General features: G+C 37.1%; 3 protein-coding genes, 1 long non-coding RNA gene and 2 pseudogenes across 66 annotated transcripts; 4 read left to right on the top strand and 2 right to left on the bottom strand.

The window, feature by feature from the left end:
- The first annotated feature begins 3,632 nt into the window (after nt 1-3,632).
- Nucleotides 3,633-108,641, top strand: LOC112916453 (sodium channel protein type 3 subunit alpha). 13 transcript variants are annotated; one of them, XM_025994133.2, is made up of 28 exons: nt 3,633-3,904; nt 21,093-21,283; nt 31,667-31,977; nt 37,227-37,345; nt 40,286-40,375; nt 44,789-44,917; nt 45,645-45,736; nt 46,579-46,851; nt 47,059-47,122; nt 52,301-52,442; nt 53,547-53,753; nt 60,316-60,606; nt 66,197-66,544; nt 67,579-67,711; nt 68,878-69,116; nt 76,152-76,325; nt 77,758-78,114; nt 79,568-80,038; nt 90,843-90,963; nt 92,369-92,523; nt 93,288-93,461; nt 98,467-98,589; nt 100,864-101,136; nt 102,030-102,083; nt 102,912-103,049; nt 104,178-104,282; nt 105,857-106,127; nt 106,644-108,641. In XM_025994133.2, exons 3-28 carry the CDS (start codon nt 31,717-31,719, stop codon nt 107,837-107,839), a joined length of 6,000 nt encoding a protein of 1,999 aa, XP_025849918.2. In that variant the 5' UTR covers nt 3,633-3,904; nt 21,093-21,283; nt 31,667-31,716; the 3' UTR covers nt 107,840-108,641. The 13 variants fall into 13 exon arrangements, with proteins under 13 accessions (XP_025849918.2, XP_025849919.2, XP_025849924.2 ...); XM_025994134.2 differs by having other exon boundaries at nt 3,648-3,904; nt 21,093-21,269; XM_072751820.1 differs by lacking the exon at nt 45,645-45,736 and adding an exon at nt 45,463-45,554 and having other exon boundaries at nt 3,650-3,904; nt 21,093-21,269; nt 66,197-66,493.
- Nucleotides 108,642-176,483: 67,842 nt separating this feature from the next.
- On the top strand, nt 176,484-176,747 carry LOC112916528 (acyl-CoA-binding protein pseudogene; annotated as a pseudogene).
- Nucleotides 176,748-234,740: 57,993 nt separating this feature from the next.
- On the top strand, nt 234,741-289,774 carry SLC38A11 (solute carrier family 38 member 11). Its single transcript, XM_072751809.1, has 12 exons — nt 234,741-234,877; nt 236,182-236,299; nt 238,851-238,925; nt 244,142-244,276; nt 245,486-245,551; nt 249,069-249,175; nt 250,998-251,077; nt 271,799-271,869; nt 272,964-273,125; nt 276,415-276,527; nt 279,727-279,858; nt 288,786-289,774. The coding sequence occupies exons 1-12, from the start codon at nt 234,839-234,841 to the stop codon at nt 289,077-289,079; spliced, it is 1,392 nt and encodes a 463-aa protein (XP_072607910.1). The 5' UTR covers nt 234,741-234,838; the 3' UTR covers nt 289,080-289,774.
- On the bottom strand, nt 285,265-362,140 carry LOC112916457 (uncharacterized). 2 transcript variants are annotated; one of them, XR_012000303.1, is made up of 4 exons: nt 361,973-362,140; nt 318,752-318,899; nt 294,899-295,084; nt 285,265-286,466 (listed from the first exon to the last, which is right to left on the bottom strand). It is a non-coding gene; the product is annotated as an uncharacterized lncRNA (long non-coding RNA). The 2 variants fall into 2 exon arrangements; XR_003234308.2 differs by lacking the exons at nt 294,899-295,084; nt 361,973-362,140 and adding exons at nt 288,150-288,354; nt 324,599-324,758 and having other exon boundaries at nt 285,306-286,466.
- On the bottom strand, nt 348,758-349,482 carry LOC112916576 (complement component 1 Q subcomponent-binding protein, mitochondrial pseudogene; annotated as a pseudogene).
- Nucleotides 360,199-517,345, top strand: COBLL1 (cordon-bleu WH2 repeat protein like 1). 50 transcript variants are annotated; one of them, XM_072751770.1, is made up of 16 exons: nt 360,199-360,720; nt 361,621-361,711; nt 456,344-456,529; nt 469,354-469,555; nt 471,858-472,086; nt 472,872-472,910; nt 478,472-478,569; nt 478,681-478,917; nt 495,818-495,971; nt 496,408-496,482; nt 497,641-497,760; nt 502,627-502,861; nt 503,878-503,972; nt 508,037-509,616; nt 511,671-511,847; nt 516,042-517,345. In XM_072751770.1, the coding sequence occupies exons 2-16, from the start codon at nt 361,671-361,673 to the stop codon at nt 516,126-516,128; spliced, it is 3,555 nt and encodes a 1,184-aa protein (XP_072607871.1). In that variant the 5' UTR covers nt 360,199-360,720; nt 361,621-361,670; the 3' UTR covers nt 516,129-517,345. The 50 variants fall into 50 exon arrangements, with proteins under 50 accessions (XP_072607871.1, XP_072607869.1, XP_072607867.1 ...); XM_072751768.1 differs by having other exon boundaries at nt 508,034-509,616; XM_072751766.1 differs by having other exon boundaries at nt 497,623-497,760; nt 508,034-509,616.
- The last annotated feature ends 59,371 nt before the right edge of the window (nt 517,346-576,716 follow it).

Below are 576,716 nucleotides of genomic sequence, written 5' to 3'. Positions count from 1 at the left end.
TTTCCTCTTCTTTACATATGGCATATATAACTTATGAGCATTTCTTATTTTATTTTATTATTCCCCTCAAGATTTCCCATCCCCACTTCACAGATACAATATACTTTTATTTCTTCGGGATATTAGTTACAGTATTTATTTATTTACTTTAGTCCCATACATTGTCTTGATTCTTTATGTTTACATTTCTACTGTTTTTGCATTTGGACTAGACCTAGGGGACTGCCATTCCAAATTTAAGGTAATGATGGAAATGAGAGGGAGCTATCTAGAAAAACTTTAAAGGGAATTCTAAATTAGGTTTGGACATTGGAATAATAATTGTTACTTATTGGCAGATTTAGTGAAGCAATTAAAAATATTAACAATGAATATGTAAATGGAACTAATATTATCTGTGAATTCTATTAAACTAGACATTATTTGTATTTTTAATTTATCTTAATGTTTATTAGAGTTATATGATTCTATTAGATTTACAATAATTCTATTAAATTTTTATAGTTCTATTTGTTATAGAACTCCACTATTTTTCCTCAAAATTTCATCCTGTGATAATTGTCCTTAGAAAATACACACACACACACACACACACACACATACACACACCCCTTCAAAAATCAGTTGCCCAGAAAACACTATCAGGAAAACCTTCTGAGTATATGGATATGTTCTTTTGAGTATATGCCCCAAATTGGGCATCAGAATTAATATACTTCTAAGTATTATTATTGGTAGAGAAATCAGTATGGAGTGCTAGAGATTGGCACAGTTAATGAACATTTAGTAAAGTAGTGCTGAGCAAAGATAATTTGGCTGTGACTAGAGAAAAAAGGTAAAAGTCCCCAGAAAATACAAATATTTCATGACAGAAAACTTATGTAATACAATAGTAAAATGCCATGAATTTTCATTAATTGTGTGAGTTAGCAGTGGTCTAAATTAATAAAAGCTCATTTCCTCTATGCTTCTCCAAGTCTTGGTGCATACTAGTGTCATCTGTGTGATGATATATGAAGTACTAATCAATGTGATTTTACTCCCTCTATATTTGTTTAATCTGTAAAATGTGTATAATTCTTCTTATTGGTGAGGGTTAAGTGAATATACTCAAAGTGCTTAGAAGAGCATCTGATACGTAATACTGAATAAATGTTGGGTTTTTTTATTGTTGTTATTATTCATGAGTTTCTTCACTATTACCTGAAGATCTTCCCCCCACCCACTCCTTCCAAATTCTGGCCATATACCAAAGCTATTATTTCCTAAATGAAATTGTCATGGGAAACAGATAAAAGAATCATCAGATTCTTGCATTTTAAAAGGTTTCAGTCTTAAGTGTTATAAGTTGAATTGTGTCTACCCTCCTCCAAAAAAGGGGTATACTGGAGTCCTAATCCCCAGTGCCTCAGAAAATGCCCTTACTTGGAAATAGGATTTTACAGAAATAATCAAGTTAACATAAAATCACTAGGGTGGACTCTAATTCAAAATGACTGGTGTCCTTATAAAAAGAGGAAATTTGGACACAGAGACAGAGGTGCACAGACGAAAGGCATCCAAGAGATGCAGGGAAAACAGCATGGAAAGATGGAAACAGGGACAGTAGTTATGCTGCCACAAGCCCAAGAATGTCTGGGCTACCAGCAGCTGGAAGAGATAAGGAAGTATCCTTCCTCTACAGGTTTCAGAAAGAGCATGGCTCTGCTGACACCTTGATTTAGGATTTCCAACCTCCAGAATTGTGAGACAATAAATTTCTGTAAGTGTGAGCCACTCTGTGTGGTATTTTGTTACAGTAGCCCTATAAAACTAATACAGTAGGTATAAAATAGAAAGATTTGGGAGGAAAACTTGTGGATCAAGTTTACTACTGGTACAGAAGGAAGAGAGGTCCAAGCAAAACTTTTGGGAGCTGGAAAGGAAGTCTGGGAAGAAGCAGGGGGCCCAACCTAAGGGGGTCTTTGATAGGACCCCCCATGTAGCTTGCTCGCCCAGGATTAGCTAGAAAGGTAGAGTAGACAGATGAGAAGTTGGAATGGTCCAATGTAGCAGAGATTGTGCCTCACTTGTCTGAAACCCACAGAGAAGCTATGGGCTATGAGATGGAAACAGCAGAACATAGATCTTGGTGTGAAGTGCCTTGGATGTGGGAATTTCATCAGCCAATTATAGCCCAGAGTGACCCTCAAAAGCTGCTAATTGTGTTTCTTCTTTCCTTCTCCAAGGACAGGAACAAAAGTTACCTGAGAGGAAGAGCTGACAAACCTGAGGTAACTGAGTTGAGAGGATGGTGCCATAAAAACTCGAGGATGGTGTTTCTGGGACCAAAGAGGAATGCGGACACATTGGTAGATGTCCGTGTGGAGGGATTTTGGTGCCTAAGGATCATACAGGATTCTACAGCTCATTGGATGCCCACTCATTGGATGTAATAAGACAGGAGCCTGGGAACCAACCATACTCTGCTTTCTCCACATATGTAAGCATTCCTGGACTTAAATCAATCCCTGTATGAGAAGATGGAAGAGAAAAACTGTACATTGGCTTCATCTAAACTTGAAATCATTGGGAAAAGCCTCAAGTGACTCAGTCTACCCCTAACTGACTAGATTCATTTTCTGCCATTAGGCAAAATGGGGGCTAGAATTAAAAACTAAGTAAATAACACTCCTTGAGCACATAGCTTGAAAATATGGTACCTGATATATTTGTCTCTCCTCATTATACATAAACTCCTTGATGGGAGGTACTGTATGTTTTTCTCTTTGTCTTTTCAAAGCCAATATAGCACTTAGCAAATATTAAGGTGGTCCATCAATATGAATATATATTAGTTAATTAATGATAAACCAATAAAATTATAGTTGTGCTAGAGTAAATATAAAAAGTCTAATAAAATGAATAGCAATTTGATTAGCTGAGAAATCTCTTTTAATAAACTGGTAAAAGTCATTTTAATTTTGCTTATATATTGCCTGCTTCAATGTTCTTATAAACAATGTTTTCTCAAGTATTTTAAAGATATAGAGATAATAATACATAACCACTGGTTTGAATTATCTCATGTGAGATGAATTTAACTGTTCCTTTTGTCATATATATACACCAAAGTAATCCACAGATCTAAATTAGCTAAACCTCACTAAAGTTTAGACTAGTTTTCCATATTCAGATATTGTTTCTTGCAAATGTTTTACCAAAAGCAACACAAAAGACTATCAGGAAATGTGTATTACACTGTTCTTTAAGGAGTTAAATAACTCACTTGAAAAATAATCCATCCCATGAGAAGAAAAAAATTTCAGAAGACCAGCACAGACTACAAGAGACATTTTTGCAAAACTCTGCATGTAGGATATAAGGTAATCTAAAAACCTAATTTTCAAAATATTTGTAGGTTTTATGTTAATTGTGGCAGGTTATATGTTGATAAACTTTGTAAATTTATGAAATTTAGAAAAATAGGTGAGGTGCAAATAAGTGAGTAGGAAAGGGTCTCTTTTGTACATATATGCAAGGAGATGTTACATTGTACCTTGGGATAAAGAATAATGAGCATGTTTTTCCTTTCGTTCAATTTGCATGTCTGCCAGTAGATGGCGGTACCATGTTGAGTGCTGTCAGCCTTCCCCCCCACCCCCCCCAAAGCTGTTTTCTGATATATGTTGGGTACCATAGAGTGAATCTCAGAACAGGAAGCGGAGGCATAAGCAGAGAGGATTCTGGAAAGGTCTCTTTGTTTTCTTGTCCACAGAGAAAGCAAAGGAAAACCTATTCTAATTAATTTGTAAATCTCTGTGGCCAAAAATCTGAACAACTGCAGAGGAAGCCACCTTATACTCTAACCATCTTGGATGCGGGGCTTTGTTATGCTGTGATCTGTAAAGCTCTGTTTTATCAGGTAAGCTGGCAAAACATTTAATTATCTGCACCATAGAATCTAGCCACTAGATCATTTTTCTTATTTTAAAATCATCTTCATGCTGCTATTTTTAACCTAATGCTGTTTTAATGTAGATTACAGGAACCAAAGTCATCATTTGATGTGTAAACTGCTTACTATTCTTTTATCTCTCAAAGGAAACAGAGCCTCTGTCTAGAAATGGTGACTTATGGTTGAGACTAGGCATTAGTGATCTCATGTTTTTGAGACATGTAGATGGTTATGATTCATTGTATTCAAAGAAAATATTTTTTATTGCACAAAGCTAACCTAATGGATTTTGTGGCTGTATATCATCTATTTAAATGTCCAGTGTGCCCAGAAATTTTTTTAGCATAAATGTATGGTGAATTTGGAACTACCATTCTTGTGCTTTAGTCTTTTATTTAACAGCTTTAGAGGGGCCATGTGTATAGGGAATGATAACAATATAGAGGTGTAATAATCTATTTTCATGGAGGGAAGAAGATAACCAACACTAACCAATAAAAAAGAGATTTAACCTTTTAACAATAAAATGATCCCTATATGTTCCATAATGTGTTATTTCTTTTATATTTTAATATGTTCTTTTTTATATCAAAATATTTTAAATTTATTGACTTAAAATATATTTTCTTGATGAATTATCTCATAAGCTTGATATATTTCTGTTTATTTTTTCTGTGTAGATTTAATAACTGTTATTATTATTAATTACCAGGGGGAGCCACTTGAGCCAAAAAACACTTTATCTATAATATATATTTTCTGTAATTTTCTTTAAAATATTTGATAGCCACAAATGCTGTATTCAGTTAGCAATCAAATACTTAGAATAAGAAATTATTGGCAGAAAATCTGTAAGTATTAATTGAAAGAAGGGTTTCAAATATCATAAAGTAGGATTTTTAAAAATACAACAGGTGGTGTAATGTAGCATATGAGGACAAAGATAAAGGCATCAGTGCTTGTAGGAATTTGCATGGAAAAATTTCAACACAACCACTCCAAGTAGTGTGTGCCCTATGTGAAATAAAGACCTCTGATTTTAACCTGGGTTTCCAGTCAGTACTGGTCAAAATTACCTAGAAATAGAACTTGAGTATTTAAAAGCAATTGTAATTTCTAATGATACGGCAAAGTATTGATTTCTCACTATTTTACACTGAGTAGCAATAACACTCCCCCTAAAAAAAATAAAATAGTGGTTGCCTCAGAGAAAAGCCCTGAGTCTCGTGTATTTCAGAAGAACTCCTACCATAGGATATGAAGGAAACTGTTTCTTTGATAAGGGTTCTCAGAAATGGATGTTAATTGGCTTCAGTGTATTGCATACACTGTGCTTCTCTACAGGGGAGTGAATTTGAGTAACTTTGTTCTATGTAAACACAAGAGCTGATCTTGAGTGAACTGTTTTACATTTATGAATGGGTGCTTATATTTCAGCCCTCAATATCAACATTTTTTTTCAGTATAGTTGCAATAATCTGTTATTTGTCTATATATGTAGTCACGATGTGAAGAGTGTATGTACATAGAGTTCTTCACAAAACTTGCTCTTTGAAAGTTTTTGGAAATCAAACCTACTTTGATTAAATGATATGTCAAATAAGTTTGAGTATCTTACTCTTAAGAAAAATCTAATAGTGACTTCATTTGTAAGGTCAAGAAAAACACTGTAATTTTTTAAAAGATTTATTTGTTTATTTTAGAGAGAAAGAGAACACAAGTGGGAGGGGCAGAAGGAAAAGGAAAGAGAATCTCAAGCAGACTCTGCTCTGAGCACAAAGCCCAATATGGGGTTCAGTCTCAAGACCCTGAGATCACGACTTGATGCCTAACTGTCTGAGCCACCCAGGCGCCCCAAATAGTACTGTAATCTAATGGGGGTGGCTCAGTCGGTTATGGGTTTGCTTTTGGCAGGAGGCCCCAGGTTGGGCTCCCTGCTTAGCAGAGAGCCTGCTTCTCCCTCTTTCCCTGCTTGTGCTTGTTCTCTCTCTCTGTCAAATAAATAAATAAAATCTTTTTTTTAAAAAAATACTGTATTTTAATAGTGTAGTAGAGATAGACTGAGCAGTGAGCTGGAAGTCTTAGTTTCTGATTCAAGTTCTGCTACTAATGACCCTGATCACCTCAGAAAAGACACTATGTATTTTTCCTGAAGTACATTTTCCTTGCCAATATAGTTATTAGAATCAAAAACATATAAGGACACTTCATTTTTCAACTTTTATGATTCGAATTTATCTGGATTTTCACCAACTGATTTCTTAGCTTAACTGTAATATGATACATCTTTAACTCTCACTGAGTTGTATATTAACTACTAATGGTGTACTAAACCTGAAAGCAGAAAAAGATGTTTTAACGATCCTCGGCCAGTTCCTTCTGTGGTGGAAACAACAAGGAAGCAATATGGAGAAATGGAGAAGAGCAGGGCTGGCAGACTGAATCCTAGCTCTACTATTAAATGACAAAGTATTTAACTTTTAAGACCCTATTACATCATGTATAAAATAGGAATGATAACACCTATGTTGCATAATTGTGTAAATAATGTTTCTTCAGTGTTTTTTATACATCCTGGGACATGACTGAATGCTCTCCTTCCCCTCCTCCTCTATCCCCCATAATTAGTGATAGTGATATAATATCTTCCACCTCAACAGGAAGGACAGAATGAAACTGCCAAGAAGTTCTGTAGTTGGGAATGTTCATTCTTGTCCTGAAAGAGGGCACTTGCTGAAACACAACAGTGCTCCCTATAACAATATTGATTAGTGCTAATATCCTTGGCATTTCCTGGGAGTTTAAAGAACTCTCATAATACCTTCCAAAAGACCATTCTTTTGCCCAATGATGTATTATCATGGACTCTACTTCAAAGGCTTTCTTCTTTTTAACAATTAGGGACAAAGGGCTTCATTTCACTTGTGCCTTAACAGATACTTAACAGACGAAAGACCTCTATGAAGATTCACAAAGAAAGTATAGGTTTCACCAAGATCATTTAAATATCCTCAAATTTCTACTATGGCCATCAAAGTACAGAGCCTAAATCCCAGAAATGACCGCATGTGTTGGCTATATGATCAGCTCACGAACTCTCTACTGCTTAAATCCTATTAATGATCCTAAAAAGTGGAAAGGCAAATTGTGCTTGATGAAATTGTGGACAGACTATAAAATCCCTCCTTCCCTCCAAAGGTTTTCTTTATATGCAGTTTTGTGCTCTTGACAGCTCTATGCTACTGGGATCTTTGGGAGCTACAGTTGGGACGGCCATTCAGCATCCCAGGCCTCCTAATCCTGCCCTTCAACCACCCTGGGCCTGTTTACACTGACTCAGGTGCCTGCACTGTCATTTTCATCTTCATGGCAGCCAAGATGACTTAATGGGCTCAGGACCGGACAGATGTGAGAAGGCTGAGAGTTTGGGAGGCTTAAAGATATGAGGGCAAGATCTCTCAATTACACCGTACACTGCCTGAAATTTGTTGGTTAGTCCATCTTCCTTGATTCTAGGTAACTCCGGCTTTTGTGATTCTTTATTTTTAGGGTTGAAATTAACTGAAAGCACTCATAAATATAAGAATATGAAGACAAATGCCCTTTTTTCCCCCACTAAAGAATGAACATGTGACTAGATAGTGAATTTCTTTGCATGAGTGGCTGTACAGATTACTTTTTCTCGTTATCATTCATGTATAGGAACATTATGAACTCACTGAAAGTTGGGAATTAGTGTTTTGTTTGTCATCTAAAAATATATTATTCGTTCTACCTTAATACTGATGATTGTTTTACAAATTTTCCAAAGCTATGAAGATTAATTACCTGCCTGCCCCTGAAATATAATTTAAGATATTAACAGTACACTTCTTCACTTTTAGGATCTATTTTAAAATTTTGATTAATTTCAATTCTAAATTATCTTTGCTTCCACTTGAATTTTACCCCAGAAACAATTTTAATGGCAATTCAATATAGAATCTGGTATCTGAACTATTACTTTGTGAGGCAGATTGTTGTTTGACGTAGTTATAAAATTTGAGAAGGGCAAAAGCCAATTGTATTGTTACTTGTGTTATAAGGTCACATATTTATCTTTGATTAGGAAACTACTTTTTAATTCAGTTTTACCTGTTGACATTTTTCACGCTGGGGTAAAATCAATATATTCTTCAGATACATTTTAGTGGGACATAATAAGGTGGATACCTGTTTCAGAGCAGAATAGTGTTTATTTTCTTTTACTTGATAATATGGTAATAAAGAAAATCTAGTTCTCCTATTATGCAAAGACATGCTTTGTTATATGAACTGCCTGCCAAGTATCAACTCTTTGGGTACCTAAAATTTGAATCTATACCCAGACACATAATTAGCCACAGTAAAGAATTCTTTAAAATTTATATGAATGCCTACTGGATACCACAAGTTTTAATGTGCCTTATTTATTGATTGATTTTTTTTATACTCTACTTCTTTTCTTCAGAATTTGAAATGATAAAGGACCTTATAGAAAGAATTTTAGAGATGTTTCTTCCCAAGATATATGAGTAGATAACAGCTGCAAAGTAACTTATAAGCAGTATTAAATATATTAAATATATATATTTATATATATATATTTATATATATATTACTGACAAATACAGTGCATATAAACATATCCTAGGTGGTGGTCTGGATAAGGAAATTCTCAGGAGTTGTTTCAGTTCAGAGAAACCTTTTAAAAGTCTGGAGTTATTTCTGTAATAACTGAATTAGGTTTTCATCCTTTTGGAAACTGCATATAGGGAGCCCTTCATGTGATTAAGCTCTGTGCTGAAGCAAAGTGAAAGAAATGATGGTCTTAAATTATTAAATGGTGGTTGAATATTGTTTTATTCAATGGGTGAATTCAAAGATGGGAAGTCACTCTTTAAATAACTTTGGCCATTTTCTGCCAAGAAGCTCACTTTGGGGAATTTTAATCTCCTAATATTCAGGATATTCTTACTTGGGCTGTACAGAACATCGTGTTCTTTTCCTTTCCCAAGAGCTTGGCCTGCAATAAGTCACTAAATCCCAGTTATTACTGCTAAGTGACATTGTACTTCTGATCTAGAACCCAAAATATTCTTGCATAGGGCTTACCAGGACACATTTTAACGGCTTAAGTCTCTAGTTGAGAATCAGTCATCTGTTTGTTAGTTTCTCTGTCTTCTTGGTGTTTTTGCTTGTAACATTTATTTTTCCCTTTGTAAATTATTTTTGTTGTACCTAAACAAAGTATTGAGCACTTTCTTTTCATGCAACTTATATCATGGTTGGAAATAACCCCACAAATAGATTCTTGAGGAAATAACCCCAAATTTCTACATGGCCAAAGTAGGTAAGAAAGGAATGAAGCTAGCCAGGTTGAGACTAAAGAACTGGACAGCCATAACCAACCATGCCTTTTCCAAGGAGGAGAAGCTCCATGTTATGGCTGGGAGACTGATGAATCAAACGATTTCTCCAAAGAAGCTAAAAATCCAAATTTTTATTAGAAATCTCCATCTTGTTAAATGTTGTCATCCATTTCAATTCATTTACAATACTGGATAAATTCAACAAAACATACCTATAGGCAGGACGCAGTCAAGGGGGTTTGGCCAGGTTTTTTCTTTCTTTTTTTTTTTTTTCCCCTTTTGCCAATCCAACCAGTATTTTTACCAGTGAGGAAAAATAAACCTGATGGAGAGGAAATGGCTTGACTGCATTTCAAGGCACAGCCACAATAACATTCACATTTCTTATCTACTACTCCAGGCCTCAGTCAACTGCCGGCGATTTTCCTATTACATTCATTTCAAAACTTTGAATATTCTATGCATTACCTCCCATATTTCTGTTTTTCCTGCTGATATTTAAATCATCAAATTTTAATTATCATCATAGATCCTTTTGTTGCTATCAGTGCTTCTCTTGCTGTTATTATCATGTTACTGATATGATAGTTGATATGGCATGTAATATTCCTACTCCTGCCCTGTTTGGAAACTACTGAAATTTGTCTTTAGATTAAAATTCAAAAATTGACCCTTCAGCTGTGAAATGGTAAAAATATTATTAATAGGATATTTGCATGTCCTTGAGTCCCATATAGCCTCAAAGTTCTAAAATTGTATTAAATTATCTTTAATTGTAGTCAATAATGATTACAGTTCAAGTAAATCCACTCTTAATGTTGGCTTTCAACGATGGTTTTGCGCTTCACTATCAATCTTACATATTTATACCGAAAATTAAAGTATATTATTATATAAGCACTGGAAGGACAGACAAAAGTATAATTCACAATCATATTGCATTCTCTCTCATTAACATAAAAATCTGGTAGTATTAGATAAGAATACAAATCAGATACATGTGCCTGGAATGAGAACTTCTTGGCCAATAGTGGAAAATCAGAAGGAAAAAAAAAAAGCAAAATGAGAAATTACAAAAATTAGATTTTTAAAACCTCACTAATGAAAATGATAGAAGAAAAGAATAGTTGAAGGGAAATAGATATGCAAACATTCTGAGAGAAAATAGAAAGACGTACAACATGATAAGCTTTGGCTGCACACTGGATTCACCTGAGAAGCTTAAAAAAGAGCAATGCTGGCTCCACTTTAGTCCAATTCAATTCTATTCTCTGGGGTTGAGCCTGATATCTGTTTGTTCAAAAGCTCTGCAAGTATAGTTCAAATATGTGGCCAGGTTTGAAAACCAGCTGACTGAAGGAAGGCAGAGAAAAATAAGAGAAGTTAATAAAGGTTGGTTAATGAAGTAAAAGCTGAGAAATGACTTCTAAAATAATTTCAAAATTCTAGTAAGTGGGCATGTGTTAAGTAAAGAGACTATGCCTATACTTATGAAGAAATACATTGGCGTCCATTTTTTCCTTGTTATAAAGGCTGGTATTTATTCTATATGTTTAAGCAGTTTTATATTTCAAATTGCTAATTTCCTACCCTTACCTCTCTGTTGGAAAGTTGACCCAGCTGCTGGCTACGGTATATTTTGCAAACTAACAATACGAACAATCGTGCATGCTCTCAGAAATCAGCACCCGTGAACTGCAATTTGTACAACCAGAGATTTGCTCTTTTTGTTCTGTACGTCATAAATTGCTCCTTTGAAAATTAAGTCTTAAATAATCAAATAAGAGTTTCTATTGAAAGGTACTCTTTGAATGTCCAGGTCATCCAACTGGAAACAAAGCATTGATTTCTGATTTCTGAAACTGCAACTGTGGCAGATTGAAAGGAAAGGCGGATCTGTAAACCAACAAATTTCTTAAGGCCAAAACGCACTTAAAAGTGGATTTTCAGAAAGTGATATTTATAAAAAGGAAATGAATTAACCTAATAGCTAAGTGGAATTAATAATGAATTGCATTTCTTAAAAGGAATTCCATTACCAAGGTGAGTCAGCTTTTTCAGCTCCTTATGAAGACATCTGCAGAGTTAACACCCCAGTTGCTTTTTTATGTTGGCTTCTTGCAGTTCTTTCCACAGCTGGGAGGAGACTGCGGTAGCCTTTAATAAAACAATCTTCTACGTCCTCCAGGGTTTTTATATCTTAAGGTCTTTTTTCTAGATAAACATCATTTAATATTACTACTTAACGCTGCTTTCTTCACAACCTCTACCATTCTGTCAACCTGGTCAGTAAAATTATCACCATAAAGAAAAGAGCTGTTAAATCTCAAAATAAAATGAGAATACCCATATTTTAAGGCAGGAGGCTAGTGCTTCTATGGTAAACAAAAGGAATACAATACCATGTTTGAGGCTGGATTTATGATGGATGTCTGTGAAACAGTGCCTGGGTTCTTAAACTGGGATTGGATCATTTTCTTAAAAATAATTGACGTCCTATGTTTATATACAAAGTACTTGGGTAGTAAACAATGAAAATATAAAAAACAAACCATTGAAATGTTAATGGAAATTAAATCCTGAGCCAGAGAAGAAAGTTTTTTTGAAGAAGAGTCATTTAAATTATTCAGTGAGAATAGAAAGTAAAAAATCTATTGTTGATATAAACATTTCCTCCACCAACATGGTGACAACTGTGATAACTAACCTGATTCTTTGGGGGAAAGCATTTCAACTTGTCATTCAAAAGCATTTAGTAGAACTGAAAAGGGAAAGAGTAATGATTAGGAGTAAATAAAAAGTGGCAGAGCACATCCAAATCATGATGCAGATCTTTATGCAAATTAACACAAAAGAGTTAAGCTACACCACAAAAGCCACAAAAGTGAGCTCTCTCTAATACCATTATTAGATATGTTGTTTACTAGGTGTCTTAAAATCTGAGTCACTGTGAGGCACATTTCTTTTAAACATCCATTAAATGCACACGATGATACCTCTCAGACAACAGTCTATGAGATCAATTTAATCATAAAGTAATACACATTTTTTTCAACAATCCATATTGTTGAATCCATATTCCTAAATTTAGGGAATTTTATGTGTGAGAAAATACTTTCTATTTATTCTCTTAAGTTCTTCCTGAATAGAATGTTTCAGAACTAAATATTTAAAGCATACAAAGGCACACTTAATGTGGGAACTCTTGGTAATTTCCCAGCCAGTTTTTTGGTAAACATAGAACTGCGCTAAAAAAAAAAAAAAAAAAAAAAAAAAAAAAAAAAAAAAAAGTCTATTAATTTTTTTAAAAAGAGGGTCACTTGAAGAGTTAGTGAATTCAATGCCAAATACTGCAGACACAATTTATCAGAATCTTGAATGCCCCATGTCCTTGCGAAGACAGTTCAGGGGGGCACACCTGGAACACTGCAGGAACACCACATGTTCCAGTTCTGGCTTTCTAGCATCTTCTCCCTTTAGCTTTTACATTTCCCCTCACGATTGTTGCCCTCTCTAGCCAGGGTCTTACTTGCAGTTCTTCTTCCACCCTGGGTAGAATCAGGATAGACAGACTACCAGTCTTGGCTCTCCTTAGCAGTTCGGCTGCTGCAAATCCTTGCCTGGAATACAAGTTTGCATCGTATGTGATTTTCTCTTACCTGTGGCATTCTGGTTGTCTTCAGCCTCAAAAGAATTGAGCATTGAACAGCATCCTTTCTGCTTTTACATGCAGAGACCTTCCACTGTATGTTCCTGCTGCAGTAAGTGAGTGGCATCAATGACACCTAAATCAGGGCAGTGCACTCAGGCCCTCGCTCTAATTTTGGTGCCAATGTGCTCAGTGGCTGCAGAAAAAAACATCAACATTTTGGGTCCTGAATTCAGATCCTAGAAAAATATTTTCAGCTTCTCTTTATTTCAAAAGCCCCTATTTTGGTGGTGGTGGGGAATTTAACCAAGTGATTCATCACATTCACTGAAAACTAGACAAAATTTTGTGAATTTTTTTAAAAAACTGCTATTTGTATAGAATTTCTCCTCTAGGAAGAAATCACATGTATAAGAATTACGTGAAGAAAATACAAGAAGAAATAATGTATACAGAATTGAATATCTAGAATTAAAGGATATGAGAGAGTTCTTTTCAGCAATCAACCTTCCAGCTCTGCTGTACTCAAGGCATTCATAGCATTTGTTCATCAAAAAACATGGTTAAATCTGAGCAAGCCCATAGTTCGTGAAAGTGTTCTGAAGCTAAAGATAGCCTCTAATAGGTATAGCACAGCCTAGCTCAGTTACATGATTAGCCCAGTATTCAATAATCCTTGTTCAGAGTATAGGACTATTGTTGTATGCCTCATTCTCTCCCAGAAGTAATGGATGCTGGAGTGTATCTGGTACAGAGTCTCAGAGTCTGAACACTGGAACTAGCGTTTTAGAGACAAAAGAGGTACTACAAATGAGGTAGTCAATTTTCCTCCTCTCCCTCCCTCTCTTTTGTAGATGTGGACAATGAACACCTAAGATGTTGAGTGTTCAATGTGTCACAGCAAGTGAGGACACACACAAGTCTAGAAATCAGGTTACCTGAATTACAGCTTCCATCCCCCTCCTGTCTTTCTCTCTCTCTTCCTTATCTTTTCATTAAATCTTGTTTCTAAAAAGATGGAGTAGGACAGTCTTTTCCATTATGTTGTACTGTCTTCTGTGGCACCATCTCAGCATGATAGAAGGACATGGCATTGATAATCATCTATTTGTGGGGCATGCTTAATAGTCTCTCAGATGGCTAGGTTCTGACTGGTAAAGAATCACGTGACAGTCAAACCTCAGCCCCACCTAAATCAACCTATGCTCCAGTGGAGTTTACCACTAGAAGTGTTCTGAAGACAGTGGTTACAACCTCTCTACTCCACGCTAGATAAATCTCAATCCTCTATATTTTAAACCTCAAAGGAATGCAGGTAACTTGTGGGAAAGCAAGCACCACCATCTTGAATTTACGCAAATCGTACCTCAAGATCCTAGTTCTAAAGTTCCCTCAGGTTGCCAAGTGAAAAAGGCAATCAACTCTTAACACTCGGTTGTGAAAACAGTGTGCTGTCATTTTGATTACAGTCAGTAAACAGTCTGGTTGCCTGGAAAGAAACTGCCTAAAGCACACGGCACCAGCAAGCAGTAGGCGAAACGTGACTGAGGGCAACTCAGAGGGCTCTGTGTTATGGCTGAAACAGCACTGATGTTACACTGATGTTATGGATCAAGGATTTATTATTGGTCTGAGAATGCTGTTTGCATTTTACTTGCCACAATGCCAATTTACTTCAAAATAGAAAGCTTTCTTTAATTCTCTTATATTCAGATTTAAATGTGGTTTCCTTTCCAGAAACACATGTGCTACAGGCACACACCCACACAAAATGTTTGTTTACGAACAAAGTAACTTCCTCTATAGTGTTTCTTGGTCCCAAATCCTATGACTTAAGGATAAAAACAACAATCTAAGTAAAATAGAAAAATTATCCATACATAGAGAGCCCCTCCACACCCTTTCTGAGTATCAAAATAGAGGATTGGCCTGCTTTTTAACTCATGTGTTTGTTTATAGGTTTGATCACTTCAAGGTGACTGAGGGGTAGGAGAAAGGGATATATCAGACCAGTACTATTTAATAAAAATATAATGAGACCTATATATGTACTTGGAAGTTTTCTGGGTGCTGAAAAAAAGCAAAAACAAGTGAAATTAAGGTTATTGATGCTATGTTTTATTTAAGCCAACATTCCCTAAATATCATTTCAAGATTGGGCACTAACCACATTTCAAGTACTCAACTCTTGTATCTGGCCAGTGGCTACCACATTTGGACAGGCCACATGTAAAATTTGTAACTTCCTGCTTACTGTAGTAACTAGTCCATACAATCCTTATTCTCCAGGAATTTAACATTCAATGTAGAAGCAGTAAGGCACATCCTTAAGAACAACAGAAGATAGAATATTATAATTATTATATGAATTTTAAAGACAATATGTGTGTGCTATGGGAGTTCAGAGGAATGCAAAAATCACTTCTGACTTCGGAGTGTAGGGAAGATTTTAACAGGCTATGACTGACGGTGAATGATATTTCAGGCAGAAGGAATGTTTTTCAAAGCCTGAGGCCAGAGACTGGGAACTTTCAGGGAATGGCAAATAGATCAGTTTGACTAGAGAAGAGCGTATATGTAGGAAAGTATGTAAGATAAAACTGCAAAAACAGATGGTAAAATATTTTTAGAGAGAGGGAGACTTTGATTATTTTTTCTAAAGAAAAATAACACTGGATTTGGTAGCCATGTAATCTTAGCCAAGTTACTTACTCTCTCTGGACCTTATAGTTCCTTATCTCCAAAACAAGGACAATAATCACATTTATCTCATCAGGTTATTGTGAAGATTAAATGAGCTAATCAGTGCCTACTGCATAGCAAGTGCTTAGTGTCCTTATTATCGTTATTATTTCTTCTCAAAGATACTTTGAGAATGGGAAATTCTTTGAGTAAAGCATTCAGTCTTCATTTTGCTTTGTTCTAAGAGTTTAGTAAACTTAGACTATTTATACAATTACCTTTGAGATAAACAAGACTTCAATGCATGCATTTTGATCTAAATTAAAAAGGACTGCATAATTAGGAAATATAGTATCCATAGAGAATTTGGCTTCCATGGCTTTTTTTTCTGGTTTTATCACATTAATGACCATGTGATACAAAACTAAGTTACTTTATTTACTCAACCAATCCCGTTGGTGGATATTTGTTTTTTCTAGATTTTATTATTATAAAATGTGCTGCCATAAATAGAATACAAGCCTTTCTAAAGAGTACTTGTAAGTTGAATTTCTATATAGTAAGTAAGTTGAAATAAAAATTACTAAATTTGGGGGGGAAAACCAAAATTAAAAATCCATTTATTCAAAAAAATGTCTGCTGAGCACCTACAATATGTCATGCACTGTTCTAAGCACTTGGGATTCATTGATGAAAAAAATAGACCAAAAAAGGCAAATATTCTGGCCCCTGCAAGGCTTGTGTTCTACTCAGGGGAGACAGAAAATGAATAATAAGCATTACAAATAAGTAAGCTATGTAGTATATAATAAGGTCATAATGCTTTAGAAATAGGATGCAGTTAAAAGCTGGAAGGGGAGGCACTGCAGGTCTCTTTCTGAAAAGGTAAACATTTGGCTAAGACCTGAAAGAGATGAGTGAGGGAGGGATTCAACTACCTAGACAAGTACATTCCTGAGAGAGGCAACAGTATATATGTGCCTGGCAGGTGCAGAGGACAGACAGAAGCCAGTCTGGCTGAAAAGCAGTGAGGGAAGCTGAGAGCAGGATGAGATGAGTTCAGCTAGTAACTGCAAGGCCATATCATAAGGCCTTATAGGCAACTGTAAGGAGTTAGGCCTTTTCTCTGGGTAACTCCTGAAGGCTTCTGGTCAGAGGAATGACATGATTTGATTTCCATTTTTCCCAAATCTCTCTGACTGCTGGTGAAAATAGGCTGGGAGCAGGGAGACAGGAAGCTACTGCAGGCTTTTGTGAAATACTGCCATAAATCATTCTGGGTTCAGAGGAATTTTACCACAAGACATTAATGAATGAACAAATGAGCCTGAAGAAGCTATGACTGTCATCTTTGAGAGATCCTAAAAATGAGTCCAATGTTAATGGCACATATGTCTCTAACTTCAAAAAAAAAATTAATACAATTATGGTGTCTGTTAGCCACTATTGCCAAAGTGGGCCAGAAGCACCAGCATCACATGCGTACTTGTTAGAAATGCAGAAATTGGGGCCTCACCCATATCTATAGAATCAGCTACTCTGGGATGAGGCCTGGCAAGTTGTGTTTTAACAAAAAGCCTTCTAAATGACTCTGAAGCTAAATATGAAGAACCACTACTATAAACTTAAATGGTGAAAATAGATGGGCTGAGAGATCTTTTTCAATTTTAGGATACTGGGTTTCCAAGTTCAATTTTTAGCATTTATTTTCATAATAAAAGTATATGCCTTGAGAAAATCAATTTATTCATAAGAAGCATGGATTCATGCTTATGAACAAATAAATCTTTTAAATCATGTAGAAAAAACTGACATCATATCCCATCTCCTTATAAAAATATAACAGCAGTATATTATTTTTTAAATCCATGTGCAATAGAAAGTTGAAGATAAAGAAAATGGACAAAATGGAGGCGATAAACCTGTGAAGATTGTGGGTTAATGAAGTTACTCTTTTGGAATATACATTTAGCTCTGAGCCTCCTGGGCTCAACATTTTTAGAGTGAAGGCAGGAATAAATTTTATACAACTCAGAGAAACAAATCTCAGATTTTAGGTTAATGTGAATAACCATGAAGCCTTCTGATGGTCAGATCTGATCCAGGAGAAACTCTGGAGCACCCAGGGGAGTGGAGATATGGTTTACTTTCCAGACAAACTTTCTGTGTTTCATGTCATAATATCTTGGTGATTTGGCCATTTGGAAATGTCCCCTTGATGAGGGCCTCAAGTCTTAAAAACCAAATGAGCAGCTGGTAGGGTAGGATGATTACAGACATTGGAGAGCCAACCAGCTTTCCCACCCAGATGGAAGGCTGCCCCTTCCCTGTGGGGAAATGCTGCCAGAGACCGGTTGGCAAAGTCTGTGAGTTCCCCAGTAAGAGGTTTTGGATCTGCTTCAGCCTTTGCACAAAGAGCTAACTAAGTCCCCAGAGTTTTACAGCTAATGCATGACAGAGATGGTATTGATCCGGAAAATTCTAAAGCAGGTACATCATATTGTGAGTGTATAGGAAGACAGGCTTTCCCAAAAGAAACGAAAATAGCATAAATGGCCAAAAGCAGTGATAAGATAAACTAACGTGGAAAAATTATGGCTAAAAGCAATCAACTCGGAATAAGACAAAGATTCTTTAAAAACACTGAGACTCAGTGTTAAAGAATAAATAGTATAAACTAAAATACCATTGAAAGGAATACAAACAAACTTAGCTCTATAAAATTCAATTGTTGGCATTAGTCTTACAATTAATAACATTAATATAAATGGATTAAGAAAATTAAAATTAAAGCAACTTTGTGTAAGGTTCCTCAGCTGGAGACACCCACCCTTTTCAGAGTAAAGCCTTATCATATTCTCTGAGCTACCACTTCCTCATTTGTGTCATGAAGACCTTCCCCTTAATTTCCAAATGCTGAAATTATATGAAAGTCATTTCAAAATTTTTGTGTGTGTGTGTCGGGGGGATCTCCAGGTCCAATACTTGTAGTAGATAATCTGAGAGTAAAGTTTCTTAAGCATCTTATTTCATCACCTTCTTAATGGAATCCGCTGAGTTTAACTAATTTTAGCCATAAATAGAAGACTTACTTGATTTAATCTGGTATGGGTCTTTTGTGTAATTACATTCAGAACTTCCAGTAAGCACATTACCTAGTGTCCTTTGTGTTATGTCCTAAGCAAAATTTCTTTTCTCGCTTAGTTCTCAGAGAAAGTTGTCTTTTTATGCACAATTGTGTATTTGCTTTTTCCTAAATTGAGTGTGCTTCCACTTTTTCTTATCTATTGGGAACATTAGAGCCGAATTCCAGCCTTGAATGTGTGAAGTACCCATCTCAAATTTCTAGTAACCTCTATTCATTTCCTTCTCAAACTGTAATCCATGTGTTACCTGCACCAAATTCATTTAGGGAACTTGTTTAAAATGCAGATCTCTGGGCCATGTCCCAAACCAATTTTTTCTGCATTTTCAGAGATGGAACCCAGAAATCTGTATCTTTGGCAAGTAGTCCAAATGATTCCTATGCCACTGAAGTTCAGAACTACTTTAAAGAATCCTCATTCTCTAAATAACTCAATTAGGCCAATTTTATATTAGTTCATCTGTGAGCCATAGTCTGCTTTTAAAAATGACTGAGACAGAGATCTTAATAAGACACAATGCAACTTGAAGTATGAGGCCTAAATTGCAGCATGAGGCCATACACAGAAATCACTACCTTTTCCCATGTATATTTGGGGTTGGCAAATCCTTCCCATTTAGAGCCCAGGCCATAGGATATCATTTTCTCTAATCCATGAATCAGTGATTTTTCACAAGAGTAGGGAGAGGAGAGAGAACCAAAGCAAAGCAGAACTTTTGGGGATCTTTCTCAAACTACTTTCCTACTCCTCCTTAACTTCTTAGTGTCCTTGGATATTCACCCTTCCTACCTTATCCCCCTCCTTGTTTCCAGAGTAAAGATGACAAACATTTTGGAAATATATCTAAATTGACATTTTGGTTTTTTAACATCAGCCTCATTATATGTCAGGCTGGAAATGAAGATATTTAAACTCAGTTACTTGTGTTCTGGGGAAGGGAAATAGCTTGTGACTCTAAAGTAAAGGGAACATATATTGAAGGGTTATACATTTGTTTAACAAATTAATATCTCAAGCTCTGATGCATGGGTCTGTCTGATTGGTTATTATTAATACCAATAAGACTATTACTACTATTATCGCTACTTCTAATACTACTAAAACCTCCAGCTTTTACAAAAACCTACTTTATGCCAGCTCTTATATGAGTGACTTACAGGGGTATGTGTGTGTGTGTGTGTGTGTGTGTGTGTATGAAATATATATCTCATTTCATTCTAACAAGAGCCCTGTTTCTCTAGGGATTGTAATCCCCATTATGTGATGAGAAACTAAAAATTGGATTGGTTAGGTAACATGTTCAATGTGACGTAGCTAGTGAATGACAGAGATAAATCTGTGCTATTACCAAATGAAGGTAAGGCAGGAGAGGCAGGAGGAAGGTCATAAAGGTGCCTGCATATTTTGCTAATGTAACTATAAGTCATTGAAGGTCATTGACAATTTTTAATAAGGGCAGGATATGTGCTTTAGAAAGAATCACTTCAATGACAGTTAAGAGAATGTTGATGGCTTAGGAGTGAGTTTTCATCTGGAGAAAAAGATTTTAAAATGTATAAAATAGAAAGGTGAGATTTAATGGTTTTGTCACAGTAAATTGGAAAGGGAGATTTATTGGTGAGGATCAATTACCAGTTTGGCTTATGAGCACTGAATAAGTGAACTGATGTAAGCATTGTTTTAATTATCAATTGCTGATTTTAAAATTACATTTATTGCCCTTTAAAATAATTACTGGTTTATCTGGGCTAAGTTATTGCTAACAGTTATAGCTGAAAGGAATAGGACATCAGATTGTCATACTTAGGTTAATATTATGTCTCCATTTAGCATGCTAGTTTTTCATCTCCGCTTGTCTAAAATTTAGTCTTAGAAGCCACTGAATAAGGCTTATTGGTCTTATCTTAGCCAATCAGATGGGGTTTTAGGTGGAGAGGAAAAGGAGCTAAAAATGAACTAGAATAATGACCCACAAGAACAATGCAGACCACATGCTCCACTGATCTACTTCTTTGGTCTTTTGAAGAGACCAAAAGAGAAGAGAAGACACAAAGGGGGAGTAAAGTGCAGAGAAGGAGGAAAGGAAGTAGGAGGTGAAGAACAAGAAGATGCTTTGGAGCTCTGGCTGCTGAAAAAAGAAATGTCCCACCCCAGGATACTAGCAGTGGTTTTTTTGCCCCATCCTCCTTGGAGCACATCAGGGCACCCAGACCCAGACCCAGAGCACCCATTTCAATCCAAATGCCAAAGATGCTGAACTAACTTCACCTGTTTCCCTCTCTACACAGATTATGGAGCAAGAAAGCTGACACCAAGCCACATCAGAGTTCATCAGGGATGAGATATCTGTCAAGGATTTGTGGCAGAGTGGCTTACGGGAATAAAAATACAGAATCTCTTCTAGGGATAGTATAAGAACAAATGAGATAATTCCCAGAAGTGGCCTGAAGCTTTTCCAGAAACAGGTGCTGTAACTAAGGTATCTGAACTACCAGGGGGTATAAATTTGTGTTTGTGGAAGGTAAACTAAATTCTCTATTAGCTAACAAGGGCAGCTGTTATCAGGTCAAAAAAGAAAAGGGGGGCAGCAAAAGGGTGATTAACTCCCTCCTTGCTAGTTGGTCCCTCCAAAGAGGCAAACACTTGAGACATGGCAGAGATTACCTCAGGGAGTGGAATGATGCCAAAGGTATTGATGTAAGAAAGAGAAACTAACCCAGCTTTTCATTTATTTTTTTAAAAGACATTCATCCTGTGTGTTTAGTAAACCACCCAGAATTGTGTTTACTTGCATTTTATTGTATTTATTTGGTAATTGGCTGCATAGCTCACCTGTTTGCATGGGGTAAAGGACATCCAATTATGTGGCATTTGGTTGTAAGTTGGCTTCTGAACTGGCCAAGTTTTTGAACCGGCTGAGGAGTATTTACTTGTTTGGTGTATCAGCTGCAACTAACTAGAAATACTGTCTAAAACTGTCTTAGCCAAGAAAGATGTTTATTGACTATAACAAGCAGTGCAGAGGTTGTTTGGGTCCAAGAGCTGAGCGATCCATCAAGAGCCCAGGGGTAGATCTGTCCCTGTGATCTTCCACCCTCCGTGTGTCAGCTTTGCTCTCAGAATGGCATCCTTGCTGGTTGTAAGTCGACTGAAGTAGTGCCATGTATCAGACCCCAAGGCAATAAGGTCCAAGGGACAGAAAAGTCTGTCTCCTCCTTGGTCTCTTTCTTCGGAGTGAGGAAACCTTTTATAGACACTCACTTGGCAGGCTTTCCCCCACCTTCTGTTGGCCAGAACTGGACTGCAAGCCTACTCCTGAACCAATGATCAGCAAGGGGCTTGGAGAAGGTGTCTGGAATAGAATGGATGTTGGGAGGGACACCTGGTGGCTCAGCGGTTGAGTGTCTGCCTTCGGCTCAGGGCGTGATCGTGGGGTCCTGGGATTGAGTCCCACATCAGGCTCCTAGCAAGGAGCCGGTTACTCCCTCTTCCTATGTCTCTGCATCTCTCTCTCTCTCTGTGTCTCTCATTTCTAAGTAAATAAAATCTTAAAAAAAAAAGAAAAAAAAAGAATGGACGTTGGGAATTGACCACACAATTATCTTCAGTTTTCAAACATACAGTAGAAAAATTCAGCAGCTAATAAAACCAACACTTTGTCTATTACAATGTTGGCTTAATTGTTATTAGTTAGCAGTTGTCTCTCTGAGCTTATAGCTGTCTGATAAGAACAAAATCACTGGGACTCCTAGAAACTAATTATTATCCATGAAAAAAATTGTTCTGATGACAGAAATGAGCTCATGCTTTCATACTCAGTTATTCTTTCTTCCAGAAGAATGCCACTGAGTCCAGGTAGAGAAAGGCAGAAATAGATTCTCTTATTATCCTCTTATTAAAGTTCGCAAATCAATATATAACATTTATGTGTGGACAATCATGAGTTTAGCTAGTGGGAAGGGAACAGTGATAAAGAAAGTCTAAGTTTCATTTGCATTTGGCCATATCATAGTGATACCCTTGCTATAGAGTTACTTTCTTGATAGGTTAATTCAGACCAATAGTATTCCATAATCCCTTAACACTACAATGAAAGCAAGAGATAATGATGTATAAGAAGCTAGCCTGGGCTTTTAATTTATCTTCAAATATCTCTAAAGTTCTTAAAATACATGTCAGTATATTTCCATCAGATGTGGGTTGTATATCTGTTATTAATTCATTCCTATTTACCTTCTACATTAAAAACAAAGGTGAGGGGATCCCTGGGTGGCGCAGCGGTTTGGCGCCTGCCTTTGGCCCAGGGCGCGATCCTGGAGATCCGGGATCGAATCCCATGTCGGGCTCCCGGTGCATGGAGCCTGCTTCTCCCTCTGCCTGTGTCTCTGCCTCTCTCTCTCTCACTGTGTTCCTATCATAAATAAATAAAAATTTAAAAAAAAAATAAAAAAATAAAAATAAAAAAAAATAAAAACAAAGGTGAGGATCATATTGTTCCATTTCTTAGACTGCACCACTCCATTCTTAACCTGGGGCTAAATACATAGTAACCTCCCTGGGAGATTCCATTTCTGAACACATGACCTAAAAATCTCATTTCATAGGCTTGGAGCTATGAAATGAATAGCTATTCCTGAACTACATGGGTTTAAATCCTGTCTTCTTCACATACTACTTTTGTAACCTGGACCAGTTATCCAATCTACCTGTACCTAGGTTTTTTTAATCTCTAAAATGGAAATAATGAAGTTAAATAAGATTAAATGATTAAACCTCTTAAGATTAAGTGAGTTAATATATATAAGTTACTTGACAGAGTATCTAAGACAAAGCAACAATTAAACAGAGGTTTATCTATTACTATTTAATTCTCAAAGCCATCTAGTTAGGTAAGCACACCAATCAGATGTTATTTCAAAAATCTTCTGAAATAATGAAAATAATGTTTAATCCTGCCTTGGAGAGTGTCCAGTAGTTATCACTATAATGTGCCAAATGCTCTGTATATGCCTTTAATAAATTATTATTCTGTTTGTCACATATGCTACCTGAAAATATAGTAAATGCCAGATAATCATTAGCCCAAAATAAAAACCCCTTTAGAAAATGTTAGTAACTTTATTCAAAGGAAGGGTAGTTAGTCCATTTTGTCTTTTAGATTATGCACTTCCTATAATAGTCTTTCATTGATACCAAGAAAACACAGCATTGGACCCAGTCTTTCCCCAACAAATTGCTCTCTCATTATCAAGGACATGAAAATATATTGTGGGTTTTTTTTTTCTGATCTCTCAAGTTGTATGACACAGAACAGCTTTCCACCCTTGAAGATGACAAATTTACAGCCTCTGACATAATTTTGTCTCCATGGGAACAGACCAGAATTCATTGATTTTTGGCTGTAACATAATCATAAAGATTCCTACAAAGGGAGAGAGAAACTATTGATATTAACAGGTTGTAGAACAATGCGATTTTCCAAACTGTCTGCTATTTTTGAAATTAGGCAAGATGAGAACTCACAGGCTATATGAGTAATGGGGAAAAATACTTTGTCCTTGCCTCACTGATGCCTTGGCATATCCCAAATATTTACCATGCCCTTTTTTTTTTTCAGATTCTGGTTCATTAACAAATATTAGCTTTGTATTCATATCTGCTGGTTTCATATAGTTTTAAAAGCTTATGTTAATATCATAGCATACAGATAATGTGAGCCTGGAAAACAGAATTGAACTATATATACCTATTTTTCTGTAGTTATTTATCTACAGCTTAGATCTTTAAAATCAAATCACACAATAGTAAGATTCAAGATAAAAATGTCAACTGTAATAGGAAAAGTCAGTCAAGAATAGAATGTGTGGAAAATGTTTTGCCTCAGAGCAACAATTTGTGTTGTCAGTAGACGTCTCAGTGAAGGTTACTTAGCTTCTCTGTGCCTGTTCTTCATTTATTTTAAATGCAGGGAGTTGACTAATTGTCAAATCCAATATATGCCTTTTAATTAGCATCTTCAAAATCCCTCTTTTGGCATCTATGTAACTGTTCTGACTTCATTGTCTAATTTTCCTCTCCTTAAAAACTGGTAGTCACAGGAGTCCTGTCTTTGTATCTTTTCATTTTTTCCTAGACAGTGTAATGCATATTCTTATCTTCAGTTTCAACCAGTGACTCTTTAATCAACATTTTCCCAGCCCAGACGGCTTTCCTGATTCTCAGACTCATATTTTAATTACATACCCAGCTGTCTCACAGGCATCTCAAACTAAATAAATCCCAAACAGAATTTATTATCATGCCCTACAAACCCTCCACTTCTCTGTTGGGTTAATAACAACCTGCGGTTTAAGCCAATCTGGGATTGAGCTTGACCTCATATCTCTTCATCAAGCCACATATCAGGATCGTAAAATCTCATTGATTTTCTCTCTCCTAATTTTGCATTGAATACAATCCTCTGTGTTTTTTTTTTCCCTCTGAATTATTCACAGCCTACTATCTTCCAGGCACTATGCTCACCTTCTAGGAGGATGTTCTCATTTAATGTCACATTAACTCTGTGAAGTATGTGCTACCACTGCTGTCATTATCTCTATCATGCAGATAGGGAAACTGAAGATTATGAAGGATTAAAAAAAATGCTCAAGGTCACACTACTAGAAAGTAGCAGAGCTAGGGCTTGAATATGGTTCTGATTGTCATGTCTAGGCTCTTAAATAGTACAGCTCTAGTCACATTCACTTGCCCTCTCCTTTAGACTCCTGCTGTCCATCTTGTTTCCTTCTAGGGCAGTTCTCAAAGGGTGGTTTGTGGACAACTGGAGGTTCCTGAGTCCCTTTCGGGTGGGACGCAATGAGGTCTAACCTATTTTCCTCATACTAATACCAAGATGACCTTTGCCTTTTTTTACTGATAGTGCAAAAGTCATGGAGTGAAACTGCTAATGCCTTAGCAGAAAGCAAGGCAGCAACATCAAACTGTAGAAGGGATCCTTGTTTTCTTCACCACCTCACCCCTTCAGTAAGAAAAAAGTTCATATGAGAATATCTTTAATGAAGAAGTAAATATTATTAATTTTATTCAATCTTGACCTAAGGAATATGTGTTTTTAATATCATGTGCAATGAAATTGGAAAAATACATTAAGCATTTGTGCTGCATCTTGCAGTTCCATGGCTATTCTCAAGGAAAAGCACTTGTGTGATTGTGTCAGTCAGGAGTTGAATAAGCCACTTTTTCTTTTTTCATGGAACACCATTTTCACTTGGAAAAATAACTGACAAACTATGGTTATTCAGACTCAGATATTTAGCAGATATTTTCTAAAAAAATGAACAAAGGAAAAGCCTGTCACTTCAGGAAAAGCAAATGACAGCATTCGTTGTCAATGTTAAAATTTGAGCTTTCAAGTGGAAATTGGAATTTTGGAAAACTTTTACCTGCTGCTGCGAACTAGACAGCCTCCCAATATATTGTGACTTTCTCATGAGAATAATGGTGATATTAACAAATGTGATTTTTGAATGTTAATGAAATTTGTCAAATTTGGGGAAATCTGCCTAACACTGTGCCAATATTTTCCAAATGATCCATGCATGAAGGTACAAAATCCATCCAAAAAGTAAAATCAGTAAAAAGGTCATGATACAGTTTCAGATTGCACATTGAAACTAATTCAAGAAACTCATTTGTAGAGAGTTTTGGTGTGTATCAAAGAAGAATATTCACAAGTGCCTGAAAAGAGAGGTAAAATACTTCTTCCTTTTCCAGCTACATATATATATATATATATATATATATATATATATATAGAGAGAGAGAGAGAGAGAGAGAGAGAGAGAGAGAGAGAGAGGATTTTCTTCATGTACTTCAATCAAAACAACATATCTCAACAGATTGAACTTGGAAGCAGATAAGAGACTCTGGCTGTATTCCACAAGCCAGACAGTAAAGAGATTTGCCCAAATTTAAAATAAATTCCTTTTTCTTACATCATTTTTAAAATTTGTGATAATATAGTTATTTTTGTTAAAAACACGCTTTTGATGTAAACATACCAGGGCTTATTATTATTAACTATATAAAATTTATAAAATCTTTTAATTTTAATATGGTAGATATGAATAGATAAGTCCCCTATAAACAAAAGCTCTTTGACACTGTCAATAACTTTAGGAGTATAAAAGTATCCTGAAACCAAAATATTTGAAAACCATTGCTCTAGGATCACCCCACCTATCTACCCTTCATACTGCCACCATTTTTTCTAAACTCCAAATTGATCCTGCACTCCCTGTCCATGGCTTACTAATCGTGCTGTACAAGATCTTTGGTGATCTATATTCTTTCAGTGTTTCAGTCCTTGCTTTTACCACTCCCTTTTGAGCAGTTTGGTCTCAACCCATAATGAACTTCTTAGCCCCTTCCAAGCTCTCCCTGCCCTTTCTTATTTTGGGCCCATGCATATACTGTCTTCCAGCCTAGCATGTGTCTACTGTTATGTCTTCCTACCAACTTTCTCCCAACTGCCACCAACCCACTAGTTGGTCAAATCCCAACTAGTCTATAAAACTTCCTCAGGGAAACTTCCCTCATCTTCCCTCCCCATCTTTACAAGGGCAGAATAAATTGCTCCCATTTATCTAGCTCAGACAACAATCAGTTTTATATAATTATATTATAATTATTTGTATAAACATCTCACACCAGATTGTCAGCTCCTTAGTGGCAGGGACCATGGATGCCTAGTCCAAATAGTGTTGATCCACAGTAGTCCCTCAATAAATATATCTTGAATAAACAATCCTAATCCTTCCAGGTTTAAAATTATGTGGTCCATCCCTATTATAGGATTAATCGAACTATACTATTTTTGATTAACAGAGGGATGCACTTCCTTTACTCACACACATGCACACACACACTTTGGTTTTTAATCAAAGAGATCATCTCCTCAGATCTTTTTTTAAATCTTTTTTTTTGTCCTTGTAAGGACAGCTCTGGAAAAAATTTGGCATATTAAATTTGATGTATTTTAATAAATTATAATGCACATAGATTCATTAATAAAATATATCCCACACCAAGGCATCAGTAGGAATTAATTTTTAAAAGTCTGCTCTAATAGGAATAAAATTATGTAAGAGGTCTATGTAACAGGCTCACAAAGAACAAGAAAGAAGAGGAAAACATTAAAATAGGACTGCCATGGAACTATGAGATGTTTCTAAACAGCAAAGCTGCAGGAGAAGCCATGAGACGCTCCCCTCACTATGATTTTTAATGTCTTAGCCTATCCAAATATTGGGCAAATCTTAGTTCACCTTAGAGGAAAGGCCAAGTGAATGGAACTGGCCTATCTTCTCAGGATTTAGAGACAACCATATGCAGTTTCAAAAATACTTCTTTACTTCTTTTTGACCAAGACTCAAATTCTTTGTTCTAGTCCTTGATAAGTGAACAGAAAGGTATAAAATTATTTGTTTAAATATATTTTTGTGATTCTGTGATGGTACCTTGTTCCATGTCATCTTAGACAAATCAAAGTAATCTATACAGATTATTAAAATATCTCCACATTATTTTTAACCTAATTTCATTTTAAAACTTAGGAACCAGGGAACTCCAATTAAATGAGTATAATTGGTTATTTCTTTGTGGCAAAGTGTTGCTACATATATGGTAAGGTATTTCATTTCAATGACACTAAGGTTGAGGAAAGTTAAATGTCCAAACCGTTAGTGACAGGCTCAGTATGAACCCAAAACTCAGATTCTTATTGCTGTATGTTCTTCATCCCATTTTAAATAAAGAAACAAAAATTAGTTAAATTAAATGCTCAAATATAAAAGTAACCTTTCTTGTCCCCTAAGAAACCAACTGTGTTTCATAGAAATGTCTTAAGATATCTTCATCATGCTATTTAATTTTCATTTAGCATTTAGTAAGAACCTTACCCATTCAGTTCATGAAAGGTGATGAGAGACGGGTGGATTACACATCTCTCTGGGTATTTAAGGCTTGCAGTTAATGTGCAAACTCCTTCCACATTCAAAAGTATAATGTGATTATTCCATACAGCCTAGCACTGCACTATATGGACATCAAAATGGACATAAAATAGCTAAAAACTTTAATTCTACTTTGTGCCATTTGCCATGAATTTAAAAGGCACCAAATAGTTGAATTAGAAGTTTTGAGAATAGTTATTGTTTTTTTTTAAATTGTATTTATTTATTCATGAGAGACACAGAGAGAGAGACAGAGACACAGGCAGAGGGAGAAGCAGGCTCCCTGCAGAGAGCCCGACGCGGGACTCGATCCTGGGACTCCAGGATCACACCCTGAACCAAAGGCAGACGCTTAACCGCTGAACTACCCAGGTGTCCCTAGTTATTCTATTTTAATAAAAAATTAATCAACTATTTATTTTGTGCCTTCTAAGTTCCCTTGATGGAGTACAAAAAAAACACACACAAAAAAAACAAAAAGCCCCGTCCCACGACAAATCAGTTCTTTTTCAGAACTAGTGCAAGAAATGGCACAGCTTTTTGACATCTGTTATTTTATCTTACTTAGAATATACCTTCATAGTAGCAGAAAATATAACAATGTCATATTTTAAATACTAATTCAATGAAAAGACACAGCTGTTATAAACGCTTTAGTCATCAGAACAGACCAGGGAACTAGTGATTCAGATATAAACTCAAAGCATCTATAATGATCTATAATCATTTTTGGTCTATTATCATTTTTATGTTGCTGTAAGATCTAAAGTCTCTTATTGTTTGCAAGCTTAGTATAACCAAGAAATAAACAGCAAAGAATTAACAGGCCATTTAGAGATAAACTATTATGGAGACCAGAATAAGTGTGGGGGCAGAGATGGGAGTGGGTAGTTAGGATAGGGAAAATGTCACAGATGACTTTGATGATGTCATGGTTGTAGATTGTTCTATAAGATGACTGATGTATTCACTGTATTTTGTTGTTATTATTTCTATTTCCTACCTTGATTTTTTAAGTGTGATTTTTGGCACAATGCAAAATAAAATCACTGTTAACTTGTTTTGAAATTTATGTAGCCAGCTTCTTGTATGTTTTTCACTTTTGTCATATTTCTAGCACAATTTTTTTTTTACCTTTCCTGGAGAATTGAGCAGGGCCACTGCATGTGTCTGCCTTCTCTCCTTTCTAATCTCAGACAGTTGCTTGTCATGTGTGATTATGCCCCTGTACTAGCCCACTCCTGGATCTCCAAGGTCAACTGTGGTTCCACTAATTCAGGACCTTACTTAAAGGAAAGTGACTTGAATTGTGAGGATGCTTGAAACCACAATGGAGGAAACAGCTGAAGGAATGAAGGATAATTAGATTATGATAGCTGACACCAAGACAGTGCTTATCAATTCCAGAATTATTTTAGACACTTAGTGTAAATAAATTCATTTATTCCTTATGATAATCCAGGAGGTCAGTTCTCATAGGATCCCCATTTTATAAGTGGAGATGAAAGCACTGAGGGGTTACATTTTGCAAAGTCATAGAGCTCATAAAGGACAGAGCCAGGGTTAAGAACAGAGAGCACCTAGCTCCTAGTCCATGCTTCTAACCACTACACCAAATGGAAGATTCAGAAAGAATAAGAAAAGTGTCTTAGAATAGTTGAAGAACAGCATACTGGAAAAGGAAATATATTCCACATTGCATCAGAAGGATCCAAGGTGAAAAGCTGAAAAGAAGGGACGGACACCTGTATGGTTCAGGTGGTTAAGTGTCTACCTTTGGCTCAGGTCATGATCCCAGCATCCTGGGAGCCAGTCCTTCAAGGACCTGCATTGGGATCCTTGCTCAGCAGAGAGACTGCTTCTCCCTCTGCCTGCCACTCCCCCTGCTTGTGTGCACTCGCTTTCTCTCTCTCTCTCTCTCTCTCTCTGACAAATAAAATCTTTAAAAAAAAAAAAAAGCTGAAAGAGAATAGTTTTGACATCTCTGTTGCTGCTGATGGTCAGACTTTGTTTGATGAACCAATGGTCAATGATGATGATGATGATGACAACCAGAAACGTGGTTGGATTAAGCAAAACTACTTTTCCTATCCTGAGATTTTATGAGTCAGACATATGCCACTGTATTTCTTTATTTGTAGAGCTAGTAAGACGTGATAAAAGGAGCAGGGGTGGGGGCAGGGAGCAGGGGGAGAAATGATGGGTCCTTAAGTAATTTCACTGACAAGCGTAACTGCCAGTACTCTTTTTACCAAAAGTACACTAATATGTTTTGGCTCAAAAGTCTCAGACTAGACTTTGATAGACTTATAAAATTGGTTTATTGGAAATGAGACTGGATAATGATCCTTCAGTTTAAAATGTGTAGTGCAGCACTAAAGTGTTTATACTTTTAAAAACTTTCTAGAGGGGCACCTGGGTGGCTCAGGCAGTTAAATGCCTGCCTTTGGTTCAGGTTGTGATTTCTAGATCCTGAGATCGAGCCCTATATCGGGCTTCTTGCTCAGCAAGGAGTCAACTTCTATCTCTCCCTCTCTCCCTCTGCCCCTCCTCACCACGTGTTCTCTCTTTCTCTCTCTCTCAAATAAATAAAATCTTAAAACAAAAATTAGGTTACTAAAAGAGTCCCCAAAGGAACATTGTAAAATGTTTATACCGTACAGTGAGAAAGAAAAAAGTCCATGTATTGAAGAAAAGAATCTTTCACCACAAATAAAGTAATAGTCATTTATTAATATACTAGCAAAGAAAATTACTAGAAGAAATATTAAATAACATCTTGGTTGATTCTCTTAATACCTTTCACTCACTTGCTTTCCTAACTCTGATGCATTTTTTCTCTTTGGTAGGGAATTCGTATGCAAGGAGCTAAACGTACTTAAATGTGCAGGATGAAAAGATGGCACAGGCACTGCTGCTACCCCCGGGCCCTGACAGCTTCCGCCTTTTTACTAGAGAATCTCTTGCTGCTATCGAAAAACGTGCTGCAGAAGAGAAAGCCAAAAAGCCCAAGAGAGAACAAGAGGATGACGAGAACACACCAAAGCCAAACAGTGACTTGGAAGCTGGAAAGAACCTTCCATTTATTTATGGAGACATCCCTCCAGAGATGGTGTCAGAGCCACTGGAGGACCTGGACCCGTACTATATTAGTAAGAAAGTGAGTACTGATTCTATACTTTCAAAAGTTAAGTTATAATTCCAAATGTCAGTCTTTAATTAAACACTAACTTTAATAGACTTTCCTCTGGCTCATATGTATACTACATCAAAGGTTTTCTACTGTTAAAGATTTTATACTTTTTATTTCCGTTTGCTTTGTAAGTACAGTATGAGCAGCAACAACACTGATAAGAAGTGAAGTCAAGATTTGGCTACAGCGAAGAGATATGAGACATGAACAATTTCTACAATTTCACAGTACCTGAAATAGTCAAAATTAAAATTGACACCAACAAAGCAAAATATCTCTTATCACTGACATTTTTAAGCATGAGATAGACAACAGAAGAACAGCCATGCAAAAGAACAGTTATGGGCATGTGTACTTCTTATTGTTTAGTTCTTAATTGGCTTGAGGTTTCCTCACAATAGCTTTGTCTTCTAGAAGGTAATAATCTTACTTAGCAACCTCCAATAGGAAGACAATACATTGACAAGCGCAGTCCCACCTACTTTTTGTTAAAACATCACTCTGCGGGGGAAAAAAAAAGATAAAAACCCCTCAATTTTCTCTATCTACATATGATCTGAATCTAGTTATGACTATTGTCTTCCTAATGCTATAATAACCACATAATTCTGTCAGAATTAACTAGTTTTTAAAGTTTAACCAGCTGTGCAGAGTTTTATAGTAAACATTTTTTTAAATGGATGATATTCATTTCATCATCTAATTGATATTTTGGCATTTTACAACCACAATTTATATTTCACATTCAAAAGCATAAAAACAAGTCTTTGTAGAAACTAAAGATAAATAAAATATCACCACGAATTGATGGTTTGTGGTTTAAAGAAGATACTGAATACCTTTATTAATCAGAACCAATCCTTTTAAAAGCAATTTAATCTTATAAGATCAGTAATAAGGTAAAAAAAAAAAAAAATCCTGATAGTTAACCATCCAGATGTGGAAATAACCCTGTTGCCCGAAAAGAGGGCTTCTCAAACTTGCATGTGTAAACACATCATCTGAGGATCTTGTTAAGATACAGATTCAGATCCTGGAGGTCTGGGTGAGGCCAGAGAATCCTGCATCTCTAACAAGTCCTTGAGTGAGATTCCTGCTGTTATAATTCACAGGCCACACTTGGAATAGCAAGCTTTAAAATGCTTTCTATGAATCACAAAACAAATTCAAATAAACAGGCCCTTTCTTTTTCCTTTGAAACTAGTTTCATGAAAAGTGGCATTTAATATAGATTCACGTATTTTTAAAACTAATTTATTCCAGTACTTTACTACAGAAGTGACAAGGAAAAGTTTGAAATTTAGGTATGTTATTATTGCACATGATGATGACAGTGAGACATTCCCCTGAGAAACTAGAACAAAATTTTCCTTAGAATTACTGACTGAAGTATATATTTGCAAAGATATCTTTAAGACACAAGGGTATGCTCACTCTGACATGCTTAGAAGTATTAGCTACTTAAGGAAGGGAAGTGCCCTTAAGACAGGAAATCAGTAAGATTAAGGAGTGGAGAGTAACAGAGATGAACACTGGCATTTTCCACAGGAGACAGATCTTTAGTAGTAGCCCTGAAAGCATCCCCCCGCCCCCTGCCAAATCAAGACTATTTTCATTGTAGAGGGACTACACAGGGCTACCTAACAGAGGTGTCATTAAACATTCTGCAGCATTTGATTAAGTCGGCTTGTGCGGACTCCACCCTCAGCAAAGACCTTCTTATAATTTGTCTTCCCCAGATCTGCTTGAAAGGAAAGAATATGCTGGTTGTGCCATTGCGATTATTTCAGTCCATGTGACAGTGAAACATCTTGTTTTAGTAAATAAATAGATTGGCATTCTGATTGTGTATGTCAGCCTTTCAAGCTTGGTTAATGTGAGTCTGCTGCTAAGAAACAGAATTGTCCTCTGTGTGCTAACAAAGTCAGTTTTTATTTCCTCCCTGAAAACCAGACTTGGACTTTGATTTATTCCTCATGGCCATGGTCCATCTTGGGAGGTAGCTATATTATTTACTTTTTACTGTTGGTACACTGCTTTTCTTTATGAAGTACCTATAAAAATGAAGACTGAGGTGCTATTGAAGAAAAAGGTAGTTTGTGATTGTGAGCTAACATAGGAAGCTAATGGAAAATTTCTGGAATTCAAAAACATGGTATGAAGTTTATGTTAATTATATGAATAATGGAAGTAAAAGGCATTTTAAAACTATAAAGCATTATTTAACAGGTTGCTACCATTAAATCTGATATAGCCTATATACATAATTTAATCAGATAACCAGATGAAGCACATCACAACATATTTTAATGGTATTTAAGTTGACCAGGTAATAACTGAAGAATAGTGACAGTGATCATCATAATAGCTAACATTTGTCATGCTCCTACTTTGTCAGGCACTGTGTCAATGCGTTAAATGGTATAATTCATTTAATATTCAAATAACCTGTCAAGCAGATACGATGTTAGCCTCATCTCACACATGGGCAATGTCAAGTCCAGAGAGGAAGTAAGTTGCCCAAGTCACATTCGATAAGCAGTGAATTCAGAGACTGAACCTAAGCAGTCAGAGCTCTTCAGCATTAAGCAAAACTATATATGGCATTTATTAATAAAATGAAAGAAAACGTTAAAAAAAATTGGTTGCATACTGTTTTGGGTTCTCTGATCGATCTGGTCTTATTCAGAGATGTAAAACTTACTCTTACCTCAAGTAATAAAAATTTTAGTGAACCTGTAAGAAGTGTATTTATCTGGGGAAAAGCAAGCAGTATTCCAGAAAGAACAGCAACTAATTTGACATGCTTTTAGCTATAACATTCATCACCTTAGTATCAAGATGTAGTCATTTTTTTAAGTCACATCAGTATTTACCATTACTTGGCGATCAGATTTTGGAGTTGATACTATTTATCCCCCCTCCAATATCTGTTACTCTCTATAATAACTTTCAGTTTAGGTACACTCCAATAACCTCAGAATCCCAAAGTTCAAATGTCTTCCTTGTGATTCTTTCACTATAAGGAGTATTAGTATTTTATTCCTCATTTCTCAGAATTCAAGGTTTTGTGTTAGGTGTCGTTCCCCAGAAATAAACTGAAATTGTCTTCTTAAGGCTTCCTCTGTTCCAGAACCTGTAAATTCAATGAAGATGCCCTTGGCATGTCATTTTTAATCCCATTAGTTCCACAAAGGCTAATCTTTTGGGAGAGCAGAGGATTTCATGTTTAAAGGAACAGTTCATTCCTGTCACTCTGTTTTTGGAGATTTTTAAAAATTAATTCGTCTCCTAATGTTACTAGTAGTAACTGCTCTTTTCAGAGAAATTGCTTCACAAAAGCATGAACAAATGCACTTTAGATTATGGTGAATTTTACATCATTGAATACCTTAGATGGATCTAGACTGTTTGAAATATTAAATGATCTAATCCTGTGGATTCAAGAAAATCCTTTAATGTATTTGTGCTTCGGGGGTAGTTTTTCCAATATCCACTGTCCCTTATGGATGATTTCCATGCTAGTAAAGAAGTTTACTTGCCCTCCTTCTAGAATCGTTCAAATTTATAGATTGCAATACATGGAAAATGGTTGGTTCAGTATTGCTTGGCTCCATGGTCTTGAATACAAAAGGGCAATGTATGGAAAATTTATTTTCTCTGTCCCTTATACTCACAATATAAATATTTCTGTCTACTTATTCAAACACTACCATGTTGTCAGTGAACATGATTGTATGGCATACTGCCCTTAGTTTAAGAGTAAGAACATATTATTAAACAAATGGATATATTGAAGTCTTAAAGGTAAATGGCATCTTAGAGGTAAGCCTGCACTTAATTAAAACAAGTATTTATGTACAAACCACACTATTAAATACTGTGAAAAAAATGGAGAAAAAGTAGATTACAGGCTTTTAATGCTCAATAGTTTATAACAACTTCTAACCTAGTCTTCAGTGCAATGAACCCTACATGTAAATTGCCACTTGACTGTAATTACAAGCAACATGCCAATGTGTACAAATTAATATACTAAGACTTACTGGTAAAGGGAAACAATTAGGGAGTGATGAGAAGGCAATGATTTATCTGGAAAGACATGATGCAGGAGGTGATTTTAATAGCTGAAGACATTTTCTGAGAGTAGGGCTTTTCAACCCTGGCTGCATATTAGAATTACCTGAGGAAATTTTTAGAATAATATCCATGTCTGTGCCCATCCTCCAGAAATTGATTCAGTTGGTTATGAGTGGGACCCAAATACTGGCGATTTTAAAATCACCTCAAGAGATTCTAATTTGCAGATAAGACTAAGAACCTTTGATATAATAGTCAGTGGGACCTCATTGTCAGGCCTGCTATGGCCCTGAAATGGGGGGGAGTTTATATTAGATAACCTCTCAGGTACCTCCTTCCTCTAGGATTTTATGACACATTTTCAGAATCAAAGGGGAGAGCTGACAGGGTTGTGAGTGGAACTGACAAGTGGACTATATTGGTTGGAGCAGAGATGTCTTAGAGATGTCTATAGTGGGAAAAACTAAAAGATGACCCTAGAGAGATGTGGTGGGTAATCACCACGTAGCATAGCTTAAATGTTAAGTTGATGATTATAGGTTTCAGGTCATAGGATTTTAGCTACAGAATGCCCTTTGAAATGATGTATTTAAGCTTAATTCTCAGTGCAGCTGTCCCTTTTCAGTATTACCAGCAGATCTACACAATCAGCTAAACCAGGTTATTCAGTGTGTTTGAACATTTTAAAGTAGGACAACTACCACAGGAGAAATAGAGAGGCTTCACAAACTTTAGAGTTCAAAGACTTGAAATAATTGAAATAAAAAAGATTATTTTAGTAGCAATATGTACCGAATAATCTGAAAAAGTTACCAAAGCTGGAGACAGATGGTAAGCTTTAAATAAAATTGGAGTCTTTAAAGTTACAATTTGATAAATAATTTTCTGTAGGATCATCAGTTTGTATCAGAAAATTGGAACCTTAGAGACAAATTAGATAATTTAAATAATATGTTTATTCATAGCTATATGTTATTTTAGGGGAGAAATATCAAACATGTTGTATTTATGATATACCAACTTGTTTAAACAAGTTTGAACAAACAAATCAGGTAAAAAGTTCTTCATGTGTTTAAGCTCTTCAAGTAAGCCATTTGTGTAATCTAGTAATTTTTTTCTAATATTTTCTTTTTCAGACTTTTATAGTATTGAATAAAGGGAAGGCAATTTTCCGATTCAGTGCCACCTCTGCCTTGTATATTTTAACTCCGCTAAACCCTGTTAGGAAAATTGCTATTAAGATTCTCGTACACTCATATCCTTTTCATGTGACTGAGTACTGGTGCTTAATTTTATAGAAAACGTCATTCTTTTAATATATATTTTTAATATACATTTATATTTTACATATATTGTTTTATATATTATATATAATTTCTTTGAGATTGATGGTGACATTGTTATTCAATCTGTTTTTCTCATTGATTTTCTGCCATTCATAAAAAGATTAGTATAGAATGACTACTATGATTTTAGAAGTAAAAATGAACTATGTTAGTGAATGTGTAAATGAAGCATACTCTGTAGAAGGAACAACAGCAAATCTACTTGACACTTATTATCCTCAAGTAGATCATACATAATTATTGCTAAAGAAATGTAGCCTATTGTGGTTACTATTATTATCTATATTACCAAATATTCACAGTTTTATGCCTTACTTGGTTCTGTATCTTCAGCATCTGGGTCTGTTCATCTTCCTTCCTTTACTAAATATTTATTAAACTACTATATGCCCATGTATTTAATAATATGTACTTAAAAATCACTGAACTTAAGATTACTTACAATGATAATCAAAAACCATACAAACAAGGATGGAATAGGTGTGGATTTCAAGAAAATTCTCAAATAGGTAATGATAAAATAGAAAGGTATTCAGAAGCTGTGTTTAAGAATGGACATTTTTAAATATTTTAAAAAGTTTTTATTGAAATTCCTGTTAGTTAACATACAGTATAATATTAGTATCTGGTGATTCAACAGTTCCATACAACACTGCTCATCACAAGTGCCCTCCTGAATCTCCATCATCTATTTAAACCATCCCCACCCACCTCCCCTCTGGTAACCATCAGTTTGTTCTCTGTAGGTAAGAGTCTATTTCTTGGTTTGCATCTTTTCCTCCTATGATCATTTGTTTTGTCTCTTAAATTCCACATATTTGTGAAACATATGGTATTTTTCTTTCTCTGACTTATTTCGGTTAGCATAATACACTCTAGCTCCATCCACATCATTGAAAATGGCATGGTTTCTTCCTTTTTTGATGGCTGAATAATATTTCAGTGTGTGTGTGTGTGTACACCAAATCTTCCTTATCCATTCATCAGTTCATGAACATGTGGGCTCTTTCCATAATTGGTTATTGTTGATAATGCTGCTATAAAAATCAGGTTGCATGTGCCCCTTTGAATCAGTATTGTTGTATCCTTTGGGTAAATACCTAGTAGTGCAGTTATTGGTCATAGGGTAGTTCTATTTTTAACTTTTTGAGGAACCTCCATACTGTTTTCCAGAGTGGCTGCACCAGTTTGCATTTTCACCAAGAGTGCAAGAAGGTTCCCCTTCCCCCACATCCTCGCCATCAATTGTTGTTTCCTGTGTTCTTAATTTTAGGTATTCTGACAGGTTTGAGGTGATATTTCATTGTAGTTTTGATTTGTATTTCCTTGATGATGAATGATGTTGAGCATCTTTTCATATGCCTGTTGGCCATCTGTATGTCTTCTTTGGAAAAATGTCTATTCATATCTTTTGTCCATTTTTTATTGGATTATTTGGTTTTGGGGTGTTGAGTTTTACAAGTTATTTATTTTGGATACTAATCCTTTATCAGATATGTCATTTACAAATAATCTCCCATTCTGTAAGTTGCTTTTTAGTTTTGTTAATTGTTTTCTTTGCTGTGCAGAAGCTTTTTATTTTGATGAAGTCCCAGTAGTTTATTATTGCTTTTGTTTCCCTTGCCTCAGGTCATATATCTAGTAGGAAGTTGCCATGGCCGATGTCAAGGAAATTATTGCCTGTATTCTCCTCTAGGATTTTAATGGTTTCCTGTGTCACATTTAGATTTTTAATCAAAAATGTGAATTTTATATAGATAGATTCAAAATAGCCTTATAAAAACTAAAAGAGAGACAAAAGAGTGGTTAACCTAGAAATAAGGCAAATAAGACTTAACTTTTTGAGATTCATTTGAACTCTTTTCATTCTATGGTTTGATATCAGTAAGTATTTATATTTTTAAATAAAATATTTACCCCCAAAATAATCATAATCTTCCTTAAAGTGAAGTCTGATTGAGATCCTAAGAGAAATTAGTTACAGCTAATTCTCAGGAAGTTTTCAAAATAGCGTTTATCTGTATGGTGTGGTATCTAGATGGCCCATTAAGTTCCCCCACAGTCTAAAGTGAAAATAAAAAGTTAGAAAACAATAGTAACTTATCAGCAAAAAATTCTCTCTCCCTTTATTCTTATGCTATAAACACTAAAAGAATGAGTCTCATCACAATAAGACTATTAAAAATTGCTAATTACAGTAGAATTCTCAATCAGTGTAATCTTTGAAAATACTGGGGTAGACATTCTCAGAGTTTTTATATTGCATTCGTTAATCTTCTGTCAGTCAGTGGTGATTTTAAATTATATCTAAGTACAACCACATATAATTACATTCATATTTTTTACAATTTTACACTTATATTGTGAAGTTACTAAAGAATGGTCATTTCCAGGGCACCTGAGTGGCTCAGTGGTTGAAGGTCTGTCTTTGGCTCATATTATGATCCTGAATCAGGCTCCCCACACAGTGCCTACTTCTCCCTCTGCCTGTGTCTCTGCATCTGTGTGTGTGTGTGTGTCTCTCATGAATAAATAAATAAAATCTTTTTTTAAAAAAGGAATATTATTTCCCCTTGCAGTGCTATTTTACATAACTGATTAGAAATTCCTATTGCTTCAAATAGAGATCTCTTTCCATTAAATTCAGTTCCGTGAAATTTTATATTTCATGTAAAATGAAAATGAGTAGACCAAGAATGTATGACAGGCCTTGAAGTTTCTTATTACTTTGCCATTTTTTTAAAACAAATAAGTAAGACAGATTTCACAGATAACTTTATTGATGATTTTTTTGTATGGATTGTAAATGGCCATGATAATATACTATTTATTCCTTAACTATAACCTACTTTATTCAGCATGCTTATCATGTGCACTATTTTGACCAACTGCGTATTTATGACTTTGAGTAACCCTCCAGACTGGACGAAGAATGTAGAGTAAGTAAGAATGACTTCTTCTAATGAGAAATGCACACTCAAATTCTGTAGCAATCGCCTTATGGTTATGGTCTAACTTAAGTTTTCCACTGTTTGGAGTCAGGCTAAAAACTTCTAAGAAAAAGTTATTTCCATAAAATGAAAGAAGATAAGGGAAGTTCTTAGGGGGAGTTTTTCTTCTGTGGGGTAAGTATTCTTTCCAACAAATTCATGATAGTATACACCAGCTGGTAAACTAAATCAAACATTTAGCATAAAAGTTAAAATTCAATCATAGTTATGCATGTTAGATAAAACACAATGACCATCTGGGGCACCTGAGTGGCTCAATTGGTTAAGCATCTGGCTCTAGGTTTTGGCTCAGGTCATGATCTCACAATCTGGGGATCAAGCCCCGCATTATCAAACTCCACACTCAGCAGGGAATCTGCTTAGATTCTCTCTCTCCCAAATAGATAAATAAATCTTTTCTTAAAAATGACCATTTGAGTAATGTGATGAATAAAATATTTTTTTCTAGTATACTACTATTATTGTTATAGTCTCATAAAACAGATTTAAGTGTTTAGCACAATATTATTATATTAGGTATTTTGGTTATATATCATTACATTTAGAAAAATACATTTAGGTGTTTAAGTAACTTAGATATTTAGTTATATTTAGATATGTAGTTTATTTAGATACAGCATGTGTGCTAAAACACCCTAAATGTGTACCATAAAAGAAATAAAAGGTCTCTCCAAAAACATAGCTAAAAAAATAACAGGACTTAAGGGGAAAACATGATTAAGAGAAGATCACTCAAAACTTATGAAACTTTGTAATCAGAACACTAATAAACACAGGAACAATCCCAAGAAAAAGATATTTGCTCAATTAAAGCTCTATACCTAAAATCGCAGCCAGTCTCAGACTCCAGGCCTTGTCCTTTCTCCCCTGAAGATGAAGACCCTGGGGACAATTCTATCATGTCAATAAAATAAAACATTTGATTTATTGTTTTAACATAAAGAGAAAGATCTAAGCACAATAGTTCTTTGGCATGTTAAACTAGCCTCTACTTGTACTAAAGAAGGCTCTTCAATGTCAACTTTCTGCATTAGTACTAAGATCTTCCTTTAATGCTAAGGATGTTCTATTTAAGTGTGAGGAAAAGGATGCCACTAATTGATCCAAAACATCAATGTGCTGGGGGAAATTTTTGCATTAACTAACATAATTTCGCATTATAACATTTTCCCCTAAAAGTTATCAGTCACGTGTGAGGTTATTAATGACAAAGAAATATATAATTTAGTGAAATAGAAGGTATTTACGTTATGTAGGCTATTTTTGTGTAATAGAATATAATGATAAGGTTTAGTGAAAAAAGTTTCTAGCATGTTCTTTTTATTGTCATATTTTTAAAAAGTAATATCCAATAGGAGATAAATTATTATGACAAATAGTGCCACTTCTATTTCTGTTTTTATAGCTTCGATGAGGATTTAATACACTATTCTAAGCCATCATTTGTCAGTGATTTAACATATTAGAGATTTTTTATAGTAACTTAGAAATGCTTCTTAGAAATCATTTTAGTAGAGAATCCAGTTCTTATGCTGAAGCAAGCAATTTAACAGAATTCTTAGTTATCATTTATGATTTGTAGATTAACAAATGGTCATACTTATATAAAACTATTCTGTATGCACTTTTCCTAGAAGAAATTACTGAAGCATTTAAACATGTACAAGTCTCATTTATTTGTATAACATTATTAAAATATAGGTAAAGAAGACATTTGAATATTATTCCTTGAATTTTCAGGTCTCTCTCTTTTCATTTTTAGACAGAGACAGAACAGGGAAGGAGGGAAGAGGGACAGGTGGAGGGGGAGGGAGAGAATCTTAAGCAGGCTCCACATCCATCCTCAACATAGAGCCCAACGTGGAGCTTAATCTCACTATGCTGAGATCATGATCTGAACTGAAATCAGAAGTCAGACGCTTAACCTACTGAGCCATCCAAGTGCCTCACAGGGCTCTCTTTTTAAAGTCAGTTTTAGAGATTACTATATCCATTATGAAAATAGTCTTATCCCTACAAAAGGTTTTGACTTCATCATTCAGTGGGAGAACTTTGCACAGGTTTCCTGATCATTTATCTCTAGTCACTTGACAGCAAAGTACCAGGAAAACAAGCAAAATTAGTGGTTACAGCCAACAATCCAAACTGAACAAACAAGGGTGCAAAGAAAAGAGAAGATAACTCAGTTCTGACATGAAAACAGGTCATTGATAGCATAAACACTCCCTGTACAAAGAGGTGACACACAGAAAAGGCTGAGGACCATACGGTATAGTGAGGGTCATGAAAAGCAGGCAGATCGTAATTACAGGAAAAAACCTGGTGACATGGACAGAATCAACAGTATGATTAGGAGCCTAGTGGGGCAGAGCTAAGAAAGAGCAAGGTCACCTTGATTCTCACTTACCTGTTCAATCTAGTTTGCTAATAGGCACATCTGAACACCTGTTCTGGGCAAAGCTCTGTCTCAGATGTTAAGCTCCAGGACACTCCTCCTTGGATAGCTATCAACAAAAACAGGGATAGAAGTAGGAACTTTAATCTTACTCCTAGGAAATCTGTAGATAACCTAGAATTTCCAAAGCATAGACCATAGGGCATTAACCACTAATATGATATATAAAACGTACACTGAGCTGTCTCTTAAAGCTTTTTACAAGGCAGCTATCTCTAAACAGAAATGTCATGGTGATTATGTGTAACGTGCAAAGGTCCAAACTAAAACCCAAGTAAATATAAGCCTGGCATTGTAAATTGTATCTTTTCTGAATGAGGTCAGCTACTTCATAAATAAAGATAGCAATTGTATTTATTCCTCAAAAAATTAACTTATTTATTTTTAAAAGGAGGAGGAATGTTCTTAGGAAAACTGGATGTGAAGTTCTCCACATAGATTTTCCTCTTATTTCTTTGTCCCCTCATCTTAAAAAAATTACTGCAGGAAACAATGCAAAAATAAGTCTCCTAACTTTATTCACATATACAATACTAGTAGGCTGGAAAATATAATTAATTTTAATAAGAGTAAATCAAAACTTTATGGCTTGGGTGAGGTAATTTGAAGGATAATATTAAATTGCAATTTTTAAAAGAACACAGTGTTGAAAAACAAGTACTCTTTCCTCAACTATTTTTGGAAGAAACAGAAATAACAATATTGTCAACACTCAAAGGAAAGAGGGCTAAAAATGCACTATGTATCAAACAGTAAATGGAAATCCTTTCACCATTTTGGAGGCAGAAATTTGAATGTGAGCATGTTTGAACGATGTGGCTCAATTGTATAGAAATAGTAGCTAATGCAAGGTAAAAATCAGAAATCTGGTTTCTCTCTGAATTTTGGTAATTATGTAAATGAACACACATAAAGTACTAATAAATTATAATTTTTCTTGTGTAAATATATGAGAGAAGCAATTTTAAAATATATACGAAAAATAGTACAGCCACGGTGGCACAGCGGTATAGGCCTGCAGCCCAGGGTGTGATCCTGGAGACCCAGGATGGAGTCTGACGTCAGGCCCCTGCATGGAGCCTGCTTCTCCCTCTGCCTGTGTCTCTGCCTCTCTCTCTCTCTCTCTCTCTCTCTCTCTGTCTCTCATGAATAAATAAATAAAATCTTTTAAAAATAATAAAATATAAAATAAAATAAAACAAAATATATACAAGAAATATATATGAGAGAAGCAGTTTTAAAACTATGACTGACGCTTAAATATAAAAAGGGGAAGCATATTTTCTAGATTAGACATGTAAAATATCCCTAAAAATAACTGTAATCATTAATAAATTTGAATGGAATATATTATTATAAATAAATCCAAGAAATTTTACCTCTAGAGCTGTATTGTCTAATGAGGGAGACACCAGTCACATGTGAAACTTGAAATTTGGCTAGTCTTAATTGTTGAAATAATAATATTTTAGTTACATTGGTTTAAATAAAATATAATATTAAAATTAAATTCATTTGTTTTTCCTTATTTTTTTATTTGGCTACTGAAAATGTAAAAACTACATATGTAGCTTATATTATATTTTAATCAAACAGCATTGCTCTAGAGGGTCAAGTTTGATCATTACCCATAAAACACATGAAACTATTATTCTAAAATCTAAATAGTTAAAATAAATCAGATTCTTTGGGGAAGATACTATCTCTTCAGCTTAACCCTTTAATTGGGCTTATAAGATTAATTAGACTAGTCAAGTCTTTGTAAATGGAAATAAGAAATAAGATTTTAGCAAATTAAAAAAAAACACACAAAAGTATAAGATTTCCCATATTTGAAAACATGTATATGAACAGAATAAATGAAATTGTTTGGATGCTTTTCCTAGGTACACATTCACTGGAATCTACACCTTTGAGTCACTTATAAAAATCTTGGCAAGAGGATTTTGCTTAGAAGATTTTACATTCCTTCGTGATCCATGGAACTGGCTGGATTTCAGTGTCATTGTGATGGCGTGAGTATTTCTGAAAAGTTGTTAAGCTCAAAGGAATGAAAATAGTTTTAGCACAAACCAGGTTGTTTTGACATTTTTTAAATGTAGAATTTGCTTATTAGCCAAATTAACTATATGCCTCATATAGTTTAAGAATACACTTTAGATTTAAAAAAAAGGAATACAAAAAAAGAAAAAAAAAAGGAATACACTTTAGAATACATATTAGCAAGGTAAATCTATCTGGTAAATGAGCAATAAACAATTACTTTCATGTCATATAGTCTTCTACTTCATCAAAAGGAGGTTATTCATTGAACATAATACCTCGAACTGTACTTTGATCAGTTTTACAAACAAACTTGTTCATATTAGTGAAAATTACATTGAAATAAGAACAAAATTTTATCCATTAAAAGCAGCTTTCAGCATATGGCACCTTGAGGTCTGTAGCAATTCCGTTTGTTAAACTCAAGGGTCTGGCTCCATATGTCAAACTCAACTTTCATTCTTTATGTAGGATAAACTTTGCCAAAACTATCAGTAACTCTGATTTAATTCTACAGGTATGTAACAGAATTTGTAAGCCTAGGCAATGTTTCAGCTCTTCGAACTTTCAGAGTCTTGAGAGCTCTGAAAACTATTTCTGTAATTCCAGGTAAGAAGAAACTGGTGTAAGATGATAGGCCCCTTATATCTCCAACTTTTCTTGTGTATTATTGTGTTGTGTGTAAACTCCCTATTACAGATACGTGACAGAGTTTGTGGATCTGGGCAATGTCTCAGCGCTGAGAACATTCAGAGTTCTCCGAGCACTGAAAACAATTTCAGTCATTCCAGGTGAGAGCTAGGTTAAACACCGAGGCTGACTTTAAATACACTATAATAATATTTAGGTTGAAATCACACTTAGATCATTAGGCTTGTTGCTTATTATTCTTGTTTGTCAACTTTAAGAATGCCAAGTGATGTCTCAATGCAGTTCAGTAACTAAAATTTTAGAAATTACATGCTTATTTATATAGTCAGCCTTTGGGTTTAACAGAATTGCATGAGTCGTCTATAAAAATACTAGTTTTGTGCATGTGTGTGTTCTCTCTCTCTCTCTCTCTCTGCATTTATGATGTAAAGCTTTCTCTTTTATGTTCTGTAAAAAGCTTTGCCATCATACCTTTGCTAACTTATTTTGGTTTTACCATTCACCGCAGATCTATTCTGAAAATAGGTCTCCTTTAATAAAGGAGAAAAGATTATTCTTGAACAGCATGTACGTGGCATAGGAGTTTTGATACTCTAAAATTCTTTTCCCCTCTGAATTATTGCTACTTGGAGGCTGGTGTAAAGAATGGGTTGGAAGGAGATGCCTAGTGAAACACAAAATCTGAAATAAAAAATAACTGCAAGTTCTTTGCTGTTCATGGCAACACGTAAAACCACACGCAAAAGAAAAAAGCTTCCTGCTTAAATATTTATTTACACTTTCATTTTAAGTCTCCAGAAAGCATACTGTTCACAAATAAAAATCGGCTCTTCATCTACTTCCCAAACCATCTGAATATCCACAAAGCTTTGGTGTCTAAATAGCCAAGCAACCGTTTATGGGAAAAGAGATGTGTGTGACTAAGAAGACACTGTGGCTTAGGAAACTCTTCCTTGGATGACCGACTGCTTTTTCTCTTCAGGTTTAAAGACCATTGTGGGGGCCCTGATCCAGTCTGTGAAGAAGCTCTCTGACGTCATGATCTTGACTGTGTTCTGTCTGAGTGTGTTTGCTCTAATTGGTCTGCAGCTGTTCATGGGCAACCTGCGGAATAAATGCTTGCAATGGCCCCCAAGCGATTCTGCTTTTGAAACCAACACCACATCCTACTTTAATGGCACAATGGATTCAAACGGGATATTTGTTAATATAACAATGAGTACATTTAACTGGAAGGATTACATTGAAGATGACAGTAAGAAATATTGCTACATTGTTAACCTTAGTGTTGCTGAATGCCTTTTCGACTATAAATAGTTTTGAGACTGTGGCTTGAAACCATCTTTGTGAATAGACCTCATTGTGTCCACTTTGGTAATAACTGAGATAGTCCAACTCTCATTTATTCCTAATGTCAGTAGGATAGATATGAAATGAAATGGTTTGTTCTTTATATTAACAGGTCACTTTTATGTCTTGGATGGACAAAAGGACCCTCTACTCTGTGGAAATGGTTCAGATGCAGGGTAAGAAACACAATTTTTTAAAATGTAGAACACTTTAACAAAAAACAGGAAAAAAATACAAAGGTATTCTTACATGTATATAATAAAGAGTGATGCTACCTACCTAGGAAGTACCTTCTCTGTGTTAGAAGACTCACTATCAGCTCTAAATTCATGGTCACTAAGATTACCCCTCTGGGTAAAGACCTTTTCTCCAGAATTCCATAGTTAAGATGTATGTACCTGACTATTACTCCAAAGTGTGAAGAAGACTCATAGTCTATCTTTTTTGTAAGCCCATCAGAGCTGTTTAATAAATACAGGGAACATTTTGATTGATGTAGGTATACGTTGATGTGATGAGTTTTGCTGTGGCTGGAAAAGACCTAGACTATAACATGATTTTTATGCTGCAAGCTCAGATGGGAAACTGCTTTGAGAGAGTTAGGTATTTTTGAAATAACATGAAAATCCCATGTGCAAAAAAAGCCAAGGGACAAATACATGTCAAAGCCATGTCTAGCTCTGAGTCTGCATACCTAACAGTTCTTTTTGGTCACATTCTACAATAAAAGACACTTTAATATCTTAGTCATCAGGTTGCTCTCTCATACTTATTTTCCCAAGAGTATTATAAATTGATTTTAGGTCAAGGTGTAATTTTTTTAGAAGCCAAGTATAGCAATAGTTAGTGACTCTTAAACCACAGAATTTACACAGAAGTATTTTGTGTCATCCTAGAAAATGGGAAACTTGTATTGCCATAAAGATCTAGGAGTATTATTGAAAATGTATATTAGTCTTAGAGATGGTGTTTTCGGGGCTGGGGGGAATGGAGGGGGATTGTTTTCCTGATATTTTTCCTAACCTTTGTTAGGATAATGTAGTGAATAAGACCATGAATTCTAGGGTTCATCTATATCTGGATTCAAACCTTAATTCCACCATTTACAAATTCTGACTTTGGAAAAGTATTCTAAGTTCTCTGTATCTGAGTTTATTTATTTCTAAAATGCAGAGAGTAATATTGTCTCTTAGGGTTGTTATGGTGATTAGTTACTTAATACACATAAAGCACTTGGCTTAGCACCTGATCTATCACATGTGTTTATTGCATTTTAGGTATTATTTTTTATTATTATAATTAATGTAAAAGCCTAGATAAAATTTTGGATAAGGTTGGATGATGCATACTCTATAGTTATTAAACCATAATAATCACTTCTCTTTATTGAGTACTTAAAATGGGTTAGGTGATTTACTGGTGAAATTGATACCCACTCTTGTTAAATGTCAAAAAAAATTCCAAAGAAATTTCTAATTTCAAGATTTTCTGTAAGGCTATCAAGACAGCATTGTACTGTAAAAAGAATAGGTATATATGTCAATGAAAAACAACAGACCTCCCAAAAAACAGACCTACATAAATACAGTCAACTAATTTTTGACAGATGAAAATGCAATTCAAAGGAAACAGGAAAGTTTTTTCAACAAATAGTGCTGGAGCAACTGGAAGTCCATATGAAAAGAAATGAACTAACTCAAAATCAACCACAGACCTATGTGTAAAATACATAGAAACCATAAACTCCTTTAAGAAAGCATAGAATTGGGATCCCTGGGTGGCGCCGCGGTTTGGCGCCTGCCTTTGGCCCAGGGCGCGATCCTGGAGAACTGGGATCGAATCCCACGTCGGGCTCCCAGTGCATGGAGCCTGCTTCTCCCTCTGCCTGTGTCTCTGCCTCTCTCTCTCTGTGTGACTATCATAAATAAATAAAAATTAAAAAAAAAAAAGAAAGCATAGAATTAGGGCACCTAGGTGGCTCACTGGCTGAGCATCTACCTTTGGCTCTTGTCGTGATCCTGGGATCCTGGGATTGAGTCCCACATTGGCTCCCTGCAGCCTGCTTCTCCCTCTGCCTATGTCTCTGCCTCTCTGTGTGTGAATAAATAAATAAAATATTTAAAAAAGAAGCATAGAATAAAACCTACATGACTTCATATTTCGTGATAAGTTTTAAACACCAATATACAACCCATGAAAGAAATAATTGATAAGTTGGACTTAATTAAAATTAAAAACTTATGCTCTGTAGAGACACTATAAAGGGAATGGGAAAAAAAAGCCATAATTGCAAGAAATTGTTTACAAAACATATATCTGAAAAAAGACATATGCAAAATACACAAAGCACTCTTAAAACTCAATGAAAAGAAAACAACTCAATTTAAAAATAGGCAAAAATCTGGACATTCTGAAAGAATATATACAGATGGTTAATAAGGATATATAAAGATACTAAGCATCATTTGTCATTAGGGTATTGAAAATTAAAACAACAGTAAGTTACTACTATATACCTATTTAGAATAGCTAAAATAAAAAAAAGTACTGGTAATAAATTGCTAGTGAGGATGCAGAACAACAGAAATTCTCATTCATTGCTGATGGGAATGCAAAATACTACAACCATTTTGGAGAACAATTTGGTAGTTTCTTACAAAATAAACACAGTCTAACCATATGATCCAGCAATTTCCCTACTAGATATTTAGCCAATTAACTTGAACATGCATGAGTATTTATAACAGTTGTATTCATAATCACAAGAAACTTGAAGCAATCAAGATGTCCTTCAACAGGTGAATGGATAACTGTGATGTATTCATCCAGTGAAATATTATTCAGTGATAAAAAGAAAATAAGCTATCAAGCCACAAAAAGACATTGATGAACGTTAAATACATATTAAGACATGAAAAAAGCCTATCTGAGAAAGCTATATTCATCTGATTCAAATTACTTGACATTTTTAAAAAGATGAACAATAGAATGATAAAAAGATCAGTGTTTTTCAAGGGTTCAGGGTAGGGAATTGACTGGGTGATACATGGGAGATTCTTTAGAGTGAAGAAACTTCTGTATGATTCTGTAATGGTGAGCATTAAGCATTTGTCAAAACTCATAGAACTTTACAGCACAAAGAGTTAAAAGTGTATGCAAATAAAATCATTTTTAAGGTTGGGGTATCCCAGGTTGAAATACAGAATGTAACAGAGATATAAATATATTTATAATGTGCAAAATAACCTCACTGAAGGACTAGGAGAATAAGAACTGTTCTAAACAACTTTGGAAATGAATGGAGTCTATAAGACAAAGGCAAAAAAAAAAAAAAAAAAAAACCCTATTCTAGTTGATAAAGTTGTTCCCACGCTAGTGTGGATTAACAATCCTAAAACAACTATGCATGTATACTACTGTTGTACAATTAAGTATATAGATAGTAGATGATAGAAGCCAGCCTGTTTTGGAGGGAGAAGTTACACGTAAGCAAAGGTAGTAGTCTAGAAAGATATCCCGTGGTAATGAAGCAGGGTTGGAGACAGTATGACCTCCTATTTAGCTTAATCGAGGTACAGATGGTTACACATGCATACACATTTACATACATGTTATTAGAAACCAGGTCTGAGTGCTATGTTTATTGCTAAGGCAATGTCATTACTCTTCTAGGCCCTCAGTTAACAAAGCAAGAGATATGTGTGTATACACACGCACACACATTTATCCTCGTTTCTTTTTTTTTTTTAATAAATTAATTTTTATTGGTGTTCAATTTACCAACATACAGAAAAACACCCAGTGCTCATCCTGTCAAGTGTCCCCCTCAGTGCCCGTCCACAATAGCCAAACTGTGGAAGAAGCCTCGGTGTCCATCGAAAGATGAATGGATAAAGAAGATGTGGTTTATGTATACAATGGAACATTATCCTCGTTTCTAATACTATTCTCCAATAAAAGAACAAGGATTTCTTGGAGAGATGGCTGATTCTAGAGCAGGAAATATAAAAGATGAGTCCAAAGCATCTTGTAGTGCCTCAAAGCAAGAAAATTTTAAAAAATAAACAAACAAAAAAGAAAAATAAAATAAAATAAACAAACAAAAAACACATAGAACCATGGGTTATGTCAAATAGATACAGGAGTCAATGGAAAAGCTTCCAATGGTCAAAACTAGAACAATTTAGATAACAAAATAAATAAAACCATTAAATTAGAATTCAAAGTATAAAATGAATACCATGACTAACTACTCATATAAAGAAATGATTGACTAAGTAAATAAAGAAATGAGGAATAATAGACAAATCCCCGATGCAAAAGAATTCAAAATAATTTGTGTACATGCTCTACTTTAAGAAGGTGGATCTTAACTCCCTGTTCCTAATGTGTGGGCTGCACATAGTGACTTTATTCCAAAGAGCACACTATAGAAAAAAAGAAACATTAAATTTACAGTGGAGAAACCTAACAAACATTAGTATCAACAGTGATAAGTCACACTGATCATATGTACCCTTGATATGATGTGACAATAATGATATTTTACCTCCCCAAAAATCCATAACCCCAATATAATCATAAGAAAAATGTCAGACAAATCCCAGATTAAAGACTTTCTCCAAAATCCGTGAAAGTATTCCTTGAAACTACCAAGGTAATCAAAAAACAAGGAAACTCTGAGAAACTTTACCAGGAGGAGCCTAAAGTGACATGGTCACTAAATGTATTACAGCATCCTGAATGGGATCTTTAAACGCCAAAAAAATATTAGGGAAAACTTGAGGAAATCTGAATGAAGTATAGACTTTGGTCTATAATAATGTATCAGTAATGATTGAAATGTACCATACTATCATTGATACTAACAACAGAGGAAACTGGGCATGGAAATTGGGCATATATTCTGTGCCCTCTTTATAATTTTTCTGCAAATGTCAAATTATTCTAAAATATAAGCTTTATTTGGTAAAGTTCTACAGAAGTGCCTGCCAAAGTAGCGCATTCCCTACCCTTTGTTTTCTGGCCTTTCATTTTTTTAATCATTTATTTTTGCCACTTTGTAAAGAGCAGGACACTGATGATGTCAGAGGCAAAAGTATGTAGTTGCTATCTCTTTGCCATACTAAATGTCTGCAAATCTGACTCTTTGCATCCCAGTTTTCTATTGGTTTTCCTAATAAATTTCATCTAATAACAGTATCACTGTAAGCAATTACCTAAAGTGCTCTGGAAATGAAGGCAAGAAAATCCATCATAGACAGCAACCCTGAGTTTTGACAATTCCTATAAATCAAATTGATAGAAATAGCTACAAATGCCAACCTGACCCTAGCACCATCTCTCTCTTATAGACAGTGTCCAGAAGGATACATCTGTGTGAAGGCTGGTCGAAACCCCAACTATGGATACACAAGCTTTGATACCTTTAGTTGGGCTTTCTTGTCTCTATTTCGACTCATGACTCAAGACTACTGGGAGAACCTTTACCAGTTGGTAAGTGTCTTAGTCCATTAGGGCATCTACAACAATATACCACAGACCAGATAGCTTATCAGTAACAGAAATGTATTGCTTACAGTTCTGGAGGCTGGGAAGTTTACCATCAAGATGCCAGCATGGCTCCATTCTGGCAAAAGCCCCTTTTTGGTTCATAAGCTGACATCTTCTTGTTATCACCTGCATGTAAGGGGCAAGAGGCTCTCTCTGGAGGCTCTTTTTATAAGGCACTAATCCCATTCATGACAGCTCCACCTTCACAATCTAATCACTTCCCAAAGGTCCCACCTTTTAATACTATCACATTGGGCATTAAGATTTCAACTTAGGAATTTGGGGGGGAAGCATTCAGACCATAGCAGTATAGCAGTAAGGTTCAAATTAACGTGTGGGAGATCTAATTTTATGAACAAATGTGACCTGACAAGTATCAATACTTGTTAATAACACTCTACAATACAGAGGAGGGTCCAGTACAAAGCAAGTGTGCCTGGAATACCAATTGTTCATTCAGTCAGTACATGTTCAGTAATAACTTTTTATATGAAGGACATTCTGCTAGAACTATGGAGGATGCAAAGAGTGTTCATGGCTTTGAGTTTATAATCTAGTTGTATATATAAAAGAACATGTGAAAATATTTAGAAATCAACTATATAAAAATTTCAAATTAAGCCTACAGTTAATCAGGGCTGGAAAAGGAAGGAAGAAAGATGTTATCTCTATATGGTGTAGAGAGTAGGCTTCCATGGAAGTAGGATTCCACTAAAAGGAATTAAAGATAGGGTTCTTATTTCTTAATAGTGCTCTCCATAATGGACTCTAAGAAAAGATTTTAGTGGGGTTTCATATATATACCCAATATATATTAATTTGAAATGTGTGTTTATATCAAATGACACTACAGTCAAGCCTTAGATAATTGTGTGCGTGCACGCGTGCATTCACGTACACATGTGCTCAGTTTAATACCAAACAAATATTGGTCAAAATACATTGGATGCTAAAAATATTCATCTCCTCACTATAATTATGGAAATCAAATCTTTATTCAGAGACATTATATACTATCCTGGTGAAATTATCCTTTGCTTCCTCTAGACGCTACGTGCTGCTGGAAAAACATACATGATATTTTTTGTCCTGGTGATTTTCTTGGGATCTTTCTATTTGGTGAATTTGATCCTAGCTGTGGTGGCCATGGCCTACGAGGAACAGAATCAGGCCACGTTGGAGGAGGCAGAACAGAAAGAGGCTGAATTTCAGCAAATGCTGGAACAGCTTAAAAAGCAACAGGAAGAAGCTCAGGTATGGAGTGACAATAAGCAAAGTTTTATTATTACTATTGTTGTTATTATTATTATTGTGAGTATTAAGTAGGAATGTTGTTAAGCATAGAGGTCAAATTGAAACCAGCTTTTCATTTGGTATACAGTCATTGCCATTAGAAAAGATAAAGTTATTCAAGTCTAAAATTGTTTCTAAAGTTGTAATCAAAGGAACTTTTTGACATTATATGTAAAGAAAACACATTCAGGATAAGGTTTTGAAAACATCTCATGAAACCTGAGGGGAGAATCTGACATTCAGTTTAATATGAAAAGATACATAACTGATATTTCCAATTATTCGTTTCACCACTAATTATAACATTAAAGGTTTTATTCCTTGATGTTGTATACTCTTTGCAAATATTTTCTCCTAGCCTGTAACTTGTCTTTTCATTCTCCTAATAGTATTTTTGGATAAAAAATGTGTTCTATTTATTCATTTATTTATTTAAATTTATTAATTAATAAATTATTATAAATTTATTTATCGAATTTATTTAAATTCAATTAGCCAATTTATAGTACATCATTAGTTTCAGATGTAGTGTTCAATGATTTATCAGTTGTGTATAACACTTAGTGCTTATCGCATCATGTGCTCTCCTTAAGGCCCATCATTCAATTACCCCAACCCCTCAACCACTTCCTCTCCAGCAAGCATCAGTTTCCTACTGGTTAAAAATTAAATTTGGATGAAGTATACTTTATCAAGATTTTGTTTCTTTGGTAATGCTTTCAGTGTAGTTTCTAACATATTTTTGCCAAATCAGCATCATAAAGATTTCCTATTTTTATTCCTAGAAGCTTTATAGTTTCATGTTTTATATTTACATCAATGACCCATCTTAATGTTAATTTTTGTGTAAGGTCTGATTTATATGTTGAGATTTTTTTCTTTTGCATATGGCTATCTAATTACCATTTGTTAAACAAAATATCCTTTCTCCACTAAATTGCCTTTGAACCTTGCCAAAAATCAGTTGTCCAGATGTGAATGGGTCTATTTCTAGATTCTGTTCTGTTCAATTTATACCAATACACATTCTCTTTATTACTGTAGGTATTTAATGTCTTGAAATCAGAGAGTTGTAGCTCTCCAATTTTTTCTTTTCCAAAACTATTGTAACACTCTAAGTCCTTTGCAGCTTCATAGGAATTTTAGAATCACCTTGTCAATTTCAGTTCCATTCATTTCTCTTGCTATGTCTTCATGTTTATCATCTTTTCTTCTGTAGTGTCTGCTATACCATTAATCCTATCCATGGCATTTTTTATCTCAGTTTTTGTAGTTTTCATCCCTCAAACCTTGATATGCATCTCTTTTATACTTCCCATGTCTTTAACATGTTGAACATACACAATATCATTATAGTAACTGTTTAAAGTCCTTAAAGTCAGGGTGCCTGGGTGGTTCAGTCAGGTAAGGGTCTGCCTTTGGCTCAGATCATGATCCCAGGATCCTGGGACTGAGCCCCACATTGGGCTCTCTGCTCAGTGGAGAGTCTGCTTCTCCCTCTCCTTCAACCCCTCTCCTGTAGCTTGTACTCTCTCTCTCTCTCCCCAAAAAATAAAATCTTTTTAAAAAAAAATAAGTCCTTTTCTGCTAATTCTAATGCCTATGTCAGATCTTGATCAGTTTTAACTTATTTTTTTCTTCATTAATAGTCATATATTCCTGAATTTTTTTTTTTTGCATTCTTAGCAATTTTCGATTCCAGACATTTAATTTTACCTTTTTTTTTTTGTTCTGGATATGTTTGTAGTCCTATAAAAATTCTTGAACCTTATTTGGGGACATTAGTTACATTAGTTATAAATAGCTTAATCCTTTTCCATCGTGAAACCTTTAAAGATTTTTTAAGTAGAACTAGTTGGAGCATCTAATTTAACTATTCTCTACCACTGAGTGAAGATCCTTTTGAACAGTCCACTCAATGCCCTATTAATGCAGTGTTACCTGTATTTTGTCTGTTTTAGTGTTTTTTTTTTTTTCAGGAGGGAGAGTAAATCACTATTAACTATATCTTAACCAGAAGCAGTAGTCCAAATAAGTTTTGTACATGACTTTTTTGATACATAGTGATTATTTTTAGATTGACAGTTCCAGATTTTTAAAGCATTATTTGAATGACAAGAGATGTACGGATTCAATGGGTTGGGTCAAATTTTAAGTTTTTAATAATTTTGAGTTACTTTGAGGATGTACAACATATAATTAAGCCCTTTTTTTGAGGCATTTTTTTGGTGAGACTGGGATTTGACAATGAATTGTTTAGCTGGTTACACAGCCCAACCATATTCTTAGCATTTGTTGATCATGATCGTTTTGCTATTTCATCTTACCACTAAATACAGAGTAATATCATGGTTATATTTTAGTGATTTTATAAGGAAAGCTATAAATAAGTTTGGTGATACTTAAAAATCTTATAAAATATACTTCATGCTTGGTAGATCTGCTACATTTCAAGTACTTAAGAAATTATTTCGGATCACTACAAAAAGCACATTTGTAAAATAATGAAATACATTAGCTATTTATAGGGCAAATTATTTATTTCAAAATTTTAAATATTATGGGAAATAATATTTATATTGTATAAAAATGTATTTATTTTATTTTATTTATTTATTCACACACACAGAGAGAGAGAGAGAGGCAGAGACACAGGCAGAGAGAGAAGCAGGCTCCATGCAGGGACTTGATCCCGGTCTCCAGGATCATGCCCTCGGCTGAAGGCAGTGCTAACCTTCTGAGCCACCAAGGCTGCCCTATAAATGTATTTTAAAGCTTCAGATTATTCTATTTATCATTTACAAAAACAGACAAAGCAATGTGCTTGAAAATACTACACAGATCCATAGTACAGGAGTAAGAACACATTCTGAAATTCAGCCACTTTAGGGTAAAATATAGCATCAATTAGAAGAGTACAATCTTTTAAATTTAGAAGTAAAAGTGCACAGTACCTATTAGAAGTTTAAAGAATCTAATTATCTACATCCTAATTAGGTCAACTAAAAAATGTGCATTCTTGTCACTTAAAACGTATTGGATTTCAGTGATCAAATCATGATTTGGCTCACCTTTAGCTTCATACGTACACAAATTTAAACTGATCTTAGGATAACTGATCCCAGTGTTTTAACATGGACTGGGATGGCACAGTACCAATGCAATCTTATCCCCTTAATGAGAACACAGGTATCAATGCCCAGTAAATAGCCAATATTTAAAAAGAGGAAGGTGCTCGAGGCAGGCAGAGAGGGAGACATAGTCTACCCATGAGATCATCGGTGCTCCACTGTAACCTATGTCTTGCTAATCGCCTATCACTCTTCAGATGTACCATTTAGCCAATGATTTCATGAAGCCTAGCATCACTTCTATTTTCATTTAATCTGTTAAAGGACCTCCTAATGCTAGTCATTGTTTAGACATGAAAAAATAACTAAGCTCAGTGAACTCACAAATCAAGTGTAACTTTAAAGGATGATGGAAGACAAAACTCAACCAAAAAAAAAAAAAAAAAAGTTTTATGTTGAATCATCATGACTGTTTCTTTAAAAGCCTAATGGTACCCAACACAACATATCCCATAGCAGTGTATATAGGTCAGATAGGAAAAATTTAATAGTAAGCTTTGGGACAAAATTTAAAATATTGTCATTTAGCAGAGCCGATATAATTAGAGGTAAGATTGAAACATGTGTAATTTTGAGTGGGTTTTTCAAACTGGATTTTATGTTTAAAGTGAAATATAATTACAAGTAATCACATGGCTTTATTTCTTAAGGACACACAGATACAGTGAGTTATAGAGCTCATGGTGAATCACAGGGAAATGTTATAAGAAGAACTAAATGTTACTACTTGAGTAAATATTAAGCATATATATGTTATTTGTAAGAGGAGGAATTCATCAAGCCAGTGAAAGCAATACTCTAAGTAAGCAGGACATTGGCCTTGTCACAGAGATGGGTAGAAACAGGTACACAGACATGTGAGGTGACAGGAAACATCTGCCTTTGAGGGAATCAGCAAATCACTGGCAGTGGAACAAGTGACAGATTTGAGTTGATGAGTGACACAGAAAATGTGTTGTGTCGGAAGGTTACCATTGTTGCCTTAGAAATGCTTTAGTTTTGAGTTATTTGAACTGTTATCCAGAATAGGTAGGGAAATCATGTTTTATGCAAAACAAATTCCGGAAGTATTTAAATGAACATGAGTTTCAGGATTATTGCAAAGGAATGTTACCACAACTTCCTTTGTTTCTAACTACAGACAAATCAATAAATGATTAACGCTGTGTGTTGCACTGTGTTACCGTGTATACAAGTGGAAAAGAAAATTAAAGGCTTTATTTGGATAAAAATAAATGTATGTATATTCATTCTTTCAATGAGTGCTGTATACTATGTATCTCCTACATATCAAGTACTAAGTGACTAGATTTAACTTGCTACAAATAAGTGCCTCATTTTGTATATATTTACATTAGCCTCATTCATATTTACAAAAGGCCCTTAATATTTCTCATCTTCCATTACTGATGACACTAGAAGTGATACTAGCAATCAAAAACTCAGGAGCGTCTGGGTGGCTCAGTTGGTTAAGTGTCTGCCTTCGGCTCAGGTCATGATCTCAGGGTCCTGGCGTGGAGCCCTACATCAGGGTTCCCATGGGGAGGCTGCTTCTCCCCTTGCCCCGCTGGTGCCCTCTATCTGTCTGTCTCTCTCTCTCTCACACTTACTCTGCCTCTTCAAATTAAAAAAAAAAATTTAATAAAAAAATCAAGAATTCAATAAAAAAATCTGGCTATATGACTCTATGTAATAACATAAATACCCAAATTCTGAATAATTGTTGCATTTAATTGTAGGTAATGTCTTACACTGAGCCTTAAATCGAATATAGTATTCAATATAAATAAATATCTGTTTTACAATTAATGTATACTTTACATTGCTTAGTCCAACACACATATTTAATACTATATGTAGTGCTAAGGTTCCAATCCCTGGGATCATGGGTTCCAATCCTAGATAATTTTGTATTTATAGCACCTTTAGTTTTAAACTTTTTTTTTTCTTTGTAATTGTAGTTGAGATGAGATTCGGAAATGGAAGCTATTGTGGAGGGTTTGCTTCTCCTTAGGAAGAAAAAACCAAAAAGCACCTGTTGTCGAACTCATTATAGTTTTATCTTCTTTCCTAAAATGTTTGTTATACAGACCATTCTGAAACATAGTCTTTTTATGAGATCTTGAAAATTCAAGTTTATATATCTTATTCTTTCTTCACTCCTACCCCCGTGACTCAGACAATTGACGGCATAATGCTTTTTTCATCTTTACTCACCAAACATTTACTAGACACTTATGTCAGGTGACATACTAAGCAATGTGTACAAATACATTTGACAAAATTCTTTTCTACCATATATCTAGTGGAGAAAATAAAACAAAATGGGCAGGTACATTAGAGTTGTTTGTATTTAGTAATGACATATATAAAAAGTTGAACCAGTATTCTCATAATTTAATCATTTCCACTTCCATGATTATACTTAAAAACAGGAATATACTTAATGAGAATTCAGCTTTGATAGGAACTATATCGCTGTTTCATATCCTCTAATCATGGTTAGATCATTTCCAGTCTAAAAATACTATTCATTACAAAACAATTTGCTGTGCTTCACCTTAGAGCTGGTTGTTTCTTTAGTATATACAGAAATTCAAAATGATTAAGTATACTTAGTGCTGAAACATAAATAGAAAATATTTGAAGAAGATCTCATAATCCCTTGAATGATTATTTCAGGTACTTATTGATTGACATGTTAATCATTTATTATTATTTATAATAATCATAGGTAATTTATAAATACTAAAAACTTTAAAACTAAAAGTGCTATGTAATAAATTAATCATGTTAATCTCTGAGATTAACATAACCTCCGGGATGTGAACTATAGTATTGAATGTAAATCAAATGAAGAGGTCAACTAGCCACTCTACTCCCACTACTTCTATCTAGTAGTAAAACAGTGGACACTTTAAATGCTTTGAGTTCACAAAAAAGAAAAAAGAAAAAAATCTTAGACCTAGATTTAGAAGGAAAAAATACCACTCCGTTGTTCACATCACACATGGGAAGAACAAGCCTGTGGAAGGAACTGGAATAGTAATCAGACCAACAAACCACCACTAAGAGAACATTTGCTTTTAAAATGTAGGAGATATTTTTAAGAGAGCAATTTTCCTTGAAAATAAAGCAATCTCAAAAGAGTTGTGGGTTTTTTTTTTTTTAGATTCTCCAAGAGATGTGCCAAACCAGACTTTTCTTGCCTTAATACATAGGTTAGCATATTGCTTTATACTGTTTTACTGTCATTATTAAATAAACTTCTAAGACACAATGAAATGACCAGAAGACACAATGTTTACATATAGTTAATAGTTTTAATGGCAACATTTGTACAATCATTTCCAAAACTTCTTGTACACAGTGCTTGGCTTTGTCTTCAACAGGCGGTTGCAGCTGCATCAGCTGCTTCAAGAGATTTCAGTGGAATAGGTGGGCTCGGAGAGCTCCTGGAAAGTTCTTCAGAAGCGTCAAAGTTAAGTTCCAAAAGTGCTAAGGAGTGGAGGAATCGAAGAAAGAAAAGAAGACAGAGAGAGCATCTTGAAGGAAGCAACAAAGGCGAGGGAGACAGGTTTCCCAAATCTGAATCTGAGGACAGTGTCAAAAGAAGAAGCTTCCTTTTCTCCATGGATGGAAATCGACTTACTAGTGACAAGAAATTCTACTCCCCACATCAGGTATGGTCTTCTACGAAGTGCTCCATTTGTTTTGTCATTGCTATTGCTTTGTAATTATGTATTTGGCATTAGTATATTTTATAATATCTGATATAAATGAGTGACAGATAGCTAACATTTAATATGATTATCACAAGCTGTCTTTAAAGGAGACTTTTATTAAACCATTAAAACTTTTAAGGCAATCAGCTTTAAACATACACTATTTTGAGACCATGTTCTTCATCTTCTATTTTGGGGGGGGTGTCAGTAAAACTAACCTATCAGACTTCTCTCTTCAGTGAGAGTTTTGCAATATCTTGTTTACCTTTTTCATTTTGAGACCTCAAATGAACTTATCTTTCCATATAGGTGTCTGCCTTTATTATCTGAGGCTATCATTACAACATATGTATTAATTTTGAAAAAAAGTGTCTCTGGATTTTGCCTTGATCTTTTGATATGAGAATCATGCTGTCATAAGTCTCGATTATGCTGACATGGTGTCATGCCATGAGACATTAGAATGAAATGAGGACCGAAATGCTCTTGGAAGAGACCTAAATTGAAGACAGTCTATTTTTGCTCTAACTTAATGTCAACTACACAGTTATTCAGCATATTTTCAAGTCAAAGAGGGAAAGTAGTTTTAACTCTCTTTGTTAATACATTTTTATAAGTTGCATAATGTAAAGAGTAAATAATTATGAAATCTGTGATAAGTACAGCTATGACTTTGAACACCACTTGGTTCCACTAGGATTTTATGTGCCACAAATTACTAACTCTTCTAATAATATGGGTCTTCATATTAATCTGGGTCAGAATTATACCCTAAAAATAATGCTTTGAGGGACTCTATATAATTAGCATAAAGAAAAAACTAAACATCAATCCTTCCTATATATCCTTCCTATAAAGAACAAAAACTTTTTTAAAAACTTGGAATAATAAGCACAAATTCAGCATAGTGTTTGGCTTTTGGGAGGAAAGAATATATGTAAGTTATCAATGGGTATTTATTTTATCATTTGTACTGAATATTTAAATAAAATTAAAAAAATAAACTCCATGTTAATGGAGTTAAAACAAGAAGTTAAAAGATAAAAACCAATTTCCTCCAGATAATGCCAAAATCAAGAGATCCAATTATTATCTTGCATAATACAAATATAAAGTATGGTTTAAATAAGTACAACATATTTGAGATTAACTGGAAGCTCCATTGGGCAAGTTAATTTCTCTGACCATATTTTTTTTGGTTAAACTGTCACCTTGATGCTTTAGCATTATCATGACCATTAGGAGTCATTAAGATAAGGAGCATTTGACATAGAATCTTGTGTTCATATCTCAACTCCCAAGTGAGTTCTGTGACCCTAGTCAAGTCACTTGTATTTTTGTAAGATTTCTGTAAAATCAGGTAATAATGTCTACCTTAAAGAGTTGGGAGAGATTAAGCAATATATAGAAACCTTATGTGAGAAATAATAAAGCTCTTAAGTTAAAATTGGTGAATGATTCCAAATGAAGGAAAGTAAGAACTTTTAAGTAGTTGTATTATCACAAATGTGTATGCACAGTAGCAATATTTACATGAGCATATTTATATGTTTTTGAAAATAGTATTGTTTCCATCATTGTTTCATCACTGTGCTCAAATAGAAGCTGGATTAGTTCATTCAGGCAATTAACGAATATTTATTGGCCACCTACTATGTGAAAGAAATAGTTCTAGAAAATTAAAACATTTCAGTGAACCAAAGAAAAACACAATTCACTGACCTCATGGAAATTTATACTAAAGAAGAAAATAGACACTAAATAAGATAAATAAGCAACAAACTATGTTAGAAGGTGACAAGTGCTATGAGGGGAAAAAAAAGAAAATCACAAAAAGGGTTTAGGAGCATTATAAATTTTTTTAAAAGATTTTATTTATTTATTCATAGAGACACAGAGAGAGAGAGGCAGAGACACAGGCAGAGGGAGAAGCAGGCTCCATGCAGGGAGCCGGACGTGGGACTCCATCCCAGGTCTCCAGGATCACACCCTGGGCTGCAGGTGGCACTAAACCGCTGTGCCACTGGGGCTGCCCAGATTAGGAGCATTAAATGGATGTAAAAAATTTAAATAAGGTGGTTTGGGAAGTCCTCACTGTAAAGGAGACATTTAAGCAAAGATTTTAAGGAGGCAAAGGAAGAAACTATCTCATTGAAGAGCATCCCAGACTCATGGAAGAGCCAAGTGTAAGAGCCTGGCACAGCAGTATGCCTGGAATGCTCAGTGAGCAGCTGGGAGGCCGGTGAACCACAGAGAGGCAAGAGCAGAGAGAAGTTAGGCGTCAGCCAGAGTTTTAATACTAAAAAAGCAGAATCAGTACATACATATGTTATATGTAGTTCATTTTATAGTATTTGTAGATAGATAGTAGGTAGGTAGATAATAGGTAGATAGAAAAATGTATATACAGATGGGAGATATTCCAAAAGTAAAAGAAAGATCCTACTAATACTAATATTTACAAATCCCAGTAAAGACAGACAGGGAACATTAACACAACTGAAGCAAAAATTACCAGAAGCAGTTTACAATTTCTTGTATAAGCAAAACAAGGCTCTGTGATAGTAAAGAGAATCAGTGAAGGTAGTGGGAATAGGAAGCATAAGATGGACATGGCATGTGTTCAAAACAAATTTATCTTCTGAAAATGTCAAGACAGAGAAGCCACATATTATGGGTACTCTGTCCTCTACTAACATATATGTTTAAATGTTATTTTACATTTATTACATTATTTTATTTTCAAATAGATTAATCATGTTCATAGTACATGAAAAGCTACTTAAGGGTTTTCAATGGAAAGTGAATCCTCTCCAAGATTTTAGCTATGTTGTTTGGACACACCAAGACAATTTGTTTTAAACCAGAAAGTTTTTAGCTAGTACCAAGTAAAGTTGCTGATTTATTGAAAACACTGATAGGTACATACAGTTAACTTAAAATGCAGCACTCAGTTTACATGTTTCTACTAAAACATCTTTAAATTCTCTGCATCATCTTCCTCTTGACTTTTCCCAACTGACTTGAAGTTCAATCCCTACACGCAGGATTGTGTTTTACAGAACTAAGTTCTATTTTTCCCTTTTGCTAATGAATATTATAAAGGAAAAAGTTCATATTTACCCTTTTGGAACAAAAAAAATAGATACCTGGGATTCATGTTTTGCCATGCCTAAGGCAAAGAAAAATGGTCTTTTGGTCCTTAAAGCTTAAAAGCTTGTTTTCCTAAGAAGGAAGGCCTGCCACAGCTGTGGGTATTCCCTCTACTTTGCTACATCTTCTAGTGTGTTATTTTTGGTTTATTTTCTCTGAATACTATTTTTGTTATCTTCTTTTTCAGTCTCTGTTGCCTTGAAAGCTGTGCTCACACCCATTATTATACTTTCCAAAGAGTGAATACAAGTTTCAAATAAACTAAAAATTCTGGAACGCCTTTGAAAACACCCCAACATAAAAATATGCAAATTAAAGGCATGTACCAGATACATTACAAACATGCACTCATACAATATACTCTCAACCAGTATTGTACAGGCTAATTTTCAGTTTCCAAAGACAGTCGCTGAACATAGGGATATTAAGATGATTACAAGGAACTATCCTAGGTATTAATGTAAGACAAAATTAGTATTCTCCTAATACTTGCATTAGAATCACCTGGAATGTGTGCTGAATATCCAGATTCCAGAGTCCTATCCCCTACGTACTGAATCCCAAGTCAAAAAAATTGGGACCTAAAAATACACACTAAACTTTTTTTTCACACTAAACTTTTGAAACACAAGTCTTATAATAATCAGTATTATATTGATAATTAAAATTGAGTCTAAGGATATTAAAACCCTAGCATTCTTTATTACTGGGGGGCTGAGTTTAAGTCTTCATGATACCTGATTTCTTGATCACTTATATTAACTAGAAAATCAGTCTAACTACTGTCTGAATGTCATAAAGGCACAGTCTCAGGTTGGACAAGCTGGGTAACCAGAAATAGTTCCTGTGGGCATTCTAACTAAATCCAAAGCAAGAGTACATTTCTTAATGAATAATATCTTTCCAGAACATCACTATGACAGAGGGCAACAACGATTATTCTGGTGCTTTGCAGTCTGGGAAAAGACATAAAAATAAAGCTAAAAATGTGGCCTAAGAAAATCAGCATGACCTAATTAGGCAGAGGATCCAAAAATAAATTTGATGCAGTCTGCCTTTCCTACGTTTTTTCCCACTAAAATTATTTTTATTTGGCTTTATACTGAAGTTTGGAGGAAGAATGAGAAGGTCTAAGAATGTTTGCTGTGGCCATTTGGATATGTATGCATAAGTGTGTGCGTCTGTGCCTGTGTGTGCACATATATACACATATATAGGTATATATACCTATATACGTACACTTATACATATATATATAAAACCCTGGCTATGAAGATAGGTAACAGAGGTCACGAAAGTCCAAGCAGGGGGAGCAATGGGGAATGTCACTGTTAATGATGAGGAGAGTAAACAAAGATTCTGCAGACTGAATAGAGATGTTTTTGAAAACTATCACCAAGGCTAGAATAAAGATATTTGGTGCTGCTAGTTTAAAATTTATTCAAAAGATGAAAGAATGGATTTCATGTTAAATCTTCATTTTCTACTACCAGAAACCATTTACTCAGTTTATTTGTAAACATCCTTAATTAAAATGTTTTGAATCATCCAATTCCTTTCAATAAAATGAAAGTGAGATCAGAAGGATACCTTCTACATCACCTCTTTGGTAAAGTCGTGTATATATGCCTTGCTTTTTTTTTAAGCTAATGTTTAATTTAAGTAATAATAGAAATTTAGATGGCAGCTTAGGAATTCTGTTGTGTTTATTATGACATATATTCTCTTAAGGGGAATCACTAGTACCTATTTGGGAAACTAATAGCAAATTTGGAAGACAGCGTCATAGGTAAGTTTTGTGACTTTTATTCCCAGATCCAGAAACAGAGTAAACTCATTTCCTTTTAATATTCGAAAGAAGAGAACAGAGAGATAATAGTTCTGTTTTTAAATCATTATCTAAAAGTAACATATTTGGTCCAGATATTTTAAATTTGAACCAACAATCGCTCTTGAGCCATAACTTACTTTCCAAATTGCATGCCCTTCAGATCATAGCATTTCAGAGTAAAAGTCATCTACAATTTGTTTAATCACCACTTCTTCCAAAATGAAGTATTTCTCCTTTCCAGCATCAGGTTCCATACCTATGACATTACCATAACAAAATCCACCTCATAGTATTAGAGTTAAGATCAAATGAAATGGTTGTGGACTTACCAAACTGCAAATTAGGATTCTTAATCAGAAAAAAACTTTTTATACTTAAATTTGCATTGTGGTCCTTAATAAAAATATCAAAATGTATGTGTTCTCCATAAACTCGATAGCCTGTATATAAGAGCAAGACTATTCTAATCCAAATGCAAATAGATTCTGCAATATTAAGACTTTTGTTAAGTAACTGTGTATCCCCACCCTTGCCCCATTCCTTTCTTCCTTGCTCTCTCCTCAGTCTCTGTTAAGTATCCGTGGCTCCCTGTTTTCCCCACGACGCAATAGCAAAACAAGCATTTTCAGCTTCAGAGGTCGAGCAAAGGATGTCGGTTCTGAAAATGACTTTGCTGATGATGAACACAGTACATTTGAAGACAGCGAGAGCAGGAGAGACTCACTGTTTGTGCCGCACAGACATGGAGAGCGACGCAACAGTAACGTTAGTCAGGCCAGTATGTCATCCAGGATGGTGCCAGGGCTTCCAGCAAATGGGAAGATGCACAGCACTGTGGATTGCAATGGTGTGGTTTCCTTGGTGGGTGGACCGTCAGCTCTAACCTCACCTACTGGACAACTTCCGCCAGAGGTGATAATAGATAAGTTAGCTATTACTGACATTACACACCAACTGAAATAATCAAAGCCTGGGCGGTTTAGCCTGTTATACCATTCTGCTTCCCCAAAATGAAATGCCTTGAAAATAATATGATTTATTGAATGAAAAGCAATAAATCTTTAGAACCAATTGATTTGTATGGGACCATTAGATTTCAAATGCTTTAGTGTTCTTACAGTCTGAGTGAAACTACATCCACAAATTCAAGAGACCTACCAACACAAAATAATGGGCACTGTGACAACCAAATTGTTATTACAAATGTAATCTCACACAGAATTATGTAATTATTTATTCATATTCTGGAAATGAAATATTATAATGACCTATAGGTAAATGACCTGCCTAATGATAATAGGCAGTCTCCATACAAATATCAATATTATAGGGATGCTAAAGTGTTTTGATGCTAAAATGTTTTGATGTGTATTAAATGGCTCTAAAATGCTTTGATTTCTTATAGGATGACTTGTAGAAATAATCAAAGGAAATAAATAATCTCAGGAAAGCACACATATTTCATTGTACATCTGTGTTTGTGCATGGAAAAAAATTGGCCCATATATGTCAATACTATCAAATATGGCTTCAGAGAAAACAATTCAGCCTTGCAACACTATGATCCTATTATTTTGGGGGGAGAAGACTGATCCAATTATTAATCATTGAGATAAGCTAGAAATAATCACATTTGAATGAAATGAAACAATGTATGACTTTAGTATGCTTATGAAATTTCTCTGAAAATTCCAAAAGGTTAATTAAAACATTCCTGTAACAAAATTGCCCTATACAATTGCATCCAACTGGTACATTCTTGTCAAACTTTACCATCGTGATAATTTTTAAAAAGTGTTTAGAACTAAATAATAAACTCAATATTTTATTACTTGAAAATTATTACCTGGAAAAATTGCATGTAGCATGATTTTCCAAAGAAATGCTATGTAGTGCTGTATTATTCATTGAAAGGGTGGTTTGAACCATCAGTATTTGGTTTGCAGGGCACCACTACTGAAACGGAAGTCAGAAAGAGAAGGCTAAGTTCTTATCAGATTTCAATGGAGATGTTAGAGGATTCCTCTGGAAGGCAAAGAGCCATGAGCATAGCCAGCATCCTGACTAACACAATGGAAGGTAAGAAGCCAGCCATGAGATAGTCAGCTTGACACGGTTATATGCTTTGTGCAACTATTTCTTCTCCTCATAGAATTACCAAAGTCAATTACCCAAAATCATAACTGCATAACAAACCTAAGTAGATGATATATAAAATACATTATTAACATGCTGGTTACAAAAGCTAATACTGTCCCTTTTTTGTAACTCCTGATCTTGTCAACTAAGTGATATTTCCCCACTCCATATTATGTCAGTGAGTTATCATTGTTATATTCTCCTTAAATAATTAGAATATACCTTCTTACATTACATTAGTCCTGCAATTTCATAAGTCTTTTATTTAAGAAGTATTTAACATGTGTTCTTTAGAAAATATGAGTTACATTTTATATCTTGTCCTATTGTTATATATGATATCTGAATGGTCACATAATAATTATAACAGGTTTACCCATTAAATTACTAGCAACTCTCTTAAATATATTAGGCTAAAATTCTAAAAGATATGAGTATATTTGCATAACATAAGTAGATATAGGTTTGAGTCTATACTAAAAAGGACATACTACATCTCATTGTGTGCAAAATTAATGCTGATGTGGAAACAATCAGAAGAGACTTGGTTGTACACATTAATAAGGATCACAGCTTTAGATAGTGTTTTTTAAAAGACACTTTCAAACGAAATAGTGTTTGATACATTTAATATTTCTGTAAAGCTTATTTAAAAATTGTTTTGGGATGCCTGGGTGGCTCAGTTGGTTAAGCTCAGCAGGGAGTCTGCTTCTCCCTCTCTCTGCTCATGCTCTCTCTCTCTCTCTCTGTCCTTCTCAAATAAATAAAATCTTTAAAAAAAATAAGATAAAATTCCTTTGATAAAAATAATATAGCAATATAATCAATAATTACCTAGCTATTAGCTAATAAAGTTAATTTGAAGTAAAGTATTAAATTGAAGGTGTTTTCTGTATTTAATTAAAGGCAAAAGACATTTATATAAAATTTTTAGAATATTTTGTGAAGATATTTAAAGGGATTGCCTTCTCAAGTTTGTTAAGCTAAGTAATATGAACTTCGATACCCAGGTAGAAGCACTTATTTTATAAATAATGTTTAATCTATTGTAACAATAATTCATTTTTATTGTTATTTACTACTCTTCCTCTTTATTGTTCCCCCAGAACTTGAAGAATCTAGACAGAAATGTCCACCATGCTGGTACAGATTTGCCAATGTATTTTTGATCTGGGACTGCTGTGATGCATGGTTAAAAGTAAAGCATCTTGTGAATTTAATTGTTATGGATCCATTTGTCGATCTTGCCATCACTATTTGCATTGTCTTAAATACTCTCTTTATGGCCATGGAACACTACCCAATGACCGGTCAATTCAGTAGTGTATTGACTGTAGGAAACTTGGTAAGTTCATTTAAAGTTTACTTATTTCCTTTGGCAGGGGTGCAGGATATAGGCCAAAGAAAAAAATCCATTCATGCTGTGTAGGGAATCTCAGCAGTAAGATCTAAAAATTCAACTGGTATGAATGCTGATTGCTCAGACCAATGTCCATGCTAATTGACCACAGTGTCTGGTAAGCTGTAAGCTCATTAAAATTTTTACTGTCATTCTTGCTAAAATATAGGTCCAAAAAAAAAAAAACACAAAGTATCTAATTCTGGCTCCACAAAAATGCAGTTTTACTATTCACAGCCTCTGAAGAAATCATGTCCATTGGAGGAAATATATAAAGATTGATTTCTGTACAAAAGAGGACATAGTTGTTTAAACTGAATTACCTAATAAAATGTTTCAGTGGTATTCACACAAAAGAAAAAACAGTGGGTGAAAATGCATTTGTAATTTAGCCATACTTTTGGTTCAAATCACTTGAACAGGCATCTGCATATGTGTATGCTGACATGTACATTTCCTCCTTTATATGAGAAAACTGAAATGGGCAAACAAGTAAGAAAAGGATTAATCGAGAGCTTCCTTTTTGGCACAAGACAGAAAACTAGTGTAAGAGGAAAATAAAAAACTAGTGTAAGAGGAAAAAAAAAAAACTGACTCCTAGAATGAAAAGAAAAAAATGAACTACCAAACCATATAAAGGCTAACTTTGTAGTTGGGCTTCAGGAAATGCTTTAACCAAGGGCTTGGATGTTGCTCAAATGTTCATCTTTTGTCTCTGGGTCAGGAAACCTCTCAGCCATACCTCTCTGGTTTTAGATCTTGTAACCTCTGCACTGGAAAAAAAGCTGTATCTCTTTTTCAGTTCTAGTTCAAAGACTCTCACGATAGGACTCTTGTTTGGCAGAGCCTAGGTTAGATGCTCACCTCTGGTTTAATCGGAGGCAGAGGGTGGATCCATGTGAAAACATGACAGACTCGAGGAATCACAAAGATGGAGAAGCAATTCCCAACAGAAGTTGAAAAGGAAATACTGGGCAGACAATTACATAAATGTCTACCCAGTAAGTGACCTCAGCTTTATTCCATGGTTTGACTTTGTAGCACCCACCAGATTCTTGAGATTTTCTTCATCATTGGCACCTGTGAATTGTTTTTTTTTTTTTTTTTAAGTGATTGTTCCTTGATCTTTCCAATCACCTCATGTCTGATTCTTTTCTGGACTTATGTCTAGTAAGGCTGTTTTCCACTCAATGTTTTTATTATTCAACAACTGTTGGAATTATCTGCTCTTGTGGCGTAAGCTATGCCCTACTCCTATATTTCCAACTATTACATAATGTTGTTCAAGGATAACTTTGAACACAATATGTGACTGAAAGTGCTATCTCAGTCCAGTCTTATGTTACCTCTAGTAGTAGCCTCCCAGCTTCAAAGAGCCTTCCAATTCGAAGATAGAAATCTGATAGCCATTTTTACTTACTTTTCCTGCATTTGTTATATATAAGTTGATAAGACCCATTATTTCTTCTTTAAAGGTACCTCTTTTTAATCCTATAACTATGATTAAAATAATACTTTTAGGACTCTGCACTCAGTATGTTTGCACTTTGCTAAAGTATCTATTATCTGTACTTAGGGTTCAACAGCTTTATCTGATTCTCAAGACTTCTCATCTGATCCCATCCTTTCTATACCTTCCTATAGTCCATTGTTTCCTAACCAGCCACTACTGGCCCATCAGAACAGCCAAGTCACACCAACATCACCCATGTTTATAAATTTACATATGGGAAAATATTTCACTGTTCTCTACATTCACATCTAGAGTGTTCCGACCTCATTTCAATTCTTCATATTCTTCAAGGTTATGTCCCATTTTTCCTTTGTATCTCCTATAATGTTTACATGCTTGTAGCTCAATAAATAATGAACTGGTTGTTTTCTACCCAAACGGGCTGCTTAGAGTAGAATGTTTTCATGAAAGAATATAGGCTTTGGAGTTGGGTGGAACTGGGTTTGGCTTCACTGCCAATGCTTACTAATGATGTAGCATCTGGACAAGTCTGATAAAAAATCTGAGTCCTTGTTTTCTATTTTGAAATGGATATAATGATACTCATCTCCCGGAGTTGTAGTGAAGGCCAAATGAGGTAAGATGAAAACAATACTGAGCCTGGCATCTAGCATGTGCTCAATAAACAATTTCCTTCCTCTAATATATGCTATTTACCTTTCTTTGAAATATTGATGGAAAACAGTTCTGCTCTAGCTCCTGTATTTTTCCCAAGATACTGAACAGTTAGGGAAGTTGAACAATCAGGAAGAAATTTTGGAAATTTGCCAGAGCAAAACAGGAAATTGAAGTTTTATAGAATTCCAAAGTTAAAGCACTAGAGTTTGGAAGCACAGGATAAGAGAGGTTGGATTATAAGGATGATCAAATGGAAAAGCACTAGAAAAGAAGCACCAAATCTGGGTTCAAGTCCAATAGTCCATGCTAAATAACTGTGGTGCTCTTGAAAAAGTAATTTAGATCTTTGGGTCTGTTTTCTAGTGAGTAGAATGTACTGAACGAGATGATTTTTCATGTTTTCTCCAGTTCCAAAATTCTGTAACCTAATGTGTAGCAACAGAGATAAGGAGGTATAGAAGTAGGGTGGAAGACTGATGACTGATAGATTGTGGTAAAACCATTAATAAGCTGAGGTTAGCATCAGGGAAACAAGGCTCAGCAAGATAGAGTGTATAAGATAGAAAACAGACCTGAGTTAACTATTTCTAACTGTAAGAGATGGAACAATAAACTGTTTCTATTAGCTGAAAGCTCCTGTTATTATTAATAATATCATACATGTAAGGCATTTCATAGTTCTCAGATATTTTATACCCATAACAACCCTTATAATAAGTATTTCTGTATAAAAATTATATATGTTTAATTATACATAAATAATATATAAAAATCTATAGAGACAGACACAGAGAGAGAAAGAGAAAAAGAAAAAGAGGAAGAGGGAGGAAGGAGTGGAGAGGGAGAGAATATACTCCTTCTACCATGGGTACTTAGCTGACTTTGGACTCTATTACACACTATGGATGGTTGCATTGCATATTTTGTGGAATTTATAGTTTGCTCATTTAAATAACTTTAGTTTGTATGGAGTAGTTGTTACTACTCAAATTTTCACATAATACCTTACAAATAAGGATCTCTAAGTTTTATTTGAATTGTTAACAAAGGAATGTCTTGTAAAAGATTTGTGGAACTTTCAGGTTTACTTAAATCAATGTGCCCCATTTGTACCCTGTTTCTGGAGCATATAAAAATTACATCACTTCTCTACTAATTGGATTGATTGATCAAATTTGAGTATCAGGAGACCTCAAACATCTGTTGAGTTTCTCTAAGATGCTCTATTTTGTTGTCTTGACTATTATAAAACCCATGCACCCATCTTAGAGACTTTATAAGCAAGAAATCATCCATCAATCATAATAGGTTACACAACCTCTTTATCATACAAACATTCCCAACTAACCTATAAGTCTTTCTTCAGGGAATACAGATAGAGGTCTGTAGCTCCTACACTGACTACTTTTCTTACTATAACTCTCATTATAACCAGTGATTAAGAGTCCACAATATCCCTTTATCCTGCTAGACCCTGAAGGGAACTCAGAACATGATACCTGTACTAAGGATCATACATGTCATTTGCAAATAAAAACCTAAAGAAACAAGATTAGTAAAGTTATTTCAATTAAATGGTGTGGTACAGGATATGAAGAAAAGGGACATGATAACTTTTTGAAGGAGAAAAAATAACTCATTTATTAAAAGATAAAACACTTGGGAGCTGAATCCTAAAATTCACCTGGAGGCATCTTGTATCAATGAAAGAGTGCTATCTAGCCATATAACTCCTTTCCTCGTACAGTATAAAGCTATCTTGTCTCCAAACTAACAATTTATAATGAGGTTATAGTGTAAAAATTGTGTATACAATTTCTGAATACCATTTGGTAAACAATACAATGCTGACAGAAATCCAAGAATTTTAGACACAGACCTTATGAGTTACCTCATTGAATAGCCTCATATGACAGATGAGAGAAAAGAACACCATAAATGCTAAATAATTTCTCATCATTTTTCTTTCAGTATATTTTGATTTCACCTTCCCCACCCAATCAACAATAACAACAACATTTTAAAATGTTTGCATTTAAATACCCAAAAGCCATGGGAGTAATAAAACTAAAGCCATTAAAAAAAAAAAGCTAATAATAATAATACAGCAAATATAAGCTCCAGTTACATCAAATTCACTACAAAAAGAACATGGAACATCAGTCTGGACAAATAGAAGTTTTGTAGAGCAAACTGACCAATAGCCTTTAGAATGAACATTCCTCCTTTTAATGTACAACAACAGAACTTCCCTAAGTAAATACTCAATAGGAAAACCTTCCCTTTCCTGAAATGAGACTTTATTCCCCAACATTTTATCATCTTCAGTGTTGTGCACCCCAAACCATCTCAAAATGCTCCAAATTTCTTTACTCTTGGTCTAGACTTCCAGGGTGATTTCTCATCTCCATCCTTAGCACTTATGCATTTACTGTATTTATCATGTGTACAATAGATTAGGACCTTTTCACTGAACTTAACTCCTCACTAAAGAAGCTGGCTTAGGAAGCCTAAAATTCATTGTTCATAAGAAATTTATCAGCCTAAATGAACTAGGTTTATGCAGTCTGTCCACAGAAAATTTATCAGCCTAAATGAACTAGGTTTATGCAGTCTAAGTTTGTATATCTTAATTACTACTATATTTTCAAAGACCAGCAAAATGTCTTCCATTTAGGTGTGCAGCAGTTTTTTTCTGAATGAATGAGTGGCTACAAAAGCATTTACCCAAAGTTTCAAAAGATAAAAAGCTTCTACATAAAACAAGATACATTTTGGCCAAGTTCAAACAATAAACATTTGACGTTTTTTATTAATTGCCTTGAGTCCTAAAAATTCTTTGTGATATAGAAAATTCAAAGGCAACTGAATGTTTGTTTATAAACCATACATGGGCATTATTTAGATAATGTGATACATATCCAGAGGTTGCCAATTCTTTCTGTTCTTAGAATTTTTTGATGGAATTTAAAAATTATGTAAACTTAGGCTAATATTATATCAGTATGCTGGATTGATTTTTGTTAGAATGAGAAGGAATTTTTAAAAACTCTTAAATACTGACAATGCAGTTTAGACTAAAATGTGCCAAGAAACAATATCAATGATTTTAGGATCTAAATGGAAAACACTTAAGGATATAAATAAATATAGTTTTAAATTGCAAATTATAATTAAAATGCTATTTCTAAAATGGAATTTTATGTTGGGATTACATTTTAGATGAAAGGATGTACATTTAAGGTATAGGTTTTTATAACGCAGGAGATCTAGTCATTTCAGAAGAGCTGAAAAGATCATCCTATGATATTTCTGTAGGAAGAAATATTTATAGATGGTTTACCTGGATAGTTTCTACCTCAGTTTAATGTATTTCTATGATCAGGCTGCTAATTCAAACAGCTGCTTCTGAGACTTTGTATAAGAAATAAGATTTCTTTAAATCAGAATTATTTTAAATTCACCAGGGGAAAAAATCCTATGGTGTCATTCCATAAAATAAAAAATAAATAATTTTCAGTGTGCATTCCACTATATATCCAGATTTTCATGCAATAAAATTATTTGGAAAACATTTTATTTCTACTTGAGTGAATGAATGAAGAACTGAAGTTAAGCTATTTTTTTCTGGAATAGGTTATTTCCCCTAAAGTCTTTCTATGTTTAGGAAAATAATATGTTAGCTGCATTTTTTTTTAAGATTTATTTATTTGAGAGAGAGAGAGCCAGAGAGCGAGCACACCCACAGGAACAACCGGGAAGGGAAGGGGCTGAGGGAGAGAGATCCTTAAGCAGCTTCCCTGCTGAGTGTATAGCCCGAGGCAGACCACTGCCTCTCCCAGGACCCTAAGATCATGACCTGAGCTGAAATCAAGAATTGAGTGCTTAACCAACTGAACCACCCTGGTGTTCCTATGTTAGCTGCACTTTTTTTAAGAGTGGATACTGATTTCTTTTAATTAACTGATGTTTAGGAAATTCAAATAATTTTGATGCTGATATTTTGAGAGTCCTTTGGGGTAAAGGCTGATTTACCTTGTAAATGGTAAGCTTGACTTTATAGTTATAAAATGCAGCTTTTACCTATTCTTAAGGTCATTGTTTTTTAAGATTTTTTTACAAGAGTAATTTCATAACTCTTCATTGGGTCCCTTGGCCTGTGGTTTTGAGTTAAAAACAAATTTTGAGTTCATTTCAGTTGTTTCTATTGTCAACCAGACATTCATCCAACCACTCAAATAATTTATTAATTTTAATTATGCGTGCATGCATACTGACAATGTTCACCTGCTGCTTTCAATTAAATCTGCAGTTCCCTGCTCTATTAATCCATTAACCTTAATTCTGAGCCATGCATCCAGAGAATATTATTATAAAACACTTGCGGGAAACTCACTCTTATTTCAGAAACATTTTAAAAATTACAGAAATAAGATGATGTCCCTTTAAAAACCCACAAAAATCAAGAATAAAATATGGTTCTTACCAAATTTAAAATAAAATTAGAGTAACTTCAATTAATACATAGATTTGTTCCTAAGGTAATAATACTAAAAACAAAATTCATTGTGATTATGCGAGAAGTCTGGTGTACCAAAAAGGGTAGTAATTCTGTAGTTACTATTCAGTATCAGAATCACAATGTGAATGAGGAAATGTTTTAAAATCAGCATTTTCTTGGATATCACTTAAAATACTCCCTTGGAAAAAAAATGCTAAATTTATATCAGTTTGTTACATTTCTCCATTTTAAATTTTAAATGTTTTTACTCAGGACTATTTAATATTCTTTACAGATTCTTACAGTGTCAAAAGTTTTTTCAGTGTCTGTGATCTCTATTTTACTTTAGGTCTTCACTGGGATCTTCACAGCAGAAATGGTTCTCAAGATTATTGCCATGGATCCATATTATTATTTCCAAGAAGGCTGGAACATATTTGATGGAATTATTGTCAGCCTTAGTTTGATGGAGCTTGGCCTGGCAAATGTGGAGGGATTGTCTGTACTGAGATCATTCAGACTGGTATCAATTTAGACTACGTTTATATTGTATCACTGGCATAAAATTTATTTTAAAAATAAATCAATGTGATCTTACACTTATTTTTAATAATATTTTAAATCTACACCAACACATGATACTCTAAGGAATATATATAAACATTCTCTTTAAAACAAAGTGTGGGGATCCCTGGGTGGCGCAGCGGTTTGGCGCCTGCCTTTGGCCCAGGGCGCGATCCTGGAGACCCGGGATCGAATCCCACGTCGGGCTCCTGGTGCATGGAGCCTGCTTCTCCCTCTGCCTGTGTCTCTTTCTCTCTGTGACTATCATAAATAAATTAAAAAAAAAAAATATTAAAAAAAAAAAAACAACAAAGTGTGACTATTTTCTGAGAATGATAAAAATGGCTGAACCACTTCATAATGATTAGCTATATGGGCACATTTAAAAATGCAGATGTCCCTCAAATTATGTTTTAAATTCACTTAATTTTTTTTTTTTGCTTCAACTCCGTAAAGAAATGCAAATAACAATTTGAGGTCTCAGTTAATCTTAGTTTTTTATCAACCTTAAACTTATATTAGTAGGAACTACTTTAAAGGAACATGTATAAAAAAATAAAATAAAATAAAATAAACATGTATGAAAACATTTGATATCATTAGCATTTTAAACAATGGTATAACAAACTTTTTAAAAATCGGCAAAATTTATTTTAAAAATATAAAATTTTGGGATCCCTGGGTGGCGCAGCGGTTTAGCGCCTGCCTTTGGCCCAGGGCGCGATCCTGGAGACCCAGGATCGAATCCCACGTCGGGCTCCGGGTGCATGGAGCCTGCTTCTCCCTCTGCCTATGTCTCTGCCTCTCTCTCTCTCTCTCTCTCTCTCTCTTTTTTTCTGTGTGACTATCATAAATTTAAAAAAAAATTTTTTTAAATATATAAAATTTTATTGGAAATTAAGTAAAATGTGGAGTTTTTCACATTGAAAGGAAGACTTTATGTAAGTTATTTTTTATCAATTTAGTTTTATTTTATAAATATCCATTAAAATATATAACTCATACTTTTAGTATTTCTTTTTACTCTATAGTCTGAGGGTGACATTAGTTTGCTAAAATCAATCCAATTTAAATGTCTCCAATCAAAATATTAATTTGTTTTCAAGGATATATCTGTTGATGAACCAGAAAGGGATATAACTGTTGATGAATTAGAAATTTTCTATTTATCCTGACATATTTTATATTTTTTATTTTTGCATTTAATGATTTGATTAATAATTCCAGTATTATAAGCTATTTTTTCTGGGTTTGAATTTTAGTATGGTCTGAGATTTTATATCCCTCAGAGGTAGGTCTACAGTATGGTATAATAATAAAATACAATGTCTAACTAACTTCCAAAATTATATTGCGATTACTACTGAGAATATCTTTTCACTTAATTACAGCTTCGAGTTTTCAAGTTGGCAAAATCTTGGCCCACGCTGAATATGCTGATAAAGATCATTGGCAATTCTGTGGGGGCTTTAGGTAATCTCACCTTGGTGTTGGCCATCATCGTCTTCATTTTTGCCGTGGTCGGCATGCAGCTCTTTGGTAAGAGCTACAAAGAATGTGTCTGCAAGATCTCCAGCGACTGCCAACTCCCACGCTGGCACATGAATGACTTCTTCCACTCCTTCCTGATTGTGTTCCGCGTGCTGTGTGGAGAGTGGATAGAAACCATGTGGGACTGTATGGAGGTCGCTGGCCAAACCATGTGCCTTATTGTTTTCATGTTGGTCATGGTCATTGGAAACCTGGTGGTATGTATATATTATAAATGCTCATAATTAAGGACAAGATCAGAGAGTAGCTAGGAAGGTGGCCTGATGCAATAGATAGCTCTGGTTTTATCACCAACAAGCTAGACTCAAATCCCAGGACTAGCACTCTGAGCTTGGGCAAGTTACTTAACTTCTCTGAGCCTCAAGTTCCCCAACTATGAAAGTTGAATAACAACGCTGAAATTTTATGGTTGGTGTGGGGATTAACTGAAGTGTATCTGTGAAAGTTTAGAAGCAAAAATATTAGGGTTTTTTTGTTTGTTTTTAGAGAAAATTTTTCATGAAGACCTATTTTTTATCCCTTTATTACCATTATGGACTGAATTATTTTTTATCCTATTATTACTTTTATAAAGAAATGACCTCCAGTAAATCTAAAAATATGGCTGTCTACCCTATCTTCAAAATACCCTTTACAAATTCATAGCTCATACTGTCGGCCTACTCAGAGGCAGTAAGTTGCATTTTACCAAATTTTGAAGATACATTTCAATGAAATAGGGTATTAGATTGTAGCTATGTAATTTAACTATTCAACTTGGAAAAGGACTAAATGTATCCTTCCCTGAATTTGCTTTATTAAAAGAAAATAAATTATTGCCATTTAAGTTATTCACACTTAAATCTGAGAATTTAAAAACTTACTTTTAGTTCTTAGTGTAAAAGCGTCATTTGTATATTTACATGTTTTAATGCTTACATTTCTCAATTATGTGTGTACATAATGTTCTTCATGCCATCATACTTAACCTTTGCTTTGAGAGGTACATTTTTAAGTGAGACTGCTTGAAAGAATACTTGTGGGGTAACTGTAGACATGAAATTTTTTTCAGAAGAGTAAATCAGGAAGCTCTAGATTCTGAACAAAATCTGATGCAGAAATAAGGAAACAAACTAGAGTTCTTGCTTTGATAGGAGATGTGTTAATCTTAATATAATTTGCATTTGGAAATTTCTGCTTTTCTGAATTTGTGGCCACTGGACAAAGGAATTTATATTAAAAGTATATTGTTTTAACACATATCACCAAGCTCTCAAAAAGAAAATCCTTATTTGTATACATGAAGCTAAACATTCTCAGACAAACTGATAACATGAAGTAAAATGACTAAAATGATGTTTCTTTCTCATTGGCCAAAACCATCAAAACGGGATTTTTGTCTCTTCACTGGCAACTCTAAGTACACAATTTAAGTCTCAGAAGTCCTGGTTTCCTGTTGTCCTTCTTGGTATGAAGGAAAAGGCACTTGTTTTATCATATTGCCCCTACAGCAGATAGTAGCTGTCAGGTCCTTTAAATAGTGTAAGATTCAGTCACGTGTCTGAAATACAGTAAGCATTCAAGAAGCATTTGTTAAATTAACTTTAGCAAAGATCTATGCTAATATGCACACTTCGTATTAATGTAGCAAATTTTCTTTTATTCTTTTAGGTTCTGAACCTCTTTCTGGCCTTATTGTTGAGTTCATTTAGCTCAGACAATCTTGCTGCTACTGATGATGATAATGAAATGAACAATCTCCAGATTGCAGTAGGAAGGATGCAAAAGGGAATTGATTATGTGAAAAATAAGATACGGGAGTGTTTCAGAAAAACCTTTTTTAGAAAACCAAAAGTTATAGAGATCCATGAAGGCAACAAAATAGATAGCTGCATATCCAATAATACTGGAATAGAAATAAGCAAAGAACTTAATTATCTTAAAGATGGAAACGGAACCACCAGTGGTGTAGGTACTGGAAGCAGTGTTGAAAAATACGTAATCGATGAAAATGATTACATGTCATTCATAAACAACCCCAGCCTCACTGTAACAGTGCCAATTGCTGTTGGAGAGTCCGATTTTGAAAACCTAAATACTGAAGAGTTTAGCAGTGAGTCAGAACTAGAAGAAAGCAAAGAGGTAAGAATGCTTTCAAAGTTTTTGTTGCATTTCCTATAATAACCATGCATTATGGTTATTCAGTATTTTTCTGTGTTCATATGCATTACTAAAAAGTAAATTGAAAGGCAATATATACATATGGCAGTGTTGGAAAATTATGAGATTTTTTTTATTGGGAAATTCATTCATAGAAATTCCAACTTTCCAAAGGAGATCATCATTCTGAATAATTTGTATATTCGTCTTCTTGATTGTTTGAATATCTGGCTAAAAATATGGCCTGCCAAAAAATAAGCCATATTTACTGCTTTCTATTCTACACACTATATTATGCTCTTTAGACATATCAATGAATAATATTTTATCAATCGTTGTGAAAGTGTCATCTTACTTTCTAGATTAAGTTTTGCTATGATTTTTTAATGTGAAAATTTTATGTGGTTTTTTTTTCACCTCCAAAAGCTTTATTGTGATATTTATTTATGAAAGTGTTACATATATTTGGAAAGTGCAAGTAGCATTGATTATTTTGCCCAGTCAAGGACAAGCAAGTCCAAGTGTTCCAGATTAACTTTAAAATGCTAAGACCTACTTAGAAAAGCTATACTTGAGGATTACAGTTAAGAAGTAAAAGTTGAAAATCTGCTCTTACTTATATTACTAGTTGTTCAAAATAAAACAAAGAAGAAAGGGAACTGTTCTTACTGTATGATCAGAATTCACAGAATCCCATAAGAGCAGCTTAATGGTATTAATTCTGCAATTCTGTATCACAGAGAAGAGAATTAAAATTTTTTACTATTACCTATTTTTGGACTTCTAATATACCAGTGGAAAGTAAGTCTAGCACAGAGTTATAAAAGACAGATTTTAGCTTGAGGGTAGGATATTAGCACCACAGGAAACAGATCATTGACATCTGATTTTTTGAGCATATTTGGAAAACTTCTCTTTTTAAGAACAGTATCAACAGAATTCGTATAAGTAATATAATAAGTAGTTGACAATGTCATAACTCATAGCTCTCGATCCTTCCTTTTAAACATTTCAGCACTGCTGAGATATATTATAATAGTAAATTTGAAAATATTTTTTAAAGGTAAAACCATATACAAAATGGGGTATAATATTCTTGGAATTCCACTCAAAGTCTGCTTAGTGAGCTCAATTCTAATTTACATATTGTTTATTCTGATAAAATAATAACTCAATTCTAATTTTATTTTTCATCACCTAACAGATTTTTTTAAGAAAAAAATCAATTAATTAATGAGCAATTATTGAGCATTTTTTCAAACTCAGCACTTTGCTGGATACTGAGACTAAGGAAGAGTTAAAGGAGAGAGCTCTATAATACAACTGCCTTTGGGGAATCTCAACATCTTCAAGGAGGCCAACACTAATTCTCAAAATTATTAAAGATCTATTAAAAAGTTTCGTCCTTCAGGACCGAATATAAAAATTATAGGTATTGAGAACAGCAAGAACATAGCAAGTTACTAAATGGAAGAGATAAAATTGAAATAGGCCTCTAAATTTGAGTCAAATATATGATCAAAAAGCCAAAGCAAAATCCTACCAAAGGAAAGCAACAGTTGAGAATGCGCTTGGTATTAAGGTGCAGCAGTGAAACAATCAGCATGAATAACCTACTGGTTGAGAAGATAGTAGAAAATTTGGGTGAATAAAGTATTTCCAGATTGTAAAGTCTTAGAAGTAGAAAATTTTAGAATTGCTAGCATAATCAATACAGAGCTATTTGTTCTGAAGCAGGGGAAAGGCAAAAGGAAAGTGATGTTTTAGGAAAGTTTATTTGGTATCAATGAGTAAGATGGTTTCGAGTGAAGGATATGTGGTGACAATCATTTGATAGCAATCAGGTGATGAAATTCTGGGCTGAGGTAAAGTAATAAGTGTGGTCACTGAGACCTAGCAATTTGACAAACTAGTGAGACTAGGAAATTGGAAAAAAAAAAAAAGTAATTGCACTCTCTGAAAGGGTCTTATAACTCTGAAGGTTACCAGGTTTAAGTGGGAAGAGGGAAGAATTCAACTGGAATATACTAAATTAGAAGTAACAGTGTTTAGGGTGAGGGCTGGGTGAAAAATCAGGGATTTAAAAAAGATTTGTTAATTATCAGATTCCTTAACAATAGAGGAGCTTATTACCAAGTAATAAGGGAAGATTAGAAACAAGACTAGCCTGGGGTCAAGAAGAGGTAGAAAAATCAAAGAGATTAGAGAAACTTTTGTTACAGTAGTATCATAGGTTTTATCACATTGGACTTAAGGAAATTTAGTATCTTAATTATTTTCTACCAAAAAGTTGGCTTCTAGAATATTTCAAAAATTCTATAATGCCCACAGATATTTCAAATGACTGCTTAGAAAAATACCACCTCACTGTCATGCTTTCTAATGGCTAGGAAATCATAATCTGGTACACAGAGACACTGTGTCTGGAAAATATTTTATCATCCAAACAAAAATTTATTTTTGGGTGACTATAATCATTCTATCCTCTTCCAAGCTAAATTTTGGATACATGGAAATCAATTATAGAGTGTAATGAAATTGTTTAAAGATTTACAGACATATTAGTGTGAAAATTTATCAAACTAAATATAAAAGTAAGTACTTTATAAAACAAGGATAAAATTTCAAATTATTTCACATGGTAGTTATAAATTCAACAATAAATTTTTTACAGGTAATTTTTTAAATTAGTACAAAAAAACCCCACCCCACCCTGAAAAGTAACAAGGCAATTCTCATATGTGTTCACACAAAGATTAGAAGTACAATGTTTTTAAAAATAAAAAGCAAAAAATCTGCATATTCTAACATTATACAGTTGTTTTAGATAAATTCCAGGAAAGTTCAGTTTTAACCTGGAATTTCTGAAAACTGCTGGCACTGAACACAGGTCACGTTTCAGATGCCTATTTACATAGGCTGGTTATTCTTTTTTAGTAACTATTGCACACACACATACACACACAAATGAAAAATAACATATCCATAAAGTGACATTTTGGTTCATGCTTCTTAGTTTGACTGTAAGTAGAACACTGAGTTATGCTTTGAAAATACAGAATATCGTTTCTTTTTGCTGACACACTAAGAAATCATACAAACTAAACCAACAGTGATACATTACTCACTAAAAAAGTAAATAAATTTTAAAACCTTGCAATACATTCTGCTTTAAGAGGCAGTAATTAATATTAACTTAGATGGTATTTGAAAACTCTAGTCATCTAACTCTCTGCATTCATTTTCAGGATACTGTCTATCTAGCTATAGTGCAATTGGGGAAAAATGATCCCTGAGTTGTTAGAGATGAAGATATGAATTGCTGTTATTATATTTTTAATATATGTATTTATATATCCAAATATATGGATTGCTAACATAAACAGGCTGGTATGAAAACAAATACAAAGCTCTGCATGAAAAAATGTAAGAGAATTAAAGGTATGGATTGCAAAATAGTGTTCTTACTTATCCTGGAAAAACTTGGATTTATACAAATCTTGTGACAAAATACAAAGTAGAATTGTTTGTTTTTATATATTTAAAATTCATGTAATCATGATTTCTTAGAATATTTATAGAACTATGAATTTTTAGTTTAGTTTTTAAAAAGGTTTTGTTGTCTTCCTGAGTAAGAATATAGAATAAATGTTCTTAAGAATCCTATCTGAAGTTGAATTCCAAAGCACAATCTAGCAATATCATACTGTGACCTTCACCGCTTACCGTTCTTACTTCTCACAGGGGTAAAATCAAGCTGGAGCCATCAAGAGTGCAGCTCTGGTGTTTTTTAACCAGCCAGAGGCTCGTGCCACCACTTTTACCCAGGTTACCCAAGCAAGTTGTACATGTACAATCACTTTCTAAGTGAATTTTGACTGGCCTGCATGCTACTCAGCTGTTCCTTCCCCTGCCATGGCAAGGAAGAGCTAGATGTGCCCAGCCGCTCTCTGCTGAATTGTGTGACACATCATAGCATGGTCAGGCGAGATGGGCAGTCCCACATCATATATGATTCTGCTGATGAGTTTTCCAGTTTAGTCTTTAAAAATTTTAAAAGCAATAATTGCATGCTCTATAGGATTTATAATTATTTTAAAATATGATAGGAATGTTTAAAGTTCAATATCGTCAAGAAGTTAAGAGAGCATGCATTTTTTTTTATTTCTCTGCTTTTATTTCATTAAAATAAGACCACAACTCGTTGTTGTTGCTGATTCAGCCCTTATAAGTAAACTGTATGACCAAAATGAGCCTCATGGGACTTTTTTGATAGTGCCATTTTCAGATCATTATATTCAGATTCATGAATATAATTTTCAACATTTGTAATTCATTTGCTCCAGATGGAAATGTATGCTTTCGTGGTTTTTTTGAAAGGCTCTATAAAAGACAAAAACAGGTGATCATAAGTTTTTGGATATGAAGGGCCATAGTCTGTATGTATTTGGGCACCACATATCTTGGATTCTCATGTAGTTTAAGAAAGTTTTTAAGTCATATGTCTGTAAAACTCTAAGTTTTCATTGCAAAGTAATCAAAAGAAGGAAAGCATCATGATATGGGATACTTCATTACATCTTGATCATTAAGTAACTGGTCCAGTGTACCCATTTTTTTTAATTTCCCTAATCTACGTTAATCTTCCCTAAATTTTCTACCTAAAACTGATCAGGTAAAAAAGAGACAGAAAATGTCCTATTTTTTAGTATTACTATAGTTTTATGGGGAGTAAAGGGCATCTCCCAAGATCAGTGTTAAGTTTGTGGATTAACTAAGCCTTTAGTTTATTCTCTTGACTCAACCTTCTCTTGTTGATATCCATGCTTACTGGAATCTCAGCCAGAATGAGGGTTCTGGGAGGGAAATTATAAAACAAAAATGGAAAAAAGCTCTCAAATATTGGCAATTTCAATACTTTTGGTGAAGAATAATATCTAACCAGAGTTTGGGGTTGTCTCTAGGTTTAATTCATACCTATTCACTTTTTCCTTAGGGATAACTAAGAATTGGCTGGAGAATGCAACAAATTCAGAAATATTATTAATGAAACATAGAAAAAAAATATGTCCGTGATTTATGCAATTTTTACTTAGCAATTACTTTTAACTTTGGGGTATAAACCAACATTGGCCAGTGGGGGAAAAAAATCTGACTTATTCTTTCTTCCCAAGCAGAACAGAATTAAATGGTACTGGAAAATTATGTTTATAACAGTATTCCCTCCTTTTCAAGGCCTTCATGGAAACTGAAAATAGATACTTGATTAAGATCCCAAGCATGTGCCCTTTTGGAAAAGGCACTGTGTTCTGTTTTCAGAATCTGGAGAGCAATGGAAGTACCTCTGGGCTTTCTCTATCTTGCTCTCAGTGTCTTCCAAACACTGTGTGAAATTGAATGTGAGGCAACTCTTCCAGAGGCACAGATGAGTATGTGAATACCATTTTAAACCCATCTTGACCTTCAGAGAACTGTTGTGGTGCTTTAGTGTACTTCTGTTGAAATAAAACCTAATTAAGGCTAGTTTAGATAGAAATTTTTATATATCTTCTCAAGATAAACCAGCTATTTCTTTTGGCTTCCTGATGCCCTTTTACCTTACTCTTCAACTACCACATAATTCTTCTATCATGTTCTTATCAAGGTCATTTTAAAATTAAAGAAGCACCAGGGCTGTTGCACATTTAAAATATGTCGAGGCAAAACCATATATGAGTGGTTTGTATTTTTAAACATTCAATAAGTCGTCCAGAAAAGAGAGCTATTTGTTTTAATCTTGTAAAAACAAGACTGGACAAGCAACCTAATGGCCTCCTGGTGTGTCTACCTACCTATTCTTTAAGTGAAACATCATAAGTCAAGATATGGATATGCATATCCAAAAGATCAGACTAAGGCCCTGATAGTATGTGTGACCAAAAGATTTTCCTCTTCTACTTGTAAGACAAAACTCAGAAGTTGTGAGAGAAACGGCTAGATTTTAAAGGCAATCTGTAATGGCTGAATCTTTTATTTTTGCCTCTTGAATCATACAGCAGTTTGTGAGACTCAAACATTTGGTAGCTGATTGAAAATAAATGAAATGTAAGCGCATTTCAGTGGAAGTAGGCCAGTTGCTAACATTCTCTTCTATCTCTGAAAGTTAAATTTCATTATTTAATTGGATAAAAACCCAGAGCAATATTCATCATAAGGGGGATTTCTATATAAGTTCATGTTATTAGAGGGGAAAATGGTCTCATGGCCTTTTTGGGTACTGATTTTGTCATTTCTTACGAATGGTTATTTGCAGTTAATCTTCTTGAAAACTTCATATTCAGGGACCATGTCTTTGAGAACATGGTTCTTGGATCAGTGTGCGGCTTCCACAGTATTGCGCCAGGCTTCTGCTATAGCCAGGCATGTTTTCTGTGGCTGAATTAGGCCTGGAGAATGTTGCATCTTAAAACCTGCTTTCCAGTGTGCATTTGTAGAGCATAAGCCATCATCCCTCTGTAGACTCAGTAGTTTCTACAAGGGATGGAAGAATCAAACCTTAAGTGCCATAAAATATCGGAGGGGTAAGGAGAAAATAGTACAAGAACACAAGTTTGAACTTGTACTATATGGTTTTATATGGAAGCTTTCTATAGTTATGCCTATATAACTAACTATGTTTTTCTAACTACTTCTAAACAAGTATTAATTTAGTTATTTAGTATAGTATTGCGTTCCTTAATATGGAAAATTTCATTTCAGGTTTCTTTGCTTTTTTTTTATACCATTGTAGTATCACAGCTATGGCAATATAAAGAAAGTAAGTTATCCTTTGTATTTATCATCAGTCACTTGCTTTTAAATCAGTTACATGCTTTTAATAAATTTGGAAGTCATTTCGGTGTGGCTATGATAAAATGTATAACAAAACTATACTCTACGAGATATGAGTGCCAAAGTACTGAAATAAATTAGAAAATGTTTAGATTATATAAATGGTATTATATCAACACAATAGGATTTTAAATGCTTAAGTAGTTTCTAGGGAAGAAATTAATTATTTAAAGATTCTTTACGGATACAGTGACTAAAGCATATCAAGTAGTATATCATAAATGGTAAATTGCTGTAGCCTAATAAAAACACACTCTAAGCTTTATTTTATAAAAATCTAAGTAAATTCATGACTTTTGAAATTTTACATAGTTGACACAAGATTTCTCTAATTTCATAGAATAAAATATATGTACTTTCCTGTGACAAAAAAAAAATGTGCCCTATGAAGTTTACAACAGGAATAAGCCTGATTCTCAAAATTAGTAAGAATTAACTTTGTCAACCTCCATAGGGAAAGGAGTCCCCCCACAAAACACTTCTTACTGAAATGAATCTTAGCCTGCTATCTTTCAAGCTTTGATGCATGAGGGTCTATAAGACTCTGAATATTCCTTAAGAAGTTTTCCAGAGTATAAGTTTTAAAGGGTTATCCTTATCATCAGAAAAATTCCTGAATAACAGTGAAGCAATTCTCCACATAAAATGGGTTCTGCTTGGGGCACCCGAGTGGCTGGCTTGGTGGTTGAGCGTCTGCCTTCAGCTCAGGTCATAATCTGAGGTCCTGGGATCAAGTCCCACATCGGGCTCCCCATAGGGAGCCTACTTCTCCCTCTGCCTGTGTCTCTGCCTCTCTCTGTGTGTCTTTCATGAATAAATAAATACAATCTTAAAAAAAAATTAATAAAAAATATAAATAAATCAATTTGACAGTATACCTGGCCACATCGTTTTTAAAAAACAAAAAATGGGTTCTGCTCATTTGAAAGAGCGGAATACACAGAGTTTTGGCAGAGGATGGGAGGTGTCTGTTTTACAACACATGATTTCTCTTTTTTTTTTATAATAAATTTATTTTTTATTGGTGTTCAATTTACCAACATACAGAATAACACCCAGTGCTCATCCCGTCAAGTGCCCCCTCTCAGTGCCCATCACCCATTCACCCCCACCCCCGCCCTCCTCCCCTTCCAGCACCCCTAGTTCGTTTCCCAGAGTTAGGAGTCTTTATGTTCTGTCTCCCTTTCTGATATTTCCCACACATTTCTTCAACACATTATTTCTCATAATACCATGCAGATAGAGGCAAACTAACTCACTACTGACCCTCTACTTTACAGTCTTTATAATATATACATGTATAACCTCTATAGCTATTTAGAAAATTGAAAGTATTTATATCCAAATATGTTAACCACATTTATAAAGACAGTACTAATAACAAAAATACATCCAGAGGTCAGTACTTGGCAAAGAGCAGACTCAGTTGTCATTGAGATTAGTGGCTACATATTATTTGTGCCATTTGGGTTTGTTTTAAGTATTTGTATCTACACCTGTAGATTATATGGCAGACAATTATAATGCAAAAAAATGAACAGCTCACATTATACTAATAGTGGTAAAATGAGAGTAGTATGTTTTCTAGAGTTTTTGAATAGAAAAGTATACATATATTTGTGTGTATATACACATATACTGATTACTTTCTTCCCTCAGATTCCCTTATTGAATGTCTGCCAATATTTTAGAAAAACATTTTGGAAATATCATGTATTTTTATTGCTAAAGTATTATTAACTAAATAATTCCTATTCATTAAAAATGTATTATCTAATACAATTAAATAGACTTCTGTCAAGGCCATTATTGAGTTACATAACAAAGTAGAGAGATGAAATTATCTAACCACTATAATTTTTTCTATACGAGTAATACAAAAATGCAATCAATCATTCATTTATTGTCTCTCCATAAATTTGATACAACTATTTGGTGTTTATTCTATGCTTGGGTCTTTTGGTATATATATGTGTCTGTATATTTTTGGTATATATGTTTGTGTACATAAATATATAATTTGTACCTATGTATAATTTTTGTACATATATAATTTATCTGTAATCATAAGAATATTTGATCAAACAAAACAAGTATAACATTCAATAAAATTTAGCATGGAGAAATCATGCAAGAAAGAAAGGCTTCATGGAGGAGGTGGACCATGACTAGGCTCAGAAGAAATTATCCAACTTGGTTTGACGAACAGGAAGAAGAAACATGAAACTTTTATAACTAACCTAAAAATAATTTGGTTTCTCCCTGGTTTTACTTAAGCAGTGTATATTACTGCTTCCACTTGTCAAATGTCATGGTGTTCAAGGGAAGAGTTAGTTGCCGAGCTCAACCATCTTCTCCATTATATCATGAGCTGTTTCAGTTCTATCCAGCAGTAGCTTTCCTGGGATTTTCTTAAAATATGAAGATATTCTGGCTATAAAAGGCAGAAAAATCCTGGGGGAAGAAAGTATGTCCTGGCCTTTCTCATCTCTCTAGAAAGTGGAGGAATTTAATGGTACAAATTCCTGTATTGTAATGATCCTAAAAACCAATGGCCAAAAATGATGGCCTAGCTTCTCTCTTTAGCTCCAGACTAGGAGGTATTTTATTATAGAATTATATTTTGATATAAACTATTTTTTCATAGTATATTTATTTTTCATAATATATTTAGTTGGACATGATTAACCTCACCTTCAAAGTAACATCACAGAAAATATCTGGATAGTACTTTTCAATAGTTCAAATCATAAAATATTAGACTACATTTGTATTATGATTTCAGTAAATCAGGAATTTTGAGCCAAATTTTCTCCAATATGACCAATGTTTAGGGAGTCATTTGGGGATTTTTCAGTAATATGCTAACTCATTCAGAAGGCTAGGACAAAGTGACCCCTACCACTTAGCTACTAAAGTTAATGGGGGTTGAGAAACCATTATCATGTCCATGTGCTATTTTTTCATCCTAAAAGCTTTACATTGGCTAGGTTTTGTTGTGTGTTATTTCTTTGCATCCATTTCATAAAACACTGCAAATCCATAATGTCTTCCCAAGTGATCTCAAAGTACTTATATATTTATTCTTGTAACATTAAAGTGGCTCTTCCTAGCCATGTGGCATGTCACAGTGATTTATTTAAGGAAAAAATTCACAGCCTGATAACATGTTGAATTCAGAATGTGCTCCTAATAAAAGTCTATATAGATTCTGTCCAATGCCATTTATGAGGAAATTTCCATTTCATTTAGAATTCTTTGTCAAGTATTAAATTCATTTAAGCAGTTCAGAAAGAGAGAGAGAGATCCATCATTTTTCTGCTAGTAAAGAAGATTATGTAAGCCAGAGGAAAAATATAGCTCAAAGTTGAAATATAATGACTGTGACTAATGTTAATGTGCTGCTCTTCCTTTCTAAAATTACAGAAAACATGGACAGTAGTTAGAGATGACTGGTAATGTTCTTTGCTCCCAAAATTCCATCATAAGAGGTGGACATTTTAATTTGATGCATTTTAATTAATATAATCAGTAATGAATGTCAGCCCACAAAACTTTCATCAAACTATTTTTGATTTGGCATGAGTATTAATGTATTAAACTATTTCATATGGCATCCGTATACAATTAGAGATAAAAAAAATAAATTAATCAGTACAACCCATTCTTTCCAAATCACTCACACTGAATGCTGTGTAACCTTTTTCTGTCTGAATCAGGTCAGTAGTTACACATTGTTTTAAATATTAGGACTTTAATTTGGTTAAATTATTAGTACATAATCTATCAACAATGTTAATAGAGTCAAATGTGATCACTAACATTTTTTATCATTTCACACTATGACAAAAAATTTCCAAATTAGATGAATAAAAGGGGAGAAAAATCACAATTTGCAATGGGGTTTTGTTTCTAGAAATTAAATGCAACCAGCTCATCTGAAGGAAGCACAGTTGATGTTGCTCCGCCCCGGGAAGGTGAACAGGCTGAAATTGAACCTGAGGAAGACCTTAAACCGGAAGCTTGTTTTACTGAAGGTAAACAAGCTCAATATGATTAAAATGCAGTCTCCCCGCTTTTCTTACAGCAACTGATAATACCTCATTTGAGGTCATATTTCAAAGAAATGGTAAAGGCATGTTTTTCTTTGTTTTTATCTTTTCTTCTGAAAAGCTAATTTATCTATATTTCCAGATTATATTATAGCAGTGACGGTGCCTGAACAATTAAAGATGATCTGATGTGGTTTTTTGTTGTTTTTATCCTCCAGAATGTGGAGAAGCTAACCCCATGAGATAAATGGCATTCTAGAATGTCATCTCATTGATACTGACTGCAGTCCCTTCAGACCTCATTGGCAATGCTGTGATTTGATTTATAGATGTTGCAGTAATTACACTCCATCCTTCACAGTTTCAAATGTGGTTAATTTGTGCTGTGATCAGAGCTGTTTGGGGATGCAGATGTATTGTAAAGCCTTGACAGGCAGTCAGTACAGGTCTGACTTGTGATCAGTACAGTGTCTTATACACAAATCAATAAAGATCTGCTGATTCAATGTGACTGGATTTAATCCAATGAGTAGTAGCTCAGAGAGTTAGAGCAGAAGAATGGATGGAAATGAGAAATAATATGAAAACTAGGAGGGGGGAAGACAAAGGAACAGCAATACTGACTAACAAGATGAGTCATAGGTGTAACTAAGAAAAGCTCTGAGGCTGAAAATAAATTACCTTGGGAAAACTGACAGTGGCTGATACCTAGGAAGATGGGGGCTTTTCTGTACATGAAAAGAAGGAAGTGAAATATTCAGGATCATGTCAAAAAATTAATAAACAATTTGAACATGCAGTTTTTCCCCAAACCTAGAGGTGTTCTTGGACCCTATTTCAATCAATGGCCTTGAGGCAAAGAGAGATCCTACCTAGTATTAAAAAGGAAACTATACTCATGCAACTCTTGATAAAGTAATTCCTTGAATTTTAGGTGTTTGCCTGAATATATTTGTCTGAGAATGATTCATTGTATAGGAAGGATGCTGAAGATAACTAAGAAATGAAGTAGCCAGTTACCCTATAAATGATGCTCTGAGACTGGTATGGGGAGAAAACAACAAAGCTTATTTTTTCCTATCTAAGATTAAAATATATTTTCGAGAAAAGGTGGAGGTGGATGGGAAAGCAAGAAGGTAGGTAGGGGGATGGGCAAAATAGATAAAAGGGATTCACAGGTACAAACTTCTAGTTATAAAATAAGTAAGTCATGGAGATGAAAAGTCTATAGCAAAGAGAATACAGTCAGTAATACTGTAATGACCTTGTATGTGAGGGATGGTGCCTACACTCATTGTGGTGAGCACTCCGTGTGGATGAGACTACCGAATCCATATGTCGTACAGAATTTACCTTTGTCTAATTTCTTATATTTAATGTTATCTTCTAGGATGTATTAAAAAGTTTCCATTCTGTCAAGTAAGTATAGAAGAGGGCAAAGGCAAAGTCTGGTGGAATCTTCGGAAAACCTGCTACAGCATCGTTGAGCACAACTGGTTTGAGACTTTCATTGTCTTCATGATTCTTCTCAGCAGTGGTGCTTTGGTAAGTGAAATGCAAAGTGGTAAGAACCATGTTCTCATGAAACAGCTTATTTTCTGAAAATACTACAAACAGACATGGAGTTTAAGAAGCAAAAGAGGAAGGTATATCCATGGCTGGCAGAGCATGGCACCCAGGGTTTAACTGCAAAATTCAGTACAGAATAAATCAGAACTATGAATAAACAGATGGAATTTCTCATCTGGTGTTTATCTAATAGATGTTTTCCTCACTGAGACAACCATTCACAGAGACATTCTGTAACTATGTTAACTTCCATGTCAAATACCATCCAGTTCGCCCTAATAATTATATTAACATTTATGGACTAAAAGTGTATTTTGTTTTCTTTATGTATAATCAATTTATTCTTCAAAATAAGCCAGATCATTCAGGGAATCGTTGAAAATAATGTTGGAATAGGCCAAGTCCATTTCTCATTAAAGAACTTCTAGTTATATCCTGAGTTCATATTACTTCTCTAAAAACATATCATTGCAGCAGCAATCGAGACAGAGATGTTGGGGTGAGAGGCAAGAAAGAAAGAATATACTAAATCAGAGAAGATGTTGACATTTCCCCTGCCAACATTTTCTGTTAGTTTTAGTCTTCAGATTTTGTCCAATGTTTGTCAGATATTAGCTAATATTTAGTAGTAATTTCAAATTACTACTTTGAATCCAATATTACACTAAGCAATTTTATCAAGTATTTGGGGGAGACAAGTCATTCAATTCAAGTAAAATAAAAGCATTCTTGATTCACAGGCTTTTGAAGATATATACATTGAACAGCGAAAGACTATCAAAACCATGCTAGAATATGCTGACAAGGTCTTCACTTACATATTTATTCTGGAAATGCTCCTCAAATGGGTAGCTTATGGATTTCAAACATATTTCACCAATGCCTGGTGCTGGCTAGATTTCTTGATTGTCGATGTAAGTATCCTGAGTGATTTTTATGAAATTATTTTTAAAAGAGATAAGTTTCACATTTCATTAATTAAAACCTTGACTTTTGAGAACCTGGTTTTACTAATGCTAACACAACTTTGCAGTGAAAAGAAAAAAAAACTAAAATAAATGTAAAAATTAGGAAAGCTTCATAGGAAATGATAGAAGAGGTCCTAAAAATGTAGACAGTGTAAAGAAAACACAGAGTGTTCTATGCCACAAGCAGACAGTTATTTTTCTAAAAGTTAAGGACCTCAAGGTAAGGAAAAGCTAAAAATCTGTTGACAGATCTAAGCACTTAGCTTATACTCACAGTTATATTTTAAAAAATAACTCCAGGGATCCCTGGGTGGCGCAGCGGTTTGGCGCCTGCCTTTGGCCCAGGGCGCGATCCTGGAGACCCGGGATCGAATCCCACATCAGGCTCCCGGTGCATGGAGCCTGCTTCTCCCTCTGCCTGTGTCTCTGCCTCTCTCTCTCTCTGTGACTATCATAAATAAATAAAAATTAAAAAAAAAATAAAAAAATAAAAAAATAAAAAATAAAATAAAATAAAAAATAACTCCAGAAGGTAAAATCAAGAGATATAGGGTCAGGACTTGTGAGATTGTATTTTAATTCCTTACTAGAGTACCTGTTACTAAATAATGTTAAAAAAAAAAAAAAAAAACCAAAAACATTTACTGCATTCATTCAGCCACATACCCACAGGGACAATAAAATACATTTCCATCCTTCAGTCAGTAGTTAGATATCCCAGAACCTATTCAGAAATTTACCACGCAGAGAGTTAGGTGTAGGAGCCCTGCTCTGAATCTGATTACCCTGGGGTGAGTAGTCATAAAAACATTACCAATTATAGGATCTGTCTCACTTGCAGCCTATTTACTTATTCCAAGCAATGAAGAAGCAGTGGGGCAAAATGACAGTCATCTGATTCTTTGTAGTCTGTGATATTCCACTGCACAAGGCTTCACAGCCTCCCAACAAAACAAGGTACTTTAAGCACTATCTCTAGCTGTTCCCTAGCAATAATAAAGCACTTTATTTTTAGCTCTAACACTTGCCAATATGAATCAATAATTGCTGTATGTTTATATTCATTATTTTTATCATTTTGATAAGTATGGACCTATCTAAACTCTACTCCCCTTTTTCACACACATACATACTTATAGTGCTATAACCAAAATGTGTCTAACCCTTTGAGTTGATAAGAAATCTGCTACCAAGTCACTTTAATAGACCAGAAATGATTTCCAATTTCCATGGTTGGCTTTTAATGGATAACAGAGGTGAATTTTAATGTTATCCTGAGAAGCCATCCATAAAGGGAAGTTTAACACTCTTATAATCTGCAGCTGAAATGGGCTTCAAAGAATATCTAGGCCTTATTCTAGACATTAGGAAACTGAAGCCTCAGTTTAAATATTTTTTTTAAGATAAAAAAAACTAAGTAACAAAGCTGAGCTTAATGTCCCAATCCTAATTCTCAATTCCGTTCTCCTTTACTCCAGGGGTTTACTATAAATATAATACTGTATTTTCAGATTGGCTTTGGGATTTAGCATTTATAGTCTTCAGTTTCTCCCTGAAATGATGCAACACTAAATACATTTAAGAATCCTCTATGGTTCAGAAAGATTTTCTCATGCACGAAGATCATTTAGAAATGTGATAGAACTTCTCCAGCGAATTCTGAAATTTACTGAAATATTTACACTTAGTAAAAATTTTACATATACTGAAATACTACCTTGTACTTCAAGAATTTCCATATATTTGGCCCATATAGAAAATATGAGTAAGATGCAAAAAGAGCAGGGGTTTTGTATCATGCTTGTATCCTTAGAGACACCTAATATAGATACTTAAGTATCTACTGAATAAAGTCTAAATGAATACATTTCATTTCAAAGAATGTGCCAAAAAAATTACTTCCCTTTTAAATAAGCATCAACTGGTAGATTGAAACGGAATAATTAAAGCCTTCTACTTTGGGACAAGTTATGTTGACTTAAATGGGCTTATTCCTGGATCCCTGGGTGGCTCAGTGGTTTAGCACCTGCCTTCAGCCCAGGGTGTGATCCTGGAGTCTTGAGATGGAGTCCCACATCTGGCTCCCTGCATGGAGCCTGCTTCTCCCTCTGCCTGCTTCTCTGCCTCTCTCTATCTCTCATGAATAAAATCTTTAAAAAAATAAAAAATAAGTGAAACCATATATTAGCACCTAAAATAATTATAGTATTTCTTATATAGTTTTTTACCGTATTCCCTTGTTCTTCTAGGTCAACAATAATATATCTGCAAATAATGAATTATTCTACTTTTCAAATTCACATAGCTCTTATTTCTGTTTCCAGAAAATGTTATAAAATAAAAATAATAATAATAATAATAATAATAATAATAATGGTAGTGGGAGAATGCTTCTAGATTTGGTCATCAAAAATTATGCAAGTGTTTGGGTTGAAATGTATCATTGGAATGCATGGAAGTGATTATAAGGTTTTTACACATTCTGCTCTCAAAAAATTACCATTAGCCATTTTAAAGAGAAACATTCATATTATGTGGTTCATTAAGCAATCACAGAACTCCTAGGGTCTTCTTCAGAACCAACAAATCCCTCCTGCATTATTTCTCTTTCTCAGTTTCGCTGCCATAGGGATGCAGAAAGGTGTGAATGGCAGCTAAACCAACCCCCTGAAACTTCTAACACAGTTTCATATATTTGCTGTATTGTGAAGCATCTGGGTTCATATAAATTTATATTAAAAATTCAGTTTTTGTCAAAGGACTTGTTATATTTTGTACACATTAGCAAGAATGCCTTTTATGTTTAGCACAAAAAATGAAGATAAAAATGCTATATATTGAAAGACTGGGGACATGTTTGCTGAGGTGAAAAACACACTGGATTTAAAAACAGAAGACATACTCCAGTTATGGCCTTGCCCCTTGCTACCTTTTCTTGGACTAGTCATTTGACCACTCTCAAGCAGAGATAATAGTAAAAAAGAATCATTTTAAGTTGTAAAGCACACTACCTGTATAGGGCATTATCTTCACATTTTAAGTATATTACAAGTCTTTAAAATTATTTATTTCAAAATTCCCTTTAAGGTATATGAAGCTTTTTGCATTAGTTAACCTAATAAAAGTTTTTTCCTACACAAAATGGAATGAGGTCTATTAAAAGAAGCTCAGTTCACTAATGCCCCACATCTCTAGGAACTGAGTCACCCCACTGTGGAGTGGTTATATGCAAGTGGTGTCTCCCAGACACTTGAATCCCAAATGTCCTGATCTTGGCCATTACTTTTCTTTTCGTTTCAAAGCAACAGCATCCTTACTTCCTTACTGCAGGTTGTGAGGAACCTGCAGCCACTTCCCTTTAAACGCCCAGTTCTCAAATAAAGGACTTAAAGAGCATGAGGGAAGCCTTCTGAAAGGAGTTCCAGAAGCCTAAAGAAGCTGTTAATGCTTTCCAAAGCAAAGGAGCCCAGAACATAGAAGCCTGTACATTCTCTAATAACCTTTCCTATCTTTCTGGTCTTCTGTAGCAGTAAACACTAGACAGAAATGAATAGCTCAATAAATTATCCTGCCACTAGTCATTTATTGTTCTGTTAGATTCTGTGAGATATATGCTAAATTAAACAATGAGGGAGCAATGGCTCCTTGTGCCTTTAAAGCTTCAGTTCTGGTTTCCTTGTCACCTTTTAAACCATGAGTTCTTGGGCATATCAGTTTCCATCCTACCTAACAAAACCATGGAAAGATTCATTTAGATCTATTTTTCAAAAGCTCTTTTTACAAGAAACGAAGCCCCAGTGCCTTTAAACCATCCAGTGGATGTACGGAATTAACTCCTCCATATGCATCAAGGAAAGTACTACTTTTGTACAGTCCTTGCAAGAACTGATAAGATAGCCACTCAAACCATTTTGTTTTTCATGGTTCAGATGAGGAACAAATTTTTTGAAACTGTATGCAAAAGGTTAAGATATGGCTTTGAAGTCAGGTCACTTGGGTTCAAGACCTAACTCCATCTCTTATTACCATGCATCCCTTTTTTTCAGTGGGGAGAGAGGAATGAGGGGCTCAACTCCCTCACCAGTGAGAAGGCAATAGTAATATTACCTACTTCTTAAAATTTATATGCATAAAGCACTTAGAACCTTGCACATAGTAAATGTTCAATAAATATTATGTTGAAAGAAAATCTAAGCAAATAAAGTCTTTTCCTCTCAAAAAAGGGCATGTCTTCTTAAACCTTTCACAAATTTAAGTAAAATTTAGTATGTGTATAAATATCAGAAGATGTATTATCACTATGAATTATAAGTTGAGAACTTTGAATAAACATTTCTTCATTATTATGAAACTACTACAACCTGGTCTGACAAAATTTTTTTCAGGTAAAATTATTCCATTATTTATTTATCCAACACATATTAACTAAAGCATATTTAACCAGACAGTATTAGGCACACAGAGAGAAGACTGTTTCATAAAAAGTTTATGTGACCTGGAAGGGAAAAAGAAGATATCTAATCAATTGATTCTATTAAATGGTAAATGCTTCCAATACACATAACTAAGATACTACATAAATTCAGGAGAAAAACATGATTTCCAATCAATGATATTAAACACAGATCCATGGAGGATCTGGCTTTTGAAACAAATCCTGAATCCTCAGTGATATGTGCACAGGTTGAAAGGGGTTCCACAGGGTGAAATAACTAACGGGAAGGGTTTACATGTTTATAAAAATTGGCCAAGACTCTGCTTCCATTGGTAAGAAAAGCAATAACATGAAATGAAGCTGGCAACATAAGATGAACCCCCTACATGGAAGATGAAAGCCGCCACGTTATGTCTGAATTTTATTTGGTTGGTACTAAAGAATAGACACTACATCTTACGCCTTTAGTCGACAGTTTATTTCTAGGTGAACTATTAATATCTTTCCTTTTTATAGGTTTCTTTGGTTAGCTTGGTAGCCAATGCTCTTGGCTACTCAGAACTTGGTGCCATTAAATCCCTGCGGACGTTAAGAGCTTTAAGACCTCTAAGAGCTTTATCCCGGTTTGAAGGCATGAGGGTAAGAATAAAAGCTCTCTGATGATTCATATCAGAATTAAATGTAGGTTAATTATTTACCTACAGAAGGGTACCATACTTTTCTGACATTTATTTCACAGAATTACAGAATTTCAGAAAAGGAATCTGACCTATCACTAAGGTTAGCCTCCTGAAACTGAGGTATATTTAAACAGGTCCTCAGAAATTGTGGCAGAACTAGGGCTAGAATCCAGGTCTTCTGAGGAGAGTTCAAGGATGTTTCCACAACATCCAAAAACATACACTGCCATTTATTTTATTTCATTGCTTATACATATCTAAATGATTTTTCACTACTGACATTCATTCTAGTAGGGGTTTTTCTTCCTCCCAATAGGCAGTTTGATTCCTCAAAAATCACTGGTAATGAATGAAAGGTAAAAGGTTTTTGTGTGCTTTATTTCTTCACTATTTAATATCAGTAACAAAAATAATCGTATAAGAAAACAACCCTAAAATGTAGCCTCTGATAAGCCTCTAAACATCCTAAGCAACCAAAATAGGGGGTTAGAACAATTAGCTGGCATTTCAGGCAACCCCTGGGGTTTGCTTTAAAGATTGCCCTTTTAAGTGAGCATTCTGAATGAGGTTCACTTTTCACAGCATGTGCATTTTCCTCTTTAGCTCCGTTCTTTAGTGTGTATTTTATGCATCTACACATAAAGTACACATTTATTTGGATATACAACCACTCGTAACACCCCTCAAAATACTACTTAGCAAAGGCCAGCTTTGTTTATTCCAGCATGCAAATGCACATGGATATTGACTTTCTCCCTGGCCATAATGCTTTTATGTTAGAAGTTTGGAGCAATAAAAACAAACACTTCAGCCTTGACTTCAAAATTCACTCAGGGAGTTTCAGGGAGAATGAAACCACTGTACAGACTTTCCAGAAGCATTGTAAGCACAGACATATTTGGTTTTACATTCTAATTTCATTTCATTGCTATTTGATAAAAAAAAGTCACAAGACAAGATAAAATTCATAAAAATTATAATACAATTTCAAGTTCTATTCAAGCCAATCTTTGCCATTATTGACAATACTTAAGCCCTCATCTACTTGCATGGTTTTGTATTAACAATTCCTTTTTGAAGGAAGATGAACAAAATAAGAAGCTTATAAATTTACTCTAATCTGAAAAAACATTGTTTGGCATTTTTAATTTAATTATATGGCTGAAATAATGTTCCACCTATAAAATAAGAAATATATCACATGGTTATTTGATAAGAAAATTTGTGGACGTCATTTTACCAAATTTTAGGAGCAAAGAAACATGGCAAGTATAATATATATAACTTAATTTCTAAAAGAAATAAAATTTAAATAGCATATGAATTTTGGATTTCAGGCCTTGATGTCAATTTAAAATTTTTTGAGGTTGATTTCTAACAATACTTATACTTTTTAAAAATAAAACAATAGTTTAACATAAATGCTTAGCAAAACAGTCCAATATGAGTCAGATTAAAGTAGATAAGAAAAGATACTGTCAACCTCCATCGAGATTTCAAAATACCTATTAAGCTTTTGAATTTAATGAGAGAATAGGTAACTTAATTTCTCCTTCATGAAACAGGTCAGCTCAGGTTGATGAAGTAACCTATACCCCAAATGTTACCTGAAGTAACATGTACCCTACCCCAAAGTGAGTATTTGAGAGATCAGAATAACAATGAGGACATACTCGGTACTTTTATGTCCAGAGATAAATTCCATCTCATTTAATATACTTTTTAAAATTGGGATTTACCAATAGACAAAAAAAAGACACTATTATTCATAGTCATAAAATGTTGACTTGATCTGAGGAGGCTTATTTAAGGCATTATTAATACTTTATTTGAAGGGTTTGTTTAACCATGTTTTCAAATCATCAATCATTCATTAACACTTGGAAGTTAAAATGTATTGCTGAATGACAATTATTTCTTGTTGGTATTTAATACATCTTTTTTTTTCTTTTCTCCCCAGCATACAAACACTTTCTGACTCCATCTTACTATATCAGGTTTTTATTTCTTTTCACACTTTGGCATATTTTGCTTTCCTTAAATCCTTTAGCTCTTTAGTTGTGTCACTGTTTGTTTTCCCTTACCAAATATGTCCTAGAGCATATCATGAGAAATAACTTATCCACCTAGATTTTTATTTAACTCTTTTCACACCCATGTTAGTATTAAATAAATAAAAGGAACAGTTTTCATCTTAACGATCTGTAAGTGGCCTTCTCCTCTTCTCTTCCAGGTTGTTGTGAATGCTCTTGTTGGAGCAATTCCCTCTATTATGAATGTACTCTTGGTTTGTCTCATCTTCTGGTTGATCTTTAGCATCATGGGTGTGAATTTGTTTGCTGGCAAGTTCTACCACTGTGTTAACACGACAACGGGTAACATGTTTGAAGTTAGTGAAGTCAACAATCTGAGCGACTGTCAGGCTCTTGGCAAGCAAGCTCGATGGAAAAACGTCAAAGTAAACTTTGATAATGTTGGCGCTGGCTATCTTGCATTGCTTCAAGTGGTAAGTTGCCACTGTATGAGTTCTGGAAACATTTTCAAAATGTCTGACAAAAGATAATGATCTTTGTGCTTCTCTGATGTGCTTTGCTTGAATAATTAGTATTTAACAGAACAAAAGTAGTTGATGATAACACCTATACTATTAACTTAATTGACTTTAAGATGTTTTGCAGTATTTGATTACAAATTTTCCCAGTGTTCAACTTTTAGTATGTTTTAATATAGTCTTATATTCCTGCTTCCTGTTTTTTTTTCTTACTATATTATCGAGTGCAATTGCACTTTTACTGTTTTTAGTTTTCTTTGGCAATCATTGCCAAAGGAGCAATTTTATATGTTAAAGTAACAATGTACATGTTTTAGTGATGAATTAAATGTTTATATATTATTAGCCAGGAAATTTATTGCACCAACATCTAAGGAGTATGGTTCTGCTATTTGTAGAAATGTAAATCTTATGGGGTAGATTTCAAAATGTATAATGTTTAATAATTTTTACTTAATTGACCACATATTAACTAATCAGTAATTCACTAATGAAAACAGTTGAGCTGTGTTTAAACACACCATAGGTTTGAATCACAGAACTTATATTTTGGTATAAAAAGAATTTGAGACCAAGATGGATATTTTATGAATCAAGCCTCTAGTTCAATTTTTGTGTAGAAAGTAATTAATATCTTCTGGGAGAACAAAGGAAATGAATTCCAGACTCTAAATACAATCATATTTTACTTCAAGTTCTTCATTCAATTCATTTTAATCTCTTTATAGAGAATTTTATGATATCATACAAAAACTTACTTGTAGTAATATTATCAGATTTTCATATGATAAAATGCCATATTCTTGGATTAGGTTTTTATGCAGAATTCAAATCTATATTATTTACAGGCCACATTTAAAGGCTGGATGGATATTATGTATGCAGCTGTTGATTCACGAGATGTAAGTATCACTCAAATACTATTCATAGTTACTAGATTTTCCATAGTGAACATTTTTAACAATTTAAGTGAATGACCCAGATTTCTATAATAGCAATGAGAACATTTATAACTGCATATAGAAATGATCCTCTTAAGGTAATGCATTTCAATAAATATGGTATTTTGGTTAATATATGTCTGACATATATATCTAATATGAAAGGATATCTAACTGCATGGATCAGAAGACATGAAACTGGTCCATAAATGAGACTCAAGACTGGGAACATTGCTCATGAGAAAGTAACTTGCTTCTCCCTAACCCTGGAGGTTATGATAAACAGAGTCTGTGAAACAACTTCCAAAAAAAAAAAAAAAAAAAAAAACAGGAAAAAAGCAAGTTTCAGGGAAATTCAATTTTGAAAATAGGAATTGAAAAAGTTCCTCAGAATATATGTTTATGCTGAATTCCTTTAGAAGTTGATATTCTATTATTAAAGCCATATCTTCAAGAGCCAACATCTCCAGACTCAAATTTAAAATGCTGCAAAAAAAAAAACTGTAAGACTATTAACAGGTTCAAGATGTTTGTTTATAACCACTGTTATTTAAAGAAATATACAGGTAAGTCACAGTGGAGAAAGAGATTCAAGAACAATCATAAAAATGATAAACTTTCATTCTCCTAGATCATACTAGTTTTTAAAAAGAACATTTTTTGCAGAACAGTATCTCACAACAAGGCAAAAATAGCTCTAGATTAAGTGACAACACTCACCAAATGTTAACTTAGTTTAAGTATTTATTATGTTTTAAAATATTATTTAATATTTTCAATACCATTTAGGTAAAACTTCAGCCTGTTTATGAAGAAAATCTATATATGTATTTATACTTCGTCATCTTTATCATCTTTGGGTCATTCTTCACTCTGAATCTATTCATTGGTGTAATCATAGATAACTTCAACCAACAGAAAAAGAAGATAAGTATTTCTCAGCTCTCAGATTTCCCCTGAAGTTCTGTCTGTTGTACATCCAAATAATCAGGATATTCATAATCAAGACAGACTTAGATCATTTTTATATTCTTTTCAGTTCACTATTTGGTCAGTTCAGATCCAGAGTTTCCAGCCTCTAGCTGGTGGCTCCTCCCTAGATGCATCCTCTGCTGAGCTGCTATCCTGTCTTTGTGAAAAAAATGTGACCATGGCTTCAAAGCATCCAGTGGGCCTCCTCTAATGCTTCATCCTTGCTTACAGAGAATTTCAGAAATTATTTCCACTCAGTTTTCTAGCTGCATTTTCTTCCACATCACATTTCTATATCTACTTCCCTACTCTTCAGTCAATATCCACCATTACTACTACCACATTTTACACACATAGTCACATGGATTTTCTACCCTTTCTGAACAAGCCACACTCTTGTGTCTCCATGACTTTACATAGGGTATTTTCTTTTCCTGGAATGCTTTGCCTAGCACACCTCATCGGTTAAGACCTAGCTTAAGGGTATCCCCCTATATAAAGCCTGTTTCTAAGTTTTCGGGGTTTATTTTGATCTCTGCAATACTTATATATATATATATATATATAGCCTTATACATTTTCCACCTGTTTTCATTTTCCTACTCCACATGGCAACAAGACATTGTGTCTCATATATCTATGTAATTCTGATACCAGTTGCATTTTCTAGCACACCAGAAGTACTTAAAATTACTGAATAAAGAAGTAAAACTGTCAACAGTGAAATGGACTAAGAAAACATTTTTTCTTTCACAAAAATATATTTGAGACCCCTGAGCCTCCTTCTAAACATAATATAGTGAAATTAGGATCCTGTACTAATCAGACATTTATGTGATTATAGGTTTACATAATAGTATTCAGAATTTCACATAAATGAGAAAATTAAAGACATGTATGTATGTGTATATATATGTATATATGAAACAGGATATATAGCAAAAAACATATATAGCAAAAAACATATGAAACAGGATAATTTCCATTTAAAAATTGAGAAAAGACTAAAGACTCAAATATTTTTGTACAAATGCTGTTGTAACACACATTCAGATTGTAACCAGTTTTATACTGTATCTTTACTTTGGAGGTCAGGACATCTTTATGACAGAAGAACAGAAAAAATATTACAATGCAATGAAGAAACTTGGATCCAAGAAACCTCAGAAGCCCATACCTCGACCAGCAGTAAGAATTACTCATCTTCTTTAACATTCTAAAGCCTTATTTCCATATGATGAAACTGGTAGTGTTCTGGATGAAAACATACTGAGTGATATCACCAATATATAGTATGCCCTAATTGTAAAGTTCATATTGTTTAACACAGTTCACAACTGCCACACTCGGTAAGAATTACTAAGTTATTAAAAAGGAGGTGATGCTCTCTACAGTTTGTCGATTGAAAACGTGCAATATGGAGTGTCCAGTAACTGCTTCCATAGCAGACTCCATATTCCTGCTGCCACCTATTGCTGCCAGGAATGTACCCAATCATATTATACAGCACCCTCTTGCCATTTAAATAGATGGGAGTCTGGAAAACTCCCATCCCACCCCATTATTTCCCTCTACACTATTTGTTCTCTCCATTTGACGACTAGAAAATATTAACATTTTTAGAAAGGAAAAGGGCATCATCAAAATAGTTTGTTTCACCAACAACACAAAAAAGAAAGACTTATTCAGAATGCATACTCTGTAGAGCTTCATAATATACGAAAAGACATAACGATGGATTATGTTCACAGAGCAGCACTCTAACTAACCTATCTTCTTAGATGGGTAAGGAATAAGGAAACTGAAGCCCCCCCCCCCAAAAAAGTAAAATATCCTACCTAAAGTCATAAAGCTTGTTAATTGCCAGAACTGGATTTTCTCATGAATCCTATAAATGACTTCCACTTTACCATATTTTTAAGAGTTTTGGATTTGAGGTTAGGAGTGATTAAGGGGGGAGGTAGGGGAGGATACACAAAAGGACATAAACCTGTTTTACTGAAGATTATTTAAATATTATATTTTAAAGAAGAAAACTCTGTCAATTCATGAAACTGATTTTCAATAAGCTACGAAATTTTATGTTTTTATTTTAAATTATTAAGGATTTATTTCCCTAATAGAATTATATTTAACACCACATGAGTATAGTAATCTTTAAAAGTGCGTGATTCCTGAGATGATTGCTAATAAGACAAAGAAAAAATGTCATTCATTTTTGTTGAAGCATGGATAAAGAACAGATGAAGAAAGAGATAAATAATACACAAACATAGTTAAAAGAGACAGAATAAAATAGAAAATGACATATTTTGAAGGAGAGAGATGGAAATAAGTTATAAACCAAAATTCCTGAAGTACTGATAAATGAATTAGGGTATTCATCCATTTAAAACTCTGTATCAATCTACTTTGTAAATCTTCATTATTAGTTGTCATAATTTTTTGGTAAAAATTATCAAGTCATTTTAAATCAAGCAAATCCCATGCATATTAACAGCTAACCGCCACCAATTTATGCCTTACTGAGAGCTCTGTCTTCCCATGGAACTTAAATATACTGAATACGTTTTGTTCTTATCATATGACTTTTTTCATGTCCTTTTGTATTTTAATGTGAAGAGAAATGGAGCACAAAAAATTGTTTGTAGTAATGTGATAAGGGTGTATATCTCATGGCCATATATGGAAGGCCTTCATCTGAAATTTTAGTCATTATTTATGAAATATGCATATTAACCTTCTTTTACCTCTCTTTCTAGAACAAATTCCAAGGAATGGTCTTTGACTTTGTAACTAGACAAGTCTTTGATATCAGTATCATGATCCTCATCTGCCTCAATATGGTCACCATGATGGTGGAAACTGATGACCAGAGCAAATATATGACTCTGGTTTTGTCCCGGATCAACCTTGTATTCATTATCCTGTTCACTGGAGAATTTGTGCTAAAGCTCATCTCTCTCAGATACTACTATTTCACCATAGGCTGGAACATTTTTGATTTTGTGGTGGTGATTCTCTCCATTGTGGGTAAGAACGGTTTAATTACAGAGAGGTACCACTGGAGGTAAAGCTCCCCAAGGCCTGACAGCTGTGTAACTCAGAAATTAGATCTGAGAATGTTAATGTGTATAATTCTTAAGTTTACCACTACTGTTCATTTTCCTCTAACAGAAGAAATGTCAATATTTGAAAAGAGAATATATTTAGAGATTTCAGAAATAATCTTTGTCAGTAATCAGCACATTTTATGTGTGGGGATAACTCTTCATAGAAACTGAGTGTATATAATCTTAAATTGCCATGACACTCTGAGGTTATTTAATTTTTGGATTTTCTAAAAATCTATATTGGTTTATAACATTATAGAATCATTGAATAAAACTCTGTTATCTTTAATTGCTAGTATTAGGGAGTGGACCCAAATATTTAGTAAAAGTTTATAATCATAACAATCTTACTGTTTTCTTAAATCTTGCAAAGATAAAGCATTCATGTTGGCATAAGATATTCACTGTTTAGTTGATTTCTGTATTTTTTCCACAGGTATGTTTCTGGCTGAGCTGATAGAAAAATACTTTGTGTCCCCCACCCTGTTCCGAGTGATCCGGCTCGCCAGGATCGGTCGAATCTTGCGTCTGATCAAAGGGGCGAAGGGGATCCGCACACTGCTCTTTGCTCTGATGATGTCCCTCCCAGCCTTATTTAACATCGGCCTCCTGCTCTTCCTGGTCATGTTCATCTACGCCATCTTTGGAATGTCCAACTTTGCCTATGTTAAAAAGGAAGCTGGAATTGATGACATGTTCAACTTTGAGACCTTTGGCAACAGCATGATCTGCTTGTTCCAAATTACCACCTCGGCTGGCTGGGATGGATTGCTAGCACCTATTCTCAACAGTGCACCACCTGACTGTGATCCTGACACAATTCACCCTGGAAGTTCAGTTAAGGGAGACTGTGGGAACCCATCTGTTGGGATTTTCTTTTTTGTCAGTTACATCATCATCTCATTTCTCGTTGTGGTGAACATGTACATCGCTGTCATCCTGGAGAACTTCAGTGTTGCTACTGAGGAGAGTGCAGAGCCTCTGAGCGAGGATGACTTTGAGATGTTCTATGAAGTCTGGGAGAAGTTTGATCCTGATGCCACCCAGTTTATAGAGTTCTCCAAGCTCTCTGATTTTGCAGCTGCCCTGGATCCTCCTCTTCTCATAGCGAAACCAAACAAAGTCCAGCTCATTGCCATGGACCTGCCCATGGTCAGTGGGGACCGGATCCACTGCCTCGACATTTTATTTGCCTTTACAAAGCGTGTTTTGGGTGAGAGTGGAGAGATGGATGCCCTTAGAATACAGATGGAAGACCGGTTCATGGCTTCGAACCCCTCCAAAGTCTCCTATGAACCCATCACAACCACTCTGAAACGCAAACAAGAGGAGGTATCTGCTGCTATCATTCAGCGTAATTTCAGATGTTATCTTTTAAGACAAAGGTTAAAAAAGGTATCAAGTGAATATAACAAAGAGGCAATTAAAGGAAGGATTGATTTACCTATCAAAGAAGACATGATTATTGACAAATTAAATGGAAACTCCACCCCAGAAAAAACAGATGGAAGTTCCTCTACCACATCTCCTCCTTCCTATGACAGTGTAACAAAGCCAGACAAAGAGAAGTTTGAGAAAGACAAACCAGAAAAAGAAAGCAAAGGGAAAGAGGTCAGGGAAAATCAAAAGTAAAAAAGAAACAAAGAATTATCTTTGTGATCAATTGTTTACAGCCTATGATGGTAAAGTCTATGTGTCAACTGGACTCCCAGAAGAGGTCTATGCCAAACTGACTGTTTTAACAAATACTCATGGTCAGTGCCTATAACAAGACAGTGACCTATCCATCACTACAACTCTGTGAGTCAGGGTATCAAGATTGACAAGAGGTTGCTGTTTTCATTACCAGCTGACACTGCTGAAGAGAAACTAAATGGCTATCTAGACTGTGGGGATAATTGTGCAAAGTGATCATTGTAACTACACCAAACACCTTTAGTACAGTACTTGCATCCACTCTATTTTTAACTTCCATATCTGCCATATTTTTACAAAATTTGTTCTAGTGGATTTCCTTGCTCCCTAATTCATAGTTTATTCATAATACTATGTCACTATTTTTGTAAATGCCATTTAAGTTGAGAGAAAAGTATATAAGAGCCCTGTGTTCCTACTCCACAAGTCTCTCAAATGATCAGCAAAAGTGTTTTGAGAGATAAAATTCTTGCTCAAAACCAGAAAAAAATATTCTAATGTCAATAATTTCAGGTACTTCATTTCTAGACAGCTTTAATTTTGAAAGTGTTTTAGTCTGTTACATTTGTTTATATCTGAACAGTTATGTGCCTGTAAAGTCTCCTCTAATTTTTAAAGGATTATTTTTATGCAAATATTGTTTCAGCAAGTGCAAATTTTATTCTAAGTTCCAGAGCTCTATATTTAATTTGGTTAAATGCTTTCCAAAAACAAAATGAAAAAAAATCTAGAAAAAGTATATCTATAGTGTCACTTTAGAATAGTTGTCCCACTTTCAGCTGCAGTATTGCTTTGCCATCTTCTACTCTCAGCAAAGCTGACATTTTATGTCAATTCAACACCCCCTGTTATGTAAATAGTTATTTTATCCTGTGGTGCATGTTTGGGCAGGAATATATATATATATATATACACACACACACACACACATATATATATACACACGTATATATATAATCATATATATATATATATATATATATATATTCTGATAAACAACATCTATTAAATCAAATATGTACCACAGTGTGTCTTTTGCGAGCTTCCAACAGGGATGTATCCTGTACCATTCATTAAACATAGTTTGAAGACTATCACTAATGCATGTTAATATTGCCTATGCTGCTCTATTTTACTCAACCCATTCTTCACAAGCCTTGGTTAGAAGATGTCACATGTTGGTAGAGTTGGAAGACATACAGCTCTATCCAGTATGTCAAGCAGAATAGCTTGCAGTTATTTAAAAGCACCTTTACTTCTGAATTTTAATTCAACTTGAGTGTCATATGGTGTCTCTCTATATTTCAAAGAAACACACTGCAAACTGCCTATTGTCAAAACCTATACTATCATATTTTGCTAAAAATATGTCCAAAACTTGTTTAAATATAAATAATGTAAAAATATGATCAATTTTATTTGTTGCACTTTGTACATAAGAAAATTATTTTCAGGTTGATGACATGGCAATTTATTTTACTTTATGCTTTTGCTTTTTATTTTTAATCACAACTCCAAACTTTTGAATCCATAAGACTTTTCAATGGATAATTTCCTAAAATAAAAGTTAGACAATGGGTTTTGTGGATTTCTTTGTTATAATATATTTTCTACCATTCCAATAGAGATACATTGGTCAAAAATTCAAACCTAGATCATTTTTTACTATGGTTGCCTCAATATTACCCATTATTCATGGAAATTTTTTTTTACTCAAACTTTTGTAGTATTTGCTTATGCAGACTAGTCTTATTTTTTTAATTCTTGCTATACTAGAGCTATTAGAGAAATAACATGGGCTCTCTCCTTTTTAGCCATGAACAAAGTGGCAAAGTTGTGCAATTACCTAACATGATATAAATTTTTGTTTTTTTGCACAAACCAAAAGTTTAATGTTAACCTTTTACAAAACTATTTACTTGTAGTGTACTAAATGAACTGCATGCAGGGAATTGCTATTACTAAAAAGAATGGTGAGCTACGTCATTATTGAGCCAAAAGAATAAATATTTCAATTTTTATTATATTTAATTTCTTGGCCTCTGTTTTTTATTGATGTTTAAAATATTCATAATTAATGAAATCTGTAATTGATCTGATATTTGTATACATAAAAGTTCACAGGGATTTTACAGTAACGTAATACAAGATCCACCACACAGTACTATGGAATAAAAGCTATCAAAAAGCAGTTGTGAACTTTTCTGTGTGCAAAGAATCACATCCACATGTTCCAATTTGCAGTTTCAGTAACAGTAATAGTAGCCATTGACGATGGTTGTCAATACCAATTACTTCCCTTGGCTGTAACCATTTTCATCTCAGCTCTTCTCTGTGTTATTGATAACCATCTCCAAATTTCTTGGTAGCTAACAAAGGCTACATACTTTGTTATTTAAATTCATTTTATGAACTCCTATTTACATATAAAGTATTAATGATGGTTGTGATTGAGAATTTACATTAACTTTTTTTTTAGGGCCCTTGGATTTATGTCTTGTCAAAACCAAATGTTTATTCTCAATGGAAAATTCCAATTATAAGGCATATTTTTTTGAAGATGAAGTGAATCTAAATATGCAATTCATAATTTCCTCAACGTAAATGATATAAGCTGACTTCAGTGGAATTCACTGGCTTCTTTCTGCTAAAGTCAATTTTCAGATCTCGCCAACACCACAGAGAAGTGAAGTATTATTTTGCAAAACCCTTACCCTTTCTATGCAACCCATCATATAATGTTAGCCAACTATTCTATTAATTGATATGCACTGCAGCTACATGATCATCTTCTAAAATAGTCATAAGAGCCTTCAGCTGAAAAAAAAACTTTTAAAAATATACCTATCAAGCTAATGGATATTCTGAAAATACTGTTCAAAATATAGAGCTGTTAATATGACCTAATATATATTTTAAATAACTAATTCCATAAGAAAAATCCTTCTATTATTGAACTTCATCACAGAATTGTTTAAAATAACTAGAAAAAAATTTAAATATAAAATATGCTAGAAATAATCAACTTAGATACAGAAATAACAATACTATGAAATTAAGGAAACTTAAACTCGCCAGTAAGTGATACTAATGGCTGTCCTTTAGTAAGGGAAGAACATTTGTATGGAGAAAAAAATGGGTATTCCAGTTTTTAAATATTATAGCCAAAAGATAATGGCTATATAAATTTAAGTGTTTACTAATTTTCAAATAACTAGAATACAATAAAATAACATAAAAATCATTCTTGTGCATTTCAAACCATTACGTAGTAATCATAAAGAAAGTTCTTGCTGACCATTTTTGCATTAATGAGAAACACCAAAAAAGACTGGACCAAGAGTTCTAACACCTGTCTTTCAGTATCAGTTCTGGCATCAAATTAGCAATGTAATTCAGGCAAATCAAATTCTGGCCCCTCAGATTCCTCCTTTTTTGAATGACACGTTTGTCTCTTAAATTCTAAAATTCTATGTTCAAAGTCATATTGTCTATTCAAAGGGAGTAATCTTCTTTATATGGGTAACACTTAAGGAAAAATATATGACCTGTCAAGCCCTTTAAAACATTACTCAGGGGATGGTTGGGTGGCTCAGTGGTTGAGCATCTGCCTTTGGCTTAGGGCGTGATCCTGGTCCAGGGATCGAGTCCCACAGCGAGTTCCCTGCATGGAGCCTGCTTCTCCCTCAGCCTGTTGTCTCTGCCTCACTCTGTCTTTCATGAATAAATAAAAAAAATCTTTAAAATATATAAAATAAAAAAAATAACATTACTATTACTGAGATAAGCTTAAATAGAAACACATATGGCTCCAACTTTAGCTCCATTAAGAAAAAAATTTTCTGGGCCACCCTGGTGGCTCAGCGGTTTAGCGGCACCTTCGGCCCAGGACGTGATCCTGGAGTCCTGGGATTAAGTCCCGCGTCAGGGAGCCCCTGACGTGCTCCCTGCATGGAGCCTGCCTGCTTCTGCCTGTGTCTCTGCCTCTCTATATATATATCTGCCTCTCACTAATAATTAAAATGTTAAAAAAAGAGGGATCCCTGGGTGGCACAGCGATTTGGCGCCTGCCTTTGGCCCAGGGCGCGATCCTGGAGACCCGGGATCGAATCCCACATCAGGCTCCCGGTGCATGGAGCCTGCTTCTCCCTCTGCCTATGTCTCTGCCTCTCTCTCTCTGTGTGACCATCATAAATAATAAATTAAAAAAAAATTTTTTTTAAATAAAATAAAATAAAATAAAATATTAAAAAAAGAAAGAAAGAAAAAAGTTTTCTTGTCCTCAAAGGTTTTATAACACAAAGTGAAGGATGCTTTAAATAAGTGAAAGGATGGCTATTATTTCTTTACGGTGTTACAGATTTCTAAAAGACAACACCTGACATCTAACAAAAAGTCACTAATAATTTACAATTTTACTTGTAAAATTGTCTAGAACAAGTGTACTTGCTTCTTTTTGTCATTAATTAATATTTGCCACAAACCTTCAAGTTGGGCTTATTAAAGTCTTATATTCCTTAGAGTACTGTTTTTATTACAAAAGATTAAAAGACACACACACATCATTTTATTATAACATCTAAAACATTTTTTCTCAAAAACTTGTGTTGTTACTGACTCCTACAGATTCTTCTGTCAGCAGTGTTTCTCCCCTCTTCTTCTTTCCAGAAACTCTGTTCAAAATTCTGCCAGTTTGCATACTGAAGTACGTATCTAAAACTTCCTAAACCTAACGGCACCCAATTGCTCAGAAAATCAATTTCCCCTTCTAATTATGAAGTAAAAACAAACAAATCCCTACATAATCTGCCCGTACCTATTTTACTACTATCAGCTATTATTGGCCACCACTGATGGCCACCACTCCACAACTCATGCCTCTTATCCCTCATAATCACACACTCTCCCGTTACCTAATGTTTTGACATCTTTCTTGTCTTGAACATCTATCCACTTCTTTGCCAGAAATGTCCTGACGAATCATTCCTTATCTTTCAAGACCTGGCTCAAGTGTCATTATCATCTAGGAAGCTTCCACAGAGTTCCCCAAATAGAAGAAATCGTTTCTCCTCCTCACACTTCCTCATGTGACCCATGATGGTGTGGATCGTACTGTGCTGCATTACCTCCTTCACAGTTATTTCTTCTTAAAATATTGTAGCACATTCAATATATAGCACATATCTCATTAATTTTGTCACCCTTTTTTCCTCTAGGACTAGGATATGTGGCTATCAATAAGTAAATCTATTGCTAGTTGAATTGATTCTTGAAGAAACACACAAATATATTTTAAGTGCCAAACAACAAATACTAATAAACTCTTTAAATCCTATGAAGGACAATTCTCAAATTTATTAGCATGTAAATTCAAAATATCCACCTTTACAATCAGTTGAAATATATACAAATATCTTGGAAATGCTGTATACCTATTAACTATGTTTATAAGTAATATTTTTTACCTAATATAAACTACTGAAACCAAAAACTTCATTTCATTAACTTTATCAGTGAAATAATCTTATTGAGTTGTCTTCATTAGAAATACATTGCATGGGCACCCCCGGTGGCGCAGCGGTTTAGCGCCGCCTGCAGCCCGGGGTCTGATCCTGGAGACTCAGGATGGAGTCTCTCGTCAGGCTCCCTGCATGGAGCCCGCTTCTCCCTCTGCCTGTGTCTCTGCCTCTCAGTCTCTCTCTCTCTCTGAATAAATAAATTTTTAAAAAATGTTTAAAAAAAATACATTGCATAAATAAAAACAGAGAGGTTTTATCTCACTATCTTGAAGTAGATATTTTTAACTTTGATAATTCATGAATACACTGGTAATACACTAATAACTTTAGAAATTTGCTGAATAAATATATATCTTACCACATAATGGGACAACTATCATGAAATCCGCCCCCTCCTAAAATATCTAAAAATGGAGGGTAAAATATTGTTAAAAGACCACTTTTAATGTATAGTTGGACTTACAAGAAAGCAAGGGAAATTCCCTGGGACTGATGGAGAAAGGCAAGCACTGAAGTCAGATGATACTCTAGGTTCTACTAATCCCAGTGACCTACAGCTTGGTTTAAATTGCCCAGACACAATGTAGAAATAGAACACAAAGATTTGGCTCCAGTATGGGTTAGAGATCCTGAATAAATTCAAGGCAAATAAAAGGCTACACACTTTATTTTCCAAAAATCTACACACTTAATAAAAGCATTTTCGAAAGTCAATATTGCAAAAGTGGACAGGAAGGCAACTTGGCAAGCAAATTTTTCAGTCTTATCTTGAGTTTATGGGGAAAAGTCTCTCTTGAGACTCATAGCTATCAGCCCAGAATATACCTGGATTTATAGCCCAAATTTATACTATCTGCCTAGTACAAAATACTACAAGGCAAAAATTTGATTTAAATAGACACAAGTTGCTAGCGGTTCCAGCCTTCTGTGTGAAACTAACTGAAATCCATTCTCAGTCCCGTCCTCAAAAACTTCCCACAAATAAAGTCCAAGAAACATGAGCTCACAACAAGCTGCCAGATGAGAGAGGGAGAACATATCCTAAATTCTTCAGATGTAAGATATAAGTATATTCAATAGCATTTTTAAAAAAGGGGATTAAAGTATGAATAATGGTGTGAAATAAAAATTACATGACATACTTGAAAAAGAATATTATGCCACTTCTAGAAATAAAGAATTGAAATTAAAATAATCCACAAGACTTAAATATTCAGTTACATGGAACTGAAAAGAGAAATCATGAGTTAGAATCTGAAAAACTTAAAGCCAAACAGCAGAGGCAAAAGCTAAAATGTATGAAACCCTTAAGAGAATTTCAGTAAAGGTGAGAAGGTAAAATACTTGGAATTCCAAGAGAAGAATTAAAATATTAGGGGAAAGCCAATATTTGATTACCAAATGATTAAGATTATTATTGATAATGAACATAAATCCTAACATGCAGGAATCACAAAAATCCTAATTAAAATAAAAGAAAACTATAGCCAAGCATACCTTTATAAATTCTCAGAACAAAGTACAAGAGAAAATCTTAAAACTAAATAAGAAAAAAAGACACAACAGAACAATTCAACTATAACAGCAATAACAAAAATGTTGTAAGAAAATATCTGTTAAAACTAGTGTTTTAGGGCAGCCCTGGTGGCTTAGCGGTTTAGTGCTGCATTTAGCCCAGGGCATGATCCTGGAGACCCGGGATCGAATCCCATGTCAGGCTCCCTGCATGGAGCCTGCTTCTCCCTCTGCCTGTCTCTCTCTCTCTCTCTAATAAACAAATAAAATCTTTAAAAAAACAAACAAACTAGTATTTTATACTCAGAAAAGAAGTCTCTTTATAAATAAAAAAGAGACGAAAATATTTGTTATTGGGAGTTCAAGAATCCTAATTGTATTGTTCAGGAGGATGATAAACATAGTAACTTTTAATTTTGCTTAGAATACTTACTAAAATATCAAGGGTATACATGGAAAGACAAATGGGACAAAATAATTAGTGTACGGAAGAAAAATTAAATAGCTTGACATTTAATAAATTTAAAAGCACAAGAAGGAGGAGAAAAATAGGAAAATGAGACAAATGAAGAGTACACAATAACCTGGTAGAAATTAATAATAATTAGCCCATTTTGGGTGCTTACTATGTGCTAATCATTTTTTCAAATACTTTACATGATAATTCTCACATTATCTCTTTTTTTTTTTAATGTTTATTTATTTATGATAGTCATACAGAGAGAGAGAGAGAGAGAGAGAGAGGCAGAGACATAGGCAGAGGGAGAAGCAGGCTCCATGCACCGGGAGCCCGACGTGGGATTTGATCCCGGGTCTCCAGGATCGCGCCCTGGGCCAAAGGCAGGCGCTAAACCGCTGCGCCACCCAGGGATCCCACATTATCTCTAGTAATATAAGAACTATGAAGAAACTCAGACATGGAATATTTTTAACTTGCCCAAGGGATGCATTGCTAGGAAGAACAACAATATGGATGTTAATCCAGGAAATCTGGCTCCAGATACAATCTCTTATTACTGTATTATAGTACCTGACATCCAGAATGACTATTACACTACTCCCATGAAGAATCACACTGTACTCTAAAAATTGTACACTCTGGAGAAAAACTCCAACAATGTAACACCATGGCACTGGTAATAGCTATAAAAAACATAGCAATAATATGTTAATAATTACTTTTAAGTATATTGAACTGTTCAGCTAAAAGACAAATCAGGTTGATTTTTACAATGCAACTATTTAAAATAAATCTAAAATGTAAAAGTAAAAAAGTAACAGCATTGTAAAACATCAGACAAATGCTAACAAAATAAATACTTATGAAAGAAATTGAGGAAGACAAAAAGAAATGGAAAAACGTTCCATGCTCATGGATTGCAAGAACAAATATTTTTAAAATGTCTTGCTACCTAGAGCAATCTATACATTCAGTATAATCCCTATCAAAATACCATCAACTTTTTTCATAGAGCTGGAACAAATAACCTTAAAATGTGTATGGAACCAGAAAATATTTCAAATAGCCAAAGGAATGTTGAAAAAGAAAACCAAAACTGGTAGCATGACAATCCTGGACTTCAACCTCTATTATAAAGCTGTAATCAGGGATCCCTGGGTGGCGCAGCAGTTTGGCGCTTGCCTTTGGCCCAGGGCGTGATCCTGGAGATCCGGGATCGAATCCCACGTCGGGCTCCCGGTGCATGGAGCCTGCTTCTCCCTCTGCCTGTGTCTCTGCCTCTCTCTCTCACTGTGTTCCTATCATAAATAAATTTTAAAAAAAAATTAAAAAAAAAATAAAGCTGTAATCATCGAGACAGTATGGTATTGGCACAAAAACAGACACATAGATTAATGGAACAGAACAGAGAACCCAGAAATGAACCCTCAACTCTATGGTCACCTAATGTTCAACAAAGCAGGAAAGAATATCCCATGGAAAAAAAACACAGTCTCTTCAATAAATGATGTTGGGAAAATTGGACAGGCCATGCAGAAGAATGAAACTAGACCATTTTCTTACACCATACACAAAAATAGACTCAAAATGGATGAAAGACCTAAATTGAAAACAGGAATCCAACAAAATCCTAGAGAAGAACACAGTCAGCAACCTCTGACCTCAGCTGCAACAACTTCTTGCTAGACACATCTCCAAATGCAAGGGAAACAAAAACAAAAATTAACTATTGGGACTTCACCAAGATAAAAAGCTTTTATACAACAAAGGGAATAGTTAACAAAACCAAAAGACAACCAACAGAATGGGAGAAGATAGTTATAAATGTCTTATCAGGTAAAGCGCTGGTATCCAAAAATCTATAAAGAACTTCCCAAACTCAACACCCAAAGAACAAATAATCCAATCAAGAAATGGAAAGAAGACATGAACAGACACTTCTTCAAAGAAGACATACAAATGGCCAACAGACACATGAAAAAATGATCCACATCACTCGGCATCAGGGAACTACATATCAAAAGCACAATGAGATACCACCTCACACCAGTCAGAACGGCTAAAATTAACAAATCAGGAAACAAGAGACGTTGGCAAGGATGCAGAGAAAGGAGACCCCTCTTGACTGCTGATGGCAATGCAAGCTGGTACAGGCCATTCTAGAAAACAGTATGGAGGTTCTCCAAAAAGTTGAAAATAGAGCTACCCAGCAATTGCACTACAAAGGATTTACCCCCAAAATACAAATGTACTGATCCAAAGGGGTTCCTGCATCCCAAAGTTTAGAGCAGCAATGTTCACAATAGCCAAACTATGGAAAGAGTCCAGATGTCCATTGAGAGATGAATGGATAAAGAAGACATGGTATATATATACAATGGAATATTACTCAGTAATCAAAAAAAATTGGAATCTTGCCATTTGCAACATGGACGGAACTAGAGGATATTATACGAAGCAAAATAAGTCAATCAGAGAAAGGTAATTATCATATGATCTCACTCATATGTGGAGTTTAGGAAATAAAACAGAGGAGCATGGGGAAGGGAGAAAAAAATAAAACAAGGTAAAATCAGAGAGGGAGATAAACTACAAGAGTCTTAATAATAGGAAACAAACTGAGGGTTGTTGGGGGGAGGGGTTGGGGGAGGGGATAACTGGGTGGCGGGCAATAGGGAGGGTACTCAATGTACCCTGGGTACATTGGGTGCTATATATAACAGATGAATCACTGAACTCTACCTCTGAAACTAATAATATGCTATATGTTAATTAATTGAATTTTAATTTTAAAAAATAAAAGAAAAATAAATAAGTAAATACATACATATTTTTATTATTAGAGTCATAATAGGTTTAAAACTCTAAGAACTATTTCAAACTGAATACACCTCTTAAACTTATCTTTAAAATACACAAAACAAAAAACCTATTCAATCACAAGGAGAAATGGACAAATTTGTCACACAATGAAGATTTTAATACACTTCCTTGAATAACTGATAGCTCAAGTGGATAGAAAAACCTAAAAGAATATGTAAATTATGATTACAATTAACAGCTTCACCTATTTTGACAATGAACATTTGAAAAAGTCTCAGGATTTTTTGTAAATGTACATGTCACATTTATTAAGATGCATTACATGAAAGACCAAAATGCAAGTACCAAAACATTTCAAAGAATTAGTATCAGAGAACACTATGTTCTCTAATTGAAATAAAATCAGGGGCACCTGGGTGGCTCAGTCAGGCAACCAATTCTGGGTTTCAGGGCAGGTCACAATCTCAGGTTGTGAGATTGAGGCCCAATCAATCTTAAGATTGCTTAAGATCCCCACCCCCCACCCCGCTCCAACTCTCTCCAAAAAAAAGGGGGGGGGGGGGATGCAATTAAATTGGGAATCTAGCTTTCTGGAATATTTGGGGACTTAAAAATGTACTTCTAGTTTCCTGTGCTAGAAATGATGAGGGAGCTAATATCAGACCAATGTTCTGATAGATACTATAAATCTTGAATAAAATACACTTAATCTTTAGGTACTAGAGAATTATCCAAAATCCAGAAAACTGGAAAAGAAATGGCACTATTTGAGCCTCCTGTTCATGATGGCTTTTGTCTGAGTTCAGGACCAATCAATACAGAGCTGAAATTCAGATAAAAATCTGCAATCTTACTTACTGAGAAATTAGAGGACAGAGTTTAAAACAGTCACAGCAAATTGAAGAGTTACAGAATGACAGATGAGAAGCCCCAAATTCATCATATTAACTGAATTCTCTGGCTGATTCTTAGACTTTGCATGTGTGGGCTAGATTTAAAGCAATCATTGCAAAAGCTTAAAGATTCAGAGTTTTCAGTTGCTGTCTACTTCTAGAACATAGAGTCTGCAGTTAAGTTCAGCCAATACTCTTCAGAGAAACAGATGAGAAGCCAGAGAATCTGTAAGATTTCTTTCACAATACTCAAAAGAAAAGGCAAACAATGGAGGACCAAATTTTAGATTTAACAGGCAAGAAGTCTAAAGTGATTAAATTATACTCAAAGATTACAAAAGAATATGTGCTCAAAATGAATGATTGTGACACCTCTAGTTTTGTTCTCCTTTTTCAAGATTGCTTAGTAATTCCACTACTGGGTATTTACCCAAACACAAATTCAAACAGATACATGTGTCCCTATGTTTACGGCAGCATTACATACAATAGTCAAGATATGGAAGCAACCCAAGTGAGCACTGATACATGAATAGATAAAAAAGATGTGGTATATACATACAATAGAATATTACTCAGCTATAAGAATGAGATCTTGCAGGATGCCTGAGTGGCTCAGTGGTTGAGTGTCTGCTTTCTGCTCAGGGTGTGATCCCGGGGTCCTGGGATCAAATCCCGCATCAGAGAGAGCCCACTTCTCCCTCTGCCCATGTGTCTGCCTCTCTCTCTCTCTCTGTGCCTCCCAGGAATAAATAAATAAAAATTTTAAAAAGAGGTCTTGCCATTTGTAACAATATGGATGAATCTAGAGGGTATAATCCTAAGTGAAATAAGCCAAAGAAAGATGAATACCATAAGATTTCACTTTTATGTGGAATTTAAGAAACAAAACAAAGAGAAAAAGAGACAAACAAAATACTGTTAAATATATAAAACAAACTGGTGGTTGCCAAAAGAGAAACAGGTAAGGATATAGGTGAAACAAGTGAGGGGATTAAGAGCAAACTTATCTTGATGAGCACTGAGTAATGTATAGAATTGTTGAATCACATATTGTACACACCTGAAACTAATATAACACCATGTTAATTATACTGAAATTTTTAAAAAATGCATCTTATTTACTAAAATTTACACAGCATTGCTAAAAACAATTAAAGAAGATCTAAGTAAAAACATTTTTTAGTAAAAATATTTTAAATTTTTAAAAATGAAAACTAGAAAATAGAGTTTGATAATATAAAATTAGTACACTATAGAAATTGTGAAATGAAGCTAAAGTGGTACTTGGAGGTAAATTTATAAATAGAAATCTTTTTGTTAGAAAATAAAGACAGCTAAAACTTAGTGAGCTGAGGAATAATTTAAAAACAAGAGAATAAGGCAGCCCTGGTGGCTCAGCGGTTTAACACGGCCTTCAGCCCAGGTGTGATCTTGGAGACCTGGGATTGAGTCACACGTCGGGCTCTCTCCATGGAGCCTGCTTCTCCCTAGGCTTGTGGCTCTCTCTCTCATGAATAAATAAATAAAGTCCTTAAAAAATAAAAAATAAAATAAATAAAATAAAAACAAGAGAATATTTCCAAAGCAATTAGAAGCAGGATGAAAGAAAGAAAGAGAGAGAGAGAGAGAGAAAGAAAGAAAGAAAGAGGAAAGAGTAAGCTTAAGGAAGTACAAAAACATATATATATACTAGAATGAACAAAAAAAAATGAACAAAAACAAAGTTGGTTCTTGGAAATAAAATTAACATATTTTAAACCTCTGGCAAGACTGACAATATGAGGAATAAAAAGGTGCAAAATTACAGGTATTGCTGAGATTAAAAATAATAATAGAATAGAATGCAACAGACTGCTTTACTCAAAAGTTTTGAAAAATAGCAGAATAAATATATTCTGAGAAAATTAGCATACCGATGAAGTAAAATAGTAACAAAAATTTTGTAAAATTTTTAAGTTTTAGGAAATTTAATTAATAGTTAAAATCATTGCCTACCCTAACAGAGACACTAGACACATATGGTTTTAAGTTGCAAGCAAATTTCATATACATATACAATATATATATACACACATTTATGTTGAGTTTTTAATATACATTTATATTTTTATATATGTATATATACATACTTATATACATATGCACATATGTACACAAGATTTTATATACATATATAGATATAAAACCCAAATCCATCAATATATTAAAAATATAAAATAGATGCATCCTTTAGAATGGCAGAGTAAGAGACTCAGAGGACTCTCACCAGCAAAACAACTATTTAAGTGGTTAAATTATTAAGAACAATTATTTAAGTTCTGAAAATTGTCTTAAGAGTATATAGTGAATAGAGAAACATTTCTTCAAGAAAATGTACTACATATAAGTAAGAACTGTGATGGTCTGTGGCATTTGAGCCACAGTTCAAACCCCTGCCCCCAGTTCTATGTCACAAAAGCTTCATCCTGGGCACTCCAAGAATCCAGGACTCCCTCTCCCAGTGCCCAGAGGAAGAACAAGCTGCCTTCATTTCTCATCTCTATCCCCATTTCCCACCCACAGCCACATACTACAGAAATCCTATTCCAAATATCCATACTGGGCAGCCCGGGGTCTCAGCAGTTTAGCGCCACCTTTGGCCCAGGGCATGATCCTGGAGACCTGGGATCGGGTCCCGCGTCGGGCTCCCTACATGGAGCCTGCTTCTCCCTCTCTCTCTCTCTCCGTGTCTCTCATGAATAAACAAATAAAATCTTTATTTAAAAAAAAATGGGCATAACTGAGAGGACTGGATTACTCTTCCCCAACCCAGTCCCACCTGTAGAGTAGAAATCCTACGCCATGCAAAGCAAGCCAAAAGTACTGGGATCCCAACTGCCCCCACTACAGCTTATTCACAGGGCACCGTTTCCTCTCCAGGAGGGCTAAATCCATATGGGAGGCTGCTACGCATCATAGAGTACCCACTCCTTAAGCAGGCCTCTGCCTCCAGTTCAGTTGCAGTGGTATGGGGTTCCTGTCCAGGGGAGAAAGCAGGCCATAGTAGACAAAGAGGTCCAGAACATTCCCAAAAGGACTGACTTTATTTGGAACAGAGTGCTTGAAGAACTCCATGTCTAAGAGTGTCATAGAAAACAAAAGATATCTTGGTGGACATTTATTAAGAGGATGTTAGTAGCTCCATGTTGTTAGGAGTTAGACAGGTAGTCAGAGCCAGGGTCCCTAACAAGAACATATGGAGTCAGGACAGCTAAGATAAAACAGCAATGACATCCTGTTTTACAGTTGAGACAGGACCACACTAGCATTCATTTGCAGTCTTTGCAGAAAAGACTTCTGCAAAAACGTCCTAAAATGAAACAATTAACCACAGAGCACTTGTCCCCATCACGCAAGGAGCAGTTAAGACATAAGACCCTGGATGTCAGCAAAAAAGACCATCAGCACATAGACATTAACCTAATAGGTAGACAGATATGTGACCAAAGCCTTGATTGGCATGACTCAGCACACCCTGTTTAAGATAGTTCTGCAGGGGCAGCCCTGGTGGCTTAGCGGTTTAGTGCCACCCTCAGCCTAGGGTGTGATCCTGGAGACCCGGGATCGAGTCCCACGTCGGGCTCCCTGCATGGAGCCTGCTTCTCCCTCTGCCTGTGTCTCTGGCTCTCTCTCTCTCTCTCTCTCTCTCATGAATAAATAAATAAAATCTTTAAAAAAAAAAAAAAAAGATAGTTCTGCAAAAGAGCTCATAAAAACCTCTACACTTAGAAGCTCCAAGGGCAACTCGCTTGGGCCCTCCCACTCCAGGAGCGCTATACCATTGCCCAATAAACTTTGCTTTGTTGCCCACAACTCTTCTCTGGTCTATCCTTTCATTCTTCTAAGCCACAGCACGACCAAGGACCACAGACACTAAAGGCAGAGAGTTTCTGCAACCATGTTACAGGCAAAACAGCAGAACAGCCAGAAGTTTAATAGAGTGAACCACGGAAAAACGAAGCCAAAGATCTTGAGGTGACGCCAATTATACGGGTCAAGGCTATATGCATGCACTAGGCTTCAGCCATTTGGGAGAAATCAGAACAAGATATAAGGCACACGATAAAACCCACAAACTGCACACAAACCCATCAACCCAGCCAAAGACAGAATGCTCACTTGCATCAGAGTTTTAAATACAATCTCTGACTAAATACTGAACAATATACTATTGTAACTGAAGGATGACTCTTCTTATTAAAAATGAATTCAGGGCAGCCCCGGTGGCCCAGCGGTTTAGCGTTGCCTTCAGCCCAGGGCACGATCCTGGAGACCCGGGATAGAGTCCTGCGTCGGGCTCCCTGTGTGGAGCCTGCTTCTGCCTCTGCCTGTGTCTCTGCCTCTCTCTGTCTCTCATGAATAAATAAATAAAATCTTAAAAAAAAAAAAAAAAGAATAAATAAAATCTTTTTTAAAAAAATGAATTCAGAGGGTGCCTGGGTGGCTCATTTGGTTAAGTGTCTGCCTACTACAGCTCAGGGTCATGGGTCAGAGCCTCTGCAGAACCCTTGCATCAGGCTCCCTGCTCTCCCTCTCCCTCTGCTGCTCTCTGCCGCTCCCCCAGCTTGTGCTCTCAATCTCTCATGCCTTCTCTCAGATAAATAAATACAATCATTTTTTTAAAAATTAAAATAAATTCAGAATCATTCCTGGCAGCCTGAAAGACTGTATGTATGTCCAAGGTTGTACTCCCTCAGTAGCAGAAAAGAAAACTCCAAGTTACTAGTCCCTGTCAGAACAGGAAGCCAAAACTCCAAACTGGGACAACAGCCCCAAGCCCCAGATACATTCAATAGCAAAGAGTAAAAATCTAACTGGATAAGGGTTAGTTAGTATTAACTCCAACCTTTGGCTAATAATTAGGTATTGCTGACCCAAGGGTAACACCAAGGTATGAGAGAGAAAAATAAGGGAAAACAATCTGGGCAGGAAAATCAGAGGCTGCACACTATAAAGGAAATAGACATCACAAAACTTGTTCAGCCAAATTCTAAAAATTAAAAAATAAGAAACCAAACAATAAAAAACAAGCTCAGAGAGGAGGAGGGATCAGAAATTCTAGAGTAGAAAGGCACAATAACCAGAGTGAAAAATTTATTCAAGGGGTTCAACAGTGAATACGAGTGAATAGAAGAAAAAAGTCAGCAAAGTTGATGGAAGATCAACAGCAATTATCCAAACTGAAGAACGAGAGAGAGAGAGAGAGAGAGAGAGAATTGAAGAAACATGAACGGCCTCAGAGAGATGTGAGACACCACTAAGCACACCAACATATGTGTAATGGCAGTGCCAAGAGGGGAGAAGAAAAAGAAAAAGCATTTGAAGAAACGATGGCTGCAAAAATCCCCAAATTTGATGAAAAACATTAACCTACACATCCAAGAAGACAAGTATTGGCAAGCGCACAGAGAAACTGGAACTCCTGCAGAATGCCTGTGGGAATGCAAAATGGTGCAGCTGCTATGGAAAGCAGTAGAAAGGCTCCTCAGAATATTAAAAATAGAACTACCGTATGATCCATCGATCCCACTTCTATCTACCCAAAAGAACTTAAATCAGGATCTTAAGGATATTAGCACTGATCCATATGGCCGAGATGTACAAACACCCCAAACGTCCATCGACAGATCGTTGGGTAGAGGAAAATGTGGTAGTGCCTACAACGGAACATTAGCCAGGAATGAGGTTCTACAGTATGAAACAACGCGGATGAACCCTGAGGGCATCACGTTAAGTGAAATAAAGGCAGCCACAGAAAGACAAGTAGTGCCTAATTCCACTTAGAGGAGGTCTCCAAAAATAATCAAAGTCATAGATTCAAAAACTGGAATGCCGGTTGCCAGGGTCTGATGGAGAGAGGAAATGGAGAGTTACGAATCAACAGGCATAGCTGCATTTAAACCAGACAACTAGAAGCTCTGGAAATCTGCTGCCCAACCCTGCACCTACAGCCAACAACCGCGTCTCACAAGCTTCAAAATTTGTTAAGCACGCAAACCTCACGTTGAGTGTTCTTATCACAACGAAATGAAATTTTTAAGACAAATAAAACTTGCCTAGGGATCCCTGGGTGGCGTAGCGGTTTAGCACCTGCCTTTGGCCCAGGGCGTGATCCTGGAGACCCAGGATCGAATCCTACGTCGGGCTCCCGGTGCGTGGAGCCTGCTTCTCTCTCTGCCTCTCTCTCTCTCTCTCTGTGTGTGTGACTATCATAAATAAATAAAAAATTTAAAAAAAAAAAAAAAAAAACTTGCCGAGCCTTTTTCTAAAGGACGGGTACGGCTGGCCCTCCAATACAGGTTTGAACTGCCTGAGTCCACTTGCACGCACTGTTTTCCTGACACAGTGTAATACTGTAGATAAGTGCATTTTCTCTTCCTTACGACTTCCGTAACAGCATTTTCTCTTCTCTGGCTTATCTCCCTGCACGAACACAGTGTGTCATACACAGAACATAAATACGTTTTGATGGGCGGCCTTCGTGATCAGTAAGGCTTCCAGTTACCGATAGGCTACCAGAAGTTTTGTTTTAAGATTTTATTAATTCATTCATGAGAGGCAGAGAGAGGGGCAGAGAGAGACTCAGGCAGAGGGAGAAGCAGGCTCCATGCAGGAGCCCGATGTGGGACTCGACCGCGCGACCCCGGGGTCACGACCTGGGCTGAAGGCGGGCGCTGAACCGCTGGGCCCCCCGGGCGGCCCGGGGGTGTCAAAGTTACACAGACATGACTGGGGCGGGGAGGGGTCGAGGACCTTACGCCCAGAGCTTTGCAAGAGTCACGGGTAGTCTTTTTCAGTAAACCATCTGCACATATTTGAAAGCAACGCCTGTTTCACTATTGTCTCTTCTACTCCCGTGGGGTGGTGATCGACACCCTTAAGGTTTCATCATCTCCGCTGATCCTGGGGTTTCGTCCGCTTACTCTAGTGGTCACAGAGGGAAAACAGGTTAAAAATTCCTATGCAATCAGGGATCTGTCTACTTCAAATTCTGTCACGCACCTGGCCCAGGATTCCGAGAAGCCAGACTGGGGGCTCCAGGGCGGCGGGCGACACGCGGGCGACGCGAGCCCCCGGCCACACGGAGACGCACAAGCAGCCTGGGGGCGGACCCCAAGGAAGGCTGAGGGGGAGACGTGCAGGGGCCTGGCGGCGTCTCAGTCTCGGGGATGCCCAGCGCCCACAGCGGGGCCGCCACCACGGCCGGGCCCAGGCCCACGCCCTCGGCGTCCTCAGAGCCCAACATGGCAGCCTTGCACGCGCCTCCGCCCGGCAGCCGGAAGCGGGCGGACGCGGGAATTCTGGGAAACGTAGTTCCGGCTAAGCGAAATCCATCAATGATCCCCGAGCTGAGCACGGCAAGCTCTGGGGCCTTGATGGTTCATTCGTGATTCTTTTGATTCAGAATGCTACTTGAAAGCCACAAAACTTTACGACACTGTTTACAAACAAAACGTAGGGGGGTCCCTGCGTGGGTCAGCGGTTTTGCGCCCGCCTTCGGCCCAGGGCGTGATCCTAGAGACCAAGGATCGAGTCCCATGTCCGGCTCCCTGCATGGAGCCTGCTTCTCCCTCTGCCTGTGTCTCTGCCTCTCTCCCTCTCTCTGTGTGCGTCTCATGAATAAATAATAAAATCTTAAAAAAAGAAAACCTAAAGAACAGAAGGGGGGAAAAAAGAACAGAGGGAAGATGATAGTACCAGCCCACTACCATTACCAGCTGTAGGCGCAGGGGAATAAAACAAAAAACCCACAAAACCCAAACATCTGATTTTCTAGCAACAGACCTTATTTAAAGGAATACAAATATAATGTAAAATGTTGCTAAGAATTTGTAGCAAATGTAAATCAAATAAACACCCCCTAATTAATTAACTTGGTAAATTTAGGTGTCTGTAACGTATAAGGGCATACATCCCTGCTGTCTATTGGTTAAAACAGGTATGGTTTGGTTTTTTTGGTGGGGGAGGGCCTACAAATTACAATTATGCTGATAAGGCTGTTTAAAATAAAGAAACATTCCCTTTCAAACATTCATAATGTACTGCAACAATATTCCCAGGCTAAGGCAGTGTTTGGCTTGCCAAAGATCATTAACATTTAAATCATTTCAGGGAATTGGAGAACTAGACACAAAGTTAAAGTTAACCCAAAAGGAGTGGGGGATGTGAAACTATGTACCAGATGCTAGAAAAATCCTTGTGATGTGGGCATTTTTGTTTATAAAATAAGGTTTTGGGTGTGTGGCTTTTGCGTATCAGCGTTGTGTAGAAACACAGGAAAAATAAAGAGAGACACACACACAATTAAGCAAATTACGCTGGAAAGAGGGAAAATGAGGTGAGAATTTCCTCACAAACGGCCCCTCCCCCAGCTCTCAGAAGGTCCTTAGCTACGAGCAGCTTCTCGGAGGACACACGGTTGTCATGGAGACAGAAGAGGCTTCCTCCTCTGCCCTGGAGCAGAAGCAGCAGGGCTGGTGGAACAAGCAAAGGAACCCAGTGGTGAGCCCTTTTGCAGCTCGAGGTGGACATCAAGCAGTGACCTAATCCACTAAAAGAGAGAAACGAAAAAGAATGCAAATTCCACACTCCCCCGACCCCCAACACACACATCCAGCACAATGAAATTAGAGACAATAAGCATACTCTTTGGTCATCAATTTACTTAGCTAAAATTCAAATAGATCAAAAAGCTGTTTTTAGGCAAGCCATTTATTTCTTCTAAGGTTCAATAAAGGCAAAACTATCACTATCCCAGTATAATTCAATTTTTCTATATAATAACAATAGTTACTGGTAATACGAATAAACAAATAATATTATAATAACATGTAAATTCTTCAAGAAAGTTGTATACCATTTTATACAGGAATCTTTCAGTGAATACCAGTAATGTGTACAGAAAAATAAGCACAAGCTTACAAATTTCTTAAAATTAAAAATGACTGAAATAGGCACAGATGGAATTATAGAATCTATCAATACTTACAAAGAATCTCTTCTATTTTATGAGATTGCCCTATTTACATTATATAACAGAGCAAATTAATTCAACTAAAATTCAAAAAGGAATTAAAAGTGAAAATGTGAGCCAGTGATATTTGAACAGCATTCTTTATATTTCAATTGTCTGAATGAACATAAAAACATTTGTTCTTTTATTCTGTAGTCTTATTAAATACAAAGCACATTTACTTTGTCTAGAAAAACCTCTAGTCACACCTTCAATTTATCTTGATATCCTGCATCCTTTAGCATAGAATGAAAACTGGAAAAAAGTATGTAAATGAAAAAGTTAATAATAAACAATAATTTTACATGTAAACTATTGTTGCAAGCTAATTCCCTTTAAAAAAATTCCAAAAGAAAATTAACACAATCACATTCTTGGATTTTTTTTAAGTCCTTATATAAAAATGCTGTGAATACCTTGGTTTATATATTATTCATGAAATATATACAACATTAAAGTTACCAGTGTGTTTTTTAAAACATTTATGTGATGGATAATGCAGATGAAATTTTTGACCTTTAAACAAGGAAACATATTTTATTCACTGGAGACTTTTATGCCTCTGGATTCTGAAAGCACAATCAAGCATATAAATAGAAGAATTTATAACATAATGCCACCCTGTTTGTTTCTGGGGAAAAAAAAAACATGGAACAGAAATGAACAACTATCACAGAAAATGAATCTTAAGCTATATGAAAAGGCAAAATGTACTTCTTAAGGGATGCTCATTACTGCCTAACTTTCTAAAAAGTCATATCATGATCAGTATTTAAGTTATTCATGACTTTGATGACATGACAAAAATGTTAATCATAACAATAAAAGATCAGTGTAAATAGAAATGATGGTGGCAATTTATCTTCAGCAAACTAGCTGATGTTTCTGGACTTTCATAACTAACCTATCTTTTTACTTTGAACCTTCAAACCACTGAAAATTTTCCTTCTGTTTTCTGTTTATTCCCTCTGTCCCCCTTTCTCTTTCATAAGGAGTATATGGGGATGTATACGTATAAACATATATTTATATAAACATTAAAGAGAAAATACATATACGTACACATAATACACAAAATGTATACATATACACATGTATAATGTGTAAATAGAAATTAAACAGAGTATTGCTCTGTTCACTTCTTTACTCCTTCCAGGGGAGGAGTGAGATACCTGATGAAGGTTTAAGAGAAGAAACCATGAAAATGTGCTTCTACCTTATAGCTTTATTTTTAAGTCTTCCTGCCTGCAGAGAGATGGTCTGATTTGCTGTGAGCTACAGTAACCCTGTGGGCTGGCCTTGCTCTGGCCAGGAATACCTGCAACTATCCAGCTGTGTCTATGACTGAGGAGTGTAAATTTGGCCCCCAAAACTCAAATATGTGTGTGTGTGTGTGTGTGTATAATTTTCCTTCCCTTTATTTTCTTTTTTTTTTTTTTAATTTTTTATTTATTTATGATAGTCACACAGAGAGCGAGAGAGAGGCAGAGATACAGGCAGAGGGAGAAGCAGGCTCCATGCACCGGGAGCCTGACGTGGGATTCGATCCTGGGTCTCCAGGATCGCGCCCTGGGCCAAAGGCAGGCGCCAAACCGCTGCACCACCCAGGGATCCCCCTTCCCTTTATTTTCAAATTGTACTTCAAGAAGTTAACCTAGCTTCAAATAGTTAATGATTTCTCAATTCATAGTTATCATACAAGGAACAAAACAACAGAATTTTTTTAAAAAAACAACAGAATTTAATCAACTCTCCTAGATTCTATTTTTAATTAATTCTGAAACATAGAATGCCTTAGAAATCTGAACACTAGAATTAGGCTAGTTGTTTTGCGTGTATTACGTGTAAGATGATTTTGAGTTCTAATTTCCTCAGTTACATGGAGATATAACGATAAAGCTCAAGAACTAGATTGTAAGGCAATTCATTTCCAACTCTAGGTCTCCACTCCAAAAAAAACCCTATGATTTCAATACTGCTCTTTGAAAAATAAAAGTACATATTTTAAAAGACTTTATTTTCAACTTTAAATATTATGCTTTGAAAAGCATATCATTAAAACAACCATTTCCTTTAAAATAAAATGACATATCCTACATTCCAGTTTAAAGTAGCCAACTCTCTTTAACTTAAATAGTAATTTCTTCACTCATTTTGTATTTGGAACTTCTTAGTGACCAGTTGATTGAAAGTAGGCTATTTGCAGAGTTGTATCCTCCTGACATTCTCGTCTAGTCTCCAGATTTCTCCATTCCTGGAAGCTGCAACATAAAATTCATTTGCTTATTGTACATACTACTATATGCCCAGAATTATAAAAACATGGAGGGCTTTTACATTTGTTTAATATCTCTTTTTGTAGAGGAGAACAAACCAACAAATATGTAGGCATAATACACAAATGTGAAGAATCTCCTATTTTATCTTAATAAAGATAAATTGGTGGGAAAGAAAATAGTAAATCAACTACTATAGACCACTGTACTATGTGTCCATTTTTATAAAATTTTATCCTATTTATCCCTCATAAGACCCCCAATGAAGTGAGTTTTTAGCCCTAATTTAAAGATGGAAAAAAAACTGAGACTCAAGATCACAAAGTGAGTGGCAGTACCAAAATGCCAAACCTGCCCAAATCAAGCTCTATTTAGTATATTGCCCTATTAGACATGTTAGCTGTTGTTCTGCTATCTTTAGTCAATATTTTCTCTGAAATCACATTTTCTATTACTTAATATTTATTGAATATACTGTTATGCAGAGAATCAGAAGGTGTGAGGGGAAAAAAAAAAACCCTGTGGTTCTGCCCTTAAGCATAAAATAATTTAATTTCAGAACCGGTTGTTCTGAGTTTAAAGCCTTGATCACATGAACTGTTCTGTTCTGGACATGGGAAAAGATGGATTAAATAGACAATGTCTTACCCAATTAGGGTCAGACAGCATGGATATATACACAAAAGAAACAATTAAACACAGGCACTAGAAAATAAACCAAAAATATGAAGAGGAACAGTGAAAAGGTCAAAGCAAAATTCAGGCAAGGTGATCATTGATTCAGTTAACATATATACATTGCATACTACTGTGCCTGGCACAGTGCTAAATGCTGACAAAACATCAACCAAGAACATATACCTGCTGCTCTCATGGAGTTTACTGACTAGCAGAGGACACAGACAAACAAGCAATGTCAGTGCTTTGTGATAAAGCCAGGTAAAGGGGAATGTACAGGGTGCAATGTGAACAGAAAAGTGGACACATAGGCCATTCTCCACTAGTTTGCTATACCAAGCGATATGTAAGGGATATCCCTGGGGGGATATAAAAGAAGTTAACTAGGTGGCAAGGCTATAAGCCACATGAGGGAACAAACATACGATATACCACAGGGCCTGGCACAGATTCCTGGCCAAAAGTAGACATTTGTGACTTACCAAACTAACCAAATAAATGAAGAGGGAAATAATCTTGAATTCAACCAAGGAAGGAATGATAAGCTAGTGTAAGAGCTTATGTTTGAGGAGAGGGTACTAAAAGACTATGTTTTAAATCTATTTTTGATATTTTAAACTCAAGATAATTAGCTATACTACCAACAATGCCAACAGTGATTAATCTTGTACATATGTAATGGTGCTCTATTACAGGATATCTGTAGGATAAATTCCTGACAGCGTATATTTTTCCAAAAAAAAAAGGCAGGACATAAAAATAATACTACTTTATGATCAGAGTCTGGCAAACAAATGCACATATAATTTATGCCTTTGTGTATAGAAACATGCACAAATATAATGTATGTGAGAATATCTATGGGTATGGATTTAAAGAAACCAGTACTATTAGCATCTACAGGTTTACAATGGTTATTTTTTCATGTTTCTGATTTCTAAAAAATTCCTATAATGAAACTCCTCAAAACACACATGCACACAGAAGATGCATTCAAATATGCATGCTGTTGGGCTCCCCAGAGGGAGCCTGCTTTTCCCTCTGCCTATGTCTTTGCCACTCTCTCTGTGTCTCTCATGAATAAATAAATAAAATCTTAAAAAAGGAAAAAAAAACAAATATGAATGCTGATATCAATGAATCATGATGAACAGTCTCTTGAAGAAGTATAATCAGAGTACTTAATTTTAAATTAAATAATATAAGTGCCCCCTGTTCAGAAAATTATTGTCATTGTATATAAAAAAGGAAAAATTATCCCAGATAAATGTATAGAAATAGAGGTATTCCACTTTCAGCTTCAAATTTATCTTAGTGTTTTAATTTTTACAAATTTGCCTAGCTAACATGTAAGCCCCAAATCCATATACTTGGTGCTCTACATGAATTATGACAGTTAGTTCTCATAGGAACCACATGACAGAGGCACTATTTTTATCCCCACTTCAGAGATATGGAGACTGAGGCTTAGGTTTAGACGCAGAACCAAGATCACATAACCACTAGAGGACTGGTATTCAAAGCTAGGTGCTAGGGGCACCTGGATTGCTCAGTGATTATCTGCCTCTGGCTCAGGTCATGATCCTGGCATCTGGGATCAAGTCCCACATGGGGCTCCCCTCAGGGAGCCTGCTACTCCCTCTGCCTACAACTCTGTCTCTCTCTCTGTGCCTCTCATGAATAAATAAATAAAAATCTTTAGGAAAAAAAAAAAAGCTAGGTGCCTCCTGAGCCCATGGTTTTAATCACCAGACTAAACTGTATCTTTCGGCTTTCTCATAATGCTGCAAAATTAACTTGACAAGATGTAAAGTAAAACAAATTGTGCTTTGAAGTGCATAGTTATGCCATGTAAGATAATGTCTGCTTTTATCTCTGCATCTTAATGAATGTATGTTAAGATAATGCTAAGTAAAGGGGGAAATGAGGTAACAGTGGGTTTTTTTGTTTTGTTTTGTTTTGTTTTTTTAAAGGTTTTTATTTATTCATGAGAGACAGAGAGAGAGAGAAAGGCAGAGACATGGGCAGAGGGAGAAGCAGGCTCCATGCAGGGAGCCTGGGATCAAGTCCCCGATGTGGGACTTGATCCCAGGATTCCAGGATCACACCCTGGGCTGAAGGCAGGCGCTAAACAGCTAAGCCACCCAGGGATCCCCAGTAACAGTGTTTTTAAATAAAGACTTAAATCCTGGTTAAATTTAATCAGATTTGCCCTATATGTACAGATTTGCCCTATACGTAAGTATGCCAATCGAACAAGATCTTCATTTGATTGTTTGCAAGTACCTAGTTTTAGAAACTGTCATTTAAGTTCTGTTATACTTTAAATGGAGATCAAACCACATTCTTAGAAGATAGTTGAATCTACCCCAAGCTATTAGGAAAGTTGAAGCAATCTTCTAGAGCATTCTTTGATTGGATCAAGTCCATTACCTCTATTATCCTAGTTAACAACCTCCCAAGTATGAGGGATCTCTCATAATACTTAAGCACTCAAGAGTTCAAGATGGCAACTGATATGGAATGCATGCCCACAGATGGTTTCTGACCATTTGTGAATATTCAAAGGTTGGCATCTAAATAGAAAAGGATTTATTGGCTATTTTTCAAGTAGTGAAAGACTATTATAACTGGTGACACTGTTAAAAAAGGAAACCAAGATTATGTATTCTGGAAACATTTTCAAAACTTGCTTTAACTGATGGGAAGTTTTCCCAACAAATGTGGTTATTTTTCACTACCTATTAAGTAAGGGCAAATTTCAAAATTAGAATTACTACTGATACATACAAATGACATTTCCATTAAAATTCTATTTCAGGAAAAGAAATTTTACAGTAGACACTCGGTGCTGCCTTGCCAATTGGCAAGAAGTCAAACATTTTAGCCTTGGAATTAAGTATTATATGAGACCTAGGGGGATGAGACGGTGCTGGTTAAGCCACACTCCTCCCTATCTTTTAGACCAAGGTGAGTAAAAATGAACTGAAGCATATTTTTTAAAGGGTAACAATATTCTTTTATCCTACAGTTTCTTCATTGCTTATGAATCACAAATTTTGTTTTGAACATTTTACCAATATTTATATCCTATTTCTGTCTCTTCATGAAAGAAAAAGTACAAACTTAACCATACTTAGAAATGAAGTACTCAAACATACCAATGTAAGTAGTAAGAGTTACTTTGTCTAGCAGAGAAAGTTTAAATGGGTGTTTCCTATGTTTTTCAGTTTTGGAAAGATGTTTCATCAATCTTGATTTGTCATTCACATACAGTGCAAGACTTTTTCCTCACTTGATTTTGGAGCTCCTAGTAAAAGTTAAAGGCAGAAAGTGGCTGCTGAGTTGTGGTATGTTAGCATCATTGTGAAATGGCATATTAATAAGTAAAAATTAGGATTAAAAATATACTGTTAAGGGCATTCGTAAGAGGGTTGTCCCAAGAGGGCAAGAGATGATCATCTAGCCCACTAGTCTAGAAATATGTCACAGAGTCGATGATTTGGAACCTAACCCAGGCAGCAACCTCTAGAGACCCATTTTCTATTTAAATGTTAATACAAGGTCACCAACAGTGAAGTGCAATCTGGAGTGAAGCCTGTTCTCCTGCATTCCAGCCCTCCTCCGTCTCTCCACTGGAATAACTGGTATAGGAAACTGATGTGACCCTGACAGCTGAGCAAAGGAAGAAAAAATTTAATTCCCAGAAGCTCAAGCTGGTGAAATTTTAAAAGAATAAGCTGAATTGGAACCAGAGAATACTGGCTAATTTTTGCCTATTGTGAAATAACAGTATAAAAATAGCAACAGTAAAAGTGATTATAATAGCTAACACTTAATGAACTGTTACTACTTGAGAGGTACCATGTTAAGGGTTGTGTAACTGGGTCATTTAATCCTTATGGAGACCCTATAAAGCAAGAGCAATTGTGATCTCCATTCTATAGACAAGGAAAAAGAGATTTGTAGAAATCTAAGAAGTAACTCTCCAAGATCACACTGTTTGTGGCAGATTAAAGATGGAGGCAAATTCCTTTCACTCCTCCCACTGAGAACTGAGTCTCTGAATCTGTACGGGTTCTGTGCTTTGTTCAGTAGATCCCAGTAGAAGTGAAATTGTGCCAATTTTTGAAGTAGGGCTCTCATTTCTGTCTCTTAGAAAACTCTCCCCCAGGAATGCCAGCCACCATGTAGGAAAACCAACTCCCTCAAAACCATTATGCTGTGAGGAAGCCCAAGCTAGACGAGTAAAAAGGCCACACTTAGTGCAAGATGCTCAATCATCCTTTAGCTGTCCCAGTCCAATCACCTCAAGCAGACATGTGAGGGAATGTGATGGTTAATTTTATGTATCGATTTGACTGGGCTAAAGGATGACCAAATAGCTGATAAAACATTATTTCTCAATGTGTCTGTGAGAATGTCTCTGAAATAGATTAACATTGGAATAAGCAGACTGAGTAATGAAGGTCCCCTCACTAATTTGAGTGGACAGCTTCCAATCCATTCAGGGCTTGAGTAAAGCCAAAAGGCAGAGGAAAGGTGAATTCTGTGTTTCTACTTGCACAAAGATGACCATCTTTTCCTGCCCTCAGACATCGGTGTTCCTGCTTCTCAGCCTTTCAGTCTCACACTGCAAGTTATCCATCACACCCCTGATTTTCACAGACTCTGACTGAATTTCAACACTGGCTTTTCCAGTTCCCCAGTTCACAGGTGGCAGACTGTGGGACTTCTCAGCCTCCATAGCACAGAAACCAATTCCTATAACAAATGTCTTCCTCTGTATATCTCTACATATCCTACTGGTTCTGTTTCTCTGGAGAATTCTGACCAGCACCCAAAGGAAGTCTTTAGATGACTCTGCCCCAACTGATGACCTCACCGGGTTTACAAACTTTAAGTTAAAACCTCCCTTCTGAATCAATTCACAGAATTATGAGACAAAATGATAAATTGTGGCTTTAAGCCACTAATTTCTTGGATGGTTTCCTACAAGGCAATAGATAACAAGAACACTATTATTAAGTGGTAGATTTAGACAGTAGCACACAAGACCTCTGCAGGGGACCTACTATTTTCATAAGAATATTAAGTCACCCAAGAATATAAGATGATATTTGCTTTTTTCACTATGTTGACATTCACAGTGATGGTGCCAAAGCATTGGTAGACAAAATTGGGAATATCTTAGCCTGAATCAAGGGAGTGACACCAAATGATATTAATAGGCATTCTGTCCCTAGCCACATACAATATTTTTCAAAAATCCAAGTTTCCTTAAAAATGTGGTAGATGAAGTAGTAAAAATTAATTTTATAGAATCTTGGCCATTGTGCATATGCATTTTGAATATTGCGTGACAAAGTGGTAGTACACAGAGAAAGCTTCTGCTTTATACCTGTCATTTTTGAGGAATTGGTGATCGAGCATGGAGATAAACTAGCTGCATTTTTCATGGAACACCATTTTTACTTGAAAGAACAACTGACAGACAAGCTATGGTTATTCAGACTTGGGTATTTGACAGGCATTTTCTTGGAAAGGAATGAAATAAGCTTGTCACTTCAAGTCAAACAACTGACACTATTTTTGCCAGTGATAAAATTCAAACTTTCAAGCAAAAATAAAAATTTTGAAAAACTTATATCTGCCACAGTGAACTTGACAGCTTCACAATACTTATAAACTTTTCTGATGAGTTCAGTGATGTTATAAACACATGCAATTTTTCTGTATTGAATAATGAAATGTGTTAACATTGGGAAAGCCTGCATAATTCAGGCAGGGTGGTATTTTCCAACTGACCAACCCATGACAGCAAAAAAAGTCACATAGGAGTTAACATCCATTCAAAGTACAGTATAGTCCAACAAATTTTAAATGTCAGAGAGTGTCCAAAATTTACTGGTTTGTTTTCAGAGCCCCCATTGCAACTAACCATAAGAAATGCCCACTTGTTGAGTTTTAATGTAGTATCAAAGAATGATATCCATGATTACTGAAAGCCTATTAAAATGCTTCTTCCTTTTCCATTATTTATCTGTGAGAAGCCACATTCTCATACACTTCAGCCAAAACAACAGACTGCTATAGATTAAATGTAGAAGCAGATTTAGGAAGTTAGCAGTTTCCTATTAAGTCAGGCATTAAAAAGATTTACAAAACAGTGCCACTCTTCTCACTAAATATCCTTTGTTTTGGAAAATAGAGTTGTTTTCACACATACACAAATATGCCGTTTATGTTACCGTGTAATGGCTTTATTATTATTTAAAAATACATAATTTTTAAACATTCTTAGTTTTAACCTTTTTCCTTAAACTGCTAATACAGTAAATAGCAATACCTATATAACCCACATAAGTTAAAATACACTGGGTTCTCAATAATTTTTAAGAGTGTAAAGGAGTCCTGAGATAAATTTGAGAGCCACTTCTCTAAAGTAAAACATCACTTCACTCCTCACACACATTGATCTGATTAGACGTTTATTATGAGGTGAGAGATTATATGGCCCAGGGAGCAAAGAAATCAGCCAAGAATCAGAAACAGTCCTATTAAAGGACTGCAGATGGCATCATAAGAGAAATAACAAGTGTATTCAGTGTAGGATGATCTGAGGGTCACATATCAGAGACACACCCATAGTAGCACTTTTTTAATTGTTGCATTTACAATACTATTTATTGCTGATAAGCTCTTTATACTCATTATACACAAAGACTTCCCGATTTATATTTTTACCCAGAAACACACAGTATTACATCATGGAGTTGTATCAGATGTTAACATAGAAATTTAATCTTTCATTGTATCCTATTGTCACTAAGCAAGAAAACTAAATAAGCCTCTGCTTCACATTTATAACAATGTCATTCTTGTCTTGACAGCATGTCTCCTGAAAAATGTCACTGTTAGTTCCTGTCTGGAGAGTAGATTTACTATTCCCTGGGTTCAGACACTTAATGCACCATAACAACAGTCTTAAGACATTTTTACAATCTTATTATTATATGAATGGCAAGAGTAAGACTACCAGTAATAGGATATATGGGGAAATATTAAGTAATTAGGGAAAGATATTAGAAAAGGTGCAATTCTGTGTCATTTTGGGGTTCTTCTTTAGAAAAATTTCAAACACGAATTTTCATCTGAGGCTTTTCTAGAGCAGGGCCCTTGGTGAGAATGCTGTTGGTAACTCTGCAATTTATTTTTAGTCTGAATTATAGATAACCCCTTTGTTCTGTTTACAGCCCACACACTCATGAAACATTCCCTCTTTTCCCAACACAAGAATCAGTTGCTGCAGTGCTCTGGGAAGAGAGTCATATTGTCACTACCAGAAGCATGACTCATTTTGATAAGGAGCCTGCAGCATCTCATCAAGATAGTGTTGCCATGGCAAATAGATACAGTACCTAGTTCCATATGATTCAGGGAAAATAGAATTAACACTTCGGGGGTATATGCAGTTATATTAATATAAAGGCATGCATGCATGCTAAGTCAAATACTACTGGAATTATGTCTTCCTTCTCTAAGGGGTTTATAGGAAATGCTATCAAAACATTCTCTTTCTGGTTGTATGAAGAGTGTTAACTGTTTTCCAAAATCACAAATTAGTAGTATTTTAAACATGCGTTTTCTTACTCCTTCTGGCAAGTAAAGAATATTTCTTACTAATGGTACTTTCACAGATATGGGGAATGACATACCTTTAAATATTTTATTCTCTTTAAAAATTCCCATGACTACATCAACCTACTGCTTCAAATGTGTACTTACTGAAAGACCCTAAGGCTTTCAGCTAAAAGCTTTACTAATTTAAAAAAGAGTTTTCCATTTCTTTCATGAATAGAAAAATGTTTATGAGAAAGCACAGACTAAAGCTGTGCTCAAAAAGAACTATTAATTATGAAAAACGGTACTGTATACAACCTTAATGTCTCTTTGAGCTCACTGTTAAGTATTAGCCCCTTCTCCCTTCATATCTACTTTCCCACAGGTCCATCCACAGAAACTGGAAATTGAATTTGGTTCCCCGGTAATGTTAAAGAGATCCAGCAATGGCATGGCCCAGATTATCTAAGGAACTAATGTGAAATAATAAAACCCCAAAGAATAACTTTCTCCATTAAAAATATTACTTTTTCATGTAAATAAAACCGCTATATTTTGAAGCTAAATTTTGTCTTAAAAAACACTAATATAGTCAGTTCTTGATTCACTGGGGTAATGGCTAAAAGCGAGAGGTGGAATAAAAAAGATAGAAGGAGATAGTATAAGACCAAATCAGAGTTAAAATATAAATAGATTTCATGTAAAACTGTTTAGTTAAAATGACATACATCATTTCAAAACACATTTACAGCTCTATGAACATTGCACCAAAAAGTAAAAATAATATGGAAGTTTAAGTACACTCGTTATCACAGTAATTATTTCAAAACTGGCCAGAAGCTTACTATCTTGTCACAAATATACTGTCACCATGTTTCACTTTTTAGGTTATTTTTTCCTTATGGGTCCCACTTTGGTCCCAGATAAATCATCTTTCCTCAGCCTTTCTCCAGTCTAATTCCTCGGTCCTCACTCTGCAGTGTTTGTATACACAACACAAGCTCTCCTTTGCCTTCAACATGCAGTTAGTTCCAGAGCCTCTCAAAAGCATATTGGCAGACAGCAGGAGCTACTCAGCTGCTGCTAATTTGACTGGCCAGAGAATGACAAGTCTATCCTGTGGCACCTGTTGATCACTCTGTAATCTCAAGAAATAGATATATCTTAAGTTGTTGATGATTTTGAGTCTAAAATTTAAATAAAGGTGTCACCAGATAGTTGGAATTGAACCCAAAATAGTGAATTCCATTAATTCATTCATTCGTTCATTCAGCATTTACTGAAAGCCTATTACATGCCAATCACTGACTTCAATGAATTCATAGATAAATAAGAGACCTACACATGAATATCAATTATTTTAAGTAACATAGTTTGAATGTCACATTTAAGGATTTTTTGGTTTTGGTTGCAGATAACAGCAATCAATTTTAGATAGCTCAAGCAAAAAAAGGGGGGGAATTGACTGGAAGCATAGTGAAGTGGCCCATAAAATTAAAAAAAATAAATAAATAAAGTCAAACAAGCAAGTTTCAGAAAGTAGAGAAACCAGAGCATCCCAATAATCAGCGGAAGTGTGTAGATCTCCCTTTAAATCAGCAACCTCTGCCTCTCATAGTACAAAATATCCCATTTCTGGGGCACCCGAGTGGCTCAGTCAGTTAAGCACCTGCCTTTGGCTCAGGTTATAATCTCAAGGTCCTGGGATCAAGCCCCACATCAGGTTCCCTGCTCAGGCAGGAGCCTGCTTCTCCTTCTCTCTCTGCTGCTCCCCCTCATTTGTGCTTTCTCACTCTCTCTCTCTCTGTCAAATAAATAACATTTTTAAAAAATATATCCTTTTAAGGAGAAAGACACTGATTATCTTACTCGAATGGACAAGATCAGGTTGTACAAGCACAGCTGTTTAAAACTCATTTGGAGGACCTAGCTGTATCTGGGCACGATACCTAAATGCAAAGTAGCCACTTTAAGAACAAAGCTAGCCATGGGACAAATATTAATACACAGAGAAGAGCTACAAACAACACAACCTGGGAGTAGGGGTTGGGAACAGAGGAATTGGTTATTAAAACGACTGAGTTTAGCAACATCACTTGTTGAATAGTAGTTTGCTAGATGGTTCATGATAAAAAAAAAAAGAGCATTGAGAAAATGAGAAATGTAGCACATTCTATCTACATGGAAAAGTACTTGTTGAATAAGTTGAGAAAGTATGAGGATGGATCATCATTAGGATGGAAGGATTCTGAATGCTTTAAAAAAAAGTCTAAATTATACTTGCACATCCTAGTGCATTTGCCCAGAATATACTTTTTAAAAAATTTTATTTATTTATTCATGAGAGACAGAGAAAGAGAGAGAGAGAGAGAGGCAGAGACACATGCAGAGGGCAAAGCAGGCTCCATGCAGGGAGCCTGATGCGGGACTCGATCCCGGGACTCCAGGATCATGCCCTGGGCCAAACGCAGGCACTAAACCACTGAGCCACCTAGGGATTTCCCTGCCCAGAATATACTTGAAAGAATCCCCAGATCCATTCTCTTAGCAAACTTTATCTTTGAAATCCAGTTTGAAATCCTTGTACTGTATACTGCCTTCACAGGTAAGTCATATGCAATATATATGTATATATATACATTACTCATACCTTTTATTGCACTTATCATGTTTTATTGTTTTGATTTTGTGTATATGTCTATCATAGTAAACTATGGTCTACTGAATGAATGGTGAATAAATTAGAATGAATGGTCTAGCATCTAATTTAATTTCTTGTATACAGAGGTATTCACCTAGTTTCCTATAAATGAAGTGAAGGCAAAGGGGAAATCAAAGGATTTTGAGCTGTGTCTGACAGAGTCAGGTTTCTGTGATGTTCTGTGTTATAGACTAGGGCAGAGTAAGACTAAAGACAAAAGAGGTTAGTGGAAGAGCCTACATAAAAATGCTATAAGCTACAATGCAATGGAGAAGGGTGAATTGTGAATAAATAGTATTAGAATTTGAGAGGCAAATAAATGCAGGCTTGAATATGAGTTTCAGATTTCAGAGTTGGTGAGTGGATAAAAATGACAGTAACAATGTTTAGGGTAGCATATAGAGGTAAGGAGCATGCTAATGGGTGAAAAGAATAGGTTCCATTTAGGAAATGTTGTATGTGGGATATAATTGGATATCCAAGGAGATTCAAACCCAAACCAACTGGCTCCAGAGGGTGTGCTTATAACCCCTAAACTGTGCAATTTAATTCCTAGGGATATTGTGAGAATTAAATGTGCTAACAGTTATAAAGGACTGAGTATAGAATTAAGGAATTGCTTATTGAAAATTTGCTGTAATTGATCATAAGAGTGAGAGACTGTAAATCTTCACCAAAAATATCAAGATTGTGTTTCCACTGTTCAAAGCCAGCTTTTGATGGCTTTGATCAACAAAGGATATGATGGGACTTCTTTAAAATCTGGTCCCAGCATACAGCTCAAAAATGCTTTCTTTTTTACCTTAAGTTAGATCAATCTTCAAGGACAATGAAAAGCATATCAGGTCAGAAGGTGTGACCAGCAAAAGAAACTCTAGAAATGATGAAGTTATTTTTATAAAGCTTTTCCTTACATGATATTTCTGTTATATTCTAGAAACAAGAGGATTAAGCAGTTAAACATAAACATTCAAATTTAAGATCTAGGAATGTGGCTCAAATAAAATTTTCAAACTTTTATAATCATTAGTTTGTACTGAATTCCTATTTCACATTGATAAAATTCAATAAGGAAAGGTAAAATTAATGATTCAGTCAATCTTTCCCAGGAAGCAAGGCTTATGTGCTATTCACATTAGTAATCGTAATGTTGGCACATGGCTGTAACATAGTGGGTACTCAAAAAATTGTTTTTTGAATTAAATTAATAGTATAAATTAGAAACATTTTTGAAAAATCCTTTAAAAAGTATATTTAGCTAGCTAATTTATTGTGCCCTGCCTCTTATTGAAATTTTCTCTGAGGTAAAGGATATACCCTAAAAACTACAGAACACTTCTGAAAGAAATAGAGGAAGACACAAAGAGATGGAAAAATATTTCATGCTCATGGATTGGAAGAACTAACATGGTGAAAACGTCAATGCTACCCAGAGCAATTTACACATTTATTGCAATCCCTATCAAAATACCCTGGACTTTCTTCAGAGAGTTGGAACAAATCATCTTAAGATTTGTGTGGAATCAGAAAATACCCCAATAGCCGAATAGCCAGGGGAATATTAAAAAAGAAAACCATAGCTGGGGGCATCACAATGCCAGATTTCAGGTTGTACTACAAAGCCTTTTTTTTTTTTTTTTTAGCAAAACAAATAAAGTACTTTTCCATCTCAAAAAGCAAGTTCAAAAATTGAAGGCATCTGCCAGAAACCTGGTCTAAGCAGCTTCAACGAAGAAGTATACTTTCCTTTTCATGTTACTTGGCTCCAGCCAGAAAGCTCCCTGCTTTCTACATCTCAGAATTGATTCTAGATGGTATTTAGTTAGACTTGGGATCTTGTTGCTTGGGCATCTCCCCTCCATCTTCCAAATCCATCTCTGCAGCAACTGACATACATAGGACCTGGAGGTACCATGTAGTGGATGCCACAATCCTTCAGAGCCAGTGAGGTCATTTGTGTTCTGACACCCTGATGATGAGGAAGTAAAAGGGCAAGCCTGAAAGGGCAATGCCAATGTCGATGAGGGAGTTGATGGTGTCACCGTAAAGTGGCACGGCCACCAGGAAGATGGTGCAGAGGCAGAAGACAACGGGGAAGTGACACTGTCAAGACAGTGTGGTACTGGCACAAAAACAGACACATAGATCAATGGAACAGAATAAAGAACCCAGAAATGGGCCTTCAACTCTATGGTCAACTAATATTCGACAAAGCAGAAAAGACTATCCACTGGAAAAAGGACAGTCTCTTCAATAAATGATGATGGGAAAATTGGACAGCCACGTGAAGAAGAATGAAATTTGACCATTCTCTTACACCACACACAAAGATAAACTCAAAATGGATGAAAGATCTAAATTTGAGACAAGATTCCATCAAAATCCTAGAGGAGAACACAGGCAACACCCTTTTTGAACTTGGCCACAGCCACTTCTTGCAAGATACATCCATGAAGGCAAGAGAAACAAAAGCAAAAATGAACTATTGGGACTTCATCAAGATAAAAAGCTTCTGCACAGCAAAAAAAAAAAAACAAAAAAACAGTCAACAAAACAAAAAGACAACCTACAGAATGGGAGAAGATATTTGCAAATGACGTATCAGATAAAGGGCTGTTTTCTAAGATCTATAAAGAACTTATTAAACTCAACAGCAAAGAAACACACAATTCAATCATAAAATGGGCAAAAGACATGAACAGAAATCTCACAGAGAAAGACATAGACATGGCCAACAAGCACATGAGAAAATGCTCTGCATCACTGGCCATCAGGGAAATACAAATAAAAACCACAATGAGATCCCCACCTCACACCAGTGAGAATGGGGAAAATTAACAAGACAGGAAACAGCAACTGTTGGAGAGGATGTGGAGAAAGGGAACCCTCTTGCACTGTTGGTGGGAATGTGAACTGGTGCAGCCACTCTGGAAAACTGTGTGGAGGCTCCTCAAAGACTTAAAAATAGACCTGCCCTACGACCCAGCTATTGCACTGCTGGGGATTTACCCCAAAGATACAGATGCAGTGAAATGCCGGGACACCTGCACCCCGATGTTTCTAGCAGCAATGTCCACAATAGCCAAACTGTGGAAGGAGCCTCGGTGTCCAACGAAAGATGAATGGATAAAGAAGCTGTGGTCTGTGTATACAATGGAATATTCCTCAGCCATTAGGAATGACGAATACCCACCATTTGCTTTGACATGGATGGACCTAGAGGGTATTATGCTGAGTGAAATAAGTCAGTCGGAAAAGGACAAACATTATATGGTCTCATTCATTTGGGAAATATAAAAATTAGTGAAAGGGAATAAAGGGAAAGGAGAGAAAATGAGTGAAAATATAAGTGAGGGTGAAATTTTCTCTGAAAAGTATAGAAATTCAAATATTTTAAACACATAATAACTAATAGTATTAGTTTGGTCATTTGCTAAAAATTATCTAGTAAACAGGGAACTCAGGCAAATTAACATCCTGCTGCCATTGCTGTGATGCTCACATAAGAATAAATAAAAACAGGCAAAGAAATACTAAAAACTAATAAATGATAAAAGTAATAGGCCATGTCCAGTTTGGTCTGACATTGATCACAAAAAGAAAGAAATTTCTTTGATTTTTTGCTCTCTTCTTGTCCCACAGATATTAATAAAAGAAAAAGATGGTTAATCAAACTGGGTTGGCTTTATATAAAGCAGGGAGCTGAAAGCTATAGCCTTCTGCAGGGTCATATAAGGAAATGAGTCCAAAGTCTACATTTTTAATTAATAGCTGTAGCAATTATTCATGAAACCTGAGTTTTGAATCACCTGAACCAAAGCAGTCACCAAAAATAAATAATCCATAAAATATGATAAATGGGATTAATCCATTTTATCTAGCATAAAAATTCTGTGAAGAATTTTATTGGCTTGCTAAGCAATAGGAAAATAAACGGTTTAAATCATTTCTAATAAACACTGATGTAGAGTTCTAGTGATAGAGTTTGTGCACTATGATGACCCAGATTCTCATATCTGCAAATTTTAACTATAAGCTTCTGAGTTTCTTCAAAATGCAATTAAAATTTAAATAAACATGTGGAAATATGCCCTTTTGATTTTCACTTTCCGCAAAACACTGTGGTATGAACAGCCTAATATTCAATGCACATTCATTTCACAGTCTAAAATAACTAAATGCAATTAACTCTAATAGGTTTGGTGAAGTGTTTTCCCAAGAGAAACAAATACCATCCTACAGATTAAGGGATATAAAATGAACCACCAATCCTACACAGAAATATGCTAATTTGATTTTTTTTAAAGTTTAATGGCATTTTATTGCAACACTAATCCTTGCTCCTTTTATTACCTTTAAATATTTAACTGTCTCCCATCATGATCTCTCCAAGTTCTTTGAACTTGGCATCAGCACAGCTGGGACTCTCTAAGAGCTCCCACTTGTATAACTAATGAGTAAAGACCATGGGAACAATGATCTTGGGAGTATGTTGGCCTGCTGAATAAAGGAAATAGTCTCAGGCTCTCTAAGTACCTATTTCCCTTCAATAGTATTTTCTGGACTATTACATAAGGAAGAAATTGAGTTTAAAATATGGAGTTCAAAGGAATCCAGGCCAGGCCACTGTCTTCAAAAACCCTGCACTTCATATCTATTTGCCTATATGTATTTCTAACTTATGTCATCATCCCTCAATCCATAAACTACTCTACCACTAGAGCTTCAATATTTGACACATTCTGGGACAATGCCTATTATATAGGCAGGTATTAGGTAGATACTAAGGTGAATAAGATAGTCTCTACCATACATGGCCAGTGTCTAACATGGAAAACTCGTGTAAAAAAAGTCATAATATTGTAGTAGATATAAACATAGCTTTTATTGTGTCCCAGAAGTATCCATCTTTCTTCATCCTAGAACAAAACCAAAACCAGTAACAAAACAAACCAAAACATACATCATCTATAAAGTCTTTCTAATAAGAGAAAAAAGAAAGTAAAAGTTCTCCCTAATCTAATGGTCCATCCTCACCAAGATTTTAATAACCAAACTAAGCACATTTATATTCATGGCTTTATTAAATCAGCTCTGGGTTGTTTGGTTCTGTGTATACTTTTACTATGTAGGGTTTTTGGTCTTATTTAATAGTTGCTTAAGTGCATATGGGACATACATAGCACAACAGTTAAAAACTGAGTCTCTGAAGCCTTCCTGTCTGGTCTAAAACCCAGCTTAGCCATTTACTAATTGAGTTTCCTTAGGAAAATCACTTAGCCTCTCCCTTCCATGCTCATCTGAAAGTTTGTATAATAGCAATTCCTACCTCATGAGGTTGTGCATTATTTGCATTTTAAAAATCATTTTCTGTATGTTAGGACGCTTTGACATCTTGGGACCTTGTGGACTGACTATCCTAGGGTTAGCTAATTCGAGAGAGGGAACAACTTACCTGTAAGAACAACTTGGATATGCAAACCAGCAAATCACAAATCCATACCTCCACCCACCTCTTTTTATCAGGCTCCTGCAGTCTAGGACGCTTTCTGCCTGCCTTAAAACGTCACAGGGCCAGGTACTGAACAGCTAAGAATCACTTTGATAGCCCAGAGCCTTCAGAAATTATCTCAACTATCCAATCCTAAACCTGCTCAGTCTGCTTTACCTTGCCTTGCCCATGACCTCCTGTGAAAACCATAATAAAGGCTGTTGTCCATGCTCTCCCTTCACCCCTTTGCCTCCTGACTGACCTTTGTACTGTCTCATATGGCCCTGAGTGGCATTGTGTGCCCCCTCCTCCTGGGAACTGTGGATAACTATCAATGAGAGTCATTTGATCTGTTGGCTTCACAATACCTGAATAAGAATAAAGCCTTAAATTTTAAGTTGTTACACATATTCAACTATATATTATATTATTATTATATATTATATTCAAGGCATATAAACATCTTAGGACAGTGCCTCCCATTATAAACACTCATATATCAACTATTACACTTGGTCTTATTTCTAGAGAAGTACATGAGTATAGACATTAAATAACCAGCACTGGGGATCCCTGGGTGGCTCAGGAGTTTAGCACCTGCCTTTAACCCAGGGTGTGATCCTGGGGTCCCAGAATCAAGTTCCACGTCGGGCTCCCTGCATGGAGCCTGCTTCTCCCTCTGCCTGTGTCTCTGCCTCTCTCTCTCTCTCTCTCTCTTTCTCTCTCTCTCTCTCTGTCATGAATAAATAAATACAATCTTTTTAAAAAATAACCAGCACTTACTTTTTCATTTGTCCTTACATTAAGTCAGCATTTCCTATTTGCCAAAACCTATGTTAGGCATCGAGGCAATAACGATGAATACACAATATGGTCCTTATCCACAAATTTATAATCTTGTTAACAAATGTGATACTTTACACTATTTCCTTTTGTCCCTTACTAGTAATTACAACTGTTGGGCAGATATTCTACGCTTAAATACTTTTTAAAAAATCAAACCACTGTTAAGATTACATCTTTCCAAATATTCTTCTTTGCATTATCCTAAGTGCAATTTTCACAGTATTAATTTCTGTTATTCATCTCTACATCAATCTCTTTCTCTTTTACCATTTGATGATAAGAAGAGCCTAAAACAGATGTACTATGGTAAATGATGACCACGGGAAGTCGTTACATAGTATCTTCCTCTTCACATATTTCAGTCATTAAAATTTCAAATGGCAGCATTACACCATTGACTCACAGCTACTCATCGAATAGAATCTAAATAATTTTGAGCCTTTATTTTTGCACGGTCAGTCAGCCTCTATCTGCATAGCTTGCTTTTTATTCTTAAATGTCTGTTACATATCTGTCTGTGAACTTCTCAGCTCCTCCTATCTGGTTACCAACATGTTAAGTGTACTCTAGGGTATCTGCTGTGCTACTCCCAACGTTACTAAATCTCCTAAGTGACTATCACTCCTGCTGAATAAGCATCACACTCAGCAACCCTGACACCTCCGTCCCCAGATAAGAAAACATGATGCAAGAGTTACTAAATCGGAACCTTTCTCTTCTCTCTCCCTCTGTTTCACACATACAAAGACTACAGCCAGCTGGTGCTGGGCAATAATGGTGGGTAGCCTCTAGACTGGTAACCATGTTCATTTATCCATACAGATATATTGAGCACATAAAGCAACAAACAACATGTGACAGTCCAAAAGCTTTCCTGGTGAAGGAGAATGATAATAAGCAAACAGCTGCATGAGGAATTATTTCCCAATCTAGACCAGGCTTTAATTTTATATGATCTTGCACAAAGGAGAAGACGAAGAAGGGATGTGACAGGACTGGCAATAACATATGTTTTTGCATTCATGCCTATGTGTTTTGAGGGAAAGAAGTATAGAGAAGCAACTCAAAGAAGCGACTCCAAGCTGCAACTTAAAAAACTAATTAGTTGGCCATGCAAAGGGGGAGGGAATAAATAGTTTAGGTGGGAAGCACCAAGATGTGTAAAAGCTCTGAGACAGGAAGGACTTTGCAACATGAGTAAAATGGAAAACAAGCAGCCTGGACCCTGGAGGAATGGGAAGAGGAGGGTTGACCAAGCCTTGAAGGCAGGCAGGGACCAGATCATGACTAACCTTACAAGTGGTCTTAAGGAATTGGAACAACCTATAAATAAAATGAACCACTAGAAATAGAACAAGGAAGAATGAGGCAAATATGAGACCATGGGGCCCCTAAGCCATCCCCAGCTTCAGTTCTTTGCAACTTCTTTCCCCTCTTCAATCTATCCTCTGTGCTACCACTACTGTTATCTTCGGAAATATACATCTTATTATACTACTTCTCTGTTTAAAAAGTATGATGACTGTCCAAGTCTCAAGGATATAGTCCCAAGGATATAGACTTTTCTAGAGTCATCTTCTACTTCATCCCATACACCCTGCACTTCACTCATACCAGGCTATTCATTATTCATTTTTCTTTTACTGGTAACACCTTTTTAATAGGTCAAAGTAACTGTACAGTTCATTATATTCTTCCTGAGAATAATTTATATCCCCCGACAAATTAAAGGGAGGGTATATTTTTCAAAATTATTTAATAGAATGGATGGTGTAACTGCATATCAAAAGAAAACCAAATCTCTCTGTTTTGCTGAATTCTCTCCTGGGAAGACAAACACAATGAAGGGTTCGTTAGCTCCAGTGGCTGCAAGGTAGTCAACATGGCTTTAATCTTTCTTTATAAATACTGGAAGCGGGGATGGCTGCAGAGCCCCTTCTCAGTGCAGTCTGGAGGTGCTCTGGTACAAAGCATTTCTTCTTCCAAGAGAAATAACATTGCTACAAAAAACTGGCACATTATTCTGGTGAAAACAGACAAAGTTTTTAGTGTGTTCTACAGCAAGCTTCCAACCAAATCTTCACATATCCAATGGGATAAAATGGCATTATATCTCCTCACTTTTGCTTATGCCCCTTCTCTTGTATGTGTTGTCTACCTCGGATGGCATCTCATGAGATCTCATCCATGAGGTCTTCAGACTATATTTTCTGTACTCCAATAGCATTTTATCCATGTTATTTATATGAAATATAGCACTTTCATTTTATTTGTGCATTTTACCTTGAAGCTATGAGTATTGAATGTGTATTTCATGTTGATTTTTCACTGGACCAAGTAACTAGTACATAGTACTCAGAATGCTTAATGAATGAATACAGATAGTATTTTTTAACTAAAACCAAGACATTTTATTGCACTCCCAAACTGAGTTTTACATATAATTATGATTAATGGTCTTTTTTCCACTGAGTCATCCAGTCACTAGATATTAAGATGCAATAGAATAAAGAGAGCTCTAAATTATATATTATAAATACATAATTTTTACTAGTTATAGATTTTTCTTACCTAAAATATATACCTAAAATATATGGCTATATTGAAACTACTTATATATGTTAAAAGATGAGGTAATATATGAAAAATGTTAAAGAATCTGTTTCTCTAAATAAGTGGTTCAAGGAAAGTAGTGAAGCAGAGAACAGGTAAGAGATAAAGAAAATAAATTCCCTTTTATATTTAAGTGACAGAAACAATAGAGTACCCTAGGGATCTTTAAAGACAATAAAAAAATACCTGTTCATAATAATCTTAGGAAACTTCTACCAATGGGAAGTAAAATAAAATAAATCACCTTTAAGGGGTCCTAGCAGGCCTCTGATACTCAAATTGTGATCCCTTACAGAAGTCAAATACTAGGGCGCCTGGGTGGCTCAGTCAGTTGAGCATCTGACTCTTGATTTTGGCTCAGATGCTGATCTCAGGCTCATGGGATCAAGCCCCATGTTGAGCCCCACAGTGATCCCCATATTGGGCTCCCCACTTAGCAGAGAGTCTGCTTCTCTTCTCAACTCTGTGCCATCCCACCCATCCTCCTCCTGCTTGTGCTCTCTCACTATCTCTCTGATATAGATAAATAAATAAATCTTGGGGAAAAAAAAGAAAAAGAAAGAAATCAAATACTATCTAGAACTAGGAGACCTGGGCCACCTGGGTGGCTCAGTGGTTGAGCATCTGCCTTTCACTCAGGTCATGATCTTGGGATCGAGTCCCACATCAGGATCCCCACAGGGAGCCTGCTTCTCCCTCTGCCTGTGTCTCTGCCTCTCTCTGCATGTCTGTCATAAATAAATAAATAAAATCTTTAAAAAAAAAAAAAAAAGAACCAAGAGACCTTATTTTGGACACAGTTCTGATACATATAAAGTCCTGGATCTTGGAGTTCACCCATCTTTCTTGGACCATTTGTCTATTTGCTAAATAATGAAGATGGATTATATAAAAGTACTTGTAGTTCTTATAGTCTATGTAAGTCTTATAGTCTTATAGTCTATAATATTTTTGTAAAACCCAAATATAAACTACTCTCCATTACAATGCTGATAAAATTGACTTTAGAACACTGTGATATTATCTTACACGTATGTATGATATTGTAGAACACTGCCCCTTTTAAAAATTGACCTTCTTTGGCATCATCATTCCACACTCCACTAATGCCCACTGGTTGTAACATAAACAAACATGCTGGCACTTACAGTATGCTCAGGCAAGCTATTTCCCTAAGAATGGCCCCTGTGAGCATTTGTGCCAGGATTATAACTCTTTTTGTAGAATTCCAACAGCAAATTTTCCTTCAGGCTTAGCATCCTGCTGACCCAGTTTTCCACACAATACTGCCTGCAGCTCCAGACGGCCTGCTGAAATAATGATTGCACCTCTGTCACCTTTCCCCTACTAGGCGAGGAGCTCCCTCTCTGTGAGGATTGCTGTTAATGAGAGGTAACAATGTGCACAAGTGCTTCCTCTTCTCACAGCCGAGGCCGACATCTTTAGTCGATCTTTTACAGAGAACTGTACCAGACTTCACAGTTCTCCTTAGCCTTACATACAGCCACTAATAATCAATTACAGTTGGAATCTGAGATGGAACTTGCCACCCTAGGCCAGATGGTCTCAACTTCTACCTCCTACCTTTAATCTAAAATAACTGGAAAATAGATTTTAGAATCTATTCTAAAAATCACTGAACAAGTTTGGAAATATGTAGAAAAAAACTAAGCCTAATTTGAGCTGACTCTCCTGGTTTCATTAACTTGGTATAATTAGAGGTTACAGGATATTAAGAAAGTTTAGGAAGGGCTATCTTCTTTTCATTTTATAACCAGGACTCAGTCTGAAAGGACGATAAGATCCAATTACCTTCATTTCCTTCTTTAATGATACTGTTACTGACTACATAACATGCAGTGTCCATAGGTCTAAGGCAGAATGTGTAAAATTTAGTACTGGCTAAGGAAGAGCTTGACAAGTTTCTGATATCCTGCAGGATTACAAAACAACGATCTCTATGACCTGATCATAGTTGTCTGGAGTACTGACAACTTATATAAAATTTGAAGGCATTAAACTTAAGGTACCGCCATTTTGTATTTATGGTGATTAATAATCTCTTGGGCACTGTTTTCAGACAAGGAAAAGGATGACCAAAGAATCAAGGTTGCTTTCTAGCCCAGAATAATTTGTAAATACAAGCTACATTTAAACCATTTACTTTTTTAAAGATTTATTTATTTATTCTAGTGAGAGAGAGGGGGATAGAGAGAGAAAGCATGAGCAGGGGTAGGGGCAGAGGGAGAGGAAGAGAAATCTCAAGTATATAGTAGGCTCAATCCCAGAACCCTAAGATCACGACCTAACCTAAATCAAGAGCTGGCCACATAACTGACTGAGCCATCCAAGCACCCCAATGTTTAAACAACAAGTAAGCAATAAAATTAGCCACAGGTTTTCTCAGTCATACGCATTTTAGCTTGGTTTCTTTCAGCAAAGTGGTTGAATAAAACCTTACATATACACCAAGTTGCTGATCAATGTTGTGGATAATCCCAAATATGAAATAAACTAACATCCTTTTACCTCATCGTCTAACTACAATATCTGACTTCACAAAGAACTCATGGATTTGGAAATCTTGAATGAGTGCGTAAAATAAAAAAGATGAAAATCTATCATCATTTTCTTGGTAGAGGAAAGAACAAATGTTGGGAGGTACCTATCTCTTAACTTACTCTAATACCACTCTAATGCTGGGCTGTCCAACATGATAGCCACCAGCCGTTTGTGGCGGCTGAGTTCTTAACATGTGGTGAGAACAAATTACGTGTTGGACATATAAGATACACAATGGATTTTGAAGGCTTATTACAAAAATGAATATAAGTAATGGAAAACATTGAACACACAGGTTTTAAGACCATGTGCTATGTATTTATCTGATCTTCCTAACCCTATAGGAGAGTGACCAGTGGTCTCAGTTTGTCTGCATTGAGGAGTTTTTAGGATGTAAAATCTCAGGTGCAAAACCTGAAACCATCCAGAGCAAAACAAGTTGAGCTAGTCACCCTGCCTACATATCAAAATCATTTACCCCATTCTACAACTGAGGTTTAGAAAGTTTCAGTAACTTGCACAAATTCACACCACTAAGAAGTGGCAGAGAAGGGATTCATGTTGCACCTGCTCTGTATTACGCAGTATAAAAAGTAGATTAGGCTCTCTTCGCATCAGAGAAGATTGTTATGTTGTTTTTTATTCATTTCTCCAATTTACGTATGTAAAAGACATAATAAGAAGTGTTATTTCAAAATCTGAAATAACAATAGCTAATGCCAGTGATGCTAATTCATATACTTCTTATTAACTCTATGAGATAGGTACTGCTTTTACCCCCATTTAACAGACAGAAACTAAGGCACAGATAGGTAAAACAACTTTCTCATATAATCAGATTTTCAGCAACTGGACTTAACTGAGGCAGTCTGGCTTCAGTGTGGGTAGGCTATGTGGTAAGATGGCCCTTCTGAACTACTGTCGATGACTATTGCAGGCACTTCGGAATTCCTGGTACTGCAAAGGGACTGGAAGGGCTGGGGGAAGTATGGAGAAGTAATGTGCTAACCTGGACTCCAAACCCATCTGTAAACACTAAATTCCATGGGTTTAATATATTACTCCACAAAGAGTAAGGGCCCTAAATGTTTTTCAAGGAATACTGTTTTTTTTTTTTTAATTCTTAATTTTGATGTCTTTTGGTTCACTGATGTATATTTTCACGTTACTTTAAAAAATACTTGAGTGATGTATTTTCTGAGAATTTGCTTACATAAAAATAAATTTTGCGGGATCCCTGGGTGGTGCAGCGGTTAAGCGCCTGCCTTTGGCCCAGGGCGTGATCCTGGAGACCCGGGGTCGAATCCCACGTCGTCGGGCTCCCGGTGCATGGAGCCTGCTTCTCCCTCTGCCTGTGTCTCTGCCTCTCTCTCTCTGTGTGTGACTATCATAAATAAATAAAAAAATAAAAACAAAAATAAAAAAAAAAACATAAGCCTTATTAAAAAAAAAAAATAAATAAATAAATTTTGCTGTCTTTATTCATAAGAGAATTAGTTTTCTAAAAAAATTTTTGATTTAAAGCTTTTCCCCTCTGAGTTTTTTTTTAAGATTTTATTTTCATGTTCCTACCAATATATTCATAGCAGAGGAGTCATCCAATGTCATGATTTTTTTCTTTTTTTAATTTAAAATCAATTAATTAACATATAGTGTATTATTAGTTTCAGAGATAGAGTTTAGTGATTCATCAGTTGCGTATACACTCAGTGCTCATTATATCATGTGCCCTCCTTAATGCCCATCATTCAGTTACCCCAGCCCCCCCATCTTCCCTCCAGCAATCCTCACTGTGTTTACTAGAGTCAAGAGTCGCTTATGGTTTGTCTCTCTCTTGGATTTTGTCTTATTTTAATTTTCCATCATTATCCCTATGTTCATCTGTTTGTTTCTTAAATTCCACATATGAGTGAAATCATATGGTATTTGTCTTTCATGATTTTTATTGTTACAAAGAAGCTGCTTTTTATGACCTCAATGCTTTTGAAATATTTTGTAACTCTACTGGAATTTTTTTTAAGTATTACCAAAATGTGCCTACCTATAGATTTCTTTGTATTGATATTGTCTAGAACATAGAGCATTCTTTTGATTGCCATTATCAACCCATTTTCAACAATTATCTTTTATGAGTGTTTCTGATCCAATTATTCTAGTCTCTGGAACATGTATAATCTTGAGATGGACTTTCTATTTTTGGCATTTCAGATCTATTATTGCCTTTCTCGTCTTTTTTACTATTTTGCCTTTTTCTGTACATTCTGAAAGAGCTATACTCATTGTTCACATTACTAATTCAATTTTCTGCAGTGTCAAATCTGTCTTTTACTGTCTCCAGTGTGAATTTTAATCCAGATATTGAATTATCATCTCAGCTTGCATATATATAGAGAGACACAGATATGGAAGTAGATGTATCTTTTGGCATCATATCAGAAATACCAATTATTTTTCCAAAATCGAATTCTTAAGACTACTTTTTTTCTCCTAGGTCTCTCTCTCTCTCTCTCTCTCTCTCTCTCTCTCTCTCTCTTTTTTAGATTTATTTATTTGAGAGAGAGAGAACACATGCACACTCGAGTGGGGGTAGGGGGGTGCAGAGGGAGAGGGAGAAGCGGACTCCCCATTAAACAGGGAGCTGGACAGGGAGCTGGATCCCAAGACCCTGAGATCATGACCTGAGTCAAAGGCAGAGGCTTAACTAACTGGGTCACCCAGGTGCCCCTTTTTTCTCCTAAGTCTTTCTTTCCCAGATAATTTTTTCATAATCTCCAAGATGGATTTTCTTTTCTCTTCAATGAGTCAACACTGAGTAATTCATACCCACCCAGACTCTCAACATTTATTGATAGAAAACATTTAGTGATGGCAAATGAACAAATTAACCCTTGCCCCTGCCCCCAGCTTTGTCCTGATAAATCTCTCTATGATTTACAATGTTATGGCAAATAAATAAACATGTTCTTAGGCCCACTCACAATATACTAGTAATTTTTAATCTAGTGAGGTCCCTCTGCATTGAAGTGGGACTTCCTGCTACCTCTCCCATTCACTAGCTTTCCCATCCTTTTCACAGTGGAGTCGGGACATTACAGGCCACAGAAAGGATTGATACCATGGCTCCAGGCATCCTCTCTTAAGGACTTGACTTGTATGCTGCATGGTTACTAGAAGGCAACATAAAATCAGCAGTAAATACTGTACACAACCACCCTCCTCCTGCTTAATATCCCTTTGACTGCCTTTACCGTGTATATTGGGACTTAAGGGGAGATTAGAGCAATTTAGTACTATCCCAGGTTTTTGTTGCTTCAGACCCTCTACATGATCACATCTGGAGAGAAAAAGTGACAAGGTGATCTGAAGGAGAAATAAAATCATTTTTCTACCCCCTTCAGGGAGAAAAATCATAGTAAAACATCCTAAAATTAGGAGTCTATTTCCCACACTTTAAAACCCCTTTCCACTGTTTTAGTTACTGAACATTCCTCTCAGATTTTGGCAATAGGTTAAGTTTTGGTTTCATATTGTGGTTGCATTGTAAGAATTCCTCTCCATCTGGACCTTCACAGGGACTGAGTCAGGAGAGTCTACAGGGAGGACTAGCTAGAGAACTTTTTTTTTTTTTTTTTTTTTTGCTAGAGAACTTTTAAACAAAAACAGCTTTAGTTCAGCCAAGACTTGACGCCTTCTATTTTTCCAGAACTCCTGGTATTAAATATAAAATATTTTTTTTATTTAACTTTCTTTGTGAATTTTTATTAGTCTTTGAAGTTCAGTAGAATAACAATTGACATTGCTTTTGATCTTTGATGTAGCTGCGTAGTGACTCTTTGAACATGCTGGGCTAGGTAATTTGCATATCAACCTAAATAGCATCAAAGATTTGTGAAGCAGTTTTGAGTGTTGTACAGGCAGTTTATGTGGTTTTGACACCTCTGCTGAGTCACCTAACATGTAATTGGGTTACCTGAAAATGACAATGGTGACACTTGACCCTATTGCTGTGTTTAATAGGACAATCACATTAAAATATTTTTTCCCAACACTATTAAATTTGACCCAACAATGTTAAAGCAGTACTGTTAAAGCAGGACTCTATCGACAAAGCCATCATAACCAGACTTCAGGAGTCTATTTTGCATTGGCAGGAGATGATGTAACAGGACATTTCCATCCCTGCCATCAGAAATAAAATATTTGCATTAGCAATATTATACATGCAGATTCCAAAACAAATTCAGTTTAAAGATTCATCATAATTGGAGGCACTGTGTTATGAACTACTGTAATTTCCTATAAATTCTATATAATTCAGCCTAAATGTTACTTCTAAAATATGTTCTTTTTCCTAATTCAGTTGTACCTGTAGCATTGCCATCCTAATGATCCTCTGATAAAATATCCTCTTCTTAAGAATATGTTTAAACACCTAATTCTGAGAATCAGGTGCATTATTTAAAAATGTTTACTATGTAATACAATTTTTATGTAGTACCTTCCTCATGAGACCAGACAGCATTTTCTCCAACCTTTCATTTCACTATCATCAGTTTTCATCAATTGAGATCCCAGTACCTCAACCACAAATACCAAATAAATCATGATAATATGTCTACGATAAAGACTTTAATTCTCTTTCTTTTAAATTAAATTGATTGGTATATAAATAGGTTTCATTTTTTTTTAAAGAAAAGAAGCACAGAGAAATGCTCATAGGTTAATTGTGGTCAGTAAGGCTATAACATTTCTAATAATAAATGAAACAAAAATTCAAGTGGTTTTTGTAATATGCTTACTGATGCATCTCTGTTGCCAGTAAAAATATTATGAACATTATAAATTAAGAATTTTCCTAGCTACACTTTAGAACATTGACAAATTTCATATGTATCACTAGACTAAACAGCCAAGGAGACTGAAGAAATAAATTTTAAGCAGCATATACAATGCAAATGTCTGAATTTAATTGTTTGGAGCCTTTTTCTGACTATATCTCTATTTTGTATATGAGATAAGTGTGCCATTTAGAAAATCTGAAAACTAATGACAAAATGAAAAATAAAATCACTACAGAGAGATAATTACAGTACCTATTAACTCTATGAATTATAATAAGTTAAGACTACACAAAAAGTTCCCATTACAATAATGCACTTCTATTAATCACATATTTTCTTTTATGCATATATATTGTCTGGATACATAGGTATATCTCATAATATGGATGTGCATAAGGTTTTTAAATCTTCTAAATGTTTTGCAATGTTTGAAAGTCCTTTATATGATGAGCCAAAAATTTACATAGATATGAAATGAATGACTCCTTTGAGTTTATAAATTTCAGACAAGCTTCCCACTCCTACCCAGCATGCTCCTTGCTTATCTACCTCCACTGCCCAGCTGGTAAGTACTTGAGAAATAAAAGTTAATTTTAAAATTTACCTAAGCTGGGACGCCTGGGTGGCTCAGAAGTTTAGTGCCTGCCTCCGGCCCAGGGTATGATCCTGGAGAACCAGGATCAACTCTCAGGATTGAGTCCCATATTGGGCTTCCTGCATGGAGCCTGCTTCTCCCTGTGCCTATGTCTCTGCGTCTTTCTCATGAATGAATGAATGAATGAATGAATAAATAAATAAATAAATAAATAAATAAAATTTACCTGAGCAAAGCATTATTGAAAAAAGAGGTCTGCCCAAAAAATTCATAAAGTATGTCTCAAGTAGTTTTGAGTTATTTACTAATGTTTCAAATTATATATTTCTCTCTTAATAGGTAATGTTTCAATTTTAAAATAACTGACAGCTTATGGAGATGTCAAACATTAATTTCATGTAATATTTTGAGTTTAAATGGCTCATTTTATCAGCAAGTCAAGATTATTTTCACCATTAGACAATAAAAAAGGAGATATTTTATGGTTCATACAATTTTTATCATTATTGTATAAATGCATCTTCTATCGAAATCTTTTTTTTCTCGAAATCTTATTCATACTCTCTTTTAAACACCTGCTTCTAGATTGAATTTTAATTTTTTTGTCTTCATTCTACTAAGGTATTTTAGCAAAATGTAGCATGTAAAAATGTGGAAGATAGTACAAGACTATTACCTTTTTGTATTAATCTATGGGTTTTTATTTTCTGTATTTCTAATGCTTTGACATCTTGCTGACACCTAAGTGACTGATCTTTGAGGGTTAGCTAATTCCTAGAGATAGCAAACAATTTGCCTGGGACATGCCTTTCATATGCAAACCAGCACATCCTGAGTCCACACTCCAACTACCTCTTCTGTCGGCTTTCCCTTTCTTGGCCACTATCCCCACCCCACCCTAGAGCCAGCACCAGACAACTAGGGATATCCCCTACACTTCAGAACCTGTTGAAATTATTCAAGCTAACCCATCCTAAGCCTGCTTACCCTGCCTCACTTATACCTCCCCACAGAAACTAAAAAAGGCTCTTGCCCATGTTTTCCCCCTCTGCCTCCTGATTGACCCCAGGGCTTCCTCCTGTGCCCTCTCCTATTGAAAACTGAGTAATTATGTTTTCAAAGACAGTTGTCTCCTGAACTTATGGTCTGGCCATACCTGGGTAATAATACAACATGTATATTTTAAGTACATTTCATCTATATGTAAGTTTTTCTCTATAAAAATTTCCTACTAGTTAAGAAGCACAAAATGTGAAATCTTGAAAGATTTTCAAGGGTTCAAACATTCCTCATCTTAATTCACTGCCATAAACAACTCTTAACATTATTTGTACTCCCTATCGAAACAAGTGATTGCCACTCTGTAGACAGCATGCCCTCACTCTACTTCAGATCTCTACACTAGAGCTTCTCAAGTAGTGTGAAGCAAATGGGTTATGGCCTGGGAAGGGATCCATCTCTTTTCCCCTTGTAGCTAACAGATGGGGCCCAGAGCAGCCAAGACTCTATGCTGGTGACCTCTGGCTATCAACACTCTGCCCACACTCTCCCAGTTTGCAATATAAATATTATGATTTTCTCTGTGTGTAACATCTTAAAAATTTGGAAGCATTACTTTAAACTAATAATCATTAAGGATTTTGGACTGTGGGGTCTACTTCCAGGTGACCCCCAGGCAGATTTAAAGTGTAAGCTCCAATGTATTTTCCATTTTCATTTTAAATATTAATCCACAGTAATGTTAACTTACCAACATCGATGCCCAACCAGATTTTTTCTATTAGACTTAAAATCTCTCAGTATGCCTTTCCACATACAAGATAAATTGAAACTTCTTATCATGGCCCAAAGGCCCTTCACAGCACAATTCCTACTTCTCTTTGCAGACACCTCCCAGCAAGCCCAGCATTTACCCTTTGCTTGAACTATATCGAACCCCTCACATTTCCTAAACATACTATGCGTGCTCTTTTTTCTTTGCTGTTCCATTTGCCTAAATGTCCTGCTCCTTTGTTGACCTGACATCTTCCTCTATATTTTTCAAGACTCAGTGTAAACATAACTATCACTACAAAGGCTTCTTGGCAACATCTCCCTGCCCCCCTTCCCTCCATACACACTTCTTCTCACTTCCTATCTCCCTATGTCTAGGAAAGTTGGCTCATCTTCTCTAAGATCCCAGGTAACTATGTAAAACTTTTATTGTTGCATAAGTACACTCTATTAAAGATAACAGTTTATAAACCTGCTGTGTCATTAGATGTTCAGCTCCTTATAGGCCCAGAGTACCTTTTTTCTCAAAGTACACAGCAAATGATAGCGTAGTGGTTACTTTGAGCTTTATTTGCTTAATCCTCCTCCCCTTGAAATCAACTCCACCACCATATTCCTCCACCATTCCAGAACTGCTGTCTATCATTTCTCTGCTTTCATGGCCACAGGATTTGGGTTTTGAGACATAAGTAATCTAAAATGACCTTTCTGGGATTTAAATATTAGCAAATCAGGGCAGCCGGGTGGCTCAGCAGTTTAGTGCCGCCTTCAGCCCAGGGCTTGATCCTGGAGACCAGGAATCGAGTCCGATGTCGGGCTCCCTGCCTGGAGCCTGCTTCTCCCTCTGCCTGCGTCTCTGTCTCTCTCTCTCTCATGAATAAATAAATATTAATAAATCAGAATACTTTCCTTCTTGTCTAAACTAGGAAGATATGGTCCAAGAAGCTACTGAAAGTCATGGATACAAACAACAGACATAAAGACATTCTAAGAGGATGAAGCATGATAACGGAAGCAGAAATGAGAGAAGGGATAAAAAGAGTCCTGGGGGCACTACAGACCCTGGTTTGGGGTTATTCTGGTTTACCATGAACAAAATTTTTTTTTGCCTCATCTAGTTCAACTGGAGTTTTATCATGACCCCAAAATGCTAACAGAGAAAAAAAAAACCAACAAGTATAAGGAGCTGACAGATGAAGGAGAGAGGAAGGGAAAAAAATTTAAAAAGTCAAATGTCACAGGAAATCCTTTGAACCTCACTCAACTCACTCAATATGCAAGAGTTTTTCAAACTCCTCATCAGAATTATTCGTGTTGGGTGGCAATCATGTGTCAAATCTCCAGGATGAAATATAAAAATCTTTATAATGAATACAGGAATCTACTATGTAAGTCATACAATAACAATCAGAAGAGAACCTTAAAATTCCTTGGTTTTAAAAAAAATAAAACTCCTGGGTTTTAAGTTAAAACTTCTCTGTATAAATTCAGAAATCTTCCAGGATAACAAAAAAAGAGATTAATATTATGGGGTTATGTTAATTTGGCCACTAATTTCCAGAAGTTTGTGACATTATTGTGAGATAAGAATAAAGGCATATTACAGATTTTGCTCTCTAAATTGACCAACAATTTAGGATCCTGAAAGGTTACTACAAAAGGCTTTTAGAGCCTGATGGATATTTTGCAGTTTTGAAAAAGATAACTTATTCTATATTGATTTTTTTTAAATTTTAGAATCTAGCAAACCATGTGTAGGATTTTCAGATATATACAAACAGCACCAACCTGTCTACCCTTCTTTTAAAGATATATATATGTATATATGCATATATATATACATATATATATTCTTTCAATATTGGTCCATCAAACTGACAACCCATTTTATTTTATCATTGTGGAATGCGCATTAAGAGCAATATACTGGGCGCTGCCTAGGAGCTGCAGATCCAAAGTAATTTTTCAAATGGAAATTAATTCAGCAATCTAGGGAAATACTACCACAAAACAATGCCCTGCTGAATCTCATTAAATCAATTTGGAAAGGCAGATGGGTGGAAAGGTAAAAATAAATCAACAAGATTAAAAAGGAAGTATACGGCTTTGTAACAAAGAGGGAGGAGGTAATAGGAATTCGGTGGCCAAGAAACAGGATTTTAAGCAGGAATTATTTATTTTCCTTATAGAATAAGGCAATTTGGAAGATTAGAGCAAAATATTGTTTGCATATGGTCCAGTTTATACAAACTGCATTGCCTACAACAAGACCTGCTCCATCTTTCAAGAGGGAGATGAGCTTTCACGGGAGGAGCTGTTGCCTAGCAACAAGATGCTAAGAAGGCGAGCTGAGTCCTCTCCAGAAAGAGCTCCCCCTCTCTCCCCCCTGCACTGCGATGACCTCTAGCACAGACTGGTGCCCTTGAGAGAACCACCTCAACAACCAGAAAGCTACAGGAGATCACATCTGCTAAGATCACTACAAGGCCTAAGCTGCTGCTTTTGTTTTTAAGCAGGTCACACAGTGCTCACGCTTCTGAGCTTAGCACTACACAAAGCGTTTTCACAAACATGCTTTCACTTCAGTTAAGCCCCTGGCTCTCATCGGCATTGAGGCACATGACTAACTACCTGACTAACTACAGGCCTCACGTCTGACTGGTCTTACCCGATTGCCAAATGTTTGCTGAAAAGAACTGAATGAACTGTCATCTTTGCTCTGGCCTCCAATGCTACACCCAGCAGCCCCACCCTACCAGACACAGGAGAGCAAATCCTCTTTAACCTCTTCGCCCTGTGACTACTCCTTTGCTCCTTTTACCCTTCACTCCCACACCCTTGATAAAGATTTCAATATCTTTTTTTTTTTTTTTTTTTTTACCTGGGCCCTAGTCAGTACACAGAGCTAGGTGCTGGAGATAAAATAAGGAACAAGACATAGTTCCTGTGGGAGCTTCTAGGGCCCCGTGGGAGGAAACAGGAGAAGCAGTGGGGCAGGTGGCCTAGAGATAATATCTCTACTGTGAGACCTGAAGAGCTGCAGAAGCTAGTGGGGCAAAAAAGTGGGACTGGCTGGAAAGTGAGGTGGAGCAGAGGTGGGGAAGATGACATCTGGCAGAGAGAACCAACAGGAGACAGGGATCCTGAAGCCAGGGACGTATGTGGCCCTCTATCCTTATAATTCATTCAGTATTTGTAAATTTTTAGTTACGAGTCAAATTGACTCAATCAATGGCTTCTTATTGCAACCAAGCGTACAACCAAAAATTCCCAAATCTATTACAAAAGCTGTTGTATTTCACCAGTCTCTTATTCAAATTACATTTATTCAAAATGTGCTTCCACATGTTTCCAAACAGGGGACAGGGCTTGGAATACACTTAGAATAATTATTCTTAAGGCTATAGGACAGGATAATAGAGCATCTACTAGCCAATCTTTTGTCAAATCGTAAATACCCAAGAAAAATTAGGAAATGTATTCTGAGCAATCCAGGTACTACCCCTGCAAATGTCTGTATTCACATGTACTTACCTACTCCTGGATGCAGGTCTTATTTTTCTTTCAAGGGAGAAAAATAGGCATGTCAATTGGCTATGATTGTTTCAATAGATAGAACGTTTAATTTCTGAAGGGGTCTTTCTGAAAACACTACGCCCAAAATTAGAGCTTCAGGCTTTTTTGATTTGCTCTCTCGAGCGGGCGTCTCCTCTGCCTCTCTGCTGCCCTCATGTGAGTTGACAGGACATAGCAGCACAGCGAATGCTCAGAACAAACCTGCCAAGCCACAGAACTTCGAGAAGGGAGGGATGATGTGACAAGCACAAGCCTTTTTCGCAGATTCCAGGAATCTGGATTTGTTGTGACTCAATCACTGTGCAGATGGGTTTCTATTGACTAATATTTTCAGGACCTGTTTCAAAGAGAGGAGAATTTTTCCAAGAATAATTTGGAAATAATGTGAAGAATAAGAAAGCAAGATTTAATTGGCTAATTAAGACTCCAACTTGTACAATTAGAGAACAATTATTGCTCAGCCAAGAACTAAACTTCACTGTTTTTTTTTTTTCACCTTAGTAGTGCTATCCCATTCCTTGCTGGTGGAATGGTATACATCAAGGACCTCATCCAGCTTTCTTATCCTACAAAAGCTAAGTATATGTATTTCCTTTTAAAATAAGCTATTTTTGGTAAGTTGTATTATAAGCGAAATGTGAAAGAAAATTTCTATTTTAGGGCTAACTTTTCTAGAGTGCCCTTCAAATATGCCAATCCTTTCGTCTTTATTTCTATTCTGTGCCTTAGAGATTGTAAGTATTCCCATGCCTTCACATATCATTCCTCAGCAGATGGTTTGCAAATGGTTCCCTGGTTTCTCTTGTATACTAGAAATTAATCTTTCAGTGTTTCACCCAGTCTCAAAAGGATAATTCCTTCTGCCCCCAAACTTTCTTCCATACTGATTTGCCTATATTTGGGGTTTTCTTATCGTCTTTCCAGTCTTAACACTCAAAAGTTATTTTTGAGTCCCTCTCCCCTTTCCTCTGTATTCATTTTTCAACCTGTCAATGATAGGAACCCTGCCACAGGCTTGCTTACCTCTGGCTGGAGATTCCTGGTGAAAAGTAGATGCATAATAAAGATTTATAGATGGACTTTTGATGGATGGATAAATGGATTGGGAGAAAAAGATATCAGACAATCAAAATTTTGAAAAAAAAAAAGCCTGGAAGGATAGGTATGCTATAACAGGGAAATGGAATCTAATTCTAGGTACAATAGGGATAGGTTATCGTAATTTTTAAACTAATGTCTATAAGATAAGAAATTGTTAATCAAATAAAAAGAAGAAAAGCATTCCAACCTGAATGGTCTGTTCTTAACCTCTGAGGTAGGAAGGAGCTTGACATCTTCATATAATTGCAACATGGGCAGGGGAGAGAGGAGGGCAAGATGATGAAGTATCTAGTGTGGAGTGCTGGTTGAAGGTTTTTTTAATCCCCCTCTGGCATATTGATAGCTTTTTTTAGCAGGTGAATCATACATTCATGCCAACCGCCTGTTCCTCATTTGAGATTTGAAATTTGAGATTGAAATTGGGTCTTACAGCACATGTGATTAGATTTTATCCTAAGAGCAAAGAAAGCTGTGGAAGAGATTTAACCAGGGAAGTGACACATTCTGATTTGAGCATATAAAACACACTAGAACCTTTCCATAACACAGTAAGTGTGGTCCAACATTTTCCCTGCCATGAAGTGGGTTGTTTTGTTATGGTTAGGTTAATGAAGTGACATGGGTGAGCCTAGCAGGACAGAACTGGGAGTCCAGAGTGCTATACAAATTTTTCCAAGAGAGGGCTTGGGTCCCAGCCTCATTCCAAACCACATTATGGGGATGCCTGGGTGGCTCAGTGGTTGGGCACCTGCCTTCGGCTCAGGTCATGATCCCAGGATCTGGGATCAAGTCCCACATAAGGCTCCCCGCAGGGAGCCTGCTTCTCCCTCTGCCTGTGTCTCTGCTTCTCTTTCTCTGTCTCTCATGAATAAATAAATAAATCTTTTAAAAAAGAACCACATTATAGCAGCTGTCCAGTCTAGGTTAAATATTGGTAAGGTTGATTCTGAGTACTACAGCTGAGATTTCAAAGACAGTAGCAGTAATATCAAGAATCTCATGTTTTGCTGATCCCATGTAGGGAAATTGAGCTGGAAGAAAATTGGAGAAGTGGAAGTTCCTCACCAGCTTCCCAATATATGTGTTCCTGATACTTCTTCAATGCACATTACCTTCCTTTCTTTGGGCCCCTCCACCAAAAGATGAGAACTTGAGCCTCCTGTTTGGGAGTGGGGGAGGATGGATAATAGTAACCAACCATAAATTGCATTATATCCAATTTCTCTTTATTACTGGTGGTTGTCATGGACTTTTATGGTAACACTACGACTGTTATATGGAAACTGGATTATAGGTGGAAAAGAGGTTGTTTAGTTAGCAGGTTACTAGGAGGCAATTGCAAAAGCTCAAATGAGAGACAAAGGGTTTTTTTTTTAACTTTTAAAAAAGTAGTCTCTGCCCAATGTGGGACTCAGAGTCATGACCCTGAGATCAATAACTGCATGCTCCATCTACTGACTCAGCCAAGCACCTTGAGAGATGAAAGTTTCTTAAACTAAAGTGGAGCAGCAGCAGAAATGGAACTAAAGGGGTACATTTGAAATATTTAGGAAGCAGAATCAGCTGGCTCAGTGATGTATTAGATGTCAAGGAGTAGAAGAGTAAAGTGTCAAGAAAGACCTACAATCACCCAGGTTTCTACCATGAAAATCTGGGCAGATGGTGGCTCAGTATATGGACATACTTGGGAGGAAACATTTTCAGGAAGAGATCACGAGCTCAATTTTGAACATATGTTTGAAGTCCCCCAAGACACTGAATTTATTGAGAAGTTTTAAAAAGCAAAGTGGCATGTTTAATTTTATATAATTGAGGAGGTATAAGCAGTTAATCTAGATTTCTTTGAAACAATTGAGTAGTAAAGAAAACAAGAGAGGCAGGGCTATAGGTGAGAGGAAATTTTGTTTTTAAGATGGATTTGAGATTATTCCCAAATAACGATGGAGGAAGTAAAGACAGGGGATAGATAAAACTTACCCTTCCTGAGGAAGTGAGAACCAAAGGCATTGAGAATACAGAAAAGGCTGGCCTTTGATCAAAGGAGGAAAGTTTGACCATTCCCTAGGGGAGAAGGGATGCAAATGATGGTGGTCTCACAGATTCTGTGGTTGGAAGTTTCCACAGCCTGGGTTAACCTCCTTTTGTTAACCTCCAATCCAGTCACCCTGTGTTGGACACTTTCTACTCCACAACACTCAGCACAGCTGGGCAAAACACATATCATAAAGAATTACTTCAAATAATGTCACTTCTCCACTTAAACATCTTCAGCAACTACAAAGGATACTGGAGGAGAGGGGCTGGACACTAAGAGTTAAAGCCAGCTCTAAATAAAGGACCTCGCTGTAGCTCAGCTGTATATCCACGCAAATCTCTTCACTTCTCTGTCCCTGTTTTCCAAATTCCTTTCTTTACACATCCTGGCTTCCCTGAGCGGTTGCCACTTACATCAGACACATCATCAGTGATCAAGGTTCAGTTCCTTTCCTATTTCTTCGACAACTTACATCGATGACTCACATAGAGAAGCCCCGCAACACCCATTTGGTTCCTTTCATGTACTAACTTATATTGCAGCTGAATTTCTCATAGTTTACCCAAGCCTTCACAGACAGGCACCATTGGTGGTTATATCTAAGAGAAATTACCAGATTGCCTACTTCAATACACACACACACACACACACACACACACACAGCACACACACATAGATACGTACTATTTTGCAACAGTCATGCAGAAAGGAAAACAGGAGACAAGAGTCTTCAAGAAGTCACTTCTGCTACAGCATCATGCTAAAACTCATAGTCACATTTCCCTGTGAATGTTCAAAGCATATTCTCAATGGAAATATGCTCAAAAGAAGCCACTTGGGAAAGCCAGAAAAATTAGCTTAAATCTAGTGCCCTACCTAATTGTTTGACTTTGAGCAAGTCACTTCCCCATTGGGTCACAGGGTCCTTGTTTGTAGAAAAAAAGGAAATAGACCAAATAATCTCCCATTTTTCTTCTCGATATAACCTACAAATCTTTTTTTGAGAATGAGGCTGATTATGGGTGAATAGGCATTTTAAGATTACAGAAATTACTACCACAGAGTGATGATCCTACAATTCATAGTCCTTTCTTTGCATTTACTATGGAAGGAAAAAAAAAGTGCTGAGTAGTGTTTTCATTTTCTCTGAGCCACATCGTCCTTCCCAGGGAAAGCCTGCTATCATCGTTAGAATATGAAGTGATTAAACCATAATACTCTTCAACTGCTTGCAACTTGAGGCAATGTTTGATAATGAATGATTACATAAATAGCCCCACGATACCACCTCAAATGAAAATTCTCCTTTTAGATCAGACTCTATGCATCAGACTATTCCCATAAAAAATTTCAATGCCCTTATTGCTAAACAGAAAATAATGAGTCTAGTAACAATAACAATTATTGCACCCTTGCAACTTAGGGCAATTTCTGTGTAAGATAATATACTAACGTTTTACTGAATTTCCTGAAAAGAAGCAACACTTTCAAATAAAAGAAATACATAACACTCAGCTTATTGATTACATGAAGGAATGGACTCTTGAAGAAACACCAGAGCTAAACCCTATTCATCTATTCATGGTAAATATGTAAGACTAGGATTAGTAAGTGGTTAGAAAGTAAGGTCCTGGCTTAAACAGCAACAGCACCTGAAGGGGGAAGGTCATCCTTACACTGTGGTAGGCATAATAATGGCCTTCGGAAGATGCCCACATCCTGATTCCTGGAATCTGTGACTGTTTTACCTTACATGATAAAAGAGATTTTGCAGATGTGATTAAATTTAAAATTTTGAAATGAAGAGATTATCCTGGTGGTTCCAACATATTCAAAAAGACCCTTATAAGAGGAAGAAGGCAGGAGGGTGAGAGCCAGGAAAGGCGATGCGCCAGTGGAACCAGAGGTCAGGGTGATGTGGGCGCATGAAACAATTATTTACCACAAACTCTTTTCTTCTTCTTCTTCTTCTTCTTCTTCTTCTTCTTCTTATTCTTCTTATTCTTCTTCTTTTAAAGATTTTATTTATTTATTCATAGACACACAGAGAGAGAGAGGCAGAAACACAGGCAGAGGGAGAAGCAGGCTCCATGCAGGGAGCCTGATGTGGGACTCGATCCCAGGTCTCCAGGATCACACCCCAGGCTGCAGGCGGCGCCAAAACCGCTGCGCCACCAGGGCTGCCCAATTCTCCTTCTTCTATATCAATTCTACACACAGCTCTTTTTAAAAGTCAAGGAGCAAATGCAAAATTATGTGAATATATTTGTATTACTTTTTTAAATGGTTCTGATAAGTTGTCTCGTGGTTTACTTTTAGGTAAACGTATCAGTGTCCTCTTGCTGCTATCACAAATTGCCACAGACTTAGTGGATTATAAATTCTGCTAAAGACTTTCAAAGAAGAAGTCAGAGTGGTTTTTTTACTGTGAGCCTGTGTGTGCGCACATACGTGTATATGTCTAAGTTAACTGTATAGAAAATATCTAAAGTTCTCACAAGTTTCAACAAATTCATCATTCTTACAATACCTTGAATGAAAGCCTCCTCTAGATGTTGTTAAATATAGAAATGTGAGCTAATCATATCCACTTATCACCAATAAATAATATGCAATTTTCATTGGAATAGAAATAATTCACAGCTATCCATGTCTGATAGGATCCCACATTGTGGTTGATGCTGTACACAGCACTAGGAATTCAGAGACGAGAATGATGGTACAGCTGCTCTTAGGAAACTCAGGACTCCCTAGAGGAGGAGGCTATTTCAATTGTTTTATAATTTTTTTAAAATTTTTGATTTATTTATTTGAGAGAGACACAGAATGAGCAGGGAGGAGGGGCAGAGGGAGAGAGAGAAGCAGACTCCCCACAGGGCAGGGAGCCCAGTGCAGGGATTGATCCCAGAACCCAGAGATCATGACCTGAGCTGAAAGCAGACACTTCACCACCTGAGCCACCCGGGCGTCCCTGTTTTATCATTTTTTATCAGACTACTGTATCAAAGTTATATTTCAAGCTATTTCTACCCAACAACAGGTAACATTTTATCTGCCTCAAAATATCCTATGGGCCATTGTTTCATAACACACGTCCACTTGGACTATATTATTTAGAGACACATTGTATCTTTGAATAAAAGATTATAGCTCCTAATACAGATGTAATCTATACACAGCATTAATTTTGAAAATACTTCCTGACAGTGCATGGCTTTCTTGCATGACTGGATATGGAACTCATGTTAAAGCCTCATTTAGTCTCCAAACATATGGTGGAAAATATTTATTTTACTTTTTTCACTGAAACCACAAAATTAAGCATTGTTAAATCCTGGCTGCTGAGAGAGTCTATGTGACAAATCACCCAAACATAGGAGGTCTCTCTCATTTCCATGGGCTAAGGGTCTTATGGAATCCAGGAATCTGTAGAACTTCAAGGAATTCATTAACCCCTGGAAACTGCAAGCAATGGGGGGGGGGGGGGGAGGGGTGTCCCTAAGCACACATGTGCACTTGTATTCTTTCAGTTATAGGGTCAATAAATGTCATCAGGGCTTCAAGGAGTCTATAAAGAGAAATACTGCCTTTCCATGGGCTAACTTCAGTAGGCAAAAGGTTACGTATTTGCAGTTTCCATTCTTATCCTAATTACAACATCCCAGTTATATCATGGTCAGACCATTGCATTTTTTACTGCTTCATATTTTTACCTCCTAAATCAGAGCTAATACTGATTCCCTTATGTTCCATATTACCGGGCTCCACTTGGAGATGGAGGGAATAAATATCCAGACCTCACTGTCTCTTCTCTCTGACCTCATGCCAGCCTCTCAGCAGCTAAACCTAACTGTAAGGCAAAGTGCAAAGTTGCTTGGTGATAAGCTCCTTACAGCCTCTCCCTGCACAGCAGTAAGAGAGGTGGAGATGGATAGATGGTAGATCCTGGGGAGCAAGGCAGAGTGAGTAAAAAGCAAGCCATCTGACATACGCCCTCACGTATGAAGTTCTTGCAGCTATATGTACTGAAATGTGGTCCTTACACTTGCTCTTTCACCCCGCCTTCAGGTTTCCATCACATGGCACCTCTTTGGTGAGACCTTCTCTCATCACCCCATTTGAAGTCACAAGCTGTCTTACCTCTGTCTCTGACTCCCCATCCCCCTGCCCTGCTTGGAGTTTGATGGTAGCACTATCACCATTGCACAGGCTGCACACCTCACTTGGCTTTGTTTTTTTTTTTAATTGTCAGCCTTTTCCCACTAGACCATGAACTCCAAGAGACCAGGGAATATACTATCTCTTAGAACATTTTCTATCTTCAATGTTGGCATCAACAATATCTTGTACCCAATAGATACTCAACATACACTTATTAAATAAATGAAGGAAAGTGTAAATCAACTTTGGAAAGAAAATCCTTGTGCTATGTTTTAAAAATGGAAACAAGTCTATTAATAACAAAACTGTTTTTCTTGTTTCAAAATCACTGCAAATACTCACTGCTAGTTTTCACTATCTGAACTTTATTTCCTAAATAGCTCCTTTTCCAAACTTCAGTTTCTTTCTTTAATCAACTCAAATATCTTTTTCTATGTAGTCTTTCCTGTTTTATCAAAAGTGATTGCTGAGTTTGATGAGCTTCAGAGGAGAGTATCTGTATCCTTCATAACTTTCCCCATAGGTATCAGTTATTTGCATGCATATCTTTTTTTTTTAATTTTTATTTATTTATGATAGTCATACAGAGAGAAAGAGAGAGGCAGAGACACAGGCGGAGGGAGAGGCAGGCTCCATGCACCGGGAGCCCGACGTGGGACTCGATCCCGGGTCTCCAGGATCGCGCCCTGGGCCAAAGGCAGGCGCCAAACCGCTGCGCCACCCAGGGATCCCTTGCATGCATATCTTAATCAGCAAAACTGCATTCCAAGTTCTCTGAACAAAGGGTTTATGGTTTATGCAATGTCCACATTCCACAGCACTAAGCACAACCCACTGCCTGCAATATGTTGAAGAGTATTAGTACTGGAGTCAGGGAACCTGCATTCAACTCTTGCCTCCATGCTCGCCATGATATGCTGCCATTTAAGGTCTCTAAGCTATGTCATGGGGTAGCTACAAGGGTTAAATAAGATGATACATATAAACCATTAGCCAATAAATGCTCAATAAAGTGTATCCATCATTAGCTTAGTGTGTGTTCAGTGTCTGGTAAACAAACGAATGGTTATAGTAGGAAATGGAAGGATGAAATCCAAACAAGATATAATCTTCCCATGCCTGTCCTTGTTCAGTGATATATGTTAAGTCCTTTATGTGAACTAGAAAGCAATTAGTGTCAAGAGGTGCAGATTCTTGCATCAGTTTGCTCAAGATCAAATCCATCCTTACTACCTGTGTGACCTTGACCGAGTACTTAACTTTTCTGCCCCGGGGTTTTCTCATCTATGTGACTCATTGATAACAGGAAGGAATAAATGATCAATATTACTAATTACTATAGACACCAAAAGGGATACCACACTGAAAGATAAAGCTTTCTCTTAATCTAACAGGCTGTTAGACAGTCATAAATTTTAGGAATTTAGTTTGCATGTTAATAAATAGAGAGCTATAATTAATCTTTTTGGATCCTCTCATTGCCACAATCTTTTCTTTTTCAAGATAGGATTATACCATAGACATTTAAGAGAAAATTACTTCAAAACAAGCAATGTTCCAAGGGGGTAAAATACAACTTCGAAAATTCTTTTGTGTATTTGTTAAAAGTAATCCTCAAAGCAGCAGTTATTAAAATTTTCTACATTCTATCATCCGACGGTGTTATTTCACATCATTAATAATTAATCATAGGCCTCTGATTCATTTTTGTACACTCTAAAAATAGAATACCACAAATAGGCTTAGAACCTTAGCAACAGAATGTTGAGTGTTCTATCAGCCTAACCTAGGTACCTACTCACATTTTGCAAATAGATCTGTCTCAGAATTACTAAACTGGAAGGTGTTTCATGGCAAAATCAGACATGTTTTTCCTATTTGCAGTTATTTCAAATTTATCTCACTAAAAATCTCAGCACTTCTTCCACTCTCTGCTTGCCTGGCAGTAGAAAACAATGAGCTTGTGCTACCATCTTGAGACCCTGATCATGAAGCCCATCAGATATGAAACCTACTAAGTCAGTACCAACCTGGTCAGTCCCCTGATGGAGTTCCTGATGTCTGTCATTTGACAAGTACTTGAACGAGCTCTGGTGAATGAGAAAATTAAGTGAGAAACTCTCATTAATACTGGTAGCATCTAATTTTTACTGAAATTTTAATTCAACTTGTTCAATAAGTAGTGTAAATCATTATTCTATGTATTTTACAACTATGAGTTCATTTGACCTTCATAACAACCGTATGGGAAAACCAATGCAAAAGTTAAGTATGTTTCCAAGAGTCACACATCTAATAAATGGGAGATCCAGAATCGAAACTCAGGCAACCTGAGTCCTAAATCCGAGAAGCCTAGGCCATAAGCCATCCAACAAACCAGGAAACTATAGGCCTGGTTAGCAAATTTCTACATAGCTCTTGGCTTAACAGCAGGACAAATATGGGGATGGACTTAGTGTGTATTTAATGTGAGTGTATATGTGTTCCTTAATTCATTTTCAAAATATTCAACTTACCAAGTGATAGTCTATGTATGGATTTCACAAGGGTTCAAAGAGTTAAATCTAAAGGTGGATGTCATAGTCTGATACAAAGCAGCAGAGGCAGAAACTGAAAAGACTAAAACTTTATAATAAGTAGTCCTGGACTCACCCAAGAGTAGAAAAGAGCATTTCCTCTTTTTTTTCCTCCTGAAATAGTCACTTGCTCTTTCTCAGATAGATAGATGGATAGGCAGATAAACAGGTAGGTAACAGACAGATAATCCACTTCTTTGTGCCACCCGGATTTCTCTTCTGTCTTTTTATCTCTCCCATATGAGATAACTTCAAGCCCAAGCTCATGAATGTCTTTCTGGATACCTACAGTGTCCAATATGGTAGCCATGAACCACAAGTAGTTACATGAATTAATTAAAATAGACAAATTAAAAATTTAGTTCCTCTGTCCATTCACCACACGTGGCTAGTAGCCATCATCGGATAGCCCAGATATGGAGCATGCTCATCACTGTAAAAACTTCTGCTCTAGAGAAAGATGGGAGCCATTGTCAGTACCATCCCCTGAAAGTGGTACTGATTTATCTTTTCTGATTTACTTCATTTTTGTGTCCTCACAGAGCTACACAACTAAGTTTAAGAAACCAGTTACTATAAACATTGAAATTATTTGGCAACATTTACTTTTTCAGATACTTCGTTCAGTCTGCCAACATTCCGTGATCAAAATCATTGGCGAGATTCCATGGATTTTTTTAAGTTGTTTTTTTTTTTTCTTACATGACATCTTTCCAAGTAGTTAGAAGTAGAGAACTTAATATATGTAATTTTTTTAATCAAAGAAAACACAAGATAGCTTATTGTTTTCTTTACCTAAAAGTTTCACCTAACGTCATGCATTATTAGGGGGAAAAAATCACTTTTACCATGTTATCGCTTCTGATATGTGCTCACCTCACTTCATCTCTGAGAATTGTATCCAAATGCATGAAACAATTTCTGTATTTAATTTCCATAATATATCACTGGTAGACTGGCAACAATTAAGCCACTGAGTTAGCAACTAATACAATTTAGACATGATTATTTCATCATAAATATTAGAGTAGTTCCTCCATAATCTCTTTTGCTAAAGTAAAGCGAATTATAGTATCTATTAATACATTCCTCCATCAGATACTTAATTATGACTTACTATATGCCTGATAATGTATTAAGTGTGCCCTCAAAGTTCCTATAGTACAATTAAACTCAAATTATTGAAATAAAAAAGTGACTCTGTTGCCCTTTGAGTTCCCATAGGAGGGTGGTGACTGCCTAAATTCAAATCTCTGTTCACTTTCCCCCAAACCACGCAGATCCAAAAAGGGAGCAAATAAAACTATCCATAACCCATGCCTGCCACATAACTGGGAGACAGAGATTGTGGCAAATCTCGATTTACATGTAAGTAGGGTATAAGCATCCAAATCTGGAGAACCACTTCAAGGCCCAGGCCAGATCAAAAGCAAGAAGATAGTGGGGTACAGCAGCAACAGACTCCACAAAGATAGAATATCACTCTCAGAAGGAGAGAGTTCCACGTGGACTGGAAAAATGGTAGGAACAAAGATAAGACCTGTTGTATCAGAGCACTTGGCTCCTGAAGAATTGAAAGGAAGAGCAGAAAAGTGCACTGGAGCAGAAGCAGCAGTCCTGGAAATGGTATGGCCCCTGAGGGAAAGGGAGGGCCGTAGGTGGGGGCATCCCTTGGAGGTTAGGTGGTAAAGGCAGCAGAGTGTTTAAGTCAAGGAAAACAAAGAAACCAAAGAGAATCAGAGCCAGAAGATACACCAACCTGCTTCTCCAACAGAGATAAAATTATACTTCTCCACCCAACAGAATCAGGCATTCTCAAACCAGAAATCACAGTGAACCTCTCAAATCTCTTGCCTTTGCATGTGGAATCAAGGCAATAGAAAATAACTTTAAACATGCAACAATCCAAAGAATACAGTCCTCACAAGCCTTCCCTTAGGAATCTACTAGAGTGAGAGCTTCAGCCAGCCAGATACTTCAGCAAAGGGACCTTTGGTGAGCACTGAAGATATTTAATATATATATTTAATTATAGATTAAAGACTAGAAGAAAGGTGGGGCAAACAATGAAAGAATAGCATGTGCCGTTAAATATTTTGGACGGAATTTCAAAATATGGCTAAGTAAATGGGAGGGACAAAAGGGAAAGAAAGGGAAAAAATGAAATGCATTTTCTGAATACTGTGTAGTGATAAAAGTGATAAAAGGATGTCATCTTAAGCTGACAAATCAAATAGTAGAAGCCTAAATAAGGAATAAAGGGACTAAGGTACTAAAGGTAATCACTAGAAAAAAAATACAAATTTTCCTAAACTAAGTTAAATAGTCTGTCCACCCCAGATCCCTAAAAAAAAATAAAAATAAAAAAGGCAAGGAAATAGACCACATGGTGAAACATAGTAACTATGACAATATATACAGTAAATATAAAAAAATAATAACAGAGTTGATTACTGATGTGATCAAACATATTAGTCATGTCAATATATGTAAATGAGGTGAATTTACTTATTAAAGGGATGCCTGGATGGCTCAGCAGTTGAGCATTTGCCTTTGGCTCAGGGTGTGATCTCGGGTGTAGGGATGGAGTCCCATATCGGTCTCCCTGTGAGGACCCTGCTTCTCCCTCTGTCTGTGTCTCTGCCTCTTTCTCTCTGCTTGTCATGAATAATAACATCTTTTTTAAAATGTACTTATTAAAGAGATTTTCAGACTGATTCACAAGGTAAAACCCAACTCTACTATATACTATCAACATCCTGAAGGGGTTCAAGGAATGTCAAAAATAAAGAGATGGACAAAGTTTTATCAGGCAAATATAAAAAATAAAAGTGCAGGGTTCCCCAGAATCCTTGCAACCCCGCGGGCATGTCTGAGGCTGAGTTTGACAAAGCTGCTGAGGACTCTAAGCACCTCAAGACCGAGCCAGCAGACAATGAGATGCCATTCACCTACAGTCATTATGAACAAGCAACTGTGGATGACACAAGCACAGAGCAGCCTGGGCTGCTGGATCTCAAAGGCAAGGCCAAGTGGGAGGCCTGAAATCAGCTGAAAGGGATTTCCACCCAAGATGCCATGAAAGCTTACATCAACAAAGCAGAAGATCTAAAGAACGAGTATGGAATATAAGGGGCTGGATTTGGCTGCCAGCAGTGCATTTCATCTAACCTGCCATAATGTCTTGTTTTCCTAATACTGTGGATGACCTGAAATAATGAAAATAACCTGTTAACCTAGAATCCTGAAGACCCTACAGGATATGGCTCTAACAGAGTAGGAACTGAAATGGTTAGTGACCTTCACTGAGTAGTTTTTATCTGTAGATCGAAAGTGTATTTGTTACTTTAGGGAGACTTGGGTGGCTTGGTCAGTTGGGCGTCTGCCTTCGGCTCAGGTCATGAATCCAGGGTCCTGGAATCGAGCCCCACATCAAGCTCCCTGCTCATTGGGAAGGGTGCTTCTCTTTTTCTCTCTCCCTCTGCCCCTCATTCTTTCTTGTTCTCTCTCTCTCTCTCTCTCTCAAATAAATAAATAAAATCTTTTTTTTAAGTGCGTTTGTTACTTTAAATAAGTAAATGCAAGGTTGACATCTTGATATTGGAAAAGGTATAAATCATCACAAAAAGCATAAAATGAAACAAGGAAAGATAATGTTAAAATGATAAAGGTCATAATTCATACCAAAGATAATATTCTTAAATAACTGTGAATATAACCACCACATTTATATAACAGAAACTCCCAGAAATGTCAGGAGAAACAGTCAAAAACAAAATAATATTATAGGACTTTAACATATCATTTCCAGATCAAGAAAATCAAGTGGATGAAAACCAAGGAAGGATATAAGACACTCCTCATACCATGAATAAAGTTGATCTTACAAATCTATATTGAATTTTACCATCAATAATAATTTACACACCTTCTTCTCAATGGCATATGGAACATTCACATAAACTTAGCATATATTATATCACATAGAAATCCTCATTTTCATAATATAGAAATAATTCAAATAGCATTCTCTGATCAGAGCACAATATTAATAGAAATTAACAAGAAGTTAATTTCTAAAGTGTCTTTTCCAGCTGAAAATGTAAACTTTCTACTGAACAACTCTTCAGTAAAAGGAAAATGCTAAATTAAATTTTAGTATTTCTTTTAAAAATAATGGTAATAAAAACAGACTGTATGGGATATCATTAAAGCTGTGATTAAAGAGAAATTCATAGCCTTAAGCGCTTAACATCAATAAAAATGAAAGAATAACAATAAATGAATTAAAACCCCAACCTGAAATCCTGTGAAAAAACAAACATATAAACATTGTAAAGCACAAGAAAGGAAATGGCAAAAAAGAAAAAAAGGAGAAATTAATTATTAGAAAAATATTAGAATTAATAAATTAAAATGCTGGTTCCTGGGGGGTAGAAATCATTTGGTGACTTATTCAGGGGGAAAAGGGAGAAGCATAAATATGCACAATAATAAATAATCCTTGTAAAATAATGAATTAAAACACAGAAAACACTATTTTATACAACTCTATGAAAATAATACAGAGATGAAATAGCAATTTTCCAGTAAGTTTAATTGATCAAAACTGATACCACTCAAAATAGGTGGCTTAAGTAGACTAATTTCCATAGGAAAAAATAAAGAAAAATTATCAAAATCCTACCCCCCTTAAAAAGGCAACAGGCCCAGATGGCTTCACAAGAGAATTCTACAAAACTTCTAAACACCAGATGATTCTAATTATTCTTAAAGCATTCCAGAACATAGAAAAGGAAAGAATACTTCCAAACATTTTTTATAAAGCAAGTAGAACATTGCTAATTAAACCTAATGAAGAGGATACCAGAAAAGCACAGCTAAATTCCTCATGGCCACAAACGCGAGATTGTCCTTTCCCAGCCCCAAGGCTTGGGGAAGGGAAAAGTATGGAGGGGCCTGAGGTCAGCTGCCCACAAGCACCAGGTACCTACACTCCCCCTTGTTCTGCTGGGGATACCCGAGCAGCTTTCAGTCACTGCAGGCACAGGGCCTGGCATTGCAAATCCCAAAGGAAATCAAGGGAAAAGTTTCTATTTTAGCCTCCTACAACCAGGCTGAGTGGCCTCCTGCAGAGGCCAGAGCTACCATCCTGTGTGAGTTCAAAACAGCAACTTCTCCCCCATCCCTCAACTCAGGGCTTGCCTAAAGTTTGTTTTTCTCTCCTTCTTCTGGGATAGATTTGGAAAATGGAGAGGGGAAGAGCCAGGAGTCCTACTGGGTCCACCTCTTGAGTGGAACTGAAACTTCATCAGAGAGAGGATATTTGATTAGTTTGACTAAAACTCAGATTTTCCTTTAAAGGAGTTGTGGAAAATAAAGTTAGAGAGTTATTTCAAAATCATGAAGGTGGTCAATGACTTGATTTGGGCTTTACACTAGATTTGGTAGATCCCTGAATGTTTTCCAGCAAAGGAAGACTTTTTTTAAAATAGTGTTATAGAAAGATCAATCTAATGATAATCATTCGGGGGGATGTTGCAGCATTCTAGAGTCTCTTCCTAGTCAAAGTCCAGGCTTCAAGCCCACAGCATCGGCATCATGGGGAACTTGTTACATTGCAAACTCTCAGGCCTATGGGGTCAGAGCCTGCATTTTAATAAAATCTTCAGGAAATTTAGGTGTACTTTAAAGTATGAGAAGCAGTGTTCTAGAGATCATAAAATACCACCTGAAAAAAGAAGGGACGGATGCAGGAGAAATAGTACTTCAAAAAACTGACCAAGATCAAAGAAGATAGGGCACCTGGATGGCTCAGTGGTTGAGCATCTGCCTTCGGCAGATCCGGGGTGCTGGGATAGAATCCCTCATTCTGCTCCCCTCAGGGAGCCTGCTTCTCCCTCTGCCTATGTCTCTGCCTCTCTCTCTGTGTCTCTCATGAATAAACAAATCAAATCTTAAAAAAAATAAAATAAAAGATCAGAGAAGATAATAAGGTTTCAAGGTTGGGTCACAGTTGAGTGTATGAATCCCGGCCCCAAGAGCAAATTCATAAAGACTTAGACTGTAGTTAATGGGTTACAGCTGCATCTCTGCTTCTTGTCAAAATAATTTAAATTGTTAAATCATAGTAATATTTCAATTTGGAAAAAATCAATAGAAATCCTGCTATTATTCCTTTAACTCTCGAAGATTTTACGTGGCTTATGTTTTTAATGAAGCTATCCATCTGATTTTCCATTTTCTCTCTTACAGTGTGGTAGATTTAGAGTCTTCCCCCAAAGTTCCCTTTGTCACCAACCTGGGCATTCTTCCAAGCCCAAAGATAGTAGTGAAAATTATAGGCTCTTCCTACATACTTTTCTTTTTTAAGCAACTCGAATGGGTTCCATATTAGCAAGCCTCAATCTTTCCCTATTTGTAGTTTTTTTTTTGAATCCTTTTTTTTAAGCACCTCCACAGTCCTGATCAAAACACAAAACCTTCAAAAGAAGCTAAGTTCAACAGTGTGCAATTAATGGTGTTGGTTTATGCAGTTTATATAATTTCTTACTGAATATGCATGCAGTTTTATAAATATCATAAGAGAACTATAGAAACGTGAAAGCATCTTAGGCAGTCAAGTGTGGAAAAAGCTATTCATTAATACAGAATGCTGTCAATTTGGTTAATAGGATATAAATAATATAAAAATAGAAATAATAATTATGATGAAAGCTGGGTCCCTCTCTGCAACACAAATGAACCCTCAGAATGTTTTACCTCCATGTTAAAGTTAAAATTAAGAAAATTTAGTTGATCTCAGTAATATCCTGGTTCACTCTCAACAACAGAAAACTTACCTACAGGCATGTTTAATAATTAAATATAAGATTATATACTGAATAGTAATAGGGGAAAAGACAGTTTTTAGAAGTGTCTCAGCATTTTTAATGCCTTTCGGGAGACAGAAAAATTTTTTGGAACCTAGTAATTTTTGTTTCAATAATTACAAATTTTCTTCCTTTGGAATGTTAAGCTTGCTCCTAAAATGTCTTCTCTTTTTTCTTTTTTAATTCAGCATAGAAAGCTTTAATATGAAAGGTGATTTCCTCTCTTAAAAAGAACTACAATTAAAAGTTTCTTATGTATTGGGATCCCTGGGTGGCGCAGCGGTTTGGCGCCTGCCTTTGGCCCAGGGCGCGATCCTGGGAGACCCGGGATCGAATCCCACGTCGGGCTCCTGGTGCTTCCTCTGCCCGCTTCTCCCTCTGCCTATGTTTCTGCCTCTCTCTCTCTCTCTGTGACTACCATAAATAAATAAAAATTAAGAAAAAAATATTAAAAAAAAAAGTTTCTTATGTATTCTTCCAGAATTTTTTTCTATGCTTAGACCAGTGTCTACATAAAATGTCCATTTTTTCTCTGAAACTCACTAGCACTTCCACATTCCTCTTACGCCTCCCATATCTGCACCTCTTTTGTTTCTCATTTTGTGCTCATGATCTACAGCAAGCATATTTTCATATATCTCTCTGATTAAAAGCTTAATTTCCAGTATTTCCAATTTCAAAAAACTCAAAAATAGGGGCATGAATAGTGTTCAAGAACTCTGCTAGTCTCTGTAATTCTACATAATTAATTTTATCACTTGTCTAAACAAAGTAAGATACATGAGGATACATGATCTTTTCTTTCTGAGAAGCTAAGATGCACAAACTCCTTCCTTATTCCTTGTTCATAAATTTTTCTCAAAAGCATATCCATGCACATTCTGTTGGGATTTGCTGCTTCAGAGCAATTATGTAGACTCTACATGGAATAGGTCACTTTCCCTTATGCTGATTGTTCAGGCTTTACATTGCTTTTTAGACTACATTAATGTCTTTACTTCACAAAATTATTTGCTGTATGATATTAAGGAGATCGACACTATCAATCCAAACATTTGTTATTAGAACTGTAATACTCTTACAGAATGATTGTGACTCTACAGGAGATGGTTTTGAAATTACAGTTAAACAGTTGTTACCAATAGACTTTGCTCCTGAATTATGCAAAATGATCAACTTCATCATATAAAAATCTCAGTGGATTCCAGAAGTTTTAATTGGTCAAGGCAAAGAAAGAAATAAACAAGGCAACATATTCTGGATGGGAGTCCTGGGACTTGCCTGTAAGGTAATTAATTTTCAATTAAACAGAAAGTAGAAGAAATGGAATTGAAATCCAACTGGATGACTAGGGGAAAGGATTCAAAGCATACATTTATGTTGACAAATGCTATGAACTTGGAGAATGAGCAGGTCATTTCTTGTGGTTGGTGATGTGGATATTTCATAAATGAATAAATAAATAACTCTTAAGCTCAGTAGAATGGATCTAACTAGGAGCCACAACCACTCTCTACTCTAATCCCAAATGAGGTACTACTCTCTGCAACTCTGTGCTTATTATGAAATATGTATGGATGTAGCCTCGTATTCAAACCACCTAAAACTTTCCCTTTTATTTCCTTGGTTCGTTTTAAAGATTTTGTTTCTGTAAAGAAAATTATGGTGGTGTGAACTGTCTTTATGTGGGTAGTTCTCATTCATGTTTCCTACAAAATTGCTTTGAGAAAATGGTCTAAGGCTTAGCGCTTTCTGAGGAAAAATAAACGTGCCCCTTTTCAATTATGCCCTATATGTGTTTTCAGGGCAGAGTGAAATTTGAAAAAAATTTCAATTCTAGCAAATGTAATATCCCTTCACATTTTTTTAGCGCATTAACACAATTATATTAAAATAAATTGCATTTTGAAATCTTAAAATCAGGTAATCTGCTTGTTAAACTATTCCATGCAACAGAGATAGTGAGTTCCTCTGAATTATTTTATGAAGATATGATAATCCAAATTTTTAAATCCTGATAAAATAGTTTTTAAATGTGTAGATCAAGGTCTCTTCTAAATTTGGATGCAAAATTATAAATGAGGCAATAACAAGTCAATTCAACACTATGTTAAAAGTGACTTAAATGTGATGATAAAGTAGACTTTCTATTGGTACTAAGAGTATTGTTCATAATTGGAATATATAACAGCACATATACCAATATAAGTAAAAAAGCATATGACCTTCAGATTAGCAATAATTTAAAAAAAGTAACCCCAGTGCTGGCAAGGATGCAGGGAAATAGATACTATTCACATCAAAACTGAGAGTTTAAATTACCACAGACATTTTAGGAAGAAATAATAAGTTATCTATTAAATGTAAAACTTCACATGCTTTTGAACCAGAAATCCTATTTTTAATGTAGTTGACAAAAGATAGCATCATTGTAGTGGTATTTCTATAGTGATGTTTATTGTAGTAGTATTTATAGTGATACAAATAAAAACTGAACAATCAGCCTTCTGACACCAGCCCAGTCAGAAAAGATACCAGCCACCCAGCTGTAAACATCTGTTGGAAACTGAGAAATATCAGCCCTTCATAAAGCTTAATTTTGTTGGCACATTATACCTTCAAATTCAAATATTTTAGGCTCCTGGGTGGCTCAGTCGGTTAAGTGTCTGCCTTTGGCTCCGGTCATGATCCTGATGATCCTGGGGCCCACCCATCAGGCTCAACAGGGATGCTGCTTCTCCCTCCTCCCACCCCCTCCTCTCACTCCCTCCTCTCACCATACTTTCTCTCTAGCTCTCTCTCTTTCTATCAAATAAATAGATAAAAATCTTAAAAAAAAAAAAAAAAGAATTCAAATATTCAAACATTTTACCTGAAAATCTTACCTACTAAATCTAACCTTACTAAATCCAATATCTCATTAATGAATCACTTTTTTTTATTAATCAGTTTTGACAAATGATTTGGTTGTCACTAGGGGTCTAGTTGCTAATGGATATGGCATCATGATATTTATTTAACAAAAATAATACTAAGAGTCGAACTGATTTACAAAACACACTGTTTTTACATATAGAACAAGAAATATATACATCTACTCAACAATTATTTATTAAATGCCTCTTACTTCTCAGTAGGTACTCCCCTACCTTCTGAACATGTTGCAAAACCGATTTGATGCTAGCTTTCAAAGAGTTCATGATAGACACCAATCAAGTAAAGAAATAGGTGTGTGTACACAATTAGAAACTGTGAGCAGGATGCAATGAAATAGAATAATGAGGAGGGGGTTCATTTAAGTAGTCAGGAAAGGCCTCTCTGGGAAAACGACATTTCATATACTAGGGTTGAGAAGTCAGCCTTATAAAAGGAGGGAACAAGTCTTCCAGGCAAGCCAAGTAGTCTCTTATTTATTTATGAGACTGGCTTATTTTTTTTAAATGAATCACAATGTCTAATTGGTACTTCATTAGTGCTCAATATGTATTTAATGAATCCAACCATGGATGCATGCTATTTTCCATCTCTCTTAGCAAAGAGCTATGTGTTGAATTATGGTACAATGGGGCACATAAGAAACACCAAACTATTTTGAAAGTGAGTACCACATATTTATTTGCCACGAACACACTAATTTATATAAAAGACCTAAGGCATGCACACAAAAATTGACATGATTAAAACATGTATACAATTAACCCTTTATATAGCCATGTCCTTGTGGTTCCCATCTCATCTTTCCCCATGTCCGTAATAGTCACAGTTCAAAACCTCCCCCTCCATATCATCTCTAACTACATGAAATGATTATCAACTGAGAGAAGGAATTATGGGGGTTTGTAGAAGTCTGAATCAGAAGGAGTGAGGATCCGGATTCTCTGAAGTTTGAAAAGTTTTCCCCCATTCTGGGGAGCATATCCTTCTTCCCCTCCCTATTTAAGAATAAGTAAGGTGTTTTATGGTCACTCTTGCAAAACTCAGCTCAACAAGTAGAACATCCATTGTGTACGTCCCACATGCTTAACACTGTACCTGGCTCCGTGGGGAATCCCAAAGCATGTTTATTCTCAGCTCACTATAAACCATGTTGTATGGCTCTTTGGAACCTGACCTTCTAGTTGCATAATTCCAAGTCTTACCTTTCCTTTCAGACCTACTGCTAACTAAGCTCTTTCGGCCATGCCTTCTTCTTGAATCTATATTCTCCTTTGGCGTCCATAACCACAGTCCTGGACAGTTTGCTTTTCTGGCTCGTCTTCCTCTTCTTACCCTATAAATATTTTTCCCCAATTTCATTATCAGTCATTTAATGTGAGCCATTTCAAACCCACTTAGAGCTTCTATCATCAAGCTTAGATGGGTCCCAGCTCCAAATCTCTGCCCCAGATCTCTCTCCATACTCCACATTCTGATCTCTTAGATCCTCTCAATATGACTTGGATGTCTTACAGACAGCTCATGATAAACCCAGACTCTTCCACTTGGCCCTGAATCTGTTGTTCCTCTTCTGTTTCCTGTACTCATAATGACACCTTAAACCATTCAAGATTCTGGAAATGATCCTACTCTCTTCCCTCCTTTTCCCTGGAAATGATCCTATTCTTTTCCCTCCAATTGATCACTAGATCCTGACATTTTGCTCTCTTAATATACCTCCATTCTTCCCTCTCTCCTTGGTTAGGCTCTCAGATCTTACATGGGAAAATTCAATAGCAATCATTTAACTAGTCTCTGCTTTCCCTTCCATTCTCCCCACAAGCCATCCAACATACCCCTCCATGATTCCATCAAAGGGGCTGTATTAGAATATCAAAGTACAGTATCAAGTTAAATGAGGTGTTTAATGACAATAGTAAGAGGTTAAGAGATTCAGGAAAGAGAAAAATATATCCATTTTCCTTCTCATGGGTTTCCTCTGAAAGCTTTGGGTTTCTAGAAACAATGTCACCTGAAATATCTCCCTTGTGAACTTTCCAGAAATTTTAGCCAAGAAATTACCATCATTAGGACTGGCTATTTGTAAGGGCAATGGAAGTAGACAAGAGGACAGTGTATCTAGTAATTTACAGGAAATCATGCAGGTATGTTTCAGGACTGGTTTCCCTATTAGTGCCCTCATTTGGGTCCTGATAAAACAAGACACAAAACAGGAAAATTGGAATAGTGATATAGAGTGGCAAGAACAGGTTCTAGGAATGGAAATCAGGGTTCTACATACGCAGATATAAAATTTTTACCAAAGATGCCCTTCAGGCAATTTACCACTAAATCCGTGCTTGTCCTGCTGGTATTACCTCTCACTTCATTTAATTCAGAAAGGTTCCATTGAACATCTCTTCCATGTCCTATCGTGAGCACCGGAGGGTATGAAAGAAAAATGTAAAACACATCTCCTGTTGTCAGTTTACATTCTTTTAAGATTTTATTTTTATTTATTTGACAGAGAGAAAACACAAGCAGGGAGAGCAACAGGCAGAGGGAGAGGGAGAGAAGCAGGCTCCCTGCTGAGCAGAGGCAGCTGTAGGGCTCCATCCCAGGACCCTGGGATCTGAGCCAAAGGCAGATGATTAACCGACTGAGCTACCAAAGCACCCCGGAAAGTTTGCATTCTAATTGCAGAGATAACATACACAAACATCCATGAAAGTATACTAAATGAGAAGCTACAGAAACAAATGAGAAACTACAGAAATAAATGGGCAGCCCGAGTGGCTCAGCAGTTTAGCGCCGCCTTCAGCCCAGGGCCTGATCCTGGAGACCCGGGGTCAAGTCCTGGATCGGGCTCCCTGCATGGAGCCTGCTTCTCCCTCTGCCTGTGTCTCTGCCTCTGTCTCTCTCTGTGTCTCATGAATAATAAATAAAATCTTTAAAAAGAAAGAAGAAAGAAAGAAAGAAAGAAAGAAAGAAAGAAAGAAAGAAAGAAAAAGAAAGAAGAAAGTAAGAGAAAGAAAGAAAGAAAGAAAGAAAGAAAGAAGAAAGAAAGAAAGAAGAAAGGGTAAACAGAAAGTAGGCAAATACACTAAGATGGACAGAGAAGGCTGGAGTAGGGGTCCACAGGCAAGTCCTGGTGAAAGGGAAATGGGACCTATTGTTGCCAAAAGATTTTGTGATATACACACATTTGTGTGTGCAGCATGTTCGAAGTGCCTCTACCCCAGAAGGTGATAACGTAGGCCAGAGAAAAGTGCAAAAAAAAAAAAAAAAAAAAAATGTACTTAAAAGCAAATTTGGGGCATCTGGGAGGCTGGGTCAGTTAAGTGTTGAACTCTTGATTTAGGCCTAGGTCATGATCTCAGGATCATGAGTTCAAGCCCCATGTTGGGCATGGAGCCTGCTTAAGATGCTCTCTCTTCCTCTGCTCCTCCTCCTCGCTCTTTCTCTCTTTCTCTCTCTCAAAAAAGGGGGGAAAAGGGGAAAAAAAAAAAAAGCAAATCTTCATGAGGGGCTCTGTAAGTGACATGTTTAAATCTAAGTATCCTGAAAGCTTCTCAACCATGAAGACAAACAGCTTAGTCAAATTCTCTGCCTAAGGATCGGTGAGTCACATGGAATCATTTCTTCTGCTCTTTGAAGATCAGTCAGGGGTGGGTTTCACTGCAAATTTCTGAAGCTTTTCCACGCCCACAAAGCCCTCCAGCTACAGCTCAGCATTTTGTACAGCTGGACAGTAAATCTTTAAAAAAGTAAAACACTGCCCTCTAGTGTCCAAGGTACGCAACTGTGGAAATTCCTTCATTTTATTCAACAGCAGCCAAGGCCTAGGCAGAGAACAGTATCCAGTATTCAGGCTTTAAATGGGTTTGCAATTAAAAGGACTAAAGCCTCTTGAAATGATACGAGTAAATCCTTCAGGAAATGAAATTTAGAATCAGACCCGATTACAGTGTTTCAAAATGGGGCCTAATACTCTAATTACCACCATGACTCTGCATATATGCAAATTTTTCCTCCAAGGAGTTCAAAATTTGACTTGAAATCCAGAACTCTTGATTTCTGGTCCAATCCTTACCATCTAAAGAAAGCATATTCATTTAGACTGGCTGTTCAGTAGGAAATTTATTAGAATCCACTTCTTCTTGCCTGCAGCCACATAGGTTATTTTCCTGCTCCAGATTCCAGTAAGAGTTGATTCTACATTTCTTCAGGTCTTGCCTCCTGTTGGTAAGCAATATTTTTAGTCCCTTCGTGGTCCTTGGGATGGGCATGGCATTTAAAGTGTGTTTAATGGGGCAGCCCGGGTGGCCCAACAGTTTATCGCTGCCTTCAGCCTAGGGCCTTTTTTTTGGAGTCCTGGAGTCCCAGGATCGAGTCCCACATCGGGCTCCCTGCATGGGGCCTGCTTCTCCCTCTGCCTGTGTCTCTGCCTCTCTCTGTGTGTGTCTCTCATGAATAAATAAATAAAATCTTTAAAAATATAAAATATTTTTTAAAAATAAAATAAAGTGTGTTTAATAAATGTGTGAATGCATGAATAAATGAATAAATGGGAATTGAATAATGAATAGACAGATGGATAAGATAGGTGGTAAGATAATCACCCTTATTTAAAGCAGAGGAAAAAAATGCTATCTATTGTGCAAATACAAATAAACCCCCAAAGCTCACTGCCCTGGCTCAGAGGCCACAACAGGCAACTAATAAAAAAAAATATATCAGGAAGGCAAGAATGGCTCCAAATCAAGCCTGAGAGCACTACTATATTCTGTTGACCTCAAAAATGGACACTTTGGCTCTGCCTGCTTTTTGTGTAAGCCCTATAAAGATTACACAGATGCTTGAGCACAAAAGCAGGGGAGAGGAAAACCTGAGAGAGTTGGGGGAGGTTCCTCACCCCCACTACCCTTGGGAAATGTCCTTCGATGGATGGGTTGTAGAACTAAACATACAAGTCAATGCTTCCATGGAGCTGGATAGAAATGTCATAAACAATGGCTCCAGTGGGCACCACAGAATCAATCAATCTTTGAGTTTGGTTCAGTAGCTATTTCTGCTTTAGGTGCTCTGTGAGTACTGGCTGGGAACGGTCAGTGATAGTGGTGGAGACGTAATAATGCTATATTAGATGCCTGCTGGTTCAGACTCTTTAAATGCTCCCTGCCTGCCCTTGAAGAAGCAAGCTGAGAAAGTTTGTATGCAGTAGGGATTTGTAGCTGCCTAGGGACTTCTCCAGACAAGCTCCCACTTGCCCGCTCCAAGGTGAATTGCCCAAAGCTTTCTGCTCTCCGTCCCTATTTCTCTAAGCTGTGTACCTGGACTCCTGTGTTCTGAAGAGCTCTTTTACACATAACTTGACTCAGTCCTAACAGGATATACTTTGAACAAAATCTACTTCTGCCTTCCAGGACCATAAGTGTCACTAAGAAACTGTGGTGTCTGTTTGGGTACCCTGACAATTAGAGGACAGGGCTGCCTTGTAGCCAGGATTCCATTTCCCTAGAGAATAGGAGGTAGTGAAAGAGGTAGGAAACAAGAGGGAAAGGAAAGAAACTAAGAGAAAGCGGCCTACACGCACACAACACAGAAAACAAGCAGCACACGCCCGTGTGTGGTTCTTTTTTTTTTTTTTTTTTTTCCGTGTGTGGTTCTAATTGCCACACTCTCCTCTGCAGGATGCTTGGGACCAGCACCATTTTCTTACCATGTACCACGTCCCTGACCTCACTTTACCACAATACTCAGATCTCTCCTCAAAGAACTCCAGTGGTCTCAGTGACTACCAGGATCTTTTCTCAGTGCTTATTCTCTCTGGCCTTTCTTTAACTTCTGACATTTCTGATATTTTTGATTATCTGTTCCTAGAACGGTCTCCTTCTGCTTTTCCTCCGGAGATTATCATTATTTGGGGGGAATCCAAGCCACTTCCGTTTTTTTTTTAAAGAATCCAAACATTTTGGTATGTCTTATTTTTTTTTAATTTCTTTTAAAGATTTTATTTATTTATTCATAAGAGACACAGAGAGAGAGAGGCAGAGACACAGGCAGAGGGAGAAGCAGGCTCCATGCAGGAAGCCTGACATGGGACTCGATCCCCGGTCTCCAGGATCACGCCCCGGGCCAAAGGCAGGTGCTCAACCACTGAGCCACCCAGGCGTCCCATTCTGGTATGTTTTAAATGTGTACCATTACTAAATTAAATTTTTAATACAAACAAAATATAGGGATGTGATTTCACTTTGAGAGCACATCAAAAATCTAAACTTGAAGCTGTAGATGATCGTGAGAGCTCACGCTGGTAGCACAGGGATAGGCTCTTCCTGCCTCTCCATCTGGCTTCTAAATCTTTCACTAACTCCTCTTCCTCCTCTTGCTGCAAGACTGTCTTCCGACCCAGTACCTCTCCACTTACTTTTCTTTGGCCTCCTGATCCTGCCTCCTAGGCCAATTGTCATTTTATACTAATAACTCCCCAACTGATTTCCTAAACCTACCCCAACTCTGCTACCAATACCTCCAGTGTCCTACAAAACATCTAAACTTTTCCATCTGCAAACTGAACACATCATCCCATTTCTCCTGTCTTAAATCTCATTTCAGCAGAAGCTGAGAGTTCCTTATAGGACTAGCTGCAGAGAAGGTGTCCATCCTAGTTGAGCTTTCAAAACTGGGTATAATGGCTTGACACAGAGGTTAATCTGAAAAAGTTCGGCAGATAAAGCTAGTTAAATGTGATGGATAATAAGCTGTTATGGGCAGACGCTGAGCTTACAGACACTGGGGTATATGTCATGGGTAGACAGGAAGTTTTTAAGGTTGTTCAAATAGTTTAGACATCTCCTTCATGCCATAGATCCCAAGTTTTATTCACTAGTTACATGCATATCATGGTAATAAGCTAAAAAATATGATTTTAATATTACATTTCATTTTTGTTTATCCTTCCATAAATTATTCACCTAGTGGATTTTTATGGGCAATTTTTAATCCCAGTATTATAATGACCTCTCAGACAGATCTCTTTATGTTCTAAGATTATCCAAAGCACCATATACAATCCGTCCTTCTATACATGGTATCAACTGGTATGATCAATGGTATTGATCCATTGATCCAACCAGTAGATAGCTTTACTTAAGCAAGCTACACCTGAGTGTCTTCATGAAAGGCATGCCATACACATTACAAGAAAAGAAATTATGATAATTTGACAACTTCCCTGTGAAAATCCCTCCTTAGTTTAGACATTAAGATCACTTGCATTCCAAGGCTTGCATTGTGCTCCTTAAAGTCCTAATGAGTACCCCAAATGAAGTAAGATAATCATGATTAGACATCACCATTGGGCCACAATTTATGTCCTAAGAAAAGTAATGAGACAGGTCAGAACTTCCCCATTTTAGAAGAGTCACCCAGTCTTACTGTTAGAAACACAGCTGTCGGAAGTAGACGTTCTTTGTAATCTGCCCCCAAAAGATAGAGTTAACTAAGCCACTGATGAGATAAGAATCCAGACTACTTAGATAATTGGGGACTACTATCTTCATACAGGAGGCAGAAGCAGTGCATGAAACGTCTGAGTAGGACATGATGTTGCATTTTGGAGATAAAGGGCAACTGAAACCCTTTGTAAAGTCTTTATCTCTCAGTGGGCTGGAATTTCTTTTCCATTGTAATAAAACAGATCTGAACCAGATAAAAGAGTCATCCCAAATGTGGGCATTTCCTAGGGCACCTGGACTGATGTTCCCTAGCCATTGAGAGCTGCATCATCATCACCAGTTGCTGTATAATTAAAAGCACAACAAACTGTAAGTATGAGCAAGATATAATTATGAAGGAGAATTTCCTTTTGTATATGGCAAATTAGTATGTTCTATTTCAACACTAAAGATAATTTATTTTTAAACTGCCCATTTTTAATGCTCTGCATAAAGCTTCCTGTAATATAGAATATTTTTTTAAAAAAGCATCAATTCTATTTACAAAAAAAATACTACTATTTAAACATATATTTAATATACAGGAATGCGAACTGAATGAAAATCAAATTTCACTTCTAGACAATAGATATTTTTCCAAGAGACTTATCAGGATTACAGAGAAGGTTAGATGACTGAATTCTTCTAGAAAATGGTGTTCTCTAGTAACAAAATTTGTATCAAGGAATTTTTATTTTGTCTTTATTCTAACCTTAGCAAATTTGTAACTGAGTTTCTATCACAAACCAGCAGGACACTTTGGTAGATTTACCTTGTAAGAAGAAAACTAGTAAAAAGAAAATAGTATTATTTAATGCATAATTTAACATTTGCCAGGAAAACTCTGTAAATTCATTTTCATCTATATTATATATTATCAGCTCTATTATCTTTGTCTTTACTACTTTTTTCTATTCTTAATATAACCTTTTCCTACAAACATGCCCAAATCTCCACCAGCCAACTTAAGATGGTTTCTTGACACTATCTTAAAATGCAAAGTTATCCTCATTGATTTCATCACACACAGACTTTTGAAAAGATACTGACACTTCACATGTTCTTCCTCAATTTCTACAGTTCCCTTAATCCCTGGTTTCCACTCTTACAATTCATTTGAAATTTGTAGAGTCTGACAACCTTTTCTCCATTTTCATCTCAGTTGATTTCAATCAATATTCGACCCTATTAATGTTCTCCTTTTCCATGTCACTTTTTTCTTTCTTTCTTTTTTTTTTTTTTTGGCAGTGTTATTCTGGCCAACCTCTTCCATCTTTCTTTTGGCAACCTGAATGTCCGTCAGTGGACAAATGCGTAAATAAAATACGGTATATACCTGCAATGGAGTATTAGCCTTTAAGAGGAAGGAAATTTTGGCACATGCTACAACATGTATGAACCTTAAGGATATTACAGTAAGTGAAATAAACCAGTTACAAAAAGACAAGTATTGTATGATTCCACTTATATGGGTTATGTAGAGTAGTTAAACTCATACAGCCAGAAAACAGTGATGGTTGCCAGAGGCTGGAGGGAAAGAGAACTGAGGAGTTATTCTTTAAAGGATATGGTTTCAGTTTTGCAAGATGAAAAGAATTCTGGAGATGTATGCTGGTGATGGTTGTACAACAATATGAATGTACTTAATACCACAGACCTCTACACTTGAAAGTAGCTAAGATCCTAAATTTTACATTATGTATATTTTACCACAATAAAACAAATTGGGGAAAAATTATTCTGGTGCCGCATCACTCATCCTAGGCCAAGTGTGTATCTTTCCTTCCCAATGTAATGTTTTCTCATGATAATACACAGTACTCATCTTCTCAAACACGCATTCACACTGCATAATCCTGGGTATTTCAAATATAATCATTCCAGTAGTGGATGATAGTTTCAGGTAATTCCACATGGTACAGATTGAGGGATGCCTTACCAAACCTTCAGATAACAAAAGAAAAGCAGCAGAGTCCTAAATAACCTAGCTGGTGATCACTTGCCCACCTGGTGTTTATATTTACTCACCTCACTGACTAGCCATCTGTCTTTTGTCTAATGAACCTCAGCCTTGTTAATCCACCTAGCTGTAAATATGTTCACAGCCAGCTCTCATCAAAGGTGCTCCAGCTTGAACAAGGCAGTCTGGATTTGTACAGAGTGGCTGGAGTCCAGACCTATGCTTTTAAGCTACTCGACTATGTGAAACATAAAAACACTTTTAAAAATATCATTTATATTCTCAACAATATATGAATATTAATTACAATTATATTACAAAGATTTGAGAATCACTAAATCTTTTCAAGGAAAATCTGAATCATTAACTTCATAAGGGCAAAAATGTGTGTATCAAATTTAGAAAGCAGACAGAAACAATGAACAGTAAATTGACTCCTTTAAAAGAAAAAGGGTGTGGGTGGATGAGTGGGTAGTTTGCAAAGTCAACTTGAGAAATTCTTTGAGAACTAAAAGGATAGAGAATGTATTTGAATATAATAAAGCCAAGAGCCTTGCTAAATTGTGGTACATCCATACTCGTGAATACTACTTAGCAATTAAAGGGAATCAGCTGTTAATACCCCCAACAACTCAGATGGATCTCAAGAGCATTACAATGAGTAAAATAAGCCAGTCTCCAAAAGTCACACACTAGTTGATTCTACTTATATAACATTCTCAAATTACAAAATGGTATCAGTTGAGAATAGGTTAGTGGTTGCCAGGGGCAAGGGATGGTAAGGAGTCAGGGGCATGACTATAAAGAGAGAGAGATCTTTGTGTAGATAGAGGGGTTCCATCTACACATCAAAATTACCTTGATGGTGGTGGCTATCACACAAATCTATGCATGTGACAGAATGACACAGACCTACACAGACACCCTGTACCAAATTCGTGGTTTGATACTGTAATAAAATTATGTAAGGAATAACATCAGGGACATATGGATGAAGCACACAGGACATTTCTCGGTACTACTTTTGCAATACACCCTGAATCTATAATGATTTCAAATAAAAAGTATTTTAAAAAAGACGTGTTCACTAAATGGAAAAGACCCAATATGCATATAAAGGAGGAAGAAGGGGAAGAAAGTAATAATCAAGAAGGAATAGAAAAAATATGCTAAGCCAAAGAAATATTTGTTTCTATTTTGAAAGGGCCAATCAGGCAAAATCAACGTAGTATAGCCCACAGCCACAAATATCTTTGAAATTCATGGTTTTCAAGGATAATAAAAAGTTGTATAGGCAGAAATGACAAATAATATGCAAGAGGAAAAATAGTTGGTGTTAAAATTACTTTCTTTTTATATACTAAATTTTAGTAGTGACAAGAGTGATTTCTATGCAAATAGCTCTGAAAATGTGAAATTACTTTAAAAGCTTGTTTAAAATGCATATTCCTGGACCTTATCTCCATAGATTCTGAAGCAGATGGCCCAAGAATCACATTATTTAAGACTGGTCTACTGAGTTTTGCAAAGAAAAGATTTATGGTGAAAAAAACCTTAACCTAGCCAAACTTTTATTAAAATGAGAAGGAATTAGAAAATGTAAAGCTCCACTGACTCTTTTTGGGGAAAAGAAGTACTTGATATCTGAAAAAAATACTACAACTGATGAAAAGAATAAGTAAAAATTATAAAATCTCAAGAGGTGATGTGATATTTAAAAATTGGTGATGCGTAATGCACCCATTAAAACTAGCATTAAATTTTTATCCGTAGTTTTTAACACAGCTACGTTATACAATTAACCTGTCAAAAATATTTCTTGGGAAAGAAAATACACAATATAAAAAAGGAAGTCTTAACATCAAAGAATTTAAACAAATCTAAAGTAGTTAATTAATACCTGTTGGAAGGGAGAAAAAAAAAAGAAAGAGTACACATTATGAGTGTCACCTGATACAGAAGAATCAGTTGTAATCATATTTTTGTCATTAGTTTAAAAATATATATATATGAAACTAATACAATACTGTGTATCAATTATACTTCAATAAAAATTATATATTTTGTATATTCACCTGTGGATGTATTAAGTTATACATGTATATAATATGTGTAAAATGTGTATACGGTACATCTAATTTATAACTATGCGTATCTTAAAGCTAAACATTGTAGAACACAAATGAGACAAATGTACTGTATATTCTACAAATACCTGTAGGAAAAGAAAACTGAAATGAAAGAAGAAAATCTTCTATGATATATAATGCATAGGGGAGAAAAAAAAACAATAATTATAAACCATAAATTATAAAATAAAATGTAAAATAAGTTCATATGTCACTCTTTATGGTAAATGTAAATGACTTAAAAGGAAAATGCCATCAGATTGGATCATGAGGGGAATCAAAGTTACTGCTTCTTAAAAGAAGCATACACATAAACAAATCAAGAAATAAAAGTTGGAAGTAAAGGGGTTCAGAAAATTTCTCCAAAATGTATCCATTTTAAAAAAAATCAGAGGAGGGATCCCTGGGTGGCGCAGCGGTTTGGTGCCTGCCTTTGGCCCAGGGCGCGATCCTGGAGACCCGGGATCGAATCCCACGTCGGGCTCCCGGTGCATGGAGCCTGCTTCTCCCTCTGCCTATGTCTCTGCCTCTCTCTCTCTCTGTATGACTATCATAAATAAATAATAAAAAAAAAATTAAAAAAAAAAAGTAAAAAAAATCAGAGGAGGAGAAAGGTAGAAATTAGAACCAAAGAATCATGTATGTGGCAAAAAATATATGACAGGATAAAATGATTATTATACATCTTATAAAAGTTACAATGCAGAATGCAAATGTAACAATTATGAAAATCCATATAGAGGAGAAATATATAAAATATAAACTATTGGGGAAAAAAGGAAAAATTCACTTAAAATTTAACATAACTTTTGGGGCACCTGGGTGACTCAGTTAAGCATAATGCTCTTGATTTCAGCTCAGGTCATGATCTCAGGGTCCTGGAATCAAATGCTGTGTAGGGCTCTGAGCTCAGGGGGGAGTCTGCTGGAGGATTTTCTCCTTCTCCCTCTGTCCCTCTCCGTGGTCTTGCTCTCTCTCTCTCTCTCTCAAATAAATCTTTAAAAAAAATCGAGTATAACTCTTTAACCAGTATATGAATGTGATGAAACAGAATTTCAAAAGAATTATAAAAATTGTAAGAACTATAAAATATCATTCATAAGCATGATTAAACTGTACATTATATAGAGAATACACACTTTTCTACAACATCCGTAGAACAAATATTAAAGTTGACTCTATCCGTTTTGAAAAAGTCAAAGTGGCAGTGTTATTCAACTACCCCAAAGGGTATATTCTTTCCATATTAGTGTGTAATCCAGGTGTTAAGAAGTAATCAATATTCTCTAATCCTTAAAAATTATTAGCCCTAAAGATAGGAGTTAGCCCTCATTTAGTCATTGTCTCATAAAAGCGTTAGAAACATACAAATAAAGCCCACATCAGCCTCTCTACACACTTTCCCTCATTGTTCTAGGTTGAGTAAAGCTTCCAAATATGTTCCAATCCTAATTCCTGAACCTATAAGTATTACCCTATATGGCAAAAGGGACTATTCAATTAAGATCAAGGATCTTGACTTGAGGAGATTATCCTGGATTGTTCTGGTAGGCCAGAAATTCAATCACAAGTGCTCTTATAGGAAGGCAGAAGGAAATTTCACCACAAAAGAGCAGAAAGCAATGTGCCCATGGAGGCAGAGATTGAAGTGGCGTGGCCACAAGCCAAAGAAGGACACGGCCCTCAGAAGCCAGAAAAGTCAAGGCATAAGTTCTATCCTAGAGCCTCCAGGAGAAGCATGGCCCTGCTGACACCTTGATTTCAGTCCAGTGATAATGATTTCAGACTTTTGGACTCCAGAATTGTGAGTGAATAAATTCCTGTTGTTTAAGCCATCAAGTGTGTTTTAACCACCTACCGTGGGAACTAGGGCACTGACATTCTAAGTAAGCCCACATAGTTCCTCTCTCTGGGACTCTCAATGTATCAGCAATGGTACCATTATTTTCCTTGTCAGCCAATCACCATGAATTTCTCCCCTTCTTACAACTATACCCAAAATGGCAGAAAGGAAGGAAGCAGAGTCCATTTTTATCCACCTCCCTTTTAGGGAAATAAATAAGAATATCTCCAGAAGAGAAGTATAACCACATACCATTTTAAAGTAAAATTACCTGAGTTTGTACTCTTGTCCTCTCCTGATGAAACCACTAGAAAGGAAGAAAGTATCTCAGCAACCTACAGGCAATGGAGATAAAAAGAGGTGTCAGAAGGCCACAATGCCTAAGGCAAGTCTTTAAAAAAAATTTCTGGGGGTGTCTGGGTGGCACAGTTGGTAAAGCATCTGAGTCTATCTCAGCTCAGGTCTTGATTTCAGGGTCTTGAGTTCAAGCACTGCACTGGGCTCCATGCTGGGCATTCAAGCCCAAAAGAGTTCTGTACATCTTTTTCTCTTACCAAAGCTTTAAGTTGCTAATATATTTTTCACCATAATTTTATTTTTAATTAATAGTCTTGGTGGAAAAGCAATGCATTTGATAGATGTAGAGGCTATAATGAAGCCATTTGTCCTAAGAACCATGCAGTTCTTCATCAAAGATTTCTCCCACCTTGATTTCCAGGGACCCTAGCTTTCAGAACGTGGCAGCTTCAATAAAAAAGTAGATCCTATAAGTCCCTGAATATTTGACCTGAAGGGACATAAAACAACATTTCTTTGGAGGCTGATGTCTACTGTAGGAACTAATTTGGGCCTGTTCAGTTAATATACACATGTTTATGTTTTTCTTCCTCAATTTCTTTTTTTAAGAGATTTTATTCACTTATTTATTTATTTATGAGAGACTCACAGAGAGAGAGGCTGAGACACAGGCAGAGGGAGAAGCAGGCTCCATGCAGGGAGCCTGATCCCAGGTCTCCAGGATCACACCCTGGGCCAATGGCAGGTGCTAAACCGCTGAACAACCCAGGGATCCCCAATTCTTCCTCAATTTTTAAAGCCCTTTCATGGCTCTTAGGCAAATAGGAAGTAAGCACTGTGGATTGTCATAGTCTGGCTAGGAAAACAGGAATCATCTCCCATGTTCACAGAAGAATGGAAAGCACAGGTGGTCCATGGAGAATGGAGAGGCCAAGATTTGCACAGGGAAATGTAAAATAACCTTGGACACTGACAATAGCAGGAAGTCTTTATCATCCTGAAGCTGGAGGGACAATGGGAAAACATGCAATTACTGGAACTAAGAGGCCAGGACAGCCCTATGGAAACTAGAAACTACCGTGCATCCGGGTGTAGTGGAGGCTGGAGCCACAGAGAAGCCATCCTAGGCTGAGGGGAGAAGAAAGTGTCTTGATTTCCCCCTCTCCCTCCTTGTGCCCTCCAGTCTCCCCAAAGTGACTTAATCCTGCTGAGACTAAGCCAGGAAAAGTCAATCTGCAGGGGATCATCTGCACTCTCATCCTACAGAGCAGAGCTGGGGAGGAGCGAACAATGAATATGAGGGCAGCCAGGACCAGGACCAGCACACTCTCTGACAAAATGATTTTATAGTGTAAGATAATGTGAAATATCTTTTAATTCAAACTTTCCATTTTACACAGAGAAAATGGGGTCCAGGGAGATTAAACCATTTATCTAAATGCACACACACAGCAAGCTTTTAGGTCCCAGCACACAGCATGCTTTTGTTAGGATCCAGTATTTATTGCAAAACCATTCTCTGTTAAAAAAAAAAAAAAAAAAAAAAAAAAACCATTCTCTGTTCAATTTAAGCCACATTATGAAGCACATGGTAGCTGGGCTCATTTCATATTCATTCCTAGTATACAATTCAATATTTGATGCCTAAAGAAAACACTCAGGAAAATGTACACTGAACTGATATGAACTGAAAGAGAAAACATGGCCCATAACTGATTTAAAGGAGCTTTAAATAATTTCCAGTCAAATATGGGTCACTGAACATGTGAAACAAAGGAGACTGCTAAAACGTTATCTCTAAGTGGCTTTTCTTTTTAAGATTTATTTATTTATTTATTCATGACAGACCCAGAGAGAGAGAGAGAGGCAGAGATATAGGCAGAGGGAGAAGCAGGCTCCCCATGGGGAGCCCAATGTGGGAATCGATCCCCTGACCCAGGATCCCACCCTGAGCCCAAGGCAGACACTCAACCACTGAGCCACCCAGGTGTCCCTCTCTTAAGTGTTTTAAAAGAAAGCACACATTCTCATTGGCCTGTGATGGTTTATCTTCTCTATCATTCAAACTGTGGCAATGATATGATCCTCTTTTTTAAAAAAAATTATGTATTTGAGAGAGAGAGAGAGAGAGAGAGTAAGCAGGGGAAGGGTCAGAGGGAGAAGCAGACTCCTCGCTTGAGTGGGGAGCTCAGTGGGGGGCTTGATGCAAGACTCAATCCTGGGACATGATCCTGGGACTCCAGGATCATGACACAAGCCCAAGACAGACACTTAACCAACTGAGCCACCCAGACACCCCTGATATATTTCTTTCTTAACTGTCAGACTGTTCTTTCATTTGAAATAATTGATAAACAAGGCTTACGGCAATGCAAGGCTGTACAGGTTGTATAGAACAGAGATATACAAATAAAAAACTAATAAATATTTATGTGGTCATGTGTGGGAGGCGTTGCCTAGAGCATTTCCTCCACAGTCATGACTATGGAGCAGAAGAGGAAACACAGGAAAAAATATACCCAAAGAGGGATATTTAAATAGCATGGTGGGCAGCTGGGGGAGTGATGACTAATACTGCTGCTAGTAGTGGTTTAGAAACAAAAGACACAAGTTGGCTAGAGATCTTCTGTTTTCTTCTGTTACCATTCCTCTTTAAAGCCAATGCTAGAAGGGAGGGAGTAGGGGAAAGAGAGATGGAGGGGGAGAAATCAGGGGAGGGTAGGCATTAGAGAGAACACAAGCCAAAAACCCATGTCTTGCCTTTGCTAAGCAGAATATACATGATTAAAAGCTCATTTAGAAAGCAACCCAATGTAAGCAAAATTAATGAGACTTCTACATTACTTAAAATCTGAACATTAGTTTACCTACCTTATCCATAAAAACTTAACATGCTTTGAACTAATGTAATAACGTCTGATGGAGGTCAAAGAAACTACAGTTCAAAATTTAGGGGAGGGCTTAGTGGTTGAGCATCTGCCTTTGGTTCAGGTGTGATCCCGAAATCCTGGGATCCAGTGCCCTGCATCAGGCCACCCTGCAGGGAACCCATTTCCCCCTCTGCCTATGTTTCTGCCTCTCTTTCTGTGTATCTCATGAATAAATAAATAAAATCTTTTTTAAAAATTTAGGGGAAAAATATCAGACAATTTGAATGAAGAGAACCTGAAAGATAGAATGGCTAAATAAATTGGAAGAGTTTCCTTAGAAATTTACAATTATTGGGGAATATTTTTCAGGAAGCTTTTTAGGGATGAGAAAAGCTCTGACCCCCAGTCATTGGCCACCCAACCAATGGCTGCAGACTCCTCGCTGAGTGGGGAGCTCAGTGCGGGGCTCAATGCAAGGCTCAATCCTGGGACACGATCCTGGGACTCCGGTGAGTGGAAAAGAAAGATAGAATTGTGTAAAAAAGAAGAAAGAAGAGAAGGAGGTGGGGAAACGATTCTGTTTCAACCACACTGTGCAAGGTAAAATTCCATTAGAACTTGCTGAGAGAAGTCACATTGGGGAAAGATGTGATGGCAGGTTTGAATCTTCTATAAAGAATCCAAGAAAAACACTATTTTTTAAACTGAAGATTATTTTTCTAGGTGTCTAAAATAAAATGAAATTTTAAGTAGTTTACATCTTAAGTAAGCTCATTTTTAACATTTTATGTCAGTGGACTTGTGTCAGAAAAATATACATAATAGAATTAAACAGAAGGAAATTAATATTAGACCTCAAGGTATAGTACAGGAGATGAGTAACTTAGGGTAATTTCAGCTACATCAGAAAGACTTTCCCTTTCTTCTCCTATGAATAAAAATATAATTTATAATCCTGTACACAGGTAAACAAACTAAAAAAAAACAGGAGAGAACATTCAAAATTTGCATAAAATAGAATAAATTCAAGTAAAAAAAAACATATTCATATTTCATTAGAGTGCTGGCCAAAAGATAATGGCATTTCTTAGAGGAAAGGCAATATTAAAATTTTAAATTGTAGAAGTTTATATTAGGATGATACATCATCATTTATGTAGTATTCTTACCCAAAATATTTTGTCTAAATGTAATCTTTAAGATATAATCAGATATAATTTAAATCCAAATTAAGAATTATCTATGAAAGGAATAACCCAGACTCTTTGTTGATATAAAAAAGGTAAAGAGGGATCCCTGGGTGGCGCAGCGGTTTGGCGCCTGCCTTTGGCCCAGGGCGCGATCCTGGAGACCCGGGATCGAGTCCCACATCAGGCTCCCGGTGCATGGAGCCTGCTTCTCCCTCTGCCTCTCTCTCTCTCTCTCTCTCTCTCTCTCTCTCTTTCTCTGTCTCTCATGAATAAATAAATAAAATCTTTAAAAAAAAAAAAAGGTAAAGAAGGGGATCTCTGGGTGGATCAGCGGTCTAGCACCTGCCTTCGGCCCAGGGCGTGATCCTGGAGTCCCAGGATCGAGTCCCACATCGGGCTCCCTGCATGGAGCCTGCTTCTCCCTTTGCCTGTGTCTCTGCCTCTCTTTCTCTGTCTCTCTCATGAATAAATAAATAAAATCTTAAAAAAAAAAAAATATATATATATATAAAAGGGGTAGAGAAATTGGCCCCGGTTCCCCACCCCCTTGAGCCCAATATGGTAAGACTGAATTTCCTTGCTCTTGTGTAGGTGGGGTTAATCGTAGCCAATCAGTGATGAGTAGAGGTGATAAGCCACTTCTCCACCAGAATATTTCTTGTAGAGATATCCACCAATCTCCTGTCTTGCCGCAGTAGAACTATAATTCTCTAAGTATTAGTTCCTGATTAGTTCCAGTATATCAGTTCTGAACAAATAGAAGATATACTATTTATGGATATAGTATCTCAAAAGAAAAGTTCTATTTTATAGAAGGTATTAGTCCCTTTCTCAATCAAATGAAGATAAATTATTCATTAGAATTAAATCTTAAGGAATCCAAGAGCCAGAAGCTAATGGACAATGTGTAACTAAAGAAAAATTAGCTGAGCTTTATTCCAAGAGTTGCCACCAAGAACTGTGTAATTTTAAGCAGTTCATCTAAATGTTTTGATTTTTTTTCATATGTGGATAAGATTACTTTGGGACAACCAGGCCTAAAAGAAGTATAGACCCTTGTAGCCTTTTTACTTACAGTGCAAAATTATCATGTTACTTGGATTATTTATTTATACTCCCACCTTGTATAAAAAAAAAGATTTAAAGTAGATTCCATATTACTATTTTATTAACACATTAAAAATCCCTGAGTAAATCCATGAGGATTATAGTTTTCCCCTAGTATACTTCTCAAAGTATTCTAAGCATATTTTAGAATTTATTCTATCATTTTACACAAACAGAAGTGAAAATTTTCTTCTCTAGAATCTCATAATACTTAGAAAGCATAGCAACAAAAAAAGAGGAAGATCATAACTATAAGAAGTAAGGGTGTGTTTGACTTCTGACAAAACAAGTTTTCTGATGCTCTGCTCCAAATATCAAAATAATCCATTTATTCAAATATAAAATATTCAATCTCTGTAAATTAAAGATTATGATTTTATTGTATGTATCTTTGAATTATAGAGTATGTGTAAATTAATGATACCTTTTTAACCAACTACTAGAAAACATTTAATATCTGTCATGGTTTTAGCCTTCCAATGTATATGTATGTGATCTAAAATATAAAAACATCACTAACTTACACTATAATTAAATATAAAAGGTGATTAGTTTTAGCCAAATACATTTTAACCCCCTAATTTTAACTCTTCAAAAACTAGGTAAATACTTGAAAATTATGCTTTTTGTACAATACAATTTTACAGGGTGTTGCTAACTAAAAATCTTTTATACTTACGGATTTTCAGAGATCCTCATAAATATTAAATCATAAATTCTTGGGGCATCTGGGTGGCTCAGTTGGTTGGACCTCAGCCTTCAGCTCGGGTCACAGTCCCGGGGTTCTGGGATCAAGCCCCACATAGGGGCTGCCTGCTTGACAGGGAGCCTGCTTCTCCCTCTCCCACAGCCCCTCCCCCCACTTGCGTGCTAGTTCTCTTTTTCGCTGTCAAATAAATAAACAAAATCTTTTAAAATAAATAAATAAATCATAAATTCTTATGGAAGCTGGTACAGCCACTCTGGAAAACAGTGTGGAGGCTCCTCAAGAAGTTAAAAATACAGCTACCCTACGACCCAGCAATTACACTGCTGGGGATTTACCCCAAAGATACAGATGCAGTGAAATGCCAGGACACCTGCACCCCAATGTTCAGAGCAGCAATGTCCACAATAGCCAAACTGTGGAAGGAGCCACAATGTCCTTCGACAAATGAATAGATAAAGAAGATGTGGTCTATGTACACAATGGAATATTACTCAGCCATCAGAAAGGACGAATACCTACCATTTGCTTCGACGTGGATGGAGCTGGAGGGTATTATGTTGAGTGAAATAAGAAATCAGAGGACAGTCATCATCATATGGTTTTACTCAGATGTGAAATATAAGAAACAGTGAAAGAGATTATAGGGAAAAGGAGGGAAACTGAGCAGGGAAAAATTAGAGAGGAGGACAAACCATGATAGACTCCTAACTTTGGAAAACAAACAAAGGGTTGCAGAAGAGGAGAAGGGTAGAGGGATGGGATAACTGGGTGACAGGCACTATGGAGTGCACTTGATGGGATGAGTACTGGGTGTTATACTATATGTTGGCAAATTGAATTTCAATTTAAGAAATTAAAAATAAATAAAATTGAAAAAATACATTCTTATGGAATTCCCAATTGTTAAATGTTTCCTTCCATGAGGTATTTGGTAAATTTTGACCACAAAATTGTATTGGATAGAGCAGGGGCTTCAGAATTAGCCAAGCCTGAGCTTATCAATGATGGGGTTCAGGACACACTATGCCCAAAAGATGGCATATTGGCATATTGAATATCTTAAACTGAAGGATTTTGAGAAAATGGCAGAAGCAGGAAGGCCACTTGATTTTTTATCTTATTTTTTTATCTTTAAAATAAATAAATAAATAAATAAATAAATAAATAAATAAATAAATGAGACAGAACATGAGAGACTCCTAACTCTGGGAAACGAACTAGGGGTGGTGGAAGGGGAGGTGGGCGGGAGGTGGGGGTGACTGGGTGACGGGCACTGAGGTGGGCACTTGATGGGATGAGCACTGGGTGTTATTCTATATGTTGGCAAATTGAACACCAATAAAAAATGAATTTATTAATAAATAAATATATATATATATTGCACACAATAAATGAGGCTATTCAATTGCATTCAATAAGCGAACAATCCACACTGTGAAAAGTCCCCATGATTCAACAATCAATGTGTTTTTTTCAAGATTTTATTTATTTATTCATGAGAGACACACAGAGAGAGGCAGAGACACAGGCAGAGGGAGAAGCAGGCCCCTTGCAGGGAGCCCAATATGGGACTCGATCCGGGGTCTCCAGGATCAGGCCTTGAGCTGAAGGCCGACGCTTAACCTCTGAGCCACCCAGGCACCCCACAACAGTCAAGTTATAAAGGTAAAGCACGTACCAGAAATCAAACACCTGTTAATTAATCCTTACTTCTCCCTTTCCTCAACTCGAATTTCTAGTGAATGTAAGGAGAAACAGGCACATTTAAAGAAACTGTCTTCAATTAATATAAAACAGAATATTTGAGGATTTGCTCATTTATCTTAGTCTATAGCTTGTTGCACAACTTTTTTTGTCACTAACGATACCAAAATTAGACATTGCTTGTATCTCTTAATTTCCTGTCAGTTGTTAAGAGTGGTGATTAAGCTACTCAAGAATCTTGGAGGAATAATGAACACTGACTATAAATTAAATCGATTATCAAATATCCTATCTGGTGATTTGAGAGTCCACTTCTCATCGTACACTATAATTCAATGAAAAGATAGGGTACAAAACAAAACAAGTACTTGGGAAGAAGAAGAAAATCAGGCTTCAAACAGGCTGTCAATGTAATGTGCTGTGTTAGAGATTAATAATAATTAAAATGTGCCTCAAGGGCTCTTTTCCCCCTCTTTTTTTTTCTGTTAAAAATACTACAGAGGAGTTTTTTTTTTTTCTTTTTACTTTTTTTTTTTTTAAATAAACAATTCAATCAAAATGGCCAAATCAATGATGCTTACAGGAGTTTCCTGTTCTTGACATCTAAGGCTTATTATAATGTTCTATTTCCTGTATTTCTTTGCTTAAATAGAATCTTGCTTCAGGCAACTTTTTTATCTGAACTTCAGTGTGTAGAAACCAGAGACTCTTACTGAATTGTGTCTCACTGGCTACTTGATGTTAACAAAGAACTGAAATGGTGCTGACACCCTGGGTTGTGCAGTGGGGTGACCCACCCTGTAGGCTGCAGGCCCCCACACACTCATCTGGTCAGGGTTAAATGCAATTAGAGGACACAGAGCTAATACACAGAACCTTCTCTTTTAAGCAATTCACCTCTGATTGGTTACTCTTTGCTCTTTATAAAATAATAACAAAGTAGGAAACAAAGGTATGACCTAATCTGCAGGTCTCCCAAAATAGATACTTGTTTAAAGGTTCATTGTTTTCAGTAAGTTACCTGGGACTTTGTCATGAAGGGAAATAAATGTGGAGGGATGGTTACTCTTTTTTTTTTTTTTTTTTAATTTATTTTTATTTATTTACGAGAGTCACAGAGAGAGAGAGGCAGAGACACAGGCAGAGGGAGAAGCAGGCTCCATGCACCGGGAGCCCGACGTGGGATTCGATCCCGGGTCTCCAGGATCGCGCCCTGAGCCAAAGGCAAGCGCTAAACCGCTGCGCCACCCAGGGATCCCAGGGATGGTTACTCTTATCACAGATTCAACAAAGCTTGAAGTTTGCAATAATAAACAGAAAGAAATAACTAACAAAACAGCAACTGAGTGAAACATAAACTCACTAAAATGACAGAAAATTCAGTGTTTTAAATGTATCCAGATTTAAATGTAAACCGAACATGAGAACATGTAGTTTCTGATCTTTGTTTGGTCACTAACTACTAATGTCACCTTGAGTACATTGCCTGGAATCATATTTAGTAAATATAAGAATCAACAATTTCTCTTTTAAATCCTTGAGAATTAGTTTTTAGCCCTCCCCTTTGACAACTTGCTCAGTAACTCATAAATATGAGGGAATCATTTAAACTTAAATCCTTTATGAGCCATATTTTCTGTATCTAATTTATATAAGTTCAGCAAATATTTATTGATATTTATTGACAAATCATAAATTCCTGTGGATTTCCCAATTGCTAAGTGTCTGGTTTCATGAGATGTTTTATAATTTTTGCAGTGGTGTATTGGGCAGAGAGGATGAACTTCCAAATTAGCCAATCTGGGTTTACTGGCTTAACTAAATTCATTTGTATAATCTTGGATAGTTTATCTACTTAAATCAAAACGGTCTTTTTAATTCCTTTCTTTTTGAAATTCTGTGTCTTTTGTATTGTGAGTACTGTAGCTGGGCAAAATATTTTAAAAGATACTTCATAAAAGAAGATATATGATGCTCTATATATCAGAAGACATATACTGTGATATATCACAGTCATCAGTAAAATACAAATTAAAATCAAAATGAGGTACCACTTTGTAGCCACTAGATTGTCTAATATTTAAAAAGCTGTTGATAGCAAATATTGGAAAGGAAGTAGAGTACCTGGAACCCTCACACATTGTTGATGGGAGAGTAAAACGCTGCAGCCTTTTATAAGGCTAAATAAACATGCATCTACCATATTACCCCAAATTACCAAGTGTTCACTAAGAATAAATAACTGTCTACACAAAGATCTGTCCATAAATGACCACAGATATTCATAACAGCTAAAGATGGGAAACAGGCCCAATAATACAAGCAAATCGAAAAATAAATTGTGCCAGATTAACTGACTGGAATATTCTTCAACAACAAAAATGAATGAACTAGTAATATGCTTATTGATAGAGATCTATCTGAAAATCATTATCCTAAGTTAATGAAGCCAGACACAAATAACCACATACTATATGATTTCATTTACATGAAATTTTATAACAGGATAATCTCATCTATAGCAGCAGGAAGCAGATTAATGGTTGCTTGGACTAAGGGGTGGAGGAGGAAGACTGTAAAGGTGCCCGAGGGGATTCACTGGGGTGATGGGAATATCCTGTACCTATAACCATCTTGCCAATTAGGGTACAGAATATTCTGTACCTTTTTAAAATCTCATAGTGCAGACCCATCAAATGTGGACTGCCAGATTGCCAGGAGCTTCTTAGGGAGTAAACAATCTTTGAGGAAAAATGAGCAGAACTTGAATTGATGAACTCCACCAGTGATGTCGGAGTTTTCAGAACCCATGTAATCAACTCACAAGAGAAGGAGAAAGCGTTCATCTTCAAGTCCAGGGAGCAGGGACGCCTGGGTGGCTCAAGGGTTGAGCATCTATCTGCCTTTGGCCCAGGGTGTGATCCCGGGGTCCGGGGATCGAGTCCCATATCAGGCTCTGTGCATGGAGCCTGCTTCTCCCTCTGTCTGTGTCTCTGCCTCCCTCTTGTGTCTCTCATGAATCAATAAGTAAAATTAAAAAAAAAAAAAAAGTCCAGAGGAGCTTGCTTGCAATGACACCAGTCATGGATGAGCTTGAAAGAGGCCTTTCCCGGGTTCTTACATGCCGGAGTTGCCAAATTCTGGGTGTAGCAAAATAAAGAGGCCAGAGAGGTCAAGGAAGAGAGAAAAAGCCCACCAGTGCTCCGACTGCCTCCCAGACCACAGGAGCCCACCACTTCCACCGCAAGCTTTAGTTACTGAACCAAGACTCTTAAGAGTCTATTACCTAATTGTTACGGGGGCTGTTGGAAATGTCATTTGACAACAGAGCGAACATTTTCCACTGAATAAATGTTAAGGGGAGAAATGAGAAACAAAAATAAAGTTGTGTTTTAATTACAGTGTCCTTGCTATGTCAATGCAACTTAAAGACAAACAAGGTACCAGCACCAAACAGCCCCAGCAACTCAACCTCTTTACTGCCAATCAGATTGCCTAGGAAATCTTGAAACTTCCACCATCTAAACCAATCAGTTATAACTGACAATGGAATTGTTTTGTAAAAATACAGATATTGGTGCTCTTTTCTTTGAAGTGTGTGTGGGGTGAGGGGTAGATATTGAAAATAAAGTGAGGGACGCCTGGGTGACTCAGTGGTTGAGCATCTGCCTTTGGCTCAGGGCCTGATCACAGGGTTTCGAGATCAATTCCCACGTCGGGCCCCCTGCATAGAGCCTGCTTCTCCTTCTGCCTATGTCTCTGCCTTGCTCTGTTGTCTCTCATGAGTAAGTAAATCTTTAAAAAAAAAATTTTTAAGAAAATAAAAATAAAATAATGAAGAAGGAAATCTTAAAAAGAGCAAATAGAAACTGCACATGAGTTAGGCTGTAGGTAGAAACTAAATCTTAAAAAAGAGTTAGTCTTTTCCTTGTTTCCCTGTGTACAGTGAGAAGGACCTATGTTCTCCTACTGAGAAATAATAGATACAACATACGAGTCTCTCCAGAATGGAATCTCATCTCTGGGAAAAGAAAAGGAAGGAAGAAAAGATTGAGGAAATTGGTGGAGAGAAGTTGTTTAAAAAAAAAGAAAGAAAGAAAGAAAGAAAATTTAAAAAAGAGGAAAGCAAAGAAAAAAGGGAATTAACAGATTCCTATCTGAGGTAGGTTTTATTTGGGCTGGCTGGTGACAAGATGAGAAAAGTTTTTAAATGTTTGCACCACCCTCTCATGTCACCAAAGTAACTGCCTAGAAGGTCTGAGCTCCCCACAATATTGTTCCCAGGACCTGAGCTTCCCACCTCTTCAAGGGAAGTGGATCACTGAATCTTGCAAAATGAATTGGGAATCATTTAACTACTAAGGACCAAGTTTCTCTGACTGTGAATACTTTTATAATTACTGAAACTAGTGATGGAGTTAAGTTGGTGCCTTCGAATCTTATCAGTTGACACATCACACACAAAAGGATTTCAGTAGCATACCAGAAAAGTGACCAAAGATCATCTGAACTAGCACAGAATCTTTTAGGAGTGTGGGACGTAACAATTTCAGAGTCCTTTATGTTTTCCATTTCATTTTTTACATTATTTTATAATTTACCTTTCCCCTTGAATATCTGGGGGAGTAAATAATAAAAGTATATAAACAAGTATGGATAGTCACATGATACCTAAAATAGAAAATATATAAACATATATTTTTATAAAATAAAATATATAAAAAGTATATAAACAAGTATGGATAGTCACATGATACTTAAAATAGAAAATTTTTCCAAAAATGTACAAATAAAAAAATAGAGTTGTTTCTTTCCCTTTAGCTGCATCAGTAGAATTATGGGGCCCTGCTAACCACTGGCTATTTAAAGAAAAAAGTAGACATGATTTAGTTTCACTCTTTCCAACACGCAACACTGAGTTTGGAGTGTGTGTAGGTGAGGGAGGGAGGAAGGAATGTATTAAGCTTATTAGATTGCTCTTATTTTTTCCCAAGGCTACCCAGGGGGAAATTCTACAGACTTTTACATAGGATATACATCACACCAGAAAGTTCTCAGGTTTTTACGATTAAATTTTAAAACACATAAACACAAACACACAAACACACACAGTGGGTCTTCTTACGGTTTATTTACTCTAGCAGTTGCTACTAGTCTACATTTCCAAACCTTAAGTCCATGGTTTCCTCCTTTTAGATCATTTACATTTTTAAATGCAGGATGTTTTATATTATTAAATTGCCATTTTTCTGACTTCTTGTAGCAAGGACATTTAAGGTCAGGCCAATGTCTTTCAGGCAAAGACTCAATAAAGGCTTCTCTGCCATGTGTTTCCTACCACATGTGGGTCAGGTCCCAGCAAAGCAAGGGCATGAGAATGTGGCTGCTCCTTCCCCAGTCCTTAGGGAAACACAGGTCATTTTGGACAGGAGGTTGAAGAAGGTAGTAGTATTTAGAACAAATACACATGAATTCTTATCATTCTTGCCTATACTATTTTAAAACTACTTTTTATAACGAGGCTGAGTTCCTCACTGGCTGTGTGGCAAGAGGCCACTGTGTTCACACTGACATTTTTCTAGAAAACATCTTACATATAGAGTCTTGTGTTGAGAACGAGAGAGGTTGAAAGAGCTGTGAGAAAAGAATACAGCTGGGGAAGGGCAAATGAAAGCAAAATGAACTGAAATTAAAAACAAATGTCTTTTAAAAAAGAAAAAAGAATCAAGTTAAAAAAAAAAAAAAAAGGCTTGCTTTCACTTCATTTTCCCACATGGCTTTCTATAGAGGGAAATCGGCCACCAACAAGAATGAAACCACTTATTACAATATATTATTTTTAATTTCATGAAACACTCTCAGTGCTTTATATGCTTTATATTTTTAAAAATATCTTACATCTTCACATCTTCCTCCTTTCTGTTTAGTAATATGCCCACTTTCTTCCACAGTTAGCAGGAGGGAAGTATGTAGTAAAAGGCAGTATTACAAACTAAAAAGTAATGACAAAAAATAACAAAACTAACTGGAATCTACCTTATCTGTTTCTAAACAACCCTTTCTCTTTATTTTACTTGGCTCAGTCATATATGTTTCTGCCTTCTTCTCCATTTAAAGAATTGCCATAACCTCCCCTTATCTTACTTTCAATGATCAAGGTCTAACTCAAGTCCTACATAATGTGATGGAATTGGGGAGTTACAAATTCCAGAAGAAACTTAAAATTACTTCGTGTCTCTATGTACACTAGTCATGGTTCAGGCCGCTGCCCCAGGCCCACCTCTAGCTCAAACTGCTTTCCTCAACCTTATTCCCCAATGCTTGAGAGGGAAGCCATAGCAGTTGGTCCAACGGTCTGACTATTGACTGAATGAGAGATTGGAACCTCACCCGAGGAGATGGCATTCCTCTGCTGGCAGCAATCCCAGGAGAGGGTACAGAACCAAAGGGGGTGCTCAGGAGCTGAAAGCATTTCACTGAGCATGTCAGAGTCACTTCCTGTAGAGTTTGCCTAGGAGAAGTGAGTGCCTTGCTGATCAGCTGCCAGATAAGAATGGATAAATCCACAGACAGGAGCCACAATTCTCTGAGATAAAGATATGCTGGCCATAGAGAGAAAGCAAATATCCAGGGTGATCTGGAACTCTGCCAAGTTTTCTAGTCCTAGATCCAGTTTATAAATTTTTATAACAACTGCCCCTCCCCCTTCCTAAGGAAGCACAAGTGAAGTTTCTGTTACTTGTAAGCAAAGTACACCCAGCACCTTTCCTGCCCCCCATCACCCTCTACAACACTCAGTACATTCCTGTCCCTTGATCATGCCAACATTTAAATATTTCCATTACAAATTACCACTCAAGTTATCTCAATATATTTCTAGGTAATGAGATTATAAAACTATTTCTTATGTTGAATAAACCTTAATCCCTGCATTGTATATTCTCCAGCTATTTAAACTTCATGAAACCTTTCATCGTTCTGATTCCTCCCTTCTGAAAATGTTAGAGTTTATCTGTAAATTTTCCAAATTGAGGCTTCTGTAGCTGAAAATAATAGTCCATGGTGATATAACTAACATGGATGGTCTGAACTACTACTTTCTGTATTCTGTGTAATATATTTCAAGAACTGTTGCCTAAGACTGCAGTATACTTTTTTCAATAACATCGTTGAATCATTTTCAATTTATTGTTAATTATAAGATAACTTGTTTTGAAATGAGTTTCAGATAACCCACATGTTTCCACTTTATATGTATGTAGTTCAGTTTTTAGATCTAAGGTTAGGATTTAGATTGACATTTTAAATTTAGATCCTTGCTAGGCTAAATTTTAAGAGTTTCCAGTCTTCCGCCAAATGTCCCTCGTCACCAATCCCTCCATGATCACTCAATCCTCTGAACTGCTTTAGCAAATATGTCTGTTTCACTCAATTGGCATATCACTTACACCACATAATCAAGTTATTCATCTTTTAATGGAGGTTGGCTCCAAAGTACAGAGTTGATATACCTTGTACACAAAAAATTTGCATATAACCTATAATAATCAAGCAATGAGAAAAATAGAGTATCTCCAGTGGTTTATGTACTATTTTTCTAGTCAGTCCTGATATGTGACTGGAGTGGGGCTGTAACTGCAGCTTGGTACATTCTTTCCTATGCTTATATAGGATGATTGGACAATCCTCTTGAAACGTGAGTTGATAATATGTACCCTCAACTTTTAGTATTTGGGATATACTTGGCATCTTTTGTATATATATCTAATAAAAATTTGATTTCTTCTTTTTATAAGATTGTGTTTATTTATTTCAGAAAGAGAGAGAGAATGAGCTGAAGGAGGAGTAGGGAAAGGGACAAACAGACTCTGTGCTGAGCATGGAACCTGAGGTGGGGCTCAGTCTCACGACCCTGAGATCATGACCTGAGCTGAAATCATGAGTCGGATGCTTAACTGATTGAGCTACGCAGTTGCCCTTCTAATAAACATTTGTAAGACAGATAGTGCCTATCACAGGTTGACAGGGTCATTTTGCCTGAGTCTTCAGTGCTTGAAGAGTCTCAGATTGACATCTTAACTCTAAATGAAGTTATACAGTTACAGAGATGCACTAACGAGATTACATCATGTTACTCAGATAATTTTAAAGTCATGTCCCATTAAAACATCACTCATTGTTACACATTAGGGACAAATATATTTTAAGATATCCTATAATTACCATATGAAGAGCAGAATGGTATTACACTGTATCTGGGGATTAAAACCAAAGCATTAATTTGTTAAATGAAAACATTTAAAACTGCGTGGCAGCTGTGTGTCACTATTTTCCATAATTTCAATATTAAATATTGAATATCAATATCAATATTATTTCTCAAATATTCTGATTGCATTAACACATGGAGATGAGCCAGGCCTTTCTCAGTGTCTCAGGAGCCCTAGCAACAAATGAGCATCATAATTTCATTACTGAAATGTTCTCCTGGTGGCCTTTATTTCCAGTCACATCAAACTTATTCTCACTTAACAAGGCTTTTTACTAGCTGATTTCTCTCGAGGTTGTTTCTTCTTTTTGACAAATGTCTAAAGAGCAGCAGTAATTGTATGAATCATTATGCTAGGTTCAGTGAAGAAAAAATAACATCACCAGTAGGACACTATAGATGTGATCCTTCCCCTCCAGTAGCTTTCCATTCCCACAGACCGTCCACAGTTACCTACAGCATAAAGTAAAGGAATAGGAATTGCATTTTAGGAATAAACAAAATTACCCAAGACTATAAAGAAAGAGACACAGTCAGGTTAGAGGATGTGGAAGGAGTTTACCAGCCCTATATTTCTATCCTGTGGGCAATCCTGGCTCTAGTCACCAAGTTCTTTTTGGTCCCTATACTCCCAATTCCTGATTTTAGCCCCACTTGCCATTCTTGGTGACAAAGAGTATTTCTGGCACACATCACACATGAGAAGGGAATGTCTCAGCTAGGAGAGGATACACAGCCACAGTTGTCCCTAACACATCCCCTGCCAAGGTTCCATCCCCACTCTGTTCCAGTTTTGCAAGTTCTTGAGCTGATAAACCTAAGAGAACTATCCGGCCAGTTCTCTGCTCCTCCTGGCCAGCCTAGCCGAGGGGTATGCAATATCCTTTCTCCCAGTTTATTTCACCTGATATGGGGCTTAAATACGGCAAATGGAACTTTATTAAAACCAAAGAAAAAGGGTGACCCAGGTGGCTCAGCAGTTTGGCGCTGCCTTCAGCCCAGGGGATGATCCTGGAGACCTGGGATCGAGTCCTGCCTCAGGCTCCCTGCATGGAGTCTGCTTCTCCCTCTGCCTATGTCTCTGCCTCTCTCTCTCTCTCTCTCTCTCTCTCTCTAATAAACAATAGATAAAATCTTTAAAAAACATAAAAAAATAAAACCAAAGAAAAAGAAAGATCAAAGTAGATAAATGAGGGCACCTGGGTGGCTCCGTAGTTGAGCATCTGCCTTTGGCTCAGGTCGTGATCCCAGGGTCCTGGGATCAAGTCCCGCATAAGGCTCCCCACAGGGAGCCTACTTCTCTCTCTGCCTGTGTCTCTGCCTCTCTCACTGTGTCTCTCATGAATAAATAAATGAAATCTTTTTAAAAGTAGATAAATGAGCTCTTACTTTTTCTAGGGCAACCATCATTGATTACCTTGACTAAAAGCACTACAGAGTACACATCCCTCAATTTCATTTCTTCAATCTTACCACCTTAGGTGTGCTTGGGAATATTGATTAGCAAGTGATAAAAACCAGTGCCATCTGAGGATAAATCCTAGCTCCCTCGCCTACTGTTCCGCAGCACATTCACATGATTGTGGGCATGAAATGACTGAGCTGTAATAGCCACTAACCTCCAGCTTAGAAGGTTAGGAGCTTAGGAGGTGTTCTGGTCTTACAAAGTAAATATTATAAGCTGCAAACATGAAGGATTCAATTTGAATTTGTATTCCCAATAGAAATATGTTTTCCATAGACACATAAAAGTGCATTCGGCCTCACATACGCAGAGAACATAGGCAGAGGTGCAGAAGGTACTGAGAGTCCCCTCAAGTCAAAGTGAGAGCGGCAGTTTTTCTTCAGTTAGTCCTCAGTTTAATAATCAAAGACCAATAACTCCCTGTGATAACTTATGTAGACCCTGAAGCAAGACATGGGAACCAGGGCAGACCAGACACCTAAGTATTTAAAAATAAAACCAACATGGGACACAGAGAGGGGACCCACATCATATTGACAGAGAGGGTTATTCTCTTAACCATATCAGTCAAGGTTCTTACCAGTTCATACTGAGGCAAAGCTAAAAATACCAGAATCTAATGACTTCTGGTTTATTATATATGAATGTAACAAGGAATTGTATACATTTATTAGTACAGAGTTTAAGTGCAATGAACCCTCTTATTATTTCCACAAAGGCCTCCATTGAAGAACATTTTTAGGTGCTAATATATATAAACATCTCAATTGGATAAATCCTTTTTTTTTAAATATCAATTGGATAAATCCTATTTGACCATTGGAGTTACAGTTTTGGTACCCATAGGAGGTGTGTTAATTAATAAGGATTAGATTTGTCTATAAATGTCAGAAACCCACAAATAACACTGTAGTTTAAATAAGACTGAAGTTTATTTCCTTCTCACATTACCTGAACAATCCAGATCTGACATATCCAACAGGGACTCGAGCCTCTTTGTCTTGTTACTCAGCCACCTTCGCTATGTCCCACAGGTGGTTGTTCTAGGATAAAATTCCAGCTTCAACCATCATGTCTTTGCACTCCATCCAGTAGGAAGGCACAAAAGAGAGTAAAAGTAGTACTCTTCTCTTTGAGGACATGCATTCCACCTATATGCTCCTGGTCAGAACTTAGCCACAACCAACTGCAAATGAAGATGTGAATTTTATTCCTCTTTGTAGGTGGTCATGGTCCGGTCAAAAATCCGAAGCTCTATCGTGGTAGAAGAAGTTAGAACAGCTATTTAGAGACAAATGGCAGTTTCTGCTATAGCAGCCAAAACTCCCTCCACATTATACAATTTTGCCCTAACAGAGTTTTTTTATTTTTCAAAAAATTTTTATTTATTTATTTATTTATTTATTTATTTATTTATTTATTTATTTTCAGAGAGAGAGCACAAGCAGGAGGGACCGAGGGAGAAGGAGAATCTCAAGCAGACTGCACTCAGTGAGGAGCCGAGGCAGGGCTCAATCTCACAACCTGAGCTGAAACCAAGAGTGGGATGCTTAGCGGACTGTGCCACACTGTCGCCCCTTAACAAAGTATTTTAAAATATCATTATGGGGGCACCTGGTGGCTCAGTCAGTTAAGCATCTGCCTTCAGCTCAGATCATGATCTCAAGGTCCTGGGATTGAGCCTTATATCTTCTCCCTGCTCAGTGGAGAGTCTGCTTCCACTCTCCCTTTGCCCTCCCCGCCCCATTCTCTCTCTCTCTCTCTCTCTTGCTCAAACAAATAAATAAAATCTTACAAATAAAATAAAAATAATATCATTATGGATTGAATTGTGTCCCCCTAATAAGATATACTGAGTACTAATTTCAGTATGGATTCGGAATATGACTGGACTCATTATCTCAGAATATGACTACTTGAAAATACAGTCTCTACATTTAAGATGAGGTCATTTGGGTGGGCCCTAGTCCAAATGTCTTTCTAAAAAGAGCCACTTGGGGGCACCTGAGTGGCTCAGTGGTTGAGTGGGTCTGCCTTTGGCTAAGGTTGTGATCCTGGGGTCCTGGGATCAAATCCCTCATCAGTCTTCCTGCGAGGAGCCTGCTTATCCCTCTGCCTATGTCTCTGCCTCTCTCTGTGTCTCTTATGAATAAGTAAATAAATAAAATCTTTAAAAAAATAAATAAATAGAAAAAGGAACTCGGACAAGGACCCAGACACGCACAGAGGGAAGAGTATGTGAAGGGACATGGAGAGAAAGCCATATGAAGATAAAATATTGGAGCCATGCATTTACAAGCTAAGGAATATCAAAGATTATTGGCAAACTACCTGGAATTAGGAAGAGACAAGAAAGGATGCTCCCCAATAGTTTTCACAGGGATCATGGCCCTGTTGATACCTTGATTTCAGACTGCTACCATATAGAACAATGAGAATAAATTTGTTTTTTTAAGTCACCCAATTTATGGTACTTTGTTTCAGGTTATCTCACTTAATCCCCACAACTACTGCTATGAGAAAAGTACTATTTTTCTTTTTCCCTTTGTATCTACAGAAATTAAGCCTCAAAAAAATTAAGCAACTTGCCAAGATCCCTCAAGCCTTGGTTCAAACCTAGGTTCTTTCTGATTCCAGAGCCTGAACTCCTCACCTGCTATATCAACTAAAGAATTAACAAAAAATGGTGTTTTGGGGTCTTCCATCCCGTGTCAGCCTGGTATCACTAGAGAAAACTGTGAAGTGCCATTCAAATATTAGGGGGTTTTATTATCCCCCCAGGTGCATTTGTAGCATGATATTGTAATCTGTCTTGATTACAGGGACACTTTTGAGAATGAAAAAAGATGCTACTCACAATTACCCTGGGACAAGAAGCCTAAACCAGCACTGTCTTGGGAAAATCAGGGCTTACAGTTACACCATTTTTGGCTCATTCCTCAGTGCCCCCTCTGCCTGACTCCCAACCAAAAATGACAATATAGTGACTTTACCTAATTCTAATAATTACAGTCAGAAAACATCAAAAATACCTTAACTAGGCAATAATAATAAGGTGGCACTACAAAAATATTTCTTAGTGATGAGCAATGTACACAACCTAAGAGTTATAAGAATAATTTTGTAAGATGATTAATCCATAAAGAGAAAGAATACATCTTGATTATTGAGCCAAAAGTATCTGAGAAGTCCTTCCAGACCTCTGAAGACTGAACACCCCCATCGTTGGAAGGTTAAACAAGAGAGAAAGAAAGGTGTATCTTGTTTGAGACTCTGCATATTAAGGCTCTAACTGTTACAGTGACCAAGCCAACAGACTAATATTTTGGAGAATGTCAAGTATCCATTTTTACAAAAAACAAAACTGCCCCTCTTCCAGACTCCTTTCCGAGACTGAGGAAAAAAGAACTTTCTCAGAGATCTGGACTGGAAGTTGTTATTTCTAGTCTCACCCAAACTTGAACCTTAACAGTGTGAGAAAAGAGTCAGGCTAGCCATCAGAAAGAACTCCATAAATTCAGACTTCTGCCAAGATAGAGCCTTCTCTGATTATTTCTAAGACAGCTAGGTGGTCTTGGAGGTCACCTAGTCTGGACTGTAACCAAATAATAAAGTAATAATCCTACATGAGCATAGTATACTATTACATAATTATATAATCTAATAAAAAGCTCAAATTAAGGCTCTCTGCATTCCTGAAGTTGGCTCCCATGGCCTTTATCTGAGGCTAAGACAGACTCAGTAAAACTGTTTATATATAAATGTAAATATGCACTTATCCTTCACATCAAACATTGTATAATCTGAGTAAACTGTAGGGTTCTAAAACATTAACTGTGTTTACCTCTATATGGGAGGATTCCCAGTAATTTTCTGTTCTACTTTATTCATATTTTCTCACTGAGAATATAGTGCCTTTGAAATTATATTATACTTTTGAAATTAGAAAAGAAAGATCTTTAAGGAAGATCATTAAAATATGAATAAAGAACTTCCAGTTCCTGGTTCAGCATATAAAAAAGCTGGGGGGTGCTTGGGTGGCTCAGTTGGTTAAGCATTTGCCTTTGGCTCAGCTCCTTATCCTGGGGTTCTGGGATGGAGCCCTGCATGGGACTCCCTGCTCTGAAAGGAGCCTGCTTCTCCCTCTGCTGCTCCCCCTGCTTGTGCTCACTTACCCTCTCCCTCTCTCTCTCCCTCTCTCTCTGTCAAATAAATAAATAAAATCTTTAAAAAAAAAAAAAAAAACCCTGGAATATGCCACTCCATCTTAAAAACAAGCAAAAGATTGACAAATTGAAAAATCAAAAACTCTTCTTAGATCCTTCAGAAAAGCGAGGTCACGGGGCAAACTGCTGCCTCCAAAATTAGACAGACCAACAGACTAATACAGGGAATCACTAACCCCTGGGAAGCAGTGCCAAGGTAGGGAAACCTGAACTGCAATTGCTGGAGGCTTAGCATTATGTGCCTGAGAGGTAAATCCAGGGGGACACAGTCATCAGAGGTCCCTACACTTCTGTGAATTTTGTCTCCAGAATCTCAACCTGGTTCTCACAACAAATACTAGAGAAAAAAAATCTCCTCTTGTTTACTGTAAGAGGAGGGAAAAGGGATTATTTTTAAATACTCCAGAGCATTCTATTCTTCTTAACAAGGTCCACCCTCAGGAAAAGCTACTTAACCAGTGGTTTTATCTGAGACTAAGTGACCTTTGGGGAAAGAAAATAAATAATCCCAACTTCCTCTAACCATCCTATCCCACCTAAGGAGAGAGTACTGAGAAGCACATGTGGAGTTCACAATCCAAAGGTACAGGCTCACTAAAAGACAGAGACATACTCATAGAAATATAGAATGCTTCTCCTCCACCCTCTTCACCATCACACTACTAAAAGCCTATTTATAGCAATTCTTTTTGTCTAGTAAATCATGTCCAGCTATCAAGAAAAAAATTATAAATTGTAACAAAAAGCAAAAAGTACAGCCTGAAGAGACAGAGCAAGCATCAGAACCAGACTCTGATACAGGAGGGATGTTGGAATCCACAGACCAGGAATTTAAAACAACTGTAGTTAAAAATGCTAACAGTTCTAGTAGGCAAAGTAGAAAGCATGCAAGAACCAATGGGCAATGTAAGCAGAAAAATGAAATTGTAAGAAAGAACCAAAATGAAGTGCTGGAGGTAAAAACATTGTGACAGAAATGGAGAATATCTTTAATGGACTTATTAGTAGACCAGGTGTAACTGAGGACATAATCTCTGAGCTTGAGGATATCTAAATAGAAGATTCCAATATTGAAAAGCTAACAGAAAAAAAGACTGAAAAAAAAAAAAAAAAAACACCTCCCAAAAAAACCCATAACAGAATATCCAAGAACTGTGGGACAACTATGAAATAGGATCAAAGAACAGGGGCAACAAACAGAAAATAGTAAAGAAATATGATAGGTATTAATTCAGCTATGTTGCCACTTTGAAAGTCAGTGAAAGGGCAGCCCGGGTGGCCCAGTGGTTTAGTGCCTGCCTTTGGCCCAGGGCATGATCCTGGAGTCCCGGGATTGAGTCCTGCATCAGGCTCCCTGCATGGAGCCTGCTTCTCCCTCTGCCTGTGTCCCTGCCTCTCTCTCTCTCTCTCTCTCTCTCTCTCTGTATGTGTGTTTCTCATGAATAAATAAATAAAATATTTTTTAAAAAGTCAGTGAAAAGACAAAGATTGCCAGAGTGGATCAAAAAACAAGACTCAATCATATTTTACATACAGGAAACCCATTTTAATATTTATTTTTTTTTTAATTTTCATTTATTTATGATAGTCACAGAGAGAGAGAGAGAGGCAGAGACACAGGCAGAGGGAGAAGCAGGCTCCATGCACCAGGAGCCCGATGTGGGATTCGATCCCGGGTCTCCAGGATCGCGCCCTGGGCCAAAGGCAGGCGCCAAACCACTACGCCACCCAGGGATCCCCAGGGAAACCCATTTTAAATATGTATACATGTATAGATCAAAAGTAATTTACTGGAAATATACTACTCTAACACTAATCAAAAGAAAGCAGATCTAGCTATATTAATTTCGGACAGCGCAGACTTCAGAACAAGGAAAGTCATCAGGGATTGAAGAGTATTGCATAATGATAAAGGGTCTCTTCTCCAAGAATTCATAATAATCCTTAACATGTATGTGCCTAATAATGGAACATTAAAATATCTGAGACAAAAAATAGATAGAACTACAAGGAAAAAACAGACAAAGATATTTTATAGTGGAGACTTTAGCTATATCAGGGATAAATATATCCATCAGGCAAAAACAAAACAAAACAAACAAACAAACGAAAACCAGTAAGAACATAGTTGAATTTAAAAAATACAATCAAGGGATCCCTGGGTGGCGCAGCGGTTTGGCGCCTGCCTTTGGCCCAGGGCGCGATCCTGGAGACCCGGGATCGAATCCCACATCGGGCTCCTGGTGCATGGAGCTTGCTTCTCCCTCTGCCTGTGTCTCTGCCTCTCTCTCTCTCTCTCTCTCTGTGACTATCATAAATAAATAAAAATTAAAAAAAAATATATTAAAAAAAATACAATCAACTGGATATAGTTGGGATCTGTAGGCTACTTCACCCAACAAAAGCAGAATACATATTCCTCTCAAGCATGCATGGAATATTCATCAAGATAGATGACATTTTGAGCCATAAAACTCACCTGAACAACTTTAAAAGAATAGAAATCAGGGCAACCCCAGTGGCCCAGCAGTTTAGCGCCACCTTCGACCCAGGGTATGATCCTAGAGACCCGGGATTGAGTCCCACCTCAGGCTCCCTGCATGGAGCCTGCTTCTCCCTCTGCCTGTGTCTCTGCCCCCCCCCTCTCTCTCTCTCTGTCTGTCACGAATAAATAAATAAAATCTTAAAAAAAAAAAAAAAGAATAGAAATCTCCCGAGGTCTGCTTATAAACCAAAACAGAATTAAACAAAAAAATCAATGACAGAAAAATAGCTAGAACACCCCAAAGTTTGGAGATTAAACAACGCACTTCTAAATAACACATGTGTGGGCAGCCCAGGTGGCTCAGTGGTTTAGCGCCGCCTTCAGCCCAGGGCGTGATCCTGGAGACCCGGGATCGAGTCCCACGTGGGGCTCTGTGCATGGAGCCTGCTTCTCCCTCTGCTTTGGTGTGTTCCTCTCTTTCTCTCTTACTCTGTGTCTCCCATGAATATACAAATAAAGTCTTTAAAAATAAATAAATAACACATGTGCCAAACAAAAATTCCAAAAGAAAGTTAAAATTGTTTTTAACTAAATTAAAATTAAAACATAATTTATGAAACTTTATGAGATGTAGTGAAAACAATGATTATAGGGAAATTTACAGCACTGAATGCACATATTAGAAAAGAAAAAGGAGCTAATATCTAGAAAAAGGAGCTAATATCTAGCTAATATCAATCATCTAGAATAACAAGAGCAATTTAAATCCAAAGTTGGCAGAAAAAATAATAAAATTAAAGCAGAAATCAATGAAATTGAGAATAGGAAATCAGTGGAAAAAATCAATGAACCAAAATCAGGTTTTTAAAAAGACTGAAAAAATCAATAAGCTAGTCTAAAAAAAGAGAGAAGGCACAAATTAGTAATTTCAGAAATGAAAGAGGGGCCATAACTATAAATTCCATGGACATTAAAAGGATAATAAAGGAATATTATGAACAACTCAATGCCCACAAGTTTAATAAGCTAAATGAGATGGATCAACTCCTTGAAAAATACAATCTGTCAAAACTTAAAGAAGAAATAGACAATGTGAATAGGCCTGTATCTATTAAATACCTTAAATCAGTAATTAATAACCTCCCGAAACAGAAAGCACCAGGCCAAGATGGATTCACTGGTGAATTTTACCAAAGATTTAAGGTAGATATTATACAAGTTCTCTACAATTTTTCTCAGAAAATAGAATCAGAGGAACTACTTTCTAATTCATTCTACATAGCCAGCATTGACCTAATATCAAACTAGACAAAGACATTACAAGAAAAGAAAACTACGGACTAATACCTCTTATGAACGTAGATTCAAAAATTCTCAACAAAATAATGAATCAATTCAACATTATTCAATTCAATATTATTCAATTAAATTGAATCCAACAGTGTACAAAAAAGAATTATACACCACAACCAAGTGGAATTTATCCCAGGTATGCCAGGCTAGTTCAAAATTCAGAAATCAATTAATGTAATCCATCATATCAACAGGCTAAAGAGGAAAAAATTCACATGATGATATCATTAGATGCAAAACACATTTGACAAAATTCAACACCTATTCATGATTAAAATTCTCAGAAAACATGAATGGGGGAACTTCCTTAACTTGATAAAGACTATGTACAACAAACCTTCAGCAAACATCATGCCTCATAGTGAGAAACTCAAAGTTTTCTCACTAAGATCAGTAACAAGGCAAGGATATCCCCTCTCATCACTGCTTTTCAGCATCACACTGGAAATCCTAGATAATGCAAGAAAGACAAGAAAAGGAAATAAAGGGTGAAAGATTGGGAAGGAAAAAATAAATCTGTCTTTGTTCATAGATGATCTGATCATCTACGCAGAAAATTGGAAAGCATTGAGAATGAAAAATTCCTGGAACTAATAAATGATGTTAGCAAGACTGCAGGTTACAAGGTTAATAAGCAAAGCCAGTCATTTTCCTATTACCTAGCAAAGAACTAGTATAACCTGAAATTCAAAAGCACAATACATTAGCACCCGAGAAATTAAATATTTAGGCATAAATACTGAGGACTGACAGTACGTGACTTCAAGATTTATGAAAAGTTACAGTTATAAAGACAGTGGGGAATTGGTGAGAAACTAGACAAACTGATCAGTGGAAGAGACAAGAGAACCCAGAAATAGACCTACATAATATAGTCAACTTATCTTTGACAAATGAGCAAAGACAACACAAAGGAGTCTTTTCAACAAATGGTGCTAGAACAACAGGACATGTACTTGTAAAAAAAAAAAAAAAAAAAAAGGAAACCAAACACAAAACTTAAAATCCTTTAAAAAATCAACTTAGGGGGGAGGGGCACGATGGCGGAGGAGCAGGGTCTCCAAATCACCTGTCCTCAACAAATTACCTAGAAAACCATCCAATCATCCTGAAAATCTATGAATTCGGCCTGAGATTTAAAGAGAAACCACCTGGAATGCTACAGTGAGAAGAGTTCGCGCTTCTAGCAAGGCAGGAAGACGGGGAAAAAGAAATAAAGACACAAAAGGCCTCCAAGGGGGAGGGGCCGCGAGGAGCCGGGCTGAGGCCGGGGCGAGTGTCCCCAGGACAGGAGAGCCCCGTCCCGGAGGAGCAGGAGCTGCACCGACCTTCCTGGGGGAAAGGGGCTCCCGGGGAATTGGAGCAGGATCCCCAGAAAGGCGGGGATGCCCTCAGGCTCCCTGGGACAGTAACAGAGGAGATGCGCCGAGCTCCCTAAGGGCTGCAGCGCTCGGCGGGACCCGGAGCAGCTCGGAGGGGCTTGGGCGGCGGCTCCGCGGAGGGGGCGGCGCGGCTCCGGGAGCAGCTCGGCGGCGGCGGCTCGGGCGGAGGAAGAAGCTCCGCGGAGGGGGCGGCGCGGCTCCGGGAGCAGCTCGTTGGGGCTCGGGCGGCGGCTCCGCGGAGGGGGCTGCGGGGCGGGAGCGCGAATCCAACAGCGCAGGCGCCGGAGCACAGGGCGCCGGGACACAGCCCAGGATCCGGCCTCCCCCAGGGACAGGCAGAGGCTGGGAGGGTCCAGGACAGCAAGGACGCTCCTGCCTTTAGCTGAGCAGATCAGCGGCCCCGCCTGGGAGCCCCCAGGCCCTGCAGACGGAGAGCCCCGGAGCTACTGCCGGAGCTGACTCCAGGGTCCCAGAGCTGCCCCCGCCACTGTGGCTTCCTCCCGGGGCCTCACAGGGTGAACAACCCCCACTGAGCCCTGCACCAGGCAGGGGCAGAGCAGCTCCCCCAAGTGCTAACACCTGAGAGTCAGCACAGCAGGCCCCTCCCCCAGAAGACCAGCGAGACGGACCAGTACCAGGGGAAGTCAAGGGACTTAAAGTATACAGAATCGGAAGATACTCCCCCGTGTTTTTTTGTTTTTTGTTTTTTGTTTTGTTTTGTGCTTTTTTTTTCTTTCTTCTTGATTTCTGATTGCTTCCCCCACCCCACCCCCCCTTTTTTTTCTTTTTTCTCCTTTCTTTCTTTTTCTTTTTCTTCTCTTTTTCCCCTTTTTTTCTTCTTTCTCTTTTTTCTTTTTCTCTTTTCTTTCCTTCTCTCTCTTTTTCTCCTTTTCCCAATACAACTTGTTTCTGGCCACTCTGCACTGAGCAAAATGACTAGAAGGAAAACCTCACCTCAAAAAAAAGAATCAGAAACAGCCCTCTCTCCCACAGAGTTACAAAATATGGATTACAATTCAATGTCAGAAAGCCAATTCAGAAGCACTATTTTACAGCTACTGGTGGCTCTAGAAAAAACCATAAAGGACTCAAGAGACTTCATGACTGCAGAATTTAGATCCAATCAGGCAGAAATTAAAAATCAATTAAATGAGATGCAATCCAAGCTAGAAGTCCTAACGACGAGGGTTAACAAGGTGTAAGAACGACTGAGTGACATAGAAGACAAGTTGATGGCAAAGAGGGAAACTGAGGAAAAAAGAGACAAGCAATTAAAAGATCATGAGGATAGATTAAGGGAAATAAATGACAGCCTGAGGAAGAAAAACCTACGTTTAATTGGGGTTCCTGAGGGCGCCGAAAGGGACAGAGGGCCAGAATATGTATTTGAACAAATCCTAGCTGAAAACTTTCCTAATCTGGGAAGGGAAACAGGCATTCAGATCCAGGAAATAGAGAGATCCCCCCCTAAAATCAACAAAAACCGTTCAACACCTCGACATTTAATAGTGAAGCTTGCAAATTCCAAAGATAAGGAGAAGATCCTTAAAGCAGCAAGAGAAAAAAAGTCCCTGACTTTTATGGGGAGGAATATTAGGGTAACAGCAAACCTCTCCACAGAGACCTGGCAGGCCAGAAAGGGCTGGCAGGATATATTCAGGGTCCTAAATGAAAAGAACATGCAACCAAGAATACTATATCCAGCAAGGCTTTCATTCAAAATGGAAGGAGAGATAAAGAGCTTCCAAGACAGGCAGGAACTGAAAGAATATGTAACCTCCAAACCAGCTCTGCAAGAAATTTTAAGGGGGGGATCCCTGGGTGGCGCAGCGGTTTGGCGCCTGCCTTTGGCCCAGGGCGCGATCCTGGAGACCCGGGATCGAATCCCACATCAGGCTCCCGGTGCATGGAGCCTGCTTCTCCCTCCGCCTGTGTCTCTGCCTCTCTCTCTCTCTGTGTAACTATCATAAATAAATAAAAAATTAAAAAAAAAAGAAATTTTAAGGGGGACTCTTAAAATTCCCCTTTAAGAAGAAGTTCAGTGGAACAATCCACAAAAACAAGGACTGAATAGATATGATGACACTAAACTCATATCTGTCAATAGTAACTCTGAACGTGAACGGACTTAATGACCCCATCAAAAGGCGCAGGGTTTCAGACTGGATAAAAAAGCAGGACCCATCTATTTGCTGTCTACAAGAGACTCATTTTAGACAGAAGGACACCTACAACCTGAAAATAAAAGGTTGGAGAACCATTTACCATTCAAATGGTCCTCAAAAGAAAGCAGGGGTTGCCATCCTTATATCAGATAAATTAAAATTTACCCCAAAGACTATAGTGAGAGATGAAGAGGGACACTATCTCATACTCAAAGGATCTATCCAACAAGAGGACTTAACAATCCTCAATATATATGCCCCAAATGTGGGAATTGCCAAATATTTAAACCAATTAATAACCAAACTGAAGAAATACTTTGATAATAATACACTTATACTTGGTGACTTCAATCTAGCTCTCTCTATACTAGATAGGTCTTCTAAGCACAACATATCCAAAGAAACGAGAGCTTTCAATGATACACTGGACCAGATGGATTTCACAGATATCTACAGAACTTTACATCCAAACTCAACTGAATACACATTCTTCTCAAGTGCACATGGAACTTTCTCCAGAATAGACCACATACTGGCTCACAAATCGGGTCTGAACCGATACCAAAAGATCGGGATAGTCCCCTGTATATTCTCAGACCATAATGCCTTGAAATTAGAACTTAATCACAACAAGAAGTATGGAAGGACCACAAACACGTGGAGGTTAAGGACCATCCTGCTAAAAGATGAAAAGGTCAACCAGGAAATTAAGGAAGAATTAAAAAGATTCATGGAAACTAATGAGAATGAAGATACAACTGTTCAAAATCTTTGGGATGCAGCAAAAGCAGTCCTGAGGGGGAAATACATCGCAATACAAGCATCCATTCAAAAACTGGAAAGATCTCAAATTCAAAAGCTCACCTTACACATAAAGGAACTAGAGAAAAAGCAACAAATAGACCCCACCCCCAGCAGAAGAAGACAGTTAATTAAAATTCGAGCAGAACTCAATGATATCGAGACCAAAAGAACTGTGGAACAGATCAACAGAACCAGGAGTTGGTTCTTTGAAAGAATTAATAAGATAGATAAACCATTAGCCAACCTTATTAAAAAGAAGAGAGAGAAGACTCAAATTAATAAAATCATGAATGAGAAAGGAGAGATCACTACCAACACCAAGGAAATACAAACGATTTTAAAAACATATTATGAACAGCTCTACGCCAATAAATTAGGCAATCTAGAAGAAATGGACGCATTCCTGGAAAGCCACAAACTACCAAAACTGGAGCAGGAAGAAATAGAAAACCTGAACAGGCCAATAACCAGGGAGGAAATTGGAGCAGTCATCAAAAACCTCCCAAGACACAAGAGTCCAGGGCCAGATGGCTTCCCTGGAGAATTCTATCAAACGTTTAAAGAAGAAATCATACCTATTCTACTAAAGCTGTTTGGAAAGATAGAAAGAGATGGAGTACTTCCAAATTCGTTCTATGAGGCCAGCATCACCTTAATTCCGAAACCAGACAAAGACCCCACCAAAAAGGAGAATTACAGACCAATATCCCTGATGAACATGGATGCAAAAATTCTCAACAAGATACTAGCCAATAGGATCCAACAACACATTAAGAAAATTATTCACCATGACCAAGTAGGATTTATCCCTGGGACACAAGGCTGGTTCAACACTCGTAAAACCATCAATGTGATTCATCATATCAGCAAGAGAAAAACCAAGAACCATATGATCCTCTCATTATATGCAGAGAAAGCATTTGACAAAATACAGCATCCATTCCTGATCAAAACCCTTCAGAGTGTTGGGATAGAGGGAACTTTCCTCGACATCTTAAAGGCCATTTACGAAAAGCCCACAGCAAATATCATTCTCAATGGGGAAGCACTGGGAGCCTTTCCCCTAAGATCAGGAACAAGACAGGGATGTCCACTCTCACCACTGCTGTTCAGCATAGTTCTGGAAGTCCTCGCCTCAGCAATCAGACAACAAAAAGACATTAAAGGCATTCAAATTGGCAAAGAAGAAGTCAAACTCTCCCTCTTCGCCGATGACATGATACTCTACATAGAAAACCCAAAAGCCTCCACCCCAAGATTGCTAGAACTCATACAGCAATTTGGTAGTGTGGCAGGATACAAAATCAATGCCCAGAAATCAATGGCATTTCTATACACTAACAATGAGACTGAAGAAAGAGAAATTAAGGAGTCAATCCCATTTACAATTGCACCCAAAAGCATAAGATACCTAGGAATAAACCTAACCAAAGAGGTAAAAGATCTATACCCTAAAAACTATAGAACACTTCTGAAAGAAATTGAGGAAGACACAAAGAGATGGAAAAATATTCCATGCTCATGGATTGGCAGAATTAATATTGTAAAAATGTCAATGTTACCCAGGGCAATTTATACGTTTAATGCAATCCCTATCAAAATACCATGGACTTTCTTCAGAGAGTTAGAACAAATTATTTTAAGATTTGTGTGGAATCAGAAAAGACCCCGAATAGCCAGGGGAATTTTAAAAAAGAAAACCATAGCTGGGGGCATCACAATGCCAGATTTCAGGTTGTACTACAAAGCTGTGGTCATCAAGACAGTGTGGTACTGGCACAAAAACAGACACATACATCAATGGAACAGAATAGAGAACCCAGAAGTGGACCCTGAAATGTATGGTCATCTAATATTCGATAAAGGAGGAAAGACTATCCATTGGAAGAAAGACAGTCTCTTCAATAAATGGTGTTGGGAAAATTGGACATCCACATGCAGAAGAATGAAACTGGACCACTCTCTTTCACCATACACAAAGATAAACTCAAAATGGATGAGAGATCTAAATGTGAGACAAGAGACCATCAAAATCATAGAAGAGAACACAGGCAACACCCTCTTTGAACTTGGCCACAGTAACTTCTTGCAAGATACATCCACAAAGGCAAAAGAAACAAAAGCAAAAATGAACTATTGGGACTTCATCAAGATAAGAAGCTTTTGCACAGCAAAGGATACAGTCAACAAAACTAAAAGACAACCTACAGAATGGGAGAAGATATTTGCAAATGACATATCAGATAAAGGGCTAGTTTCCAAAATCTATAAAGAACTTATTAAACTCAACACCAAAGAAACAAACAATCCAATCATGAAATGGGCAAAAGACATGAAGAGAAATCTCACAGAGGAAGACATGGACATGGCCAACATGCACATGAGAAAATGCTCTGCATCACTTGCCATCAGGGAAATACAAATCAAAACCACAATGAGATACCACCTCACACCAGTGAGAATGGGGAAAATTAACAAGGCAGGAAACAACAAATGTTGGAGAGGATGCGGAGAAAAGGGAACCCTCTTACACTGTTGGTGGGAATGTGAACTGGTGCAGCCACTCTGGAAAACTGTGTGGAGGTTCCTCAAAGAGTTAAAAATAGACCTGCCCTACGACCCAGCAATTGCACTGTTGGGGATTTACCCCAAAGATTCAGATGCAATGAAACGTCGGGACACCTGCACCCCGATGTTTCTATCAGCAATGGCCACAATAGCCAAACTGTGGAAGGAGCCTCGGTGTCCATCGAAAGATGAATGGATAAAGAAGATGTGGTTTATGTATACAATGGAATATTACTCAGCAATTAGAAATGACAAATACCCACCATTTGCTTCAACGTGGATGGAACTGGAGGGTATTATGCTGAGTGAAGTAAGTCAATCAGAGAAGGACAAACAGTGTATGTTCTCATTCATTTGGGGAATATAAATAATAGTGAAAGGGAATAGAAGGGAAGGGAGAAGAAATGTTGGGAAATATCAGGAAGGGAGACAGAACATAAAGACTCCTAACTCGGGGAAACGAACTAGGGGTGGTGGAAGGGGAGGAGGGCGGGTGTTGGAGGGGAATGGGTGACGGGCACTGAGGTGGACACTTGACGGGATGAGCACTGGGTGTTTTTCTGTATGTTGGTAAATGAACACCAATAAAAATTAATTAAAAAATAAATAAAATAAAATAAAATAATAAAAAATCAACTTAAAATGGATCACAGACCTAAATGTAAAATGCAAAATCATAAAAATCTTAGAAGATAACATGCAAAATCTAGATGATCTTGGGTTTGGCAATGAGTTTTTAAAAGGCCCAATCCAATAAAAAAACACTTGATAAATAAGACTTTATTAAAATCACAAACATCTGCTCTGCAAGTAAAAAACAAACGAAACCAATAACTGTCAAGAGAATGAAAAGAAAACCCACAGGCTGAAAGAATACACTTGCAAAAGATATACCTGATAAAGAACTGCTGTCCAGGGACACCTGGGTGGCTCAGTGGTTGAGCATCCGCCTTTGGCTCAGGGTGTGATCCCAAAATCCAGGATGAGTCCCATGTTGGGCTCCTCCCAGGGAGCCTGCTTCTCCCTCTTCCTATGTCTGTCTCTCTCTCTGTGTCTTTCATGAATAAATAAAATATTTTTTAAAAAGGAACTGTTGTCCAAAATATACAAAAACTCTTAAAACTCAATAGTGAAAACCAACCCAATTAAAAAAAAAAAATGGCCAAAGACCTTAACAGACACCTCACCAAAGAAGATACACAGATGGCAAATAAGCATATGAAAAGATACCCCACATTATATGTCATCAGGGAAATGCAAATTAAAACAACAAAGAAATACCAGTACACATCTATTAGAAAAGCCAAAATGCAGAACTATGACAACACCAATATCAGACAAGGGATGTGAAACAACAGGAAACCTCATTTATTCATTTTACCATTCAATGAAAATGGTACAGCCACTTTGGGAGACAGTTTGGTGGTTTCTTACAAAAGTAAACATACTCTTACCTAATTGCATACCTTGGTATTTACGCAAAGGAGTTAAAAACTTCTGTCTAGGAATGCCTGGGTGGCTCAGTGGTTGAGCGTCTGCCTTTGGTTCAGGGTGTGATCTCAGGATCCTGGGATCAAGTCCCGCATCAGGCTCCCCATAGGGAGCCTGCTTCTCTCCCTCCTCCTGTGCCTCTCTCTCTGCATCTCTCATGAATGAATAAATAAAAATCTTAAAAAAAAAAATTTGGCTACACAAAAACCTACATACAGATGTTTATAGCTGCATTATTTATAACTTCCAGAACTTGGAAGCAACCAAGATGTCCTTCAGCAGGCAAATGGATAAACCATGGTACATACAATGAAATATTATTTAACATTAAAAAGAAATCAGCCAGTGAGCCATAAAAAGACATGGAGGAAACTTCAATGCATACTATTATGTGCAAGAAGCCAATCTGAAAAGGCTACATACTGTATGATTCCAACTATGTGATGTTCTGGAAGGCAACTCTGGTCACCACTACACCACTACAGCACATATATATAATATTCTGGAAAAGACAAAACTATAAAGACCGTAAAAATATCAGTTTTTCGAAGACCAGGGATTAGAGGGTAGAGGGACAGGGATAAAACAGTGGAGCACTGAGAATTTTTAGAGCAGCTGAAACTAGTCTCTGTGTGATACTGTAATGGTGGACATATGTCATTGTACATTTGTCCAAATCCACAGAACACAGAACGTGTAAAATCAACAGCAACACTAATTTGTAACAAATTTATAGTCCCAGATATTTGTGGTCAATATGGTGAAACACTATACTTAATTAATAAGTCAACATAGACCGGACATCTTTATTTATTCCTATTATCCGTGAATTTGATATTTTTTCCATTCATTTAGACCTTATTTAATTTCTCTTGGTTTTGTAACTTTCTCTAAAGAGACTGTGCACATCTGTGGTTGAATTTATTCCTGAGTATTTGATATTCTCTAACACTATTAAAAATTAGTTTCTTTCATTTTAATTTTGGGTTTTTTGTTGTTGATGTAGAAAAATTTATACATTTGCACTTAACTCTTGTATCTGGTCAACTCCCTAAAGTCTTTTATTATTTCTAATATTTTCCTTTCTTATATTCTTTTGAATTTTTTTATATAAACAATCTTATTGGAAAATTATGATTTTTACTTCTACCTTTTCAATCCTCATACCTCTAATTTCTTTTTCCTTTCTTATTGCTTAAGGCTACAGACTCCAACATCATGTCAAATAGAAGTCATGATACAGGTATTTTTGTTTCATTTCTTAATTATTTGGAAATGCTTCCAAAATTTCCCTATTAGTGAAAAAAAAATAATTTATCAGTTTAAGGAATTTTCTTCTATTTCTAATTTACAAAGAGTCCTTTTCAAATGTGAATTCAACATTATCAAACTTTTTTCTGTATCTACTAAAATAATTACATGGTTTTTTCCTATAATCTGTTAGTGTGGGAAATTACATTTATCAATGGTTTTAGTTAAGTCACCCTTTCATACTTGGAATATATTCAACTATGTCATGATATTGTTAATTTTCCACACACCATTGGCATCGATTTGCTAATATTTTGGAATATTTGAATCTATATTTTTTAGTAAAATAATGCTAGAATTTTCTTTCTCCTAATGTTTTTGTATTAGAATTTTAAGTATTAGAATTTTGAATATATCAAAAATATAAATTTTATGTAATAAAAAATGCCACAGTTTTAAAAGAGGGCTGAGAGAAAATATGTGCAAAATATGTAGTTGACATAAGTTGCCACCCCAAATATATAAGTAACTCACACATTGATAAGAAAAAAAACTAACAAACAAAATTAAAAGGGCAAGAGATATAAAATGAAACTCACAAAGGAGACAACCTATATTTTAATTACATTTATCAAATATTATATAAGAGACTCTCAACCACAATATAGATTGTGACAATACAAATTTATACAATTATTATATGCCATTTAAAAACCCATGGGGGGGGGATCCCTGGGTGGCGCAGCGGTTTAGCGCCTGCCTTTGGCCCAAGGCGCAATCCTGGAGACCCGGGATCGAATCCCACATCGGGCTCCCGGTGCATGGAGCCTGCTTCTCCCTCTGCCTGTGTCTCTGCCTCTCTCCCTCTCTCTGTGTCTCTCATGAATAAATAAATAAAATCTTAAAAAAAACCATCAGAACAACAACACTTTAAAAACCAAAAAAAAAAAAAAAAAAAAAACCAAAGTTCTGGTGCTGTAGACAATACGACAATACAGAAAAACAGAAATTCCATCTCTGCTGGTGGAAGTATAATTGGTACCACCAATTTGTAGAGCAATTTGGGAATATCTTGTGAAGTTGAAATATTTGTGACTTATTTCCTAACAATTCTACTACTAGAGAACCTGTCATTTAATATGCTCCAGGAGGGTGTAAAACAAAATGTTTATAACCTTCTCTCAGTAGGAGGATGGCTAACTGAACTGTGAGAGATAAAATGAATAAACTATACCTGCCTATATCTGTACATCTTGAAAATTGCATATTGGGTAAAAAACACTAATGCTAGTGGGGAAATAACATGTACAATATGGGAACATCTTTCGTAAATCTTGAAAACATACAAATCAATGCTATACGTTATTTATAGCTACAAAAGAGTGAGTTACAATATAAAGTATGGATGGAAAAGATACACACCAACTTCATGAATTAGAGGACTTCAGGGACGAAAAGAAAGGAATGGGGATGGACAAACGGGTTTCTATTGCAATATTAAATGCTTATTTTTGCAGTAGAAGAAAATGTGACAAAATGTTAACATTCGTTGGGGCATCGGGGTGACTCAGTGGGTTTAGCCTCGGACTCTTGATTTCGGATCAGGTCTTGATCTCCAGGTCTGGGATCCATCCCTGCAAAGGGCTCCCAGCGCAGCTGGCAATCTGCTGGACATTCTCTCCCTCTCACTACCCCCTGCTCGGTCTGTCTCTCTCTCAAATAAAGAAATAAATGTTTTTTTTAAAAAATATTAACATTTGTGGGGCACCTGGGTGGCTCAGTTATTAAGCGGCTGCCTTGGGCTCGGGTCAGGATCCAGGGTCCTAGGATCAAGCCTGGGCTTGGGCCCCCTGCTCAGCAGGGGGTCCGCCTCTCTCTCTCTCTCTTTCTCTCTCTGTCTGAAACAAGATTTCTTTTAAATGTTAACATTTGTTATTTGATATAGAGCTTATTTTATAATTCCCTAGTTTTTTTTTCATGCTTTTAAAACATGTTTCATAATTTAAAATAAAAGAATTTCTTTAGTAGGTATTTGACAAGTGGGGTATTACATTACCCCCCTTACTGTCCTTGACACCTTGCTCTGCGTATTGTCCTTGTGACTGAATATGCCCTGAGCCAGTCTCTAATCTGTAATAAAGGAAGGGTGCAGAGGTGACCCTGGGAGATTCCCCGTCGGATGCTCTAAGCGCTTCCCCCTTTCCAGCCCCTTGCACCAGCTTCTCAGACTCACTGCTGGAATTCACGCGCGTCCATCCTCTTTGCCACCATCTCGGCCTCGTGTTCTGCAAAGTCATCAGGGAACATTTAACCAAAGCTCGCTCAGTAATCGACTCTGCTAAGACCCTGGAAAAGTTTTTGGTTTGCTTGGTTTCCCGTTTAAATTAGAAGCCTGACGCAGACGGTGTGCACGGGGAGAGGAGGAGGGGGAGGGGGGACAGATGCGGCGGGTTCCCGCGCCCCCCCCCCCCCCCGGGCGGGCCTCACCTCCCAGCGCAGGTGTCGCGGCCAAGGCGGTGCGCGGACCCGAGGGCGCGGCCGGGCCCCGACGCCCGGAGCCTCCCGCCCCAGCCCCCGGAGCAAGGCGGCCCGGGCCGCGGGCTCCAGCCGGTGCAGCGGGCTCCCGGGGCGCTCGAACCTTCCAGGCGCCGAGGACTCGGCTGCAGCCATGGGCTACCAGGCGCAGGGGCCCGACGTGCCTCGGCAGGTAACGCTCCGGGGCCGGCCCGCGTCGCCTTCCCTCAGCCCGCCCGGGGACCCCGACTTGCCCTCGGTCCGGCTGAGCACCGGGAAAGGGCTCCCGGGGAAAGGGTTTGCCTCCCTCCGACGTTTTTTTTGATTGGCAGATGCTTTCCAGGGTGACCCCAATCGCGCCCGACCAATGCAGGCTCCCCGGGGACCCCCTGAGCTCCAGGCTCCCCAGAGGACCCCCTGAGCTCCAGGCTCCCCAGCGGACCCCCTGAGCTCCAGGCTCCCCAGAGGACCCCCTGAGCTCCAGGCTCCCCAGCGGACCCCCTGTGCCCAGGCTCCCCAGCGGACCCCGTGTGCCCAGGCTCCCCAGCGGACCCCCTGTGCCCCAGGCTCCCCAGCGGACCCCCTGAGCTCCAGGCTCCCCAGCGGACCCCCTGTGCCCAGGCTCCCCAGAGGACCCCCTGTGCCCCAGGCTCCCCAGCGGACCCCCTGAGCTCCAGGCTCCCCAGCGGACCCCCTGTGCCCCAGGCTCCCCAGCGGACCCCCTGAGCTCCAGGCTCCCCAGCGGACCCCCTGTGCCCAGGCTCCCCAGAGGACCCCCTGTGCCCCAGGCTCCCCAGCGGACCCCCTGAGCTCCAGGCTCCCCAGCGGACCCCCTGTGCCCCAGGCTCCCCAGCGGACCCCCTGTGCCCAGGCTCCCCAGCGGACCCCCTGTGCCCAGGCTCCCCAGCGGACCCCCTGTGCCCAGGCTCCCCAGCGGACCCCGTGTGCTCCAGGCTCCCCAGAGGACCCCCTGTGCCCCAGGCTCCCCAGAGGACCCCCTGTGCCCAGGCTCCCCAGCGGACCCCGTGTGCTCCAGGCTCCCCAGCGGACCCCGTGTGCCCCAGGCTCCCCAGAGGACCCCCTGTGCCCCAGGCTCCCCAGAGGACCCCCTGTGCCCCAGGCTCCCCAGCGGACCCCCTGTGCCCAGGCTCCCCAGAGGACCCCCTGTGCCCCAGGCTCCCCAGCGGACCCCGTGTGCTCCAGGCTCCCCAGCGGACCCCGGACTCGCGATCCCCTCGATCCCGCCGCGGGCCTGGTTCGGGCGCCGCCGAGGCTGGGACACCCGCCTGCGTGGGGTGCGGCGCCCGCTGAATCAGCTCTGCTGCTCCCCTCCGAGCCCGAACTGACCATTATTTCCCTGTCGCCCTGGACATTGCCGATGATTACTGCTAACGTCCAGGGGGTGTCCTCCACTCTAGATTTCTCTGACACTTTTCCAATTTTTTTTTGACTATTTAATTGAGTATATGTCATTGCCATTTTATATGTTAAAACCAGAGCCACCTAGATGACAGAGAAGCTCTCATTTCTGAACATGGGCACAAAGGGAAAACTTGTCGTCAGTGCACGGCTGTTTTTAATGTTGTCAACTCGATTATAGGATCTGGTATGATAGGTAAGTGTTGTTTTGTTTTAGATTTTAAGTGAAAAGATGAAATTTAAGACTTACCATGTTGCTACTAGTCACTGATTATTTTTAAGTAAAAAGTCTTAAATAATAAAATTGATTATTTTTTCCTCATTAAACCTTCTCCCCCCCCCCCCCCATTGTAACAATGTGCATCACAACAGTGTCTTTCATGCGAAAGGTGGGGATGTGATTCATTCTTTTTCCTCATGTGAGAGCATCCTCCACATGTGGTAGGTTAAAGTGGAACTGCCTATGGGATATGCTGGATTTATTTTTATAGGCTAGGTGGTCAATTGATAATGCTACCTAATGTACTTTTCCCTCTTGCTGAAGTGTCCACCATTACCTGAACCACCTTTCTATGACCTTTTAGAGTATAAATCTCCAGATATTTGGAAGTATTGGAGGTACCTAAGTGTAATCTAAAAACATAACAATCTTGTGGAAAATTAAATCATACAGTATTTCCTTACCTATCTATAGTTTTAATTTTTAAGTACAAACTTACTTTGATATATTAATTTTAAGTGTCATTTAGTCAATAAGTAGATATTGGTGAAAAATGAAAAAATATAAATTTTTCTTAACAAAGGAGCCAAATAATAAGAATTGAAAGAAATGAGCAGCTCATATTTTCTCAATGTGAAGCAAGGGGAAAGTTCTGACAAAATTAAGTGTGTTGCATTATCATAATTAAGGCAATTATTTTTTCAGTGCTAATTATTCTTTTTTTTTTTTTAGATGTTATTTATTTATTTGAGAGACAGCAGAAGCAGGGGGAGCTGCTGAGGGAGAGGGAGAAGCAGTTGCACAGGGAGCCTGATGCAGGGCTTGACACCAGCACCCTGGGATCATGACCTGAGCTGAAGCCAGACATTTAAGTGACTGAACAACCCAGGCACCCCTAATTATTCTTTTTTTTTAAGATTTTATTTATTTATTCATGAGAGACACACAGAGAGAGGCAGAGACAGGCAGAGTGAGAAGCAGGCTCCATGCGGGGAGCCCAATGTGAGACTTGATCCTGGGACCCCAGGATCACACCCTGGGCAGAAGTTGGCGTTAAACCGCTGAGCCACTCAGGCTGCCCTAATTATTCTTTTTTTTTTTTTTTAACATCCAATTTAAGAAAAAGAAAAGGTAAAAACAACATCCTGCCCTATTCATTGAGAACACTACCTTTTCCTGTAAAGCTTTGCATTTTAGTTACAGTCGTCATTGATTATTTATTGGAATTGCATTACTTTTTTCACCTTTTGCAAGCTGATGTGTTTCCTGATGTTGTTTCCAAATAACAGGCAGTTCTCTTTAATGGCACATAAGATAGAAGTATGTGAGGCCAGGTAACCAAGTAGGGGCAAAGACTTGCTTGAATTTCTGCCCCCATGAACCAGGGAGGTGTTGGCGCTCTCCTTGGCAAAATTCCAGAGTTCATTCCCCATGTGAACACTTTAAGCTAATTCATGTCAGCAACATAAAAAGTACCTCTTAATTATGTTCAGCAGAGTTTTTAAGGGAAACGTTTCTAGAGAATAAAAATTCTGAATGGATATAGTTTAAATATGTTTTTAGCTTAAATATTTTCTTGCCCTTAATATAAAATTGACCATTTCAGGGTATCCCTGGGTGGCACAGTGGTTTGGTGCCTGCCTTTGGCCCAAGGCGCGATCCTGGAGGCCCGGGATCGAGTCCCACGTCGGGCTCCCGGTGCATGGAGCCTGCTTTTCCCTCTGCCTGTGTCTCTGCCTCTCTCTCTCTCTCTCTCTCTGTGTGACTATCATAAATAAATACAAAAAAAAAATTTAAATTGACCATTTCATAAGAAATACGTCTATATACCCCTTCAGCTTTATAAAAAATACTTTTGGTGCACCTACGTGGCTCAGTCGGTTAAGCGTCTGCCTTCGGCTCAGGTCATGATCTCAGGGTCCTGGGATGGAGCCCCACATGGGGAATCCCTGCCCAGCTTCTCCCTCTCCCCCAATCCTCCCCCCGGCCCCTGAGCTCTCTCTCTCTCTCTCTCTCAAATGAATAAGTAAAATTAAAAAAAAATAAATAATAAATGATACAAAATACTTTTTCCTTCTCATTTTTCTCTCCTAGTTACCTACTTCGATTCCAGAGTCAGTCCTTCTTCATATCCCATAACCCTTTTGTGCTCTTATTACCCTCTTTGCTTTCCCAGCTAGCTTGTAAGGAAAGCTCTGGGTCATTACTTTCTATATATTCAAGGATATTCCCCCCTCACCCTGAAGCGAACATTATTTGTGTGAACTGGCATCTGTTTTTCATTGTTGCTTTCTTATTCCTATTCCATCACCTCATAAACTTGCTCTCTTGATGTGTCCTTAGCTTGCATTTTATTCTGAAATAGTATTAAAATGCTAACATTTGAATAGCCATGTGCACTGTTTACAACCATGTGCTATGAATATGTCAATTTACTTAGCCTGTTATATACAGGAATTGGGAGAAAGCCTCCATATTTCTATATGTTTTATTAATGTAATGGGTGGGGCATTTTATATTTTCCCAGGATTACCTTATTCAATGAAGCAAGCCGGCCTTCCTCTGGGAATATTGCTTTTATTTGGTGTTTCATATGTTACAGGTAAAATACTATGTGATTGCGTTTTCCTGCAACTTAAGTAGTGCAATGATGATTACACACACACACACACACACACACACACACACAAAATAACTGAATCTACTAATTAGGAAGTGCATCAAATACTCCTAAAGAATTTAGACATTTATGTCTGAGATTTACTTTTCCTGCTAATGTTCTGAACAGATTAGAAAAGCATCATATATTACCAAGCCTAAATCCTTTTCATGTGACTTTTACACCTTATGCAGAGTGGTAGGTGGGGGAGCCATCTTAAAGGCTGATGAGGGCTGAAAGACACTGCTTTGAAAATACAGACATCAGGCCTTCTTTCTCTATCACGTCTCTTCTGCTCCCCCCCCTTGTCATGTAGTGTTCATTCACACTCACCTTTTGCCACTCCTCCATCTGAGTGTGCGCTTTACAACCCATAATCATCTCCTCCTCCTGCGGGTCTCTTCCCTGGTCGGAAATCACCCCACCACCTCACCTCATGACAATCACAGGGTCCTTCCTCTACCTTAGGATCACCGTGAAAAAGGCAGTGATCACAAAGAGACAGCACCTGCAGTGGTGGTTTTTATGGTGACTACTATGTGTGGTCACTTAGGTGCCTTTTTTCCAGGGACTGCAAACACCTCAGCCTTGTTGTCAAACCATTGACCTGGCTCTCAATGGCGCCACCTTCCTGTAAGGTTATGATGTCCAGTCACCATTTCCCCACAGCCCGCAGCCAATGACTGACTGATAGAGAACACCTGGGTGGCTTAGCAGTTGAGCCTCTGCCTTTGGCTCAGGGCATGATCCTGGGGTCCTGGGATCGAGTCCCACGTCAGGCTCCCTGCATGGAGCCTGCTTCTCCCTCTGCCTGTGTCTCTGCCTCTTTCTCTGTATCTCATAAATAAATAAATAAATTCTAAAAAAAGAAAAAAGAAAAAGAAACACAAAAGCTGCGTGTCCCGGCCCACACGTACACACCTTCCCTGCCACTCCCCTTCCCACCCCCCAGGAGAGGCCAGTGCGTGTTGCAGGTGCAGCTACTCTCCACCTGAGGCCACCTCAGTGCTGAACTGTTTCCCCTGCCCTATCCCCATTCTCCTGAGAGCACTCCCTCAAGTCCCCTGCCTAAGAATCTCTGACCCAGCTCTGCTTCTGGAGACCCTGAGCTAGATGCTGTGGCCTCATAAAATCTCAGTTTTCCAAGACCAGCCTGTAACTGCCATTTGTTTCCCTCAGGCTAAGGAAGAGAGTAAAGCATGCTATAGATTCCAAAGTCAGAGCTGCAGAAGCACTGGACGGCCTTGCTCCCCTCTTTCCTCTCACCGACTATTCTCCCCAAACCTATGGGGCTTTGAGCTTCTACAGCTCGTACTTTGTAGCTTAAGACCCATAACTTAGCTTAAGACCCATAACTTAGTAACGCGGGACCTGTAACACTGTGCTTATTCAGGGTTGTTGGTGTTTAAAAATTGCACTCTATTCATGAGAACATTCATCACACTAAAAAACCCATTCAAGGATTACCCTTGTCCTTTTTAATTTCCTGTTTCCTAGTAAGTCAGCACTGACTATAATTAATTTCCACCCAGGCATAATAACCATGACTTATTTAAGTACATTGTAAACATTTATGTACACTGTAAACCAGTAGATAGAAGAAAATTTAAAAATATGTATCACCAAAGAATTAAATACTCCAGGTGAATTAACAGTTTACTAAAGCCAAGTCACATTATACAGAGGTAAATATGAAATAATATGAATAGTTTCTCAACTAATATTATGCATAAACTTATGCAATGACAGTGAGCAGCCTTTTGCAAAGTCGTATTTTGCTAATTTATTAATCGGTAGAAATTAGTTACTCTTGTTAGTTCAGTTGCATGATCAAAATCTTAAGCAACTCTGATGAATAAAGGATGACCACACAGAAGCAAAAAAATTTATAGACTATGATTCATTTTATTTCTTAATTAGGCTTTTAAGAGGAAAATCTGCAATTAGGGTACAGTATTGAATTTTTCTTTAAATGACACTGCAATTACACAATGGTTTTTCTCTGTGATTGTTCTTTTGTCTTTTTAAGGCCTCTAATGAGATATGTCCAGTTCAGCAGTTTTTCTAAGTTCAGTTTTCATGGTTTTGACATGTTGGAGAATAAGAACAAATTATTGACAACAAATGTTTTCTCTTAATTTACTTTAAGATTTTCATATTTGTTTATTAGAGTATAATAATTTTTATTGTTCAAACACACATACTGATTTAAAAGAAAATTTTTATGTTGAATGACATGGACTCATTCATGGATTTATCTAAAATTTGCATGCCATATATTTAAAGTGAACAAATGGGACGCCTGGGTGGCTCAGCGGTTGAGCGTCTGCCTTCAGCTCAGGACGTGATCTTGGAGTCCTGGGATCGAGTCCTGTCGGGCTCCTGCAGGGGACCTGCTTCTCCCTCTGCCTGTGTCTCTGCTTCTCTCTCTTTCTCTGTGTCTCTCATGAATAAATAAATAAAATCTTTAAAAAAAAATAAAGTGGACAAAATGTTATAGTGATTGATACTTCAGATTCCTTTTTTAAATAAAGATTTTATTTATTTATTCATGACAGACACAGAGAAAGAGAGACAGAGGGAGAAGCAGGCTCCATACAGGGAGCCCGATGTGGGACTCAATCCTGGGTCTCCAGGATCACACCCTGGGCTGAAGGCGACGCTAAACTGCTGAGCCACTAGGGTTGCCCTGATATTTCAGATACCTAAAGCTCTTAAGATATATATTTATAGCTTGTACTTTATAAGTAGAAAAACACATTTATTATAAATTCTTTATATAGAGAGAGAGAGACTAATTCTTAATAAATTGTTAACTTTAAGCAATGGATTTTGAACTTTTATAAAAATCAGCATTCTCATCCCAAACATATAGTTCTTCACCAAAACTTCACAACATCTATGAAACTGATCCCATACTCTCTGTGACTGAGGTCCTCATTCATCCTCTTCCTTGGTCAATAAGTTGCTGTTGAGTTTTCCTCCCTTTAGCATCTGTCCATTTCCTGATGAGTCTTCCATATTGCTGAAGAACTACCTTCATAAAACCTCAGTTTGGGGGACACCTGGGTGGCTCAGTGGTTGAGCATCTGCCTTTAGCATGATCCTGGAGTCCCAGGATCGAGTCCCACATCAGGTTCCCCACAGGGAGCCTGCTTCTCCCTTTGCCTGTGTCTCTGCCTCTTTCTCTCTGTCTTTAAAAACAAAACAAAACCTCATTTTGGTCTCTCTCAGGTTTCCAATCAAGGCATTCTAAGAAGAACATTATTCCTGCCTGTATGAAGCTCACAATGTAGTGTCAGGCAGACAAAAACAGAATTATAATACTTTATGGAAAATACCATAATAAAAATATGTACAAATGAGAGGGATATTGGCATTTAACCTAGTTTCAAAAGAGAAGGCATATTTTGGGGCTAAGAGACACCTCCACTGACTGTTTATGAGTGAGCAAAGAAAATGGAAGGGTACTCTAAGCAGATGGAAATGTGGAGATGCAAAAGGGAATGGTGTGAGTGATTCCATCTGCTAAAGCATAGGGTTGATGTTTCTAAGTGGAAAGAGAGGAAGTCAGAGGTTTACAGAGGCATTTATGAAGGCTCCCACGTAATGATAATCATTACCACTTCCTGAGGACTGGTTTGGTGCTGAGCATGATGCAACCACTGCACTTAATCCTTCCAACTCCATGAAGTAGGTATTCATGTTCTAATTTTATGGAGAAGGAAATTGAGACTTTAACAGGTTAAACCATTGGCTAATGTCAACGGTTACTGGCAACAGAGTTGAAAGTTAAGTACATGGATTTTGGAGCCAGACAACCAGGATCTGAGTCCCAACTCTTCCCTTCTAGCTCTGTTAAGTTCAGCTATTTGTTTAACCTTCTGTGACTCACTTTTCTCATCTATTAAAGGGAGACTTGATGTAATAATTTCACTTAGACTTGTTGTGAAGCTTAAACAAGTTAAAACTCTAAAATAAAGTAGATTAGAGATTAGAAATGAGGGGATACCAATGAATAATTTATAATGCAATAGTTAATGGATTTGGTGACTGAAAGAATGAAGCAGGTGATGGATAATGAGAAATCTAGGGTGATGCTCAAATTTCTGTTGGTACTACTCACAGTTTGGAAAAATATAGTTGGAGAACCAGGTTCCTGAATTTATATATTTATGTAAATTAGAATTTGGACATTTAAAATGAAGATGTCTATGTGATCTCCAAGGTAAAATGTTTGTTAGATTAAGATTTAGGAGGTATCAATTGGATTTATCAACTTGGAGCTCATTGGTGAATTTTTCAAAGAAGATTCAGTGATGTGGGAGGAATCAAGGTGGAAAGCATATTGCAATGATTTCTATTTTCTTCTTAGTATTTGAGTGCATCTCCAAATTATTTAAAGGAGTAAAAAATCAACTGTGGTGGAAGCATGAGCGAGAGAAGAGAAAAAATAAGAATCACTCCCTGTGCATAGCTGTGTACCCAGTACAACTTCAGTGTCATTCATTAAGTGCTCAAAAAACATTGAGTTAAGTGAAAAAAAAAAGGGAGAGATTAACTTTTAATTATATAATTTATGTATATTTGTGTCTTCAATTCCAACTGTAAAATTAGAGCTTGAGTCTTTAAAATGTAAGTTAAAAAAATTCTTGGAGTTGTCTCTTAACCATAATACAAAGTTACTAGTTCTACTTTGTTATAAAACAAATGATCTGATTCTCCTCAATGTATTTTTTTCTGATTGCTTCATCATTTTTCATTCTTGGTTTTCACACATTGAATGTCTATGAAATATTTGATTACCTACATTCTGCTGCTTGGACAGCTGAGCTGCATCCTGTTAATAGTCGTTACACTGGTTAGGTTCTGAAAGTAAAATGGGAAACTGACGCTTTGACTCTAGTCTGCGCACCCTCTTCTGTCCAGTTCATTGCACAGATACGTTAAGTATATTTGCATCTGAATTGAAAAATATATAACTGGAAACAGTACTGTTTCATGAAAGGTAATGTTTTATGAAAAGAAAGTAAGCCTTGTCATGCCAATTTATTGTAGCATTAAACGCTTCAAAGTTTCTTTTTCTTTAAATCAATATACAAAAAAAAAATTGTATTAAATGTAATCTGATGTTTGTTTAATCACTGTTTTTGCCACAGACTTTTCCCTTGTTTTATTGATAAAAGGAGGGGCCCTTTCTGGAACAGACACTTACCAGTCTTTGGTCAATAAGACCTTCGGCTTTCCAGGATATCTCCTCCTCTCTGTTCTTCAGTTTTTGTACCCTTTTATAGGTAAGTTGAATGTGAAAATGAATAGCGTGACTTTTATAAACACACAAATATTTCTGAAGAAGGTGGTTTAATAGGAGATTAAAAGTGAATAGGTGAAATAATAGATTTCTTGTAAGGCTGAAATATATATGTTTTTTTAAATCTAAGGGTTTGTGGAAGCCATGTACAAGGCCAACATGCAATTTAAAAGCTATACCATAATGATGAACATGTCCCCTAGCACTTCTTAGGTAAATTGTTAACATTCACCAATGACCGAATTGACATCATTTTTAAAATCAGTAAATAATACAGCAGCTGTTGTTCAAACCATTAGTTCCTTATGTCTCCATGGAAGGCTACGAATATATTTCCCCAAAATCTTACTTTTTCAAATGAGGGGATATTTGGGAGGCTTCACAATTTTCTCTTATTGTTTCTCTTTGAGCAATAAATGTATTCCTGAAAATATGTGGAAACTGAACTTTTGTAACAAAACAAATCACATTTTAAGTGACTATGGGAACTCATTTAAAACTGAACTTTTGTAACAAAACAAATCACATTTTAAGTGACTATGGGAACTCATTTAAAATTGTTCTGGAGGGGATCTCTGGGTGGCGCAACGGTTTGGCGCCTGCCTTTGGCCCAGGGCGCGATCCTGGAGACCGGGGATGGAATCCCACGTCGGGCTCCCGGTGCATGGAGCCTGCTTCTCCCTCTGCCTGTGTTTCTGCCTCTCTCTCTCTCTCTCTCTCTCTCTCTCTCTCTGTGACTATCATAAGTAAATAAAAATTTAAAAAAAATAAAAATAAAATAAAATAAAATTGTTCTGGAAAGAATCAATTTGTGAAGTGAAAATTTTTTTGTAATGGAAACTTATATTCTCATATATTTGCTGTCCAGTTATTTTTGAAATTATACATATTTGTAATTACAATATATACTTGAAATAAGTAGGATTATGCCTACTATTTGGGAATAACTGATTACTTTCAAAACAGTTAATGGGTGTTAAAGAGGGCACTTGTGATGGGCACCAGGTGTTGTATGTAAGTGATGAATCCCTAAATTCTACACCTGAAACTAATATTACACTGTATGTTGACTAACTAGAATTTAGATAAAAACTTGGAGAAGAAAAATAGTTATATCCCAAAAAATCAAAATGTTCAAGAGGAAACATGTGATGGTTTCTTGGTGACTGTATTGTTTTAATTACATTTTTAGCTATGATAAGTTACAACATAATAACTGGAGACACTTGGAGCAAAGTTTTCCAAAGAATCCCAGGAGGTGAGTCAATGTATTTATATATTATTCATAGTTAATGTAGTTCATAATAATTTACAAGCAAAATATTTGTAAGTGGAAGAGTTGGATGGCTTCAAATATCTGGCAATAGCTGGATCCATTCTGCTTCTAAAGTATTATTCTACTTTTATAAATAGTGTATTTCATATTTAAATGTTTAAAGGATATCATTGCTATTCATAGACTACTTTGTATTCTAAATATCTTATGCTACATATCACCAACTCCATGTGGTAACATTTTTCATGTGCTTTTTACTATGCCATTTCTTAAATAAGCAAGCTGACTTTTTTCTCTATTATTTGGGGTAAGGTATAATTTAATATATAAAATTAGCTCTTTTTAATGTATAGTTCTGTAATGTATAGTCTGACAGATGCATATAGTCATATATATCCACAACCACAATCAAAATACAGAACAAGTCCATCACCCACCCTCCCAAATTTTCCTTATTTCCCCATATAGTCAAACCCTTCCTAATCTCCAGCTTCTGGCAACCACTGATCTGATTCCTCTCTCTAGTTTAGCTTTTCCCAGAATGCCAAATAAATGGCGTCATATAGCATGTAGCCTTTCAAGTCTGGCATCCTTCATTTAGAATAGTGCATTTGAGATCCATCCAACTTTTGGGGTGTATCAGTAGTTTGCTCTTTTTTTTTAATTGCTGAGGAGTATTCCATCATATGAATGTGCAACAGTTTATCTATCACCCAGTGGAAGGACATTTGGGTTGTTTCGTTTGGCATGATTATGAAAAACCTTTACGAACATTTCAAGCAGACCTTTTCAACATGTATCACCACACCACTTCCGTTCACCCTTTCACCATATCATGGTGATTTGAATAATTTAGAGATCATGAGTCTTTTTGTTCTGAAAAGCTTCTCACCCAAGCCACACAATCCTCATCTCATAGTTACCTGCTCTATAGTTGTTATCAGAGTTGAAAGTGATACAAAAACACCTTTCTTCTTAGTCCCTGAATCACTCCTTCTAGAGACACACAAACTAAAATAAAACAAAACCTAAAACTAGAAATTGCACCTATTCCTTCAGAGTGTTTAGTGGGAATGAAAATCAGGAAACTTGACCATCAAATCACAGACCCATGCTTGCTTGCTGTGTGACCTTGACAAGGTTAATGCCCTCTCTGAGTTTTAGTTTCTTCATCTCTAAATTAGGAAGTAGAGTTTCACCTGCTTCATAGAATTACTGTGTGAAACGACCAAGGTAATACAGACAGTGATTAGCATGTAATAGGCTTGCCTGACACTGTTAGCTCTTAGCAACTTCTAGCCCCCAACTACAAATCATGTTTTCATAAATGGAGATCACATGAGTGGATAGAATGCTAAGGAAAAATGGAAAGAATTTAACACCATATATAAAATATTGACCTAATTATGTAAAATTTCTATTTTCATAAACAACTAAGGGAAAAAAATCAAGAAAAAAATATATTGACATGTTAACTGTGATTATCTTTTAATTGCAGGATTCATGAGATTTTTTTTGTTTCCTTTTTTGTTTCAGTTTTTCAAAGTAGCATCTATTAGTTTAGAAAAATCTTTTTATCACTTTTTTTTAAATTTCTTTTTATTGGAGTTCAATTGCCAACATATAGCATAACACCCAGGGCTCATCCCATCAAGTACCCCCCTCAGTGCCCATCACCCAGTCATCCCAACCCCCCACCCACTTTATTTTCACTTAAAATGCTTATTCAGGTATATTTTTGTTAGAAGATCAGCAAAAATAATATATCTCATCATCAGATCCTTATTTTAAAATGTCCTTTATGGTAATAGAGATCCTTTGTTACTAGTCTCCTCTCTGCTATTCATAGCATTCTATTTCAGTGTTTTTCTAGGACTTAGAATTTTCCCAGTGAAGGAAATCTATATTTTCTACCAAACATATTGGCAGAGCAAATGATTTGAAAGGGTAAACAGAAACACATATACAAACTATTTAATTCAAAAAATAATAATAATTTAATTCAAATTATGCTCACCAGAAATATATAAATAGTTGAGTTCAAGGTTTTTCTAGAACTTGAACTTCCTGTTTTAGTGTGTGGTTTTTTTTTTTTTTTTTTTTTAGATTTTATTTACTTATTCATGAAAGACACAGGGAGAGAGAAAGAGAGAGAGAGAGAGGCAGAGACACAGGCAGGCTCCATGCTGGGACCCTGATGTGGGACTCCATCCTGGGACTCCAGGATCACACTCTGGGCCAAAGGCAGGCGCTAAACCACTGAGCCACCCAGGGATCCCATGTTTTAGTGTTTTGATTCACAACTTTATGATGATTGTTTAGTTATATCTGAGTTAAGCAAATATTCATGCTTATTTTATTACAGTGTGTATCACATTTATACCACTTTGAAATTGCATCTGGGAACTTTCCTATAAGTTAGTTTATTAGCCATATGGGAAAATTAATCTCGCTTACTTTTTCCCCATAATATTTTTTTCTTTCTTTATTTTCCTTTCTTTCTTTTTTTCTTTTTTTGTAACCATACTCACACATTTATTCTACAAACTTTAGACTTTGCAGAAATTAATGAACAAAGACTTGGTACCACTGGGGACATTTCAGAAACATAATGATATGATCTCTGAAGGAACTCAATATGCGGTAAAAAATTTAAGCACTGGTATCCTTTTTGGAATAGATACATAGCTCCCAAAGTTAATACTGTGATTAGCACAGCCTTAAAAATATATAAATCCTTGTAAGTATGTTTTATTTTATGTTTACAACTTTTACTTGTATTTGATGATAGGCACACATACACATACACTACCCTCCCCCACAACACACACACAATTATTTTATCAAGTCATTGGGATAGCCAAGAGTCTGCAGTGTATACTGGTTTCAGCAGAGCTTCTGGATAACTTCCCTATTTACCTCTGTCTTCTTTTTTTCAGGGAAACCACTTCTTTCTCAACAAAAGCATAGAAATAGAATATTTTGATCTAAAGCTTGATTTTTGAAATTTCAAGCTCCACTTTCAAGTCTCTCTAGGACACGAAAGTTAAAAAAAAGAAAAGAAAAGAAGCTTCAGTACATGACTCCTCCTCATGTACCTTAATTCCTATAGAAAGGATTTGCCATTAGAGAGTTTTAGACAAAGAGTGACATGTTTTTAGCTTTTGGGAAGGATCTCTGTACCTTCTAGGTTAAAAGTATACTCTAAGGAGACATAGAAGGGTAGAAGCAGGTAAACTTATTAGAAAGATATTAAAATAATTTGAAAGATAAGATTATTTGAACTATAGGTTCATCCTTAAGTTATTTTGTATTTACATTTTTGTGAATCATTTCTATTTTTACGTGGTTTTATGAGATTTATTTACTCAAAATCTTTGTCATTTAGATAATATTGAAAGTTATTTAAGTCATTTTTGCACTTAAATATTTGGCTATTTGTATCACTGGTGTGTTAACTCACACCTCTAAAGATTTTATAATATTTATTGTGTTTTAGTTGACCCTGAAAACTTGTTTATTGGTCGCCACTTCATTATTGTGCTTTCTACTGCTGCCTTTACGCTGCCTTTGTCCTTGTATCGAGATATAGCGAAGCTTGGAAAGGTAACTTACATTTTTAAAAAGGCTCAGAAATGCACTTTGTTACCTGCACTAATTTTGTCAAACTACTATCTATGTGGCCAAGTTCTTAATTATAGTATTTATCTTAGATTCTTTCTTACCTTTCTTTCTAAGGTACATAATCTGATGTCAGGCACCATACTTTCAATTTAGAAAATAAAAAGAACTATACTTATACCAAGTCTAATTTACTGAAGAATATGTTCTATCTTTTTTTATGGATAGTAGTTTAAACAATTTAATGTTAGACTAAGTTTAAGAAGTAGGGATGAATCACTACACTGGCTCAAAATTTTTTTGTAAACTACAGTGTTTCATCCAGTGAATTTAAATGTCGATATGTCAGTGATCAATTCATGAGAATTTGGCCAGTGTACATGATTCTTACTGCTAAAGAGAAATGATGCATTTCTAATGAAACCAACCAAATAATTATTTGACTCACCATTTAGGCTTATCTGCATAGATTAGCCTTTATCGACCATATTTTTATTTCCTTACTCTCAAGGAGTGTTTGTATTTATTCAAAATATTATTGGTATTATATTTACATTATGCCAAGCATTCTGATGAAAAACTTTTTTAAAAGAGTTAGTGATATATTTTTATGTTCTAATTTGAAAGTCTAAAAGTTGAGTGAATTTTACTTTTCACTGTGATATTTTCTGTGTATCCACACTTATGGGTCCTTCCGTAAGGATCTTATTATGGATACTGTTACCCACGTCCTTCCAGGTCAGCTAGAGTGGAGATACTCCAAAGTTTCTGACCACTCTACCTTTGTTCTCTAATAGACTTCCAGAAATAAACAAGAGTCTATCAAAAGAAATTTTTTTGTGAATTATCTGAAATAACTCAACAATTTTCCATTTCACATGTTGTAGACATAAATGTTATCCTACATAAATGTAGGAGCCCTGATGTGAAGTTAGGGTGCTTGCATTTGAATTCTCCCTCTGCCACTTTCAAACTGTGTGACCTTGGGAATGTTACTTAAAAATCCCTGTTCCTCAGTAGATGAGAGGACTCATAACAGAACCTTATTTCTAGTTAAAAACTAACAACCAAGGAAACAAGGTTAACCAAATGAAATAAAAGCAATTTTACATTTTGTTTTTCTTATTAGAGAAAGAAGTCTAAAATGTGCTTATCCATTAAAAAATTAAGGGCAGAAGCACAGATTTAATAATGAGTGTGCAAAATGCATATATACACAGACCAGTTTATATTTTAGCCAGTTGAAATAGTGACAGAAGAGAAAAGAAAAAGCAAAGACTTTAGAAACAGACCAAAGGGCAAAATCAAATAGGAAAAAATAGACTAACAGAGCTAAAGAACAGAATGGAAAAAAGAGAGGCACCCCAAAAATGTGTGTGAGTGGTGTGTGTATGGGGGGAAGGTCCTATATTGAAAGGGGGGAGGGTAAGGTAAAGACAGAAGCAGAAGAAGCAATTATAAATAGAAAAAAAGCAGAAGTCAACACCAAAATAGGACCTGAAAGGGAAAACCTTCCCTTTGATCCATATCAACTAAAATCATTATATGCAGTAAGCTACTAAAAACATTTAAAGTCATATTGCAAGATTAGTCATATATGATACTTGCCCCCCCTATTTTGGCAGAAAAAATAATACTATGATCTGATAAAAATTTAGCAACACCCATCTGTAAGAAAAAACTACTATAGGATTGTATAAACAAAAACTGTATAAAGCTCTACTCAAGTAAAAAGAGAAACACCTAATATTTTTAATACACTGATCTCTTTTCCAAACTGACGATATCTTTACATTTTCTTTTGCAGATCTCTTTTCTTTCTACAGTTTTAACAACTCTGATTCTTGGAATTGTAATGGCGAGGGTAGTCTCATTGGGTCCATACATGTAAGTTTTGTTGCTATATTGGTTAGTCTCTAATTTATAGTCTTCACATAGATATTCATATGATGTATTGTAAATGTTGAAGTATAAAGTAGTCTTGGTACCTGGAAGCACCATTTATCTTCAGTATTTGACAAAATGAGAGAAAATAAAAACATCTAAGTAGACAGGCATTTTTCATTTGGCCCCTGCGTGGCTGTTGAGATTATATTGAGTTTACTTTGTATGTTAATGGCCAGCCTTAAGAGTTAGAGTAAGGAAAGGATTTTAAATAGTGAGAAATAGGGCAGCCCAAGTGGCTCAGTGGTTTAGTGCCACCTTCAGCCCAGGGTGTGATCCTGGGGACTGGGAATCTCAGGATCGAGTCCCATGTCAGGATCGAGTCCCACGTCAGGCTCCCTGCATGGAGCCTGCTTCTCCCTCTTCCTGTGTCTCTGCCTCTCTCTCTCTGTGTCTCTCATGAATAAATAAATAAGATCTTTAGAAAAAATAAAATAAATAGTGAGAAATAAGAATGAAGTAGAGTGCTTGGGAAGGTAAATGGTGGGAATTTTTATATCTATCCCAGAGATGGATTTATTCTTAACAAAGTTTTACCAATATAGCTGAAATGAGAAGAACAAAGAATATGATGGCGTTTTCTCTGTTAGAGGAAATGTAATCACTCTGAAAACCACCCTTTATTCCCTTCTAAAGTATATTCTTTGATTATTTTGTGTTCAAATGCTTTGTCATTCGTAGACTGATGGTGATAGCTGGTGCCATTCATTTGCTTTGGATGTTATTATCTGGCCAAATAAAATGTTGACAACTGAGTACTGGTTCCCCAAATTTTAAATTTAAATTTTAAAATGTTACTTATCTACCGAACAAAGTGCAGAGGCTGCCAGTTCAAACTATGGCATTTATATACCTCAATTACAGAATAGATTCGCCCGATAAGGACTGGGGAGTTTATTACCCAGAGTCCCAAGAGAATGCTGGAATGAAATAAGCTTAAATTGACCTTAGGACAAAAGAAAATTAACATGTGACAGTGTCTAGCCCAGTGCCGGGAACATCCTGGGTCTTCAATGAATGTTACCCCCAAGGGGAAAAGAAAGGAAACCTGTTGAATAATTATCTGTAATAACATCGTTCCCAAGGTAACTTATTTTTTCCCATCGATTAACTGTTCTGTGAGATCGCATCATTTTCAACTTCATGTGGTTATGTCTGGCTTCTTAGTCTACCAGGAAAATTCCAAGCAATTTGCCTCAAATTTATTTGGAAGGGGGTGCCTGGAAGGCTCAATGGTTGAGCATCTGTCTTAGGCTCAGGGCAGGATCCCCATCCCAGGGTCCTGGGATTGAGTCCCACATCCTGCTCCCTGTGGGGAGCGTGTTCTCTCTCTACCTATGTCTCTGTCTCTCTCTCTGTGTCTCTCTTGAGTAAATAAATAAATAAAATCTTTTTTAAAAAATAAACTTATTTAGAATGAATTATGGAACATTCAGTCTAATTGCATTTGATATAACCTTTACTTTGAAAAAAAAAAAACCTACTCTTTAAAGGATTGAAATAAAAGAGAAAAGCATACATATCTATCATGTTTATATTAATGTTCTCTTTGAGTAACTGAATCCCAGTCCATAGTTGTAGTAGCTCGGGCTGCCAAAACAAAATTCTATAGACTGGAGGTCCTTAACAACAGAAATTTACTTTCTCATAGTTCTGGAGGCTGCCAGCATGGTCTGATTTTGGTGAGAGGTCTCTTCCTAGTTGCAGAAAGCTGCCTTGCTGCTATGTCTTCACAGGGCAGACAGTGAGGAGACAGCAAGCTCTCTGGTATCTCTACTTAGAAGGACACTAATCCCATCAAGAATGCCCTGCCCTCAAGACCTCTAAACCTAATTATCTCCCAAAGTCCTCATTTCCAGATACCATCACAAAGGGGCCTTGGCTTCAATATATGAATTTTTGGAGGGAACACAATTCAATCCTTAGCCATAGCAGTTTTGAAACGCATCCAGTTCCCTTCACTGTGGCCATTTATTCTTTCACTCAGTGAACGCTCACCGAATGCCTATTGTTTCTTGCTATTTTGCTGCACCCTCAGAGAAAAAGAGCAGAGAAACTTAAGTCAGTACCTGTTGAAGGTTGTTCACAACCAAGTGGTGAAAATGAACTTATTTTTAAAACAAAAAGGAAGAAAAAGAAATGGCAGTGCCATAGAAGTGCAAAATAGAGGCATAAAAGCAGTAGGGCTGCCAAAGAAGAGAGTGCTTAATAGTTTTGTCTGAATCAGGACCGGCTTCCTTGAAGAAAAAAAAAAAAATATATGATCTGGGTGTTTTAGGATGAATCTGAATTTTTTCAAATAGATAAAACTATAAAAAGCATTTGAGGCCAAGGAAAGGTAAGCATAAAAGAACAAAAGCATATGGTACATTCTCCTGATATTTACTTAGTACCTACTATGTTGGTACTGTAGTCACCTCTGACTTTCAAAGGCTGAGTTTACACAACAAAAAGCTAATAAGTATACCGAGCAGAATACAATAAATAATTGTGGGTTAATGTTTTTAATTGCGTAAGACAGCATTTTTAGTTGGAGCTTTTATTATGAAAAATGATTCTAGAGAATAAATTATTAGGTTATAATAAAAGGTCTAATAGATTTGGCAAATAGAGTACTATGAGGCCATATTGAGGGGAAAAACCCAAGTAGCTTAAAGCTGAGATAAATAAGTTAATCATTAACTGAGTCCCAAGGAGACAGTTTGAAGCAATGATTTTCCTCTCCAGGGTCACATTAGAATCACCTGAGTAGCTTTCAAAAATGCTGATGCCAGGGGCCCCCTGCAGAGATTCGGAGGGAATTGGTCTGGGAGCCAATTCATTATTGAACAGTTGTGAGGTTGTGAGCAAGCATCTTGGTTGAAAGAGACTGAAATCATGAGGACACATTTAAACGGGTGTAGCATTTTCTAAAAGTCAACTAGGCCCTGTTGTGCCATAAATTTTCATGATTTATTCTCCACTTACTGTTTTGGTACCTTTTGTTCTACAACCTGTGTGTGAGATACTATTGTGAAAACCAAGAGAAAATATCTCTGCTCTCAAGGGGCTCCCCATTTAGTGGGGAAGATAAGGCGGTGCAAATGCCTGTCGTGGAGGCAAGTGTATCTTGACACAAAAGAAAGAGGAAGGAGAGGCCACTTCCTGGTGGCGCTAAATGAATTGATTTTATGGCCAAAGAGCTATTTATTTCTGTTGTAAACAACATGTGGTCTGTATCTTTCTAACCTTCCTCTAGCAGTGCTATCAGACTTCATCTGAGCCTTTGAAATTTTTCTAATAACAGGGATTATTTACTTAACTCTTTCAATATTTAGATGTTAAAGAAGTGTGTTGTTTTTTTTTTTTTTTTAATGCTGTGCCGCCTTTTATTTCTGTTTGAATACTACTGCAAACAACTTCTGTTTGTCCAGATTTACAATCAGGCTAATCAAATCCCATGTTCAAGGGTTGGCATAATAGCTAGTCAAGCAGGCTTCTTTCTGAAATATGACAGCCACAAATGCTTATAATCCATAAAACATGAGAAATTCAATACTCCATGTGTGTTTTTTCCTCATTTTTGGTTCAGAGGAATGATCAGAAAAGCTGTACTTTTTCATAGGGCTTTTAAAATGGTGTTTGGAAAAGAACTTTAAACCGGTTATCAGAAAAGAGGAAGGTTTGTAATGGCTACTGGTATTGACCTTGTTACTATGGAAACATCTTTTTAGTAGTTGTGTTTAAAAAATAAGACACACAATTCAATTTCCTTTTCCATAACTCATAAGGCCATAAATTCTGCTTTTTGATATGATTTCAAATATGTTATAGTCCAATGACTTTCAGTGCTCTTTGGAAATAATGTTCATTTTTATTGTATTTTCTAACCTTTTGCTTTCTTAAAAACTGAAGTGGCAAGGCAATTTAATTGCTTTCTAGAAAGTGTGCTAGTATCACAATGCAATGATAGTTCTTCCTTTTTTTCAAACTACAGTCATTATCACTGTGAAAACCTTCATTCTGTGCTTCATTAATATTCCATTCTTTACATTCAGAATGGAAATGATAGCATGAGGTCCAAAGTTACAACTATTTTCTCTTCATCTAACATGTTTTTTATAGCATTTTAACCATTAACGCTGTATTCTAAACATAATTCCAAAAAGTGTGTCCATACCTCCAACAGACATTTATGTACATAAAATGTGCCATCTCCAAGAATCTCAATATGTATTAGTTTCTTTACCCCTTTTCCATTCGAACCCTGAAATTCTATGGTTTGATGCTATACATAAAGAGGACCTAGAAGGAATTAAAGAAAGGATCAGAAAAAAATAGGTAAAAGCAGAGGAATAGTGCATATTTGAAAAAGGGAATGATTATTTAATTCTGTCAAATACTAGCCACTGATTTTTTATGATTAAATTGTTGCCCTTTTTGTTGCAAAAGATAGCAACCATAGAACCCTACCTGCTTAAAGCAAAAGATAATTTATCTCACATAACTTTAAAATTCATGAATATTCATGTTATTAGATTTGGTTGGGTTTCGTTTAATCAATGAAATCAGACATAGTTTTTCTTTTTTTCACTTCTTGGCTTTGCTTAATGTTTTGGCTATGGTTTCTGAAAAGCTCTCCTCTCATTGTGATGAGATGACAGTAACATAAACAGTCTACATCCATCCATTCAAGTCCAAGTCCATGAGCTTTCTCTTTTAAATTACTTCCAACCTCACTTCCAGTATTAGTTCTGATTGGCTCTAATGAGGACCCATGATGATCCCAGACCCTATCATCATGGCCTATGTTGACTTGCTCATATCTATGTTACATGCCTACCCTTGATGCTAAGGATACAGTCAGCCCCACTAAAGCACATGGACTGAGAGAAGAGGAAAAGGTGGTCCTAAAAAAGTCAAAGCAATGATGCCAGGAGAAGAGGAAGTAGCCACTGCATGATACTACTATAGATGTCCACTTCAGCTGAGAGGAGGTTACTGGTAGCCTTTTGAAGTAACAATCCCGTGATATGGGTGGACACCAGATTAGAGAGAAATAAAATGCAAGTGAATGATAGCGAAGTGAATTGAACAAATATCCACCTCCTTTTGTTTTTTAAGAGCATCAAGGAATGAAAATAACATGACAAAATAGTGGCTTGAGACAGTAAGATCTCCAACAAATACTTTTTTTTTTTTTACCATGGGAGATATTAAACATGTATAGGTCAAGCCAAAAGATGGAACCAAGTCCCCGAGAAGACCTTGAAAAGTTGTAATTTATAATATAGAGTAATCCTTGCAGAGGAACTGGGTTGCTCCTTCCTCCTCTTGGAACAATAAGATAATAAGATCAAGTATGGAGAGTAAAACATGGATACATTCTGAAGACCAGTGAAGCACTTTTGAATGTTCATGCCCAGTAGGCTCTGTTTTTTTCAGAGATGAGATTATTATCTGAGAGTGTAGTAGACAAAGGTATGTTCAGAACCTGAATATTTTAACTGGTTATATTTGGAAATTTCTCCATAGAAAGTGAGAAGGGATCTACACATAGAATAAAATAATCACACTATATGTTAAATTATCTTTATTCATATTTTATGCATTTTCTTGTGTATTTTATGCCTTTCCCACAATTATAAGCTCCATGAGAACAAGGATCACATTTGCTTTTTCCACCATCCATTATTCAGCACAGTGCCTAATGCAGAATTAGAATTGCAACAAAAAACTGTCAAATGACCAGTTGAATAAAGGAATGGACCCTTAAGCCTTCTGCTTTTGGTTGATTCAACTTGGAAATTAACTGACCATAATTTCAGAATAATGAGACAATAATAATTATCCTGAGACAATAAAAATTTCAGGCAAAAGCATTCCCTGTCAAAGATAATTTTCTTAAGCCTACTTCCTCACTAACATAATTAGCTAACTCATCTGCTAAAATACCATTTGACTCCAAATTCTGCAGCACTGTTAGAATTAGTGGTACATTTAGCCAGACAGATTGCCTACATGAAGCGACAAATAGGACCACCATTTGACTTGAGTCTACATGCAAATAGAAAAAACAGGTGCAAGACAATATATTCTCAGAGAAGTTTAGTCCAGCAACTGTATTAGTGGAGCTGAAGGAATAGTCTAGGCTATTCCGAGTTAAGAACTTATTCCACTGGGATCCCTGGGTGGTGCAGAGGTTTAGCGCCTGCCTTTGGCCCAGGGCGCGATCCTGGAGACCCCGGATCGAATCCCACGTTGGGCTCCCCGTGCATGGAGCCTGCTTCTCCCTCTGCCTGTGTCTCTGCTTCTTTCTGTGTCTCTCATGAATAAATAAACAAAATCTTTAAAAAAAAAAAAAACTTATTCCACTTTTCATCAGTGATTTTTATAAATGGCTGCCATAGTGAGATTTGCCACCTGCCTGTTATTTCCAGCGAGAAGCCAGACTGGTCTGTGGCATAGATTCACAACCAAGGAGCAGAAATAGAGTGGCCCGTTTTTTCGGTCAACAAGCATTTATGAAATGTCTAGCTGGGGCTAGTCAGTCATCTAGGTATTTGGGCTATGAAGATGAAGAAAGCACAGTCCCTGACCTTGGATACCTATAGTTTCTGGATGGGGAGAATAGACATTTGGAAGATAATTCCAATATAATAATTCATGGAATTATGGGAAAATGCCGTGGAAACAGAGAAATAACTGTTAGCCCAACCTGGGCAGGCAGGTAATAATATTTCAAGGTAAGAGAATATGACCTGTTGCTTGAAAATATGTACTGGTATTAACTGGATCAAAAAGGAAAATGGAGGGAGGTTGGAAGCTATTGTTGGCAGGAGTATGTGAGGCCGAGACATGTGATATGTATAGTGGCAGAAGCAATTCAAGGTTCTAACACTGGGAAGGATCTAGAGAAAAGGGATACTGTCATTGGTTTGGGAACTATGAAAATGATAATGCTGCCCTTGAGAATTTTCTCAAAAACTTTATTTTCCTTACATTACTCCTCAATATATATATATTTTATCACACTCTTAATAGTAATCATGTCTCCATGTTATCTCATTTTTTTTTAGATTTTATTTATTTATTTATTCATTAAAGACAAAGAGAGAAAGAGAGGCAGAGACATAGGCAGAGGGAGAAGCAGTGAGCCCGATGTGGGACTCGATCCCAGGACTCTGGGACCACACCCTGAGCCAAAGGCAGATGCTCAACCACTGAGCCACCCAGGTGCCCCTCCATGTTACCTCATTTAAACAACTGCTGAAGATGGTGCTTTCCTAATCCACAGACCTGTGTTCTCCCATCACCACTACCTGTGTAGCTTCTGTGCTTAGGAAGTCACTAGATTTTAGTGATTTTGAGCTGAAAGTTTGGCAAGACTGCGCAAAGAAATGATGGTAGACAGGTTGGCAGAGACCAATAGGGAAGGAAAGCTTCATGGGTAGCAGTAAGAAATTTGAATTTGTTCCTTAGCCAATGGGGCATTGGAGGTTCTTCAGCAGGAGAGCAACAGGAGCCAGTCTCCATATCAAAGGACTCATCTTACAGCAGAGGTGAGGGTAGTGGAGGTACAAAGACTTGGAAGGAGGCTATAGCAAGAATCTGGGCAAAAGACATCTGAACAGTATAAGGACGAAGCTGGTAGAAATGAAGAAGAGGAAGGTGATGCCAAGGTGTCCAGCGTGGACAACCAGACTGTTAGATGGTCCAGAATTCACCATCAAAAGGTGAAGATGGGAGAGTCTATTCAGTCAGTTAGCATTTGCTTACTGGGTCAGTCACTTTTTGTAGGATCTGGGTCTGTGAAGATCAATATGGCACCGTCCCTTTCTGCGGGTTTTTATAACTTATTTTGGATGAGGTAGGGCGGATAAACACATAAAAGATAACCCCAAGACTATTTAATAGGATTATGAGCAATGTGCTATAGAAACATAGAGGAAGGACCCTAGCTTCTTTTAAGTTGTTAACTAGGAGAGGAAGCAGGTCTGGGAAAATCATAGTAAATGTTTATATTTAATATCTTGATTTTGAGTAACTCTTGGAATGGGTAAGAAAACAAAGGAGAAGAAGTCATTTAGTGTTTGGGAAATGCAAGTCAAATTTAGGGAGAGTCTGGAATGGGGAGGATTGTACAGGAACAATGCGTAAGGTGGTGAATGACATAACCCAAGGAGAACCCACTGAAAAATAATTATCTGGAACTCACATCTGAAATTACGTTTATTTTAATATAAATTCACATTGTATTTTAATTTAATAATGTCTTGTGAAAAACACAGTAGGGAACCAAAATAACACTCATAATTCTAACAGGTTCTCATTCCACTGAGAAGTGAACGTGCCCCCTCCTACTCACTCTCTGCCCTTACAATCCCAATTCACAAAAACAGTTAACATCAACTTTTAAAGAGTTCGCAGAGGAATTGAAGCCAATAGTGGGGAAAAAAGGAAAAAGTGACAGAATAAGAATCAAAAGTGGTTGGTGTCCCAAATGGAAAACAGGAAGTGTTTGTCATGTTTATGGTGCCAAGTTGTACAAACTTTTTATATGATTCATAAAAAAAAAAATCCAAAATTATATTCTGGCAAAAAAATCAGCATAATGTTTTATGTAAATGTTAATTCAAGATTAGCTTTATGTAAAATTTGTTTTTTAAAAAAGAACCAGCTTTGATGTTTAGAGTGATCCCCAAGAAGAACTTTCCTGAACAGCTTTATATGTTCCCATAAACCCCAATGGTTTATAGAAGAGAATCAGAAGAAACCTGAGCTGGGAGCAATGAGGTGAGAGCTGTCAGCTGATGCCCAGGCTGGGGCAATGGGCAGACTTGCCTGTGGCATCAGTATAGCTTGTGGTGTGGCCGGGGAGCTTTTGTTTGCACGCCAGCTGGACCACCCAACTGTCAGATGATTGAAGAGGGAAATATGCCGAGATTATATGATGCAGGAGGTGCCTATGTGTAGCTGAAAGGAGGTAGGGCAAGTGCCACAGAGGTGGATGTTTGATCCCCCAGTTCAGAGGTCTGATGTTCTGGGGACCAGAAGCCATCCCCTTGAAGCTTGTTTTCCTAAGTGTGTGAAGGCTGGAGATATATTTGATAGGACCTGCCTTCTGCTGCGTTGCCTTATTACTACTCAGCTGTTGTGAAGATAAGGTGGTTTGCCCTTTAAAATAGGATGAAATGTCTGAATGCAAGAATCCAAACTGAAATGATTTTGCAAAGTGAATTTATCTCCCTTCAACCTCCCCACTCCCATCCCGCTCCACACCCACAAAAGGTTTCTAAAAAGAATATAACTAAGCATTTGACTGGATTTTTTTTAGAGTAAGGGAAGCCGTCATTCTTTTGAAAGTAATTTGCCATGCAAGGCTGCAAAGTGCTATAAGCCTATCTCGCTTTTTAATAGTAAAATATATTAAAACACTTGAAGCATTGCACCTTAAATGATCTGAACCTTATAGGAAGCCTCTGTTAATTTGCTGTGATATATTTGAAACTCTGTGAGACATTTTATAGGATCCTGCTTCTTCCTGGTATTGCTTTTATTTGGATTTATTTTTTCTAAAAAACAATACACTCACATGTTTTTTTACAAAATCAGATATTACAAATGGCTTTTAATGAAATAGAGAAGCCTTATACCAAATCCTTTTCTATTTCAGTTGTATTTCTTGACATTCACATCTTTACTCTGCATAATATGCTTCTGTTAGTTCTGGATTCTTACTCTTATATAGTAGAGGATGATTTCTCTGTCTCAAATTATCTTTCCTTTTGACCCTAACTTAGTATGTGGAGATATAACACCATGTTCAAAATTAGTTCTATTTCTCTTCTGGTACACTTTTTCCCTAGAATTAGCACTTGCTTTTCATTGTGTTTTTAACTATGTTTAGCAGGATGTCCAGTTTAGCTTTTTTTTTTTTATTAAGACTTTGAGTTTTTTGAAGCAGTTTTAGGTTCACAGCAAAGTTAAGAGGAGGGTACAGAGATTTTCTATATACTCACTACCAACCCACATGCATAGCCTTGCCCTTACCCATATCTCCCACCAGAGTGGTACATTGACTGCAACTGATGGACCCAAATAAGTACATTATAATCACCAAGGTCTATAGTTTATAATAGAGTTCACTTTTGGTGTTGTACATTCTGTAGGTTTGTACAAATGTATAATGTCATGTATCCACTGTTATATTATCATGCAGAATATTTGCACTGCCCTAAAAATCCTCTGTTCTTCTCCCATTCATACCCTTCCCCCAACCACCAGCCCCAAGCAACCACTCATCTCTTTTCTGTCTCCATAGTTTCAGAATGAAATATAGTTGGAATCATCCAATATGCATGTAGCCTTTTCAGGTTGGCTTCTTTCACTTAGAAATAGGCATTTAAGATTTCTCCGTGTCATTTCATGGCTTAATAGTTCATGTTTTTTTTTTAGCACTGAATAATATTCCATCATTTGGATGTACCACAGTTTATTTACTTACCTGTTGAAGGACATCTTGGTTGCTTCCAGAATGTGACCATTATGAATAAAGCTGCTATAAATACTGCACACAGGTTTTTGAGTGAACAGAAGTTTTCAGATCCTTTGGTAAATAACAAGTAATGTAAGTGCTGGATTGTATGATTAGAGTATGTTACTTTTGTAAGAAACCACCAAACCGTCTTCCATAGTGGATGTGTGATTTTGCATTCCCTCCAGTAATGAATGAGTCCCTTTTACTCCACATCCTCGAGAGCATTTGGTGTTGTCAGTGTTCTGGATTTTGGCCATTCTGATAAGTGTGTAGTGGTATCTCATTATTGTTTTAATTTACATTTCCTTGATGGCATATGATATGGTATATCTTTTCATACACTTATTTACCATCTGTATATATTCTTTGGTGAGGTGTCTGTTAAGTCTGTGGCCCACTTTTATTTGGATTGTTTGTGTTCTTATTGTTGAGTTTTAAGTGTTCCTTATATGTTTTAGATAACAGTATTTCATGACATTTGTCTTTTGTGTATATTTTCTCCTGGTTTTTAGCTTTTGGTTTTGTTCATTTTGTTACTCCTTCCCCAAATACTCAAAAATGTGATCTACAGATTTTATTATTTTTCTTGAAGATCTCCATCCCAGAGCCTTCCACCCCCTTGCTCCTTTCTGAATGGATTGATTTCTGTTGGCTGCCCCACTGTTATCCTAGGCTTCCTTTTACTTCTGTTTTTGTGTTAGGCGCCTTATACCCAGGATCTCATATCTTTAATTTTTCTTTATTTTCTCCACTTTCCAGAGCATCTGACATAACTTTCTGTTGTCTCTGAGTCTTGCACACACAGGAGTTTGAGCTTTCTTTTCGTCATTAGCTCCTTTTATGCGGCTGTTACTTCTTCCATTCTCTGCAGTTACCATGTAAGCATCTGCTTTCCTGTTCCCAAAATGTCTTCTCCACTGAGGTCTCTCCATTATCCCCACCCCCCATGGATATATCCCCATCTTAAATTTCTTTAATATCATTTTAGTAAGGTCTGAAGAGAGAAAGAAGGTTAATATATGTGGGCCACCCACCATGTTTCATTGGATGTCCAAGTTTAACTTTGGATGGATTGATTTGCCTGAGGATTTAAGTACAAATTAAAACATTTTTTTGCATGCATTTTTCTCCTTTGAGAAATTCTTTCTTTCTTTCTTTCTTTCTTTCTTTCTTTCTTTCTTTCTTTCTTTCTTCTTTCTTTTTCTTTTTCTTTTTCTTTATTTCTTTCTCTTTCTTTCTTTCTTTCTCTTTCTTTCTTTCTTTCTTTCTTTCTTTCTTTCTTTCTTTCTTTCTTTCGAGTTTGAAATTATGACAAAAAGCAGCAGACCTAGAGTATGGGTGTCCAGGTGGAGGAGGATCAGAAAATTCTGTCTCCAAATTTATCCAATTACTGAATTATCTAAGCCCCTTCTCCAGCTCTTAATTTACAGCTGCTATGATGCTATTATTTAATTGAGAGATTAGGAAGAAAAGAAAGAACAACTGCCATCTGCATTGGCACTTACTTTAAAGCTCTGGGAAGAGATAGCTACAAAAAACAATGACTAAACAAGTTTTTATCTTGTTTCATTGGATATTTCTTTTTTTAGCACCCCAAATTGGGAATTATTTCTGCCTGCCATTTATGCATTTAGCAAAAGTTACTGTGTCTTCAATATGGTAAAAATCATGAGATAGATTTCCTATAGCTTCCAAAATAGTATTAATAAACACACACATGGGCATGTGAGTGGGCTCAGTCGTTGAACATCTGCCTTTGGCTCAGATTGTGACCCTGGAGTCCTGGGATCAAGTCCCACATTAGGATCCTGGCAGGGAGCCTGCCTCTTCTTCTGTTTATGTCTCTGCCTCTCTCTCTGTGTCTTTCATGAAAAAATAAATAAAACCTTAAAAAATGTTTTAAATTAAAAAACACATACACGCCTCAAGATTTTACATATAAGGCCGTTTTACCTTATTAAAACAAAATGCAAGACTTCCAAGTAATTCCTGAAAGTGAAGCTCTTAAGTTTCCAGGTCATGTAAGTTAGCCTCTGGCTGTCTCTAAGAAGGTAGTGCTGCGTGTTCAAGAGATGAACTTAAATGTCACTGTACTTATATTTTATCAATGCCAATGATAAAATACAACTATATTCTTTCATAAACTTTCTTAGTGGTAAAATACAAGAGGAAGAACTTTTATCTTAGCAATATTGACAGGATAAACCCTTTCTATAATTTGAAATTGATGTAACAAAAAGTAATATGAATAACCCTTAATTTGTGTATGTGTACATTGTGCTTGTATGTATAGATTGGAACTTTAACATGTAAAAGGTTAATTTTAAACTTTTTTTTTCTCTTAAACGATTAGTTTAAGATATTATCTGGTGATTAAATAATCAGTTTGCCTCTCTATTCATTTTAGATGTCAAATATCTTCAGGTTTAATGAGTGCCCTCTTGAAACATTTCATTGTCTTCTGTTGGCAGTAGTGTCCACACCACTGTAGCAAAACTTATCATATAACACAGAGCTATAGCTTATCCGGCGAGAATGATGGCTGGGCTAAGGTATAAACCCTCGAGTGAGTAAGGTGAGCAGTTCCACGTACACTGAGACTGTCTAACTTGGCCTTATGCAGTTGGAGGTTTGCACCAATTTGACAGACCCAATTGTGCACAAAATTGGTCTATAGGATAAAATACTTAATGTTTACTGTGAATATCCAAAACAAAAGAATCATTTCAATTTTTTTTCATCAGTATCAACCAAATGACTGCCCATTTGGTAGCATGTATGTCTATTCTCAAGATTAATCATTCATTTATTTTAAATAAAGCAGCTCATCTTCCCCCAGGTCCCTTCGTTCTCTAAAAGAATATGAATATACCACGATGAATTGTAGTACACAAAATGAAGATTGCATTTTGTGTACTTACAGGTCCTTATAGCTAGACTAAGACATGTATTGTTCCTTTAATGATAACATAAGGGACGGGAGAAAGAGTGGAAGGAGGTCTCATCCAACATTGATTGTCCACTACATACCACAATCTTTCATTCATTTTCTCATTTAACCCTATGTCAGATATGTAAACAGAATTATTTTTATTACCTCTGTTCAATAGAGAAAACTGAGACCAGTGTCATTAAGTTATCTGCCCCAAGGCACTCTGCTAGTATACCATAATACTAAGATTTAAATCCAAGTCTGTCTGACCTCAAAACATGTGGTTTTTTTTCCATTACAGCTTTCTGTATCCCATATGGTTTTTCTTAGTCATAAGAAAGGTTGTCCTTCACAGAGGAAATTAAGTTCATTATTGTCCTTTATTGATATTAACCACATTTTGGTCTGTATATACTATATATTACTGTGATTACAGTAAATAAAAGAAGCAGGTAGGAACCAAGTAGAGGTAAAGAGCTAAAAGTCCATTTATCAGCAGGTAACATTAACACTTGCGGAAGAGACACTATTGACCTCAGAGGACTAATTTCAGAACTATTGGCTTCCATTGCAAACTCTAGACACACACGAGTGAATGCAGTTGGTTTCAGTTCCTCAGGGAAATAAATTCAACAGTAGCAATAGAAGAATCTAAAACAAAGAGGAATTGGAGAGTAGTTTTTATTTGGGGATTTTTTTCAGAAGAAAACTTGCCTCACTTTGTACAAAATAACTACTCCAGGAGAGTTGTATGTTAATTAATATGTTTGAATTTGAATTATCATTTGAAAGCCATTCCCTGTTTATAGGTAATTTAATACAACTTATACTTTAAAATTTTTTTAAAAGCACTCATCTTATAATTTAATTATTTAATACAAATTAAATTTCATTTAGTTGATTCATATTTTAAAATAATTCAATATGACTATTATGTACTATGTCTTTTCTTCCAGGCCTCTATTCATAATAACAATTTCAATTTGTTTCCCCTAGTTTGTTGGTTGTTTTCTTTTAATTTTTATGTATTTTGCAGGCTCTGCTATCCTTGGTTCTTTATAAGTTAAAGAAGTATTTTTTCTGTCATTACACTCAACTCCTCCATTCTACTTGCCCTTTAGAAAATTCAAGTGGTAAACAATACTGAAATATACAACATAAGCTACCCTATAGGAAATTGTGTTTTTTTTAGGATTTTATTGATTTATTTGACAGAGTGAGAGAGCACGAGCAGGGTGGAGGGACAGGAGGGGAAGGAGAAACAGGCCCCCCCACTGAGCAGGGAGCCCACATGAGGGCTTGATCCCAGGACCCCAGGATCATGACCTGAGCCAAAGGCAGGCACTTAACTGAGCCACCCAGGCACCCCTACACTATAGGAAAAAAATTAAACCTCTCTCGGTAATTTAACTCTTTTAGACCATTAGAAAATAATTAGATGTCTGGGGTGCCTTGGTGGCTCAGTTGGTTGAGCATCTGCCTTTGGCTCAGGTCATGATCCTGGAGTTCAGGGATGAGCCTCACAAAGAGGCCTGCATTGGGTTCCCTGAAAAGTGAGGAGTCTGCTTCTCCTTCTCCATCTGCCCCCCTCCCCTACTCATGTCACTGTCTCTCTCTCCCCCTCACTCTCTCGCTCAAATAAATAAATAAAATTTTTTTTTATTAAATATTTTATCCATTTATTCATGAGAGACAGACAGAGAGAGAGAGAGAGAGAGAGAGAGGCAGAGACACAGGTAGAGGGAGAAGTAGGCTCCATGCAGGGAGCCCCATGTGGGACTCAATCCCGGGACTCCAGGATCACGCTCTGAGCTGAAGGCAGATGCTCAACCACTGAGCCACCCAGGGACCCCAAATAAAATCTTTTTTAAAAGTGAAAAAATAATTAGATTTCTGAACAAAAATTATCTATATGATTTCTTCTAGCTCTGTATGGCCCAATATAGTAGCAACTAGTCACATGTGACTATTTAAGTTAGATAAAATTAAATAAAATTAAAAATTAGTTCCTCAGTCACACTAGCCATAATTTCAAAGGCTCTATAGCCACATGTAGTTAGTAGTAACTATATTGGACAGCACAGGTGTAGAACAGTTCCATCATCACAGGAAACACTATTATATAGTGCTGTTCTAGATTATGAGATAGAATAAACATCAAGATTATTTTCTTTCTTTCTTTCTTTCTTTCTTTCTTTCTTTCTTTCTTTCTTTCTTTCTTTCTTTCTTTTTCGGCAGTATCCTCAGGGATTTATAACAGTGGTTGCAACATAGGTAGTGGCCAACAAATATTTGTTGAAAATTGAACAAACTGAATAAGTGATTGGAAAGCAGGAGAAATAGTTTCAGTTGTCGAGTATTTATGGAAATTTAAGGTTAAAACTTAGGTTCAGGTCCAGAAAGGTTTTATGTAGAAAATATTGTATAATCATATAAAGTTCAGGAAGTAGGAAATTGGACTAGATCTTTTTAAAATAACTTTCTATGTTTACTTCAATATTTATCAGCAATAGAGTATTATATTTAAAAGTCAACTCATTTCTTTTTCCCTAGAGATATATTCTTGTTGGTTTAAAATCATTCCTACGTTTATACTTGTAGTATGCTTTTATGTATTCACAACAATATCTAATATTGATTAGTATGTCTGTAAAATATACATAAATAACTACTATGGTTAAAAATGGGGATGCCTGGGTGGCTCAGTGGTTGAGCACCTGCCTTTGGCTCAGGGTGTCATCCCGGAGTGTCTGGATCGAGTCCCACATCTGGATCCTTGTATGAAGCCTGTTTTTCCCTCTGACTGTGTCTCTGCCTCTCTCTCTCCCTGTGTCTGTCATGAATAAATAAATAAAATCTTTTTAAAAATGCATTTTCTCTTCTGTAATTCATGATTTTTCCTTCAGTATTGTATGCCATATATTTCCATTTTGCTACCGTTAGCACTGCGTGACTCATTTTAGTTGCTCTTATGGCACACAATTTTATGTTTATGTCATGATTTACTTACGGATTTATTTATCAATTCTATTGTCTGAAATTGAGGTAGTTTGGCTAATATAAACAATGCAGTAGCAAAGATCCTTATTCATATCTTTTGTGCACATGTGTACTTTCCTAGTCTAGGATAATATGGAGAAATGAAATTGTTACAACCTTTAAGTATCTTCAACTGACTAGATATTGTCAAACTCTTCTTCAAAGTGTCTTACAATTTACAGTTCCCTCCATAATAATTGCAAGTTGTCCTTTCCCAGCAATTTATCGACTTTGTTATTGTTGAATTAAGTGTAAAATGCCTTTTTGTATGGATTTCATTTGAGTGTCTCTGATTATAAAGGAAAGTGAGCAACTTGTGGCATAATTATTGACCATTCTCATTTCTTTTTCTGTCAGTTGACTATTGTTCATTGCTTATTGGAATATCCTATATCCATAACAAATCTTGTTTCCAAGTTTTTAGCTTATCTTTATATTTTAAATTTGTATATGGATTATTTTATCATACACACAGTTTCAGGTTTCTCAATCCTTACTTTTATGTTGCTTTTACAATTTTTTTTAAAAGAATTTCTTTCCTCCTTGAATATAATATTTTATTCTTTGAATTTAAATATTAATTTGGGGGAGAATTGACATCTACATGATATTGAGTCACCTATTCATATACATGAATATGGCATATCTTTCCATTTATATATGTTTTCCCATAAAATTATATCATGCCATTAAGGTTATGCATATCATTTAAAATATGTAGTGTTTTTATTGCCAGTGCCATTTAAAAAACATTTTAATTGGCTATTACTTATGTACCTCAACCCTACTGATTTTCATGTATCAAGCTTATATCCAGTAACCTTGCTAAATTAATTTCAATAGCTTGTCAGTAAGTTCCCCTGAATTTTCTTTTAAGATTTTGTTTATTTATGCATGAGAGACACAGAGAGAGGCAGAGACATAGGCAGAGGGAGAAGCAGGCTCCCTGCAGTGAGCCCAGTGTGGGACTCAATCCCAGGACCTTGGGATCATGACCTGAACCAAGGGCAGGTGCTCAACCACTGAGCCACCCAGGAGTCCCTCCCCTGAATTTTCTATGTAGACAATTATATTGTGTTCAAATAATTTATCCCTTTCCAATGATTACATATCTTATCACTTCTTATTTTATTGCATTAGCTAGGAATTCCAGTGATATAGTCTGGGAGCAGTGATAATAAATATCCTTACCTGATGTCCACTTTTAATTGTAATATTTGTAAATTTTCACTATTAAATATGTCATTTGCTATAGATTTTGGTAGATATTCTTATCAGATTAAAGAAGTTCTATTTTATTAATAGCTTGTTTAAAGTGTGTTTTTCAATATAAACACTGGATTGTAGGTTCTTCTACATATTTTGAGAGCTCATAAGCTTTTGCCCGCCATTAATCCGTTGATGAGATGGATTACATTAATAGACTTTTCTGGTATTGAACAACCCTTGCATTTCTTTGAAAAACTCTTCCTAGTCATGATTTTTTCTTATACTCTGCTTGTTGCATTTGCTATTTTATTTTGTATTTCAGCATCTATAGTTTAAAATCAGAACAATACATAACTTCATTTTCTCAACCATTATGGGTATCAAATTTACAGAAATCTCTAAATATGCCAAGAAACTTTCTCTCCGCTCTCCCCCCCCCCGCCCCGTGTGTGTGTGTGTGTGTGTGTGTGTGTGTGTGTGTGTGTAGCTAGTTGATTCTGCAACTAATTCTAATTTCAGGCTGTTTTATAAAATATTGGAAATCCATATTCAATGTCTTTTTCCTTCTCTCTATCTAGATTTGGAAATACATGCTCTCCTATCTGCAACATCTTTTCTTGGTATTTTCCATCTTATAAAATCAGCATCATTGGGGTGCCTGGATGGCTCTATTGGTTAAGAGTCCGACTTGATATCAGCTCAGGTCATGATCTCAGGGTTGTGAGATAGAGCCCCAAGTCAAGTGCTACACTGGGCCTGGAACCTGCTTAACATTCTCTCTCTCCTTCTGCCCCGTGCCCCTGCCCCACACCTGTGCACTCTTTTAAATAAATAAATAAAATCAGTACCATTTAGGTGAACACAAAATATTCAAAATTAGGAAGTCTAGGTGGCTCAGCAGTTAGTTGAGTGTCTGCCTTTGGCCGAGGGCGTGATCCTGGGCTGGGGTCCCAGGATCGAGTCCCACATCGGGCTCCCTACATGGGGCCTGCTTCTCTCTCTGCCTGTGTCTTTGCCTCTCTTTGTGTCTCTCATGAATAAATAAAATCTTTTAAAAAATTCAAAATCATCTCTATGTTCTAGTTCATATTCCATCTTATCTAGGAATATATTCATTGAAGCATATGGACCAGGAAAAATTTTAAAAACTTGAGTGGAGGAAAAAAATGAAAATCAAACTCCTACCTTTTTTAAAGAGTTAAAAATTAGGACACCACTATAATCTGTACATGAGAGGAAAATGAGTGTTAATCATGTGCAAATACTCTAACAGAGAAAATAGGTTTTTTAAAACATGTTTAAAAGCTTAAAATCTTCCAAGTTTCTGTAATTTTTAGCATTGCTTTTCTGAATCATTTTTTAAAGACTGGGGACAAAATCTGTCCACATTAACCTTGGAATCGGACAGGTGTACTCTTAGCAGTTAATGTTCACTGCAGGAAGAGTAGTAGAGACAGCAGGTGGCAGCAGCTCCCACTCAAAAAACCTGGAATCACAGCAAGCTTTGGAGCAGCCTGCGGCCTCCCTTGTAGGCTGGCCAGTTCTTCTGTTCCGGTAACTGCTCATTTGAAATATGAAAAAGAAAGTAAAGAAGAAGAAAGGAAAGAAGGAAAGGAAAAAGAAAGGAAAGAAAGGAAAGAAAGGAAGGAAGGAAGGAAGGAAGGAAGGAAGGAAGGAAGGAAGGAAGGAAGGAAAAGAGATATAATGCATAAATCCCACTAACTTTGACATAGGAAATGAGACTTTTTTACATGGAGAATGAATAACAAACTCAGGAAATAGGTTTACACCTATTGCCTTTATGCTTTCTATGACTCTCCTTCCTCTTTCCCTTCTTCTACTTTAATGTATTCTTTTGGTTTTCACTCAAGCCTTTCCTTTTCAGGGAAGCTTAGCCATTTTGTGTACTTTTTATTAAATGACAATGAATGATAATAATAAGCTGATAATATTAATGTCACACACTCAATGGATTATGTACTACTGTCATAACCCTTATTTTCTAGATATCAAAACTGAAGCACAGAAAGGTTAATACTTGCTTAAGATCGCACAGTTGATAGGTAGAAGGAGCCAGAAGACTAACACAAGCTGTCTGATCTCAGAACCAGACTTTCGACCATTATTCAAGGATATGTCAACCAGGGAGACCAATTTCTGCCAAAGACAAGCAGGCAAATGTTTTTAATTCCATTAAGAAATACAATTCTTCAGTTAATTTAAATTCATGTATTTCCAAAACGTCTTTGAGAAGTATTTCCACAGGTGGGAATTGAAGTCACTGACAGTTCAGTGTGAAAGAGATCCTGGGATGGACAGCACATCTCATCTTCTTCACTTATAATCTGTGGAAGCTCCACAAATTTTATCACCATTCAGAGCCTAACTTTCCTAATGTATTAAATAGTAACAATAATACTTAAGTGTCACTGTGAAGATTGAGATGTCATAGGGTAATTCCCAGAATACAATTAAAAACATCCTCAATTAATACTAGTTCACGTCCACCTTCTTCGGTAAAACTGTAGTCCCAACTATGAATTTCCCTTGAGTCGGATGAACCGGGAGAATGAGTTAAAGGGGAATGAAGGAAGCATTGGTTAACCATGAGGAGGAACCCTGCATCATTGATTTTTGTATCTCCCTCAATCTTCAATGATGAGTGCATACAAATATTTGTTGTTAAATTGGTGAGTAAATAAAGTCACAAAATTAAGTAGTCAGTGGATTTTTCAAATATGTAAAAATAAAGTCTTTCCAAGTATGCATTTTTAGAGAACTGAGGTAACCATAACATGTATGTTCCTGGGAAGTTATTTATAATTAAGGAAGATTAATGAGGGCCCCTTCTTAATTTCTGACCTCAAGATACTCAGTTTTTATTGTGACACCATTTGTTGTTCTCCGACATGCTTAGGCTTGCGTTTGCATGATCACTCACTAAATTACCTGATTTATCTTCTAGACCAAAAACAGAAGATGCTTGGGTATTTGCAAAGCCCAATGCCATTCAGGCACTTGGTGTCATGTCATTTGGTGAGTATAGGATTTCAAAGGCCCTTTCTCAATATGGAGTCTTCAGTATAATGAAAAAGTTTCATATTTGTGTCTGGAGAGCAGATGTCCTAAGTTTTAGACTTCCTATTAACAGCATATGATCCAGTTTGTGCCAACATAAAATTAGGCTCAAACTTTTCTCACTCATCACTAAAATTTGATTTAATTTGGACAAGTTTCTTCCTCATGCAGAAAACTCATTACAGTCATCTTGTGTTTCTTAACTTGAAATTTTAGCAAGTGTTATGTGCTTATTCAAAACCTTGTACATGAAGTATTACAAATTGGCCAGATGTCTAAAGCCACTCTGTTATATCCCAGATTGGAAAGGAAGTCATGGACTGAAAATATAGTGCTGTTTAGATTTCCGTTACAATTGGAAGTCCACTAGGAAATGGAAAATGGGAGAGAAAGTTGGGTAGGCCTGGTTTCTGTCAAGAGTGACATGAAGAGACCGCATGAGCCTAATGTGAGTGAAATTTCTCATTCCTGAAGTTGTTAAAAAAAGTTATTTTCTATTTTCTGATGTAGCTAGTAAATTAATGTATTTGAACTTCAGTTCAGCAGCATTCCAAAGTCGCATATGTCTCTTGAATTTTCAGAATTAAAAAGAACCCTAGTGCTTGTGATGAAGGATAGTTGGAAGGCAGGCAGGCAGGGCCAAAGGGCCCCAGCCCTAAGAGGAAACCACCCTTAAAAGATTTTACACCACCCTGCAAGGAGCCCTCCACCCTTTCCCATGTGATAGATAGATGACAAAAACCTGATTGGACGGCAGGCTCAGGTAGGTCAATCAGATTAAAACAGCCCTCCAACAAGCCCATAAACCCCCCCAGATTTAGAAACTCCGATGGCAAACTTCCCAGGTCCCCTCCCTCCTTGGGAGCTTTGAACCGTCACTTTGCTATTGCTCAGTAAACCTTGCTTTGCTGCCCACCACTCTGTCTGGCCTACCTCTTCATTCTTTGAACCAGCACGACCAACCAAGAACTGCGGGCACCAATGGAGAAAAAAAATCCTGCAACACTTGCTTTAATGGTGTTCTTTTTTTACTTTTTCTTTTTGTATTGCAGCATTTATTTGCCACCATAACTGCTTCTTAGTTTATGGTTCTTTGGAAGACCCCACAGTAGCTAAGTGGTCCCGCATCATCCACGTGTCTACGCTGGCTTCTGTATTTATCAGTATTCTCTTTGCTGCATGTGGATACTTGACATTTACTGGCTTCACCCAAGGTAAATGAGACATTGAGCTCTCATCACGTTTTATTATTCGCATGGGGTGGTTCTGTTGCTCCTCGTTTTGGGTACCATTATACCCAGTGCTCCACTTCAAAGCGTCACTGATCTCCTCCATCCATTCTCTCCTCTACCTTCCCACCCCAGCTCCTTCTGTTTTTCAGATTTTCTCCTTTTTAAACTGCTGAACTTATTCCGGTAGTTCATTCTTTCTCTCTTCTTCCCTGCTTTCACTTAAAAGCACTTGAAATCTGGCTTCCCTCTCCACCGCTCTGCTGCAGCTTCACTTTCAGAAATACCAGCATCCTCCCACTCTTCAAAGTGAATAGTCTTCTTGATTCTGATTCTTATGCACCTCTGTGAATCACTTAACAGTCCTGAATATCCGGTCTCTCCTCCCATAGGAGAAAGAGCACGACCATATCATCATTCCCTCTGTTAGTATTTTTTTTTTCTCTCTGTGTGATGGCCCTTTGCTTTCTCCTACCTTCTCTCCTCTTCTCCCCCCACCTCCCATTAACTGGCTCAGACAAGCTGCCTTCTTTTCCTTCAACAAATTCTCTGGAGATTGTCATTGTTTTAAACTCTAGTCCAGACCTTTCTTTTCATCTCCAGCCTATTGCCTGCAGGACATTCCTACTTAGTTATCCCATTCCTGCCTTAAACACAAAACATCATCTTTCCCACAACACGGGCCTCACCCCTTCTCCCCTCCACCCCCACGACACCACCCCACACTGAATTTTTTTCTCTTTTCTCTGTTCACCCAGGCACAGCAACTGAGTGGCTATTGCTTCTGCTTCCTTTGACTCACTTCTGCCCTCACTCCTCTGTGTAGTTTAATAGCCAGGGCAATCTGACAGCCCGCTAAATGCTGTGACTCAAACATGTCACAGCTTTTGCCAGTCTATTATCTCATTTGACCTTGAAACAACCCTATGAAGGTAAGTGGAATAACTAGTTCTACCCCCTGCTTAAAACACAAAGAGGTGAAGGAACTTGCCCAAGCTGGCTGGTGACAAAGTAGAAAACAAGTCTTCTGACTTGCAGTTCATTTTTCTTTCCATTCTCTCTTGCAGTCTACCCCACTTTGGTCAAGTGTGACTCATTAAAAGCTGTCTCTTATCCTCCACTTCCTCTTCGCTTACTTTGCAGATGATACTAGGTACTCTTGGGTGTATTGTTTCAAACAGAGGTGACTATGATTATAGGCAGAGATTTCTCAAGTTACAAAGAAAAAAGTAAAAATGGCTTCAAAACAAAGTGTTAAAAATATACAAAAAAATAAAAATTAAAAAACACAACAAAGTGTTTAACATAATTCCAATGCCATCAAAAATATAATACATGCATGTGCCATTAGAATGCGGTAATGAAGTGACCATGAAAGTCTTGATAAAAATTGTGTTTCAAAACATTGCCATGTATTGCTATTGCTGCATCCTTTGCCAAGGCGAATGGCCTGCAGGCTCCAGTCTGTACAAAACCTTGGTTTTTAAATGCCTTCCCTGTAAGACATAAACCCTTTTTCTTAGTCACACCTTCCTAATGTTGTTACTGGTGGTAATTGCTTAGATGTAATTAAATCTTTATACAACAAAGCTGACAGGTTGGTTTGGGTTGGAGCTTTTTTTTTTTTCTTTTTAATCTAGCTATAATTCCCGAAAATAGACTCAAGCTGGAATAAGCTGACATTGTTTCTTCAGGCCGTTTCATTTTAGGGAAATCTGTTCTTACCTGTGCAAACTGCACGCTTCTTTTCTTGTCCCTTTGAGTAGATCAGTTTTAGCTTGTGAGACAGTGAAGAACTCGAGGTTGTTCTTAACGTTTTCAACCACTTTGGAAAAGGTGCAGGACCCACTTTTTAGGGAAGGTTAGTGAATGGGGACCTTCTGTCTTCTTTTCTCAGAGTGGTAAGAGTCTCTTCAGTCAACCTTGAAGCAGGTCTCTGCCGTGACTGCTTTGTGGTTTAGTCCCTTACTGCTGGGAAGGGACCCTACAAAGTAATGTACACTTGTTCTAATTGACTAGGGGAGGGGAGAAGAGTCATTAAAATAAGTCTTGGCAGAGGCGGGTCATTTAGCTTTTTCATGAAAAAAAAAAGGCAGAAGTATAGTTTTTGTTTTGCTTTACAGATTATTTATTTATTTACTTGAGAGACAGCACACTAGTAGAGAGGGGAGGGGCAGCAGGAGAGGGAGAAGCAGACTCCTCACCCAGCAGGGAGCCTGATGTGGGACTCAATCCCAGGACCCCAGGATCATGACCTGAGCCCAGGACCCCAGGATCATGACCTGAGCCGAAGGCAGACACTTAACAGACTGAGCCACCCAGGCGCGCCCCTTCTGTTTTCTTTTTATACAGTATAGTAGTGTATGAATTTGATCTGATTTTTCTATTCAGTCTAATTGGAAAACATGACCCAAATTTTAAAATGTAAACATGTTATATATTCAGGAAATAAATAGGCCCAAATATTGTTTGTTTCAGTATTGGGAAACTTTATGCTGACATGACTTCTGGGCCCTCATTAGATCCCTCTATTTTTTCATTGATGTCTAAGAAAATAGTCTCTAAGTAAGAATTGGTTCCAGGTGTGCCTGGTCCATTGTTTAGTTTGGAACTAATTACATATAATGCTTTTCCTTGGAAATAACTATATTCTCACAGTTTTGAATCAGGGCACTTGCATGCGGGTTCATCAGAAACCATGAAAGGTGAATCCTTGCCATGGCCCTAGGTCTGTGATTAAACCCTATAGCATGATATGCAGGAAATTCAGCGCCCCCCCCCCCCCCAGATGTACTAGTCTACTCTTCCTTTCAGGATTGCCCTTGATCTAAGAATAACATTTCAAAAGGAAATTTGTTTATTTTAACAGACTTTTTTTTTTTTTTTAATAACTATGTCGCTTATTTACCAGAAACAAAGACCAGAAGCAACTTTATAAAACTAGTGCACAAGAATTTAGGGAGTTGATTCAGGTGTGGGAAGACAATGGATGAAAGTATTTTTCAGAAGTTGATACAAATTTAAGGCAGATCTACTGAAAACAAACAATGAGAGTAAGAGAAAAATCATCACTGATGAATTCATCTCAAGTCAAACATGTACTAGTTTTAATATCAGTCAATAATTATATAGTTATTGAAAGCAAAAAACTTACATATAGGCTTGGCAGTATATTCTATTAATGGAGTTTATGGAGCTTGTAAATAAATATCTACTGTCTGTTAGATATTTATCTCAAATAGTTGAAATAAATCTATTTTATATTATTTTCTAGGAGACTTATTTGAAAACTACTGCAGAAATGATGACCTGGTAACATTTGGAAGGTTCTGTTATGGAGTCACTGTCATTTTAACGTACCCAATTGAATGCTTTGTAACTAGAGAGGTAAGCACGGTTCCTTTCCAACATTTTGCCTAGTTGATCCCTCCACTCCATTTAATTTAGGAAGATTTGTAAGTAATTTAATTCTGCAAATTCACAAGTGCATGACAGGTAATATTATTTATAAAATTTTCTTTTTTGACCAGTTTAAAGATAGATTTATATTCAAATTTATATTCAAATTCAAATTTACAAGTTACTTTTTTCAGAAGTTGGATTTGCAGATCATGTTTGGTGCTTTAGTTTATATTAGCACAAGTATAAATATTTATACAACTGCATTCCAAAATGAATGCCAGCTTTTAATAGAGCCAAACTAAGTTGTTTTTTGTTAAAAGCATTCTTACAAAGAAATTAAGTACTAGGACTCAAAACATGTTTTACAACGTTGTCCTTTTGCTAAGATGTTTTGTAAGTCAACGTGTATTAAAGGCACCTTTGAATAGATTTTTGATCAGTTTTGTTATTTTTAAAAAACAGAAATATCTTATTGTCCATGGAAAACCAAGATTCAATTTAAGCCACTAGTTTTACAGATATATTTCATTTATATATTTATATTTTTATACCATGGAAAATACTGGAGATAGCATATCACGTATATATATTTGTGATATATTTCTACAATATGTATGGATTTGTGAAGGATGATTAAGTGAAAAAGAACTCATTCTTTTTGCGTAAAGCTGGATAACATGGCTTGTCGGAATCCCTTATACAGTCAGCGAAAAATCCACTGTACAGTCAGCAGAAAAGCATGATCCTGCTCCACAGTGGTTCTTTCAGCAATTGCACTGAAAAGGGCTTAGTTTTAGGATCTGTTCCTAGAGACTGTTTACATAGTGCGCATGTGAATGGGTCTAATGTGTGAAGTGAAATGCCTCCAGAACTTTAAATACACTCACTAATAGGCAGGCTTCTAGAGGAAGCCCAGTGCTTACCTTAGGCCAGTTCTGGGGGTAAGGAACTGCTCAGTGGAAGGGAAAAGGAAGTGTTGGGCCCTGTGTATATCCTTTAGAATTAGCACTTGTCCTCACCTACAAATGTCTAACCCACAGGCCAGTTCTCCACCTTCAATATAAGGGAGAAGTAGACTGAACTTTACTTTTTGAAGGTTTCTAAAATCTAAGAACCTTCAAATAGTTTTGCTGTTGTCAGATGAGGAAATAGTTCTATTTTAGCCTCTGCCCAGTATTTTGGGTTCAAATGTGATCTGTAGATCAGTGGTAACAGGTGGTACATTCTCATGTGGTTTCTGGTGAACTGCTTGTGGACCATCTGAGACACTCCACCTGCACAGCTTATGTCTCTAGTACTTGGAACTTGTGTGTCCTCTCTAGCTGCCACGACAGAAAGAACTAAATCAAGATCTCTGCCATGGCTGCAAATACCAGGCAGAGGAACCTCAAATATACTTCACTCCTTCACTTCCTTTTTCTCTCCTTTCTACACACACACACACACACACACACACAGTGAGCATAAACACAGTCAAAGCCATTTTGGTAAAGAAGCCAACCACAGCTCTTCCCCCGAGCGGCCTGAGGTGACCTCCGGAGATGGTTCGCTACTCGCTGGACCCAGAAAACCCTACAAAATCATGCAAGTCGAGAGGTTCGAATCTTCGTGTTCACTTTAAGAACACACGTGAAACTGCCCAGGCCATCAAGGGTATGCATATTCGAAAAGCCACCAAGTATCTGAAAGATGTCACTTTGCAGAAGCAGTGTGTGCCATTCCGTCGCTACAATGGTGGAGTTGGTAGGTGTGCACAGGCCAAACAGTGGGGCTGGACACAAGGTCGGTGGCCCAAGAAGAGTGCTGAATTTTTACTGCACATGCTTAAAAATGCGGAGAGTAATGCCGAACTTAAGGGTTTAGATGTAGATTCTCTGGTCATTGAGCACATCCAGGTGAATAAAGCCCCCAAGATGCGACGTAGAACCTACAGGGCTCATGGCCGGATTAATCCATACATGAGCTCTCCCTGCCACATTGAGATGATTCTTACTGAAAAAGAGCAGATTGTTCCTAAACCAGAAGAGGAGGTTGCACAGAAGAAAAAGATATCCCAGAAGAAACTGAAGAAACAAAAACTTATGGCCCGGGAGTAAATTCTGCATAGAATAAATGCAAATAAAAAAAAAAAAAAAAAAAAAAAGAAGCCAACCACATACGAGGGTGCCAAAAAGCCTGTCCATATCCCTAACGACTATCTCTCACTAGCCTGCTGCACTCAGTAATTTTCTATTATAATCATATATTAGAGACTTCCATAAGAATGAATTTTAAATATTTGAAAAACATCACCAGTTGTAGAACCATAAATGAGTAAGTTATTAGTATTCCTGGTAATTATTAGCAGGGTTATGGCAGTGTCCAGTCTGTGAGGAATGTTAGATAAGTAACAGCTTGGAGGGTTGGCTTTCTTAAGGTACCCCTGCATCTGACCTTCCCTGACCATTTCCAACTCTTGTCTCAGAGTTTCCAACTCTCGCACAGAGTCGACCCTATTCAGATTGTCTCCTTCTAGTCTTCCATGGGTATCTTTCCTGTCCTTCTTTCCTCTTTTGTTCTTTTCATTCTGTTCCCTCAGTCTCTAATTCTGCTCTAAATCCTACTCATGTTTCAAGCCCTACCTTAAGCCAAAAGGACTTTTCAGGATTACTATGAAGCTGGTAACTCTAAGAAAGATCGATTTAGGTAACTAAAGCTCCTTCTAGTTCTAAATTCTATTTGATTTGTTTTTTTTTTTTATCCAGTCGTAAATTGATCACTATTTGTTTTCTTAGATTGGTTGACTCTCTCCAATCTCCTCTCATTCTAAAAATCTAAATAGCAACCATAGTTTCTTTTAGTGGCAACCTTGGACTCAATCAAATACCTTATAAAGTAACTTCCCAGGATCTTTCTCACACTTGAGAAATATGCGTCTTTACACATTATATACCATGTGTTGGGTCTGTAATATAATCTTACTGCCTGTTTAAAAATTCAGCAAAGATTACTTATTTTTCAGATGTGTGTTTATCTATGTGTAAGTACTTTGGAAAAGATAGGATATTCATATGGCTTAAGATTTGATTGATTGCCTTATTGGTAGTGTTTTATACAGTCCTAAGTGCTATAATATGATATAGTTTCTTAATAAGTCCTGCATGCCTCTGAGAATCCCTCTCTAAATAATGTGTTTATTTGGCAGGTAATTGCCAATGTGTTTTTTGGTGGGAATCTTCCGTTGGTCTTCCACATTATTATAACAGTGGCTATCATTACTGTAGCCATGCTTATGTCATTGCTGATTGATTGCCTTGGAAGAGTTTTAGAACTCAGTGTAAGTACATTTAAAGATTTACATCTTCCATTCTAAAAATCCCTTTAAAAATCATGTTTACGTTTAACAAAGGATATATTTTCCCTAACAGAGGTATCTCTTTCTGAAATGAAATGAAAATGTGTTTGTTATGTGATCATAAATATTACAATGACTATCCACTTTTAGAGCAGTGGTTCTCCAATGGGGAAAATTCTGTCCCTCCTCACTCAGGGAACATTTTTGGTTGTCACAGGTGGATAGGTGGGTGTTTCTGACATTTATTGAGAAAGGCTGAGGATGCTGCTAAAGTCTGCACAATGCACAGGGCAGCCCCCATTATAAAGGATTATACAATCTAAGATGTCAATAGTGCTGAGGTTGAGACACCCTGGTTTGGAGCACTTTTTCATACTCTATTTTCTATAATACATAAATATTACTAAAAAATAGCGATATATTAAGTGGATCTGGAAGTTGCTGAGTAAAAATGGGTCTAGAGAAATTCATTAAATACATGTGAATGAAGAAATTATATCCATACCCTACATTCACTTACCACAGCCTGAGTTCTTTTTCTTTAAAATATTTTCTTTCCCTTTCTAGATCTTCCCCTCATAATCTCTACCACTATCTCCCAAATCTAAGTCCTTGTCATATCACATGTGAATTAATACTGTCTTTTTGCTTCAACTAGCACATATTTAAGTTCTGTTTCTAGGTTATCATGACAATGCTTAAAAATCTCCACTCTCCTGCCAGAGCAAGAATAATCTCTGTTGCCCCCATAATCTGATCCCATGCCTTCTATGGAAAGTTATTTACCACTTACTTCTCCAAATCCACGGTTAGCTCTGGTCAATCTTATTTTTGGACTATGAGTAAGCCATATTATTTCTTTTATCCTTTGGCTTATGTTTATTCTTTCCTATAGTTGTTATTTTCCTTTCATTTCTATCTAAATCTTACAAAGAAGGGCAGCCCCGGTGGCCCAGCGGTTTAGCGCCTCCTTCAGCCCAGGGCCTGATCCTGGAGACCCAGGATCGAGTCCCATGTCGGGCTGCCTGCATGGAGTCTGCTTCTCCCTCTACCTGTGTCTCTGTCTCTCTCTCTGTGTGTGTGTGTGTGTGTCTCATGAATAAATATATCTTTAAAAAAACAATCTTACAAAGATTTAAGATCGAGTGCGACTTCTAACTCATTTATTTGTTGATCAAATATGTATTCTTACTATATAATTGAGATACAATGATAGGAGGAAATCAAAGGATCCATGCTTTCACGGAGCATACTATCTTACAAATAAACACGAAAAGTTCAACTGCTATGTATGTCATGGAGAAAGGAAAGAGATGGATTCCCTAAAGACATTTATGAGAAAAGATTAACAGGACATGGTGACAAAGGAGGATAGAAGGGCACATCAAAAATGACTCCCTGGTGGGACAATGATGCCCCACCAGGGAGTCTGGGGAGAAATGAATAGAAATGGATCTACCACTTTAGAGTTGTTAATCTTCCTCTTCTACAATCCTTATGGATTTTCTACTCAGAACCCTACCACTTACCATTTATTAATTATGCACCACAGGGAGGGCAGACTTTTACAAGTGGGATCCCAAGTCATTATGTATTCACTCCACTGAGAGTTGAGGAAAATATGAAAGTATTACTGTCTGTGCCCACACCACTATTCCCTCTAGATGCCATCTGGATTTGAAGTTCCAGACAAAAGCAGTGGGAGATTCAGTCAGTACACTCTTGGGGATGTTCTTGTAGCAGGGTATGTGAAAAGTCGGGAGTAGGAAATTTTCCAAAACCAGAAGAGCCTGGGGAATCATCTATTCCACCAACAATGGAAAGAAAGCTCATAAGAGAGATGCATAAATATCAAAAGTAACTTTCGCCTGCTTCTCAATTTTGCATAGACCAAAGGCTGATAGGTTGGAATGTGAAATGACTGTGAATGAACCTTGATCTATGTAAGTGGATGACTGCTACCTTAATGAAGTAACTTGATTTATGTATTGTTATCATGTATCGTGTACTGTTTGGGCTGTCCACAAGCTTGCCTTCCCTACCAGAGAGTAAGTTCTTTGAAGACAAGAATGGTATTGAGATGCCTTGTCCATCCTCCACAGTATGTGGCATAGTGCAAAGAACACCGTGCTCAAAGTACTGCATGGCCAATTGCCCCTTGGGACCACAGATCAGGAACTCTTTCTACAAACGTTCCTGGACATAAAATACTTTTCTTAGTGTAGTACCAGGATATTAAGTGTTACCAAAAATTGATGGCATTGACAGTGATAGTAATCTTTCATCTGTGCTGAGGATATGATCAACATAATGATTCCCAGCTCTGTTATTTCTTACTTTGTTAAATGTCTCATTTGAGTTCCTATTTGGTTGTGTGGATTTTTTTTAATAATGTGGAATTTTGATATGAAAAAATATATGTTTATTAACTATCTGATCACTTACCATATGTTGATAGCTTAATAATTTCTTATTCCCTTTAAGTTAAGCAAGCACATAGATATTGCTTATTTTTCAGTAATGACATATTTTTGTAAATTTACCATAACTTTCTGTTAATTGCTTATCTCTCTGATGCCTGCACAACAAAATTGTATGCACTTAATTACATTAAACATTCCCTTTTGTACTTATATTTAAAATCTTTTATGATTGAGACAGAATTCTGGTATTGCAGAAAAATAAGACAAGAATATTGTGTGAATGTCTGTTATAAAGGCAAAATCTGAGCTGCTTGTGGAAGACTATTTTTAAAATCTTAAAACATGATTCTAGATCCTTGGATTTTTTTTAAACCTGGTTACATAGATATTCATTAAAAGACAATTAAATAATAGTGTTGTCTGTTATGATCTAATAACCAAGACAATTACCTAGATTTAAAGAAATTAGCCCATAATTATATGATCAATTAATCTTCAGCAAAGAAAGAAAGTATATCCAACCAGAAAAGGACAGTCTCTTCAATAAATGGTGTTGGGAAAACTGGACCACAACATGCAGAAGAATGAAACTGGACCACTTTCTTACACCAAACACAAAAAATAAATTCAAAATGTATTAAAGACCTAAATGTGGTAAAAAAAAATCCTACAAGAGAACACAGGCAGTATCCTAGTTGATACCAACCATAGCAACTTCTTGCTAGATATGTCTCCTTAGGCAAGAGTAACAAAAGTAAAACTAAACTATTGGGACTGCATGAAAATAAAAAGCATCTGTACAGAGAAAAAAAATAATCAACGATGCTAAAAGGCAACCTATGGAATAGGAGAAGATATTAGCAAATGTCATATCTGATAAGGGATCAATATCCAAAATATATAAAGAACTTAAAAAAACTCAACACTCCAGAAATGAATAATCCAATTTAAAAATGGGCAAAAGACATACATATGGCCAACAGACACATGAAAAGATGCTCAACATCACTCATCATCAGGGAAATATAAAGCAAAACTATAATGAGATATCACCTCACACCTGTCAGAATGGCTAAAATTAACAATACAAGAAACAATAGGTGTTGGCAAGAATGTGGAGAAAGGAGAACCCTCTTACGTTGTTGGTGGGAATGCAAACTGGTGCAGTCATTCTGGAGAACAGTATGGAGGTTCCTCAAAAAGTTAAAAATAGAACTACCCTACAACCCAGTAACTGCACTATTCATTTACCCAATGAATACAAAAGCACTTTCAAAAACTGAAAGGAATACATGCACCCTAATGTTTACTGCAGCATTATCTACAACAGCCAAATTATGGAAAGAGCCCACATGTCCATTGAGTGATGAATGGATAAAGAAGATGTGTTATATATATATATATATATATATACCAATGGAATATTATTCCACAATGGAATATTATTCAGTCATAAATAAGAATGAAATCTTGCCGTTGGCAACAACATCGATGAAAATAGTATAGAAATACTATATTATAGAAATCATAGGATCTGATCTCACTCATTTGTGGAATTTAGGGGAAAAAATCAAGCAAAGGGGGAAGAAAAGAAAGAAGGAGGCAAACCAAAAAATAGACTCTTAACTATAGAGAACAAACACATGGTTACTAGAGGGGAGGTGGGTGCAGGGTGGGTTAAACAGGTGATGGAGATTAATGAGTGCACTTGTGTATGAGCACTGAGTGATGTATGGATGTGGTGAATCACTATATCATACACCTGAAACTAACATTACACTGTATGTTAACTAACTGGAATTTAAATAAAAAGTTTTAAAAAGGAAAGAAAAACTGAGATGGACCAAACCAAATAAAACAAAACAAGGCATTTTGTGAGCATGTAATAAAATATAGAAATATATAAAATATAGGATCTCCATTGTTTTATGGATCATCTGAGCATATGTTTTTCGAATCAACGAAAGTCTTTTGGCATGCACAACATATTCAGATCTTTACTCAGCTCCCTTCCTGTGGACATTCATCATGCTTAATAGAGCCAGATGAGGCATCATTTCTCTCTGTAACTAATGTAGGCTGGATCATGCAACACTTTAGAAGTACCTAAAGCATGCTGTTTTCCACTTCAGAATGACAATGTGAGCTAACTTGTATTGATTATTTACTCTGTGCCAAGTGTTTTGCATGAGTTACCTGCCTTAATCTGTATTAGTTTTACAGATGAAGAAACTGAGGCACAGAATGATTAAACAGAGTGATTAAATAGTTCACACTAGCTGTAAGTGGAGGAATCAAGATTTGAACACAAGCTTTCAGACCCTATAGCCCACATTTTTAATCATCACGCTAGCCTAAGGTTTCCTAAGTAGAAGGCTTTAAATTATGTAAAATAAGTAGGTTCATTTCTCCATCCATTTTTTAAGGTAAAAACCTACACATTGACTTTATGCATAAGTGAGGTTAAGAGTAATCCATAATATATATAGTTAGGCTTTTTTTTTTAAGATTTTATTTACTTATTCATAAGAGACACAGAGAGAGAGGCAGAGACACAGGCAGAGGGAGAAGCAGGCTCCCTGCAGGGAGCCCGATGTGGGACTCAATCCCTGATGTGGGACTCAATCCCCGGATTCTGGGATCACACCCTGAGCCAAAGGCAGACTCTCAACTGCTGAGCCACCCAGGAGTCCCTGGTTAGACTTTCAAAATGGGTTAAGACAAATACCAGGAGATGAAGTAACATGGAGCTGAAAATTTTCCAACTAATTTAATTTTTAGCTAATAGCTTTTATCTTCATTAACAATTGTGCTCTAAGAATTCTTTTCTACTGTGGCATCTGAATCATCACTGAGTAGAATAATGATCTTCACTGATGAGATGCGTAATAGAATCACATCTTCAATTTGCAAAGTTGGGGAAATGCTATTACTTACTATGACTAAAATAATGCAGGATAAATTATTTGAGGTCATATTCATTATTTAATAAAAATCAAAACCCACTTAGAGCTTAGCTTCCCTTTTATTTCATTGTTTTCACGGCAGTAGGCAACAGTGACATATTTTCCAAAGGAACTGCAGTTCCTCAGTTTTAAAGGATTCATCTTAGAAGCAAATAAAAATAAACAGAAGTCCCATTCTTGGTATTAAGAAACCAGGATCTGGGCACTGATGTTGCTATTAGAGAAAAGAGGCATCTCCAGTAATTGGGCCCTATGGGTTTTTTACTTGCAGTACAAAGAGAAAAGTACCGACAAACATCTTAAAGTACAAGGAAGCAGGCAAGCCAATTACCCAGCACAAGCCCACCTAGAGAGAGATACAGTCATCAGGGTGGGCAAGGCATAGTCCAGGCTGCCAAAGACGTCCTGAGTTAGGGAAGAGTTGCTCTTGAAGGTATAGGAATACATTTCATGAATCCAAATTGATTACTGAGTCGAAATTTGAAGATGTATAAGCATTCTTTTGTTTCATTTTTAGCTTCCTTGCATCCTTTGAGAGGTCTCTATTCTGGTAGGAGAATTCAGATAAGTCTCCAATTTGTATTGTCAGTAAAAATCTTCAGCACCTTCTGTTGTTTCCTTCCGGCAAACTGCAGAGTGCTCTGGCATCAATAGTGTTACTATCAAAGGACAGTGCTGCCCTGCCTTTAAAATAAGGCTATATTTTATTATCCCTTTAATGAAAAGTTATATTTACATCCTGTCAAGCAATTCCAAAAATTATCCCAAAGCCAGTGATGTAGGCCCCACACAAGTCTATATTAAATAGATCAAATAAGGACGACGAATTTACAGGGAATAGAACAGATGGAACTGCTCTATCATTCTGCTGATGATCTTGGGCCCCAACAACAACCTCTAGCAGGACTGAGCTTTCAAATATTAAAAAAGTAACTGCTATCTCGACAAGATACCCCACTGGACTTCTTCCAGCACAAACATCAGCTATAGTTTTCCCACTAATTGCTACTTTCTCAACTCTTAAGAATTATAGCATAAACAGAACACCCATTGCTTTGGACTGCCCAGCAAGTTAGGTTTGGAAGTGTCCCAAGATGCTGACTGATGACAGCTTCTTAGCAGCAGCTGGTGGCGGTTTTCATCCTGATAGCACTTTCAACACTCCGAAGTTCCTGATGAATTTAGCTTCACATGTTTGTTCCTGTAAAGAGAAGAGAAGTTTGTTCCTATACGAATACACACCCCCACACCCACATACATATATTTATATCTGAATTATCTTTTCATTGTTTTCAAAATTGTTTTCAATCAAAGGATAATAATTATTATAAACACAGGGTTCTACAGTGTTTTTCCTAACTTAAAGAGTGGTGTCAGTTTCAAGTGTTTTGTTACAACCTAAGGAATCCAGAATTCATTCATTTCTTGCCATATGAAAGTGAATTCTTTATATCTGTGTGCCTTTGTGGGTGTTCATTCGTACGTAGGCCCTTTGAATGGCAAAATTATGTTGTCCGTATATTTTAAATTAGAATACAGCGTGGCCCTCTTTTCTCATTCTTATATCTCTCATTGTAGACATATCTTCCATGACATGTGATGCCTCTTATTCTTCTACAAATTTTTAGATAGTGCCTCAATAGTGTCATTTCATAATGTGTTCCCATCAACTGTCATTTCTCTGGACTTCTCCTGTTTTTTGTAAAAGCTAAAAAAGTTATAATTTTGGAATCATAGTTGTAGTATTTCTGATATGAGGATGGTACTTAGTATAACACAGTCATCTTAGTAAATGATGATAATGAGAACATATTTCTTTTAAAACTATTTTAAGGTATAATCTGTCTTTTATATCATCCAGCTTCAAAATCAGTTTTCTCTGATTTTTCCCTAGGGAAAATTCTACCAAATAATATGTCAAAAAAAAATAATAATAATATGTCAAAAAGCTTTTAAACCTTAGGTGATAGGCATATAGGGTTTCATTATACTATTCTTTCTACTTTTATGTATATAGACATATTTCCATAATGTTTTTTTTCAAATATAGCAAAACATGTATTTTTGGAAAGCTTGTTTTTAATTCTAAACCAATATCATATTTGCTATTGTCTGTTTTTAAAAACTTGTGTTTTATGGTTTAAGAAAATGCCATTTGTTATACGATTATATTTAATATATCTTAATAGCATATTTTGTTAATATATAATTAACATTTATAATATAATTTTAAAAGCCTATATTGCCTAAAGTGCATTAAATTTTAATTATTTCATTTGCAAAATGTCTTGTGCAAATTTAGCCTCCTCAAAGGGAAAGTATCTTTTTTTGGGGGGGGGGGGGGGGAGTATCTTTTCTTTGAAGTCAACAACTCATGGTAATTTTTTCTTTTAAGATTCATTTATTTACTTGAGAGACAGAGCATGTGTGCACATACAAGTGGGGGAAGGGGCAGGAGAAGAGAGAAAGAGAATCTCAAGCAAACTCCTTGCTGGTACAAAGCCCAACACAGGGCTCGATCTCGTTACCATAAGATCACAACCTGAGCTGAAATCAAGAGTGGAGGCTTAACTGACTGAGCCACCCTGGCACCCCCTTGGTATTTTTATAATAGACACTACTCCCCATAATTTTCAATCTGACGTTCCCCCTCAGATTGGACTTATCCATAAACTAATGTAGGGTAGGGTGAATGAGTCATGGTCATTTAGTTGTGCTATCAATTTTCTAGGGTAATTAACATGTTTAGTTTTACTAGAAAGAGGATTTAGAAATGCTATTTCATGCTAAGTGCCCTCGGGGTGATAGTTTTCTTTTCTCATACAGAGGAGCACCTACGTTCAAACCAACTCAAGAAAGAGGAATGATAATATCCCCTACACACCTCTCAATAGTTAGTCCCTCTTGTACACAAATGACAGATCATGGGATCCCTGGGTGGCGCAGCGGTTTGGCGCCTGCCTTTGACCCAGGGCGCGATCCTGGAGACCCGGGATTGAATCCCATGTCGGGCTCCCGGTGCATGGAGCCTGCTTCTCCCTCTGCCTGTGTCTCTGCCTCTCTCTCTCTCTCTCTCTCTCTGTGTGTGACTATAATAAATAAAAATTTAAAAAAATTAAAAAAAGATGACAGATCACTCACGTTTGAGCAGTTAGTACTCAGCAATTTGAAATAAGAGTATAAGGAAATACGATGTGCTGAAAATATGGGATGTTTCAAGAGTTTGCCAGAAGTTGGTCTTACCTTCTACTTTATTTTCTAAATTATTATTTTCTGATCATTTTTTCTTAAGTCTGAAACACTATAATATTATTCTTCGCATTTGTAAATCTATCATCAGAAGGGGGAAAACCTAGTCCTAAGTCTTTCTTAGGTTATTTTTTCTTCCCTTTTTTGATGCAACTAAACCTATTACACTTTTAACATGCACAAAGACAAATGCATTTTGTAAATGTTTTTTAAAAACTGTCCAAAGAATGCTGCTCTGGTAACACTGTTATTTCTTGTTTTCAATATGCAGGGCGTGCTCTGTGCAGCTCCACTAATTTTTATCATTCCATCAGCATGCTATCTGAAACTGTCTGAAGAACCGAGGACACACTCAGATAAGATTATGTCCTGTGTCATGCTTCCTGTCGGTGCCATGGTGATGGTTGCTGGAGTCGTCATGGCCATCACAAATCCTCAAGACTGCACCCACGGCCAGGAAATGTTCTACTGCTTTCCTGACAATTTCTCCCTCACAAATATCTCAGTTTCTCATTTTCAACTGACAACACAACTTCCAGTTTTAAACATCAGTATTTTTCAATGAGTTGACTGCTTTAAAAAGTATATATGTTTTCAGAGACCTCTAAACTGATAACATTCACACATGTTTTAGTCACACCATGCAAAACAAAATTACTATTTTGACATTTATTGAGACTTGGTTTTCTTTACTCTTTAGTCCAATATAAAAGATTGAGAGGAAAAGAAAACTGAATGTATTTTTTTGATTTATTGCTTTATTTTTTTTTAAATTAATGTTTTAATGACTGTGCTGCTTTAATCTTCTTTGCAGGAGGAAAAGTGAAGTGCATGGCCCTTGCTGCCATCCTCTTAAAGCATTACTCTTTTGTTCAATAGGTGAGCCAACGTACTGCACTCTAAAATACGTAGGTGATTGTCGGTTGGAATTTTGTGTATGTATCCTTTATGAGAAAAAAAAATTGTGCCTTTTAAAGTTTATGGAATCGAAGAGAAGGGAAACTGAAAACTATTAAAGGGAATAGACATCCCAAGAGCAAAGTGAAAGTGTCCATTATAATTTCAGCAGATCCCTTGTTTAGAGTGGAGTGAATCCCTGGAGAAGTGAATAAAGTTCTTCCCGTGTTAAAAAGCATGAATAATAGACTCTACAGAACAAGATGTGTGGAAATCAGGATTACCTCTCAAGTTTTGATCCTGTGGGAATACAATGGTAGTGCCATTAAATAAATTATAAAGCAGGGGGGAAAAAAACCACAAGTTGTCCTCAGGCACAAGCCCAAGAGATCCATTATGTGTCAGCTTTGGACCCGTTGAATTTCAAGTTCTGGTGGGAGCATACAACTGGAAAGCTGAGCTTGGAGACTAGAAGCTTGCAAGTAGAATCAGGGCTACGGAAGAAGTATTCTCACTCCACTGGGATCCTCAGAGAGATTCTTGTTGACTGGATTCTCCAGAAGCAGACACTAAGATGGGGTTTGGCATGCAGGGTGTTTATTAAGGTTCATCACTAACGGAAGAGAGGCAGAAAGCCGGATCAGGAGGGCAAGGTGAACCACAATGCAGGCCAGCAAAGCCTCAGCCAAGTCTGTGGGAGACTGGAATATATGTGACCCATCAGAGTTGTCCCTGTTCAGGAAAAATAGCCAAGTTTTAATACCACTGCCTCCATCTGTCCTTGAATGTGGGTACCTGTGGAGGCCAAGCCCTTGGCAGCTCTTTGCAGCTGAACAAACCTTAAAGGAACTGAGAACTGGATGTGGTCTTCTAGTGGCTGGGGCACCACATGCTTCCTTGTAGGGCAACTGGCAGGCACAGCTGTGCCCACCACAATGGCACTCAGTTTTTACTGAGGATTTGTAAACATCTTTTCACGAGGATTTCACGTCTTCATATCTTTGACACTCTTTTAAGAATAACAAGAAGGGGCACCTGGGTGGCTTAGTGGTTGAGCATCTGCCTTTGGCTCAGGTCATGATCCCTGGGGTCCTGGGATTGAGTCCTGCATCAGGACTCTGCCTATGTCTCTATCTCTCTCTTTGTGTCTCATGAATAAATAAATAAAATCTTTAAAAAAATAAAAATATCAAGAAAATGTGGGACCATCTGGACAGCTGCATCAAATCACACCAAATTTTATTTCTTGCCTTTTCATTTTGTATTTCAAGTTGACAATCAATAGCACTGTATTAATTGTTGCCAAATAGAAAATAACACAAGCAGAACAACACACATGCAAACAAGCACACAAGCAAACACACATGATGTGTTTGTACAAATTGTGGCAAACACACACACACACACACACAAACCCACAGGAAGTGTATAAAGGATAGTTTCACAGTGGTTTGAATAAAGAAGTGGTGAGAGCTGAGTCATCATGTGACTCATAGTAAGAAAGACCTGTTGAAAGCACAAAAAGCTGCACCTTAGGCAGAACCATGCTCAGGCTCAGAATATGATTTTTGCTTCAGTTAAACGTCTTCCACGCCACTCAGTTTAAATTCTATTGGCTTATAACTATTCTGTATTGGATTTGTTTTTTATCGTTGTTTAGGAATCATAAGATTAAGTGGTTTGTGCCTATTTTTAGATTGATACATGTTTTGGTAAAATAGTAATAAAAATACTTTCATTCCATACTGAGGGAATGTAAGAAATGTTTGCAGCACTCTATCACCACATTACTCAAGACTGAGAAACACTGACCTACATAGTTAGTAGATAAAGTCACAAGATGTGAGAGTTCCAAGAATGTACCAAGAGAAGCACATCAAGGATAATGTAATTTAGCCCTTATCCACCTAGTATCTTGTAGTTTGGCTTTTGCTTCAGATAACAAAAGTTAAATTAACCTTGACTCTTCGACTCTTTAAAAAAAAAAAAAAAAAAAACTTGTGGTAGGAATGGAGTATTGCATTAAGGCCTAATAAATATTTGTTCTGGTTTTTTAAATTCTTAATCCACTGTAGAACAAAACTGCCTTACATGGATTGCCAGCATCTTTCAAATTATGATAGAATAAATCTTAGAAACTCACATCCACTTTGCAGAAGTACTTGTCTGTTTCTTTAGTCCATCACCATGCAAAACTCCGAGAACCACCCCCCATCTATTTTCTGCCCCAATTTAATAAGAGATTTCTACTGAAACCTGTTCCCTCCCTGCTACTTCTTGCCCCCCAACAAAGCAACTTAAAGATTTAAAACCAATGTCTGAGGTTGTCACTACATTTTGATTCATAAAGTGCTTCATAATTTAAAAAAGAAAGGAGGGGTGCCTGGGTGGCTCAGTCGGTTAAGAATCTGCCTTCTGCTCAGGTCATGATCCCAGCATCCAGGGATTGAGCCCTGCTCCACAGGAAGCCTGCTTCTCCCTCTCCCTCTGCCTGACACTCCCCCTGCTTGTGCTCTCTGTCAAATAAGTAATCTTTTTTTTTTTTTTTAAGATTTTATTTAGGGGATCTTTGGGTGGCTCAGTGGGGGGATCTCTGGGTGGCTCAGTGGTTTCATGCCTGCCTTTGGCCCAGGGTGCGATCCTGGAGTCCCGGGATCGGGTCCTGCATCGGGCTCATGGCATGGAGCCTGCTTCTCCCTCTGCCTGTGTCTCTGCCTCTCTCTCTCTCTCTCTCTCTCTCTCTCTAATAAATAAAATCTTTTTTTTTAAGATTTATTTTTATTTATTTATGATAGACATAGAGAGAGAGAGGCAGAGACACAGGCAGAGGGAGAAGCAGGCTCCATGCAGGGAGCCTGACATGGGACTCGAACCAGGGACCCCAGGATCATGCCCCAGGCTGAAGGCGGCGCTAAACCACTGAGCCACCGGGGCTGCCCTGTCAAATAAGTAATCTTAAAAAAAAAAATTAAAAAGGAAGGAAGGGCATAGTATCTTTACACACTAACATAAACACCTAGCAATACATTTCCGTTAAAGGCATAGATTGGATGACACCTGTATTATGTGTGAATTGGATCTTGGTTTACGTAATGATTTATAAGAGGCTCTTTCATATCTCAACCCTAACTTGAACCACCTTCCATTATCAGAGCAGGTAAATCTCCTTATCTCTATTTCCAATGGTGTCAAGCAGTAATGGTTGTCTTTCCTAAAAGGACTCTGAAGCCTAGATTATGCAACTAAGAAAAAGCCCACTAGTCCTCTGCTGAAGACATACTGCACACAGCAGGCCTCTTTCTGGTTTTTGTGCTGCCATCTTCTCAGGAAAGCAGTATTAGCCTGTGTTTTGTTTGTTTGTTTTGCTGTTGTTTTTTTAGGAAAGCTGGGCCACTGACAGGACGTGGTGTTGTCAGGTATTCCAAAAATGGCTCAAGCCTAGGCCAGCCAGTGATCATGAGATAGGGTACGCATAAATACTAACTGTGGTGTGGGTAATAATTAGCTGCACCACTCAGATAAGCTCCTTTAAGAATTGATAATAATTCTGAACAGTGTATAAAGAATTTACCCTGATGGCAGAATGGATCAGAGATACCATGAGGTAGGGACCATGTAGACGGAGAGAGAAAAAAGAGCACATTCTCTGGAGCAGTGCTTCAACATGTGTCTGAGTCCCTTGGAGGACTAGTTAAAACCCAGATTGCTGGGCCCCACCTCTAGAGTTTCTGGTTCAGTACTCTGGGGCGAGGCCCGCGAATTTGCATTTCTTTTTTTTTTTTTTTTTTTTTTAATTAATTTTTATTGGTGTTCAATTTACCAACATACAGAAAAACACCCAGTGCTCATCCCGTCAAGTGTCCACCTCGGTGCCCGTCACCCATTCCCCTCCCACACCCGCCCTCCTCCCCCCTTCCACCACCCCTAGTTCGTTTCCCCGAGTTAGGAGTCTTTATGTTCTGTCTCCCTTCCTGATATTTCCCAACATTTCTTCTCCCTTCCTTTATATTCCCTTTCACTATTATTTATATTCCCCAAATGAATGAGAACATACACTGCTTGTCCTTCTCCGATTGACTTTCTGAAAAGTTCCCAGGTGGTGCTGCTGCTGCTGCCGTTGGTTCAAAGATCACGTGTGAATCAGGCTGGAGTTTGGACATAAGAGAGATGCTAGATGGTGCCATCTGTTCAGAGGCTGGGCAAAATACAAGCAAGGTGTAGACAGGCTGTGCTGGAGCTCAGGAAGTAAACTGCCACTAGGGTCATAGGAGGGAGAGCTATTGGCACATATTAAATGTCCTTATCCTTTGTCTCTTTGAAAAATCATTTGGAGAAGCTTACGGAGGGAAGGGGAGATACCAAGACCTCAAGATTAGCGAAGGGTAATGACAAGGGAGGGGAGGAGAGTCAGCAACAAAGAAGAAAACAGAGATTACAGTCTAAAGTCAACACAGCTGCAGTGGTTAAGCTGAAAGCCTGGTTTGGAGTCTACAGGCTCACAGGGAAGATTGCCTGAGCTTCCTGGGAAGAAAAGAAGGAAGGAAATACTCCAGTTCCTCCAAAGTACACCAAGTTTCCCTAGGACTAAGCTCTCAAGGGAATGTCTTACTTGGAAAATTACATAGAGAACATGAGTATAACTGGGCTGGACTCATAATGACATCAGGCAGATGAAGAATTCCCGTATCAGTCTCGTAGAGGACACGTTAACAATCTTGCCACTAATGTTTGCTCAACCACAATGAGGAGTATCAACAAATTTAGCTTTGGAGTTTTTATTACATTATTCATTTATAATGATATGCTAAGTGCTCTTTTAAAACACGCACATGCACATTTATTCTGTCCATTTCTTTTGTTTTTTTTATTTTATTTTTTTATTCGTGACAGAGGCAGAGACCTGGGCAGAGGCAGGCTCCCTGTGGGGAGCCCATGTGGGACTGGATCCCAGGACCCCCGGATCACGACCCGGGCCAAAGGCAGACCTACCCAACCACTGCGCTGCCCAGGCGCCTCCAGTCTGTCCATTCCTAACTTCCACCTGACTCTGGTCCTTGGCAACTCACGCCTATGACTAATGACGCAGCCTCTTACCTTCATATTCTGCTTCTAGTCCCTTCTTCCTTCAAGGGATTTGTTTGTGCATCACTCTGAGAATCATCTTATTAATCTAACATTAACCTGATGTCTGATGCACCACCTGCTTGTTCAGAAGCTTCCCATAAAACGCTTATGTTTGTAAAATAAAGTACAAACTCCAAAACTGTATTCAAAACTTTCTTAAGTTGGTCTCAGCGTCACATTCTGGCCTTATCTCTTGTGGCTCCGGGACGGAAATCTTTAACATCTAAAGCATTCTTTGCACTGACACTGCTCTGTGCGGCTTTTGCCTTTGCCCCTAAATTCTTGACATTCTCTCATCTGAATATCCAACCACTCCCTCCCATCAAAATTCTATCAGTTCTTTGATCTTCTCCCTTGCCATACCTGACATCTGGAGCTGAAGGTCAGTTCTTCTGCCTTTCGGAATTCTGTAATTCTTGTATGTTATACGAAGAAACCTTGTCCATCTAACGAGACTGAAAGGTCCTTGAGGACCAACAGTGTGCTTTAAAGCTTCTTTTTATTCTTCAAATCTCATGGCAAGGAACCTTTCAGTAAACACTTAAATATCTGAAGGGAGATTGATGGTGTAAAAGGGAAAATGGTTAATTGTACCAGTAGCCATACACATTATTTTCCTGGACTTTTTTTTCAGCTCTAATGATCATCATTATAAAGTATAATAGTATTTTATTTACTTTTTAATTTAAATTCAATTAGCCAATATACAGTACATTAGTTTAGTGGCCATTTACATTAGATGTAGTGGCCAGTAATTTTTCGGTTGCATATGATACCCAGTGCTCATCCCAGCGTGTGCCCTCCCTAATGACCATGATGCAATTACCCCACCCCCCACTCCCCTCCCCTCCAGCAACACTTAGTTTCTTTCTTATAGTTGAGAGTCTCTCATGGTTTGTCTCCTTCTCTGATGACTTCCCATTCAATTTTCCCTCTCTTCCCCATGATCCTCTGTGTTGTTTCGTATATTCCACATATGAGTAAGACTATTTGATAATTGTATTTCTCTGATTGACTTATTTTGCTCAGCACAATACCCTCCAGTTACATCCATGTCAGTATAAATGGTGAGTATTCATCCTTTCTGGTGGCTGAGTAATATTCCATTGTGATACCATGATGGTACCATATCTTCCTTATCCATTCATCTGTTCATGGGCATCGCAGCTCTTTCCACAGTTTAGCTATTATGGACACTGTTGCTATGAACATTGGTGTGTAGGTGCCCCTTCGGATCACTGCATTTGTATCTTCGGGGTAAATATCTAGTAGTGCAATTGTTGAGTCATAGGGTAGCTCTATTTTTAACTACTTGAGGAACCTCCATACTCTGTTTTCCAGAGTGGCTGTACCAGTGTGAATTTCCCACCCACAGTGTAAGAGGGTTCCCCTATCTCTCCATCCTCACCAACATTTGTTGTTTCTTGAATTGTTAATTTTAGCCATTCTGACTAGGGGGAGGTGGTACCTCATTGTGGTTTTGATTTGTATTTTCCTTATGCCAAGTGGTATTGAGCATATTTTACATGTCTGTCGGCCATTTGTATGTCATCTTTGGAGAAGTGTGTGTTCATATCTTCTGCCCATTGTTTGATTGGATTATTTGTTTTTTGAGTTTAGAGTTTGACAAAGTCTTTATAGATCTTGGATACTAGCTCTTTATCTAATATGTATTTGTAAGTATCTCCTCCCATTCCATAGGTTGTCTTTTAGTTTTGTTAACTATTTCCTTTCCTGTGCAGAAGTTTTGTATCTTGATGAAGTTCCAATAGTTCATTTTTGCTTTTGTTTCCCTTGCCTTTGGAATGTCTAGCAAGAAGTTGCAGCCGAGATCGAAGAGGTTGCTGCCTGTGTTCTCCTCTAGGATTTTTATGGATTCCTGTCTCACATTTAGGTCCTTCAACCATTTTGAGTTTATCTTTGTGTCTGGTGTAAGAAAAGGGTCAGTTTCATGAAGAGACTTCTTCAATAAATAGTGCTGGGAAAATTGGACAGCCATGTGCAGAAGGGTTTCAAACTGTCCTTTTTCCATTGGATATTCTTTCCTGCTTTGTCAAAGATTAGTTGACCATACATTTGAGGGTCCATTTCTGGGTTCTTTATTCTGTTCCATTGCTCTATGTGTCTGTTTTTGTGCCAGTACTATGCTGTCTTGATGATCACAGTTTTGTAATACAGCTTAAAGTCAGCATTGTGATGCCCCCAGCTTTGGTTTTCTTTTCTTTTTTTTTTTTTTTATTTATTTATTTATTTTTTTTTGGTTTTCTTTTTCAACATTCCTCTGGCTATTCGGGGTCTTTGGTTTCTTACAAATTTTAGGATTATTTGTTCCAGCTCTGTGAAAAATGTCAACAGTATTTTGATAGGGATTGCACTGAATGTGTAGATTGCTCTGAGTAGCACAGACAATTCAACAATATTTATTCCTTCAATCCATGAGCATGGAATGCTTTTCCATTTCTTTATGTCTTCCTCAATTTCTTTCAGAAGTGTTCTGTAGTTTTTAGGGTATAGATCCTTTACCTTCTTGGTTAGGTTTATTCCTAGGTATCTTATGGTTTTTTTGGTGCTATTGTAAATGGGATAGATTCTTTAGTTTCTCCTTCTTCTGTCTCATTTTTAGTGAAGAGAAAGGCAACTGATTTCTGTGCCTTGATTTTTATACCCTGCCACACTGCTGAATTCCTGTATGAGTTCTAGTAATTTGGGGGTGAAGTTTTAAAGCATTGTGGCCTGAAAATATGCAGGGAATAATCCCAATCTTTTGGTACTGGTTGAGACTTGATTTGTGACCCAGTATGTATCTATTCTGGAGAATGTCCCATGTGCACTTGAGAAGAATGTGAAGTCTGTTGTTTTAGGATGGAATTCTCTGTCTATATATGTGAAGTCCCTCAGGTCCAGTGTGTCATTCAAAGTCTTTGTTTCCTTGTAGATCTTCTGCTTAGATTATCTGTCCATTGCTGTGAGTGGGGTGTTGAAGTCTCCTACTATTTATTGTATTATTATCAATGTGTTTCTTTAATTTGGTTACTAATTGGTTTATATAATTGGCTGCTCCCAAGTTAGGAACATAAATATTTATAATTGTTAGCTCTTCTTGTTGTAAAGACCCTTTAAGTATGACATAGTGTCCCTCTTCATCCTTACTTTGGTTTAAAATCCAATTTGTCTGATAATGAAGATTAGTACTCTAGCTTTCTTTTGAGGTCCATTAGCATGATAAATGGGAATCTATGTCCTCACTTTAAATCTGGAGGTGTCAGGCAGCCCAGTTGGCTCAGCAGTTGAGCACTGCCTTCAGCCCAGGGTGTGATCCTGGAGACCCAGGATCGAGTCCCACGTCAGGCTCCCTGCATGGAGCCTGCTTCTCCCTCTGCCTATGTCTCTGCCTCTCTCTCTCTCTCTATTTCTCTGTGTGTCTCTCATGAATAAACAAACAAAATCTTTAAAATCAATCAATCAATCTGGAGGTGTCTTTAGGTCTATATGAATCTCTTATAGACAGCATACGGATGGGTCCTGCTTTTTTATCCAGTCTGATACCCTGTGTCTTTTGATTAGAGAATTTAGCCTGTTTACATTCAGAGGTAACTGCTGAAAGACATGAATTTAGTGCCATTGTATTACTTGTAAAGTCCTTGTTTCTGTAAATTGTTTCTGTTTCTTTCTGATCTACATTACTTTTGGGCTCTCTCTTCACTTACAGGATCTCCTTTAATATTTCTGGGAAGGTTGGTTTAGTGGTCACATATTCTTTTAGTTTCTGTTTGTCCTGGAAGCTCCTTATATATCCTTCCATTCTGAGTGACAGCCTTGCTGGATAAAGTATTCTTGGCCGCATGTTTTTCTCATTATTGTCCTGAATATATCATGTCAGCTCTTTTTGGCCCATCAGGTCCCTGTGGATAGGTCTGCTGCCAGTCTAATGTTTCTACCCCTGTAGGTTAAGAACTTCTTGTCTCAAGCTGCTTTCAGGATTTTTTCTTTATCTCTGTAATTTGCAAGCTTTACTATTATATGTTGGAGTGTTGATCTATTATTATTGATTTTGAGAGGAGTCCTCTCTACCTCTTGGACCTCAATGCCTGTTTCCTTCACCAGATTAGGGAAGTTCTCAGCTATGATTTGTTCAAATATATCTTCTTTCTCTCTCTCTCTCTCTCTCTCTCTCTCTCCTTCCTCTAGGATCACAATAATTCTAATATTGTTTTGTTTTATGGTATCACGGATTTCTCAAAGCCTTCCCTCATGGACCATGAATTGTTTTTTCTCTTTTCCTTAGCTTTCTTCCTTTCTATCAACTTGTCTTCCATGTCACTTACTCTCTCTTCTGCCTCATTTACCCTAGCTGTTAGAGCATCCAATTTAGACTGCATCTCAGTTAAAACATTTTTAATTTCAGTCTGACTAGATTTTACTTCTACACTAAGAGATTCTCTAGTGTTTTTTGTGCTATTTCAAGCCCAGCTAGTATCTTTATAATCATTATCCTGAATTCCAGCTTCAACATTTTACTTATAACCATATTGATTAGATCTGTGGCAGAGAGCATTACCTCTGGTTCTCTCTTTTGTTGTGAATCCCTCCTTCTAGTCATTTTGCTCAGAGAAGAATGTATGAATGAGAGAAGAAAACCAAAAATATCAACCACAACCCAAGTGAAATCCATACTAGACAAATCCAAAGAAGTCAGAAATCAAAAAAGAAAGGAAAAGGAAAAAGAAAAAGAAAGGGAGAGCCAGGGAGAGAGAATATAATATCCCAGGTGGAGAAATCAGGGTGGTCCACTTGGTCCTGGATGTATTCTGGTCTGTGTATCAGAAGACACTAAATATCAAGATTGTAAAGAAAGCAAAACTTATATATATACAAAATTGAAATTGAATATGATGAAAGGAAGTAAAAAATGAAGACTATATCTCTAAAATGTAAATCTAACCCTCTCTTCAGTAAACCCTCAGGGATAAATGGTCTTCACTTTTGTGCCTGCCAAACCCTGCAGACTCCTGTGGTGTGCACCCGCACCGATCCTTCTAGGGGTAAGTGCAGCCTGCCCCACCCACCACGTGCATGGAGAGCTGTTATCTGACCCCAGTTCGAAGTTCATGGCAAACAGAGCTGAGAACCCCCACCTGGGCTCACTACCCTAACCAGTTTCCCCAGTCCAATACTTGAGAACTCTGCTTGCTCAGGCACCCCCATTCTTTCTGTGACCCTGGGAATCCTGGGACCACAGTGTCACACCTAAAATTCTGCTACACTTCACCACCAGAGCACCTATCAGGCAGGGAAGTCTCTCACTGGGGCACATTTCTAAAGGTTCCAATTTTGAGCCCTGGGGCTCTATCAATTTCCGGCAGCCAGCTGACAGAGGTTCCCTCCCCTTGCCCCTTGTCTTCTGATATGTCCCCTCAGACTCACTTCTCCACACTTCTTACCTTGCAAAAAGTGATCACTCTTCCAGTTGCAGAATTCCAGCAATTCTTTTCTTATATCTCAGGTTGAACTCGTAGGTGTTCAGAATGATTTGATAGCTGTCTAGCTAAATTCAGGGAACCGGATGAAACAAGGTCTCCTACTTTTCTGCCATCTTGCCTCCCTCCAGTTTAATAACACTTTGATGTGATGTAGTCATTCATCTAACAAGCTGGTTTAGAGAATTAAGTTGGGTTTCCTATTTTGCTCCATTATGCATTGAGCCTTCAGAGAAATTTTTTGGGATATTCTTAAGAGGACTCTGAGTAAATAACAATCAGTACACGTCTTCTCATTTGCTTTGACTGCTAAATAAACATTGGCCCTTATCTTTTTTTTTTCTAGAGATTTCATTTATTTATTCATGAGAGACACAGAGACACAGGCAGAGGGAGAAGCAGGCTCCATGCAGGGAGTCCAATGCAGGACTCAATCCCAGGACCCCGGGATCACTCCGGGAGCCATAGGCAGACGCTTAACCACTGAGCCATCCAGGTGCCCCCACTCTTATCTTTCTTAAATATAAGCTCCTTAGACCTAAGAACATGTCATGTTTAGTTTTCTTTTTTGCCAGTGTATGCTCATATCTTATTCATAATGCTTGCTGGACATTGAATGACTTGACTGTATCTAATTGATATATATATTTCACTCAAATTTATAATGCACAAAGAAAACTCACATTAACCTATTTAATATTATTTTGGGGCAGCCCAGATGGCTCAGCGGTTTAGGGCTGCCTTCCGCCCAGGGTGTGATACTGGAGACCCGGGATCAAGTCCCATGTCCGGCTCCCTGCATGGATCCTGCTTCTCCCTCTGCTTGTGTCTCTGCCTCTCTCTCTCTCTCTGTGTCTCTCATGAATAAATAAATAAAATCTTAAAAATATATATATTATTCTTAAAAAATGAAGCACCAAAACTTAAAACCAAATGTGCCTATGATTTAGGCACAATTATCACCTTGCCTAATCTCAGCAGACAGCTTGGTAATTTTATAGAGCACTGAAAAGAAGAAGTGGTTTAAGAATACACAGGCAAAATATAAGAACAACACTTCAGGCAGCATATCAGTTTGCGGTTTTAAGTGTAAAAGACTTTGGAAATGTTTATATCCAAGATACAGTGGCAGCTATATATTTATCATTTTAAATTTCATTTTGCCAGAGGACAAGGCCAGTTCCAGTAAAACAAACCCTGCTCAGGCTTCCTAGAGTCAGATCCTATTGTAAAACAACATTGTTCTTTATTCTTTATGTTCTGAGAGAGAAAATAGTAAAGCACCCACAAAAAAAAAAGAAAAAAGAAAAAAGAAAAAATATTTTATCCCAGAACAGCAGTCTTTGGGTGGCTTCTGACTTTTGTTAGACAAGTTTGCATTCTAATAAAGTCTTAAAAAGAATTTTCTAAGTTACAACTTTTAACTACTGTTCCTCCATGTACAAAATGTAGATAAGCCTGGAAGTTGAGTAAAATAACCTTGGGTTTTATGTGCTGTGTCTCTTAGCATTTCAAAAAGAATTTAGATTTATTTAAAAAGCCATAAGAAGAGACAAGGGAAGGAAATTGACTTTAAACTTTTAGAAAAACAGAGCTTAGAAAAGACCTCAGTTTTATACAAGGGGTTGCTTGACTACATAAACACAGTGGGAGGGACTCCCTGTTCTAGAAGACAATCCGACCTTCTAAAGTAGACATTGTAAACAAGAGAATAAGAAACTAAAAATATTGGCTTCAGTTTGGAAAATTTCCTTGGAATAAATGGTTTTCTATGTGTAACCTAAAAGAGAACTCCTTGCCTCCAGGTGATCTAGTTAAAACTGATCTTAAACCCCATTCTGTAGTCAGGAGCCTACTCCATCATTTCAGCAAATTCTTCAGGCTTACTCTTTCACGCTTCTCTATGCCACCATAAACCAGGGTTCTTTTGCTCTTTGTCTGGATACTGTAGATGCAAAACACAGTGCTTTCATCAGTTTCTGTAAAAATCCACTCACATGCATTGAGTAAAGTTTTTATTGTTGCATCTTTTGAAGATTTAGAGTGGTTTACAAGGAAGGGTCACATCCTGGAGCAAGGCCTTTGACTAATCTTTAAAGCTCACCATCTAAGCACCTCCTTTACTCTTCTTGTTTTCCATTACCTTCTCCAGATAAACAAGCAACTAAGAGAACTCAGGCTTCCTCACCGAGGTTCCAGCATCTTCAGGCCTCTAGAAAACCTCTTTCCTACTTTATCCCACACCTTGCGATTATATTTTTCCAACGAAACTGCCATTCTCTTCCTAAGAAGAATCCAGATGGAAACTGTCAACACATTCACATTTTTCCATTTCCTTACATATATGTACCCTGTGATTTATATTCTGAATTGCAATTGTGGTGACTTTGCTCTCCATAAAAAGAGAAGCCCAGAAGACATCTGCCTTGCATAAAATTATAATGTGGGCTCTTGGCTTTAACTAGGAGCTGTTCTATCCGAAGGGGTAACAGAAGGTTGACCACTGTGGTTTCCCAAGACAGCTAACCCACATTGTTTAAAGCTGCTCCCCCTGAGGCCTCTACTTTGTGTCCTTAGCCATTGTAATTTTTCACTTCAACACCAGTACTATTCTCCAAACAACAGCTGTGTGTCTGCCCACTTCCTTTCACTCTGGATAAATCTGGCCTTTCAGAATTACATTAGAGCAGGCCCGGCATTAGTGGGTGGATAATCCTCTGCTTTATAAGTAAGGAAAATCTGAAAAGCTTCTCTACTCATTTTCTCAAATATCTTCTATGGAATGAATGATACCAAGGTATCTGACATATTGTTGATTGCTTTTCAGCATTTAGAACAGAGACATCCCTTAACAGTGGGGCATAAATTAGAGGATCCGGATTAACAAATAGGAAGAGTAGCTCTAAATCCTAGGCTCTAAGGGTGGCTCATGAGAATGCTGCCCTCCCCACTTCTTTACACCTCCCTAAATTCCAAGCAGAACTTCACATTGTGCCCAAATGCCTGCTCCTCTCAAAGGCCTTCCCAGTCTTCTCCAGCAGAGCAGAGCTTTTCTTCTTCTGCAAGACTATGGTTTTATATCTGATGGTTAATAGAAGGAACAATCCAGTATAAATAAGAACTTCCTAACAATTAAAAATGTTGGCATGGGCTACTTTGGGGCTTAGCCTTTTGGTTTTTGGTTTTTGTTTTACAGATTTTATTTATTTATTCACGAGAGACACAGAGAGAGAGGCAGAGACATAGGCAGAGGGAGGGGAAGCAGGCTCCATGCAGGGAGCCCGATGCAGGATCACGCCCTGAGCCAAAGGCAGATGCTCAACCACTGAGCCACCCAGGCATCCCAGGAACGTAGCCTTTTGTACCTAGAACTTAGAGGATGAAAAAACAATTGTCCACAATGTGGTGGGAGCAATTTATTGCTGAATAAAAACTGAACTTGATGATCTCCAAGGTCTCCCCCAATGCTGACCTTCTAGTTACTGCCTTGAGTCTTCTGATGAAATAAAATAGAGAGCTATTCTGGAACTGCTTCATTATTTATTTTCATATGTCTTTTTTTCTAAATAAATATGAAACAGGTTAAGAGCAGCAATCTTTTCATTCCTTTTCAGTGCTTAGACCACCTTGTGCAAAATAATTGTACAAAAAAAACTACGAACTGAACCACAAGAGCTGATTTTCTTTTTTTCTTTTTTTTTAAGAGCTGATTTTCTTTTAAGATTTTATTTATTTATTCATGGGAGACACAGAGAGGCAGAGACACAGGCAGAGGGAAAAGCAGGCTCCATGCAGGGAGCCCAATGTGGGACTCAATCCCGGGTCCCCAGGATCACACCCTGGGTCAAAGGCAGTGCTAAACCACTGAATCACCGGGGCTGATTTTGAAGGCAGGTTAAGAAACGGAAGGGAGGGCAACCTGGAGACAATAAAGCAGATGTGGAGTAGCACCACAGCATGGAATTTCTAGGGATCAGGTCCCACTGAAGGATGGGAGCTCACAGGACATTGGAGCAATCCTTCATCAACTTCAATTATTCTATCATTAGGTCCATGCGGAAATTATTGCTGCCACTGCCCACCAGCATGCAAAACCAGTTCTCATTCTCTTCCTTCTTGTCATCATTCCTGATTCTCTACATATGAGAAAGGTATTTTCAAGAAACCCTAAACAAATTGTTTAAGAATTATGGCAAATATATTTATAAATTCTTTAATTGTCACCCTTTGATTGGAGGAAATTCCACAAAAGCAGAATAGAACCCAATCACAACCAGATAAAGACAAATGCATCACGTCCATTGTTAAGTTCACAGATGTGCAGCATGTACTGGTGATTAAGAACTGGGAGGTAGTTATACCGCCTTGCCCTGAAAAGAATGGTTTGTAGATAACCAGCATTGGCACTGCCTGGGAGCTCTTTAGAAATGCAGAATCTCAGACTCTACTTCACGCTTAGTGAACAAAACTGCACCATAACAGCCCAAGGTTGTTCATTTCCAAGTTTGAAAAGTACAGGGACTTGTTTTCTGCGGGGAGGACTTTTCAGAACCAGCTAGGAAAATTGGCTGAAGGAAAAAACACCTCTGAGATGCCTGGGTGGCTCAGCCGTTGAGCGCCTGCCTTGGGCCCAGGGCGTGATCCTGGGGTCCTGGGATCGAGTCCCACAACAGGTTCCCTGCATGGAGCTTGCTTCTCCCTCTGCCTGTGTCTCTGCCTCTCTCTGTGTGTCTCTCATGAATAAATAAATAAAATCTTAAAAAGAAAAAAAAAAAACCACCTCTTGGAGAGTCTATTATGCCTACACTAGTGCTTTGTTACTGATAGAATTGTGATAACATATTTCTGGGGATTTGGGGAGGGGAAACGATTGTAAATCATTGATCTGTGGCTATAACACTGAAGTCCATTTCTGTTTATTGTGTTTTTTCCAGGACAATCATGCAATCAAAAATGAGAGGTTTTTTTTTCCAGCATTGTCTAAAATTGAAACAAACTAGTCATACCTTTTCTTTAGATCAAAATGGCAATTTTTTTAACACTGTTACAAATGAAAATTTTTAAGACATCCTGTTGACTTCTAGTTTGTTTGTAAAAAGCTCTAATGAATAAGTCAGAAAGTTTTTAACATGGGAATGTGCTTTGAAATTATGATCACATCTAGGGGGTAGAGAGGATTAACACTGCATTAAGTATTTAAAGCTTGAACATATCATTTGTATTTGAATGCATAGAGAGGATAACTTAATAGATAAATATATGAAAGTCACCAAAAATACTTTTTATGTTACTTTTAGATTAAGAGGTTGATTAAACAAAATATTCATTATCGTAAGATGTGTTCTTCAATCGAAGACAGCTTAAAATATATTTTTCTTTAATCAAGATGAACATGTAATTACTTTGCTAACATTTAAAGCCTAATGGAGGGACGCCTGGGTGGCTCAGCGGTTGAGCGCCTGCCTTTGGCTCAGGGCATGATCCCAGATTCTCCAGGATCGAATCCCACATCTGGCTCCCTGCATGGAGCCTGCTTCTCCCTCTGTCTGTGTCTCTGCCTCCCTGTGTCTCTCATGAATAAATAAATAAAATCTTTAAAAAAATAAGCTTAATGGAAAAAGTATGCTCTATTTTGAAGCAAAAAATAACTGAATAATATAATGTAATGTAAATTTAGTTAGGGTCTCTGGTATTCAGAAATGGAGAATATTCCTCATTCTAAATTCAAGAATTCTGGACAATGAGGGGAGCCACAAAAAAGTCTCTATCTAGCTGACAGACACCCAGATTTCCTCAGTCATTGGTATGAGAGAGCATGAGGTCTGAATTCCAAAGTTAGAAGAGTAAATCTCAACTTTGTTCTTAATCATGTAAGCAAGTGATTTAACCTTTTTGATCCTCACTTTTTTCTTATGTAAAATAAAGTCATTATTTACTAGATTTCTACAAAAGTTTTGTCTTATGTTTATTGATAATGTGAATTACTATATACTATATTACATTTACTTATTTTCTCTCATTGTGGCTTTTTGCTTTTTTGGATGAAATGATATCATGTCTTTATGAGTAATGTATGAAATAATTTTTAAAATTTGGTCCATTTATTATAAACCAGTCATAGTGAGTAAACTTTTCCTGAGATCTGTGAGCTGTTCTAGCAAGTTATCTAATCTGAGGAGAGGATTATGGGCACACCAGGCAGCAATATCAGAGGTCTGGACTGGTGACTGGCATCTGAAGTAGGGGCAGTCACATGGGGACTGAGCTCTTAAATTGTGGGAGCTAATGCTATCTCCCAGTAGATAGTGTAAGTATTTTTTTTTTTAGGATTTTATTTATTTATTCATGGGAGACACAGAGACAGAGAGGCAGAGACACAGGTAGAGGAAGAAGCAGGCTCCCTGAAGGAAGCCCATGATAGCAGTGGTTAAAATAAATCCTATATGTTTAAAAAACAAAACAAAACAAAACCATTTATCATCTTTGGATAACTGGAAAGAATGTATTACTTGAAAACTATAAGCAAGGATGAAATCAAACATTTTATAGTCTTTCCTTTACAAGCTGTATCATTGGGTAACCAAAGAATGAGTAGGAGAAAATTTCTCTTTATTAAAGTATTCTAAATAATAAATGAAAATGGAATGATAGAATTAAAATATCACTATTTTGTGATCTCTAGTAAATGAGTAAGTGCAAGCAGTGATCATAAATAGTGGTAATATCACAAAAAGAAATAACCTGATATTGTTTATCACCAATGTAAAACCACAACTAGTAGCTGTAATAAAAAAATTAAAACATTTATTGAGTAGTCAAAAAAATAAAATAAAATAAAATAATTGAACCTGGATTATCAAAACTGTACTTCTAATTTTTAGGAAAGAAAAAGACAGAAGAACTTATTAAGTGATATCATTGGAATGCAATTGGCAAAACTCAGACTATGGAAAATTCTACAGAGCAAATAACTCAGTTTCTTCAACAAATTGTAAAAATAAGAAACATAGGGAGAAAAGGAGAGAAGAACAGGGTACAAGGAGAGGAGAGAGAACAGAAAAGAGCCTCTTATTTATTGGAAACTAAAGAGACATGTAAAATACCTAATTTTTTTACTGAACTATTTATGGGTGAAATGATACGTGAGATTTGCTTTCAAAACAGTCCATCAGGTAAAATGGAAGTAGATGAAGGTATAAATGAAACAAAATTGTCCAAAGGTGATAATTTTTGCATAACTGAGTGACAGTGACATGGGCTTTTATTATACTAATCTCTCCTTTTCTACGTATTTGAAATTTTCCACAATAAAAAGATCTTAAAAAGAACAAAACTCTCTTGGAGTATTCCCCATGAGGAGTGAATCTAATCATAAATATCCTCTCTGGTGCACAGAGAAGAAATTGAGTAGTCTGAACCTTCTTGAACTATCATCTGAGCATTTAAAAAAAAAAAAGTACGAGCTCTTCTGGTTTTTGTGAGAGAAATACCCTTTAGTCAACATGTGCGCCCAGCTTGAATGATAGTATAAGACAATGGAGATAGATCTCAGGAACTCAAATGATACCTATTGACACTTATGTTCTTGGGTATAGAAATGAAGTAGAAGTAAAAATTATGGTCATAAAATACTCTCTTAGCTCTCTATTATTTCCTTTTTAATGTTAAAAAGTAGTTTTCTAGAATATATACTAACCAAGTTTATCCTCTATGTTGAAGACTTACAATTATGATCTGCTGTGAATTTTTTTTTTTTTGTAAATAGTTTGCCAGTATGCTAATCAACTAAAAGATATACAGCTTCCAAATGGTGTACTCAAAATTAAGGCATGAATAGAAGTCTCCCCTCAATGGGTTCCCTCTAACACTTGCTTTGAATAAGTTTCCAGGTAACCACAAGGCAGGATAGCTCCGCTGAAGACCACACAGAGGAGATCACTGTCTTCCTTTTCTCACTTTTCTTCCCAGCAATATCCAACCTTGTGCTGTCTCCAGCAATGCAGCACCCTCAGGATTCATTAGCATACACACACCAAAACATCTGAAAAGGCTCTGAATCTATGTTAAAGTGTGAGAAAATTTCAGAATACAAATTATGTAGTGTTGAGGTAATTTGCAAGTACACAGTCTCACATTCCTCAATTGACTTGGCACAGGTTTAGAGCCTTAGTCTGTTCCTGGAGGGCTTCACTTGCATTCCCCTTGAAGGCAGCTGGCCCGGCCTTTGGCCTTGACTCAGGGTCACTGTCGTTTCTTGCTAGGCAAACCATCACCCCAGGCCTCCTCTAAATTTTACTTCTTCAGATTTCCTAGGTCTCCAGAGACCCAGGCTACTTGCCAGCCTGGAGCCCAAGTCAAGTTCTCTGCACTCACATGGAAACTGTTCTGGCTGCTTCAGATATGAGCTGAGAATTTTCTGACCAACCTTCGCCTGGAGTCTGGGCAATGACGGTTTATCTGAGCTACACATCCTCCCTTAAGCAATATGATCTGCATAGCTTGTAATTATTTTACTTTTTTCCTCTCCTGCCTATGCTTCACACTTTCAAAGATCCTCTTCTTTCTGCTCCTTATCACATACACCTAAGGGATCCCTACCACCACTCTCTACTCCAACTTCCAATCACAGTTTCCATGAAAATGTCCAAGTTCTAAATATATCTTTGGACTTCTAAAACTCTCCCTCGTAGTTGAACCCCTATCACAGACACTTTCGCCCAGCAAAACAGAGAATCACATTTCCCAACTTAAATGAAGATTTGTAACAATCATGTGTAGCGAATACCCCCGGGAATCACACAGCCCCTTGGATCCTTTCTTCAGAGGACTGATCCCTGAACGGGTGGACCGCCTTCTGCCCTTGTTCTTTGAGCAGAAAAATGGAAGTGCCTGAGAGGCACTACATTCCTGGGAAAACCTATAGCCAAGTACTGACTTGTGTGGGAGTTTGACAGACCAGACTTTGCCTCAAAGTGGGAGACATCTCAGGGGTAATTTATGCTCCAGGGAACCCAGTAGAATCAGTCTGAGACTGAAAAATAACTTGAAATTTCTCTCTTGATCATTTCCTTCCCCCTTTTCAGTCCTGCTTCCTCCACTCTCTTACCTGCTCCTCCTGGGAGCACTTCCTCAATAAATCCTTAATATTTGTATATATTTATATTTAATTATATTTAATGTATTAAATTTATATATTATTAAATACTATATATGAATCTTTATCTCAGGGTCAACTGGAGAATTCACCATGGTTCGTGGTTGAATGAACCGTGCCTTAAAAACAGTTTTTAAAAAGATCTATTTATTTTATTTGAGAGAGGGAGAGTGCACACATGTGCACGTGAATGGGGAGAGAGAGCAGAGGGAGAGAAAGAATCCTCAAATATATGCTCTGCTGAGCATGGAGCCCCACATGGGGCTTGATCGCATGACTCTGAGATCATAACCTGAGCCAAAATCAGGAGTTGGATGTTTGACCAACTGATCTACCCAGACACCCCCCAAAACTTTTAGTTCCAGATTAAACAAAATTTGTACTTCAGTTCTAGTCAAAAAATTCAGAAATAAAATTACCCCCTGGTAATTTTTTATATTGTATATTTTCTAAGGTGATAGATTAAAAAAAAAAAAAAACTGTGCCCAGTTTTTATTTTCTAAGAATAGAAACTTAGAGATATGTGTGTGTGTTTAAATTGCAGGAAAAAGGAAAGATTTAATTTATCTAAATTGTAGCCTTAATACAATCTTTAGTTTTTAAAAGGTTTTATTTATTTATTTATTTAAGAGAGAGAGAGAGAGAGAGAGAGAGAACAGCAGGGGAGTGGCATGTAGAGGGAGAGGGAGAAGCAGACTCCTCACTAAGCAGGGAGCCCAATGTGGGGCTCAACCTTGGGATCATGACCTGAGATGAAGGCAGACACTTAACTGAATGAGCCACCCAAGTACCCCTGAATACAATCTCTTGACCTGTATCTTTGCTCCCAAATACTTGGGATTATTTTCTTTTATACATTTTATATGTTGCAGAAATATGGTCAGTTCCAAAGGCCATTGCAAACATTTGGTTTTGGTTTATAGGTCAAAATAACATGTTTCCAAGATTATGATACAACTTTTAAATATAAATGGGTATATAAAACTTTATATTTTGAACATTTGCACTTAAATATTCTTAAAGTTTTTCCTATTACATATCCTTAAAGTTTTTTTCATGTTACAAACATATTTTCAAATACATCAAAGTCATATTAATGATACATTTTTATGGTGAATAAATTCATCTTTTAATTTTATTTTTTCCAATTTTTCTCAGTTATGATTATAATACGTTATAAACATTTTTTAAAATATGTATTTAAAAATATGGAAGGAGATACACCAAAATATTATATATATGTTGGAGTGTCTTTCTTTTTTTTAACTTGTCTATATTTTTGACATTATTGTCATAAGAATATTCTATTTTTATAATGATAAATTTTAAATATAATACAGACAATATATCTAAAGAAAATAGCAAAATTTCTTAAAGTACGTAAGCTTACATAAGTTTTATTGATTTCCTAGTACACCTATTCTAACCCATAACAAACATTTTAGAGGATGGTTGTTTATATTGAAAATCACAAGCTATGCTTCCTTCACCTAGTAGATGGCCTGATACTGGGACATAGTTCATATTTGCTAAATAAATGATGTTTTATGATTAAAAATAGCTTATGTTTAGGTTTGTGTTCATTAACTGATTGGGCAAGATATTTCACAATGACTAACACCAGGTAAGGCAAGCTTTTTGGTGCTTATATTACATATAGAAATTCAAAATTCATATTCACATGTAAAAACCCCTAATTAAAAAAGAAGCATCTACTCACACAAGCATATTGAACATTACATAGAGATACAAGAATTGGATGCCTGGGTGGCTCAGCAGTTGAGTATCTGTCTTTGGCTCAGGATGTGATCCCGGGGTTCTGAGATTAAGTCCCACACTGAACTCCCTATGAGGAGCCTGCTTCTTCCTCTACCTATGTCTCTGCCTCTCTCTCTCTCTGTCTCTCATGAATGGATGAATAAAATCTTAAAAAAAAAAAAAAGAAATACAAGAATTTCAGATTTGTATCCCCTAAATGCAAACATTAATGTGGTAATAATTTGTGTTTGAAGTTTACATTTATCGTCATTATCTTGCTATCATTTCACATGTTTAGTCACTGCTTTTAATATCACAATTCTAAGGAAAGCAGTTAGAAAGTGCTTTATTGACTGTTGAGCACATTTGGCTTCAATTTCAGGACCCTCATACTTCAAATGTGAACTTGCCTTAATCCACTGGAAACAATGTAGAGATGTATGGAGCTAATTTAAGAAACTGAATACTTTCACTGGAAAATAATTGTGTTCCCATATCAACACTAGATAAAAAATGGCTTAGTTTGATGTAAGAATTTCAGTCATTTGCAGGAGAAGTTCCACAATTATTTTTCTCTTCAATTTTTTTCAAATAAATTAAATAAATGACATTTTTATATCAACACTTGAAAAGCACTAAAACATCTATAATAGCAAAATATCACCAAAGATTAGCTTCCCTTCAATTTTCACTCAGTAGGGGCACCTGTGTGGCTCAGTGGTTGAGTGTCAGCTTTTGGCCAGGTCATGATCCTGGGATCCTGGGATCAGGTCCCAAGAAAAATCTCAAATAAGTAACCAAACCTTGCACCTAAGACAGAAAAAAACAGCAAACAAAGCCTAAAACTAGCAGAAGGAAGGAAACAATAAAGATTAGAGTAGAAATAAATAATATATAAACTAAACAAATAAACGACACAATAGAACAGATCAATGAAACCAGGAGCTAGTCCTTTGGAAAAAAATCAATACACTTGATAAACTTCTAGCCAACCTTATCAAGAAAAAAAGAGAAAGGACTCAAATGAAATCACTTATAAGAGAGGAGAAATAACCACCAACACCTCAGAAACACAATCATAAGAGAATATTATGAAAAACTATATGTCAACAAATTGGACAACCTAAAAGAAAGGAGTAAATTCCTAGAAACATGTAAACTACCAAAACTGAAACAGGAAGAAATAGAAAATTTGAATAGACTGATAACCAGCAAAGAAATGGAGTCAGTAAATCCCAACAAACAGAAGTCCAGGACCAGATGACTTCACAGGTGAATTCTATCAAACATTTAAAGAAGAGTTAATACCTATTCCTCTTAAACTATTCAAAAAAAAAATAGAAAAGAAAGGAAAGTTTCCAAATTCATTCTATGAGGCCAGCATTACCCAGATACTAAAGCCAGACAAAGACACTAAAAGGAAAGAGAACTACAGTCATCCCTGATGAACATAGATGCCAAAAATCTCAGCAAAATACCAGGAAACCAAATTCAACATTAAAAAAAATCATTCACCACAATCAAGTGGGATTTATTCCTGGGTTGCAAACGTGGTTCAAAATTTGCATATCAATCAGTGTGATAAATCACATCAATAGGAGAAAGGATAGAACCATATGATTCAATAGATGCAGAAAAGCATTTGACAAAGTACAATATCCATCATGATAAAATCCCTCAACAAAATAGGTTTAGAGGGAACATACCTCAACATAATAGAGGCCGTCTATGAAAAACCCACAGCTAACATCATCCTTAATAAGAAAAAAACCTGAGGGCTTTTCCCCTAAGGTCAAGAACAAAACAAGGATATTCACTCCAACCACTTTTACTCAACAAAGTACCAGAAATCCTAGCCATAGTAGTCAGACAACAAAAAGAAATAAGAAAGCATCCAAATATGTAAGGAAGAAGTAAAACTTTCACTATTTGCAGATGACATGATACTATACTGGGAAACCCTAAAGACTCCATGAAGAAAAAAACACTGGAACTGATAAACTCAGTAAAATTGCAGGAAACAAAATCAATGTGCAGAAATCTATTGCATTTGTATAGACCAATAATGAAGCAGCTGACAGAGAAATTAAGAAAACAATCCCATTTGCAACTGCACCCAAAATAATAAGATACATTAGAATAAACCTAACCAAAGAGATTCAAGACTTCTACTCTGAAAACTATAAAACACTAATAAAAGAAATTAAAGATGACACAAAGGAATGGAGATGCATTCCATGCTCATGGATTGGAAGAACATGTCTATACTACCCAAAGCAACCTGCACATTGAATGCAATCTCTATAAAAATACCAACAGCAGTTTTTCATAGAACTAGAATAAACAATAACAAAATTTATATGGAACTACCAAAGAGCCTGAATAGCCAAAGCAATCTTAAAAAAGAAAAGCAAAGCTGGAGGAATCACAATTCCAGACTTCAAGCTTTATTACAAAGCTCTATTAACAGAAAAAGTATGGTACTGACACAAAAATGGACATATAGATCAATGGAACAGAACAGAAAATCCAGAAATAAACCCACTATTATGTGGTCAATTAATCTTCAACATAGCAGTAAAGAATATGCAATAGGAAAAAGACCATCTCTTCAAAAAAATGGTGTTGAGGGATGCCTGGGGGCTCAGCGGTTCAGCGCCTGCCTTGGGCTCAGGGTGTGGTCTTCACACTCTGGGAGTGTGTGTGTGTGTGTGTGTGTGTGTGTAGTATATGTACTTATACTATGGAATACTATTCAGCCATAAAAAAGAATGGAATTTTGCCATTTGCAACAACACGGATGCAGCTAGAGAATATAATGCTAAGCAAAATAAGTCAGTCTCAGTAAGACAAATACTATATGACTTCACTCATATGTGGAATTTAAGAAACAAAGGCAAAAAAATGAGAGAGAGAGAGAGACGAAGCAAGAAACAGATTCTCAATCTAATGGTTACCAGAGGGGAGGTGGGTGGGGGATGGGTTAAGTAAGTGATGGGAATTGAGGAGTGCACTTGTGATGAGCACTAGGTGGTATATGGAACCAAAACTATATATTTTACGCCTGAAATATAAGATATTATGTACCTGAAAACTAATATAACCCTGTAGGTTAACTAACTGGAATGAAAAATAACTTCGAAAAATTCAGCATGGGGGATTCCTGGGTGGCTCAGCGGTTTAGCACCTGCCTTTGGCCCAGGGTGTGATCCTGGAGTCCCTGGATCAAGTCCCACATCAGGCTCCCTGCATGGAGCCTGCTTCTCCCTCTGCCTGTGTCTCTGCCTCTCTCTCCTCCTATGTCTATCATGAATAAATAAAATCTTTAAAAAAAATTCAGCATCACATAAAGCTTCATAGAACAAACAACAATGAAAAAGGATGATTTACTATGAGACAGGCTACCATAGCAAGAAGGTCTAGATAATCTATCTCAGCGCATCTGAATAATAGAATAACTGTCAGTATGTAGTAGACATATCTGGCTTCATGCAGAACTGTGTCATTTCTTGAAGACCCTACCAGTTGCCTGAGCTCGTGGTTATTCATGGAGGAAACTCTTTTGTAACATTTACAAAATTTAACCTCTACAACTTTAGCTTTATGGAAAAAGTGAGACAAACTTATTTTCCAGGCAATGATTTAAGAGGGGAAAATATTTACGAGGTACTAGATTGTGACGTCTTACAATGCAAGGTGCAATAAAACAAATGTGTTTTTTCTTCACCCAAAAGGTAGTTTTCATTAATTTCAGATTTAAAAATATACTTAGGTACATATGTACATCAGTGAAGTATTTGAAGGGAGAGTTAACATATTAATAATACATGTGATTAATGATGCCTTGCATGAAGTCACAGCATGAGAAGTCAGTGTGAATAACCTCTGAATTTTAAAAAATGCAGGCTCAAATGTCCTCAGTAATCATTTTGGCTGCATAAAGTCTGAAGCAATGAGAGAGTTTCAAAGTTCTTTTATAGAACCCATAGGACTTCATATGTCATAAGCAGTAAAAACTTGGGAAGAGTTATGGCTACTTCTTTAGATTAAAATATGACAACTAGCAATAACATTATTCTAGTTGCAGTCATCATGCATAGCTCATCTTTGCCAACTTCATGAAGCAATGAAAAACAAAAACTTTTTCTGAGTTATTCTAGTAACTTTGAACAGCTGCAAGTGGTCTATGGGAGCATAATTTTTGCCAAAGATATTTTGTCATGCCCTTTGTTTATCATCCAGTTAAATATTCCTTTTATTTAAATACCAGTTATTCTTCTTTCTTCTCAGAAATATGAATGCAACTGGACAGGCCAAAGATGGTGTCAAGCTTATCATACTGACTGTCTCTTTTTCATTAATCATACATATGAAATGCCTAAGATATTTTGCCAGTTAAGAGCAGCACTTAGGTTGAAATCCTGGCATGGTTCATTGCCACAGGGATGAAATGTAGAGCACCCCAGGGACTAAGCATTTCTCCCAGCATGTGAAGGCCCATTGTAGCATTCTTTTGGCTTTTGCTGTTTGGTCAAATATAAGTGCGTAAGTTGTGAATTTTAGCTCATCTGTGTCCTTAGCCAGTTTCCTTTGCCCTATATCCCTCTCTGCTACTTAGAGATTCATCCTAGCTGCCTTTTCCAACTCTAGTCTGAAGAGTGCCCTTTATTGCCCTGGCTGTACACCAAATTTACCCAGGAAAGGCCAAAACAAATAGCACCATTGAGAGACGTTACAAAATGGCTGTCACTTTGCCAGAAGCTTCAGCAGACTCACAAGCCCTCAGGGGGTCTCTAGGGATGAGTCGAGTCGAACATTCAAGTCTGCAGACTTTCTGAAACTGCTGCCCAGGGATCAATGCCCTACTCATAGGTAGACGGTGAGGATACTTTCAGGATTTCCTGACTCATTTACAGAGCTTGCTTATGGCCTGAGTATAAGAAAAGTAAAGACAATGTCCTTTTCAGGTGAAGATAGGTAGGTAAATGGCTGCCCGGTCACAGCAGGAAAGCAATGGCCCTTCCAACTCCCTGGGTGATGCCTGCCCAATGAAACCATCATACAGTATTTTTAAGTAATGTTGCTAACAACTAACAATGGACAACCAGTGGAAGCCTTTGAGAAGAGGAATTGTGCTTTTAAAAGGTTCTTCTAGCTGCCCTGCAGAATACAGACTGAAGAGGATAAGGACGGGAGGGACAAGACGAGTCCAGAGTCCACTGTAGTGGTATAGGTAAGAGAGGATGGTGGCTTGGTTGAAGGTGCTGGCATGTGGGCAGCGTCTACAAGAAATCAGTGTTCCATTTTATTGTTCCAAATCAGTGTCCATTTTTCTGAGGACCTTTTTTTTGTGGCAGTAATCACATAGCATAGCTGATCACAAAGGCCATTTTTCGTACCCTGAAACATGACCATGTCATCTATATATGATACTGTGCCCTTAGCAAACCTCTCTGTACTTCAGCTTCCTCTTCCATAAAAGGGTTAATCATACTACTTACCTCATAAGAAGATTGCTTTGAGAATTAAGAGCATTAATACATATAAAGCTCTTAGAACAGAGTTTTGCACATGGAAAGTATAAAAAATACAGCTGTTATTAACTTTCTATTCTCTATACTACAGAGTGACAAGTGGGAGGGCATAAATAAAAGTCTTGCAAAATTTGCACAAAATTATTATTTTATATTATAACATAAAAAAAGGATAAAAAGACAACCTTGCTTACACATCGATAAATATCTGATATCTTATCAACCAGTCTTTCGTTTACTGACTTGGACCTTGCAGACTATCATTATTGAACAAAATTCAGTTTAGCTCATGGCTATTTCCTGTTCACAGGATCAAAACACAGAAGAAAACTTTCAAAGACACAAGTAAGATTTCATTATCCTAACAGCTTTCCTTACAAGGAGAAGTGAGGACATTGTCCTTGTGTCCTAAGAAATAACAGTGCCCATGTCTCCTCTGTGGCTCTAGCTCTTACTAATAACAACCCCCTAGCCTTTGTCCCCAGCAATCACTGCTAGTCATTGCATCAGCTCCACCCTGAGTACAGCTTCTGGTAACCACATCCTCATCTGTTGTCCTTTTGGACTAAGAATGATTAGAGCTTCTCTGGGTTACCTTAACCACCACCCCTTGTTTAGTTTCTCTGTTTTCCATCATCTGGATGAAGTCTCTGTATTAATTCTCTCTCTTTGAAAGATTGAGGGTGGCTTCTGTAGAACCAAAGATGGCAAAGATCAGATCCCACTATTCACAGAATTCCATAAACTTTCGAAGGCAGGGAATTTGGGGAAAATATTTTACTATAAGCTTTCAAAAATATTTTATTTTATTTTTAAGATTTTATTTATTTATTTGAGAGAGAGAGAGAGAATGAGAAAGCACAAGCAGTGGAGAGGGAGAAGCAGGTTTCCCATCCATCAGGGAGCCTGATACAGGGCTCGATCCCAGGACCCTGGAATCATGACCTGAGCCAAAGGCAGCTGCTTAACCAACTAAACCACTAAGGTATACCTCAAAATAATTTTTTAAAAAGATTGTATCTATTTATTCATGAGAGACATAGAGAGAGATAAAGAGGCAGAGACACAGGCAGAGGGAGAAGCAGGCCCCATGCAGGGAGCCAGACGTGGGACTTGATCCTGGGTCTTCAGGATCACGCCCTGGACCAAAGGTAGCACTAAACCGCTGAGCCACCCAGGCTGCCACCCTCAAAATAATTTTATATGACGTTTAAACCTTTCTTATAAAGATATGGCTGCTGTAGTGCCTGGCTGGCTCAATCAGTAGAGCATGAGACCTTTAATGTCAGGGTTGGGAGTTCAAGCCCTTCACTGGGTATAGAGATTACTGTAAAAATAAACTCTTTTTTAAAAAAATTAAAATATGGCTGCTTACTTGTAGAAAAAAAAAGAAGTATCAAAAATAAAAACATGTATACTAATTATTATTAATATACCATTTCTACATTTACTGTGCATTTCCTAATCATATTTGGGGCGGGTAACAGAGGGAAGTAGTATTTACATTTAACCAACTAAATTTCAGCTTGTTAGATCTGAGCTACTTAAGATGGCATAGTTACCAATTTAACATTAATTCTATGATACCAGAGCTTGAAAGAGGTGGGAAGGAGAGGAATGAGGATCTATTCTTCAAGAATCATTTGACCTCCTCTTCTGCTAAATGAAAGACTAGCAAGAGGCGGTGGCAGTTACTACAGAGGCTTTGTAATCCAGGGGCTTTCTGCTTGCATGGAACAAGAAAACACAAAGGAGGCTTCCAACTTCATATTCCACCTTAATTCCCAAATAATTTCTCTTCAAAGAAGAGAACCTTTCTGTACATGAACAGAGAGCTGAGCTTTCTCTTTTTATCCATGAACACTGTACATCACATATAATACCACGATGTTGCTCACATGACTTCAGTTTAATCTTACAACTCAATTGTATTGTTCATGGTACTTGATATATTCCAAAGACCTCAAAAAATATAAACTAAACATTCAAGAATCACTCAAGTTGAAAAAACTTACCTGCCAAAATACAAAATATTCTAGAACTTGAGAGAATGTAAAGAATTTATCACATTGATCTTAGTCAACCAAGAAAGTCTGTATACCAACCAACAATCATTATGAATTCATCTATAAAAATCATCATTAATTAATCATTGTTTTCTCTTCATTACTTGTTTCCTTGTTAGTGGCTATTATATCACCTTAGGATTCCAGGAAGAGATCAAATAGCAAATGGGGTCTTGCCCTTAAAGGGAAGAACAATCTTAATTTTACAAAGTCTACGGACAACTTACCTTCTGTGCTGGAGGTCAGAGAAGAGTGAAGCAAACTCACTCTCCTGTTGAAGGCGGAGCTCAGTTGGCAGCTCTCTCGATGACTGAATTCCCAGGCCAAATAGCTTGACAACTTCTTGCCTCAGCCCCATGGAGCACAATTTGGAGTCTTTCATTTTTTAAAAGATGCAAAAATAATAATATGTTTTATAACTTTCTACTACAGTAGTTTAAAATTAGAACGTGTTATTTATAATATCTCAGTTTGAAGTTGATAATAAGTGATCATAAATAGTATAAAATCATAAACTAACCAGTGGAATTAATCATATATTTTTTACTAGAATGGTCTTTCTCTTTTTATTTCTTGCATCTTCTTTCCTTCTCTTTCTCCTCCTCTCCTTTCTCCTTTTCATTTCACATCTCCTCCTTTCTGCCCTCCTCTTCCTTCTTCATATTTCTTTATTTCATATAAACCTGATCCCTAACACTCCCTCAAGTTCCAACTCCAGGCCTGACACCTATTTATCTCCTTCTCCACAAAAATGTCTTAAAATTTTATCTATACTCACTTCCTAGATCTTTGAGCCACTTGAAATTGAGACTTTACCATCACATTTTAAAATTTAAATTGTTATTTGTGATAACTAGTGACACTATCTCAGTGTCACCAGCAATTGACAAAATTAACAATGACAATGTTAGGTATCATTGAGAAAATTCATCAGCTATCGGAAACCAATTATGATGCCCCATATCCCAAATGCAATCTGTATACTATACTCAGACTATAATCAGGTTTTGTGTTCATATAACAAAGTATCTGCAGATATCAGAATAAGTCAAATCAAATCAACTTTGAGTGATAAAACAAGTCAGGGACAGAGGCTACCATGAGTGAGACCTGGGTGTCCCTTAAAAGAAATTAATATTGCCATTATCAATCTTGGGAAAAGAAGAAACGAAGCCTAGGGGAAGGAAGCATTACAATGGGGTAAGGAAACAAATATTAGTCTTTCTCTAGGGTTGGCGGTCAATGTGGACTTTCAGCCATGGAGAGCTGTGGAAATTCTGGTGGGGAGTGGGTAGGTGAACTGCCCAGGTCATGGGGCTGCCAAGAAAATAAAACTGGAAGCCAGTGGGCCTGGGCCTAGAATAGTTGTAAATATTCTGTGTGTTTTCCTTCCATTGCATCATTCCCTACTCTTTCACTGTTTTTAAAGATGCATCCTGATCTCAGTTGTGCAATGAGTAAGTAGAAGAAGAACTGTGTCTCAGTCTGGACTGAAAAGGTAGTGAATGCAGCATTTCCTCCCATAAGTCTGGGATGGGCGGAGTGGCTGTATCAGCAGCATCAGAGGCAGCAGCTCAGGAGGAAAATGAGGAGGCCTAGGAGAACCACATGCAGATGGCCTTGTTTCTACAGACCCCTGAGTCAATAAACACAAACTCAGGAAAAGCTGAGGGTGCTGGTTCCTAACTGAATCAATGGGAGCCCAATTCAGTATGCTGTGGATTGCATTTATGTCTATACCAAATTTAAAGAAGATTAAAACTAATTCATAGGAAACTCAGGTAACAGAAAACTATACAGTGAGTTTTACGGATTTTAATCCGACAGAGCAAACATTCAGTGTTTTTTACATGTAAGGAAGGAAGTTACAGACTGCTTTTGAGAAATTTACAATTGACACTAAAATTTCCAAATAAAAAGAGGAAATAATAAAAAGCCTTAAAATTAGCTCAGAATTTAATGGGCGTGCAGAAGGAAGAAAATTTTCTTTCTTTCTTTCTTTCTTTTTTTTTTTTTAATTTATGGGCAGCCCAGGTGGCTCAGTGGTTTAGCACTGCCTTAGGCCCAGGGCATGATCCTGGAGACCGGGATCAAGTCCCACATTGGGCTCCCTGCATGGAGCCTGCTTCTCCCTCTGCCTGTGTCTCTGCCTCTCTCTCTCTCTGTGTGTGTCTCTCATGAATAAATAAATAAAATCTTTTTTTTAAAGATTTTATTTATTTATTCATGAGAGACACACACAGAGAGAGAGAGAGGCAGAGACACAGGCAGAGGGAGAAGCAGGCTCCCCACGGGGATGTGGGACTCAGTCCCAGGACCCTGGGACCATGACCTGAACTGAAGGCAGACGCTCAACCACTGAGCCACCCAAGTGCCCCCAAAATTTTATTTCTGAGCTGGGGATTCAGGTAAGGCTTAATGTACATCATGACAGGGCCAGTGATGATGGAATCCAAAGAATAATCCAGGAGACAGAGCATAGGTGTGAAACCCATTTCCATCATGCACCAGTTGGAAATTGTGCTCATGTATCAGCAAATGAAAACCCAATGCACAAATTAATCAAACTAAACTTTCATCTTTCTACCCAACAAGAATTTCTGGACAGGCATCAGTGCAGCAACTCTCAGAGCCGTCAACCTCTCAGACTCTTTCATCTTCTTGTTCTCCCTTCCTTAGTGCTCTGTCACCCTGATAGTTCCCAGATGATTTTGCCTCCCAGGCATCTCAGCCCTGCTTTCTAAAGGATAAGGAAAAAGAACAAGCCATGGAAGAGACAAGAAAATGTTGCCAAAACTCTCAGCAGACTACCATTTAGGTCTCCTTGGCTAGAAGTATGTTGAAAGAGTCCAAGGGGTGCCTGGATGGTTCTGTTGGTTAGGCATCTGACTGTTGATTTCAGCTCAGGTCATGATCTCAGGGTCATGAATTTAAGCCCCAAGTTGGGCTCTGTGCTGGGGGCAAAGCCTGCTTAAGAGGTCTCTCTGTCTCTTCCACTTCCTCTCCCCCCTCCTCTCTCTCTTTCTCTCTGAAAAAGAAAAGAAAAGAAAAGAAAAGAAAAGAAAAGAAAAGAAAAGAAAAGAAAAGAAAAAAGAAAAGAAAGAAGAAAGAAAGAAAGAAAGAAAGAAAGAAAGAAAGAAAGAAAGAAAGAAAGAAAGAAAAAAAAGGAAGAAAGAAAGAAAGAAAAAGACTCAGTCCCTGTTATCAGGGAAATTGAGATATGTAGTTTTTGATGTCTTCTTGTTTTAGCTGGTCACACTGTTAATACCCCTTCCAAAAAATAAAAATCAGAGTTCTGCTAAAGGAAGAAAGAATATTAGGTTGATAACTACCAGGATGTGTTAACATCCCACTTATTAACTATGCAGCCTAGGATAAAAACCACTAACATTTCCGTATTGCGGTTTCTTTACCTGTGAAATGGTTATAATAATATCTTCCCAGTACGTGTTTGGGTGGGGATCAGGGGCTAAGTATTCAGAATGTCTTGATAAGTTAGGAGGAGAGTCTAATAAAGTATAGCTGCGGGATCCCTGGGTGGCCCAGCCGTTTGGCGCCTGCCTTTGGCCCAGGGCGCGATCCTGGAGACCCGGGATCGAATCCCACGTCGGGCTCCCAGTGCATGGAGCCTGCTTCTCCCTCTGCCTGTGTCTCTGCCTCTCTCTCTATCTCTCTGTGACTATCATAAATAAATAAAAATTAAAAAAAAATAAAGTATAGCTGCTGTTATTGTTTGGTTAATTGGTTAGGAACTGAAGGAGGAGTCAGGTTTCAATAGGTAAATATTGGAAGAAGAAAATCTTAGATGAAGGAAACAAGATTGCAAGATTGCAAAAACATAGAATTAGAGAAAAATATGTAAGAAAGTTTAAAGTGTAGTGTGTTCAGCAAATTTAATATGGTTCGGGCAGACTGTCACCCACGTCAAAAGCAAAAAGCAAATGGTAACTCTAGAAAGTTAGGTTGGAACCGGGTCATAAGATGAGTGTTGGCAGTGGGGGAGGGAAGACGGGTATAAGAGCCAGGTCAAGGGGTTTGGATGCCTGGGCAGGTAACGTGGCAGCAGTGAAGGTTTCAATGCAGGATTAAGTCCGAGCTGTGCTTCGTGCTGACCATCCTGACAGCCGTGCACACAATATACTTGGGAGCTGGAAAGAAACCGAAGCAAGGAGACGAGTAGGGAAATCATATCCAAGCCGAACATAAGAGCCTGAAGTGAGGCAGCAGCAACAGAATGGAAAAGAGGTACTGATTTGGGAGTTATTTTTAAAGCATTAATTCCAGAATCTGGCATCCAACAGAATATAAAAGGTCAGGGGAAAGATGGTGCCAAGGTAATGAGCTAACCGTCAAGCTTAGTGGTGTGGTTACGCAGGGTGGAGGGTAGAGAGCAGGCCAGGGAGAAAGAGGACCACAGGAAAGAAAAGTGGAAGAATGGAGAAGGAAGCTGAAGGGAAGGGAGAGGTGGAAAAATACTGAGAGCCATGTAAAATAAGATGTATAAAAATGGTTCTATTCCAAGGGGTTGTTTAATCCATAAAAGGAATTTTCTCAGGCAAATTAATGAATCTGTAACAGCTACATGCCTAAGCCGAGTCATGTGCTAATCTGGCTGTGTGGGGAGGCACCGCCCATGTACACTTCAGAACATTTACTTGCTGTTGCAACAGCATTAGCATAGAAATAGTCCAAAAGTATGCAACCGAGTTTCGGAAGGAAATTCCCACTACTTAGTCTTTCCCTCTCAGTAGGATGCAAAATTATTCCTCTGGAAGTATCTGGGGCCAGTTTTCCCTTCCTAGAGGTAGAGGGATGAGTTAATTCACCTCTCCAGGATCCCTTGCAACATTCAGATCTTGTGATCCTGGACTCTGGGCTCAGTTTCAGCAGTTAATGGTCACAGCGGAAACCCAAGGCGAAAGCAGACTGGGGAATCGCTGCTGGAATCAAGGCACTTTGTCACTTCGAGAAGAACAGAGTAAGGGACATAAGTGGTCTATTGACAGAATTGTTTGCTTATCATTTTTGGCACCTGACATTTAAAACTGGGCAGGAAACACCTTTGAAAAATGATAATCCCAAACAGTTTAGACTTCATACAGTACTCTCATCTCCTTTTCTGGGATTTGGGTTTTTTTTTTTTTAAATTTTAACATTGTAGCTTTAGATCATCGAAATACGTTAAGTTTGCCGAAAGGGATAATTTAGATTCTAGGATCATATTTTTGAAGAATTATTCTGAAAATGCTTTTAGTGAGTTTTTATACTGACACAAATGTTTTCAGTAATTATTCAGTATTATTTCAAGCAAATTGCTAGTTTGTTTCAAATTTCAGAAACCTCTTTGAAAAACGTTATGTGTTTTCTTCCAGTATTTTGGTTTACTTTAGAGATAATCATTTTCCCTAAATGAAGTCACTGGAATTTACTAGTGTTTAATTTGATACCTGCTTTGCCTCAGGCACGTAATGAGCGCTGATGTAAAAAGGTACAATTTGATTATGCTAAATTATCTCACTTGTGATTAAGACTAGCTAGTTTCAGGAGTCAAAGTGATTGTAAATAAATTCATATTAGAGGGTTGAATGATTGGAAATCATGTTTTTCTCATCTTTTTTGAATTTTATTACATGTGAGGTTACAGATCCCATGAGTTTATGGCACTTAAAGCAATAAAAGTGCTAAGCTGGATTTATAATAATATTCATAAATCACCTTATAATAGAAAAAGACTGTAGCACATCTTCAAGTTGGCAGCTGTCTGCAATGAAACTAAGCAGTCCTCTTTCCTCCTTCATATTCATGGAAATACTCTGCTATTTTGAATCTCACTTGAAGTTCCCAACTCCTAAAGTAATAATGTCTTGACTGTAGGCAAGACCTTCCTTGTAGAGTTTTTTGGCAAAAACACCAGTCAAGAAAATAGAAGATATCTGTTTATAATCTCCTTTTACATCCCCATAACCACATATTTTATAGGCTTCCAAAGTGAAGATTAAGTCAAGGTCATCCAGTTAGAGATTAATTTTTTAACACCAAGTCTAGTTTTCCATTCATTACCTTATCTTTATTACCTTAAAAAATCACACTCAGGGGGCACCTGGACAGCTCAAGTCATGCTCTCGGGGTCCTGGGATGGAGCTGACATTGGGCTTCCTGCTCAAAGGGGAGTCTGCTTCTCCTCTCCCTCTGCCGTCCCCGCCTCAATTTCTTTCTCTCAAATAAATAAATAATCTTCAAAAAAAAAAAAAAAAAAAACCACACTGAGCATGTATTATAAGTTTAAACTTTGTAAATCACAGGTTATATCTCAATCAAGGTATTATGCCTTACAAGAAGCTTTCTTAATAAATGCATTTCTTTAGCATTTAATGCCAAGTTAAAAGAATTTAAAGAACTCTGATTAGGTTGCTTTTTAGTAATTCTCATTGTGATTTATTAAATTAAATTACAAATTGAAGTGCAGCTGAAATAACTCTGTAACTGGTGCTGTTATGGTTAATAAAAAGCTTTCAATCCCTAACATTCATCTCTGGAACATTTATTTTCATGAAAGTGAGTTCTGTTCACCAAGTACTAATTAGACATTTGTAGAGCTAAAACTTTGTGTTTGAATCTTAGGAAAATCACAGCAACAAGTTCTGAGAAGTATGGAGTATGGATGGGATTCTAATTCGTGCTATTCCAATTAGCATTGATTTCAATCAGTGCTATTGATCTTCAACTACATGCCAGAGGAGCCTGTGCCAGGCCTCTCTATGAACATTATGACATTAAATTCTCCCTCAAAATTGATGGGGTAGGCAATCTGTATCTCACAAATGATAAAATTCTAGGATTCTGAGATTTAGTTTGATATCTGTCCATAAGCTTAACAGTGGCAAAATAAGTTGTCTGAACCTTGCATTGGGGCCGAAGGGTAGATTAGTATATAATATTCATCGTAATGATAGTATTTGTCATGAATTGATTAATTCATCTATAAGTTGGGCTGATAGTATCAGCAAACAAAGTTATACTCAAATAAAATGAACCTTCAGTAGAGCTATGGCAATGGAACATATTGTGGAACTTTATATATTTCTATATTGTTTAAACGTTTATTAGAGTAAATGCTAATTGTAACTGAAAACAAGCAAATACAAGAAAATGGTGAAGGGTGGGGATGTCCACTTATTTTGATGCTGAGTCTCCATAATATGTGTGGTGGAAATCAATAACAACAGCAACAATAATAATAATTGTAGTTATGTATGCTGTATATATTCAAACATGTTACTGTAAGGCATGGATATTATACATGCCAAATCCTACATATATATGTACATATATATACACATATATGTATATATGATTGATTTTAGAAAGAGAATGTGTGTGCAAGTGGGGAGAGGAGCAGAGAGAGAGAGGGAGAGTAAGTAAGAACCTCAAGCAGTCTTCCCACTGAACATGGAGCCCAAAGCAGGGCTCAATTCCAGAACCCTGAAATGGTGGCCTGAACTGAAATCAAGAGTCAGCCACTCAACTGACTAAGCCACTCAGGTGTGTATATATATATATGTATATATACACATATATAAATGCACTTAATCTTCACAACCTTTTGAACTAGAGATAATTATTATACCTATTCTAGAGATGAGGCAATTATAACACAGAGAGGTTAAAAAATTTTCCAAATTTACACATATAGCAAGTAACACACACATCCTAAGCAATATGCCTCCTAAATACAAGTCCTTTAACACCTACTCTCTTTTTTTTTTTTTAAATTTTTATTTATTTATGATAGTCATACAGAGAGAGAGAGAGAGGCAGAGACACAGGCAGAGGGAGAAGCAGGCTCCATGCACCGGGAGCCCGACGTGGGACCCGATCCCGGGTCTCCAGGATCGCGCCCTGGGCCAGAGGCAGGCGCCAAACCGCTGCACCACCCAGGGATCCCCACCTACTCTCTTTTTTAAAGATTTTATTTATTTATTCATGAAAGACACACAGAGAAAGAGAGGCAGAGACACAGGCAGAGGGAGAAGCAGGCTCCTTGCAGGGAGCCCAACGTGGGACTCAATCCCAGGACCCCAGGATCACACCCTGGGCATAAGGCAGGTGCTCAACCATTGAGCCACCCAGGCATCCCAACACCTACTCTCTATTGCCATAGAGAATTCTGTTTGAATTCCCCTATGGTCTAATTCTTTTTTTTTTTTTAAGATTATATTTATTTATTCATGAGAGACACAGATAGAAAGGCAGAGACATAGGTAGAGAGAGAAGCAGGCTCCCTCTGGGGAGCCTGATGTGGGACTCAATCCCAGGACCCTGGGATCATGACCTGAGCCAAAGGCAGATGCTCAACCACTGAGCCACCCAGGCATCCCCACTATGTTCTAACTCAATGACTATTAGGTAATATATCATTTTGATAGTTTCACTTTGGCATTGAAATCACAAATTCCTAAACCTTACCTGATTTAGTAATTAGAGAACCAAATTACTTTCAATTCAATTCAGTACATATTTGTTGAGAGCCTGTCAGATGCCAGACAATCTTCTGGATGCTTAGGGCGTGTCAGGTATCTTTGGGCAGCTGAAGTGGTAGAAGGAAAAAAAAAAATAAGTGCCTGAATTCTCCATAAAGTAGAGCCTGTGACCAAGACTTATGTAAGTATAAGTGAATAATTTATTAGTATGATCTCAGTGAACAAAATTTAGGGACAGGGTGAATAAAAGGATGGTGGAAGTATCAATTATTGGATGCAATAAGTTGGCCGCCACTCTCTTGTTCTACAACGCATGAGATACTTTGTAAAAGTGTCCAGGAACATCTGCCTGAGGGAATAAAATGCCCACCTTCTACAGGATCCAGTCCCCCCCACCTTCAGGTTACACTAATTTTGTACCCAGCAGGTTCCCAAAGGCAGTCTGCCCTGTCAGAGAAGCCCTAAGACAGGAATTTAAGATGTGAGTCTGAGGAAAGGCACTGCGTGCCTGAATCAGGCTGCAACCACATGAAGCTGGTCAAAGCCCTCAGGGAACCAGTGACCACTGCCAAAGCCAGAATTATAGGCGAGGCCAGTAGGCTTGAAAGCTATATACAAGCTAAACAACGTAAAAATGAACAAACATAAGAAAATCACATCATATTTAAGAAAGTGACAAATGCTATTGATAAAAAACAAAATAAAGCAGTTTAAGGAGATTTGGAATGACAACAGTAAAACAATTAGGCTGAAGTCTAAATACAGTGGTCAACCTTGCCTCATTAAGAGAGAAATAATTGAGCAATGACTTGAAGAAGGTGAAGGAACAAGTCAAGCAGATAACTGAAACTTAAGAACAATCTGAATACTGTTAATTATGAAGAACTGTTGAGCAAGTTCCTTCTCTGATCTTTTTTACTTCTACATCTCTAGTTGGAGAGGGCTTTAAAGTGTTCGTTAAAATCTACAATTAGTTAGAACTTTTGGGTTGGTTTTCAGGCATTCCATTAACTTTTTTAAATTTACTGTTTTTGTTTGTTTGTTTGTTTTTTCCTTTTCCTCTCAAGTAGGGCAAGCTTTTATTACTCTTAGGTAAGAAAGACTATATGAAAAAAAAAAAAAAAGAAAGACTATATGGTAATAATGTAAAGAATGTACATCTCCAACCCAACTTCTCCCCTGGATGTTGACCTATAGATCTAACTGTTGATGACTTAACATCCTCACATGGATGTCTAACAGACATTTTAAATTTATCATGTCCAAATTGGACTCCTGATATCCCCTCCCCCCATACATCAAATGTGCTCATTTTACTTTTTAGTTGAATACAATTCCATTTTTCAAGTTTTCAGTGCCAAATTCTCAGTGCCATTCTTGATTCTTTTCTTTCTTTAACTTTCTATATCTGGTTTATAGTCAAATTTTGATGTTTCTAATTTCAAAATATAGCCAGAATTTAGCCACTTCTTCACAGCCAGAGGCTTGGTTTAAGCCACCATCATCCCTCATCTGTATTACTGCAATAACTTCCAATGGCCTCCTCATTTTCTTGCTTACCTTCCTACAGACTTAAAAACTTGCATCAGATCATGTCATGCCTCACGTAAATGCCTCCAGTGGTGGGGCACCTGGGTGGCTCAGTGGTTGAGGATCTGCCTTTGACTCAGGGCCTGATCCTGGAGTCCTGGGATTGAGTCCCACATCGGGATCCCTGCATGGAGCCTGCTTCTCCTTCTGCCTGTGTCTGCCTCTCTCTCTGTGTCTGTCATGAATAAATAAATAAAATCTTAAAAAAAAAAAAAAAAAGCCTCCAAGGGGTTCCTGACCCACCCTACGTAAAAATCAAAGTCCAACTCTAACTTACAAGGCCCTATATGTTCTAACTACCCATTACCTCTCTGACCGCATCTCCTACCACTTTCTTGTTCCAAGCAGACACACTATGGACCCTTTAGCCTTTGAATTTACTATTCTTCCCCAGATATCAGATGACTAATTCCTTCAATTCCTTCACATTTTTCTCAGGAGTCACTTTCTCAATGAAGCCTTTCCCCCACTATGGAGAATAGCACAACTTTTCCACCCAACACTTCTACTTGTCCTTTTCTGCTTCAGTCTTCTTCATAGAATTTATCACTTTGTAATACCTTCCTTATCTCTCTCATGTATTGTTCACCTTTTCTGCTAGCATACAAACACCTGAAACTGAACTGAACACATAACATATGCTCAATAACTTTTTGCTGTATGAAAGAATAAAGAAATGGTTTTGGAGGCATCCATTTGCCTTCAGGATAGTTATGAAGATTACAGCAGAAATCCAAAAAACAAGAATACATTCAGCTTTTGGGGTGCCTGGGTGGCTCAGTGGTTGAACATCTGCCTTGAGCTCAGGTCATGATCCCAGGGTCCTGGGATCGAGTCCTGCATTGGGCTCCCTGCAAGGATCCTGCTTCTCCCTCTGCCTATGTCTCTGCCTCTCTCTGTGTGTCTCTCATGAATAAATAAAATCTTTAAAAAAAAAAAAGAAAGAAAGAAAGAAAATCTTCAGCTTTTGAAAACCAAAGTGTAATTTCTCAGCTAGCCAATAGGCTTGAGTATCAAAATTTATTAAGAAACAAAATATTTTCCAAATATCTTTCCCTCCTATTAATATATTAAGAACAAGGTTGAGCAAACTGGTTGGCCAAATTTTATTATAGGTCATAAGGAAAAGGAAATCTGTGATCTGGCATCAGCAAGTTTCTTTCAGAAAGGAAGGAGCAGAAAGCCTTTCTCTTCCAGGAAAGGTGATATTGAGAAGAAAAAGAAGCAGAGAAAATAACCCGTTGGATGTGTGCTATCTGCCTACCTCTTTCAGAGTTAACATCATGGGAGGTGGGATATTAATTAGGTTGAAAGGAAAGCCAGAAGCAGGAGTTTTGGCCCATCTCCCACTGAGTACCCACAGACCATCTTTACACTGACACTGGGACAGGAAGAGGAAAACTGTAATAATGCCGAGGCACTGGAGGGAAGTGGTTAAAAAAGTGGTTACAATGAGGAAATCAAAGCACTCCTAGAAAAAAAACTTCAATGCAGGCAGACCAGACCAACCAGAAAGCACGTGGGAGACACACACATGGGTGTGGAAGACACACCCAGAAGAAATAGGAGATCTGTAGTGCCATCTAGGATCAAGACAGTACATAATTACAGGGAAAAAAAATTAAGTTCTGACTTAATCAAGATAAACAAACCATAATTTCTTAGCCATAGATTTCAATGATGAACACTAGCAAGACACTCATGGACCGGACCATGAGCACAAGTCAGTGGATATCAATCATCAACCATTGTAAATCCAAGAGCCAGACCAACACAAAGACCATCATGAGGCACTCCACCTCTCCAATGAAGATCCTAAACTTTCCCCTCATCTAGATTCCCTCTTATAAAGAGGGCAGGCACAGGACAAATAGTCTCGATAAAGAGTTGGTTTTTATTTGACTAAAGGTTTACATAATCAAATTGTTTTTAACTAGAAAAAGACTGTGTAAAGTGAAAGAAAATGATATACATTGAACTGGCAAACTGAAGTTTTGATCCCTACTATAATTACTCCTGCTGAATGAACTGAAGGCTCAGAAAAATTTTATCAGTTATAGATAAATAAAAAGCCCCACGCATTATTTGCACGTCTGTACCATAATGAATTTTCCACCCTACAACCACAGCCCATACATTATCCCTTACCTCCCTAAGCAGTTCTGATTTAAAATACTATGGCCAGTCGGAAGCCAACCTAATCAATTTTTCACTTGTTACTTCACACTGACCATTATAGGACATGATAGAATTTCAACCCTGTCCAGGCTCTTTATTCTATGCTTCTGAGAAAATTATATAGACAGAAAATATAAGCTTTTATAACAATGGAAATGTTAGCTCTCTCAACATAATTAGGAGTACATCAAATACAAAATAATATATGTAGAAAAAACATCACATAGTTGAACTTTCTCCCATGGTTCCAAGGAAATTTAGGACACACTTTCTTCCATATTCATCATGCAGTCAACCAATATCCAAAGTAGAAACTGACATCCTGAAGTCTTTCCAAATGGAACACCAACCAAATATACAGTAATGTGACTTCAGGTAAAAAGTATGATTCAGGATATCCCTTAAGAAATGTAATATTCCTCTTTTTAAGATTTTATTTTATTTTTTAAGACTATTTATTTATTTATTTATTTGAGAGACACACACAGAGAGGGGCAGAGACAAGGCAGAGGGAGAAGCAGGCTCCATGCAGGGAGCCTAATGCAGGACTCGATCCTGGGACTCTGGGATCACGACCCAAGCCGAAGGCAGACATTCAACCACTGAGCCACCCAGGCATCCCAAGATTTTATTTATTTATTCATGACAGACACACAGAGAGAGGCAGAGACATAGGCAGAGACAGAAGTAGGACCTCTGTTGGGAACCTGATCAGAGACTTGATCCCAGGACCCCAAGATCACAACCCAAGCCAAAGGCAGATGCTCAACCACTGAGCCACTCAGGTGCCCTAACTGTAACACTTCTGAATGAATATATTTTCTTTGAAAATAATGTAAAATATTGGATTTATTTACTGGCAATTTCTAACTTTCACTCTACGTTTACCTGGGAAATACTAGTAAAATGTCATCTGTAATAGGGTCTCAGCTTTTGCGTTGATCGTGTAATAAAACAATTTAACCTATCATTTGCTGAATTTAATTGCTATTTTTGAAATTAAAAATAAGGAGTTATATCCTGTTGTTTTTGCTTGTTAGTAACTGACTAGAAGAGTTTCTTGGCTAAGCAATTAACCTAATGCCATAGTAATTACTTAAATTATAGTTTGGTGTCTAAGATTCTGGGGAAAATTGATGGTCATGAAGACTTATTGGCTAATCAGGACCGACTCTTCTATCCATCTTATAAAGTCTCTCCCTAGAATAAGACAGGTAAGAACAAATGACATATCATTTGACAAAATACAATTTAAGCTAAATATTTAACTTATTTAAAATCTTGTTACTGGTTTTATTATGTACATCAAAATGAAAGACAGTCTATAAGAAAACTAAAAATAAAGCAAGATATATAAATATTTGTTTTTTCCCATATTCAGTTTACCAAAAATAGCATGAAAAATTAATTATTTAATTATCCCTGTCTGTCTAGTGCTCCTAATGATCACATTCTATACTCAACCATTGATATTTACTCCTCTTTCTCTAGTGCTAGCTATCATTTACCCAATTATAATTGCTCCTAGATAGTATCACATCATACTTCAAAAAGTATGATCTATCAGGTTTTTTTTTTTTTAATGTAAAAATGACTATAAGTGAATGTAAATATCAAAGTTAGCAATGAATTTACTAATTGGAAAATACTGTTGCAAACCTAAGCAAAGAAACAATAAATTACCAAGAAACAGATATGATGCTTTTAAGTTCAAATAGAGTGATAATCTAAATTAACCAATTGATTTAGAGAAATAAAATCTTTTACTCTCATTTTTAACATCACAGAAATTTCCAGGACCAAGAACAAGGCAACTATTACGTTACAACAGTATAACATAAGAGTTTATTTTATTTTTTAAAAAGATTTTGTTTATTTATTCATGAGAGAGAGAGAGAGAATGGCAGAGACACAGGCAGAGGGAGAAGCAGGCTCCATGCAGGGAGCCCAACATGGGCCTCGATCCCAGGTCTCCAGAATCACCCTGGGCTGAAGGCGGCGCTAAACCATTGAGCCACCCAAGCTGTCCTCCTTTAAGATTTTAAAAGCTAATGGTTTAAAAAGAAAAGTTAAGCAATCTTTATGTCAGAGTAGAATCCCATAGCTAAAAACTATTAATCACAATAAAATTATGAAAAGTTAGGTGTAAAACCTAAAGTGGATTTAGTTATATTTTTGACAATGTGTCATTTTGAAAAGGCTGAAAACATTAATACAAATGTTGAGTCAAAATGTGCTAAAATTTTATTTAGCTTATTAATTAATTAGGGAAACAAGATGTTAAATCTGGTTCTAGTGTCAGAAATAACCAAAAATTACCAAAATTACCAAAAAATGTGTTCTCTCCAGTGGGCATAAACTATTTTCCAATTCACTTGAACTCACAAACTACAAACACACACCAAACAAATAATCCCCAAGATTATTCTTGAAGACAAGAGAAGGCTGGTCTCATTTTATCTTGGCATGTGGGTGTAGCTTGAGGTGTTAATTAACCACAAAAGCTTCCTTGCTGAGGTCAGCTCATTTAGAACCATATAGTGCGAACAACTACCCAGCCAGGAAATTAACTTCTCTGTAAATTTCATAAAGAATCTCAGATTTATTTTCAATAACTTCTATTATTTTACAGATAGTTTTTGAATTGTTCTTATTGGCTGTTTTATTCTGAGACCAAGAAACTAAATCTCAGAAATTTATCTCAACAGTAGAATCTATAAATTTGGGTAGATTCTTCTCTCCTCAAGGTCCCTAACATATAATAAGATTTCTGGGCTGCCAAGGAGTGACGTTATTTACAGCCTATAAGCTCTGGAACCATATCAGACCAATTTTCTGGGACTGTTTTATGGGCATTGGCTTCACCTTTGAAGTACAACTTGTCAGAACTGATGAAGTGAGATTTATTCTCTTACAGTATGAAACTTCCTGGTATGGTCTTGATTGCATAATCAATTTATCTAATTGCGTCCTGGTAAAAAGAAGGACACATTCTTACTGAACTGGCACAGCTAATTATCATTGCCATAAAAAAAAGCTAAAAGACTCAGGAAAGTATTGGTTCCTGAATTCTGAAGCCTCAGGGAGAATAAATTACCATTTAGAAAATGTTTTATTTCAATTTGCAAAAGCAGAGTCTACTAAATTGAGAGCTCGGGGGAGATCAAGAAAAAAGAAAAAAAGGTTTTCTCATCTACCCAATCAGAAAAAAAAAGAAACACTAAAAATATTCTCAAAATTAGATTTCTCTCCTATTTGAATATTAGAAATTAGTTCAACGTCCTGCTTTCGTGAGGTGTCCTCTTCAGAACTAAAAAAAGTATTGATAATCTTGACTCGGTCTTTTAGGATCTGACAGTTGTCTAAATAATGACATTTTAAGATCCATATCTTATACCCATAAGTGTGTATCTTGAAATATCAATAGTCAAGGGGCCCCTGGGTGGCTCAGTCAGTAAGGGGCCAGCTCTTGATTTTGCCTTAGGTCATGATCTCAGAGCCATGAGCTCAAGCCCCATGTCAGGCTACTCTCTCAGTGTGGAGTCCGTTTGAGATTTTCTCTCTCTTTCTGCCTCTACTCCTCTGCCCACTCCATCTCTGTCTCTCTCTAGAAATAAATACATAAAATTTAAATTATGTGTATGTATGTAAAAGAAATATTAATAGCTAAAGGTATATGGTACGGTTTGAATTTCTTTTCTACTATTATACAATGAATTACCCTAAGTATAGTAGCTTAAAACAACTTCCACTTATTATCGTACAGTTCTGTAGATCAAAAGTCCTGGAGGGCTCAGATCATGAGCTGAGCCGGAGGTAGATGCTTAATTGACTGAGTCATCCAGGCGCCCCTGTGTCTCTCATTTTTTAATTCGCAATTGTATTATCCTTCCACATCATCCACAAGACATTACATGCCCTATATTAGAATATAACAAATACTGTTGCATTATTTTTTAGGCCTTTTATTTATTTTTTTTTATTTTTTTTAGGCCTTTTAAAATGTTTGAAATGCCCATATTTATTGATAACCCACAAAGCAAGAGGTTTTACTTTTATCCCCCCATCTTTGTTTTCAAACATGATGCTTTTTATTATTCTCAGAGGGCAATCAATACTAAATTATTATTCAAACAATGCCAAGGAAATTCTACAAATCTACCTACAGATTAATACTTTAAATTGTTATGACCACTGTTAAGAATCCACCATCAAGTTAGAGATCATGAAACAAAATGATCCGTGTGATGTAGAATTGGTAGCTAGTAAAAGAATGTGTGGCATTAGATTTGATCATTGTCTCTCACATAAAAGTGTATTCTAACCAATCATGCCTATGAGATTTTTTCCAGATTTGTACAATATAAATGTTAAAAGAGAAAATTTGATATTCCATATGGACATAATAATTCACTATGTCAGGGACTGACAAACTTTAGTGTAAAGGGACAAATATTGAACATTTTTTAGGCTCCACGAGTCACACAGTTTCCACTGCAGCAGCTACTTGACTCTGTTGTCGCATAAACATAGCCATTGAAAATATGCAAACAAATGAGTGAAGCCATCTTCTAAAAAAAAATCTTCCTTTATGAACACTAAATTTTTAAATTCATATAATTTTCACATGTCTCACATTACTTTTCTTTTGCCATTTTCCAACCATTACAAAATGTACAAACCATCCTTAGCTGGCAGTTGGTGAGCCTGGCATTATATCATACATTAAGCAAACTCTAGCTAGTATCTAGAAGTCTTGGGGACAGCTGCTGTCATGGAACACTGCAGCCACAAAACTCAACCTCTTCTTAGGGGGTTGATAAGAATAAACTATAGGAAGTTTGTCACTTCCATTTCTTGGACCCTTTTCTTACAGGAAACAGTGGCATATGTTAGTAATTGCTGTAATTATATTTGTCACTCATTCCCAATTGTTGTTAACACCTACTACGTACAAATTACTCTGATAAGGATTTGGGGTGCCTGATATCAAGGGAAGAACAAATAAAGACAGTTCCAGACATAATAAACTAAGAGACCATGCAGCTAACAGGAAGGCAAAAGCTCATATATTGAGGGATGGGGAATGGATCTTTAAGGAAGGCTATCTGATGGTGGTATAATTTTGATCTGGGCTTATATGAGAGGTACAATATCAATATTAAATACTGAAAAAGAACATTCTAATTATAATTGAGCTAATGAAGGTACATAAAAGGCCCTGTGCAGAAGTCCAAATCACCTCTTTTCTTAACAAGTGATATTTAGCCACTAATAATCTATGAACTCAAATATTAGAAAGCACAAAGAAATACTTTAGGCACACTAAAAGCCATGAAGGCTTTGTGTATTTACTAAAACCACCAGTCTTTACTAATTATTAAACCCAGAAAAATCCATCTGCCTCTCCATTCAACTCAATCCAGCATCTAAACCAATGAATTTCCATTTTTGTGTCTATCCGTATAATACTGCATAATACCATGTTTAGATTTATGCTGTGAATTTAGTCTTTAAGTAGTACTAGCTATATGGAGATGCTTGTACCAAGCAACAACAATAAGGTAGGTGCCGTATAATTAGATATGATTTTCTCTTTTGTATATTGTATATTTGATGTTGCTTTATGCATTAGATGTTATTCCATTAAATGCTCACAAAAAAACAAACAACGGAGTATGATATCACATGTATATTTTCACTGACTTACAGGAGCATTTCAAAGATCTCCAATGGTTGTTACAACATATTTACTGTAAAACCCTAGTACTTAGTGGGCACCTGGGTAGTTCAGTTGGCTAAGCGTCCACCTTCGGCTCAGGTCATGATCTCAGGGTCCTGGGATTGAGTCCCGAGTCAGGCTCCTTGCTCCAAGGAGAACTGCTTTTCTCTCTCCCTCTGCCGTTCTTTCTCTCCTTTTGTCTCTCATGAATAAATAAATAAAATCTTTAAAAGAAAAAAAAATAGGGATCCCTGGGTGGCGCAGCGGTTTAGTGCCTGCCTTTGGCCCAGGGCGTGATCCTGGAGCCTCGGGATCGAATCCCACATCGGGCTCCCAGGCATGGAGCCTGCTTCTCCCTCTGCCTGTGTCTCTGCCTCTCTCTCTCTCTCTCTCTCTCTCTCTCTATAATGAATAAATAAATAAAACCTTAAAAAAAATAGAATCCTAGCATTTACTTTAAAATTTTGTCTCCACACATATTCTCAAGATTTGCTTAGATTTCTACCTACATTTTTCTCTAAATTAGAGAAGCCAGCTAACCTTTGAAAAAAAAATCTGATCAAAACCAGTCACCATCAGTTATGTGGATGTTGGTTACAATGTTAATTTCCTGTGAGCACTGCATTAGCTGCAAACGATTTCTCATACGATGTACTTTCATTAACATAACGTTTGAAAAATTTTCTAATTGCCCTTGTGATTTCTTTTTTCACCCATGAACTATTTAGAAATTCTCAAGGTATTTAAGATTTTCTCTAAATATCTTACTAAGTTCTAGTTTTATTCCATTACAGTCAGAGAATAAACTCTGTATGGGGCAGCCTGGGTGGCTCAGTGGTTTAGAACCACCTTTAGCCCAGGGCCTGATCCTGGAGATCCGGGATAGAGTCCCACGTCGGGCTCCCTGCCTGCGGCCTGCTTTTCCCTCTGCCTGTGTCTCTGCCTCTCTCTCTGTGTCTCTCATGAATAAATAAATAAAATCTTTAAAAAAATAAAACAAACTCTGTATGAATTTAGTTCTCTTAAATGTACTGAGATTATTACACAGCTCCATGTGTGGTCTATACAGGTGAACATACAGTTCTCGGGCATAGTGGGCTGTAAATGTCAACTAGGTTTGAATGTTTTACCATGTTGTGCAGATCACCTATCTCTCTCTCTCTCTCTTTAAAGATATTTATTTATTTATTTATTTATTTATTTATTTATTTATTTATTTATCAAAAGGAGAGCAAGAGCAGGGGAGCTGCAGGCAGAGAGAGGAAGAAGCAGGCTCCCCACCCAGCAGGGAGCCCGACGTGGGACTGATCCCGGGTCTCCAGGATTATGACCTGAGCTGAAGGCAGACGCTTAACCGACTGAGCCACCCAGGCATCCTTGATCACCTATTTTTTTTTTTTTGCCTAGTTAATTAGAATTAACTATAATGCATCTCTCCCTTCCCCCCACTTTTTTTGGCCTAGGCAAGTTCTTATAGGCACCATGTTAAAAAAAAAATAAAGGAAGAAAAGCAATACAAGAGAGCAATAACTAACTTCAGCAGTTTATTTTTTTATTTCGTTTTTTAGAAGGAATTTAGAATAAAAAGAAAAAAAGGAATGATTCATACACTTGATGAAAAGTGGCATTTTAGTTTTGTGGTTTGGTTTTTTTGGTAAAGAGGAGGCAGCTGCTGGAGTGTTTCTTAACTAAAAATCTTCTATGATCAAAGACATCAAAGATAGCCATCTTTGTGTTCTCAGCCACAACACTCCCTGTCTACAGTCAGCCAAACTGTCACGTTGAAAGAGGACAATTTTAAAAAAGAGGGTGAAGATGGAAATAGTTGCACAGAATCAGCGATCGGGCACCAACTTCCTCACTCTTTTTTCTCTCTCAAGACTGAAGCAGGCAGTGGTTGATCATCCCTCTTTCCGCCCTGTCAAGAATAAGCCTCTGTGTGCTTAAAGAAGATTCAGTGGAATCATCCTCACCCTCATCCTCATCCCCATCCTCATCCTCATGAGCTACCCCTGTGAGTGACATGGCAGGGGGTTGAGGAAGTTATCTTGCTGCCCCATGTATCCCTTTTAAATGATTCAGTGTCTTTTAAGTACATGTTCAGTTTTTCAGATTCCTATCTCTATAATGTGGCTTCTGGACATTTTGGGGCTTATGTGAATTCATGGAGGAAAGGGATAATGGTGCCAGAGATCTACACGTGCTGTCTTCTGGATCTTGCTGGGCCTGGAGGATCCCTGTACTTGTTACCACTATGATGCAACTGATGCTTACTACATTTGAGTCATCCTCATACACTAGTACTCTTTGTCCTGGCTCCAGGCCAGCCTATATTAGGTCCCTAGTTCCATTAACACCTTCTAATAGCTTCTGTCTAAAGAATATGCATGAGGACAGGAGCACTGTGTTGAGCTCACTCATCTCTCCAATCCTTTTCACCATTGCACCACACTGGTATGTCACCAAGCTGGCTCTTACTAGAGGTGTTGGGATGCAGGGCACTTCTTTAGTGTTCTCAGGTTATCTTGTACTTATCTGAGTGTTTCTAATACATTCTACTTCCTGGAATTTCCACCTTTGAAGTGGGGAGATGAGGACATGCAATCTGACCTTCTTCCCCTACCACTATCAGCTTACTTTACTCACTCCCCTAGGCTGAAAAGCTGTTTTCTACTTCCTTTCCTCTCTGCTAACACTTCAATTTAGTCACAGCCTATTTCTTCAAGGAACACTTAGCCTGTTGGCTTAGCCTTAATGGCACTCGCTGTGTTTCTCTACTCAGTGGAATAAACCAGAAGATCTGGCCATATTAGGCATGTGTTCAAAACGCAAGCTGCTGCATCACCAGCATCTGAAGATGACTAAGTATAAGAATGCATTGGTGCATTATGTCAAATACAGTATTTCTATTACAGAAGTCTAAAAGTTTCCAGCATCTGGGAACTTATTTGCTTTTTAAAGAACGGTGAAAATATTTTTGAGGAGACCATACAGTTGATTCTTTTCCTCCTAAATCATGAATATGGATTATATGTGAGAATTATTTTTGTAAATATATATATATATACACTATATATATATATATATATATATATATATATATATCAATAGATATAGACCTCAATACCTCTCCAGTTACACAGCAATACTTAGACAAACAGGATTTGAAATAAAAACTATAACAAGATAAAAAGAAGGGCACTATGTAATCATAAAGAGAGTAATCCAACAAGAGGATATAACAATTGTAAACATTTATGCACAACCTGGGAGCACCCAAATACATAAAGCAATTATTAACAGACAAAAAGGAAGAAATTGATAGTAATACAATAATAGTAGGGGACATTATACACCCCCACTTACATTAATGGGTAGATCATTCAGACAGAAGATCATAAAGAAAACAGTGGCTTTGTATGACACATTGGACCATTGGGTCTAACAAATACATTCAGAAAATTTCATCCCAAAATAGTAAAATACATATTCTTTTCAAGGGCACATGGAATAATCTCCAAAATAGATCTCATGTTAGGGCATAACTCAAGTGTCAATAAATTCAAAAACACTGAAATCATATGCATCTTTCTGACCACAATGGTATAAAACTAGAAATCAATTGTAAGAAAATATAAAAAACACAAATACATGGAGGTTAATAACATGCTACTAAACAATAAATTGGCCAACCAAGAAATCAAAAAGGAAATAAAAAATACATAGAGACAAATGAAAATTAAAACACAATGGTCTAAAATCTTTTGAATGCATCGAAAGGTGTCTTATCTAAGAGGGAAAATTATAGCAATACAATATACTTCAAGAAGCAAAGAAAAAATACCCTCAAATAATCTAACTTTACACGTAAAGGAGCTAGAAAAAGAAAAACAAAGCTGAAAGCCAGAAGAAAGAAGGAAATAATAAATTAGGGCAGAAATAAATGAAATAGAGACAACAACAAAAAAACGAGAACAGATCAATGAAATAAAAGCTGATACTTTGAAAAGATTGATAAAATTGATAAACTTATAATCATACTCATAATGAAAAAGGAAAGAGAGGGATCCCTGGGTGGCGCAGCGGTTTGGCGCCTGCCTTTGGCCCAGGGCGTGATCCTGGAGACCCGGGATCGAATCCCACGTCGGGCTCCCGGTGCATGGAGCCTGCTTCTCCCTCTGCCTCTGTCTCTGCCTCTCTCTCAATCTCTCTCTCTCTCTCTCTCTGTGACTATCATAAATAAATAAAATTAAAAAAAAAAAAAAGGAAAGAGGACTCAAATAAAATCAGAAATGAAGGAGAAGTAACAGTCAACACCACAGAAATATAAATAATCATGAGGATCCTATGAAAAAATTATATGCCAACAAATTGGACAACCTAGAAGAAATGGAAAAATTCCTAGAAATATAATCGCCCAAAACTGAATTGGAAGAAATAGAAAATTTGAACAGATTGATTACTAGCAATTAAGTTGAATCAGTAATAAAAAAAATGCACAACAAACAAAAGTCTAGGACCAAATGACTTCACAGGTGAATTCTATCAAACATTTAAAGAAGAGTTAATACTTATTCTCAAACTATTCCAAAAAATAGAAGAGGATGGAAAGATTCCAAACCCATTTTATGAGGCCAGCATTACCCTGATACCAAAACCAGATAAAGACACTACCAAAAAAGAAAATTGTAGGCTAATATTACTGATGAAGATAGATGCAAAAATCTCCCTAGCAAACTGAATCCAAAATACATCCAAAAAAATCATTCATCACAATCAAATGGGATTTATTACTGGGATGCAAGGACAGTTCAATATTCACAAATCAATCAACATGCTATATTACTTTAACAAGAGAAAGGGAAAAAAACTATATGATCATCTCAATAGACACAGATAAAGTATTTGAAAAGTACAAGATCCATTCATGATAAAATTCTCAACAAAGTAGACTTAGAGGCAATATACCTCAACATTATAAAAGCCATATATGAAAACCCACCTCTAATACCATTCTCCAAGGTAAAAAACTGAGTTTTTCCTCTACAACCAGGAATAAGACAGGGATATCCACTCTCACCACTTTTACTCAATGTAGAAACTGAGAGTCCTAGCCATAGCAGTCAGACAAGAAAAAGAAATAAAAGGCATCCAAATTTCTAAGAAAGAAGTACATTCACTAATTGCAGATGACATGTTACTACATATAGAAAATCCTTAAAAAATCATATATAATAGAAAATCATACTCATTCCCATTTATTCATTTTTAGCAAATATTCAAAACCTATGATTTGCAAGAAAATTTACATTTCTTTAATTTTTTATGTGAAAGGAAACTTCTCGCCAGCCAACTAGTGGGTTACCCCATGCCGTCTCCCACTAGTCAGAGCAGAACACATGGACTTAAGCAAACTAAAAAACTTAAAGGAAGACCTATGCTTGGTTTGCTTGGTGTTCCTGTAGCTTCTTTCTGCTTAGGCTTTTTCTGTTCTAGGGGATAGTGGTTCCTTGGTATAAGCAAGGAGACAGGCCCACAGGTTCTCTCCAGGTATTGTTCAAAGTGCTGGGGAGAGAGCAATATAAAAAGCAATTAGCACCTTCACCCTTTAGGAGATCTTGTAAGCCATGGAAATGTACACTAACAGTATATTGGCAAAAAATATGATATCCTCAAAACTTCATTACTATGGGAATGCGTAGAGATGATTTTCAAGGCAACATAATTATATTGCCTTATAGGTAACACTCTGATCCTTATAGTGGAGTTAAATTGCTATTAAAAAATATTTGTTGAGGGTATCCCTGGGTCTCTCAGTGGTTTAGCGCCTGCCTTGGGCTCAGGGCGTGATCCTAGAGTCCCAGGATTGAGTCCCACATCAGGTTCCTTGCCCTGCATGGAGCCTGCTTCTCCCTCTTGCCTGTGTCTCTGCCTGTCTCTCTCTCTCTGTGTGTGTGTGTGCGTGTCTCATGAATAAATAAATAAAATCTTAAAAAAATATTTGTTGATCTTTTATCTTAGTGGGAATGAAGATGATATAATGTTTTTCCTGACCACTGTAATGATTATAAAGTCATTTCCTGCCTCCAGGTGAAAAGGCTGGCACATCTAAGTGTTTTTACATTAATTTTGATGAAGCATCCCTACTACTATAATAATAAGTGCTTGCTAAATACTAGTTTTGATTATTTGTGCAATGACATTACATGCAAAGTGATGTGAACCAAATAGTAACAGATAGAAGGTTTGAAACCTTAAAGTATTACTGAGAATTGGGAAGTCAGTAAAAGTTGGAAGGAAAAAATAATGACATAGGTTTCAAAAGCTAGGCGTCTATGTTATTCAAAAGATAATGACTTATTAGTAATGAGAAAAATAGGAAAAGAGTGATAAACTCAGAGTTCAACTTGTGAATTTTTACAATTTAAATATCCAACATATTAAGTAACTTAAATTACTGTAGAAGGGGATGTAAAATTGGGATAACTATTGGTGTAGATTTGGGAGTTTTTATTTTTTATTTTTTTATTTTTTTTAGATTTGGGAGTTTTTATTTTATTTTTTTATTTTATTTTTTTTAAAATTTATTTGTGATAGTCATACAGAGAGAGAGAGAGGCAGAGACACAGGCAGAGGGAGAAGCAGGCTCCATGCACCGGGAGCCCAACATGGGATTCGATCCCGGGTCTCCAGGATCGTGCCTGGGCCAAAGGCAGGCGCCAAACCGCTGCGCCACCCAAGGATCCCAAGATTTGGGAGTTTTTAAAACAGATGCTAAGTGAAGTCATAAAAGTGGATGAGTTCCCTCAAAAAGTTTATATGAAACTGAAAAATATGGGTCTAGTATTGGGACTGAACTGATAATGGGAAAAATAAAGTCAGTAAAGATATTTTCATTCATTTAGACGTAATTTTTTATCTGCCTGCCAACCAGGTTGAAGTGCTAAAAAGAAATCCAGCGAAGAAATATATAGCAATGAAAATTGATCAGAAATGACATACACCTGAACTTGGTCTAACCACGTCTAAAGCAGGTAAAAAGGACAGCATCATTTTACTCTCTCCCCAAAAACCTGCTTCAGAAAGCTAGCAATTTCCCTTTGCTCTCTGTGGGGTATATGGGAAACTCCTAAGGCTGTGTGCCGAGTATTTGCTCCATTTTGCAGTTTTAAATTATCATTTATAAAATAAAGTTGGCCTTTTATATGATATATACATCCCGCCTTTAAATTCAAAGTTCTCCCTTGAGTTTTGACATTTCATTCTTCAGTTTTATTATCACAAATGCCCCCTTTGGACTGGGTCCATGTTCTCTCTCAGACTGAGAACTCGTTTCAGTGACTACACATTAGGTCAAGCCGCTTCCACAGTCAGAAATGGTTTTGCATCTGCATTTTATCTACTCAAATTTACACCTACTGAGGGCTCTTTGTTTGACAAAGTCTTCCACAGATTTCCTCCTACTCAGAACTTCTGGAGCTCTTGCTTTCTGAACACCTGTTGCACTGCTGTCCTTTTCTGTGTGTATGTCTCACCATACCCAGGAAAAGGAGCAAGCTGCTAGAAGATAGGAACCTTGATTATTTTTTTTATTTTGTCAATTCAGTAAACATATGGTGACCTTTATGCCCACTAAACTCTGTGCTAAGCCCTGGGGATTTTGACATCCTTAAGAAGTTCTGATTACAGTAAGGAATCTCAGAGTTATTTGGTATATTCCCCAATTTCTGTTTCAGGAGAGACAAAAGAGGGACAGTTTTGTTTTTGTTTTTGTTTTTGTTTTACTATGGCTTAACTAAGACGTTCTCATATTTTGAAATGAGAGTACTTTACACTTGGGCTATACCCATGGAGGAGCAGGGTGAGAGAAGATGGGAACAGTAAGAATCGATATATTTTTAAAAGATTTATTTATTTATTTATTTATTTATTTATTTATTTATTTATTTATCATTCCTTCATTCATTCATTCATTCATGAGACACACAGAGAAAGAGGCAGAGACACAGGCAGAGGGAGAAGCAAGCTCCGTGCAGGGAGCCCGATGTAGGACTTGATCCCCGGACTCCAGGATCATGCTCTGGGCCAAAGGCAGATGCTCAACCACTGAGTCACCAAGGTGTCCCTAGAATCGATATTTTTAAAATGTACAAGTGACTGCTGCTCAGCCAGGTTTGAAATTCTGCATGGCTGATAAAGATCAAATCTTAGAAATGTCACAGAATTATTAAATTCCATAATTACAGCCTCATCTATAAGATAGATATTTATCCTTTAATCTCTGCTTTAAGCAAGATTTTGTTAACATAATTAGTGACCAATGCTAAATTAAACATTTTGAATTTACATTTTAAATATTGCCTCTGCCCCCTAATCTGGGAGTTTGGGCATGAAATCTTGCCTCTCTGAGAGACAAAATGGGCATTAGAATAGGATCACTTCAAGATTTTTGTCAAGATTATATTTGAATCCTGACATTATTTGTTGGTGCAAATCATTACAAAAAGCCTTTATAACAAAAAGTGTATTTTGTTTTTTTAGGTCAGGATATATCTTTCATTAATATATCTTTATTAAATATCTAAATAGTAAATGTAAATGAATAAATAAAAGTAAATAGCAAATGTATAATAGTAAATGTATAATACTATTTTAAGACTAACACATGGGACACCTGGGTTGCTGAGTGGTTATGAGCCTGCCTTTGTCTCAGGGCATGATCCCAGAGTGCCAGGATCAAGTCCCACATCGGGCTCCCTGCATGGAGCCTGCTTCTCCCTCTGCCTGTGTCTCTACCTCTCTCTCTCTGTCTTTCGTGAATAAATGAAATCTTATAACAAAAACAAAAACACTAACACGTATATGTAAAATTAAATGAATAAAACTAAACGGATAATACTAAATAGTAAATATATACTATTAATAGTGCAGAAATACTTACTAGACCCTACAAATATTCCCACTCATCACCCAGCTGTTGTTTTCAAGGATATTTATTTATTTATTAATTTGAGAGAGGGAGACAGAGAGAGCACTTGAGCAGAAGGAGGGACAGAGGGAGAGGGAGAGAGAGAGAGAATCTTAAGCAGGTCCACGTCCAGTGTAGAGCCCCACATGGGGCTGGATCTCAGGACCCTGAGATCACATCCTGTGCAGCAATCAAGAGTCCTACACTTTAAATGAGGAAGCCACCCAGGCGCCATCAGCTGTTCTTTTAATAGCTCCTCAATTTCTCCCCATTTAGTCACCAAAACTCAAAAGTACTAAGTACTTAATATCATCTCCTGTGGACTTTTACACAATAAAGTTAGCTTTAGCAAGCTTCAATAATATGACAAAAATAAATGACAGTTTTAATTTATTCTTTTAAAAAGTGATTTATCCATTCATCTTTTCTTTAGGGATCTCAATATACACAGTTGATGTGGGAAACAAAAGCAGAAGGAAATGTAGATAAAATTAATTGACCTTCTAACCTGCAGCCATTGACAAATACTTGAAGCAGGTTGAACATAATGGTCCTCCAGGAAACTTCCAACAGTCTTAATGTTAATGCCTTGCTAGAGGGAAAAAAAAAACACTTTAATTTGACAATAGCAAGGCCTCCAGTATCCGGTGAGTCTTCTTTAGCATATGAAAATTCTTTTGGAATTCCCCTCATCTTTTTTACTTCCCCCAACCCCAAAGCATATAATGGGTTGTCTCTCACAGTCCTGGGGCAGCAGCTCATTCTGTCCTTGTGTCCTGTCCTCACGGTTTAATAAAGCCACCTTCTTGCACTGAAGATGTCTCAAGAATTCTTTCTTGGGGGGATCACTGGGTGGCGCAGCGGTTTGGCGCCTGCCTTTGGCCCAGGGCGTGATCCTGGAGACCCGGGATGGAATCCCACATCAGGCTCCCGGTGAATGGAGCCCTCTGCCTGTGTCTCTGCCTCTCTCTCTCTCTCTCTGTGACTATCATAAATTTTAAAAAAAAATAAATAAATAAAAATAAATTAAAAAAAAAAAAGAATTCTTTCTTGGCTCTCGACTCTGGACCCCAACAACAGTACTGCAAAAACTACATCACAGTTACTGACTTTGACATCTAGTTTAAGGTGTTAAAGACTTTATCTGTATATTGTCTTTTCCTATAAAATAGTACCTTTGGATATGCCATCTAGCATGTTTGATTGTTTTTACAAGAGAAATTTGAAAAATATTTTGACATCTAGTTTAAGGTGTTAAAGACTTTATCTGTATATTGTCTTTTCCTATACAATAGTACCTTTGGATATGCCATCTAGCATGGCTGATTGTTTTTACAAGAGAAATTTGAAAAATATTTTGATTTAACAAATTTTTACTTTTATTTTTATAGTTATTCTAATAACATTAATACATTATGAGTAATTAGAATAACTTTTTTAAAAAAAGATTTTGTTTATTTGAGAGAGAGAGAGTGCACAGGTGGGGGAAGGGGCAGAGGGAGAGGGAAAGGTAGAGGGAGAAATATATTCCCTGACGAGCAGGGAGCCTGTCTCCGGGCTGGATCCCAGGATCCTGAGATCAGGACCTGAGCTGAAGGCAGATGCTTAACCCAATAAGCCATCCAGGCACCCCAGTAATTAGAATAACTTTAATCTAATATTAAAATAACTGAAAATAATGTTATTTTCCTTAAATAATTTAAAAATAGTTCCTGAGACTAAAGTAAGCCAATGTACTGTGTTCCCTACTAAAAATGTGCACCCTTAAGCACTACTCATCCACTATTTGTGTCCTTGGGAAATCCTCTAATAAATTTGGGCTGTCTTTTATTCATCTTTAAAATAAGAATAATTATGTCTTCTCTTTGCCTTATAAGCATGTCACAAGAATTAATTATATCTTCAAAATATATAGAGCTCTTTACAACTTACAATAAATATAACAACTATCAAATGTATTATCACCACAACATTACTAAGAGATTTTCTTTTTATGGTTTGCCGGGAGGTACCATGTGCTGTAGTTTGCATTGTTAATAAAATCTCTTCTATAGAATTTTAAGATCTTTTATTTTTCATCATGTTTTCTTGCTTCATATTTCTAAGGAATATTTTTATTAAAAAAAGAAGGTTGTAATTTGGATCTGGCTACAACTACTATTCTCGCTAAATAACACAGCTCTCAAAAACAAAGCTTCTTAGATTTAGGAGGCACCGAAAACATTGGTGCCTTCACTCAGGGCTGTATCATCTCTATAACATGCCTAATAAATTGATATCTAACCCCAATTTTACCTTTACCCAGGGGCCATTTCACAAAGCAATGGGTTGGATTGCATTTTCAAAATTTGGAAATAAACATGCAGTGGAGAACCACAAAGCCAAAAGTTGGTTATTGAAGTCTTATAAAATCAACATGTCTCTGGGAAAATTAGCAAGAATAAAAGATGGAAGACATAAATAAACATGTTTGGAATGAAAAAAAAAAGTGACACAATCGATATCAGAAATCAAGGAAGAAGGAAATGTAGATAAAATTGAATGTCTTTATAACTTGCAACCCATTGGCAAATACTCGAGGCAAGCAGCATATAGTGTTTTTCCAGGAAGCTCCCAACTGTCCTAATGTTGGTGGCCTGCTTCCAGAGCTTGGTAACTAGAATCAATAGATTCAAAGTTTTCCATTGTAAACAGCTACCTTGTTTCCAGTTTCTTATGAAATTATGGTTATGAAATATAGTTATTTTCTAAAACATGCTACTATATAACAATCCTTTGCAGCAGCATCTGTAAACTCCTTAACTGTTCAGATCCTATTCCTGTGTCAGCATTTAGTTAGCTATGTGCCTTTTAAAAAGAATTAGGATACCTTTAGGGTAGAATTGCCAGATAAAAGACTGGATGCCAATTAAATTTGACTTTCAGATAAACAACAAATAATTATTTTGCATAACGAAATATTGCATGGGGGCATACTCATGCCAAAAATTAATCACTGTTATCTGAAATTCAAATTTAACTTGGCATCCTGTTTTTTTTTTTCTCTTTTTGGAGGAGATAAACCAATTTTATTGTCCATCATTATGTTATACAAACATCTAGGAATAACAGATTTGTAGAGAGGAAATAAATGAATAGTAAATAAGAGGGCAAAGGAAATAGTTTAAGTTTGGATTACTTTCCGGGATATCAGGCTGAAAGCCATCTCCAAGCACATGTGTAACTGATTTCGGGGTAGGTCTGTTCCCAGGCCAAAGCCTGCCATACATTTAAGATGTTCAATGTCTTGTCTGCTCTACTGGCTCTTGACAAAACTTTTGGGATCTTTGAGAAAATTAATGTATTCTTGGTGCTTCAGGGCTGTGCTGAGCATCACCAACTCTTCTGCAATAGTGTTAGCCACCCCTCAGCCGGCCAGGAAATCCATCAGGTGGTCATAGAAGGCCGGGTCCATGGAATTGGTGTTGAGCATTCTTTCACACAGACTGACCGATGGACTGAATGCTCATTTCCCTGATGGAGAAAATTCTCCTCCTCTTCTTGCCTAACCTCATCTTCTGGTTAGTGACAGTCCAGTCAGTACCAGGGTCTTCTTGCCACCCTTCTTTATAACTTCAACCACAAAATTAGGAGTGGAGGTCAATTCAGGCTCTGGTTCCCCAACTTTGGGCTCCTCCTTCCCATCAAATGTTGGCAAGATGCTATTGGGGATGTTTAAAGTGGGAGTGATCTTTTCTCCAGCAAATTTCTTCTGCAGTAATTTAGCTTATGTCCCATTCACTTCCAGCTCCCAACCTCCAGACATCTTGGGAAGGGACTTATACTTCCGTATCTTTTTTTCCTCCTTAACTTCATTATTTAGGAATTCAAAATTTTGTCCTCCTAGATGTGCAGGCTGCCACAGCCGCACCCGGCCCATGTGCACACCAAGCAGGCCAAAGGGCCACATGCATGGCCGGGGCAGTGGGGTGGGTGTGGCACAGAGTCCAGGCATGGCCAAGCCCAGCATGTGGGACACATAGCACAGCAGCTGACAAGTGCAGGCGTGAAGGGCCACCCAGGCTCAAGGATCCGATCCGTGAGCCTCCAAAAGTGTCGATCCTGGGCATTCCGTGTTTTTATTTACTAAATCTGACAGTTTTCTAATAAATGTAATGATGGCTCTTTCTCAGATTTAACATTGTATTATTCCTATCTGTGACAGATTTTTTAGTAGAGTACGATTGTTTTTTATTCATTATTCAAATCTTGCAACATAGAATATCATACCAATTTATCACTGTCTTATTTTTATTTTTTTTAATTTTATTTATTTATTCATGAGAGAGACAGAGACATTGGCAGAGGGAGGAGCAGGCTCCCGGTGGGAAGTCTGATGTGGGATTTGATTCTGGGACACTGAGATCACCCCCTGAGCCAAAGGCAGACGCTCAATCGCTGAGCCACCCAGGCATCCCTATCACTTTCTTACTGATAAAAAAACTAAAATATGTGAAATTATTTTCCAAACTTTCCTTTAGATAAAGGGCTTATGAATTCCCACTAACAAAACTATAATTGTAAAATGACTAGCTTCATTGAACTGCCTTAACTTTGAAATTTAAAGACATGCTAATGGTGAAATAATAGGTAATTTATTGTTTTTTTCCTGTTAGAATTCTACAGCTATTGTCATTTGAAGCACAGAACTAATAAATGAAAGGATTGTATTCCAAAACTACCATTAGCATGTTCTAGTAACTTACTTTTTAAAAAGATTTTATTTATCCATTCATGAGAAAGAGAGAGAGAGAGAGAGAGAGAGAGAAGCTGGCTCCACGCAGGAAGCCCGACATGGGACTCAATCCTGGGTCTCCAGGATCAGGACCTGGGCCAAAGGCGGCGCTAAACCACTGAGCCACCCGGGCTGCCCCTAACTTACTTTTTAAATTCTTCAACTTCCTTTAACTTCCTGCACATCTAGGAGGACAAAATTTTGAATTCCTAAATGATGAAGTTAAGGAGGAAAAAAAGATACGGAAGCATAAATCCCTTCCCAAGATGTCTGGAGGTTGGGAGCTGGAAGTGAATGGGACATAAGCTAAATTACTGCAGAAGAAATTTGCTGGAGAAAAGATCACTCCCACTTTAAACATCACCAATAGTATATATATATATATATATATATATATATATATATATATATATATATACATATATATGAGATATTTCAGAAAGAATTAGAAGGAAGTTCTTGGGTGTTGAAATAGTCTTAGCAATAGCTCAGCTTGTTCTATAGCATTGACAGATTGCAAAATTTATAACATGCACAAGAATCATGCCTGGAGCTATGAGGCAATACTTAATCCAAATCAAAATATATAAAAAGTAGCCTCACGTTTGCCTGGTGTAAAACACTGTTTTAGTAACATTCCAAATAAAAGGTCATGGATTGTCATAAGTAGTTTCCATGCAGTCAGGGAATTCAGAGGTTAAAACTGACAGTTGTATACACTCCTTTTGCGCCCTCACAAAGACCATCTTAATTCCACTTTCATGTTTTTATTCCAAAGATAACTATACACTTAGTACATCCTCAGATCTCTGTATGAGAACATTTGTTCTAGGTGACCAAAGTTATCCACCTTATTCATTACAACAAAAAAACTGTAAAGATCTAGAAAATATATACCAAATGAAATGTATACAGTAGTTCCTATAAATATAAAATCATATAAAAACATACCAAAGAAAATCACCTCACACAAATAATCTTCTACCTAAGTATCTTCTGATGTCTGATAAATGCTATGTACCCAGAAGGAAATATTTTTCTCAACAGTAATCTGCATAGCTCCTTCTAGTACTTTTTTCAAGTATCTTTTTTTTTTTTTTTAGGATTTTATTTATTTATTCATAAGAGACACAGAGAGAGGCAGAGTAGCCTCTCTGGGGAGGGGGGGAGCCCGATGCCAGGACCTGGGATCCGATCCCAGAACCCCCAGTGTCACACCCTGAGCTGTGAGATATCTGCTCAAACACTCAGCCACCCAGGTGCCCCTTCCAGTACCTTTTTAATTCAGACTTAGACTTGTATGGTCTGAATGATGCTTGAGTACCCTTGATGTGCTAGACATTCTATTCAGTCTGTGAACAAAACAGGTATTATTTTTTCCATTTACATATAAAAAGACTCAAAGTTGACACCCTCACACATACACAATTAGTTTATAGTTCCACCCTTTTCTGCTTTTCTATCACATTTTTCCATTTCTACCACAGTCACCAGGGCAAAATAATTAAAATAGCCACTAATTAATGACCAAAAAATCAGAAACACTATGCCTGATATGTGCTAGATACAGTAATTTCTATTACTTTATTTTTTATTTATTTTTTAAAAATTTGCTTTCATTGAAATTCGACTTGCCAACATACATTATAACACCCAGTACTCATCCAACCAAGTGTCTATTACTTTAGCTGGACTTTTGGTGGTGTGCTTTTTCCATCATACCATCCATATTCCAAATATATAGTTTGTGAGTTATTTTCCTTGACTGGCTGCCTTTTATATTCTCAGATAGTTTGTTTTTCCTTATAAGTGTGTGTGTGTGGGGGGGTGATATGTAGTGTAATTAAGTTAGGTCAAGGGTAGCTCATGCCAGAATGCATCTGAATTTCTAATCATCTTTAAATTTTTGTGTTTCTTTCTGACCTTCATATTTCTTGGATGAGAATGGAAACATCCACAATTTCAAAGTCTCCCCAAACTAAAGTAGGTCTTTTGGGACAAGGCAAGGCAGGCTTAGGTAGCCAGTACCTTTGGCCTAGGATTCAGAGATGGGAAAGGATATTCAGCATGATATTTATATAGTAACATTAGTTTTCTGTGCACTAATCTTTTATCCTTGCAGCAAGGTAACTATAATGTTACTAAAAATAATAAAACAAAAAAATAGCTTTTGTTCCTGGTTTTGCCACTTCACTAGCATTGAGTCCTCAGGCAAGTCATTTGCTTCAATTCCTGGAACTGTAAAATACAGACATGAGTGTTTATCTGTGCAAACTCTTAAAGGGCTCAAACTAGACTCAGTGAATGAAAGCACTTTGCAAGGTGTTATAACATGAAGTTTTGTTAGTAATAGTCTGTATAAATAAATTCAACAGTTTTTATTTTTTATTTATTTTTAAAGATTTTATTTATTTATTTATTTATTCATGAGAGAGAGAGAGAGAGAGAGAGAGAGGCAGAGACAGGGTGCCCAATGTGGGACTCGATCCTGGACCACGCCCTCAGCCAAAGGCAGATGTTTAACCTGTGAGCCACCCAAGTGTCCCAATTCAATAGTTTGTAATGCAATGAGCTTGATTACTCAATGCAGATGGAGAGAAAAAGAACTCAGACTCATTACAGAGATAAGGTAATTGAAGATTCAATAGTTGAATGACTTGACCAAGGTCATCACAGGTACAAGAAGCTAGAAGTCCTCAGATTGAAGCAGGAAGACTTCTGTTCTACAGACCAGCCTTAACCAAGATGCAGGTGGTTCCCATTCTTTAAGAAAGAGTTTCCATCACCCTTACTGGATGTTTATTTTGCCTTCACTGGATGCTTATTCTTTCTCAGAAACAGTAAGTCTCCTAATGTTACCCAGATAGTGAGTGACCACGCCAGGGATGTGAACCCAAATCTGTCTGGCTCCAGAGCCTGAGCTCTTAACTGCTGTGGTACTTAGTTAACCACACACATGCTCAGCCTCCCAAGAGAAAAGGCAGAGGAGTTGAATGAGGAGCCCTGGCAAAATGAAATATGCTGAGACTTGTTAGGTCTTATGTCTGTAAAGCCAAAGTCAGTGGCTGCTTCAGTAAAAGTTTTACACTTTGAGATGTATGAAAACTGACAAGCAGTTAAGGGCTTCCCAAGCTCCTTAAGGAAGAAAAGTAGCTCCCATCTATAGTAACAATTCAACAGGCAATATTTAAATGCTAAATACAAAGATTTAATTATATCAAATAGATATAATTTGAATTTACTTTTTGGTCTTTAGCCTGTTTTTTGGTTTTGTTTTTAAGAAAAGAAAACATCCATGTAAGAACGGTGTTTAAAATGTAAATCACAAGGTTACTTTTAACAGAGCTGATACTTTAAGGACATAAAAGGGCTCATCATTTTGCAATGAGTAAGGCAATTATTGCCAACGAATAACAGAATTATAGAATCCAGAAATAGAAATTAATTTTGATGAAAGGACATCATGGAATAAGAAAAGAGATTTTAGACAACTTGTTGATATATCAGAATCTGCAGCTTAGAATTTGGATGGGCACAGAAAACTCTGCCCTCCCGCATGGCTATAGTACGAAATACTTTACATGTCTGCATGCCCATGCATGTTTCCAGAGGCCTCACCTCTATCCTGGAATGTGTGCATGTTAATAAGAGCCTTCACTTAGAAATGTATATGATAATATAGAAATATAGTACCATTTATATAAGAGGTATAGCATACAAAACTCAGGCATTTCTTCTTTTGATAATTAGGTCTGCAATAATGTGTAATTTTATCTATTGGAAGAGAGATAAGGGATCCTACAATGATTATTGACCAATTTTTTCTAGATGTTCACTTGATTGAATCCCACAAAAATATTATTGATGAACCCAGTTGTCTGATAGCCCCTCCAGGGCAGAGGCAGTATCTTTGCCATCTTTGTTTCTCTAAACCAATGCTAGGTTTTACAAATATTCAATAAATGTTCCTTTATACAGAATTTAATTCATAAATATATGATCTACTTGGAAATTCTTTTTTAAAAAAGATTTTTATTTATTTATTCATGAGAGACATAGGCAGAGGGAGAAGCAGGCTCCTTGCTGGGAGCCTGTTGTGGGACTCGATCCCAGGACTCCGGGATCACGACCTGAGCCAAAGGCAGATGCTCAACCACTAAGCCATCCAGGTATCCCTCTACTTGGAAATTCTATGCTAAGAAAATATACAGTGATTTTCTAGGTTTTAAAATATAAAATATAAGTTAAAAACTCATTAAATTTGACAAGAAATAATTTATTTTAGTACTTTTAGTCTCTAGTATAAATGACCCCCCAAAAGATAAATGGTATAATGTTATAATTCCAAACAAAAGGCCATGAAAAGCTCAATTTACATTGTTATTCTATAAATAGTACTGCTATTATTTTCTTCAAACTCTGATATAAGCAAAAGTTAAACTTGATAGAGAAAAAATGGATTTACTGATATTTTAGAAATATTATAGCCAAATATGACTTCTTTCTTCTGTTTAACAGTATAAATAAAACTATGAAAAATGTAAGATCTTCCACATTCAAATACCCTCTAAGATCCTAAGTGTGATCTACAATACTTAAGGAGGAAGTAATGTATTAAAGACTGGGTGGTTGACTCAGGTCAGCATCTGGCTTTGGCTCAGGTCATGATCTTGGGGTTGTGGGATTAAGTTTCACACTGGGCTCCCTTCCCAGTGGGGAGTCTGCTTCTCCCTCTGCCCATCACCCCTTTCCTGTTCTCTCGCCCATTCTCAAATAAATAAATAAATAAAATCTTTAACATATATAGTCATTATATTACCATTTCATTTGAGTGTTATTTCTTTTTTTGAGTGTTATTTATTTCACATAGCATACATTTATGAGTATTCTTTACACATAAAAATGGCTATGATTGGGATCCCTGGATGGCTCAGCGGTTTGGCGCCTGCCTTTGGCCCAGGGCGCGATCCTGGAGACCCAGGATCGAATCCCACGTCGGGCTCCCGGTGCATGGAGCCTGCTTCTCCCTCTGCCTGTGTCTCTGCCTCTATCTCTATCTCTCTGTGACTATCATAAATAAATAAAAATTAAAAAAAAATGGCTATGATTACCATGGTTATTAAAAACTACATAAACAATACAAACTTTAGTTATTGTATTTGCTTTTAATTTTTTGTTTTGTTTTAAGTAAGCTCTCTATACCCAATGTGGGGCTTCAACTCGTGACTCTGAGGTCAAGAGTTGCATGGTCCATTCACTGAGCCAGCCAGGTACCCCTGTTTTGCTTTTTAAACAAAAAATTTTTTTAATTTTAATTTTTTTTGTTGTTTATTAAGAGAAACTATTCCATAACCCAGTGTTGGTGTTTCATAGCTCAGGAACACAGGACAGTAAGTGACAAGCTTTAATAAGATGCAACCCAAAGAAATTCTTTATATTCCAAATTCATTTTGCACTCTGAAAGATACCAGCCTTCTTCATTTCCTCAAAATCTTTCATGGAATCATAATTTCTGTAGAAATCTGCATATTCCGGGATCCCTGGGTGGCGCAGCGGTTTGGCGCCTGCCTTTGGCCCAGGGCGCGATCCTGGAGACCCGGGATCGAATCCCACGTCGGGCTCCCGGTGCATGGAGCCTGCTTCTCCCTCTGCCTGTGTCTCTGCCTCTCTCTCTCTCTCTCTGTGTGACTATCATAAATAAATAAAAATTTATTAAAAAATAAAAAAAGAAATCTGCATATTCCTTCTTTCTTGGTTGGGCCACAGCAAAATTATAGAAAATTGCAACCCCCAGGGATACCACGAAGGCCCCAACGTTATGAAATCGCGGATGCTTGGCCAGAAGGCCTCGCATCTGAGGTTTCATCAAAGTACTTGAAGTCATGGTAGTTATTCTCCTTAACACCTACCTCAAACCCAACGTCCTTCCTAACAGAAATGGATGGCCCCTGTTTTGCTTTTATTTTATTTTTTATTTTTTTAAGATTTTATTTATTTATTCATGAGAGACACAGAGAGAGAGAGTGAGAGAGAGAGAGAGAGAGAGAGAGGCAGAGACACAGGCAGAGGGAGAAGCAGGCTCCATGCAGGGAGCCCGAGGTGGGACTAGATATTGGGGCTCCAGGATCACGCCCTGGGCTGAAGGCGGCGCCAAACCGCTGAGCCACCCGGATTGCCCTGTTTTGCTTTTAAATAAACGTAACAAACAATTGCTCTGGAAGTAATTTCAATGGACAAAACTACTAAGTTTTATTATAATTACATACATTAGATATTAGATAAACATGCAATCATTTAAAAAACTTTATCATTTAAAAAAAAAAGATTTTATTTATTTATTCATGAGAGACACAGATGGACAGGCAGAGACACAGGCAGAGGGAGAAGCAGGCTCCTTGCAGGGAACTCGATTCAGAACTTGATCCCAGTATGTTGGGATCATGACTGGAGCTGAAGGCAGACACTCAACCACTGAGCCACCCAGGTGTCCCAAAACTTTATCATTTTTTACATATTCCTGCAAAGATTTCTGTCTTAAATGCAAAGAGAGAAAAGTTTTCCCTCAAATAAAAAGATCAAGAAAATTTTTTTCATAAAATAGTTCTATTTGTATTAAAGAAACTACAATATTTCAACAAAAATATATCTGTTAAATTATTTTTACCTATGAAACAATTACTGGGCAGTTTGAAAGTAGAAGGTAATAAAATAAGATGATAGGGATCCCTGGGTGGCTCAGTGGTTTGGTGCCAGCCTTTGGCCCAGGGCGTGATCCTAAGGACCCTGGGATCGAGTCCCACATCGGGCTCCCTGCATGGAGCCTGCTTCTCCCTCTGCCTGTGTCTCTGCCTCTTTCTCTGTCTCTCATGAATAAATAAATAAATAAAATCTTAAAAAATAAAATAAAATGATAAATAAGAGAGGAAGGAAAAGCAGATATGCCAACCACAAAGACCGAGACAGCAGTGACGAAATAGAAACCTGTCTTAAATTCCTGGAAAGATAAAAGCATTTGGGTACTTTAGGATAAAGCTCTCTCATAGAATGTTTATATGGAAGACATTGACTTCAACAAGATTTTGTTGTTTTTTTTTTAATGGTTTTATTTGGGACTCCTGGGTGGCTCAGTGGTTGAGCATCTGCCTTTGGCTCAGGGCATGATCCCAGTTGGGGGTTCGAGTCCCACGTCCGGCTCCCTGTGAGAAGTCTGCTTCTCCCTCTATGTCTCTGCTTCTCTGTGTCTCTCATGAATAAATAAAAATCTTTAAAAAAATAAAAAAGATTTTATTTATTTGAGAGATAGTGCACAGAGGGAGAGTGAGAGAGTAGACTCCCTACTGATTGGAGAGCACAACATCATGCAAGGCTCCATACCAGAACCCTGAGGTCATGACCTGAACCAAAGGCAGATGCTTAACCAACTGGGCCACCCACGCACTCCAACACCTTTTATGCTTTAAGTTATGTAGGAATACTGTAAATTATAAGAACACTATAAGAAGATAAAATGATAACAAACTATTATGTATGTATGATTTCTTTTTTGTTTTATTTTTTTTTAATTTTTTATTTATTTATGATAGTCACACACAGAGAGAGAGAGAGAGAGGCAGAGACATAGGCAGAGGGAGAAGCAGGCTCCATACACCGGGAGCCTGACATGGGACTCGATCCCGGGTCTCCAGGATCGCGCCCTGGGCCAAAGGCAGGCGCCAGACCGCTGCGCCACCCAGGGATCCCCTTCTTTTTTGTTTTAAATAAATCTATTCAGTGGCACTTATACTTGTTTAAAAACATACTTAAATAGGGATGCATGGGTGGCTTAGCGGTTGAGCATCTATCTGCCTTTGGCTCAGGGTGTGATCCTGTTCCAGGATCAAGTCCCACATTGGGCTCCCTGCATGGAGCCTGCTTCTCCCTCTGTCTCTGCCTCCCCCTCTCTGTGACTCTCATGAATAAATAAAAGTCTTAAAAAAATTAAATATCAAAAATTTTTTCATTGTTCCAAATAGCTTACAAAGTATTCAAATTCCAATTCTATTTTTAAAAAAAGATTTTATTTATTTATTCATGAGAGGCACAGAGAGAGAGGCAGAGACACAGTCAGAGGGAGAAGCAGGCCCCATGCAGGAAGCCCAACGTGGGACTCGATCCCAGAACTCCGGGATCACACCCTGGGTGGAAGGCAGATGCTCAACGGCTGAGCCACCCAGGTCTCCCCAATTCTATTTTTCTAACAATTTTTGTATTGCTCTTTTTATAGTGTCTGCTTCTTATATAGGCACATATATGCTTTATTAAGTATGTTAAGTCTTTTTCCCTTTTAATAGTCTCCAAGCAAATATCTGAAACCTAAATTATTCAAAGAGATATATAGCTAAATGGCTCTTCTTTCTACCTGGTGATTTTGAAACTAACCCCATCAGGTAGCTAACCACATGGAGAATAAGTCTCTCTCAGAAGGGACAAACTCACTATCTGTTTCATTTAAAATGGTCTACCAGTTCTTTTGAATAGGCCTTTTGAAAAATCCTATCCTCATTTAAGGTCCCACTTGCCTCTTAAAATTCCCCCGGGGGAATGGAGTCTTAAATGATTTCTTCACTCCTTTATTCATTCCACAGATATTTGCAAAGAGCCTGTGGTGTTCCGGACAGTCCTTTCAGGACACATTAAGACAAGCACCCTTAAGTTCACAACCCCCCACACCAGTTACTGTGTAACTGAAAACTGAAAATAACATGGGGCCTGGCCCCACGTAACAGAATTTACTGGGGCTAAGAGAGGGAAGGGCTAATTCTACCCATATAGTCAGGAAGGTCTTTCAGAAGAGCAAATACCTAAGTACATGCATTAGAAATGGTTGGATGGAATGAAGGAGGGGAGATTTCCAAACACAGAGAAATGAACCCAAATCTTGGAAACCTGGGTAATTTTGCAATAATTCAGCATAACCAGAGGGGAGGACTGGGAGGAGGTAGTTACAGCAACTGTGATTCCTGTTTGGGTAATGAACTCTGTAACTAGCAGACTCTAGGGGGGTATAGGTTAGGAACATATGAGAGGCACATCAGATCTAGCCTATTGATGATTCGGAGAGTTGTCAAACACAATCATACCTAAAGAAGGCTAAGTGATGCTTGGAAATCCAGGATGCTTCAGTCCCGTGCCCTTCCATCTTAATATTCCCTTCCATGGTTGCAACAGCAAGGAAAGAGGGCATAGAGCCAAGTGCTGGCCCTTTAGTGATTCCACCAGGAAATGAAATGTTTCATGTCTGCTCACATTTACTAAAACAAATTATATTCTATACCTAATTTCAGTGGGGTGGAGAATGTAATCCTCCCCTACGCCTGAAACTAGGAGGACAGGAAAAATTGGTGATCACTGAAAACGCCTTCAGCAGTTAGGAAACATTATGAAAATGCTTTATGTTTCAGGTTAGACTGATGGAGTCAATATTTATCAGCATGTCATAAATTAAGATTGAGACTAATTAAAGTATACTGTTGGTTTTGTGACTGAAAGTCAATAGACTTTATTTCACTGTTACTCAACGCTTGCGTTATTGTCTGTGCAAGCAACTGTAAGTCCTTTAGAGGCATGATTAATTCATGAAATTGTTTTACCTTAGTTTAGAGAATAAGAGCCAGATACATTTAATTGAATTAATATTTAAATTAGGTAAAATGTTAAAATGCAACTTTTTCCGATAGTGTTTCACTTCCTAAATAAACCACTCCCCCCACCCTTTCATATGGAAAGATACATTGAAAGGAATGTCTTAGGCACAGAAAGGAATACATAGTAATGACTGCCCAAAGTAGAGAAATAGCATATTGCTGGGCATTTATTTAGAATGCTAATTTCAGCAATCTTTTTGATTAGCTACAATGCGTTCACTCAAGCGTTGGTTCCACATAGCAGTTTAATTTTTGCCAGCTGTCAAAGGTTAACCTATCACTAGGGCGAAGCGGCTAACACAGATTCGTTTGCTTGATGCTAATTTTGCAGCAGAGGCCTCCTTTAGGACGCTCTTTCACCTAGTCTGTGCAATAGTTTGTTTTGTTTTTTTTTTTTTGAAACATCTTTATTCTTAAACTGTAGTTTAATTTCTTGGTTTCACGTCATTTTTCCGAAAGCAAGCCGTTGGAGCCATCAAAAATGACTCGCACTTTACAAGGGACACTTACACCAGGCAAGACACGCAAGTGTACCTGTTGGCCAGGTGCGGGGAACCAGCTAGAGCGTGCACGTGGGGACGGAAACGCACAGACGAGCCCGCGGCCGGGGGCCCTTTATTCCTGTCCCGTTTCCAAGAGGTGCAGAAAATCTACGGTCTGTTCTAGTTAAGAGGTGGTCTTCAGCGTCTTCCAGCCCTCCTGTCTCGGCTGCTGCCTGTTTAAAAAGGAGGCGAAGGACTCTGCGTCCGGGGCAGGGCAAGCTTAAACCTGCCGCCGATTAGAAAAATCGCGGTGTCGCAGGTGCGCTGTTGACCGAGTAGCGAGCTTAGAGGTCAAGTTGGGGAAGGGAAGGGAAGGGAAGGGAAGGGAAGGGAAGGGAAGGGGAAAAAAAAAAAAAAAAGCAGGCGAGCCAGGCGCCCCGGCGGCGGAAGGTCGAGCCGGGGCGGCGCTCGGCGGTTTGCTGCGCTCTCGGCGGCGGCCGGGCCCGCGGGCCTCCCGGGGCAGGTACCTCCCTCCGCCCCACCTGTCGCGCGGCCCCGAGCCGGGGGGGGGGGGGAAGGGGGAGGGGGAGGGGAGGGGGAGTCCTCCTCGGCCCCCGCCCCCCGCCCCCCGCCCCCCGCGGTCCCGGCTCTCTGCCCCTCGCGCTCCGAGGCCGCCCAGCCGCGCCGGCACTTCTGGAGGGCTGCCCGGCGGAGGTGGCGGCGAGCCCGGGCGCTCGGGCCGCGGCATGGGGCAGGGTGAGCGCGGGAGGGCCGGCGGCGGGGAGGGCCGGGGAGGGCCGGGGAGGGCCGGGGAGGGGGGGCCGCCGCCTCGCCTCCGCCCGGCCCGCTCCGGAGGCCTCCCCGCGGCGGGAAGGCGGGAAGGCGGGTCGGCGCCGGGAGCTCCGGGGCCTGCGGTGGGCGCGGACGGCCGGGAGCCCGCGAGCCCCGCTCCCCCCCCACCCCCCCCCCCGCTCCGGGGCGGCCCCTCGGGTCTCGGCCCCACGGGGCGGGGGCTGCAGCGCCGCCTTCCGCCGCCGGGACCTGGGGCGGGGGCGCCCGCGGGCTCGGAGCCTCGGGCCGCAGGTGGCAGCGCGGCGGGGGCCGGGCTCGGGGGTCGGGGGTCGGGGCTCTCGGCTCTCGGCTCTCGCCCGCCGCCGGCCCCGCTCAGGCCTCGGGCAGCCGCGCGTCCCGCCCTGAGCAGCGGCCTCTCCGCCCGCAGGAGCCACGCGCCGCCTGGGAGCCGCAGCCCGCGCAGCGCCCCGCGGGGCCATGGAGCGCTCGGCCCGGAGCGCGCAGGACGCCGCCGCGGGGTAAGCTGCCCGGGGGTCGGGGGGGCGGCTACCTGCCCAACTCAACACCTGGGGGGGCGGGTACCTGCCTGAGCCACCACCTGGGGGGGCGGGTACCTGCCTGAGCCACCACCTGGGGGGCGCGGGTACCTGCCCAACCCACCACCTGGGGGGAGCGTGTACCTGCCTGAGCCACCACCTGGGGGGCGCGGGTACCTGCCCAACCCACCACCTGGGGGGAGCGTGTACCTGCCCGACCCACCACCTGGGGGGAGCGTGTACCTGCGCGACCCCCGGGCGAGGAGGGGGCCGCCGGGGCTCCGGGCCGCTCGCAGTTGCCGAAGGGCAGCGGAATGCCCGGGTCGGGCGGGGAGTCCTCAGCGCCCACTAACAAAGGGCCCCTTGTTCGAGCCCTGGAGGAGCGGCGGCCCGCACCTGGACGGGGCGCTCGCGGAGGGGGGCGGGCAGGTGAGCGGGCAGGTGAGCGGGGCCGCGCCCCCCGGGACAGCGACGCTCGGGGCCCGCGAGCCGGGGGGGGTCACACGGCGGGTTACTGCTGAACGGGGCACGGCCTCCTGCCAGGTCTGCTGACAGTCCCCGCGCTGCGCGTCTGGGTAAACAGGAATGGGCCCAGGTAGTCCTACCTGGGAATAGCCCTCGTGTTGCTCAACAGGCTCACGGTGGGCGCTCGCGGAGCCCTTTGATGCGGGCGGACTTTCCCTGCGCCTGCCCCCCCACCCCGTTTCCTTTCTGAGTTCATGTGAAGGCAGCAGTGCCCTACAGAGAACACAAACATTCCAGAAAGAAAGTTTAAGGAAAAATCGACTTTGTACCTAATGAATGAGCGTTGTGCCCTTTTCCTGGTTTTAATTTTTAAGCGCAGAGAAGTCATTTTTCCCTGGAACATGACAGGCGTTTCCTTAGAGGCAAGTCACAGCGTGTTTGTTCATCAGAGACCCTGCGAACGTTGGCAGTTGTCTAGAGGAAACATGGAAAAGTCTCAAAGCCACATGACTAATATAAAAGATATTTAGTATAATGCTGACGTAGAGGAAACATGTAGCGTATGAATTAATTCTTTCATTTGTTTGAATTATCTTCGGCCCTCTGCAAATAGCCCTGTTACTGCTGACTTCCGTTCCTATTATTTTCCCAGTGTTTTCGTTGTTCAGTATTATACATTCTTCCATTTATTCTCGCATCAGGATGTGTGAGCAAAGAAATCTATTGGTAGAAAGATCTTAATCATCATCGGAGCATGGGCCTCTAAGGGGAACTGCAGAGATTTGCAAGTTGAAGCTGAGGCAACTTTCAGGAATACTGAAATGTAGTTGGGTGCCACAAAAGAAGACAGGATTAAACCCCGGGGATTTGAAAATGGATTAGGTTAAGGGACGATTAAAACAATGTATGCATATACGTGAAAATAGACTTACCGGTGTTCAGAGATCAGTGCTTTTGAGTAAAATAGGTGAGTGAGATCAGTTGGCTTTGGGATGAAGGAGTGGGAAAGAGCTGTCTCATAAGCGTGACTACAATTAAGATACTTCAGATTTCACCTTTGAGAATTTAAGAGTTAAACTGATACATTCTTGAAAATAGTGTGCAAAACTGCTTTATCTAATTCAACTATGAAGAAAATACTTTTAAGGAATTTGACACTCCTCTCTCCAAATTTAAGGACGGACATCAGCAAAAATGCTTCAACGTCTAATCTAGAGCAACACCCCCACCACACCATTTCACCTTGCATTCTGTTTAGAGAAGTGATCAATATTTGCAAAGTATAAATAAGAAAATTATGTCGTCTTTTACTTTTCTGCCTTGTCTCTTGGCATATCCCAAGTACCTTTTCATTTGTTGAATAGTCCGTATTCAGTATTGCTTTTTTTCTCTCAAAGACCCCAGAACATTAAAAATGATTTTAGTTGGGGGGGGGGGGAGTATCTTAGATATGGGAGGTGGCAGGGAGCAATCTCCATATGCTAAAAGAAATTATTGGGTTTGGGAAGTAAATTCCTTATTATAAAACTAATTAAACTGTGACCCAGGACTCTAATAACCTATGAGGCCTAGTTTAGTCCTCCTTGGATATCCCTGGCTCTAAAGAATCCCTCTGTAATTTTCCAAATTTTACATTGTTGTAACAAGTCATTTTAAAGAAATCTAGTGCAACTCTGTATTTTACAAATGAGAATCTGAAGCCTAGAGACACTGAGTGACTTTGCCCAAGTTCCAGAACAAATGAATGGCAAATACTGAAGGACAACCCAGGACTTTGGTTGCCTAGTTCAGGGCATTTATTTTTTAATCTTCTTTTTCTGACCACTGTAAAAATACATTTAAATTTCAAAGAGTCAGTGTACATTATCTTTAGAACTGCTAGTGCTTGTTATTTACTTGCCCTGACCTATTGCCCCCCACCTTTTTTTTTAATTCATTGGAATTTAAATGTCAAAAGGGTAGTTAACTTTGCTTTGAAGGACCTTAATGTTTTGATTCTGAAACAAATTTTCAGGAATGGTCTAGGGTAAAAAAAAAAAACAAAAACAAAAAACAAACTTATAATTTTGCAGCTTTGGAGCTATGGAGTTCATTGAGGGCATAGAAAAAATTAAATGATTTAGCAGCTACTTTCTTAAGCTATTATTTGGATGCATTGCTCGTTCTGAAAACATTACTGATTGTATAAACCGAATTCTTGTTAGCTAACATTTATTAACTACTTAGAAGTTGAGTACCTTAGCTGAGGTTTCAACCTGAGAATTACCTAGGGATCTTTAAAATTAACGCCCATGCTCTCACACCTGCTACCTATTCTGATTTTATTTGTCTTGGCTGGGACAAGCTGTGGAGAGGTTTTAAATGCTGCTCCAGTGATTGTGATGTCCCATCAGATCTGAGAACCGTTGATTAAGTAGTTGTCAAACATCTGAAATGGAGGTAAAGCGAGAAATGGAATGGGGTTTGCTATTAATCATTTTTAGGCAACTCATTTTCAGCTTTAGTTTGCTTCTTTAAAGATTCCATTTAGGTATTTAAAAATATATATTTGCTAATTCATTCTGAAGACGTATATCAACTCTACTTTGCAGTTGTTGAAGCTGAGGTTCAGAGAGCTAAACTAACATACTCAGAGCCACACATATTTAAGTGACGAAAGAGTAACAGGAACAAGATCTGATCCCCAAACCTGTTCTCTTCCTCAGTAGGCATATTGGCACCCAGTGTTTGCCACTATGGATTACTCTGAATGGCTAGAGTACTTTTATTTAGAGTGGCTTTAGGTAGCTGTTAAAGTTATAGTGTAATTTCAAAAATAGGAATTTTTGATTATCAGATAAGAAAAATGACATTAAGGTCATATTAGACTTTTTGTCCAAAGTCTAATATCCTCTAAATGTGTTAGAGGATATTGAATAATAACCTGATGACAGTATTGAAATGCCAGGTGTATCTACATAATATAAATGCCAAGCTTCATGTTATTGAGACAACTGCTTTCATTTACTCAAAACGTGTGAGCCCTTACTCTATATAAAACACATTTTTCTAGGCACTAGGAGGTTGGCTCCTGATGTTATGAGCTTTACCAAAAAAAAATCCTCTAACCCAGGAAAAAATGGAACATGATGTTATTATAGAAATGGTATTTTCATGTTACCTTTAAAACATTATGCTTAGAGCTTAATAATGTACAATAGCCTATGATCAGCAAACTATGGCCCAGCAAAGTAAGTCCAGAAGACTGAAATGAGCCTTCCAGTATTTTAATTGTAATTTTTTTTTTTTGGTGGTCATATTTCCAGTATTTTAATCGTAATTTTTTTTGGTGGTAATTTATATGTAATATATACACACACACATACACACACACACAAGATTTATCTTGGGGCACCTGGGTGGCTCAGTGGTTGAGCCTCTTCAGCTCAGGGCTTGATCCTAGGGCCTGCTTCTCTCTGTGTCTCTGCCTCTCTCACTGTGTCTCTCATGAATAAATAAATCTTTTAAAAAAGATTTAAACAATTTAGAGTGTACACTTCAGTGGTGCATTCATACTCTTGTAAAACCAGCATCTCTATCCATTTCCAGAACTCTTTTTTATCTTGCAGAACTGAAACTGCATACCCATTAAACATAGCTCCCCCTCCCCTTTCCCCTCCACCCTCTGGCAGCCACCACTCTACTTTGCCTATTTTTTTGGTCAGATTTGCTTTTTTGGTGGTTGAATTTTAGGAGTTTTGTATATATTCTGGATATTAACTTCTTATCCTCTGTTTCTGTGGAGTTTATTGGCACACAGCCATACTTGCTCCTTTGCATATTGGCTATGGCTGCTTTCACATCACAGCTGAATGGTCCAGACTGAGATCATATGGTCTGCAAAGCTAAAGATACTTGCCTTGTGGCCTTATAGAGAAAAAGGTGGCTAACCCTCTTGGCCTAACTCATGAAATTGATAAATGAAGTAGGGACTATTTACTGGCAGGAGGATTTTTAAGTATTGAACTTAAATATAAATTGGAACAAAATGATGAATGTTCTGTTTTCATAAAATATAGTAAGATTTTGCAGAATGGTGATTTTTGTTTAAGGGAAGACAGGTGTGATCCCTTGGCAAGCATTGCAGAATTTTAACGTGATGTTGGAATATATTTTAAAGAGAAGTTCTAAACTTATGTGCTAGAGACACTGGTGAAAAATGACTAATACATAGTCAAGATATTTAGGAACAAAGCTGAAGGAGTTCCCATCTAGGTCTTTGAAATCTATACCTACTTTATGAGTTAAGTCAAACTGCCTTTATAATTTCCAGCAAATGTTTTTGTTGTTGTTACAGATATTTCATATCTGTAGGCTTTTAGTGTTCTAACATTAGTATGGTAGTTGTTGTAAGGCTTTTTTTTTTTTTTTAATGACTGCTTTGCTAAATTTTTTCCCCATCTGTTACAGTAAAAATAAACTAAAAGTATGGGAGAGAGAAGTTTCCCAGGACTATTTATAAAGGGCCAAATGTCTTCAGTTTTGCATACAAACTTCATATCTGAGGAATGAATCCCTTGGAAAAGTTTCTCAAAAACTGACTAGTCCAGGAAAATGCTAGCATGAGCTTGGGTAATTATTATTATTTTCATATAGTTTAAATTTATAATGCTGTTTATAAATGTAAATAAGTTAAAGCTATTAAATTGCTTTAGACCTAAAAAAGCCGTAGAGTTGAAATGTGGAGTAATTTGACGAAGAAAGTACTTTAATTGGGATGTTATCTCCGTATTAAGACAGCAAAGAATGCCACAGTGAGAGGAAAAAGTCTATTAAACTCAACTCCTAGAAAGCTGAAAACTTGGTACTATTTTGATTTATCATGATTTTAAAAGTATTAAAAGTTTACAAAGGTCAGAATTTCCAGGTTTCATTGGTGATGAATTAAGGTATTTGGGTTTCCAATATATGTTGTGCCCTGATTGTGCCTTTCTTTTCTTTCTTTCTTTCCTTTCTTTTTAAAGATTTTATTTATTCACGAGAGAGACAGAGGCAGAGAGGGAGAAGCAGGCTCTATGCAGGGAGCCTGACGTGGGACTCGGACTCTATCCTGGGTCTCCAAGGATCATGCCCTGGGCCGAAGGTGGCGCTAAACTCTGAGCCACCTGGGCTGCCCTGTCTGTGCCTTTTCACGCATGTAGCTCAGGGAATTTGCTCAGAGACAGGAGAGCACACATATACTACAGAATCGGGCCAGTTCTTAACTGCCAAGTCTTGAGAGAAAAAATAGTGCCCCGTTAAGGCTTTCAGGTTTTGGTTATGAGGTAGTGAGAGGAGGTGCTAGGGAAACAGGGAGGAGGATTGCCTCGGAGTCCCTCATTTTAATTCTCCCTCCATCCTCTTGTCCCCTCCCTGTTAGAGACACTCTGTCCAATGAAACGAGAGCTTCAGAGATAATATAAACCATTTTGTATACATAAACAATTGATATATTTGTAAAAAGTACCGTAGTGTCCCCCCCCCCAATCTGGGGGGGGGGGGGAATCTCTTCCATCCCCCAGTGGATGCCTGAAACTTGGAATGGTACCAGCCCTATGTGTACCATTTTCCCCCTTATGCCTACACACCTGTGAGAAGTTGAACTTACAAGGTAGGCACCGTAAGAGTAAACACATACCTAATAATCACCTGGAACAGTCATAATAAGGTGTATGTAGAGATCGCCTTGGGGCAACAGGGGGAGCCGCGGCATGCAGGGAGGGCCTGTGGAGACCAGCTGGCTGAGTACAGACCGGTCCATGGGGACCCGTCTCTAGGTAGCCACAGGCCCGAGCTAACCAATGGGCTACTTACACCCAGGACGGTTACAGGAAAGGGAAGATTCTATGGTCTCCAGACGGCCTCCCTCCCCCTCAGTAAAAGCAGCCCCCCACCCATTGCCTCCCTGCGGTCTCTCCTCTGCTGTCCTGCCTGAGGCTCCCTTGCTGGATATTTAGTTAACTTTCTCTCTCTCTTGTTCTGCCTCAGGTGAATTCTCTCACTGCTCCAGGCCACTGGCTTCCTCCTGTTCCTCGCCCTGCATTTGGGGGCCCCCATTGGTGGGGAGAGACCCCACATTATAGAACACGTAGTATGTGGTTGGGGTGTCTCACTCCCGTGTGCACTCACACGTGTGCTCTCTATCCCCACCTCAGGATATTGGACTTGGACTCACCCTTCCACTGATGACGTGAGGTGAGATGAAGCGAGGTGGCCGACGCAGGCCCTGCCACGCAGGGTGAGACTACAGTCCACCTGTGCCGAGCCCTCAGAAGGGGGCACCTCTGCTCCCAGGCCGCGGCTGCTTGATCATTGGCAAGGGAAGCTGCCCAAAGCAGACCGCAGTTAATGGGGGACGCCTGTCTGGGTTAATAAGAGAGATTTTCTTTTATAATTGCCTCAGACATGTAGAAAATTACTTTGGACAGAATTGAGAGTGAAATGCCATGTCTTTTTCTTTCTTTTTTTTTTTTTTGCGGGATGCGGGGTGGGTGATGACTTTTTTGAAAATAACCCAAGTGGTTCAGAGGCAACCGAATGAGGTGGCGTTGAAAGAGCACCTGAGGGATCCCTGGGTGGCGCAGCGGTTTAGCGCCTGTCTTTGGCCCAGGGCGTGATCCTGGAGACCCGGGATCGAATCCCACGTCGGGCTCCCGGTGCATGGAGCCTGCTTCTCCCTCTGCCTGTGTCTCTGGCTCTCTCTCTCACTGTGTGCCTATCATAAATAAATAAAAAATTAAAAAAAAAAAAAAAGAAACATTAAAAAAAAAAAAAGAAAGAAAGAGCACCTGAATTATAGTAGTGGAGTCCATGATCTGGCCAATGCTTACAAAATAATGATTCTGCTTTTCTGTGTAGCGTATAGGTTGACTTTAAACAGGGTTGAACGCCAGTGACGTCAATGTATTTTTAAAATGGTAGTGTCATTGGGAAAAGTTCATTGTTTTTCAGTGTGATTAATTTGGAGGATTAACACCAAGTAATGTGTATGCATCCCGGTGGCTTTGTAACATTAATACCATTTCCCTTTGTAGCCTAACATTACAGCTTCTGCAGTTATACCAAGATATATTTGAGAAAGTGGAGTTAAGATGCTGAAACCTAGATGGGATGTTCGTCACCAGTCCCGGAGGGTTTTTCTCTCTCTAACCTGCGTGCGCATGCACACATGTATTATTTCTGGAGAAATGACAGTGAGGAAGTAGGAGATGACCCCAAGGGGAGTAGTGGTGACAGGAGCCAGAATTTTAACAGCTGCTACAGTTGTGTATCAGTTCAGATCTGCTGGAAAAACAGGAAATTAAGTTGCTAAATCGGAACAAGGCTACCACCCTACCATTCCCATGTCTAATGGAAGTGCTCTAGTTTCGAGGCCAATTGAAGTCCACAGTGGTCAAGATAATTATAAGAGCTGCTGAATTTATTATTTCCTTTGTGCTAAAGTGGAAGTTGTCAGAAGTGTTTCTCTGTTGTTCTTTTATGCCTGCCAGTCAAGTATCAGTGCTTTAATAGAATGAGGAAAGAGACTGAGTGACTTTTTTTTTTTAAGATTTATTTATTCATGAGTGACACAGAGAGAGGCAGAGACATAGGCAGAGGGAGAAGCAGGCTCTCTGTGGAAGCCTGATGCAGGACTCGATCCCAGGACCCCGGGGATCACCACCTGAGCTGAAGGCAGATGCTCAACCACTGAGCCACCAGGTGCCTGAGACTGAGTGACTTTTTAATTTTTTTAAAAGATTTTATTTATTTATTCATGAGAGAGAGGCAGAGGGAGAAGCAGGCTCCGTGAAGGGAGCCTGATGTGGGACTCGATCCCGGGACTCCAGGATCAGGCCCTGGGTCGAAGGCAGGTGCTAAACGCTGAGCCACCCAGGGATCCCCACTGAGTGACTTTCTTAAAGGACTTCATGTCTCAGGCAGCCCCCATATTCTTGGATATTCATGTTTTGGTCATTTGCTGGCAGCAAAACTCCTGAGTGAAGTGCCTATCAGATTCTGGGCGTGTTTTCTTCCCGTCTTTCGCTCTTATGTAAGTTGTCCATTCCCAGCGATCAGCTAGATGCTTTAATTTCAAGTGAAAACCTTTTTGCTGTGCAAGGAGAGCAAGGTTGGAGGTAGTAGAAAAGAATTTTAGCATATGAAAATAATTTTTAAATTTTATGTTATGATCCTATGCTACCAGCCTTCTATCTTCAGTTTTCTCTTTCTCTGAAAGAGGGCAGGTTTTATCGTGATAGTTTTATTACTTGTGAACATTTCCCCTTCTAGGAAAGTTACGGATGACTTTGTTTGGATGAAAAACCTGAGTGATCTGAAAGGGGAAATAGACTGGTTTTTCCCATCACCTTTTTTTCGGGACAAATTTTGTATCTAGAACTTATTCCAACCTGTAGCTTACTCCAGTTTACCATATATCACTTTTGAAATACAATCTTGTCTGAAAGGAGCAATGTCTAAATTTTGTCTAATCATCTGTGTGCCTATGTGTATGTAGAAAAACATAGGAAATTCATTCTTAGGTGGTGCTAAGAAAATTTAGTCCTGAAGTTTGTGCTGGTATCCTTGTGAAGCCTTAGGAACATGTTTCCAACTTAAATTGATAGTTGTATGTGGTCTAGCCTTGACTGTGCTAATGGGCATCCGTAGAGTTTTTCTAATCAAGGTCAGGATTTCCTATATATGTTGGAGATGCACTACTTTGAGATTTTCATTTTTTTTGTGAATCACAGTGATTTGGGACGTTAAGCAGATCATGCAAGTTCAAATTAGTGGCACTTCTAAAAGTTATCTGAAAGTGTTGAATGAATATTTGCTATAATTTTTGGTAAACCAAATCGATTCTTTTTTTTTTTTTTTTTTGTATTCTTCCAAATACTAAGCACATCAAGTTGACAGTAACAAATACTTGAATATCACGGATTTGGGTTAATAAAATTTAGGCAAGGTAGAGACCAAGTTTCTGGAACCCCACAGATAATTGGAATGCTTTGAACACAAAGACACCATTGGCATTAAAGGAACAGCCTCTGGATACCAAGAAATGATGGGCTGAGCTGTAGGCCTATGCAGTTTGGGAGGTGGGAGCAGTATGGTGATGGCTATTTAATTCTATCTTTTACCATCTGTTGATCTTCACAGGGAATTTTATAAGACTTCCTGTCAAGAAGCAATTTTTAAAAATTCTGGCACTTAGCCATTTTGTTTTTAATAGTTAAAGGCTATACGGAATGCCTTGCTCTCTGAATCAAACCTAGTCAAAATCTCTGGTTATTGTGCTGATGATTCATCCTGGTTATGTGATCTGTGTGACTGATGAGGAACCTGTCTTATTTGGGCTGAGCTGTGGATGGCTTTACACACATTGTTTCTGTGGCCTTAGGAGTATTTCCTCAAAATGATCTTTACCAACGTAGCCCTATGTGGAACATTCTGGAGGAGTGAGAAAAGGAGAGGTGTGCTGTGCAAATGAGAATGGCAACATTTTCCCCCCCTTAAACTTACCATTGCTAATTAAAATGAGTTTTCATGGCTACATGATTTTAAGCTCTAAAATCAACTACGTCAAAGCAGAAAAAATTTCTAACACATTAGTTTTTAAAATAAGATGGGAAAAATGTGAAAGAAATAGTAATACCCTGTATATACTCAATTTGATTTTTCATCTTATATTTAAATACATTAAGCGTATCTCAGTTGTATATAGTACTCATTTACTCGGGCCTTTTGTGAGCTACTTACGTTTTTATACCGCTTCGTGGAAAAAAAATTAAATTTTGTGCATTGTGAAGGGGAGTATTTCCTAAGCCCCCCTCCCCCATTGCCACCCTTTGCTTAGCCAAGTAGATGGACTCAGTGCTAAATGGAAATGTAGAGATAATTTTTTATTTGGGGATGTAGATGAAGAAGGGATAAAATGGGCAAAATATATTCGATGAGTGGAAAAATGAAACCAGAACAGTCTCTGGTGGTGAAAGAAAAGACAGTGGTGGGGATCCCTGGGTGGCTTGGCGGTTTGGCGCCTGCCTTTGGCCCGAGGTGTGATCCTGGAGAGCCGGGATCGAGTCCCGCATCGGGCTCCCTGCATGGAGCCTGCTTCTCCCTCTGCCTGTGTCTCCGCCTCTCTCTCTCTCTCTCTCTCTCTCTGTGTGTGTGTCTCATGAATAAATAAAATATTATTTTTAATCTCTTATTATTTCTTTAATCTCTATGTTCAGTTGGCAATACTCGTACTGTTTGTGAAACAGCTCTGTGATCTTAGGTTATTAGAAAGCATTTTATGTCAAAGACCACGTATAACTTCTTCAAAAGTACGATGTATACTTTTGGAGGGAGAGATTCCATCCAAAATATAATTGATAATTATTGTATTCTAATGACATAATTCTTTATGTTGGTGTTTATAGGTCACACCACTTATTCATTATTTTATTTTAGGCAATATATCCAAATGGCACAACAGTCAAAAGAAGAAATGACCAAACAGTGAGAGATTGCTCTTTAGTCCCTTGGTTCCTGGTATCCAGGTTTTCTCCCCAGAGGCAATGTTACCAGTTCTTTCAAATCCTGGTAGGATATTGTTTACCAGTGCTGTCCAGTGGGAATATGATGGAAATCACAGCTACAATTTAAATTTTTTTAGGCACTACATTAAAAAACTTAATTTTGGGGTACCTGGGTGGCTCAGTCAGTTAAGTGTCTGCCTTACACACAGGTCACAATCCTGGGGTCCTGGAATTGAGCCCAGCATAGGGAGCCTGGTTCTCCCTCTCTCTGCCTCTGCCATGCTCTCTCTTGATATCTCTCTCAAATAAAATCTTAAACAAAAATTCAGTTTAAATGATATATTACACAATGCAAAGGTTAACATGATTCTAGTTCTACAAAACAAGAATGCTATCTTTAACAAAATATTTTGCATTGAGTTAGTTTTGAAATTTATTTTATTTTTTTAAAGATTTATTTATTTATTTATTATTTAGGATAGACACGGTAGGGGGGAGAGGCAGAGACACAGGAGGAGGGAGAAGCAGGGTCCATGCCGGGAACCCGATGCGGGACTCGATCCCAGGACTCCAGGATCACACCCTGGACCAAAGGCAGGCGCCAAATCGCTGAGCCACCCAGGAATCCCCAGTTTTGAAATTTAATTACAAAATATTGAAATTTAAATTCTTAGTCACACTAGCCACATATCCAGTGCAGAAGAGCCTTATATAACTATTGGCTACCATATCGGAGAGTGCATCTCCTTACACTCAGGAGCAAATGAGTATGTATATGCATATTGTTTCTCTGTCTTTATAGGCAGTTGGTGTGGTTTGTACCTTGATTTTTTACTTAGTCCTATAACTTGGTAATTACTCCATTTCACTACATGAAGGGCTCTATTTTTTCCCCTAGTATGTACTATGTCTATGTAGGGGTGAGCCATGACTTACATAACTAATCCCCTATTGATGGATACTTGGATTTATTCCCTTTCCCCTAATCACTTTGCTATTATGAAGTGGCCATTTTAGCATTCTTTACACAGTTTACAATCTACTGTGCTAATACTCTTTTCCTGGTATGTTTACCTTAACTAGATTGTGAAATCCTAAAAAGCAGAGGCCATGTTCTTCTTTTGTGATACTGCTGGATTTAATTTAATGTCCTTCACGTAACTAGACACCTAATGATGAGTTTTGGATAGATATTATTTGAATTTGTGTGAACCTGAGCAAGAGGTCCATTTTGGGGATGAAGGCTAGTGGATTATTTGTTCACTAGAGAGGTAAAAGCCCTGTTACACAACCAAGCATCAAACTGAGTAACATTCAGCTTTACAGCCATTAATCATTGAATTGTTAAACCACCATCAAATGCTACACCATTTAAAGAGCTGTTGTAAATCTCTTAGCACTCTATTATAAAGTTCCATTCTTGATCTGATATTATCTTTTAGCATTATTCCCTGTGGTGGTGTTTATGAGAGGAATATGCATTTCATTAGTAGTATAAGTGAAAATTCTGAGTAAGGTTTCCGTCTCAAATTTAGACAAAACCAAGTGTTTGGCCATCATGGGGTTGCTTAACAGGACATAAATACTATGTGATTATTTATAGCCTGAATATTCCTATTTGAATAATGATAGAATAACATTTGATTTATAGAGTATAGGTTTTGAAAATGAAGCAATTAGTCATTAATTGCATGATTAATTAATATATAAGAATTGTGTTCATTTGTGTCGAATGAATGTCAATCGTCAGGAGCCTTGCTATTTGGATTCGGTTATTCTACTGGTCTAAGAAATTAGCCTTTGATGTGAACAATAGTAGCTAAAGAATAAGAACAAATAAAAAAGGGTATTTTCTTCCAGCTCATGAAAGAAGAAATTGAGAATTTAAGTGTATCATGAGTGGAAGAAATTAAATTGTTGAATGGGCACCTAGGAAAGAAAAATCAGTACAAGTGTTCTTTCTCCCTAGTGTTTTTGGAAGGTCTACTTCAAGGTGTGTACAAAACTGCAAATATTATAGTAGAACACAAGTTTGTTCATTTTGTTTTTCTAAGAATGTTTTTGGCAGCAAGTTGGCTTTTTACATTGTCTTCAAATAAGATGAAATTCTAAGCCAGAATTCATCAAAAAAAAAAAGAAACCCTTAAAAATTAAAAGTTTAATGTATGCGCAGGTGTACAGCGTTCCATAAAGCATTTTAAGTGAGGCTAATTCTCTCCATTTAACTCTACAATCCACCATATAGTTGTCCAATGCGGTGAACCAGTGCATTTGGCTCTCGAGCATTTACCAGCTTTGCTTTTGGTTTCAAATAAAACTGGTCCAGCCAGAAGTCAGAGTAACACTCAGCAGGCAGCTGTTGCAGAATGGACTTGGTTGACGGGAGATCTGGAACCCAGGCTCTGTTCTACTTGTTGGCTGGGTACTTTCTTCCCCTCATCAGGCCTCAGTGTCCGGTGGAAGAAGATAATTATACAGCACCAAAGTCTGGAAGTAACACCAGCACATAACAGGCTTTCGGTTTTGCTTGTTAAATTATAAATATTACCTGCTTTTTTGGAAACAGTTTCTTGTAATGCTGACATCGTTATTGTACTAAACGGAAATCAAAGAGAAAGAGAACGTGTCTGTCCTCATTTTTCTCTCCCGGGAAGTGGAAGGAAGATGAGGTTGGTTTTCTTCATCAGTCCTCCATGAAAGTCTGTGCCAAGTGCAGGGAAGTTGTTCTTGGAACACTGAGTACAAAATGGGTACTAATCTTAATGAAAATCACATTCCCTTTTAGGGGAGAAAAATGCCCCCCTCTGAGATTAGGAGTATGCTACCAAGGTGATTGCAGTTGTGATTGTTTCCTCACTCCACCATTGTGGGAATTGCCTTATATTTTTGTATTTCACTTTTCTTCTCTGTGAGAGGAGAGTAACTCTAACTGCATTTCTTTGATTTCTTTTGTTAGGACTGATACGTAGTGAATGAACATTTTCTATTGTAATGTCATGGACAAGAATATCATTATTCAAAAGAGGGAATGGGAATTCGAGACACTATTCTAACCATAGACTCATATATTGAAGTTTTTTTTTTTTTTTTTTTTTTACATTGTGATTACAGTGATACTATCATTTAGGATAGGAGGCTAGTGGGCAGCATTTCTTCCAGATCGTAGAAAGCTGTAACTCTTCAGCTTCTGGTGGCAGCATGATAGCATGATCCGAAAGTTAACCCTGCATAACCCGTGACTAAAAGCCTTTATTAGAGCAAATACAATTAAATAGTTGTATTAATGTTTTTCTAGATTTGCTTTTTTTTTTTTTTTCTAATACAGGATTTTTTTCCATATTCTTGCAGGTAAGATTGGATATAGAAAAGGCTATTCAGAATTTCTTGACCTAATTAAGATCTACTTTTTCTTAATATAATGAAAATTTTGAGGCAGAATGAATTATACTTATGCATAGACTCTGTACTTGGAAAGTTTCTTGAACATTAAGGTGTTCCCAGTAAATTTTCTTTTAAATAAATGTGTTTTACAAGACTGTATATAATATGGAACCTCAGTTACTTCAGGGTTTAAACAAATATTTTTAAGTTCAGATTTCCACTAATTAAAAAGATCAGGGTCATAGTAATTTTTTTTTAAATTTTTATTTATTTATGATAGTCACACACACAGAGAGAGAGGGAGAGATAGGCAGAGGGAGAAGCAGGCTCCATGCACCGGGAGCCCGACATGGGATTCGATCCCGGGTCTCCAGGATCGCGCCCTGGGCCAAAGGCAGGCGCCAAACCACTGCGCCACCCAGGGATCCCAGGGTCATAGTAATTTAAGAACAGTGGGCAGTGGCTTATAGGACTCTGGTCTTAAAAGCGTTGAATATTTACAAAACACTGACTAGTCACCAGATACTATGTCAAATGCATGACAGGTGCTACTGCATTTACTTGTCATTAGTCACTCTGTAAAGTAGATGTAGTTGTTATCCAGATTGTGGAGGAGAGGAACTGAGGTTTACAGTATAATTTGTCCAGGGTCACATGACCAGGCAGGGGCAGATCTGAGTGGAACCCAAATGTCATTTGAAATCCATTTGGTTTGATCACTTTGCATCTGCTCTCCTGTTCCCCACACCCTCCCCTGAGAACTGACAGGGGTGGCAAAGCCAATATAATAAATAGTAGAAATGACAAGTAAATGGGAGTAAACTTTTTTTTTTTTGCTGGTTTTATTTTTCCTGATTACAAAATTGTGACATGCTTATCATAAAATATTTGAATGCAGTAGGAATATGTAAAGAAAAATCATTATTATCTAGGCTACCTGGAGATAACAACTGTTAACATGATTTGAATTTTCCCAAGGTGCCACCTTCCTTTTTTTTTTTTTTTTTGAGGGAGAGAGTGCAAATGAGCAAGCAAGAGCATGAGAGCAGGGAGGGGCAGAGGGAAAGAATTTGAAGCAGGCTCCACTCTCTGGAACCAGCCTGCCATGAGGGTTGAGGTCATGACCTGAGCTGAAATTAAGAGTGGAGGGCTTGGGCAGCCCTGGTGGCTCAGTGGTTTAGCACTGCCTTGAGCCCAGTGTGTGATCCTTGAGACCCAGGATCAAGTCCCACGTCGGGTTCCCTGTATGGAGCCTGCTTCTCCCTCTGCCTGTCTCTGCCTCTCTCTCTCTCTCTCTCTCTGTGTGTCTGTCATGAATAAATAATTAAAATCTTAAAAAAAAAAAAAAGAGTGGAGGGCTTAAACAACTGAGCCACCCAGGTGCCCCACACAAGGTACCTTCTGAATAAAGATATCAATTTGTTTCTTGTAAGAACAACTTCCATGCTCAAATAATTTTGTGAGATTATGAGTTAAACAAAATTAATCTTTTTTTCTCTTATGGTGTTCTCAGGGATTTTAATATGATATAGAGAATGGACTAATAAAATGGAAACTTGGAAAGTAACATTTTCCAAATTTATCATAGAACACTGATTTATATCTTTTTTTTTTTTTAAGATTTTATTTATGTATTAGAGAACGAGAGAGAGAGAGCACGCGCGTACAAGTGGAGTGAGGGGCAGAGGGAGAAGCAGGAGCCCAATGTGGGGCTCCATTCCAGGACTCCAGGATCTGGACCCCAGCTGAAGGCAGATGCTTAACTTACTGAACCACCCAGGTGCTCCTGATTTATGTCTTAAAACCAGTGTTCTCTCAGATATAGTTTAGGTAATGCTGTGCATAGCATGCATCAATCTAGACTTCTAAATGTTTAGATTTTTAACTGTATTATTTTTATATTCTTCAGGATTGCATGCTATTTCAGTTATTTGAAATGCATTTTAAAATGCTTTTTGTGGGGCACCTGAATGGCTCACTTGATTAAGCATCTGACTTCATTTTGGCTTAGGTCATGATCTCCTGGTTGGTGAGCTCTGTGCTCAGCAGGGAGTCTGCTTGAGATTTTTTTCTCTCTCTCTCACCCTCCTCTACCCCTCTCCCTACTCTGTGCATGCTTGTGCTTTCTCTCTTTAAAATCTTTTAAAAAAATTGCTTTTTGAGATAGTTGTGTAACCTTTTGTTTGCCTGTGTATTTACATTTTTTTTTAACTTTCAATTGTTAGACACTTGGATTGTTTCCAATGAAATTATCTACTGTGCATGATAAGGGTATAAGTTTTAGATTTGAGTGAAGGTAATTCCAGAACTGAAAGACTGCAAAGTCTGTAGCAGTGAGGAAACCAGTCTCAGAATTTGAAACAGTAGAAACTGAAAGCCTTCCCAAGTTTCAGAGAAATCTGTGTGGAAGGTCCTGTGACTTGCCATCAGGGAGAGACATGGCAAAGACAGGACATTCTTAGGGGGAAATAGAAATACACATTTTCTTAGACTTAGGATGAGGTTATGTCCCAATAAGCCCATCATAAATTGAAGATACAGGAAGTAAAAAATGGTATTTAATACACCAAACTAGTTACCGAATATGATAGCTTAGTCTAGCTTACCTTAGAAGTGGCTCAGAACACTTACATGAGCCTACAGTTGGGTAAAATCCTCTAATACAAAGCCAGTTTTATAATAAAGTGTTGAATACTGAGAGCGAACAACAGAATGGTCATTAAGTGTATCAGTTGGTTACACTCATGATCACATGGCCGCCTGGGAATGGCATCGCCCCTCTCCCACATCATGAGAGAGTATCGTGCTGCATACTGCTAGACTGGGAAAAGATGCAAATTCAAAATTCGAAATATGATTTCTACTAAATGTGTATTGCTTCTGTACCATGATAAAGTTGAAAAGTCCATAAGTCAAACCATTGTAAGTCAAGGACCATCTGTAGTCAGTTAATAGAGTAAGCTGGGAAGTTGAGTGTCTGCTGTGTAATTACCTAGTTGGTTTGGAAGTAGTGTATATGTTTTTTCAAATGCAGTCTGTGTAGTCCTGGGGCCGGCCTTGGTCTTTTCCCAGCAGCCCTGGGGGAGCGTGGACCCAAGGAGGGTTCTGGTTATTAATCTTTGCTGTGCTCAAGGAGGATAGGAGGGCTGGGAATATTAGGTTCCAGTGAAGGATGAAGAAGGTGAGCTTTAGGACAAGTATGGGTTTTGAGAAGGGGGGGGGGTGTTTAAATTTGAATTAGTTGGGTAGGATTGGGTTTGAAGCCACTTAATAGGTAGCCGATTGTAACAAGAATAAGACATCTTCCTGAACGTATCAATAGTTCATTAATTTTGTTTTGTTTTCATTCAACTGATACTTGTATGTCAGGTACCCACCAGGCTGGGCACTGGCAGCTTATTTGTATTGAAAATATTACTATATGGTACATGGAAAATGTATTCATGGAATAAAATCACTTTGGCTGAATTGGAAACATGGTTCAGTCTTATTAAAAATACACATCTTTGAACAACCTCCAAGACAGTGTAAACAATACTCTCTCTGTTTTAAAATAAGGAAAGTCCAAATCTCTGAAATGCCAGTTACTATGCAGTTTTAAGGTTTTTTTTTTCCCCCTTGGTTAACATCATGTCTGGTTTCTCAGATGCCTTAATGAACCTTTTCAGAATCTTTATGCAAATATAGAAGTTGTAAATATCTATGTGCCTTTCCCCCAGCCCCTTAAGGCCTTCCTCCTGAGATTAGTTCTTCTCATTGGATTCTGGGAAGTCATTAGCACTGATTTTTCTTAGCCAGAACCAAGTATCAAAACTGTCTTTTTCAGACTGGGATTATTAATGTGAGACTGGAGAATGCTGTTCTCACTGTGGCAAGGTCCAGTGAGGTGCCAAAGGGGAAATTCCTAAAGGGAATATCCAACAACCCAGGAGGCCTGAGGATCATTGCTATGGCAGCAAGAGGTGGCTCTGGCCTATTCCTTTCGTGGCTGAGGCTTCCAGGGCCTGCGCTCAGCAGGCACAGGAATAGAGCTGCCAGTTTGACTTCAGGCAACAAAAGAGTTTATTCTTCATCTTGACCAGCCTCTAGTCACCTTTGTTGCCTTAAACTTGTAAGTTATCTGTGTAAAGTGATCATCAGACATTCTAGGAATAGTCTGGGGGCTATAGACTTGGCATTTCAGGGAGATCTGGTTGTGTTCAATCCGGCTCAACCATTGAACAGTTAGGAAATTTTGGACAAATTAACCTCTATATATCTGTTCTTTTTTTTGTTTTGTTTTGTATTTTTTTTAATTTGAAAATGAAGATACCTGTCTTGTAGACTCATGTCTAGGATTAATTGGAAGTATTTATATCTAAAACCATGAAATACTAGTACAACTCCTTCCCTGTCGTATTAATTTCACAATTAAATGTCTGTAACTAAATTATTAAAAGTTTTGAACATCAGCACATACAAGTTCATAAGATTGGTTTAAGCTGCTCACTTTAGTTTTTATTCAGTAAATCAGTAGTTAATATTTGGTAAAGGATCATTGTTGTCCAAATATAAATAATGCTGTTTTGTAACTCATCAGTTCATAGAATGTGATTCTTTGTAAGCAGATTTTCTGGCCCTTTGCAATCATTAGAAAAGGCTCTACCTGGAGATAGATTTGGAGATAGTGAGCACACAATGTGTATATTGTAAACCTTTATCCCTTTTTTCCTTTAGGAAAAAAAAAAAAAACCAACTAACTAAAGATGTTCTTTCACTGAATTTTATTGGCAGTGGTTCCTAATGAAAAGACCTTATCTTTGAGACTAGAAGACAGTCCCCGCATGTAGAAGAAGACTAGATTTTTATTTTGTACCTCTCCTATCCACAGCTCAGATTTCATTCCTCTTTCAGGAAGCCGAAGTAGCAGAATATAGGCCTAGAACGTTCCACTATTGGTCACATACTTTCCACATCTGTAAACCATAAATAGCCCCCTTTACATTAAAAAAGTCACCTAAGGGAGTGCCTGCGTGGCTCAGTCAGTTAAGCATTTGCCTTCAGCTCAGGCCATGGTCCCGGGGTCCTGAGATCAAGCCCCCTACTGGTGGGGCTCCCTGCTTAGCGGGGAGCCTGCTTTTCCTTCTCCCTCTGTCAACCTCCCTGCTTGTGCTCTCTGCCAAAAAAATAAAATCTTAAAAAAAAAAAAAAAAAAAAAAGTAAAAAGGTACCTAGGATGAGAACTGCTTATGGGTTGGTTGTTGATAATCTGTGATTTAAAACAAAGGGAGTCAGTTTGAATAAATTACGCATTTCCTTTCTAAATTCTTGATGAAGTTCTCTTGACTGCACACATTCTCTCCGGTAAGGAGTGTGGGGCGACATCTGCATGAAGGTGTTCTTTCCCACTGAGCTTGTTGGTGCCATATTCTTGTCATGCTGGATTCATTTCCACATGGATACACATTCAATTAAAAATAGTTAATGCTATTTCCAAAGAAGGGCAGATTAGTACTTTGGTCATAAAGAAGCAAACAGCTGCATTTTTCCTCATTAAGGTATTCTAATCAGGTTATCACTGGTCATAAACTATTGAAAATTGGTAAGAACCCTCAAGGTCATAGAGAAAGAATTTGTGATCATAGAAGAAGGTGGCCCACTATAGTGTATTTATATTTTAAATCGGTATTTTCTAATAAATACAAGCATTCTTACCAAGACTGGCTGCTATTTGAACAGTATGAAGAACACTTGTCATGCATTACTGTTTTGAAATTTCAGAGATATAGAAAATTTTAAAGATTTGTTGAGCATCATTGAATTCCCTGACAGTACTTGTATATTTTATGAAAATAACAGTATCTTGTTCTTGCACTAGACTGTTCCAAATAGGGAGAGAGTTCATAGTATATAAAAAAAAAAAAAAAAATCTAAGGGCAAAACTAGCAGTTCCTACCCCCCTCCACCTTCCACCCACCACCTACCACCTCTGAAATAACTAAACAAAAACCTTTCAAAATCTTCCATCTTTTAAAGTCAAGGAAAATGAGTCAGTGAAAAACCTGTCCTCAGGATTATACACAATTGAAACATATCAAGTGTCTGAACAATTGTTTCCTTCTCTCCTTAAAATGCACTTTGTGTTTGACACTTTGGCACCTTTCCTGACATCACTGAGCATTCATTGCATTTTTCCAGTTTTTCCAGTTTGATTAAAAAAAAAAAAGTTTCTACATTGTCAAACCTTGAAGGTTTCCAGTCTGAAAAGGGAAAATGATTATGATTATTTTAAATTTGTAATTCTTAGATCATTATTGAGTTTGAGAGTCTTCCAATGTTTTAATTTTCATTTGGTTTTCTCTTAAAAGTTCACTTCATACTTTTTTTCCTGTTTTCCTCTTATTTTATAAAAGCTCTTAATATATATTTTGTACTAAATATATAAAACCTACTGACCTTTTGTGTCCTATGTTCTAAATAGTCCCCCAGTTTTATCATTTATCATGCAGTTTTGTTTACAGAAGCATTTTTAGCATTCTAGTTTTATATTAGCAATTCCATGTGTATTCCTTTGCCTTGCTTAGAAATGCATGTATTAAGTCTTTAAAATATTTCCTTATTTGATGCCTTGGGTGGCTCAGCAGTTTGGCACCTGCCTTAGGCCCAGGGCATGATCCTGGAGTCCCGGGATCGAGTCCTATATCAGGTTGCCTGCATGGAGCCTGCTTCTCCCTCTGCCTCTTTCTGTGTCTTGAATGAATGAATGAATGAATGAATGAATGAATGAATAAATATCTAAAAAAATAAAATATTCCCTTATCTTAAATTTTTGATAGATTAAATATTTGATATAAACTGAAGTTTATTCTTTTGTGGTATGAAATAGTCTAAATTAAAAACCAAAACTACCTCAACATTCTCTATTGAACCATTGATCTTTTCCCCACTGATTTGAGATGACACCCTTATATATTAAAATTTATTTTTTTTCACGTGTTAGTGGGCTTTCATTCAACCCCATTGATTTTTCCTCTTTTCTACCCAAAAATATTTTGCTTGCAGTATCTCTGTTTTAATGGTCTGGTAGAGTAAGTCATAATCTTCTTTTTAGAAATTCTCCTGGTCTGCTCTCACGCATTTGTTTTTCCACATTGAAGTTAGAATTGGAATTGAGAATTGATTACTTGCATTCAGATGCCATATACATTTCTAGGGAATTGGTATTGTACCTAACTTTTGTTGAATTTTCTCATACAAGACCATCTCCCCAGCACAATTTTTTTCCCGTGTTGTCTCACTTCTCTGTCACAGAACATAAGATTTTACCATGAGGAGAGTATGCTCATAGGTGCCCTCTGTCAAGAGCAAATCATCTTAAGGGCTACAGGATTATCCAGATATCTTCAGTTAATGTAATTTACTTTGTTGTGGTGGTGGTATAGTGTAGTGATTTTCAAAGTGGGTTCTGATCACTATCAATTGCAGATTTTCAGACCTCCTCCTGACCTGCTTAATCAGGAAGTGGAAGGGTAGAGCCAAGCAATGTTTTAATAAGCCCTCCAAGTGATTCTGATGCATGGGAAAGGTTGAGAACCACTGGAGTAGCATAGCTTTGGAGTCATATACTCCAAAATCTTTTTTTTTTTTTTTTTTTTTTTTTAAGATTTTGTTTATTCATGAGAAGAGGGGGAGAGGGAGGGAGGGAGGGAGGCAGAGACAAAGCAGAGGGAGAAGCAGGCTCCATTCAGGAAGCCTGATTTGGGACTCCATCCCGGGATCACGCCCAGAGCCAAAGGCAGGCAGCCGCCCAACTGCTGAGCCACCCAGGTATCCCTCATATAGTCTAAAATCTTACTTTGAGCCACCCAAGCATCCTTCATATAGTCTAAAATCTTACTTTAGCTCTATTCCAGTATGATTTGGGGTAAGTAACTTGTATATTTAAGGCTAGATATCCCAGGCTGCAGTGAGAATTATCTGTATTATAAACAAAGGGTATAGACCATGAGTAGCTATTGTTACCAGATTGCTTTTTAATAATCATGGGCTGTAGTAGTTTACAATATGAGGATTAGATAGTAGTGGTAGTGTCTAAGGGAATGGAGGGAAAGTCTGAAAAGTAAGGGGCATTGCTGGTTTTGATGGATTCTAGATAACAGGTGATGCCCAGAAGGGGTGGTGAGGATAAATACCCTGTCTTGTTCAAGGCTGGCACCTTATAAGTGGCAGACACAGTAGGGTACTGTTATTGAAATCCTTGAATTTCATTTTAGCAATATGTGTGGTATTAAATTATTATAGTCCCACTGTTTAATAAAATTTCTGACATTTCTCTAGTTTTAAAATCTCTATCATAGCAAATTTCTAAGAAATTGAGCAATTTGAATATACAAGTGAAATAAGGATAAATATCTTCATTCAAATGGTGAAGATTAATATGTAAAAGTAAATACACAAAACCTTATCAATCACTGAGAAACTGGAAGAATGTTGATTCACTCAACATATCGATAAGTTACCTTATTCCATAATGTGGGCTCAGTAGAGGCCATAAAATGCCAAATATAAGACTTAGCTATGGCTCATGAGCTGTTCGTAATTGGGTGGTTGAAATAGCAGTGATGTAATATACAGTTTATGGCAAGGCTGGGAATAAAGGCAGACATGGATGTCTGCGAGAGCTCAAGGCTTCTTGGAAGAGCGAACTCGTGAGCTGATCTTGAAGATACTACCACAGGAGAGGTATGTAGAAAATACTGTAAGAACTCATTCAGTGATTAGTTCTGCTTGAAGGCACTAGGGGTCTTATAGTGTAGGTGACTTGAAGGATGAATGGGCCTTGCCAAGCCAGAAAAGGAAGATGGATACTGTAAATGGAGGCATAAACACACCAGTGCACCCTGAGTTTTAGGGAATATGGACTAGTCCAGTGTGAATAGAGTGGACAGGCTGGGCAGAGACAGGTGAGGCTATAGGTAAAACTGGGCCCAATTATGCAAGCTCTCCTAAGATTATGGTGGACTGAAAGACTTTTTGTTCAATAGTTTGTCTAGTTTTTGGATAAAAGGGTTTTATTTTCGTTGGTTGGTACTAGGTCATTTTGTTTTCAAATAACCTCTGCTATTGCACTCACATCAGATAAGGAATTTAGATGAGTTCAGAAAACATTGTGATACAAGTTCATGCTCATGTAACACAATTTTAGTTTGGGTCTAATTCAGCCTTGCCTCAGTATTGAAGAATTTATGTGTTCAAAAACTGGTTAATCTAGACAAAGTTGTCTATCAGTGGTGGTGGCGATCTGGAATTATTCTTGTTACCCTAATCTCCATCGTTAAATGTATTCTCAGCATTCAGAGACCCAGGGATTTGCCACTGAGCCCATAGGCGTTTCTTATGCCTCACTGGGGCCCTGCCCTGAACTTCAGGTGATTTGGCTGGGCCCTAATTCCCTGGGTAACTAAGTTTTTCCTTTTGGGGCCTGGATTTCTGTGGCCTCAGTAACCAGCTGTGAGCCTGCCATGAATTCATTAGAGGGACACCACCCCTGCCCCCCCACCTCGGAAACATTGACTGTGTCCCCAGCATAACTTCTACACATACCGCAAATGCCTTGAGACCTTGTTTCTTGTGTTTCATCTACCCAGATGGTATCCCTTTATTATAATATAGATGCCCCTTATAACTAGTATCAAACCTATACTTAGCAAATTTGGGGAGTTATTTTGACTTCCAAACATCCTAGTGAGCCCTTTTTATCCCTAAATCCCTACTCTATGTACTATTAACTTTTTTACCCTGAGTAGAAGAAATGTATAAGAATTATGAATCGCTAAACCTGTGGGCTCTTAAAATGTAGTGTTTCTTTTTTTTTTTTTTTTTTTAATACCCATTTCTTGATGTTCTGTTTAGGCCTGGGCTATTTTGATTCCCCCTTCTTGCTCCTAGTTTTTATTTTTTAAGATTTCATATACTACAGGGATATTTTCAAACCATGAGTCACTTCCTTTCAGGCGCCCCTTTTCTTCCCATAAAGGTCTCTTTGCCAGTTTAGTAAAGGTCAGACTCTGTAGTAGGCATTGGGAAGGCACGGATGCCTTGTCCTAACTTCCTTTCTGACCTCATCTTCCACTGTCTCTTTCCACCTAATTCTTTTCAGACTTGGGAGATGGACTGTGGTTCTTCTGTGAACTGGGGCGTTTCAGCCTCCTTGTTTTTGTTTAGAGTTTCTTCAGTGTGGAATTCTACTGGCCCAACTCACTGCCCAGAGGAATCCACACATTTTTCAAGGCCCAATTCCAAATTCCACCTTTTCTTTGAAGCTTTCACAGATCCTCAAGCTAGATTTATTTCTTCTTCCCTTTTTCTTTCACGGTGCTGTACCTCTAAGGCTGTCAGAGCAAGTATTACCTTCTGTTGTCTTTTTTTTTTTTTAACCCCTTCTGTCTTCTATTTGTGTTTTGTTTATAAGCTTGTTTCCCTTATTAAATTGTAAGATTCTTAAGAGCAAGATTTATTCATCTTTTTATCCACAGTTGCTTGCTTCTTTATTGCATCCTTTTTGTAGAATAGTGCTTGTTCATGTTATGTAGTCCTGTATAATGGGTTTTAAATCATTGTTTTGTCCCTATTAGGATTTTGGTGGTGTAAGAAACCTTAGTTTATGCATAGGGGGTGCAGTGGAGGAAACTGCCTGCTTCTTCTAGTCCTTTCTTTTTCTTCTCTCCCTCATATATGTCAGATGGAGGAATCTGGGTGAATGCTTGGAGCTGTGTGAAGAGGAATTGTTTGGGAAGGAACACACGGATGATTTAGGGTAGTTGTAATATTTTCTTTAAAAATTTCTTGGAAATCATAATCCTTATCTATTGGGATTATTAACACCATAAACTGTGGCAGCACTTTCACATACGTGAACTCCATCCTCCCAACAACACATGGGGTTCATGTTTTATCTCTTTATCCAGGAGGAAACACTGAGGTTTATGCAGTTTTCTTAACTGAGATTAAATAAGGGAAATTAAGGTTTTCATGTGAGGCCTGGCTGATTCCAAAGCCAACATTCTTCATCACTGTACTCTCTTGTTTTACATGAGCACTGGAAATTGTACCCACTTTCCTGCTCCAGAAATCAAATCAAGTACAGCTTTAAGATCAGTTCATAGTAGAAAAAGTGATTTCAGTGTGTGCCTTTCCTCAAACTAGTAGTGCTTATCAGGTTGTAATGCTTAAGATGTCAACAAGGGATCTTTCTTTTTCCCTTGAATCAAAAGTTCCCCAAAGACAAAAGATCCTCCCTAGGAAGTCCTAGTTGGTTAAAGAGAAAGAGGTGGAAGTGGGGGATCCAGACCTTCCATGAATCATACAAAGGAAAACTAGGCAGACACGCATGCAAAATATACCTCAAGCTATATGCCTCAATTTCTTCTCCATTGGAAAGTAAATCTGTTCCCTACTCTAGAAAAACACAGAAATTCTTAGAGTTCTCAGAAATCTATCACTCTTCAACAGGTTCAGTAGTACAACCAAGAAGACCAAAATCAATTAATGCTTTGTGTTTTGTCCATTGCTGAGTGTATATTATATAAATGTCTTGGAGCCAGTATTTACATTTTTAAGTTTTCTCTTATTTATAATTTTACTTGATAGGTTAATTTCCCTTGTGTATATTATATAAATGTCTTGGAGTTTGTCAGTTTGACCGCTAATAATTTTTTTGTAAACAGCTTGAGGAGTTCCAGAAGACCAATAACGTCAGTTGTGATGTTGGGGAGTAAACACTTAAACACTGGACTTGAAACTGTGTTTAGTTTGCTACTTTACTGTCCGTTTCTTATTTTAATAGGGATGGAAATACTTTCATTTAATAATTAGCTCATGATTTTTTATTATTTGTTGATACTTGAAAGGGCTCCAATCCTGCAGTCAGACAAGGAGAAATAACTAGTACCTTCAAAGTTCCACTTGGGCGATGGGAGTCAGTTACATAATGGGAATAATGTTTCTGTCCCTTTAGCTAAACTAAACAGTCATGATTCTAGATAAAATATTCCTCACTGATAAGCTTCTTGAAGGTCTAGTTTGACTTTATAATTTTGTAACATTTGGTTACCACATGAGGTCTTTTGAAGGTACATGGTTGTTTATCCAGTGGTTAAAGTAAATGAATGACTATGAAATCTTTGTTGTTGATTAAACAAATGTCATAGGACAGTGTGGGTTTTTATTAGTATATTCTGTTAGCTGTGCTGAAAAACTGTATTTAAAGTAGTGACTGATGAAGATGTGTGAGTACTGTATTAACATTTCTATGTACATCAATCCATTTGATGATATACCTATATAAGTCATAATTAGAAGTATATGTCACTTTCTGAAATATAATTGTGGAAAAGTTTAAAAAATTTTTTAAATGTTTTTTTAAATTATTTTTAAGTGATCTCCACACTCAACATGGGCTTGAACATAGAACCTCAATATCAAGAGTCACATACTCTACAGACAGAGCCAGCCAGGTGCCCCTAAAAATCGGTTTTTTAAAATTTGGAAATCTAATGTTTGGCCTTATATACTGAAAGATATTTAAAGGAACCACTTATGAAATCTTTGAGGTGAATAATCAAACTCTAATTTATACAAATTGTATAAAAAATCTGCATTAAATACAAAAAAGACTTTCTATCTCAGTATACAATGGATTGTAACCACATAACAGTACTTAAACAATTTTCTTTTCTTTTTTTTTTTTTTTTTTACAATTTTCTTTTTATAAGATCCATTCTATGTTAAAGAACGGCCCTACTTTTTAACGTAAAAATCAGTTCACAAGTATCAAGTGTTTACTATAAGCCAGGGGTTACACCAGGAGCTTAATATGTATTTAACTTTTGTGGCAACTTAGAGATGGGTGCTAAGATGCTTGTTTTAGAACTAGAGAAATTTAAGCAGAGAAAGGTGAGATCTTTCCAAAGTTAGAAATTTGAAAGGTTATGGGAGTAGTAGTGTAGAACCTTTCACATTCATTAACCACTAGTCTGTCCTTCTCTAGTATTACAAAAATGTTCACCTTTTATGAAGATTTTTCCTGTGTATATAAAATTTATCTTCAATATTTTATTCTAGAATATAAATAAATAATAGATGTGGACTAAATATATTATAAAATCTGAGAAAGACAGGGACAATGTATACCTTACCAAATCCCTATATAGATCATAAATGCCTAGCACATGGTAGGGTAGTGTATTCATTTTTAAACACTGAAATCAATTTATATAAATATATATATATATACACACACATATAGTTTTTAGACATTCACAATTGAAAGACATTCAAGTATTCTTGACTGGTCTAGTTTCTTTTATAAGTGTCAGAAATTAAAATGGTTTTGTTCTCTGTGCTATTGGATGTTGAAAATAAATCTCAAAATACCTCTAAGCTAGTTGTGATATCTGACAAAAATGCTACCACAGAGAATTATGAACTTAGATTAATGTGAGTAGATTCATTTAGAATTTGACTTGGAGAATATAAATGAAACATTTCCTCCCCTTGAACTTTTGTAGAATGTTTTTCAGGTTCTTGATTTATTTAGTCTTAACTTGGTGACAGAAACTTGGATGTACTTTTTGGGTGTGCCATTTTCTCAACTTCTCTCTTGTTGATTCCATCCTTAATGTTTTTTAGATGGGGATTTTTAAAATGTAACTTTGATCCTGCCACATAGCCGCCCCTCCCCCCCCTCCAGAAATCAGAATACATTTTAAAAATCAGTTGTAGGTGGCTCAGTCAGTTAAGCATTCCACTCTTGGTTTTGGCTCAGGTCACGATTTCAGGGTCATGAGATTGACCCCCACATTGGGCTCTGTACTCAGTGTGCAGTTAGCTTGTCCCTTTCTCTCCTCCTCTGCTCCTCTCCCCAGCAAATGAATAAACAAATATTTAAAAAAATTAATAAAAATAAATTTTGATAGAGCCAAGAAAATTGAGAAACTGGTGCACATATTTGCATTTGAGTATGGAAAGTCTAACCCAGTATAGAGCACTGGTCACATATGATGGATTTTAGCGTTTACCAGAGTTAGTTTATATAAAAAAATCAATATATTTTAAGATTTTGTTTGAGAGTGGGCAAGTGGGCTACTTGCTAAACTGCCAATCTCCGGAATACTGAGCTAAAGAAATGGTTAATATTGTAACCCAGTATGTTTGGGGGTGGTTTTTTATGCAACATTAGATAACTATTTAAGCATGGTCAACTAAAGAGGTACTAAATTAAGAAATATAAAGGTAAAGTTTTTGTTTTTTTTAAAGATTTTATTTATTTGAGTCAGAGAAGCACAAGTGGTAAAGTGAGGGGAAGGGGCAGAGGGAGAGGGAGGAGCAGACCCTGCCACTGAGCAGGGAGCCCCATGTGGGTCTCAATGCTAAGACCCCCGAGATAAGGACCTGAGCTGAAGGCAGTTGCTCTACCTACTGAGTAACCCAAGTGCCCCAGTTTTTAGATACCTTGTGTTTCACTGAATCGAAGATGCCATCAAATTTTTGACTCCCCATTATTTTATATACTGCTAAAAGAAGAAAACTGCCAATTAAACTGGTACAGTGTTCCTAAAAATTTGTATTAAGGTATAATATATCTATGGTAAAATTTACCTAGTTTAATGTTTAATTCTGAAAGATTTGACAAAGCTCTGTGGGTTATAACATGCAGTCCTAACACACCTTCACAACCATCAGCAAAACAGATATAGAACAATTGTATTACCACTTAGTTTTTAAATTACATTTAATAAAATTGAAAGGGATTTTAAATTGATTTGACACATTTTCACCGTATCATTCTTACACAGTCATAAAAAGGAACATAGAAACAAAATAAAATTTTTTGGGTAAACTTTTTATTTAGAATCTGACTCTTCTTTGAACTCACAGTTGTCTATGACTTCATTCAGTCTTGTCCTCTTAGTCAAGAGCACTTCTAGAAATATGTTCTATTGCTTCTGGGATTTTCTTTCAAGTTGATTATGTCCATTATGCAAGTTTAGACTGCCATTTTCTTATTTGACTAACTGTAGTTTTTAGATTTTCCTTGATGCCGCTGGAAGTTAAAGCAGCGTTGGTTCAAAGTCAGTAGAAACTTTCTGATTAATTGACGCTTGAAGCCTTAATTTTAGTCTTGCTGGATGCATAAAGTCTTTGGTCTCATCAACTGTTACTTGCACATATTTTCATCTTCAAGAGATTTCTTTACCTTCTGTTGTTTTGCTTGGTTGGCAGTACCAATATACATAACAGGAATGATGCAAATAATTCCCTGGAGTTGATGGCAAGATGGACACCTAGGACCACATGTGAGCAGAACTGTATCATGAGTGTCAGCTGGACAATGGCAATTGTAAGATGCCATTGAGTGTAAGACACAACCAGATTTTATATTTGTTGAAAAAGTATAAAAAGTGTGGTTTAGAATTGATAAAATAAGGTATTAGTCCACTGTTGCACATTTTTATGCACAAGGAGATTGAGGGGTACAGGTATCAATTTAGGGTCATCGAGCTCTTGGGCAGCAAAGCTGGGGCCAGACATTGACTTTCTGTCTGCTAGCTTTAAGGTGTTTTCGTAATACTCCTGGGAGAAATGTTCTGATCTCACAGGAGGCTGGGGTGGTAGCAAAAGGATTGGGTTGGTGGTCAGAAAGACTAGTTGATTGCATTCTGGTTTTTGCTTACAAACGAGTGGTTCTGGAAGTTATTTATGTTGCCTTATCTCATTTTTCCCATTTGAGAAATGGGATGATGATGGTACCTACTTCAGAGGACTGTTCAAATGATTAACTGAGTACTTGCATGAAATTTTCACATAGAATTTTTTTAGTATTGAAAAAATACTATTTTCTCTATACTTTCTTCCTTTGTATATTATATCTGTTGCCCCAAAATTATGGTTTATAACTCTTAAGACTTTTAAGGTTCTTAGGACACTTGAGTGACTCAGTGGTTAAACATCTGCCTTTGGCTCAGGGCATGATCCTGGGATCAACCCTACATCAGGCCCCTACAGGGAGCCTGCTTCTCCCTCTGCCTATGTCTCTGCCTCTCTGTGTGTCTCTCATGAATAAATAAAATCTTAAAAAGACTTTTAAGCTTCCCTGTCTTCTGAGTCTCTGTGGTCCATGCACATGTAATGATAAGTGTTCTGACAGAAAAGTCTAACATGAGTTTGACTGTTGACATGAAATATACACGGGGTAGTTCCTTCCTCATCAATTCATGGTTGCTACCTAATTCAGTTGGTGACTTTAGTGTAATATGCCCAGATACTTAAAGGATTTTATGTTGTTTTCCTCTTTGTATTTTGTTTTCTAAAGTTACAGATAAATTTAAAAAGTTATAAAACACGTTCAGATTTATCATCCAGAAATCATTTTTTTGTGTCTTTTTATCATCTTTAAGAAATAAATTCCCCTTTATTTTTTTTAAAGGTTTTATTTATTTACTCATGAAAGACAAGCAGAGAGAAGTAGAGACATAGACGGAGAAGAAGGCTCCCTGCGGGGAGCCCGATGTGGGACTTGATCCCTTACCCTTGGATCATGCCTTCAGCCGAAGGCAGACGCTCAACCACCGAGCCACCCAGGTGCCCCAATAAAGTTCCCTTTAGGCACCATTTCTGTTCAATTCACCTTCTAGAAGTGACCAGTATCATTAATGATGAAAATCTTTATGATCTAGTTTTTATAAGTATAAACAATGTATGATATTGAATACTTTTATAACTTAGTTAATTTAGTACTTGCCTTTCATATATTCATTTTTCTTTTTCTTTTAAACATTTTTGTTTAGGATAGATTTTTTTTTTTAAAGCTGCAGTTGTGCTCCACATTTCTGACGTCTGAATTCCCTTTAGAGAATGGAATAAAATTCAACAGTAAGAATCTTGAGCTTTGATGGTTTGGGGAATTATAAATTTTAAAAGCCTATTCATGGCATAAATAACAATTCAATGTTATCATCCAAAAAAATTAACTATTTTGACTTTAGGATGTTTCCTTTAACTGTTTAAAAATTTTAGCTACTGAGTTTTTATTATGACAATTGTAAATATTTTTGTATTGCTACAGCCTTATTAAAATTTTAATAGCTATATCCTATTCAATTGCATTGGTATATCATTTAACTCATGTGGCACATTTCATTATATAATTTAGATTGTTTTCTAATAGCTTGGATTTTGATTTACTTTTTCTAATAACTTGGATTTTTATAAGTGAAGCTTTTTAAAAACCAGAGTTTCCTGATAAATATTTGTTTTGAAAATATGGTATGTAAGACATACATTTTTCAAACGTAATACCTCAAATCCATTTTTCAAATATCTTAAGGAAAAATTTTGAATTTATAGAATCTATCTCAAATACCAGGAAAGGAAAATATTCCATAGGCAAGCATCTAAAGATATGTTTATTTTCATTAGAAAATTTTGTGATTGTAAAATGATATAGATTCAGGGTGAGATCTGTAAAAGGGAATAATTCATTTTTTCTTATGTTTTTCTCTTTGAAATGTATCTAATATGAGTTTGACATTCTTTTTTTCTGAGATAAGTACAAATTTCTGAACATTTGACATTTATTTTAAAGACTACTTTTTGTTAAAATTGTTCACTGGTGAATGTCAGTATTACTAGAATGATGTGACTTTATAAAAATTCTAGGTATATGAATGTCATGCAAATACACGTAATGCACAAAATTTTGAGCTGGAGTGTGTAAAGGTACTTATGTTTGAGAGATTGTTTACCATTACCAACTCAGCACTAGAAGATAGTAACTGAGCTTTTCAAAAGTAATAAATTTGTCATGTGCTTCATGAAAATGAGGATGATAGTGTGTAATTGGATAGTTTAGGTATTTACAACATGGTATTTGTTTATAATGTTGAAGTTCTAAAAAAAAAACAATTGAAGAGTATGCTCTATCCTGTTATAAGTACATTAATACCTTTCTAAAGTTAAGTGATCTCTGAACAAAAGAGTTGCAAGTTAGTTTTGTCACTATTTGTTCTTTATCATGGTAATTTTTTTTTCCAAAGTCAGTTACTTAGAGGATAAATGTCTTCTCGTTGTTGTCTTTAGGATTCTTAATACTCTGAAACTTGTCTGTTTTTGAAAGATCAATTTTGTAAATTGGTCTATTTTACATTTAGCTTAGGCAACTAATACTGCAGAATTTAGGACCATGTTATGATGTTTATATTAATCTTCTGATCTTGCAGACGAAAAATAGGGCCCCCAACATGACCTCTTCCAGAAACAAGGATTTTGCTGTCTAGGAAAGTTTTATTATATAATGTAGAAATAATTCATCATCAGATTTGTTATCTAATAACGAATATTTCCTTTGCTGTGTGCTATTTATATCAAAATGGCTTGTATGAATATTGTTGAGCATACCTACCAGAATACTAAAACATATAAACAGCATATATCTTTCAATATCATGGTTTCTATAGAAATGTGGCTATAAGGGATCCCTGGGTGGCTCAGCGGTTTAGCGCTGGCATTCAGCCCAGGGCGTCATTCTGGAATCCTGGGATCCAGTCCTCCATTGGGCTCCCTGCATGGAGCCTGCTTCTCCCTCTGCCTGTGTCTCTGCCTCTCTCTCTCTCTCATGAATAAATAAAAAAATCTTAAAAGATGTGGCTGTAAGATTCTTGCTGAAGGCTATTTCTTAAAATTTGTCAGCGTAGAGTTTATCTATATCCGATTGAAATGATAGGATTTTGCTCTAAGTTAACGCTGTTTTAGACAAGAATAAGAATGTTTGAGCTACTTAATGTATTGGTATTTTTTGAGGATAATATAGGGTGATGATTAAAGAATTTAAGTGTGGTCTAATGCTGTTGACAAATGTACATTGAGATTATTTAGAGAATGTTATAGAAGGTACTGCATTGTTTAGCTATAAAAAGAAACATTGTTCTTACACTTTAAGACTGTGAGTAGAGCAACAAACTGGCTCTGTCTGGTTGCAACAATTTCACTTAGTCTTTTCCAAATGTATTGATAGAGAAAACAGTGTACTTTAAAATACTGTGAACTTTTGTGCACTATGCTTAACACAAAATTTTAAACTTAGTCTATTTTTTCAATTTAAGTACTTTAAGAATCTTTTAAAATACTTAAGTACCTTATTTTATTAATATTTAAATGCTAAAGTTATACTGTACCTTGGAAAACTGAACTGAAAGCAAGGAAATAGGTAAATAAGGTCAGAGTAGCTAACGCAGATGTCAAAAGTTCAAGCGTTTTTCTCAAAGATCACTAACAGATTCCTTAAACCTTTTCAGATTTTTATTTAACATTTAACCCTGACAGATATGACTGATTTCAAAAAGCCACACAACTCTTGCAAATTTAATGAAAAAGAGAACAAAAGTATTATAATGGATTCCAAAAGTTTTTAAGTTATAAGAATAATAGATAATGATTGATGGTAATAGGTTAAAAATTCCAGATGAAAGGAAGGATCATCTAGAAAATATATAAATTAAAATTTTGAATCAAGAATTAGAGCTGTTGAATCAATGGATTGTAGAACAAATGAAAGAAAGTTATCAGAGGGCTATCTTCTAGAAGGTTTTGGGATTAGTTATGGAGGCAAGATTATTTGGTTTTCCAAAGAATACATTCTTTATAGCTTTACAGAGCACAGAAAAAGCTATGAAGTTTGAGTTTATTTTATAAAATTAGTGCATCTCTATTGGCATTTTATGAAGAAACTGCACAAAGTGAAAGAAGCTATCCTATGAGTATGGTTGCAAAACACAAAACTTAAAATGCAAAATAAAATTAAGATCATCAGTATAGGGATCCCTGGGTGGCGCAGCGGTTTAGCGCCTGCCTTTGGCCCAGGGCGCGATCCTGGAGACCCTGGATCGAATCCCACGTCAGGCTCCCGGTGCATGGAGCCTGCTTCTCCCTCTGCCTGTGTCTCTGCCTCTCTCTCTCTCTCTCTGTATGACTATCATAAAAAAAAAAAAAAAAAAAAAAAAAGATCATCAGTATATTACTCAGTCACCGAATAGGATTATTGCAGGAATTTAAAATATGGCCGAATTGTAGAAAACTATTCATATATCACTTTAATAAGTTAAAAAAAAATCATGCTCAAGATTACACGTAGAGTTTGTAAGTGGCCGAAGTGGGTGTCAAACTCAATGTTTGTGATTAACTTGTGATACACAAGTTAGCCAGTCACTATCCAGACCTGGGAAGTCACTCTCTTATTTCTCTTTACAAATTATAATACTTATGCTAGACTTCTCTCAGGTCACCTACCCTATCTCCCAGTTTTAGCAAATGATCATCTCACTCATGCTAAATAACTCCAAGGCTGGGGACCTACAACCTTCTCAGCAAATCTAGGCCTATAACTTCATGGTTGTCTATTCATTCTGAGAAATGTTTATTGAGTGCCTGCTCAGGACCAGGTACTCTGCTAGTGTGTGGGGGAGACAAATGTCAATAAGAGGTGGTTCCTGCCTGGAATAACTCTGGTCTATCAAGTATTTCTCAAAATGTTTTCAAGAGAATATAGTTTTTTTTTTTTTTTTTTTTTTTTTTTGCTTTTAGTGAACATTTTTATTCTACCCCATTAGAAAACAATATAAATTCATGGCTTTGATGTTATTGCTTAGAAGAAAAGTTGATTAAAATGTGTATATAAAACAATAGTACACTAGTAGGATCTACAAGTGGGTAGGGGGGTGATATGAAATGACTCACTAGTATGAAAAAGAAAATACTACTTCTAATATGTGATATAAAAGAAACAAGCTTTATCAGTATTTTTAAAATATTTTATTTGAGAGAGGGAGTGAGCACAAGTTGGCAGAGGGGCAAAAGGAGGAGGAGAGGAAGAAGCACTCCCTGCTAAGCGGGGAGCCCAATTTGGGGCTCAGTCCCAGGACCCTAGGTCATGACCTGAGCCGAAGGTAGATGCTTAACCAACTGAGCCACACAGGCACCCAAGCTTTGTCAGTATTTAACACGGGCTGTGCGCTGAGGACATCCCTCATGTTGCAGGTCAAAGAGGCTATGTGGGATGTTGGAGATGCAATGTGGGAAGAGGGTGAGCCTGCTGTGCTGGGGCCACCCTGCTGGCCTCCCATGATTGTTACCTTTTAGTGTGTTGCAGTTATGAGTGCCTGGGAAGTGTTGTACATATCATTTACTTATAAACTCATCTTCATTATGGTCAGTTATGCATGTCTGCAAAGAATCCACACAGCGAATATGATTAAAAATACTAGCAGAGTGAACTATGAAGAAATAGCAAAGTTGACAGTTATGGTTTTGTTATAAGCTTTTTGTCAGACCTATAAAACACAACCAGATTTGATAAGTGTAGACCAAGTCAGCTTTTCCCTCTCATTGATGCTGGAGATTGCTGGTCTGGATTAGTCTTCGTGGTTTTCCTGCTTCTGGTCTAGCTTTCCTCCAATCCATTCTGCATATCAGCCAAGCAATGCACCTAAAATTCAACTGATTGTCATTTTCTTCTTTTTCTTACTTAAAACGCTTCCTTTCTACTTTTGTTTAATGCTAAGGGCCAATTCCCATCTTCGTAGATAACACTGGTAGGGGTCTTGCCTTCCTCTCCAGCCTTACCTCCTATCCCTGTCCCTAAAGGATCTTTCTCTCTCTTACCTGTGCCTAGAGGACTTGTGTCTCTCCCTCTCTCCCTTCACCTAGGCTGTATCCTTCTCTCATCATTCAGGTATGCCCCACTATTGCTTCTCCCAAAAGATCCTTTCTGCCTCCAGCCCTGGTGAGATGTGCCTGATGCAGCCCATCGCCCAGTCAGCTTGGCATAGACTTGATGAATGGCTTATCTCCATTGTGACAAATTTTAACAAGAATCTCTAGGACTGACCTCCATAATTGGCCTAGTCTGTGTAATACGTATTATGATTAAATTGAGTAAAACCATGTTTGAGAAGGTAAGGGAGATGGGAAAAGGACCCTGTACAGTGTTAATTGATAGAAGATATTATAAGCTTTATCCCAAAATATAGTAGATGAAGGATTATAAGCAATTCTAATTTTGACAAACTTTTTTTTTAAACTTAAAAAAAAAAAGATTTCATTTATTTGGGAGAGAAAAACACATAGCAAGAGAGCGTGAACAGGGAAGAGAGGGAGAAACAGACTTCCCACTGGCTGGGAGCCCTATGTGGGGTTCTGTCCCAGGACCCCAGGGTCATGACCTAAGCCAAAGATCATGATCACTCAAGTGACTGAGCCACCTAGGTGCCTCTGTTTCTTTTTAACTTTTCTGACTGGTTTATCACTTTTTAAGGACAACACATATTGTTATTAATAATACATTTATTGAAAAGCAGAGAAATGTGCTATAACTTAATGTATAATTGTTAAAATAAAAATTTCTAACTTCCTCCAAAAGTTTTGGTTCTTTTTCTATGGCCAGTTTTACAATTTATGATAAGATCTCTATGACTTTATTTATTTATTTATTTATCTATGGCTTTAAATAGTAGGAATTTTCTTATATTTAAGGAAATATTTATTTATTTAAATTGAATTAAAACTCTGTACTGTAACCTTTAACCTCTTACTGAAGTAGCAATTTCTGTTCTTCAGAAAGATAAGACCATTTACCATGTCCCCTGATTGTTTGATTTTGGACACCTTCTAGTCATGTCTCCCCTTAATTATTCATTTCTCTTTTTGCTTCCCTCTCACTTCCCTCCCTTTGCTTCCTTTATCCCTTTTTTGAGTTTGAGTTTTAAATGTTACAAACTTCTTGGTAGTAAAAATAATTGGATCATTGTATAGAATTTAAAAAATAGTTATATGCCAAAATACTGGTATTTCAAAGAATAAAACCTCTCAGTATTAAACTATCTCAGAGTTCTACTCTAATTTTTTGTAAAATTCATTTAGTGTAAGTCCCTGAACATAATTATGCTCTGACTCCCTTCATCACATCATCCATGGACCTTACTTGGAAAGTAAGTCAACACTGCCTGATGAATGATGCAATGGAACTGGGCACACAACTTTCTTTTGACTTTACTAACCCCCATCCTTTGCTTTTTCCTACTGTATGAGGCCAAGTTTTCCACATTTAGATAATTCCCTGCTCCCATATTTATTACTGGCAGGTGCACACGTTTGCATCCATGAATTGTTAAACCTTCAGTGTAAAGGGGAATGTTTGATCTATGGGCCTTATGGTGGATATTCCTTTTTGATGCTATTAAATGATACCATGTGGAATTACAATGAGTACTTCCATATGCCAGGAATTATGCTGCGAGGTTTACAAAAATACAAATCTTTTATTTATTGCAAACTTTTAACTGTAATTTCCCTGCAAACATACTTTCCTTTTTGTTACTAGCATTCATTTGTGATTTGTGAATGTTAATCTGTTGTCTAGATAATTGGGTTGACTGTAAATAACAAACATAAAAGATGTTAAATATTTATGTCATTTTTGGCATAAACTTTGATTTAGTTGCTAAACTATATTTCTAGGTTCTAAGCTTAAATAAATTTTCCCATTTACTTCAAGTGTAACTACAAAGAATCAGAAAAGACATTGTTAATTTTTCTTTTTGAATGCTCAAGAATTATGAGACTCCAATAACTAGCAGAGTTTAAAATAGGAGTTTGTATTATCCTATCTCTCTTCAGCCCATTATTCTGTTAGAAATATACAGCATGTTCCTAGATAATGGAAGTAAGTATGTTATTTACTTGTGCAATGACTTCTTCCTGTAGATATTTTTACTTTAAAATGGAATGGAGGCTGAACAAAAAGAAAATTGTGTGGTAATAAAGGCCAATCTATTAAATATTTATTTCCTTTTATTCTTTAAGTAGGCTTTTGCTGATTTTTAAATTGGCCTACTTGTTTTCTCTCTTTCTGTTTTTAAAGAAGATTGTATTTATTCATGAGACAGAGAAAGGCAGAGGCAAAGGGAGAAGCAGGCTCTCCACAGAGCAGGGAGCCCGATACAGGACTGGATTCCAGAACCCCAAGATCGTGACTTAAGCTGAAGGCAGGTGGTTAACTGACAGAGCCACCCAGGTGCCCTGGGCTGGTGGTTTCTTGCTTGCTTGCTTATTTATTTATTATATTTTATTTATTCATGAGAGACACAGAGGCAGAGACACAGGCAGAGGGAGAAGCAGGCCCCATGGGGGGAGCCTGATGCGGGACTCAATCCCGGGACCCCAGGATCACACCCTGGGCAAAAGGCAGGCGCTAAACTGCTGAGCCACCCAGGGATCCCTACACTCCTTGTGGCATATTTAGTTACTTATATATTCTACATGTAAATTCTTTGTCTAATGTGATTTGCAGATATTTCCTCCATACTGTGACTTGTGCTTTCATTCTTTTAACAGTGTATTTTATAGAGCAAAGTTTGTAATTTTGATGAGGTCTAATTTATCATATTTTTATTTTATGAATCTTTTTGTGTATCTTATCTAAAAACTTATTAGATAATACCAGATCATAAAATATTCTATTTTTAAAAGTTTACAGCTTTTCATTTGTATATAGATATGTTATTCATTTTGAGCTAAGTTTTTTTAAGATATAAAGTTTAAGACTAGGTTCCTCGTTTTCTTCTTTTTTTTTAGTTAGCATTCAGTTGTCCAATTATTCCAACATCATTTGTTGAAAAGACTCTTTATTGAATTTAAACCTTTGTCAAAAATAAGTTCTTCACATTTATGTAGCTCTATTTCTGGACTCTGTTGTGTTCTATTGATCTATGTGCCTGTCAGTACCACACTGACTTGATTACTGTAGTTTAATAGTCTTGAAATCTAGTAGTGTGAGTTTTCCAGCTTGATCTCTTTTATAAAAATTGTTTTCTATTCTGATTCCTTTGCTTTACTATATATTTTAGAATTAGCTTGTCTGTATCTATAAAAGTCCTGCTAGGGTTTTGAGTGGAATTGTGTTAAATGTATAGATCAATTTGGGGAGAATTGACCTCTTAATACTGTGTAAAGTCTTCTAATCTATGAACATTGTATGTCTCTCCATTTATTTCAGTCGTCTTTGATTTCTTTTATCAGTGTCATGTAGGTTTCAGAATATAGATCCTGTATACATTTTGATGGAGTTTCATCCAAGTAGTTCATTTTTGTGGTATTTTAAAATTGTTCATTGCTATTATATAGAAATACTTTTGGTTTTTGCAAAAGAAAATACAAAAGGCATTTTTCTTCTTGCTGTGCATTGAAACCCCTTTTCTGCTCCTTGACTCTGAACCACAGGGCTTTTCCTTGTACTCTTTGCATTCATTGTCTGCTTCTGAGATTTGGGCTGCCTTGAATCCTGGCTGTGGTATAGTGGAGAGAAAAAAATTAACTCACTGCCAGTTCATTGGTACTTTTGAATTCTGGTCTTCTCCAATCCACCTACTTCAGTTTAATTTCAGAGACCTCAAATTGTTCCTTCATGTATTTTGAGTTTCTTAGCTGTGTTGTCTTAGAGAAGGTGTAATGTGTGCTTATCTTTCCTGAAACAACCAAGACCACGCTCTCTCTCTAGCAGAGACCAAAAATGGTTTTTTACAATCACATTTCAAATTTTGTTTACTCTTAGCAGGCAGTCCACCTATGTTTTGAGATCTTGTAACGTTTCTCCCTTGTCTACTCCCTGTTAGGAAAATTATAGTACAACTCTTTTCCCAAGCTGAATACTTGGGAATAGTTTTATTTATAGTCTTATAATATTAAGAGAAAATAGAAAAATTTTGACTTGAGTAAATTATAATTGAAGATGAAATGTCAGAGTAACATTCATGATGACATTCCTCAAAGAAGCTATGGTTTTATCTGAAAAATTGTTTGAATTCAGACTGCTTCTGCTCACAGCCTTCACAAACTTCAGAAAGGATTGGAGGATTGATATTTTAAAAACAAATTTGTGTGTGTGAAACAAATTGATATTAGACTTAAATTTTACGTAAGTGATGAGACATAGAGGCAGATACATTAAAGAAGGAATACAATCGGGATCCCTGGGTGGCGCAGCGGTTTGGCGCCTGCCTTTGGCCCGGGGCGCGATCCTGGGGACCCGGGATCGAATCCCACGTCGGGCTCCCGGTGCATGGAGCCTGCTTCTCCCTCTGCCTATGTCTCTGCCTCTTTCTCTCTCTGTGACTATCATAAATAAATTAAAAAAAAAAAAAAAAAAAAAAAAGAAGGAATACAATCCAGAAATTTGCATGAGCGTCAGATTTTCTTTTCTATTCACTGCTTAAAAAAAAAAGGCTGATTTATATAGCCAGAAATTCTGCAGTGAGAGCATTGAAAATTTTCATATTAAAATTATGGCAAATACATTTTCTTTTAAATTTGTTGGCCACTTTTTATGCTTAAGATTTGTTTTAGGTATGCCAGCCACAAGTCAATATCACTATTGATTTCTGACCTCATCTTCAGGAATAACTGATGCTTTCAATGTAAATTTTAATAATTCTGCAGCCTAGCATAATTACATAGGGTTAGAATTATATAGCTTCAGTTTCAAACTTGTGCTTGAAACTGGAAATATTTACTAACATTTGTATCTAATATGGCATGTTTTTGCATTGGGAAAAAGGAAGCAAAATAAAGGTCAGTTCTGTGGTAGAGGAAGAAAGTACTCACTTTTTGGAAAGGGGGTTAAGAGTGCTCTATATTTCCTTTTGGTTTTCTTGGAATATGCTATAGTCCAAAAACTGTAATCAAATTCTTGAAAAGACTAGCTGACAACATTTTTCAGGTATGCTTCATTTTGGTGAAGGATAGGTGTTAGAGGGGAGGAATGGGTATGTGGGTCATTATGAAATGAAAGAGCATAGACTTTGGGATCAGAAAGATCTGGATTTGAGGGGCGTCTGGGTGGCTCAGTCAGTTAAGCGGCCGACTTGATTTGAGCTCAGGTCATGATCTCAGGGTGCTGAGATCAAGTCCTGTGTAGGCCTCTGTGCTCAGCGGGGAGTCTACTCCAGGATTCGCTCTTTTCCTCTGCCCCTCCCTCAGTTCTCTGTCTCCCCACCCTCCTTTAATAAATCTTTAAAAAGAAAAAACCAAAGATCTGGGTTTGAATCTAAGCTCTGTCACTAAAATGGTGAATATATATATTGCTTAATGCCTCTGAGTTTCTTGTCTTGGGTAAAGATGATTTACCTCCTTAATTTGTAGACTTGTTTGATTAATTCAACAGGAACAGTTGTAAAGGGACCCAAAACTATGCCTCGTGATAGTGGTGTATTCATTAAGAAATAGAGCCTTTATTGTACAATAGCTAGAGCAAAAGAGAAAGTAGTTTAATAGCTGAGAGCTTTCTGAAAGAGCAGTGCTAATGTTCAACCTTGATGAATAGCAAAGAAAATGATTAGCTTATTTATTAATAGGGTGCCTAGGTTTTGGCCTGAGTACCCAGGTTTGCTTACATTCCTTTAGACTGAGACATAAAATAGTAATGGGTTTAGAGTAAAGTTTGGGCAGGATTGTAGCCTTGCATCTGTGGGTTAGCAGGCTTTTTTTTTTTTTTTTTTAAATCTTTTTATCTTCCTTTAACTTCTCTTTTGAGTACATAAACACATATGTTCTCATAAAGACAAATATTTTAGTCCTATCTCATCTGTCTCACATGATAGTGTAATTTGTGACCTACCGAAGATATGTGTAGACTTTTCAGTCTTTAAGGTGAGCTTGTGATGTCAGACTCTTAAAAGAAGCAGTAGCAGAGGGGCACCTGGGTGCTCCGTGGTTGAGCACACCTTCAGCTCAGATCATGATCCTGGGATCGAGTCCTGCATCAGGCTCCCTGTGGGGAGCCCTCTGTCTATGTCTCTGCCTCTCTCTGTGGCTCTCATGAATATAAATAAATAAAAATCTTTAAAAAGCCACAGCAGAATAAAAGAGTAATGGACCTTCTGGTGATGATACCAATTTCTCACTGCATGTGCCTGAGAAAACTGACCATATTATTCAGCATTTGACATCTATAGCTGTATGGGTCCAGTAAGGAGGTAGAAGCTGCATGATGGTTTGACGAAAAGCTTAATATAAAGAATTACTATGATAAAAGAGTAACATGACATATAAAGAAACACTACATAGTACCCTAGGCTGTGGAAGAGTAACCAAGGAAGACTTATAAAGGTGAAGATATGGTTCCTTAGAGAAGATATGGTTCAGCCTCCAAAAAGCAGACGCTCCTGCTAGTTGAGCCAGTTTGGAGCTGCTCTGGTGTTAGGAGGCAAATAGGCCACCCTTTGCAGTGCAGATGGCCAGCCGGTATAGACGTGCAGTGGAAGTCTCATTGCTGGTGGTGGTGGTGGGGGGAACAGGAGTTTTTTCCATTGTGAGTTGATGGGGAGTGTTGGGATGGTAAATGTTGGGGATGGGTGTTGTAGAAGGAGCCACTTGTCAGGGTGTGACCGTCCAGGCCATAAATGCAGGCTGAGAGGGGCCCTGCCAACAGGCTCTGCACAGGCAGGAGGCATTCAGAGCATTCAAGTCTGTGTAGGGGCTCTGGTTTCTGTGTGGAGAGGAACCCAGACGATTTCCAGGAGGAGAGGCTGCAAGATCCCAGAGGGATCGTGTTCTCTGCCCTATGTCTGGGCAAGGCTTTACCAGATCTCTGTCTACACACCCACACTCCCAAACCCCAGCCCAGGCAGGGAATTCCAGGAAGCCCCTCCTTCATAGTGTCTCAGTGCCCCCTATGCGAAAGCTTAACCTCATGTCTACATTAAAGGAGAAATGCTTAATGGAATTCTGTTGCATATCACGGGGCCTGAAATGAAGTGTACATTTGAAACTGAGATGCAGTAAGTTGGTAACTCAGATAGTATCTTTTATTTTGAAAAAGTGAGGGTATATGCCAGTATATCGAATCTATAAACTATGTACATGTTAACTTGATACTAATTTTGCCTTACATACTACTTCCTGTCTTCTGAAGGAATGATGTATAAAACTAATGAGAACTAAAATCATACCAGTGGTACATGAAAGACTTGCTGAACTTTGATCATAACATCCCTTAATCTGCTGGGAGCTGTTTAAGTTTGCAGCAGCTGGTTTTAAGTTATTGCCGGTCATTTGGTGGCAGAGGATGTTTTGGGTTGTAATGTAAGTGGAGAAGCTATAGGTCTGATTTTTTTCCTCTGTTACCTTATCACCTCCTCCTCCTACCTTGCTTGGCAAATGTCAGCAGGGACCTAACATTGCCTAGCTTGGTGGTGCTTGCACATGAAGGGACGGACTTTCAGTTACATTGACATTTTACCTGTAACTCATGACATCATAAAGATTCCTGGAACTAATGTTTCATTTTCCTTTTAGCCTCATGAATAGCGTTGAATTTCTACAGGCAGTACTAGATTGTGAAAGAATTTCAATCAATTTTTTCCTTCAGACAGTTTTATTAACTAAACTTCTTTCCCTTCTTTTTTGGGAGGCCAAACCCAAAAAACCCCATCTATCATTATGCATATGGAATAAGAGATTGGTTGCCTGGACAGAAAAACCTAGCTTCTTTTTAAGGCTTTTATTAATTATAATCTCATATTAATATTGCCTTATTATAAATATCCATTGTAGAAATTCAGAAGATATTAATAAGCAAAAGTAATATAAGGTAACATTCTCTTGCTTAGAAATTATCCCTAGTTATACTTCAATATATAGAATTCAAGATCTTTTTTTTTTTTAAGATCTTTTTATTTTGATATACCTGTTTTTACCCAAATGAAATGATGTTTTGTTCATGCTCTTTATCAACTGCCTTTTTCTTTTTTTTTTTTAATATTTCATTTATTCATGAGACAGAGAGAGAGAGGGAGAGAGAGGGAGAGAGGCAGAGACACAGAGGGAGAAGCAGGCTCCATGCAGGGAGCCCGATGTGGGACTCGATCCCGGGACTCCAGGATCACACCCTGGGCTGAAGGCAGCTCTAAACCGCTGAGCCACCTGGGCTGCCCAACTGCCTTTTTCTTTTAATGTCTGTCACCCTTCCATGTTGATAATCTTATATAATAATTATGTAATAATCTCAGTCCATTGTCATACTGGCTGAGTTGCCTCAAAAACATTTACAAGCACTTTGTTCTAATTAGGAGCTAACAGGGACTTTGCTAGGCATCTGATTATGTCCTGTAAATTTCTTCAAGTAATGGCCTGACTTTTGAAGAGAGCAGGCAATTTGCCCTGTACAGTACTGCACTTTCTGGATTTTACTGTTGCTGCTTTTGGCGTTGTGTGTTCTTAAATTCCTTTTTTTGAAAAAAGTTAGATCTAAGCAACGTGGATTAAAATTAAATGGTGTTTGTCTAAAATATATTGTAGGTAATGTCCTACATTTCATACCCTGTCACATCAGGACGACCATTCATGTGCCATGTTCTTCAGACCACAGTGTCCCTGCTGCTTTCCTCCTGGCTCTGCCCAGCTTGTAGTTCTTGTATTTGGTATTACTACATATGAAAATCCTAATTTCTCAGCCTGACAAAAACCTCACACACTTTCTTTGAAAGCATTTTGAAATGTCTGAGTGAAACTTTGAAATAATTTTTATTTTTATTATTTATTTATTTATTTATTTTTTTGAAATAATTTTTAAAGAAAATGTACATCTTAAGGTTTTCTGTGCTTTTCAGAGCTTTCTCTAAGCATGCATTATTTTAGACTTTTTTGATGTGAGATCTTTGGTCTCCAGAAAATAGGAAAGCATCTGAGATATTTTAGACATATGTTCTGCGTGATTTTCTAAAAAGGCCTACTATGGCCATTTAAACCCTGTAAGAGGCTGTGATGAAGATATTGCATACAGTCCCAGAGAGAGTTAATATAATTAGGGAATGGCCATTGGTCAGTCTATTTATTCCAGAAGCAAGAAAGGTTTAGGAGATAACTGCAAAGGTAATCTTAGTAAAATATACAGAGTAAATTGAAATGATTAGTAGTAATACCATGAAAAATATTTTAAGTGGAATTTGTTTTAATTTTCTAAACCTTGAGGAATTTCAGGTTTTGTCACAAGTAAAAGGCATCATTTTTTCCTTGCAATTTCTGTTTTAGTCTCTTCTATACACACATAAATGCATTGTATTACTTTTCTATTTCTGTATCCTTTTAGTCTTGTTAGTGCTTCGAAATACTGTGTAGCTTTAAAAAAATTTTTAAAGAATCTTCTTTTAGAATGTCGTTGTAAAGGAATAACTTTAAAAGAAACATCTAGGGTAGTTTCCCTTTCAAAATAAACATATTTGATTACTTGATATGTGGAGGCAACTTTTCCCTAGAGATGAAGATGAGAAGAGTCCTAGAAGGAAGTGGGCTTAGTGAAGACTGGTAAGTGTGATAAGTATTTCTCACAATTCACTTTTGTTTGTATTGGCTCTTGCTGTTGGCATTGATTTAGAAGACTTTAAAAATTCATATTCTTTGCTTTTCTTAATACGAGGTCTTAAACACTCCTACTTGTTGGGTGGGGAAAGGATTTGTGAGTTTAACAATGTCTTTTGCTCTTATGTATAAATGGTGTTGACTTAATGAGAAAACACTAGAGCAACCCAGAGCAGGGAGGGGAGGGAAAGGAGTGTGGTGGGAAGGGGACTGTCCCTGTCTTTGAACCATCAGCCTTTGTGTTTGGGGATGAAATTTCCCTGTGGTTCCTGGTGAGTCCACCTCCCTGTGCTGTATGTGTCCTGAGTCCCTCTTTTTTCTGTTCTCTTCTGCTATCACTGTGTCTTTCAGGAGTGAGCACCTGATTGAGCAATGGAATTTGCCAGATGGTCGGAAATTCGCTGGGCCATCACTGTGCCTAGTAAAGGGTCACTGAAATGTCAGAATTTCTAAACATGGCATTGTATAATTCTTCAGTATGTCTGCGTTTTCCCCTCACCTGATTTTTGTTTTCTATGCCTGCCTCACCTCATATCCTCCCACAAAACACCTGAAATGAACTTTTGCCAGTATACTTCTGAAAGTTCTGATTGGGACGTCCCCCAGGTAGAAGATATCTCCCAAACTCAAGGGCATTCTTTTTACCTCTTATAAGTAGCATTTAGACAAGTAGTTTTCTTTTATCTTCTATCTATGGAATGATTTATGGTATGCATAATTTAAACCTTATAATAATGCCGTGAGAATAGGGACTGCTATCACCAGGATACAGATGAGAAGGCTCTGGATCAGCTTCCACTTCTTCATTTGAGATTTGGATTTTTCAGAGATTAGCACGTTAAAAAGGCAGACAGTTCTTTAGCTTAACACAGAGAGCTTTGCTGTTGCTTTCTTCAAATTCATTCTTCCTCCTTTAATTTGTAGGACCTAGTACTTGCAGACAGAAAGTCAAATAATGGGGGGGGGGCGGTCCTAATTATGTTTAAATAATTATATAAAAATTGTTTTCACCATCTGGCAAACTTTTTATAATACGAATTTTAAGAGAGAGAGAGACACACACACACACACACACACACACACACACACCCTTTTACAATTGAAAAGTACTTTTCCAGTAAATGACCCTAATGATTTTCATATTTCCTGACAGTTTACAAAGGGAAATACTTATGGTCTTTTTTTTTTTTTTAACTTATGGTCTTATTAGTATTCCACATATGCAAAATGTTACTAATCGGAGCTTGTTATAAAATACTTATGTTTGATTTTGAATTATTGAATGGTTCCTTGTACAAATATCTGTCCTATTATATAACATACTAGGTTATTTTAATTTTTTTTTTTTACACTTTATTCTTTGCTATATGTAGATCCATTAAAACTGGAAAGGAATTTCACATAGAACTTACCATGGAAGCTATAAAAACAAGTCTCTCAAAGTACAACAGGCTTCTAGGTCACTAGATTTCAGTCATAAGACTCTGTACAAGAACATAGATAAATTAGGGCAAATTGTTGTAATTTGTTTTTCTCTAGTATTTTCCAGTAAAATTTACAATTACATGGAAAGATACTTGAAATTTTTTTTAAGATTTTTTTTATTTATTCATTTGAGAGAGAAAGAGACATAGAAAGCACAAGCAGGAGGAGAGGCAGAGGGAAAGAGACACATACTTCCTGCTGAGCTGGGAGCCCGATGTGGGGCTCAATCCAGGACCTGGAGATCATGACCTGAGCCGAAGGCAGACCATCTGAGCCTCCTACACGCCCCAAAATTAAGTTTTGTTTACTAAAGTATATAATATTTATAAGATGTTGACTTTTGGTAGTGCTGGAAATCTAAGATGGTATGAAATCCCCTCTTTCTTATTTTTAAAGAAAAGGCTAAAACCTTTCCTTAAAGGGTTTATAAACCACGGTCATGTAGCAGAGGTTTATCCCATCTGGAAAAGATGTCCCATTTTTTTCTACAATTTAAGTGGTGTAGAAGTCACTCCAGAAGGAATAAATTGAATATTTCAGAGGTCTGAATTCTACTAGAGGTTGGGCTTGGCCCATAAGAGTAAAATATAAGAGTTTCTGTTTCTTCTTAGGGTGGGGGTGGGGTCCTGCTTTTTGGAAGTAAGAAGCAGACAATGAGCTTGGTAATTCTTTTTTTCTCCCAAGCTGAGTAGTGATCTCTGTTTGGAAATTTAGTGGAGTTTTGTGGTAAGAATGGTTCTGGGTGTGAACTGTAGGGTGTGTCTTCCAATGGAATGTCCACTCCAAGGAGAGATTCCAGGATCTAGTCGGCCTTGGAAGGAAATTAATCTGGGGGTAGATCAGCAGGTCAGTTAATCTCCTAAATATTGATTTTTTATTTTATTTTTTATTTTTTTTTAGGGCAGGAGTGTTTGAGCAGCAAGATCTCACAGAGAAAGTATATGCTCAAAAGTGTTCTTTCTGTATAGAAGCCATTAGTAAAAAATTGATATTTCAAAAATTTATTACTAGAAGTCTCTTTGAGTCAAAAAAATTTTAAGTGACTTGAAAAGGGAAGGAAACTTCCTCATGACATCTAATGTTTGTCTAGGTACTTTACATATGCAGTTTTAATAAACATGTTATAGTGATTAGTACTGCTCCATTTGAAAGTTGAAATTGAGGCTTACAGAGGTTAGATAATTTGCTCAAGGTCACATAGTAATGGATTTTTTTTTTTTTTTTTTTTTAGTAATGGAGTTTGAATTTGGTCTTAGATTTTTTTGAACTTGGGTTATATGTTTCATAATCATGATCCTATGTGAAAAGCTGACCATTCCCAATTATGAGATAACCAAGATTCTGACTCTGTTCTTTAAGGATCCCATGGCAATTAGCTCAGGAAATATATCTACTTAAAATAGTATCTTTTATGTGCTTATCAAAGGTGGATTTGGGTTAAAAAATAAAATGAGCACTTATCCAGTCCTTTTTGATATCAATATAAATGTGTATTACCAGTTTTTAGTTTTAGAACAGAGACTAGCTGTTTAAAAAAAGGGCAATGATGCTTATAAAAGTACTGGCATTTTGGAGAATCAATTCAAGATGACCATATAGGAAGATCCTGACCTCACCTCCTCCAATGAACACAGCAAATACACGACTACATATGGAACAATTCCGTCTGAGAAGAACTTGAGAACTAGCAGAACAACTTCAAACAAAGGATAAAAGTTCCACACTGAGATAGGTAGGAGAGACAGAGACCTGCTCTTGCCAAAACCCCACTCCTGGTGTGGTAGCCTTAAATGGGGGTGTGGGAGGGAGGTATCAAAAACAAAAAAACAAAAAGAAGCAATCAAACAAAATATAAAGGGAGTTTCTTCCTAAGAAGCAAAGGGTTTATACCCCATATCATGCACCCCGATCCTTGGGTCCTGCCCTGGAGAGACAAAACCCAAAATGTCTGGCTTTTGAAACCAACAGAGATTATGTTCAGAGGAAACATAAGGTTATAGGCAATGAAGATTCTCTTCTTAAAAGGGCTTGTGCATGACCCAATCATCCCAGGACCCATTGTGAAAACCAGCAGTTTGAAAACAGCCTAGACCAGAGGTGAAGGAGATTCACTTGCCAAACTTGGTGTCTCTTAGAAGAGCAGAAGTCTGGGGACACTTTCTAGGATCTGAATGGTAGCAGACAGATGCCATTTTTATAGGCTTCCTCTACCTTTCTGGCCCCAGTGCTGGTGGCCATTTTTGTACTATCACTCTAACTACTTAAGTATTAAATGCTTAGCTCACAGACTAAGGCCTAACTACTTAAGCCCTCCTCTATGAGCCCCTGGAGCAGCACTGCCAGACACAGCCTTCTGAACCGGATGTACAACACCACTAGCTATAGTAGGTGAGTAGCCCTACCCATGACCCCTGTGCTGTTTGCACAGCTCAATCAGACAGTGGGCCAGCAGCCCTGATCCTCTGTGCTACTGACACAACCCCACCAGAACCAGCGAATGTGTGCAGGCCACAGTGGGGATGCCCCCTTTAGCACCAGGTTCAGGCCATTTTGTTTCTGGACCCGAGGAATCTGAAACAATCCAGAGAGACAGCTCTAATAGACAACCAAGGACTAGCATTTTAGATTGAATAACAGGATTCATGTCCTACACAGAGCTACTTTTTTTTAAGACCAGTAAGGATCACTGTTTCACAATATAGAGAAACAAACACAAAGAGTTAAGCAAAATGAGGAAACACAAACATGTTCCAAGTGAAGGAATAGGGCAAAACCCTAGGAAAAGAAACCTTAATGAAATGGAGATTAGCAATTTATCTGTTAAAGAGTTCAAAGTGATGGTCATAAAGATGGTCATTGAACTCTGGAGAAGAATGGATGAATGCACCAAGAACTTTAATAAAGAGATAGAAAAATAAAAGTACCAAACAGAATTCACAGAGCTTAAGGATAGAATAATTGAACCAAAAAATGTACTCTAGGGATCAACAGCAGACTAGATGATACAGAACAACAGATCAGTGACTTGAAAGGGTAGGGAAAATCACTCAAACGACAGCAAAAAGAAAAAATTAAAATATATGAGGAGAGTTAAAAGGATCTGTGGGGCCGCATCAAGCATACTAACATTTGCATTTAGAGACATCCCAAAAGGAGTTGAGAGAAAAAGGACCAGAAAGCTTCCCTAACCTGAGGAAGGAGATAGACATCCAGGTCCAGAAAGCACAGAGAGGTCCAAAGAAGATAAATCTGAAGAGTTCCACACAAGACACGTTATAATTAAAATGTCAAAAGTTAATAAAAAGCAAACCTTAAAGACAACAAGAGAAAAACAACTAGTTACATACAAGGGAAACCCCATAAGACTTTAAATAAATTGATTATTTTGGAGGCAGAAACAGGTTAGAAAGGGAGTGGCATTATATATTCAAAGGAAAAAACTACCAACCAAGAATAAGTTACCATTCAGAATTGAAGGAGAGTTTTTCAGAGAAGAGAAAGCTAAAGGAGTTCATCACTTAACCAGCCTTATAAGAATTATTAAATGAACTTGTGTAAGCTAAAAAAGAAAAGGTCATAACTAGAAATAAAAACTTATGAAAGAAAAAAGTTTCACTGTTAAAGGCAAATATAGTAAAGGTAGTGGATTGACCACTTAATAAAGTGAGTATAAATGTTAAAATGCAAAAGTAGTAAAATTATCAGGAAGGAATACACAAAACACAAAGATGTGAAATATAATGTCAAGAGCATAAAACATCCAGGGAGAGTAAGAATGTAGTGTTTTTATTTTTTATATTTTTTACAGATTTATTATAGAAAAAAGTGTGAGCGGCAAGGAGGGGCGGAGGAAGAGAATCCCAAGCAGACTCCCTATTGAGCACAGAGCCTAGCATGAGACTCAGTCCCATGACCCCAAGATCATGACCCAGTCAGAAAGCAAGACAGATGCCCAACTGACTGAGCCACCTAGGAACCCCAAAATGTAGTGTTTTTAGAATGTAGTGAAACTTAAGTGACTATCAACCTAAAATAGACTGCTGTGTATATAGATTATTATATGTGAACCTCTTGATAAGCAAAAACTTGTAGTAGATGCACAAAATACCAGGACACATGGGTGGCTCAGTGGTTGAGTGTCTGCCTTTGGCTCAGGGCCTAATCCCAGTCCCAGGATTGAGTCCTACATCGGGCTCCTCACAGGGAGCCTACTTCTCCCTCTGCCTATGTCTCTGTCTCTCTCTGTGTCTCATGAATGAATAAATAAAATCTTAAAAAAAAAAAAAAATCTAAACATGCCACTAAAGAAACCTGTCAAATCACGTAGGAAGAGTTCACGAGATGAAGAAAGAAACAGAAAAGAAAATAATCAGAAAAACGTTTAACAAAATATCAAGTACATAAAAGTGTTATCAAGTAAGTACATCAAAAATTATCCTAGTTGTAAATGAACTAAATGCTCAAATCAAAATCATAAGATTGGTGAATGAATTAAGTAAAAAAAAAAAGCCATCTATATTTCCTATAACAGGCTTATTTCTAATCTAAAGACACAGTGTAAGCAAAAGAAGGGCAGAAGACAATCCATGTCAATGGAAATGATAGGAAAGCCGGGGGAGCAAGACATCTGTGAAGCAAAATAGATTATAGAACAAAGACCATAACAAAAGGCAAAGAAGGGCATTACATAATGATTAAAGGTCCAATCTAACAAGAGAACGTAACATTTATAAACAGTTATGCCCTCAACATAGAAGTGACTAAATATATGAAATATTAACAGACACAAAACGAGAAATTCACAGCAATGCAATAATCGTAGGAGACTTTAATGCTTCACTTACATCGATGGATAGATTATCCAGACAGAAAATAAAAAAGAAACATTGGTTTTAGATGATGCATTAGCCCAGATGGACTTCATAGATATCTACAGAATGTTTCCAAAAACAGCGGAATACACATTCTTTTCAAGTGCAAACAGAACATTCTCCAGGGTAGATCACATGTTAGACCGCAAAACAAGTTTTAGTAAATTTAAGAAGATTAAAATCGTCTCAAGTATCTTTTGCAATGACAGTGGTTATGATATCAGAAATAAATTATAAGAAAAAAACTGTAAAAACACCTACAAATACATGAAGCCTAAACAATGTGTTACTAAATAACTAGTGAGTTGATGAAGAAAATCAAAAGGAAAATTAAAAAAAAAAAATAGGCAGAGACAAATGAAAATGGAAACATTTCAAAATTTATGGGATGTGGCAAAAGGAAGCTTGTGTTAATACATCCTTACCTCAGAAAAATCTTAAATGAACAGTCTAACTTTGCATCTGAAGGAACTAGAAAAACAAGAGATGAAGCCCAACAGTAGTAGAAGAAAGGCAATAATAAAGATCAGAATTAAAATAAATGATATAGAGGCAAAAAAAGAAGAGATCAGTGGTAATAAGAGCTGTTTCTTTGAAAATATAATCATAATTGACAAACTTAGCCAGATTCCTCAAGAAAAAGAGAGAGGGGGCCTAAATAAATAAAATAAAAAATGAAAGAGAAGTTATAACTGGTATCACAGCAATATAGAAGATTGTAAGAGACTTCTGGGAATAATTATATACCCACAAGTTGGATAGCCTAGAAGTGGATTAATTCCTAGAAACAGTTTTCCAAGACTGAATCATGAAGAAAAAAAATAATTTTTGAATAGACCAAGATTACTAGTAAGATTGAGTCAGCAATCAAAAAAAACTTTAACAAGCCAAAGTCTAGGACTAGATGGCTTCACTGGTGAATTCTATCAAATATTCAAAGATTTAATCCCAGTTTTTCTCAAACTATTCCAGACACTTGAAGGGGAAAGAATGGTTCCAAACTCATTTTATGAGGCCAGCTTTACCCTAATACCCAAACTAGACAGACACACAATAAAAGAAAATCACAGGCCAGTATTTCTGATGAACAAAAATCAAGATCTTAGCAAACCAATTTCAACTACATTAAAAGGACTATTTACCATAGTCACATGGGATTTATTCCAAAGAGGCAAGGATAGTTCAACATTTGCAGATCAGTCACCATGATACACCACATTGGTCATCCCAGTAGATACAGAAAAAGCATTTGACAAAATTTAACACATTTGTGATGAACTGTAAACAAGGTATATGTAAAGGAAATGTACCTCAATATATTAAAGGCCGTATGTGACAAACTTGTAGTTTACATACTCAATATGGAAAAACATTCAGCATCCTAAGATCAGGAGCAAGAGAAGGGTGTCTATTCTTTTTCTTTTTTTAAAGATTTTATTTACTTATTCATGAGAGACAGGTAGACACAGGCAGAGGAAGAAGCAGGCTCCTTGCAGGGAGCCTGATGTGGGACTTGATCCCTGGACTCCAGGATCATGCCCAGGGCCAAAGGCAGGCGCAAAACCGCTGAGCCACCCAGGGATCCCAAGGATGTCTATTCTCACCACTTTTTTTCGCCAACATAGTTTTGGAAGTTCTAGACAAGCAATTAGGCAAGAGAAAAAAGGCATCCAAATTAGAAAGAAATAGTAAAACTGCCACTATTTGCAGATAACATCATCTACAGGAAACCTTAAAGACTTGACCAAAAATGGTTAGAATTAATAAACAAATTCAGTAAATTACAGGATACAGAATTAACGTAGAGACATCTGTTGAGTTTCTGTACACTTATAATGAACTAGCTGAAAGAAAAATTAAGAAAATAGTATTTACAATTGCATAAAAAATAAAGTAGGAATAAATTTAATCAAGGTGGTAAAAGACTTGTACTCTGAAAGCTATAAGACACTGATGAAAAACATTGGAGACACAAACTAGTTTCTTGAGATAAATTGTGCTCATGGATTAGAAGAATTTTCTTAAAATCCCCGTATCATCCAAAACAACGTACAGATTCAATGCAGTCCTTATCAAAATACCAACAGCATTTTTCACAGAACTAGAACAAGTAATCCTACAATTTGTATAGAACCACAAAATGCCTAGAATAGTTAAAGTAATCTTGAGAAAGAAGAACAAAGCTGCAGTTATCATGCTCCCAGATTTCAAACTGTTCTACAAAGCTATTTTTTTTTTTTTAAAGACTTTATTTATTCATGAGAGACAGAGACATGGGCAGAGGGAGAAGCAAGCTCCCTGTGGGGAACCTGGTGCAGGACTCGATCCCGGGATCATGCCCTGAGCTGAAGGCAGATGCTCAACCGCTGAGCCACCTGGGTGCCCCTTATAAAGCTATTGTAATTAAAACAGTATGATTCTGGCAGTGGAACCAGAATAGGGCACCCAGAACTAAACTCATACATATATTAATTAATCTATGTCAGAAACAGGAATATACAACAGGGAAAAGACAGTTTCTTCAGTAAATGGTGTTGGGAAAACAGAGCAGCCAAATGCAGAAAAATGAAACTGGACCGCTATTTTATAACATATGCAAAAATTAACCCAAAATGGACCAAGGACTTGAATGTAAGACCTGAAACCATAAAATTCCTAAAAGAAGGGACGCCTGGGTGGCTCAGTGGTTCAGTGTCTGCCTTGGGCTCAGGACGTGATCCTGGAGTCCAGGATCAAGTCCCACATGGGGCTCCTTGTAAGGGAGTCTGCTTCTCTCTCTGCTTGGGTCTCTGTCTCCCTCTCTCTGTGTCTCTCATGAATAAATAAATAAAATCTTTAAAATAAAATAAAATTCCTAAAAGAAAATATAGGTATTAAGCTCCTTAACATTGATCTTAGTGATAGATGAGACCTTACTTTGTTTTCCATGTCCGCGTTTCCTGACTTTCCTCATCCCCAGCCCTCATTGAAAAAAAAAATCACCTTTGGTTCTTTTTGGGGTGATGAAAATGTTCTAAAATTGATTATGTTGATAGAATATACTAAAAAACATTGAATTTTATATTTCAAATGAGTAAATTTTACCGTATGTGAATTATATCTCAATAAAGCTGTTATATTTTTAACATCTTAAAAAATACCACTTTGGGCCTTTCAGAAGGTCATGTGTCCTGTGAAAGATTTTTGACCCTTTTTTTCCGTTGTTTTAAGTGGGTAGATATATAGGTTCGAGAATTTTTTCCCCATGCCTCTAGAGACTTTCTCAGTGAATAAACATATGTATAAATATTTAAAATAATTTGATTAATGCAGCTAAACTTTTTTTTTAAGTTAGAAATCATAGCAAGGGCAACAGGGGATGCTAGAGCTAATCTCTAGTTCTTAATTCCAAAATACCAGAAAATCAGCTATAATTCTGGGAGAATGTTCCAAATCTGTTATATGTCAGGAATGATATCTTTCAGAGGACTTTTTAGAGATAAGCTGCAGAGAATAAAGTGTGAGTAGAGAATACAAATATACACATGTAATTATACACATTCTTTTCTGAATGGGAAGTAATTTTGATATGTATTTTCCTGGAGATTTCTGAAGGGGGTTATCCTGTGGAGAGTACATTAGAAGGTAATAGTTCAAGTTTTGTATGAGGTGGAAAGGAAGTAATTTCTAGGCTAGTGTTCTGTCTTTTAGCAGTGTTTTTAATTCAGGTGCTTAAAACTGTCAAAAGTTTAACTAGTTTCTTATTTTAAAATTTTTTTTCATTTTTTTTTTTTCAATTCATTTGTGATAGTCACAGAGAGAGAGAGAGGCAGAGACACAGGCAGAGGGAGAATCAGGCTCCATGCACCGGGACCCCGATGTGGGATTCGATCCCGGGTCTCCAGGATTGTGCCCTGGGCCAAAGGCAGGCGCCAAACTGCTGCGCCACCCAGGGATCCCATAAAGTTTAACTAGTTTCTTGAGAGAACTGAAGAGTTCTCCAAGGCACTTTCCCCTCACTGATGGATGCTATATTATGTAAACTATTTTTTTTTCTTGAGTTCCTTGTGGAGTCTCTACATTTTTTAAAAAGCTTTTTTATTTAGTGAGCAAATATAAAATGCCAGTTTAATAACTTTTAATAAAGGAAAAAAAATGAAGGAGTCTCTTTGTGTTTAGTTACAAAGAGTATATTTGATATTTTTATCTTGATATTTATATTTTTGTTTTCATCTGTTTCCTCTCAAAGCATTTGAGTATAAGGAGAGAAAAAAAAACTGGTAAGCTTAAACACACACAACCTGCAGCTGGCTGTTTTGGAAGCATTCACAGTTATGTAATCAGCCCAATATGTGTAAAACATCCATCAACTTAAGAGTAGGAAAGTAAGTAATAATCTTAGCAGAGAATTATCCATTCATACCCAATTATTACTTATTTTTGAAAATGTCCTATAAAAGGGGTAATTGTGGAGAGAATATCTGCAATTACAATCTAAGTTTTGATATATGAGAAGTAGGCTTGCTGATTATAGGTTTTCAGGTAGATATTTAAGTAGTAATTAAATTAATCTTATATTTTCACCTGTTCTGAAATTTGAATAGAAATAATACAAGGCTAGAAATAGTTTTGAGAATTAATGGGTTAGCTATATCTTCTGAACCTGTTCTCTGACAAACACAGCTTCAACTTCACATGTCCTTTTACTTCCTCACATTATTCTTGTTCTTCAAAAAGATTGCATTTCCTTTGGAAGATACTTATTCTCCTGGCCACAGAGGTAATATTAACTTTGTTTTTTTCCTTATGCCCTGTTTTTTTGCTTCATATTATTCTATATTCTTGGAAGAGGTCGTAAACAATCAAGAATCTCCCTGCCTTGGAGATTGATACCATCTGGCCAAATACTCTCTACCACATTCTTACTTGTCCATATCTCCTACAGTTTTTTCTCAGTCCCCTCTAACCTGTCATCGTGATCTTTATTAAGATAGGGTAGTGGATGAGTCAAATACCCTATCTTAATGTTTTTGTTTTTAATTAAAAACCTCTACTCCTGCAAACCATTCCTTTTGCTGCTAACTGGAATTAGCCTACCTCTGATATGATAAATTCAGAAACTACTCACTCTACTAATTCTTATTCTCTTTTCTTTCCTATCTAACCTATTCTGCTGCTCCTAACATTTCTTTAACATATTTTATTTTTCTGGTTATCTGGCTTCTCATGCATTTATTTCCCTTTCTGTCTAAACTCCAGGGTCAGTCATTTTAACTTTTCTTCAGTAGCTGGCTCAATTTCAAGCTTTCTTTTTTCCCTAGACAGACTTTTGCTCAACATGCCACCAGCCATAAAACTGAATCAGCCTAAGTTGTAAAATCTCCTGTTTCAGTTCTCAAGCTGATGAGTAGCTATTAGAGGAAGAAAATGGGCCCAGATAACTCAGTGGTGGAGTGTTTGCCTATATCTTATGTGATTTTCATAACTTAAGCTATCGTTATCATCCTTTCCCTAGATTAAAATAAGTGGGGATAGGGGGAGGAGGAAGAAGAGGAAATTTGGGTTTGAACCCTGGCCCTCTGATACATGATCACACAAAGGATGCAGCCATTCTAAATGTCACATCAGTCTTTTTTTGGAGAGGTCTCTTACTGTGATTGTCGGAAAGATTCCTAGGCTGCACTCTGGACCAGCATTGAGACAGTCTCCATAGCAATGCCTATGGCTACTATGACAGTCTCCATAGTAATGCCAGCCTCTAATTGATTTGGTCTTGAGTTATTGTCAATCTCAGAAGTAAGATGGTGAGATTTGCTGCTTTTTGGGCAATTAGGGCCCATTTATATGGCTAGTTACTGGGAATCAATCCCAACTAGTTACAAGGACTGTAAGATATGTAAGAAGTATGAATTGATGTTGGGGAAGCAACTGGTAACCATTTGTTAGGGTGGCTGGTATAAATATATTCAACATAAAAACGAAACATTTTCAAATTCTACTAGTTTATTTCCAGCTTGCTTATAGAAATTTAGAAAATAATAAGACAGTCTGAAATCAATGGAATAATTTTACAGGGTTTAGTTTCTTCAGACTATATGGGAGTAGGGATTGTATTATTTTAGTAGTTCTATTTGGGGTTTTTATGAACCATAGAAACTGGAGGGTAAAGGAGGCAAAATAATTGAGATTGTAGTTGAAAGTGTAACTCCAGTGATTTGCCAAGTAGTGTATGGTAGATGGCAAATAAATAAGGCTAGGGTATTTATTTGAGGGGTCAAGTTCATGGGGTGCAGAGGGTTGGTACAGGATTCAAAAAGGTGGAAGAAGTTATAATCAGGATATTAAAGTTTGATATATATGATGTGAAATTTCAGGTAATTACAAGGTCCTGTGGTGTTGGAGAACAGCTGTGAAGTCAGTGAGCTAGACTGGATGTTGAATGGGCCATCAATATGGGCTCTGAAATTTAAGTGAGAGCAAAAGAAAGGGTAAGTTTACTATGAGCCAGATGTCAAGTTCCTCAGTGTTTGTAGAAGGTGACCTGGAATGAAGTGATTAACATGGATAAAAGAGCAATATACCTAGATGTCCATACCCTTGGAGGAAGAGGAGTATTGCTAATGAGCTGGAGTAATATACTCCTATGGAAGGTGCAGAAGAGATTTAGGGAGATGGTGACTCTCCTCCCTTTTCCTGATCTGCTATTTGAGAAGTTTGCAATGGGGATGCCATAACTGAGGAAAAGGAAGTATACGTAGGCTTCTTGGGATCAGAAAGCAATTCCAGAATTCCTATTGAAGGGGCTATGGGTAGGGGTTAGTGAGAAAGAACTGGAAAAGTGACACTTAAGCCAGTTGGTGGCGGTAATTATGGATCTGAAGCTGAGAGGTATGGAGTTATTCAGGCTCTTTGTGATATGATTTGAGACTTTTTTGTAGTGTTAATCACTGGCTCTTTGAGCCACTGCTGCTAGACCACCCATAAACTAAGCTACATGATATTCTCTGAGCCCTACTTATGCCTGCCTCTACTTATATATGCAGTTCTCTAGGTCTCTCCTAGTCCATCTCAATGTCTGTAATCAGCCTCCTGTAAAACAATGTCAATTTTCACCTCCTCCAGGATGTTTTCTTCATGCTTCTACCGAGATATATATTCTCTGTTTTATTTGGCATGACTTTTGAGATGTTTTGTGTGTATTTATTGCAGGATTGCATATTTTAGTTCATTTCCTGTACTACCTAGCATGGATCCATTCCCTTTGTGTGTGTAAAATACCTTGTTGAATATGGGCAGTCAAAAGGGACTCCCAGATGTGGAAGGAGCTCTCCAGGTTCCTCAAGTTTTAATCCATATTTTGAAATATTCCTGATTCATTTCCCCATGCAGCAGGGTCAACTTTTTTTAAGATTTTATTTATTAAAAAAAAAAAAAGATTTTATTTATTTATTTATTCATGGGAGACACAGAGGCAGAGACACAGGCAGAGGGAGAAGCAGGCTCCCTGCCAGGGAGCCCAATGTGGGACTTGATCCCCAGGCTCCAGGATCACGCCCTGAGCCAAAGGCAGATACTTAGCCGCTGAGCCACCCAGGAGTCCCAAGATCAACTTTGTTAACAAGAATTATTTTTATACTTAAAAAAAAACCTCTAAACTTAAGACCTATTCAACTGAAAAGCTAGATTTATCTTTTTAATGTCACTGCTGCCTGTTTTATACCTGTCTAGGGGAAAAATCCCCCCCCCCCCGCCCCTTTTTGGTGGGGGTGAGGATTTCCCCTAGCTATTTATTAATCAAAGAAGACTTCAGCAGTAACTCCTGTATCAGCTTCCTATTTTCTTCCTGGAGAATAAGCCTCAGATTTATTTTTTCCTTTCTTGGGCTCAACCACCACTGAAAACCCCCAGCAAGTATAAAGCATAGTTAAAGGATGACTAGAATATCTGTACAAGGTTTATTTTTGCTACCATAGCAACTACCAGCGGTTACATTGTCTCTCACTTTTGGAGCTCCTAGTTCACATCAAAGATGTTTGATGTAACTGGTGTGACTTCTGGTATTAACCCCTGCTGGAAGTGGTGGCTCCATTCCTGGTTAATCATGAAGAGCCTTGGGTTTATTTTTTTTTATTTTTTATTTTTATTTATTTTTATTTATTTTTAATTTTTATTTATTTATGATAGTCACAGAGAGATAGAGAGAGGCAGAAACACAGGCAGAGGGAGAAGCAGGCTCCATGCACCGGGAGCCCGACGTGGGATTCGATCCCGGGTCTCCAGGATCGCGCCCTGGGCCAAAGGCAGGCGCCAAACCGCTGCGCCACCCAGGGATCCCGAGCCTTGGGTTTAAAAACAAAATAAGAAGCCCCAACTCTTTAAGACTACTTCAATTCATCATGGGGTTCTCTAGAATATCTGACGACTTTCCCTTAGATATCCATTTGGTCTTTATATTCATTATTTTATTTTATTTTTATTTTTTTATTCATAGACACAGAGAGAGAGGCAGAGACACAGACAGAGGGAGAAGCAGGCTCCATGCAGGGAGCCCGATGTGGGACTTGATCCCGGGTCTCCAGGATCACACCCCAGGCTGCAAGCTGCGCCAAACTGCTGCGCCACCAGGGCTGCCCTGTATTCATTATTTTAAAAATCACTTACTCTTCTAGTCCCAATGGAATTAAAAAAATGAAAATGGCAATTTGTTTTCCTTAAATAATCCATACTGTAGGATGGGAAATAGATGATGCATTATAAGTATCATATGGAGCTTTTGCACTGAGTAACTGTGAGTGTCCTTTTCTCAGTGCTTAGTGAACACAGGACAGGGGACTCGGGTGTTCAGTGAGAGGAAGGGGGGAGAGAGCAGGGGTGTCTTCTAAGAGGAATTAACAGTAAAACTGGCATTTTTTGAGAGAACCAGTATTTTGGACAACAGATACATACATCTCACTAAGGATTTTGCAGAAGAAGCTGTACAAAATATGTGTATCAGGAACTGTATGGAACTCAGGGGACTGAAGAAATATCTGTGAATTCTTTAAAGAAAGGAACTAAAATTTAATTAGAGATTGAAAATACAGATGAAAAAATAGGTTTATAAGATAAAATAGGGATGCCTGGATAGCTCAGTGGTTGAGTGTCTGCCTTCAGCCCAGGGCCTGATCCTGGAGTCCTGGGATCGAGTCCCACATCGGGCTCCCTGCATGGAGCCTGCTTCTCCTTGTGCCTATGTCTCTGCCTCTCTCTGTGTGTGTCTCTCATGAATAAATAAATAAAATATTAAAAGATACTGTAGGATTATATGCAGAGTGTTTGAATGGTTTCCACATTACGTGCCTATGGTAATAGCACTCCCTTCTTGAAGGATCTTATTTGAGAATATAAAACATGCATAAGTGAAAATGTAGCATATAGTCAGTATTTAAAATTAGTGTGAATGAAGTTAAGAGGTCAGGACTGTGCATGGAGAGAAATCACCAGGAGCGGAGGAGAGAAAGGAAGACTGAGAAGGTTAAGGTGGCCCTTGGACCTGCTGCTTCTCTGGCCCGTCCAGCCAGAACACATGTTCCTGACACTGCTGAGGGCCAGAGCCTGCAACCCACGAGGCGTTTGTTCTGCCTTTCTGTAAAACCTGTGGCATTTTGTCACTTGTTGCATTGTTGCTGTTGGAAGTCCCCAAGTACTTAGTCAACATAATCATACACTGAAGGCTTAATCTTCCCTTTGCATAGCATAAGAAAAAAATCTTGAAAAGCTAGACAGTCTACTGAACTATTAATAACATTTCAAGCATAACTATGAAAATTAAATGCTATAATCACACTAGCCATTAAGGTTATTCATACTTTTGTAATCTATGGAAATCTAAAATTAGAAAAGACAATACAAAGTAATGAGGGAATTCGAAGTATTGTTTAAATGAAAAATGTTCTAAATTATAAGGATAGAATTTTTTTTCCTACTAGATAGTCTGTGGCAAACACCATTAAAATAATGCATGGCTTTGTTCAGTTTAAAAAATTACATACACTGATAATCAATGTCATCAATTATTTACAAAATTATTTTCACTTTTTTTTTTCCTAAAAAGCAGCAGTGAGATTTTAATACTTTGGTACACTCTTGATGTCTGTTGAAAATAAGTCAATTTAATTGGTTTTTCCCTAGGCATGTAGTTCCCTCATGCTTTTAAAAAAAATGTTTTGAGTGCAGAGTGCTTATAGAGAAGTCATTTCACAGATCAGATCTTTAAAATTTTAATTTGGAGCATATTTGGAATTAAATATGACTTTAATGGATAGATTATAGGCTCTGTATTCAAATACTGCCTTCTAGGTGTCTCACTGACTAACTCTCTAAGTAGTTACCATCTGGGATGCCTGGGTTGGCTCAGTGGTTGAGCGTCTACTTTTGACTCAGGGTCCTGATCCCAGGGTCCTGGGATTGAGTCCTGCATTGGGCTCCATGCAGGGAGCTCGCTTTTCCTAATGTCTGTGTCTCTGCCTCTGCGTGCCTTGTATATAAATAAATTCTTTAAAATAGTTCCTATCTTTTAAGTATTTTATAAATGAGCAGAGTGCATATTTGAGTTGTTGTGAGAAAGGATGAAAGAATGCCTGAGAATCACTTTGGTCTGTAGTAATTGCAGTGTGTGGGAGAGTGATGATATCAAAGCATTCTTTAATCTAAAAATGTTAGGGGTGCCTGAGTGGCTCAATAGATTAAGCATCTGACTCTTGATTTTGGCTCAGGTCATGATCTTTAGGTTGCAAAATCCAGCCCCCATGTTGGGCTCATGTGCTGGGCATGGAGTCAGCTTGTTGTTCTCTCTCTCCGTCTCCCCCTGCCCTTCTACCCCCCACAATGTTAGGTCAATAGTGCTACAATTTGTTAATAGCAATTTTGTTTTTAGAAAACTGTTTCAGCCTTACCTAGTAGTGTCCATATGTACTTTTTTGGGACATAGGCAATTATTGTGTTACTTTTGTCATATGGATATAGGGCACCTAAAAAATAAAAGCCTTCTTGATTAAAAAAAAAAAAAGAGTCGAATAAATCACAGCAAAGAAGATAAATGTTTGTTTTCCCTATGTGGTACTCATTATAATCTGTAATTAAGGTGCTGAATCTTATTTTTGTTGCTTTTGATTTTAAAGTAGTGAAAATTACTTTCATAATTAAAATGCAACATTATGAAATTGAGAATATTATGGAAGGAAACAGACTGCTAACTGCTGGTAAAATTCTGGAGGGGGCATGTGTGTATTTGAAATTCTCCCAAGATAAAGGAAACGCCCAGGGGAAAATATGCACATCATAGGCAAGGTATTCTTAAAGGATGTCTGTTCTGGAGTTTGACTAAGTGGAAGAGCAAATTATTGACTGAGAATTATATTTACTTCTTGCCCAGAGACCTCCCAAGGTGACTTATGTCTTCATGGAAACATAGCATCTCCACTGTGTCTGTTGCTTACTCTGCCTTTTGGATTTCCAGTTAGCCCGGCAGAGACACTGGAAGTGCCGCCCAGGGCAAACATCATTTGGTTTCTAAATAAGGCACAAAGCTGCAAATACACAAAAGTAGAGTGGTTGCTAAATGAATAGGAGTACTACTGCAGCTTCTGTTCATACTATGCAGTGATGATAATGTCTGTCTTTGTAAATCAAGGAAAATAATATTTAGCTTTAAAATTAATGTTTAATTATGAATTTCCAAGAGGAAGTCACACTAAAAAAAAAAAGTTGATCTAGAAAAAGCTCTCACGAAAAATCTCAAAAATTTTTCCATGTGATTCACCCAGAGGCCTTTAAAAGAAAGTATATGTGTCTGCGTTTGTGTTTGTATCTGTAAGTGTAAATTGACTAATAAGTTATGGATTTAAATTTTTGAAACTGATATACTTTTTCTTTTTAAGGGATTGCATAGAATTAATTTCACTGTCAGAAATGTTTATTGCAGGGACACCTGGGTGGCTCAGTCGGTTAAGCATCTGCCTTTGGCTCAGATCATGATCCTAGGGTTCTGGGATAGAGCCTCTCATCAGGCTCCCTGCTCAGTGGGGAGCCTGCTACTCCCCATGCATGTGCACGTGCTCTCTCTGTCAAATAACGTCTTAAAAAAAATAAGAGCTCAAATTGTGGCATGAGAGCAGAATCAGGTGGTACATGGTGGTATGTATGTGGAAGGGATGGCAGGTTGACCCCAGGTTGTAATGGGGATTGGATTCAGCATTGATTTGGAACTAAATGTGAGCAGTGAAGGAAAGACAAGAATTAAAGTTAATTCTTAGATTTTTGCCTTTCCTGGGGAAGTTAATTCTTAGATTTTTGCCTTTTCTGGGGCTGTTGAGATGGGAAGACTAAGGGAAGAAAAATGAAGATTTTGCTTTTGGTATTGCCAAGTTTGTAATGCCTAATTAGTCAGCCAAGAGATGTAGAAAGAAAATGGGCAGTTAATATTTTAGGTAGGATGACCATGTGATTGATTAAGCAATGTGGGACACCTTTGAAAATAAAGCAGAGGTGCGGTGGGATTTGGGTTTTACCAAAACCCAACTACTATACTAAAGCCGGGACCACAGAGGCAAATTGGGGCTCTTTCGACAAACCAGAAGGTATGATGTGTAGGAATCTAGTTCCAGGGAAAGATTTCAGGATTGGTAATATCATATGTTTAGAGTAGTGCTAAGAAGTCAAGTGAGATAAGGGCAGTGACGAGGTCTGTTCTTTATCTATCTATCTATTTATTTATTATTTGGTCTGTTCTTTAAAATCCAAAGCAACATAAAGGTTTTTGGTGATAATAAAACTATAGGACAGTATCAGTAAAGTTAGGAGGTACCAGCCAAAGGAAGTAGATCTCATGAGCTGATATGAGGTAAGGGAGTACACATAAAAAGTATAGACACCCTTTTAAAGAGGTTTTGTTGTGGCAAGAGATGTAGGTGAAAAATAGCTATAGAGTTCTTTTGGAGGCCATTGATGTCCGCCAAAACTAGAAGGGAATTCCAGTGGAAGTCCTTGGTTTATTTTAGTTTAAACTAAACTTTGGTTTATTTTGGTTTAGTTTGCATCAGAGTCAACACTGCACATGTAGAAAGAGACATAATGCTTCTGTGAATGGAAATAATGGAACATGTAACTTTGGACCACAGTTTCTGTTGCTCTTATTTGAATAATCTGTATTTGATTTTGAACATCCTAAAAAAAATCTGAATTGTTAACAAAAATGACTTTTGATTTATAAAAGGACTATAAAATCTAGCCTTTCAGATGCCACTCCATTTGCTTCAGGGCCATAGTCTTCTGGTCTGGGAGGAGTAAAACCATGTAACTCAAGTATCAGCTGCTATTGGCCGTATTAGGGTTTTTGTGATGGGAAAGGGTGTTTTCCTTGAACAGACTGCAAGAAGTCTTAGAAGCTTCTGCAGGAAATATGACTGTTTCCTTTTCCTTTTTACAAAATCAAATACCTGAGACTTTCTGCAAATTTTATTTACCCAGCTTTCTTCAAATTATTCTACAAATAATTTTAAGGTTTTTCTTAAATATCCTACAGATGCGTTTCTTACCAGTAAGATCTAACAAATTATCTAGTGAGATGTTGCTTAAAAATTTAAAAGAATTGTATATGTTAAGAATCTGCAAGAATTTTTATAAAAACAGGCAAAACCATTGAATTTTCTAATTTTAAAACTGCTAAATAAGGAGCTACTTTTTAAAACTACTGTATTAAACACATTCCCTTTAGAAGAAGGACTTGTGAAAATGTTACATGATCATTCCCGGAATGATTTTGAAAGACCAGTAAATTCCTTCTTTTACATATTTGCCAGAGGTAAGAAGTGCCTGGCACTTACATGCATGATAAACAGTTGAGTCAGTAACAGAACAGGACAGTTGGTATAGCATTCTCTAAGAGTAAATACCCAGTGAACGGTCCCATTTTGTGAAGATTTTTTGAAAGAATTGTAAGTACATATGATTTGTAAACATAATTTAAAATTTCTCAACATCTGCTTTTAAAAATGGTCTAATGTTTTTCTTTGAGCTATTAATTACTTTTAAATATTTTAATATATTTGAGGACTCTCAGAATTTTTACAGAAAAAGCTGAAGAACTTAATGGTTTTGTGAATCGACATTTTGGAGAGTATATAATTTATTTTGGACACATTAGATATATATGCAAAGGTATAGTTTGTGCTTTTTGGAAAAGAAAAATTTAAATATAACAATCCATTAAACTGTGTATATATATTGTTGTTATGTTTTTATTTGATATACTTTCAAGCTTTAAGCCATGGTGACATTTCTTTCAAATTATCATGAACATTTCAATAAATAATATGATAATTATACTTAGAGCTTTCATTTTTGCCAAGTACTAATAATCACTGTCTCTTGTAATACAAGTACCCAGTCAAGCATACTTTGAATATTTTCTTCATTTAATGTCAGTAAATAAGTAAACTAAGACTCAAAGGTGGTGTGTTACTTAACAAGAAATTCAGACTATAATTAGCCTTTTGATCTACAGATTGGTGCTCTTCTTTCAATACCATACTGGCATGGGTTCTCTCTGTATTAACACCTCTTTAGTGAGTAAAAATAGCATTCAGATTTATCTAAATTAAAGACCTGTAAAGAACCTATCCATAATACATTACTTTTAGAGCAGGCCCTGAGTGTAATATTAACTCTGTCAGCATGATCCATGAACAAGAAGGTTACTAGTAGAATTATGACTTGGCTCTTCCTTGATTATATGATTTTGCTTAACTGACCAAAGAACACAACCTGACTCATCACTTTGCTTATAATACTGTACTTCCTTTGTAAAAATGTGTGTGCTAAAACTTCATTCTCTTTTTAGACCACTCTAACTTCATCCTTTAAATAGATGCCTGGTATGATGTGATCTTAGATAAAATGTGGAAACAAGTCTTCTTGTGTATGCCAAATTTTTGGGGTGGGATATCTGTGAATAATCAATATGTTTCTTTTAATTAAACTTCCAAATGGGTTCCACTGAAAGTCTGGGACTTAAATAACAAGGTAAAGAAAGTGAACTCACATTGTCTTGTGGTACAAAGTATTTTTCCCCAGCTTTATTAAGATGTAATTGGCATATAACATTGTGTAAGTTTAATGTGTACAGTGTGTTGATCTGATACACTTATATATTATGAAATGATTACCACCAAAATTTTAAATTCACATCATATAATTACCACTTGTTGTTTTTTTAAGATTTATTTATTTAGAGCAAGAAATTGAGAGACCAAATGGGGCAGAGGCAAAGAGAATCTTTTTTTTTTTTTTTTTTTTTAGATTTTATTAATTCATGAGAGACACAGAAAGAGAGAGAGGCAGAGACACAGGCAGAGGGAGAAGCAGGCTCCATCCAGGAATCCCGATGTGGGACTCGATCCCAGGACTCTAGGATCACACCCTGAGCTGAAGGCAGGCACTAAACCTCTGAACCACCCAGGGATCCCCTAGAATCTTAAGCAGATTCCACACTGAGCATGGAGCCCAATGCCAGGCTCAATCCCAGGACCCTGAGATCATGACCTGAGCTGAAACCAAGAGTTGGACACTTAACTGACTATACCACTCAGGTGCCCCCTCCCCTTTTTTATGATGAAGATCTCTCAGCACCTTTCTAATAATATAATACAGCATTACTGACTGTAATCACCCTCTGTACATTACAATCCCAGAAACATACTCATCTTGTAGTTGGAAGTTTATACCCTTTGTCCAAGATCTCTTCATTTTCCCCCCACCCCTTAGCTGCAGAAACCCCCATTCTAGGCTCTGCTTCTGAGTTCAGGACTTTGATTCCACATATAAGTGATATGATACAGTATTTGTCTTTCTGTGTGATTTATTTCACTTAGCATAATACCCTGAAGGTTCATCCATGTTGTCATAAGTGGCAGGATTTCTTTTTTATGGTTGAGTAATATTTCATTGAATTTATATGCCACATTTGCTTTATTCATTTATCCATTGATTGGCACTTAAGTTGCTATATAATGAACATGGGATTGAAGTAATCTCTTTGAGATCCTCTTTTCTTTCTTCTTTTTTTTTTTTTTTAAGAATTTATTTATTTCATGAAAGACACACAGAGAGAGGCAGAGACACAGGCAGAGGGAGAAGCAGGCTCCCTGCAGGGAGCCCAATGCAGGATTTGATCCCAGGACCCCAGGATCACGTCCTGAGCCGAAGGCAGGCGCTCAACCGCTGAGCCACCCAGGGTTCCCTGAGAACCTCTTTTCATTTCATTTGGTAATGTACCCAGATGTGAGATTGCTGGATCATATGGTAGTTCTATTTTTAATTTTTTGAAGTAGCTCTATAGTGTTTTCCATAGTGGCTGTACCGTTTTACCTTCCCACTAACAGTGTGCAAAGGTATTTCTTAACAGCTGTTGGGTATTTAAAGAAGTCTTCCTAAAAATGATAAAATTACAAAAACCTTAGAGAATGGAGAAGTAACAGTTGTTTGTACCTAAGAAAAATTTTCTTAGGTTAGTGTTTCTTAGTGTTGAAATTGTAAATGAACTTGCTATTACAAAATATATCTAAAACCTGAAAAATAATTAGTTCAGTAGGATCAGAGTGGTTAGTTTTTTTTGTATATTTTTTTTAAGCAGGAGCTATGTTTCTGAATACCTTATAGAAATCTGACTTGTATAATTCAATTTAGTTTTCCTATAGAAATAAGTACGAGATTTATTTTTCAAATCTTAATCACAAACCTTATATAAGACTCACATATAAACACAACAGAAAATGCAATCTCACCATATTTTATTTTACAGATCAAAAAGATATATCAAGTTACTATCTGCCTGGTTAATTGCTGCTAAGCACACATTCAGGATTACAAATGAAACAAATCCGTTTATCCATGTAGGCCATGAGGTCGGATAGTTGAGACTATAAATAGGCAGATTTAATGATGTCATTAATAAGAAAAAGGAGGCTGTACCTCTGTGGTGTGTTGTTTACTCCCACTAAGCATATGTTCTTTAGAAAGCAAATTACTGAACCAGATGGAATAAGGGAAAAAAACTAAGGTGAGTAATAGAATTATTTAACACAAACTCATTATACATTCAACATTAGGAGTATAGTTATATTGCATTTTCATGTTTGAAATGGTTATGCATCAGTCTTTGGAACTAAATTTGGGTGTTTTCTACACAATCTTGGAGTTATATAGCCATGACTTTAAATGGAATGTTTAAATGCCTTCATAGCACTGTTTAACTTTGTCAAAGGAAAGAGGGTATTTATTCACACAAAAAAATGGAATGGTTAATCCAAAAGCCGAATATATGGAGTTATACGACTAGAAACTCATTTTTTCTAAACCCCAACTGTTTCAATGCTGTGCTTAGTACTGACACCCCCTCCCCGGTTCTTTTAAACTTTCTTATTGTCAGTTAACTCTCAAGTCACATGTATAGTCCACTGGTGATTGCATTTGTTGGGGTAACTTGTTAAAAGTTTTGACTTCTTGTAAAAGCATAGCTAAGTTCTGTCCCCCCCCCCCCCAAGAGAGATGCTAAAAAACAATGTAAAACTATTAAGTAAATAAAGAATATTTAAAGATTAATTGATGAGTGATTACATTTGCCGTTTTGTTTTACATTACTCTTGTGGAATCACAGAAACATGATTTTCCAATTTTCAGAGCTGGAAAAAAGGTTAGTCAAAGTCAGCTATCATTTCTTGAAGTGTAGATTTAAGATATCCCATCAACTTCATGAAAATAAGCCACAGTCCATCAAAAAGAAATAAAGGATTAGTTTTGCCTTTGTGATAGAATGTAAGTAGTATTTGTATTTTCTAATTTTTATTTTTTGCTTTTGAGCTTTTCCTCAAGAAAAGTGGTAGAAAGATATTAAGACACTAAGAATAACATGTGAATAATGCTTATGAAATTTTCAGGACAAAAAGCACATAATGAACTTTTTGTGAGAGCGTTGCAATATATCTGATTGGTTTTATTTTAGGATCAAAAAGTGAATGTCCGTTATTTAGCTCCTTTATCTTGGCATTCATAATACAGGACACACCTATTATGCCAGAATTCTTGTGCTAAAGTTGTTTTAATGGCTTTGATATTCTGAGAGCTATTTTTGAACAAAATCTTTGCTAAGACTTCGTGCTGTATTGACCACCAGTACTTGGCATGTTATATATGCCTTTGTTTCCAGATCCGCCTGTTTCCTCAGGGAAAGTTTGTATAAATGAATGAGACTACTGTACGTTTGTCATTTCCTTCTGTTGTTTCTTGGAAGAATTGCAATAGATTTTACAGTATTTCTACCCTAAATTAGCTACCTTTCTGTGAAGCTGAAATATGTAGTGGTTAGGAGGGTTGGAAATAGTATTTTAGGTTGCTTAAACCAGGCAGATAGATGACACATAATTTACTTTTTAGAATGTGGGTGATTTCCTTTGCTTGAAAAGACTATCATTTTATATAGATCATGAAAGCATGGTTCCAGTGAATTAGTCTTTAGCATACATGTCTCATGGTTTTCTTCTGGTGAGCCAGGGCTTCGTTTACATATTGTTCCAGAAAAAAATAATAAATTATATTTATTGAATAAGTTCATACAGTTTCTTTTTCTGTCATTCCAAATAGGATTTTAAGCCCTCAGATTATTGTTTCACCAGTGCTGGACGCACATGGTGGAGATTCAGCAGCAGAATGGCAGGGAGAAAGGAAGTGGGTGTGGAAACCCGGGATTTCAAACCTAGATCTGCAGTTTACCAACTATGACTGAGGACAAGTTAGTCCTCCTCGCAGGAATTCATTCCTTAGGCTGTAAAATACAAAAAAACAGCGAAATTCTGCAAGATTGTTTTAAGAATTAAGTATAATGCCTACATAGTTTCCCACCTATTGTAGCTTAATGAGTTGCACTGTTGATGTTAAGAGTACTTCATCTGTGCTCATTGATGGATGAAACTGAAGACACCTGAAGAGAAAGGAAGAACAAGGTAACATTCGGGACTTTTCATGTATAATTGGGTAAAATAATAAGCTATTAATTTTTTGAGAGCAGGGAATGCTGTATTTTTAAGATTTTATTTATTTGAGAGAGAGAGAGAACAAGCAGTGAGGAGGGACAGAGGGAGAAGCAGACTCCCTGCTGTGCAGGGAGCCCAATGCAGGGTTTGATCTCAGGACCCTCTTAGGATCTGGAGGTCATGACCTGAGCTGAAGGCAGACTCTTAACCAGCTGAGCTACCAAGGCACCCTTGTATTTCTTTTTTGACCCAAAGCTAGTAATGGCAGCTTAATGAATGCTGTTGTGTGGTAATGTGTGTGGGAAAACTCATGTTGCTTTACCTCCTGGTTCAGAGTTCTTTCCTAAGTATCAGTATCTTTATTTAACTCTATGCTTACTCTATCAAGTTGGCTAATTTTAATTAATCTATAATTTGACCTTTTTCACACAGGAATTTAAGATATATTTTTGACCGATACTGAGGAGAATATATATATATATATATATATATATATAAATAAATAAATAATTTATTTGGGGGGAGTTGTCAAACTAACAAATGTGAGAAAATGTCAGTGCAAGTTAAAAGACTATGATAGATGGGAGGGGGAAGAGAAAACTCTTAATGGGATATAGATGTTAGGAATCCTAATGGTTGGTTGTCTACATTGCTTAAACATAACCAGATTTTTATATGATTGAAAATAATCTATTCCTTGTGCAAGTTCTCCTTGCTTTCTGAGAATCAGGGTCAAATGGTGAAACTTTGATTTTGTAACATCTATCAACAATCCTATTTTGGCATGTTACTAAGAAATTGGGATTTTTTTTTTTTTTTATTGATTGGGAAAACATTTGAGCACCTGACTGTGTGTGTGTGTGTGTGTGTATCTAAAGAGACAGAATTCATTCATTCAACAATATTTTATTAAGCGTCTTCTTTGTGCCAAAAAATGTTCTAGATTCTTCAGGATATAGCACTAGAGCATTAAAGTGCCTGGACTCAGCAAGCTTCCAGTCATTAATCAGATGTTACTACTCTGAACTAATCACTAGTCAGAATTGTGAACATTTACAGTCAATCATTTGAAGATTCTTGCTGTAGAAAAAAAGTATAAAATATGTAATCAGGGATTACTTTGTTTAATATGCCATTTTGTGCTTGTAATAAAGAGACACCAAAAAATGAGATATGAAGGCATAGAGACCTTTTTTTTTTGTTAGTAAATATATGATTTTCAATTACATTGTGATTTTTCAGATCTGATGGTACATGCAAGGTTTTATTTCTAGGTTTTAACTTTTTATTAAATTATTTTATTTACTTTGGAATTGAAAACAGTTATGAAAGCATTTAATTAAAAGGATAGTTCCAGATTATTCATTCCCCAGATAAAAGGAATTATTACTACAGAGGGTAAAAATGATGGTTTCTGGAGAGTTGTACTTTATATCTTAATACAGCTTATTACCCAATTGAGAGAATTATTAGTATAATTTCTGACCTGTGATCTGATCCACAGTGTGCTCATTATTACTACCTTTCTTACACGATTCAGGGGTAGTTGATGCGTTTTTTGCTTAGACTGTAGGTGTTTGGATGAAGTATAAAAATGAGTTTGGGGCCACAATTTCTTAGATTTCTCAGTGTATGGATCAAAGTTCTCCAGCAATCCTATATCTAGTAATATTGTAGAAGCTCTTAAACTTTAGTGAACCCTCACAGGATCAAATAAGAATTCCACCTCCTTGGTAAAACATGCTGAAATGGCTGTGCTTGGCACAATGAACCCCTGGAGCCAGTAGGCTACTTTCTAGATTGCCTGCTGGTACCTCTTATTATATTTTATCAAAAATGTACTGTTGAATTAAGTGTGAAAGAGACCATGAAAAGAATAAAATAAAATGATAAAAATCAAGGAATTTGCACTCAAATTGCTTGCAGGTGTCTTGAAATCCTTAGCTCACTTAAAAAAAATTGTAAGTGGAAGGCAAGCCATTGTGTGCTACTTATGCAAGATCCAATGGGGTGAAAATCCAACCAGTGTGTATATTTGCAAAGATACGCTTTTATTCTACATCAAAGATCAGTGAATTTATATCTGTGTATTTTAAGTCACAATGCTTAAGGTTTACTTGAACTTTTGATTTCTCACTTAAGTGGCTTTTTTAAAAAAGATTTATTCATTTATTTATTCATGAGAGACAGAGCGGCAGAGACATAGAGGGAGAAGCCGGCTCCTTTCAGGGAGCCTGATGTGGGACTTGATCCCTTGACATGGGATCACTCCCTGAGCCAAAGACAGATGCTCAACCGCTGAGCCACCCAGGTGTCTTTAAATGGCGGTTTAAATGAACTTCTGATTAAATACAGAGGGCTTTTTCCTGTACTTGTGTTTCTTCTTGATCATTTTCCAAAATCATTATTCTCAAAGCATCTTCTTTGTCAACACTTATTATATTTTTATATATATTATATATAATAACGTCAATACCTATCATATAAAAACTTTAGAGAAAATTGTCCCCAAATGAATTTATTAAATATGTAAGAAAAATATAAAAACATTTCTGCAATTCTACATCTGAGTGTAAAAGTACAATTTTGAACTATGTTATTGTATAAGCAACACTTAAGAGGGAATCCCATCTCTCTGGATTTAGGTAGTGAAACCAGTAAGTAAATGCAGTTATGTTGTATTTTTCATTATACCAACTACCTCTTTTTTGTTAGATGTGTTTGTTTACTCATTAATGGCTGCTTTATATCTTGCCTTCAAACAAAGACGTTTAATTATATTCATTATATTTATTGCCCATTTAATATTTATAGTAACCCGTTGATCTGTAGTTAGAAGAATGGCTTACTGGAAAAGCAATTCTTGAATTGCTTGAATCATAAAATGTTTCTTGGATAATTTGTGTCTGAGGTTGTGTTTTTGTAGTGTTAAGTATGGCTAATAATTCTTGAACATCTGTTAGTCTTTCATAAAGATGTTGTATTTTTAAATGTCAGTGATGTCAAATAACTGGGGAATCATGGCTTTAAATTATTTCCCTGTGTGTGGAGGGATCTGGGAGAAATTACACTGAGTACTAGGAACATGCTACATTAGTTTTGTGTGAAGTCTTACCAAGAATGATATACCAGAAAGGGGTATGTGCAAAGACTTTCCTGTGAATGTTTATAGCAGCATTATTTACAATAACCAAAAAGTAGAAACAACCCAAATGTCCGTCAATTAATGAACGGATAAATAAAATGTAGTATAGTCCTGTAATGGGATGATATTGGGTAATAAAAAGTAGTAAAGTACAGTTACATGCTACCACATGGACAAACCTCAAACGTATTATGATCAGTAAAAGAAGCCAGAGAATAGAGGACATATATTTTATGATTCCATTTATATGAAATATCCAAAAAGGCAAGTAGAGAGAGAGATAGTAGATTAGTGGCAGCCTAGGGCTCCAGATGGGTTAGGACTAAGACACAGTTATTAGAAAAATGATGATCTTCATTTGTTTAAAGCATTTATTGAGAATGTTAGAGTGGAAGAAACTTCACACTTTCCAGCATAGCTCCTCATTTTGCATACAAAAGGCAGAAGTGACCTTCATTTAGGATATCAATATATATTTGCTCTAGATTTCTAGATATATTCTAAATGTGCATTTTTGATTAGCCTTAGCAATTTCTTCTTTGTTTCCCAATTCTTTCCAATTGTTTTGTTCACCTGTACATTGGGCATAAGATTTTGGGGGGGTTCTATATTAGTACTTCTAAAACGCAAAAGGAGAGAGTATTCATTACCTCCTCACCTAGTTTCAGAAACCCCTTTTGATCTTGCTTTAGGTATCTCCTTCCCTGCCTCTACTTTTCCCCCTTCTTCTCTTTTGAAGAAAGTCATTTTACTTATGATTATATATTTTTATTTTATTATATATGTATGGGTGATAAGGACTTTTGTTTTTAGACCTACTTTCTGTGATACTATATCTAGCAAATTTAACATATCATCTAATACTCCGTTTTAATTCAGATTTCTCTAGCAATCAGTTTGTCCATACTGGATTCAATTTTCCACATTCCTTTGATGCTTATGGCACTTAAATCTCCTGTTCTACATCAGTTCTTGCCCCAATCCTATTTCCCCACCTCCACCCCCCCCATTGTTGATTTGTAGGGAAACCGAGCTGTAGGTTATCCACATTCTAGATTTTTCTTATTATGTTTGCTAATTATTATATTGCACAGCTAAATAGCATAAGTTAGAACATGCCATTATTTTTTTCATCCAAAAAATATTTTCCCCAGAATTGAGAGCAGATGAGCTAGTATTTAAGAATTGGTAGCAACTCTTTAAGATCAAAGATTAGCAGGCTTTCAGAAATGGTGTTCCAAGACTTGATTTATTCTGTTTTATTGCTGCATTTCTTTTGATAAAAAGATGGAGGGGGAGACATTGGGGAAAATGTCATTCCTCCTTGAGGTAAGGTGAAGTTTAGTAGCTGTTTAGGACAGACACTCAAATGCAAAAGCATGGGCCTGGGGGTTTGAAATGTGTTGCTCTTACCAATCTCTGTGAATGGCCTCTTAGAGGGGAATGATTGAATGATGTCTTAACAGATTGGATTTTAATTTTTATTATGTTGCATATGGAATAATGTCTAGATTGGTCTTTTCATGTTTTTTTTTCCCTAACAAAAGAAGCTTTTAAATCAAATGCCTTGATGCTTATTATATGTGCGTGTGATTTGCCAACAATCTTTTCTTACATAGAAGTGCAGGTAACGGACCTTTAATGGACATTTAAAAATGTGGCTCTTATTTCATATTGTGGCTTTGTTTTCCCAACATGCTTTTGTTTTAATAGCATGTATTTTTTTTCTCTTATAATAGTATTTTCACCTCTGGATTGATATATCAGATTGATATATCATTCTGTGTTATGAATAATAGTATTTGTGCTTTTAAAATAGATCAAGAATTAATTTCATTTGCATGTCTTTTACTCTGTCTATAGGTGAGAGCCTCTTAGTTCAGTTAGTCTATGACTGTCTGGGGTCTGTATAGGTAGGACTTGTTTAGTAATTGGCCATTAAATACAATACAACAGGGGCAGCCCGGGTGACTCAGCAGTTTAGCCCGCCTTCAGCCCAGGGTGTGATCCTGGAGTCCAGGGATCGAGTCCCAGGTCAGGCTCCCTGCATCGAGCCTGCTTCTCCCTCTGCCTGTGTCTCTGCCTGCCTCTCTCATTCTCTCTCTCTCTCTCTCTCCCTTTCTTTCTCTCTCACTGTGTGTCTCATGAATAAATAAATAAAACTATAAAAAAATAAGTACAGCACAAGAATACGTATTAGTGGGGATCATCATTTTTCTAATACCTTTGCCTTTATTTTAGCCCAGTGGTTTTCAAAGTGTAATATGCTAGATCTACCAGTATATATCATCTGGACCCTATGTACAAATTTTATTTAAGTAGGTACAATGTGGGGACCACTTAAGCAAATCTGTTGGAAACCAGTTCCATAGATGATTCTAATGCCTATCAAAATTTTGAGAATCACTATCTTAGATAATCTATTTTTATTGTAACTTTCTGTTTTTAAATAGTCTGATTGGCTAAAGGTTGCAAAAACAATGCAGTTTCCCTATGCCTTCCTCCAAGCTTCTCCCAATAATATCTTACATAATTATAATACATTATTAAAACCAGGGAAGTGACATTGGTGTATAATATAGTCAAACTCAGGTACAGACCTTATTTGGACTTCATTAGCTTTTACATGGATTCTTTATTAGTATTATCTATTATTTACTTGTCTTGATTTATAATTCTATGACATTTTACTACACAATATAGATTTGTGTGATCCCACAATCAGAATAAAGAACTGTTGCATCACTACATAGGAGCTCCTTTGTGTCATCCCTTAATAGTCACACCTTGCCTCCAACTCAGGCAGTCAGTGATCTGTATTCTATGACCTTCAGTTTATCACTTTAGGACTCTTATATAAATAGAAGTTTACAGTACATAACCCTATGAGACTGGCTTTTTTCACTCTGCACAATGCCTTTGAGATCATCTGAGATGGTGAATATATCAAGACTTTGTTGCTTTTTATTGTGGAGTCCATTATTTGGATGTCCACCGTTTAATAACCCCAAACTAGAAACAACCCCAGTGCGCTCCAGTGTGAGAATGAATAAACAAAGTCAGTTGCCATAAACATTCATATACAGGTTTTATATGATCATAAGTTTTCATTTCTCTCGTGCAAATACCAAGAGTAGATTGCAGGGTCATATGTGTGTGTTTAGCCTCCTATTATAGCCCCAGTCTTTCCCACTGGAAAGTGGCTGTACCATTTTGCATTCACGTTATACAGCCACATGTGAGAAATCCAGTTTCTGCATGCTCTTGCCTGCACTTGATGTTGTCAGTAGTTGTCGATTTAGGTGCATTGTGGTATCTCATCACAGCTTTAATTTGCACTTCCCTAATGGAAAATGATGTTGAACATCTTTTCATGTGCATATTTGCCATTCTTATATCCTCTTTGGTATAAGGGCTTTTGCCCATTTTATAATTGGATTGTTTTCTTTCTGTTGAGTTTAGAGGGCTTTCTATATTTTCTGGATATAACTCACTTGGGTATATGACTTGCAGATATCTTCTCCTATTCTGTGGTTTGTCTTTTCATCCTCTTAACAGGGTCTTTCACAGAGCCAAAGTTTAATTTTTAAAAAATTCTCAATATTTAAAAAAAAATCTTTTGTGGATTGTGTCTTTGATGTCATGTCTAAGAACCTTTTACCTGTTGGTCCAAAATATTTTCTCCTGTATTTTAATAAATACTTTTTAAGTTTATAGTTAACATTGAGGTTAGCATTAGGTCGTTCTTTTTATAAGGTGCTACTTTAGATTTTCATATTTCCAAAGTTTGAGATACTATTTCCAAGTAGATTTTCTAGCCAGTATTTGATAAAACCTCTAACTAGGAAGATCATTCCAAGGACTTTTCTTTATCAGTATGCAGTGAAGGTTTTGTTTGAATGTGGTTTACTCTAACACACACTACTCCCCAACAAAGATTTAAAACTTTACCTGAGATTAATAACTAAATGCTGTTTAATATTTACCAAAGTATGTATATACATACATACTTTGTTTTATTGCACTTTGCTTTATTATGCTTCACAGATACTGCTTTAAAAAAAAAAAATTGAAGGTTTGTGGCAACCCGCAGTGACCACCATTTTTCTTTTTCTTTTTTTTTTTTTAAAGATTTTATTTTTTATTTATTCATGAGAGACACACAGAGAGGCAGAGACACAGGCAGAGGGAGAAGCGAGGGTCCCTACAGGGAGCCCAACGTGGGACTTGATCCCAGGACTCCGGGATCATACCCAGAGCCAAAGACAGACGCTCAACCACTGAGCCACTCAGGTGTTCCTGACCACCATTTTTCTAACAGCATTTGTTCATTTTGTGTCTCTGTGTCACATTTTGGTAATTTTGCATTATTTCAGACTTTTTCATTATTTGTCCTGACCTGATCATAACCTGAGCTGAAGGCAGACAGACGCTCAACCGCTGAGCAACCCCAGGCATCCTGGTATTAGTTCTTTGTTAGGTAGAACTCCCCTTGTAAGTCGGGAGATTTTTGATTACTGCTTCAGCTTCCTTACTGGTTTTGGGTCTGTTCTGGTTTTCTGTTTCAGTTTTGGTAGGTTATATATTTCTAAGAGTTCCATTTCTTCTTCCACACTGCCTAATTTGTTGGCATATAGTTACTCATAATATGTTCTTATAATTTTTTGTATTTCTTTATTTTTTTAAAGATTTTATTTATCTATTCATGAGAGACACAGAGAGGCAGAGAAACAGGCTCCCTGCAGGGAGCCCAATGCAGGACTCAATCCCAGGATCCTGGGATCACGCCCTGGGCTGAAGGCAGATGCTCAACCACTGAGCCACCCAGGTGCCTCTGTTTGTATTTCTTTAGTGTAGGTTATAATCTCTCTGCTTTCATTCATAATTTTATTTGCATCCTTTCTCTTTTCTTTTTGGTAAGTCTGGCCAGGGGTTTATTGGTCTTACTATGTTTTTCAAAGAACCGGCTCCTAGTTTTGTTGATGTGTTCTATGGTTTTTCTGGTTTCTATTTCATTGATTTCTGCTCTAATCTTTATTATTTCTCTCCTCCTGCTTGGTCTAGGCTTTATTTGCTGTTCTTTCTCCTGCTCCTTTAGGTGTAAGGCTAGGTTGTGTATTTGAGACTTTTCCTGTTTCTTGAGAAAGGCTTGCAATACAGTGTCTTTTAATTAATGTGTATACACTGGTTTTTAAACAATGTGATTTATTACACACTTTGACTATCATATAGCTTAAATAAAACTTTTATGTGCACTGAGAAATGAAAAAAATTAACTCACTTTATTGCATTTTCTGCTTTATTGTGGTGGTCTAGAATCAAACCCACAATATCTCTGAGTTACTCCTGTATTTGAGAGAAGATTATTGAAATTGTGACTTGAAGGCAACTTTTGATTTCATTTTATGATAAATATATTATTTGTGTGCTTGCTTGGTTAACATATACATTCCCACTCAGTATTATATGTAAGTACATATATCTTAATAATTATAATATCCACATTTAATGTTTTAGTTCTATATCTAACATGCTTTAGAAAATTGGAAAAATAGTCCAAAATAGTCCAACTAAGAACTTTCTTTAAAAGACTTAATTTTTTTTTTTTTTACAGCAGTTTTAGGTTCACAGCACAATTGAGCAGAAGGTACATAGATTTTCTATAGCACCCTCCCCACGCCCCACCGTTATTAACATTCACCACCAGAGTGGTGCCTTTGTCAAAAGTGATAAACCTACCCTGAGACCTCATAATTATTTAAAATCCGTAATTTATTTTGGGGATCGCTCTTGATGCTATACATTCTATAGGTTTGGACAAATAGGTTTGGACAAATATATAATGACATGTATTCTTCATTATAATATCATATAGAGTATTTTCACTGTTCCAAAAAAACTCTGTGCTTCCTCTATTCATCTCCAACTCCACCCCGTAATTCCTGACAAACACTTAACTTTTTATTATCTCTGTAGTTGTGCCAGAATGTCATACAATGTAGCCTTTTCAGACTGGTTTCTTGCAGTTGGAATAAGCATTTAAGGGTCCTCCAAGGTTTTTTTTTCCAGCTTGAGACTTCATTTCTTTTTAGTGATGAATAATATTTCAGATGTACCATATTTTATTTGTTCATTCACCTATTGAAGGACATTTTGGTTGCAACTAAGGACTCTTTAATTCCATTTAGGGGTGAAAATTTATTATTTTATCGTCTTAGAGCATATAATACGACAAAACGAACTATGGATACTTTTTTTGCGTTAATCAGCCTCTCTTTAAAAAATTTTAAGTATTTAACCTCTTTTGAGAAAGTGGAAATATATAGGGCTTTTTAAACTTTTATGTGGGAAATAAAAAGGTCCAAGAAGTGTTGCTTAGTTCTCTATCCCCAGTTCTTGTTAATCGCAACTTTCTTACCTTTCCAGACCAATTTTCATAAACTGGATTGGGTGTCCCATATACATTGCCTGCAAGGCAACAATTACAAAGTTCAAAGGAAGCCTTTAGTAGACAGTGCTGAGCCCAGTTGCTCCTAACATTTATCACTTACTAGGCAGAGTGCTATCTATGCATAGAGTAAATGGAGCAGCAAGTGAGCACTGGGGTATGGTTTTAGAGTTTCAATTTGTTTTTGAGAGAAAGTATTTGCTAAATAAATTTAGTTTCTGGAGCTAGATAGACATTCAGTTAATTTAGTGTTTTTTTTGTTTTGTTTTTGTTTTTGTTTTATGTTTTTGTTTTTGTGTGTGTGTGTGTGTGTGTGTTTGAGGTCCTTTTAGGTTATCTTTCAAATTGCTTGGTTGGACTTATTTCGTTTTTAAGTTACTGGTATCTGAGGACTTCCTGGTATTTCTTTAATCTATCTAGTTTCTTTCTATAGCACTGAACACACAGTGGGTGCCCAATAAATGTTGTTGACTGTCTTGTGACCCATTGTTGATACTGCTTTTAGGTCTGTTTTTTAACTTTGCTCATTTGTTTTGATGAATTTTTTATCTCTTCCTTTGATAAGCACGTCTCTACTGGAGGCTTTCCTTATCCTACCTCTTGTTGATGTTTGACTTTCTTAACTTTGCATAAAAAATAAACCTCCCCATAAGATATTTAGAAAAGCCCAGAGACAAACTGAAGTTGCAGCCACAATTGTGGAACAGATGAGAAATTTAAATATTTAATTTTAAATTTATAGATACATTTTTCTAAATTATGTCTTTGTGTGGTAGTTCCTTGAATGTGGATTATGAATCAGAATGCATTCACTTGTATCTGTACATTTTTCTGTATTAAATTAGACCTGAGTGAAAATATCAAGGGAAATTTATTTTTTCCTTTTATAAGGAATTTCCTTATTTGGTAAAAGGAAGCAAAAATATTATGGAGATTTAGATTTGGAAAAGTTATTACAAAACTTTTGAACTCCTTTTAAGATTTGTTATATTCAGTGATTCTGAGACCTTCCTAAATTTATACAAAATGTATTGACCTAAGTAGCAACCTTTAGGCAATGTTTCAGTATATACAAAGTTCTTATGAAGGTATAATCATTAACTCTAACTGAATATTTATTAAAAGCCAGCCATTATGCTAGACTAGCGGTTCTCAGACTTAGCTGCACTTTAGAATCATTTGGGGAGATTTAAAAAAATCCCCACAAGCCAAGTTTGAGGACCACTGGGCTAAGCAATATGCATTATCCATTTAACCCTCTCAGCAATCCCGTGAGGTGGGATAAACTGTCCAGTTTTGTGATTGAAGAAATTGTTCCAGAGAGATTAATGACCAGCTCACTAATAAGTGCAGACCTAAGCACAAACCAAAATCTCTGATTTATTTCAAAATCTTGAACTCTATCAGTACCTCTTGGTTATACATATGTAGTTTCTTTTAACTTTCTTTTCATCACCTTGTGCTTTTCTACATGTAGTATCTTAGTATTTTCACAGGGAGATTATACTTTATGTATCTAGTGAGCTAGATATTTTTGTTTTCCCCCTGCTATACCACCGATACCCCCCCAACCAAAGAAGGTGAAAGCCAGATTATGCATTTATGATCTCAAGGATTGCAAGTATGTGTATGTGTGTGTGTTTGAATAAGAGCTTGGATTAGAAACAGAAGTAAATTATTGTCCTACCAACTTTTATAAAATGTGATATATAGTGTGGTTTTATAAACAAAATGAAGACTAGAAATCAGGCTTTGGGTATTGAGAATGTTATTGGATATCACTGAATGTTGAAGAAATTTCTCAGAAATCACCTGGTGAGAAGTAGACTGGGAGTAGGGAGTGTAAATTATTTAGCTTTTCATTAGCTGCCTACCATAGTGGATATTAAATGTTTCCTCACTAGAAATAGCTTTTGGAACTATCATTTCCACTATTGGAATGGATATTTGGTTAAAACAGAAGGAAACACCTTATATCTTTCTGGGTTTCTGACAACTAAGCCACAAAAGGTTCATTTACCCATGCCGATTTATCCTGGAAGACCTTGTATGACAAAGAGATTCTATTATGTCCCTGTACCTTCCTTAACACAATTGCTAAGTTCCTAAAAAGGTAAAAAAAAGGAAGACTTGAGGGGTATAATAATAATAATAAAAAAAACCCGAATAAACCAAATGAAAACTGGAGTTGAATAGTTCATCCTTTAAGAAATAAGGGTACTCTGAAAAAGATAATCAAATATACAAAAAATATATATTCATGGTTTCTGCTTCAAAAAACTTTTCCGGCAGATAAAGTAGATACATTGAGAACTACACTGTAAGACACAAGGCAGCCTGGGGTACTGGGTACTTTTTTCCTCTACTGTAGTTATTTGGCTTTCTCTTTATTCTTTCTACCATACTGTTAGTGCTAGAAGGGAAAACCTCTTTGGATTTACCCCACTTCATCTACATAGTGTGTTAGGTGTGATGGCTAATCATAGCTACTTATTGAACAAAAGGATTTATACATAAGTCCTATAAATATAAACAAGATACTGAAAGATTTTAAAGTGGGAAGGACTTCCATGTGTAAAACAAGAAAGGTTCTTGAAAGACAAGGCATCCAAAGAGAGGAGTTTCATTGGTTGATTGCAAGAAAAAATGTCCTCTGTTCATGGCATGAGCAGTGGGTGCTTTTGAGCACAGTGTGTATGTCGGATTACCTGATGCTGGAAGTGAGGCATAGGTTTTTTTTTTTTTTTTTTTTTTTTAAGATTTTATTTATTCATGTGAGACAGAGAGAGGCAGGGGGAGAAGCAGGCTCCCTGAGAGTCTGATATGGGGCTCAATCCCAGGACCCCGGGATCACGACCTGAGCCAAAGGCAGATGCTCAACCACTGAGCCACCCAGGCACCCTGAGGCATAGGGTTTATACAGAACAGTACTTCTCTAGATTATTGGGTAGGAGGTGAGGCTTCAATCAAGATGTCAGCTGGGACTGGTCTCTGCTGAGGTGGGATCAACTTTCAAGCTCACAGTCAGGGCTGTTGGCAGGCTGTAAGTCCTCCTTAGCTGTTGGCCAGAGACAAAGGGAAGCTGACAACATGGTACCGGACTTTTCTTAGTGAGAGTGCCTAAAACTGACACCACAGTCTTTTGGTAACCTAATCTCAGAAGTGACATTCTTTGCTACATTCTATTCACTGAACCTGAGTCACTAAATCTAACCCACATTCAGTGAGAGGGGATTACACAAGGAGCCAGGGCTACTGGGGGCCATCTTATAGGCTCTGTATCACAGGAATATATTTCATTTACTATAGTATATAGAGATATTATTTAATGTGTAACCAATATATAAATATTATTAACTAATAGATATTTGATATTTTTGTAGTAAACCTTTAAAATGTGTATATTTTACACTTAGAGTACATCTCCACTCAGATGGTATATTTTCATTAGAAGAGCTTGATCTGTATTTTGTTGTCATAACATTTATAGTTAATAGATCCAAATACTGGAGTTGTTCCAAATATACTTAAATATTTTCCAACAACTGAATCAAGTATCAGTTTTAAAATATAAATGAAATCAAACTAAAAGTATAACCTCTCAGCCACGCTAGTCATGTTTCAAGTGCTCAATAGCCACTTGGCTACTTCCAGCATAGTTCTAGAAATCTGGCTGCAAAAGGAAGGAGGGAAATAAAATGATACTTGGAAGGAACAGGAAAGTGGAAATTAAGATAATAGAAATCAGTACACTTTGTGTGTGTTTTCTGAAGGGGAGAAGGAGAGAAATCTAGGGTGATGGAAACCCAGGATATAGTTCAGTTGTTTGGATTTCTGATCAGATTTGAGTTGAGGTACAGTGGGTGCAAAAACCCTAAGTGATGAACGGCTTGTGGTAGGTACCTGGTATTCTGAGTGTTGAAATGTGAAAGCATTGAGTGTGGGAGACTGAAACCAGAGGCTTTTCAAACTGTTTTTTGAGTTTGTCACTCTGTTCATCATTTTTTCCTAGTGTGTATGCCAAGACCGAGGAAGGCACTTGGAAATGGAACCATTTCCTATGAGCTCAGAGGAGAGAGACCCTTTCCTGACCAGGGTCAGAGTGTTGTCAGGATAGGAAGGAGTTCCCTGGGCATGGGGGGTTCTGTCCATGGCACTCTTTCAACCAGATGTTATTTGTAAATTATCTCGGACACTGTGCTCTGTTCTCAGGTGTAAAATATTTTATCTGAGCTTCCATTTTTGATCTCTTAATAACATTATGCACAAATCTCTGTATGTTAGATGTGGAAAGGGACCTGTGATCATCTAGTTCAATACCTGTATTTTGTTAATGAAGGAATGAAGGACCAGAGAAATGTTTAATTTAAGGTGACACAAGTAGCCCATTTAGGACACTCCCATGCTTTTTGATTCCCAGTACTTTGTGTCCACAACTCCACCTGGGGAAGTAGCAGTCTCTGTTGGTGTGAGTGGGCACTTGCACATCTCGCATCTGCATTTCTGCTTAAATACCAGAGATTATTTAGATGGCTCTTGTTAAGGTTATCGAGAGGATTTGGTACCATATTCTATGTGCTTTGGAGCAAGTTTCTTAACCTTTGCAAACCCCAATTAAATAGCAATGGTAGCTGCCTCATAATATTAAAAATAGAAAAAAGGCTCCTACACAGTTCTTAGCAGTAAGATATTCAATAACTGCTCAGTTTTTTCTTTTCTGTCACTTGGCTTTTGCTCATTTTTTTTGTTTTGTTTTGTTTTATAGGAATGTTTCAGCTCCCAAAGGGATGGCATAGTATAACAGTTAAGAGCACTTGCTTTGGAATCCAACAGCGTTGGTTTAGATCTTCACTCCAGCGCTGATAGCTAAGTTCTTGAAACACGTGCACATCAATTTTCTCATCTGGAACATGACAATGGGCACACTTACCTTACACAGTGCTGTGAGGATGAGTTAGTAGATGTAAAACACTTAGGGCAGTTTCCAGCAGAGCCAGCACTCAGTGGTAATATGAGTTGTTGATGATATGGTAATAAAATAGGATGAAACTATTTGCTTTTTCTGTTGTGTTCATTGGAGGCATTTTGGGGACGTGAAGGCACTAGCCTATAAGTGCTTACTCTGGTGTGAAGAATACCCTTGTCTCTTTATTTAGTACATTATGCCACATGTACCCACCCGAAAGATGAGTTCCATTCTTAAAAAGTGAAATTAGGTTATTCTTTCCTACTATCAATCATGGTCCTCACTGGTCAAGGGAAGCTATAGTTAGGACATCTGAGTTCTGACCCACAGCAAGTTACCAAACATCTGGGCAAAATGAAGGGAGGTTTCCTTCCACTCCAGAATTCAATCTGGGCCAATTTATTCCTTAATCCTGTTCCCCCCAGCCCACCCCCTCCAATAGGCAGATGATTTAGAATCTTCCAGAGGGTTGAATACTTTTACCTGTGTTGGTCTTTTTGAACTTTTTATATCTCTGATCACAAAATAGTTGATTCTCAGCAACCCATCAAGCTCTTATTCTCCTGTGAACTCATGGAATTGATATAACCTTCCCTCTTTTCTTCTTTTCTTCCCTCAGTTAAATCAGCCGACGCTTATAGACCACCCTGCCTTGTGGCACTTAGCGCTCTATGTGCTCTCAGCGAATGAGACAGGCCAGGTCCCAGCTGTCCTGGAATTTTCATTCTGGAGGCTAACATCAAATAATAAACAAGTGAATACATGAATGAGCAGAATGATATCAGATAGTGCTAAATGTGATGAGGACAAAACAGTTATGTGAAGACTAGCGAGAGATGGGTGATGATCAGCATGGGCACCTCTTTTGTGCGGCCAGAGAATACCTCTGTCGGGGGAACATTTGATCTGCAGTCTGAATGAGGTCAGGGGCAGGCAATTTGAAGTTCTATGGTTAAAAGCAGTTTGGATAGAGAGAGCAGCTGTGTAAGTCCTCAGAGATGAAGGGGTCTGGTCTATTTGAGGAAGGGAAAAGATGCCAGTGGATTTACACTGGGAGTTGAAACAGAGTAACCTGAGGGGAGCACAGAGGTCTGCAGAGGCTAAGTCAATGCTTTCCCAGACTCCTATGCATCAGAATCACTTGGGAGTTGCCAAATGCAAATTGCAGGGCTCTACCCCCCAGTGTTTCTGTTTATGTAGGTCTGAGGTAGGGCCTGAAAATGTGCATTTCTGACAAGGTCCTTGATGCTGCTTCTCCTGCTCTAAAATCGCGCCTTGACAGCCAAGGATGGCTCATCCTTGTAAGCCAAGGACAGGAATTTGGGTTTTATTTTCTGTGCATTGGGAGGCCAGTGAGAGATCGAAGATACGAGGTGATCAGATTTACATATGTAAAAGATCACTCCTCTACTGAGGAGAAGAGAAAAGGCAGGGAAGGAGCCTGGGCTGGGAGATGAGGGCCTTGTGACCCAGGAGTGACAGTGAAGGAGGAAGACCACAGTAGTTTGTGTTGTTGCACAAAGAAGCTGAGGGAAAAGGATGCCCAGCATGATTGCCACACAGCTGTGAAATGTGTCCTTACTGGAATTTAGGAACTTACTCAGATGTAACTGAGAGGACTCAGGTAATTGTGAGATTTGCACACATAGGTGATTGGTGACCTTGACAAGAGAAATGTCTGTTAAGAGTCGTATAATTTTTTGGGTCTCCCTTTGTTGCCTTTCATTATTGTTTCTCTTTTAAAGCCGCTTTGCAATAGTCACTCTAATTTCATATAAGCTCATCAAGAAAAGGAACCTTTTTTTTTTTTTTTTAAGATTTTATTTATTTATTCATGACAGACGCACAGAGAGAGAGGCAGAGACACAGGCAGAGGGAGAAGCAGGCCCCATACAGGGAGCCTGATGTGGGACTCGATCCCGGGCCTCCAGGATCATGCCCTGGGCTGAAGGCAGGCGCTAAACCGCTGAGCCACCCAGGGATCCCCCCCTTTTGTTGTTCTTAATTGCATTCCCTCATGCATGTAGCACAATGTTATGTCCGCCATTGGAACAGATTTAGATTTAATAAATTAATTCTTTATTTCAGTAAACCTGGAGAGAGACACTAAGACATTGCTTTGAGGAATTGGTCTGTAATTTATAGCTGAAATGCAAGGTTTAGGGGCCACCAAACATTGCTAGTTATTTTGAATGGCTGCCTCCCCAGTACTTACCATAATATATCTTAGGTTTGGTAGCCCCCTATACTGAGAGAGGGTGGCTGTTCAGTTTCTTTTTTTTTTTTTTTAAGATTTTATTTATTTGTTCATGAGAGACGCAGAAAGAGAGAGAGAGAGAGGCAAAGACACAGGCAGAGGGAGAAGCAGGCTCCGTATAGGGAGCCCAATGTGGGACTCGATCCCAGGTCTCCAGGATCATGCCCTGAGCCAAAGACAGACGCTCAACTGCTGAGCCACCCAGGCGTCCCTGTTCAGTTTGTTTTTGGGCATTAGAATGTAATATGTAAAAAGCCTATTGTTTTAAGACTGACTATTCCACTTTTATATTTTTGTCTTTAATATTAGAGCTGTATTTTTGTATAGTACTTCCTTGAGTGAATCTATAGGAATACTGTATAAATATAGCAAACACATGAGATCCCACTGGACTTGAGTAGCTTCTTAAGGAATGTACATATATTTCCTATATAATTTAAAGCTCTTTTTCTTTCAAACTAAGAGGGATTTGAGTAGATTTCCGTTGTTTTGCTGAGCTTCTCATTTATTGCTTCTTTTCATTTATTTTAAGGATATTAATATTGACAGAGATGGAGTAATGTTTACAATGGGCACATGAGGGGCATGTGGGTGGCTAGGTGGATTGAGAGGCAGATTTTTGGTTTTGACTCGGGTCATGATCTCAGGGTCCTGAGATCCAGCCCCACTTGGGCTCCGAACTGGGGTGGGGCCTGCTTAAGATTCTCTTTCTCCTTCTCTCTGCCTCTTCCCTACTCATGCTCTCCATGTCTTCATGTTTGTCTCTAAAATAAATAAATAAATCTTAAAAAAAAAAAGGGCACATGATTGTGAAGTGCTTTGTAAATCAAGTGATAAAAAGACCAATCAGTAGTAATAGCAGGATACCGATTGAATTCTATGTTAAAATTATGTTTTGATATTTTAAAAAATGTTATCACATAGTGTGAAATTGTACCTTAATTTTCATTATAAAAATTAAGTATAATATTGAGATAATTTTAATGAATAAAGCATTATTTTAGGGGGGGTGGTATATATGTTTATTACCTTGATTGTGGTGATAGCAACACAAGTGTATTCATATGTACAGACTTACCAAATTGCATATATTAATTGCAGTTTTTTGCATACCAATTATACCTCAAGTTGGAGGGAAAAAGGAAATTATGTGCTTCAAACAGAAATAAGTATTCATATGTAAATCTATTGTAAATGAGAGTATGGATGTATATAATACTACTCAGTTCACCATATTCATTTTTGATGTTATGTCTTGTTAACTTTTAAGCCTCGAAGTTTGCCATTGTTTTCTGTTATGGCTGGTGGCCTCTATAGAGTGAAAATTGATAGTCTAACTAGACCACTGGGGAAGAAGAGCTTATTTGAAAATCTCCTGGGTTGGAAAACTGGCTCAAACTTCTTGTTTAAAAGGGGTGGGGTGGGGTGCCTGGGTGGCTCAGTTGGGTCAGTGCCTGACTTGGGCTCAGGTCATGGTCCCAGGCTCAGGGTCCTGGGATTGAGCTCAGTGTTGTCTGTGTCAGGCTACTTGCTCAGTAGGGAGTCTCCTCCTTCCTCTCCCTGTACCTTGCCCCATCCATTCCTACCATGCTCGCTCGAGCTCTCTCTTTCTCTCTTTCTCTCAAATACAGTCTTTAAAAAAAAAAAGGAAAGGGGTGGAAGGACTTCAATGACCTTTACTGTGATTTTAAACTACTAATGAAAACTAGTATTTTTTTAAAAAAAAATAGCATTCTTAAGCAGTAAATTACAGTTATTGCATGTTGATGTGTTAAAAATATATATAGATATAAATATAAACATATATATATATTTGGTATTACCAGAACTTCCTACATCTGGATTAGGTTATAAATTTTGATTTAAACTATACCTTTGGGGATGCCTGGGTGGCGCAGCGGTTTGGCGCCTGCCTTTGGCCCAGGTCGCGATCCTGGAGACCCGGGATCGAATCCCACATCAGGCTCCCGGTGCATGGAGCCTGCTTCTCAGAACCTCTGCCTGTGTCTCTGCCTCTCTTTCTCTCTGTGACTATCATAAATAAATAAAAATTAAAAAAAAAAACAAAAAAAACAAAACAAAAAAAAAAACAAACAAACAAAAAAAAACTATACCTTTGGCTTTGGGTGACATTTAATTTTAGTGCTCCAAAGCATCTCAGTCAAAAAATTAAGAACATTGGAAGAAAAAAAACCAAAAACCAAAACAAACAAACAAAAATAACCCCAGAACATTGGAAGAGATGTGAGTAGGTAAAAGGTATTTTAAAAATTTTGTTTCTGAGTAAAAGGCTGCTAACAAAGTCTAAAATCTTAGGATTCAGACCAAATCCAGGCCTCTACCAAGTATTCTCACTAGACGATACTGTGTAGTAAGCAAACTTTAACTGACACATTTTAAAATTTAATGTAAATGGATCACAATAGGCCACCAACATAGAAATGATCCTACAGTTCTGCTTGCCTGAAGTCTACTTTTCTTTCAAGAACTGAGCCCTATATCTCTTCTTTTTGAAGTGTATACCTTCCCACCCCCCAACAAAGCTAGTTTCCGCATGCTCTCATTGCTCTGAATTTTTAAGGTTACTCCTCTGTTATATGACACTTATGTTTTCCTGTGTGTCCATTATTTAATTACTTGGATATTGCATCTATCCAGTTTGATTTCTAGTTCACTGTAGAAAGATCTTGGTCTGATGACCAATATGGTTTCCAATTATCATGAACAAAGGTCACAAATACTGTATTATTTGAATAATAGGGAACACTACAATGTTCTTGAAGTTCTGTGTAAATAATATTTCAACTAGTGCTTTGTTCTGCTTTTTGTTTTTAAGTTGGCTTATCTTTAGTAATTTCAGATAAGTTTTCATCCACAGACTCAAAGTACTTTAAGAAATAAAAGTCACATATACACAGAACATTAAAACTCTGAATCAGAGTTCATTGTGGTGTGCAGTAGAGAGGAAAGATGACCCAAGGAATTGTCACTCAATCTGGACGTTGAAGGATAAATAATATGTGTAAAGGTATAGAGGTTGGGGGCAGGGGAGCACTTTCAAATGGAGACCAAGATGAGTCACATTTGGAGAAGAGAAAGTTCCTGGAATGATGGAAGTCAGGGCTGAGAGGAAGATGGCCCCAGCAGGAGGTGCTTGTCAGACCTCTGTACTGCCACTGTATTTTGTTGTTGTTTTTAACAAATATTTTATTTATTACTTGAGAGAGAATGAGAGTGAGAGAGCACAAGCAGGAGGAAGAGCAATGGGAGATAAAGCAGGCTCCTTGCTGAGTAGGGAGCTCATTGATGTGGGACTGGAACCCAGGACCCTGGGGTCATGACTTGAGCTGAAGGCAGACACTTCATTGAACTACCCAGGTGCCCCTGTACTGCCACTGTTGAGAGCCAATCCTGCCCCGGACCGAGTTCCTGCTGCTTCACCCCCCTGCTTGTGGCAGTTGGGCTTCTCTTCAGCCTTCCTGATGAAACTCTTAAAGCCTGAAGTTTCCCAGTTATTTCCTGCTAATAAATCCAGTATCTATTTTTCAGTACTCATCTTCTTAAAAATAATATATAATCGATGTCTAAAAATCCAACAGGTAATTCTGACCTAAAGATTCATTCTCTTCCTTGGTATGGAGGACTTTTCCTTCCGTTAGATGGATAGGTACCTCTACTTTTGTGGGAAATAGTCCCTGTATTTATTCAGTAGATATGAGTGCCTGCTCTGTGACAGGCACTGTTCCAGAGATTCAATACATTTGCATATATGTGTGGCACAGGGCAGTCCCTATTGTCCTGTGATTGTTCTTTATTGGAAAGAGACATGATAAACAGGTTAGTCGCTGGTAAGCCCAAAGGCAAAAAGTAAAGCAGAGAACTAGAGGTCCTATCATCTTGAGTCAGGAATGTTCTAGGAGTTTAAAAAAAAAAAGTGTGTGGGGGAATTATTCTCAATGTGTTCAAGAAAGGGCAAAAGTCAACAGTATTAGAGTGCCATGAATGCAGGGGGAGAGGAAGTTAGACCAGAGGTAAGGTAGGACAAATTGTAGGACTCTAGATGTTATTCTGGGTGAAGTCAGAAGTCATTGGATGGTATGAGAGGAAGTGTGCTCATTGGATTAACAATTTAAGAGGGTCACTTCAGCCGCTATGTTGAGAATAGAATGTAAAGTGGCAATGCTGGGAGGAGGCAGCCTGCTTAGCAGCTTTTTTTTTTTTTTTTTTAAGATTTATTTATTTATTTATTCATGATAGCCATAGAGGCAGAGACACAGGTGGAGGGAGAAGCAGGCTCCATGCTGGGAGCCCGATGCGGGACTCGATCCTGAGACTCCGGGATCGCACCCTGGGCCAAAGGCAGGCGCTAAACCGCTGAGCCACCCAGGGATCCCCTAGGAGCTTGAACAGAGGTGTTCGGTGAACAGGGTTGTTGGTGGAATCCAGGTCTATCACCTGGAGCTAGCAGAAGTTGTCAGTGGATTGCAGCTCTATGTGTGATGGGATTTTTTTTTTTTTTTTTTTTTTTTGGCTCAAGCAACTGGGAGAATTGTGATTTACAGAGATGGGAAGACTTGGAGAGAAAAGGATTTAAAAGAAGTTAAATTGAGTTGGAGATTCCAGTTAGTCATCTGAGTCCAGATGTCAAGTAGGCGTTGGATTTACAAATCTGGAGTTGAAGGGAGAGATCCAAGTGAATATTTGGTGTTTAAGATTTCCTTCATACAGATTTTGCAAAATTCTTGTTCTATGTATTGTAACAATTTTTAAGATCCATTTTTGCTGCTATTGTAAAAGGCTTTTTTCCCCATTATACTCTCTAATTTTGCATTTGTTTGTATAGGCCATTGACTTTAGTGTGTTTATATACTAAGCTGCTTTTCTGCATTCTCTTATTTATCAAAGTTTAAAAAAAAAAAAAGATTCACTGATTTCTTGCCTCCTTTGACTTTTCTGTGGATTTTTACCAAACTGTTCAATTCTATGAAGTACCAGTTTCTTTCATACTCCATTTGGTTTCCTGTGCCTGAAATATCAATTATTTCTTGTTTTTTTTTTCCCTGTGAGTTTCTATTCATTCTCCTGAACTCAACTCATGTTTCCCATCTGTAAAAGATTTCTGGGTTCCTAGGAAAGTTTCTCTTTCCTTGAGCTTCATCTGTACCGTGTGTACCTACGTTAGAGCAGTCATCAAACTTTATCATGATTTCATATATATCTACCAGTCTGTTGGGGGTTTGAACTGTTTTGGGGTAGGAGCTGGGTCTTACCATTTTTAAATCCCCAGTGTTTAGCTGAATCTGCTACATGTCTGTTACAGGATAATTGTATGTTGAATACATGAGTAGTCAATTTCTACATATTAAAAACGTTTTGAAATTAGATGTTTTTCTCCATATATAATATATAACAATATATATAACTATATATAACTATATATATATATATATAGTTGTTTATATGTTTCTGCTTTTTGTGCTGCCAAGTGCATAAAGGTGCTTGGATTTATGAGACCTTAAATTTTGAAAATACTAAATGGGTGGCTGTTACATATTTACTTACAAGGAAGCTCTTTTATCTTGTTTGGTTTTTACTTTGTGTAGGAAATGGGGAGAGGGAGGATTTAAAATATATATATTTCTGGAAAGCAGTAGTAGTTGTTCTTCCAAAAGCAATTAGCTTTTCATATAGGCAACATTTTCAAAAGCTTTAATTTGCATTACTTAGAAAAATATGTCTGTCATTACTAGCAGTTAGTTTATATTTTTTTATTTTTTCAATTTTCAACCCAAGTCAATGAATTGGCCCATGTGAATTTTTTCAGGATGTCTATTACCTATTTCTGTTATAAATAGGTTAAGAGTTTCCCTAGTGACACTGAAGCATTAGAGTAATTATTTATAGAATTATAGATTTTTTTCACTGAAGCAGAAATCTATTGTATTAAATAACCACAGTTCATTGTTCATTGCTAAGTGCAATGGGAAATATACCATGCTGCCTTCTTGCAAGGAGTTAGATGAAACTGGTACCCAGAAAAAAAAAAAAAAAAGGAAAAAAAAAGTTACATCTATGGAATCTTTTGTATTTGCTGTATAGGGAGAGACTCTGTATGTTGAAGCGTTTAAAGAGTAGGTAGGGATTATCTGGATAGAAAGGCCAAATGCACTAGACTGGAAACAAATAGAATAAACGGCACATTAGGCAAGAGCAATATGAGGTGTGGGAATGAGGTACTGATCTCCATCCTGATACATTAAGGATTTTTATGATTTATCTCATCAAAGAAAAAAATTACACTTTTGCTTAAAAACACATTAATTGAACTTAATGGAGGTATCAAATCTTTTATGTTTCTTTTTATTACCAAATAATTGAGTCCTATTATTAAAAACAAAAGAAAATGCCAATTAAAAAAGGGGGAAAAAACCCTTAATTCTAACATGTTAAACAATATACATTTTGGTGCATTTTTTTCTAGATGTGGAAAATATGTACACACACACAGTGTTCTTATTAAATTAGATCATATTAGAAAGTTACTTTAAAAATAGATGTATTTTATTTTCTGTGTCCTGTTTTTATTTAAGGAGAAAACCAAAAGCCAAGGCACCACCTCCTCCAGCTGAGACCAAGCATCTTGATGCCTCTTCAGATGATACTGTAGAATCCTCTGCTTGCATCATGGAACAGAAAGAAAACACGATAGATAAAGACATTGAACTCTCAGTGGTGCTACCTGGGGATATTATCAAATCTACTACTGTTCATGGCAGGTATGATGGAGCAAATGAAAGAGCAGTAGGTCCCTTCTGTCATTGATACCTTCTGTTGTATATGTACTTTTTAATTTTTTTTCTTTGACAAAATACTTCATCAGTTTAGTTATCTGTTAAATATGTTAAAAGGTGATAATTTTTTTCTAATATTTTAGTATCAATGCTACGAATTCGATGACCCCAGTCAAGTGACTCTTAAATTTAGAACTATTTTTCCTTTTACTACCTATTTAATAAGTTTTCTTAAAAAAAAAAAAAAGCCTTATCCAGAAGAAAAGTCTTTGGTTGTATTAATTTTGTTAGTCCAACCTACAAAGCAAGCCAATAGCATATAAGAAAATTCTTTCCTTCCTCTCCAAATTATTCCTTCCATTTTAAGCTGCCTTGCTGAATTTAATTTTGCAGAAGTTACTACTTTTAAAATGTCATACTCTCTTTTGTATCAAAACAGGTAAGTTTATCTGTAAAACTAGTAGGATTTTTTTAGTTCTTTGAATGCTTATCATTTCATTAAAGTACTCATAATGTGGATACATTTAATAGAAATGTAAAATTAAACTTTAACCTACCAAGAAGTGGAAAGGTGATTTAGGAGGCCGATATTTTTAATACCTGTATAAAAATTGGAAAAATGGAATAAAGCCAAGTGTAATTTTCCATTTCATTTTGAAGTGGAAAGTTACATGAGTTGTATACTTGGTCTTGTTCCACCTTTCACCTTCAACTGCCCGTTTGTTATCAGGAATCCTGTTTTAGAAATCTAAGCTGATTTGACCTTTGTATATATATAGAGAGAAAGAGAGAATGTGTGTGTGAGTGTGGGTAAAATAAAAGAATAAGTAGCATATTGGGTATTGCATTCTTACAATGTGGTTTTATCTAGAAGAAACTCATTCAAGATAACCTTAATCTTAAGATTTACATCAAGTTTAGGTGTAACTTCACAAATTATTGAAAGTATGTGAAAATAGAAAAGTTTGGCATTAGCAGGCAGTATGTAGTATTGTGTATTAAATTTTTATTTAAGTTTGGTTTTGCCATTTATTTTGTATGGAAAGTGGTTTTGGAGATCAAGGGCTGAATTGTATTGAGGAGATTGTGAAACCTGTGATTGTCCTTGGTGGGCTTCTAGCTCAGGGGCAGGTAATCATCTAGATTGTGCTTCTTTTAGGTAAGGAAGGCATCTTGTGAGTAGACACTATGGCTAACATCTTCAATCCTTAAAAGAATTCTATTATCCTGGCTTAAACATAATGATGATAATGGATGTGGCTAATTCAGGGGTAATGAAGGCAGTTCCTCTTATTTTCCCTGAAGTCAAAGTAATATTTCCTAGTCAGTATATTTCCTAGTTTTTTACTGATGCTGACAAGCAACAATGGTTTCTTCACCAGTACTCCTTAGACTTTGTTCTTAGGTAGGGATTTCCTTCCCTACTCCCCTTTGAGTATCTTTAGCTTCAGCCACATGACTCTTTGTTCTACAGAGAGTCTACTTTTCCACCTCCATGCCTTTTTGAAAATTTTTCCATCTGGAGTACTTTACCACCCACATTTTCTCCAATTTATGTAGCTCAAGTGACACTTGTATTGACAAAGGCTCCTTAGTTTTCCCAGAATTAATTGTTACCCCCAACTTTCAAACTTCCCTGACATTTTGTACCATTGATGGTTATCATAGATCGTTCTTTGCTGTAATTAATATGCATGTCTTCTTGAGTAAACCACAAGATCCACACAGGTGTCATTACTTCATAGTGCTTAACGCCATTTCTTGCAATATAGTAGATGCTTAATAAATACATTAAAATGAATATTGCCTCCCTAAATTCTTATATGTAGATGGAGGTAGCAACTTAAATGGTATGTTCTGAAGAGACATTTGTTTGGATGGTCCCTGGTTACTTTCCTAGGATCTTCTAAGTAAAGACAATTTCTCCACGTAGAGAACAAAAGAGTTATGTCCCAAATTCTGATAGCTTTTTAAAATTTGTTTAGGGCTGAAAAAATTTCCTGAGGGCAGAATTTGTTTCATATCTGTGTTTTCAATAGGGGATTTGATTCAGGGACTGTTCCTAATAGTTTTATCATTCAGGAATAACTCCAGTTGTAGATCAGTGACTAATTTTTTAATACTAAGTGTTTATGATTAAGAGTGGTTGTGTGATTCCTGTTATCTTAGGAATGACTTTAGATATTTTAGGCTGCAATTGGGATATCTTAAGAGTATAGTTTGAAGTATCTTGAATGTTACAGCTACCGCTGGCCCATGGCTAAGAAACAAAAGTGTTTAACTATAACAACAAAATGTGCAAATACAAATGTTAGCTACCTAAAGTGAAGACCCATGACATGTATAACTTAAATTTCTTCTTGGTTTTGTTACTATAAATGAAATATGAAAAGTTTCAACAAAACAGTTCAGGAATTTAGTGGGAGATTAAGGAAGAGTCATTTTAAATAAGTTTACATCATAATGTTTTCTTAGATAAGTCAGAGTTCATATGTCACTGTGAGTGATCTTCAATTTTTTGAGACCATCTTTCCTTAATTTGTCTAAATATTCCTTGTGTATGCTATTTATTTTGGTAGTATTATTTAGATGTATTTCCTTTAAGAATAATATCGATATTAGACTGGAATAAAGATTTAGGAAACATATGCTTCATTTAACTTTTCAGATATATCCATTTATCTATTTATATTTTTTCCTCAAAATGTCTTCTTGGGGAAGAGTTTTAGAAAGTTTCTCTGTCTTCATATACAACTTATGCAGAGATATGCTCAGAATGTTCCATTTGCAGGAATGTGAACGCATAGCATTATCTTCAGAAGAATGCCCTTATTTGTACATTTATTTTTCACCAAAGAGCTTATTCAGATTAGGGAACACAATAAGGTCGGAGGTGGTAATAGACTTTATGCTCAGGAGGGAAACTAAAAACTTGTCCTGAAATAGGTTGGTAACTTTGCACTGACTTACCAGTCTTTTGGTACTAGAGCTTAATGGTAATGCCTCTTTAAGGACCAAAAGTCACCCTTTGTCTGCCATCTTGCCGTTGCAAACTTTGCTTACATTGAGGGGAGCTGCAGTGCCAGCCTAAAAAGCCCTTGGGTATTTCTGTGTTCCAATCATGGATGATTAGATTGAAGGGAGATGGAATTCAAATATTTACTGTATGTGTGTGTAATATATATAGTGTGTATGTATATGTGCATATATAAACATATCTCATATGTGCACGTATGCAGACATACATAAACAGCTGAGTGTGTGTGTGTATGTGGTGGCGGAATAAACAACCTTTTTCACCAGATGGAGCAGTTCTGTGCCTTACTAAATAAAAGTAAGCATTAAAGGATATTGCTGTTGGAGATAAGTTGCCTAGGGACTGCCCTCCTCAGAAAACGCTGCACTGTGCAACAGTATAAGTAGTGGTGTCTACAGGTACTTGGGAAAGTTAAATTTTAATGAAAAATGAGCTTATGGGCTAAACTGTTATAAACACTACAGAAAATAAGAAAATACGTGGATGTGCTTGTGTATCACTCTAGATTCTTATAGACAGGTGTCTGCCCAATATGTAATTATTTCTCCCTAAATAAGCGTGTGTTCCTTTTCCCCTCTATTCTCTTTCACTGGGACACTTTAAAAATAGTTTTCATTTGGGAGGTTTGGTAAAAGATGGACATTAATTCTCTTTTTTTAGCCTGTGGAGGGAGCATTGTATGGCTTTATTAGCATACTCTCCTACAAAAAGGAGGAATAAAATCAACACCATTTATAACAGATATATTTTTCTTTTATACTCCTACTATAAATAGAAATTTGTTTTGATTTGAACAAATCTGAGAATGCCATGAGTGAAAACACAAATAAAGAAAGCATAGAAATTGAAGTTAGAAATTCTGGGTCTTATAGTTGGTTGATTCCATAACTTGCTGTGTGACCTCAGGCAAGTCATCTTACTTCTCTGGCCTTTGCCTGTAAAATGACCCAGAGACCTGTTACACGTGGTTTGTGACATAATTTGCCTGTCCAACAGCTCTAGTTTATAGCAGAATTGAGAGCCCAGTTTTGACTGGCAGCTCAGATAACTAGCTCAGAAATGGTTTATGTGGACTACAGTGCCATCTGTTGGAAGAAGTAGACTATGAAACATGACAATACTGGATCAATGTGGGTCAATTTTGTTAAAAAAAAATCAATAACAAAACAGTATGAATTTCAAGAATTTCAAAATTTTATATCATACTTACATTTATTGAAAAGTGTCAAATAATGATAAATTGTAGTAAATACATTATATAATAGGTGAATAGATTTCAAAAACACACTGCTGAAAATCCATTCCTTGGCACAAATCATGTTGAACTCCCTAAAAATGCTTAAATTTTGGTTAGGTACTGATTCAATTGTAGCTGCTTAAAATAAATGTTGGAATTATTACTATTACTTCAGTATAACAGTGCTTGAGTTTTTATTGGTGAGACTGAAGAATCCTGTAATCTGGGCTCAAGTTCTGCCCTCCACAACCCTAAGCTAGGGATCCCATAAGACTCTGCTGGCTAATTGCTTTCCTGGTTGGTTGGGAAAAGGTAACAGAATACTCATAAATGTCCTCTGAGTGTCATTCTTAGGTGGACTACTCTCCTCTCTTCCTTTCCTGGCACCAGTGACCCTTGCTAATTTTTTTTTTTTTTTTTGCTAATTTTCTTTTTAGTTTTTTATAATTACAAACACAATAATTGGAGATTATATAAAGTGGAAAAATGCAGATAAGCCAAAAAATTTAAAACACCATGTCATTATTAAAAGACAGATTACAACTATTAATATTGTGGTATATAACCTTTTATTCACACACATGCACAGATACACACAGATGTTTATGTGTACACATACGTATATAGTCACTTTTTAAAAAACCAACATCATAATGCACATGCCATCTTGTTAACTTGTCTTTTTTTAATGATTTCTAACTTTTGTGTTAATAAAATTTTGTCTTATCCATTGTCCATATTTGAACTGTACCAATTGCAGTGAGATATATTTCTAGTACTTTTCTTTTAATAAGGGGTGTGTGTGTTTGTTTAATAGGTATGCTATTAAATCACAGTTTTTGTGAAGGTACTTATTTAGGACTAGCTGTGAATGTAACATCCGAGATAAATGACCAAGTAGATTTAGCCTAAGGTGGTGAATTTCAGTTTTCCGAAATACTTGTTTTTAGCATTTGCTGTAAGAACTTTCGTCAATTAATACTGATCTGATCTGTTATTGTCTTCAAATCTTAATTCTGTTACTTTCTCTAAAGTGTTTCCTATAGCACAATTCAGTAAGCATTCTCAATTTTGAGATTAGGTTTATTTGTTTTATGTATGTGATCCTCTTCATTCATGCACCTAGGAATAGTTAGCATTATTTCATTCCTGAACTCATTACTGAACTAGGTTGATTAACATAAGGTAAATAAACATCAGTGATAACAGGAGTGTTTGAAAAGTTCCCATATTATCATTGTAAGTCTAATTGGGTTGTTCGTATACATTTTTTTTGTTGTTGTTAGTATACATTTCTAAGGGGCAGTTAGAACCATTTCAACTCAACTCAATTATGAGGATGCACTGAAAATGGTATAATGCTTTACTGGATACTAGGGCAGATTTAAAGAATTATAAGGAAGACTCTTATTCATAAAATTCAACTCCTATCAGATACTTGAAATGTATCTATTTATAGTAAGTCCTTATCATCATGCATCCTCATTTTCCTTTGACAGTCCCTGTTTATACCTGTTGTCCCAGATTAATTACTAATAGTGCCCCCTTTTGCTCTCAGGTGTCCCAGATTGGATGATAAATTACATAGCCACCCTGCTGGAAAGTGACTTTGTTTAAACACTTCCAGGGGTTGGAGATTCACTGAGGCAGTTCTTAGACATCTTGCTGATCCAGAAGCTCTTTGAGGAACCATGACCTTCATTTTTTATATCTAGTTGGATCTTTGAAACACAAAAATGATGGTCTTATCTAGCAGAGAGCAAAACTAGGACAAGATTACCCCTAACAGGTGTTATGAATGCATGAAGTGTCACTGTAGGATTTAGAGAGTGATTTAGTGATGTCATCATTTTTTAAGTAAAACTACAGCAGATAGCAGTTAGCCTGTTACAAACCATCCACCCCATCCTGAATCCTGATGTATGATTTAGGAGGCTAAAATGTAGCTCTGTTAGGACTTAGGAAATTTTAATTTTGACTGTACCGTAATTGTGTATATGTTTTTCATAATCTGGTCGTGTAACTTCTGTAATCTCAATTTTTTCATTCATAAAGCAGGCGTAGCTTTTGTGGTGGTTGTGAGCTTTCAAATGAGATAATATGAAATTCACATGCGGGATTGTCATTTATTTCTAAAGGGAGTAGGAAATGTCCCGGGGATTTCTTCATTTCAAAGAAGAGAGAAGTTCATAGAATCTTAAAAAAAGATCTGCCTTCCAGGAAATTATTTTACAAGAAGAGAAAAAAATCTGAAAATAATATTGCACAGTGAACTCTTAAATCATATAATAAACCAAAATTCAAAAAAAATTTTTTTTAATTTTTATTTATTTATGATAGTCACAGAGAGATAGAGAGGCAGAGACACAGGCAGAGGGAGAAGCAGGCTCCATGCACCGGGAGCCCGACGTGGGATTCGATCCCGGGTCTCCAGGATCGCGCCCTGGGCCAAAGGCAGGCGCCAAACCGCTGCGCCACCCAGGGATCCCAATAAACCAAAATTCAAAGTGATGGCGTGGTATGGAGGAAGACAATACTATTTCTTATTTGATTGAGGAAGTGATGACCAAGTTCAGCCAGTCCTTTTCTACTTCTAATAATTTGGCTCAGGTTTTGGGTGGACTGTTGGCATGCGCTCTCCTGCATTAGCAAACAGGAACACAATCACCTTCCTGTGCTGATTCTGGGGGCAGAACTTGTTAGCCAACTGCTGTTTGTACAGCAACTTGAGATAGTTATCCTCAAAACAAAATTATTGTTTTTGCTAGAAATAACCTGGGTAATTGAATTAGGTAATTCTAAACTATACTCAGAAGATGATTTTGCTTTCTATGGTGCAGTTCGTGACTAGTGAATCCCCAGAGCAGCCCCCATTGCACATAGAGCCTGCTTAAAGGTTAATGCCTTACTTTTATGGTGTTAAGGCTTCTATATGATAGAGTTAAGACATTTATTCCCGGGCAGCCCCAGTGGCTCAGCGGTTTAGCGCCGCCTGCAGCCCAGGGTGTGATCCTGGAGACCCTGGATTGAGTCCCATGTTGGGATCCCTGTGTGGAGCCTGCTTCTCCCTCTGCCTGTGTCTCTGCCTATCTCTCTCTCTCTCTCTCTCTGAATGAATAAATAAATACATCTTTAAAAAAAAAAAAAGACATTTATTCCCACCCTCAAAATCAGCTAGGTCAGAATCCTCGCTTCTGTACTTTTAGTACCAAATGCTGAGGCTTCAGTGAAATACTTGAAGCATTTGAACTGGTCTGAGGTTATTTTTGGAAAAGGTCTTAGCCCAACTTAATGCTTGAATCTCACCTCTGTGTAAAGATGTCTTGACTTGAGATACAACAAGGCTACTAGTCAAGTTTATTAATTAAGGAAGAAAAAACCAGCTTTTGTGCCTGTGTGTGTGTTGAAAGTATATGAATCTCTTTTCAACAATTTTGCCTTTTCATACATCCAATACCATGCAGAGAACTCAGGTGTATATTGTCTGCTATGTAAGATACCAGAATTACCTGAGTGAGAAATAATCACTGGTTCCTATAATATTCTCATTCAGTGAAACTGTCCTCACTGTACTGTCACTGTTTCAGGTCCTGGGAATATACATTGCTAAGAGCTGGTTCTGCAAGAAAGGAGTTAAATTCTAAGTAGAAATGGAAGCCAAGTAACATTCTGAGGCCACTTTGTTCCCTGAGGTCTAGATAAGATTGGCCTGAACCCTTGTTCTAGATCTTGTGGAAAATTCATTCCCCTTTATATTATTGTAAATTCCTGAGGGTTAATGTCCTTTCAGCCTCCCCTGACTCTGACTTTATATCTTATTTTTGGACTCTTACTTTTCAGTCTCTACCTTTTCAAATTTTCTTTCTTTTCCCGATTTAACACCACCACCACCACTCCACCCCACCACCCCACCACCCCACCACCCCACCACCCCACCACCCCACCACCCCACCACCCCACCACCCCACCACCCCACCCCTGAAGCTACCAGGACCTTAGTGATGGTCTATGGGTCACCAGGGAAAGGTGAATAAGTGTATCACATAGCAAATTATTTAAAATAGCACTTTAGGCCTCCTGTTGGCTCCTGTCAACAGCTCTTTCATGTGCTAGTGTTCCTGCACTCCTGCCCTCTTCCTACTGCTTAGTTTCTTTTTCTGTTTCTTATGTCTCCTTACCCTTTTCTTTTGGCATTGGCTTTAATCCTATCATCACCTCACAAAATAAACTGAAATCTGACTAGTCTAGGCCACTATCTCCTCTAAATTTTTTCACTAGCTTTGTAACTGCTCCCCTAGACTATTCTGAATACAACAATAGCGACAAAAGAAAATTAAGTCACACACTAAATAAGTAAATAAGACATTGGCTTCTTAAATCATGTATAATACCCCCTATTATTTACACTTGTTTTTTAGTTTTACTTTAAAAATGAAACATGCCTTTTTCTCAAGTCAAAATAAAAAATGAATAAAACAGCATATAATCCTTTTATTTATTTTATTTATTTTTTAATTTATTTATTCATGAGTGATAGAGAGGGAGAAGCAGCCTCCATGCAGGGAGCCTGCCGTGGGACTCTATCCTGGGTCTCCAGGATCATGCCCTGAGCTGCAGGTGGCGCTAAATCACTGCGCCACTGGGGCTGCCCCATATAATCCTTTTAAATGTAAAGTAGACCACATCCCTCCTACCGTGGTTTTCTTTCTCATTTGGTAAAATCTCACATCACTCTGTTTCAGTCTACCACTTTCACCCGAGCAGACTGCTTTCTATTTTTTATTGAACATGTAGAGCACATTACTGCCTCAGGTCCTTTGCAGCTTGTCAACTCCGCATGGAATGCCCTTTCCCCAGATAACCCATTCCATTCAGGTCTCAGTTCTGTTATTTTTTGTTTGTTTGTTTGTTTAGAACATTTCCTAACATCCTTTGTTATCTTATTTTTCATTATCTGATGTACTATATATTTTCTTATTTCTTTATCCTCTTTTGATCACATACTGTAGTACACGCATGAGACCTGGCTGGAGTGCTTGTCAAAGTACGTGTTGCTGTGCCCCACTCTGAGTTTCTGATTCAGTGATCTGGACTGGGGCTTGAGTATTTGTATGTCAGCAGGGTCCTAGAGATACTGATGTTACTGGTCCATGAGTCCTACTTGAAGTACCAATGTACCAGAACTACTCTGGCCATACAGTAGGCACTCACTACATGTGGATGTTTAAATTGAGTTTAAATGAAAAATTTAGTCCATTATGTCAGTGTATTTCAGGTGCCTAATAGCCACATGTGGTGAGTGGCCAATGTATTATACAGCACAGGAAATTTCCATGTTGCAGAACAATAGGACAGCCTTGCTCTAGAACATAAATTACATAAAGATGGATTTCTATCCTGTTACCTCCCCGTAGTAATATCTTCATAGTTATGTATCTGGTCCACTTGGCATTTACCACAGTGGCATTTACATAAAATGGATACATACATTTTATTTTTCTATTAGATGGCTATTCAGTTTTCCCATACCATTTGTTGAAAATTCAATTCTTTCCCTAGGAATGTCTAATACCATTATCGTATGCAGTACCAAATTCCCATTTGCGTTTGTGTTTGTTATAGAACTTTCTGATCTGTTGCATTTGTCTGTCAGGAAATAGGAAAACTTTCAAGACAAAACTGGCTTCTGGAATTATTGAACAAAGAATTAAACAATTATAGAATGAGAATAAAGTCATAAAGAAGTTCTATGATTTTCAGTTGCCTTTTAAAGAGACATTTTTATTAGAAAATATTTGGGCAGTGTTGAGTTCAGAAGGCAAGATATAGGTCTAGTCAGCATGCAACCTTTTTGCCGTGAAATCTGATACCATGTGCAAAGATTAAAGGTGACCAAATTGACTGAGGGAATAGGCCATTATTATAATATTCTTGACCCATGATGTACTTTTATTAATTTAAAAACGTCACAGATAAAAATGTAATACTTCATTAAGACATATCAAAAAAGGTTAAATAAGTGTGTATAAAGAGTGTTAAATTCTTTTTAAAAATGGAAAAATTTTTTTCCCTTAAATGTTCATATATTTGTATGTGGGGGATGAAAAATGATGACACTATTCTTATCTTGTTAACATTTGTGTATTTTGGGCAGCAATTTTGAAGAATGTTCATTTAAGAGGTGAAAGATGTTTAAAGTATAAGCTTTAGTGTTTTTATATTTATTACTTGGGACATTTATATGTATAGAGAGAAAGACAGTCTGAACATATCATTTATTCATAGACAGTAGTAGACAGCACTCCATTTTGATTGTCAGTGAACGTTCTCTCCTCTTCCAGCTTTACTATATTTATAATTGTATTTACCAAGGCATTACCTAATCCCTTTTAATTTTATTTACTGTCAGATAAGGGAGGTATCATTTCCAAGTCAAGAATTTGTATGTAGATCAAATTGGTCTCATAGAATACTTTGTTACCAAAAAATAAACTTGAATAATCCCATTATGCTAGTCTTCCTGTGGATGAAATTTAATATCTACTACTTACTGCCAAAATTTAGACAATTATAAACAATTTTATGTATTAGCATACTAGGTAGCTCAAGAGGACATAAAACTCCTAAGTTGTTATTGTGGAAGCATCTAATGAAGACATAGAGAATGTATTTTGAGAACTGAAACATTTCAGAGAAATTTTTTTAACTAAGGCACTTAGAATTTTTATTATTTTTCTTGATATAGATATAGTGGAGTGCTACTTGTAGGTGGGGGAAGAGAAGAGGTGTGAAGGAATGGGTAACTGCCACAGAAGATGAGGGTGAGGTCTGTGGGTGAACACGGGATAGTTTGAGAATCCATATAAAGTGTTGTTTAACCTCAAGGCCACACAGTGTGAGACAACTGACTCTCTTCCAAGAGAAGACTGCCTCTGTAGAAAAGCTATAGATCAAGGAACTCAACTTAGGCGAGTGGGGATGAAGTGCATACAAACACTGATGTACTAAATTAAAAATGTCAGACCGAATGATGATATTCCTAGCCTCACCCTGTCAAGTTTCTGAAAGCTAGTAGCTAGGTTCATATTATGTAGTCAAGAAGTTGGAGAATTTTTTACGAACGTTTATATTTCCCCATGGAAAAAAAATAACTGGCACCCAATTACCATCAAATGAAGCCCATCCACCTATACCTTAATTCAGGAAAATAGGACTTTTATAAAGTGTTTTGGTGCCTCATTCTTAAATAAGATCTAATAGCTTAAGATCACCGACATTTAAGGAAAGTACAGAATACAGAAGATTTTTTTTAGTGTTCTTTCCTTAAGGGCTGACAATTAAGGACTGGAGACCACATTGTTCTATTATTGGCATAAATAGAACAGTAATATTTAACACTTAAGCAACTGTTTGAGATTATGTATTTATTTGGTTACTTTTTAATTGTTGGAGCCCAAGTGCCCATAACGTTTTTTCTGTCAAGGACCAGATAGTAAATATGTTAGGCTTTGTAGACCATTCAGTTTCCAACACATTTAATCAAATCTGCTATTGTAAGACACAAGCAGCCCTAGATACTATGCAAAGAAAGAAAAAAAAAGAGCATGGTTGTGTCCTAATAAAACTTTATTTACAAAAATTGGCTATGGTCCCACTTTGACCTGCAGATTATAGTTTGCCAACACTTGGGCTAGTCCATCTAGTAGTGTGGATCTATGAGAAGTAGATACGCTGTAACACTTGTATTGTGTCTCCAGGGCCTAGAAAATATTAAATGTCATTTGAATGAACTAGGAAAACTGTACTCTTCAGAATTTTGTGGGCTTCCTCCTGTTGATACTAACTGTGCTCTCTGAAGCCCAAAGGGTGGTGACGGTTCATTGTTTGTTTCTTTTTTTTTTTTTTTTTTTCCTCTAAGTAAGCTCTATACCCAAAGTGGGGCTTGATCTCAGGACTCAAGATCAAGAGTTGTATACTCTACTGACTGAGTCATCCAGGCACCCTGAAGTGGCAGTGGTTCTTAATGCTTCATTTTTATGAGATCTTGGGAATATAACCAGTTTATAAGCCAGAGACTGCTGGTACTCAAAATAATATTGTGAAAGGAGCATTTGCTGAACTAAGTACTCTTGGGTAAGGGAGAACTTCTCTTGAAATTTATAATAGGATGACTACTTGGCAGATACAAAATATAGATAATGGTTAAACCAACACTAGGATGCAAGCTGTCTTGAACAATATTTAGGACTTTTTAGCTATTATAATTTTGTCCACTTAAATATCTTGTAGTCAGGGAGACACTTGGAATGCAGGGCTCAGGCTCCCATGTGTACACCACTTCCTGTAGTGGGGGGGAAAAAAAATCTTGTAGCTAGATTTTTAAGTTGCTTTCACACATATTATTTTATATCCTTGTTTTTATCCACTGAAAACAGAATGACCCTAAGAAAAATGCCAGGAACAATAACTTTAACACTTAATGACGTTGTTTTATGATTTATGATCAGTATTACGTTTCTTTTTTTTTTTTTACAGTAAACCTATGATGGACTTGTTGATATTCCTCTGTGCACAGTATCACTTAAATCCATCCAGTTACACAATTGATCCACAGTCAGCTGAAAATAATCCCATTAAATTTAAGCCAAACACACCAATAGGAATGTTGGAGGTGGAGAAAGTCATTTTAAAGCCAAAAATTTTGGATAAGAAAAAACCTACACCTATAATACCAGAGGTAAGACTGTCACTGTGATTTTGATTTTTTTCTGGCAAAAATATTAAACTGATGTTTTTGGCCATTATCTGCAGCTCATATTTACTTCAAATGAAATAAAAATGGACTTCCCTGGTTAAATTTGATGTGAACATGGCTGTTTTGTTTGCTTAGGCCACTTTGTTTAGGATTCATTTGGTTATCAGTCTTTGGATTAACTAGATTTTGGGGAATACTTTAGTTTTTAGATGCTCTAAAGTGATCTATAGGACCATATCAGAATCTGACAATTATAAGTGACCTGTTTTTGTTTTTTTTTTTTTAAAGATTTTATTTAGTCATGAGAGACACAGAGAAGAGAGGCAGAGACATAGGCAGAGGGAGAAGCAGGCTCCCCAGGAGTCCCAGTGTGGGACTCAATCCTGGATTCTGGGACCACATCCTGAGCCAAAGGCAGATGCTCAACCGCTGAGCCACTCAGACATCCCAATGATCTATCTGTGTTTTAACTTACTCTTTTAAAAAGTATTTTTTAAAGATTGATTTATTTATTAGAGCATGAGTGCACGAGTGGAGGTAGGGCAGTGGCAGTGGGAGAGGGAGAGAAGCAGACTCCCTACTAACACGGAGCCCTGTGTGAGCCTCAATCTCATCCTGAGTTACAGCCTGAGCCAGAATCAAGAATCGGACACTTAACTGACTGAGCCACCCAGGTGTCCCAAAAAGTGTCTGATATTTAGAGAAAGGTTTTTGAATCTTTTAATGAAAGTTTATTTAAGAATTTATTGAAAATATTTTTTGGGTTTGCTGTACTTGGTAAGTGGTGGTTATAACTTATTCTAAATTGTTCATTTGAGCTATACAATGACTCAGTTTTCTGTAATATATGAGTTTTTAAATATTTGAGAGAGACAGAGAACAAGTTGTGGGAGGGGCAAAGGGGAGTTAAAGAAGCAGACTCCTCGCTGAGCAGGAAGCCCAATGCGGAGTTTGATCCCAGGACCCTGATGACATGACCTGAGTCGAAAGCAGACACTTTACTAACTGAGCCATCCGGGTGCTCCATAATGTATGAATTTTAAGCAAAAAAAAAATATTTTTTCAAAAAATTTTAACTAGAATCAATCTTTTTTTTTTAACCAGAATCATTCTAATATCATTAGTTCATTTTATAAAATTGTTCTGTTGCTATAAGCAATAGGAATAGAATTTTATGGGTTTCAAGAAATATTTTTTCATTAGGAATGCCAACTTTTTTTAACTTCAGAAAATATATAAAGGCTAATTATATTAAATTAATAGTTTATTTACATATGACTTGAGTGTGTATATTCTCGTATATTCTTCATATCATGTTAAAGTTAATTTTATAGTATTAAACCATTAATGTTCTATAAAATATTGATATTAAGAATTAGGATTTGGGCTATTTCCTGTCTAGATACATATCTTATGTATCTAGGTGGAAATAGTATTTCTTCTATTGCATGGGATTATACATAGTGTTTTAGTTTAATGAATACACGTTAAACTTTGAGGATCTGCAAACCATAGATTACACTTACCATGGTAACATGTTTCTAAGTTCCATCTGTATACGAGTTAATTACATTAAAGTGATATGTTTAAAATCTTCTCAATTTTAATTAGTACTAGGTAGCTAATATTAAGGAATATCTTAATATTGTTTTAATATATTAAAATTAGCCAAAATATTATTGTCGAATAATAGTGACAATAGGTAATTACAATAGCTAAAATTTATTCATTGATAGTTTACTATGTGCTAGACACAATGCTAAGCTTTTTACACGGGTTATCTCATTTATTTATCTTCTTTTCAGTAGAGAGAAGCACAAAAATTTTATATTTTAACCAAAATACTTATTTATTCCATGGAGACAGTTGACAAACCATTAGATAAATATTCAATCAAAGCATAAAATAGAACATGTATAACTGTTATTTATGGATATTTGCTCATTTTATAATATTTTGGGGAACAAACAAAAATATCAGTATCAGATATGAGTCTTTTACGTTGTCTTTTATAGTTAAAATCTAACACCTTTACAAGGGTTATGGATTTTTTTTTTTTTTTTTTTTAGATGGGTTATGGATTTAATCTAGACTACTTAATCAAATTTTTTCTAAGAATATGCTTCAGTAAAAAAAAAAAAATAATTTTACACCAAAATAGAAAAGTACTATATATTTTAGGACTCTATATAATTGTAAATCATCTCTTTATTGTAGACATCATTGTAGAAAGTTTGTCTTAGTGATAAATTATGGTAATAACTGGTTTTAATCTGTGTTTCAGAAAACTGTGAGAGTAGTGATCAATTTTAAGAAAACACAGAAGACAATAGTGAGAGTTAGCCCACATGCACCACTCCAAGAACTTGCCCCCATTATATGCAGCAAATGTGAGTTTGATCCACTTCATACACTGTTGTTGAAAGATTATCAATCTCAGGAGCCCCTTGATTTGACAAAATCTCTTAACGACCTGGGACTAAGAGAATTATATGCCATGGATGTCAGCAGAGGTAAGATTTTTTGTTTTATTCATTTGACAGGATGTGCATATAAGTGTATGTATTGTGTTTATGTATAAGGTTTCTGAAGTTCATAATGGCGAGTTAATGGATCCTATAAGTAGAAGTCAATACGTGTCATTGAGAAGATGAGAAAGTGAAATGTAATAAAATTGAACTTGATTTCGGTTTCTGAAATTAGAATAAAAACTTGTCTTTCTTAGTTGTCATCCACCTTGGTTACACTTTTCCATCTATGAGTATTTTTTTTTGGTGGGATTTAGCTTAATTCTTTGTGGCATCAAGATTTAAACAGAAAATAAAGATTTACATTTAAATTCATTTTTGTTTTTATCAAGTGTGAATTACTGTAGACTCACCATGGTTTTGAGTCTTAATTATCATTCAAATTTGTAAATTTGACAGATTTTTTTCTAGGTTCATCCAAAATCAGCTGGCCTAATCTAACTCCTAAAATATTTAAATAAAAATAGCTTGCAGTATTAATCTACAGAAATAATGTATTAAAATTTGGAGATTGTAGATAGTGTTGGTTTCTATGCTGATAGACAACTGCGAGCTTATTTATTCAACATGAATCTGTTTTACTAGAAACAAAAGTTTAGTGAAGGATGATGACTTACTACATCATCTGTGCATGGAGCACTTCAAACTTTATCGTGAAATTGTGGATTTATATAATCCATAGACAGCTATTTCAACTCAGTGATGTTTTATTCTTGAACAAACATCATCTTTACAGTCAATTTACCCTCTTTTACCCCCTCCTTCTGTAGCCACTTCTGTTACTGCCTTCAATAAATCATCTTTACAAGGTAAGACATATGAATCGGTAGAAAAAATTATAACATGAAATCTCTATTTTATTGGATAAATTAAAAATAAGCTTCTAATTTTACCTTTTAACATTACTAATATGCACATTCTATAAGAAAACCCTTGCCTTTTATCTCCTGAAAAAGTAAGCCCCCCCTTGATTTTTGAAATTAATACAATAATTACATTTCAATAATTGATTAAAAATTAATATCATCCTAAGAATGTGCAAAACTTATTTTTGACTCTCAGACAAGAAAAAATGATTTTGCTGGGTTCATTACAGTTGCTGATAGTTTGGTGGTACTGTGGAAGGATCTCTGATTATTTACATTGAACAGTTACTCAGAGTAATCAGGGTATATTCATCATAGGAAATTCTTGCAGCATTAAATTGTGAATATTTTATAACATGGAAAATGCTTTTGTTAAAATTAGGGTTTAAAACATTTAAATGTTTAATACAGTATGTAAAAAAAATTTTACATAAGATTTCTGAAAGGAAGTACATAAAATATGTAATACTGATTACCTTTGGGTGGTAGGGCTATGGGTGATTGTTTTTCTTTTTTTCTTTATATTAACAGAACTTTATAATGGGAATGCATTACTTTCATAGAAGAAAACCTTATTAAAAATTAGCCAATAGTAATAAAATCTGGAAGCCTTTTTCCTCCATTAAAAAAAAGGATAGGCTCAGATAATTGATTACTATAATAATTCCCATTCTATAAAAAAAAGAAACTACACATTTTGTGTTACTGGAATCTTCTTTCTTTACCACTTCCAATTCTCCAATAGCATAATAAGCCTCTCTATCCCAAGAATTAAGTCTACAAATTAATTGTGTGATTATTTATTATTAGTGGCTATCACAAAGACTAGGTTTATCAAAGGAGCTGAAAATTGTTGTGTTTGTAAAGCATATACTAGCTAATAATCAGAACATAGATGTTTTAATTCTGAAACTGCATTAGCTGTCAAACTTCGTTTAGCAAGCTGATAGAGCAAATAGCTTTTTATCTGTCTGGATCTCACCTACCACTTCTATAATAAGAGATTGGACAAAGCAGTCTCTGCTTTTTTTCCAGTAGCAACATCCTGGTACTTTTGCTCCTACCTTTGCCATTATCTAACTACATAACCCAAAGCAAATTCCATAATCTTATTGGCTTGATTTTGAAGGTGTTGAATGTATTGGTTTGTAATATCCCATCCAGCCAAGAAAATGTCTTTATTCAGAGTATTAAATGTTGTGAATATAATCTTAAGAGATTGGAATAGGAAAATTAAGAAAGCTCCTTTTACGGTGTTAGGATCTACAAGATCATTCCAATGCTGTAAATGCCTCGCCTCCTCATTTTAATATTATCAGAAGTTTTAGAACTTTGTATGCAGTTACTTACAGCCTCTCTCCTGGAAACAGGAGACTATACATTGCAGTTGTTTTTCTAAGTAAGCTCAAGCGCTTGTGTTTCTTAGTGTTTAACTCTGACTTGTGGTGATCTCTGTCCTAGAGCTGTAAGGGAAGACTTAGGTTGTAGTATGGAGGATGATATAGTATAGGGTGCCTGGAAATTGCTTTACCAAAAATAACTATATGAAATATTTTGGCTGTAGTTATTGCGCTGTCCACCATGTGAATTTTCTATCTCCTGTTCCAACTGAATTTAATTATATATCTACATTCAGTTAGTGGAGGACTCTATCTTAAAACGAAATAACATTTCTTAAAAAAAAGGAAAAGTTAGGGTATTAATACATCATTTTTTGAATAGATATCATATTGAGTTCTACCATTTAATGCCTGTGTGTCTTGGTGCAAGTTATTCAGACTCTGTGGTCACCAAAGCTTCATGTATGTATAATGGGACAATACCATCTGCTTTCATTTCTTTACATTCCCTACCTTAGAAAAAGGAATCAGAATGGTAATTTGTGATAATTTCTGATAATAAGAGATGTGAAAAAAAATCTGTAACCATAAAGTGCTATCCACATGTTCATTATTAAGTTAGTATTGTCAGTAAACTCATTGTTCAGAATGCATACTGCTTATTTAATATTTAAAGCATCAGATTTCTGGTTTTAATTTGTGAGATATAATTCTCTTTTAATGTGTTATTGAGGCGTATTGCACTGATATATTTATTGGCATTAACTATCTTTGCTTTCCTGGAGTAGCCCCTATTTTGTCATAATTTATTTCATTTTTTTAAAAAAAGATTTTATTTATTTATTCAAGAGAGAAAGAAAGCAATAGAGAGCACAAGCAAGTGGGGTAGAGGGACAGAGGAAGAAGCAGGGATCCTCATGGGAGGCTCCATCCCGGGAGTCTGGGTGCATGACCTGAGCTGAAGGCAGGTGCTTATTAACCAATTGAGCCACCCAGGTGCCCCAATTTATTTAATTTTTAAACATTTTTTTTTTTAAATAAAAAGACTGCACATGTAGTCCTACAAAAGGGTATGTATTTAAGATTTAAATGTATTTAAGACTATACATTTACCTCTAAGTGCTATTTTGGATATATCCCACAAATTTCCGTATATAGTACTTTGTTTCTAATATCACTGAAGTTATATTCTGATTTATCATAAAACACATGTGTGCTCCTTATAGAAATGTTTTCAAAACTGACAGATTGCCCGCTCCTTATTTCTCTCTCTCTCTCTCTCTCTCTCTCTCTCCTTTTTTAAATTTACAATTCATTTGTTGAAGAAACTGGGTCTTCTGTTTTACCGAGTTTCTCACATTCAGAATTTTGTGGATTGTATCCCGTGGTGCTACTTAACACGTTTCTTGATTGTCTCTATTTCCTGTAAATTGATTGATTAAATCTAGAGACTTGATCAGATGTGAGTGAGATCTTTTGGCAAGAATACTTCATAGGTGGTATTATGTACTTCCATTAGCACAATAGCAAGTTACATTTATGTATTTACACATGTGTGTATGTACGTACATAATCTCTGCACTCAATATGGGGCTCGAACTCATGACCGCAAGATCAAGAGTCTCATGCTCTACAGACTGAGCCATCCAGGCACCCTTCAAGTTCCCTTTTTTGATGTTAGCTATCAATAGTCATTGCTTAAATCTTGATTAGGAGTTGGAAAATAATCATCATCTGCAAATATTCCTTTATTTATTGAGCTATTTCTGTAACAGCAAATTTCCCCATGTCAGCTACTTGTCTCTGTAGGTAGAATTCATTCAGAAGAGGCAGGAAAAATGTGTGATTCTTTACCTTCATCATTATTTATTCATTTACAGGAAAAAGTTTTTAAAAAGGTTTTATTTTAGAAAATGTGCATGTGTGGGAGGAACAAACGGAGAGGGAGATGATATGAAGCAGACTCCCTGCTGAGTGCAGAGCCTGATGCAGGGCTCGATCTCAGGTCCTTGAGGTTATGACCTGTCTGAAACTTTTTAAGCATCTGGAGTCAGATGCTTAAATGGCTGAACCACCCAGGTGCTCCCCTTCATCAGTTTTTAAAATAACAGACTGGTTCCTTAGCAGTACACAGAGATAAACAGTAAGGATCAGTTATTTTTTTAGCATCGCTACAAATTCATGGAATTAAATATATGCAGAATGTTTCAATTTATTGAGTAATTCATATGCTGCCAGATTGTCCTGACTCTGGCCAGTGAAAACCATATCAGGGCAGCCCCGGTGGCCCAGCAGTTTAGCGCTGCCTTCAGCCCAGGGCGTGATCCTGGAGACCCGGGATCGAGTCCCACGTCGGGCTCCCTGCATGGAGCCTGCTTCTCCCTCTGCCTGGGTCTCTGCCTCTCTCTCTCTGTGTCTGTCATGAATGAATAAATAAAATCTTAAAAAAAAAAAAAAATCAGATTGATTCCTGTGCCCTTTTAAAATGACCCCAGGGGACTCTTATTTCTTTCTCTCCGCTGTAAGTAGATATTCCAGACTCCTGTTTACAATCTATGATATTGACAAAGGATCAACCATTCTTATGCGGCTGTGGTCCCTTTTTAGGGGGAAATGGTATTTAGAGGCCATCTGGGCCGAGGTTACTCAGCAGTACTGGATTTGTCATAGTTTGTAGGCCTTTGTAGGTGACATTAGGAAATACTGATTGGAAAAGGGAATGTTAATATGCAATCATGAGGTTTGACATTTGCCATTCTGATTAAAATGTGGTTTCTTAATTTTGACACTATTGGCATGTAGACCTAGATAATCCTTTGTTTTGGGGAAGCTGTCTTGTGCATTATATTGTGTTCAGGATCATCACTGGCCTCTACTCGGTAGATGCTGGTAGCACATTCTCCTGCCCTACCCCTAGTGTGCCAATCAAAATTGTCCCCAGACATTGTCCAGTGTTCTCTGGGGTGGGGATGGGGCAAGATTGCCCCCTAGTTGAGAATCATCATATTAAAGAAATAATGTTTTTGAAACACTCAAAGTACTCAGTAATTATAATATATCATGTTTTAGGGGATAAAATATTTTTGAAAAAGATTTTATTTATTTGAGATTGAGAGAGCAGTGAGAGAGTGTGCATGCACATGCAAATGGAGAAGGAGAGGGAGAAGCAGGCTCTCCACTGAGCAGGGAGCCTGTTGCTGGGCTTGATCCCAGGACTCTGGGATCAGGACCTGAGCTGAAGGCAGACGCTCAACCAATTGAGCCACCCAGGTGCCCCAGAGAATAAAATATTTCATAATTGCTTAACTCTGAGACAAAATAAAAATTCAAAGTAAACAAAAGGACAAATTTAATGAAAGTTTCATATCTCATTTAATTCAAAATGCCCATTTTAACTTCTGAAATGCTGGTAATTGTGGATAGAACACAGACTCTGAGTCACAGAGAATGGAGTTTATGTCCTAGCTCTGTCATTTCTTGATTATTGACTCCAAGTATGTATGTTCATTTCTTTAATCTTCAGATTGCTTTGTTGTGAAATAGGAACAATAAAATTAAATACTAAATTTCCGTGTTGCTCTTTTTTTTTTTTTTAAGATTTTATTTGAAAGAGAGAGAGAGAGCATGAGCAGGGGTAGTGTTGGGGAATGTGGATGGGGTGAGGCAGAGGGAGAGGGAGAAGCAAACTCCCTGATGAGCGGGGAGTTCAACGCAGGGCTCAATCCCAGGACTCTGGGATCATGACCTGAGCTGCGGGCAGATGCTTAACGGACTGAGCTGCCCAGGTGTCCCTCTTTGTTGCCTTAAATTAAATAAGATAGGGCAGCCTGGGTGGCTCAGCGGTTTAGGGCCGCCTTCAGCCCATGTCCTGATCCTGGAAACACAGGATCAAGTCCCACATCGGGCTCCCTGCATGGAGCCTGCTTCTCCCTCTGTTTGTGTCTCTGCCTTTCTCTCTCTGTGTGTCTCTCATGAATAAATAAATTAAAATCTTTTAAAAAAAAGAAAGAAAGAAGATATAAAATGCCTAGCAGAGTGCATGGTTCATAGCAGACCGTAATTAGTAGCTTTTATCATCGTATGCATTTTTCAAAGGAAAGTAATTGAGGCAAAACTTGGAGGTAAACCCATGCACCAAAGTAAGAGGCTTTTCTTCTATTTTAGAATCCTGCCAAATATCACAAAACCTAGACATTATGAAGGAGAAGGAAAATAAAGGGTTTTTCAGCTTTTTTCAGCGCAGTAAGAAAAAGCGGGAGCAGGTAAGTTTTTTCTTATGTAGTATTTTATAAGATTCTTCTCATCTGTTTTTAATTGCATGTGCTTTTTATCTTGAAATGACCAATAGATTTTGCGTTTTCATTCTTTATTAGACTGCAAGTGCCCCTGCAACTCCTCTAGTGAGTAAGCATCGCCCAACCTTTACAAGGTCCAATACCATTTCCAAGCCATATATTTCAAACACACTGCCATCGGACGCACCCAAGAAGAGGCGAGCTCCACTGCCTCCAATGTCAGGGTCTCAGAGCGCCCCCCAGGACCTCGCTCACATCCAGGAGAGGCCAGCTTCTTGTGTAGTGAAATCCTTGAGTGTGGACGAAACAGAGAAGGTATGTGATTTTGTTTTGTGTTTTGAAGGTGGGGCAGGGGACTCTCTATTTTTTCTCTTATTTTCCTTTTCCACATAAACTGCTAATAAGATTGGTAACATCACTGATGTGTACTAAGATGATTATGTACCATCTAATGTAATAACCTTCTTATTAATAACATTGGCACTGGGAAGAGATTACCCTATGTATAGTTCTGTGATGCAGTGAAGAACAAATGTGTCAATTTTAAGTAGCTTTTATATTCAAGCAAATAAATCATCCATACACCTTAAAGCTGTGTTTTACGACGGCCCAACCAGAGGTGCTTAATGCATATATTGGGAATGCAAATATTTAATTTTGGACTTTTTTTTTCCAGTCTTTATGCTGCATTCATGGGTTTCTAACTAGATGTATCTTCTTGAACTGACTCTGGGGTTCTCACAGGAATCCTGGTGTCTTGTTGGTACATAGATACTCCGTAGTTTTTAAAAAAAAAAAAAAAGTCTTTTTCATATAGAGTGTTTTCCAGTTACTTTTATTTACTCTTATATTCTGGGTATATCTCTTCCCCATACTGACTTACTATTGCTTCTGTTTACTCCCACATTTCCCTGGAGCTTGCTGTTTTGTGGAAGTCCACTTGCAAACTACTTTTCGTGCCTATAAAATTTGTATGTTCCGGGGATCCCTGGGTGGTGCAGCAGTTTGGCGCCTGCCTTTGGCCCAGGGCGCGATCCTGGAGACCCGGGATCAAATCCCACGTCGGGCTCCCGGTGCATGGAGCCTGCTTCTCCCTCTGACTGTGTCTCTGCCTCTCTCTCTCTCTGATTATCATAAATTTAAAAAAAAAATTGTATGTTCCTTGCTTTACTCATGTGACTATAAATGAAGTCTTAATCTTAAGTAAATGTGATTAAACAGGAGACTTTATGTTTTGTTGCTTGAAATCAGACAAATGATTCAAGTAACTTTGAGAGCAGATTTTATTTTGAGATATTTGAGACACTGAGAAGTTTTCATGTATCTGCTTGAAGGGTTTTATTTCCCCTTGGAAGTTTAGTAAACTAACCCCCTAACCAAGTAACAAACATTTCTGTGTTTTCTCAACTTTAAAAAGTTGTAACTATAGTTTTTAATTGTAATTTTTAAACTATCACATGTGCCTTCAGAAAGTAAATAGCAAGGCACCTGGATGGCTCAGTCGGTTAAGCATCTGCCTTCGGCTCGGGTCACGATCCTGGAGTCTCTGCTTAGTGGAGAGTCTGCTTCTCCCTCTGAGCCCTCCACCCCTACATCTCGCTCGCTCGCTCACTCTCTCAAATAAATAAAATCTTTAAAAAGTAAATGGCAACCAGGTAGAAATGAGCAAAAAAGATACTTAAACTCAGTAGTTATCTATTAAGCTGCCTTCTTACTTTTGTTGAGATTTTCTTATCTAATGTCCATGGTGTAAAAATCTCACCATGGACACCTCTTGCAAATCAGGAGGAAACTTATTATTTTTTTTTTTTCAAATGATAGAATCGTTTGCTATAGTTTTCCAAAGTAACTACTTGGTAGTTGGGTGAAGTGTTATAGAAGAGGTGATCTTGGGTTCAGTATTAACATCTACGTGGGAGCGCCTCAGTCAGGCAACAGGAACCGTGTTGTGAAGCCTATGGCACGCCTGGGCGTGAACAGGAAGTGGAGATTGAAACTGAGTGAGATAAGCAGAGGCCGAGTCACGGTCCCCAAAGACTTCATTTTGTGGGTGTAACTCCTTTACATTTATTTCTTCATAGTAAGGCATTTAAAAGGTAGCACTTTTAGGATTGTTTTTAAATTTTAAATTACCAATGTCTGTCTTTTTTCTTTTTATTTTTTGTCTTTTTTCTTATGTAGAAATAAATCTTAGCCCCTGGTCACAAATCCTTATTCCAGATGACCTCATGCATTCTATTTCAGTAAACTTCTTTTGTGCTTTGGGCCTGAAGAGGTTTACATCGTCAAAGAAATAGTCTGCTCTTAAAATTCTAGGCTCTGTTTCCAGTGGCCTCACCAAAAGCTGTTTCTTTTGATTCTCACCCTCTGCTCTATGACCAGTTGATGCTCCCATGTTAAGTAATCTTTTTTTTTTTTTTTTGTATGTTGCCTTTGGCAAACTGGACATCTTTATACAATTTTCTAATTATTTTTTTCTTTTGATCTGGACATCTGGGTAGTTCTTTGATGTATCGTTAAGTAGGACCCCAGAATTATGTTTCTCCCTAGAGAAGCTGAAGTATCATTTTTTATTTATTCATGACAAAAATTCTTAAGCTATGGTTGGTTGTGTTCGTGTGTGCGTGCGTGAGTGTACATGTGCACGTGTGCATGCTCATGTGAACTCATGCCTTCTTGGACATCTCAGCACTTATTTCCTTAACTTCTTCATCGTATTGATGTGCTAAATCACCCCCTTGGTCTTGATTTTTCTCTCTTCCTTGGTCCTGATTCTCTTTTTATATTTCAACTCTTTTTCTTTTTTTCTTGTCACCACTTCCCTTACCCATTTTCTGAATTTGGAGGCACCCGAATCCATGGTCTTAGCCTATATTTACCGTACTCTTTCAGAGAAGACGTATTCTTTGTTGACTTCTCAGCTGTAGTAGTTTGAATAGTGTCTCCCCAGAAGATATGTTCAAGCTAAGGGTCAATAAATAAGATCAGTGTGGACTTAAGCTGGGCCCAAATCGAATGACTGGTGTTCTTGTAAGAGGGGAGACACACGCACAGAGACAGAGACAAAAAGGAGAGGTCATGTGATGATGCAGGCAGAGATTATAGTTACGCTGCCATAAGCCAAGGAATGCCAGGAGCCACCAGAAGTTGGAAGAGGTAAGGAAGGATCCTCCCCTATATTTTCAGACACCTATGGTCCTGCCAACAGCCTGATTTCAGACTTCCGGCTTCCAGAACTGTGAAAGAGCAAGTTTCTGTTGCTTTAAGCCACTTAGTCATACTAAGTTGTTGCAACAGTGCTGGGAAACAAATATGTCAACTTTTTAATTCCATTCCCAATATTGTATTCCAGTTGCAGATTGAACTCATGGTTGCTTGTTCACTCGCCACTACGTGGAAATCAACATATTGAAAATCAAACTTATTTTTGATCTCTGAGATTTAAAAGCTCAGGGTCATTTTCAGTGTGTTTTCTTTTTATTTTTGCAACCCATTAGTGAGTCCTTCATTTAGTCTCCCTTCCTTATCTTTCCTTCTCCCTTCCTTTCTTTCTGCTGAAGTCAGGCTTTAGAGAAATCCAGGGTGCAGAATAAGGAGAAGACCAGTACTTAACCTGTCTTCCCAGTTTGGAAACTTTGATAACTGGTAGTTATTTTCTAGGCATTCAAGGCCCTCTACAAACCGATCAAAATGAGGGGGCAGTTCTGCCTTTTTTTCCTTCTTTTTAGTTTTGTTGAGGTATAATTGACAGAGGAAATTGTAAGTTGTTTAAAGTGTACATTGTGGTGATTTGAAATACATATACGTTATGAAAGAATTCTTGCCATCTGGTTAATTAACGCATCTATCACCTTCCATATATATCTTTTTTTTTTTTTTTTTTCAGAGAGAGCGAGCATCTAAGCTCATGTGAGTGTAAGCTTGGGGCGGAGGGGAGGGATCAAAGTGAGGGAGAGAATCTTAAGTAGGTTCCACGCCCAGATTGGAGCCTGACGTGGGGCTCAATCTCATGACCCTGATATCACGACCTGAGCTGAAATCAAGTGTCGGGCACTTAACCAACCGAGCACTTAACCAACCGAGCCACCCAGGCATCCCTTTACTGCCTGTTTTAAATTTAAAATAGGGCAGCCTGAGTGGCTCAGGAGTTTAGCCCTGCCTTCAGCCCAGGGCCTGATCCTGGAAACCCAGGGTTGAGTCCCACATTGGGCTCTCTGCATGGAGCCTGCTTCTTCCTCTGCCTGTGTCTCTGCCTCTCTCTCTCTCTCTCTCTCTGCCCCACCCCCGCCATATGTATATCTCTCATGAATAAAAAAATAAAATCTTTAAAAATAATAATAAATTTTAAATAAAAAATACTCATTATTACTATAGACATTTTATTAAACAGTTTAGTTTTGAATTTGAAACTTTATTTTTTAAAGATTTTATTTATTAGAGCACGAGCAGAGGTAGGAGCAGAGGGAGAGGGAGAATCAGATCTCCCCTCTGAGCAGGGAGCCTGATGTGGAGCTCAATCCCACGACCCCAGGATCATGACCTAGGCCGAAGGCAGAGGGTTCTGACTAGGCCACCCAGGTGCCCCTGAATTTCTAACTTTAGAAAGGCATTGTTTTTGATGGTTGAAAGTAATAGCAGGCTGGGAAAAAGTACTGGAAAAGAATTATTTTCAAATCTCTGAAGAATTTTGGATATATTCTTATCCTGTAGATTTCTATTGTTCAGGATTTAGAATAAACCACAAGGGTGCGCTGTTTAACAGACCTACAATGTTCTGGTTTTTATACTTTTCCCCCAAAGCATCCTTTAATAAAGCAGAAAGAAAAGACTGGAAATACATTACATTAGAAATGGCAAACGCTTATCTCTTGTGGGTGAAGTGTCAAAAGATAGAGCTAGAGAGATAAATAACAGTAATGCATGACAAAGTGACTTACAATTAACGCAGTTTTATTCATTTTGAGCTTTCACTTCATGGTAGTGTTCTTTTAAGTAGTCCTCAATATTCTGTTTGTCTTACGCAGGCTTATGGATCAGTCTACCTGTAGCTTGGAAAAAAATGTCCACCACATCTATTTTATGCTTCTTGGTGTCAGTATTTAATAATTTGTCTCATTTATGTAAGGCATTTCTTAATACTGGCAAATTAAAGTATTGGATAGTGATTCTGGAGCCTAAACTAAAACTCTTCACATAAAAGACTGTTGATTTTTTCTGAGCTAATTTTGGTAACTAATTGTGTAGTTTCCAAAGAGAATTCAAGAAAGATCCAAGTTAGTAATAGAATCTAACCTGTTTTTTGGAACTTTTTTGCAAATAAAATTCTTTTATCCACCTAAAGAATGTCTTTTAAAGAATCCATAGTTTACTGTCATTGCTATCATCTTTGTTCATGTCCCTAAATTTCTATGTACTTTTTTACATTTCAAGGCTTTGTGTCATGTTCCTTATAAAGGTGAATATACTGTCTTCTATGGAAATCTGGAAATGTTCATTTGCAGAAGAGAACTATCCAATTAGAAAATTTCTGGCAGTTTTTCTCAGATCTTTTTGAGCAGTTTGTGAATATGATTCTGCCTAAAGATTTGAAATGCCATTTATGCAACAACATATGTAATGGCTGGCTCCTGCTGTTGTTTACCTAAACCATGTTGCATGTATTACTATATAAATGCATACAGTTACTTAGAATAAGATGATATGTATGTGGTTATTTACGTAGATTGTCATTTATTTCACACATGACAAAAGTCAGAAATGCAATGACATTGACTTAAATTGAAAAGGACTTAGAATTCTGAGATTGGAACTAATTTCAGAAATCCAGTAGCTGTACCATATTTGCTGACCAAGTTTCTGTGAGGAGCACATTCAATAAAATCTGTCACCAAAGGATGTCCTAGTATTATGGACAAATCAGCCTTTTAAGAGTATTTTCCAATTGAATAAGAGGAAAAAGATTTGGACACAAGTTGCAGATAAACTTGACCCACAGAATCCACAGCAACTTTTGGAGAATTCTTTATTTTTGCACATTTGGTATGGTTTTGCTCTTTGGAGTTATATGTGTACATAGCAGTAAAACAGTTCTTCCCAGGCTGCTAGAACGGTACCTCCTTTTCTTTAGGATATTGGCTTTTGGCTGGAAACACAATAAAGAATTATCTTGATTGAACTTTTTTTTATTTGGTCTTATTTTGCATTCTGGTGCAGACACTCAATGTTGAGAAATGGAAATACTTTGCCATCCAGTATTATGCAAGTGAAATTTAATACATAGAGTGTGCTCATTTTTTAACAGCTGATTTAATTGTTTTTAAGAAATGTTTGACATTATTCATTTTTGACTCAATTTTACCTTTTCATATTTATCATGGTTTATAAGCAGGTAAGATGATATATTGTCATATATTTATAAAATGTCAAGAGTATATTTGGTTTTAGTTTCGCTTAATGAGTTTTAATCCGAGATGTTTTATGAAGTCATTAAGATTGTAAAAAGAGAGCATGTATTTGTAATCTTTAAGAAATCTAGTTTTTTGGTTTTTTTCTCCAGGTTATAACACAACATTTGATTTTCCCCGCCACTTTCCACTTACATTTACCATATAGAAAGAAAACCACACACATAATTCTACAATTGCCTAGGAACAGTGGTTGCCATGGCATTTTTAGTTTGATATACGGGATACAGCTGTCTGTATTTCCAAAAATATGACTTGTTTCATTCAGTAGAGAAATGCCCGAGTGCAGTATAATCTGCTTCCTCCTTTTAAGGTTTTCTCATATATAAATATACTTTCTCTTGGTAGTTTTATTCAGGTTTTCAAGGGGTCTTAATCACAAGAGCAAAATTAATGACTAATGCTTATGTAGCACTTACTAACATTTCAGACCAGGTACTAAGCACATTACTCATTTAATGCTCTTGAAAATCCTCTGAGCCGTTACTTTTAGTTTCTGCCAGCTTTACCTCTGACCCAGACGTAAAGAACTATGCTCATTATAAAGTTGTTAAACTTTTAAAGAGTAATACTATTCAAAGAGCAATAGGTCATAAATGGAATTAGGGTGGATTTCTCCCCCTTCTCTACCAGTACATAAAAGTTGTGCCTCTCTGAAGTACCTACTGAATTAATATTTAAGATAATCAGTGTTAGGAATATTCCTTTAGAAGTTCTTATGGTATGAAGCTTACTTAGACTTTCTGCCACCATGACATTTGGGAGCCATGGGGGAGAAAATGCCTTTCTTTGGTAACCAATGCTGGTTACTAGAGACCACAGCAGAGAGAAGCAGGCCTCTTTCCTGAAGCCATGGTGACAGGACTGCGGGGTCACTTGGGTGATGACTGCCATACAGCCTTGGCTTCCTTTCTGATATGAACTGAGTTGAGCCCCATTTTTTCCCTTGATTGCCCCTTTACTCAGCCGGAGGCCCTAAAGTCAATCTATAGATGTTCACTACTCTTCTACCCCTAGACACTTTGTTCTGATCACTGACCATAGAGAACCTCCATTCCCAGCGTGTCTGTCTTTTTAACTTGATCCTGAGCTCTGATTTCTGGTGACTTATCTTCTCTTTTTTCATCTGAGATGTATTACCAAGTTAGGCCCTCATCTTTGGGCATTTAAAAAATGTCATTAGTAAGGGATTACCACTAATAAGACTTGGTTATATGATATCTCAAAGTATTATAGGGTTGATGAAATGAAATCACAGGTTGCCTCAGGGAGAGAGATTTAAAAACTTTGCAAGAGTATAACCCAGGTTGTAAAATTTGTGTTTTATTTTTCTGATATGCATGGAGAAGGGTTAGAAAGGAAGTATATTGTGCCAGAAAAAGCCCTACTCTGGCTTGATAGTCTTAGATCTACCAATAGGTCTCTTGTCATTTTTTCCATTGTCTTCTTTGTCTTCTACCTTGAAGAATAAGCCATTGAACTACTTTGTGGCTTGAGTTTCTCTCTGTACAATAACATTTTGTAACTAAATTTGTAAAAAAGCCTCTTCCAGCTCTAGTACGATCAAATTATTTTATTCTTTCGTTGTCTTTTAAAATTGGCCTTTAAGAGATAAAAATGCTTTGTTATGTGGATCTTTGGTTTTATCAGAGTTTATCAGATAGTGAGGCCTAGTCCTGATATTACTTCTCTGAGGATTTTTGAAACTCTAAAGTACAATAACAAAAGCAAAACATTGATTGACATCTTTCTCCCTGGACACATGACTGTAACACAAAAGGCAACCCAAGTGCTTTCAGCATCAATAAAAAGGGGCAAAGGATACAAAGTTTGAGGAAGATATGCTCAGGTTAATGAGTTTAACTGGAGGATACAGATGTTATTATTGACTAATGAGTTTAAATCTAGACCATTTTGAGAGAAATCTAGTGGCAAGCTTGGCCACCCAGAATCCCGTGAAAGGATTAATATATAATATAATATATAATTTTAGTAACCAAAAGATATACAAGTTACAAGTGGTGGTATTTAGACACTTCTAAGCGAATCCAGCTTTAATCTCATTACTTGCTGTCGTAGAATGTATTTGAGCAAATTGATAGGAACACCCTTAAAATTGGCAAATAGATGACTGCTTACAGGGTATGTATTTAAGAGCTCCGGGCCCTGATACTACTGCCCTAAGTACAGTAGTCTGGTACCTGACATATCACCTCCATTTCTTACACTCCTTTGCTGATAGGATTTTTCTTAATCTAAGTTGACCTAGACAGGCTAAGACTTGCAGTGCTATCAATGAAGGATCTTAAAACTGGTTTATTGAGAGAACATGAAAATAGGATATATAAGTCCTAGATTTTTTAGGAGTCCAGAGGAAGTACCATTTAAGGAAATTGGAAGGATGTGGAAAGAGATTCAGGGCAGCAATACAAACATGCCCTCGCCTCACTGAAATAGCATTTTATTTTTAAAAACTTTATAAAGAAAGAAACTGGCATAAATGCCTTCGTCCAATACAAGTAAAAAAAATGTGTGTATGTACAAATATAGAGGATATGTATAAAAGGTTGGACACCAAACTTCTGTGAGGTAACCTATATTTGTTGGGGTTTACAGTGATTTTTCTCTTTTCCCCCCTTATCATTGTATGCGTTGTTTGCATGTAATACGGGATTGTGCTAATTTTATGATCAAATCAGTAATAAAACTGAATTCACTGTGATTAAAAAAAAAAAAAACCTTGCCTTTACAATTTGCTTATTTTACAAATTCATTACGGTACCTCATATTTCTATATCACATTTACTTTATTATAATTGCATGTTTTGGAGTTTAAAACTGATCTGTTGTGTAAGTTGTAAAATTATCTTAGACTTCTTCCATCAAGAGTTAAGAGTTCGAGCTTGACCTTTAGCTAGTTATGTAAAAGGCATTGGGATACAATTCATAGGAAGTGAATAGTACGTCATAGTATTTATAGAGAATATTCAGTTTGGAGAAGGATAATGTGAATCTGTCATTTCAGAAGAAGGAAAAAAAGTATGAGTTTAAAGACCATTTCAGTGGGGTAGCTTAGGTTTTCTCCTCTCTAACCCATCCCTCCCCACATGTGGAAATTATAAACAGAAAAACCCAAAGCTTCTAACAGAAACATTTAAATGTCCTTGAAGTTGGGCTACTGTATTTCCTTTGATTCAAGTTTTTTTTCTAATTTTTCTGTTTGCATTTTTTGCTTTGACTCTCTTATACAGAATATATTGATTTCAATGACCCACATCTTATAATTCCACTGTGATTAATAAGTGATCTAATAACTTGTACAGAGCTAGTACTCAGTAAATCTACTGAATGCCATTCAATTCTATTTTCTTCAGCTAAATTTAGTTCCATTTTGAACCAGTAAATCCTGATCTGGGTGTGAATTCTGAGGGATTAAGTATCTGGCATGGTTTTCAGCTTGACTTGCCACTTTCCCTAGAGTGTTCTCTTTCTCTGTGCAGCTTTTTCCTTTTCACAGACTGTAAAATTCAGTGATGTGCATTCCTGTTAGGGGTGCAGTTTTTCCTAATAGCAGGCAGACTGAGTGACTCTAAAGTAAATAATTGAACATCTCTAATCATTAACCAAAGTGTTTTCCCCTAGTAAGTAAAAAACCTCTGTGTTCTTGTTTTGTAAACCCTTTGGATTTAAATATGGTTTAATCTCAACCTCTTTAAAAATTTTTCAGTCATGATTTGGCCAGATGAAACATATCTCAGTGCCAAAAGCTAAAGACGGTTCTAAACAATTTTTCAACTTTAATTCTTTACATTAAAGTTAAGAAATATTCAGATTTACATATTATACACAGTCATATACCCATCACCAAGATTGAAGCAAGTATTAAGTATTGCGGTTTTATTAAATTCCTTTAAAGTAAGATGGAGGTGCCCGAGGTGACTTCAAGGTGGAATTTTTACACATAATGAATTATGATGAATTTGGCTTCTGCGGTGGACTAAGTCCCAGTTCCTGAATGCTGGGCACTGTTGGGATATTAAGGCTGATTATAATGGAGATGGACTCTACTAGGACTCTTACCACCACTATTAATTGCAGATGAAGTACAGCCGTAGAATAACTACCCCCTTTTATCCATTCTTTTCACTCTAACTCTACATTAGAACTATCATTTGCTTATTTTATTTACAGATCGCTTTCCCATACTTTACACTAGATGAGCTGCATGTGACATTAGCTAGTATTTATGGAACAGATACTGTATACAGAGCACTGAGCTGAGTTTTCACACATGTCATTTCACATAAGCATCCAGCCCCTTCTGAGGTGGAGGGACTGTTACTTTTCCCACTTTATAGATGAGGAGGCTGAAGGTTGCAGAGACACTAGATGGCCGTGTTCCCGGGCTCAAGCCCTGACATTGTCTCCAAAGCTCATTTGGTAAGCATTACACTAGGCCTCCTTCCAACTTGTAAACCCTCTAGAAGCCTCTCTCCAGTTAGACACCAACTCACATTCAAAAATACCGGATAGCTCCAGCCTGACTAATGCAAGGGTGGAATGGTGAAGAGACTATGAGGCACATACTCTTGAAGGACACAGGACTAGGGCTTGAGGACGCAGTGTGGTTGGACACTTGAGGGCCTTCCTTCTTTTTTTTTTTTTTTTCTTTTGGCATTTTATTTATTTTTAATGTGTCAAGCTTTTATTTAAATTCCAGTTAATATATAATGTGATATTAGTTTCAGAAGTAGAATTTAGTGATTCATCACTTAGATAACACTCAGTGCTCAACACAAGTACCCTCCTTAATCCCTGTCACCCATTGAGCTCATCCCCCACCCACCTCCCCTCCAGCAACACTGTTCTCTATAGTTAAGAGTCACTTTTGGGGCACCTGGGTGGCTCAGTTGGTTAAACGTCTGCCTTCAGCTCAGGTCATGATCCTGGGGTCCTGGAATTGAGCCCAATGTTGGGCTCACTGCTCAGCGGGGAACCTACTACTCCCTCTCCCTCTGCCCCTACCCAACCCACCCCCCCATCATATTCTTTCTCTTAAACAAAGACAGTATTTTTTTAAGTCTCTTTTATATGCCTCTCTCTTTTTTTTTTCTTTCCCCCATGTTCACCTATTTTGTTTCTGAAATTATATATATGAGTGAAATCATATGATATTTGTCTTTCTCTGACTGGACCTATTTCACTTTGCATAATGCTCTTTAGCTTCATCCACATCCTTGCAAATGGCAGATTTCATTCTTTTTTACGCTAATACTCTATTATACACACACACACACACAGCACATCTTATTTATCCATTCAGCAGTCAGTGGACACTTTGGTTCTTTCCATAATTTGTTGATAACACTGCTATAGACATCAGGGTGCATGTCCCCCTTTAATGTGGTATTTTTATATTCTTTGGGTGAATACCTAGTAGTTCAATTGCAGGGTTGCAGGGTGGCTCTATTTTTAATTTTCTGAGGAACCTCCATACTGTTTTCAAGAGTGGCTGCACCGGTTTGCATTCCCATCAACAGTGTAAGATGACTCCCCTTTCTGTACATCCTCACCAACATCTGTTGTTTCCTGTGTTGTTGGTTTTAGGCATTCTGACAGGTGTGAGGTGATATCTCATTATAGTCTTGTATTTCCCTGATGATGAGTGATGTGGAGCATCTTTTCATGTGTCTGTTGGTCATCTGTATGTCTTTGGAAAAATGTCTATTCCTGTCTTCTGCCCATTTATTGACTAGATTGTTTTTTTGGGGTGTTGAGTTTGATAAGCTCTTTATTGGTTTTGGATTCTAGCCCTTTATCAGCTACATCATTTGTAAATGTCTTCTCCCACTCTGTAGGTTACCTTTTAGTTTTGTTGATTGTTTCCTCTGCTGTGCAGAAGCTTTTTATCTTCATGAAGTCCCAGTAGTTCATTTTTGCTTTTGTTTTCCTAGCTTTTTATATGGGAACGCATGATGTGTTTACTTAAGCAGCTGTGGTGGTTTAGTGAGTCTGCTTTCTAGAAGTAGTCATTCTTGAGTTAGGAGTCTCTCTATTCTTGTGTGCTAGCTAAGTATATTCCACCCACATTCCTCATACACACCACATTTCTTGGTGCAGTCTATTTAGGAACACCTAGATCTTCTAACTTAAATGCTGCTGCTTTTCCTCTGGGCTTTTACCCAAGAAAAGGATGTTTGCAGTAGATATAGAACATCCCTTTCTCAAGGCTTGGGGGTTCCTCTACTATGGTCTTAATAGTGTTATTTAACACAAAATAACTCCAAATTTGATTTTTATTACCTTACCTTACCTTTCCTTCTTAGTTGATTGGAATTATTTTCTAAAAGTCTTTAAAAAAGAAAGCAGGGGCACCTGGGTGGCTCAGTCATTTACGTGTCTGATTCTTGATTTTGGCTCAGGTCATGATCCAAAGATTATGAGATCTAGCCCTGTGTGGGGCTCTGTGCTGGGGGTGGAGCCTGTTTAAGACTCTCTCCCTCTCACCCACATGCGCTCTCTCTCTCTCTCTCTCTCTCTCTAACAACAACAACAAAAACACTTGTCTCTGTCTTAAAAGACAAATATATATTAAGCTATTTCCTTGAACACTAACAGTAATATTGTACCTCAGAATAAAACTTATATTTCCATCATTAATCTGTTGCTGATTATCTAAACTCTCACCATTCTTATTCTTTGAAAACTTCTGCTCTTGGACCATCCTATGTAAATTGTTAAAATTACATTTTTGTCATAAACTTAATAAGTCTTAACCATAATTATAGCATGGAATCCAGTTATGACAAGTCATATACATCTTCCTGTTACCACTCCGTGACAATCTTGGTGTTTTCTTTAATGTCTTCCTTCTCAGTCTCTTGGATTCAAATGCAGCTCTAATAATGTATGTCCGTTTACTTTCATGTTACACCTACAAGACAGGGTAAAGAGAGTTAAGTACTAGAGGATAAAGTTACAAAATATGTGTTCCTTCAAAATGTTCACGCCTTTACCCTTCTTTTCCCACAACTGTCTTCATAAATACTATTGAAAATTTTTAGTAAAACTAAAATCTGTATATTTTGACAAATTTTAAATTCTTTATTCATACAAATTATGAATCCTCCTGAAAAAAGAAGTTAGCTTGTTTTAAGACCTGTAGGGATGTAAATGAAACATGTGCGTCTATTTTTATTTTGTCTTTGAGTTATGGTTAGGTTCGTGTAAACTTGTAAGTCCTTATATGCAAAGTCCTCCCTTCTAATGTCTTTACTGTATATTTTATTATGACCAAAATTTAAGAGCTCTAACTCCTAAACAGATATTGTCATATGAGAAATTCATGACTAATTCAAGTCATGACTGCTTTTATCAGGTAATAGAAAAGACCAACAAATGACTGATTGGGAATCTGGCCTACAGGGGAACACAGGTCTAGACCTCATGGAAGCAGTCAGTCTAAGCATGGGAAACATGTTTTCAGCATGGAAATAGGAGGAAAATCAAATGCTGCCCAAATTTGTGCATTCAGCAATGACTTATTGATCACTTCCTGTGCTCTTACTGGTAAACTAGGTCTGTGAGAGGGAGGAGGCATGCTTTAATAGGGCTTTACAGAGTAAAATCACCTGAGAAATAAAATGACCTATTCTATTGCTTTTGATTTTTACATCATTATTTTGAAAAGTGAAGTGTCACATTTTTTTTAGAATTTTCAGCCTTTTTCCTTTTTCCTAAAAACTCCTAAATTTGCTAATTTTATAAGATAGCAAATTAAAGTTTTCTTTTTTTTTCTCTTTTTTTTAAATTTTTATTTATTTATGATAGTCACATATTATTTTTATGATAGTCACAGAGAGATAGAGAGAGAGGCAGAGACACAGGCAGAGGGAGAAGCAGGCTCCATGCACCGGGAGCCGGATGTGGGATTCGATCCCGGGTCTCCAGGATCGCGCCCTGGGCCAAAGGCAGGCGCCAAACCGCTGCGCCACCCAGGGATCCCCAAATTAAAGTTTTCAAACCCAGAGATATATCATTAATCAATAAGAAAAAAACTTTACATTCTACTCAAAATATTTAAATACTTCTCATCCAGCTGCTTAATATAGTAGATTTCTTTCCCAGTCCTTCATTGCCAAAGGTACTCCTGATTGTTTCAAATGTCCAAACTGCAATGAGGGATCTGTCCCCACATCCACTCCAGAGGGGGGCAGGGGTGAGGAATATCCCTTATATTTAATCAGAATTGGCTTTGGTGACTGAATCAGTCTGGGTTTAGATGATGAGTTTTACTCTTTCCTTACTGGATTAGGTCTGAAAGCTCTATAGTATTGAGAGGAGAGGAGGTTGGTGGCTGCAGCTATTCCTCCTTTGGGATGAAGGATATTTAGTGGTTTGACTACCAGTCAGGTCAGCCAGGTGCCACGCTGTGTGTCCCCTTGTTAAGAGAAGTTATCCTCAGTGAGAGACATGTTCCATCAGGTGCATGCCATCATGCGCCCGACTGTGCTCTCTCCCTGTGACATGACCTGCCCTCCTTTTTAGTACCAAACACAATTCACAGTGATGACAACTAACTCAAACTTTCCCTCTTTCTTCTCTGACAGACATATGAAATTACAAAAAGTAAAGTTTGCTACATTTTTCTTGGTGTGTAGCAAGACATTAGGACTACAAACACTGTATGAACTAGTTCCCTTCTGTTAGGTGTACTTGCATTGTCTCAAGATTGGAATGACTCAAGATTTCCATCTTCTCCTAATCCACATTTATCAAGGCCTTTTATTCACAAGAGGAGAAGACAGTATTTCATTCCTTCTTTCATTCACTCAGTTATTTATTGAGAGACTTCTATGAGCTAGACATTATTCTGGAGATACAACCATGAGAAAAGTAGGAAGAAAAAAAAAATCTCTTATGTTCAACTCCAGTGGAAGATAGTAAAGAAGGTGAATAAGCCAATAACATGGTAGGTTCTAGAGCTATTAGATGCTGATCATAAAGATCAAGCTGGGGAAAGGGAAAAGTATAGGGGGAGGAGCTCATTGAAAAGGTGACATTTGAGAAATTAACTGAAGAAGATGAGAAAGACATCATAATTATTAGAAGAGCATTCCAGGTATGAGAACAGGAAGTACAACCACCTGAGGTGGGAACACTCTGGCACACTTGAGCAGCATGAAGGCCAGTGTGGCTGGAGCGGAGTCTGCTACTCCATTCTCAGAGGAGGAGGTGGTCAGAGAGATCTAGGGGCTAGGTGGTCAACTGCCTTAGGAGTCCTCACAAGGACTTTGGCCTTGTGCCCATTGGGAAACCGTTAGTGGGTTATGAACAAAGTGACCTAGTCAAACTTCTATTTTAATAGGATCCTTTTGCTGGCGTGTTGAGAAAGGGCTATAGAGAAGCAGTGTGGAAGCAGATTCCAGTTAGGAGGTTCTTGATAATTCAGTCAAACTGGGTGAGCCAACAGGATGGACTTCCTGTGGGCTGTGAGAAAGAAAGGAGATGAGAGAGAGAGAGAGAGAGAGAGAGAGAATGAAAGGAGATGAGGATGAGAGAGAGAGAGGAGATGAGGATGATCCAGAGTTACTGGCCTGAACAAATGGAGGGGAATGACTTGCTCTTTACTGAAACAGGAGAGACTGTGGGAACAGGATTATTTTTCATGGGAGAGGGGAAAGGAAGGATTATTAGGATCTCAGTTTTAGACATGCCATCTAATCACCTTAGATATTAAATAGAAGATCGAGGTCCAGGATCGAGGCATAAGTTTAGAATTAGCATTAATAATACATAAATCCAAGGGAATAGAGATGACCAACAGAGTAAACATAGATACTAAAGAGAGCATATCCAAGGACTGAGATGAAAAACAACTCTAAAAGAAAAGGGAGCATTGGGATCTCTGCAAAATAGGAATGTGGTCATCTGGAGGTAAGAAAAAAAGAATTTTAAGAGGGTGTTCAGTGCTGCTAACAGGTCAAATAAATGAGTTCAAAGAATTAGCCACTAGTTTAGTGTGGTGGTCGTCATTGATGACTTTGATAGGAATAGTTTTAATGGATCAGAAGTTGGGAAATAGGTGGTTGGAAGGGTTCAAGTGGGGGATGAGAAACTGGAGACAAAAAACTATGAACAGCTCCTTTAAGCAGGTTAACTGTAAAGAGAAAGAGATGACATGGCTGGGCGCCAGGAGGCACCAGGCAGCCAGCTGAGGCAGGACGGTCTTAGGGTCTGCTGACAGTCACATGCTGTGAGTGTGAGCATTAGCCGGCTATAGAGTCGGTGACCTCAGATGACCTTGCCTTGGGTAGACATAGAAATTTTTGAGATGTTTGTCACTAATACATTAGTACAAAAAGACGATTAATCAAGCCAGCTGTTTTAATGTACAGATATTCTTCCATTTTCACCTCTTACTTTACATCAATATTTTCTCCATAATTTTCTTTGAAAGCTAGTCTTTGACTGTAATGCTTATGAGTCCTCTACATTTTAATTGGTTGTTTGTATGCCATTCTTCCATCCTAGCCTAAGTTTCTTGAGAAGGACCATATTTATTTTACTTTACATATCCATCTCCTAGTTCAGCTCCTGGCACATGGCAGATGCTCCGTAAGTGGTTTTGAATGAATGACTCTTATGTCTCACATTGGTATATGAAGCAGTTGATATAAAGGTCGGTCTCTTCCTGAAGTTCCACTGTTAATTTCTAAATAGAGATCGTGTCTGGTCATTTTGTTTTCCAGAATCCCTGTGGAGCAGGCATAGTGAGGACTGGCTCACTGCAGCTCAGTAGTACCTCTGTCAGCAGTTCATCTTTGAAAAGGACAAAGCGAAAAGCACCTTCCCCACCCTCCAAAATACCCCTGCATCAAAGTGCTGAACATAGTCGTGTGCTTGGTAATGTTACTTTTCCCAGTAGATATTATGTGTGTCCTGTTTCACATACACAGGAAAGTGAGATAGGTTATGAATCAGGTCTTTTTACTAAAAAACAAACTTAAGCTTTTAATTAAATTTAGTGATATTAATAGTCTGATTATTCTCACTGAACTACCTTTTTAAAATCTGCAACACAATGAAAAAATAATAATTGTACAGCTCCCTGATCCTAAAATTGAGCTTGAGATCATTTGTGACACTCTGACTCCAGGATTGACTACCTGGAGGAAGGGGAACCTAAGGAGATTTTAGTTGTATTGAAGCTGGATGGTGAAATGGCTTCTAACAAAGTTAGGGCTATCTCTTCTCAAATTCTATAAAAATAAAGCTACTGAGGAATTGCTACATTCGTGAGTGTGGCTTGTTTCTAAGTTGTGCTGCTTCTGTCCTCCAGCCCTGCAGACAGGACATACAGTTCCTACAGACGGTGTTTTGGAAGCAAACTCTCCTGAGGGGCTGGCCAGCCCAGGTAGGACGCCTTTGTTCCTACTACATCACGTAGTTACTGAAAAAGAGTTTTCATGTTGGTTGAGGGAATGAATCTAGTTATAACTTAACTCTGTGTAGGAAAGAGATACAGATGCTTTGACTCTATTTCCCAAATTTTATATGGTGAAATGAAAAAAATCTCCACCCTGGGTTGAGTATGAAACTGACAGAACTCAAAATTTCAGTTCCATGATGGTACCTAAGACTTTTCTGTATGCAACGTCAGATTACCACTTCTTAATGTCCCTCCCAAAAGGTAGGACACATCTTAGTTTGGGATGTACCTTAGTGTGTTCACTAGAAAACTTACACCAAAGTGTAAGGTCCCGTTCTTCATGCAACTGCCCGAGGCATGAATTCAACATACATAGTGTCCTAATTCAGTGGTAAAAAATTATCATGAAACATTTTCTATTATATGGTCTCATTTGGATTCTCCAAATGCCTGTAAAAATAAAATAATTCAATTTAATACTGTTTCCCTATATTTTTAATAGTAGCTATTATAGGAATAAATGTGATAGTTTCTTAATTCTTGGACATAAATGAATATGTCTACTGTCTAACCAAAAATAGAATATTAGTATGACAGTATTTTAGCATAGGGATGATTTTATAGGTATGAAAATAGCTCAATATAACCTACCTAATTTTTCTAATTAATATTCATAAACACAGGAGAAATTCAGGTGCACCCAAATGCTCCTAAATATTTAATCCCTAGGTGATTTTTAGGTATTTGAGACTGTGACGTCTTATATAGGAATCTCCTGTCCTCTTTGATTAAAAACATTACCGTAATATAACTAGTCATGGTTTTTCTTATTTCTTAAGTCCTACCCAGAATAATACCAATGATACTGTTTTGTCCTACAAAGGAATTTTGTTAAATAATACCAAACTATATAAGTGACAGAGATGATTTGAAAGTATTAGAAAAAAGGTGTGAATGCTATTCAAACTTTGCTTGATATCTATTTCTCTTTCTCTTCCTTTTTTCCCCTAGTTACCTCTTCTTGTTTAACGCACGGATAATTGTGAGCTAACCAATCTGATTTCTTCAAAATGCTTCTTGTTCTCTGCTTGCCTTAACTCTGTTGTCTAAGTGCCATTTCCACAGATTTTACTTCTTTGGCAGAAGCCTCCCTTGGCCCTGGGCTCCCCAGTCACGAGCAGTGCACTGTGCCCAAACTGCTGGATGAAGCCCCTCTCTCCGAGGGCCCAGGAACACCCGAGGCAGCTGTAGCATCTCTGACAAGTAGGTAACTGGGCCTTTCCTGCCCAGTGGTTCAATGCAGATTAAGATTATCACCATGGAAACATTTGGTTACTTGTTCATCCCGTGTGTAAAAATGTCTCAAAGAAATAGTAGTTTCCCCCTTTCACTTGAAATTCGATTATAGGTTTGGAGTTGGAATGTTTTCCCTAACCAGATAGATGAATATGGCAAAGCATGGCTTTGGAGGATTTCAGCTTTTCTTCTATTTGGCTCTCTGCTTTTTTGGGCAAAACTCTTTGAACTCTATTATTTCCAGTGTTTAACTTTATGAATATAAAGGATTATATTTATATTTTTTCTTTCTTGAACTACTCTTTTGTTATCTAGGCATGGCTTATTTTCTGTAGTATTGCTTTTGACTGAGATTTTTATGTTATTGGAATTGTTTTGTTACCAGATGGCAAAAATTTATAGTTAGGTAATAACTGTATTTCATCATAAATAATTTTATTCAGTTTTTTATTAGCTCAGAGTGAGTCATTATTTAGAACTAATATCACATACTGCTTATTGTAATGCAAAATTGTGTGGACAGGTTGGAAGATAGTTTGAGAAGTTTTTAAAAATAAAACATAAGCATTCATTGTCAGTACAACCCAGCAATCCCGCTCCTAGGTATTTTCCAAGAAAAATGAAAACTTCTGTGGATGCAAAAACTTACATGTAAATTTCTATAGGATTTTTAGTCATAATTGCCCAACATGAGAAACAACCCAATGTCCCTAAACTGAGGAATGGGTAGACTATGATTAATCCATACCTTGGGGTACTACCACCAAAACCATAAAAAGGAATGACTGCTACGTGCAATGACATGAGTGAATGTCAAACACATTATGTTAAGTGGGGGAGCCAGTCTTAATGGCTAGATGCTGTGTGATCTCATTCTTGTAAGGGCAAAGCTATGGGGAAAGTAGTTAGTAGAGTCCAGGGTTAGGGGCAGGGGATGATCACCAACGGACCTGGGGCGGTTTTGGAGATTGATGGACTTATTCCCTATCTTGATTGTAGTGGTAGTCACTCAGCTGTTTATCTATGAAAATGGGAGTATTCCAAAGTGGATTCCAGAAGTGAATTTTACTGAATGTGAATTGTATCTCAGTTGTTAAAAAAGAAAGAGAAAACGGCTCTGTCTGGCAGCAACTAAAATAGTGTCTAATAGAGTGAGCATTTTTTGAATGAATAAAAAGAAATAGTTCACCAAAATAAATGTTATTTTTTAAAAAGATTTTGTTTAAGAGAGAGAGCTTGAGCAGGGAGAGGGGCAGGAAGAGGGAAAGAATCTAAAGCAGACTCCATGCTAAGTGGAGACACTGAAGCGGGGCTCAATTTCAAGAGCCTGAGATCATGACCTGAGCTGAAAGCAAGAGTGGGATACTCAACCGACTGGGCCACTGACGCACCATCCCCCATTTTTAAAAAAGATTTTATTCATTTATTTGAGAGAGAGTGCTCACCCTCGCTTAGGGAGAGGGGATGAGGGGAAGGGGATAGAATAGATATAATTTAATACGATTTTATTTTACGAAAGAGAAGGATTTCAATCATATCCAGGAAAAATATACAAAGTATCCCAAAAGTCTCAGTGAAATTAAAAGCTTTAATTGTTTAAAAGTAAAATGCTACAAAACTTACAAACATGTCTTCTAAAAGCTTGTATATAAATTTCATTTTTACATATTACATTTTGTGAATTTTAAAGAATTTTTGAATTTTAATTTTTTGTTTCAATGTTGCTTTCCCTAGAAGAACTGAAAAACCTTAAGATAAAAATATTCAAATCATAGGGCAGCCCCTGGTGGCGCAGCGATTTAGAGCTGCCTGTAGCCTAGGGCGTGATCCTGGAGACCCTGGATCGAGTCCCATGTCGGGCTCCCTGTGTGGAGCCTGCTTCTCCCTCTGCCTGTGTCTCTGCCTCTCTCTCTCTCTGTGTGTCTCTATGAATTAAAAAAAAAAAAAAATCTTAAAATAAAAGCATCTAAAAATATTCAAATCATATAAAGCTAAGTAAAGGTAAAAATTGCAATAATTAAACTTTTAAAAGATGACTTCTGTATTATTTTTAACACTTATACTTTGGAAGTTGTTAAATCCTAAAACTTCACAAAGATTTTGAACGCTGTGTTCTTTGAAAGTAAGTATTCTTCCCTTAAAACTTATGAAGCTGATGGAACACCTGGGTGGCTCAGCGGTTGAGCATCTGCCTTTGGCTCAGTGCGTGATCCCGGAATCGAGTCCCACATTGGGCTCCCTGCAAGGAGTCTGCTTCTCCCTCTGCCTGTGTTTCTGCCTCTCTCTGTCTCTCATGAATAAATAAATAAAATCTTTAAAATCTAAAAAAATAAATCTTTTAAATAAATTTTATAAAATCTAAAAACTTACGAAGCTGAAATATAATAGTTGTGCTATGATATTTGTGAAATTTATTCATTGTTCACAGCCCCTACCCAATCTTTTTTTATTGTAGTCCTCAAATGTGGCCATCATACATATAACAAATACAAAACAAACTTGATTTATTATTTTTTGAAGCCTGGGGAAATTTGTGCTAGTCAGACAACCAACTCTAAAAGGTTTTTTTGTATTTTTAGAGTTTTAAAAAAGAATCCCAGCCTTTCCTGAGACTTTTAAGAACAGGAATACTCTTGAAGCTAGCTTTTTTTTTTTTTTTTTTTTTTAAGGTAAGCCTGTGTGATGCTTGTTAACTATCAAGTTACAAAATTTCAGAAAAATAATTTGAAAAGATTTTTGAAATATGTAACTCATTCTTTATACTCTAATTAACTGAGATCAGTTTCTCAGTAAGAGACCCCATACTTAAAGAAAAGTGAAATACTTAAAAAAAAAAAAAAATTATTTATTTATTTATTTATTTATTTATTTATTTATTTATTTATTTGAGAGAGAGCAAGAGCGTGTGTGCATGCCCATGCCTAGGAGTGGGGGTGGGGGGGAAATGAGGGGTGAAGAATGGGGAGGGTGGGATAGAGGCAGAAGGAGAGATTCTCAAGCAGACTCACTACTGAGCATGGAGCCGAAAAAGGGCTCATCTCATGACCCTTGAGATCATGACCTGAGCTGATACCAAGAGTCAGATGCTTAACAGACTGAACCATCGTGGTGGCCTTATGTCAAATACTTTTGTTGGGTAAGAGAGAAATAGAGATAACAATAATTTGCTAAGTGTTTCCTCAGTTAATCTAACTTGCTGAAGAGCTTAATATATGCCAAGGGGCCATTTATAAAACACATTTGTATCTAAACTGGAACAGCCATTCATTTTCTCAGTTTTCAAATTATATAAATATACTCTTACTACACAAATATGTGCTATTGCAGATGCATAATATCGTATATTGTTCTCATAATGACACTGTCACACGTCATAATAAAACAAGACTTGCCAAAATATATTTTTTAAAAATTAAATTCAAATGCCTTAATATTTTTTTGGTTGAGAAATCTACTTTTTTCATTCACCATGAAACTGTCATTAAAAGTCTCCATATTTGTTAAATAGCATAAATAGCACAATTTTCTGTTGATCTGCCTAGAGATAAAGACATACATTTTAAGTACTTTTAATATTCTTCTAATAGGTTGAAGTTTTTATTTTGTGGATGTGCTGATCACTATGATCCAATGCTATACCACCTCTCCTCCCCCATTGGTGTAAAATTACTTTGTTCAGCTGCTATTATGCAAATGGAAGTGTGAACTTATATTTAAATAACAATTCAGAACCTCATTCTTTGGTTTAAATTAACTTTCACAGCTAGTGTGGACAGCAATTAGGATGTCTCCTCTTTTAATCTGTTGGCCATTTGTTGTTGGTGTTAAAGAAATGATGAAACACATTCTTATATGATGAAGTATTAACTGCAGCTTTTGAAAAGAATCTCTCACACACACACATGCACATATGGATATGGGATGATTTTTCAGACAGTTAAGTGGACAAACAGAAGTTGAAAAACATCAGGTATAGTATGCTTCCATTTATATTAAATGAACTAACAGAAAAGAGAGAAGGTAGCAGGAGTATGCAAATCCGCTTGTATGCTCATTATACTTTCTGATAATATATAGGAAAAACCTTAAAGGAAGTTGCCTCTAAGAATCAAACTGAATGGGAATAATTTTCATTGAATAATATTTGTTTGTATTTTCAAAAAGTGTATTAAGCATCTAAATCAGTGGTTTTATTTTTTTTATTTATTTATTTTTATTTTTTTAAATCAGTGGTTTTAAACCCTGGTTTTGTATTACAATCACCTTAGGAGCCTTAAAAATTCCTGGTCCCACCCTTCCGAGGTTCTGATTTAACAGCTATGGAGGAGGATGTGAACATCATTTTTAAAAGGGGCTCAGATCATTCTCCACTGTTGTTGTGATAACTACGAGTCAAATTTTTTAAGTGTACTTGTAAACAATATAAAAATCTCATGTTCTTTTAATTTACATTTAGCGCTATTGTATGAATGTAAAAGTCATTTTAATTCAAAGCTCTGTAGATGTCTTTCAGAGGTAGACATCTGATTTAACTTATGAGTTTCAATAACTTTTTTCTCTACCATGAATAAAACCTAGTGTGATAGCATATTTTTATGAATATATTCTATGTTTTCTAATATATATTCTATGTTTTTAGAGTTGTATATGCCTGAGATAATTTGCTTGCATGTTAATGTGATTATTCACCATTAGAAGAGTATTTTATTAGTTTTGGACTAGCTTTTAAAAGAGCCAGCTAATTATTAATTTTAAAAAATTCTTTTCTTGCTCAGATTGCATAGGATGAAGAGGCAAATTAATATTTAGGATTATATCTTCATTTCTTTGTAGCTGGAATAAGCTCTGATCATAGCCTTGAAGAGATAGATGAAAAGGAAGAACTGAGTGAAGTGCCTAAAGATGAGGCTGAAAATACTGCTCTGAAGTCACAAGACGTCCCTTTTGGATCTACTGATATAATAAATACACTGAAAAATGATCCTGACTCAGCCCTTGGCAATGTTACTGGAGAGTCCTCACAAAACTCCAAAGAAGAAAAACAAGAAGCTAGAAACACAGATGGACAGTAAGTAGTCTATGTGCCAGAAGTGTTGGTGATGATTTGTTTAATTAATACTAGTCTCTGAATTATAGATCTGATATTTTAAATATAGTAAGTAGTCCCTTTGGTTTAGATTCTAGTCACCATAATTATAAGAATGCTTATTAATAAAGTATCCATTTGCATGTTTTGTTTTTAAATCTCAAATTCAACAGTTCTGGTATCGCTATGTCAGATAAGCTATAGCATGTAGTTAATTTGTATGACTTAAATATAAAAGTGTGTGTTGTATGGCTTTTCCCTATTTTCTGTTTGATCTAAATGAAATTTAGATCTAAATTTAATTTTTAATTTTTCACCAAATGCTTCTCAAGGATTTTCACCGATTTTATAAAACAATTATGCATATTAGATTATGATGTTACTAATAATATTTTTACAGTCAACTTTATAATGCAGAGAGTGCACTTTCCCCTTCATCCTGGGAATTGAAATCTATACTACAGTACACTTATACGGTGTTAGAAATGCCACAGTGTGAATAAAGATGAAATCAAGTAGGCAAAATAAACCATCTTCGTCAAAGTTTTACTGTAATTTGCATGGGATTGTCTCCAAATTAAACCTTTCTATCACAAAAAAAACAAAACCAGTTGAGGTCAGTCCACATCCTGATTTTCCAGAAGTTGGCTTTGCCAGATCCAAGACTAGTTTAGTTTTCTTTTCCTTTAAAAGACAAATAATAACAAAAAGACACTGTTTTTTGGAAAAATGTCCCTTTTACCAAGCTCTTTAGATCTTCTTTGTAATAGGACCACTCTTTGAAAGCTAATGGTTCATAGCAGCATTTCCTCTCTATTGTATTTTTTCTTTGCTATTAAATTTCCAGTATTTGGCAGAAAGAAAATGATTATTTCAATCCATCTGTCTTTGGAAATTATTGCCTGTTTTCTCATCTGGGGTGTGTGTGTGTGCGCGCGCGCGTGCGCACACACACTTAAATAGTATCAACATATAACATACCATATCCTATTTTGCAGAGGACCACATATGATGGTATATGATGCAAGCAATGGAGAGAGGGTAGTTGACCATGTAAAAGACTTGAAGTCATTGGGCACAAACCAGGAGAACGGTGAGTTCTAGTAGTCACAGTACTTACTATTTTCTAAGGAGCCATACTTAACACCTTATGTAAACTCATTTAATTTTATATATTAACTCATTTATGGTCTTATTATTTTCATTTCTACTTTGCGGTTGATTGAGCCAAAATGATATTATGTAATTCGCAAGAGTTCCCATAATTCGTAGGTAGTGGACCTTGGATTTGAACTAACTCAGGCAATATTACTATTTAAAGTGTGCTATTAACGACCATGTGTACTATTTTTGTTGTTAAATCTTAGCAGTTGTCTAACCTACTATCTTGGATCTAAAAGATGTGTATTCTATGCATCTACGTGTGATGGATTTCTCTTTTTTTCTTTTTTACTGACTCCCAAGTCCAAACCTGTTTTCCTTCATACTCAAGTTGCTTTACTTGGGTGAAACTTGTGTGCCTGGTTTTTAAAGTCAAAATCATCTAATTATGTGGTGTTATTTACCAGAATCTTCAACACCCTCACCCCCAAATCAAGACAATTTCTTCTCTTTGCTATGATCTATTTCACTTCATTCTATCTTTCGGGCTATGCTCATTTTTTTTTTTCTTTGCAAGGAATATAATTTTCCACCTACCATCACCCATCCAACCACTCTCCAAATCTTGCCAGTTCACTTGTTATTTGTTTACTAGAAGCCATGTATTTCTCTAAAAGGTCTTGTCTCCTTAACCAGATTGGACAGGTTTTTTTTTTTTTTTTTTTTTTTTAATTAATTTTTATTGGTGTTCAATTTACCAACATACAGAAAAACACCCAGTGCTCATCCCGTCAAGTTGGACAGGTTTTTTTAGAGAAATTATATATGATACTTTGACTTCCTCATAGCACGTAGTAGAATACTAACATTGTTAAAATACATACATTCATCGACTCAAGTTTTTGACTTTATGATGGTATGAAAGTGATATGCATTCAATAGAAACTATACTTCAGAATCTGAATTTTGGTATTTTCCTGGGCTAGCAATATCATCCTCTTGCATGATGCTGAGCAGCAGCAGTTGCAGGTCCCAGTCAGCCCATGAGGGTAAACAACCTGTACATCTACCACTATTCTCTTGTGAGGAGGCTCTGTGAGAGATGGTTTTGCCCAACTATAGGCTAATGTGTTTTGAGCACATTTAAAGTAGTATAGGCTAAGCTATTGATATCTTGTAGCTTAGATGTAGTAAATGCGTTTGACTTATCAATATTTTCAAGTTATGATGGGGTTATTGGGATGTAGCCCCTTCAGAAGTGGAGAAAGAGCTATACTTAAAGTTGAATTTCAGAAATCTGATACTGCACAAATACAAGATGCAAGGAATGTACAATGGTATTTTAAGGAGATGTGAAGGAATTGGCTTATGAATTCTCATACTCCAGTCTGTTAATATGCGAAAGTTGGTGAAGATTCTTAGAAAACATAGGGATATACATATTCATGTTTGGATAAAATGTGGATTATCCCAGTGTCACATCAGATAGATAGATATGGATATATGTTGTTTTACCTGCAACAAGTTTGTTCTAGGGCCACAGGTATAGTTCTGTAATAATATATATATTTTTTAATTTACATTTGATTTGCAATGACCTTTGTTGACTCTAGGTGAGTTTTTTCTACTTTTTAAAATCAAAGTATTTAGGTGATTTTACTTATTCATGAGAGACACAGAGGAGAGGGGCAGAGACATAGGCAGAGGGAAAGCAGGCTCCCTGTGGGGAGCCTTCCGGGACTCAGTCCCCAGGACCCTGGGATCATGACCTGAGCTGAAGGCAGACGCTCAACCTGTGAGCCACCCAGGTGCCCCATAGGTGATTTTTTAAGTAAATAATTTCTATGATCTTAATTAGTTCTCTTCCTTCTTTTTTAGCTATCCCATATACTTGTTTCAATGATCCGTAAGTCAAATGATTAATTTTGTAGTTGTTGGTGTCAGTTTTGAGTAGGGACAGGACAGGATAGCACAAAATCTACTTCTTCCTTCTACTGGCTATCACTGGAAAATGGCCTAACTAACCATTCATTGACATTTGGTTAGTGTCATTGTCAGGTCTTTGTAAGGATGGGTTAGCTACTAAATTCAGCAATGATTCTAGGTTTCCAGGCTTATCATTGGGAATAACTATGAGATTTTGATGAGCGATTCAGAATTAGAGAATAGTGAAAAATAGACATTTGGAGTTCTAAAACCAATTAGTTAGGGTTTGTTACAGGGAACTGACTTGAAAATATATTGTTGATACTTTGTTTTGGAAAATATTTCTCTTGTGTGACTGAGCTATACTATTCATTGGAAAATGAGAAATAAGCAAGAGAGAAGGAAATATATTTACATTCATTTCCTGGTGCCAGGGACCATTTCTTCTTACATTCTTTTGTCCTCATAGCAGTGTTGACAATAGTACTTTTCGTATAGATATTAAAAATACTTATGAATCAAGTAAAAGAAATGTGCAGAAGTGTGCTTTTTTGATGATTCTTAATCAAATGTGTCACTAATCATAAAAGTTAATTATCAGTCATCAAGAGGTCAGTTGTATAGACAATAAATATTCTGATAATCAGTTGCATTTCTTTTAGGAAGAATAAAAATGAATTCCATTTAAAAATTAGATGTTTAATATAAGAATCTTGTAACATAGTAGAAAACATACCAACATGACCAAAACAAACAAACAAAAAGAACCCATGCAATTAGATAGTGTACAAATATGAAGGTATTTTAAGAAATTGTTTGTATACAAATCTACCTGGCAACATGATATTTTTCTCGTGCACACATATTCTTTCTTTTCTTTTCTTTTTAACAGAAGAACTATTTAAAATAGCTCGTGACATTTTAGGCACTGAATTTGTTCTTTATCTCGTAAGTAAAAATGAGTGACAATACAACTATAGAGAAATACTTGACATTCTTTCACGATCTGACTCCCAAGGCTCACATTTCACTTGAACAGTGCAAACTACTGTTCCTGGAAGGGGAGGCCACTAAGGATTTTGAAGATGTGGTTAATTGGTCATCCACGAGAAATAATTCTGGGCATTTGGCTAGAGGAACCCAGTGTATAAATCACTGCTGTGGACTAAACACATGGTGCACACTCATAGACCTGTGTTTCCTTCTAGATGCCTCATTCCGATTGTTTGCCATCATGTTGCTGATTGACAACTGTTGCTTATTAACCTAGACACTGGCGAGTGATTTTTGGTTTTGGGTGATCTGAATTAGAATTAAGAGGAAAAGAAATCCAGGGTAAAGAGAGGTGGTTTTCCCCGCTTGGAACTCTGACAGGAAAATAAAGTATCTTTTCCCTGAGAGAAAAATGAAAACCCACATGATCGTTTTTATGTAGTTGAAATCACCCATAGCATGACTAAAAACGACATCCTCTAAGAGTCTCTAGCAAGACACCTAGTTAACAAGACAGTCAACTTAGATTTTTGTTTTCACTTTACCTCTTAAAGGTAATACTTCCGTTATTTGCCTTAATTAAAACTGATAACATTTGCTAGGATTATTTCCTTTTTAATGTAAGGTGTGAAATATAAATATAGGAGTTATAGACCAGATCAAAATAGGAAAAAAAAAAAAAAAAAAAAGAAGAAGAAGAAAAGTACTGTTTTGGAATTTTTCCATTTCTTTTGTCATTCTTAACATTGACTGAAATGTGAAGTCTACTTATCAGGAGAAATGTAGCTATCTTCAATGGAGTGCTTGTTCTAGGGATATTCCGTATCCTAATTAGCATGTTGTATAAATGACATATAAAATATCCATATTTTCACCTTTTTATATCTGAGCAAATTAGGTTTGGCTCTAAGGGGTTAAGTAACATGTAAACCCAGCCAGGTTCTAGACTCAGGTTTCTATGATACCAAAGCCCATGCTGTTTTCCCTAATGCTACTACCTGCTTTTGTATAATTAGCTGAAAATTGTCTTGTAGCCTTCAAACCAACCTATTTCAGTTTGGGGGAGGCAGGCATTGAAAACTTGAGGTTTTTCTACTTGTTCACATTTAACTTGACAATATTTTTTTCTCTCAGTAGATCAAAATGAAATAATTGTCATTCCACCGAACACAGACCATATGAAAAATGGAGTGAGGAGAACAGAAATCGATGTAGGAGGTGTTGCCGAAAATAACAACGTGGACATGGAAGTTGACAGACTATCAAACCACCAGGCACATAAAACTGATACTGCTGAAAGTTATAAGGAAAATCATCTGGCTGCTTCATTAGTACAACACCAAAAACTGAATCAACTCAGTGAGGAAAAGACAAAAATGCAAGATGCAGCCATTCAGACAGTCCCTTCCGTTGACAGTTTTGATGGGAACCACCAAGATCATGACTTGTCTAACTTCAAAGTTAATGAAAGCGTGCAGACTTCAAGTAACAATAAACCAACTCAACACTCATCTTTAAGTCCCCAAGATTCTATAGATGCCTCAAGGAATTTAAGGAGTCCGGGCCTCCTGACTGTACAGTCAGATAATCAACTCACCATAGAAGATCCAATTTATACACATGGTGATGATGATCTTTTGCCTCCTCTAGATGGGATTGATAAAAATTCAACTGTTTCTCATATAAAGAATTATCCACTTTATAGACAAGGCTACGATCCCAAGCCAAAACCTTCAAATGAAATCACAAGAGAGTACATACCTAAAATTGGAATGACTACTTATAAAATAGTGCCTCCCAAATCCTTGGAGATACTGAAAAATTGGGAATCAGAAACCCCTGGTAATAAGGATGATCAGGAGATACATACTTTAGGAAAAAAGCACATTCACGAAAATGTGAAAGAAACTGCCATGCAAACCGAACTTGTTATTTCTGAAAGCCCAAAGGAGCCACAGGCGGACCTTAAACTGAAACCTACCGTGGGAACAGAGCATCAGGTGCCCAGCGTGGAGAGCTCACCCCACGTCCCCCACATCGCCGTGGGGAAGCCCGTGAAAGCTACTCCCAGAATGACAAAAGACTCTGGCACAGCTCCTTTCGTGCCTAATTTGGAAGACATAAACCATATTTTGGAGTCAAAACTTAAATCTCGGGTTTCAAATCCCCAGACCAAACCAAGTTCTTTTTTCCTGCAGATGCAAAAAAGAGTTTCAGGTCACTATGTGACATCTGCGGCTGCCAAGAGTGTCCAAGTGGCCCCCAACCCCGCTCCAAAAGAACTAGTAAAGAAAGAGGAGGAGAGGGATGCGATGCCTCCTCCTCCTCCGGAGCAAACTCTTTCTCCCTTAAGCCAAGCAGCTCCATCCCTCCCACAGCCCCCTGTTAAGGACCCCGTCGGTGACCTCGGTGACCTCAGCAAGGAGAAGCCTATGGAAGCCTCTCCTCCTCCCAGCTCCCCTGCTCCTCTCCCTGCGAGTCAGTCAGCAGCGCTGAACCTGAAGACTTTGAAAACCTTCGGTGCCCCGAGACCTTACGCGAGCTCTGCTCCCTCACCCTTCGCCCTCGCCGTAGTGAAGCGGTCACAGTCCCTCAGCAAGGTGCGCAGGGGGGCGGGCGGGGACGGTGCGGCCCCCCCACCTCCACCCGACACAGAAGGGCAGGCTCCGTCTGTAAATCAGCTCGCGGGCATCCCCCAGCTATGCCTGAGTGATAAGGTAATGTCACCCTTTTAAAAACAAGGGCTCATCATAACAACATGGTTTAAGTGGGGCTTGACAGGCATGTTGGTATGTTTGTGTGTTACTTAGCTCCGAATTCCTATTTTTTTTTTAAAGATTTTATTTATTCATGAGAGACATAGAGAGGCAGAGACACAGGCAGAGGGAGAAGCAGGCTCCACGCAGGGAGCCCCATGTGGGACTCGATCTGGGGACCCCAGGATCACGCCCTGGGCTGAAGGCGACGCTAACCTGCTGGGCCACCCGAGCTGCCCCCCGAATTCCTGTTAACCTAGTAGCAAGCTACCACAGGGAGAAAAGAGTAGCAACGCATAAAATCTGATTGTTAACTCTCAGTTCTTCTAATTCATGTAACGTGATTGGGCGCTACTGTAAGGTCATCGCTCTAGGATTGTCATTAGCAGGTATTACAGTTTCTTTGCTCGTGCATTTGCGCCGTGTACTGGTTTCTGGTTCTGACTCTCTGCTTTCCTGTTTTGCTTATCTCAGTTTGTTTACCACTTCTCTGGACGTTCTGGCTTATTTTCTTCTCCGATTCTACATAATAGCAAAATAAATAGTTTTAATTATATAGAAACATAAGCAGTATTTAAGGACTAGATAAAATAACCAAACATTTCTCAGCTGTGCATTTTCCATCACATACACTCAACCAGAATTCCTAAACATCGACACATATAAATAATTTAAACCGAAGCCAGAGATTAAATAGATAATTTTCTTAATTTCCCATTTTTCTTAATGCAGTGTCAACTTTTCCAGTTATTGGTATGTTGACTAGAATGTCATTTAGCCACTGTCTAACTTTAGTAACTTACATCAAAAGGTTCATTTGCTGACTTAGTGTTTGGTCAACTGAGTAGTATAATTTGCTAGATTCAAACAGGATAGTCAGAGGAAAGGATGAAATTTAGAGTATGCATTACAATAATCCCCGTGCAGTTTTTAAAAAATATTTTGTGTACCTTTACTCTGAGAGTGTTTAAAGATTACTTTCTGGAACTGTGTGACAGTTCCAGAGGTATTTTATACGACTTTATCAAACATTCCTAGAGTAACAGAACATTAACGATATTGCCAAATAAAGATTTTTCCACAATCTCAAAGCAATAGTCATCTCGAGGAATATTTCTTTATATATTTCACATTTATGTTTCTTAGCTTGGATATAATGTCAGGAAGAGATGTATGATCTAGAGATTAATTCTTTTCTTGGGAACAAAGCCTGTGTTTCTTCTTAGGATGGAATGCCATTCCCAAACAACAGAAGTTTGATTTAGATAATACAGTTTTTGAGTCACTGCCTGCGCTCTGTTTAGCTCATCTTTGGTGAAGACGTTTGGCGGTTTAACAAAAGACATTTTTAAGATCATTTGATAATAGTTTCCAGTTAAATCATAAATATTCTTTCCTAAGAAGTCTAATTAAATTTTTGATTCTTAAATTTGGAAATTGCTAATACCTACTTTTAGTCCATTAAAGTAAAAAATAAAAGGAAAAATAAGACATGGTCATCACTTAGCCCCTGTGACTTCCAGGGCCACAAAATAAAGCAGTTACACGTAGCATAGTCATTAATACTCCTTTATTTGAAAATGCGTTAGGTTCAACCAATAATAAAATCGTCAATCTGTCCATTTTGTACTGTCAAAAACAATAATTTCACAACCTAGTATGTCGTAACTATAAAAATGTGGCATTTTTTTAGTCTGTGGAATTTTTATCATTATTAATTTGGCTCTTCTTGCCAACTCCACTGGCAAAATCAGCACCGTCTGACCCAGGGCCGGTAAAATTACCGCTGTTTCATACAGTGAAGAGCAGTGCCCCTTGTCTCACTTAGCCTCCTGGTTGAGGGAGGACAAGGGGTGCCCTCGCCTTCCAGCTGAGCACAGACCCAGGACCGCGTGGGCGAGGGTGCGGCCTGGCAAATGGGCATCTTCAGGAATACTGGTGATGGATATTTTTTTTTTTTAATGGCCCGTTCTTCGCCTGGTATTCACATGAATATTTTGCATTTATTTTTATAGGGGAATAACTCGGCACATCATGAGCAGAATTCCCAGACACCATCTCCAACGGACTGCCCGGCCTTCATTCTTAGGAGGCAAAGTTCCTTGACCTTGCAGGGCCCTGACCCGGAGCAGGCCCGACAGAGCTTGCTGACCGCCATCCGCTCGGGGGAGGCCGCGGCCAGGCTGAAAAGGGTGAGTCGTCTGACCCCTGCCGGGGGTGGGGGGCGGCTAGGGAGGCCCAGGTGCCCCCTTCTGTGCGGGGGTCGCTTCTGAAGTAGAAGCTGCGACAGCCCGGGTGCTTGCAGGGCCTTGAGGTCGGCCAGGACTGGGCTCGAAGCACCCTCGGGAAATCCTGCTTGTAATAGCCCCAAGTACACAGGACCTTAATACCCGAAAAGAAGAGAAGCACCGTGTTCAGAGTGGACCATCAGACAGGATACACTGGGCAAAATGCAGCCACACGCACCCGTGTAAAGACCTGTAGAAATCTGTATGTGTAAGTCTGGCAGATGCGTAGGTGGCAATTATTTTTAAAAGCGAGGAAGTAATTATACAGATCATACCAGGGTTACTTCCACAGGGAAAGGAAGGGGGTTGCTGGGGGCCTGTGGGAGCAAGACAGGCACACAACTGAAGAGGGACCCCAAAATCTTAAGTGATCAAGATAAATAATGATCTTATGCAATATTTTGTAAATGTGTAAATGATAGACCTCTAATAACAGAGAAAATGTCAACATTTTAAGTGAAGACAAGCGGGGGCGGGTGGAGCGGGGAGCTATTCTTTTCCTGGCCTGGTGGTGGATTATATATGCATGTATGTTTGTGTTTGTTTTCATTGGGTTGCTTAGGTAAGTTCAGTGCACTTTTCTGTACACGTGTTATATTTCAAAAAAATATTATATTGCAAAAGGCAGTAGAAATAGACACAAGGCTCTAATTCCCTGTGATCTTTGCTTAAGCCCCATATTTCTGTCCTGTACTGAACATTCCTCCCGGTTTGTTTTAAATTCTAACATTTCTTTTATAGAACAACAGTTCGGGTGCCAAATAAAATCTTCAGTGATTTTGACAGTAGGTTTAGATTGTTCATCAGAAAGTTGGCTCCAGGTTTGCCTATATTTTGGCACCCAAATGTTCAATTTAACTCCAGGTACCAACCTGCCTTATGGCTCTGGTTCATACTCACGTAATTAACCCTCATTATAATAATTGGTTCGCATTAGAACAATTATCTAGTTGACTGCTCTAGTGTAAATGTGGTCATGAACATGCCCTGTTTTTTTTTCATATTTCTTAAGATTTTTTGTTTTCCACACCTTACCCCTATTTGACCCCAGTGTAGTCACGGAGATCTGTCTTCTTCTAAGGTTTTAATAAATCTTATTCAATATTTCATAAAATGTGGTTGGTGTTAAGATTTATGTGTGAATCAGCAAATTGCTTTCAGAGAATAAGAGATTAGGTAACCTATTGTCATTGACTTGTGTTGATGCAAGAACGACTTTGGCTGCTCTTGATTCTTACTGATGTTTCAGTCACTAAAAGTCATCACACTATTACAAGTAGAATATACATTTGTAAAAATAAAGTCTGAAAATAAACTGATGAATGGCATTCGGTAGTTGATATTAACCATTTCCTCAGAATGTAAAATTTATCTTTGGCTACATCGAAACCTTAGAAGGAAGAAAAACTAGCTAAGTCACCCAGAATCTTGCTGGCTTGGTTTATTCATTGAATTGCTCTGCTTTTGATTCATATTTCCTCGATTGGAATTTCAACAGTCCAAAGGCTTCAGGCCGGCAGTTCTTGCCATATATTTTTAAATTAAAAATAAATGATGGTTTCATAGTTAATGCTTCTCACAAGAATGAGAAAGCTACGTTGAATATTCTTGAAAACTCTTTAAAGGATACACAGTCAACTAGCAGATGCTCTCAACAGTAAATTCTTTACTTTAAAAACATGTCTTTATTGTGTCATGTTCATTATTCAAAAAATTCAAGCAGTACTTTATAAATGCTTACAAAAAGTTACCATATTCCGTTCAAGAAATATTCATTGATCTTCACTGTGCCAGGCACTAAAATAAACATGCGTATATCGTGGCATTACATTAGACAAGGCTTCTGGCCTCCCAGAATTTATGGGCTAGTCTATAATGATGTCTTCTCATGCTTGAAAGTTTAGTGTACAAAATTTTAAATATCAAACAAAATACCATTCTCCCCGCAAAGTAACTGCTCGTGATGGATTACAGTGAAACCTTCCAGACCACTTTAGTAGTATACAAACATATTTAAATACATACAAAAATAGAATCCTGTAAAAGAGATTCATAAAGATTCATAAATATCTCTTTGAAATTTTCTGTCTTATGTATACACACACACACACACACACACACACATATACACACACACCCCAATTCTTTTAAGACTACATAGTATTTGACTCTATGAATGAGCCATGGTTTATTTGTTCCTTACTGATGGACATTTAACTGGATACTAGTTTTTCCATTCCATAAATGGTACCTCAATAAACATCTCTTACTTGTATTCGAGTCATTGGTGTGTTTTTTAAATGCTTAAAACAAAATAAATAAATAAAATAAAATAAAAATAAATAAATGCTTAAAATTTCTTTACTTTACAAAGAATTATAAAAACTGCAATTTTGGCAGTAGTCACAAAAATAATCCCTAACACTGAAACTTTGGGCCCAAGTTACATAATGAAAAGTCACTACCTGTCTGCTGTCTGTTGACCATCTTGGAAAGGAATCCCACAGGAATACTAAACAAAATGCAGATGAATTTCCTTCTCCTGGTGGCAACATTTCTTTTAGCTTTTATTTTTTTAAGATTTTATTTGACAGAGGAGAGAGAGTGAGAAGCAAGCTGGATCCAGGGATCCTGGGATCGTGACCTGAGCTGAAGGCAGCTTAACCACCTGAGTCACCCAGGTGGCATCTTTTAGTGTTTTTATTTCAGGTGGATGGTGGCAACACTCTATGTATCCCGGATTCATAGAGAGCCAAACAAGCTGATTAGTGTAGATGAGCAGTCTTTGTTTAGTAAAAGGCAATGAATGAAAAAACCCAATCCAAACTAAATTTGTCCACTGTATTTTCCTTTCCACTGACTTTGTTGCTGGCAGAACCACTGGAATTTGTACTTCAGGTCTCTTCCTGTGAGAAGATGATAACATTTGGTTAAGAGTCTAAATGAGTCAAATTGTAATCTAGAGATTAACCATGTTTCTTAAAATACTGTCATTTTATGTATGATTATTTCAAAATATTATACCTATTTACTCTCCAGAATGCAAATGACTTTTAAAAATCGTTCTAAATAACTTGGAATTTAGGAAATTCTTCGTGTATTTCATTCACTTACCACTTGTAAATAGGAGACTTTGCCATAAAATTTTGGAATTGAGGTTATTGGGAGAAAAAGTACCTTTCATTCTGTATCTGTTTTGGCATAGCAGTCATAGATTTGACTTTTTTTAGTCCTTTTTTTTTTTTTTTTTTTAAAGAAGATTTTATTTATTCATGAGAGACCCAGAGGGAGAGGCAGAGACACAGGCAGAGGGAGAAGCAGGCTCCACCCAGGAAGCCGGATATGAGACTCGATCCTGGGACTCCAGGGTCATGCCCTGGGCTGAAGGCAGGCACCAAACTGCTGAGCAACCCAGGAATCCCCTAGTCCTTTATATGAAAACTTTTATTTTTTTAAAAGATTTTATTAGCACAAGCTGGGGGAGGGAGAGAAGCAGGCTCCCCACTGAGCAGGGAGCCCAGCGTGGGGCTCGATCCCAGGACCCCAAGATCATGACCTGAGCCCAAGGCAGACGCTTAACCAACTGAGCCACCCAGGTTCCCCTATATGAAAGTATTTTAAAAGCCAAAGCTGTATTTTCTTATAAATACGGAGTACCTGGAAGGGGAACTTCAGGCTACTATGTAACATCGATACAAAAAGTGTAAAATTCTTTGCTTTGTGGAATTCACTTTATTTTTCTACATTCTCCACGGCACTTTTGGGGAGCCAGAATTAATTTAGCAAAAAATGCTCTTTAACAGCTTGGCCTGCAGTCTGTTTGTGCTCTTGTCCTTTGAGTTGATTTGGTAATTTTGTAAAGACTAAGATGTGTTAATGGATTATTTAACTTGTTTGTTGTGGAAATAACAACTCTCGTTTTTAATTTTATGGTAGAGTGAACATTTATTCTTGATTATTTGTGATTTATTGAATACTAAATGCTAAATATTATTTACAATTAAGCAGAAGTTAAAATGCGGTAATTGTTGAAAATTGAAAATTAGATTGCTTTCTCATTTTAAATTGATGGGTTCAAAATGTGTTTCTTTCTCTTAGGTTACTGTTCCATCAAATACAATATCCGTGAACGGAAGGTCAAGACTCAGCCATTCCATGTCCTCTGATGCCCAGGATGGCCACTAAATGTTGCCCTGTTACAATGCACACTTCACCTCTGCTTCACAGAACAACTTCATACTAATGGAGAATGTTGGCAAATGTATATTCAGATGTACACTTAATATATTGTCAAAGTGTAAGAATTTGTGCTGTGGCTTTTAATGCCAAAAGAAGAATTACAGAATTTATAAGTTATGATATTTTTTGGCCTTTTTTTTTTTTTTTTTTTTTTTTGCCTTAAAAGCTGAATATGCTGCTTTAGAACTTTAAGACAAGGTGTTAATGACTTTCATTTTTTTTTTCAAATGAGAAATAGTCACCTTTTGTTGATTTCACTTACACATTCTCTACAATGGTGACTTCGACAAAAGGATAACAAAAGGATACATGGAGATTCGTAGACTTATATTTGTGTGACACATAGCAAATGTAGATCTAACATTTACTGCCTCAATGTTACAGTTTAATTGGAAATGTTTATAAGTTATATTAAAGTCTCTTGGCTGAAAGTATGATCTAGAGAACTAATATCAAACAAGTATATTCGGTTCAACAGTTAATTAAAATGATGAATCACTTAGTGTGCAAGTCTAATCTTGTGTGTTCTTCATGTAATTACAAAATCAATGTCAAATTTATGGGAAGCTCATAGTATTTTAATATTTTATTAACATGGAACATTTGTTTTTTTAATCTTTAGAACTTAAATTGCACACAAAACATTTTAAATATTTTTTTGTATATAATCGTGACATTTGTCGTCACACAGATATTACACATTTATGTGCCAGAAGCCTTAGAAATCACCTTATGAAAATGTTGATCTATTGGGACAATTTATTTCACTTTTGATATGTAGTGAGGAATAGGGGTTAGTCCAGGTCCATACTGGAAAACTTCAAAGGCTATTTGGAGGTTCCAGAAATTCTGGTTTTAATTAAAATGATAAAGTCATTATGTAGTTCAGATGCTAATGTTCTAAGTAATAATATATATTTACATTAAAGCTAAAACTGTTAAGCAAAACCATGCCTAATTTGTTGGTTTATAACTGTACTGGGGTCTAGAACTCATTCATGTTCTAGTCCTACTTTAAGAATCTAATAGCTCATTTATTCTAAAAGCTTGGTCAAACAAGTTGGTGTTATGTTGGTTTTCACTAAAGCTCTTGGGGTATCTGCCTCTTTGGAAAATGTGTTGATTTTTCCCTCCTCTGTTTAATAAAAGCAAGTTATATATTTGGTTTGTGTCAAGCAGCATACTTATGAATTTCATCAATCTATCTCTATGAACCAGTGAACAAATAAGTCATAGTAAGGCGCATCATTCATCAGGGCTCTCTGGTATACATGTAGCCCATTCAGCGCCAAAGTGCGTGATCTAAGCATATCAAATGCTTAGCATAGTTCCTGATGCATGTCAGGTGCACACTGTTAAATGTTGCTATTTCCTTAAATCAGACTTGAAGAGACCCTCATATATGGAAACTTAAGTTCTGTTATCGTAAACCAATAGCGAAAGGAGTGACTTTTGTAAAATTATGATTGATTATCCACATGGAAAAAAAGTAAATTTCGATCCCTACTTCAAACCATAAATACATCTGAGTTGGATTAAAGACAACTTTTATTTAAAGATTTATTTGAGTGAGAAAGTGGCAGGGGGCGGGGGCGGTAGGGGCAGAGAGAAACTCAAGCAGACTTTGTACTCAGCACGGAGCCTAATGTGAGGCTTGATCTGATGACCCTGAGATCGCGACCTGAGCCAAAACCAAGAGTTGCATGCTTAACCAACTATGCCCCCGGGGCCCCTAAATACAACTTTTTAAAGTAACATTTTAAAATTTACCTGAAAATTGTCGAATATATTCATGTATCAGCATAGGAAAAATTAAGACACAAAGGGACATTCATAAAAGGTATAATTTAAATATATTAAAATTTAAGGCATGTACATTAAATACTATAGAAGTGAAAAAGTAAGCCACAAGAATGTTTTCAATATATATGTGTAAAAATATAAAATTCCTGAAACTCATGAAAGACTACCCAATAGAAATGTGCACACTGAAAAAAAAATATAAGAGTAAATCTGAAAAGTCAGCAGACATGGGAAGAATTCTGTTCACTAATAAGGAAATGCTGGTTAAAACAAGAAAAATACATCACAGCCATCAAATTTGCAACAATGTAAGTTTCAAAATAGCAAGTGTTGTCAAGGAAAACAAAGCAATGGAACTCTTTCACTATTGGGAAAATATAGGGCACAACCATCAAATTTGCTAGTAACATGCTAATCTTTATTAGAAAAGTACTTATGCCTGTGCATATGGAGACATTAAGAGTGGGGCCCCGGGGGATCCCTGGGTGGCGCAGCGGTTTGGCGCCTGTCTTTGGCCCAGGGCGCGATCCTGGAGACCCGGGATCAAATCCCACGTCGGGCTCCCGGTGCATGGAGCCTGCTTCTTCCTCTGCCTGTGTCTCTGCCCCTCTCTCTCTCTCTCTCTCTCTCTGTGACTATCATAAATAAATTTAAAAATTAAAAAAAAATTAAAAAAAAAAAAGTGGGCCCCGGGGTGGCTCAATGGGTCGTACATGCGACCGTGATCTGGTTGTGAGTTTAGGCCCCATGCTGGGTGTAGAGATGACTTAAAAAAAAAGTCACGGCAGCATTGTGTATAACAGTAGAAAAGAGTCCTATCCAGCACTCAACATTAGCAGTACATTCATATGACAGACTTCTGTACGACAGTCAAAATGAACAACCAAGGTTATGCATGTCAACATGGATATAGCTCAAAAATGAGCAAGAAAAGCAAGTTGTGGAACACTGCATATTTTATGACACGTGATATAAGATATGCAAAACAATACCAAATATTATGGCTGTATCCATAGAAAAAATACACAGGTTTGCTAGTGGGTACCAAGACATGAAGACTGGACTGGGGAAATTTACAGGTGTCATCAATTTTGTTTGTAGTATTTTATTTTATAAACTGCAGTTGGAAAACAAGTACTTTAGACCCTGCAATAATGTGGAGATTCAGCGTGCCGATCCCCTGCACAATCGAAAATCCATATATAACTTTTGACTCCCTCAAACCATAATAGCCTTCTGTTGACTGGAAGCCTTATTGATAACATGACTAGCTGATGAACACATGTTGTATGTTACATGTATTATATACTGCAATTTTACAATAAAGCCAAAAAATGTTAGGAAAATCATAAGGAAGAGAATACATTTAACACTATCATACCAATGGAAATCCACATATAGGTGGACCCAAATGGTTCAAACCCATTTGTTCAAGGATCAAGTGTACTCGTATTACTCCAGATTTTAGCATCCTTGAAGTAGTTTATAATTAAAATACATTTTTTTAGGATTTTATTTATTCTTGAGAGACGCAGAGGGAGAAGCAGGCTCCATGCAGGGAGCCCAACGTGGGACTCAATCCCAGGTCTCCAGGATCAGGCCTTGGGCCAAAGGCGGCGCTAAACCACTGAGCCACCCGGGCTGCCCTAATTAAAATATTTTTTAAAGAGCACATACACATACATCCTGAAATGATTACCTTATCCACACTGCTTTAGGAGGAGAACATGTGTTAACCTTCCTACTCAATTGGGAAAGAAATTTGAGACAAGTGGTTTTCACCAGCCATATTCTCAAATAATAGCAGAATTAAGATAGAGGGGGGCCCTTGGATGGTTCAGTCGGTTAAGCATCTGACTTGATTCCGGCTCAGGTTGCCATCTCAGAGTGGTGAGATTGAGCCCCACATCAGACTCAGCTCAGGGTGGAGTGTGCTTTTCCCTCTACCTCTGCTCCTCACTCTCCACTCACTCGTGCTCTCTCTCAAGTAAATAAAAAAAAAATTTTTTTTAAGAAGATACAGAAATTATTTAAAACCAATTTTCCTATTTAATTTTTTGCGTATAGGCATTTTTCTTTTCCTCTCCCCCCAGTTTATTTCTTTATAAGACATATTTTTAAGTGATCCAGATTCTATATAAATTATAGGGAATGAGAAATGAAGTGAAATACTCTTCTCTGTCTCCAGCATCCCACTCCCCTCTCCAGAGATAACCACTGTTACTGTTTTTGTTTTTAAAGATTTTATTTATTTCAGAGCAAGAGAGAGTGCATGAGAGCACGCAGGCGGGGTGTGGGGGTGGGAGGAGCTGAGGAGCCGAGGGAGACGGAGAGAGACTCTCCAGCAGACTCCATGCTGAAAGCAGAGCCCAACTCCAAGCTCAATCCCACAACCCTGAGATCATGACCTGAGCCAAACCAAGAGTCAGATGCTTAACCAACTGAGCCACCCAGGGGCCCCAAGCACTGTTAATGTTTTGAAATAAATCCCTATGTAGATATATTTATATCCAAAACAATATATTTATACCCAATATATATATATTTATATTGTGTTCTTGTATTTTGTTTTTTCTTATAGTTGTTACTGTTTTTAACATTAAAAATGTTAACAACCCTAATATCATTTAGGAAGTTGCCTTTTACACCAGCAATGTTCTGGAAAAACTTTTTGCATATAGAGACTTACTCTATCATATTTCCATTCATAGTTCTTCTATTTGTTTCTTGCCGTGGTACACGGTTATACCTAAAGTCAAAATACCTGGGCTTGAGTCCTAGATAAGCCTCTTACAAGACATGGGATCCTGGGCAAATGACTTATTTTCTCTGGGCCTCATTTTAACCTCTCAAAAACTGCCTTAAGAATACCACCTTCCTGGAGCTCCTGGGTGGCTCAGTGGGTGAAAGCAGCCAGTTCTTGATCTCAGCTCAGGTCATGATCTCAGGGTCCTGGGATCGAGCCCTGCATCCGGCTCCACAACCAGCCAGGAGTCTGCTTGAGAGTCTCTCTCTCCCTGTCCCCCTGTCCCTCTTCATGCTTGCACAAATGTGCTCACTCTCTAAAATAAATAAATCTTTAAAAAATAAAATAATACATCTTCCTCATGAGATCGGTTGTAAGGATTAAATGAATTTTAAGAGAGTCTGACACACAATTCATTTTTAAAAAAATATTTTTTAAAGACTTACTTACTTTAGAGAGACAGAGAGCATGTGAGTGGAGGGAGGAGCAGAGGGAGAGAATCTTCAGGCAGAGTCTCCACTGAGCACAGACCTGACGTGGGGCTCCAGCTGGGACTTGATCTCATGACCCATGAGATCGTGACCTGAACGGAAACCAAGAATCAGACACTCAGCCGACTGAGCCACCCAGGCGCCCCTAAAGCTATTTCTAACACTGCTATTAATGAACAGGTATTATTTACCTAACATGTTCCCCGTCCCTCTGAAGAAGGACGCTCCCTCCCACTCTACAGCCTGGTCTGGCCTTGACCACCAGCAGGATCCCTACTGCCACCTGATCCAACTCCTCAAGCGAGACGGAAGTTGCTTGTATTTGAAACCAAGAGTCCCAACTGATACAATTATTTGTCTAGTGCCCGTTCATTTTCTACCTACCACCAGGAGAAACAGTAAATGTAAAAAAATCGAAGACTCAAACTCATCATTTTTACCATCTATTGATTCTGATAAATGATTTGAAAAAAAAAATTTGCAGTTAGAGATCACAATGAAGATTTCCATGGGCAGAATGCTTTTGTCTTAGATTATTTTTGATGTAAAAATAGCTCATTTATTTGGTGCTTTAGAGTTTACACATGATTTTCATATTATTTGACCTACATGTGGAGCAAAAAAGTACACAGAGATTGCTGCTTTACAAAGGTCACATAAGCAGACAAGTGATAGATTCTCACAACTCCTTTTCAGTGTGCTCTCTCCAATTGCTGACCTTTGCAAATGAACTAAAGCGTGTTATATCTCAAGGGACACCAACACAGTAATCTACTTATTCTGGATCTTTAGTTGGTCTTCCTTTTCTCTTCAGTGTTACCACTTTCTTGTAAGTTTTCATTTTTAACACCTCAGACTCTTCATATGGATGGATATATTTTGTTTATGGCAAGAAAAATGCCACCATGTGCTCCCTCAGAAGAACTTTCCTGACAGGTATTTCGAGAGGAATTGTGAAACATTCTGGTAATTTGTGTAGAGCTGTTGGCATTTCTGCTTCACAAACTGGAGAAATTCATTTGGAAGTCTTGCAAATTACTCATCTTGGAGAAAGAAAAGTGCTACATTCCAAACTTATAGTTTTCAAAACAAGCAACTTCTTTACTTTCCAATTTATTCTTATGTTCCTAGCCGTCCTCGTTCCTTGGGGTAGACCATCGTGGTGGCCCCTATTCTCTAACTCACTTGTATCCACACCTCTTGCCATTTGCTCTTGTCTTTCTCTCACTAAAGACACAAAGCCCTTTCCCCACCCCTAGATGTAGGTTTTGTGACTAATAGAATGAGGTGGAAATGACTGCACCAGTTGGGAGACTAGGCCTCAAAAATTTTCATGCATTTGCATGCTTCCCCTGCCCAGAATGTTGCTGTGCGAAAGACATCTCTGAGCTAGCTGGATGGTCCTCAGAAAAGAATGAGAGATACATGGAGAGAGTCCCAACTGAGGCCACCCTAGAGCTTTCAATAGTTAGATCCCCTGACCTGAGCAACTTCAGCCAAGACCAGCAGGGTCACATGGCCACCCCCTCACTGACGCCGATGTGGGAGCCATAAATGCAACCCTCTAGTTATGCCTCTGAGGTTTCATGATTGGTGGGTATACAGAATTGATGTGGCAGTAGATGCAATACATGCTCTTAAACTCATACACATATGGCTTTAACCCTAATCATAAATTCATTCAGTCTGTTCAGGTCCACATACCCTATTTTCCCCAGAATCCCACAGACTATTTTATTTACTAAGTCCAACACAACTATACCTCAGACACTCTAACTCCCAATTAGATCAAAACAATTCCAACTTAATCATTCCCTTATTATTGTGGTACAGAAATTTTTCTCCCTTTATCTTTCTGTCTCATTTTATCTTCAGACTTGTGAGCATGAGAGCCCAAATATCAGAGATCTACAGCCCCATCAAACCTCCTTGGACTCATTTATTTCATGAGGTTGCCAGATAAGATACAGATTTCCCAGTGAAATTTGAATTTCAGATAACAGCTAATTACTTTTCAGTATAAGTATGTCCCATGCAATATTTGGATTACATGTATGCTAAAAAAAATTAATCATTTATCTGAAATTCAAAAATTTTTAAAGATTTATTTATATATTTTAAAGAGCAGAGAAGGTCAGAGAGAGAGAAAGAGACAGAGAGGGAAAATCCCAAACAGACTCCCTGATGAGCACAGAGCCTGATGTGGGGCTTCATCCCAGGATCCTAAGATCATGACCTGAGCTGAAATCAAGAGTTGGATGCTTTAACCAACTGGACCACCCAAGCATCCCATTTAACTGGGTGTCTTATATGTTGTTGTTGTTTTTTTTTTTTTTTGCTAAATCTGGCAAGCCTACTATTTCATGAACATTTGGGGGGAGTAAATGGAAGCTCTTTCTCTTTTCCCCACATAGGAAAAGAGAAAGAGCAGGCCCAGGTGCAGCTAAGTCAAGAAACCAGGAAGTGGAATTTTGGAAGAGTAGCCCAAACTTTGTTCTTTTTGGTAGTTCACAGTCTGGAAATTGCTCCTGTAATGAATAGGGAAAGGTTCATTGAAGAGTTCACAGTGAAGAAACCCATTAGGTGACTTCTCTTGGTGGGAGTTAGATACCTTCAAATCACCAAGAAATAATATATATAAGAAATTCTTCTAATGCCCTCATTAACCTCAGCATTATTATTATGATAATTATTAGAACTGTTAAATCTAGGTGGGAGGTATATGGATTATAATTATACGTGATTTTCACTTTTCCTGAAGGTATGAAATTATTAATAGTAAAGTTGGGAAGTCAATTACTGAGGTACTTACCTATTATAGCAACCAGGTGTACTATACACATGTGGGGAGGGGGAGATTTACTTTTTGGTCATTGTTTCCCTTTCACCAATTAAGAATTTTAGGCAAGTCAGGGGATATGATATAATGCAAGTGTTCATTTGACAAGAGCAACTTGCTGGTAGCAAAGTTTATTGAAGGATTTGATAGTTAAGTGTTAACTAAAAAACATAACGCTACAAGATCTGATTGAACATAGTATCATTTGTAAGAGGGAGGATAGAACTAAGGATAATGAAATGTGTTAAGTACCATCTACGCACCACCAATATGCTAGGTGATCTCTGAGGTGAGTTTTATCATCCCATTTTACACATGAGCTTAGAGCAGCTATGAACGCCCTCACTTAGGGTACAGCTGAGGTTAAAGACAGATATCTGATTCCATGGCCCTCATTTTTTGTACTATGCCCTGCTTCTGCCTTTTTTCCAGTCACATATTTGCACTGGAATGATTAATCACTGCCAAGTTTTGGGTTTTGTTTGTTTGTTTTTTGCAATAAGCTATCACTGGTAGAGTATATCCCTAGCCTTTGTAAACTGATCGCTAGTACGTGAAACTGGGAAAAATCAAAATGGAGTGACCAATATTTCTCTGAGAACAGTTATTCTGCAATTTTGAAACATGACAGATGGCTATTAATTTGTACTAGATCTTGTGACACACCCTCACTAAATATTAATTGAGTACCTATAGAACGGTGAGAGGTACTTTAGAAGAGAATGGCCCTTGCCCTCACAGAGTTTCGAATCTAAGAGGGAGAAGTGGCACAGAGGTAGAAATCTGGAGTAATGCAATTCAACAGTGCAGGAGATGTCCCAAAAGGACATCTGGTAGATGGAAGAGGCAGTGAAGGCTTTATGATGCAAAGAGGACTCATGATCTGGACTCCAAAGACGTACAGGAGTTGGTAATGTTCCTTTGGTAAACAATGCTCCTTTGGTTCCTCTTGGTAAACACAGGAACAAAGGTGTCCAAACTGCAAATGAGAGCACAGGCTCTGAAAGCAGTGTGCATATGCTATCTTGTTAGTAGAGCTTACATCATTCTAGAGTGGCAAGTCTGTTCATTGATTCGATGAGCATTTGTTGACCATTTTCTTTCTACCAGGCACTGAGCAGAGTGATAATGAAACAAAGATAACAAGACACAATTACAGTCCTCTAAGAATTATAAACTAGAAGAGTTCATGAAACATGGTCCTAAAAAAAGGGTGCTAGAAAATTATGTTGCCTCTTTTTCCACTAGGTCGTTTGTCCTTTTCTTTTTGATTTTTGAGAAATTTTTATATATTTTTGAGACTAGTCATTGTTCCTTAAATGCACTACAAACGTCTTTTTTCACGTTTGTAGCTTATTGTTTCCTTTTTTTTTTTTTTTTTTTTGAGAGGGAGAGAGAGGGGTGTGGAGGGGCAAGTAGAAAGAGAGAATCTTCATTAGGCTCCAAACCCAGAATGGAGCCAGACTTGAGGCTCAATCTCATGACCCTGAGATCATGACCTGAGCTGAAATCAAGTGTTGGCCACTTAACTGGCTGAGCCACAAGGCACCCCTGTTTCCTATTCTTTGCATTTTTAATGAAAAAAAATCCTTTAAAGTTAATTGAGTATATTAGTATTTTATTTTATGGTTAGGATTTTTTTTTTGTATCATAGTTAAGAAATCCTTCCCTACCTTAAGGAATTTCAGAAAAGAGTATTCATTGGAATTTTTTCTGAAAACACTGAAGTTATTAAAGTCTGCATGCATTTGAAGTTCATTTTTTGTATGGTGTGAGAAAGTAATCTATTTTCTCTTTTGCCTTCTATATGAAGAGTTCATATTTTCAACTCTATTTGTTAAATAAGCATGCCTTCCTCCAGAGACCTGACATACCATCTTTACCATTTCTGAAGTTCTCTTAATTAATGAGTTGCTTTAGGATGTGTACTCCTGTACCTCTCTTCATTACTACAGCTTTATAACAAGCCTTCATATATTGAGAAGTCACTCCCTTTTCTTCTCCTTCAAAAACATCCTGGCCATTTTTGAGTCTTTGCTTTTCTATTTAAATTTTAGAATGAACTTGTTAAATTCCACAATACATGCATGGGAGTTTTATAGAAGAGTTGATGTGTCTAGCTAATATTTATTATTAATAAATAAAAGAATAGGTCAGCTTCATAAGTAATTGAGGGAATACACCTCAGAACCATAAGGAGATACCATTTGAACCTATTGACAAAAATTCAGAAGTTTAAGAATACTAAGTTTTGGAAAGGATAGATCAACAGAATCGCTTCTACACTGCCATTGAGAGTGTAAATTGGTATAAACACTTTGGAAAATAGGATGGAATTCTGTAATATTTAACATTTGCATATATTCTTTTACTTCTCTAGATCCGGTGTCCAGCTATCTCCACCCTGCTCTGTATTCTTAGAAGCTGACCTCTGTAGACTTCATCAGTGGGTTCTCTTGCGTTCCGGCTTCTCGTTGGGTTCAGCCAATGAGAGATCCTGGCAAAACCTTGGAGAGAAGGGTAGAGAGTGAGGTCAGGGTTTTCAGTGAGATCAGCTTCCTTTCTGCCAAGCTGTTGTTTGGCTGAAAAAAACCAGAGACCTCTGTTGGGTAATCCTCTGCTACAGCTGCAGCTACCCCCTTTAGGCTTGAATAATCACTTCCTCCCCTTGCCTCTTCAAGGATAGAGATTGTTATGACTCCCTGCCCTTGCTAGTCCTAGGGTGCTTCATCATCCTGTAATAGCTCCTTTCTTAAACTTTCCTCAATTACACAATTTGATCTTGTTCCTGCCAGGATCTTTACTGGTACAGCCTAAAACTCAACAATTTCACTGTCAGGCATACACCCAAGAGAAACTGGAGCAGGAACGCTTTCCAGGAGACATGTTCAAGAATGTCTGCAATACACTTTGCACACTTTGGTAATTAAAAAAAAAAAAAAAAAGGTAACGAGCCCAAAGCCAATTGAGATATATTTGCCCAATAAAGCATCATACAAAAGTGAAAATTAATTAACTATAGCTACATGTAACAACACAAATGAATCCTAATAACAAAATGTTAAGGAAAAAATTGAAGCAAGCCAAAGAAGGACTTATATAGAATGATAATCTTTTTTATAAAATTAAAGATTATTTATTTTTATTATTTGTTTTAAAGTCAGCTTCACACCCAGGATGGAGCCCAACATGGGGCTTGAACTCACAACCCTGAGATGAAGACCTGAGCTGAGATCAAGAGTCGGATGCTCAACCGAGCCACCCAGGCACCCCAAAGATCTATAATTTATTTGTACATATATATGCGCTAAAACTTTTGAGAAGTGAGGCATGAAAAATATCAAGTTTAGAACATTCGTTATCTCCAAGAGGAAGGTAGAAGGGATTAAGAGTAGCAAGGAGCACAGGGTAAATTACTGGTAACATTTTATTATTCTATGCTATGAACTGGGACAGAGGACTCTGGGGTTAAAATTAATAAAGTGGTAAGTAAAAACAAATGGATACTTAATTACTTTTAAAATGAGTAGCAGGTTTAGAAAATCTGGAGTTCCAGGCTAAGATTTTAAAGTTCATTCTCTATATAATCTCCTGAAGTTTTTGAGCAGAAAGAGGACATAATTATACATTTAAGTTAACCTGCTAGAAGTGGACAAAAGCAGAAATTCAAAAGCTAAGTATCTTTTGCTAAAATCCAAGTGTGGACTGATAGAGTTCTGGCCCTAGAATCATGGCAGTGGCACTGGAAGAGAACAGGGAGGAAAGAGAGGCGGGGCTAAGAATTGAGAGGATTTTTGGTGGAAACACAGAAGGCAACAACAGGAGAGGGCTGAAACATGGGCCAAGAGTTAATAATCCAGGATAGATTCTTCCAAAACAGAATTTGTGAATTTTAAATATCGTCTTTTAGGCAGATAGGAAGAATCTTAAATCATTTGATATTGTCTCTGTAGTAGCTAAATGAGTACTGAATGCTTCCACGTCTTAGGCTCTTCCCAGTCCTTACTGTTTACTGGGAACTGAATACAAGAGCAAAGCTGTGACGCTCCAAATCACTGCTGGGTTTTAGCTACATCTGCAAGATCAGTTTTATCTATCTATCTGATGGACAATATCCAAGTTTCTTTTTTTTTCTATTTGTTTCTATAAAAGCGGGAAGAGTATCACTAAAAGATATAAAGAGACATCCCAGTTAAAAAGGTTAAAGAAACCCTGTCCCAAATAATAGTGTAAGTTATCACTGCCTGAATGTCAGTCATTTTAAATTCAGAATATTCTTCTATAAGCAACATTTCTCTTAAATATCTAAATGGCGCTCGATCTTTTGCATTCAATAAAAATAACAAATCTTATTAGTGAATTCGATCCTGTGGGTTGAGTTGTTAATCCCAGCACTCTATTTATACGATTATTTTTCAAGTTTATTTCCTATTTTTATCTTGTCCTTCAACTGCAGGATAGTTCAGGGTTACCTATTTTTAGTGCACTCAAGCACCACACAGCGGAATGGCTTTAACACTTCACTCTCTACCCCAGGGCAGTCCTGGACTGCACCCCCCCACACTGCAGGCCGCCCGTGCGTTTGTTATCTGTGTCTTCCACTTTAGAGGGTGAGTCCAAAGTTTCCTATTCCCCTCTCGTAAGGAATATCCCTGTTGTTATAAGGGGGGAAAAAGGGCAATAAAATATTTTGACCACCCCTGTATCTTAGAAGAGACCTCAAAAACCTTGTCTAAAAAATAAGAGAAGTCATTAATACAAGTATTGAAGGTAACATGAACAATTTTTAGTAATTCTGGGACTTTTGGCTCACTCTTTGTCCAGTCTTGGTTTTGGGAATCCTAATGTGAGAATTGTGTTGTTTAATTTCTTAAGAAAAGGAAATCAGACAAACAAGCTTGACTTCTTGAAGATGCTTTGACAGCTTTCTTTTCTTTTTAAAATCCTTGTCTAGATGAGCTGTCTCTGGAACAAGCTGACATTCATTTAAATATGAATTTAAAATCTGCCTCAAACATCTTTGATATCTGAGTAGGGGCCGAGATGCCAAGTGCATTTAAGGGATATATGGCTAATAGTCATGCAGGTTATCTGAATGAGCTCACTTCTAGAAGGCTGAACAGTGGGATGTGAAGAAGAAAAGAATATGTAAGTATGCCACGGTGTCGTGGAGCGAGCTAGCGGTGGTTGGGTGAACGGGAATGTATGTTTCCTCCGTCTCAGCCATCAGGCTGTCAATGCCATCTGTTGCATAATGTGAGGAACAACTGAGTTCCCCTTCAACAAACACTGGCAGTTGGTCTTTTCATTTCTTCCCAGAAGTACTTGTCTTTATCAGGACAAAGGTCTCTGGAGCATCACAGAGATTTTTGCTTTAAGGAATGTAGCAAAACTGAAATTAGGAATGCTTTCTTAAAACTTCAAGTGGTGGGATGCCTGGGTGGCTCAGTGGTTGAGCATCTGCCTTCAGCTCAGGGCCTGATCCTGGTTCCGGGGATCGGGTCCCACATCAGGCTCTCTGCGAGGAGCCTGCTTCTCCCTCTATCTATGTCTCTGCCTCTCTGTGTGTCTCTCATGAATAAATAAATAAAATCTTTAAAAAAAAATGCTAAGTGGTCATAAAGAAATGAGAAGAAAAATGGAAAACTACTCTATTTCAAGGGTATCTGTCCAACACAATGATCCTGATGTGAAATTCTGCTTGCTGCTCACTTGAAAGGGTAAGATTTACCCTAGAAATAGCAAAGATGTTGAAACTCAGTCACCAGGGTGTGGAATATCAAAGTGAAGTGTGGTTTCACTTGGTTGCAATAGAAGAAATGACACATGAACATTTATTCAGAGAGATGTTACATCTGTGTTATATTATTCGCACTATATTGCCCTTAGCACTTAATGTAAATGTAGTATAAAGTGATGAAGTTGTTCAGTTAGTTACTTAATGACTATTTCCCCCCTACTAACCTTTATTCTCCATGAGGACAGAACCATATCTATTATGTTTATCCTCCGTCTGTAGTCCGTAATGCATAATACTAGCAACAATTTGTTGCTAGAGGCTAGCATCAATTTGTTCTTACCATATGCTCTTCTAAATGCTTTATCGATGTTAAATCACTTAACCTATAACAACAATAGGTATTATTACCTCCACCTTACAAATGAGGAAACTGAGGAACAAACTCTCCAAGATCACATATCTAACAAACAGAAAACCAGAACACAGCCTAGGTACGCTGAGTCCAGAGTCTTCATTCTTCCAGATTGTCTGTCACATTAGGCACGAGATATAAATGTTTGTTGAAAGAATGAATGAGCAATTCAGTAAATTACTTTTTTTAGATTGCCTGAGAAATAGATCACTTATTTTTTTTTCTTCTACTCTCTCATTGGAAATATTGATCCACCTCCCTACAAATGTTGTTAGGAAATAGTGGGAGGCAATAGTAATGTCGGTACAATACTATGACAATGGCCAAGCTTCGATCTCGATTCAGCTATTGCAGGATTTCCTCAAATTCAAAAGAGACACCAAGGAAATTTTGGTTATTTAGATTAAATTTGCTCAAAGTTGACATGATTTCCACTTTTAAACATATTTTGCCATAAATGCATATAAGCAGATTAGAAGGCACAGAATCTTTCAAAGTACTTGTAATAATGGCTTGCAAACTCAGAAATTCCTGTAAGTGAATTCATTTATCGAATTTAAAAACATTCATTAAGTGCCCACTCTGTAAAGTGCTATGGCATCTAATCATTTCCCCACTTTTCCCCAAGGCCTTTATTATTCCTTCTGCAGAGTAGAATAACTGAATGCTCACCGTCTCTAAATTTGTGTTCACTGTGTATTTTAAGTTTGACTTGACTATAGCTTGTCTCCATTTTAACAGGTTTCCACAAAGGAACAAATTTCGCTGTTTTGCAGATAATAGAATTCTTTAAGAATTACAAGGAATAACAGGTGTGTTAATAAATGTATTTGTTCCAAAATTCTACTTCATGATAAAATTGAAGTAACATTTCAGGAGAGATTTTACTGCTTTTGCTAAAGTCCGTTTTGTTCGGGAGTGCAAAGGGTCTTGAGTAAGGCAGTGAGGTCTGCGTGCTGGTCCAGAACAGCAGAGAGCGGGGTCCCAATCTCTGTAATGCCACTAATTCACTGGGAGAGCCTATCCAAGCCACTTAACTTCTGAGTCCCAGTTTCTCCATTAGTAATACTAAGGTTCTATGGAATGACCCTTTGTCTCTTCTAGAAAACATATGTTTTAATGAATTTTCACACCAGTACTGTGAATATAATAGTAACATGATTTAAAGTAGCCATTTGGGCAGTGGCGTTGCGGGGGTGGGGTGGGGGGTGCAGACAGGAGAAGAACCTGTCCTTTGTTGAAATCTAGATTCTATCTATTGTTTCTGTATGAAGAAACAGAATGGGATATGGTGAAGTGACTTGTGTAAATGATCTCATTCGGGAGGCACCGAGGGGGCAGAGACTTGTCATTGCCAAGTAAGTCACATTTAAATTCCCTTAAGCCTTGAGAAATAATGTGAGGGAAAGAGCAAAAATAGCACAGTCATTCCTTTGGACCAAGTCGACTCCTAGGCCTCCTGAGAGCACCACAGCTGTGTATTCATCTATATGCAAAGAGAAATAATAAGAATCGTCTATATTTGGCACATGGAGCTTTTCTATATACCAGTGCACTCATCTATTAATACATTTTATGCTGAGCCTTTCGGTGAGGAAAGATACACCATACACACCGCCTCATGCACAGCTACAGACACATATTGAAGATGCTTTTTTTCCCCTGAAATACAGAAAATTGCAAGAGCTCACAGCCACACGAAACCAACCAGAATGAAACTGGAGGCAGCTGTATCTGATTGAAACCGTGGAGAGAATTGAGATTGACAGAGTTGCAGGGCTAGGAGGTTAATGAGTCCATAGTCCTGCCTCCAGGCAGAACTGTCCTGAACCATTCCAGGCAAATGACAGCTCAGACTCTTGGAAAAAAAAAAAAAAAGAAAGAAAGAAAGAGAAAAAAAAGAAAAGAAAAGAAAAGAAAGAAAAGAAAAGAAAGTAAAGAAAAGAAAAGAAAAGAAAAGAAAAAGAAAATCTTCCTAACGTGCTTCAGTAACATATTCCATTGTCTAAATGTCCTTATCCTCATAAAGTTCTAAAAGCAATCTAAGCCCACACTCTTCTCTGCTTAATCTCCATGTTGACAGATGTATAGAATAATAAATTGACAGAAACGTCAAAGATGATGAAAGCCTTAGAGATGGGTCACAGGATTCGTTATCATCACCTTTCCAGAGACCTCAGAGGAGAAAATAATTAGCAGGTCTGTGGATTGTGGTTCTAGTTACAGTAGCATTATGGGTCCAACTCTTTGTTTTTATAAGTAGGATCTATGTACTACAAATCACTAAATGAAAATTTGCCTTGTACTTTATAGCGAGGACTATAGATCTACTAAACACTATCCTGAGCTGAAGCATGTAATCAAAGAATAGGTTCTTCTGTAAAAAAGCAAAGGAAGTACAGAGCTACAGAGCTGATGTGCACACAGACCCATACTTCTTTTTCTAATTCTATTGTGTTACAGTATTCCAATTTATGGATACTTTTTTACATATAATGCTAAATAACAAATTACTGCCTTTTTTTTTAACTTCTGGGCATTATGAATGATGAATGTGTTGGCAGCATTATATAGAGGAAAAGAGTAGGGTTAAGACCAGGTTTCAAATCCCTTTTCTACTACTTATCAGCTGCATGGTATTTAAGCTGCTTGATCTCTGAGCTTTATTGCCCTGACGTGTAAGGTCGGACTAGAAGACTTACTTCACACTGGTCTTGGAAAACAGAATGAGATAAAAGCATCTCGGATCTAGTAGGCACCAGAATAGATGTTAGTTGGCCATGGATCTGATCTGTCACACACTACCTACTTTCCTCTTCTCCATTCCTTATAAGTTCTGAGAAGTGACAGAGGGACAAACCAGCCTCCTCTGAGTGTCACTAGACTGTTTCTGCTTCCATTCGGCCTTCTTCTCAGTTGCTGATCCCCAAGTGAACTCATGAGGGCATTTCCCTCAGAGACATAAAGGGTAAGAGCAAGGAAACTTTATGATGCCAAGTTAAGACTAACGCTGGATTTTAACTTGAATTTTTAAAGGATCTGTGTGTGTTACATTTGTGCTAAGAACAAGCAGATGAAATTCAAATTCTAAAACACTATATTCATTTTTAGAAAGCTGTAATAGAACTGCTTTGTCCAAAGGATAAAAAGACTGATTCAAAGATAGACTACTTTTTAGTTCACAGGAGTGAGCAATAAAGCAACTATTATTCATTTTGAAGTAGAAATGCTAATATCTACACAGTTTGAAAGAGATTTAAATAACATTATCAAAGTAATATGTTCTTATTACATAAAACAGAGATAAATATAGAGACATTTTATAACATCACTTCTAATTTTATGATCCAGAGAAAACCATTAGCAATATTTGGATACATTTTCTGTCTTTTTCTGCACATATTCTGATGAGCAGGAGTGTTTTCAAGTTTAAGTTCTGCCACTTACTAGTCGGACTTAGTGAAGTTTTTTAGTTTCTCTAAGCATTTGTCACTGCGTCTGAAAACCAACATCAGTTTCAAAGAAAAATTGATGATAGTGAGATAATAATGTGTATGAAACATGTATGGTACATAGTAAGCATTCAGTTATGTTAGCTAGTGTTATTAGGATTTTTGTTATGTATTATATATTAAATGGAAAAATGACAATTCAAGGAGAGGAGAAATGAAGGTCACTAATAAGCTACTGCAATGTGGATTTTTGGAGTCTGTGCAGTGCATAAAATCAGATTTTTCACATATCAACATAGCAGATAATTCATTGAACGTTTTACTATCTGGTTCCAGACATGATGATAATCACAGTTCATTTAATCCTCACAACAGTCCTATGAGACAGGTGGTATTATCATTATTATTATTACTACCTCCATTTTACAAGTGGGCAAAATGAATCAGACAGGTTAGTAACATGCAAAGTCTCACAGCTGAGTGGCAAAGCTGGCATTTGAATGCAATCAATCTAGTTCCAGAGTCCATTCTTGTAAACAAATATAGAGGAGTTTAATATCGAGCAGGTATTTTTGTAAATATTACAGTTTAAGTCAAACATTCTAAAAAGCACATGATTTTCAATTAATTAGAAAAGGACGAGAGAGATAAATACCAAGAAAAGAAATTAGATGCCCTATTCTTTTAGATAGCATATTTTGCAATGTTCCCAATTGGCCCCTTATGCCTGTCCAACAAAATTACAGGACCTCACATTCGATCCATTTCTTCTGAACTTTGTAGGTAGCTAGAAATGGTTAGGCAGCAAGCAATGTTCTTGGAAAAATAGATTTGTATTACCCTTGGAAACAGACTGTGTTGCAAGAAAGTCTTTGGCATAAAACAAGGGTATACACAGTTGTCTCTCAGATGGTGTGGATTTGGAAACATAAGTGGACAAGCCAAACCTTTTAAGTCTTCCTTATCCTCTGAATTGAATTCCAGAATGTGTTTTTTATGCCACTATTAGCATTTCTGTTTATCCTTATTTATTCCTGAATAGTATTCTACTGAGTAGATGTAACAATGGCTGCTGAATATAAACGAGGTTCCTTGGTTATCCAACCTGAGTAAAAATTCCGTGCTCTCCAAGCTCATCTACTCATCCCTTTGGGATAGTGGGGTAAGAAAGAAAAGTAAAAGCATCCCAAAGCACATGTATGGTCAAATGATAAAGCAAAACTGCTGTCAACTTTTGGGTAAAATTGATACATTCAGATACTGCTGATGAAAGTGTAAACTAGAATATTTTTTTTAAAGAATATTTCTTTTAAAAAACAATTTGGCAACACTTATGGAGTGTACGGTAAAATGTTCATCCCATTTGGCGCAGTTCCCCCTATTCCTGGGAATTTATCGTAAGGCAATAATTAAAAATAAAAAAAACCCCAAAAGTAGAGAGAATTCAAATGCAGTGTTAATTATAAATAAAACCTAAGGAGCAAACTGATTGTTCAACAATAGACAAACAGATAAGTAAACATCCATGGAATATCTTGTTCCCTCAAATAATTATAAACATGGGCTATATAATAACACAGAAAAACAAAAAGTAGAAAAGCAGAGCACTAAGTGATGTGTATAGTTTGATTATATCGTATGATGTAAATAAACAAGAAGGTAGCAGTGAATAATGGAGGCAGTGAAAATAGAAATAAGAACTGTGCAAGTTTTTCTTCTTAAATTTCTTTAAATGTTGCTTGAGATTTGCAAAATAAAAAATGCTTCTCATAATCATCAATGTGGCTTTAAATCTCCCTTTTTTGTGCCTATTCATTTTCTTTTTTTTACCTTCGATCTTGATACGACTATTTTGCCTTTAATTTCTATTTGGTATGCATAGTTGATTCTCCAATATTCTTTTATTCATTCTTCTTTTTAAAAAGATTTTATTTATTTATTCATGAGAGACAGAGAGAGAGGCAGAGACACAGGCAGAGGGAGAAGCAGGCTCCATGCAGGGAGCCTGACGTGGGACTCGATTCCAGGTCCCCAGGATCACGCCCTGGGCTGAAGGCGGCGCTAAACCGCTGGGCCAACCGGGCTGCCCCTTTTATTCACTCTTAACCTGTTTTGTGTCTCTTTTAAAAGACACCCTGGCTGACTAGCTGTTGGTAGTGGACAGCTTTAGGTCTTAAATAGCACTGTATTTAGTTAAATATTTCTCAGAAGAACTAAATGATAGTGACATTATGTCACTAAGAATATCCAATTATTCCTGTCTTTTATTTCAATTCTCTGTTGCAAACAGAGGAACTGCTTTCAATTTCTTTACATTTATTCAGTATAAATAGATGCTGTGCGGGGAAATTAACGGCTCTTTTTTAATTTTTTACTAATTATTAAAATAGTTTCTGTCACTTAGGTTATATAGTTTGTTGTATAGTTGATTAGTATATCTATTTTTCATTCATGCTGAGGTAAACTAGCTAGACATCTACAGATTTAGTCTGTCTGCAGTGATTATACCCTCATTTTATGTTGCTACGGATTTATTTTCTGAGTCATCCACATTGAAACATTTTTTTCCAAGTGGATCATTGCCCTAAAGCACTTTTCAACTTAATAAATATAAGTATAAATTGGGCTTTTTATTGGTCATGAGTCTTAATGACTTAATTGGGCAAGGATTCTAATTTGACTCTATTTTTTGACTTAGATCTTTTAGCACTTGAAAATGCCAGGTATTAGTACAGAAAGTTATGCTTCTCAAATGGGAATATAACACCACAGTGCGATTTCTCTGCTTTCATAGGTGACATGTCAGTGCACTTCTGAGGCCTAATGAACCATCACAGATGAATGCTGGTGCAGTGCCATCATGGAATAATAAGCACTCAGCCTTCATTTTACAGTACTCACTAAGAACCTACTATGTGTTAGGCTCAGTGCAGGGCCCTGGGTGACAACAGGAAGCAAATCTTACCTTCTCTGCATCCTGTGCTCTTCACCTGCAAAATGGGAAACATAATTCATCTATAAGGTCCCTTTTAAATATAAAGTCTCTACTAAATCTAGTTGTTTTTATTTCAAGAATCACAGGAGACACATTTCAGCACAAACAAAACTTTTTTTAAAAGATAAATATATTTTAAGTGATGCCTGGTTCAATATTTAGAGTTTGGTAGACAGTAACATGGTACATACTAACTGGAGACTGTTGGGGTATCTCTGAATATAGCTATATATGTGTGTATTTGTATTTTCAAATACTGGTGTATTGCACAAAAAAAATTTAAATGTGGAGGCTGCTTTGTGCCCTCAGAAACTTGAACAAGGCAATGAAAAATGACTAACACAACACAATATAGTAAAGCAGACATTAGAGGTTTTCTCAAGTAGGGTAAAGTCATTGGAAAATTCAGAGCATCTATTGAATATTTCTACTACCATGATACTGAGATAAAAGAATGGTCCCAGAATATTATACATTGATTTCAGAAAATCAATCATGAACATTCCAAGTGCATAAGAGAAGTAGGTGTATTGGTACCATGTTACACAGGGAGTCATTTTTAGATTTTCTTTAAAAGGGACTATTTACAATCCTTTCACTAGTACATTTATAAAATGATCCATGTGCAAAGTTTCCATTTCTGCAGTTTCTCAGTAACAAATATATTGTGTAAAGCACAGTCTACTTGCAATCTTCTTATACCACACTAAGCAAGGCTGAGTAGCCTCAAGGTCATTCAGACTGGTTGTTGGCTTCTTGTAGGAAGACAGCCCCAAGCTATTTAAGGAATATCTGGCTGCTGGAGAGCTTGGAGCCAAATTTGTGGCTCTTTAGTAGCAAGTGTATGTTTTTTAGATATTAACCTCACTCCTGGTCCATTTAACTTTTTCATTCTTAACTTTCGTTACCATGTTTAAAACACTTAATTTTTAAAATTTCAAAATATTTTTTTCATCCAAGTCTATTTATTTATTTTTAATTTTTCTTTAAATCTTTCTATATGAAAAACAAATCTCAGTAATCTGCCCTAAATTGTTTTTGGTGCATGTGGATGTAAGTAAATAGGGATCAAATCATTTTTGTGATCATTGGGAAATGCAAAAGACCAGAATGACGAAAGAGCCTATTGCCTTTATTTTCTTTATGCTAAAACAGAAAATAAACCATAAAAAGTCACTTTTTAATAGACAGTAACTTGTGTTGGTAAACGCAAAGAGCTGGTTAAATATATGGTTTTATTTAAAGTAACCCTAACAGTGCTTATTTATAAATTAAGCTCTAAACAACATATGAATCTGCATGAATAGACTATGACATTTTGACAACTCTACCTCAATCTTTACAAATGGTGTATCAGAGTTGATTTACAGCATGATTCTCATGAAAATACCTATGTCATCTCCATTAGTACACACTGAAAGGATAATAATCAGTGAAACTTCTGTGATTTCCACATGAATCAACAGTGGTGTATTGCTTAATGTAACACTCAATTACATCATGTTTAATTTATGTGGAAATGTTTGGATATGCTTAAAATGTCTGTGGTAAATCATTTTGGGATCTTAATTGAGTATTTTTCTGTGATAAAATACTCTTAATACTGAAATAATATTCTGACATAACTACCAATTTATTCTGAAAGGTTCTAACACCGTCAAATCATTACATTATTCCCTTTGTATGATGCAAAAACTTGCATCCTTCAGGAACTTATTTTACTATCTGGTAGCAAATAATTCAAACATTTATAAAATGCTTACTTCCATCCCATAGTTGGCAATCACTTTTTAAAACCCAAAATATTTTTGATATTTTAATATATTAAATATCATCATGAACTGTAGTCTCTCCAATATGAAAAATGCTTAGAGTTAAAATTTGACATTCTTCTTCCCAATAAAAAGCTACTTAATTCAATATACTAAAGCAGTAAGTCTTTGTTTCTAGACTCGATTACTATATTATCAAGAATAGGTTAGGAAAGCTGTTCAATTTCATGGTAGAGACTAGTTGAAATATCACCCTTATGATTAGCACAGGAAAAATTTTATGCGAAGTTGAGAAATAAACATTTTTATGATTAAAAAATCATCTAAAAACCAATAACTTCCTAAGTACCATCTCCACAACTATAAAATCCAGAAATGAGAAACTCTCTGGCCTTAAATAACCACCTGATGAAACATTTAAGTCATAAGCTCTATTTTGAAATTTTTCTGTCTATTTACTTGAAATATTTCTTCTTACAGCGATAATTCCTTTAAGTAATATAATTTAATTTAAAAAGTTACAAATTTATCTTATTCCAATAGATATAAACTCATAACCATCCATGGCCTTTTGTATCATTTTCCAGAAAATGAGTTCATGACAAATTAGGAGAGCATGTCCAGTCAGAATTCTTGGTAGCAAATTTATTTGCAGGAGCAAAAACAAAGCAACATGATTCAGCAAAAAGGGAGTATGAGGACTAAGTGGGGTTGCTCTGTATTGCAGCTGAGAGATTAACTGAATTTTATGACTCTCCTCCTCCACTACACTTTCCTTTGCCTTCAGCTTGAAACTCAGTGGGTCACGATTCTTGACCCAGTATGGTGAGGATACAAGCCCCTGGTGGCTTTGCTCAAATAAGGCTGTACACTGACATTTCCTTCCTACCCACAAGAGCAGCAGTAGCTCTACTTTCCCTCAAGGGGAACAAACACAGTAATACAGTGACAACACTAACCATCTTTTCTCTTTTGATTTTTGTTTTTGCTTGCTTACATAGGGCATGAAGAACCAAATTAAGTAGGTTCAGACCTAGCTTCCAATTCAGTGGAACCCCTATACTCATGGTGCTATTAGAATCCCAAATCAAAAGGATAGAAAGCAGACAATTGGCAAAAGAATCAGTAAATATAATCCTAAGAGCCTCCATCACAATTTTGAACCCCAGAATCCCAGACTTCTATATTCTGGCCAATGGGAAAAAGAACTCCATGTGATGGTCATTTGTGCAGAACATAAACCACACCCTGTAGAACAGCACATCAGACTCGTGAGGTGTTGACTCTTGGATAAAGTACATCTGAATCTGCAAGGATTCGTTTCTTCTGAGTAATGGAGCATGTAATAATACCAATGAATTCCTTGAACATTAGCCTTTTGCCTTGCATCTTTTAAAAATTAGCTCCTTTAAACTGAAGAAATTTTGCTTGGGATATCATGGCCTTGTATAAGGCAACCAATTAATCTATGGATCATGTAATGACAAAGAGAAATGACCAGGGACAGCAAAATGAATCAAACTAAATAATCTACTGCAACAAGGAAAAAACTGTTCCCCATTCTGCATTGCCCCAAAGATAATAGGATAGTATCCCACACAGACAAACTAACACCAAATAGTCCTTTGGTTCCACTAGGTATCATGCTTTTCAAGAGTTCATGATCAGTTACCAATAACAGAGAACAGAGCAGTCATCAAAGCTGTAGCCAGGTGGACATTGCCATACATAATCTTCATTCCCTCCACAATGGACACCTGGTTTGTAAATCCACTGGCCTTGATGAGAAGGGAGGCTGACCTATATCTACTGAGTGGGTCATCTTATCCATACTAGAGGCCTCGTGGGGGACATACAGCTTCCTGAGAAATACACTCACAGCTCATTCTCAGAGGTCATATCCATTCAACATAACCTTTCTCCAAACTCCCGCACAACCCTCCAGTCCTGCTTTTCCAATCTCCTCGTCATCCAACTAGTCCGTTAGTCATTGAATTGGTGTAGGTTCCTGTTCTGGTTATCTTCGCTGCATAAAAAAAAATTAACCCAACTTAGTAGCTTAGGACAATTATTTTATTATGATCATGAATTCTGCAGATAAGGGGCTCAGTAGAGCCAAGGAGATGGCTTTTCCCTACTAGTGATGTCTGCTGCCTTGGAGAGGAGTCTTAAAGCCTGGGGATGACTCAAGGGCTATGAGCTAGACTAGGCTAACTCAGGGACCGGGACTGGTGACTGGAGCACTTACATGTGGACTCTCTTGGCAAATAAACAGCATGATGCCACTGGGTAGTAGGATTTGTTCCCTGGTGATCACAGAAAATAATTTAATTAGATATTTCACTTTTGCATGTTAGGATCAGACAGATAAAAATTCCATTCCTAAAATGACTAGGATTTTAAATTCCTCAACCAGGCCAGATGAAAGTGCTGGGTTTTGCCAGTTTCACTGAGGTTCTGTGCTGCAATGCCCTACCCGTAACAACTTTTTTAAAATTGGGGTCTTGGTTTCATAATAAAAACTGGCTCTGGTTCTACTAAGCAGAAAAGGGCTCTGGTGGAAGCAGATGGAGCAGGTTAGGTAGTTCTTCAGTTAGGTAGCTGAAGAACCAAGCTCAGAAAGTGGGTCCGAATTAGGCACTAGGAAGTACAGAATGTAGCTAAGCTTATATCTCATGATCAGCCTGGAAGCAACGTTGCCTCCAGCAGTGCTGCCATTGGCCTGTGCTGTTGCTGCTGACATGAACAGCCACTACCACTGAGACTTGACTTAACTGCTCTGTTGCCTCCAGAACAACTCCCAACTACGTTGATTCGGTTACTTCCTCCATAGCCAATATTCCTACAGAGACCTTCCTGCTGGCACACCTAAGTGACAAGCTGGCATCTTACTTAGCGGTGGGGATGAGAAGAGGGGATGAAAGCTCTTCTAGTTCCTTTGAGGGAAGTGGGGCTTCGCCTCACCACATTTACACAACAGAGTCCCTGCCCAATAAGAAATGAGCTTGGATTATGGGCAGACAGAAATAAAGCAAATACCCATTGAACATGATCATCTGATTATTTAATAATTAAAATGAATGAGTGCATTAACAGTAAAGTTTAATTAGTTCAAGCAACTACTTTAATAAACAGAGCCGCCAAATTCTAGTTTTGGTAGTGATGCATAACTAGGTAAATAATTTGACCTCTCTAGGTCTCTCTCTTACATAAAGTGAGGGTTTGACCTATGATCTCCAATTTTCATTATAACTAACTTCTCCTTTTTAAAAATTGTGAGTGTTATTTGCAGAGGCTCATCCACATGGTGGAGCCATATGCCTAGGACTTGGCAGTACCTATTGCCCTAGTTTTATAACATTAAAGAAACTCTTAGTGAACCAAACTAGCTAACTTTTGAAATTACAATGGATTATTTTTATGTTGTGTATGAAAGATTATTGACTGAAGTTGGTTAAATTGAATGATTACCCATCAAATTTTCCACTTTGCATGCAGAAATGTGGGGAGTTTTCAGACATAGTCTCATTTTATTTTCTGAACTCCAACACAGCTTGATTGTCTGGAGATAGCCTATAGCCTGGAGAATGGCAAACTCAGGAAACACCCTTCCCAAGAGAGTGTGGGTTCTTGGTACAGAAATCTTTTCATGAAAGATTTGGTTCCAAGGTTCTTTATGAGGAAACTTGGGGACTTTCCATTTAATTCACCTCATCTGAGTCATTCCTTCAGTGGCCTCAATGTCACCTCTGAGAATGATCCAACCTTTTTAAGACAATACAGAATCTACTCTCTCCCCTTTGGGAAAGATCCCAAGTATTTTTGGAAGAAAAGATGATGGTGCTCCAGAGTTATCTGGCTTCCCCTTTCACAGTGTATTTATTATTAAGGAGTTTCTTAAACATACAAGGAATCCCCCTAGATGCATCTTTTGGCAGCCCAAATCAAACCAAACCAAGACCAAATCTTCAGGAAAGATTTCACTTGCTCCCCTAGTCCTCCTATTCGTGAATGGCATGACACTTTCCAACTAGACCAATGTCTTATTAATTCAGAGAGGCATGTATGCCTTCTGAACAAAAAGATAATTTGCCAAAATTCTGCATGATTTGCTATGCAGTTTACTATAGAATGGATCCAAATTTCCAAGCAGTGGTATAACAGAGAAATCAGACAATTGGAATAGGCATTCAGAAATGGCTATTCATCCAGAAACATAAAATTCCCATTCTTAGGAATGTTTGGTTTTATTTACCAGACCTGAGTCATGCTCATGTTAAAGGGAAATTCCCAATGAGGTCCTGGATGTGACCAACTGGGTGTGCTCCAATCTCCTCAAGCCAACACCAGACCAAAACAGGACCTCATTCAGTGAAGCTCACACTAGGACTGCCTCCATGGTTACAGGGTAGTTCACAGAGCAGGCATTTGCTTTTTGATGAGCAACCTTAAAACCCCATATTATGGCAGTCAATGACGGTTGTATTTTATTACTTATCACATAAATATGACTAAAGATTACCATTTTGCCCCAATGTTGTATTATTCAAACCTTGCTTTGATTTGCTATATTTTTGTTATTTATACTCAAGAAATAAATAATAATAGATACTACTTATACAGGGAAATAAATGAAAACAAAGAATAGGTTAGCTTCTTCTTTATTCTTGCCCTGATCATTTTCTATGTTTCTAAGGTTTTTATAAATGCAGTTTGTGTTCCTCTGTCCTTTCAGCAATAGAAAAGTTTCTTCCCTCCCCTTTCCCTTAAGACTTACAGATTATCTTTAAAACATGGCTGTGTACTCTCATGTTTTTGGCTGTTCTAATAATAATTTAATATAAAATGGGGATTAATGGCTCTTAATTACATTGGCCCTGAACACTGGCCCTAGTGGGACTGGTTGAAGACTTAATATGGACATATGATGGGTAAATTTCAAAAACAACATAGAGTTGTTGGAAACAGTTACATTTTCTCATAATGCACTAAGATTAATAGAAAAAAATCATAGCTGAAGAGACCAGGAATAATGATCTACTTAATAAACTGATGGAAGGAAAAATCAAGAAGATAGTAAATATTCATACTCCTATTATGTAAAAATTCTTCACATAGAGCCCAGCATATAAAGCCCCCTATAAAATGGTAACAATGAACTAAGGTTTATATTAGTTAACTTTATGACATGCATATTATTGCTACTTTAGAGGGAGAGAAACTGAGACACAGGAATCCAAGGGAGTTACATTGTCTCAGAACATCTGGCTGGTTAAAGATGAGGTTGAGGTTTAAACTCAAGTCTTTATAGATCACAGCCTGTGTGCTTAACCACAGTACTGGCTGGGATGGATGCAGGCTGAATAAGTATATATTCTTTACAAAATAAATATATTAAACCCATAAAGGATAGAATATCTTCTTGGAATACTAGTTTATAAACTCTCCTTCATTCCTATATAATTTTATTAATCTATTATATTAGTGTCTAAAATTCAGTTTATCAAACTGAATCAGTATATAAGTTCATTCTTCCTAAACTTTAATAAAATCTGTTGGTTGATATAGACATGACCTGCTTTGTGATAATTGTTTATATATGTGTTTACCTGTGCTATATATACTGTGTAGTTGTCTTAATTCCCAAATTTATGAATATGTTAACAAAAACTAAAGCTCTTGTTTTATTTATTTATTTGCTTATTATTTATTTATTTTAAAAACTCTTACATTTTTTTTTTAAATTTTTTTTATTTATTTTTTTATGATAGTCACAGAGAGAGAGAGAGAGAGGCAGAGACACAGGCGGAGGAAGAAGCAGGCTCCATGCACCGGGAGCCTGATGTGGGATTCGATCCTGGGTCTCCAGGATCGCGCCCTGGGCCAAAGGCAGGCGCCAAACCGCTGCGCCACCCAGGGATCCCAAAACTCTTACATTTTTTGAAATGAAGTTATTGAGTACACTGATGACGTAGGAAAATACAACAGATTTTCTGATTGCTGAAGGGATATGCTTATGTGCTATAAAAATGACATTTTTTACTTCCCTTTATTCATTTGTCACTATTCTCTGTTCCTTTTAGGATTTCTAAGGATTTTTATTTCTCATTGTATGTCCAAATCAACCTCGTTTTCTTTAAAAAGAATTTTCCAGAGAAGTACATAGGAGTCAAAAACAGCAATAAAATATCTTAGATAACTTTTTTAGATTGCTCAGCTGTTACATATGCCATAAAAATAACTGTTTTTGTACAACTGGTAATTAAGTAACATGATAATCTGTATAGGAAATGGCTTGTTTTGTTCACTTCCAAATTATGTCATTATATAGGCATCCATTGGTTTGGGAATGAATACTTACAAAATATGTTGGTTAAAAGGTCTTTATCAAATGAGAGGAGACTTAAATTTGAGTCATGAAATCAGGGATTGGCAGACTTCATCTGTACATGGCCAGATAGTAAATACTTCAGTCTTTCCTGGCCATATGGTCTCTGTGGCAACTACTCGGCTCTGCCATTAGAGCACAAAAGCGGCCACAGACAACACGTTAACAAATAACATGGCTATTTTTCCATAAGACGTTGTGGTCACTGAATTTTAAATTCCATTTAATTTTTCTATGTCATGAAATGTTATTTTTTTTTTAAGATTTTATTTATTTGACAGACAGCACAAGCACCGGCAAGCAGCAGGCAGAGGGAGAGGGAGAAGCAGGCTCCCCACTGATCAAGGAGCCCAATGTGGGGCTCGATCCCAGGACCCTGGGATCATGACCTGAGCCAAAGGCAGACACCCAACTGACTAAGCCACCCAGGTACCCATGAAATGTTATTTTTATGATTTTTTTCAATCATCTAAAAATATGAAAAGCATTCTTAGCTGGTGGGCCTGCTGGCTATAGTTTGCTGACCCCTGCAGTAAACTGTGAAATCAGATGTAGATTAAACAACAAAAGTTTACCAATGGAATGATTTCCTACGATGTTAATGACAAAGAAAGATAGGGACATTTTATTTATTTTTTATTTTTTTTAGATAGGGGCATTTTAATCATTCTAATTTACTTCTACTTTTTATCTTTCCTGGGAATTTTTATCTTGAACGGATAATTCACATTTCTTTTGTTACTACTCCTGCACTTACAATGTATTCCAAATCCAGTATCTTTTGTTATTGTCAACTGGCCATTTTGCCCCAATCCTGTATTATTCAAACCTTGCTTTGATTTGCTATATTTTTGTTATTTATACTCAAGAAATAAATGATAACAGATACTACTTATACAGGGAGATAAATGAAAACAAAGAATAGGTTAGCTTCTTCTTTATTCTTGCCCTGATCATTTTCTATGTTTCTAAGGTTTTTATAAATGCAGTTTGTATTCCTCTGTCCTTTCAGCAATAGAAAAGTTTCTTCCCTCACCTTTCCCTTAACTTACAGATTATCTTTATTTTTTTAAAAAAAGATTTTTAATGTATTTATTCATGATAGACACACACACACACAGAGAGGCAGAGACACAGGCAGAGGGAGAAGCAGGCTCCCTGCAGGGAGCCCGACATGGGACTCGATCCTGGGTCTCCAGGATCACACCCGGGGCTGAAGATGGCGCTAAACTGCTGGGCAACCGGGGCTGCCTTATAGATTATCTTTAAAACATGACTATGTACTCTCATGTTTTTGGCTGTTCTAATAATAGTTTAATATAAAATGGGGATTAATGGCTCTTAATTACATTGGCCCTGAACACTGGCCCTAGTGGAAATGAACAGAATTTGGATGATTGGAACCAAAAGTGCAGGCAGGACTATAAATTGGGTGAAGACCTGAAATATGAACACACAGGATAGTTGTTTTAAAGAGAAGGAAATGGGGATATAAGATTGAAAGAGAGTTCAAAGTTTGGCTCTACAGCCAAGGAAAAAGGAAAGGTGCATCATGAAAATAAGGGACAAAAGTTTAAAAAGTTCAAAATGTCTTTTCAAAGATGAACTAGACCATTGGACACAGCTGAATAATCCTAATTGGTTGACATTTTAATACAGATTATGGGTAAGAGTCATAAGCATCAGTATTTGAAAGATGTTAGTTGTATCATAAAATTACCAATATTACCCAAAAAAAATTGCAGAAGAGAAGAGACCATTAAATATGAACAAGTTAATGAACTAATAGATAGGTTTGGCATCTAGTAATAGGGATCCTGAGCTAGAGAGGCCAGGGTATAAAGATTTGTGAATGGCAGGTAATTACAGGGAGCAAGACCCAAGTGCAGATATTGGTATACAAAGCAGGATAATCAGAGAAACGGATCAAAGAAGATGCTCATAACCTGGAATCTGAGTTATCAAGAAGGGTCTAAAAGATGCAGCGAAATTCCCTGAATTCTGAGTTCCTGTCAACATTAAGAGAACACATAGATGAGGTTCTCCTGCTAGGTGATTAGAATTGGCAGGAAAACAAAAGACAGAAAGGGAGAGAGCTGTACTATAAGTAACCAAAGAATGAAATAACACCCCGGTTAGATGACATAGTATTTTTTAATAAAGTGAAACCTAGGTCTTTCACTTTCTTCATTTAAATTATGCCACTATTCAAATTAAATTCTGTGTCATCAGCTGGACATTAGTTGATATTTATTTTAGTCATTTTAATTACAAATATGGTCATAGGAAATGCATATTTGATTGTATATGTCCTAAAATCTGGTACTCGTGCTCTATTTGGAGAAGCCCATTTGGTCACATTCTTGGTCTTACATCTTACTGACCCATCACCGAGCCCTACTATGCCCCTAAGCATCCCTCTACTTATCTATTTCTTTCCTTCCCCCATTGGTTCAACTTAGCTCAAGTCTTCAGCTTATCTGACTTGGATTGCTGAAATATCTTCTCAAATCCTATCTTCACACTTGAGCCAGAATGGTCTTTACAAAACAAAAATTACATCATGTCCCCTCTCATTACCTTTAGGAGCCCAGTTCCATTACTGCCCAACTGTGCAACTTTGGTAAAGTACTTTCAGTGTCTGTGCCTCAGTTTCATTTCCTATAAAATCGGGAGTAATAACAGTATCTAGAACATACACCAGATGTGAAGACTAAATGAGATACATGTAGAGCAATGTGCCCCACTCATATAAGCACTAAAAAAGCATGACATATTACTCTTGTTTAGAATGGCATCCAAATTCTTTTGTATAGTATTCAGCACCCCTCATGATCTTGCCCTTGTTTTCCTGACATCAACCCTCATCACACCACAAACTACTCCTTACCTTGCACCAATAACACTGCTCTAGCCACGCTGAACTAGTTACAATTATTTTCAATCTTCCATTCTTTCTCTTAGGTCAGGGCCTTTGCACACGCAGCTATACTTCTATCTGGAAAGTCCCACATACTTTGCCTGATTAAATTCCATTCTTCTTTGGGACTGAGCTTCATCTTCATTGCAAAGGCTTTTCTAGGTCTCTGAAGCCTAGACCAGGTGCTTTTTTGTTTTGTTTTGTTTTGTTTTGTTTTTGTTTTTGTTTTGCCTAGATGCCCTGCAGTTAACTGTGTTTACCTGCCTTCATGAACTCATTGTAACTGCTTGCTGCTTTAGCTATCTCCCCTCTTTAGTCCACAAAATTCGGAGAGGCAGAATTCTGAGGGCAGAGCCTGTGATGGTGCCTGGCACATACAGCACAGGCAACAAATAATTTGTTGCCTTCGTTACTGAATAGGCCACTTATGGCATAATACGGTTGTTACTTCAAAAGTGAAACAAAGCAAAGCAAAACATATTGGTGGCAATTACACAATCATCCTATTTGTTTCCTTCCCAAAATATTCAGACACACTGGAAATACATAAGTAAATGTGGCATTTGGAGTATAAATATGTCTCATTCAAAACGGAAGCTTGAAGCCATTATATGCATTTTTAAAATGTACTGTAAAAAGATGCTTAATGTTATCAGCTACAAATTGTTGCACCAGATAGAAAAAAAATCAAATTGTCAATTGACTAGTTATATTTACATTTATAATTAATTCTTACCTTTTTTGTTCCTTAGTTAGGGCTTCTGTTTTAACTTTGAGATAAACATGATGTTCACTGAGCTTGACTTATTGGACAGTAACCCAGGACCCACTGAATCAAAGCACCCTGGAGAAACACAAATATATTTTTATTCATTATGGCAGATGCTCTTTGAAACTTGAATCGTGAGAACAGAAGTTCAATGAATGTGTTTCACATTTGTTCTTGTGACAGAGGCCAAATGACACCATGTAAAGATCCTCAACTAAGTGTCAAGAGAAAAACTTGTGTCCTGGAGTCCTCTTTGCCACTTACAATAGCCTTGTGATTGCAAGGGTGTCTTCCAACATCTCTTGATTTTAGAATAGAGAAGAAAGATGTCTTAAGAGGCACAGCATGGGTAGGAGAAAGGATCTGATATGTAAGTGCTGGGGAGTCCTGGCTTTGCCACTATTACTTGGGTGATCACTAAACTGTCTGTTCCCATTTTCTCTTTCCCTCCTCTATATATTGTAAGTGCTCAGCATACACTTTGTTAGATGATACAAAAATGAATGTGTGGTTCTCATCTAGAAGAGCTAAGAATTCGGTATAAAAGACAGAACTCCAAACCTCTAATGATATCGCTAGTCACACAGCTCAAACTTCTCTGTGCATTAGAATCAGCTGGAGATCATCTTAAAATGTGCGTTGTGACTCAGTAGGTCTGGGGTGGGGGGGAACCCAAGGTTCTGCACTTCTTAGAAGCTCCCAGACAGTGGAGACTACCGACCCCGGGGCCCTGCTTTGAGGAGCAAGTACATTGAGATATGCACAGAGAGACACTAGAACAGTACAGAAGGAAGCTAACTCAACCAGGAAGACTCCACAGAGCAAGTGAAATGGACTTGAGGGATGAGTAACAGAAGGTGAAAGAAAAGGTATTAAATGCATGTGAGTAGGGGCAATTTTTATATAGGACATAGAAGTGTGAATAGCTACAGTGTGGGGGTGGAAAAAAGATAGCAATTTGGTTGGGGGTGGGGGTGGCATGTGGTAAGGAGACCAATTTCCAGGAAGTGGAATAGTCCACATGGACGATGATGAGGACCTATATCACTTTAATGTATTCATCTGATTATTCATAGGTCCATTTTGAAAAAGGTATGTGGTAGAGAGGGCCTCATGAAGGTGTGGACCGTGAGGACAGAAAAAAGGAAAGATTTCTTCCAAAATATCTATGAGGTAAAAAATGACAGGACCAGATCCCTGACTGAATGTGGTGGAGGGTCAAGGGTGAGGCATGCAGGGATGTCTCTGGCTCAGGTGACCAGAAAACAGGGTTGTTTTTAACTTGGAGAATCCAAAAGGAGAAGCCGGTTTGGATTCAGTGGAGGAAGTGAAAAATAAAAATGAAATGAGTCTTGGGCCACTCAGTGGTTGAGCATCTGCCTTTGGCTCAGGTCGTGATTGAGGTCGCTCAGGTCGTCCTGGGATTGAGTCCCACTTCAGTCTCCCCGCAGAGAGCCTGCTTCTCCCTCTGCTTGCATCTCTGCCTCTTTCTCTGTTTCTCGTGAATAAATAAATAAAATCTTAAAAAAAATGAAATGAGTCTTAAGCATATAAAATGTAACGACTGAGGGAGAGATTCACATCCAGTCCAGTAGGTCTGAATATTACTGTTGCTCCCTTTCGTTAAGTCCATTGTCCTTGAATACTGCGTAGAGTTAGCACTTTCTTTTTAGTAATAAATAAAACAACAATTTTAAGAAAGAATTAACATTTACCCTCATTTCATGAGTCCCCTCAGAGATTTTTCTCTGTTCACTTATAAATTCTTTTTGTGTATTTCTTAAAAGTTGACTGTTATGACTTTTAATCGTATTGAAATCTTTTTTTTCTGAACACAGCATCTTTTTATCTTGCCCATGGGTGGGTCATATAATACAATTCATTTTCTATGTCTCTTCCTTTTAATTAATGCCAGCATAATTTCAGCTGCTTTTGTTGAAAAGTGATTATTGACCTTATTTTCTCCTTTGACACTCTCTTTCCATTTCTTGTGGGCTCTATCTGATTATGTTCCAGACTCCTTAAATAAGTCATTCTGAAACAATTTGTCATGAATAAATTATTTTTGGTAGTAAATGATATTGAGTCTTAAAGAAAAACTGTACAATAAAATGAATTTAGCAAAATTTTGTCTCTACTAGTAGAACTGAAATTTTTTCATAACAGGAGTTCCAAAATTGTAAATCATCAGGGCCATGTAGGTAATGTAGTAGATAAAAGGGGGCTGAATATAGGAATTCTGGCATTTTGATGCTGTCATAATTCGTGTTCAGTACTAACGATGAAACTTGGCCAGGGAGGCATTAATGATCAGTGGGGAGTGTGGAAAGCTGGAGAGCACAGGCCCCAGATGAAGGGAAAGATATGAAGGGAAAGGTATGTTAGTGACAGGGGATTGATCCATGGAGGAAGGCAGATGATCTCTTTCAAGATTTTCTGATTTTTCAAGAGAAGTAGAAATCTAGATTTTTATTTGAAGTCTACTGATCTTATCAATGTTGGCTCAAATATTTAAAAAATACCATACATAGTTATGGGTTGAACTGCATCCCATAAAAAGATATGTTGAGTCCTAATCCCAATATCTTGGACATGACCTGATTTCAATATAGAGTCTTTGCAGATGTAATCAAGTTAAGATGACATCATCAGGGTGGGCCCTAACATGGTATGACTGGTATCCTTGCAAGAAGACAGGAGAGAAGCACACAGGGCAAAGGTCATGTGAAGGAGGCAGAGACTGTAATGGTGCCTCTAAAAACCAAAAAATGGCACGGACTGCCAACCATCGCCAGAAGCCAGGAAGAGAGCATGGAACAGATTCTCCCTCCCAGCCCTCAGATTCTCCCTCAGTCTTGTTAACTTTTGGACTCCAGAACCCTAGACAGTATATTTCTGTTGTTTCAAGCCACACAGTTTGTGGCACTTTGTTACAGAAGCCCTAGGAAATTAATAAAATAGTAAATAAACATGCCTGTGAGTTTTATATACAGTCTACTACTGTGTAATATTAGGTAATTTTGTTACAGATTTTAAAAACCCTGGAATTTGCAAAAAACAAAACAAAACAAAACAAACTTTTTTTTGGGCTATACTTGGCTAGAATATGGCAAGCTGATTTGTGTCGTCATCAACATCGTCATTTTCATTGACATCGCTATTAGCACAACAGATGACCAGGAGTTAAGTATTTAAATTTATTCCCTCAATAAATATTAAGCAGTACCAGGTGCCAGCTACTGGGCACAGCTCAAGGAGTAAAACTGTGAGTAAGAACAGCCGTTTCCTTGAAGAAATTGACCACGATCACAGTAGTGCCATATAGAACAGTGATGAGAGAGCATCTCAGAACGCTACAGGAAGACAGCAACGGGTCAGGGAAACCATCCAGTGGTGATGTGCACAATTTAAGTGTGTGTGCCTCAGGAGTGAGATGTAAGCAGATCTGTCTTATATCTCAGAATACATATAACAGAGCTGAGGTTCCAACCCAGGACCTCTGACCCAAATTCCTTTTTACCTCATCACACTACTTTGGTTTTCTTCATCTGCAGAAGTGGGGATAATATTATTCCTTTCACCTTTCTTGAAGACCTCTGGAACACACTGGCTCCCTCCCGGGTCTTGGCAGAACTTACTAATGCCCACCAGATTCTGGTTCCCACCTGTTCCGGATACGTGGAGGACTATATTTCCCAGATTCTGCACACTTGGCCACAGCCACGTGACTAGTTCTGACCAATGGGTCACAGCACGGAAGAGCCAGTGTGCCATTTTCCATGCTCTCTTCCTCTGAGGCTGGGAGCCCGGAGACCATGTGTTCCAGATGGTGGAACTGCAAATGATGACGTTTCTGTCAGCCTGGGTCTCTGAGCAATTATCAGAACAGGACCCCTGCCAACCCATGATGGAAATAAATCTTTGCTTTGTTACACTACTGGGACTTGAACGTAAATTTTTTACAGTAATTTATCTTAGTCTATCCTGACCAATGCCATAGTTCATAATACCTGCTCCACAAATTTTCTTTTCTTTTAACAATAATTTAGTTCACACGGTGATAGAAATGACTTATATTTTTAAAAATATAAATATTTAGGCATGTATTACCTAGCTGAATTTAATATATTCTTATTCCAGATCCTGAGACAAACCAAAAACTGCTTATGATAGTTAAATGTGTCCTAAGACTAGCTGAAATTGAAAAAACCATTTGCTGTCAGAAAAAAGTCACCTCTCATTAAAGATCATTTCTCTCATTCCTCCAAACCAAATTATTTAAGCTTAAAAATAGCAAAAGGACCTTATGAAAAAAACATATAAATGCTAAAAATCCCAGCTTGAGGTTTCAGCCACTATTCTTAACATACCTTCAGAGGGTTTTGACTGTCATTACTACAAATAGAAGACTTCCAGGAAGGAATTATTCAACAAAAAGAAGTCTTTTATTTTCTCTACAAATTTGGGACATCAGGAGAAAGATGAGAGTAAATATAATTCCAAGTTTTCTGCTCAAACAAATCTAAATGCTTCTGTCTAGCATTCAACGTCTTGATGATACGTTCTCATTTGCTAACTAACCGCATTTCCCACTTTTTTCCCCTAACATAGAGTCCATTTTAATCAGTCTCCTCAAAATCCACAAACAAGCCATATTCATCCTTTCTTTATGCCTTTTATCCATTTGCCTGAAATGCCCTTCTCTCTTACTTGGAGAATGAGCTCTAGGTCCACTTCTTATAGTTGTATTTTGTCCTCTAATATTCAGTGCTTTTTGTTGCTGGTGTTGTTGCTTTTATTTTTACCATTTTATATACACAAATATATAAATAATACATAAAAGCAATATACATAATGTTATGTACAAATATATAGAGAGAGAGAGGAGAGAGAGGAAGAAAGAGACAATTGACATATGACATTATATTAGTTTCAGGTGTACTAGCTAACAATCTAATATATGTATATACTGTGACATGATCACCCCAACAAATCCAGTTAACAACCATCGATGCTTTTTAATGCCTAGTAATTTTGTCTCTTATCTGGACTCTAAGTTCTCTAAGAACAGCAATGATTTTTTTTTTTCACTTCACCTCCATATCCACAAAGCTTTAACACAGTACTGAGCACACCATCAGCAGTAAATAAACACTTCCTGGTTGATTGGTTTGTGAGTGTATGTGGGGATGGATGGGTAACGAAGTCTGACCAGGAAGGACCGAAAATTGAAGAGAATCCAGAAGGATTCATGACTGAAGTCAACATTGGTGTTTGGGGAACTCCAAAATCATCTTCCATAGTTTAATTTTAGAGCTGAGTATTACCAATTAGTGACCATTTGACAGTAAGCCTATCAAAAGTGTCCCATAGGGAGTGAAAAACTCTCTGTTTGGGAATAGCTCTCGATGGCTGGAGAAAGAGGGCCTAAAAATGATGCTAGATCACATTTAAACATGAGGCCTTGCATTCTCTGCTGTTGCCTCCACTATGAGAAACAGATATGATCACTGTATGCATGATGTCATTTCATCAAAATTGTCACCTAAGTTATAGCACAAGACGTTTTATGAAACAACGGGGAGTTTCAGTTAGCTAATAATCATGTGATACATACTCACGTGAAGTGAAGTTTCTTAGCACCAGTAAATATGAGCATTTAAGATATTTGGGGAAGTTTTCCTCAGTTGCCAAGTTGTATACTAGGCTATCCTGTATCTGTTATGATTGTTGTTTTCAGATATGGAATGTTAATCTAGGTGTTGAATTTCTAAAAAGATGACATTCCTAAAAAGGAAAGGTCACATCATAGACAGTGCCATGAACTGAACTGCTTGAATGGAAGTAGAAGAGGGAGGGCTTGAGGTAGCCACGAAATTGAGCTCAACTGATTCATTTGTTAAGTATTTCTTGAATGCTAGGCATTGTTCTAGGCACTGCTGGGCTACAAGTGATCAAGACAGACTTGTCCTCTGCAACCACAGAGCTTATATTCCATTTGGGGTGGTAGATAATAAACAAATGAATGATCAGAGTAGATTCAGACAGTGATATGTACAATGAAAAAACACAACAGGGGATCCCTGGGTGGCGCAGCGGTTTTGCGCCTGCCTTTGGCCCAGGGCGCGGCCCTGGAGACCTGGGATCGAATCCCACATCGGACTCCCGGCATGGAGCCTGCTTCTCCTTCTGCCTGTGTCTCTGCCTCTCTCTCTCTCTCTGTGTGACTATCATAAATAAAAATTAAAAAAAAAAAAAAGATTTTAAAAAACACAACAGGATGATATAACAGCGTAGTAAGGAAAAGGGTGGCTAAAAAAAGACCGGGGGTGGGGGGGGGGGGTGTGTGACACGAAGCAGAGGCCTAAATGACACAAGGGACTAGCTTTACCGTAATGTAGGGAAAGAATGTGCCAGCAAAGACCTTTAGGCTGGAGTGAGCTAGTATGCTTGTGTTTGAGGACAGTGGAAAGGCCAGTATGATGGAAGCATGGCAAAGAAGCCATGTGGCTAAGATGAAACAGCAAAGAATGGGAAGGGTCAGACCTGTAGGCCATGGGATGGAGTTAAGGGTTTAATCTGACTGAAGATTGGACCCCTCACTTTTGGCTTTATCAATTCTGGTTGTAATGTATATAATCTGCTTTCATTGTGTACCTGTTCTTAGGTTGTAGCTTTAGGTCCATATTCCTTCCTTTCACTTGTCCTAACTGCTGTTCTGAAGAATCCACCATCTTTCAAACAGGAAGATTTAATGTCTTTGAGGGATTATTTGGAGAAAATATACACCCTCTGTAATAACCCTTCCTCAAAAAGTATAACTGTTCCTTATGTGTCTATTTTGCAACTAATAGTGTACCAGTTCAGAAACAAAAATCTAAATATGAGAAGCTTTATTTCCTCTCTTATGGTGTTGGTGCCAGGGACAACTTATCAATGTGGCACAAGATGTAGGGCCCTCAGTACTTTAAGGGGATCATAAAAATGTTTCAACTTATCTTAAAATTGAAAGAAGCAAATGAACTTTTAGGTTAGAGAAAATGAGTAATATTAATATATTCTATTATATTCATTTTTATACCAATGCAGTTTTAAAATGTTAAATATTTTTGATGGAAGAAACCCATAAAGGCAGAGTGCATAGGGCCCATGAAAGTGATAATACAGTTCTCATTGGTGCCTATATAGTAATAGATATCAAAGTACTCTTTACTCTTAAATATAATTATTATTCTCATAGAAAAACATTTTATTTTGTTCATTCTAGTTTATTGATTTAGTGAACTTAAACTATTTGAATAGTAAACCCTTTTTTTTAATAAAAGCTTTTATTTATTTATTTGAGAGAGAGAGCGCACAGAGGGAGAGGGAGAAGCAGATTCTCAGCTGAGCAGAGAGCCAGACATGGGGCTCAATCCCAGGACCCTGAGATCATGACCTGAGCTAAAGGCAGATGCTTAACTGACTAAGCCACCCAGGCATCCCAAGAGTAAACCCTTAATAGTGAAAAAATTTAATGTATCCCAAAGATGCATAATAACTTATAAAAATATATATCTACTAATGTACTACCATGTGGTATGAAATAAAACACAGTTATAGAAATAAAATATAAAGCGAGATTAAAGATGAAATGTTTAGATAATTTTTAAAGTTATTAATGATATATAAATGTTTAATTTTTTAAGATTTTATTTAGTTAGTTTAGAGAGAGAGCACAGGGGTAAGAACAGAGGGGGAGGGAGAGGAAAGAATCCCAAGTGGACTCTGCACTGAGTGCAGAGTTGATGTGGGGCTCAATCTTATGACTTTGAGGTCATGACCTGAGCCAAAACCAAGAGTTGGATGCTTAACTGATTGAGTGACCCAGGCGCCCCTATAAAATGTTTATTTCTTTTAAAAAATATATTTATTTATTTTAGAGAGAGAGTGGAGGAAGGGGCAAAGGGAGAGGGAGAGAGAATCTCAAGCTGGCTCTGCACTGAGCACAGAACCTGATGTGGGGCTTGATCCCACAACCCCAAGATCATGACCTGAGCCAAAATCAAGAATCGGACGCTTAACTGACTGAGCCACTCAGTACCTCTAAAATGTTACTCTTAATAAAATACTGATAATTGTTTTTAGTGAAAACAATGTTAAGTGAATATGCTTAACTTCTATAAAAGCCTTCTTACATTTAGTGATCTGAGAATCAATTTCAGCCTTTTAAACCTGGTTTTAAGGACTGACATAGATGAAAAGATACCTCACAAAAAATTTATATATTTCAATGGAATGAGTACATCAAGGAAAGCACTTAGGAAACTCTGATACTTGTTTTTCAGTCTCATCTACCAAATATGTAGACATCTTGTTGAAATTCAGCAACTCAGGAAACTCTGATACTTGCTTTTCAGTCTCATCTACCAAATACGTAGACATCTTGTTGAAATTCAGCAACTTGAAATTCAGCAACTAAATGACACAAGGGAGTAATTTCTTGGGGACCAATCATTTGTTTTTGAAACCTGATCAGAAGTTGTTGCACTGTTATACTTATAGCAATGTGTTCAAGATTCACTGAAATCATTGTATAGAATATTTTTAAACAGATTATAAAATGTTATTTTTTAAAATTAAGAAGCTATTATGAGTATAGAAGACATATTTGTATCTGCTATTAAAATGCAGCAAAATCACATAACAATGGAAACGCCTCTGAAGACCCATTTTTTTAAAGATTTTATTTATTTATTCATGAGACACACACACACACAGAGAGAGAGAGAGAGAGAGAGAGGCAGAGACACAGGCAGAGGGAGAGGCTCCATGCAGGGAGCCCGATGCGGAACTCTATCCCAGGTCTCTAGGATCAGGCCCTGGGCTGAAGGCGGCGCTAAACTGCTGAGCCACCTGGGCTGCCCTGAAGATCCATTTTAAAAATATTTTGCTATATTAATGAGAAACAGTGAATCACTCATTATTAAAACATCAACTTAAAAAAAAAAAATCAACTTAATCTTGATGGGATGAATTAAAATCTTTCTTTTCTCAAAAAATATCTACAAGGTAACATTCTATTGAGGCCCACTTATCATTGCAGCAAAGTTCAAATTTGGAGCACTTATTTAATGTGTAAAGAAAAATGTGTAACCTACCTTTTAATTAAACAATCATTTTAAGCACCTCAACAAGAAAGCCAGTGAACTTCTTTGTATAACAAAATGAACATGGTCATTGTCCTCCTCATTATAAAATATTTAAAGGTTATAATACTTAGAATAAAAAATTTTTAAATTCACTTAATGGAACAAGGAAATTGCAACACATGGCAAAAATACTGAAAGGGAACCCAAGAAGGATGGAGTAATTCTTAAAGACCTTTGGATAATACCATATACTATTGATATACTTTACACACATCATATGATCCATGCTTTCTTGATAAATACAGGCAATGAGGGTGCCAGTGTAAATATCTATATTAAAGATTAATACAGCTTAACTTATTTTCTATTTTTCAGATAAGAAATAATTACAAATAGGAGATTTGATATTTTCACCTTGCAATAATGAATTATTAGACTCTGGAGACCATTCTGTTAAATTTCCATTGGGTATTTCTCATCTTTTTTTGGTTTAATTTTTATTCTACTTGTCTTCTCCTAACATATTTACTATGACATCGATTCCTTTCCTTATTTTTTGCCAATCAAAATGTTCTTTAAAAATGACAACAAATCAACACAGAGATTACAATTTCTAAATGGTCTGTGCATTTACACAGATTTTTCCCTGGTTCTCCTGTCAGTTGAAGTTAATAATAGAGATTAATTGAAGAAAAATTCTTTCTGTAATTGAAAAGCAATTTTCTAAAGCCTTTATTATTCAAAAAGAACTAGGCTAAATTAGCAAAATATATTCAGAAAGCTATGAAATATGCACACCTTTAAGACGAAACAAGTTTTGATCTTGAACAATAAAGATACTTTTTCACTTTTTGTTTACTTATATAAAAGTATTACATACTGAAACAGTAGAAATATGTTGTATGCTTGTCAATCTAAAATATCTGTAAATAGAATATTATTTCCATGGCTTGAATATTATGAAAGGATAGAGAAGCAAATGTTACTTATGTCAAATTGGAAATTTTAAAAAGTAAAATGACATTATCTAATCTACTGACTATAGGAAACCAGAGGGCAAAGAGGGATTAGCATTTCAGAGACAAAATATTAGAAAGAGTACGTTAATAGCTGAGATAAAGTCATTCTATTGATTATTTTTATTTCAAAGTCTGCTATTACATCAATTGCTAGTATTTCAATTCACATTTGAATCAAAACATTGCTTAGAAGAATATGGCTGAATGTTTTAAGAATTTACTAGGAATCCATTATCCATTAGTATTGCCTATTACTTTAATTCAAAATAGCGGGAGAAAGTTTGGGAAAATAAGGCAGCTTTGAAGTAGCATTGTAAAATAAATTTTTTTTTTAGTAAATGGCCACAAAAAAATTCTATTCAGCTCATCAAATTTGCCTTGGCCTAATCCATATTTACCAACTTACTTCCTCCTAGCTATTTTCATCATTTTCTATCATTAAACTAAGACAGTAGTTCTCAGTCTTGAAACCAGCAGAAATAACCCCCTGAGGGAAGTAATAACTACCTACCTCTTTGACCGCGCCTTCTCTGTCTACTTTGAGGCTTCTTCTTCCTCCTTCTGCACCCGAAATGTTCCTGACTGAGGTTAGTTCAAGTCTTTACTCTTTACTTTTCATACCCTTGCCTCTGATAATCGCATTTACCCAGTGATTTCAATTATTGCCTCCTAGCAGAAGAATCCTCAGCTAGCTGACTCTAGCTGAGACTTTTCAAGCTACAGGCTCACATTCCAACTTTCTGCTGGTCACCTACATTTGGATGCAGTGCAAACAATACACATGTAATGTCTACAAAATCAAATGCATGGTCTTCTTACATCATCCTCTTGTTTCTGTTAATGCTCACGGAATTCCCCTACCTATGTTGCTTTGAGACTCAGTTCTTTGAATCCTTTGTCTCCCCTCTTACTGCCATCACATGCATTATCTTTAAAAACATCTTAACTAGTCTCCTTACTGGCAAGTGAGAAACAGGTAAATTTGAATTATCATTCTGAAGCATGGCTTTAATCATGTTCCATATCTTCTTTAAAAACTTTGTTTGCTTCTGATTACTTCTAGAAGGATGTTCAACTTCCTTAATCTGCTATTCCAGAATTTAATGATGTGTCAGACTTCTCTAGATTCATTTCCTACCATTCTATAACTTTTAGTTATACACTAAAGCTGGATTTTATTACTTTATGTTTCCCCAGCATAATATTGCAATACCTTGCCCCTTTAGCTTTGCTGATATCTAGGGTTTTTAAAAAAGATTTTATTTATTTATGAGAGACAGACAGAGAGAGAGAGAGGCAGAGACATAGGCAGAGGGAGAAGCAGGCTCCACGCAGGGAGCCTGATGTGGGACTTGATCCCGTGACTCCAGGATCATGCGCTGGGCCAAAGGCAGACGCTCAACCGCTAAGCCACCCAGGCTTCCTGCTGATATCTAGGTTGAAATGCTGAACAATCTTTAAATCCTAGTTCAAATAAATCTTTTCCAAGAAGCTTTACCTGATAGTGCCAGCTTAATTGTGATCTCTGATTTATTTAGTTTGATTTATTCCTATGGGTTCCATGATGTAACAGAAAGGGTTTGGGCTTTGAACTTCTCTACATCAAGGTTCCAAATTCATTCTTTAGCTTTATGACAACAGGAAACTTATTTAACTACTTTAATTAATTTTTGACATCTATAAAATGAGAATACTACAGCCTACCAAGAAGTTCAAAAGAAATTGTGTGATATAATTGATGCCACCAAGAGAGAAGCCAATTGAGTGGCTACTTCTCAGTGGCCTACGAAGATAGAATTTTCACTCATTCAGATATATTAAATGCTAAGGACCAGGTACTCTAAAATAGAGAGTAATGAACAAGATAAATATAGTCCCTACCTTTGCAGGACTAACAGTTCTAGAGTCTAAATTCACCTCAGACCCAAGTCTAATCTTCTACTTTGACCTGAAATTGATTGTATTAGTAGATATGACTCTTGCTAAAAATGTCTCTAACACTGACATATAAAATCAGAATAGTAGCTTCTTATTTATACTAAAGATTGCAACTGTCCGACAAACTACTTGACATGGTTTAACTGGGTAGCCACATGGAATTAGAATGAGAAGGGGGGAAAAGACTCAAATCTTTGATGGTCTTGGGCTCTAATAGCCAGATGGGACAATCTTTCAAACAGGAAAATAGACTTTCTTTCTTCATATATGTATATGGAGAGATGGCACCTGGGATATCAAGTCGAAGGAAGCTCCTGAATGATACCCATCTATTTTCCTCAGCTTCCTAAAGAATTTGCAGACGACGTTCCCAAATTTTCCAATGGATCCTACAGGTAGGGATGGAAATGCCCGGTATAGATCTCTGCACAAGGTATGTCTCATAGTAGTTGTTCTCTCGTAGTTCTAACGTGTGTGTCATCTCAACGTTGGTGTCTACTGATTGTCCTTCGTTTGGTTTGAGATCTTCCTGGTTGGTGGTATGATGACTGATTTTCCAATGAAAGCTGGGAATCTTGGGCATTATGTACAGGACTGTGGCTCGAATAGTAGCCTTCTGTTGTAGCCGCTCAGAACACATCCCACATAGCACATGTGACTGTACAGCTCAACACCCTCTGTTGTCACCGAAGGGGCACTTAGCCATCACGGGCGCATCCCTCCCACGGGAGCCGCATCACAGAAAGGGCCGGTTCCTGACGGGAGGCAGGCAGAGTCCAGGGGGAGAGCCAGTGCTGTGTGATGGGATGCGGGAGGTGCTCTGGTGGGAACAACCACACGCAGGAGGGTCTGGTGCTGAGCATGGACGTGTAAAGACTCAGTTTATTGTAAAACACGAGGAAATAGAGTCTGCAGACATGCAGATGAAACACGTGCAGAGGAGGGAACACGTTTGCCCCCCGCCCCCCGGACTGCGCTTGCCCTGCGCTGGCTCCCCTGTCACCGTGATGGGGATGTGGCTTTACAGGGAGTACATGTGGGGTTCAGTCCTGAATCCAGCTGCACAGCTGAGCACCGCCGTGCTGACGCCACGGGCCTTGAACATGACACAATGTGCAGTGGCTGACACCAACAGTCCTCCGGCTCTGCCCTTAGGACACCCGGTAATCAGACCCACAGACCTACATCCCTGTGTCGAGGCAGTATAGGGAAACACCACACAGAAAGGCCACTCTTCAGAACAACTGGATGCTTCGTAGAATCAATGATGTGGGAGGAATGTTCTAGAATCAGGAGTCAAAGAGGTGGAGAGGTAGCAGCCAATGAACTGTATAAACCCAATTAATCTTATCCAAAAATTCTACACAAGACAGTTTTGGGACAATTGGGGAAATCTGCATTCGGATGTGACACGTTCATTACCATCTGTTTTCCTCAGTGTTACGTGGTATTGTGGTCACGGACAGGGGCCACCTTCTTCTGGAAGCCAACCCCACATGGATACTGTTCCACATACGTACACGCACGGACATATAGGCAGCCAGGCCCCCGTGTACCACGCGTTCAACTTTTGTTCACGTGTGACCTTATTCACTTAAAGCGGGAGACAAACAGCCAAAAAAAACAAAACAAAACAAAACAAAAAAACGAAAAAACTCCACCAAGTAAACATGACTCTCGTGATCGTTGGGCATTCGTGCTCTTGATCGTCTGCTGTGGGTCCCAAGGGCGTCTCTCCCCGGACGCTCCATCTAAGGCACAGCCGCCCCGGCCCCAGGATGCAGGCGCAGTGTGGCCCCGGCCGAGGACTCAGCTGTGCTGTGCGTGATGTGCCCTGTCGGATTCCTGTGCACAGGTCTGGGCCAGACGGGACAGCAGAGTCTACCTGATCTGCCCAGTTTCATTGTGTTGCGCTCTCTGGCCTGCTCAGCCTTCGCCCATCAGTGGACTGTCCTAGTGAATGTGTGCCCCTAAATCTGCGGTGGCAGCTTTGGGTTCACAGCTCCTGCCTCCTCACTCCCCAAACCACAAGATGTGTCGGAGGAAAATGGTGAGAAGCACATGAGAAACTCCCAGCGATGCCGTCGGTCACATCAAAGTGCAGCGAGAGGTCAGGCTACCTGCCACAAACCCGGAGCTGGCCGTGGAGCTGGAGAAACACAGAGGCAGCAGGACAGTCACACGCCATCCTCCTCTACCGGTTCTTAAGGAAATTAGGCTTCCACCTTCCCCGTTGGGGAGTGGACGCGCTTGCGATGGGAACACAGATGAGGGGACCAGCTGGATGCCACGTTCTGGCTCACAGCCCGCCTGTGCCCCGGGGGTCAGAGTGGGCACAGGGGGGCCTGAAGAGGACGGATGCCAGAGTTCACAAAGCTCCCACCCGTCCAGGGCTGTGTCCCTGGATTCCTGCCGCCAAGGCAGGCACCTCAGACAGAGTCAGGAGACACCTGTGGGATCTCGCGTTCATGCATGTGCATCTGGGGCCCGTTGCCCGAATCCTGCGGGATCAGGGTCCGGGTAGCAAACGCAGGGCTGAACGACATGATGTCTAGCTCTCCTTCAGGTAAGAGTGGACACGGAGGGACCCGGTGGTGTTTGAAGAACAGTGCAGGGGGGAGAGGGAGGAGGGAAAGAGCAGCAAAGACTGAAGAAGGGGGAGGCCCAGGCTGGTGTGGGAGGGAGTGCAGAGGAGGGACCCAGAGGGGGCAGAGGACAGAGGGGAGAGAGGGGAGAGTGGGCCTGAGGGCCACTCCCGTCTTCATGGTGAAGCTGGGGGTAATGATGATAAAAAAAAGAGAGAATGATGAACTAAATTTTGAGCACTACTTATAAATCCTCATGTGGCAAAAAGAAATCAGTAGATAAGAAAGAATGAACTCAACTGAGTATCTTCCATTAGGCAAAATAGCAGCTCAGCATCAAAGACTAGATTTCAGTATCGAGCCAAAAGAAATGTCATTATTCTCATACCTATTTCTAAGTTGTCCATTGTATTCCTATAAAATCATGTGCTTGCTAAAATATTGTCTAAGTTTCTTGAAGGCTGAGACAAGGCCTGGTTTAGCTTACTATTAGAATACCATTCCCATTAGACAGTACCTTCTGCATCAATGCTTAAGAAAGGAACGAATGGCCCATCTTATCCTTAAAGCAAAGGCATACCTATGTAGGCATCATCTGCTCATTGGATAAATCCTCTTATGAGAGAGACATTTGGGGATTCAAAGAAGAAATGCGAAGTGGGCCTTAGATGGGTATAGTGATATGGGGTTGGCACTGGAAGAGAGGTTGAAATCTGACCTCTAGCTTCCTCCTATTCCTTTGGTATTCGAGTGTCCAATAAAAGAGAGATCCCTAATACATAGTAGCTAGGTATAAGTAGAGGGGAAAATACAAAATCAAAATAGCCTTAACAAAATAATGTTTCTTTGTCCATACCCACTTTGTGGGTCATTTAGCTCTTCACAAAGCTGTAGAGTACACGGTAATCATTATAAGCTATTAAATATTATTATTATATATTCATCTCCCCATCACTAGGTTCATTCCAAAAACATCTGAGGTTGGCCTGCACACATACAGTAAGATAACATTAAAAATAAAAGCAACAACCAAAATATACAAAAAAGAAGTCAAAGCCAATGCTGAGGATAAGGAAAGGAACATAAACTAAAACCAAATGAAGCATTTGTACACAAAGTGCAGAATATTGTAAATGGACTACAATACACTGAGCTTTCTTACACAAGCATTTGAACTCTGCAGGTACATTCTAATTTTCTTGGAAAATCCAAGTTCCTTAGAACCATGAGCAAAAAAGAGGTTCCTGAGGGAAATAAGGATATAGCAGTATTTCTTCAGGCATATTCTCAGATTTCCTTAGGCCAAATCCATGGTGCATTGCTGGTTTAAAAACTGTTACCTGAGATTTCAATTTCTGCAGAATGTTCCTTAAGTAAATTTTTACGTATATTTTATCTTGCCACTATCTCCCTCCTTCCTTCTTTTTTTCTTTCTCTTTTTCTCTCTCTTCCCCTCCCCCCTCTTTTTTTTTTTTCCTTATTTAATCTTGATGTTCATTTAAGGCATTTTTTTCAAAGGCTAGTCTTTGGCTCTGCTGGAACTGATGTTAAGAGATACCTAATTTGTTTACATAAAAAAAATAATAACAATGAAAAAGGAACTATATCCAGCCACTGAAAGTAATAAAAGTTGAAATGTAAAATAGCTGTACTTTACACTTTCATTTAAAAAGTTGGTAGCAGACTCTCTGTGAGCCATCTGGAATTCAGGAGACTAAGAGAGTGCACATTTTTGATCTAATAAAGACAGGCACAGGTGTGTTGAAAGGCACTCACTATAAAAATCATGCTTCCAGGGCTAGAGAATAAAGCATGCTCCCTGGAGTACTGTTGTGGTTTTCTTTCCACTTTTTAAAAAATGATATTCTATTGAATGTAGTAGCTCATAAAAGTGTCAGACTGATAGTTTTGGAGTTCCAAATTTCTTCTCACAAAGCAAGAGCAACACAGGCAGGCATATCACAAATTTGCTGAAACATTTTTAGTAGTGGGACTTAATTGGGGCATTATAGGAACTTATAAGCATGCCACAATTTTTACATGAGTCAAGACAAACATCTGAAGGCTATGGGAGGAGATGAATGGATCAATTCATAAAAAGTACAGGTAGTTTTGCATGTCAGCTCAATTATTGCTCCTAGAAGCTTCATTTTTAACTAGGTGCAAAGATTATTTAAATGGCCATTTGTGGCAGTAGACGACTTACCAGAAGATAATGGGATCTCTAATAGATTGTGTTCCTATGAATTAAGTCCAGCACTAGCTGGCCACAGCAGCAACCCCCTATCTTAGAAGGGCTTAGACTCAGGGGTGGACTTTAACTTCTAAAAACTACTTAAAAAACTGTATGGTTCTTAATTCAGATAGCCTTTTCCACAATTTACAAATTGCATTGCTATCACAGCTAGCATGGAGTTGGGAGGGTGGAGACTACAAAAGTCCTATTTTAATAGGTTAAGATTTGATGAAAATGCTTGATCAAATGAAACATTTTATCAATTCTAGAGGAAAGTGGAAAGGTAGAGGAATTTTTTATGCTCTCTTGAGAGCTAAGACAACAAGGCACTATAAAAGTGGAGAAAGGAGTCTTGGTTAATACCCTTTGATGAGAGATGGGTCACCAAGTGGATGTACTCTAGCAACGACAGACAATCAGAGTAGATAAGTCTTTAGGGGGCCTAAACCTTACCTTTGAGTCATCTCCAGATGAGGTAACTCCTGAATGCTAGTTCCTTCAGGAATCAGGCAGAAGCAAATATAATCCTTTCTAAAGGAAGCTACTAGCATCATCCTAGGCTTTCAATTATTTCTAAGTCATTTTGCAAATCAATGTCAGATAAGCAATAAAAGTATATAATCAGGTGCACAAAGAGACAGTATATGAATAAAATATAATAGAAATAGCACACAATAGAGAAACAGGAGCTTCAAATATGGACATTATCAAACACATATTCTAAATAACACCGATTATTTTCAAGGATATAAGAGAGAAGAATGAGAATTGCAATGGGTATTTAGAAACTAAAAACATTGGGATCCCTGGGTGGCGCAGCGGTTTGGCGCCTGCCTTTGGCCCAGGGCGCGATCCTGGAGACCTGGGATCGAATCCCACATCGGGCTCCCGGTGCATGGAGCCTGCTTCTCCCTCTGCCTGTGTCTCTGCCTCTCTCTCTCACTGTGTGCCTATCATAAATAAATTAAAAAAAAAATTAAAAAAAAATAGAAACTAAAAACATAACCAAAATTATGTATGAATGGATGAGTTCATTAATATCTTGAACTCAGCTGTCAGGAAAAAATATCTAGAACAAAGCATGGGGAAATAAAAACATTGGTAATACATAATAAAGGTTAAAAAACAAGGAGGGCACAGTGATAAGGTCTAAGATATGTACAACTAGAATCCCAGAAAGGTAGAAAAGAGAAAGAAGAAGAAGCACTATTTACAGAGAGAATGTATGGAAACATTTCCAAATTGATAAAAAAAAAAATATATTATGTCACAAATTCAAGACCACGTACAAACTGCAAGAGAAATAAATAAAAAGAAATCCTCACCTAAGTACATCATGGTGAAATTGGCTAAAAACCCAGAATAAAAGAAAATCTTAAGAGTAAGGGAGAGGGGGGATAGAAGTAAAATTACTTTTATAATAAATAAGAATAAATAAGAAACAAAATCCTATGCTCCTTCATAATAATAACACTGAAAAAGTGGGGGAATGGAAGTTAACTTTTTTTAACTGATAAAAGGCACTTATGACAACTGACAGGTAATATCCTATTTAAGGCTAAAATATCAGATACTCTCCCTTAAGATAATAAATAAGACATGGAAATTTGTTCTCACTATTTCTATTCAACATTATACTGAAGGCTTTAGTCAGAGCAATTAAGTAAAAGAAAAATAACAAAAGAAAGAGGAGGAAGCAAAGGAGACGGAGAAGGAAGAAGAGGGAGGAGCAATAGAGGGGAAGAGCAAGAGAGGAGGAGGAGGGGGGGAAGGAGGAGGACAAGAAGGAAAAGAGGAAGAAGAGGAAAAGAAAAAAAAGACAAAGTAAAAGATATTCAGATTTAAAATAAGAACTAAAGTTGTCTCTATTTGCAAATGACATGATCCTGTATATAGAAAATCCTAAGGAATCCACCAAGAGCAACAGCAAAAAACACCCCAAAACTATTAGAACTAATAACTGAGTTTCACAAGGCTGCAGGATACAAGATAAGTATACAAAAATTACTTAGTAATACACTCAAGAAAAGTAGTATAACATTTATAATCTGAAAACTACAAAACGTGGTTGAAAGAAACCAAAGAAGACTTAAATGAATGGGAAGATATCCCATGTTCATGGATTAAAAGACTTGATATTCCCCAAATTTAAGCACAGATTCAGTGCAATCCCTAGGAAAACCTCAGCAGGCTCCTTTGTAGATATTGACAAGTTGGCTTCAAAATTCAAAAGGAAGGCAGCCCCAGTGGCCCAGCGGTTTAGCGCTGCCTTCAGCCAAGGGCATGATCCTGGACCCAGTCCTATGTCAGGCTCCCTGCAGGGAGCCTGCTTCTCCCTCTACCTGTGTCTCTGCCTCTCTCTCTCTCTCTCTCTGTGACTCTCATGAATAAATAAATAAAATCTTAAAATAAAATAAAATAAAATAAAATAAAATAAAATAAAATAAAATTCAAAAGGAAATTCAAGGGACCCAGGATAGCTTAAAAACATCTTTAAAAAATAACAAATTTGGAAAACTCACAATTCCCAATTTCAAAACTTCCTACAAATCTATAATAGTGAAAATAGTGTAGTAGTGACCTAAGAAAAACATGTATATCAATGGACTAAAACTGAAAGTCCAAAAATAAACCCTCATATTCATGGTCAATTCACTTTTGACAAGGATCTCAAGACAATTCAATGAAAAAAAATTAGTCTTTTCAATAAATGATAATGGAAACAAATGGATATACAAATATAGAAGAAAAAAGTTGGGCTCCTTTCTCACATCATATATAAAAATGTATCATAGACTTAAATATAAAAGCAAGAACTTTATAACTCTTAGAATAAAATATAAGAGTATATCTTTGAGACCCTGGTCCTCTTAGCTATGACACCAAAAGCATATGTATCAAAGGAAAAAAACTGGACTTTATTAAAATTAAAAACTTTGTGATTCCAAGGCATCATCAAAAAAGGAAAAAGACATCCACAAAATGGAAGAAAATATTTGCAAGTCACAAATATAACAAACTTGAATGTAGAACATGTAAAGAATTTTTATAACTCAATAATAAAAGACAAATAATTCAAAAGTGGGGAAAGGATCTGACATATCGCCAAAGAAGTTATATAAATGGCCAATAAGCACATAAGGATGTTCAACATCATTAACTCTCTGGAAAATGCAAATTCAAAATCATAATGAGGTATTACGTGGCACTCACTAGAATGGCTATACTGAAAAGACTGATAATAACAAGTGGTAATGAGAATGGGGAAAAACAAAACAAAACAAAAACAAACAAGAAAAGAGAATGGGGAAAAACTGGAACTCTTATACATTGTTGGTATGAAGATAAAATGGTACAGAGTCTGGAAAATATTCTGGCAGTTCTTTAAGTGACTAAACATGGAACAATCATACATCTCTGTAGTTACAAAGAGAAACAAAAAACCTGTACACAAATGTTCATTGTGGCACTTTTCACAATAGCCAAAAAGTGAAAAAAAAATCCAAATATCAATCAACTGATTAATGGATAGACAAAATATACATACATATGGTGGAACATTATTCCTCAATAAAAAAGGAATGGAGTACTGATACATGCCACGAAATTCATGAACCTTGAAAACTTATGCTAAGTGAATGAAGCCAATCATAAAAGACCACATTTTGTATGATTCATTTTATATGAAATGTCCAGAATAAGAAACTCTATAGAGACAGAAGATAGATGAGTGATTACTTGGGTTGCATTGGTAAAATGAAGAGCATTTTAATGAGCAAGGTTTCTTTCTGGGGTGATAAAAGTATTTTAAAATTGATTGTAATGTTGGCCGCACAAATCTGCGTATATATGAAAAGACATTGAATTGTACCTTGAAGTGATGAATTGTATGGTATAATAATATAGTTGTTATATGTAGAAAAGTAAAGGTAAAATAAAAACATTTCAAACAAACAAAACAGATAATTAATCACCAGTAGACTCATTAGAAGAAATTGTAGATTAAAGTTTGATTTCAGAAAGAATAAAGACCAACAATAAGGTAAACATATGAGTAAAAACAAATGAGTATTGACTGTGTCAAATAATGTTAATGATATATTATGAAGTCACAATATACATATACAAGACAGGCAGAGATTCATACGTAAAACAGTGACATAAAAGTTGAGAGAAAGGTAAATAGAGATAAAGTATTCTAAGATCCTTGCACTGCCTGGAAAGTTGGTTAAATTAAACAAATGTATTTTGGTTAATCAAGGATATATGTTGTAATCTCTGATAGAATCATTGAATGAATAGTAAAAATGTACATTACTTCCAACTTAAAAAACGAGGAAAGAGATGGCATACTCAAGGTAGGTCACTTTAAGAGACCTTAATAAAGGAGCTCCTTATAAAGATGTGAACAAGTTTAAACAAAACAAAATACAACAAAAGGAGATAGTGTAGAACTCTATTGTGTCAGGAACTGTGAAGGGTCTGAGATTTTACTTGACTGACTTGCAAGCTGAAAAATTATTCTACTGTAGTTTCAAGGGCCCTGGCTGAAGACACAAGATTCCTGGGTCCGAGATAAGGGACAGTTTGTCACTCACAGCAACAGCAGTAACCAGAGTATCAGCATTTGTGCAGTTCTCCCAGCCTGAAATTTCCACATAGTCCTATGAGGAGGGTCAAGTAACGCCTACACAAGCAGTGGACTGTGCAACTTGGCAGATAGTGGAAAAGGGAATAGATATCCCAACTTCATACTCTCCTCACTGTTTAATCTCCTGCTGGTGGCTTCCTTTGAACAAAACCAACCAGATATCAGAGAGCAAGGAATTACTTTTATGTCATCCATAAAATTGACCTTCCTATAGCTCAGGGCAGGTGGAAAAGGATGGAAAGTGGATCTGATGGGACAAATGGATAAACAGAGGGGTAAAGATGAACTAATATGAAATAGTCCAAAAGAAGATAAGTAAAAAGGATTAAAGGCACACAGAAATAGATAAGGAGAGAGCAGTCAATGGGACAGAGATTTAACCCAAAATGTTTAAATGTTTCAATTAAGAGCAATGATCATGTGATTGGATAAAAATCAAATGAGCAAAAAGCCCTAATCAAATGTTATTCACAAAAGACACTTTTAAACATGAAGTTAAAGAAAAATGACACAAAGTATGGGGAAAAAAGTACCATAAAACATCAACCAAACCGTATTAACATCAGACAAATGTTGAAGATGTTTGAAGGCAGAAAAGATACTTGAAGTAAAGGAGGCCATTTAAACATATTAATTGCTTCAATTTACCATGAAGACCCAATCATTCTAACATGCCACAACATGTTTTGCATGTAACACATTAAACTAACCTCTAAAAATACAGCCTTAAAACACAGCAACAATAGGACACACAGAGTGAAAATAAATTTAGAAATTCACAGAGTGGGAGATTGTAGTAGAACATCTCTCAGAAAATGATACAACAAACAAAAAATCAGTACAAAAACAGAGAATGTAAACAACGTGGTTGACATGTTTGAGCTAATGGACATATTATATATAACAGTAAACCCAAGGACTGCAAAAAACGCCTTATTTTCCAGCACACATGTAATATTATAAATATTGACCATATGTTGGGTCATAAAGCAAGTTTCAACAAATTTCAAAGGACTGAAATCATATAGATTATATTCTGTAACAACAAAGTGATTAAGCTATCTATTAGAAAAAGAACAAAATATAAAGACAGCTAGGAAAAACACCACCACAATGGGAATATAAACATTTTGGACTGAATAGTAATGAAAATATAACTGATTAAAACTTCAGGGATACAGCTACGGTCATACCTAGAAGGAAATATATGTTTGGAAATGTGAATATTAAAAAAATATGAAAAGCTAAATATCAAAGAGCTAAACACTGCAATGTAAAAAATTTAGAGAAAAAAAGAAGAGCAAATAAAACCAAAGAAAATAGAGGAAAATAGGAAAGATAAAAAAAGAAAGAGGAAAATAGGAAATATAAAAATAGAAAGAGGAAAATAGGAAAGATAAAAATAGAAGTAAACAATTGTATTGTTTATTTTGCTTATTTTTATTCTATATTATTTATATAACAGAAACAATAAGATCATTCCTGGAAAGCTTTGGAATTGATAAATTCTGGTGAATATAATCAAGAAAAAAAGAGAAGGCATAAATATTCAATGTTAGGAATAAAGAGTAGGGCAAAACAATAAATCCTTTATGTATTAAAAATGTAAAAGGAAAATACGAATAGTTTTCTGCTAAAATATTTGAAAATTTAGATGAACAAGATAGATTCCTAGAAAATACTACTTGTCAAAATCAACATGAGAAGTAATAAGAATTAAGAATAGTCCTATAACTATTAAAGACATTAAATCATTTATTATACATTTTCCCACAAAGGAAACCACAGGGTCATATGGCTTTCAAGTAAATTATATCAATAATTAAGGAACAATAACACCAATGTTATATATACCCTTAGAGGAAAGAAAAACAAAAACCACTTCCTATCTCTGGGCCATCATAACCCTATATGAACACTTCACAAGAATATTATGAGAGGGGCATGCCTGGGTGGCTCAGTGGGTTAAGCATCTGACTTCAGCTTAGGTCATGATCTCAAGGTCCTGGCACCAAGCTCTGAGTTTGCTTGGCACTCAGTGGTGAGTCTGCTTATTCCTATTTCTGGCCCTCCCCCTGCTCTCTTTTCCTCTCTCTCTCAAAAAAAGTAAAATCTTAAAAAAACTTATTATATATTTAATATAAAATATTTAATATACTTTATTAAATATATTATATATTTAGTAAAACATACTTTTATATTTATTTTATATGCATTTTATATATAAATGAATATATTTCTTCTTTATGAGAAAACTGCAGACCATTTGACTCATGAACATAGTTTCAAAAACTTTAAACATCAAAAATATATAAGCAAGAATAAGTAGGGTTTATACTGTTAATGTAAGCTTAGTTTACCATTTAAAAAGTCAACATTATTCACTGGTTTACTAGAACCAAGGGGGAACACCATCAACTCAGTAGATGCAGAAAAGCAGCTTAATAATATTCAATATCCACTCCTGATTAACAATTATTAGCAGGGGGTGCCTGGGTGGCTTAGTTGGTTAAATGGCCGACTCTTGATTTCAGCTCAAGTCATGATCTCAGGGTTGTGAAATCAAGCCCCAAGTCAGGCTCCTTGCTTAGCAGGGAGTCTGCTTGAAATTCTCTCTCCCCCTCTCTCTCTGCCCCTTCCCACCCCCAATTTTTTTTTTAGCAAAAAGCAATATGAAGGAGCCCTCCTCCCTTATCTGATAAAGGATATCTATGACAAATGTATGACAATATTTTATTTAATATCTACTCCTTTGAGATCAACAATAAAACTAAAATCTGTGCTATCCTCACTCGTATTCAACATTGTACTCAAATTCCTAAGCAGTGTGGTAAAGCTAGAAAAACATAAAAGATATGAAAATTAGAAAGACATAAATAAAACTGTCATTATTATGCATAAATAATATATGGTCATTCATGTATATTGAAAACCTAAAAATGTTTTCAGTTAAATTTTTAAAATTAATGTATGGAAGTAATGATGTGGATAAAAAGATCATAGAAAATCAAATTTTAAAAAGGTACCCAAATAAATATATCATATATCCAAGAGCATGTTTAATAATACATGCAAAGTATCTATGCAGAAAACTATAAAATATCATTGCAACAAATTAAAGATACACCAAATGGAAAGACACAGCAATTTCTTGGATTGAGAATGTTATTTTTTTTAAATATTATTTTTCTCTGAACTGATTTATAGATGTATTGCAAGCCAATAAAAAAATCCCAGCAGCTCTTTGTAAAACTCGTGAAGCTAATTCTAAAATTAATAAATTGAAGAACAAAATAAAATGCATTGCTTTACTGAATATTAAGAATTTTTATACATCGTAATTAAGGCAATGCAATTTTGGTATAAATACTGATAAGTAAACCAATGGAGTAGAAGAGAGGGCCCAGAAAACGTCCTGGACAGGTGGACTATTAAATGATAACAAAAGAGTCACTGGAAAGTTGTAAGGAAAGGAAAATCCTTTCAATGAATGAAGCTGTAAAAATTACCTATTTATATGGGGAAAAAAAATATCTTTACACCCTCACACCTTCACACTTTTCCTACCCTGAGATAAAAATATCCTTCTTGTTGGATGACAGATTTAACTGTGGAAGGCAAAACAATAAACTTCTGGAATAGATATAGAAAATTTCTAACAGGATATAAACTAATAGCTATAAAAAATAACTTTGGCTATGTAATACTTAAAAGAACCTCTATTTGTCAAAAGATACCATTAAGAGTTACAAGATGGAAGACATAGAATGGAGGAATACACTTACCAAATCTAACTAACAAAGATCTGGTAACTAGAATATATGAAGAACTCCTATAAAAGAATTAAAAAAAGGCAACATAAAAATGGGCGGAGACTTGAATCGGTACTTAACGAAAGAGGATGTCCAAATGGCAAATAATCACCTGAAAAAGTACTCGACCTCATTATTCATCAGGAAAGGTCTGAAATAAGGCTACATACTCAACCAGAATGTCTATTGTGAAAATTTGAGTAATATTCCAATCCTCAAGGATGTGAAGAGCTGTAGAAACTTATGCTGCTGGGGGGTGAAATTGGTACAATTCACTTGAGAAATTAGCAGATTTACCAAAGCTGAACATATGTGTACCATGACCTCACAGTGCCACTCATATATACCATCCAGAAATATATACACATGTGCATCAAAAGACATATACAAAATGTTCCTCGCAGCAGCATTAATAATAGTAAGAAGCTGGAAATAGTCCAGATGCTTACCAACAGTAGAGTGGATAAACTGTGGTAGTCACATACAATAGAAGAATGAAAGAGCTACAGCTACTTGAAAAAGAATATTGTAAATAAAACCTTAAGGGAATCAAGTCGAGCCAATTACCATGAACATCTGGATTGGAGGGAGGGGCTTTTAGAGGCTGACTGCAATTCATGACCTGCCATCAGTGTTTGTCTAGTGATTAGTCATCATACAATTTTGTCTGTGAACTTCTTTTCTGGATGTATGTCATCTTTCTCAACAAAAAGGGTTCAGAAATTTGAACTAATGAGTAAAGGAAGGGAGAGTAGTAGAGCAGGGAAGTCACCTTTTCCTTGAAGGGTAGAAAGGCTAGGATCCCTAGGGAGAGAGAGGAAGGGAAGGAGCAAAGGGGCAGACAGTGGGAGAGGGGTCAGAAGGCAAACTGCTTCCTTTGCCATTTTACAGGTTCAAGTCAAAAAGGACAACAGGGGAGGATCCGGTCTTTGGTCCCAAGATACCTGCCTTGGTGCTTCAGAAATCGTGGTGCCAAGATATCTTAATGTTTCAGAAATCTTGGTACCAAGATACCGTAGTGTTACAGAAATCTTGGCCTCAACATATCTGCCTCATGGTTTCAGAAATCTTTGTTAGTTATGGGAAGGAAAATCTCCCGTTACAACTTCCTTTTTGATGAAAAAATGCCTCTGTATCCTTCTAGACTGTACCAGGTCTCATAGTATTCTTTTAGATTGCATAGTTGTTTGTTTAGAATTATTAATTTTTTAAAAGATTTTATTTATTAATTCAGGAGAGACACACAGAAAGAGGCAGAGACATAGGCAGAGGGAGAGGCAGGCTTCGTGCGGGGAGCCTGATGTGGGACTCGATCCCGGGACCCCAGGATCATGCCCTGAGCCCAAGGCAGTCCTTCAACCGCTGAGCCACCCGGGCGTCCCTAGAATTATTTTTTTGTAAACCTCTTAGGGAGAAAAACTAGTTCTTTTGTTGGCTTGCTTCAGAAATGTGAATGAGCTAATTCTAGTAGTTCTTGGTACAGAGCCTCAAGGTCTCTAGATGCAAGTTCAATATTTAACACCAGTCTACAAGACACAACTATTTAAGTTCCCATCCCTCAGAGACTGGTTCGTTTTGCTTTCGTCCCTGATGACTTCAGGCATTATAATTTTTGCCATGGGGGTTAGAGAAGGAGCATAAAGCCTGCAAATGGATACTCCTTGGATGTTCACTAAACGAGAAAAATGCCTGGAGAGGGGAGACACGATTGAGATCTCATTCCAACAAATGAATACTCTTTCTTGAGGTTAAACATTTATCCTGGGAAGTAGAGCAGGACACACTATTGGGAAATAGTACTCCAGTGATTCCGAAGATATAAACAGTTTTCTTTTTTTTTTTTTTAATTTTTATTTATTTATGATAGTCACACACAGAGAGAGAGAGAGAGAGAGAGGCAGAGACACAGGTAGAGGGAGAAGCAGGCTCCATGCACTGGGAGCCTGACATGGGATTTGATCCCGGGTCTCCAGGATCGTGCCCTGGGCCAAAGGCAGGCGCCAAACCGCTGCGCCACCCAGGGTTCCCTCAACCACCCTTTTCTGCGACAAAAAAGACAGCCTGCTCTTTGTGTGTGTGTGTGTGTGTGTGAGAGAGAGAGAGAGAGAGAGAGAGAGAGAGAGAGAGTTGCCGGGAGCAGGGTGGGCACAAACTTGAACCACGGATTCCCCTTCCTGTTAGATGCCCAGAGTATACCGTTTTAGAGGGGGAAGGAGGAGGAGTTATGTCTTTAGTTCAAGTTCTCTGCAAATATATAACCTCTTTTCTAGTTTGCTGGAGTGGCCTCAATATAACTGCATGCTTTTACATGAAACTCTTAAAGCTCACATGTGGAATCCAGACCATATTCAGGGACCCGGATGGGAGCCAGGGCTTTGCCTGGCTCACAGCATCCATACGTGTTAACTTCTGTCACGATGAGTACTATGAATGGTATCCCTCAGGAGGACCACCCTTCTGTCCTTGGGTGGCTACTGCACCGTTCCTTGAATGTCTCCTGGAGACATACCCACCGTGGGACCCGGACCGATACTGCTCTTTACTGGGTCCCAATTCTGACGTCAGAAGAATGAAGAACTTGGATTCCACGAGCTCTTGGACTTGAAGATCTCCCTTCCGTGGCGTAGCCCGGTGTCCTCACGAGCTGGGTGTTCGCGAGCCCTGGTTTTTAGCCGTGGCTGCTGCTGCTGCGGTGTCTGTGGCTGGAAGAGAGGGTTCCGCTCGCCTCTCCAGGAGGCACTGCTGGTCCTTCCCTGGGCAGGGGTTGCGGAGGTTACCAAAACCTGGCGAACCGGATGGCAGGGACAGATGTTACCTAATTTGGTCCAAGAACAA

The sequence above is a fragment of the Vulpes vulpes genome, chromosome 3 (assembly GCF_048418805.1).
Source record: "Vulpes vulpes isolate BD-2025 chromosome 3, VulVul3, whole genome shotgun sequence".
Lineage (NCBI taxonomy): Eukaryota > Metazoa > Chordata > Mammalia > Carnivora > Canidae > Vulpes > Vulpes vulpes.
Note: the sequence above shows the minus strand (reverse complement) of the source record. Positions and strands in the feature narration are given on the sequence as shown.

Coding starts and splice junctions, on each gene's coding strand:
- LOC112916453 (XM_025994133.2), top strand. CDS start 31,717: ATGGCACAGGCACTGCTGCTACCCCCGGGCCCTGACAGCTTCCGCCTT. Junction 31,978..37,226: donor CGTACTATATTAGTAAGAAA/GTGAGTACTGAT, acceptor TTTCTTTTTCAG/ACTTTTATAGTATTGAATAA. Junction 90,964..92,368: donor GGAAGCTTGTTTTACTGAAG/GTAAACAAGCTC, acceptor GTTATCTTCTAG/GATGTATTAAAAAGTTTCCA.
- COBLL1 (XM_072751757.1), top strand. Junction 497,761..502,626: donor AGCTGTAGCATCTCTGACAA/GTAGGTAACTGG, acceptor ATTTCTTTGTAG/CTGGAATAAGCTCTGATCAT. Junction 502,862..503,877: donor GCTAGAAACACAGATGGACA/GTAAGTAGTCTA, acceptor CCTATTTTGCAG/AGGACCACATATGATGGTAT.
- SLC38A11 (XM_072751809.1), top strand. CDS start 234,839: ATGGGCTACCAGGCGCAGGGGCCCGACGTGCCTCGGCAG. Junction 234,878..236,181: donor GGCCCGACGTGCCTCGGCAG/GTAACGCTCCGG, acceptor TGTTAAAACCAG/AGCCACCTAGATGACAGAGA. Junction 279,859..288,785: donor GAAGAGTTTTAGAACTCAGT/GTAAGTACATTT, acceptor TTCAATATGCAG/GGCGTGCTCTGTGCAGCTCC.